The sequence below is a fragment of the Phyllostomus discolor genome, chromosome 4, assembly GCF_004126475.2.
Source record: "Phyllostomus discolor isolate MPI-MPIP mPhyDis1 chromosome 4, mPhyDis1.pri.v3, whole genome shotgun sequence".
Lineage (NCBI taxonomy): Eukaryota > Metazoa > Chordata > Mammalia > Chiroptera > Phyllostomidae > Phyllostomus > Phyllostomus discolor.
Genome location: NC_040906.2, coordinates 196,087,065 through 196,663,780, shown reverse-complemented (window position 1 = coordinate 196,663,780; position 576,716 = coordinate 196,087,065). Strand labels below are relative to the sequence as shown.

Genomic DNA, 576,716 nt, shown 5'->3' with positions numbered 1-576,716 from the left:
AAAAGGGGACAGACTGATAGATAGAGAGCAGGCTGATGGCTGGGGGGGGGCTGTTAAGGGGTGCGGGGATTGAGCAAAAGGGAAAAAGAACTCATGGACATGGACAACAGCGTGGTGATTGGGGTGAGTGAAGGTAGAAGAGGATAAAAGGGAGATAAATGGTGATGGAAAAATATAATTAAAAACAAACAAACACCAACATTTAATCCTTAATAGGCACTGTCCACACCCATCTGGGATGAGTGTCGAGCACGAAGTGGCGTTAAGTGCTGAGCACAGCCCCACTCATTATTGAAAATGAGTCCTATTCTAGCTTTGCAGCTGAGTCTTCCCTTGGAACAAGAGCGTGATGACAGAGATTTCTCTTCTTGTCTCGGGTAGTCAGAACTGAGGAAAATGGGGAAAGACAGTATGAATAAAGGGGTAAGGTCCAAAAGTGGAGCCAGGACAAATGTTGTGAGGCCATGTTGGCCTGCCCCCTCCTTGTTGGAGCGCTGCCCACCTCATTCCCCCACCTCCCCACCCACCCCTGCGAAAGGGACTTCTCCCTCAGCCCAGAGAAAGTTCCTTTAGGGCCACATGGCCAGTGAGTCAAGAGGAAGCCGACCCTGCTGCCAAGTTGGGAAGCCCCTGCCTGCGTTCTAGAAGGTCTGACTACAAAACGCAAAGGGGAGCTTACCATGCAGTGCAATGGTGCCCCAGGCAATGTGGCTGAGGAAGAGCTCAAAGACTTTAGAAATGATCCCCAATTTTAAAAATTAGGGACCCACTTTTAATTTTTTCTTTAAAAATTAATTTTAGCCCTGACTGGTGTAGCTCAGTGGATCGAGCACAGGCTGTAAACCAAAGGGTTGCCAGTTCAATTCCCACTCAGGGCCCATGCCTGGGTTGAGGGCCAGGTCCCAAGAACGTGTCATGAGAGAGGCAAACACACATTGATATTTTTCTCCCTCTCTTTCTCCTCCTCTTCCCCTCTCTCTAAAAACGAATAAATACAATCTTAAAAAAATAAAAACGAATTTTAGTTCTTTAATTAAAAATGAATTTAATTCCCCTTTCAGAGAAATCCTAACTCTGCAACCCCCGTGATAAGTCCTTAGCCAAGCCCTAGCAGTTGCTATGGAAACAGGCCCAGTGCCTGCCAACCGAGGTACCTGGGTGTTGCTCTGGGTGTTTCTTTCCTCTGGGAGGAAAAAAAAGCCTGAAACCACCTCAGCTGTGCTTCACCAACTCTTTAATTTTCTTGGGAAGTCTGATTCTTTCTTGTTGTTGTTTACTAGTACATGGGCTTTGCCCGCTGTCTAATTATGACATTCCGTCATTACAGAGAGGGAGCCTGTGCTGGCCGTCTGAATGAAAGGCAGTGTTTTATATGGACATTTTAATCAGTGGAACTTACTGTCGTAAAACCTCTGTGAGACAGTAATGATTTGCAAAACCTCATATTACATCTTTTGTAGAGCCTGCTATCTGTGTATAATTGACCAATTTATTAGATGCCTGTGGTTCATTGATTTTCTACGCAGAAAAAAAATTGGATTGCAGTTTCTAGCTGCTGTTTTCTCCAAACTGATCATGCTGGCTCTCATAAATGTTCCCTTTGTCCTCATGCTCGTACTCTTGCACAAAGAAACTATATTACATACAGTGCGGTGTCTCTGGCCTTGGACTGAGAGTCCGAGTTTTGTTTCTTGTTTTTTCCTGCAGAAGCTCTTTGAGGTGGTTGTTGTTGTTGTTGCAAAGTATTTTGAAGGCAGTTTTATTCCAAGGAATTTTTCCTACAAAGGGCTGCTTATTATCTGAGCGTACATCTCTTCAGGCTAGCATGATCCTTATAAAGGAGCTTTTCTGAAAGCTACTTTGCTTGATTCACAGTAATGCCAAACAAATAGATATTTATTATCTATTTGTTAGACAATTAATCTCAGGACCATTGCCAAGGCAAGGATGACTTTCAGAAAAATTGTATTTATGTCATTGCTGATAATAAGATACTTCTGGCCTGAAGAGGAGTTTTACTAAGAGAAGCCACAGTACTGAAACCTAACGGTGACAAAATGATGAAAAGTGAACAGTTGTCCCTGCTCTTTTACATGAGGTCTGAGGCCACCTATGGGATGAAGCAAGACCATGTCTAACGTATGTGAGCTTAGGATCATTGAGTTTTTTTGGCACATGGAACACACTAAAGGTAAACAGAAGTAAGGAGAAAATAGAAGCAGAGGGAACACTTCATAATTCTATGGAGCCAGCATAACCCTAATACCAAAAGCAGATAATGACATTGCAAGAAAAAAAAACTGTAGACCAGTATTTCTCATGAACAGGATGGAAAAATCGTAAAACGAAAAATAGCGAACTGAATCTCCGTCCCGATCTCCATAGAATACTTAGAGTGTAGAAGACCCTGGAGCCAGAGAATGCTGGATTCCAACGTATTAGGAGGTGACCCGGGGCGGGTGCCGACCTCTCTGTCCATAGACTGTAAACTGCAAGTCTTCCACGGAGTGCTACTTCTGTCCCCTGCTCAAGGTCTGCGTCTCCAGATTCCAGCCACGGCTCAGCAAGCCATCGTTGCTTATTCTGAAAGTTCCCATGTACCATTATAGCTTCTCTGGACCTGCAGGGTCAGGATGACAACTCTTTCAGCTTAGTTGAAAAAAGATAACATTCTCTATGTAATAGCAATGTGCAGTTTGAATCCAAATGAAAACAAAACTTTATTTAAATGAGTAAGAAGTGCTAGGTGGTTATCCGTAGGCAGTCATTGGTGGTCCCATGGGTGACGTGTGCTGAGCAGGTTCCTGCGCTCTCAGACTCTGGCTCTGGGGCCGCACAGCTGGGAGGCGGAGAGTAGGAGGGATTTTGTTTCTGCTTTTTCATAGCCTAGTGACTGGACAGAATTTTATGGTCAGTAGCAGTAAAAATGGGGCAATTATATACTTGAAACCCAGAAATTGAATCACCAAAACAATTCAAGGGAAAAAATACAGAGAAAAAAAATGGTAGAAATAAAATTCACCCAATGACCGAAAGATTTTACAAACATAGAGGTTTGAGAGAATGACAAACTTTTGGTCAAAAACAGAAAGGGAATGAAAAATGAATGAGGCATGTAGAGGAGAGCATTATGCAGAAATCAAGTGTCCGAGGCTTCAGGAATTGAATGGGACATGTTTCAGAAGATCCAGAACAATTTCACAATTGTTCTCTGGAATCAACACAAGGTTAAATTAGAGATGTAAAGAGAAGGGGCTATCTAAGACAGCATGACTGATTTCTCTGTATTTAAAATACCCATTTGCTTTGCTAAGGAAAGAAAACACAAGTACTTCTTGAAACTACTAAAAACTATCCTATACTTGCCAGCACCCCACTAACTAAAATCACAAGAGGAAGACACCAGAGATCAGCATACCTATCTATTTATTTATACCTTTTAAATGAATTTATTTATACCTTTATAAATACATTTTGAAGAAATCACATTTATTTCATTGTCATACCACTGGAGTTTATAAGCAGAAAGTCAATAAAGCTATTATTTTAATTATCAGTAATAATGATAGTAATTGCTGTTTTTAAGGGAAGAGTTAGGTTAACAGAGTAAAAGGGCTGACCTAGATTCTCCAAGAGATTGAGAGTCACAGTATCTATTCATATTAGAAGAATTTTTAACCCCTAAGTAATTTCTGTAGAGGAGAAACTTCTGGTTTAATAGTCATTCCATCAGCTAATCCCCAAACCCTGCATAGTGGTTCAGGGTATAGACCCTGATGTCAGGCTTCCTGGGCTCAAATTCCGGCTCTGTCCTTTATTTGCTGGGTGACCTCAGGCAAATTTTTTATTCTCTGTCCTCTTTCTTCATCCATAACCTGCAGGACCTACACTAGAAGGTTGTAGTGAAGATTAAAAGAGTTGAAAGGGGAGCTCCCTTAAAACAGTGAAGCAGGTCACTGATGAGCGGTGTATCATGGATTTAACAACTTAAGAAACAACGTACTCTCTACACACCCTTTCCACTCGGAGTCAATGGGACATGCCTCAGCGGGTCCAGACATTCTGCCGTGCCCTGGCAGGGTGTACAGACTTTAACTGGGCAGTAGAATGCCAAAGGGTGCTCCAGAACAAGTCAAGAGGACCCCAAAGGGGGGCTGAGAGGTGAACCCCCCCGAGCAGGCCTAATTCTGAATACAGGTGGACCTCAGAGGGACTGCAGACTGTGGGAGCCCAGCTGGGGCGGAGATAACAGGGTGGGTGACCACATGGCCCTGCGAATGCCAAGAACAAGCTGGGAAGCACTCCACTGCAGCCATGGGGTGGCAGACGCAGCATGGACAGAGCTCTAGGTCTAATGACTCAGAGGGCTGAGCTGCTCATCCATCAGAGTCAATGAGGACAGAAAGGACTGCTGAATGGCTCCTGGACCAGAGGATCCTCAGTTAAATGCACAATTTTCAGGAACACCCAGATGTTACCAGGAAAAGGGAAGGGAAGATGCGTGAGAATGTCTGAGAGCTGGAGCATTTGTACTAGAGGGACTGCGTTAAGTTTTAAATTGGCATCAAGTTCTTCTTAAATGGAAAAGTTAAGTTTTTTCAACTGTCAGCAGAAATAGAGGCTTCAAGAAAAGTCATGATGAGTTATAAAAAGAAATCAAGAGCCCTGGTTGATGTGGCTCAGTGTACTGAGTGTAAGCCTTGGAACTGAATGGTCACTGGTTCAATTCCTAGTCAGGGCCTATGCCTGGGTTGTGGACCAGGACTCCAATTGGTGGTGTGCAAGAGGCAACTGATGGATGTTTCTCTCCCTCCCTTTTCCTCTCTCTAGAAAGAGAGAGAGAGAGAGAGAGAGAGAGAGGAGAGAGAGAGAGAGAGAGAGAGAGGAGAGAGAGAGAGAGAGAGAGAGAGAGAGAGAGAGAGAGAGAGAACGAACTTTAAAAAAAATCAAGAAAAAATGGCCATGATAGCACTTCTCAGAATGCTGTTACCATGAAGGTGACTGTCACTTCACTCTCCACGGGGCTCTGAGTTGGCTGAATGGCAAGGACAACCTGGTTGTGACCTACTCAATTTTAAATGCTTTGTCTACAATTTCCCAAAGTTGTACACAGGATTGCGCCCCTAAACAACAAACAACTCTCCATATCAAAATGGAGCTGAGCCATCAAGAGGTGTGCTGCCCCCAGAGGTGAGCTCCCAGAGGCGCGAGACATGATGGCAGCCAGGACCTGGAGCATCTCCTGGGGGAAGCTGGAAAAGAGTTCCACCTGTTCATGATCCTAGGTCATGTGGACAAACTGGAATAAATAGTTCAAGTTAAGAATTCTATGGGTAATTATTTTGCCCCCCCCCCCCGAAAATGCAAAGACTTACACATGAGATGAGTAAGACAGACAGATGCTTATGGCAATAACCAGAGCTGCTGAAAGACAAACCTGGACCAGTCAGGGGCCAATCAGGTAAGCAACGCACCTGGCCCTCCCATCTCTGCCCAGGAACTGACACCAGGCGAGGAGACAGCCCACACAATGAGGAGAACCAGAAGGGAGTGGGGGTGGTAGGCTTGAGAAGAAGATGGGTGTCCTGAGATGGAAAGTTTTAACTGGCTAGCGACTGAAGTAAAAGGTACTTGTCTTTGACTAGGTCGTGTGTTGCTCCTGAGTGAAAAAAGTGAAGAGATTAAGCAAAAAATATCTCACAGATCAAAAAACCTTTGGTAGTTACCAGAGGGAAAGAGAAATGAGGAAGGGGAGGCAGAAGAGGGTAAAGGGGGGATAAATGGTGATGGAAGGAGGTGTGACTTGGGGTGGTGAACACAGAGTACAATATACAGACAATGTATTATAGAATTGTATACCTGAAACCTATATAATTTTATTAATCAATGTCACCCTGATAAAGTCAATAAAAAATTAGTCATCACTATTGCAGGAAGCCATAGTCTTAGAAAGGCCCTAGGAATCTGCACTTGGTGATTTTAACAGGATATTTGGTCTACATGCCCACCTGCAGATGAATAGTCAGTGTTGCCAGAAATGAGTCTTGAGGCCAAAAATTAAATACCAATGCTGGAAAGTCCTCTTCAAATGGGAGGAAGGGAAGAGGTGGGGAATCCCACAGTCATCGTTAACGCAAGCAATCTTTGTCAACAGTTTGAGGTCGGATTAAATCAAAACATCTTAGTTTTTAATAATTGCCAAGAACTTTTTTCAATTTCATTTTATACCCTTCGTTCGTCATCTGAAGTCATTACATTTATTTTGCATTTTTATGTTTCTTATTTTTTATTTAATTATAAACACATCATAAATAATTATAATGATGATGTATTATACTTGGCTCTTCCTCATTATTTTTTTAATGCTTTCCGAGAAGAAATATGGACTTTGGAGTTTTTCTTTTTCAGGCAAGTTTATGTCTCAAAATCAAGCAGAAGTTTCCTGAAGACAACCTTTCTTTGCAGCCCTTATTTCTGCAAATAAAAAATGAATTAAGAGATTTTGAAAGTGAAAAGAAAGACAGGTATCCAGTTTGGGAGTAAGGGACAAGAGAAAGATAAGGAACAAGAGAAAATAATTCATTCAAGAAGGGACCAGTCGTTAGATTTTAATTTAGTGACTAAGGGTGGGTACAGAACCTCAGAAGAGCATGAGTGAGGGTCCACCTCTTATACCTGGGTCCTGGGCACTAAGTCCCCCACCCTAGGGTGGCACTAGAACTGTGGAGCAATTTCCAAAGCCTATGAGGCCATAGACAACTGTAGTATCAGGAGTGGTCAGGATGGGGCCACAGAGCACTAGAGTTTCCCAAATGTCCTCTGTTGTAAGTCCTCAGTAGCCCTCAAAGGAACCTGGCTGTCAGTGTGGGAAGACAGTGGGTAACAGAGAATCGAGTCCCAGTAGTGACTGCTATTAACTTTCCTTTCATAGTGAGATTGAATTTAATTTTTGGAAAAATAAAGTTAATGATGTATTTCATTTCATAATACTTGGTATGGGAGGGTAGGCATCAATCACATAATAAGGAAATTCACCAGGGATGGTACAAATAATCAAAGTGCATAAAAACAATCCCAAATCTATTAACATTTTAAATTTGGCTCTTTGAATTAGTGTTGGAGTCAATGGTTGCAATTATGAATTCAAGTTTTAATTCTTATTTATTCTATCCTCCTAATGGATGTTCTAATGAGCCATATGCTTCAGAAGAAAGAAAACCAAGGGTGGAGTCTACTGGCAACAAGACAAGATAACTGGCCAATTGGCAAGCCAGCATCTAAATTACTGGAAGCTGATATTAAGATGTTCTAATGCTAGCACCACTTGTATTTTGATAAATGCTAGTGACAGTTCAGCTATAGCTCTACCTCTGAATGGATTTTTTCAATCTCTGTTTTCTAAATGAAGGATCTTTTTTCAATGATGTTATTTTAAGTACTATTGACTCAAGGCCCTTTATAATATTAACTTTTCTTTAACATGCAATGCAGAGTTTCTGACTATAGATATAAAGGTAGCATGGCTTGTCATCAAGAACTCAAACCATTCATGTTCAGCAGAAACAAAGACTGAATTTTTTGTAATAGCCTTTTAGGAAAGGAGCTATAGACATATGAGTCACATGTCACTTTAGCAGCCAAAAAGAAAAAAAAAATAAATTGACTAAGAAATAGTCTGCCCATACCCAAGTGAAAGACTTACACTTCCCTGTTTGTTTGTTAAATATCTAAATATATTTTTTTCTTTTTTAAAAGAGGTATTTGCTCAGTTTCAATAGGATTGTCCCAAGTAAGAAATTATCCAAACTGAGGGTTAATTCTGAACATTGGTCACTTTTGTTATGCTTCCTTGTCAACTAAGATTATTGTGTATAAAGTAACAATGATAAAATTCAGTGGAACGTTTAGTTCTTGGAAAGATGTAGTGGTCTTGGTAACTGGATGTATTTGTAATAAATCATTTTTGAGAGATATTTTTTCAAATAATTGACTGTTATGAAGTTATTTGCAAGGAGATAACACCATAATGTAGCCAGAAGTAATTAAAATATCTGATTTAACCAGTGGAACAGTTCATCCACATTTGCAGTAATATCCATGGTATGTAAGAAGGCAATAGGAGCATTAGTGTGGAGCATTAAGTATTCGCTCAATATTTCTATGCATATGGCAATGTAGACTGTTTAGTTGGAAGCATTTTCTGAGGAGAAGGACTTTCTAGCTGAGGACCCTGACCTTGACCAGGGTCATTCTTGAGAACTGGGCATTTCCTAAATCTCCTCTAAGTCTAGGACTGTGTCCACAGGGCTGTAAGGTTTTCTCCAACAATGGCCAGGAGGAGATAAACCCTGGATGTGAAACAAGGTGAAAAGTGAGTCAACTTGCTGCGTTCCAGACTCTGTGGGTCCTTAACAGAGTTTGTTTATTTGTTTTATTGAAGTTGAAGATGAGGAAGCAATCTAGCTTTGCTAACCCCGTTTAGCCTCTGCCTTGTCAGCATAAAGTACAGCAAGTCCTCATTATCCAAGAATAATTGGTACCAGAGAAGAGCCACTTAAAAAAAAAGAGAATCCGCACAAAACAGGAACCAACATTTAATAGTAAATAGAAAACTAAAAAGTTTGATTAGCATCCTACTTTGAAAAATGAAGCTAAAATTACAACAATTAGCTTTATATTACATTTTAAAATTTAGGCTATAATCACATCTATGTGATAATTTTTAGGATTAAGGAGAAATTAAGTATGGATTGCTTTGGGTGGAGGGTGGCTGTAATTTTTCCAATAAAGTTACTTGATAGCACAATGTGACATTTTTCACATTGACTATGGCAAACTAAAGAAGAATTATATTCAAGGATTTCCTCATATTTCACAAGATCTTTTCTTAATCCTTTCATATTCAGGTCATTCCTTTTCAAAATATCACCATCCTTGTCAAATTCCTCTTCTTCAGTTGTTAAGTCTTCTCACTGCCAGATCCTTGTTTTCCAGTGTCTTTGTGCATGAGTGGAGTTGTTCTTTAGCATTCTTTTCTTTTTACATTTTTTATTGAATTTATTGGGGTGACATTGGTTAATATAGATTTCAGGGGTACAATTCTATAAGGCATTATCTGTATATTGTATTGTGTGTTCAGTACTCCAAGTCAAGTTTGTTTTCTATCACCATTTATCCCTTCTTCATTCTCTCCTACCTGCCCAAGCACTCAATTCAATGACCTCATATAATTCTACATAATTGGCTAGATTAACCATTTTTCTTTTGAGTTTATCTGCCTTATATTGTAGAATGTTAATAAAATCAAACCATCATCAACATTGAGATAACCAATGATATTGAAACGTGTTTGACACTGGGTAGGAACTCTTTTATAAATGTAGTCAGCTTATTGTTTAAAAATTTCAGGTTGTGACTTTTTTTGCAATCTCAGAACATTAGGGATTCAAAAATAAATGTTTAGATAATAAGAAGACCTCTGCACAACATAAAAGTTGAGAGAAGTGTGGATGGATGGGAAAGGACCCAGAGCCATTGTTTCCAAAAACAAAACATCTTTGCCCCTCTATTAAAAAGTAATTGAAAAATCTTGATCTTCTCTGTTTTTCACATTTTTACCAAAGTCAGTCAATATGAAGGAAAGGAATCTTTTTTCTACATTGCCATAGAAAGAGACACTCTGTACAATGAAAAAAAACACACTGAATATTCTTTGAAAGACATGCCAGTTTTATTTTGTTTTAGCATACTCTGCTGACATTCCCAGTGTGGCTAGTTTATTCTAAGTAGCACTGCCCCATAAATTTTAAGAGTTCTGAAAGAAAGAGCCCGTAATGAAAAATAGATGGCTGTGAGCTTGTTTCAAGGTGGTGGGATGTGAACCTTTCTCTTCGACATGTCTCCATAGAGAGGAAAGATAACTTCTGGTTTGGCAATGACTTTGGGAAGACACAAATCAGGGGCATACAACCTGCAGCCCACAGGCTGCATGCAACTCAGGATGGCTATGAATGCAGCCCAACACAAAATCGTAAATTTATTTAAAACACTATGAGATTTTTGTGTGATATGTTGCAATGTATTTAATGTGTGGCCCAAGACAACTCTTCTTCTTCCAGTGTGGCCCAGCGACACCAAAAGGTTAGACACTCTGGATCCTATAGACACCACTTAATGCAGTGGTGAAGTCCATGGATGCTGCAGCCACTCTCTGGGTCTGGGTCCCAGGTCTGAGTTTATAGCTGTGTGATCTTTTTTTTTCATATGTACATATTTTACTTTTTTTAATTTTTAAAATATATTTTATTCATTATGCTATTACAATTGTCCCATTTCCCCCCCCCCTTTGTCCCCCTTTTCCCTGCACACCCCCTTTCACCCAAATTCACTCCCCATTAGTTCACGTCCATGGGTCGTACATATAAGTTCTTTGGCTCCTACATTTCCTATACTATTCTTAACTTTCCCATCTGTTTTCTACCTAACATTTGTTACTTATTCCCTGTGCCCTTCCCGCTGTCTCCCTTCCCCCACACTGATAACCTTCCATGTGATCTCCATTTCTGTGATTCTGTTCCTGTTCTAGTTGTTTGCTTAGTTGGCTTTTGTTTAGGTTTGGTTGTTGGTAGTTGTGAGTTGGTTGTCATTTCACTGTTCACAGTTTTGATCTTCTTTTTCTTAGATAAGTCCTTTTAACATTTCATATAATATGGGCTGGGTGATGATGAACTCCTTTAACTTCACCTTATCTGGGAGGCACTTTATCTGCCCTTTCATTCTAAGTGTCAGATTTTCTGGGTTGGATGTAGGTCCTTGCCTTTCATGACTTCAAATACTTCTTTCCAGCCCCTTCTTACCTGCAAGTTTTCTTTTGAGAAAGAAGCTGATGGTCTTATGGGAACTCATTTGGAGGTAACTCTCTCCTTTCTTCTTGCTGCTTTTAAGATTCTCTCCTTATCTTTTAATCTTGGGTAATGTAGTTATGATGTGCTTTGGTGTGTGCGTCCTTGGGTCCAGCTTCTTTGGGACTCTCTGAGCTTCCTAGACTTCCTGGAAGTCTTTTCCCTTTGCCAAATTGGGGAAGTTCTCCTTCATTATATTTTCAAATAAGTTTTCAATTTCTTGTTCTTTCTCTTCTCCTTCTGGCATTCCTGTGATTCACAATTTGGAACGTTTAAAGTTGTCCCAGAAGTTCCTAAGCCTCTCTCATTTTTTCGAATTCTTGTTTCTTCATTCTGTTCTGGTTGAATGTTTATTTCTTCCTTCTGGTCCAAACTGTTGATTTGAGTCCTGGTTTCTTTCCTGTCACTGCTGGTTCCCTGTACAGTTTCTTTTATTTCCCTTTTCATAGCCATCACTTTTCCCTCTATTTTGCAACCATAATTCAACTAATTCTGTGAGCATCCTGATTACCAGTGTTTTGAACTTTGCATCTGAGAGGTTGCCTGTCTCTTCATCACTTAGTTGTATTTTTTCTGGAGCTTTGATCTGTTCTTTCATTTGGGCCATTTTTTGGAGGGGGATGGTTCTGGGCATGCCTGTTACATAGTAAGGGGTGGAATCGTATGTGTTCACCAGGGTGGGGCAACCCATGTGTCTACGCCGTGGTGCTGTATGTGGAGGAAGGGCCAGAGAGGGAACAATGCCGCTTGTTCAGCTCTCTGCTGGCTTTCAGTCACTTTCTCCACTATCCACAAGCAAATTGGGTTCTTCTGGTGCTGATTCCTGGGTGAGTGGGTTTGTTTATGTTCTAGAACCCTGTGGGTCTCTCCAATGAACTCTCCTGTGAGGCTGGGAGTTTCTCTGACTGCTCTGACACAGTACGTCTACCTGAGCCTCCATCTTGGCTGGAAGTCTATAGCTATGTGATCTTGATAAAGTTACTTAACTCCAGTGTGCCTCATTTGCTTTTTTTCTTTTTGGCTTAAAAATCAGAAATTTATATTCTCACAGTTTTGGAAGCTAGAAGTCCAAGATCAAGATGCTGGCAATGTTGGTTTCTTCTGAGACCTCTCTCCTTCTCTTATAGATGACCATCTCCTCCCTCCATCTCTACATGGTCTTCCCTTTGTGTGTCTGTGCCCTAACCTCCTTATAAGGACACAAATCATATTGGATTAGGGTCCCCCCTAATGAGCTCATTTTAGCTTAATTGCCTCTGTAAAAACTGTATCTCCAAATATAGTCATATGCTGAGATACAGGGGTTAGGATTTTAAACATACAAATTTTGAGAGGACATAGTTTATTATTCCATAACAAATGAGTATATAAATCTAGTTTTGAACTTGTTTTTCTTCAGAATTTTGAAGGCATTGTTCCACCACCTTCTAGTTACCAGTGTTGCTATTTTAAAACTTACAAAGCCATTCTGATTTCAGATCACTTAGGTGTGACATGATCTATCTGGAAGTTTTAAAATCTTCTCTTTGCCCCAGTGATTTGAAATCTCACAATGATTTAAATCCATTCTCAACCATTTGGCTAGGCTCTTTAATGGGCCTTTTCAACTCAAAAAATTTTTTTTCTCACTTGATAGAAATATAATTGACATATAACATGGTATAAGTTCAAGGTGTTCAACATGATGATTTGATACAAATACATATTTTGAAATGATTACCACAATAAACTTACTTAACATACCCTTATATAAATATCTTTTGTGTGTGGGAGTGTGTATAGTAAGAGCATTTAAGGTTTACCCTCTCAGCAACTTTCAAGTGTACAATCTAGTGTGCTAAATTATAGTCACCATGCTGTGCATTAGACCTCACAACTGATTCATCCTGTACCTGGAAGTCTGTACCATTACAGCAACACCTTCCCATTTCCCCTACTCACCCCGCCCTTCGGCCTCTGACAACCAGCATTCTACTTCCTGTTTCTATGAGCTTGGCTTTTTTAGGTTCTGCGTAAGTGAGAACATAGTGTTTGTCTTCTCTATCTGACTTATTTCACTTAGCATAAGCCCTCAACTTCCATCCATGTTGTCAAATATTGTGCCTCATTTATTTTCCTCTATAAACAGGAATAGTAATAGTGACTATCAATGAGAGTGGTTATGAAGATTAAATGAATTAATATTTGTAAAGCAACTAAAATTGTGATGACACATAGCAAGTGCACAAATAATTATTTTTTAAATAAATCCTCAAATACACATAGAACACAATGTAGTAATTGCTAAAGCAACTGCAGCCTGAAGGGCAACACCATGGAAGGGATTTCTCAGAAGGACATCCAGCAGCCTCATATTAACCTATACAAAATCCCTGGCAATTTTACCCAATTAAACAAAGTACACAAGAAGTATTCCAATTTCACTTTAAATATTCATAGAGCAGTGTATGTTTCTATAGTAGAACAAATAAGTCCCTTTATAATCCATTTTGACAGTGGGCTGTCTTGCTCACTGAGGACAGAAGACAAATTGTGTATGAGGAGGGCAGGGCACTTGCTCCAGTTCTTCCCACATATGTTTCAACCACAGAGCCACCCAATGGCAGTGGGTGGTTTACAGCATCCAATGGCAGAGGGTGGTGGCAGGACTCCTTTGCCTTGTGCATACCCGGCAGCTGGCACCCAACTCAGTTACCCCACAAGGTTCGGTAACAACTGTTGAAAAAGCATCGGAGGCCAGGTTTCACGGCAGTGGACAGATAATGATTCATCATCGTGAGGAATGATGCAAACAGCATTAAATAACTGGCATTAGCAACCTGTAGAAGACACAAGGTCTATGTTGTTTATGTCAGAAGAGCCATGGTGAGTAACAACAGTCTTGCTCCTTTCTTCCCATGGTGCACGTCAGGAAACTAGCCCGGAATGAAAATTTGACAAGAAAGGATGAAAAGACTGTTGCTGGATCTGCACAGGAAGAGATGGTGTCTGGACCCTATGAAGAACTTTCCTCCAATTGGATAGATTGGACCATAAACACATAGGTAAGTACTTCCCCTCTATGTATTATTCTAACTCTTTATTGACGATCTTTATTCACAGTACTTAACATTGACACATGACTTGTAAAATGCATTTTTAATAAAATTTTTTATATATGCCAAGGCCCCATTAAAATACTTGCCCAGAACTTGCACACCTTGGGGACTGCCCTGGTTGAGAGTGCTGGCTTCGGAGTTCAACTTCTGTTGTTCAAATCCTAGCTCCGCCACTCACTAGCTGTGTACTCCTAAGCAAGTTACTTAAACTCTCTGTTCTTTAGTTTTCTTGTGTGCAATACAGGAATGATACATCAAAGATTGCTGTAAAGATTAAATAAATTATTTTGTAAAGCCAGTACCTGGCTCATGACATGACCTCAATAAATACTATTATTTTTTATCAGCTCTGATTATTTCCTTAGAACAAATTTCTACAGGCAGAACTGCCAGTTCAAACACTGAGTATTCATGAGGCTTTGATGGTATCGTGAAACAACTTTCCTGAAAGTTTGGTCACAACATTTTTAAAGCCAGTGATTTCATCACATCTTAAAGTGGCCTATTTAGAACAGCTAAAATAAGAATAAAAACAGTTTTTAAAGAGAGAAGTAAAAGCCAAAGGTTGAAAGAGAAAAGAGAGGATAGAAAAAGAAGGAGATTTTTAAAAGGAAAATATGAATGAAAATGAGAAATCGTGTTCAGCATTTTAAATAGTTTGTAACTACTAGTTTGTGTATACTGGCCCCTGTCGACTGGAGTCTGATACTTAAGGAGGGTTTTGACTGGGCTGCCCTCCCATCTCCCTCCACCCAACATGAAAAACCTTCTGAGGCTCAGAGACAGCTCAACAAGATTCCACGATACCTCCCAGGGATCTACCACTGTCTCTCTAGTAGTTAAGGAGCAAAAGTATTTACTCAAAGTAACTCCAAGATAAAAACATTAGCCTGGTAACATTAAATTAAATTCTCCATCGTCCAGCTCTAAGTAAAATCTCAGGGGAAAAATTTACTGAGGAGATTTATTTTTCATCATGTATGCTAGTTATAGAATTTGTTAAGACAATGAATCTACCCATTTTGTTCCCAAAAGATCTCTAGGTTCTCCTGTAATGCAAGACCTAAGCAGGGAGGGATCTTCACTGTTGCAAGAATCATAAGGATGAGTAAGTTTATAGGGCATTAAACCACTATCTGTAACAGTAATGTGACTTTATATAATGCTTGGGCTTAATGCAATTAGTGACCAGGGACAGCTGGAGTTTTTATATATTATTTTTATTTCCCAAAGAAAAACAGAACCAGAGCAAAGAACAATTCCTTTTATATTGTAGTTCTCATTCACAGGCTATTCTAAGAGCATAATTCTCAATCCCATCTAAGACACACCATTAGGATGAATTCAAGTTATCTCAGAAAAATATGATATCTTCAGAGGGGATGCAACAATGACCATCAATCTTTCAGTCTCCTACCCTAACTCTGCCCAACCTGCAAACCGTGGTTGAACAAAACACTCTAAATTATATAAATGGGCGAATCTATACTGCCAGGCTCTGCAATAGAACATGTTTTGAGCTTGCAAACATAACTCAGTCCTTGACAATTGCTCTCACTCTCTCATGTCCACTTTTTCTGGGTAGTACGGATGTTCCCGTCTTCCAGTTGTGTAGCTTCTGTAGTAATTCTTGTTCTAGTGAAACAAGAGTCCACCTGCTAACGTGGGTACCCAGCCACGACAGAGCCTCCCTGTGCAGATCCCCCATGAGTCCCCGTGTGCCCAGAGTCATGTCAGGTGAGCTTTCAGATTTTCTCCCATCTGTCCACACTGACGTCTGGGTCAATAAATAGGTCTAGTATCATCCTTATTTTATTCCTATAATTCTGAGCATTTCTGGTTTTACTTCTCCCTCTATTCTGTCTGTACCTCTGGTAGCTCTGTCTCCAGTGAGACCCCTCTTTCTTTGAAAAGAACAGATTCCACTTGGGACTTAGAGGTATATACTCATATATAATATATATTAGGAGATATCTAAGAAGTTATGGAAGCTGAGAATTCCCACGAGTTGTTGTCTGCAAGCTGGAGACCCAGGAAAGCCAGAGGTGTAACTCAATCCGAATTCAAAGGCCTGAAAACCAGGGAGCCGATGGGGGAGGTTCCAGTCTGAATCTGGAGGCTTTGAGAGGCTGCAGCACAGAGGGCGAGAGAGGACTGAGGTCCCAGTCCAAGCAGCCAGGCAGGAAAGACTGACTTCTTCCTGCCTCCACCTTTTCATTCTATTCAGGCCCTCAATGGATGGCACGATGCCCACCCACCATGGAGAACGCAAACTGCTTTACTGACTCTGCTATTTCAAATGCTAATCTCTTCCAGAACCATCATAGAAACACCCGGAAATGACACTCAGCCAGATATCTGGGCACAACATGATCTGGTCAAGCTGACACGTAAAATTACCATCACAGGATTGGGATGGCGTGTTCCTGCCCAGTTCTGTCCAGGGAGCACCTCGTGGTTTGGAGAAACACTGAGGCATGAGGAAGACAGACGGCATAACGGAGCCTCGGCCAGCCTCTCGACTGAAACACAACTCAACTACCTCGAAGGAAATTCGATTTGCTCTCTTGCTCTCGTCTAAGCGAGCATGTGTTGGTGGTTTCCGAGTGTATCTGAATGACTCTTTACTCAACTTATATTTTGCTAAATTTTATACTAAATTTAGAGATTCGCTTTGACATAGCTGCAAATTTGTTTTCTGAGCTATTCTAGGAAGCTTAATTATGGAGTCTAAAGGGATGAAACATCTCTCCACAACTTACAACCGTCTACTTGTAATTCAAATTCTGAGAAATAATGTATACTTACCACACACACAGCGCCTCTTCCCCCTGACAACAGGTGTACATTGGAAAATACAGAGTTATTCTATAGGGAACAACACTGGGGTTCAGGATGGTGACTAACCCCTACTCCTTTTCCCCTCTGGGTTCGAACCGCTGTGCTGTATGCAGAGGCGGCAGAGGAGAGGGCCCAGAATGCTGCATCGCCCGAGGGAGAGTGTGGCTTCCTTCCCTCCCCTTCCCCAGATGAATCTGGCTTAACCACACAACTGCCCGCCCCCGCACCCCGCCCCACGCAGCCACACGCACTGCAGCTGAAAAGTGAGAACCTCAGATGGGAGGAGCCCTTCCTGCTGCACTCACCGTTAAGCGAAGATGGAAGGGGGCGGAGACAGAGACATGGACCTGCTTTCTTTATTTTTTAATTCAATTTGTTTGGGCTGATGTCGGATGACAAGATTATAGGGGTTTCAAGTGTACATGCCTATGATGCACGATCTGCATGTTGCACTGTGTGCCTACCACCCAAGGTCAAGTCATCTTCCGTCACCATAGTTGCGGCCCCCTTTACCCTTTACTACCCTCCCACTCCCCTGCCCTCTGGTAACCACCACACTGTTGTCTGTGTCTATGCGTTTCCGTTTTCTACCCCACATATGAGTGACATTATATAACTCTTAGCTTTCACTGACTGACCTAGTTCACTCAGCATGATATTCTCAAGGCCCATCCATGTCACAAAAGGTGTTATTTCATCTTTTCTCATGACACCTGGGCACAGGCCCAGCTCACAGCTTGTTTGGCTCTCCCATCCCTCCAGTCACGAAAGTCACTGCTGCCGAGGCGAAGAGCTGGCGAAGAGGGGCGAAGAGTTCTGAAGCTCCCTCACCTAGTCAGTCCTGGAGGGGGTGGACCTACGGCTGGAGAGGAAGGAAGCTCTGGTTTTCTCATTAAAGGGAGTTCAAGGAAAGAAAAGTACCTTCCTTCAGGGTAGATAATTGAAGCTAAGAGGCAAATTTCATTTTTGATGTTTTATGTAACTACTGGAGAGCTGTCTCTATGTAAACTATTAAAGAGGGGTGTTTTTAAAGCAATCATGGTACAATAAAACCATATTTTAAGTTTTCATTTTATATCTTAACTGAACCGTTCACACACATGCTCACACATATACCCACACTTAAATAGGTGAAGTAATAAAAGGAAATGCACCAAGTATCTTTGAGTGATTACATTAAATGTGGCAAGGTATTTTTTTTTTGCATTCTTTGCTTTACTTCTTTTTCTAAGGTTCCCAAAACATTATTGTTGAAATAAGAGAAAAAATATGTGTGTTTAAGGAAAGAGTGTATTCTGGAACTTGTGAACATAATCTGAGCTAATACTTGAAAACAGGAAAAAAAAAATCACTGTCCACCCATCACTGTTCTGGGAAAACCTCGGAGGCGGAGAAGGAACTGGGAAGGGCAGGAAGGTTAATGCCAACAAGATTAAGCAAGAAGCACCCTTGATACCCAGAAATGAGGGCTGAGCATGGTCTCATGTCCTCACAAGACCCGTGCAAGTACATGCAGAGGCTGTGAGAGAAATGGAATGGAAGTGATGACAGCTAAGGGAATGCTGATTGTTGACATTTGAGGACATTTACAAGTTGGACTTTCCTAGCCAATGGACTTTCCCAAAACCTTTTTACATTTCAATTGTTTATTCAGTCTTTTATTTTTCATTACCAGACATGTTTAATTAAAAAATTAGAAACATACATTTGTGATCTTATTTTTCAAAAGGTATATGTTTATTATAAAATATAGAAATAGAGACAGGCAGAATAAGTTTCACCCTAGTCCAAACACAACCATTGTTAATATTTTGGGCTTCTTCAATCAAGGGCATTGCCTTTCTGCACCACCACAAGGCCAAGGGCATTGCCTTTCTGCACCACCACAAGGCCAAGGGCATTGCCTTTCTGCACCACCACAAGGCCAAGGGCATTGCCTTTCTGCACCACCACATGCCTTACATGGTGATAGACAGATAAAAGGAAAGAGCATAGAAGTTTAGAGATGAAAGACAGCTCAGGCAAAACCAACTTTTCTTCTGAGTAGAAACTGCTGATAAGCTTTCTGCCTTTAATTTCATATAATATATGTGACCAAGAGATAGTTGTTTTGTTGACTTTTCGGTGGCTGTTCCCATGAGCAGGAACATGGCATAGTGGGAAGACAATGAGCTTGAGCTGGGGTCCCAGCCTGATTCTTAGTGATGCTGTGGACCTTGGCTAGGTTACTTACATACCCTTGGCCTTGATTTTCCTCTGCGTAAGATGGAATCAATAATACCTTCTTTATATGGCCATTGGGAGACTAATATAACACACTAAAATACCAGGCACATAATACTTCCACCTATTTTATTTAAAGATTCTAAAAGAAATTTAGTATTGTTGTAAAATGTTCCCCATTTGTCTTTCTCCTTTTGCAGTTTACACTTCACTATGGCATTTTAAAATAATACATGTACTTGTACTTGGTACCTAAAAAAAGAATGGCTGTTCTTAACGTGACTTAGCTGTCCTTCACTAAATTACATATTTTTGGTCATGGAAAAACCCTCTCTAAATTTTAAATCTATGCAACTCCAACTCCAAACATCTAGATTAGTAACTGTAGGCATCAGAAGATAGGGGCCATTACACCAAGTTTCATCTGCCCCTGTATTTCAAGAAAAGGAAGAGCATTATTAAATTAGAATTTGAAGGTGACTTTTTTCCTAGTTGTCAACAAAATGAAGCTCCTCTTATAGTTGCTGGTAGAAAAGAATATCAACTGTCCTCTAATTTAGAATAATCCCTTCCCTTTTTTAAGGCTGTATTTATTTTTAGAGAGAAGGGACAGGAGGGAGAAAGAAAGGGTGAGAAACAGTTGCTCCTCACACCCCCCCAACTGGGGACTTGGCCTGTGGGAATGACACTGGTGACCTTTGCTTTGTAGGACACCAGGGCTATCTCTCCCTTTTAAATATGTCATCCAAGCCCTGGTTGGTGTAGCTCAGTGGACTGAGCGCAGGCTGCAAACCAAAGCATCACAGGTTCGATTCCCAGTCAGGGCACATGCCTGGGTTGCAGGCCATGGCCTCCAGCAACCACACATTGATGTTTCTCTCTCTCTCTTTCTCCCTCCCTTCCCTCTCTAAAAATAAATAAATAAAATCTTAAAAAACAATATGTTGTCCAGTTGAGTGATGAGTAAAGAATATCAATAAACTACTTAGAGAATAAGGTCAATAAATGAAATTTTATTTTCATCTGGGAGAGTTTATTTTACAAACTCATTTCAAAGGAAACACATATATGGTGAGCTCAGATGTCAGCTGTGAAACCAATTATTTCAGAGTGATGGGGCAATACATGAAGTACCTGAGCTCCAAGGGGCTAGGGTAGCATGGCATTTTCAGAGTATCCAGAGCCATTAAGAAGACTCACTGTTTTCATCATGTTCTTTATTCCTTAATATTTTTTAAATTTCTGAACTGCCTGTCCTCAAAAACCAGCCAATACAGGATGCTTTTCTTAGGGCCCGGGAGTGAGCAGCTGTTAGTGAACACAAATGCTTAGTGGAGTAAAGGATGCTGTGGCCAAATTAAAACTGTCATGTAATGTTAGAGAATTGAACCATCGAGAGCTATAACACATATGCCTAGGCTTAAACCTGAATATTACACAAATTCTGATGATTACGTACATTGCTGGTAATTACTCAAAAGAGAGAAAAATGGTAAGTTCTTCTTTCCGGGAAACATCACGATCCCCTGTGTGGATGGATGGGGAGGGATATTCCGCAGTGTTACGGAAGAGGCAGGACCCCTGAAAGCTGAGTCCGCAGGGGTGTGGCAGCCGTGTTGGACGCTGGCGCTGGGCAGGCGGCACACGCATCCCTGCACCCAGCCTTTGGAGGTTCGTTTCCGTACAGATGCCTGGTCCCAGCAAGTCAAAAAGTTTCTTGGTGTCCACAGTTGGCTTCTATCATTCCGAGGGCTTCTTTTTTAAAATTTATCATTATGCTTTGATTTTATCAGAGTGGAAAAGAACATTCCAACATTATATATAAACTATTCACCTTTAGAAAATCATTTCTACCATAATATATCAAGTCAAACTACTTTTTCCAGTGTTAGTGAGGGATTATCATCATATAACGTATGTAAATTTAAGGTGTACAATGTGAGGATTTAATACAGGTATATTGAATACTGATTATCCAATAAACTTAGTTATTAACCTTCCATCAGTTCATCTAATTACCATATTTTTGTGTGTGTGGTGAGAGCATTTACAGTCTACGCTCTTAATAATTCTCTAGTCTCTCTGCAGTGTTGCTGCTTGTGGTCAGCATGCTCTACCTTAGATCCCCAGACCTCATCCGTCTCATAGCTGGGAGGTCGTACCCTTTGACCAGCACCTCCTCACCTCCCCCGCCTCCTGGGAACTACTGTTCTCCTCTTGATTTCTATGAATTAGGCCTTTTTAAGTTTCACATATAAGTGAGAACACACAGTATTTGTCTGACTTACCTCGCTTGGCATAATGCCCTCAAGGCCCACCCATGCTATTACAAATGGCAGATAAAATTCTGTTTGTGTGTGTGTACCACATTTTCTTTAGTCATTCATCCATCGAGGACACTGAGGCTGTTTTTATGGCTCAGCTGTTGTGGATGATGCTGCAGCAAACATGTGGGCACAGACATCCCTTCGATGTTGTGCCTGGGCCTCTGGCCGTGTTCAGATCTCTGAAGGAGATGGAAAGATCATCCTCCTCCCCCTAGGGGTTCTTTGAGGGCTGAGGCGGTGGGTTCTGCAAAAGAGGCCCAGCATTGTCAGGAAGTTTATCTTCGGATTTTAAAACCTTATTGTTAGTTGTTTCTCCAGGACCATCCCTATGTCCCTCTGCAGTCCCTCTGGAGTCCCTCTGGAGTTGGCCTAAATATTGAGGGTCCTAAAGGGGCTGTGATGACACCAACTCTCCCAACTGTCCATGGCCTGTATACAACTAGATGGGCAGCCCATTTGGCACAGGTTAGCATCTCCCTTCATTGCAGGTATCTCATGCTTACCTATGTCACATGGCAGCCCGGAGCCTGCATAATTTTCCATTAATGATCCAGTTTAGTCCATGTGAATGTTGCCTCCTGACTGCATCCACAGCAGCTTCTGCCTGGGAAGCCACTGGGGCTTTTCTCCGGAGATCCCCATCTGAAATGCCTTCTCACATGGGGCTAATTCATGAAGTAGGATCTGCATTTATTAATCCAATTACTTATGACCACTAGTTCCCTAAGGAATATGGGATTGAACAAAGAGGGGGAGGTCTGGAAAGGTCTGAAACACAGCTGTACGGGAGGAGGAAACCCTGCACCTACGAAAGGCGAGAGTGATCTCCCCGATGAAAAGCCTCTGTTTGTCAGGAGCATCTCGACGTCCAATAGGTCTCAGTCACAGATCATTGACTCCGCACAGCCTTTCGGGATGTCTTCCCTTCCCCACATGAGCCGAATTCCCTTAAGCCAGCGACAGTCTCTTGGTTGGCTACCTTTTCCTCATATAATGTAATTCTCTCCTATAAAGATGAGTTGGAGTTGAAATTTTATAATGCTGCTGTGCTATTTCTCTCTCTCCTCCTCCACACTTGCAGTGACATTTGGGCCATTTTTATCTCAGCATAATGCATGCTCTTGCCATCACAATGCAAGGGCAGCTATGAATGAGGTGAGCATTAAGCACATTAACTTTCAATGCTGTTGAGGCCATTAGGCATATCAGAGGCCCATTACTTCATTTTTCTACAGCTGTCCTAATGGTAGTGCCCACTACGATCCCCAGCCATGAACAAAATGTGAAGTCTTCCCAGGCAGAAGCTGCTGCAGATGCAGTCAGGAGGTGACATTCGCATGGACTAAACTGGATCATTAATGGAAAATTATGCAGGCTCCGGGCTGCCATGTGACATGGGTAAGCATGAGATACCTGCAATGAAGAGAGACGCTAGCCTGTGCTAAATGGGCTGCCCATCTAGTTGTGTACAGGCCATTAATTTGAAAACCAAAAAGAGAAAGAGGAATTAGGAATTTTTGTCTGGATCTATTCAGCACTTGTCTTCTGCCCTTCATGTGGCAGCTGTAGCAGCAAAATAGCCTGAAGCTCCAGCAAATTGTAAAAGCTTCTTCATTTAAGTATAAAGAAATAGACTAGAGAGGTTTAAAGAAGCCAAAAGCGAAGAGCCTCTAATTAAAGGAGTCATTTCAGAACAAGCCTTAGAAACATTCAGAATGTTCTTTTCATTGATTTATTCTAAGGACGGTGCTGAAAAATATATCTATCTACCTAATGGCAGAAGGGAAAATCTCCAGCTTTACCTTCTGTCTAGATTTATTTTATTCTCACTGAAACATCTAGTTTATTCATTGTAGGAAAAGAAACAGGCTCAGTCTTCTCAGAAATAATGTACCCAAATGCAAAAGGGACCTTCTATAGCATAAGTGGCACCAATTGAGTTGGGCAGAAACATTTAAAAACACTGCAAGTTGTTGTTGGAGAAAGTTAAACCTAATGTAACCTTTTAAATTATAGCTTTAGCCTCAAAAGCAGGTGTTTCATCTGCAAAAGTTAGGAACTCTTTCCGCTATAAGTAACTGAAGGCCTTTCCTTCACCTGGTTTTTGCTGTTGACTTCAGAGATCAGAGGTCTTGGTGTGGTTGCAGCAGCTCAATAATGTCATCAGAGAACCAAACTCTCTAAATTTCCACTCTGCTGTGCTTCGTATGTTAGCTTTTCATCCTCAGGGCTGCTGCCTCATTACCACAATGTGGCTACAGAAGTGCTGGGTACCACATCCATAACCAAAACCAAAAGAAGAAAGAAAGCCCAGTATAGCAGCAGAGGGTCTCCTAAAGAGAACAGGCCCTCTCTGCTAAATTGCAAAGTCCTTAGACTAGAGACTGCCCCTGTTTTGTCTCTGTGTCTCCACCTTCCTGGTTAAATCCAGCAAGGACACACCCGTAGATGCTGCAAATGTTGGATTTAACGGGAAAACTATGTACTACATGCCCTAATCATTCCTGTTTCCAACTATTAGCCAGTGAATTTTTGCTTGGGGCACTCCTTAAACACCCTTCCTAGTACACCCACATTCTCATCAGCCCAGGACAAATAACCCTAGAACATGCCATTCAGCTCATCAAACTACCGATCACACAGTGTGACCTCGATGAACAGATCGGCTAAAAAGAAAGTACGTCCTACAGCAAATTCTGTCCTGTTTCAAAATAAAAGTTGTGAATTAACACAATACATAGTTAGCTTATTACCACAGCTTAGCTCTCAAAGTGATGTTCTTACTACGGAGCATAAAAAAAAATCTATCTGTGTTCTTGAGCTTAAAAAAAATTATCCTCGAAGAGTTAAAAATAAACATGACTAACCCTGAGGCAAACTGTGAAAATGCAGAAATGTCACATTACCTTCCTCCATTTCTAGGCAGTTCAGCCAAGTATCTATTACTAAATGGCCTTTGGCATATATTGTCAAACTACCCTCCAGAAAGCTCTATGTAAGCACTTATGAGAATGCCCCTAAATAGAAATGTTGTATCTTGGTCATTTACTCCTGTGCTTGGTGTCCTCACTTTCCTCCTTCAATATGTTAACTAGAGAGGGTTATGCAGGGACAGGCTGGACTACAGTTGATAAAAACTTATTTCCGGAGCTCACTGCAATTGTTCTGTGTAGCTTTCTGTGCCCCCGCTCTCCACGTTTGTCACCAGCCAGCAGGACGAGGTCCTGCCTTGGAGGGAACCACCCAGTTGCTGTGTTGATACAGCTTTGCTCAGAAAGAGGGTGCTCTCTGTTGCTAGAGCCCTTTTTGTCCCTCCCTCAGGGGCCAAGCTTGGTCAGTCAGATGCTCTCTCCTGAATTCTAAATCATGCCTGGCTCCTGCAAGTGTCTTTCGAGTTTTAATTTTAATAAAGTCTAACTTATCGATTTTTCCATGCCTTACACTTCTAGTGTTGTACCTAAAAGCTCATCGCCAAATCCAAGGTCATCTAGATTTTTTCCTATGTTGTCTTCTAGATGGTTTACAGGTTTTATATGTTACGTTTAGAAAATATATCGGATTGGATCTGCTAATATTGTGTTGAGTATATTTTCTCATAACAGTTCATGGGGAGATATTGGTCTATTGTTTTCCCATCTGGTAATGTCTTATCTGATTTTGGCATTAGGGTAATATTGGCCTCATTGAAATGAGTTCTATCTCTTTGCTCACATTACTCATCAGTTCTTGCATGTATGTGCTTGTTCCACTAGAGCGCTTAATATATTAGTCATATTTATTTATTTTAAAATTAGATATCTGATAACTCAACCACCTGTGACCTACATAAGTCTGTTTTGGATGTTTGCTTTCTCTTTTCAGGCTGTATTTTTTCTTGCATTTGAGTGTGCCTTGTAATTTTAGGTTGAAAGTTGGGCATGACGTATTGGGTAATGAGGCAATTAGGCTTTCAGTGTGAGGTTGTCTGTTAATGTGGCTGTACGTAATGTTTGCTTCAGCTCCTCGTGCCAGCGCTTCATTCTCCTCCAGTCCCCCTGATGCCTCTCCCCCTGTTGTCTTTGGGTTTCTCTCTGAACTCCTTCTCACATAAAGTCTGCTCCTTGCAGCTCTCTTAGCTGTAATTCACCACGATCATACTGCAGCCTTGTTGATACTCAGGTGGGGAGGAGAAGGCTTCTATAATCTCATGATTAAATCTAAGTCTTTGACTGGGCTTTGACCTTCAGAAGTGTTTCTTAGCCATTTTTTTTCTCCCCTTATGTGGCACAAGAAGGCTGGAGGGTCATAGAATTGTTGGATTATCCCTTCTGGAAAAGCAGTTTGCCCTAAATGATGGGTCTTTTCACAGATAATATTCTGTATGTATTTCAGAATGATTGCTTTTCCTCTGGGTGTAATCTAAAAGGTAATTTTTCCCCTCTTCTTTCCGGAAACAGGGAGGGGTTTTCCTCTGATCCCCCCAGGAGAACCTGGTAGGTTTCCTGGAGGTAAAGCCTACAAAACTGTACCCTCGACTGCTACGACTGAATCCCCCAAGAGTTTTAACTCTCAAGCTGGTCTCCACTCAGCTTCTAGCAATATCTCAGAATTATCATTTAAGTGTTCTTACTAGTGGCTGACTCTAGCAGCTTCCACTCCCAGTAAGCTCGTCCTGGCTGGGGTTTTCTGTATTTGCCCATCTCTCCAGTTTTGTGGAGGCAGTTTGGTCTATGACCTCAGCTCTCTGATGGGTCTAACAAAAGCCATTGATTTTCAGTTCATTTGCCTTTCTTCTTGTTGTGAGAATGGGAGCGATGTCTTCTAAACTCTTTACATGTTGGAACTGACTTGGACGTCTCCTTCTTTCTCTCCTGCCTTCCTTTGTCCCTTTACCCCACCTGCCCTCCTTTCCTTCCTTCTTCTTTCTGAAGCAGATACGGCAAGATGTTCATATCTGTTCAATCTCAGTGACTCACAATCTCTTAAATGCAAGTGAGAGGCAACGGTGGTGGCATTCCTTGAGGAGGTCGTCGTGTTCACTGAGAGCTGAATTTACATTCCCGCCTCATTTTGCCATCACTAAAATAAAATGGGCTTCGGCTTCTATAAAAAGATCTGCAGTAGTCAAATCGGCAAGAAAGCACACAGACCTCCAAAGCTCATTAATAGTCCTTCCTGGCTGGCGTAGCTCAGTGGATTGAGCGCGGGCTGGGAACCAAAGTGTCGCAGGTTCGATTCCCAGTCAGGGTACATGCCTGGGTTGCAGGCCATAACCCTCAGCAACTGCACATTGATGTTTCTCTCTCTCTCTCTCTCTCTCTGTCCCTTCCCTCTCTCTAAAAAAAAAAAATAGTCCTTTGGCGCATTAGAAACATAGTTAAAGGCATTTCCATCACTAACCCTGAAGTGTGTTCTGAGCGGGAAGACATTGCTTTGAAAACCATTCCCTGCTCATCTGATTTACCTGCCTTCCCTCCAAGAAGAAATAAGGTTAATGAGCCTTTTCAATCAGTGAGACTGGTAGGAAAAGCTCTCAGATGAGTACTCTGTCCATGCAGGGTTCAAATTGAGGCACCTTATTAAACCAACACACATGGATTTTTAAGTTAAGATTTCTATCATCACTCTCAGTCACCATGATAGTAATAGCAAAAATAAACAGTCGCCTTAGCATGCGATTCCAGTAGTGTATGGTTTTGTATATAAATGGTATAACACGCTCACTGTTAAAATTTTTATTTTATTTTGTCACAGGGAAAAGCTTATGTTTTATGAGGCTTATATCATCTTAGGATCTTGTTGGCTAGCTTTGTGTTCATGGTATTTGTTTGTCCTTCACATAGTACATCTCAAATGGTTTGGCATGGGTTTAGGTGTCGTTAATATACTGTTACCTAGCACTTACAGCTGCTCCTGAATGTTAGATTGGTCCCCCACAGTGGCCAGATTTTGCCATATGCCCTTCTGCAGGCAGTGGGGTGGGTGTTGGCATTTCTATTAGTTTGCTAAGGCTATTGTAACAAAATACCTCTGACTGGGTGGCTTAAACAACAAAAATACATTTTCTCACAATCCTAGAGGCTAGCGGTACCAGATCAAGGTGTCAGTAGGGTTAGTTCTTTCTGTGGCCTCTCTCCTTGCCTTGCAGATGACTGTCTGGTCCCTGTGTCTCCACATGGTTTTCCCTCTGTGTGTGTTTGTGTTCTGATCCCCTGTTCTTATTAGGACACTAATCATATTGGCTTGATGACATCATTTACACCTAATTACCTAAGTGAAGACCCTATCTCCAAACACAGTCACATTGCAAGGTACTAGGAGTTAAGTCTTCAATGCCAATTTTGGGGGACTCGATAGCAGTTCTTGAAGCAGGGAGGAAAAGGTCACTTTTTAATGCTCACTGGATTCAGGGCACTTTACACACCTTATCACATCCTCCCAAAGTCTTAAGAAGCAGGGTTACTATTTCCGGTGTACAGGTGAGGAGACTGAAACGTGAAGTCAGGCAGTCTGAGAGTGGCACAGCCAAGATGAACAGCTGACTCTGTCTGGCTCCAAAGTCCGTGTCCAGCCCATCATGTCACAATCCTGACTTTTGCTTGATGTCTGAAACTCTTCACTCCCCTGTGTCTTGCCCCTTTCGGCCCCTCTACTGAGTGACTTGTCCTTTTGGTGCCATTGCCCCCTCCCTGCTCCAATGATCAATCAATCGACAGATTTGGAGAAATGAAAAAAGCTTGTCCATTAGAGTAACGGGCTGTTGTCCTACAGTCGCTCAAAGCCTCAGCCCTTCTAAACAGCTTCTCCGTCAGAACGTCCTCAGTAACTAGAGCAGGGCACTTGCTAGGGCCGTTTCCTTGGACGTGTTGTCCCCGTTTGGGATGCCCCAGGCAGCACTGAAAGCAAACCAGAACCCAGGGACCCGGAGCCACAGTCTGAGGCCCTCGTTGTAGGAATGAATGCCTGATATCCCCAGGCACTGTGCCCTAGAAACACCTCTTCTGAGTTGAGCCCATTGTTTGCAACTAAGGCTCTGGGCAAAACAGTCCTGGAGCACAAGGATATCACAGGCCAAACGCATTGTGAAACTTTCGCATTGCTTCTCCTGAAACCCACAAACAGGGGGAGACATGAATGGAGGCAGAGGAGCCAGCCATCTCTGGGGTGATTTCAGGAAATCGCCCAGGAAAAAAGTCAGAGTGCTTTGTCTCCCACCAGACACCACTTTCGTGCTTTGTGGGGCTGTTTTCCTTACTAATGCCTAATCTTTCTACTCTGTTATTGTGAGATAAATTATTTCATGTTATTGAGCCATTAAATCATATTCTATTTCCAGTTCTCAGACTCAATGCAAGCAAGGGCTTCGTTAGAATCTCCTTGTGTACAAATGAGTTAGAATGATTTGCAAAGGGTCAGAGCTATTGCGACGATTTGATTAGTACCAGTGCTGACACCAGGCGAACAGGAGTCATTGAGTTTCCCTCTTGAGCTCCGCCACACCAACACACGCATTGTTTCACGTCTATTTATGCCGGCAGTCCTCCCAGGCTGATCGGCTTCGATTTAAGGAGGCTTTCTCAATATGAGCACTAATGAGTAAATATTCATCTCGAAAACTTGGGGATTTGCCTCTACACAGAATAAATTACAAATATAGACAAAAATCATTAGAACTGCAGGGGGGTTTAAAGATCACTTAGTTCAATCTCCTGATTGTGTGGCTGAAATTAGTACCATTAGAAGACTCAGCCAAGGGTTCCCCATCAGTTAATGACAGAACTAGACCTGGACTTCAAGTCCTGGCCTCTCCCCACGGCACCATTCCGTACTAGGCCCAGAATATACATGGAAGTTCATGCACACGCTGGTTAAAAATTGTCTGCACTTAACTCCAAATTTGGACTTAAAAAAAAAAAGCACTGTTTTTTAAGACTAAAAATAAGTCAGGAAAAACCTGTGTGTGAGTCTTTAAAGGCATGCAAATAACTGAGTTATGACTTCTCCCAGCTTCAAAAAGAGGAAATGTGATATTTAAAACAGCATACTAAAATATCACCATTTTCCTAAGTTCTTTTTCCAATTTGGAGTAAATATTTTTAAACTTCTATGTGCAGTTCCTGTATTTCTGTGGCAGAGCTTTGCCTCTGAACTGGCAGCGGAAAGAGAAAATACTGGGCGGAAACGCAGCGCCCAAATCAGGGTCACGTACAGAAGGCCCCCTCAGACGTTCTGAGGGGGCTCTGTCGGGGGTTACGGATCTGGAGCAGACCCGTGTCAGGCCAGGGGCTCACACCGACACGAGCTGTGTTGCTGCCGTTAGGCCAGGGCGCGCGGACCTGCAGATGGTCAGCACCCTTCCGCAGAGCAGGTGCTACCTGGGATGCAAAGGACTTTTCTCGAGTCCTGCCATCTGGGGTCTTCCTCGTCACACCTGAAAATGAGTCCCCACTCCCTGCAGAGTGGGTATTCGTTTGACTCCCCTATCCTACTGACCACACATCCAGACTAGTACCATCCCTCTCTGCATCCCTGTCCGACCTCCCTCATGAAGACCTTAAAGGGACCACTTCCAGGTGTTTGTGCGCACTACAGGACCCAGGGCAGAGCTCCCTGCATGCGGCCCAGAAGTATCTGTCGAATGAACAGATGACTAAGTGTGTGCTGCCTAAGATGAAAAATCATATCTTTTACAAACTAGTTGCAAAAAAAAAATACAACATACTTGACATGTTTAGGAATTTAAACATGTAGTATGAGAGAAAATGTTATGCCTTAACAATGTATATGCATGGGCATTATTCTTACTAATCATACTTTTCTGTCCAGTGGGTGAATTTCTTTATTGCTTTTGTATCTTGGCTTATGTTAGTGAATATGATTTACACTGAAGATGTCTATAGGAATGGCTAAAATAGTCATGCTGCTAATGTAGCAAGAGACACTAAGAATACTCCGTGTTTCTTAATTTACAGGTAGGGCAATCTGGGCCTTGTAATTAAATTTGTTCAAGGTCAAAAGTAAGGTAATGGCAGACATCTACATGTGAGATAGATGTCAAGTAGGGATTTAAAAATATACTTGTGAGCTGTAGAAATGCAGGCGCCTGCCCACACCTCTGATTTTCTTGGCCTCCGTGCTACATCAGCTTTCAGAAAATAATTCAAAGTACAGATGGAGAGGTTACTGTCCTACATAAATATACCGTTAGCCTAACTTCATGAAGAGTGGTCTAGTATGAAAGGGGGTTCAGTATTGACGTAGGTTGCCAAGGCTGGGGAAGAAGGACAACATAAAGGGATGGGTCTCTAATTTCCCACAATCCTGTAGATTTTGTAAACCACAAAATAATAGAATGAATGGGTCATTACAAGCTATGTCAATTTTAAGAAGCCTATTGCTTGGAAAAAAGTGAGTCTTAAAGCATTAAGATATACAAATTTTCAATGACTGAACAGTGAATGGATAAAAGTTTTCTACGTGTATATATAACAAACATTGATTTAATTATTTTTAGTCACACTTTTATTGAAAAACACATATTCATCCTTATTTTGCTAGGTGTTGAAACACGATTAAGCTTTGGGTTTTAAAAAGCGCAAACCCTGATTTCTTCTTTAGTGAAATATTCATCACAGTTGACTTCCTTTTCTATCCCCTCTCACCACAGTGGGCTGTGGCTCTTTTATTCCTGATGGACTTACTCATTTTCAGACCTCTGCTCTTCCCTGGAGTATTGTGCCTCCCTCTCTGGGATGCCTGATAAAGCCTTTCATCCTTCAAGACCAGCTCCAGCTCTATCCCTTGAGGAAGTTACCCTCATCCTCCATGTTAATATTACACTTCCTTCATTGCACTTCCACAGATTTCTTACCCCCACGGCTGAGTCCCACACCACACAGAGCCCTCACCAGCTCACATCAGTCTAAGCCATGTCGTTGCCCCAGACGTGTGTCCTGACTCCGGGCTTCTTCTCCCATGACCACCACTCTCAGGTGCTTTGCACCCCCACTGCTCCTCCTTCCAGGTCCTCATGCTGTGCACTCTGGAAGCCACATTGCAGTAGCTTTGAATATACTTTGATCATGAACCAACAAAAGAAATATCTTTCCTTTCAGAAAACATGAAATTTATACATGTTTTATAAAACAATGCAGTGAATCCTGGGATCTTCCATTCTCTTGATAAAAAACTGGTTGTGTGACAATTGCATATTCACATACAAAAAAGTACAGCTATATCCTCATATCATGCACAACATTTAACTCAAAATGAATCATAGACCTAAATAGAAAAGCTAAAACTATAGAACTTCTTGAAAAAAGCAGACGCAAATCTTTGTGACCTTGGGGTGGGCAAAGAGGTGTTAGATAAACTCCATAAAAGAAAACTTGATAAATTGGATTTCATTAAAAACTTCTGTGCTTCTAAAGAGACCATTAAGAAAAGGAAAAGACAAGCCACAGACTGGAAAAAAAAACATTTGCTGATCTTGTTTCTGATAAAGAAATATATCAAGGACTCTCATTCAATAATAAGAAAAACAACCCAATTAAAAATGCATAAATGAACTAAAGATATATGAATGGTCAATAAGCACATGCAAATGTGCTCAACCACATTAGTTATTAGGAAAATTAGGAACCACTTTGAGGAACCCCTACACACCCACTAGAAAAGTTGTAATTAGAAAGGCTAGCATGACCAGCTAGAGAGTATGGAGCAGCTGAAACACTCATACCTGGCTACTTGGAAATGCAAAATGATACAGCCATTTTGAAAAAAAATGTAGCAGTTTCTAAGAAGTTAAACATAAACTTTTCATATGACATGGCAAGCTCACTCCTAGGGATATATCCAAGAGAAATGAGGACATGTCCACCAAGAGACTGACACACCAATGTTTACAGCAGCATTACTTGTATTAGCCCCAAACTGGAAACAACCCAAATGGCCATCGATGGGTGAACGGATAACCCAATGTGCTATATCCATACAATGGACTGTTCAGCAATAAAAAAGGAACAAATGATTGATACATGGTCAGCATGAATGACCCTGAAGAACACTATGTTAAATGAAAGAAGCCAAACCCAAAAGACTACATATTATATGATCCATGTATGTGAAGTATCCAAGAAAGGCAAACATAAGGAGACAGAAAGCAGATCCATGGTTGCCTGGGGCTGAGGAAGGAAGCAGAGATGAACAGCAAATGGCACGAGGAAACTTGTTGTGATGTTGGAAATATTCCAATACCGGATTGTGGTGCTGGCTTTATAACTGCAAATTTACTAAAACTCACTGGATAATAGGTGTATGTTATGGTATATAAATTACACTCTATCAAAGCTGCTTAGAAAGTTCTAAATGATGCTGGTTAAAACTCACTAAATTGATTTTTTGACCCACTACCAGATCCTGATCCATTGTGGAAAGCATTGCCCTGTCTTAGAATCAACAAATTCCCCTAGATCCTTAAACTTCCCCAGTTCTTGCCCCAGCTGGAACCAGGCCATCAGCTTCATTTCCCAAGGTCATGCCCAGGTCTCCCCCAGAGAGGTGCTCACACCCGTCTTCTGACGGAAGTCCCTGACAAGGGTTTCTCCCTCTTCCATTTCTCTCTCATCTCTTCACTGGCCAACTTCTCCAATTACACTTCCTCCAACTGTGCCCTTCTCTCCACTTCTTCATCTCTGTCTTAGTTCCAACAACTATCACCTCTTGCCTTGATTATTGAAGCATCCACTTTTGGGTTGCTTTAACTCTAACCTTAACTTACCGCTTTGCCAAAGACAGGCCTTTCTAGAGCACAATCTTCTCATGCTGCTCCTTGTTTCAACATTCCAGTGGCTTCCAGTTGAAGTATCAACTCCTCAACAAAGCAAGCAGGGTTTCTGGCTGATGACAAATGCTCAGTAAAATTTGTTGAAAGAGAGAATGAATATGTCTCATGGCAGTGATTTTTTTCTTTAATTTCATTATGTTTGTTTGTGTGTACTCCCGTCTCCCCTAGAAATTCCGAACAGTCCTCTAGCACATAGATTTATGTGTTTACACTCATTTGTCATCCCTAGCCCCCAGCACAGTGTGCTCTACCCTGTAAGGATCTGCTCTGCATTTATGAGGAAGTGAATGGAGGAGGGCTTTGCAAAGAACCATAGTGGGACCCAAGTGTTTCTGGCTCCCCAGGAAGTTCCTGGCTTTGGTTTAACCAGCAAAGCAAATGAGAGTGTCCTGGTACAATATGCAAATACACCAAATGTTCTGCATTCCTGAAATCTGCCTGGAGGCTCATCAGTCATACACTGTTTTGACTTCGGAGAGTTGATGAGCTTGGTCCTGGACTCCAGTGAGCAGCCTCTTCTTGCCAGGCACTCCCAGAAGCTTCCAGAGAGGAGGAAGAATTTATATCGTACACAGACACTTGAAGGATACAATTTACGCGTGCCATAATAGTTTATATCCCAGATGTCTCTAGAAAGGCTGGTCCATCTCATTATCGAGACTGGCAAAGGGACAGATTCGTTCTACAGACACAGTACAGGAACGCGTCTCACTGACATATCCCTTCTACCAACTTGAAAATAAACCGGCAAAGTGCATCTTCATGGCTCAGTGCCAAACCAGAGCTTGGCACTTGCATGAATTACTTGGCTGCCTGTGTTGAAAAAGGTAATATTCATTTGATTCTAAAAGGTCTGCTGCATTTTTTCAGGAGAATGGATGACTTTTTTTTTTAACCCAAAGCTCTTACTAAAAAAAATCACCAAATTTACAGCCAAATTAAGGTTATCTTCTGTGAGGAAAGAATAGAATTGTTATACAGGACTTTACATGTGGGCCATCTTAACACTTAGTTTCACCTCCAACATTGTGGATTAATTAGATCACATTCTTCAGAAAGACAAAGAATAAAACAAAATAGCCAGGCCAAAACTAGATTAAAAATCTTCATTAAACTGACTTTTCAGAAGGAATCATTTTTAAGAGTGAAATTACCATTTAGGTTATATTTTAAAATATTTTAAGATATTCTCACCATTAAATTTCTCTGCACACCCTGTTCTTGCCTTCTCCTTGTTTTTGCTTTATTCTGAAAGGCCATTCTCCCGTTGTCCTCCTCCTGGCCCAAGACTTCTCTTCCTTCTGTGGCCAGTTCAAGTGCCATTTCCTCTAGGGCACCTGCCCCCAAAACTTGAACCATCACTAATACTTTTCTGGAGAACTATTTATTGCATTTTAAACAAAGGTTGGCAACTGAGGTAAGAGTTAGCGGGGAGAAGCACATAAGAATCTTATGTGTAATTTACAAAGAATATCACAGTGTATTTTGAAATAAAAGAAAGAATTGTTAACACTAACGTAAGGATATGAAAAAGAAACAATCTTCTGGAGAGAGTAGAAGCTAGCCTCTCTCACACCCACCCCTCTCCGTATCAGAATCTCCAGGCACAATGCTTTTTTGTCAATTGAGAAAAACTAACATGGAGTCTACACCACACAGTGTCCTTACTAGGTGATACCCAACATGTGTGAAGTTCCTAACAGTTTACAGAGGGCGCACACACAGTTTTCATGTGGTCCTTATTGCAGCCTCTTAGGTGGGGTCAGCACTATCATCTCCATGTTGGGCAAGAGAGCTGAGTGTCGAGAAGTTAAACGGTATCTGTGATGACACTTTAGTAGTCTACATTTAGTTTGTTGTCCTTTGCACTATGCTATTGAAGGGGATCAGAGTATTCTACCCCCAAACGTGCCACTTTGGCATAGGGGTTATTTTAAGGCAAAGGCAACTGAGAAAGCAGATAGAAGGAACTCTGTTTTCCCCCCCTTTTGCCTAAAAACAAGGTTTAAATTCCTCTTTCTGAAGCTGTCCCCCTTCCCTTCTCTTGTACCAGGAAGAGAAAAGACACTTGTCACTGGAGAAAGCACTGACTTGAGTCTGCATAACTTGCCTTACAGATAACCCTCATCTTCCATCAGTGTGTCCCATATTACTTTCCTATGATTGACTGCCCTAGAAGCCCAAACCCCTTGACCTTGTCACTTCTCCACAACTTATCATCCTTTGTTAACATGGTATACAAGCTTCCAGGGCCAACCATTTCTTTTCTGTGAGGCTCCACAGGTGCATATGAAGTTAACCTGCTCTATCGAATCTGACTTTCGTCAGTTTAATTCATAGTCCCCAGCCTATAACACTTACCTAAGAGGGTAAAGAAAAAGCATTTCCTTCCTGCCCTGACTGGTGTGGCTCAGTGGGTTGGGCATTGTCACACAAACCAAAAGGTCAATTTAGGTTGTTTTGCCCTGGCCAAACAGGGCAAAGCTGGTTAGAGCGTGGTCCTGTAAACCAAAAGGTCATAGCTTTAGTTCCCATTCAGGGCACATGCCTGGGTTGTGGGCCAGGTTCCCATTTGGGGACAAGGAAGAAGCAACCAATTGATGTTTCTCTCCCTTTTTTTCTCCTTCTCTTTAAAAATAAATAAATAAAATCTTTTTTAGAAAAGTGTTTCCTTCCTTAAACTATGATCTTTAATTTTTCATGTCTTATATCTTAAAATTTCCCTCAACTTTTCCATTGTAGTACAATTATAAGTGGGTGAATGAATGAATAGTTGGATTTATTATAAGAGATATTTAAGTTTAACATCTAGCTGTTACAGGATTGAAACTAGAGGAATACATATTTTTGCTTCCCTAATACCATGTTAATATTTTTTAAATTAAGAAATGCATATAAACCCTATATTCATGACAGCTTGAAAGATTCAGGAGACAGATTCTGATCAAGGTTACAAGTCATTGAACATTATTGTCTAATTGTTCAATTATTGCCATTGGACATTATTGTTCACGATCACTCAGTGAACATTTACTGTTCATCAGAAATTATTTCTCTTCTCAATACACATTTGAGTATGCTTATTTGTACTTTAAATTGACTTCTCCAATGAAAACTAACATGGTCTTTCATGAAGACATGAAAACAATTGAGTAAACTAGTCACCAGTTATTAATTTTTCATTTAAATACAGACTGCCTTTCTCTATGTGGGAGGAGAAAGATGGGACAAAGAATCTGGGCTAAGTAAGAATTACGTGCAGTTTCTGTACGTGAGATTAGCACACCTGAGCGGTCCAGGTGGCCGTCACGTGAATTCAGAAACAGTCAGTTCTTGTGCTGCCTTTGCCTCCGGGTCACTGTTTCACAAAACTGAAGTGTTGTGAGTTAATCAAAGCTTCCTCCTCTTTTTTTCGCTGAGGTTAAACACGCTGGGTCTCATCAGCTCTTGCTAATGAAGACAAAATAAACAATGTCTGCAGTTAATCTTTGGCACTCAAACTACATTACTCTGGGAAAAGAGCACTTTGGGGCAAGGCCTCTTCAAATGCATAAGCACACCATATATGTTTGTTGTCAGTTTGGAACCTATTGTACATTTGAAGCATGTTGTACGTCTTAAGTACATTTGAAGATTTTTTGAAAGTGAAATTTTTAAATAATTATTTTTCCCCATAAATTTCCAGCTCCACAAAGAATTGAAAACTTGATTATTGAGAGTCTACTGTGTAGCCAGAGCTTTCGAGTGCATTATTTTATTTTCACTCAGTTATCACAACCACCTCAGGCTGTTGCCACAACGCTGTGACTGTAACTGTCAGTGATTGACAGACAAAGTGTGAGCATAGCTTGAAAGATGAAAAACTCTTAAGAGGGCACCATAAGTTCTTTTATTGTCTTATTTGACAAGTATGCCATCAAGGAAAAAAATCAGAACTTCCTAATTTTTTTAATATGAAAATTATCTTTATTAAAACCATTGGTGCAAATAAAAGTTCTGTTAAAATAAATCTTTTTTGTCCCTAAAAGGGACTGTATGGTTATCCAATCTTCTGCATTTACGTCATACTAATATTTTATTTCAGAGCTGGATACATTACAGGAATTATTATACATGCCAATGATTTTGAGCTCAGGCAGATAAACTTATGCAAGTTCCCTACTGTTACAAGTCTCTAATTTTTCTCTCTAAATATTTAAAGATTTAACATTGAAGTTTTAAAAGGTTTTCAAATGTCATCTTTAAGTACTTTCTCCCCAAGGACTACATTTTTTTTTTTTTTACCAATTAACCAATCTGGTGGTTTCTGGCCAAAATAAACTCTTTAGCAAAATTACACTGTGTATTTACCATGCTGCAGTTATTTAAACACTTGGGTTCCAGGAAATGAAGTTTTAAAACATGTTTAGGTAAATACTTTCTAACATTATCCAAATGGTTCCGTTAATTTACAAAATTGTTAGCAATTTCTGAAGCAAAGCAAACTTTCCTTTCAGCAGAAGGCTATTGCACCAACGTCTCAAGAATAACCCTTACTGTGGGACATCCTGATTTTGTTTATTTCTGGAGACATTCAAAATTGACCTAAATTATTAATATACAGCTATTTTGCAGGGACATGACAGCATAAGTGAACTCTAAACACTAAATTTAGAGTTCAGGGTACCTGAGTTTGAATGGGGACTTTAGTTACAACTGAGATTCTTAGACATAATTTGGGAAATGGGACCCATTCTACACAACAGTTTGAAGTTTTGATTTGATAATCTATGTGAAAACTCTTCATAAATAGACATTTAAAAAGTACTTGCTTTACTTGGGGTGAGTGTACTCACAGTTGTGACTGAGCCAACAGAAGTCAGCTCCAGCAGCTGGCTCCTCCTCTGCCTTTGCCCTTGAGTTGGGATTCCTGCTTTGCATCAGAATAAATCAAAGCCTATTTAGTCCTAAGCAGGTGTTGCCCCCTACCTCTCACTGGACCCTGGAGCCCCCTCCATGTGCTGGCATAACTGGATGCTCACTGATCCTGCCTACCCCTAACTGTCCTCTACTCCCACCCCATTCTGGCTTTTTTCTCACCTACATTTTCAAATTACAGGTGACCCCTGAATCAGGGTGTCAGAGGTGCCAACCAATCCCCCAGAGTTGAAAAATCTGCGTCCATCACTGTGAAGACGATTTTTGCTTCTACCGTATACCCTTCGCATCCACAAACTCAACCAACAGCAGACCGAATACAGTATTTTTCATCCAAGGATGGGGATCTGCGATTGAGAATTCACGGTTGGGAATGTGAAAATACTGTTTTCCATCCGCAGTTGGTTGAATCCGCTGATGCAAAACCCAAGAATGCAAAGGACCAACTGCATTTATGGAAAAAAAAAAAAGTTGCATAGGGGTGTAAAGCACAGCATAGGGAATATAGTCAGTAACATTATAATCACTTTGTATGGTGCCAGGTGGGTACTAAACTCATCGGGGGTGATCACTTCGTAAGTTATAGAATGCCTAATCACTGTATGGTACACCTGAAACTAATATAGTATTGCATGTCGACTGTAACTGAAACAGAAAAAAAAACTGAAAGAAAACCATCTGTGTATAGGTGGACCCACACAGTTCACACCCGCCTGTGTTATTCTGGGATCAACTGTAGTTCATTTATGTAAAAATACTTATTTTCCATGGCTTTTACAATTGATTTCCCTGGTAATATTTTTGTTATGATTTTAAAAAAAACAATACTGTAAGATAATCACTTATTAAAGAACAAACTTAAGTACCAAATCACATACCAAAAATAAAAGAATGACAAAATTATTTTTTAACACCAAACTCAGAATGATCCTTAAGCCTTGTGGAGGCTGTCTCCCTGCGCACGCACGGCAGAGTCACGTGGGCTCTGTGTAACGTGCAGGCGGCCTGCCGGGCTCCTGCACGATGTGTCACCGTGTTCGCACGTCAGTATGGTGATTGGCACACAGCCAGCACTTGCATACGCTTGGATTTACTGAGGAACTGACCAACGTAACCACAGTTGGACACTTCTCCCTTTTAGTTCCCTCCTTATCCACAGCACGTTCCTTGTTACCCTTTCAGCCAGCCCCGCAGCGTGTGGTGGCGGTTCCTTGTAAACTCTGCCTTGAGCTACTTGTTTCCCACCACTCCTCCAGCTTCGTGCCATTGTGCCTCTGAACCTCAGCACAGATGAGGGAAGTAACGTAATTTTGGAGGGAGGGACACGGAGGAAGTGGTGATTACTCATAATGGTAGTGCTAAGTCTCTACATGAGACTTAGACTCATGTAGTGGACAGAGGCAATCCAGAAGTTTTACGGGAAATTTCACAGTAATGCCCTGGCTGGTGTGGCTCAGTGGGTTGAGCGTTGTCCAGTAAACCAAAAGGTTCAATTCCTGGTCAGGACACATGCCTGGGACGTGGGCCAGGTCCCTGGTTGGGGGCAGGCGAGAGGTGACCAATTGATGTTTCTCACATCAAAGTTTCTCTCCCTTCCCCTCTCACTACAAATAAATAAAAATCTTCAGGGGAAAAAAAATTTCTCAGTAATGTTACACAAACAGCTTGGGTTTCAGTAACATGAATTAGCAGGTTTATTTTCACCATGTTACCTCACCAACCACATTTTACCATGTCTCCTGTAAACAAAAACAGAAAGCTTTAGGATCTCTGAGATAAACATTGAAAAGCAAAGTGTGGAAGTAAGCTGACCAAAGAGCCAATTGATTTAAGATGAGATTAAATATCTCATCACGATACATACAGTATCATGTATCTCTTAACAGACTTGGCAAACTCCTCTGTAATATTGCTGCATGATATTATACTTTTCAGCTTAGTTACCAATTCTGGATGAATAATTAGCAGTCAGCCCTTGAGCGGCCTTTCTTCATGACTGTAGGACATGCTTTTTTAGACACCTGGAAATAACGAGGATCCGTGCTCTCCGAAGGCCTCGGCCGGCCCTCAGAGGTCACATGACGGTGAAGCCTCTGAGACCCGGGTGGCCCTGCAATGAAACCAGCTGCCGAGATTAAGCGGATAACAGCCGCACATCAAGGGCTAAGATTTTATTTGCATTGAGTATCAGTTCGTGTGCACTTGCTCATCTCTTCATTGGGAAGGCCTGAACTGAGTTTCACTTTGAGAAAACTGTCCTCCACAAGAGATGAGCCTAGCAGAAAAGGTAGTATGTGAACAGAGATGGCACAAGAGAAGAACTATTACAAAGAGCTCATAAGTTTTGTTCTTATGTTCTGCCTTAAGGAGATTATAGTACAGAAACAAATGCAAAGGCAAAGTGCAGCTGATGTCAGGTGCTTTTTTCTGTGGCACATGCAGTAGGGTCTTATTACCAGGGAGCTGCCATCACAGCTCACTCTCCAGTTACTTCTGTTCTTTCCCCTCCCAGCTTTTTCCTCTTCCTGGTCGTGACCTTGCTCCAACTCCCCCCACTGGCTGTGCTACTTTCACAGCTCAAGACCCTTTTCAACTGGCACCATTTCAGGAATGACCCTCCACCCCAGAGCCCAGGTCACTATCACCACTTCAGAACTGATTCCAGACTGTCCACTGGGAAAGTCATTGTATTCAGCACAGAAAAGTTTATGAAATGCAGATGAAAATATGGAGTAAGAAAGGTAAAGAGGAGAACAGACAGATACATGGAAACTCTGAACACAGACTTTAGCAGAGATTCCACATGTGCAAATACAGGATAGATACATGAACCATGAGAATTCAGGGGGATTATTTTGTTTCCTGAATTCTTGATCTATATAACATTGCTCAGCAGCTCAGAGCCACTGGAAGATTAATTATAAAGACATGGAGACCCCTGGGTAGCCAGATGCTTCATTTTCTTCTGAACAGGATTAAAAATGCAATATATTTGTTGCAAGACATAAGACACTCTAATAAGTCATGGTCACTGACATTTCACTCCTGCCTCCTAATCCTTGTCAATTGTTGCCTAAACACATGCTTTAGGAAAATAGGACCTGCACTCTGGCGATGATCCTGGCTCCTTTTGTTAATAATCCTCAGCAGCAGAAAATGAAGAAACTCCACTTTGGGGGGAGTCCCTAAAACCTAGGATACCACCCAAGGAATTTGCCATCTGGAGACACAGCAGGTAAGAACTCAGAATTATTCTTACCACACTCTGGAACCAGAAGCTGCTGAGTGGGCACTCAACGCCATCGACTGTGCTCCAGGCCAGCAGGGGGCAGTGTGGCAGAATCTGCCCCTCAGAAAAGGAAGTAGTTCACATCAGGGGCCAGGACCAATTCAGGGAGAGGTGCATCAGCCGTCCTGGAGTCCAGGATATGGGAAGCAGTAAAAGCACAAGTTTTAGAGACAGACTGATTCAGATTCTGATTTGCTACTTGTTAACTGGGTGATGTGACCTTGCACAAGTGACGTCTCGATATCCATTTTTATCATTTAGAAAGTGGAATTATTTATACGTTCTTCACAGGGCGATTGTGTGATTTAAAGAAGATAACAGAACCTGTGCTAGCCACATGGATATTCATGCATTGTGGTCTTTGCAAGGGAAGCCTTGACCTTTTCCATGAATGTATGGAAATCCCCTTCTTCTTAGACTCAGTAGGCTTTAACATTACCTAAAATGGTGAGGTGTGCTTTTCTGACTTATTATCCGAAATTTAAACATATTTTTGCCCTTTACATATAGTTGATGACAGGGATTAAACAAGCCAGAGAGTTGTAATTCCCCATATAATTACACATCTGAAAATGTATGTTCTGAGATCTGTATCTGATGTAATAACTAGAGAGCCTCTGGGCTATTTTTGGCCCAAACACACGCTAGTTTTGCAGCAGAGTAAAGGCCTGTGCGCGCGCGCGCACACACACACACACACACACACACACAGGGCATCTGAAAGGTTAGGAAATAGAAGAAACTTATTTTTAAAGAGCATATTCGTTATATTTTCAAAGAATGTACTCAATATATTTTTGTTCAACCTCAGAGAGCTTTTCAGGTTAAGGAGCTCTAGTTGTAAAGCAATGGTACCAATTTTTATTATCTGAAAGAGTTTAATATACACACATTATTTTCTGTTTTCCAGACTTCTTTTGATATATGTTGCTGTATCACTGGAGGTGATTTTGCCTGCAAATAGTCAAACACCCTTTTTAAGCTGGTATAAATTATAAGAAACACTTATACATATAAAATAAACCTTTCATAAAGAATATATATGAAACCAGTTTGGGCACACCCATCTTATTACTGAAACTATAGGATTTGGGCCAGTTATCAAACCCTGCTCCTTTATCAGCTCATTGAAAACATGACAGTAATCACGGTACCTGCCTCATAGGGGTCTTGTCAGTATTAGATGATATGATACATGTAAAAAACTTAGAATCATTCCCAGTAAATAATGTGAGTTATTTTTATAGTGATAGCAATAAATGTTAGCTATTAGTATCAGGAGTGAGCACTCAATAAATGAAAGCTATAACCATTATCATTACTATTTTCATTAGCATCACTCAGAGACTATAAGTGAATTAGAGAAACATTCGTTATGGAATTTTCCAAACCCACCAGACTTGCTCATTTGCAGAACATAAAGCTAATCTTCCTCCCTGTTAACCAACTTCCTTTATTCATAATATGATCAAAGTGTTTATAAATAGAAACCTCCAAGTCAAGCTATAGGGTGCATTTCTGAGGCTTCTCAGTGCTTAAATTTAAACCAAGAAATGCAAAAACAAAACAAAAAAACAAAAAAAAAAAACCCAAAAGCCTCCCCAGAAGCTTTCTGGGCCTTCCCAGCAGTAAGACACAGTTGAGTAAAATTTACACTCACACAAACACTGACGCATACCCTTATGGACCATGCTCATAATCACCTTGGTCAGAAGGCTCAGATTTCCATGGGCTTTAGTAGCTTGAAGCAGCCAGATTTCAATGAGGCTGTCCAAGTAGTGCATCACATTCTTGTCATATCATTTAGAGATCAAAAAGTTGTAGGATCCTAAAGATAAAATAGGCATCTTCACGATCATCTAATGTAGCTTCCCAAGCAATGGAAGGTTCTTTAGCAGCAAGAACTCTGGGTTAGTCCCTCTCTTTGTGGAGAGTGTAACCAGTGACTGAATCGTTGCTGAGCCACTCAAGTCATCACACAGATTTTTCACATGTTGAACTAAAATTTACTTCTCAGAATGTTCTACTCACTGATCTTATTTTTGTCCTGTGAAGATAAGAAATCAAGTCAGCCTCCTCTTTTCTATGAAGACTCTTCACCCTTCACAAGTTTTAAAACCCCTTGGATTTCAGCCCTGGCTGGTGTAGCTCAGTGGATTGAGCACGGGCTGCTAACCAAACAATTGCCAGTTCGAGTCCCAGTCAAGGCACATGCCTGGGTTGTGGGCCAGGTCCTCAGTGGGGGCCATGTGAGAAGCAACTACTCATTGATGTTTCTCTTGCTCTCTTTCTCCCTCCCTTCCCCTCTGTCTAAAAGTAAATAAATAAAATCTTTAAAAAAAAATAAAACCCCTTGGATTCCTCATCTCTAGTTCTTCTAACCATTTTTTTCATTCGTTCTTCTAAAGTATGATCATGAATAGTACAATAGGAATATTACCTCCAGGATGAACATTTGTTGGGTTTGCCTGTCCAGTATCCATTTCCTTCTGCTTCTATTCAATGGATTCCTCTTTTTTAGGGGAACCTACCTCCTGTGGTTTAGACGGTGATCATTCTATCTGCTGCAACTAACTCTTCCAACATGGCCTACATATGGCCACCCCCATCCACCCAGAGTGATTAGCTCAGAGATGTGACTTCAGTCAGGTTAGTGAGAGTTCACCTTAGGGCTTTGCTGGAACTATCAGGAGAGAGGCCTTCATTCTGCTGCCTTAGTAGAATGTGAGTCGTAAATGTTGGGGAGATGTTCGCTACCCTTTGGGGAGCACCCGTCTACCAGTGGCTCCAACACACAGGAACGAAAGTCCAGACACTGAAAGGGGCAGGTTTTTCCCTGTAGTGAGCACTTGGCCCCCACAGGCTACAAGTTGGTTTATCTCCGGAATTCGTACGACATCCAGGGCTTTATTGTTGTCGTTGAGGTCTATTTCTATCACTTTCAACTTCAAACGAAACTAATTAACTCGCCTTTGTTACCTCTGCCAGACCACCAGATCATGACACAGAGTCCAACTTCCTCGTGTCATCCACTCCCCAGCAGCAACCCCGTTCCCCTGGGAGTAGGCGCCCGAGAAGCTGGTGCTGTCAGCTGTTTTGGTTTGGGAACCCTTAGTGGCAAGGAGAGAAGCTGGCAAAATCAGCACAAAGAATAAGAATGTTTATTGGAAGGATACCATAATACACATAAATGAAGGCTTCCTCTCTTTGAAGTTGGATCTGGTTTATTTTGATTCAATGTCTCCACACACTGACATTATTATAAATCTTTATTCTATCACCATTTAAATTAGTTGTCTCTGGCAGGTGTGTATCTTCTGCACAATTTTACGAGAATGACTTCTCTGGTTTTATTAAACGATTCATACAAAAGCTGAGGAAGACGAGGCCTCAGAGGCCTGTGGCCCATCACTGGAAACTTATACAGGTTACTCTGACTGTTCATTAATATCTTTTGGGTCTAGTTAGCCAGCCAGCAGCAAAACTGGCTAACATTTCTCTAATCCAGTTTACATTTCACGATCTTAACCATAATGAATCTCAAAGGAGACTTTGAAAAACACTTTTCTTAAAAGAAAAAAGTAACAACCCACTGTACCTGGCATCCACAATCCCCTCACTTCTTTCCCATGGTAACTTCTCCCAAAGAACTTGTCACTTTGAATTGTCACTGTCCGTCTCTCCAGTAAGACTCAGATCCCTGAGGCGGCGAAGCTCAGTGTCCGTCGTAGCACATTGATGTTTCCCTGGTCCATTGTTTGTTACAAAGTAGGTTCTAACTGTTTTATCTTGCATATTAATGATTGAGGAAAAATTTAATTAATTAGAAAAAAGAGGCATTGGGGGTAGGGGAGAGAAAGCAAGATGGAGATTTTGCTGTAGTCCAGAAGAGATTAGTTTGACCTCTTTTTTTTTTAAAAAAAGAATATATTTATTTATTTTTACAGAGAGAGGGGAAAGGAGGGAGAAAGAGAGGGAGAAAAATATCAGTGTGTGGTTGCCTCTCACACGTCCCCCCATGAGGACCTGGTCCACAACCCAGGCATGTGCCCTGACTGGGAATCGAACCAGCTACCCTTTGACGCAGTCCGGGGCTCAATCCATTGAGCCACACCAGCCAGGGCAAATATTATTTTGACATTTTAAAAATGTATAAAATGGTGGCATTAGTTTTTGTTAGCCAATACTGAGTTTCATTCAAAAACAGATGTGCCCTCAGAATTACTCTTACGCTTACAAACCATGATTAGGAAACTGGAGGACAATAAATAGATTCGGTGGAAGGAGATGGCAGAGAAAAATAGAGGAAACAGGCAGGGATGGGGTGAAATGAGCTGCAGAGGGGCAAAAGGCAGAGAAAAGCCTGGGAACAGAAAGCACAAACCTTGTCTCACCCCCAGCAGGTGAATCCAGTCGCCCTCTTCCTGAGCCAACAGCCCAGGCACAAAGAAGGCTCTGACTTGGCTCTGTGAACTGGACTCCAGGATGGAGAGGAGACAAACTGTTCACATGCATAGGAGATACCACTTGCCATAGACTGAATGTGTGTGTCCTCCTACAATTCAAATGTTGAGACCAAATTCCATTGTGATGGTATTGGGAGGTAGGGCCTCTGGGAGGTAACTAGGTTTAAATGAGGTCATGAGGGTCAAACCCTCAGGGCTGAGATTAGTGCCCTTGTAAAAGAGACCCCAGGGAGCTCCCTGGGCTATCCCTTTCGCCATTGGAGATTCATCAAAAGGCAATGGATGGAGCTGGAAAGCATTATGCTAAGTGAAATAAGCCAGGCAGTGAAGGACAAATATCATATGATCTCACCTTTAACAGGAACTTAAGCAACAAAATAAAGAAACAAGCAAAATATAGTCAAAGACACTGAAATAGAGGACAGGCTGACAATGACCAGAGGGGAGAGGGGAGGGAATTTCAGGGGAGAATGGGAAGGGTTTACAAGAACAAGTATAAAGGACACGTGGAAAAAAATTATGGGGGGGGTGTGGAAATGGGAAGGAGTGGGGGGGGGATGGGTGGGTGGGCTGGAATGGGAGTAAAGGACAGAAAACTGTACTTAAACAATGATTAAAATAAAATTTAAAAAAAGAAAGAAAGAAAAAGGCAGTGGATGTGACCCAGAAGCTGGGCTCACCAGGCACCTAATCTTTAGTTTCTTGATCTTGGACTTCCCAGCCTCTGGAACTGTGAGTAGTAAATTTCTGTTGTTATGAGCCACAATATAGTTCTCTGGTATGGCGGCTCAAAAGGAGTAAGACACCACTATTCAGATTTTATAACTTAGGGAGTTGAATGTGCTTCAATTGAACTGGAATATATCATCATGTATATGCGAATAATTTCTACAGGCAAACTATTGAACTTCTATAAAATGTGTAATTTAATTTCCATAATAACCCTAAGAAATGATCTATGGCTCTCCTTCCTTTTTCTTTTTTCTTTTTTCTTTTTTTTTTTTTACAGATAAAGACACTGAGGGTCAGACATGGTAAATAATCGCCGTAGGTCAATGCTGGATTTGTGGCATTGCTGGAATGTAACTCCATGCTGTTGCTGTGGGGTTCACAGGAGCACCCAAGCGCTGGTATTTCAGGACCTGATTTACAGCCACCAGGGCCTAATAGGTCAAATGTGCTTATCATTACCTCTGTTTAAGATGCCCACATTGGTTTCTTCCTTAAGTGGCCTTGAACTCTATGTTATTACTCACTGTTCCTTCAGTAAGGTTTTTAGTCAACATCAAGGTTTGGACCTTCACTTGGAAGCAAGGAGCAAACCCCTTAGTAACTGGCGGTGACGTCCACCACCCCGCGGTCTGAAGGATCTGACCTGTTTGCTCACGTGTTGGAAGGACGTGCAAGCTGCCTGCACCAAACCCCTGACCGCACACATGGGGACAAGATGGTGAAAGGCTCTGGTCAAGACACACACAACATCTGGCCAAAGATTTTAGATTTTTCCCCTTCTTTGGTTTTCCCCCCTCAAGTGCCATTGTGTTACCTTCAATTAGTACTTAACAATCCGAGTGAAAGTGAAGCCGAGTCATTGGTCATGCTATCTATAGTTTTTCTACATTATCATTTTTTATTGTGAAGGCCATTATGGAACAAATAAAAAAGAAAAATAAAAATTCCACTTCTCCCACAAAGTTTGCAACTTACAATATTTATAAAGGTAATTAGCAGACTCTATCACTGAACTCTATGACTTCATTTCTTTAAAAGTTAATCAAATATTAAGGGAATCTATGATTATGGATAATTATTGAATGAAACCATTAGCATGAAGTTCCTAAAAGCAAAATGCAAGCACCTACACCGTAACTCAAAGGATAGGATTTTCCCATAGAAACTACATTGTCAGCAATGTAGTTGCTAAAAGTTAACACGTTCACCGTAAGAACGCTGCACACCTGAGGCCATTTTCCCACGAGCAGTGTTTCTGCTCTTCCTCTTTTAGGTTCCTGCTTCGGCTCTTTGTTTCCGAGCTTCCCCAACCGCGGCTGTAGAAGCTGACGTTCAGTTCGGATCTGTATGGTGAGTTCCAATCCTCAGTATCTCTGGGTACTAGAACTGCCCCCAGCAACGTGTACGTCCTGAGAATTGGGAAAGGGCTGGTTAGTTCTAACCCTCCAAGGAGTTCAGGTAGCTCTCAGCTGCCCTGGGGGAATGGTTCAAAGTTTCCTTCCTCAGATCCCAGAGGCAAATCAAGAAGGGGGTCCCCAATCAATCATGTTGTTTTGATTCAGGTGGGCTGGGCTCACTGGAATTATTGTCAACAATGAAGACCCTAACTCAGATGCAACTAACAAGGCTCAGACTGGAGGGTCACCTCTGTTGTTTGCTTAAAGGCATCATTCTTTGCTTGTTCTTTTTATCCTGTTTTTTTGTTGTTGTTGTTCTTTGTTTTTTGTTTTTGCTGGAAACTTGTGTGGTATCAGAAATTGCATGACATGTGAGAACCTATGAAGTTGAGAAAAGGGACAATGAGCTATGGGAATAAGGAGGTTAAAGATAAGACTGTGACACCTGATGGCAAAGACAAGGGACATCCATTTGCTTAGCAGATATGCAAGAGAGATTTAATCCTGGCTGTGAAAACCCTGTGAACAAGGAGAAAGCCCATGAACATAAGAAATTTGGTAAGCCCTAGCCAGGTGGCTCAGCTGGCTGGAGCTTTGTCCTGTACACCGAAAGGTTGCAGGTTCAATTTTCAGTCAGGGCACAAAACTAGATTGCAGGAGCGATCCCCAGTCAGAGCACGCATGGGAGGCAACCAGTTGATGTCTCTCTCTCTCTCCCCTATTCTCTTCTCTCTCTCTCTAAAATCAATAAACGGCCCTGGCCCTGGCTGGTGTTGCTTAGTGGTTTGAACACTGACCTGTGAACTGAAAGGTCACCAGTTCGATTCCCAGGCAGGGCGTATGCCTGGGTTGTGGGCCAGGCCCCCATTTGGGGGCATGGGAGAGGCAACCATTATGTATCTCTTGCACAATAATGTTTCTCTCCCTCTCTTTCTCCCTCTCTTCCCCTTTGTCTAAAAGTAAATAAATAAAATCTTTAAAATAAACATCCTTGGGTGAGGATTAAAAAGAAATTAGGCAAGGCGCAAGGCGCAAGCCACATATGACAAGTGCAAAGAAACCACGGCAGGGGCAGAGTGGGCCTAACGCCAGGCTTAACTCACCACCTCAGCAGCCTTGTCAGGATCAGGGGAGAAAACTAAGAGTGGATCTTCCGATCAAAGCTCACTGGGTAGCCAAGAAATCCCAGCAAAGCTAGCTCAAGTACAGAGGCAGCATAGAAGGACACTGAGTGTCCCAGGGTGTGAGGTTGCTAACCAAAACATGGCTCTGCCTTCTGGGGTCTAAAAAGCCACCCAAAATAGAATTGCCGCTTGTCAGTGGCAGTGTGACCCCCTCATCTCCCTGGACTCTCTACCTGCCTCCTCTGTTCTCTGCCCTCCTCGGCTTTCACGTGGCCTGAAAAATGCTCGCTCTAAGTCTCAGGTTTCTAGTACCTTCCTGCTTCAAAGCTCTCCTAGTACAGCAATCTATGTATGAAACCGTCCAGATTTTGAGAAAAAAAAAAAATTCGTGGGAGAGTGCATGCGTCTAAACCAGGTGTGAGAGCTACTCCTAGAAGTTCTGAATAGGACGGGCATCGCAGAACAAGGCTATGGCAGGGTAAGCCTAGGTGACGGTGACATGAACGGCAGCACAGAAACGTGATGTAAGACACGGAAGGAAAAGAGGAGCACATGCGTTCACTCCACGGACACGTGTTGAGATCTGTATGCGCCAAGCACCATGCTTGTGCTTGGAATTCAGCCTCCAAAGAGCTTCTCATCTTACTAAATTAAACTTACAAACACCCATCTGTAGTAAAATGGGATAGGTGCTGTCATAGAGGTTTGCATCGATCACCATGTGGAAACGAAGAAAAGGGAACTAATGCCCCCTGAGTGGCTCAGAGAAACCTTCAAAGGAGGTGGTATTATGACAAAGTCTGGAAAAACCTGCAAGGCCTTTACAACAGGCAGGTAGAGAGAAGCCTTCTTTTCAAAGCATTACGCTATTTGATTCTCCTAGCAGCGCTGGGAGATGTATTGAGCAGACTGTTTCTGTTCTGTAAGTGAGAAAACAGAATCCCACGAAAGGTTAATTAACTGACCAAGACCACATACCCAAGGAGGAGTAAATCCCAGGCTTGATCCCGAGATTTCTGGCCCCTAGCTCACTGCTGTTTCTGTTTGTTTGTGTGGTGTTATGCGGACAGACGAGAGGATAGGCCTGTTCTATCGCCGTCAGTATTTTCTGTGCTGTGGTTTAACCTGCCTCTCCTAGGCTTGGTCTCCAGCGCTTTCTTCGCAAAAACTCCTGCATTTAGAACATGTATTGGCCCAAGTCTTGATGGAAAACCAGTGACAGCTCAAATTGATTGACTAAGGTAGAGTTTAACAAAGGGGTTATTTACAGAGGTGTGAGCAGGGTTTCAGGGACCAACAGAGGATACAATAGGACCCCAGAACTGGCAAGAGCAGGGATTCATCGTCACCATTACCACCATTACCACCACTCAGTCTGAAGGGCAAAATGGGAGTGGAGTGATCAGAACCCAGAGGGGGTGGCATGGAGAAGCCACCTGGCAGGAACTGTGGCTTTCATCTCAGGACAGTGAACCCAAGGCAACCTCGATTTCACTCTCCTTCTAGCTTCAGAAGTCCCACCGGTGCCTTATATCAGCCAAGCCCCCCAGAAGTCAGAAGGCATGGAGACCCATTGATGAGATCCAAAAAGGTCAGCCTTCCTGGGCAAGATCACGCCAGAGAAGGGTGGGCAGGGAATCCGGAGAGCTGGACAAGAACCGTCCAGCACCAGGAATAAGGGGGGTCAATGTGGGAGGCAAGGGGTGGTTTCTGATCCGTGGGTTTCATGCTCCTTTCCCACCCACCCACACACACCTCTGACTCCACACACACACCCCCCTTTGTCTTCTCTCCCTTTCCCGTGATCTTTCCTTTTGTATTTTGGAAATCTGACCACTCAAGTCATGGCTCTGGGTTTTCAGCCAGGAATTCACTCCAGGCCCATGGAGCCAAATCTGTTTCATCTCAGTCTCTTGGTCATTGCAAGTCCTGAGCTGAACTCGAGGGCGTGTGCCTGCCAAGGTGAAGGATGACTTGCAAAGGAAGCGCTGGTATGATTCTGTCGAGTTCCACACCACGTTGTTCGCAAGGACCTTCTTGGTGTCGTCAGAGCCACTGCTCTAAGGGCTCATTTTGAGGAACAAATCTTAGAGGTCCAAGCTGAAGTTTTTCATAAGCTCTGCCTGGATGAGCCAGTGACTGGACTGCACCAGCAGTGGTGGGTCTGGTGTCTTCTGCGCTCAGCAGAGAGGCCGACAGTGGTCCAGCCTGGAGGTGGCAGATGAGAGCATCATGGCGGCCAGTGCTCTTAGAGGAGGCTGGCTGGAAAAAGATCTTTTTTCTCTCTTTTAAAGGAATCAGGACATCTAAAAGTTTATTTTTATGCAGAAATAATTCCCTTTTTTTGGCTCATGAATGAACTTTGCCTTGATTTCTGCTTCTGAAAAGAATTCGTGGGCATGAATTATAGTTTTGATCATATTCAGTAATATTTTTCCTCTCAGAGCCTTGCTAGGGAAGCCACTTCCATCGTGAACAAGAAATGGGGCTGTTTAGAAGGGGTAGGTGGGTGGCAATATTTATTTTATATCGCAAAGATTAATTTCACAAACTTTGATGTTTTACCTCAACTATGTACCCACTAAAATGAACCAAAACCTTATACTCAGATGATATTGCAATTCGGTACCTTAAATCAGAGGTCCCAAACCAACAGTGGGCAGGTAGGACGTTTCCACAGAACTGTCTGTTCGCAGTTCATTGCTGTGTGTCCCGGTCTTCCCCCTCATGTTCGCCCGTCCGAGTCCCGCAGATGCTTCTAGCCAACTGTTCCTCCACTGGGAGGCCACCCGCCCACGTTGGTGTCCATCACGGACTTTGCCCAGTCACGTCTACATGTTTTTTAGTTCTTCTTTCGCACACAAATGGCAGTTCAGTTGTACTGGCATCATTTTATCCTGGAGATACCCCAAAGAAGTGCAGGGAGCACCCCACGTGGGTGCTAAGGTGGAAGCACAAAATCTTTCACAATAGGACATTTTGCAGAAAGGGGAATTTTTAGGAGAAAAAAAAAGGTTGTTTTTTTTTGGAAACAAAATGTCGGTTCTTTTATCTTCTCCTATGCCTTCCCTTTTAACTTCTTTTTTTGGCTGAACTTCTATAGAGTTGGGAGGAAGTTTTGAGTAAGTTTCTAATGTGTCAATTGGCAAAGCTAAAGGGCTTCATGAAATAATGGCTACGCTCTAGTCCAGCGATTTTCAACCAGTGTGCTGCAATAATTTTTTAAAAACATGCATTACCTGACTCTTTAGTTAAAGGCACTGAGCTCTTTTTCCTTAGATTGTCAATTTTTTAAAAAGATTTTATTTATTTATTTATTTATTTTTTAGAGAGGGAAGGGAGGGAGATAGAGAGAGAGAGAGAGAAAAACATTAATGTGCGGTTGCTGGGGGTTATGGCCTGCAACCCAGGCATGTACCCTGGCTGGGAATCGAACCTGGGACACTTTGGTTCTCAGCCCATGCTCAATCCACTGAGCTATGCCAGCCAGGGCATAGATTGTCAATTTTTTAAAAAATGGCAAAAGCCAACACAATAGCCATCCAGTGTGAATGAATCAAAATTATACCTATTCTGGGGGCAGCTCTGCAAAAAACATGGTATGTTTTTTGGTGTGCCACAGATTTTTGGTAATTAGTTTATGTATGCCACGAGATGAAGGGTTGACATCGCTGCTCTAGTCTCATACCTGGTGTGTGAAGGTATGACTGTCAAGTCAGATGTAGGCGAACTGACCTAGGAGGTTTCCTTCTCTTCCGGTTTTGCCCTATGGCTAGTGTCTCAGGACACATGTAACCCAATTATCCCCAGCCGGCAGTATCCCCTGGTTACAGCCTTTGCATTTTTGAGCCCATCAAAACAACCAACCCACTTGACTTCAGCTCCCTCAGTAGCCAACTGGAGGAAGCTAACTAGTTCTTAACAGATGTGAGCAGAGAACTAAGGGGCCAGTGTGTAACTAATTCCAGGTAAAGTATTAGCATTTAACATGGGGCTTCTTGGAGATACTGCTCAAATATACAAATGTCACTCTAATGGTGAGAACTTGGGGAGCTTTAGCAGGTGAATGGGCAACTGTGCCTTCGGTAGACGAGACCTTTTGGAAGGCTTCATGTCATTTTAACCTCAGTGATGCCCCTTTTCACATTGGGGCGATCCCTACAGTCTAACGGCAGGACCCTCGGGGCCTGGGGTCAGAGCCTCCAGGCTGCAGACTCAGATGTGGAAGGAGCCTGTAGTGCTTCAGCTTTGTTTGTTTGGTCTTTGACACACACCAACCAGACGGCACTCAGTAAGATCCAAGATTAGTGGCACCGCTGCTTGATGACTAACGCAATTAAATAAGTCTTGGTGCTGGCACAGCACCATAATAACAAGTCCCATAGCGTCGAATGCTCCTGCCAGATGGATTGCTCAAACCTTTGGAAGCACACTCAAGTACACATACTTAATCACTGCAGGCCCAATTCGTGGAAAAATGACATGGTACTTGTGTGGGCGGAAGGTTCCTGCCACTTTTGGGGGGTAATCAATCCCATTGTCAGCTTTCAAAGACAATATTGTCCTGATTTCCTCTCTTGCGGGCTAGGGGGATTGAAGTATTAGAAGTATAATGAATTTGAGAGATATAATAATTTTTTCCAAATATCTTAGATGTTTATAGAACAGGCCTGATTTCAAATATCCTGTCCCACTGCCTTTTAAAGTACATTCTGTGCTCATTAAACTGGGTCCCAATTTTTACTTTAAATGTAGGCGATAGCATTTCTTCTATTCAGTTTATTAAAGAATGCAACCAACCTGCTCAGGAGGGATGTGTGTATTGAAGAATAAGTTAAGCCTCACTGAGGTTCCAGCTCAGTCGAAGCTGTGAGTCCTGCGCAGGTCACAGAGGTGCTGCTAGGAGTTATGGGCCCTGAAGACCAGCCCTGGATCTCAACTTAGCAATCGGTATTCTCATCTGAACTGTGAGAAGAAAGGGTAGCTGGTCTGTGGCATTCCTACCGGAAAGACCCGACGTTTTCCGAACCAGCACATTTGCAGGCTGTGGCTGTACTTCGCCAGGGAGTTCACTCATCAGTGGCTTCTGCTACATGCGTTATGACTAAAAACACAGCCCAAGGCCCTCTATCCTCTGATTACATTTTTGAACCATAATCCAAATATGGCGCACACGACTACCATCCTTTACCTACCTATAGCCCTGGAGGAAGAGAAAGGTATTTACCTGTGGGATGTGGAAAGTAGAAAATATTTTGATTTCCTGAGTGCTTAACAGTGCTGTGTGTGAACCACGAACATTGTCATCCAAAGATTGTGAATGCTCTGAAAAGTCAAGCAGACAAATTGACTTTAACATCTAGGCTTTCTGTAATAATGCACTTGGTGAATACGAAGAGTATGTTACTGAACTTTCAACTACCACCCAGTTCGTCCTGTGAATACAGGAGTGGAGGCTGCGGAGACCGCATGCAAACTTGATCGAGATGGGGATATGCCATGAAGGGTATTCCGAAATACAAAGCAAAGATTATTTTTGCAGCTGGAAACTCTTGGGGTAGAACTATGTCTGCTCTCTCCAGTTCCACACACCCAAGCAGTTATGATGGTTTTGGACCATTTATGCCAGATCTCAAAATCATCCCATGTAATGATCTGCCTGCTCTTGAGATGGTTTTCAGGATCCAGACCCAGGTTCATGATAGAATGAATGCAGGGTGAAGTGGGCACTACCGTTTCCCATCCAGGCTACCTAACAGGCAGGCAGAAGTTCTGCACCCAGCACCAGGTTCTGTTTATTGCTGATGAAATATAGACAGGATGGGCCCCAACTGGTAGATGGCTGGCTATTGATTACGAAATGTCAGACCTGATCTAGTCCTTCTTGGAGAGGCACTATCTGGTGGCTTACACTGTCTCTGCAGTATTATTGTTTGATAAGGAAATAATGCCAACCCTTACACCAGGGGAGCACGGGTCAACATACAGTGGCCAACCTTTCAGCAGCCAAGTGGCCGTAGCATGCCTTGAGGTTTTGGGAGAAGAAAACGTTGCTGAAAATGCAGACAGAATGGGTGCCATCTTAGGAGGTGAACTCATGAAGCGACCCTCTCTGACACTGTAACCACTGTTGCTATCGGAGAAACCAAAGATTACTGCAACTCTGAGATAATGGACTTCAGGCCAAGCTGACCCTTGGCGACATCATCAAGTTGGCACCTCCGCTTGTCATCAAGGACAAGGAGACTCAGGAGTCCCTAGAAATCATGATCAAGGTCACCCTGTCTTTCTAAGGGTAGTGACTGCGAGGGCCCGGGGGCCCGGGGGCCTGCTGCAGACAGGCAGCTCGGCGAAGCCCTGGAAAAAGCCCCTGTGTTTCTTCTGCCTTAACACAGGCATGTTCCGCTTACCCTGTGTCTTCAAGGACTTTTTAAAAATATAAATTGTTTTCAGTTCATGTGTAATGCAAGGACATTTGCAATCATGCAGTCTGCTGTGTAAGAGAATGCAATGGCATCTACATTCAATTACGTGTTTTTGTGTGCTTTCTTTTAATCAAGCCCTGTATAATTTATTTACATTTTTATAATTTCCTTGCTGATGTAAATGCATTATATTTCAAGTTATATGGGATTTTACAAAGAAGACTGGTTTAACCTTACAAAGTTGAAGTATAATAACTGAATTTTAGGAAGGATTAAGTGATTAACCTTATATAAACTACTAGCTTTAAATAAACTTCATATTGGCTTAGCCAAAAAGTTTGTTTAGTTTTTTCTGTACGATGGCTCTAGTAGCGCTTAGTCATCTTTAACTTCATTTGAAACAGTTTTGTTGCATTGCATTGTGACAGCTGTCATATCAGAGTGCATTTAAAAAAAAACTGATCAAAATTGGTGAATTTCTGTGTAGCCATTTTAATATTGAAAATGGAAGAAAATAAGCAACATGTTAGCATATTATGCTTTATTATTTCAAGAAAGGCAAAAATGCACCCGAAACACACACACAGAGAAGGATTTGTGCAGTGTGTGGAGAAAGTGCTGTGGCTGGCGAAGTTTCATGCTAGAGATGTCTTGCTGGATGGTGCTCCACAGTCGGGTAGACCAGCAGAAGTTTGTAGTGATCAAATGGAGACATTCACTGAGAACAATCAACATTATAGCACACGGGAGATAGCTAACATACTCCAAATACCCAAATCAATAAAGCTATTGGTGAAAGTGAAAAACATATCTTTTATTCCACAGAAGAACACCATATGGGCTTTTTGGCCAACCCAATATTAGTCAACACCAGAATCAGTGTCATCATTTTGAAGTAAGAATTAATGTTTAACATTTCCCAATTATGTTTTAAGTGTTGATATAATTTTTTAAAAAGTAAAAATCCCTTATTTTCACTTTTTATTAAAATTCAGAATAAAGTTTATATTTTAAATGTCAAAAACCTTAAATAATTTTAAAAAAAACTAATTGCGTATATTGTTCAGTCTACTTATCCCCACTAAATCAACAAGACAGTCAATGTTTCCTTCTATCAATATTTATCACAGGCAAGGCACTTGACAGATGGAGCATCAGCACATGGACATATCTCTCCTCAAGGAGCTGAGAGTGTAGCTGAAGAGGAAAACTGGCACTCGTGAATGGCTGTGAATAAGAAGTGTGGATAAATAAACGTGATAACTGATGTCACGTGACATTGATTGTTACTGTTATTCAAGCTCAAGGAGAAAGAAAGAACTACAGGAAAATATAGACACACTTTTCAAGGAGGTGGCATATGACTAGACCCCTAAGGTCTTATTTGGCTTAGGTTAGACACAGAGCAAGAGAGTCTATGCAAGCAAAGAGACTGTGGCGGGCATGCGGTGGGCATGTGGTGGGCATGCGTGCTAAGGCAAGGCTGAAGGAGTGGAGGGTGTGACTGGGAGAAATGAGACACCAAATTGAGCTATGTAGGCTTAGCCTGTGGGATGTCTTCAGATAGGCAGAAACATTCAGGCATTGTGGTATAGTCCACAGGGAACCACTGAAAGATTATAACGAAAAGCTTAATTTCATAACCCTTCGGCTAGATCTTCCATTGTGATTCAAGTGGTAGTAAGGAGGCCTGACACTAACTCAGTTTAAATGCAATGGAAAGGAAGGAGAGATGGGAATGAAGTTGAAAAGGATCTATCAGGACCACACAGGAATCAAGGGAAGACTGGGCCGCAGCTTACTGCAAACCCAGCCACGATGCCCAAGGTAATCATGGAATAATCTAGTTCCACTGAACTGAGACAACGCTCATGCCACCGACAGAGAGATGACTTCAAGAGCGCCCCTGTTTGGGAAAGGAAATGAATTGGGTTTCAAACCCATGGATTGTAAGGCGATGAAGGGAAATTAAAATCTCTCTTAGATAATCAAAGAGGTACATATAGCCCAGGTGAGAGGTCATGAAAACAATCACCTGTGCCCTGACTGGTGCAGCTCAGTGGGTTGGGCAGCATCCCACAAGCCGAAAGGTCACCAGTTTGATTCCTGGTCAGGGCACATGCTTGGGCTGTGGACCAGGACCCTGGCTGGAGGCATGTAAATGGCAGCCAATTGATGTTTATCTCACTTATAGATGTTTCTCTTTCTCTCTTTCTCCCTCCCTTCCCCTCTCTTTAAAAATAAAAAGATAATAAAATCTTTAAAAATAAAAAGAATCAGAAATTAGCCAGGCAGTGAAAGACAAATACTATATGATCTCACCTATAAGTGGAACCTAATCAACAAAACAATCAAGCAAAACAGAACCAGAGACATGGAAATAAAGAACAAACTGACAGTAGCCAGAGGGGAGGGGACAGGGTATAACAGGGAAGGAGGGGAGGAGTCAAATCAAGGAACCTGTGTAAGGGACCCGTGGACAATGACAACGGAGGGGGGAGGATTGAATGTGGGAGGTGGGGAGGGGAGTAGGGCAGGGGAGAGTAATGGGGGAAAATGGGGACATCTGTAATTGAACAACCATTTAAAATTTGTTTTAAAAAACAGATACACTCGTATCACCTGCACGAGTGTAATACTGAAGCCACGGTAATTGCTGACGATGCCAAGGAAGAGAGCCTGTGCCCAGAGCCAAGCTTTCCTGCTCTCATCCCTTAAGACTGAGAACCGGGTATAGTCCATGCAGAAGGCCTGCCCCACTCTGGGGGATGTTACAGTAACAGAGCCGTGCACGTCAGCCTATCATACTTGATCTAATGGCATTTCATTATTGAAACTCTGTGAGGGAATTGTTTTTAAAATGTGTTAACTTCCGCTACATTTAAAAAGCAAGTTCCCAGAGTGAATGGGATACGTCAGCCTCCCAGCCTGAGGCACTGTCTAAATCCACCTGTTTCAAATCTGACACAGGTGATCACACGCAACTACCTTGCTAAGTCGCACAGTTGTTACCATCTTGATTCTTCGATGAGAAGACCGAAGACCACAGAAACCTGGTAGTTTGATTCAGATCAAATAGTGAGTGGCAGAAATAAAACTGTAGCAAGGGGGCTTGACACCAACGTTGCGCTCTTTGACCTCTGTGATTGGAGGTCATGTTCAACAACAATGCTTGAAGGTGGGGACTCTTCCAAAAAGCCAGGTGAACAAACTCCTGCAATGCTAGATCTCCAGAAAGGATCCTCAAAAGAAGCAGATTGCTAACTTCTCTCTGCTTCCTACACCCCCCGTACACGTGGGCGTGCACACACATCCACGTGCCCAGATCTCCTGAAAGGCCCGTCAGGTCAGGAGTCACATTGCAGTCCACCGCAGGTGCACAGGGGTGGGGTTTATGAAAAGTAATCAGGCTGCTACATATTCTTAGTTTATAAATATAGGCGCTTCTCTACTCACAAATTTTCAACTCACAACTGTCTATACAATGAACAAAGCTACTTTTCAAAGCAAAAGCCCACCGTCCTTGCTCTTCACCCACAGATGACACCAGGGCTGTGTGTGCAGAGACGGTTTAGTCTCAACTAAAGCCGGTGAGCCTGTGGCCAACATCATAACCCTAGGCAGGTAAAGTCAGTGAGTGAAGTGGTACCAGGGTAAGACCACCAAGAGTGATGAGAGCTGTGAGGGACCGGGCGGTGCATGGCTATGGAAACAGGGCAGCGACACCCCAGTTCTAGCTGATGGTTATCAGGAAGGTTTGGGGACCCACCATTGCAAGGTTTTCAAGATGGCATGAAAATTCATGTGAAAATCTTAGTTCTTATGTAAAGTGTCCTGGATTTTGAATTTCGAAGCTAATTCACATTTTATAAAAGCGCTCCACAGCCCAGACACACCCGCATCTGCAGGCCAGATTACTCTGATTTTTGAGTTAGTTTACTAACATCATTAACTCTGTCATGCCCAGAAAGTGCAAAGCTTTTGGAAACTGATGAAAGTGATAAGAAAGGGGCCAAGAAATTCTGAAATTCTGAACTCAATGTCACCAATAGGCACATTCTCTGGAGAAATCTAATTTTTCATGGATGTGGATACATTAACTGATTCCAAAGTAATGCTTTGGATTCATGAAGAGATAAACTTAAAAACAGCTTTTAAGGACCTTATGTGTTCATCAAGACAGAAACACAAACAACACATATTTATATTGTAAATCTTGTTTTAAAAGGGATTCTCCTAATGTGTTTATAACAGGAATACTGCTCTTTCCTCTGCAAAAGCTTGCCTTGAGAATGGGATAGACTGGAATGCCCACATGCGCACCAGGACTCGAAATGCACGAAGGTGCAAGAGACCAGAGGAGGCCAGCTCCCAGACCCTTGGCAGAGAATCCAATGCTAAGACATGTGTAGTAACTGAGGGAATGATAGTGATATAGCTTTGTAGTATCATACTTCTATTGTTCTATATTAAATTGATATTTGTATCTATTTATAATATTTTGTACTAAGCATTTGAGAGCATGCATGTCAAGATTTCCTTATGTTTTTATTTTTTAAAAAAATTTGAGAAAGATTTCTATTCTAGCCATGATTGAATAGCTGAGACTAGACTTACCCCCTAACCATAAAGAAAAACAAAACTAGACACAAGCCCCGGCTGGTGTGGCTCAGCAGATTGAGTGTAGGCCTGCAAACCAAAGGGTCACTGGTTCAATCCCTGGTCAGGGACACATGCCTGGATTGCAGGCCAGGCCCCCAGGTGGGGGCATGCAAGAGGTAGCTAGTTGATGTTTTTCTCCCTCTATTTCTCCTTCCCTCCCTCTCTCTAAAGATAAGTAACTAGAACCCTTTAAAAAAACTAGACAAAATATGGAAGGAAATAGTTCTGGGATATTAGACAATAGGTGACACTCGACTATGATCTCTGAGAGAATGGAAACAAGAGAGGAGAATCTGGTGATCGCCCTGACTATCAGTGTGGATGCTTTTCTGGACCACGCAACATAAAGAGAGAGAGGCCCCAAGTGGAGTTTGCGATCTTGCGGTATCTGAGGAGACAGAGATAGAGATCAACACGACTGAGTTGGCGAGAACTTGTGAAGCAGAGTAGGGCAGGGGGGTGGGGGGACAGTGTGTGGAGAAAGGGTTTCAGAAAACTTCAAAAGGATAAAAAATAATCGCATTAAATACAAATAGTCTAAACATCCCAAGATATATCATGCTAATACTATAGATAAATAAATCAGAACAAACTTAAGCTGGATTTGTGTATTAATGTCAGGCAAAATAGATCTCCCAGAAAAGAATGCTATCAAAGATAAAAAGGCTTGTTTTCATAATGATAAAGGCTAACTCACCAAGAGAACATAACAATCATAAAGGTTTATGCAACTAATAACAGATCTCCAAAATACATGGAATAAAACCACTAGAACTACAAGGAGGAAAAGATAGCTACAAAGATAATTGGAAAGTTCAACACTCCTCTCCTGACATGTTTACACGAGCTGACATAAAATCAGTAAGGATACAGAAAATGTAAACAAGTCTGTCAACCACAGTGATCTGACAGACATTTCCGGAACACCCCACCGAGTGACGGCAGAACGGAAAGTCAGTCATTCTTCTCACAAACACTAAAAACATTTACCAAGACAGACCATATTCTGGGTGCATAACACAGTACAAATCTCAAAAAACAGAACAGGATTTAAGTCATACAGAGTATGTTCTCTGACCGGAATTAAATTTAAAATCCATAACAGAAAGTTATACTTAAAAATCTTCAAATATTTGGAAGCCATGTTACTTACTTTTAAGTAACCCATGGGCCAAAGAAAAAGTTAAATGATAAGTTAGAAAATATTTTGAACTAAGTGCAAGTGAAAACATAAGATTCTCATACTTGTGGGGGATACAGCTAAAGCAGTACCAGAAAGTATTAAGAAGAAGTAATAAGAGATTGTTGTGAACCACTTTATAGTAACAAATGCATGTCAAAAACTTAGACAACTTTAATTAAACAAATTCTTGAAATACAAAACTTATCACACAAAAAGACATAGATAACCTGAATGGCCTTATAGCTATTTAAAATATTTTAATTTCTTTTAAATATTTTTCCGCAAACAAAACTCCAGGTCCATGTGGTTTCAAAGGGAACTCTGTCAAATATTTAAGAAAGAAAGAATATCAGTTCTACCCAAACTCTTCCAAGAGATTGAAGAGAACTGATTGCTCACCAGTTTATTCTCTGAGACAGCATTACTATGACAAAGACATTTTAAGAGAAAAAAAAAGATCCACACATACACGGTCAATTCATTTTTTAAGGTGCCAAGGTAATTCAATGGAGAAAGACAAAGGAATAGTGCTGGACATCTATGTGCAAAAGAAAAAAAAAGAGCCTCAACTCTTACTTCATACCATATATGAAAATATAAAAAGTAACTCAAATTGGGTCATAGTGCTAAATGTGAAATGCAAAATTATATAACTTCTAGAGAAAAACATGGGAGAAAACCCTTATATCACTGGGATGGGCAAGGGTTTCTTATGACACAGCAAGAATAAAAGAGAAAAAAAACTGATAACTTTTACTATGTCAAAATTATAAACTTCTGATCTTTGAAAGATACCTTAAAGAAATTTAAAAGACAAGGAACAAGCTAGGAGAAAATATTTGCAAAACACACCTCAGAAATGGTATTTTGGGGAGGTGTGTTTTGCAAATATCCAGGATACATAAAGAACACTTAGAACTCAGTAATAATAGTACAAATAAAACAATTCCATAAAAAATGGGCAAAATATTTAAACAGGCAGCTAACTAAAGAGATACTGTTAGAAAATAATCACTTAAAAGATACTCAATAGCATTAGTCATTGGGGAAATGCAAGTTAAGTCCACAGTGACAAATCTATTGGAATAGCTAAAGTTTTGAAATCTGAAAGTACTAAGTGCTGATGAGGATGTGGAACAAAAGGAGCTTCCATACATTACTGGTAAAAAACAAAACTGTAATAACCTTAGAGAATAGTTGTTTTTTTTTAAGTTAGACATACCATTTGACCTAGTAATTCTATTCCTAGGTATTTACATAAGATAAATGAAAATACATATCCACAGAAAGACATGTATGCAACTATTTTTAGCAACTTTAATTATAACTTCTCAAAATAGAAGTTACTCAAGTGACCACCAACATAAGTGGATCACAAATTACGATATATTCATTCCATGGAATATTATTCAGCAACAAAAAGAAAGAAATGGCTAATATTGACAACATGGATGAATCTCAAAGACATATTGCTAAGTGAAAGAAACCAATCTAAAAAGACTACATATGTATACACCCAGTTATATGGGGAATTCTGGGAAAGGCAGGCAGATCAATGTTTGCCAGTAGCTGAAGCGGGGAGAAAGGGGATTGTCTACAGATGCACAAAGGAACTTTTTGGAATAATAGAAATAGTCTGTATTTTTTTAAGAAAAAACATTCAGTTTACTTATTAAAGAAAAGTCCTTACAGCCGTGCAGTGCATGAACCCCTTTCCCGTCATATTTACTGTGCTCAGCCTCTAGTATCTGAATCTGAGAAGTAGGCTATTTAAAACTGGATTAGAAACAATGGCAACAGGAGTTCCAGCCAAGATGGAGACACAGGTAAACACAGTGTGCCTCCTTGCACAATCAAAAGAAGGACAACAATAAATTTAAGAACAAAAACCAACCAGAACTGACAGAAAATCGAACTGTATGGAAGTCTGACAACCAAGGAGTTCAAGAAGAAACACTCACCCAGACCTGTTGGAGGGGCGGAGACAGGCAGCCGGTGGAGAGGACTTGCAGCAAGGCAGGGGCTGGAGGGCCGGATGGTCCCACATTCGTGTATAGATAAACTGGGAAGAACAATTGGAGAGCAAGACAAATGGAGCAACCCAGGGTTCCAGTGCCGGGCTGTAAAGCCTCAAATCCTCTGACTGCAAACACCTGTGGGGGTTGAGGCAGTGGGAGAAACTCCCAGCCTCATAGGAGAGTTTGTTGGAGAGACCCAAAAGGTCCTAGAAGGTACACAAACCCACCCACCAGAAAATCAGCACCAGAAAGGCCCCATTTGTTTGTGGGTAGCAGGGGAAGGGACTGAAAACTGGCTGAGAGTAGAGCAAGCACCATTGTTTCCTCTCAGACCCCTCCCCACATACAGCGTCACAAACCAGAAACGTGGGTTTGCCTGGTCCTGGTGAACACCTGAGGCTCCGCCCCTTACTACATAACAGGTGCAAGAAAGACCAGATCAAAGCTCCAGAAAAAATACAACTAAGTGACAAAGAAGTAGCCAACCTGTCAGATACACAGTTCAAAACACTGGTAATCAGGATGCTCACAGAACTGATTGAGCTTGGTCGCAAAATGACAGAACAAATGAAGGCTACTCAAAGTAAAATAAAGCAAAATATACAGGGAACCAGCAATGATGGGAAGGAAATCAGGACTCAAATCAACAGTTTGGAGCAGAAGGAAGAAATAACCATTTAACCGGAACAGAATGAAGAAATAAAGAAAACGAAAGAAATGAAGAAAATGAAGAAAAGAAATGAGGAGAGGCATAGGAACCTCCAGGACATCTTCAAATGTTCCAACTTGAAAATCATAGGGGTGCCAGAAGGAGAAGAGGAAGAACAAGAAATTGAAAACTTATTTGAAAAAATAATGAAGGAGAACTTCCCCAATCTGGCAAAGGAAATAGATTTCTAAGAAGTCTAGGAACTGCAGAGAGTCCCAAAGAAGCCGGACCCAAGGAAGCACACACCAAAGCGCATCATAATTACATTAGCCAAGATTAAACATGAGAGAATCTTAAAAGCAGCAAGAGAAAAGGAGACAATTACCTCCAAAGGAGTTCCCATAAGACTAGCAGCTGATTTCTCAAAAAAAATCTTGCAGGCAAGAAGGGGCTGGAAAGAACTATTCTAAGTCATGAAAGGTAAGGACCTACATCCAAGATTACTCTATTCAGCAAAGCTATCATTTAGAATGGAAGGGCAGATAAAGTGCTTCCAGATCAGGTCAAGTTTAAGGAGTTCATTATCACCCAGCCCTTATTATATGTTAAGGGGACTTACATTAAAGGGACGCATCTAAGGAAAAGAAGACCAAAAACATGAACAGTAACATGGCAACAAACTCACAGCTAATAACAACCACACCTAAAAACAAACAAACTAAGCACACAACTAGAACTGGAAAGGAATCACAGAAATGGAAATCACATGGAGGGTTATCAGTGGGGAAATGGGAGGGGGAGGGAAGCAGAAAAGGTAGAGAGAATAAGCAGCATAAATGGTAGGTAGAAGATAGATAGGGGGAGGTTAAGAGTAGTGTAGGAAATGTAGAAGCCAAAAAACTTATATGTACAACCCATGGACATGAACTAAAGGTAGGGAATGGGGGTGGGAGGGGATGTTCAGGGAGAGGAATAAAAAGGGGGAAATGGGACAACTGTTATAGCATAATCAATAAAATACCTTTAAAAATAAATAAGTAATTAAAAAAAGAAAAATGGCAACAAACTGAGCTTCAGTTGAGCATTCATTTCTTTCGGCGTTAAGTTTTTGTTTTAATACACTTTACAAAGTGTTCCTGCCAATATTTCCAGTATGCACCTGGCACCATATATAGTATAGTTATATATAATGGTTATATATATATACACACACACACACACATATATATATATAATGTAGTTATTACAATATTATTGACTGTAATTCCTGTGCTGGCCTTTGCATTCCTGTGACTGTTTTGTAACCAGCAATATGTAGTTCTGAATCTTTCCACCTCTTTCACCCAGCCTCCCGAACCCCTCCCCTCTGGCAACCGTCAGTCTGTCCTCTGTGTCTATGAGTTTGTTTTACTTTCATTTGTTCATTTACTTTGTTCTTAGTTTCCCAAAATAAGTGAAATCATGTGGTGTTTGTCAGAAATCATCTATATTTTGATTGTGGTGATGGTTCTAGGACTATATACATTTGTCAAAACTTATTTAACTGTAGTACACCTTTAAAATGTATATTTTCCTGTTTATAAATCCTATTTCAAGGAACCTAGCTTTAACATAAAGGAGATGATGGAGAGAAAACTGTTAGTACATGCAGTGATAGGTGCAATATAGGTAGCCGTGCAGACTTGCAAAGGTTCACAGGATCTTATCTTCAAATTATGCTTTGAATACCTCTCGTCCTACCTTTAAGCAAGTCCAGAAGCTCCTGTTAAAAACAAGGTTTCCAGAAACAAATTTAAAGGACACATGGACAAAAACTAGGGGGAGGGTGGTAATGGGAGGAAAGTGGGGAAGGTTGGGTGGGTGGGCTGGAAAGGGAGTAAAAGGGAGAAAACTGTACTTGAACAAAGATTAAAATAAAAAAAAAACAATAAAAGAAAATTTAAAAAATATACGTCAAACAAACAAACAAGGTTTCCATTTAAACCCCATCATATCCACTTAAATCCTACACCTAGAAACAACACCCTGAAATGCATTGTCTGCTGAAGGAGTTGAAAGTCCGTGTGAGAGAGAAAACCTTGAAAACAAAAGCACGTTCTGTGCTCCTAAAACCAAACCAAACCACAGCACAAAGAGACACCTCCGGGCGCTCGCTAGATGAGTTAAAAGTTATTAGCCTGACAAGACCGATTGGAGCTAATGTGAAGCAAGCGACGCTCACGCGCTGCTGCTGAGGATGTAAAATGGCACAATAATGGCACTGCACGGCTCTTTATACGAAATCCTTCCCAGGAAACCCAATCTGTCGTGACAGAAAGCGGAGCAGTGGTTGCCTGGGGCTGGCTGTGCGGGAGGGGGTCTGGCTGCAAGGAGGCACGAGGGGACTTTTTGTGGTGCTGAAATGTTCCTGATTGTGGTGCCGAGCACGCGTCTGAATACATTTGTCACAACTCGTTAAACTCTACCCTTGAATGAATGTATTTCATTACATACACATTATATCACAATAACGTTGTGGTTTTTTGTAAAAGAGTTTAGTGACTTCTGTCTCCTCCAATACAATGAACCAGATACATTTTTTAACCCAACCAATGAAAACAAAAAGATAGGATAATACTTAATTCTTACATTATTTTCATTACAAAATTTCTTACAGCTAAGTCATATAGTAGATTGTTATTGTTTTCTTTTTCTTTTCCATGCATGTAAAAACCACTTTTTGGGGGGTTTTTTTGGCTTGAGTCTGTGGAACAAAGACCAACCGAAAGAGAAAAGGCAAAGGTTATTTATTCCAAGCTTGCTGCAGCAGGTGAGCCAGCCACCGTCACTTACGTTTTGGCAGAAGCTCAAAGGCAGGCAAAGGAGTAGGAAGGCTTTATGGAGAAAAAAAAAGAGAAGGCTTCAGGTGTGGGGTCCCGATTGGATGGGGAGGCTGTGGTGGGCGAGCGAGCCTGTGATGGGTTGTGGGCTTTCTTGGGTTGGCCTTAAATTAGAAGTGGGAACAACAGTTAGGGAAGCTGTTAGTTATTAAATGACTCCTGGCTGATTGGGGCTGATTGTCATAAGGATGATTGTTTAGCTTCCTGGACCAGTTGCCAGAGACAGTGGTCTGACCTCCTACAAGTCTGCTGTTCACGGCTGGCTGGCTTCCTGACCTGGCACTGTTGCTAATGGGTTGGTTTTCCGGGCTGGCTGCGGCAGGCTATGGGTCAGAGTTGCATGTTTATATATGGTCTAGCCATTGTTCATTTGTATATACAATTTTTCCAGTTTCTATAACTTTATCCTTAATTTAAGCCCCAAATCATCACCAAATAGCTAACTGTCTTCTCAGGTTCTCTAATCTTTAATCTTTACAACAAAAACTACTGAGAATATTTTAATCTGTCCTTTTAAATTTACTTTTTAAATTGAGGCATAATTGTTATATGACACTGTATAAGTTTAAGACTGGGTACATTTATATCTTTTTAAAAAAATTTTTTTAAAGATTTTATTTATTTATTTTTAAAGAGGGAAGGAGGGGAGAAAGAGAGAGAGAGAGAAACATCAATGTGCAGTTGCTGGGGGCCATGGCCTACAACCCAGGCATGTGCCCTGACTGGGAATCGAACCTGCGGCACTTTGGTTCACAGCCCACGTTCAATCCACTGAGCTATGCTAGCCAGGGAGGTACATTTATATCTTGCAATATGATTACCACCATAACTTTAGCTAATACTTCTATCCCATCACATAATTTCTTTAATGGTGAGAACAATCAAAACCTAGTCTCTTAGCAACTTTGAAGTTTATAGTTCAGCACTGTTGACGACAATCACTTTGCTGTGCATTACATCTCCAGGACTTACTTATCTACCAGTTGCAAGTTTATACCCTTAAATGACATCTCCCCTGTTCCCTGATCCCCCAGCTGCTGCAAACCACCATTCTAATGACGGGGTTCAGAGCAGGCCTCCCCAAGATGTGCCACTTTGGTCTGTCAGTTATTTTGTGCTAAAGGTAATTAAGACTCTGCAGGCTCAAGAGAATTCTTTCCCTTTCCCTTAAAGAATTTGGATGAGGGGCTTTGCCTAAGAGGTATTACCAGAAATAACTTTTTATAACCTATCTATAGGGCAGGGGAAAGTTCTAACTACTGAGCCTCTGCTCTTCTGACTGCCCTGGGCGTGACCTTCCACTCCTCTGCAGCCTCAGACACCCCACGTCATCCTGAGTTCAAACCATCATATACACCTCGTCGTGCCTTTCTGTCTCTGAACGTCTCATGGGCGGGAGGCCTCGGACTCTACTGTGTATGTGGGCTTCCCATAGGTACATACACAATCATATTTCATCACTTTCTCTTGTTAATCTGTCTCATGTCAATTTAATTATTAGAGCAGCAGAAAGATCCTTGAAAGGTGGAGGAAAATGTCTTCCTTCCCTACACTACTTTCTGTGTTTACAAGTTTGGCTTTTTTATATTGCATGTGTAAGTGCTATCATACCGTATTTGGAGTCTCCATTTGCCCTGTAAGCTGGACACACCTGGGATCCTCAGATCATACTTCCCTGCTTTCCTAAACATTCTTTCTCCTCATGCCTCCCTTCCATGCCTCCTTCTCTCCAGCTTTCTTCCCCTATTTGGTGTTGCATGTTAACTTCTCAGAGAAATCACATGAGAAATAAAATGTTGGGGACTTGGAACATCCAAAATCCTCTCTACCCTAACCTAAGGTATACATTATAGATAGCTTGGATAGACAGCAGCTCTCCATTGGAAATTATTTTTCTTCACAAAGTTTTCCTTCTGAATTTTAAGGCACTGCTCCATTACTTTTTCACTTTCAAATGCAGCTGTCATTCTGACGCATCGTTCTTTGTATATACACTGTCTTGTTCCTATTGGGAAGCATAGGGGATCTTCTTTTTGTACCTAATGCTCTAAAAATTTTGCAGTGACGCATCTTAGCATGGAAGCCTTTTGATCCATGGTGCTGGGCAGTCTGTGGTCCCATTGAATCTGGAAGCCGCTGGCAAATTATCTTGAATTATTTGGTTGTTTCTTTCCTCCCTCTATATTCTTTGTCTTATTTTTTTAATATTTGACTTCAAAAATTAGTTCTTTAATTTTTGTATGTTTGCCTCTGTCTCTCTTTTTTTCATTTCTTGGTCTTGTTGTTCTATTTTCCATTAGAGTTCCTTCAATTTACCTTCCAGCTAGTTAATTGAGTTCTTCATTTTCACTATTCAAACAATCACTCTGTTTTTAGCCGTATCTTTATATCTAGATATTCATGATATTGCCAATCCCTAAACATTTTGAGGGGGTTTTCCAACATAAATAGGGTTGCATCTTGGTGTTCCCCTAGCCAGTTAAAGGATTAAACCTCTTGCCTACCAAGAACCAACTCCTGCTCTTTTATCTGCTTTCCAGTTTCCAAAAGTTTGTTACTACTGTCGCCACTCCTGTTCTCCTTGTCCTTGTGGTTTTGAGCATTAACAAAAAATTTTTTGCTACCATTTTATCGGGGTATGGAGAGATCGTGAAAGTAAACACCTGCGTTACTCTTCATTCTTTACGAAGGGGTACTGACCAGTTCCCCTCAGCTCAATTAAACTCCACACGTGCTTCCTCCTGCCTCCAGGCCCTTGACCTCCCTTGGCTTAGAGCGTTTACTCCTGCAAACTTGCTGTCACAAACTCCTTCCCTGTCCTTTCTGAGCAAATCTTCTTGCAGATCTTTGCCTCACTCAGGAATGTCTTTCTTGAGGATCTGGGTGTCATTCCTTTGAAATAGAATCATTAAGAAAGATAGTACCCCCATGGCCCAGTCTCTGTAGGTGGGAGAAGCCCCGCAGCTGTCGCGGTGCCCTGATCCCGTCGACCCACCTCCTAAGCTTTGCTAACCCTTGTTCATCACCAGCTCACCGCAGTGTCTGAGAAGTGTCCCCGCCTCTTGTTTCCGCAGATGGAGCTCACTCTCTCCCCTATGGCAATAGCCTTGAACCAAGCCTCCTTTGACTGCTTAACTCTGTGTGGCACAATTTTTCTCTTACAGTATGTGTGGGTTTTTTATTTTTAAAAATTATTTGGATCAATAACTAATAAAATCAAATATTTTAGCTGGAAATATATCATATTTTAACACGCTTTTCAACTCAGTAAACACTTCTGGAGCTCTGTGTGTTATGCCTGTACCATGCCAAGCACTAAAGATACCAAAAGAGAAAAAGCAATAAATTCAGGAAAAGGGCAACCACATTCAAAAGCATCTATTATAGATTGAGTTTGATCTGTTTACTTCCAAATGAGACAAAGACTGGCTTTGTGACCTCAGGCAAATTCACTCTCTTCTCTGTAACTCTGTCTTATTCTGAAAAATAACAGCATTGGACTGCATGGTCGGTAAATTTCCTGTTTGACTCTTGGATGCTGAGGAGAGTTTGAAGTAATACAACAACTTGTTTTTGGCAATCAAATGACCAAAATGATTTCAAAATTTTTACTCTAGTCAGAATTTATTTAAATACGTTCACAGCTTATTTCAAGCAGTGGTAGAATTGGATAGGAATAATACAGAATTCAACTAAGCTGAGCTGAGCTCTCTCAGAGTACTTACAAATCAATATTTGAGCCTTTTCCGAAATCCTAGTGATATTTTTTTTCTTTGCAAGACATAGTTTCAAGGTCCAAAAAGCATCTCTGGAGGGTATTACATTTTTGGAGTGGGCTCAAAGTTCTTCTATAAATACTCCGGCGAAGGAAAGAAAACAAGCCATCGGCAATCACCCTGACAGGGATTCATCGGGCAGCACAGCCACTGCAAGTGCTGGACTCCGGTCAGGGGCATAAAGGCCACGGAGTCATCATTCAAATGGACTGAGGTGCCTGTTGTGTCGCGAGACCTTCCTCACCTCTCAGGGCCAATGAGTTAAGGTGGATGACAGGAGTCTCTCTCTTAGGCGTATGGGGAGCTTGGCACGGCAAAACCCAAACCCAGGAAAGAGCATTTCACTCCAAGTCCTGGCTCAGTTTGGCCTAATAGTAGCAGCGAGGCTGCGGGGAAGCAGGAGTAATCGGCAGTCATGTAGAGCTGAGTTAGGTTCCTGGTCTATTTCCCTTCACTAGCTGTGTAATCGTGGCCAAGTTTACTTAAACCTCTTGGAGCCTCACGGAGTTGTTGAAAGAATTCAATGAAATAGATTATGTGGCATGCTTGGCACAGTCACGGGCATACAGAGGGTGCTTCATGAGGATTAGCTGAACGTATTAATAGCAAGAGCTAATATTAGAGGCAGAGTTTAGTCTACCGCGTATGCATTAGAGGTGATCAGAATATGCCGCCCCCCAAATATGCCACTCTGTCACAAGGATTATTTTGCATTACAGATTCTTGAGAGAAACAACGGATGCAGAAAGGGCTCTAGGACCTCCTCCTTTCTGCACAGAATTTCCCGTGAAAGACGTACCCACCCTGTAGCAGGGAGGTCTTCATTCTCTTATTCAGCAGGGACTCGTAGCTGGGAGGCAGGATCTATGTAACTAATTTTACTAAGACAGCCTTTATCTCCCCTTAGTTTCCCCTATATAGCTTGTTCCCCACAGCTTGCTTCTTCTGAAAACTAAACTCCTCTTTTTCTTTGTCTTGTCACTTCTGCACAAATGTATTCTTCTTTAAAGGGCAACCAAGGTCCCAGGTTGTAACCACCTCTTTGAGTTACTCATCACTGAGCACAGGTCAACACACTCTGCTTTTCTCTTGCTGGTCTGACATCTGTCAGTTCAGTTTTCAGAGCCCCACTCGCAGAACCTGACAGGGCAGTGTTTTCCTCTCCTCCAGTGCGTACTATGGGCGTGTGAATGTGACAACAGAGGGACATTGGTCTCGGCTATTGATCCTGGAAGGCTTTAAAGATCCTGGACGTGAAGAGTCACAGAATCAATGGCTTATTGGAAGAGGGGGAACTGAGAAAGTTGAGGGGATGCTCAGGCAAGAGAAGGACGAACATTCAAAGTTTTCTCTGACATCTAGCTTTTCTCATGTCGCTTAGTCATCTGAGCCACAGAACATGAAGAACTGAGTGATGTTTTTTTTTTTTTCATTTCTTCCATGGACGTTACATACTACTATCATAGTAGAGGCTTAGGAAGTTAATCCATTCACTGTACACGATGGGTGGCTTAGGGCATTAGGGCCTGGCTGAGGACTTGGACTTGATGTCATCAGGTAGAGAGTAGTTCAATGGCCTTCAGGAGTCATTTTCAAAAGAACACACCAGAAAATTCTATGCAGCTGTTAAAAAAAAAGTGGCCAAGTATATAACATGGAAGTACGTCCGTGATTTATTGCTGAATTCCAAAGGGATCATTGTGAATAGTAAGCACAGAATACCCCAGTTTTATCTTCTTCAAAATCCTATATGCAAATACATGAAAAGAAAGCAAATTCTGAAGAATCTACATCACATTAGAGGAGAGGTTGCCCTTGATTAATGGAATTCAAGGGAAAGTAATGGGTGAGAAAGATAAACTTCTACACTTTACTCTTACTGTTCAAGTTTCTTCATTGAGCATCTATTTCTTTTGCAGTTAAGAATATTTCTTTCTTTAATCCCCAGTTTAAATATGGTTCAAAAAATTAAGACATGAAAACAGAAGGTCAATTTGATGAGAGTTGTGGCTGGCTGGGGCATGGAGCAGTGGGAGAAGCAGGGGGCAGGAATGAGGGCATGAGCGCTGGCAAGCATTGGAGGAAGTGTGGAGTAATCAGAATGTGCAGGCCAAGGTGTTAGGGGCTGGCAGGGGGCCGGAGATGGCCTGGTCCTATGGGAGGAGGGTCCAGGCGATCCAGAAGCTAGCCTGGCGTAGAGCACACAGAGGCCTTCGGCTTCTGGAACCCCCTCCCCTCTGGGAGGCGGTACACCTGAGGTCCTCGCCCCCCTCCCCTCCCTCCCCCCCCCCCCCCCCGCCCCGGTGAGGGCTCCCCCTGCATGTGTAACCACATCAGAGCACCCCAAAGTCAGCCACTCTTGCAGCATCTCGACGTTTTTTTTCTTATCTTCACAGTAATCCTTCACTCACTCATTTTAAAAATCTAAGTAAATGTGGCATCGACCTGAGCAATAACACCCATGAAATTAGTTTCCATGTTAGTTCTATTTTCTGCTCCAGAAAAAGTATTAGAATAATTTTTAAAAGGCATTTGCCTACATTCCATCCAAAATCATCAGAGCATATATCTGGGGAAATAACACGTTACATTATACAAAGTCATCTCTTTGTACCCATAGGGCATTAGTTCCAGAACCCCCATGGATACCACAATTTGAGTCCCTTCTATAGAGTTGCATGCATAGTATTTGCATGTAACCTATGTTTGCCAGTAGGCTACAGCAGGATGCACACTCGTATCACTTTATTTGCATGGACTCAGCATAGTACTTGGTACATGGCAAATCCAAATCTTGCTTTTTGAAACTGTTTGGGATTTTTTTTCCAAATATTTCTGATCTGTGGTTGGTTAAAGGCATGGATGAAAAACTTTGGAATATGGAGGGTCAATGGCCTATAGATACATTATATGTTATATTACATTATCACTAAGATCATGGTACTAAGAGGAGGAAGGTAGGGGTTTTAAGTGTTTAGACAGAAGGTATGGATATTTAAAGTGACATTGATGATTGAAGAAACCATCCTTACCTGGCAGGTCAAACACAGGGCACTCTTCATGTGTATACGTGAAAGTTCCACCAAGGAAGAGGAGTGATGGAGAGTACTGTGGAACAGGGCTTCACTACAGAAATTAGACCTAGCACAATGGGGGGAAGGGCTGGGAGGTAATGGCCTGACAGGGGCAGCTGGAGATTCAGGGACAGCTCCCTCACCAGCCGCCCTGCAGCACTGGGGCAGAGGAGCAAGCTGACCTTGCAGGGGTCTGGGAGGCCAGGGACATACCAACAATGGAGGGAACCACAGTGGGGAAGTCTGTGGCAAGCTTCTCCTGCTTCTCCATCAGCCGCTGGACCGACTCACTCTTGATGAGCAGGGCCAGCCTTTAGGAAAGACGGCCTGAATGCAGAGTAGGGAAGTGTGAAGGCAAACTGGCAGTCACTGGCATTGCAATTCTGTTTCTCACATAGTGTGCTTCAGTCAACTTACCTTCTTTGGGCCACCACGAACTCAGAACCATGTTGGGAAGAGGATTCTGGGAAAGGTAGTTCCAATGAGCCACAGTGACACAGTACAAAGCCAGCATACCATCAGAAGAAAATGCAAAGCTAAGGGTTAGGGGATGAGAAGTACAGTGTCTAGGTGAGAATGGAGACCAGAGGTGTGACCACCGTGCTGTGGTCTCAGCAGGCTGCTTGCTAAGACGTATTTCATTTGGTCCATTTCGTTGGGCTTGCATGGGCTTTTAAAGGGCCACAAAGGCAGGCATTGTTAAACCTGAACATAATGCAAACAGCCAAAAGCCACTACCTTCTACTACTCCTATGCATGTGTTTATGTTCACCTCATGCCCCTGTAGGCTTGTGTGTGTGTGTGTGTGTGTGTAACCTTAATGCAGATGCACAACTACCAGCTGAGATCATCTAGTCATTCATTTGACAGGTTCAGCACCTGTGTGCAAGCCCTGTTCCAGAGCTGAGGATACAGCCGCGAGCTCAGCAGACCGGGTCTCTACTGTCCTGAGAAGGAGGCAGGCAATAGCCAATCTGTGCACCTCCTGAATGTTGGATGGAGGGAAGGGCCATGAGAGGAGATCCGGGCACAAGTGTAGAGAGGGACTGGGGATGCGCTTGTCCATAAGATGGCCAGGAAAGGCCTCTCTGGGGAGGAAGCTGATGAAGGATGGAGGCATGCTGCTCTCTGGAGTGGAAGTCTTCCAGATATAGCAACAGCATGTGCAAAGGCCCTGAGAGCAGATGACACTTCCCATATTGAAGGAACCACAGAGGTTCAAGTGTAATCACGGCAGCCAGGGCCAGAAGGAGAGTGGTAGGAGCCAGGAGGAGAGTGGTAGGACGTGAGGCCTGAGGTTGAGGGAAAGGTTGGAATTCATCTCAGTGGGAGTGGAACTCGGTGTGACTTTGAGTCGCAAAGTGACCTGCTCTGAATGCCAGGGGAAAGGAGCGGCTCCTCACCAGTCAGAGCTGGCTGCAGTTTCTCGGACAGCTCACACCTGCACAGATGTGTAAGGATAGAGAAGAGAGATTTGAGTGAGAATTTCACTTTTAGCTGAATGAAAGCACCAAAGTATTGAGAGAGCTCATTTTTCTCTAGATACTTTATTTTGTTTTAAATTCATGCCCTGCAATTGGCCAAGGGCCTTATGTGTCAGAAATTCAGCCTCTAACTTGAGTATCGTTCCTCTGTGATCCGAGAGGCTAGGCCCCAAGATGGGACCCGAGGCAGCTGGGTGGTGGCAGCGACTCGGCTTGCTGTCCCCTCTCTCCACACAGCAGAAGCAGGTGGAAAGGAAGGGACTGTTCCCTCAAAGAGAAGCTTCAACTCGTGAGTGTGAAAGGCAGAGAGAGAAGCAATCATTGTTAGGATAATTTGAACTTCAACTTTTATTTCATGGCCAAATGCTAGTTAGTCCTCATGGCCATAAAATGTTAGAACTGGGATAAATGGTTTAGAGAACTTCAAGTTCTATAAATGATCCAACTGCACTGAGCTGCCCTGTCATTAATGTCTCGCAGGTAATGAGTGGCAAAGATAAGGTTTGAACTCAGGTCAATCCATCTGACAAATAAGCTGCAACTCATGGCTTCTATGCTATCCTAAAAAAAAAAAATTATCAGCCAAGACGATTCATATCTAAAGAAATGTATTAAAATGCTTAGAATAACTGTAAAAGCTAATATAATATTTATGAAGCCATTAATATTTTATTTTACACATTCTTTATGTAGTGCTTACTATAAGCAGAGCACTTTTCTAGGTGGTTTCCAGGTATTAACTCATTTAATAATTCCAATAGTCCTAAGTGTTAGTTACTATTAATATTCCCAATTTGCAGATGAGGAAAACCGAGGCACAGGAAAATTAAATAATCTGTCCCCTACTAGTAGAGAAGGGATGTAAACCTATTAAATGCTACACACAAAAGAAATAGTTTAAAAAGATAGGCCCCTAACTGACCTGTGCCCTCTCACAGTTCGTTGGCTAAAACCCAGTCACATAACCACGCCCAACTACAAGGGACACTGGGAAATGCAATCCAGCATGTGCCCGGGGGGAAGGGGGTAAAGTTGGGTGAGCATCAAGCCATCCCTTCCACTATAGAGATAGACACAAAAAGAATATATAACATACCCAACTTACTTGGCAATCACCGTATTCAACTGTATTTAATTGCACTCCTAGGAAGGCTAAATGACAATAGGTGGTAAATTTCTCCAGCGATGGCCTTTTCTGCACAGGCGTGCGCCTCCAGGCAGAATCCACAGACCACGTTGCTGGTGCCGGTGGCACAGGCAGGCAGCGTGCAAAAGCAACTGGTTCTCCTTCCTGTTTCTCCCTGACTTCCCCTCTGTGCCCGTTACTTCCACTCGGCCTCATTGTCTTCTCTCCCACTTTCATTGTCATCTTGTTTTATTCCACGTGGGCCCATGTTAGGGGTGAAGCCAGGCAGGGAGTCCACAGGTGTTGCCGGGTCCCCTCACTGTGGTGGCTCTCCAGCAGAAGGAGAAAGACGCCGTTTGCTGGAGCAGAGAGCGAGCTGGGGATGACCAGGGCCCAGCTTCTGTCAGCCCCAACACCTTCCAGCGCTATTTGACCCGGGACAGCTTTACTCTGGGCCTCAGTTTCCCCACTGGTTAAGGTCCAGGTTGCAACCTGATGTTCTCAGGCCTTAGCAGAAGGTCCCTGACTTACTCAGGGAACCACATATGGAGTGATACGAGCAATTTCAGAGACTGGATGATGACAATCTTGGGCATGAAATACTTGCAGATAAGAGCCAGAATACTGGTGGATAGACAGCCGGAAGCTGATACAGTCTGGGCTGAGAAGGGGGTGAGGCCTTTAAAGAAAAACCTCCGAACAGGAATCACTCACTCAACTCTTATGGTGACCAACCAAGCTCCTAAATATGCCAGGCTGGCCAGGGTGGGGTGGGGCGAGGTCAGCAGTGACCTAAGCAGCCCATGTCCAGTCCAGCTCCTGTAAGAACTTGCGGTCACTGTGGCCAGATTTATCAACTTTTCAAAAGAAATGGAAAATGAGAACTTTCTGTGATTCTTCATTGTACATGGTTGTTCTCTATTTTAAACCATGTTAAAAAAAACACTACAAGTTAAACAAGGCATGTCAGATATTGCATAAAACAATGGAATACCATGTCACACCTGTTGGAGGGGCTATCATCAAAGAGACGAGAAACACCAAGTGTTGGCAGAGATGTGAGGAAAGGGGACACCTGTGTGCTGTTTGTGGGAATGTAAAGTGGTGTGGCCGCTGTGGAAAATAGTATGCAGCTTCCCCAAAAACCCTAAAATTAGAGCTACCACATGATCCAGCAATTTTATATCTGGGTATTTATTCAGGGAAAATAAAAACACTGTCTCCAAAAAATATATGCACCTCTATCTATGTTCATTGCAACGCTACTTACAATAGCCAAGATACAGAAGCAACCTGTGTCCACCAGTGGACAGCGAAAGGAGGTGTGGCCTATGTATACGAGGGAACACCACTCAGCCATTAAAAACAGGGAACCTTGCCAGGCGTGACAACATGGATGGATCGAGGACACTATGCTAAGTGAAATAAGTCAGAGAAAGACAAATACCATACGATCTTTATATGTGGAATCTCAAAAAAGTTAAGCTCATACTCCTCATACATCTTGAAAAAAAACTGGGGTGGGAATAGGTGAAATGGGTGAGATTTTTGTCTTTTTTTAGCATAACTTCATTGAGGGAAAAGGGAAACAATGGTGATGGGAGACGCGATGAAGAGGCAGGCAGGCACCAGCCAATGGAGCCTGCATCCTCCAGGCTAAAGAATGTGACCTTAGGTCCTGCAATTAGGAACTGAGACCCGATGGTGGATCTAAGCAGGAGAGTGGCATGAACTGGAAAGAGGCTAGGCAGGACCACCATTGGCAGACTGTTGAACTCAGGGAGGCATCTATGCCAGAAGTGACATTGCCATGAACCAGGCCTCTGATGGCGTTTGGACTATTTGCACCTTGTAGATGTGGTCTGGAATGTCTCATCTCAGGGAAGGCAAGAAAAGTGTGTCTTAAGCAAGTGTGACGTCTTCTTCCAGTGCTGTTTATGGCAGATCTGGGATCTGTCTTTGAAATTCACACTAGGTGCATGTACATCTTCAATTAGTCACCTAGTAACCACTACACGACACCTGTTTGGGTGGAGGGACACCCAGAGCATTCCCCTGATACCTGGGGATTGCTGGGAGGGAAAGAAAGTAAATTAACAGAACTAATGAAATGTCTGAGTTTTTTAAAAAAAAAAACCCTGCAAGTTTAATAAAACAGGTGCACAGGTTGGATGACCCCAGGCCGATAGTTTGTCTCAGGGCGCAGTCACCTCTGGAGATCTGTCTGTCAAATCAGGACCCCTTGGCATTACTCCTGCCACTTGGCCACATGTTTGCTGATGTCGTTCCTTTCCCTGGGGGGCAGCAGGAACGATGCCCTGGGACCCAGTACACGGGAACCAGGAATGGCAAAGCTAACGTGGTGATGGCGTACTGCCGGACAAATTTTTATCGGGGGAGAGGGAGTCCTCGTTCTTCCCCAAGTCTACAGAGCTCCGAGTCGCCGCCTGGTTTCCGTGAAATGATGACCTCCTTGAGGGCGAGAGCTTTGCAGACACTCTCCTCCAGAGCCAGAGCCACGATGCCAGTGTCCAGAGCCACCCGAAGCGCATCAGCTCCCCTGTGTGGTTGGGCTTGGTCAGCTCTGCCCCGGTCAGCGGGATGGACAAGCCCAGAAGCTCAAGTTGATTTTTTTTTCAGTTTGAATTATGGCAATTGGATTGAATTTAACATACCCTTAGAAAGGTTAATGTTCATACCAACCCTGTGGGGAAACTTTTTGTAAGTCAAAGAATCTTCTGGGCAAATGGACAAACCATACCTCAGCTCAGCTCTCCTACTTTCTGGTACACATTACAAATTGTGAAATCAGGTTTTCTGAAACTAAGGTTCCCATGAACCTAAAACAGGAACATGTGGGCAGGAGTGGGGGGCGGCGAGGTGACCTAGTTGGACTCTGGCTCAGGAGTAACCCCGTGACGCTCGAGGGGGGGTGGGGGAAGAAAGTATGGAGCCATATGCAAGTAAAAAGAACGAATGTTCTTTAAAAAAAAAAAGTTTTACTTTTAAAACTATTCATTATATTACCGTATGATTTCACTTATATATAGAATTTTTTAAAAAATGAACAAACAAAACAGAAACAAACTCCCAGATACAGAGAACAAACTGATGGTTGCCGGAGAGGAGGGGTGGGTTGGCAGGGAAGGGACAAGGGGATTAACTAGTGCAGACTTCCAGCTGTAAAACAGGTCACTGGATGTGACTTACAGCACGGGGGACAGAGTCAATGTCACGACAGCTAGGTACAGGGCAGATGGATGGCCACTGGGCGTACTGCAGTGACTAATTCCTAAGCTATATACATGCTGAATCACTATGCTGTACACCTGAAACTAATATAGTATTGTACGTTTACTATAATTAAAAACAATTTTTTAAAGTACATAATTGCAACCTGGCATAGACATTAGTTTGTTGTATAAAAATACCCCGTGTCTGTTTCTGCAATATATGTTCATTTTTTTAAAAAAAAAAAAATTGATTTGGTAGTGGGTTTCCAGTTGGAAGAAGTAAAACATTCTTGATTAAATGTGTTGGTTTCTATTAAAGGGCTTATTTCCTGCCACCAATAAGTAAGTAAATAAGACTATTCCCTTATTTTAAATTATTATATAATTATTTAAAATCATTAAATTTTATATAATCATTGAAATAAATAAATTGCAATTCCGTTATATTTTAATTTATATTTAACTTATAGTAGCACAAGAAACTCATTAAATATATCAATTTTTATAATTATTAAAATTATTGTTTAACTTATTTAAAACTATTAACAACAGAAAACTGACCCTTTAAGAATACAAAAAGCAATAGATTTCTGTTATGATAATACAGATGTCATGCTGCAAGAGAAAGATAACAAAGAATTCGGACTGAGATGGCAACGAAAGACAAGGAGTCGCAGGAGAGTTCAAAACATCGTTAACAGTTGGAAGGCCCGACTGTCTGAGCTGCTGAGGCTGCCCACCGGCTACACACCTATCAGGAAGACCTCTAACTGGTCGTAGTACCAGCTCCTGCACTTATAAAGCGGGACTCGAACCGCCCGCCCTATTATTTACCTTTATTTTACATGCTTTCAAAAGGCTCAATAGGATTTTTGTGACAGCATTGGAAAATTATAAAGTACTATAAGACAGTAAGATATTTATTGTATCATTTTAATAACATAAATGCAAAAAAGCATAGAAGAGGGCAAGAGTAAGTGAGGGTGCCTAAACAACGGGGGTCTTGGAGAGGTAGCTGTTGGTTCTTCCTGCTGCGTGGGATGTGGCCAGCAGAACAAATTTCCCTTGCTCTCCCTGCCCTTTGAAATTCAAATTGTCTTTGTAATCACTTGAATGGTCCTGATTGGCCTTATTTCCAACTTCAAAGTTTACATTTTAAGTAAACTCTTATTCTGACATGGATTTTGGAAAATGTTAAATGTATAAAGAAATTCACTTGAGACTTACATTGGCCTGAACTATAAATTTCTGTGACATGGAAAATTTCTTATACTTAATTGCTATCAGAGATTGTTTTTCTCCCACTATAAGTGCCTCAAAGTTAGGTCTGGGACCAGCATTTGTTTAATTATTCCAAGTCCTTGTTTTTGTAGCCAAAGTGTATGTGTGGATGGATGGTAGTTCCAAGGAGAAATGACTTGCAGCTCTAGTTTGAACTTCAGGATAGACAGTGTCCTTGACCCTGGGCTGCTCTGGCGCAATGACTCTCTCAAACAGATTTATCTCGTCACTTCAGTAATTTAATGAAATCCAAATTCCCCGTTGTAGCAAACCAGCCCCCTTGGCGATCTTGCTCCATCCCGTTCACACCCAGCCCCCTAGTCAGCCAGGGTGACACAGGACGACACAGTGCAGCAGGTGCAGAAAACAAACAGTCCCGACAGTGAGGATGGTGGGAAGTGCTGGGGGAGGCGGGTCTCCAGGGAAAAGCGACAATAATAAAGATCCAGCGTCTGACAGGCTTGGCCATTTAAAGAAGAAAGTCAATTGATATATACATAACTGGGCGAGAAACAAATTGGTTCCATATGTAGACAGCAAAACAATTATAACTCCAGGGAAACAAAGCATTTTGCAAGAATGAAAACATGAAAAAAATAGTGGATTACTTGGATTTTACAATGAGTATGTGCAAGAATGTACTAATGAAAACACCTCTTTTATATGCTTAGCTAACAATGAGATATAAACTGTTGGGAGGATGGCAGAAGGGCACACGGGGAAGACCAAATCTACATTTCGCCTAACAGAAAATCAATGAATAATATCTTATTTTTTTTTAAATGCTAATTCAGTAAGCATACTACTTAGAGTGCTAGAAGTCAGTCATTCCCCTCAGTATAATGACTAGAGAGGTCTGTTTCCACATTCTAGATGCTCAGTTTGGAAACTTCTTACTTTTTCAGGAATCTTTGTTTAGCTCATAGCCAATATCCCAAGACACAATATACACTTAGGTTAATTATTACACACAGACACAATAATTAAGACATAATATACACCTAGGTTGATTATTATAGATAATGGATGTGAAATTCTCTTCTGAGTCTTTCTTAAAATTTTTGAATTTTTGATCAATTTCTAATAATATAGAATTAGATGATCATTATATTTTGCCTTATATTACAGGGTGGATGAAGAAATCATCCAAAGACCACCTGTCCACTCTCCCCTTTTCCGGTGACCCATTGTTCTTGCCTTATCGGCTCTCACTGGTCTCCTCTGTGAGGGCCATTTCGCTTCGGTTGGGTAATACAGCCTGAACACTACCTCCGCAGTCACAGAGGAAAGTCAACATCTTGGAAGTCTTCTAGAGAACAAATAAATAAAGGGCATTGTGTGTGTGTGTGTGTGTGTCTCTCTCTCCCACACACACACTCACACACACCCTGGGCATGTTGTGGAACTCTTTCCTAGAGGTTCCAAGTGACATGAGGCATCTCACATGTGGACCTCAAGATGACATCAGTGATGGCTTACGTATAATGTTAGTCATGGTTCATTGTTTTTAATATAAAAGTTAAATAAAATAGAAGTTTTAATATGTTCACCTTTTATTCTAGTGAATTGCCTTGGAGGTCCCTCACGAGGGTCCCTGGGTATGTCCTCGGAGGGCTCACGTTGATGGACTCACTTCTCAGTCTCTCCTAAATGTCCCTGAGGCGGGAGGAGGGGGCGTGGTTGGTCGGGTCTCAACGAAAGGCGAGCTTTGACCAGTGCGGCACCCCTAAGACATTTCCACGAGTTCTTTTGTTCCATCCCAATAATTTATTCACATCTTGTCCACCTAAGAGCATTGTACCTATGCATGTTTTATGCACATGTGTGTGCATCACAGTCAGGTAAATCGGACTCAAAGTCATAATCCAGGCAGAAGTCTGTGTTTGGCTTGTTGTTCAAGTACATCATTTCTGAAGCACATTAGAGGATAAAGGAGTAATGTGGGCCTTGAGTTTATCATTGGAGAAACCTAGCTATTGACCAAAGCATTCACTGAAACATTCCCCAGGAAGCTCTAACTCCCCAGAAATAGCAATGAGAACTTTAAGCTTCCAGATAATAACTCTTCAGAGCTACCCTTTTCATTACACACTAACCATGGGTCACCTCATGTTTCAATAAGGGCGCTGGGCTGCTTATAATAACTCAGCAATTGAAAAAATGGGTATAAAGTATACAGCACAGGGGGCGTCAGTGAGACACGCAGTGCCAAGTGTCAGTCAGTCTGTGGGGGGGCAGCAGAGACACTGCTGGGTCACATTTTGCTCTGGGTCAATGTTATCTTGTTGCCGAGGCCCCTCATTTTAGAAGTGCATTGTTCACAGGAGTAAGGCGCTAATGGGAACACAGACCTCGTGCTCAAGACGTGGGCATAACTAATACAAGGCCAAAGCTTCACTCAGCAGGTCATAAGTGCAGTGCGGATCCAGTGCTACGGGAGGAGCAGAAGGGGAGGTTTCTTCAGACTCAGAGAGAGGGATGGGAGCCAAGTACAGGTGCTGACACCTTGAGAGAGGAGGCACTGAAGCGGGTCCTGGGGGATGGGACTAAGAAACCCAGAAATGGGTAGAAAGGGAAAAAACGTGCAATGAAGGGGTTAAAGCCATGATTTTGAAAAGGACAGGCTATCTTTTTTGGGTTTTTTTTTTTAGGTTTTTTTTTTTTTAACATTTTATTCATCCATTTTTAGAGAGGGAAGGGAGAGAGAAAGAGAGAGAGAGAAACATCAATGTGCAGTTGCTGGGGGCCATGGCCTGCAACCCAGGCATGTGCCCTGACTGGGAATCGAACCTGTGACACTCTATCTTTGTTTTTTAATGGATAATTTACATAGTCATTTATTTGCATGCTTCTAATGCTTTTTAGTTCCTATAACTGATGACACGTGGTATGGTAAACACATTTTTATATTCATCGCAGTGGCAGTTTACTCTCCAAATACATTTGTAGCCATAAATATTGTGACTTTAAAGCATGATGTAGAAACTCAGAAATGCTAGTTGCTAGTTCACAGGCGCTCTACTTCACACATGTTGTTTGAGTTAGTCTCCTTTGTTAGAGGAAGAGAGAAAATCAAATAGTACTAACCAGTTTATCACAACCAACAGTTGCCCTGGCCTCACTCCTCCACCTCCCCTGCCTCCCCCATCCCCAATTCTGTCCCTCAGAGGAGAGCACTTCAAATTCTTTGACTCTTTTGCTTGATATTTATTTCTAGACTCCTAAATAGTACGCTTATGTGAGGTTTTAAAACTTGGACATTATCTATTGGTTTTCCGCTCTGCTACAGGAAGACACACTGTGTCTATATTTCCACCCCCACTTTCTCTCTTGCCATCTTCCCAACACTTACGCCGTCTTTTTAGCTGGGTCAGTGAAGGTGCTGACTTTAGTATGTTCGTATAAATAATACTGCTCGTAAAACTTAAGCAATCTCTTATAATGTTGTCTTTCTTGCAAAGTGTTTTATTCTCCTGGACTTAACAATTGTCTTGTCTATTTTTTCCTTTATAGTTTTCTGCATTTTGAAGGCCTAATTTTCCCCCTATAATTTTTATATTATTAAATTAATGAAGCAAGGAGGCCAGGCCAGGGAGGCTCTAATGCGGCGGTGGCCTCTATGAGCCGATCTATTTTGTTTGTTAGAAACAGACTCACAGATAGAGACCAGACTGAGAGCTGTCCCGTCAGAGGGGTAGGGGCTTGTGGGGCGGGGTGAAAACGTGAAGGGCTTAAGAAAAAAAAAAACAACTCGTAGACACAGACAACAGCAGGGTGACTGCCAGAGGGACAGCGGTGCAGAGGGAGGTGGAAGACAGTAAAGGGGAGATAAATGGTGGTGGGAGGAGACTTGACTTGGGGTGGTGAACCTGCAAGACAATATACAGGTGATGTGTTACAGAGTTGCACACCTGAAACCTATATAATTCAATTAACCAATGTCACCCCAATAAGTTAAAAAGTAAAAGATAAAATACAGGCACCAATTAAAAAAAATTCTAAGCTTATAAAGGCCTCAACATTAGGAAATCAAAATTATAAGGACAACGCACCTCGAACAGCCAGCCAGCCAGCCTTCCAGCCCTAGCCAATCAAATAATTCCCTTGCTTTTTGCTTCTGCACCTGCTCTGCCAGGGTCTGCCGGGCTCCTGCGGGTGAGGGGTGGAGCACACCTGACCAACCTCTGCTCTGGCGCTGCCCTATTTGAACTGACTTTCGCTCAAATTCTTAAAATGTTTAATAAGCCTCAGGTCATCTTTTAGCAGCATCAAGCAACTTTTAAAACACTTCAAAGCGTATCAGATGGTCTATCTGTCTTTCTGTTACTTTCCTTTTCCCCGGAGACCTCCCTCCCAGCGTCCTCCATCCGCCCCCCACAATCTGACCCGGCTGCTTCCTAAGTCCGCTGCGTGGTGTCGCCTGGGACCCCTCTGCTACTGTGCTCAGTTGCATTCCCTGATTTCTGGCTGTGCTGTTTTCTTTCCCCCGGCCTAGTCTTTCTTTCTTTTTCTTTTTCCTTCTTTCTTTCTTTTTTTTTTTTTCCACACCAATGGTCCCCAACCGCCCATGCTCCCCAAGGTTTTTGCCCTCCTGTAGTCCCCTCCTGCACTGAATCAGGACTGACTTTCGTGGCAAACTGAAGACAACGAAAGGGATGGTGTGTCCGAGGCTGAGTCACAGAGGGCACCGTGGCTCCCGTGGCCCCTGCCTGGCTGTCTTGCGTCACTGGCTTGCTCTGTGGGGAGTCCGCCGCTATGTCAAGTATAGGCACATGGCCCGCCCATGATGGGGAAGGCAGGGTACGGGTTCATTTGTCCCCAGTGTCAACCCTGGGAGCGCAACAGACACCCGTCAGAGAACCTTTCATTCCAATTTTGCACTGAGTTAATACTCTTCCGCTGGGTGAACAGTGAACACATGAATGCACCCTGGTTGTATATGTATTTATCCAATTCCAGGCAGGTCTGGGGAAACGGGGCATCTCTACTTTGCCCTTGGGCACCGCATGACCTCGCTACGCCACTGACGGTTATCAAACTTTCGTAAGCTCAGCCAATGATGTTCTTCCTTTTGTGACACATTCCAGTCTGCCATTAAACCCAAGCTTATAAATAAGCCCTCAAATCTCTGTGTCACCAAATGTCAATCAAGATGTTCAGGAACAATGCAAAATCAGAGTGCTCTCATGGAAAATGGCATTTCTGACTGGTGCTTGATCAAGGGCTGTTGGAAACCCTGATGAAGTAAAACCATTTATTTAAATCTCATACTTTTAAATCTTGTTTATGTTTTGTAATGGGTGTAGCACTTTAGTACTGTGACATCCTTTCATAATCTGTTCATAAATAAATACCCCTGTATTTGTGGTATGTGTTCAAAATTTTATAACCAACAAGCGTGTAAGGTCAAAAGAATTCGGGGGGCTCTGACAGCATGAAGCATCACTTTTTGAGAGCTGCTTATAAGAGATGAGGCATGGCCCTGAGGACCACTCTCCCCGCTGGTCCCTCAACACTCCCCCTGTTCACAGCTATGGCCTTAACATCAAATGCGAGCTTTTTATACTTCATCTCGTCTGTGAACAATAATTAGTCCCATGTTCCAGATGAGAACACTGAGACCCCCACGGTGCAGGCAGTGGCACCTCATCCTGTAACTGTAAGAGACAAGGCCTGCATTTATACTCAGATCATGCTAACCCCAAAGCACCTGTTCTTTTCGTTACTCCGCTGCCCAGACCTTCCACCCAGGGGGCCTTCCTGCAACTCCATCCTTTCGTCCCATGAATACTCTGCTTCGCCATCCCTAAGACATACAGTTGTTTTACACTTGAAAATCGGGAAATCAGGCCAACTCTGGCGCCTGATGGGGTTTCCCTCCTGCTCACAGTCAAGCGAGAGTCCTAATGCAGTGGTCACTGCACTTGTGTACACTTGGCTGGCTTTCTGGGGTCGTAACTGGCTTATTGCTACTATGCTTGGTTTTGGTCCCCAAGCAATTAAGGGACTTAGGAATCCTGCGTATTGACAACAGGGATCTTTTTTCCGGGTTTAACCTTCTCACTTCCTTTAACCATTCCTGATATGGATTCCCCAACAAACTATGCCCATCCTTTGTTCCTGCTCCTCCTTCTGTCTGAAATATCCTTCCCTCCTTTTCCTTCGGGTTTGCCATTCTCCAAGCCTCAGTTCCAGCATCACCTTCTCAGAGATGCACTCACACGGCATCTAACACACGTTTCTCCCTTGTCTGGCTCCCCAGAACACTTTCTGGGAAAGTGGGGCCTCAGCCACGTCTATGTCCCTGAGCGTACAGAACTTAACATGTACTCATGTAAACACACACAGCGAATGTCTGTTGGATGAATGAACGAGCAGATGAATGAACGAAGCCCACAGTTCCATTGCACGAAGACTGTGGCCATCGCGAGGTGGAGCCAGAGCCGCCTGCTGGAGACGCACGCAGGCATCTGTGGTACCGAGGCAGCACCGCACAGGGGAGGGCCCTCGGCCTTTGGAATAAAACACCAGCACACACACAACTGAGTCTGAGTCTCGACCCTGTCACTAAACTTACACAACCTTTGCGTGAATAAATGGGTATGAGGATAGCACCTGCCGCATGATGCTGAGCAAAGATTAAAAGCAACATGTCTACTTCCAGCCAAGATGGAGGCACAGGTAGACACACTGTGCCTCCTTGCACGACCAAAACAAGGACAACGACACATTTAAAAACAAAGAACAACCAGAAATGACACAAACTCGTACTGTATGGAAGTCTGACGACCAAGGAGTTAAAGAAACACTCACCCAGACTGGTAGGGAGGCAGAGACAGGCAGCCAGGCAGAGAGGACTCATGGCAAGGTGGCCACTGGAGGACCAGGGCAGGTGAGGCAGCGGCTACCAGAGCAGGTGGTCCCGCATTCCAGGGAAGATAAACCGGGATGAACAACTGGGAAGCCAGACAGATGGAGCTACCCAGGGTTCCAGCGCAGGGAAATAAAGCCTCAAACCTCTGACTGAAAACACCTGTGGGGGTTGAGGCAGCGGGAGGAACTCCCAGCCTCACAGGAGAGTTCACTGGAGAGACCCACAGGGTCCTAGAATGCATACAAACCCACCCACTGGGAATCAGCACCAGCAGGGCCCAATTTGCTTGTGAGTAGTGGGGGAAGTGACTGAAAACCAGCAGAGAGCAGAGCAAGCAGCAATGTTCCCTCTTGGACCTCTACCCCACATACAGCATCACAACACAGCCACGTGGGTTGCCCTGCTCTGGTGAACACCTAAGGTTCTGCCCCTTACTACATTACAGGCACACCAAGACAAAAAAAAAAAAAGGCCCACATGAAAGGACAGTTCAAAGCTCCAGAAAAAATACAACTAAGTGACAAAGAGACAGCCAACCTATCAGATGCACAGTTCAAAACACTGGTAATCAGAATACTCCAGGAACTCACTGGGTACTTCAACAGCATAAAAAAGACCCAGGCAGCAATGAAGGTTGCATTATGTGAAATAAAGAAAAAATCTACAGGGAACCAACAGTGATGGGAAGGAAGCCAGGGCTCAAATCAATGGTTTGGAGCAGAAGGAAGAACAAAACATTCAACCAGAATAGAATGAAGAAAGAAGAATAAAAAAAAATGAGGAGAGGCTTAGGAACCTCCAGGACATCTTGAAATGTTCCAACATCCAAATGATAGGGGTGCCAGAAGGAGAAGAGGAAGAATAAGAAATTGAAACTTTATTTGAAGGAGAACTTCCCCAATCTGGCAAAGGAAATAGATTTCCAGGAAGTCCAAGAAGCTCAGAGAGTCCCAAGGAAGTTGGACCCAAGGAGGAACACACCAAAGCACATCATAATTACATTAGCCAAGATTAAAGATAAGAAGAGAATCTTAAAGCAGCAAGAGAAAAAGAGAGAGTTACCTACAAAGAAGTTTCCACTAGACTATCAGCTGATTTCTCAACAGAAATCTTATAGGCAAAAAGGGGCTGGAAAGTATTCCAAGTCATGAAAGGCAAGGACCTACATCCAAGATTGCTTATCCAGCAAAGCTTTCATTTAGAATAGAAGGGCAGATAAAGTGCTTCCCAAATAAGGTCAAGTAAAAGGAGTTCATCATCATCAAGCCCTTATTATATGAAATGTTAAAGGGACTTACCTAAGGAAAATAAAAAATATGAATAGTAAAATGGCAACAAACTTAACAACTGAGCCTAAAACAACAACAACAACAACAACAAAACCCCACCAAACTAAGCAAACAACTAGAACACAAACAGAATCACAGAAATAGAAATCACATGGAGGGTTATCAGTGGGGAGGAGGAGAGATGGGGAAAAGGTAGAGAGAACAAGCATAAATAGTAGGTAGAAAGTAGACAGGGGAGGTTAAGAATAGTCTAGGAAATGTAGAAGACAAAGAACTTATATGTGTGACCCATGGACATGAACTAAAGGGAGGGAATGTGGGTGGGACGAGGTGTGCAGGGCGTAGGGGAATCAAGGGCGGGGGGGAGAATGGGACAACTGTAATAGCATAATCAATAAAATATATATTTTTTAAAAAAGCAAAGTGCCTGACACATCCTTTGTTAGTTCCCTTCCCTCTCCTGTCAGGGCTCAGTCAGGAGTGACAAGTTGAACAAAGAGAACAGTTGTCCAGTGACAAGGGTGTTAGCTATAAAGGGGCAGAAAGTGTTGCTAAAGAATACCCTCAGGCTGAGAGGGAGCACTGCAGCAAGGAGCAAACTTAGGCGGGCTGAGGTGTGTCCCACCAGATCCATATGGTGATGTCCTGACACTCAGTGCACCAGAATGCGGCTTTGTCCAGAAATTATTGTATTATCATTGCCTGTGATTAGGTTAGGATGAGATCATACTGGAGTACAGTGGAACTCTAATCCGACACGTCTACCGTCATATACAAAAAGGGGATATCTGAACACCAACATGAACACAGGGAGAATGCCGTGTGCAGGTGAGGTTAGAGATTGGGGTGATTCTTCTACACGCCAAGGAATGCCAGCAGTTGCCAGTAAACCATCGGAAATATGGAAGAGTCTCTCTCAGTCCTCAGAAGGAAGCACCCTGCTGACACCTGCACCTCGGACTTGCAGCCCCCAGAACCGGGAGGCAGTAAGCCTCTGTTAAGTTCCCCAGTTGACAGTCCTTAGTTACAGCAGCGCGACAGTCCTGAGAACTACACCCTGCTTTCCTGGGTCTCTGGTTTGCAGGCGGCACATCGTGGGACTTCTCAGCCTCCAAAAATCATGTGGACCCCTCCCCCATAATAAATTATATATATTATATATGTATATATTTAAAATATATATATATCTCCTCATTCATCGCCACACATATATTACACATATATGCACATATATATCATACTGGTTTTCATATTTATATATCATATCACACACATATATATATAATTGGTTTTGTTTCTGTAGAGAACCCTCACTAAAACACAGGTAAGTCTTTCTGAATGCATTAAAAAGCAAGAGCTACCAGTGAGTCTAACTCGCTACCTAGTTTCTAAGGAGCAACGACTTGGAAAGACATGGGGGGTATCAGTAACCACTGCACAGTGCTGTGAAAATACCTGTAGCTGGGGTCGGTGACCATGTTACAGATGCTGCTAGTACTGAGGGTGTTGCTTACCTCCATGATTGAAGAAAATGCTAAATTTCAGTTGAGGTTACTGGGAGAATAAATGGAGGTGGTTCTTCTATTTCAGTTTGTGGACCCTTTGAATTAGAACCCCTGTCAAGAGGTAATTGCAGCAACTGAGGCCGACCGAGACCTCTCTGTGCCCTGGGAAGGTAGTTCTGAGTGAGGCTGGGCCAGGAAGACGGATCACCTTGACCCCAGCCATTCCGACGCACACACAACGCTGTCTGTGGAGCCGCAGGCGCCTCCCACGGACGGCCTCTGAAGCTCCTCCCACTTTGCCCTCATCCTAGTCCCCACCTCCCACACAGGGCGCTGTGCAAAACACAAACCCACGTGGCCTTAAAAGTGAGGAAAGGGGAAGTTCCTGGCTTCACAATGCTCGCTCACAGGAGAACACAATGACATACTTCATAGTTTGGGGTGGAGGGGCCACGTGGTTCCGCCTGCATCTTGGCCAAGTGAGTCAGTTGAAGAGGAAACGCTTGTGTATTTGCACGGGTGGTGCTGGACGGGACAACTGACCCACTGACCCCCTGGCTGATGGGGATGGAGACAAGGCTGACTTCCCTCATTGTGTTACACAGCTTGCAAGCCTGTGTCTTGACAACCAGACCCAGTGTCCAGGGCAGAGGAGCCCCGGCTGGCCAGTGCAGGAGGAACCACACTCCTAAGCTCTGAAGCTGCACATCTGCTTGTTGCCCAGTGCCACTCTAGCTTGGGGTGGCCTCCTGCACACACACACACACACACACACAAGTACCTGGCATACTTTACTGGTGTGTTCTGTTTGCCAGACAAATATCTACTGAGCTCTGGCACGTGCCAGGCGCTGTGCCGAATGCTGGGAAAATCCTGGTGAAGTATTGACGCCTCTGTGAGTTTAGTCTGGTGAGAGAGACAGACAAGCAGGCAAAGAATTACAGTGACATGATCAACTCTACAGGCTCAGGAGCCCACCCAGTGCTGCGGAAACAGGGAAGTGGGAGGGCCTGTTCACCCCACTAAAAAAGAATCCCACTTTTAGAAAACAGTATGATTGGAAAGTTGCTAAGAGAATAAAACTCCTTTTTCTTCTTTTTTTAATCGTCACCCGAGGACATTTTTTTCATTGCTTTTAGAGAGAGAGGAAGGGAGAGGGGGAAACATCGATGCAGGAGAGAAGCATCTGTCATATGCGCCTGGACTGGGGGAGCATGTGCCTGGACCAGGGGCGGAACCAGCAACCCTTTGGGTTGGCTCCAACCAGCTGAGCCACACCGGCCAGGCCAAGAGAATAAATCTTAATGGTTCACACGGCAAAAATAAAAAACTGTAACTGTAAGGTGATGGATGTTCACTAAAAATCTTGTGATCAGTTCACAGTTTGTACATGTATTCCATCATCACAGTGTACACCTAAAACTACCAGAGTGCTTTATGTCGATGATATCTTAATAAAATGGGGGGATGCACATAAGGGAGATATAGGCAAAGTAAGTGCTTTTATTTACACTCGTGCCAAGAAGAAAAATGACATGCAAATGCTTTACTTTAAACTATTAAAGTGAAACTGTCTCAACCCTAGGTGACTTTTCTTTTCAGGGTTTTACCCAATACAGAAAAACAAACAAAAAAATATCAAGTCCAGAGGAGAACACCGGGACAGAGTTGCTTGTCATCACCCTTTGTCCACCCTACCCCACTTCCAGCACCCCTTTCTGCAGCCCCACTCCCTGGCAAAGCCAACAAAAATCCCAACAAGAGACAAGAATGAAACAATTTATAACATTCCGTAAAGCAGTTAAGTTGAGAACAAATTCTGGTTGCCGTCCTTCTGAGAGAGGTGAGCAGGGTACAATGCTAGGACAAATGAGGGGAACTGTGACAGAGACTTCCAGTCAAGATGGCAATGTAGGCAGACATGGCTCCCCTCCTCACACAACCACATCAACATTACAATTAAATTATAAATCAACCCTCATTCAGAACCATCAAAAATCAAGGTGAATGGAAGTCTGACAACTACGGAGTTAAAGAAACCACATCCATCCAGACTGGTAGGAGGGGCGCAGATGTGGAATGGGCTGGCCCCACACCCCCGTGTGCTGGATAAAAATTCAAGAGGAGCTCGCTCAGGAGCGAGGAGTCCCAGCCCCACACCAGGTCCCCCAGCCCAGGGTTCCAGTGTCAGGGAGATAAGTGCCCATAACTTCTGGCTGCAAAAACCTGTAGAGACTCAGTCAGTGGAAGAAACTTCTGGAATCCAAGCAGTACCTCTTAGAGAGCCCACACATGGACTAGCCCAGACTCACTCCCTCTGAGTTCCAGCACCAGGGGAGCAGCTTGAAAAGGACCCGTGGCATATGGGGAGGAACTGAAGTGTCTGGCATCAAGGCAAGAGCTGGGAGATAATTTTTTCCCAGAGAGAAAGTCAGGCAGAGGCCATTGTCCCTTTTCTGAACCCTCTCCCAACAGAGCCACAGAGCTGGCAGGTGGGTGCCATATCTGAACTCCACCAGCCTAACACTGTGTGCCCCTAGAAACCCCCCAGAGATCCCCTGAGACTGTCCACCCAGGCTGTTAACAGATGTTTCTGTATGAGTGGCTGGTCTTGGCTTATGCTTCACAACATCCTAAATCTTCTTAAACAAGCAACTGCCGACCTCAGTGAGTCCCCAGTCTCTTTACCTCTTGCTGAGTGGCCCCAGGCCCGGCACTAGCAGTAGCCAGCCTAGATTCACAGCTTGGCTTCACCTTAGAATCTCCACACCCAGCACAAGTAGCAGCCACCTCAGATTACTTTATAGCTCATGTATGCTGGGCCCAAGCAAAACACAGGTGGGGAATGCCCTTGGCCTGCACCACCCAGGAAACCCAGAGCCTGCACATCCAGTGGACAGCTACAGACCACATCGGAGCACTACCACCCTGCCTCTACACAGCTGATCCTCCACAGAGGGAGGAGGTTGGTGGTCAGTGGTCACAGCCAGTCCTTGCAGCTGACTGGCATGAGTAATTACTTCCCATTGATCTGCCAACAGCAATCAAGTCTCAGCTTCAAAAGGAGGGTGTATTCAACCCACATGAAGGGTGCACCTTGAGCTGGGTCCACCTTGGGGTGGTAGCAGGAGCTGTGCCACTGGACCCTACAGGACACCTACTACTTTGGGCCATGCTACCAAGACAGGGAATCATAGTAGCTCTATCTAATACATAGAAACAAACACAGGGAAGCAGCCAAAATGAGGAGACAAAGAAACATGTCCCAAATGAAAGAACAGATCAAAACTCCATAAAAATAACTAAATGAAATGGAGATAAGCAATTTATCAGATGCAGAGTTTAAAACACTGGTTGTAAGGATGCTCAAGGAACTTAGTGAGGACCTCAGCAGCATAAAATAGATCCATTCAGAAATGGAGGATTCACTAATTGAAATAAAGAACACTTTACAGGGAAACAACGGTAGAGTGGATAAAGCTGAGAATCAAATCAATAATTTGGAACATAAGGAATCAAAAAACAATCAATCAGAACAACAACAAGAAAAAAGAATCTAAAAAAAATAAAGAGCCTCTGGGACAACATCAAGCATTCTAACATTCACATCATAGGGATGCCAGAAGGAGAAAAGAAAGAGCAAGAAATTGGAAACCTATCTGAAAGAATAGTGAAAGAAAACTTCCCTAATTTGGTGAAGGAAATAGACATGCAAGTCCAGGAAGCACAGAGAGTCTCAAACAAGATGAATGCAGAGAGGCCCACTTTGAGGCACATAATAATTAAAGTGCCAAAGGTTAAAGATAAAGAATCTTAAGTGCAGCAAGAGAAAAGCAGAGATTTACTTACAAATGAGTTTCCACAAGACTGTCAGCTGACTTCTCAAAAGAAATTTTGCAGGCTAGAAAGGACTGGCAAGAAATATTCAAAGTCATGAAAAGCAGGGACCTACAAACAAGATTGCTCTACCCAGCAAAGCTATTGTTTAGAATCAAAGGGCAGATAAAGAGCTTACCAGACAAGAGAAACCAAAGGAGTTCATCATCACCAAACCATTATTATATGACATGTTAAAGGGACTTAAGAAAAAGAAGATCAAATCTATGAACAATAAAATGGCAAAAATACATATCTATCAACAATTGAATCTAAAACACAAACTAAGCAAACAAGAGGAACAGAGACAGAATCATGGATACAGCGAGGGGTTTGATGGTTGCAAGGTGGGAGGGGTGTGAGGGCAATGGGTGAAGAGGTGAGGGGATTAAGAAGTACAAATAGGTAGTTACAGAACAGCCATGGGGATACAAAGTACAGTATAGGAAATGGAGCAGCTAAAGAACCTATATGCATGACGTATGGACATGAACAGTAGTGGGGGGGTTGCCTGAGGGAGTTGGGGCTGCTGGGTTGGAGGGGGGAAAGGGGGAGAAATCAGGACAACTATAATAGCATAATCAATGAAATATAATTTAAAAAAGAAAAAATAAACTGTGGCAACAACTTGGACCTCTGAACTGTGTAGTGATGTGGTTCCCAACCAGGTGGGTCAGCACCCTGCTCCCCGGGCATGTCCATCAGGCGATGCGGGGAGGAGCCCACCGGGTGAGCCGTGCCTGTGTCTCCACCAGTGTTGATGGAGGGACAGCCTCTGAGGTCTCTTCTTAACGACATCATTTCCCGGGTGGAAAAAAGGGAGAGAGAAGCTGGAGCTGATAACCTGGACACTAGCACAATTGGTCGCCTTCACAGCACTCAAGTAATTGCCACATGTCTGGGAGGGGCTGTGGTAACGTAATGGGTCCTGGCAAGTCCACCTTCCCTCCCCTGCCAAAACTAAAAGAGTGAATTAATTGTCCAATTTGTTCATTTTGAGAGTGCTATGAGCAAAACCAGCGTTTCTGCTTTGGGCACAGATTTGGCTTCTCCAGGTTATGGTAACCATGAGCCTAAAGAAAAGTGTTGACTCCTTGATGGGTGAACATCACTCCTCCCTATACCTCTTGAATAGATTCCCCCAACACAAACACTATACATTTTCTCTAATTTTGGAAGGGAAAAATATCTGCAAGGAAAATCTGAGTATTCATAACATGATGCAATCCCCATGAACCCCTCATCAAACATTCTCTTGTGGGCAGTTCTCTTCAACCTCAAAGCCGCCAAAGGAGCAACTCTGAGGAAGTGAGAAAACACGGTCCCTGGTGGCTCGGGAAGTCAGTCAGTCTCCTTCGGTGCTGACGGTGCGGAATTACCCCCTGTGCCTCCCAGCAAAGCCCTGCTCCCTACGCCTTAAGCCTGGGACGAAACAGGAAGGGCCCAGGTGCCAAAGTAAATGAGGCTCCTCCCTGGCCTGAAGCCAAAGCCCCGGATTTAGACTGCAGCTGAGCTCGCCCTTGGAAAACTCGTGGAAACCTCCCCGGGGAAGATGGAAGAAATTCACACACTGTCCCTGTGTCCAGGGAGACAGGCTGGAAGCTGCAGGGATTTGCAGGGAGCTGAAGCCCCTTGCAGGAAACTGCAGCCCCGGGGGGGTGGGACCTCAGCTGTCCTGAGGGTGACCCCAATGGGCACTCAGACTGTTCTGGAAGTAGTGAGAAATGCTGAGGCAAGGAGCCCAAATCAGGAGGAAGGAGGACTCTCTCATCAAAGGCTCAGGTCCCAGGGCTAGAACCAGTTCTAATTTCTTGCCCTTTATCCTCATTCCCGTCAGCCCTGCACATACCCAGTCTTCCAGAACACAGTCCTTCGGAAAGGATCCCAGCTTGGCACCCAGGGTGGAAGCCAAGACGAGGGTCCTTGGAGCTAAGTGCGGTCTGGCCTTGGCCAGTGGGGAAAGGGTTGAAGTGACCCTCAGAAAAGCTGTATGAGAGGACAGGGGGTGGTACGTGGGACCCAAGGGTGGCATCCCCAAGCCCTGCCCTACCACCTACCCATGCGACAGAGAAGACAGCTGGGCAGCTCTGCTCTTCTCTGCTTTGCTAAGTCCCGCCCCATCCCCACCTGGTCTTCTGAGAGGCCCGCGCCCACAAAAATGGGGGCTCTCCGGGGCCTACTGTCCCAGACCAGCTGTGCGCAGACCACACTGGAAGGGGGGGGGGGCACCAGGAGAGGGGCCAGTGCTCGTTTGGCCTCCCTGACTCCAGCCGTGGGACTCCATTCAATTCTGACCGGACCTCCCACTCCGGGGAAAGCCTGAGCCCCTCAGAGTTTAGAATGTGAGCTCTTAAAAGCCTGGCTGAGCAGGACTTAAAGAAGCTATCAAAAAAAAAAAAAAAAAAAAAAAAAAGACCAGTCAGTTCTCTGTCTACTTGGATACACCAGACACCCAAGCAGCCACTTGGCGGCACCTGGCAGTGATTCATCCTGTTTAAGGGAAGGAGTCACTAATTACCCTGGGACATTTGTGACCCAGACAACTCGGCCTCCTCTCTGGCAGGGGCACTGTCTTCTCTAGGATGATCCCAACACAGGAAAGCATGTCCTGGGGGCTCAGTTCAAACTCCAAAGGCCCCCAGCTTCCTGACGACACTCCAGGTTCGTAACCTTCACCACGCATCAGGATATCCTGGGGAGAGACACAGCAAGAGAAGCAGTGGGTGTCCAGGTTCCACCCCACACGTTTCAGATTCAGTTGGTCTGGGGTGGGGCCCAAGAGGCCTCCTTTTCCAAAGCTTTTGAGGTATAATGGTGTTTTTAATTCATCCACTTGGCTAGGCTACTGTCACGACCTCAATATTCGTGTTCCCCGGAGGTCGTGTGTTGAGACTCTACCCAGTGGGATGGTATCGGGATGGAGAGCCTTTGGGAGGGGATCGGGATTAGGTGAGTCAGAGCGTGGGGGCTTCATGAATGGGACTGGTGCCCTTAGAAGACACCACAGAGCTGGCTGCATCTTTCTCTTCCCACCCCGTGAGGACACAGCAAGACGCCGCAGTCTGGAAGCTGGAAGAGGGTGCTCCCCCGAAACCTGCCAACCTTGACCCTTTGACCTTGGACTTCCAGCCTCCAGAGTGACGAGAAATCAATTTCTGCTGTTGATAAGCCACTCAGTCTTCGGGATTGTTATTGCGGCCTGAACCAGGACGGCTACAGCACTCAGTTATTTAAGCAAGCACTAGTTAGGCCTTTTGTTGAGATTCAAGTCCGTAATCAGTTCACTTTGAGTAAAGGAGACTAAATCTGGGTGGACCCGATTCAACTTTTGGAAAGGTCTGTTGAGCAGAGCTGAGGCATCCCCAAGGAAGACGACATCCTGCCCGTGGACAGGGCGGCAGCCTGGGCCGAGGGCTCCAACCTGTGGTTCCTGGCTGCGTGCCCCATGCATGGCCTTCCCGCCTGCCCAGCCAGCCCTGTGCTCACGAGAGCCAATCTGTGCAACAAACCTCTCAATGCATGTCTGCTACTGCTTCCGCTTTCCTGGTGGAGCCCAGACTGATACACTTGACTTTTAATATGTGGCTCAGGCTGAGAACCAGGGAATTATTCAGTAGTGGCTGAGCCAAAGGGCTTCAGAATAAAATAACTGAGGTCACCCTGGCTCAGTTGGTTGGAGCACTGTCCTGTACGTCAAAAGGTTTTGGGTTCGATGCCCAGTTGGGGCATGTGTGGGAGGCAACCGATCCATGTTTAACTTCACATCGATGTTTCTCTCTCTTTCTCTCTGTCCCTTCCTCTCTCCCTAAAAATCAATAAGCAGATACTCCAGTGAGACTTAAATAATAATAAAAATAAAATAAAAAACCAAGGTCAACTCTCATCCCTTCTACCTTCACCTCTGCGACTGAGGGTCCCTCTGCTGTAAAATGGGGTGCATGGCATCCTCTGCACAGTCACAGTGTAAGGGCTCCGTGGGCGTCAGGCCGAATGGTGTCCTCTGTCTTACACTGCCAGACTATTCTGGGCCATAGATGTAAAATGCCATTCACATAAACAAACAAATACAAAATGAGCCCGGTCTCCCATCTCCCTGCATGACACCTAAAGTTTAGGACTTGGTTTTAGGGTCTCCTAAACACTTCCTTCCCCCTGCTTGCTCCTCCGTCAGGCGGGAGGGCACCTGTGCACTCAAGGACCCCAACCCCACTCTGGGCAGCAACGGGAGGTGAGTCACCCGGCTCTGGTAGCTAAAGGAACCTCCACAAGGTTCACAAAAGTGGAGTTTGTAAGTTTTACTGGTCACTAGTCAACACTCTCCACTGATGTTTTAATAGGTGCTTTGCTTGCAGCGCTCTAGGTCTTGCTGATAACTGGGAGAGTCGTGGCGGTCCTGTTCTCCCTCCCGCCGCCTTGTTTCCTCCGGGCGGCCTCTGCTCTCGCTGGCTGTGCGGCTGGGTACTTTCCTACCTCGGAAATTCCTCCTCTCACCTCCCGCCCTGCGGGCGCCCGGTTCGGCCTTCCATCTGGCACATCAGTGCCCTCTGGTGGTCGTACGCTGTAGCAACTGCTCCCTCAGCAAGAACGTGTTCGCTGGAAACAGCTCTGGGAAATTCCGGCTTGCTCTGATTTCTTAAGCCAGGATGCTGACACGCTCCAGCGAAGCCTTGGCAGAGAGGGTCTGCTTCTTTATCACCTACTCAGTCACTAGCCATCTAAGTATGACCTCAGCAGCTCCTGTGACCTCTCCAGGTCTCTGTTTCCCACTTGTAAACTGAGAGGATTAAAACGGATCATCTCCAGCTTGAACATTCAAGATTCCAGGGCTTCTGATTCAGGGACAGTCACTCACTCAGCAGGTACTAGGTGTCAGGTGTAGAGAGGTTCAGGCTCATCAGCGAGCAAACCTGTGCACTCCTGGACTTTCAGTGCAGCAGGAGGCAGTTAATAAGCAATAGGCACAACAAAGAAATGAAGCATATAGTGTTTTAGGAAGTGACCAGTGCCATGGGGAAAATAGAGCAGGTGTGGGAATGGGGTGTGGTGGCCGAGGGAAGGCCATGGGAGGGGGCAATTTTAGGTGACAGAGACAGGACAGGGCTCTGAGACACCACCTCTGAGCAGGAGGGACAGGAAGGGGTTAGTCCTGCAGATTTTCCAGGTCAGAGCACCCAGGTAGAGGGAAACCCACACGAACGCCTGACTGAGAGCCTGACTCTACGTGTGGGGACCAACAAGAAAGCTGTGGTCCCCACAGCCCTCTGTCACATCTCTCGTGTGGCTCTGACCACAGTCGTGACCCACCGGATGGTGGCAAATTCTGGTCAGACGACTGACTGTTAACTGTGGTGGCTCCCACACACATATCCTGGCATCGTCCTTCCAAACATGGTTTGACAGACAGGACTTCTCAGGGGTTTTTATTCAAGTGTCCCAGAGGGGACAGCCAAGTCCCCTTTTCCGAGTCCTCTTCTTGGTCGTGTTGGACAGATGCGCTATGAAGAACTGGAATGCTTCCCAATAATGCCGCCACGGTCCCCTGATGAGGCGTCCAGACCTGCACTGCAGTAAGCATCCGCCCCCCCCCCCCCCCCCGTCTCTCTCTCTCCAGAGAAGCCGTGTTGACTCCGAGTGGGTCTTCATGGCCAACAGGAAAGAAAGTCATTACTCCAAGGCTTCCAAGCGAGTCGTGAAAGAATGAGTCCCACCCTTCTCTTTACCCTTGCCACTAATCAAATTTATGTCCTTTGTAACTTCTAAGTGAGTTCACCCTAAGTTTCTATACATGAGGTGAGGTCAGGATAAACAGGAATCCAGTCAAAGCTTCTTAGAGGCCATAACAAAAAATTTCTTTGAGTTGAGCTGTGGAATATTAGAGGCCATCTTGAGATCAATCAGATCAGATGTGTATGGCTAGTTCTTTAAAATGATGTAGCACTTCAGATGAAGGCCAACTCTAGGTGTACATGAAATATTTCCATTTACAAAATGGATCGAGGGAGTGGGGATTAAGACAATGATTCATAAATAAAAGCTTTAAATGGTAAAGCTTCCTTTAATAAACCCCACCAGTGCATTTATTCTATTAAAATTTAAAATACATGCCTTTAACACAGCAATTCCACATGCTAAATATAAGGATACTCCTCACAGCTTTCTAAAACTTTTCTCTTCACCCGAGGACCTATTTGCATGGCTTTGGGAGAGAGAGGAAGTGGGAAGAAACATTGATGTGAGAGAGAAACATCAATTGGTTGCATCTCGTTTGTGCCTGGACCAGGGGTCATACACACCCGGACCAGGGATTAAGTCTGCAACCCCGGCGGGTACCCTGAGACTAGGGGATCTTTTTAGCTATGAAAAGCAAACTCGCAACCTTTCAGCTATGAAAAGATATTCCCGCCAACTGAGGCACGTCAGTCAGGGCCACACCAGCTGTTTTAGAACAGCAAAGTCTTGTCCTTCCACAGAGTACTGGTTAAACAAATTACCAAGCATAACCGAGTACGACGCAGCCAGTAAGAGAATGGCGGGGGCGCGGGGTCTCACATGTCCAGACCTCCGAGATACACTGAATTTAACAGCAGGGGGCGTGTGAAGAACATGCCATCATTCCTGAACAGAAAAATGCACATGCAATGAAATTTGCAAGTACACAGAGCACTTCTGAATGATCGGCAAACACTGGTTGTAACTCCTACCTGCAGTGAAACAAGTGGGTGACTGGGCCGGGCCAGCGGGGGATGATTTTCCGTTGTTTGGTCTCCAGTCTCAAGTGCATGAGGTCTACTCAAAATTTCCTATTACAAACACACTCCCACCCAATACAAAACACGTTTTTGTCAAATATGGTACACCAGTGTTGAAAAGGACTTTTGTCAAGTTGATGGATTTCTAGGATATCCCAAGCTTAATTTTTTTTTTCTCTGTCAGTACAAAATTTGGGTTTTGTTAACTGTATAACATTGAGCAAGTCAACCGCCTATGTGGCTTCAAAACACTTCCTCTGAAAATGAAGGGCTTATACAATTAGTGATTTCCACCAATCCCTTCCTGGTTTAGGAAACTGTGATCATATGACTTGATTTTGCAATAGAAGACAAAAAATTGCAGTAAGTTGGTAAAGAAAATTGGCACTGTGGCAAAAGCACTTATATACAGACAGCTACTACTACTTTTATAATATATTTTATTAAACCACACTCTCGCCCTGGCTGGTGTAGCTCAGTGGATTGAGCGCAGGCTGGGAACCAAAGTGTTACAGGTTCGATTCCCAGTCAAGGTACATGCCTGGGTTGCAGGCCATGACCACCAGCAACCACACATTGATGTTTCTCTCTCTCTCTCTTTCTCCCTCCCTTCCCTCTCTAAAAATAAATAAATAAATCTTAAAAAACAAAAAAACCCACACTTTCCCATTCATATTTGAAATATCCCAGGAACAACAAAAAAGGCACATTCAGCTGAAGAAATTTATTTACTTTTTTTTCTAGGTACATAGATGACAATTATAGACAAGTTTTGATACATAGGAAAACCCTTCTGTCCTTTCTCTTTGCTAAATGAATCATCACAATAATTTTTACAATTTTTAAAACAATACACAGCTTTCTTGGGCTGAAGCAATCGCAAGAACATATTGGTACTGGTATATTACAGCTACTTACAATGTTTAAAAACAGCAATGGAGAAAAATAAGTTATTTAAATACTGATTTCATATACAGAAAGTGCAATGTTGTTAGTTGTTATATAACTTGCTTGACAGTTTGTTTCCTCTATCAATTTAAAATCAAGATAACTTGGACTCAGAGGACGAGACTTATTTTTCTGAAAATCATACAGCACACACACGCAGCACTGACTTGGCGAATGGACTTCTTTCGCCACAGTTATGAAAGCAAACTTTGCTATGTCAGGAACTGATTACCAGTACACCAGGTATTTCCAATGCTGCCCACCCCCAGGTTCAGGACAGAGAAAAGGGCCTCTGACGAAGGCAGACCTTAAAAAAAAAATCTATCTCCTACTTGGTTATTTGGGAATGTAACTAGTGGTTGGGGCTGGCTGCACTTCTTTCTAGACAGCTTCGAAGGAAGAAGTCACACGACGGGTGTGTGTAGCTACCTGAGCCTGGCTGCCAGTCCAGGTTTCTTTTGTGCTTCCCAGAGACAAGTTTCTCCGCTCCTCCACATTCCGAACCGCGTGCACCTGAGTCAACCTGGATGTGGCCGACACCTGCCACCCGCCCTCTCTGTCCCCTCCACCCCCAGGCGGCCCCAAACCACCTCAGTCAAAAGTCACACACAAACGCTGAGGCCTCTCTAGGATCACAGGAAAAGTTCAAAGCAAAAGAAGACCAAACAAATACTAATTATGTTTTTTTTTTTAAAAAAGAAGGATTTACAAAAGCATAATAAAGTAAAAAACAACCTCAGGCCTTTCAGACTAGGAAGACCTCTCCACCGACAATCATTCGTGGTCCCTGAACTGGAATTTTCTCTGCAAAGGCAATGACCTCCGAAGAAGAGTTGACAGAAATACGGTTGGGCGTTCTCAAAAGCTCGAGCTCAGAAAATCCCCTTTTCCGGTGCCATTTTTGCCCCAATGAAAACGTTACAGTGAGAGTGAATTAAAACTTGGAAAAGTCACACAGGAGTCCTCCTTCCCCTCCGTTACCGATCGGGACTTTTGTGTGGTGTTTGCTCAGCGTCAACCAGGAGGTGGGCCTCTCCCGTGTCGCACTGAGCTCACGGCAAACACAGCCGAGGGGCTCCTTCAGAGCGGGCCCTGCTAACGGGGATGTCACAACCCGAGGTGATGCAAATGGGCTCTTTCGAAGGGTGCCACAGAAGTTTGGCAGCTTTAGCTTTTTATTCTAGATTTCCACAACTTCTTTACATGGCATCTTACAGAAACTATTATTGAAGAAATATATATATTATTTTTTTAAATGCATACCAAGGCATGAAAAAAATGTATCACCTGAGAGCATCCTTTTCCTCAGAAACATGGATATAAGTATATAAAGCAAAGGCTAAAGATGGCTTTGTAATTAATGAAACCACGCTGTTTTTTTTTTCCCTGAGGGAAATCATTTGTTTTAGTGAGTAGATAAAATACTAAAGAACTTTCGATCAAGGCTTTGTGTTCAAAGTGTTTCTATTGTAAAGAATCACATTCGAGGCTTGGAATAGTGCTCATGATACGAACATAAAGCCAAATCATTTTGTAAGCAATGGAAACCTCGCCGGTTTAGTTGTCTAAATGTCATGTTGCTAGGAAGTCAGACACAAGACTAAGAGAGGACAGACTATGCTGAAATCAGTGGGAAACCATGGAAGATATGCAAACACTTAATACATAGCTAAGGTGGTCTGTCTGGCTCCAAAAGGAACCTTTATTTGGATTAAAAGAACTACCTAAATAAGAAAAGGAGAAAAACAATATCCTAATTGTAAAACTGAAGAAAAACCTTAAAAACCTCTCTTAAACTAATTCCCTTTTTGAAAAGGTCTTTCTGGACAACTCAGCCTTACACGGCCGCTCCTCGAAGGCGATCTGTGGGCGGGACCGAGGGCGGGACACGGGGGCGGGGCCGTCAGGAGCCCAAGTCAGCACCGTGTGCACCACGGCGACCAGCAGGGTGAGGACACAGAACGCATTCCAATGAAAGGCAGTTACTATAGACACCCACAGCTCCCCCCCAAACACTCACATGTACACACATGATAGCCTGGTGAATTTCAGATAGTTTTTCACTGGATTTTGGAATCGGTTTAACAAGTGGACGCCAGCGTGAACTCTGCGCCCGATAAACACTCCTATAAAGTGAGCCATGTCAGAACGAGATCATCAGAAGAGCCCGTTTTCTTTGCTGGAAACACCCAGACGTGTTAGATGGCAGTTGAAGCTGAAGATCTGGAACTATGGTTACAGGGTAGTGAACACTAGTTAGACAACTGCTTAAAAGCTCATATTAAGGCAAATAAAAGCTGATTGCTAGAAAGCAATTATTTAAACGTCTCTTGTTTATCTAAAGGAGAATAGGACCATTTTTTTCCCCCTAGTGCAGACAGATTTTCTTACTTTTGAACCAATGAGCACGTCAACTGTGTTTACAATCACTCCCGAGTCTGTTACTTTGGCCTAGCTAAGCCTGTCTGGCCCTCGGGTATCCTGCAGGGTGACAGGCAGAAGGTCAAGGGCACTATCCTCAGAAACGAAACAGGCTGCCCCTCCCTCCGCCCCCAGCCCTCTCCCCAGTGCACCAAGACAGACCGGAGGCACAGCATTTGTGGCAAGTTGGCATCTTAGTTCTACTCTGTTCTGGAAACAAAAATAAGTGCTTGTCTTTTCTTTGGGGGGTTTTGAAGAGAACCACACCAATTTCCGCAAAGGGGCTTTTCTGGGAAAGAGAGGGTCCCTCGGTCCTATGCCAAGGCTCCGAGCTGTTCAGCGGCACTCTGGGCTGCTCCTCTGGATCTGGTCCGCTTGTCCGGGGAAGGAGGGACTGCGTTGGCATCGTAAGCACAGTGAAAGGGTGGCTCTCATCCAGGGAGGTCCGTTCCGGGCCCGGCTACAGGGCCTCGGAGCCCGGCGGCAGCTTGAAGAGTCTGGCCGCTGACACGAGCTTGCTTATGTGTCTCTCCTCTGTGATGCCGGCCTCCTGAAGGCAAGTGTGGGACAGAGAAGGCACCTGGCCCAGGGTGCTGAACCCCGCTTCCGTGAGGGCGCTGGCGTACATGGGCAGGCCGATGGAGACCAGCCAGTCGGACACGGACGAGATGCAACTGGGGGAGAGGGGCTTCCTGCAGATCTCCGTGAGCCCGCCGCTCGGGATCTGGATAGAGAGAGAAAAAGGTCTGAGGCGGCCCCCACTCGTGCCACCGGGGGGCCGCTTCTCAGATGCCAAGAAAGGGCCATCACGGACACATTCACCGCCACGCTATCGGGAAGCGATGATGCCGTGACAGGTCAAAGGCCAAGGGCAGCAGAAAGGGTCCTTCCTTGACTGTTCAAAGGTGAGACAAATTTTCAAGGACATGTGAGAGGCTCTGGAAGGAACTCGGAATAAAATATAGTACCAGGTAGGTGTGCAACTCCCCAAACTGTGAGCATCTATCTGCATTTCCTGCTATTTAGTCTCATGCTGACACACTCTTCAAGGAGGCGTCTCGTACAGTCAGTCAGTCACCGCACGCCCAAGGTGACCGAGTGAAGAGGCAGTCCCATGCGACCGTGTGGAAAGGAAAACACTCAGTGATGGAGCGTTTATAAAGCAGACTTTCCGCTGTACTTTGAGCCCACATCAACAACTAGCAGATTAAACATTTTCCCAATGTAGTTACAAAGAACCTAAAGTAATACTGGCTGGGGCAGGGAAGTAAACACTCACACCGGACGCCGGGAAGACCAAATGCTGTACTATTCAAAAGGTGGCTGGCCACCCCACGTGCGAACCCCTGGGACTCTGTGCAGCCTTGACGAAGCACGCCCTCTTAAAGTAACATACCCTCGGAAATGAACCTCAGACGCCTACGAAGACTTACTGAGAATGTTTTTCACTGCGTGACTGAAAATTAAAAAACTGGGAAAACCTCCGTGATTCACTAATATGGACTGGCTAAACTAGGGCACACCCGCCTGCCGGAGCACCCTGAAATTCTGACACCATAACACCCTGAAATCCTGACACTGTAACAGAAGTGTGTGCAGTAAGAGAACCAGATTCGTGCTCCGACCACTGGAAACACTCAGGTTTCAAAGCCGTGCGTTTACTGTTGTATACGTGCAGCCCAATGACCGGGTGGGCTTAACTTCTCCATAGTGCTGGGAGTGTGGATAACTTTTATTCTCTCTCTAAAATGGTGCTGCAAAACTCTGGGGGCTGAATGCACACAGCCTCCCCACCAGGCGTCTGCTTTGATGGTCACGAGCCCCGGGCTGCGCTGCGGTGGCCCGTCTGCTCATGGGGAAGCCCTACGACGACACGGACTCCGACAGCGGGGAGGGGCTGCTCACCGCCATGCGGTGCTGCTTGCGGAGCAGCTTCACCCGGACCTGGTCCATGTGGGCGGCGACGTCCCTCTCGGGCTGCTCCAGGTCCTCGGCGTATCTCTGCACCAGGGCTTCGGGGATCCCGCAGCGGCCGTGCTGGGTGGGGGAGGGGGGACAGAAAGGTGGTGTCAGGTGTTGCAGTAAGGACCCTTCCTTCTCTGAGAACACGCTAGGATGAGACATTTGGCGACCAGAAAGTAGCACCCGAAGTTTCCATTGCAAATGAATCCACTGTCTCTATAGTCAGGATGTGTTGGAGGGAATACTTTACATCTTTATGTTTCAGGTAGTAAGGAGCTCTAGGAAAACGTTTGGAACCTCAATCATCCTACATTTTGGGGGGGCGAATGCCCTCAGCTCACTCTGCCTGATCATTTGGCAAAAGTTTGTTTGAAAACCGTTCCTCAGCTGCGGAGGGGAGGGGCCCACTTCCTGCCCACCCGTCGTCTAGTCGACTGCTGTGCCTCCGCCAGTGGGACCACACCGCCCACGCGGGTGGCCGGCACTGACCGCGGAGCAGAGTTCTCACTGCTGCTCGTTCACGGGGGTTTAGTCTCCAGATATGGAGGAGGAGGAGGATGTTACTGCCAGGCATCCGTGGTCACAACAACTTTACAACGAAGACCCCCAGGACTGCACTGTTAACAGAGCTTGCATTTCCAGGAGCCACGTACAGCTCCATCCATTCTCATTTGTCCTCAAAGTTGTTGTGGATCTATTCTTTATTTTTTTTTCAAATGAGAAATGAGTTTTCGTGATAGAGCTCAATGTTTTCAGTACCATGGTCTTTCCTCTGTTACCCATACAAGGTAATGATATAATTATTATATCTGAATAGGGCTCTATAATTTTCAAAGTGTGTTCACATTTATTTTACTTGCTCCTAAGAATAGCTCTGAGGTAGTTATGTAGGTTATTGTTAATTCCATTTTACATATAAGACAATGAAAGGTGGATCTGTTACTGTCTAAAAACATACATGGTGAGTTAAGAGAGGAAAACTGGACCTCAGGTTTGTCCTCTCCTCTGAACCAAGCCTTTCAGGACCCAGTCCTAGTGCTGATGGGTAGTTCTCCCTGCAATGTACAGCTGCCAAAAAATTAAAAACAAACAGGCAAAATAAAAAAGAGAAAGAAAAGAAGGGAAAAGAAACTGTAAGGCTGTATTTGCATTTAACCTGGACACTGTGCCCCCACTGGTGCCACCGCCAAGTGGCAGACGCCCCTGCTGTGGACCCCCTGAGCTCTCACTGCCACAGTGGCCCCCGCCTCCAGGCTGACCCCCTGGGTCAGCTGGTGCTCCTCTCTCCCGGCTGCTCGGCAAGCATGAAAGCGGAGGCCTGTGAAGTGGGGCCAGGGCCTTCGATACCTTGTCAGAATACGGTTCCTCGGTGAGATCGATGCCTTCAGCGCGCAACTTGTCTTCAGTGAGCATCTCCAGGTCCACCCCCCGGGCGCAGGAGACCTTCCGGGTCAGGGCCGGGGCCAGCTTCACGCCGTGCTCCTGGAGGCTCGCGCTCTCGGGCAGCTCGGAGAGCCAGGGCGGCGGCCTCGAGCTCGGAGGGCTGCTGGGCTCCTGCCTGGAGGGAGGTCTCGAAGCCTGCGGTGAGTGGCAGTCGCTGGGGCCGCCGGAGCCGCCCTTTTTCAGGGGCAGGCACGGTGCGCTGGGGCCCGGGGGGCCGGGGGGCAGGCCGTTGGCCAGGGCCAGGCGCTCTCGGCTCTTCTTGGCAGGGACAGGCGGAGGCTGCGAGGGGTGTCTGGCAGGCGGCTTGGCCTCAGGGCCCCTCTGCTCACCTTCTTTGGTGCCCGGGGGGTGACAGCTTCCTTCAAAGTCGAGTCCTTTCCGGTGGCCCTCAAGAGCAGTCCTCGCTGCACTGGGTCTGACCCCGGGGGGCTGAGCATCAGGGTTTTTGGGTAAACACGGGGGAGGCGACAGGCCCCGTGAAGGGGCTGCACCCGAGCCGCCGCCCAGTTTCTTAGTAGTCGTTTTCTGAGGGTCAGAAAACCGGTTACTTTGGGTCAGTAGCAATGCATTGTCAACGGCAGAATCTCGTCTGGGGCTGGGGACCTTGGTGGCGGAGGGGGCTGTCTTCTGTGGCACTTGCGGTGCAATCTGAGGGGAGGGCTCCGTCGCCGCCGCACGAGGCACGTCCGTTCCAGCATCGGGCTCCCCCTGGAGGTCGTCCAGGGAGTGGGATCGGGGCCAGGCTTTCCCCGGCGGGGGGCCCTCCAGGGTCTCGCAGCTGCGGCAGATGGACACGGGGAGGCTTCTCCGGTTTTTGCTCGAGCCGGTCGCGCACGGCGGGTCGCCGTGCTTGAGAGTGCGAGGAGGGGCCAGGCCACGGCCCAGCCTGCTCTCCTGCCCCGGCGTCCGCACGTCCGCCGACTTCGACTTCGGGAGAGGCAAGGTCGGGTAGTTGCCCGGCTGACTCCTGCCGAAGGCCTTCAAGCTGGACTCGGCGGGTGACTTGGCAGACAGCAGGCCAGTTTTCCGGTTCTTGCCTGCGGGACAAGGAAACACTTTACAATCACACCTTAGGAGGAGAAGAAGCAGACCGATGTGGACAGGCGGGCTAATGTAACTGAAACCTCTGCCTCTTACATCCCATTGTTGAATTACATGCACAAAAGGACAGAAAATCATCACCATTTATGACGTTAAGTGATAATAGGGGTATTATGGTCTTGTTTTTATTCTTAAAAAAAATTCTTAAGTCTTCATAAAGGGGTGCATGGAGGCTGAATTAACTGAGTTATGTAGTAGGGAAGTTTGCTGGGTCAGGCAGCAAAAGAAGTCCAGGCCTCTCGTCTGTCCCAGCTGCGGTCCGTGTGGAAGAAGGTCAATCACCCGAACCCACTCAGAAACCACACAGGTGGGATTTCCGTCTGGTGAATGCAGTTTCCTAAGGTCGTGGTCACAGAGGGGAGGCGGACTGAGCTCTGGGAGGGGTTCTATACACGGCGCCCCCTAGGGTTCACTGCCACCTTCTCGAATGGCACCTTCCTCCAAGCCCTCCCCTCTGAGCGTTCTGCGTCTAGAATAAATGAATCCCAGAAGCAAACAACCTTGGTGAAAGTAAGTGTACACGCTTGAGTATTTTGCCTGAGGCAGTCTATAAAATACTGACATGGTTCTAATTCCCCATGAAACTTCAGCCCTGATTCAAATAAACGGTCAGACTAATAAGCGAACCATCCACCAGACACAATCCGCTTATTGGACGACTGCTGATTGGTGTTAACCACTGCTACTGCTGGGTGAGCTTCACTGAGAACTCAATATCCCTCCCCTCCCACTGCTAAGAGCACCCTAATATTTTCTATTCAATTTTCTCTTACAAAACTGTGGCTTATGACCCTCCAAAATGGTTCCCCAACCCACTGATGAATTGTAAACAGCAGTCTAAAAAGCTTTGCTTTAGTCCACGGGTGTCAAACTCATTTTCACCGGGGTCCACGTCAGCCTCGTGGTTGCCTTCAAAGGGCTGAAATAATTTTAGGACTGTAGAAATGTAACTACCCCTTAACTGTTAAGCAGCTGAAATTACATTCGGCCCTTTGAAGGCAACTCGAGGCCGATACAGCCCCCAGTGAAAATGAGCTTGACACCCCTGCTTTAGTAGGTGCTCAATAAAATCATCAACCCATGGGATACTGAATGGGATTCCGATGGCAGCTAGAAACTGGCTGCCCTGAGCCCTTTTCATGAAGGTCTTCCAGTGTTCAACAGTGATTTAGGGGAACCCTTTGCTCAGGGCAACCCTTTGCTGCTGTTTCTAGTCTTACTACAAACAAAAGCTTGGGGGAGCTACCCACGGTGGCACCAAGCTCACCGGAGCCCATTCCAGTGACGGTTTCTCTGGAACTTCCCATCAACTGCCTCCCGAATGCCAGACAGGGAGGCAACCCGATGGGCAGCCCTCAGGTCAGCCTCTTCCCCAGGAATTGCTGCGTCCCCAGCTGCAGCCCAGACATTGCAGAGGCCACTGCTTTGTGACCCTGATGGACGGGCTACCTGGTGAACTGTTTTCCTTATGGACCTGATAGTTCCCAACACTCAAGTGTCGGTTTTTACTGCGTGAAGAAAGGACAGAGGAGGCACACCATGTGGGTTTTACGGCTGCGTGTATTCTGGACAGAATTTATGCACCTCACGCAGCAGCCCGGAGGAGGGGACACTGGAGGTTAACTACTACCAGCTAGAACGGCAGAGAGGTCCGGAAGGAGAAGGTTAGCACCAAGTTCATCACAGCACTAGAATCATTCTTTTTCAGGAAAGGGGGCTTCGGCAGTCAGTGATTTTCAAATGGAGCTTCCTTTATATTGTGAGATACATCAGTGCTGCAGGGTAGCTCAAGGCAAAAGCCCAGGCACGGCCCCACCCACTCTGTGGCCACCATATCTCCCACCATCCCCCCCAACCCACCACCACCCCTATGGTCCCTGAGGAAGGCAGGACCCCGCCACGGGGCACTGTTAAAAACCAGAGTAACGTTACGGACTGCATAAAAAGCACTGGCTCCTTTGAACACACCTTCATTTACTTTCCCTTCTAAGAAAATGCTCTGCCAGTGAGAACTGGAATAGGCTGTGCAGCCTGGGTTAGTATCTGCACAAACCACAGGCAGGGCTGGAGTGGGGGGAAGGTACCATGTCTTCAACTGTTAAGTGGACAAATCCAGAAAGATGAAAAGTCACATCTATTTGGAGAACATCTTGCTTTTCTGGTGCTTTTGTTTTGTCTGAACTATAACCTGCCGGCAATTTCAGACCTTTGTCCTAGACCCTGCCTTGCTTTCCAAAATGAAATTTATGGCTGACCTTTGTGTCCCAGGTGTCTGTCATGGGCACGCAACTGGGGAGGATGCATTCTGCAAGCCACTGGCTCAGAGAGGCCACCGTTGGCCGTGGATGTGGGAAGGAGAGAGCGCTCCAACCAGGGGCACAGACACGTGGTCTCTAGTAACTCCCAGTGGCCAGACCACGGGCAGGGCCGGCCCAGCCCTGCAAGCGTGGGGACTGTAACCGAGCTGCAGCCACACCTTCCGAGGGAGAAGGGAGGAAGTGCCTATTGGACGGGGGGCAGCTGGGCTCTGTGTCGCTGGTCAGAAATCTTGAGATGTTTTTAAAAAATAAAATGTAGTTATTTTAAGATGTACTCATAGACCCTTTATTTTCAGAAATCTAGCCCCCCCGCCCCCCAAAACGAAGCGATGAATGTTTGAATAAAGTCAAAGATGTTTGAATAAAGTCAAGTCTTTTCGCTTTCTCTTCCTATCCATTAGGGATGTTCAGGCTGTGGTCTTTGATGGACCCCTGCCCGAACCTCTCTCCATTGAAGGAGTCGCCCCATAACCGTGGGCCCTGAGCTAACCAGCCTCACCGGCCGGGTCCAACCACGGAGGGCCGCCCCCGCTCGGGCTTCCCGAGTACGGAAGAAGAAAAACCGAGCTGAGGGACGATGACGGCGCCCACAGACCCAGCCCTGCGTGCCCCGGTGTGGCGTCCACCTGGACTCAGAGGGGCTCCTGCCAACTGCACACACGTGTGTGAGAGGTCCTCCGTGGCATGGGCTGCCCTTGTTCTTGTTCAGAGACAGGCCCACTTATTTTAACCGAGCCACGGCTGTTGAAAGTACTTATTGTAGTAACAAATACAAACTGCACCCCTTCTGGCTCCGAGTTCGGCGAAGCCCGGACACATCTGATGGATGTCTGACGCCACCGAGCAGAGTAAGGACCTGACATGCGCGTGGTGTCGGACAGTGAGGTCTAAAGCGCTGGCTGGGAGCCTCTCAAGGGCCGGGGGTGGCAGCCAAGGGCGAGGTCTGAAGGCAAAGAGCAGTGGCCTCAGTCACTCTACAGTCTCTTTGCCTTCCAAGCCTTCCTCTGGAAGACGTGCCTTGCAGGGTCTGAGTGATAATCGGTAGCTTGTACACAAGCTCCCGGCCCACTGCCCAGTTCCACAGTCAGCGTTCAGTAAGTGCTGAGTACTATCAGTATCTTATTGCTCTGTTTAAGTCTTACAACACCCCATGAAAGGGAAACTTATCTACTATTTCAGGAGTAATAAGGGGACTCAGAGACATGGAGTCATCTGCCCAAAGTCTTCAGCTCATAAATGTTCTATTCAAGGCCCAAACCCCTGGTCCCCTCACTTTAAACCCCGAGGCTCTTCTCATGATCTGCACCGGGTGTGGAGACTCTAAGAGTATCTGGACAGTGGCGGGCTGGGGGTCCCTCTCTCTAACATGCAGGTTTAGCCTTGAACTCTGCACTTACTCCCTACGAGGGACAGAAGGGTAACTGACGAGAAGACCGCCGCAGCCGTTTCTCAAGAACATCAGTTGCCTCGGTTCTTGAGGGACATTCGTTCTTCCTAAGGATCTTAATTAAGCACCAATAATCTTGGGAAAATTCCTCCTTCTATTGCCAGGACTTCCCAAAAGCTCAGGTGGAGGAAGGGAGATAGATAGCCGTCAGCCACAGCACAGATGTTAGGAAACGACCCAGAGGGTCGCAATGAAGGTGCGTGCCAGGCCGTGCTGACATTACCATTTTCCAGGTTCTCGCTGCTCTCGTAGCATCCTGAGTCTCGCGGGGAGCATCCGCTCAGGCCCTGGCTGTCCACCAGCAGCCTCTCCTGGGACCCCGACTGGTCGCTGTTACCTGCAGAAGGAGAACACGAGGCATGGGATCACACAGGGACTGAAAGCAGAGGTTCCCAAGTCAACCGAAGCCCGGCTTTCCCCTCAGTTACTGATGCGCACACCGTGCACATTTTAGCCTTGGACTTCTCGAAGAACGCTAATTATTTTCAAGTAGAGGAGATAAAAAAAGAATAAGATCCAAACATTTTTCTCTTCAAACACTTTTCGAGTATCACGTGCAAATGAATTTGGAGACTGAGAGTACATACTTGAGGTATGCCGATGCCTGGGAGTTACCCAGAGGGGGACTCTGGCCTTGGGCCAGGCGCCCAGTCTCTAGGACAGGATGCTGAGCATTGCGTCCACAGTGGGGGTTGGGGAGAGCACCCGGAGGGCTGGTCCCACGGCGAGGTGGCAAAGTGAGGCATGAGCATGTCCCTTTCACAAGGAGCTGTCAGATCCTCTCTGCCTTTTAGAAATCTCTAAGATGTGCGTTTTAAACTATTTGCCGCATGCTTTCCACACCAAGAAGCTAATATAAAAGTGTCAAATGAAATCTCAAATTTTACTCCAATTTTCAAGCAACCTTTGAACTCAGGGACACATGCTGGCCCTTGTATGATGTCAACGAAGGAAGGTGGCCAGAGGGGACATAAGCCCCGTACCAGCGAGAGCCCAGGGGACAGTCCTCGTGCGGGCTGGACCGAGTGAGAGGGCTCTCCTTCCCTTTGCACTGGGTCAGCGTTTCTGCTCACAGGTTAAGGCTCAGGGCACGCTCTACCCAGGGCACCGAGTCATGACTACCCCTAGGGCGGACCACTGAAAGGTGGACGTCGTCCTTCAAAGGAAGCCTTCTAAAGAGAAGCAGGTATTCCAGTGGTGTGCACGTCTGCCTAGCTCGAGTCACGTGGGAAGTCCCGGGGGCCCTCTCCAGCCAGCAGTGTCCCTCTGTGCACTGCACAAGGGCACGTGGGGCCTGACCTGGGATTGGGGTTTCAGGAGAAACATCTTCATTCTATTGTGCAGAGCCACGTGCGTGGTCCCATCGCACAGAAACTAAGAAAACATCTTCTACATAAAACAACCACCGGCATGAGGAATGGCTTTCCTTTTCTCTTCACTCATCCTCCCCCTATCGCACACACAAAGAAGAGAGAAATCAACAGACCAGAAATCCAATGCCTTTTCTCAGGTCGTTAAAAAAACAAAAGACACTGTGGGGAGGCAGAGGGCTGCCACCCCACATCTGTGCGGGCTGTTCCAGCTGTCTGCCCACCACTTCCTGTTTGTGTCTCGCACGTGGGAAGCGTTTCATAACACCAATCCTGGCAGAGGAGGCCCTTGAATTAGACCCCCAAGTTCAGAAGTGCTATTTTTAAAGTGATTAATGAAAAAGTAACTAACTGGAAGCACAAGAGCAAACCCTGCCCTGACCCCTGCACAAGGCGTGGAACATTCTAGGGCGATGTGCTCACTGTGCGGAAGGGTCTGCGGGTTTGGAGCGGCCTTTGTCGCAGCCTAGCATGTCATTTAGGGAGTATTATTACTCCTAAAATGAGGGCCTTGCAGTATCAGTTACAGCCCGGGCAGAGGAATTCACGTCGCTTGTCCTTGGTAAGACAGACAGTTCCGTGTACTGCTTCGGCTACAGCAGACTCCGAAGTGCTGACCGATGGGAATCCAACTGAAAACATGCCCCGTCCCTGCGTGGGGACGCCACCCTGATCAGACACAGCACGGCACCTACCCGGAGGGAAGGGGATGCTCCCACTGCCTAGAAAACAGTTCAGTTTATAAAACCATGAGGCGTGTGTCAAGGGGCTACTGTCCCTCTCTTTCAATCAGCAGCTACTGAGCAGAAACCGACAGGGGAGAGAATGAAGAGGTGGGGCACCCCCTCGATGTGCGGCAGATTCCAGGCCGTATCCTCTCCTTGTACTCGCTGCAATTAATGTCGAGGCACAAAGAGGAAAGGAGGTGAGCTGGAACCATGACATTTCTCACAGGCAAACAAGAGCAGGGGACTGGGCTGTGGGGCTGAAGCCCCACGGTCCAGCAGGGAACCCAGCAGGAGTGCTGGCACTGCCCGGGCCTGGATGTGACAGGGTGGTCGGTGGCTGTGCTCCCTGCTCTCTGGGAGGCTGAGCTGGAAGGCTTGCAAGGCCTCTGAAATCCCTGTCAGTCTCCGAATCTGTCCGGTGGACAGACATTTAGTTGGACATATATCTACTGTGTTCTGCTACATTACCCGTTACTTAGAACACTGCTTAAACGCAGACTAGAACTGAATGTGAAATCTTCAAGTCTGGACCCAGAGCCTTGTCACTAACCAGCACCCCCGAGCCCCGGAAGCCTTTGTTGTAGAGCCGATACAAGAAGTGCCATTTCACGCGCCAGGAATGTTGTGGCGGCGGCACAGCGTACGTTTGAAGTTAGATTTGGGGAGAAGCCAAGAGCCCTTCCTGGACATCTGAGCAAGCATCACTGCTGGGCAGAGATTCCCTCTTGCAAAATAGCTCCTGGTGCGAACCCCAGGATGGGACTCCAGGAAGGACAATGAGTCCGAGCCAGTGAGGTTACACCAGAGCCTCAGCCCAGAGCCTGCGTTGTACTCCAGGTGTTAGCGTGGCTCCTCCTATGTCCTGAACGGTAAAGGACAACATGGATAATAGGGCTTATAAGCCAGCTGTCCTCAGAACCTGAGGAGGAGCAAACGAGCTACTTTATAGGACAGATGTGGTAGAGAAGACCAGATGATTTGACTTTCATTGTTGTTAACATAGCTGGTTGGCCGAGCTGGGCCACAGACCCTCAGGAGGCAATGCGAACACTAACGACACCTGGTGGTAAACGAGCACGCACTGCAGGACACCAGGCCCTGCAGATCCGTCCGCAAAGGCAGGGTGTTCATCTAAGGTTCAGACATCTATCTCTATGGTGGCGCGTGGTCCCCCGTGTTATCAGTTAATTTCGGGGGAGGACCTCGCCAGCCAAAGTGAGTGTCGCTGGGCTGAGAGAGACACTGGCCTCCCTGTCTCCTGGGCCCGATACCTTCAGTCACGGATAATTTTTTTCCACCATTAACCACGGTGTTGGTGTGTCTTACCAATAGAAATGCTATTAGCTACTGATATCCCTGAAGCAGAGCACATGAAATAAAGTGCACTGGAACTCAGTAGCTGGAAATGATGCTTCCTTTGTGGTGAATAATTTCAGGGATGTTTCTGATGTCAGACTGAAGAGCAAAGAGCAAGACAAGGCTAAGTTAACGGAGCAAAGGACGCCATGCATTCCAATAGACTTCATAAAAGCCGCGAGCCCACTGAGTTCTGCTCACGGGCTGTAAAAACGAGCTACCGTTTCAGCTGAGCCTCCGCGACGTGGCAGTCTCTGCTCTGAACATTCATGGCAGCCGTTTCCCGCATCTTTAACGGGAGCTGTAGAATGTCACTTATTCACGAGCTCACCTCTTCAGGGAGAAAAGAACTCGTGTGCTCTGAGACATGATTAACCCTTGGCTGTGCCACACACCTCCAGCTGGTCAGGCCCTTCTGAGCCCAGGTATCCTAAGGACCCGTGGAAGGCCGCTCAGCCCGAGAGTTCCTAACGCGACCTGTACTGTGTTTCTTAAGGAAGCTGCAATTCCACTCTCGGCCACCTGCAGCAGCGTTTCCCTCAACTACTCCCTAGACCCAGACACACGCCAGGAAGGACAGCAGCCAGAAGGTCCTCCTTTGCTCCCACATCACCAGGAAGGCTGCATGGGCAATGGGTGTCTTTGTGTCGTGTGACACAATGCCAAAGTGGCCTCGGTGGTGGAGAGGGCAGGACCAAACGGGGACTCCAGGGGCCTGAGAGCATGCTGGCTGCTTACAGGAGGACGGCTGGTGATCTGGCAACAGTGCAGCGCTAACACGAGCACCCCTGGGCGGGGGCAGGGGGTGGGGCAGGGGCGTGGGGTGCACGACTTACTGTCATACTCCTGTAACAGCTCCACTGCGGTCAAGAGAACCGCTCTGTGTTCCGGGTCCCTGATGTTCAGCTCATCCAAGTCTTCCTCCTCCAGGAGCTTGAAGGTGTCCAGATCTTCATATCCGTTGAACAGGAAGGTGGGCATGTGCTCCTGCAAGGGGAAGACCACCAAAGTGCGTCAGCAGGCCCAGCCCCGTGACCCAGAGACCCACAACCAGCTCCAAACCCCCAAACTTCTTCCACAGTCGTGTCTACGCTAATTGAAAGATAAGTAAGTATCATCTGTGAGCTTCTGCGCCTCCCAGTCATGCGGCTCAGCGGGCAGATGGTTAATCATGGGGTAAGAAGATGTGCACTACAGACTGAAACAGGCTCCCCTGGCTGGCATTTTGATTGCGCCCTTGCTACGAGCTGCCACCTTGGGTGCCACATGGCACACAGTGGGGGAGGCTCTTCTCTCCTTTCCAGAAAGGACTGCGACTTCCCCAGAAACAAGAGGGTTTTGCAAAGAGGACTCGACCTGCTGCTGTAGCCCCCGCCCCTCACGAGATGCTGGGAATGGTGGTGGGATATGTGGGAGGAGGGGCTTCTCACGGCCTCTGCGGAGCCGAGGGTGAAGGGGGGCAGGGGTGATGCTTACTGCCCTTCCTGGCAGGAGCCTGACGCTCAGAGCTCCTGGAAAGCTGTTCTTGGGGTGTTAACAGCAAATCCTGACCTGGGGCTTAGCTAATGCCTGCAGCAGAGGTCAAGGGCGGCGTTAGAATACCGTTACCGACTTCTGCGCAATAATGGCTGCTCATCACAATAACGGGCCGCCCTTGTTGGAAGACATGAGTACCCCCTCCCTGTCCCTGAAAGTGTCCTCCTTGGCTGGCTTAGTTCAGAAGGAGAAGCAACATGTGACCACAAACGGAGGGAACTGACTTTCAGGTTAATCCGGTCAAGGAGATCCTCCACAGACTTGGGCTGGGGTGGTCTTCCTTTTCTCTTCCTCCTGGTGGGGCGCTTGGGCTTCTCCTCCTCCTCATTTAGCACGTCCACGTAGATGAATTTGAAGGTGCCCACCTTGTTGTTCAACAGGCCCATCCAGGTGCCCATGGGTGGTTTGCTGATGATATCGATGATGTCTCCTTTCTGTGGCCCAGGGAACAAAGACCTTTCCATTAAGCACATTCCTACACATGAACCACAACTCGCTGAGATCTATGAATCACACAGATGTGAAAACACTAAGGCGGCCAGAGTCGGGGTTCCACGAGCGACCTTATGAATGAGGGTTTGGGAGAGGGCAAGACGGGACCCTCCTGACTGCTGGTCTCATGCCCTCCGCCCTCCGGCCCCACAGGGTGAGGGGCCCCCAGTGCGCATGGCCAGGTGCAGGGCTCTCTGAATGCCTCGCCGTCATCCGGAGCTCCTGGGGCTTAGAGAAAGGATTTCCCCCGAATCAAATGCTGGCAGCAATCCCCGCTCTGTAACTGCTACATACATTTTGTCGAACGCCACCTGTCCCATATAAATACCACCGACCACAGAGAGAAGGAAATAAGGTGTCTTCAGCAGAAGAAAGGGCAGAAATTAGAGGCTAGAGGGCAACAGAAATTCCACAGGGACGTTGAGGTCAGAGGTCAGGGCCAGGAGGATGAAGTGGTGAGGACAGAGGATTAACACAAGACCCGCCTCTGTCCCAAACGCCGGCCGGTTCCATTTTGTTCCTCACTGCAGAGGAGACGGCTTATGAAGGCAGCCAAGACGCGGGCCAGGAGCACCGCAGCAGCCCAGCATCCAATGGCAAGAACAGAACACCTCTTATAGAGCCCAGGTCTAAGGCCAGACAGGGACGCACCTTGAGCTTCAGCGAGTCCGTGTCATAGGGGCTCGGTGTGAAGTCCGTGTGCACCCTGGCACGCCCGCAGAAGGGGCCCCGGTAGGGCGGCTCCTCGTCGTCGCCGTCTTCCGACTTGACGCTCTCCCTGTTGCTGGTCGAGGAATCGGTGGTGCTCACTGTCTGACCGCCTGCACAGGCAACACGGGAAGAGGGATCAGTACAGTACGGGCTTCCCGCAGAGCGGGGCTGAAGGGCACTGGAGGAGCCGCAGGTTAGGACACTAGAGGGCAGCGGAGTGAAACCGTGAGCCGCACGCAGGTCAGGACCAGGGCAGGACCGGGTTCTGAGTCGGGGGAGGATCTGAGAGTTCTGATTATCACCCCTAGGTGAGCCGCTAATTGGACAGGTGGGACTCCAGTGAGGGAGGTATCTTTATGATGTAGCAATGCAGGTAACATCAGAAGTCCCTCACATTCACAACCCCTCGTGGGTTGGCATACCATTTTTACCCCCATTTAACGGATGAGCAAACAAACTCAGAAAGGTCCAGTAACTTCCCCAAGGCCAGGTGCTTTTAAAGTGGTGCATTTAACAGTGGAATCTGCCCCCATACCATTCTGCGGACACCACCCCTGGTCAGAGTGGCTGGCCAGCACTTGTAATCAGTGACATCTATAACTGTCCTCCCTTCCCCCATCTCTTACTTTGTTGCTCATCTTCATAATGACCCTGAAGACACCCCCTCTGTTCTCCAGATCCTTCCTCTGAGACACTTTCCCTGTCTTCTGCAATCAAAACTCACCACCCGCCTTTCGTGCCGCTGCGGTACATAGACTGAACAAGCACGACTCCAGGCCCAGATATTTTGCAGGTCTAGCTCTCTAAGAGCATCTGGAGGATGCAAACTTGGGCTGTCTTTGAGTTGCCTGGACCTGACACCCAGTAAGTCTGACTTTGATCCCGAAGGAAAGCATCTACAATTACAAAGTAGACGTACTCATCGAGCTCTGTCCGCTCAGAGAACTCCGCAGACTCTCCACAGAACCGCCGGCCTTGAGCTTGGGCTTGTCCACGTGTTCAACGTCAGGCTGGGAGACGGGAGGGGAGCCCGGCATTCCATCGAGGCTCGTGTCCTGCAGTGGAGTTCAACAGAAGTGTGTTTCATCGGGGTGGACGACTGCCATTTTGTAATTCAAAGCAATTCAGCCCTCAACTAAAGCAAAGGTGATGCCTCAGCCAGCATTCTCCTCCTGTTTAATCTATGCTCTTACTCCATTTTAAAGGTGTAGCCTGTATAACTACTAATTAAACACTTAAAAATTAGTTTTCATGCTCAAAGAGACGTTCTTGAAATCTCTGAGAAAACCCTATCTGTTGGGAACCACCCTGCCTGGTATCAGAAGCTGTAACCTCTGCCAAGGCTAAGGCTGAGAAAATGATCTTGGACCATAAACCACCAAAAAGACAAAGCTTATCTCCCTGGCAGGAGCACCACTTCTGCTCCTTTTACTTCACCCTGCCTGGCCCCCAATGCTCGGTTGGCCAATGACGGGTAAGATTCCCCAAGGGGAGAATGACCTAAGACAGGCACAATCACGTGGGAGGCCCCCAAGGAAGGACTTTGGGGGCTACAGTAAAAGGGGGTGATGGACCCTCATCCCTCGCTTTGACATAGCATGAGTCCTCATTGGCTGTGAGAAAATCTCTTCATCTCTTGGCTGCCTTACTTCCCTTGCTCCACCTAAGCCTGAAACAATGACAGGGTGGTGCCGCCCTGTGCTGGAAAGGGCAGGTTCCCCAGGTGATCAGGCCTAAGAAAGAATATGTAAAATCCTGTGAAACCTGCTTTGTTTAGAATGCTCTCAATTAAATGATAAGGGTCCAAGGAAGAAGTAAGTTTGTTCCTTAAAGTTTTTTACAGCTCTTTGACCCTAACTCAAAATAGGCCCTCAGAGTCCCTTGTTATCTATTGTTTGATCCTTACTTCCCAGCAATGAGTAATTTGCTTTACCTGAATTCTTGTGCAAACGAACCCAGTAAAAGCCATTGAGGAAAAGGCTTTTGGCCCTTCTCCTTTGAGAGATCGGCCACCTTTCCTCCTCAAGCAGATAATGTCTTGGTAGACTTATTCTCATCCATGGTGGCCAGGGGGCCCTGCGGGCAGAGCACCTCTCCCCCCCCCCCATCTACCTCCTAGACAAAATACTTCAAAGGCTGCGAGACTGCTGGCATACTCAACAATCCAGCAATGAAGCTGGACTCCAAATGCACATCAGGTAGAATTCACTAATAAGAGAATATTTAATCTATCTGAAGGGAAACATTTACACTAAAAAAAAAAAGTGCACATCCCTTGCCTAAAAAGAAAAGACCAGATTCTTATGCTTCTAGTGACACAAATGATTGAAACTGGCTAATGAAATACCAACTCAGGACCCAGACATGCAGCAAAAACACCGTGTCTCAGTCTGTGAAGAAGTGTCCAGAGGCCTGAGCTGCTATCAGTTGTACCCAGGCTTTAGCATCTACCTGTTCTTTTTCGTGCTGCTAGGAAAAAGCTGTGATGCCCCTTTCAGGTCACTTTTGGGGTGGCCGTGCCTTTTGGGGGTGGCATCCACGTGGCAGCCCCTCATGTGCACGGGGAAGCCCGGCAGGCTCACTTGATGAGCAGTGAAACAATGCCTCCCTTCCAAAGTCAGCCGTGAGAACAGCTTACTGGCCAAAACAGAAACCTCTCTGGCATAGTCGCAGCCCTGCAAGCACCAAGCCGCCCAAACAAAACCTATTATTTGTGTGGTGCCGACTCATCAGAAGGACTCGAACAGGAGCCTGCGGGGCCCGCGAACATCTGAGGACAACGACTGTGGACGCTTCAGATCGCACACGCACTGCTTCACATTTGAGGGAAGTGAGCAGATGACCTCGAAAACGATACTCTCAACAGAGGTGCCATGACTTGGAAGCTGCTGACACTACAAAGTACTCATCCCTGAATAGAGTTTCATTTCTAAATCCTAAAATAAGACATCTACCCAATTAAGTTATTTTTTGATGCTTCTGCTAAAAGCACGCATGCTTTTATTTTTTAAAATAGTGATATTAAATATACATCTCTGATACTGTATGTTCTTAAATGCTTTTAAAAATTATTAATTTATTCATCACATATGCGTGGGTTACCTACAACAACACATACTATTGCAAGTAACAGACACATAACAGGAATGGAGCAGATAAACATCCTTACCAAATTGGTTGGCATATTTACTCAAAAGTTTAAAAAAAATGAACAAAGCTTGCAATCATTAATCTCCTCTCCTCCAAAAGCATTATAATGTTCACTTATTCCTTTTCTCTCTTTTTTTTAACTTATGTGACATGACTGCTTTTAAAAAACAGAGAGCTAAGAATACAAGGCAGGCATATAGTAGTAAAATTACAGAAAAATGCTCAAATGACATGAAAGTTCCATGCTTATGATCCATAAAGCAGAAAACCCCTGTGGGTGTTAAATTTACATGAGCTTTTAGGGGAAAAGCCAACTAAATGAAGTGCTTTTAAATTAGAGGTGCTGCTGCCATTGGCATAACATTGGTTTCCCAGGAGAGCACAGTTTGCTTTGTTTCTGGTCAGAAACACAGATCACCATCACGCCCACACCCACAGGGCCCAGAAACGCAAAGAATAACAGAAACAGTCATAGGGAAGACACACTGGAGGTGGCCCTGACTTCCCCTGTAGGTCTGGCAACCCAGGGTTTCTCCACCTGAGCACTATCAGCATTTTGGATTCCATGTCAAGGGGGCACCGTCCTGTGCATCGTTAACATGCCTCCCTGGTCTCTGTCCACTAGATGGCAGTAGCACCCACCCCACCCAAGCTGCAATTGTCCAAACGCCCCAAAATGGGTGGGGCAGCAAAATCACCCCGTGAGAACGACCGCAGCAAATTGGAGATGTTGTGCAGGCTTCGTCTGAATCACCGTGGATGGCCACGCTGGCTAGCCCATGTTCACGGTGGTCCAAACAAGGCGATGCCTGGGTTTTAGCTTACTATGCCCACCAGAGGGCAGCAGCGGAGCCACAATGCCTGCTGTCCCTGGCTTTACCGGGTAGATACAGCAGCATCACCTACCCAGTCCCAGCAGACAAGCAGCACACACAAGCACTTCAACAGACTACAAATGAACTGCAGAGGTGCCGGAGGAGAGTGCTCTGAAACTCTAACAGGCAGAATCAGCGAAAGGCTCAGCTCTCCACATGTCTTTATTCCCTCCACCCACACAATTAAGACAGAACCTGTTCTTTCTAGTGATGCGATAATCTGGAATTCGAGGGGATCAATTCTGTGACACCTTAATGGCTGCAGAGAGAGCCGGGGAGCGAAAACATCCCCATGGAAACGGGATTACTATGGAAGTCCCGCAGCCAGGCAGCATTTTCCGAGTTTGCTGCTCAGATGGCTGCGTATTTCTAGAGCGACTGGTGCCTGCGGAAACTTGAATGTCTTCCTTTTAGATTCGATGGCGGTGATGTCCACTCTAGGAAGGGATATTTTAGAAAATAAAAGCCTCCCTTTGTCTATAAATTTCAGTGCTTATTGCACTAAAGGAGTATCGTTTTTTCACGTGTCTCGTTCCTTCCGTCTACACGAAGTAGGAAGGGAAGGCCTGCGTTTTGCGCTCCCAGCACCAAGCACGGCGTCAAAGGACCCTGAGGGCTTAGTAAGCGCTGGTGGTGCCCAATGTTCTACTGCGGAAACCGAGCATGCTCCCAGGGCCGGGTGAATGCCAACACACGCCTGTACGTAACGTAGTGCCTAGTGCCGTTTACAGCCTCGGACCGACCGCCCTCGCCTCCCTGCCGCCAGGGGGAGCCGCGGGGCCCCCTGCGCGACAGCCGCGGGCCTACCTGCTCAGACACGGAGCTGCTGTACTTTTTAGACATCCTCTTCCTCATCGTCTCTTTCACTGACTTGACCTTCTTTCCAAGAGAGATGCGGGAGGCAGTGGGTGATTTGATGACTTCCTTGTACACGAAATCTCCTTCTTTGCCCTATAAGACAAAACAAAAACACCTTTAATCACAGAAAATAAAGTCCCCAAGCAGGTTTTATTATCCAAATCACTAATGTTCTACCTCAGAAAAATACTGGCATCCCCCAGAACTTTGCAATTTTTCCTTTGTTCAATCAGGGCTACATTATTAATCATTTAACTTTACTTTTGTTTTTTTTTAACTCTTTTTTATTTTTCAATTATAGTTGACATTCAACATTATTTTATATTTGTTTCAGGTGGATGTGGATGTTATTTATCTTTTTTTATTAAAAACTGAAAGCTACTCACTAAGGGGCTTTTGTTTGTTTAGAGTGGGACGTGAGATACTTTTTATTTAATCTTAGTATATTCTTCTCCTATTATACTTTTTTCCATCATTTTAAATACCCAAGGGGACGGCATTGCATTAGTAAAGAGTGATTTAGAGGAGCCAATATTCTGGGTAGGGGACGTAGTCCCAGAGGTGGGGGAGAAGAGAAGGACAGCACTTCGCATCACCCAGGGAAGTGGCGAGAACACAGCGGGAAATCGTGGTCACTACAAACCAGTGTCCAATCAGATCTGCATCTGTGTGGTCAACTCCTAAGAGTGAGGGGAAAAAACTCATTTTTTCATTGTTTAAAGGACTGGCTATATGAAATTATTAGTTTACAAAATCAATAAAACTAGATGTCTAAATAAAATAGTTTTATTCTTCCAGGAAATTCTCAAACACTTCACAAATCACAGACGGGGGTTTCAGCGGACACCTGGTACAGTTTGCCGACAAAATGCACGAGGGGAAAGCAAAACGGTACGTCAGACTCGCCTGCACCTGGGGCCCACGCAAGTCAACACGGGGAGCAGAGCTGGGACAGGCCTGTCCCCAGGCTGGGGCCCGGAAGCAGCAGGTCTAAGCAGCCAGTAACCTCGGCTCTCGGGACTCTGCTTTGCTTCGTCCCCAAGAAGGCTGGGTTCACTCCAGGACACCCCAGATCAGAAAGACCTAGGCTTAATAGGGGGCTATACACTTGGCCTATGATAAAACTGGGTTTTAGAGACTCTGGCAAATACCCTTGAACCCAAATCACAGGGCTCCATCCCACCGCATGGCTGGTGTGCTGCAGTCGTGCGCACCGAAAACCAGGGGGAGACCGCGGGGGCCGAGCACAGATGTCTGCATGAGTGACTGGGAGAAAGGGGAAACCAGGCACAGAAGGGAAGGTGGTGCTGGAAGGAGAGAGATGGAGGCCAGCGGTGGCCTGACAGTGCCCCCAGGAGAGAGGAGTCTCTCGGGGAGGGGCTGGGCGCACAGGTGGAGGGATTAAGCACAGACACAGACAACAGCATGGAGATTATTACCAAAGGGAAAAAGGGGTTGGGAGGAGGTGGAGGAGGGTGAAGGGGGGTCAATGTGATGGATGGAGACTTGACTTGGGGTGGTGAACACACAATACAATATACAGATGAGCCCTGGCTGGTGTGGCTCAGTGGATTGAGCTCTGGCCTGTGAACCAAAGGGTCACCGGTTCAATTCCCAGTCAGGGCACATGCCTGGGTTGTGGGCCGGGTCCCTGGTTGGGGGTGTGTGAGAGGCCACCAGTAGATACATCTCTCACACATTGATGTTTCTCTCCCTCTCCTCCCCTCTCCCCCTTCCTGTCTCTCTAAAAATAAATAAAAATCTTTAAATAAATATATATATAAGATATAGAATTATACACCTGGAACCTATATATCAGCTAATATCACCCCAATAAATTCAATAAAAAACTTTTTAAAAATGTGTGACATAGGTCTTCTTTTCAAACGTGATTTAGGATCACCAAGGAAAAGGTCAGCAGTCTCAGTCTCAAGGACACTCGGTGGGAAACTATGCCAACCACGTCGCCCGAACCGAACCTCCTGCTTCTCCGCCGCCGTCTACTCACCAGCGGGTCAGAGTTATTGCTGCCGATGTGCAGGGCGCGATTGGTCAGGTCAAACCCTCCGAAACTGCAGGTTCTCTGTGGAAAGCAGAGGGCAGGGCCGTTATGCTCGAGTCAGCCCAGCACATTCCCCACCTGCAGGACGTCACGGAACCACAGATGCGACACGGGATGAAGGTTGGACGAGAAACGATGAGAAAAAAATACATGACTCATGTCCCAAGGAAACTTCCCTCGGTTTTTACCCTTGCATGGGCCGCTGGGATGGCACCTGCCCCAGAGGTCCAAAGTCCCCTGGTGGCACAAAGACCAACTGGTTAAAAAACAGAAACACGACCAAACACCATCCACAAGTTAAAGGCTCCAAGTTTCTGTCGCTTAGCAACAGACTTCCCCGCCCAGCCCCCTGATGGTAAGCTGCGCATGATCATGGTAAGGAGGGAAGCCGTGTGCCCTGAAGGATCTCGGAAACCCAGGTCTGAAGTCCTCTGGCTCGTCCACCCATTGATGGCAGGCCTTGTGAACAGACTCTTTTGTTTAGTTTTAAATCACTAAGAAGGGGGAAAATGGGTTATGTTTATAGTAGTCCAATCAGGCCAAGAGGATTACTCACTCATTGCTTTCCCGACCTAGCCAAAAACACTGGTAAGTTTCCCCTCTAACTGCCTGACTTCATTAAGTATGACCTTTTTCTCGGTGCATGAAGTGGAGATGCCACATTTGCCCAGAACGAAAAAAGTTGATTCCATGGCTATCTTTGACCGCACTCCTTAATTCCAATGGGAAAAACACAGATGTTATGAAACATGAAAACTTTAATGCTCTTTCCATTGGTTTCAAATGTTGTGGAACTGCATATATTTCAGTGATTTTTATATTTTGAAAGGTTGGTTTGAATTCCCTTTCATTTATCTAGCAAAAGCTACTCAAGGACCATCTATCTCTCTGACCCTTCCTGCACCAAAAAATCTGAAAAAAAAAAAAAAAAAAAAAGACAGAGAGAGAAAGAAACTTAAAGCACACTAATTCTTGTTACAACTGATTATCTTTTAAGATACTAGTAAAAAAAGTTGAATATCAGATTTAGGGTCCATAATTTGTAGAATGTTTCTCACAGAACTCTAGTTAACAGCGATTAAACACAAGAAACAAACATAAAGCACAATGTATACTGTAAACACTACTTAAAATAAATGTACTTTAGACAGAAATTAAATGAGTTGAAAAAGAAACATCCAGAAGGAAAAACGCCTAGGTTTCTGAAGTCACTCAGACGTGGACCCACATCCTGGTTCTCCACTGGACTTGCTGTGTGACCACAGGTAAAACACGCAAACTCTCTGAGCTTTGTTTTCTTCACCTGTAAAATACTACCTATGGCATACATTTGAAGACTTCTAGCCTACTACTCGGTACAAAGCAGACACTCTTAGGAATGTCACTTTCTTCCATTACTTCTCATTTGGGCTGCACTGAGAACAGCAGCTTGTCCTAACAATTGCTGTATTGAAGTTTAGGCTTAGACAATAATTTAAATATGCAAATGAAGGACCAGAGCTTAGTTCTATGCCTGACATTCTGGGAGCTTCGACTGTAAAACCAGAGCATCCCAGGAACGGGACAAAAGGGAGAGCTAGCAGGTGTGGCAGAAGGGAGGGCCAGGAGGTGCAGGGGGTTACAGGAGACGTTCAGGATGTCACACGACTGTCCCCCTTCACCACAGTTGTCACTGCTGTTTTAAATAATCTACCACAGACAGGATGTCCAGTGACCATTATTCTAACTTTATATTAAATACTACTCAACAGCCCTGGCTGGTATAGCTCAGTGGATTGAGCATGGGCTGCGAACCAGAGGGTCGCCGGTTTGATTCCCAGTCAGGGCACATGCCTGGGTTGCGGGCCAGGTCCTCAGTGGGGGCCACGTGAGAAGCAACCACACACTGATGTTTCTCTCCCATTCTTTATCCCTCCCTTCCTCTCTCTCTAAAATAAATAAATATTTTTAAACAAATACCAATGGACAATCTGACTTCCCTTATAATTAACTCAACTAGAGCTGTATCTAATCTATAAAAACAGAAAGACCTCTTTATGCAAAAACACTCACCAAATCCCCTGACCTGGAGAGCAATGCTATGAATACCTCTCCAGGCTAATCTCTGGCTCACAATGTCAAATAGAGATTTCTCATTTTTGCAGAGGCAGTGACTGCGTTCCAGCTCTTTTCCTGTGACTCCAGGCTTCACAGGCACAGTATGGCACCCAGATGCCGCCTCATTTTATGGCTTTTGCACTTTCCTGCTTTAAATTCCAGCATTAACTGCAACACTGGAGCCCAGCACGTTGCTTCTGAGGCATATGAAATAACTGACAAAGAATTTATGTGGAAAGTGTAACTGTAATAAATTAGAAGCTCATTCATATCTTCATATGCCTGCTGTATGCATCTATTCCTAAAATAAAAGCTTAAAAAAGAGTGGATCGGTTTTTATAACCACCACCTAAAACCTCTCCCGGCGATACGCTAAGATATCTGGAAATGATTCTTCTTTATCGCTGTGGGAGAACAAAGACTGTAACAATGGGCATTGCCTGAACTAATCTCTACCTTTTCAGTAACGTCAAGTAGTTCTGAAAGCACCACCCCTTCGACAGAGAAGAGAGACTTCAGAGGGAGTAGTGAAAGAAAGGAAACCAATCTTCGACTTGGGTGGTCTCCATCAATGAAACCTCAATGAGGTTCACAGAGCTCCTAGTTCTCACGTGCAGGTGATTGTAAGAACATTTAAGATAGATGCTTGTGGGTGAGGAGGTCCAGGCAATGGGATGGTCATGCAGTTGGAAACACATGTTTTGGGGGGGATAGGGTTGAAGTTTAAAAATGGACAAAATTCCAAAATGTCATGCATGTCTGTTCCACCAAATGAAAACTGAATGACCAAATAAAAAGTGAGACAAGTGACCATTTTCAGTGAATACAAAGCATTATCATTTCCCTGAGGCTTCATCAAGCAAACATGGCACTTTTTTTTGAAAGACAGAAAGATCAAGGTTGAAGACTAGAGAAAACTGTGCATTTTGGATAAATGAAGGAGATTTATGACAAAAGAAGAGGGGGAAAAAAAACGTTTGAAGTAAACCAAGGAAGAAATTCTCTCAATCTCTTAAAAATAAAAAGCTCTTTCTCACATGTAACATTATTTTCCCTTATATTCACTGACTAATTAGCAAGTTTTGTTTTCCTGATTGTACAACTGACTTACAATAACAGGTAACCTGCAAACTCTAATTTCATACTGAATACATGTTTCAACAAGTATTAGTACTGCCCAGCACGGCCTCAAGGTCACGGCACCTTGGAAACATCCAGCCTCTGTGACTCGTGGCTCAGAGATGACGTACGCCACTTTTACGGGGGGATAAAAGGCTCAGAGGCCCTTACTCAAGGTCAAGGAAGAATCGGTCCCTGTGCAATGTTAACTGGCTCCAATCTTAGACATGGACTTCTGGACAGAAAGATTCTGATCCAGCTGTGCCATCCAGCTGAGGCGCACACGGACAACTCCGAGGGTTCCGTGCGACTCAGGATTACAGGACTTAAAGGCACAGAGCGGAGCCGTCAGTTAACAGAGGAGAGGTGACTCTGCTTCACCAAGGCCGTGCCAAATGGCAGAGGCACAGAATGGGCGGGACACTAACAAAGGTAGAAAGTAAATCGTGCCAAGACTGGTTAACCACAAGTATTATGCAAAAGATTTGTGGCCCAGAACGGAGTGAGTGAGAAGAAAGAATTCTGTTATTTTACAACAGAACCGAACCACCAAAACATGGCTGCCATGATGCTGAAAGCAGCAGAAGAGAAGCTGCCACTACTGGTATTGAAAGTGTTGTGAGAATGACGGGAATGTGAAAAAGGAGACAAGCATTAGCCTGAAAGTCAGCTCGTGTGGGAATATGTGGAAAACCTAAGGGCCAAGGACAGACCTAAGGACCTATGAGAGTGGAGGTCATCGTAAGGGTGGCATTGGCCAATCAGTCTCCACTCCCACGAAAGCAGAGCTTTACTGCATGAATTTAATTACAGAAATTGTCTGGGGAAGAAGAACCTCTCACTGAAGAATGTGAACAGACCCTGGAGGAAGCCCCCAGGAGAGGCTCCAAAGTAGCCTATTCCTTAGGCCTTTAAAAAATCGAGGGCGGGAGGGCACAGCCAGCAGCCCTGAGGGCACCCGGGGACAGCAGGGCCCGGAAGTTGGGTGGGAATTTCAGGGAATAAAATACCTATACCCTCAAGTTCAAAATAAGTTGTGCCCTAAAAATACATTTTACCAAGTTTAGTAATTCAGGAGTAAAACTAAAAAAAAACATTCTATTATTTGAAAGTAAGCACCTTTGTTCCTTACTATGTATAAAAGAACAGAGAGCCGTGCAGGACGTTTTTAAATATCTGTTCCTTCGATTAAAAAGATTAAGAACACCCACTAGACTTAAGTAAAAAGCTCTTAATTTTCTGCCCTTTTCAGTTAAGAATTTTCCATTTGCTTCTACTGATAAAAGAAACACACTTGACGTCGTTTCCAAATCACCAAACTGGTACTTGCAATGATGGCGATCTTTCCATGAGCTAGCTCCTAATTGTTTTAATTAAGCAAAACAATAAGCATCTCTTTTAAGGGCAGAGCGTCCTCTGTTTTGAATCAGCTTCTTTGAGACCCAGTGACAGGATGGCTGGGAAAGAAGACAGCCACTCCCGGGAGGAGGCCAGACCCCACCCACCCCAGGACCCAGAAGGCCCTGCTCTGGATCAGCATCCATGCTGAGTTTTAATTAAAAATCAAACAGCTGCAGCTGGAAAGAGGACAATGGAGAAGAAGGAGAAGCCATTCCAGGGTAACAGCAGCAGGGCTGGAAATCTGAGAGGATGGTGGGATGGACCCAGAAGTGAGGACGTTAGAAGTAGAAGAGAGGGGAGGGTGCCAAGCTCTGCAAAACCAAGGCCATAATGCTTGACTACGCATCACGGAAATGACAAGGCCATCCTGGTGACCGTCGTGGAGACTCACGGACTTCTGGTGGATTCTCAAGAGAACCCTCTTAGTACAGCGGTCGACCGTGGCGGCCCACTTCCTCTTGGCCTCCTCGTCCTCCTCCAGCAAGCACCGCCTCAGGTCCTGTTTCTCAGCCTTGCTCAGGGTCCTGTCTGAGGCAGGGCGCACTAGCTGGGTCAGGTTCAGGTGGCTGTACAGGCTCCGCTCCACCACGTAGGTGATATTGAACTCGCTGACCGAGGGGCGCCCGCGCGCCCTCCTGCTGGGGACGCCACAGCTCCCTCCCCCTTTGGGTCTCTGCCGCAGCAGCTGCAGGTCACAGGTCGTGGTGTTAACGCCTTTTCTGGAGGGGCGCTGGCAGAGGAAAGCTCTGGAACACGAATAATTAGTATCCGTTTTCTTCAAGCGGATGTGCTTGCGGACGCTCTGAACCTCCTCCAGGGACACTAGAAGGTGGTGCCTACGCCGGTGGTTGTCATAGAAGCAAAGACCGTCCGTACTTACCCCGTGGCTCAGGGACCCCAGACTCTTCTTCATCTCGCCCTCGGTCAGGGAGCGGGACACCTTCTGGGCCTTTTCTTCTTCTGGGTAGGAGAAGAAGGTCCCCATCTTCTTGGGGGGCTTAATGAGGCCCCGGCTCTCTCCTTTGCTGAAGGTTTTGACCAACTTCCGCCCAGCTCCCCAGGTCTCCAGGTTGCTCAGCGATGGAGAAGTGGCGACAGAGTCGGAATCATCTTCCGGAGGTTTCTCGGGAGAGCCGTCGAAGAAAAACGGCTTCTTGTGCACTCCGGAGTAGAGGGCGGACCTCTCGTCCAGGGCGGGGCAGTTCTCCGGGGCAGGCTCCTCCCCGCCTGCGGAGGAATCAGCACAGACAGGGTGAGGCCGCGCCCCCAGACACGCCTTCGCATTCTCTCACCCCTTTCTTTACGCACCCCGCCCCCCAGAACTACGCTAGCCCACACAGAAACCACGATGACCGCGCCAGCCCCCCTGTATCACTTGTACTCTTCACTAGCCTGGCTCCCACGTAAACAAAAGCATGCACAAAAAAATAACCAAGCTGTGGTTACGAACGTGTAGTTTCACACGAGCTCAATGTTAACAGGTTTCACTTGCGTCTTCCTCTCCCTCTTTAAATAGCTTCACAGACCAAACACCTTAATAGACCTATTACGAATGCCATTTGGACAATCCAAACCAGTCACTGCCATGACCCGTGTTCCTTAGCATTTGGGGATCATTAGTCTCCCCAGCTTAAGGGCGCTAATCCTCAGAAGCTGAAAATCAGGATCTCTCCCCTTCTGAAGGCCCTCCTGCTGAGCCGGGTGGCCTGTTTAGACTCGGAGCGTGATGCACGCCATGTGGCCGGCAGCGGTTTTTTACTGGTGCATACGCCATGTCATTAAACCGCCGAGGCAGCTTGGGTGCGGAAACGCCACGAAGGGCTGTGCCTTGCAAATGCAACTGGGGGATGACGGGTCTCCAGTTGACAGGCCAAACTCACAGAGTGAGGGAGCGGAGTGATCCCAGCCAGGCTTTCCCAACACCTCAGGCCCTGCTAGAAGCAGCAGGGGCATCTGAGGGCCTGGGCACGCCAGCAGCCCCATCGAGCGTTCCACTGCGTCTCAAGGATTCCAGCTCCTTAAGTTTCTGCCGGAGCCAGGTACCACCGCCAAGCCCTCCGGAGCCCAGTGGAAAGGTCTGGGCTTGCTGGCAGGAAAACTGAGTTCTTTTCTGCGTGTGTGATGTGCACAGATGTGAGAAAAAGAAGTAGGTCAAACTGTGGGTGTAGTGACCCCATCTGGCTGCGTCCTTTTAATTATAAGGAAACTTTGGAGCATGGCAGGTTTCCACCAGCTGAACTGGGAAGGGGGAAAAAATACAAAGTTTCCTGGAACAGAGGGATGGCGCTAAATATACCAGCTGGGACGCGGGTGCCAGTGTGTGGTGAAACGTCGGCGATAAAGGGAGAGGGCCCCTCACTTCACAGCGGGGAAAAGATGAGTGAATTGGTAGCAGTCCTTTAAAAATTCCAGGCGTTTCCTACTTTTCCAACAGATGGGACCTCACAGTGACAAACAGGAAAAAAAGGACCACTGCCACCAGTACAGCCTGAGACTGACTTAGATGTTAAGCAGATGGCAGTGGGAAGGGAGAGGGGGAAACTGTCCAGTCCAAAGCCCTCCACGACCTGCATGCAGCACAAACACACTTGCTGAAGATTTATTCCCGGGTCTTTCCAGAGAGGTCAAAATTAGGGTCCAGGGTTCTGACAGGACTTTGCCAGACCAGAGGCAGTGAGCAAATATCATGCAAGTCTCCGGCTGCTTCCTCAGGACATCTGACGTACACGGTGTGGAGGCCGGGGGTCCGTTCCCGTGTTGCCGGGAGTACAAGTGGCAACCTCTTCTAGACAGTCTCCTGTCCTTGGCCAAGAGGAGAGGCACAGCCTTCTCCGTGGCCCAGATGTCCACAGAGGTGTGCAAAGGCCCTTACCTACCCCCTTAGGGGCTTCAGGGTAATCAGGTGGGTTGACTAAATAGATTAAAGCCCTGTCACTCAGCAGTGGGCTGGAAATCTTCTGGGCTCTGTCTTTTTAGGGTTGTCATCAGAGACTGCAATACTTCCACGTCACATCTGAGTTTGGGACCATGACTTAGGTAGCTCTACTTCCTGGCCCCGGAAGCCGGCATCTACTGAGGAGTCTGGCGGGACATGCGGCCGCACCAGCCTGTGCTGGGGGCCAGCCTCCCGTGGTGCAGGCTCTTCCGTCTGCGGGGCCCCCAGCCATGAATGCCCAGCCTGGACTTGACCCCTTGGGTTCAGAGCACTGCTTCAGCGATTCCCCTCTGACATGGAGGTACAACTGCCCCACGGGGAGAGTGACAATCGGGAGTGCTCACTCTGTCGGCACTGGGTGTGATTTGCTTCGCATATTGACCTTTATCTGTTTTATTCAGCTGAGATCAGAATTCAGAAGGAAAGGCGATGTTGACAGCATCCCATGTGGGAGGACTTAAGGCTGAGAACACAGATTTATGCCCCAGACTCCAGCCCTGGCTTTGCCACTCGGCATCTCCACGAACCTTGGGCAATTACTTTGGTCTCTGAGTCTGTTTCTTAGTGATACCTACCGTGAGGGCATTGGGAGGATAAAAGTAAACAGAAAGGTCTGGGGCAGTACCCTGTGATGCTGAAGAGCACCGAACGTGAGCCAGTGATTCACTATCGGGTTCCACCAAAAGCTGCAGCAATGAGGGAAGGGGGTGGGACAGTATCAGCTCCAGAAAAAGACACAGAAATGGGCAGAGGGCACTGGCCTGGCTTGCAGTTTAACACTGTCGAGGGTCACCTGTGCCCCAGATAAGGGCTTGAAACTCAAGTTACCAGGTGAGCCTGGGGGAAGGGTTATAACTCTCCAGGATTTTCCAAGCCTGCAGAGCTGGGGACTGAGGGGAGGCGTGGGAGCAGAGTGGAGACCCAAAAGGCAGAGGACACAGGCTGCCAGAACCTAATTCTGGGTCTTCTACTGGCTGGCTTGGTGGGGTGACCTGCAGTAAATTTCTTCACCTCTTGGTGTCTTAGTTCCCTCCTTTGTGAAATGAGCATGGTATGAGTCCTGCCTCTGGTGGCCATCCGGAGGAAGATCTAGTAACTAGAACATAAAACCTAAAGTGTTTAGGAAGTGCCTGGCATATAGGATGCTCTCAGTAAATATTCAGACAACATAGTATTGGCCCAGGCATGCAGGAAGTCAAAGGATCAGATCCTTAAAAGTCTGGGGCAGGAGTTGGGAATATGAATATCATATTCAACTGCTTGCAAAAGCAGGGGCCAAAGTAGCAAGTCCCACTTCTTTTGCTAATGAGGAACCTCGGAGGGTTCTATGCAGGAGTTGGAGGGAGCTCTTGTCTAGCAAGCTGTTGGGGACAGCCGATGCAGACGCCCTGAGCTGCACACACACCTGGGGCCTCTCTTGGTCACAGGTCATGGCTTTGGGGATACCAACAAGCCCAGCCAATGGCATCGCAGCTCCCCAACTCACTCGGGACTCAGCTCGCTGAATCCGCCCCCCACCTGAGACAGGGAACTCACACCAACATGAATTCAAGTTCAGAGTGAAAAGTCCACTTGGTCATTATTTTCACCCTAGAGTTCTCTCTTTTGGTGTATATTTTTCCTTTTTACAACTATGTCTCTCAGAGTTGGTCGAGTTATTTATTCTGAGATAAATATGTGAGTTAGGATATTTCTGTGTTTCTAAACATGTTGTTCTAGTGGAAAGGCCACCTCCACACACGTGACTGTCAGGTACGAAGGGGTCAAGGGGTCAACACTAACTGCTCCACTCATCTGATCTCGTTTCTGAAGAAGGGCCGCCAGTCCAGTTGTGACGTTGAGATTTGTCAAGTGTGCACGAGATTTCAGAACACGACGCCCCCTAGAGTCAAGGATGGCGACTCCACGTGGTTCTAGTTAATGCCACTGACGGACACCGCGCGTGATTTCAGTACGAGCCGCCCCAGAGAGGGGAAGCCAGGCTCTCTTCCGTGTTGTGGAAACTGTGACCGGCACACAGGCATTCAAACATCCAAACGCAACATCGGCGTTGCACCCAGGAGAAAAAGACACCCAGACGAACCCCAGGAGACTCAATACAACTCGCAGTCTGTGGAATTGGCCATCAAGCCGATCCCTCTCACTTCCCCCTCCTTCCTTCTCCCTTTCAACTTCCTCTCTCCCACAGTAACCACTTCACCTGCCATGTTCCTCCAGGGCATTGAAACTGACAAATAATTACAACAAATTAAAAGAAGAAACAGTAATAACCGCAGCAGGAAACCATCATCTACCTAAACGAAGGGGAATTCAATTCCCTCCACAGCTTCATTTTATCTGTGTACCAAAAAAAAATCTCCACAATGGTGCTTTCTAAATCTACATGTTAAAAATTTTAAACTCCTCACAATGTAGGTGTGACATTTTAATAAGAAATATGCTTTAAAAAAAAAAAAAGGACATTCTTTCCAGTGTTTCTTCCAGTCATTTACCAAACAGGAAATCTTACTCTTTCATCTTTTGGGAAGATTTTCTACAAGATGCTGCAAATGCACATTACTAACAAAAAGCCAGATCCCACGGTGATTCAAACTGTCGTAACTACACTTGAAAGGTTAACTATTCATTCCAAGAAATCCAAGCTCACGCCCCTTCTGACATTATTGCTTCATCTACCACGTGGCTTGGTGGCAATATAGCTCTCAGGGACCCACTCTGCACGGGAGGCGCTTAAAGCCTCATCTGAACTGAGATCTGACCGTCCCTCAGAGAGCCGAGAGGACACGAAGTGCCTCCATTGTCAGATGTGCATTGGAGGTGGCTGCCTATCAAATTCCGACCAAATCCACTGGGCAGGAACCACTGTCCTTTTTGGGACAGAGGCTTATGCTAAGAGGAAGTTATAAAATAAATTAATATAAAATGATATAAGCTATATAAGCTCAAAAATGAAAGCTGGGCCACACCTGGAGAAGATTTCACTGTCCCATACCAGCCAGTTCTCATCTCTGTACTATTTAAAATACTAAGCCCCCGGAACGCTGGACGCCAGAGCCTTCACCCCACACCATCCTGAGAGCACTGCCCAGCTGACACGCAGCCCCAATTCTCCCTCTGCCAGAACTCAATCCATCTTCCACTTGAAATCATACCCTTTTTCTCCTCAAAACAGCCCCCACACGATTTGCTTTGGAAGAAGCAGGGTGGAGTTTGCTTTTTTACCTTCAGTGCTGGGCTTTTTCATTTCTTCCACTCTGATCAGTTTCTTCCTCACTCTGCGAGTGGAGTTCACCAGCTTGTGTAACCTCTTGAACTTCACCGACTCCTCGGTCTCATCATCCGATTGTTCTCTTGACTGGCAAAGAAACAAAAGAAAAGTTAATCACACCAACGCTCCAGGGCTCTGCTCTTGCAGCGGGGTGCAGCCCGGCCTCTCTGCCAGCCTCCGCTCCGGCAGGGCTGCGGCTGCACTCTGGGCACCACCAAGTTTGCCCAACAGGTTCCCAGAGCTCCACCTACCATCTTCGAGTCTAAGAAGTGGAGAATCAGGTCTTAAGCAGCACAACACACACCCTCGCCCTTGACCGGCATGGGGTACATTTTTGTCTCAACTACTTCCCGGTCCTCTTTTAGGAGAACTCCGCAGGACTCTCTCCAAGGCCGGCCCTGTAATTCCCGTTTGCCTGCTGTGGTTTGGGCCAGGCTCTCCTCAGTCTGGCCCATCAGGGCTTGCTGTTTAAACGTGGTCACCAACTGCTTCTCCAAACCAAAAATTCTGTTGACTTGTTCCAGTCCTCCCCGAAAATCAAAACTGGCATGGCAGGAAAAAGAGATGCAAAACGCCGCCTTCTCTCTCGCTCCTGGGGCCAGCCTGCCACATTTCAGCCATGCCTTCGGCCTCTCCCAGCTCTTCCCAAGAGCTCACCAGGCGGGCCTGAGGACAGCCCCTGCATTCCTCCAAGAGGGACAAGGGAAAAAGCTGACCTTTTCAGGCATACGCTACAGTCCATATTCCCCAGCATCCCATTCCGCTCTGCAGTGATTCAAGTATGCTCAGCCCAGCTGTTTTCCCTCAAGTATCCAACATTACAGACAGGAAAAAAAATTTCTCTCCACAGCAATGACCCAGGCAAGAAACAATCCTTTCCTTGTGAACAAAATCAGGGTTTCCCTTCCAAGTCGGCTCCAACATTCAATATGCAGCTTCCTCTGTTTTATCTGTTCAAAATGTGAAAAGGCAAAAGAAGTCTCCAATGAAATGGGCTGCTGCACGGCTGGGCTCAGGCAGTCCCGGGAGCACGGAGCCGGCAGCAGTGCGCAGGCGCGGCACACCCTAGGCAGCTGGTGCGACTCCAGCTAACGCTGCACATCCTGGCAACAGCTTTCTCTCCGTTTCCTCAAACCTGCCTCACTGAAGGCAGGCGTAGGGAGCGGAATGCCTGCCCTGAATGCTCAGGACAGACACAAACCACATCTCCGAGCACGAGTCTGACGTGGAAACATTCCCCCAAGATGAGCGCTCATTCATCGCAGCGTCAGAGACAATAAAAGAGGCAAGGAAGAGGGAGCAGAGAACAGTTCACGAGGAAACCAGGCCGAGAGTATATGAATTACCGTATTTTACCGTGTAATAATGTGCTCCCGTGTACGGTGCGCACCCATGTTTTTGTCTCAAACTTTCAGGGGGAAAAAAATCTTTCGTTTTAATTTTTAAATTCAATTTCTTACTTATTTATACTCAGAAACAAAACCGATGATCATATTCCAGGGTATTATTTTGCATACGGATATCGTTATTGCTTTCTAGAGTTACACTTTTAATGTGCATGCATAAATAAAAGAATTAAAAAACATTTATATAGATATGGAATTAGTACTACGCATGTATAACATGCACAGTTATTTTCCCCTCAAAAATATGGACAAAACAGTGTGCATTATACATGGCGAAATACGGTACTTAGGTATAAACATGGTGCGTGTTGTGAGTCTACGAACATTGCCACAGCACTCTGGCTCTACGGAAGGCACAAATACAACACAGTTTCCGGCCTCTTCCTCCCAGTGGAGCCGCTGCACCTTCTCCCTGCACAACCCAAGCAAGCCACTCACCCACTAAAGAGTAGTGATTATACCCCAGGAGTGACAAGTCATGGGACAGGGGGAATCTCTCAGGCTTTCGTTCTATGAAGAGTATTGACGTCCACGTACAATTTCTCTAAAATTCCTAGAGTTATGTTGCACACAATTTCCAGAATTTAAGTTAACTACTGGTTACCTGGTGACCAAGAATAGAAACCGCACCCCCAGGTGCTGGGGGAGGGAGGCTACATTGCATACTAGTAATTAGGCGTACTGCATTTGGCCTAAAACTCAAAATGTAAAACAATCGGAATAAATATACTTCCTACTCTATAATGATCTGTCCAGTTTGAATTTCACGTTTACTTGACTGAACTGTTATGGGCGATGAAATGGTAGCAGTGGCCAACCAGGGGAATGAGAAGGACCCTCTTTCTGGGCAATCGGCACCTGAACGAGCCACAATGCAAGGAATCACACAAAATCACTTAAAAACATTCTGCCTTCTGGCAGTGGGAAAGCCAGGACAGTCTAGCAGAAGAAAAATCAGCAGCAGATGATAGAAAGTCTCTGCACCCACCGACGGGACAAACCTGTGCGTCCGAATGTCCATAAACCCGCACATGAAAAAGTTCTGAAGTGAAAATGAAGTATAGGTTGTTTACATTATGAATAAAAAAAATGTCTGATGTATTATTATATGTATCTCATACCTGGTGTGGGGATTGCTGCTTGCAGTGGGGCACAAGCGTGTGTAGGGGTGGGGGAGGTAAAAAGAGCAATGGAGTACAGAAAGAACTAGTATAAAAATCTTCAGTCCACGGAGGCATAAATCATACACATAGGAAACAGGCCATCAGGGGGAACTTTCCTGGGGAAATCAGAAAAGCTAAGCCAGGACAACAGACTTAAAGGCAAGGACCCTCACCCCCCTCCCCGCCAGCCCCGGCTTCTGCTGTCCAGAGCCACTGTGGTGAAAAATAACGTATTCCAGGTATTTATTTAATTGCTTTCACATGCTCCATCTATTTTTGAGAAACAGAAGCTCTTGAGAACTTTGAACTAATATTTATTTTTAGTCTGTTAAAAAAAATAAAGATTTGAGGTGGCTGCCTCTAACAAATCACAAATCATAGGAGCTAATCACTTTCTTTGCATCACCACCTTTTGAAAACTAGACAAGCTAGGTGCAGCACACTCTGTATGAAGAAAAATGTAAAATAAAACCAAATGTTTCTTTTTTAAATGTAGAATCTCTTAAGTAGCCTAGAAGTTACTGGAGTTGAACAGTATATTCCAAGAAGTTTTTTTTTTTATTAATAGAGAGGTGTTGACTTTTCACTTCCTCCTGAGTTCAGAGGAAAAAAAATGTGAAGTATTTGCCTTTAAAAAATTATCTCCAGCTATCAGCCCTGGCTGGTGTAGCTCAGTGGATTGAGCACGGGCTGGGAACCAAAGTGTCACAGGTTCGATTCCCAGTTAGGGCACATGCCTGGGTTGCAGGCCATGACCCCCAGCAACCGCACATTGATGTTTCTCTCTCTCTCTCTTTCTCCCTCCCTTCCCTCTCTAAAAATAAATAAATAAAATCTTTAAAAAAATTCTCTCCAGCTATCAACATAGAGACTCTGCAAAGGCATGGCACTTCTTTCAAACTTAAATTTCTTTTAAGCTTATCAGTTCACATCCCACATCCCTCCTTTTACATAAGCCAGCGTGTGCCACTTCCCAAATGCTGGAAATAACATATTGTGTCTTTTCATTCAGAAAACACCCACCCCCCCAAATATGGGGGTGTGAGAATTCAGTTTCCGGCCCAGAATGTAGTAGAAGATGAAGGGAATCTGCACTGTATATACGATGAATGATTGATTCCAAGAGATAGATACAGAACTATTCTAAGACAGGTTTTAAATAAACTACAGTATGAAAAACAACAGTAAATATTTATATACATTCAAACACGAGACGGTCTCTGCTCCCCTCCTCAGCCCGTCCCAGGGCGGAGTACTAGAATAAACTTTAATTTGATCCTCTTCTAAAGGAGAAGGTGAAAACCCAATTATCCGCACAAAAACCTCCACCTCTAAACCTTTAGTATACAAAAAGGCAATAATTTATCCCACCGAAGGATGTGAAAAACTGGATTTACACTATTGTAAATAGAAACATTTGATTTCCAGCCTCTCTACTGCAGATTTTTCCACCAGAAAGCCCATATGGCTCAACTTTTAATTACTTTGGCTAATGCTATATGTAGTAATTCTGTGGTGAATGCTTAAGTGTTTCATTTCTGGTTTCCACGGCAACATTACATCAGATTGCAGACAGCTGGCTGCACAGTTTTAAACCATAACAAAGTGACCACGCCAAGGCACAAAACTATAGCTGCTTTAAAGAGATAGCACACCCCCACCGCCTGCCAGGGTGCTGAAGGAGGAACCTCGGGGGCCTTCTGGCTCGCGAAGGAGGGTGGAGCCTCCTTCCTTCTCAGCTCCTCTTGGAACATGTGCGCCCTTGACACATCTGCAATGTTCTAATAGGAAAGACACGGAGCCAGCGTGGAGCACTTTTTATAACACAGCGACATGAAGGATGATCGGGGAAAAGAAAGGCAATTAATAGCATCTGTTGATACAAACATTTGTGAGCTGGCGCGGACTCAAAGCGTGCCCTGACCGTTCAACGGAAGCCTGTCCGTGCCGGCGGGCAACGCACGCCTCGCTGGGCCCTGTAACAACAATCCTTGCAGTGTGACGGGATAAACGCTTCCCCAAAGCCACACGGCACAGCAGTGCAGGCAGAGGAGGCATGGGCAGTAAGTAATGAAGCTTAAACCGAACTTGCCAGGAGCAACGAGAACCCCTTGGGGACCACTGGAGACCACACTGAGCGCATGATTACAACAGAACCTTTTGAAGAAACCCACTCGGCTTGCTTCCCCAGCTCTGAACACCCCTCACTGAGTCTCCCGTAACAGCCACACTGAGTCAATCGACTTTATCTCCCCAGAGCCAGCACATACCACTATAACATATGTAAGCATTTCTGAAAAGCATTCTGCATTTGGAAAAGTGTTCGGCTGTGAAATTCACACCACCATTTCTGGTTAGCCCAGCAAGCCAGCAGACACAGGCACTTCATGGTCCTAGGTCCGCTTTATCAGTGGCATCAGCCTCACAGTTAAGAGGAAGCCGATCGGCTGCAGCCTTAGGAAAAGCAGTGTGCCACACGGTCCCAAGTCAAGTCCTCCACATGGAAAGAAAGCCTCCACAGCTGGCAGCTGACCTCTAACCCCTGCACCCTCAAGCGCTCGCATTCTCACTGAATTCTCAAGATAATATTCACTTTTCTCCTCCGCAAGAGATGCCTCATCCCTGGGCACGCTAGGAAAGGATGCTCTGAGTGACGAGGCAGGGAAGTAAACAAGGGAAGAATAAATCGAGAGGAATTTGAATAGAAAAGAGAAAAGCCTTATAGCCAGATGCAATCCAAAGCCTGTCCTTGAAGTGCCAGAAAGCACATTTTCCCTCTTGCATTAAACACACCCGGCGGACTTACCGGCTTCGGCATTGAGCAGGCCTAAGGGGGCAGTTCTGAGCACGTCCGGTACCCCCACCCCTCCCCACTTCGAGAACGTCTTCACTCCTGTTCCGTCAACTCTGATCTCAGAGTGGAGACCAGGCACTTCTGGGACACGCTCCTTGAGTTACATGTTCAGACAGGCTCCACCAGCACAGTTTAGGATCCGAAGGGAAGAAAAAAAAAAAAGCGAGGACACTGGATTCAATTAGCCGCTCTCTGCTTGCCGAGTTCCCAGTTCCTTGCTAGCTGCATAACTTGTGAGAAAGGCATAAGTCATCAGCTCTAAGCAAATCTTCTATTCACCACAAGGAAAAAAGAGAGTGTTGTACGTGGCAAACAATCCCTGTTTTCACTGACGAAGGCTCCCTGACCTCCCGCTGGCCTCCGGTTCCTTAATTACTGTCTATGGAATTCCAGAGAAAGGAAAAAAAAAAAAAAGAACTCGAGAATCGGAGCAAATCCGGACAAGGACCAACCCTTCCAAGTGACTGGACTTAAAAAAAGATCTCTTTCGCAGATGCTCTTCTGAACACCTCCTGGAGGAAGTAGTTTCGATTGAAAATAGACACCTTCCAAAGGCTATTCTGGAAATCACCGAATTAAAACTTATGGTTTTGGTTTCCTCCTAGAGTTCTCACTTTCTCGCTGTCTCTGCCCCGACGACTCCTTTTTCTATTTTAACCACGAGGGGCGACCTAGGACGTTCCCCCTTCGCTGACGCTCCTCCAGCCGTCTTACCGAGTTGTTCCAGAGACCCTTTCCGAGCAGCTGGCTTCCCCTGTGCTCTGGAGGCGTGAGCCCGGGGACTGTGCCACAGACGACCGTTTCATTTTCTCAGGGGCGCCTGGGGAGCGGCATGCACACGCTGTTACTTAAACAGAACGTCACCCAAGCAGCACAGGGCGGAAAACTCCTCTGAAGTTGCCATGTTATGGGATGCGAGTCACGTCTGTATTGCCAGGGCTCAGTTCACTCACTCGGGAAAGTCCTCTCTCCCCATCGCACACGGCAGGGGCTGCCCGTGGTGCCTCGGTGCCTCTCTCACCGGGTGGGTCTCACGTTTTCTGCAAAGTCCCCTCTCTTGGAAGGGCACGACACAGCACAAATACACACCCACCGCCATAGCTTTTCCCAGGTTCCTGTCCGACTCGTTCTTTCCTCGGGCCCCCGAGGCGTCTCTCGCTCTTCCGCAAGAACCCCACCCTCTGCCCCAATTTTCTGCCTCAGAAATGTGCCCCCCTAACCCTTAAGGGATTTCCCGGAGTTTCTCCCCGCAAGGGTTTGCCGCACTTCCCTAATCTGCCTAGTTCCGCATTTCACAGATCCTCACCGACCCCCACTCTGGGTTCACTTACACCACCTTCCCCACGGCCATCGGAAGGTCCCCGAGTGCCACAAAGGGTGGCAGGTGCTCTCTCGATGCTGCACTTCCCACACCCGCATATATCGAATGCGCCCGGCTCCCAGGCACCATGCTAGGTATTCAGATATATGATCTCGTTTCAGGCGCTGGACGATGGAGGCAGACTCCAAGACTTTGTGGCTTTGCCCCTGCACCACCCTACCTCTATTGGGGGCTTTCTTCACCCAAGGCTGGCAACCACACTGCCTGCAGCACTGTGCTGAAAATTCCTTACAACTGTCCGTAGAAGTCCTTGTTGAATTTGCCACTCGAAGAACACGAAGAAAATGCGGGTGCCCCCATGAGAGTGGAGTAAAGGGAAGCAGGAAGCCCAAAGTCCTTGGAGTCAGAACAGCCTGGGCTTCACTTCCAAGTTCTCCAGCAAATCCCTTCACTTCTGTGGGTCTCAGTATTCCTCCCTCCACGTGAATTCCACTGAATAACACTGATCTCAGCTGGTTGCTTCGAAAATCGTCTAGGTAGAGTCGACAATAACAGCTCAGTCAGTGCTTACTACTTACGCTGTCTTTCAGTGATGGGAACTCAAACAAGACCTGTTTTAAGTCCTACAAACTGCTGTTTTGGGTGCTGTGAAAATAGCACAGGCAGAGAAAGCTGTGACAGCTAGTGACGTGGCCAGCTCTGGAGGCTGGGTCTGCACAGCCTGATTAGATGCAGATAAGATTTGGAGCAGAATTAGGAGGGCTGGAGCCAGGCCCCCTGAGCCACTTGTGAAATAGCGTGTGGCCTCGGACGTGTTTCTTAACTTCTCTCATCTTTCTAACACACAAAGATAAGCCTCCAACGTCCTTGAGAAGACAAAGTGACCTTGAACATAAGTAGCAAAGCCTCTAACACTGTGATATCTGCAGGACGCTGAGCATTAACGGAGCCAGGCTCTCTGAGGAGGGTGGAGGGAAGGACACACCTGCTCGTCTGTCTAGAGGCCACCTCCACCTGTACACCCCCCTTTCTAACTGTCACCCAACACGGGCTCATCCTTCAGAAGACAGGAAGGTCCCCAGGGACAGGGACCATGTCTGCCCCCCAGCCTGGTACTCACACAGCCCAGCGCAGGGCCCGCCCACCCACAGTGGGCCCTCACTACATATGTGCATCATCGAGGTGGAATGAAGAGGTTTCAACTGTCCACCCCATAGCTCCCGGCCCTCCCTGTGCATCAGAATAAACTGTGGGACATTTGAAAGACTAGGCTGGGCCAGGCCATGCTGGAAAGCTTCTTGGTGGAGGGACGGTAGAAATGGCAGGGACAAATTTCATGAGGACAAAGATCACTGGTGTTGTTCATTAGAGAGCAGACTTGAACTTACCCAGCACACAGTAGGTGTGCAAATTTGCTGAGGACGGATTTGACTCCTGCTCTAGGGATTGCTCATTAGCTCCTCGGGGCAAATTCCAACGGCCTTCTCATGAAACGTGACTTTGTGTGGTCGGAGCCCTCCCCTCATCTCCAGCATCTCCAAACGCAGCTCCTCTGTGGAAAGGGCCTTTCACTGCACCTGGTTCTTCTCATCCTGAGCGTGTCCAACACCTACACTCTGATATGCCTGCACGCCTTTGCACTCGCATGTTCCTTATTGGTAAATATCTCTGCCCACCCACTTCCCTAGCTTCTGCTCGCCCCTCAGTATTCAGCCCCATGCGCCTCCTCCTCTGGACAGCCCTCCTGGCCTTTCTCCTCGCTTCCCTAGCTGTGTGGTTGTCCGACAACCTAAAGAGACTCTGTCGCAGGACTCAGCACAAAATATGCCGTCATCACTGCACGACTCAGCCCCTCACTACACTCCGCGAGGACAGGGAGCAGTGTCCTATTCACTTCTGTGCCTGCACTTTAGTAACATTTATTGCTTGTGTTCGATTACACATGCCATATATTTCATTATAGACAATTTGGAAAATGCAGCAATACAAAACAGAGAACGAGAAATCACCTGCAACACCCTACTCAGGCAGAAAAATTCAGTGTTTTTGTTTATGTTCCATCACTTGTTACACACGCGCACACACACACACACACACACACACACTACACTCTTGTGCTTCAGTGTTTTGTTCTTACAAAAAACACGTTCTGGCCCTGGCTGGCGTAGCTCAGTGGATTGAGCGAGGGCTGCGAACCAAAGTGTCGCAGGTTCGATTCCCAGTCAGGGCACACACCTGGGTTGCAGGCCATGACCCCCAGCAACCACACATTGATGTTTCTCTCTCTCTCTCTTTCTCCCTTCCTTCCCTCCCTAAAAATAAATAAATAAAATCTTAAAAAAAAACCAAAACACGTTCTTCAGCTGCTCCCCTTCCTGAGGTCCCCATCAGGGTCTCCAAAGTCTCCCCCCAACACACGTGAACACACAGTGGAAGCAGAAATCGAGTGCTCACTTATACCGGGAGCCTCTTTAGAGAAACCCTGAAGCCCTCCGTGAACACTGGCCCAACTGTCTCATAACCTGCGTTTTAAAATCCTGCACATTTACCTATGTCAACAAATAAATACATTAATAATTCAATAGTCGTCATTCCTAGCAGTATAACATAATTTATTTAAACAATACCCCCATTATTGGATATTTTGCAGGTTTCCAGTTTTTCAGTATTGTAAATAATACTCTGATGGACATTGTGTAAAATTTCTAAGACATCAAAGTCTTTTTATAGACTAGATCACTAGGTTATAGAATTGATGGGTAACCAAATGGACATATCATTAGGTCTTTTGATATGCATTAACAATTTGCTCAGATGAAACACTGTATTATTTTTAAATCTCAAAAGTAATGTTTCCCTACACAATTGCCAACACTGAACATTACAGTATTTTTTTTCATTTAGATAAGTAAAAATAGTATCAATTCTTCATTGAAATGAATGAATGCATGAATGAATGCAGTGAAGCAAGAGCGAGGTGCAGAAATAACGCGCAAGCTGGTTTTACGTGGACTTACGAAGTTTGGACTCTAGAACGAAAGCCCAAGAGCAGCTGAGAAATGTGATTCGTGCACGTCAACTGAGATAAATGCACGAGAGGGACAAAGAGACGCAGGGGCTGGGGCCGAGGCGGAACTCACATCTGGCTGGGACATGAGGGGAAGGCACGTGCCCCGGGCTGGGGGCACCCCCACCTTCCTCTGTGAGCCTAGATATCCAGTGTCCTGGTGGCCCTATGGCCCCACTGCCTTCTCCTCCCCTGACCTTAGATGCCTGAGTATCTGGACAGTCACAGAGATCTGGGCGGTCGCTGTTGCCTCTACAAACAGCATGTGACAACAATCAACAACAGCTCTAGGCCCGCCTCTTCCCCAGGCTGGATTTCATAACCTCTCCGGCGTTCCAGATCTCCCTGCACTCGGCCAAGAAGTGATGCGTCCAAGGCCACTCCCTACCTTGGGGCATACGGGCCCCAGGACAGCTGTGGCAGGGGTCTTCAGGTTATGTTATTCTTTGGGTTTATACAAATAATTCTCCTCACTCTCTTAAAGAAGCCAGAATTACTTTAAAAAGTGTTTATGAGTTGTCAGAGTAGTAAAATATGAAACACATTGCAAGTCTTTTTAAAATTTATTTCACCAAGGATTAAGGGGAAGATTCATATGTTTAGTCAGAAATATTTTGCTCATTAGCTGGTGACATCATTGCCCTCTGAAATTACAGGATTTTTGTCAGCTTATGGGGGAAAAAAATGAGATTCCATTCTTCTCCCCGAGGTGCAGTGTAGCACTGAAATAATCTCTCTGGCAGCTTCAAAAGTAACTAGTTGTCACCAGATTTGAAGGAAAAGGAGGAGGAGGAGGAGGTGGCAGAAGAGGAGAAAATTACACGATACTTTCATTTGTAAAAACTATGGGAGAACTTGAGGTAATATTACCATTCCTTAGGGGCAAAGGCTTGCCAGCACTTAATCCACTTAAGAAACTGTTTAAAAAACTATAAAACCAAAGGAGCAGCAAATGAATGCTACCTTCCACAATAACCTCTATTCCTTAAACTTACGAGCTTTGAATTGCTTTTAATCACCCCCGAAATAATGCTGTAAGTTTCCCCATGAGGAAGAGAGAGAATAGAGAGGACCTCCAAGAGTCCTGCGGCCCAGCAAGTGCAGAGAGACTTCGAGCGCAGGTAAGCCCCCGCCCTACATTCTGCAGGCTGCCCTGGGCAGAGCAAACGCCTTTCTTTCTCCAACAAGGGGTGCAGGGAGGGGAAGGGAAGTGGAGGAAAGAGAACTGACTTTTTCTCTACTCTGTACATTTTCGGAAGATTTTCTGCTTGAGATCACGTCACCCTGCCCACAGGTCAGAGAACGCCATAGTTCATGTACGAGGTGAGTTCTGGTGACGAGGAAGTGCTGGGAAGGGGGTCCACAGCTCTAGAGGCCCCTCTGGTAAGAGGGGGTGGTGTCACCAAAAGCGAGTCGATGGCGTCAGACACATTGAAGACTTCAGCAAAACAGCAAGCCCACTCACTCCCAAGGGCATTCGGTTCTCACACAGTCCGTGCCATGGAAAAAGGATGATTCAGAACAGGACTGCCAAGTGGGGCAATTACAGATGCGTCGGAGGCTGCAATTGCTGGAGCTGGAGGACGTGTGCGTCCCAGAAGCGGCCGGTCTCCCGTGGGGTTGGGCGGTGGTCACAAAATCACATTACTTTGACCGCATCGGAGACTGACTGATTTACGCATCGGGCAATGACTTCTTGGGCAGAGCCGCCGCCACACCACCTGGCCCAGGCACACGACGGTGTGGAAATGCAGAGAACCAACCGGTGGGCCACCCGGCCAGGGAGGGAGGGTGCCGACACCGAGTTCTTTCCTCCAATCACAACGCTGGCCGTCAGGCGAGCACAGTCGCCTGCTGAAGCCGGAGGCAGGTGGGCCCGTGACCTGCCCTAGAGTCACAATCCACAAACTTGACATAATTCTCCTTTTGTTTGTAGAATAAATAATAAGCAAATTTACTTTCAAATGATAGAAATCTAGGCTGAGTCCCTGGGATCCCAGTTAGAGAGGTTGTTTGTGGTTGCCTGAGTGGCAACACTATCAGGTCTGTGATGACTGCTGAAACCGAACCGCAGAATACCCTCCACAATTAACAGAATGAGCAACAGTGCCCCCCGCCACAAAATAGGAATACATATATAAATGTATATATGTCCGTATATGTGCGTGTATACATATAGCCATCCAACTAGAAATATTCTACCAAGAGCAACCAGATAAGGAAAGGAACATAAGCAACTATATTAAACTTTAAAACTCCATGATCAAGGTAAGAAACACATTTCTGAAGACCAGTGGAAAAGGCCCTCACTTCTCCAATAACCACAATGGCAGGAATCTTGAAAATCACTTCATATAACCTGAAATCGCAAAAGAAGCAAACAGCGTGGCCTCTTCTAAAAAATAGCTGTTTCTGACCTAGGCGCAGCGAAAATGACTTCGGGGGAGTCATGAGTGAAAAGAAGGAAAGTCAGGTGGTAAGGCTGGTCCTGACGGAAATGAAGTCCCTGGCAATTCACCAGGAGCTGGAGAAATGAATTAAGGCAGGCTGCCTATGGCACCCACCACCCCACCCCCATCCCCCTGTCCGCAAGTGGCTGGAATCACGAGGCAGCACACCTAACAGAATCTTTGGGGAAAGAGGGAAGAGCCCAGGTACCCCAATGAGGAACACTATCCAGCTCAGTGGGGGTTCCTTCGTCCCTGGCCATCACCTCAGGCTACAGCAGTAATAAACGTTAAGTGGACCACAGCGGGGAAAAAAACCCTCAACTGTAGCTCAAAAGAAAAACAATCTGTTGTCGGATAACATGGGGAAAAGGTCGAAAAGTTCTCATTATATCATCACAAATACAAAATCTGACCCAAGCCACGCAGGCATGCAATGCATGACAACTATTCAAACAAACTAGAGCAAGGAGGAGAGGAAAAAATAAAACTAAACTTAGAGGAAAAGCACGAAAAACACAAGGATTGTGTCTTTTGATTCCCATCTCTCCACCACAAGAAAATATAACTCAAGGAATGGGAAGAAATAATTCCTAACAGTTGCTTCACTCTATAAAATAATTTACTAAGAACATATAATCGATTAAATGAGTCTGCAGAGACAAGATGAGAAACATGAATATATATTTAAAGATTGCAGTCCTAAGAAAATAGATCACCCTGACTGGTGTGGCTCAGGGGACAGAGTGCCTGCCTGTAAGCCAAAAGGTCACCAGTTCGATTCCCAAGTCAGGGCACGTGCCTGGGCTGCAGGCCAGGTCCCCAGCTGTGGGTGTGCCAGAGGCAGCCAACTGATGGATCTCTTGCACTGATGTTTCTCTCCCTCTCTCCCCCCTTTCCCCTCTCTCTAAAAATAAACAAATAAAAAATCTTTAACATTTATTTTTCTTAAAAAAAGAAAATAGATCAAAAGAACCAATTGCAGCCAATTTCAATTAAATTTGTAAATAAGAATAAGCGAAGACTAGAATCTAGAAGTGAAAATATTGATGTAGAAAAATCCTGTATTATTTAAATCCACTTTCTCTTATGAGCCAGGTTTTCAGACTGACCCAGCTCTCTGCCTCCGTCTGTGCCCCTGCTGCTCCCTCTGCCTGGCACGTGGCCTCTCACTCCTCCTGGCAAACTCCTGCTGGGTCTGAGCCCCTTCCCTGGGCGGGCTCCCACTACCACCACGCCCGCCCCCCCACTGGGGCTCACTGGACTTACGGACTTTGTGTGTGTAGTGCCTGCCCTATGTAGCAACACCCCAGTGAAGACCCCAGTCATGCCATCCATTGTTTGTCTCCTCTTCTTAAACACAAGCTCCCCGAGTCTAGCGGCCGGCACGTGGCAGGCACTGAATAAATGCACAATGTAGAAATAAGAACGTTGCAGAGGACATGCTTCCCCCTACACTCTGGACCCCACGTGCAAGGTAAGGAGAAGGCACCCTGCTAGGAAGTAAACCTGCGATGCTGTCAGCATTGCACGGGTGATAGGACACCCCTCGGAGGGTGTGGTCTGGTGCAAAGGGGGAGAGGTGCAGGGACAGAGAAGACAACAAAGGGGTTTTTCCTTTGAGAAATTATTCTGTGACCAATTTGAATTTGTATGTTTGGTTATTAAAATACTACTTTTCCAATGAATGTCCCTGTCTGATGACTGGCTACATGTAGTGCTAAGAGTTTTGATATAATGGTAATGGTGGCATCTTAAAATTCAAATGGACCCCGAAGGGATGGGCGGCCCGTGACTTCAGTAAGTTAACTTAGGTTGGAGGGGGCCCTCAGACCAGATCCTACTCAGGAACCACAAAAGGGCCTGGGTACCTCTCCAACAATCCACCTGTTACCTAAGATTTGTCATCAAGGCAAATAATTTAAGGAGGTATTAACATTGATGAATCAGTAGCATTAAACAAGTGAGAGAAATCCTTCCATATCGCCAGCCTCCCTGAGGTTACTGCCGAGAGCAAAGTAAGAAACTGACACTACAAAACCTAAATGCCAAACCTTAACCCAGATCACATTACAGATATCTGCACTTAGATATAATCAGCCAGCAGGGGAAATGTGGTATATCCTGTTTGCCATTCAGGCATTAGGTTGAACAAATGAAATGTTCATTTTTATAGTTCAAAAGTTCCTACCTCCAGTTTCACACGGCTCCACCTACTAAAAGAAATAACAGACCAGAGTGCATCAGAAGCTATCTTAAACTTAAACATTTTCAAAAATAGTATTATGTCATGTACTACCTGAGTATTTTGTCATGTGTGTTTTTGTTCGTGGTATGTTGAGGTGAGCCTGCGGGCTGCACCTTCAACTCCCTGCACCTGTGCACACCCGTGGAGCCAGGGATGTACCTGCTTAGTCTGCCAGGTGCAAAGAGCCAGGTTTCCAGTTATCTCTGGGGCAGCCCGGGCGTGCGCTCCAACCCAGAGGGTGCGTACACGCGCTGTGAGACTGCCTTATTAGCCCTGTGTGGCTCTGGATAATTTCTGTTTAATTAATAGCTTCTTCCTCCCAAACAGCACTCCTAAGGCCAAACACACTTGCTTTTAAAACCATGCCAGACCCCCCCACCCCCGCCCCAAACCACTTACACGGTGACAGACAATAAACTGAATATGTGATTGGCAAAAGCATAACCAAGTGAACATGCACTATTTTCATTAAGCCTTCCGATAACTCCAGCCCAGCTGCTGCTAGTATGAGCGCTGCTACCATGTTACCGGTATGCACAGGAATAGCACCCTCCCGGGAGCCCAAGCGGGTTGAGGCCAGCAGTCAATGGAGAGGTAGAATACCTTCACGTCACGTAACAGGAGCCAACGTTCACCGGGTACTCTGCCGTTTCATCCCTGCCACACCCGTGTGGGACAGAGAGCAAGGAGACGCGGGCGCAAAGCGGTGAAACATTCTGCCCACGGATGCAGAGTTGGCGGATTCAGATCCCCGCTTGACCAACATCTGACTCACGTCTGTGGGCTGAACCAGCCCCCTCGCTTGCCCACGCTGGGCAAACGACTGGCTCTCCTGAGGCCAGAGCCCCCTCCTGGTCTAACTTTGTGTAAATAGGATGATCTTCAGGACTCAGCAAACACTCAAGCTCTGGCCCTTGTCCCAGGGCTAAGGCCAGGGGTGGGCGGGTGGTGTGGAATCAGTGACAGCTCAGCTGAGCAGTGGCTCTCGGTCAGCTGACGGCCACTAAGAACAGCATCTTCCTGGAAAGACTTTGCTTGGTGTGTTGTTCCAGTGGGGTGGCTTTGCCTCACACTGCTACCATAAGCGGCAGGTCGGAAGGATCATTGCTTTTACGCCCCTAGTGAGAATTTAATATCCCCTTATTTTCCTATCACTTTAGTCTCAAAATCACTTTTATTAAAGTTACGAGTAATATTTCCTCCCGTACATTCCCAGCCAGCCAAATTTTAAAAAAATTACAGAAAGTACCCATGAAGCCCTGGCTGGCATAGCTCAGTGGATTGAGCACCGGCTGCGAACCAAAGCGTCGCAGGTTCGATTCCCAGTCAGGGCACATGCCTGGGTTGCAGGCCACAGCCCTCAGCAACCACACATTGATGTTTCTCTCTCTCTCTCTCTTTCTCCCTCCCTTCCCTCTCTAAAAATAAATAAATAAAATCTTTAAAAAAGAAAGGCCAGCTTTTCACACCTAACAGGTAATTACATTAAAAAAAATAATAAAGTACCCATGAAAGTGAATAATCACCTGAAGGCTTCAAGTATGTATTAAAAGACAAGAATCGATAAAAGTTACTTCTAACATGTTACCTTTAGAAAGATTTAGAAAAGTGTTAATTACTTGAGCCCGATGTAAGAAAGCACGTTAGAAAGACTCGCTGGTGTGTGTCCCAAGGACACAGGGTACAGATGCCCTCTGGCCAGTGACTGCTAGGCCACGGGTTCTCCTCTCTCTCCTGGTCATGTTACAAGCTGGGTGAGCAGAGCTTTTCCTCTATTCAAGAAACAAAGAGCTGAAGCACCCATCTCTAACCCCCTGTGTCTCATCCTGGCTAACACAGCCCTCCATGCTGCAGCCGGCAGAACCGTGTTCTCACCCCACGCAACACCAACCTCCCCAACCAGAATCCCTGTGAACTCAAACTCACGTATTAACAATTGGGGGGGGGGTGAATTCTGTAGTAAAAGAGATTTAAAAAACATTGAAGCAGTTTATTTAGAAATGTAAGTTATTTTTATGCCTGGACTTCACCCCCTCAGGTTTTCTCATTAAGCACAGGAAGGTAAGAGCCCCAAAGCAGAAGGGAGGCCAGCCGTTTTCATGTGGGTGCCTTCACTATACCCGTGTGCCGACTCTGATACGTGGTATATGTGATTCCTCACGTCATGTATACATCCAGTCAAAAATTCTCTCCAAGTCGGCAAAAATATGAAAATATGTGTTTTTTCAATGGCTGAGAATATCTAAAGGTGGATGAAATTTTTGTATATTCATCCTGTGTTGTCATTTTTTAAAAGTTTTCTTGGAGGATCAGAGATCCCCAAATGAGATACCTAATGGTACCTGGTTTGTATTTTCTTTTGTTACCTTTGAAATAGAAAAAAATAAAATGTCTAACAATTTTATTTCACAGATGTTGTCTAGAAGTTCACCCTAGTAAAAGAGCAATACTCAAAATAGCCATTCTCTTCCAAATCTGGCTCAACTCAGAATACCTGAGCACCTAGAAAGGGCACGTGGCTACACAGACGACCCTCGCAGAAGCTGGGCCACCGCTCTGCTCCCACGGGGGCACCCTGTGAGCACCAGCTGCTTCCCCCACCTTCTGTGGTAAGTAGCTGACCCGTCAGCCTTTGCTTCAACCACAGCAGAAGTTCAGCCGCTCACAACGAGAACCACCAACAAAGCGATTTTGTAGAAGGCTTTCCTGCCTTTCAGCACATCCTATTTTACGAAGTTCTGGGCCAGACACAGGCTGTGGCAACCTTTCCCACCAGCACCTTAAACCTGAACTCTCTGGCTTAAAGACGATGGCTGCTAGCCCTGGCTGGCGTAGCTCAGTGGATTGAGCGCGGGCTGCGAACCAAAGTGTCCCAGGTCCAGTTCCCAGTCAGGGCACATGCCTGGGTTGCAGGCCACGGTCCCCAGCAACTGCACATTGATGTTTCTCTCTCTCTCTTTCTCCCTCCCTTCCCTCTCTGAAAGTAAATGAATAAAATCTTAAACAAACAAACAAACAAACAAATGATGGCTGCTGCTGTGGGGGCCGGTGAAGCGACTCTAAGTAAAATCCGTCTGCTGGCAGGAGACGAGTTTATGGTTTACAATTTTAGAAAGCCCCAAAAGATTTAACAATCTTGCATTATGCCACCCAAAACATCTCATAATATGGGGATACTTCAGCTGAGACCTTAAAAGACCTCCATCAAGGAAACACTCCAAATAGTATTTTTGCAAAAAAGTGGACGAAGTGACCACCTGGTGTTCTGTCTCTCTGTTACCCAAAATTTTAAACAGAGTTCAGTCACGTGGCTCGCCTGCATCTCAAACCAGGCTCATGGCAAAGACGTATTTAGAGGTGGAAGGAAAGGCTGTAAAGAGAGGCACACGGGGACGTAAGGTATTATTCCAGCACCGCAGTCACGACATTATTATAGCACTCTCTGCACGAATGTTTTCCAGCTCTGAATTCCCCCAAGTGTAAAGCACTCTGTTATGAAACGATGACTCGCTTTACAAAATAACTCAGTCACAAAATATTTCACCCCGGTTGCTTCACCCTTGTGAGGCGCTCCAGACACAGAAACGCGATTCCAGCTTCCTCTGCCACGTGTTCTGTGTGGGGGGAACAGCTCCGTGGGGCCGAAGTCGACGCCCGCCGTTGGCCTCTGATAGTTCCGGAGCTTCCCTGGCGTTTCTCTTGCTTCGATTTCTCTTAATACATTAATGTATTTTTTAAAAAGAACCTAAACAGCACCATAATCACATAATTTACAATTTGACATTTTTTAGAAAGATGCTTCTTCACTGCAAGCATTTTCGTTAATATTTAAGCACCAGATACAGAACACCAACTCTGAAGTGCCGATTTTGTGGAAACATAGAAACTATGAATTACTAAAATTTATGCCTTGAGAAAAGAAGTATGAACCCTAAAGATGGAAAGCATAATTTCCTCAAGCATTTTCATAACCAGAAGGTAAACGGAACCTTAAGCCACAAAGTTGGAGGCTTAAATGAGAACTCTTATAACCTTTTCCCTGGAGGAGGCAAATGAAAACAAAACCTACCAAAATAAAATGAAACACACACACACACATGCATACACACATGTATACATATATGTGCGTGCATGTACATACATGTGCATACACACATGCCTATATATACATAAGTGTATATAGGCATTAAAACAAACGTTCAGATATTTATAAGGAAACAAGTGAAGTACTCAGCCAGAAACTCTTTTTAACAGCTCGAACACTCCCAACAGAAGTTTATTATTAATGAAAAGCAGCAGAGAACAGACCCTCTTCTGGCAAAGAGAGAGCTATTTTTTGCTTCCCTTGGTCACTATCTTTAGTGCTTTACATTCTCGGAAACCAGGAATGTGAATATGGATTTACTGCGAGGCGACACGCAATTATCCAACGCCAGTTAGGGGGGCAGAGAAGCCCGTGAAATCAATGCCGAGGAGACGCTGAAGCATGACAGGCATCAATATAGGCATTGAGCTCTGGTGACAAAGGCCTCATGGTCCCTGAAACGTCCACGGCCTGGGCATTCCCGACCACGGCTGGGGAGCTATTTACATCTCAGGACAGAAAAGAATCGACAGAAAACGGAAACACCCGGGTTCCAACACAGAAGATAATCAAAGCGCCTAACCCAGGGCGGCCTCGGTGGGACACGGGGTATTTATCTGAAATTAATTACTCTGTTCTCAGGCAAATCTGCGCTGACCAAGAAGGAATATTTTGGATGGGAGTCTCCGCAGAAGCACAGGACAGACTACCGTCGGTGTGAGAGGGGTTAAGTGTCATGCATGTCAGGATGACAGGCAAGCTCAGGCTAACTTCAGTGACCATGGTGGCGGGCTGGGTGGTGACCAGCGTGACTGGAAGTGGCCGCGGGTGTTTGCAGAAAGTCAGCCAGCAGCACGCACAGGGTAAAGCATACTGCCCCAGCGAACCCTCTCCACTGCTGAATAGCCCGCCTTTACCCACATCTCTCAGCTGAAGGAGGAATCGTTCTTCAGAGCTTCTGGAGGACTGGGCTGAACTGCAGGGAGCATCGGGTATTCCTGGCCCCTTGTCCAACCAGGACGAGCTGACTTTATTTTTGAGCCACGTATGAAGACGCAGTTTGCTGAGAAGCTAGCAGAGGAAAATGTGTGCGCGTGGCATCTTGAGTCCCTGTGGGGGTGACCGTATCCGCCGCACTGCGGTGACCGTGTGCCACGCCGGGCGGGCCTGCTCTTTCTCCTTCACGTCCCCTCTGGAACCCGAGTGTCTAGCACCGTGCCTGCCAGGCACATAGCACGCACTTCGTTGGCGTCCCCTAAAGGAATGGAGAACTGCTCAAGGAATGAAACACCCACCCTTTAAGAGTCTGCTTCACCCTGACCGTTTATGTCGAGGTGGTGTTTCTGATTTGCACCCTGAAAGGAGTCCAACAAACCAGTTGGACTTAATAATGCTTTCTTCGTGGCCCGTTCCAAGTGCCTACAGAGCTCAAGCTACATAAACTCTCTCCCAGGGAGACAAGCCTCTTCCCTTGCCGTCTGAGTGTGTGTGTGTGTGTGTGTGCTTTTATGATGGCACTCATTCTCTGAAGGGGTGGAGTCTTATCACTGCTCCCGTGACTCAGATGCTATTAATCAGGGCAGCGCACAGTGAGTCTGATACTAAAGGACCCACTGTGGACAGCTGGGTCTTTGTGTTCTTCCCGGAGCTGGGTTTGACTCACGTCAGTCCTGAGTGACTGTATTTATTCTTCATGATTCCTCAGGTTCATGATTTATATTTATGTTAGTCTTTAGGAGCTAGGAATAAGAAACCCAAAGAGGCACACTGAAAACCACGGACATGGTGCCTTGGATTACCTCATGGTCCCAGGACGCGCTGCTGGCTAGCACACAACACATTTATTATTATAAGTGACCATGCAACATCTTGGTCACTTCCACACAACAGCAAACCAAGCAAGGCTTCCAAATTAATAACCTTTTTTTTTCCCCATTAGCTTCCACGGAAATCTGGTGCTTGATTCCAGAAATCATGGGAATGTCGGCAGTAGGAGGGTTCTATGCAGTTCTGGTAAGCCATCATTTGTTGCTTAGCTGCAAAGAATGGCAAAGACTGAGTCTGTAGTTGCAAAACACGAGACACGCTCTAAAGCAGCCAGGAAGGATGAACATTCACATACAACTCTGTGCATGCAACATTTTTCAAACACGCGACATGAGCTGACACTAAGCTAGGCACTCACCGGAGACACACAGTAACACAGCATGCCCTTCTTGCTCAAGGAGCTCGTGATTTCCAAGGTGGGCAGAAGCATGTACAGTTTATCCTGGTACTCCAGGGTAACCTGAGGGTTCATGTCTACAGCTGGTTTTGCAAAGCACAGAACAGGAAGCAATCAACTATACGTGAGGAGGTTAAAGAAAGTTTCACAGAGAAGAAGGCAGCTGGACTCCACTTTGCAGGAAGCCGAGGTTTACACCTGGAAAAATCTGAAGGAATGCATTTCAGGCAGAAGAAGATGCATGAATGAAAGCAGAGTGTGAAAATACAAGCCGTACCCAGCAACGTGCAGGGTCCAGCGTGGCTGGAGGGGAGCCTATGGGGGCGGGGGTGGGGGGAGGTGACAGACGAGAGTGGAGAAGTTGATTAAAGCAAGATCATATTCGGTTTTGGGTGTGCCAATAACTTTTGGAATGTACCTGACAGAGCCGGAAAATAACCAGACTTTTTCTACAAGCCAGGATTTGTGAGGGAAAGGTGTGTTTTAGGAATATGACTGGCTGTACGGCGCACAGACAGAAGACAAGAAACTGAAGACACAGAGGCAGGGCCGCTTCCAGATTATAAGGAACAGGTGACCGGAGGAACAAAACAACTCCGTAGCAGAAGACCTCTCAGTGCGATAGATGATGGCACCATGACAGGTAGGTCTGAAACTCTGGAATTTTAATTCCTACAATCTCTGTGCGACTCCTAGTTCAGGAAGCAGTGGTCACATTGAAGCGGCATAGATAATAAAAAATTCCAACGTGGAAAATAAAAAATAAGATTCTCTGTTCATAGATGACACGCTCTCATCTGTAAAAAGCCCTAAAGATTCCACATATACGCACCAAGAAAAGTTCAAGTTAATAAACAAATTTAGCAACATGTGAACATCAGTTCCAATTTTATACAGCAGCAGTGCATAAATTCACAAAGAAAGTAAGAAAACATTTTCATTTACAAAAGCATCAAAAGAAAAAAATACTTGGGAATAAACTTAAGGAGGTGAGACCTACTGAACACTGAAAACCACAAAAATTGGTGGAAGACATTAAAGAAGACATAAATAAATGGAAAGATATCCTGTGTTTGTGGATTAGAAGACTTCATATTATTAAGATGAAAACCGTACCCAAGATGAAATACTACCCAAACTGATCGGTAGATGCAATGCAATCCCTATTGAAATCCCATGGCATTTTTTTTTGCAGAAATGGAATAACCCATCCTAAACTTCCCATGGAATGTCCACTGACTTCAATAGCCAAAACAATCTGAAAATGAAGAGCTAAGCTAGAGGGCTCAGAATTTCCAATTTCAAAACGTACTAAAAGCTACATTAATCAAAACAGTATGACACTAGCAAAAGAACAGACACATAAGCCAATGGAATGAATAGAAATTCCAGAAATAAACCCCTGTATATACGGTCAGTGAATTTTCAAAAAGGGTGCCGAGACCATTTGATGGAGAAAGGATAGTCTTTTCAACACATGGTTTTAGGAAGACTGGGTATCTCCCTGCAAAAGAGTGAAGTTGGACCCACATGTTACATCACATGCAAACATTAACCTAAAATGGGTCAAAGGACTAAAACTATAAAACTCTTAAGGTGAAAACACAGGAGAAAATCTTAATGACATTGGATCTGGCAATGACGTCTTGGATACGATACCAAAAGTACAGGCAACAAAAGAAAAGTGGATGAAAGAGAGTGAAAAGGCAACCCACAGAATGGAAGAAAATACTTACAAATCACATATCTGGTCAGAGACTAACATCCAGAATATATAAAGAACACCCACAACAACCAACAACAAAATGAACAACCCAGTTCAAGAATGGGCAAACGACTTGAACAGACACCCCTCCGAGGACATACAAATGGCCAATAAGCTGCTCACCATCTTAGTCACTAGGAGAACGCAAATCCAAGTGACAATGAGATACTGGTTCACCCCCATCTGGGTGACCATTAACCAAAAAAGGGAGAGAGGGGTAAAAAGTGTTGGTGTGAATAGGGAAATCGGAACCTTCACGCGTTGCGGCCAGGAACATAAAATGGTACAGTCACTGTGAAAAACAGTATGGAGGCTCCTCAGGAAAGTTAAACATGGAATTACCTTATGATGCAGAAATTCCACTCCGAGGTTTATACCCAAAAGAACCGACAGCAGAGAGTCAAACAGATACCTGTATACCCACGATCAGAGCGGCACTGTTCACAGTAGCCAACGAGCAGAAACAGCCAAGTGTCTACAAACAGATGAATGGGTTACCAGCATGTGGTTTACATTACACTGCAGTGGAATCAGGGTTCCACTTACTCACCCATCAGAAAGAAGGAAGCTCTAGTATATGCTGCAACACGAATGAGCCCTGGAAACACGGCGCTAAGTGACATAAACCAGACCCAAAGGGACAAACATTCTATGATGTCACTTATAGGAGGTACCTCGGACAGTCAAATTCATAGAGACAGAAGGGAGAACAGTGGTTCCAGGGGCTGTGGGGAGAGGAGGCTCGGGAATTATTGTTTAATGGTTATGGAATTTCTGTTACAGCTGATGAAAAAGATGGTTGAACAGCAACGTCTATGCCTAATGCTATTGCACCAAACACTTAAAAATGCTTCCGATGGTAGATCTGAAGTTATGCATACGCTGCGAGAACTGGAGAACACCCAGCATGAAGAGCACTATGCTTACCAGATGTGTTTCTACTGGGTAAAGAATACTGAGTTAACATGTACGAACAAACGCCCCTTCTCAGCTCCTGGTGGTGGGAGCCGAGAACTGTCAAGAGAAACTCTGCAAGGTTGGAACTGCACAGACTGTCCCCTCGTAGTTGAGGCACTCAAGATGCTCAAAGAGAAAGCAAACTTACGTTGCAGTTGGACGAGCCGTCGAACGTGGGGCTGGAACCGTCGGGCCAGTCGGCAGGGTCCAAGGCGGCTGGCTGCCGGTGCTGGGCCTCGTACTCCTTGAGCTGCCACGAGAGGAAACGGAAGGTTGAAACGGAAGCCATGGCCGGCACCGTGTCCCGAGCAGCGGAGAGAACACCCCGGCACCTTCTTCACGCCAGCGTCATGACAAAGTGCCAGCCGCACGAGGTTCTCAGAATCAGAACAAGGACCCACCCCCTGCCCTGCGGGTTTTCATCTAAATGAAACCAACAGACACAGCTGACTCTTCGTATTCTATCGTGTATTCCAGACAGAACCTCGATTTCCCCCTCCAACATTGAAACTCACCTCTCACAGTGCAACTGTAGGTTCTAAAAAAATAACTTCTCTAGTTTGGCCTCAGAATCACCCCGCTCCATAGAAGGCACAACGCAGTCGACTATGAGCATTTGGGCAAAACAGAGACGGAAGCCTGAAACTGATTTTTAAAAGTCACTTGCTTTTCGCCCTGGCTAGTGTAGCTCAGTGGATTGAGCGTGAGTCTGCAAACCGAGAGGTCGCTGGTTCGACTCCCAGTCAGGGCACATGCCTGGGTTGCGGGCCATGTCTCCAATTGGGGGAGTTCAAGGGGCAGCCACACATTGATGTTTCTCTCCCTCTCTTTCTCCTTCCTTTTCCCTCTCTCTAAAACAATAAATAAATAAAATCTTTTTTAAAAAAGTAACTTGCTTTTCTTGTTCTAGATGGCTTCAAGTCTCCAGTTCAACGTCACCGTGCAATAAATACAGTGGGATTTACTTGGGACGCTTGTGGACGAGGGGAAAAGAACAAGGGGTCTAGGATACGTGCCGAGATGTTTAAAGTTGGGGTTTAGAAACCAGGTTTCTACTTTTTTTGAAAAACACAGAGACAGGTGAAATATTATAAGAAATTGGCAAATACAATGTAGTAGAATTAGATCAAGGATCCTTCTGAATGGCTAATGGTGTGTTTTTATAACACACATAAAAATTTAACTCTGCTACATAATACAATGAAGTTGTCACTGCATTAAAATTCTGTGGTCAAGCAGTTTTTCTACATGAATCAAACTGTGTTCCACGAACAAAGCCACCAAAAAACCAGAAACGATCTGATCCGACTGCCCAGGAGGTGGTGGGTCAGCACCGTCCTCAACCACTGGGGCCATGCGGGTGGATATGGCAGAGCCACCAAACTGACAATATCCTCCTCGCAACTTCCCAAAGCATTGCTTCTCCCAGGAAGTTCTTTTCTGTGTACACAGTGACAGGCAGCAGACCAGGGCAGGCAGACAGCCCTGATTAATGGGTAAGGGCTTAGCTGCAGAACCAAGCACCAGCTGAGAGTCCCTGGGCAAAGTATTATCCGCTCTGAGCCTCAATTCCTCCTGTATTAGGAAAATGGGGGTGACAGCACATCCATCCGTCTCATGAGATAAAACAGCGAAGCTCTGAGCACACAGCACCTGTGCCAGGGACCCACTGTCACAGCTCTCCTATGATCACGCTCTGGTTTCAGACAAGTGGGAGCTCCAAGGTCACAGACTCCAGGCATTTGCTCTTTTGGTGTTAGGGGCACCAATCTCATTGTAATCTTTCCAGTGCCTTAGGGTATTAGTGTTCTGCTCTTTGTAGTACACTTAAGTTACATATTAGAATGTGCTCTCCTTCTATATATACTCATTTCTGCAATGCTACAATCTCACTGTACTATCAGAACAACTGGAAGCTGAACAATGGGGTTATCACTTGTTCTCTCCTGGTCTATGTCCCACTTTTTATACCCAACCTTAGCCCCAACTCCTAGGAGCCACGAAATAAACTTCATCGTTAGAAACAAGACAAATTCCTAACCAGGCCATCATAAACACAATTAATATTTTCCTTCTGCCATCTGTCCATTTCTATCATTTTGGAGGTCAAAAGTACCTACATTTTTTCAGAGGTAGATTCAGATCTGTGCTCCATCCAAATGTGCCACTTTTTAAAAATTGTCCTAAATTTCAAAATGCTTCATGCTTCATAAGAGATCCTGTTACAAAATACAATCTCTAAAATGTTTTTTTATTTTCTTTCTTTTTTTGACGATTTTATTTATTTATTTTCAAAGAGAGGGGAAGGGAAGGAGGAGAGGGAGAGAAACATCAGTGTGTGGTTGCCTCTCACGTGGCCCCCACTGGGGACCTGGCCTGCAACCCAGGCATGTGCCCTGACTGGGAATCGAACCAGTGACCCTTTGATTTGCAGCCTGAGCTCAATCCACTGAGCTACACCAGCCAGGGCTATTTTTTCTTTTTTTTTTTTTTTAATCCTTACCTGAGGACATTCTTTTTCATTGCTTTGAGAGAGAGAAAAAGCGGGGGTGGGGGGGGGGGGGAGAGAAACATCAGTTGGCTACCTCCTGTCTGTGCCCTGACCAGGGATCAAACCCAAAACCTTTGGGTTTAGGGGACAATGCTCCAACCAACTGAGCCACCCCAGCCAGGGCTCTAAAATTTTTTTAAGTACATTTTACGGGGGGGAGACACGCACCTGGTTTCATTTATATAATTTTACTTTTATATTCCACTCTGCTCCTGAAGAAGTTTTGACTTAAAATAAAATTTCATGAAGGAAAGACAACTGATAATTTGAGAATTTATGTGTTTTAAAGCAAATTTACAGAGTTTTAATTTAACTCCAGAATTTTTGAAATAATGACATTTTATAGTGTGTATCTCCGTCTGAGGTGAAAATCCTCCCTCATATCTTAGTGTCCCTAGCCTGACGGTTTTCTTGTGCTTGGAGTCTATGACATGGTTCTTAGAGGGGATGGCCATCTTTAGTAGATTCATGCTTATTCTACCTTAAGACCTTTAGGGAGAGATATCCCAGAATGTTCCCATTTTTAAGAGCGCTTATTGTGAAGAGCATTTATAGCACATCACCTCTAAATCCCCTCCAGCTGCAATTTTAATGCATTTCCTTTCATTCTGCCCTCAGTTGAGATTAAAACAAAATAAAACACTCTTCAGTACCTCCTGAAGACGTACTGTTTAATAATCCCTCATATATACTTGAGGAAAGTGATTAAACTCTTTGCTGCCGCTTCTGTGAGATAAATCCTTTCCAATTTCACCCCACGGGACCTATTTTTTTTAAAAAAACCCTCAGTTACTTTGTTGCTCTCCTATGGACTCTCTCCATGAGCCTCTCTAATTGGCCAAGTCACTGGGATTGATGCTCACTAGCTGCTACAAGGAAATGATTCAAAAACCTATATAAAGTTCCAGTTCAGAATGTTGCACTCTGGTATACCAGATGCCCAGACTCGCTTTACGAAACTGCGTGCCTATATTCCCTGGTTTCTGTAGAGGTAGGCTCACACCTATCCCCCTTGGCTCTGGAGAACCACCCTTGGTGGGCAAGGAGTTGTCTCCCCAGAGATGCCCAGAAGACTGCTCCCTCCTCCCCACCAGCGTGCAGCCTCCTGTTCCCTGGCAGGAGGGGTTCCACAGTGTAACTCACCCTCCAGGGCGCCCCACCCCCTAAGGGCTCAGGCTGAGTAGAGGCTTCTCCAGAAATCTCATCTCTGTCCTGCTTCTTTCTCTGCCTCTCCTGCTTCCCTCTCTCACGTAGAAGTTTCTCCCAAAAGCTCTCCTTTGCTAAACCACGTGCCTAAGAACCCCCCGACTCGGGCTCTGCTTCCAGGAACCTGACGTAAGACACTGGCGTGAAGAAAAGTTCACCATGCCAAAACATCAGTCAAATCAGTGACAAACGTCCCGTACTTTTTACAAATATATTATTTTAAGGACTTCAGTGTATATATAAATAAATATAGATGTGACCATGTGGAACCAGATACACATGTGTCCGATGGATAAATACGGACGTATTTCTCTACAACACAGCTCCATCTTTGCTGCTACCGCCACACCAACACAACAGGGTGCTCTTTCAGCCGAAGCTTTAAAGGTGAGTTTATTCCCTACTCCCCCATCCTCACTCACACGCTACCAATATTACCCAGATAAAGTGGCTTCCAAACCTTCCAGAACTAGTCCACGGTTTGAACACCCTAAACTCACTTGCCAAGAGCTACATGTGCTCTTAAAATCAGCACCTGGAAATGGTGTTCTCTAGACACACCAGTTACCTGGAGCTCCCTAAACATTTTTTTTTTAACTCATGAGCTCTACGGAATTCCTTAAAGCACTTGTATTAAGGATCCATCATCCAACTATGAGAGACTGTTTGAAATGCCACTAGATTTGATGGAACTATTCAGTTCTTTGGTTAATAGAATTTTAGAAATCCTAAGTTAAGCTGCTTTTTAAATTACACACTGAAGAAAAATACCCTACTGAAAAAAACCCCGATGTTCCCTAAACTTCGTTCTCTTCAAATGCTTATGCAACTTAAGAGTGTCTCCCATGTTAGCTCCCTGCAGTCTTTTCCATTCTGGTCTGGGTTCCTTCTGATAACTCAGTTTTCAGGGGCCTGCATCATGGCTGCACAGTTCACAGTGGGAAAACATCTGGCGATGAGACCAGAGTCACGTAAGCGAAGCATGGCGGACCCACTTGTCTTCACTGGAACATGGCCGAAGTTTCCCCAATGCCAGGATGTGCTGGGGGCTCCGCTCAGCTCCGTATGGCGCCCAGACAAACTTCTCTCCTGATGCTGGCTCATTCCCTCAGAATTGAAGTCTGCACGTCTCTGACCGTGGGACCAACACACCCCGGACGTGCCGGAGGGAGGTCACCATCACGGTCATTATGGGAGGTCTGAGTCTCACTGTTTGTTCTGTCCAGCAATCACGTCATCCTAGATCCTTCAGCTGCTCCTGAGTCCTGGGAAGTCTATCCGTCCTGCAGACTATTTTCTGCTCTAACATCTTTCTTGAAATGACTGGTCTCTGGCCCACGAGAAGCCCATCCAGGCAGCAGCGGCTGGGGATGCACCTGCGCAGCCAAGCGGGCCAGCCAGCTTCCCCTCCTGCATCTGTCCGAGGACACCCACCGTTGTAGGAGGAATTGAGCAGAGCTGGGAGAATGCCATCGCCCTTTTCTCCTGTGTGTCTGGGTTGTTGTATAGAAAATATTCTCGATCTCCTAATGAGCCCCTTCCTGAAACCCGGCCAGGCTGCATGGCTAAGACCTCCACCCAGATGTGCACAGGGAGCGGACTTCTGGCTTCCTTTCCATGTAAACCATGGCTGCCTGTTAAGATTATGAGCTCAGAAAGAGCTTCAAGCAATTTTTTCCTCTCCAACTTTCCAAGTATTCTTTCATTTTTTTCAACTATAAAACCGTGCTACCTCATGCAGACAACGTTAAGGCTATTTGAACATATTCTTCTGCTCCAAGAAGACGGGATTTGGCACATCACCTGCACCCCTCTTCCCAAACACAGGTGTCGTCGGACAACCTGCGACATCCTCTGCATTCAGATCTTCATTTTCACGATGAAAACAGAAATGCACCTGGTTGCTCCCCAGAAGGTGGCGTGTCGTCATGGTCAAACTATTACAGATTAGTATTTCTCATATGCCTTTTCTAGGAACTCAAATGGACTCTTCCCAAATGGGACCACACATTCAGGAAATGGAACTGGAGAGAAAACGTGTGGTGGGCGTTTCGCCCCAGCTGGCGGCCAGGCTGGGTGGCCGGAGGCGTGGTGGAGCGGGTCAGGCCAGGCTGAGGACAAAGGGGGCAGACATGGTGATCAGCTGCGTGGACAGGAGGTTGTACCTGCCACTTGCTGCATGTCTGCCCCAGAGACACTGGAGGCCGAGACACCTCTGCTCCTGTGAATCGACAGAGCAGGAGACGCCGGCAGGTGGCCATCTGGAGGTGGCCCCGGCCCTCAGGCCTCCTACTCAACCCAGTCCCACCTTCCATGTCCCTCACATTTGTTTGTTCCTGAGTTTTCACTTTGTCTCAGCAACACACTAAACTTCTTCTTAAACTGCTGGAGTTGAGCGTCAGGTGTGCTCAGCTACATGAAGGGAGCCTGTCGCTGTCCCAAGGAGACAAACCTCCGAGATTCTACTTGGTGACCAAGTCACAACTCCTTCCATGGCTCCTTAGGGACCTGAACATTCTCAGCAGTTTCTAAACCGTCTGATTTGTGACTTGTGCACACAGCAACCAACCAACCGTCCAAGTGAAATCCAGGAATCATCAGTTTGTTGGGAGACAACAAAGGAGGAAACCCCTTCGTGCCCACTGTGGCCACTGCCCTGCTGCCAACCCAGCATCCCGAGGTGACCGGGCTTCTCTCAGTGTCTCATTTAACTCAGAGCAAAAACATGGCCCAGCAAACTGTAATTACTATCTACTTAGAAGAGAAAGTAAGAAAAAGTTGGTTTTTTGAATGCAAAACTTTAAGGTATGTCTAAAACTTAACTTTCATATTGTTCAAAATTGAATTTGTGATGGTATCTTATAGACAACTGATGTTTATAATGGTCATAATGTATTTAATTTTTCTTTAGGCTTCACTTAATTTTTACCATTGATTACATTCTTAACAATCTTTTTACAAGGCTTGTGCAGTGGGCTATGGCATTCAGACTCCCTTTCCTTGTTAAAGTGGTCCACCGCCCCGTATATTTGCCATTCATTCACTCATGTATTCATTGAATATGGAACTTTACCTCACACCACAGACTGCTTCTGCTATGCACACAGAATGGAATCACTATTTTATTGGATAAGTACCTGATGACCACCAAAGTATCATCAAAATACTGCTCCGAATAATATATACCTCTGCACGCTTTGATGCACCTGTCTCAGTCTGCTCACACTGCTCTGACTAATTACCACAGAGAGGGGGGCTTACACACCACAGAAACTTCTCGGTCGTTGAGGCTGGGAAGTCCCAGACCAAAGTGCGGGCAGATCTCGTGCCCAGTGAGAATCCGCTTCCCGGTTCACAGACAGCTGTCTTCTCGCTGCGTGTCCTCAGATGGGGGGGGGGGGGGAGGCCGTATCCTGGGGTCTCTTCTGTAACGTCCTTCATCCCATTCACCTGGGCTCCACTCTCAAGACCTAGTCACCTCCCAGAGGCCCCACCCCCAGAACTACCACGCTGGGCACGAGGATCTAACACAGGGGTTCGGTGGGGGCTGACACAGACACTCAGTTTCCAGCAGGCCCCAAACCTTTTCCAGTGTGAGGGGGTCACGCCTGCGCACGTGTGACGTGGATCTCAGCCCTCTTACCCGAGCCAGTGCCTCCTCAATGGTGATCATCTTCTCCTTGACCATCATCATCAGCTGAATCCGCTCCTCATCGCTCATGGTTATCTCGCTCGCCACGTAGCCCACGTCTTCTCCTAGGGAGAGAAAGAAACACCAGGGATGAAAACGGGACGGGTAGACCAGATGCCAGTCTCGACAAGGTCATCATCATCCAGGACTAGAAGAATGAGGGCGCTGTCTCATGCGTCTTTTGCAGGGACTCAAATGTTGTGTCTTGTTGACGGAGCAACAGGAGCCCCAGGGGCGGCTTCGTAGGGAGCCAACCAGCCCACCTTGCTGGGGACAGGTGGCACGGACAGGTACGGACCAGAGCCTCTGTGATGAAGGTCTAGCGGAGGAGTCCTGGAGGAGAGCCCACAGGGAGTAAGAGGCGGGCAGAGACCTAATTTAAAGACCCAGCGAGAGCAGACACACACTCCGGGCTCCCCTGGCTGAGGCTCCCCTACGTCCTCCCATTTGGGGAATGCGCGAGGAGAAAATAGTTTGGGGAGAAGTGGGAGGCAACCTCCTGCCGTGGCGGAGAAAGGTCAGAGAGGCAGCTGCGCTGCAGCCTGAGAAACCGCAGACGCCTGCGAACCTCTCTGACGACTGCTCCTCGGAGGGTTGGTGCAGACAAATAACATCACGGATGGGAGGTGCTCCGGGTCACTGGTTGGGAAGTACTATATATATATGTATGCACATCCGAAAGTTCCATCGGCATCAACGTTCCCAAACCGTGAGGGGAACTCCACTCCCAGCCCGAAACTGAGGGCAGCCAGAGCCGCAGGGGAAAACAGAAGCCCCATTCGGTTTCCTGGAAAGCGTCTTCCTACAAAGCGGACAGGCTGCCAACGCCTCCGATGCACATGAGCCACGCCGGCTGCGTGCCGCTGGTCAGCCTGTGCGGCAAGACCTGCCGGTGCAGGTGGGCTCCGCTACGCGCTCGGGGAACGAGCCCTCCATCCAGGCCCTCGCCCTCCTCCGTCTGCCCCGTCTTTCCCACACGCCCCTCACTAGCGTGGGTGTCATCAGGACGCCGGGCTACGGCTTAACGTGCCCGTGGTGTGAAGGGACAGAGGCAGGGAGGCTGGCTGCACACCTGTCGGAGCCCTTCCATCAGCATCTGCCCGGGAATTTATGTTTCCCTGTGTCTCCCTGTCGCACTTCCATTCCACGTCAATCAGTCCAGACACACTGCTCCAGGTCCCCTTGCCCCTCGTCCCCTTGCACGGGAAGAACAATAGAGTGGGGTGGGAGAGGGGAGCCCGCCCACCGGTTTGATTCATGCTGCTCTCTGTGTCACCCCCAGCGGTGGTGGTGGTGGTTGGGGGGGGTGGGGGGTGGGTGACAGAAAGTTGGTTGGGTTTAAAAATAAATCCATGTGCCCTGGCTGGCATAGCTCAGTGGATTGAGCGCGAGCTGCGAACCAGGCATCACAGGTTTGATTCCCAGTCAGGGCACGCACCTACATTGCAGGCCACGGCCCCCTGCAACCACACATTGATGTCTCTGTCTCTGTCTCTCTCTCTCTCCCCCCTCCATTCCCTCTCTAAAAATAAATAAATAAATTATTTAAAAATAAATAAATAAAATAAATCCATGTGATCTGGTCAACTTCCGGGTCTCATCTGTATTCCCTTTGTCTCTCCCTCTTTCTCCTTTTCTTTCTTTCTAAAGAAGGCTGTGTTAGAACCCAAGGTTAACTTTGAGTCACAAGTGATTCTGAGCATGTACCAGAGGAAAATCTCAGAGTGTTTAAGAATAACTCTGTTTTCAGCAGGACAAATTAAAAAAAATAAATAAATGACCCCACTGCAGGTCACCAAAGAAGCCGAGCACACTGCTGGCAGGGACACGGCCTGTGTCCACTCTTCTCACTTCCCCATGTATGAAAAAGTGGAGAAGCCTTCTGAAGAGGGCAGGCCACTAAGATTTTGTAAAAGAAGATCAAGTAATGTCACTGGTGAGCAACTAGGATGCTCCTGTCCTGACAACCTCCACCAGCAGGACTGGAGCCTGGAAGTGGCTTTGTTTCCACTCCTCTCAGAACGCCTGGGAGGCCGCAATTATGTAACCGGCCTCAGAGGGATGACATATTTACTTACTGTATCAACAACAACAAAGGCCCTGGCCGGGGGGAGGGCGGGGGAGGAGGGGAGAGCAGGGCTCCCTCCACAAGGCAGCTCTGGGCAAATTCCCATGATGTCAGGCCTTGAGATAGAGTTTTCAGGGGCAACAACCCACCAACTCTCCCTTCATCCCTTCTGCAGACAAGCATCAAAAGTTCAGAAGACTGCAAAGGCCCCAAGGGCAGGGGGGCAGGGTGACGGGGAGGGTCCCAAACTAACAGACCCTAGAGCGTTTAGGGTCCATCAGGGTGAGCAAAGATGTGCCTGAGGTTGCTGTGACGCAGGAAACGAAAAACCCGGTGGGTCTTTGCCGCCAGACCTACAGCTTGCTGGCTCTCCCTGTTCCGTTTTCTTAGACTTAAAAAAATAAAACATCCCCACTGGGATGAAGTTTTAAGTAATGATAGGAATGTGAGAAAGCTGAACATGGTACGGGCACGCATGATGAGTTATTCTAACTCGCAGCCACCATTTAGATCAGACACAGGCTTCTGCACGTCTGCCGGCTAAAAGGGCCCACTGTCCGCCAGCTGTTTCGGTGGTACCTTTTGAAGTCTGCCTCATTATTCCTTTCTGGTTCTTCCGGAAGTTCTGCCAGAAATACTTATTTTTCTTCTTCCAATCTCCTTTTCCTTTAAAGAAAATAAAAAAGACACAAGCAATAAGTCCATTAATAACAAAAGTAGCCCCTTCCTTATAACTCAAAGCTTGCAAGAGTACTTTGATTTCACAAAGACAGTTCTTCCACTTTCAGTTTGTGCAGGACTTGAAAATGCCTATAAAGTTGTTTAAAAGAAATGCAAATTTCCCCATAGCAGGAAATGCTGCAGCAGGGATAAGCTGAGCAATAAAGGACGCATCAAAAAGGGCAGGCAAAACATGCATTCCTGGATTCTCTTTGATGTCTGTTTAACTCTCATCTAATCTGCTGACTCTTGGGGTGTATTCCCCCATCCCCTTTGGTCTCAGCCACAATTATTTCAATGAAACCATAAGTAAAATACTTGCAGAAGTTGACTTTATTTTGTCGTTATTCCTGCTGTTGATCTACCCTGGGTTTACTTCCGTCACCACAGAGCGAGGGATGAGAATGGCGGGTGCACCCTGGGCACACTGGCCTGGGGCGGGCTGCCGGGCCTGTGGGGTGCCCCACGCCATTTCTCTAAGATGTGCAGCTTGCACGCATCCAGCCAGCAACGACACGGGTGGGGCAGGATCCTCAGCTCTGTGGCATCAGGCCACTGGGGACCTTCCTACAGCTCACCCAGGGCACAAGGACAAGGAAAGCGGACAGCCCTCCTGCTGTGACAGCTCCCACCCCTTCTCCTCCTCCCCCCCAGACAGACATGGATGGGTGGCTTTTAAGTGAAAGCAAACTGTCACAGCTAGACATTTTTAGCATATGGCAGGGTTTTCTGGTCATCAATATGTAATAACTTTTAAAAACCAATGGGAAACGAGGCGAGTAACACAGAAGGCTAGAGGGACCCTTTGTTCTTCAAGAACAAAATGCAGCGGCACAGCGACCCGTGGGGACCTGGCACGCTCACGGCAGCTTCGCCGCCGCGTGGTGTCTGGTGGCCCCACAGCCCTGGAGCGGGCCCAGCGGAGTGGCACGCTGTTGGTTTCCACAGTCTAGACTGGTGGTGCCAGGCGACGCCGCAGAAAACACACATGCGGGGACTAGAAAGGGCACCGTCTGTCAAAACAGGATGCGCTCATCTGAGTTCCGAGCCCTCCAGAGCTGCGGGGACGCAGCTGGCCGGGAGCCTGAGACTCCAATGTGCTCGGGATGTCCCGGGCACGCTTGACAGCTCCGGCTGCCCTTGGGTTAGAGACCACAGCAGATGCAGGGCCGTGAAAGGTTAAAGCCGAAGTAGGATATCACTCATTCAACCTTTCTCCAGGGCAATCTGCAATATAACGCATTTCTCTGACTGTAAACTACACTCCCCCTCCTCCCATTTCATTGCTTCTGAAATGAAGGTACGGCTTAAAAAAAAATAAATGGTACTAGCTACCATTTATGTAGCACTTACTGTATCCAGGGCACTTTGCTACCTAACAACATATTTCATTTAATACTGACAATGAACAGATATTATTGTTCCCATTTGGTGGATGAGAAAACTGAGGCTCAGAGAGGCAAGGACTGTGCCCAGGGTCCTAACTACTCAGTAGGCAGAGTCATGAATCAAATGCAAGTCAAAGCCTGATCTGAGCACTCATGCTAGGCTCCTAAATACGATTACTTTGCCAGGTGCCCTCTGACCCAAACAGAAAAGATGTTACTAAATCAAGAGGGGACTTGATAATCAAGGAAATACAAAATTTGTAACACCTTCATTGTGCATAATCTTTGATTCAAAAGTTCCAAATCGAAGGATTTATCCCTGATCAAGAACACGATCAGGGATAGGCTCAAGGATTTTTATGGGAACATCTTTCTCTGTGACAGAGAAAAAAACAGGAAACTGAATGTTCAGCAAAGCAGCAACTGGTTGCTTAAACTACGGCACATCCACTATGGCAAATTCTCATCCAGATGTGATGAGTGTACTGGATACAATACTCAACAATGTGGAAAAATGTTCAAGACACATTCCATTGAAAAAGATTATACAATCAAAGCCCTGGCTGGTGTAGCTCAGTGGATTGAGCGTGGGCTGGGAACCAAAGTGTCGCAGGTTCGGTTCCCAGTCAGGGCACATGCCTGGGTTACAGGCCATAACCCCCAGCAACCGCACATTGAAGTTTCTCTGTCTCTCTCTCTCTATCTCCCTCCCTTCCCTCTCTAAAAATAAATAAATAAAATCTTTAAAAAACAAATTATACAATCATACGTAGAATATAGTCCCAACTATTTCTTTTACCCACACAAGCACAGTAAGCAAGAGGAGGAAACTGTACATCAATATCTTAATGTTTATTTCAAGGTAAAAGGCTTCTTTGTGGTTTTGTCCTTTCCCATATTTATGGGCTCTATGAAAGTATTAAAGGAAAATGATCGGTTTCAAACCCATAAACCAAGAAAAGAGGTACTGACCTACGGAGCTGTCTTCTGAGTTTGACTTCCGAAGGGAGTTCCTAGAAAAGCAAAACGAGTCTGGTTAGTGGGAGCCTCACCTCCGCGGCAGAACCCATGATGCCCCTCAGGAGGCTGAGGCTGCACAGCACTTCCCAGCAGAGAGCCAGGCACGTTTCCACAGGGTATTTATTTACCAGTGGCCTTCTCCAGCCATCGCTGGCCTTCCTAGAAGCACTCGCACGCACCGTTCGCCAACGTTTGTTAAAGACGCACCCCAGGGTGAGACCTACATTAAATGACAGGAATGGACCCCACTAGGTGATCACCGAAGTATCTTCCGTCTCTGTGAACTACTAACGACCCATGAAGTTACCACCCTCAGGAGGTCTCTTGTGTGCGTGGGAAAGAAGGCACAGCATAGTCAAAGAACAGACCTAAACACCTCCAATGCCCTTCAGGCCAGGAGGTGAGTAAGGTGGGCGGTCAGAGGCAGGAGAAACTATTGGGGAAGTGGGGGACCCACCCGGCAGCAGGTGTGTGGGAGCCCCACACAGACAGGGCAGCCCGTGTGCCGGCCCTCCGGTTCGGGGGTGCCGACCGGCAGGTGCACTGTGGCTGCAGCCAGATCTCCCCGCGTTCAAAGAGAAGCCAGGCACCTGCATTTTTTACAACGAGTGCTCCACACTCTTTAGTGACGGCGAGTAAGTCGCTGTTTCTGAAACGTGCCCAAGTCAATCGAGACATGTCTGAGCCTCGGACTGGGGCCGGGCCCTGCCCCAGCCTGGCAGCCGGTTTGACTGCTGATCCACAGAGATGAACCCAAGTGACCTGAAGCATGAACGCAGCCCTAAACCAGGTTATTAAAGCATTTCCCCAGCAAACCTAAAGACTTAGAATTTTTTTTCATTATTTACATCTACTTTCCTCAAGGTATCATACATTTTGAAGAATTTACCCTCGGGGTTGCACTTTGGGTTTGTTCGTTTTTGTAACAGGTGCTTCCACGAGACATCCCTTGCATTTCCCTAGGATGCCAGCAGATGGCACTGTAGATTCTTTATTCATCCAGTTCCCGATTTTTATTTCTAAAACTTCACAAGTTCACAGTCTAGAGACTGGCCAAAGAATGGCAATGTTTCCTAAGCGTGAGGCTACCCAACTCATCAATTTGCAAAGGGGGACAACGACGCCGTGTGAAGTTTGATTTGGACGCAGTGAACTGTCCCCGCAAACAGAAGCTGGCGGAGCAGCGAAGCGAGGTGCCACCTCCTTTCTCCTCGAGACTGATGATAGAACTCATCCAGCAGGAGCAAAAACCAACGGTGTAACCAAATTCCGAATTCGGATGGCAGCAGGTGGAAGGGGCCATTTACTGATCTCCTGGTGGAAGAAATGAATGCTCAGAAGTCAGTTCCAAAGGCTCCCTAGGAACAAACACGTCCCTCCGGCCAGACCCCGGGGCCTGCAAACGGCAGCTCGGGAAGCAGCTGCCAGGCCCTTTCTGCGAGTCAGGTTCACTGCCAACGGGGTAAGAAAGATGGGAACGTCAGCACGGACTTCGGCGGCCTGGAAGCGCTAACGGCATTCTGCTGCACTTTGAGAACTGATTTGTGCATTTAAAAATCATCAATTCCGCGTGCAAGTCTCTGGACTCCATCTCAGCACCTTTTCATCAACAACCGCTAGGGAGACCCCCCAACTGCACACATGTTAACATTTTCTCGCAAGGTCCCTAAACTACTTTAGCTCTCAACGAAGCCTGTGAGAAAATTAATGAGGAATTAATAAATCAGATTTAAAAAATTAAGTCAGCATCCCTAGAACTTTGGTTCTACCTCAGTGTTTAACAAATTCTGTTAAACTGCTTTTCTTTCTTTCTTTCTTTCTTTCTCTCTTTCTCTCTCTTTCTTTCTTTCTCTCTTTCTCTCTTTCTCCCTTCCTCCCTTCCTTTCTTTTTCTCCCTTCCCTTCCTCCTTCCCTTCCTTCCTCCCTCCCTTCCTTCCTTCAATAAGTATCTATTCAGCCCCCATTCAAGTCTGGCATCCACTCAGGCACTGAGCACAGTGATACAGGAGACTGGTAAAATCTCTGTTCTCCCGGAGCTGGGCTTGGGGAGAGAAGCAGGGTGGGGAGTACAGATTAAGAAGTGGGGGGGATTTCAGATGGAGGGATGAGGGATGGAGAAGATCTCTCTGAAGAGTTGACAGCTGAGCAGAGATCTTAATAATGTGCTGACATGACACGCAGTCCCCCAAAGGAGGGGACTGGGTCAGGAAGGGCAGAGGAGGCAAATAGTCTGGCAGTGTTAAGTCCGAGGTGCTTATGAGCATCTCTGTGGGGATAAAGGTGAGGAGGGATATGCCAGACTAGAGTGCCCGGGGGGTTGTTGAGGCCGGAGACAGGAATTTGGAGAGAAGCCATGTGAAGGCTGAGCTCGGGGGCAGTCCAACTCTTTCTTAGGACTTAGGACAAGACGAAGCAGGCGATGGGACTGAGGGGCAGTAGTCAGTGGAGAGAATGAAGAGCAGGACAGTACCTTTTACCTTTTCCAACTAGGGTAATACTAAAGTCAATTTTACACAAATATCCTCACTGGCTCCAATGACACACACAGGGTAAATTCTAGGTTGAGTCTATGGCTTCACAGAGGAGAGAACCTCCGAAGACCACAGAGGAGAAACTAATAGCCCACATCAAAGTGGAATTCTTTACATTTGCATAGAACTCCACATCTTAAAGAAAAGGCTGTCGTTGAACCTCCCGTCACAGAGCAGGATGATGGCAGAGACCCGGGAGGGACGACCCACCTGAGGACACAGACAGAGCTGGACAGGACACAACAGGGTGCAGAGGCCCTGCCCCCTGCCCGTTTCCTGTTGACAAAGCAGACATTCACACGGCGCGCTCTGGCCCTGTTCTTGGGAACGTTACTGAAATGATACTCAGCAGAACTTGGGAAGACAGAGCATGTTTTCCACACCAAATTCCAACACGGCCCTCGGGCTTATTAACACCGAGTGTTTCAACAGCGCCTTCCAGGATTCCGTGGTGTTGCAACGGCGGGATCCTCTGGGGTGCTTGCGGGAGGGGAGGGGGCCAAACTCCTATCCGGCTCAAACTCATTTTTCTTCTTATGTCTATTTATACACAAATAGTCGGAGATAGCTCCAGGCAAAGACAGCTCTATCTCACTGTTCCACACTTAAGTCTGGCGCACCAGGAAAGCAGAATGAATGTCCGAGCACAAAGGAATTCCTAAAATAGACTTCATGTTTTTGTTTTGATGGACTGTCCAGAAACTTCATTACAAAAAAAAAAAAAAGGAAAGAAAAAGAAAAAAAACACACAAAGAAAAACCATTATAATCCAATGTCTAAGAAAGGAACATATGTTATGTGTTACTGGAAAACCTGTCTCTGAGAGATGTTTAAGGTTCTTTATCTTGAGTTTCCAGAAACACACGTCTCCATTAGTTTCTTTCCTGCTGAATTTTGAGTTGGGGCATTTGCTGTATCTGGGTCTTTTCCTGCATCATCCCGGGCCTGCCAACGCAGTCCCCAAAGCCAGTAGGACCCAGAAAAAGGACCGAGAGACATCTGTGCCACTGCACTGTGCGCATCCAGAGGGCCGTGGAGGAAGGTAAACGGGTTGAGGGGCCTTTAGTGAGTTGCTACTCTCTCTTTCTCCATGACAAATGTAACTAAGTACTCATATTCCTAGTCTGCACATTTAGTGACAAATAACTTTACGTAAAATGGGTAATTCCGTAATTTGCTAAGTCTGATTACCCTTTGGGGATCAAAGATACTTTTCATCCTAGGAGCATCTCTCTTCTGTTTCATAGAAATATATTTGAAACAAATCCCTGTTCATGCTACCTTACTGTTCGCAAAAATCCAAGGGCCAGCCCCTTTCTCAGCCACAGGGCCAGGACTCGGGCGAGGCAAGGGGCACAGAGCGTCCCCCGTGTGGGAGGTGCTGGCTCTCGGGGAGGGTGGGCGCAAGAGGCAAGCGCCACCTTAAAACCTGCGCTCCACACACCTCTCTTGCTTTCCCTTTGGGAGCTGGGCCTTCCCAGCCAATAGCTGCCGGGATTTCACACACAGGATAGAATTCAGCTTTCCAAAGTCACTGGCTCGGATGGAAAGTAATTCTGTTGCCAAAATCGGGCGTATTGTTAGAACCCCCTGGACATTTCGTATGAATGACAACGTCGGTGACATTTTCTCACTCTGGTGAAAATAACCCCAGAGAGGCTATTTCTTTCATTGCACAGTCTGTTCCCAGGCTGTACTTTCTAGCTCCTTTTTACAAAGTCACCTTTATAAGTGAACAGGGCAGGTAGGCGTCTGATGGACCCAACCCAAGGCACAGGGGAGGCACTCACACACTCAGAGGTCACACACACCTGGGACAGCCCTGCCACAACCCTCAGCCATGCCTTCTTTTCCTGTGATGTAATGACGATAAAAACAGTGCCTCCCTTCAGGGACTATTAGGAGAACTGCATGAGACGATGCACCGAAGGGGCTCAGCCCAGCACCTGGCACTCGGAAGCTCCCCATAAACGTGCCTTCTCGTAACTCTTCTCCGGAGCGTGCCCACGACATGGCTCCCACACTGCAACGGTTCCTGAATCACCGAGGTTCCTCTTTTTTTAAAACAATATTTACTTCCCTCAAATAGTTTGGGTGGGTATAATAATGTTTTTCTCTTCTCCATCACACTTTATACAAATAATTTGTTTTTCTTAGAACTAAAAAGAAAACCCACGCTAACGACTCGACATGATGTCAACGCAGAGTCGCACGGGCCACGGACCGACATCCAGACATGGATAACGTTATCTCGACCGTTTTCCCAGGGCCCGCCATGCGGGAAGCTGCCGGGACAGTGGCTCCCGATGTGGGTTTTGGAATGCAACCACCCAGGCTCAGAAGTCCAGCTCTACCGCTCACTCACCAGTAACTTTTGGCACAAGTGACTGAGTCCCATTGAACCCTAGTTTCCTGCTACGCAACATGGAGACAATAATATTATTGATGATGTAGGTTTTCTAGATGTTTCGGTCCAGTAGGACCTTCAGGGTTATATGGAGCAAGTCTGCACGTGCCAGGCTACCTCAAAGAACCAGTGACTATAACCGCTGGCCTTTTCTTCCAGCCAGCTCCCCCCATGGGGTCAAGTCCAAGTCCTTCTTAAAATGCACTTCAGTTTCTCAGCCTGGAAGGGGCTGGTTGTTCTCTGGTACCTTGGGGATGGCCAACAGGCTCCCCAGGCTGAGAGCAGGCCCCAGCCAGGACAAACCTGAAAATCCTCAAAGGAATACAGAAAGAGATCTGTGTCCTTTCCGTCTCCAGCCAGTAACTTGTCCCGAAGTTAACAGCACAGAGCGCTGGCGGAAGTTGGAGAGTTTCAGGCCTGAAAAGCACCCACGAGCCAGCTCTCCGAGGCAGAGGCCTACGGCCTGGTTGTGTCCAGGCCTCAACACCACTCAATACAAAGGGCATAAGTGCACAGCCGAACATGCCCATGGACGTGGGCTTGGGGGGGGGGGGGGGGCGGGGCGGAGGTCAAAGCTGGGGCAGAACACACTTATCCCCCAAGGTTTCCCAAAACCGCCTCACCACCTGGGCCGCAGTATTACTCTTCATTTGTGGCCCCGTGGGTCTGAGCTGCCCAAGACGCTGATCGAGCCTTGCTGTGTGGGCGCCAGCTTCGACTCGGAGAGCACTGCTGAACATGCTGGAAAGGCACAAATGCCTTCCCACGTCTTCGAGTGCAGGGACTACCTTCAGAACACCCCCAGGGCACACCACAGGGCACCTACTATGATTTTGCATGTGAGATGCCATAAAACGGCATCGGTAACGGATCAGTCTTACACAAAAAACAGCCAACGGTGGTTGCTGATCTGGCATTTAATGCTCGCTATAGATAACGAAGCCCTGCTAGGCTTGCTCAGGGACAAGGACACAAGGCCCATGCCTTCCAGCATCTCTGGGTGACATATGGACCAGCTGCAGGACGACAGTGGTGGGATGCCTGAGTGGTGACAGCAGGCAAGGCCAGAGGCTCCCCTTTTCATATCCACACTCCTCTCCTTTCTGACTAAACCCCCCCGACTCTGTTTGGGTGGCAGTGCACCCTGTAGAACACTCGCCTCCCCCACACCCCCTGGCATCGGGCCGAGGCCAGGTGCCAGCCTCTGCCTGGGAAGATGCAGAGGAATTTCACAGCGAGGTGACTCTGGGGAAGCTGATGGTTTCATAATGAAGAGGACTGACTCGGTTTTCACGTGTCTTGTGCCCTTTTGCCCTTCCCTTTGGTAATTGCCCCAAACACGGGCACAGCGCCCAAGCTGTGGTCATTTTCTCGTAAGGAACAGAGTCGCATGCTATGTGGATGGTGGAGGAAAGAAAACACTTCCTTGAGTAGCTATAGCAGCCTTGGAACACCTGGGTCCAGACTCCTTGCCAGATGAAAAAAAAAATATGTTCCCATTTGCCTCAATGCCGCAGGCAGGTTTCGTCTGCACGTACGTGAACGGAACCCTGACTCAGTGGTGGGTAAGGGGTAAAGATGACCAACCAACTTCCATCAAGCACTGGGTCTGGGTTTACCGAGAACATTCATATGCCTCTCATCGTGGTTCAGGCTCACAGAGACCCCGAAAAGAATTAGCCCATCACACAGAGGAGAGACCGAGGTCCTCGATGTCCACAGGACTTCTCCTACGGTCAGTTACAGAGCTGGGCCTGTAACTGACCGTAGGAGCCCAGCTCTCCCGACACCCAGACAGACCACTGTTCTTCCCACAACAGCATCTGACGGAGGAAGGCAGGGCACTCCCCTGTCCGTTCCTCACTGTGTTCGCAGTGCCAGGCCCAGCGCTGTGAGCCCTGAGCCCAAACAGTGTGCGCTGTCCCTAAACACAGGCACTGAGAGTGCAGCAGAATTTGCGACTTGGCCCCTGGGGCCTGGAGTCCAGAGCACGTGGCCCCAGCTGAAGCTCTGACTTCCGAGGTGTCCTCCACAGGCATGCAAATGAAGGTGTTAAAAAAAAAAAAGGAAAAGGCCTTGAACTCCACCTACTGCTCAGTCTGGGTCTGATGTAACCAGTAAAAGCTAAATGCCTCCCTTTTAGGGCCTGGATGGGAACGTCGCATTTTATTTAGGTTTTTATATCTTTAAGAATTACTGAGCTGTCAAAGGCAAAATAAAACAAAACAGGGTTTTAGCATTGTTTTGACCACAAAAGGTCGTTTTTATAACATGAGGAAAAAAAAAACACGTAAGCAGCTTTGTTGACTTTTTCATGGCTGCTATTTTTCTGTAAAGGGAGTGAAATTACTCCTTCCCTCTGCATCCCCTTTAACATGCACGGCGTATGTGTAATAAATACGTGGCCCAGGCACGGCATTTCCCGCCAGGAAACGTGGCTGAGACTACTGGCCAGCCGGCCAGCTAGCTGGCAGCGTCCGCTGGTTTGCCTGAGAAGCCATTTGGCGACCAGGGTGTGTGCCGCAGGTCCCGGTGCAGAAAAGGCTGTGAAAATGGGCTGCCATCCTCACTGGGGTAGGCTGCACCAGGGCGACTCATCCCACCCAGGGGTCGGCACAGTAAGGAAACTCGGCCTTTGCCCTTCCTCTCCGCTGTGCCTGGACCTGTGTGTGGGGCAAGGCTGGCTGCAAAGCGCTGGCCTGTGCCAGCCTCAGCCTCAGCCTCAGTCGGGTGGGGATAGCGAGAGGGGCGATGGGAGGAACAGAGGCTCCGCTCAATTATCTCCTCGTTCTGTTTCCATGGAGATGGCACAGGAAACTGGTCAGAACTTTCTCAGCGGAAACACACAGTGGTGGCCATGCACGGTGGCCCGAGCCACGCTGGCCACACTGGCTGCTGCCGAGTGGTCTGGCTGCAGAGGGAGCCAGGGAGGGACCTGGGGGCAGGGGCTGCCAGTGTGTCTTCTGCCAGATGCTCTGGGGGGAGTGGGGGAGTCCGAGAAGCCACATCTGAAGGGCAAAGGCGCAGGAGCCAGGGGCCTAGGGGACCCCTGCTAGCCTTGCTGACAACATGCTGGCGGCACAGTGGCAGCCACCCTCCGGGGCCTCCTGGTGGCAGCACAGAGGACTGGGTGGGTCCTCTCCACGGCGACCACCACCATAAATAACCAACTGAACCTTCCTATCGTCTCTGTCTCTCCGCCCCCCTCCACCCCCAGAAACGGCAGGTAGAAATGTTTCCCGTTACAAATACCGTGAGAACAGGAACCCACACTGACCCGTCTGCCCAGACATCACTTTGTACTGAGGCATCATGGACACGCAGGGTCATCAGTTCCAGGTGCACTACGCAATGATTGCGTATGTGCGTATGCTGGGAAGTCACCGCAGAAAGTCTGGTTAGCATCCGGCACTGTACCCATCTCGGTTGAGATTCCTGCCCATCGCCTGTGTCCCCCCTCTGCACCCCCACCCCTGCACCCACTAAGCGGCTCCCTGTATGAACCTGGTCATCCTGCTGGCTGCTCTCCCTCTGCCCTCCGATGGCTCCGCATCCTCCCCCTCTGATCCTGTGGTTTTATCTGCAGCGACGCCCCAGCATCTGCTGGAGACGACTCCATGCCAGCCAGGCAGTGCCGCCGGGGCCGCCACAATGACACGTGACCTCCGCCAGCATCGGCGGGGCGGCCCCTGTCCCACTGGTGACTGAGACGTGCGGCCGAACCACAGGGCTTCAACCCGACAGACGAGAAACGGGTTTTGGCAGACATTCGCAAAAGCAAGTGGGCTGCTAGGGCAGCTCCTGGGGAACGGGTTCCTGGCTCCTGGGTTCCCCATCTGGAGAAGCCGAGGCATTGCACCTGGGCGGGGCCCGAGGGTCTGTCTGGGCAACCAGCCCTCCAGCTAGCTAAGGCTGACGTGGGAACATGCACGGAGCCACCGATTTACCTCGGTGAGCCCTGGGAAACACGTCCTCCTTGTCCATCCCTCCGTCTCCTTCCAGTCCTACGCCTCCAAGAGACAGACAGCAGTCTCCCAGGGGAGAATTTCAAAGAAGCAAGCAGGATACAGTGAGATACAATACGAGCAGTTAACATTCTCCAAGTGTTATCCTGTCGGGACAGTGTTACTCGGACAAAGCTTTTAGATAAGGGGTTGGGGGCTGGGTTGAGTGTTGAGCAACAGAATCCATTCCCAGTGCCTGGAATGCAGGGGACACTCCTTCAGGGCTGGATGACCGAAGGAGCCGGTGGATGAAAGAATTTTAAAAGCAGGGGCATAATAAAAAACAGGGTCTGCCAGGTTTGGGACCTTCGGGATCTCTCCCCTTCACACTTGTCTCCCTGTCTCCAGGGGGGCATCCAATCCCCAACTCCCCCCCCGCCAAACACAGACAGTGGCTCCAACGTGCAAAACCTACCACCAGGCAACTCCTGAGCTGCTCCCATGAGCTGCGCTGACCTGAGACATGTACTCACCCCCACCCACCCCCGAGGTGCTGCACTCCCGCAGCTCAGCACACCTTGCTTCTGCCTGGAACGGCGGCCCCCTCCGTTTATGTTCCCTAAGAAACCGCCCAGCCAGCCCTCCCATGCCCACTCCTTTGGGGACCCAAAGCGGAAATGTAGTTTAGCTCAGCTGGAGGGCATCTCCCAGAACCCCTCCCTGCACGGTTCCAGGTCAGTGTGCGTGCGTGACACGGGACAGTCATGAGGGATGTGGTCAGCAGAAGGAGACCAGCAGCCGTTCTCTTTCTTTGCTTCAAGATCCGTGCAGGACGCAGCTGACATGTGTCATCGCATGTCCCCAGGTCATGGGGCACACGGGGCAGCAGCCAGGCCGGCAGTGCTCACATCCCTGCTGAGTCCCCTTCTCGGGCTCTCTGAGTCCCAGACCCGTGACCTGTTCTACTCCAGAGGAAGGAGGGGCGCCAGGGGCTTCTGCAGGGTCCCTGTGCCATTGGAGGTGGAGGTGGTGAGATGACATGGGCATCAGCCCACTCCTGCAGGTGGCAGTTTGTCCTCCTCCCCCAGTTTGTCCTGCACCTTTTTCGCCCCAAGTGCCAGTCCCGCTGACCTCACGGCACATCATCGGCCTCACCTGGCTGCAGAGCCAGCCCCCATGAATGCTTAAGGTTGAAACGCTGTATAATGACGTGCCTGAACATCAGCTTCTCCTACAGAAGCTTGACAGACACCGAATCTCTGTGGTGCCCAGCTCCACACCTGTCCCCCAGGGGGACAGACTGCCCCTCCTCCGGCTGCTCCTCTGCACTGGAGTCACATGACCTTGTGCCACGGCGTCTTCGGGCTGCAAGAGGACAGCTACCTTTCCTCTCCTGTCCACCTGGCCAGGACCCACACGCACCCATGTGGCAGAAATATGGAGAAGGTTTACTCAGGGGAACTTCACTAGCGCCCAGCCCATCAGCGGTCCTCCCTCAGCACACGGTCCTGGTGTGCCCCCCCCCCCCCCGCCACTGTGGGGGAGTCTACAGCAGAAGGACTGACACCACCGGACAAACAGGTCTGGGTCAGAAGTCCGCCTCCGCCTCGCCCAAGGCTGCGGTGATCTTGGGAAGCCGGGGAGCGGTTCTAAACCTCAGTTCCCTTACCTTAAACGACTGTTCACCTCCCAGTTTTGTCAGAAGGACTTACACACAGGAATTGCAGGCACGGGTCTTCCCTTATCCTTGCCGGAATAGGAGTGTGTTTGTGCACCGGCAGCCTCCCTCCCATCCCACCCTCCTCCCGAGCCCGGCGTTCGGGCGGCCTCACCTGCAGAAGAGAGAACAGCCAGCAGCCAGCCGCCACACGGAGTACTTCCTGGCCATCGCGCCCGTCTCCCGCGTCGCATAGAAAGGACGCGAGGCCCCGCGTGTGGACGGGAGCCGGGGCCGGGTCAGCTGGAGGCTCCCTCCCCAGACGAAGTCCAAGGCGACAGCTGAGGAGGAGGCTTCTGGCACAGCTGCCCCTGCCCTGAGCCCCTGCGCTCTGGAATGTCGAGCCCTTCAACTATGCTGGGAGACGCAGCGCACACGTGAGCGGGCGCTCATCCGCCCGCATGCACGCACACCTCGGCGCATGCTGGTCTGCGAGGGACCTGGGGAAACGGTGGCCGTCCCTGCCCCCCCCCCCGCCCCCAGGGCACGGAAAGGAGAGCCCAGGTGGGAATGGCACACGTGAGGTGGCTGCGGACATCAACCAGCTCTGTGCGAGGACCCTCCCGACCAGCCTGAGGGTAAAAACCACAGCCACACTGCCCTTGTCCTGGGCAGCGCCCCACACGGGACAGAGCAGGTGGGGGGCAGGACGAGGGGAAGGCAGGCGCCTGTCATGTGCCAGGCACGGTGCTAGGCAGTCTGCACAATGAGCTCAGAGAGAGCTCTTAGGGTGCTTGTTCCATCAATTAGGAACCTGAACCTTAGAGAAGTTAAATCCACAATGAGCAGAACATACATTCAGGCTCAGGTTCCGTCCATATCAAGCAGACACTAAGGATAGCAAGCTGCCTATGTGGACAGTCTACGCAGAGGTGGCTGGTGCCAAAGCCGTGCTTTGGGCCGGGTCACATGTGAAGGATGGCCCAGGCTGGAAGGGATCCGAGAGTCCACCTGACTCACATTTATCGCTGTGTAACTGAGTTGGGGGACGGGGGTGGTGGGGAGGCGGAAGGGGGTGGGGTGTGACCCAGATGGTCAATCACAGATGGAAAGTGTACTGCAAGCGCCAGTGCCCTGGACGGTGACCTTGCCCTTGACCCCACAGCCTCGGCAGATGGCTACCGGCAGGTAAACTGAGCAAGGCAAAAGAACAGATAATATATATGACATACTGACGCCTGGTGCTCGGTGCAGCCCATTCCCTCGGTGAAACCTACGCTCGCTGTTCTTGTTCCGCCTGCACTTCCCACCCTGGCGAGCTCGAAGGCCCCCGAGGCCGTGGCCCCCGGGTCTCCTCCCTCTAACAGGAGGACGGACACTCCGCGAGGACACATCCACGGGAACCAGGCCAAACCAGCGTGCGAACTGTTCTAAAGGACACGCCTCCACACGGCTTCCTCACGCCGGTACCCATGTGGCACCTTCCCCATGGAAAAACCTGGTGTTCCCCTCCCCACCCACAGCCCTGCCACAAACAGGATGTGGACACAGGACGCATTAGTCTCGGCTGCAGGCACGAGGCCTGACCTGCATTTCCCGGCAAACTCGCAGACCTCATCCGCAGTTCTCACCAACTCTGGTTGGTGCCTGAGGAGGGCTAAGGATCCAGGGGGCCCAGTGCCCGCGGGTCTCTAGCGTTCACTTCTGGGAAGGAGGACGGAGGGGCTTGGAGAGCCCCGCTCGTCACACAGGGGGAGAAGCCTGCAGGACCAGAGGCGGCACCGGCTTCCCCCCAGACACCAAGCCGGGGCCCGCCCTGCCCAGCCTCTGGAAACAAGCTCACTGAGGGTGAGGGAGGGCCCAGTGGGGAAAGAACTTGAGGGAGACTTTCTTACGCATCTTAAGGAGGCTGGATACAAAGTTACCAAAAACTAGATTCAAAGTTCTATTCTTAATGGAGCTGTAATAATCAGAATTTCTTTCAAAAATGCACTTAAGCAGCCCTGGCTGGCGTAGCTCAGTGGATTGAGCTTGGGCTGCAAACCAAAGCATCGCAGGTTCGATTCCCAGGGCACATGCCTGGGTTGCAGGCCACGGCCCCCAGCAACTGCACATTGATGTTTCTCTCTGTCTCCCCCTTCCCTCTCTAAAAATAAATAAAGTATTTAAAAATGCACTTAAGCTGAAGCCTTGTGTGTGAGAGTACCTTACAGGACCTGCCCAGAACAGGTGAATCTGTACAGACAGAGAGCAGGTCCGTGGCTGCCCAGGGCTCGGCATCCTCAGGAGACAGAGGCATGATCGCCAGAGGGTAATGGGGCTTCTGTGGGAGGTGATGGAAATGTTCTACATTGACCTTAGTGGTGGTGACACACACCTGTGAACACCTTTGGCTAAATGCACAACTTCTATGGCATGTGCACTATATCTCAACTAAGTAGTAAAAAAGATTTAATTTATTTTATTTTTTAGAGGGGAAGAGAGAGAGAAAGAGAGGGAGAGACAGAGAAGTATCAATGTGTGGTTGCCCCTCATGCACCCCCTATTGGGGACCTGGCCCGCAACCCAGGCATGTGCCCTAACTGGGAATCGAACCGGTGACCCTTTAATTCACAGGCTGGTGCTCAACCACTGAGCCACACCAGCCAGGGCTAAGTTGATTTTCTTAAAAAGTAGAAAACAGATGACCACACAAAAACTTGGATATAGATGTTCATGGCAGCACCATTAGTGACAGCCAAAACCACCTTAAATCCACACCAATCAATAAACAAAATGTGGCGCATATATAGCAAAAAGGAACGAACAATGGCTAACCCTTAGAAACATGGTGCTACGTGAAATAAGCTAGTCACTTAAAACACACATGACTCCATTCCCACGAAATGTCCAGAATTGGCAAATCTATAGCGACAGAAAGTTGATGAGCGGTTTTTCAGGGCTGAGGGAAGTGGGGGCATTTTACGGAAGGCAGATAAAGAGGGGGTGACGAGTTCTGCCGTACCAAGGCACAGCTCGGGGCGACAGCAAAGGAAGGACTAGGTGTCTGGCAAGGGGCTGCCCCAGGCAGGTCTCCAGGCTGGGAAATGGGACTCGGCAGAGACGGGAGGTCTGAGGCAGGCGCCTCCACACAACAGTTCGAGCCCATGGGCATGGGCGTCTTGGGAGCGCTGGCAGGCTGGATAAAAAGCCCCAGGGGAACACCCCAGTAAGGGGTGGGCAGACAAAAGGGAACTGTAAAAAGTGGGCAAAGTGTAAGGAGGAAGCCACAATGTCACAGACACCAAGAACGAAGGGAGAAGTGGGGCCAGAAGGGAAGTCGGCAGTGCCCAGTGCTGCAAGGGTCTGCCCGTGGGGGCGGCGGGGGGTGGGTGTCTCTGAGATAGTTATGGTTTCATCACTGGCCTCGGTAACTGGGGGAGCCGAGACATAGCATGATGGTTGATCTCCTTGGGGTGAAGGAGGAACTATGTGGGTCGGTGCACACTCACCCATGCCTCGTGCATCCATTATTGAAGATGTAGGTAAAAGACCCAGAGTTCCGAGTGGGAGGGGACCACACACACACACACACACACACACACACACACGTACTGTGGGCCACTGCAAAAGTGGCAGCAAAGCCCAACAGCCGGATGCTTCACCTCAACCCTGCAGATGAGGGGAGGCTCTGGGAGAAGCCGAGACTAGAGGTGCATTTTTGAGGGTGGAATGGAGCTTGCCCAAGTAAGGAGCGTGGGAAGACGGTGAGCGTGGGGGACAGACACCCTTCCAGAAGGAGCATCAATTTCAGAGGCACGGCACGCCGTGGGAGAAAACATGGCTGGCCTGAGAAACTGCAGGAGCTTCACCCCGCCTGGAGAGCAGGTCAAGGGATGAGGCAGGCCACGGGCAGGCTGAGGGCAGAACACAGGGGCCAGGAGGAAGAGGAGGAAGGAAGAGGAAGGAGAGGTCAGAGGCAAGCGGTCTAGAAAGCCGCAGGTGAGTGAGAGGAACTGGAACTCAGGAACGCATGCAGGGAGGGGCCTCTTCCCTGGGGTCTCGGAGGGGAGGCGCAGACCGAGGGTTTTCACGGGGAGAGAAGAATGTCGACACCATCAAAAGAATGATCAGCCGCCAGAGGAAACAAATCCGAGAGCGAAGCGATGTCCAAATGGAGCGAACGCCTGCATTCAGGACATCCATCAACCGGGGTCCGTCCGTGTCCTCCGACTCCAGAACACCGCTCCGCTGGCCTTCCCTCCTCTCATCTATCTTCCCTCTCCCGTCACGCTGTATATATATATTGTTGGGCTTCTTCACCGTAAAATAGTTCAAGTGTAGTCAGAGGTAATGAAAAAAAAGTGAAGCTTAAATCAGCGAATGTTCAACTCTGGTGAAAGACTTAGTAGGAAAGAGCTTATAAATACTGGCTAAGGCAAAGCTTGGAGATTTATTTTGGGCCTTCTTGCCTCTACAAATAAATAACTTAGCCCCAGCTTATACACGAAGAAGAGGGGAAAACGTGCTCCCACTTCCCAGGGAACCGCAGGAGTGCATGTTTTAAGTGCTGCTGTTTATAGAATGCTCTCAGTTTGCCTCTAACCTCTCTATCGGCACAAGCAAGACAACTGTAAATAAGTCTCTGAGATGATACCTTAGTGGTTAGGAGCAAGGGTTCCCTCCCAACTGGGGTCAAAGCTGGGCTCTGCCACTTTTTAGCTGTGTAGCCTCGGGCAACTTAGGAGCCTCTCTGTGCCTCAGTTTCTGCTTTTGTGAATGGGCACGATATCCTACCGAACCTCACAACGGCCCTGTGAGGCTCACACGGGCCAGCGGTAAGCGCTTAGATCGGCTCCTGGCCCATCATAAGCATCATTAAACATCATCGCCTATCTCCTGCTTTTCCCTTCCCAGCTTTCAGTCCGTAAGAACCAACCCCATTGAGTCTACTTGCATCTGGAAACACCCAGAAAACGCCAGGAGCTCCCCCACAGTGGCCTCCCCAGAAGTAACGAACTAAATAATCCTGACACGGAGCTTCTGTGTCAGGCAACTAGCTGATTTTCAGACTACCCTGTGTCTATACGTGTATACATACACATAAAAGAGTGAATGATCATGGGAAATACCACTAGTTTCCTACACACTGTCTGCTCCCCTTCCTCAGGAGCCCGCTGTGTTCTGGGCAGCCATGAGCTCAGCTAGAAACTCACTTGTCCAAACTCCCTTCTGGCTATGCAAGTGCCCCGACTCTGGGTCCCCTTTCTTTGCTTCATTCTTCTCCAAGGCACCATTTAAAACATACAAATTGCTTGTATTCCATCTCCCTACATGCGGCTCACGTCCCTGCTTCACCACAAGATCCCAGACCCCAGCACGGGGTCCTGGACACCGAGCCAGGGCTCCCCGAGCAGGTGCTGCAGGAGGGAGTTGGGGGGGGGGGGGGCGGGAGGCACAGTGCCGGCCGTGCAGAGGTTCTCAGAAAGCTTTTTACAAATGTACCTGTGGCCTTTTGCCCTCTGATCTTTTTCCCTTCACCCTGTTTCTCTCTCTCTCCTTCCCACCAAAGCAGCAGCCGCTTTAAAACAGGAGGTCACACACACACACCCCCCAAAAAGGCGACAGTCTGGGCCCCCAAAAGCTTGCCTGGGACCCCGTGCCAACCTCGGAACAGGGATGTACCCAAGGAACCTTGCATTTGTTTATGCTGCTATTTGTCACGCTTTATGTTGTTTGTGGCTAAACTCATTCCTAACAGATACAGTTACAAAGATATTTCCAGGCAAAAAAGACTTCCTTTCCATGTAGTCTTGAGACCACCTGGTAACAAGATATTCAGTGACGTTCACCCTTCAGCCAGTTGACACAAACCCAAGATTGGTATAACAAAGTAGGTAACCTCATCAACAACCAATATACAGATATCAATAGAAGAAGTTCAAAAGAAAGCTCCCATGATCTTTTTATATTTTCAGTGAAAGCTCGTGGAGGCACCAGATGGTAAGAAAATAAGGGTGAATGAGGCCTTTGTCGAACCAGGCGGGGTGGATCTGTTTTATATCCCCTACCTACCTACCCACCTACCTACCTACCTACCATGCAGGTCACCCACATCTCCAGCCCAAACAGAGCCCCAGCAGCCCCACCAGGCAGGTGTCCAGGTGCAGGGAGGTCAGGTGCGTTGGACTGCTCTCGCTGTCTGGCTCCCCTACCCAAGGCCCCTACCGAAGGTTCCGTCTCTTTGGGTCAGACCCAAATTCCTGTCATTTAAGAGTTTAAACCTATGAAATGCTAAATACCCCTAGGAAAGAAAATGTTCGGTTTTGTTTGTAGCAATCAGACATTTGCATCATAACTAATGCCTGATTCCTGCCTTAAGCAGGTTTTCGCTGGGAAGAAGGAAAGAAGCGAGATGTGCCCAGGCTCCAGAGACCGCTGGGGGAGGGCGGGGCTGTGGGTCTGCAAGGCAGGGGCCCACAGGGCCAAGGGCGCGACCCCCACGTTGTCTGCGTCAGTCGACTGAGGGCTGGCTGCTGTGGGATCTGTCCGCTTACATTCACCGAGCTCTCTGGCCTTTCAAGTAAAACGCAGGAAAAAAGTCTGCCCCTAAAACAATGTTGCCTCAGAAGGCTATTTTTGTTGGCAGGTCACCCCTCCGGGGCTTGAAAAGCTACCAGCACGCATTTTGACCTACAGAACAGCAGGACTTTGCCTCTCGGAGTATTTGCCTTCTCAAGGACACACAAACAAATAATCCAACACGAACACTGCACTCCACCCACTCCAGTTATAATCTGACCCAGAGTGTCCAGAGCGACACCTCAATCTTTTCAGAAAAAAAAAAAAAACCTTTCTGGGAGATTTAATCCAAAATAATTATCAACTTAACAGTAAGTACCACCATTCTGCAAGTCACAGTAAAAACTGATTCAAGCAAGAGTCATTAAAGGAATCTGAAACCATCAGGTAAAAGTTTGATGAGGAACAAGATATAGATATATGTGGGGGAGCCTTGTCTACAGAGCACCCCCAGTCACCATGGATGAGAATAAGTCTACCAAGACATGATCTGCTTGGGGAGGAAAGGTGGCCGATCTCTCGAAGGAGAAGGACCAAGAGCCTTTTCCTCAGCGGTTTTTACTGGGTTCGTTTACACAGGAATTCAGGTAAAGCTCATTACTCATTGCCACGGAGTAAGGATCAAATAACAAGGAAGTCTGAGGGCCTATTTTGAGTCAGGGTCAGATAGCTGAAGAGCTGTAAAAAACTTTAAGGAACAAACTTACTTCTTCCTTGGACCCTTATCATTTAATTGAGAGCATTCTAAACAAAGCAGGTTTCACAGGATTTTACATATCCTTTCTTAGGCCTGATCACCCGGGGAGCCCGCCCTTTCCAGCACAGAGCTCCACCACCCTCTGTCATTGTTTGAGGCTTAGGTGGAGCAAGGGAAGTAAGGCAGCCAAGAGATCAGGAGATTTTCTCACAGACAATGAGGACTCAGGCTATGTCAAAACCAAGGGGCGAGGGTCCATCACCCCCTTTTGCTGTAGCCCCCAAAGTCCTTCCTTGGGGGCCTCTCATGTGATTGTGCCTGTCTTAGGTCGTCCCCCCCCTTGGGGAATCTTACCCGTCATTGGCTAACCGACCAAGCATTGGGGGCCAGGCAGGGTGAAGTAAAAGGAGCAGAAGCGGTGCTCCTGCCAGGGAGATAAGCTTTGTCTCCTTGGTGGCTTAAGGTCCAAGGTCGTTCCCTCAGCCTTAGCCTTGGTGGGGGTTACAGCTTCTGATACCAGGCAGGGCAGTTCCCAACAGATACAATCTTAGATGATCTCTCACACAGTATTTTTTCATTGCAAAGGGGAAACTGTAACTTCTTAGAAACCCAACAGGCATCACCTTGATCAAGTGATTGAAATGAATATCACTATTGAGGAGTATTTCACAAAACATCTAGCCTACACTCTTAAAAAATACCAATATCATAAAGAGGGAAGAAAAGCCAAGAAATCCTTTCAGACTAAATGTGACAAGAGACAGGACATGTAAATGCCATGAACAATTTTTTTTAAAGTGTTGGATTGGGCCCTGACTGGTGTGATTCGGTTGGCCATCGTCCTGCAGAACAAAAGGTCAGGGTTCGATTCCCTGTCCGGGCACCTGCCCCGGTTGCCGGTTCAGTCCCTGGTCAGGGTGTGTACCAGAGGCAACTGACCCAAGTTTCTCACAGCGATGTGCCTCTCTCTCCCTTTCTTCTCCCTCTCTTCCCCTCTCTCTAAAAATAAAAATAAAGAAAATCTTAAAAAATAAATAAACAAAAAGTGTGGGATTAGGGGGGAAAGTGCTGTAATAAACATTGCTGGGACAATTAAAGAAACTTGAATATAAACTATATATTGGGAAAATCAGGATTAAAATTCCTCTACGTGTTAATTATACTGTGGTTCCATAAGAGCACACACTTGCCCTTAAGAGATAAATGTTCAAATGTTTAGGAATGTGTGCCGTGATGCCTGCAATTTATTCTCAAATAGTCCAGCAAGAATAATGAGTGATTTATGTAAGAGAGAGAAAGAGAGAGCAGGAGTGTGCAAACTGGCCAGTCTCAGTGAAGCTTATGTGGAAGTCCACTGTACAAACACAAATTTTCTATAATGTAACATATTTTTTTCAAAAGTCCTTTATAGCAAAAAAAAACCCCACAATTTTCAAATGTACTAATAAGAAAATGAAGGACAAAAATGTATTTAAAAACCTTCAATTTACTTCAACACCTAAGTTTAAGTTAACTATTTAAAAGAACAAAAACAAAATGGCAGCACTACAGATGAAGAGGTTGGGGCTGTGTGCGTATATGATTTCAATTTTTTGTTGTTGTTGTTAACCTCAGAGGAGGCTGTCATTCTCTCTCTCGGCCACAAGAGTCATGCCACATTTCACTAAGTGAAGGCTACAGACACGGAAAGAATGACTACCCATAATTAAGGGGAAGAAGAAATGCCTAGCCTAAGATTAGTACAAATTCGGTGAGTCACTTCCCCTCCAGAGGAAAAACAAACAACTCTTATTTCCTGAAGGATTCAGAAACCGAGAGAACACCTGAGTTCTCAGCTTGAAGCAGGCCATATAGGTGGCACGCTAGGTCAGGTGAACCTGCGGCCCCTCCACTCAACACTTCTGTCCACTCTCAGTTCACCATCACCACAGTGCCTCTAGTTTCAAAGTCGATGTCAAGTCTGATCTCCTGGCGACTTCAGCCTCCACATGACTAGGTTGCTGGGAGAATACATGCAGCTAAAACAAAGGAAACTCATGCGGACTGCCCATCCGCCCTCTGGCCTTGAGTGGGCAGTGGCATTGGCTTTCTTTTGCTCGTCACCCCCAGCATCCCCCGGTCCTGCCCCAAATGTGCCAAGCCCCTTCCACAGAGAACAGGAGGTTTGGCCATGCGACCTCTCCTCCTCGGAGCTGCCCCCGGCGTCCAGCTCACACACGTGGACGGATTAGGCAGAGCTGTGCTGCAAAGCACACACACGCTCTCCCAGCGTGCGCTTTTCATTCCAGAAATACTTCGCTCCTACACCGCTTCTCTGTGTCTCTCCCGGCGTGAAACGGCGTGAGTGGCCCCGTGCCAAGGGAAGTGTCTGTTCAAACATGTGGGCTTTCTTAAAATTTCTTTACCTCGGAAGCTCATAAATAGAACATTCTAGCATAATTATAATGGAATAAAGGAGAAAAGAAAAAGGTTAAAGGAAAAAAAAAACCCATTTGTGTTGTTTTATAAAGTTGCCTGAAAGAAATACTGGGAAATACAACCTACAACATAGAATTATCTTCCAAGACAGTAAAAATTACAGGGTCCAAGTCAGGACAAGGAAGCAAAAATATGACCTTTAAGGCTGGTGAGCATTTGCCATCTCGGTCAAGGGCGTTTATTCCTGCGCTAAGATCACCCACCAAATCAACCACGGAGGAGGGTGTTTCAGTCACTGTTCTATTCTGGACAGTCTTGTCGCTTTGTATACCTCGCTGCTTTAGGGCTTCCATCGTATGTCCAAAACTAAGAATGTAAAAGAAGAAACCCATTGTGGATGACTTAAATGTCTTTTCCCTTTCCCCAATAAATACCTTTCTCCAGGCATTTATTTCGAGTTGGCCCACGATGAGCCGTGTGAAGTCGATACCTCTTCATAGAACCAGCTGAATGACAATTAAAAACACACTCTTGTGACCTACCTACACACAGGGGCGGGCAGAAGTAGGTTTCCAGTTGTGAGTACGCAAAAACAGTTTAATCTTGTATTATTATTTATTATTTGATTATTTACCTGTATTATTTCTCTTCATGTTGGTATTTCATAGCCTGACTTATGATCTATTTTTTAGGTAACGATGATGGCTGGTACTTTAGCCGACAACCAATGAGAGTGGATCCTTAAAAACCTACTTCTGCCCACCCAGGTACATGCATACACACACACACACACACACACACACACACACGACACACGAGGGAACTGACCTCCAGCACTACAGAACACACACAGCAGGATCCCCCATCAACACGGACCCCAAAGCACCTCCGCACGGCACTTCGGACCCCGGGCAGGGAAACTTACTTTCTCTCCACTTCTGGCGTTGACGCGGCGCTGCAGAAGCCCAGCGACTCCTAGGAGAGAGAGTGCACAGCGTCAGCGCAGGCGGCACGCAGCCGGCTTCGCCGACTTCGCACCGAGAGTATCACGTAAGAAAGAAGGAAGGGGCAGCAGCGCAAATAGACGATTAAAGTCGTGGTGCTTACTTCGATCTGGGACCGCAGCTGAAGTGACGTGGGGCCGGCGTCGGGTTTCTCCTAAAACAGAACAGATGCCGCTTTTACTGAGGCTTCCAAACGTGGCCCACACCAGCAAGACAGACAGATTTGTAACAGGAGCCGGGGGAATCTGGGAAACACCAGGGCACAGGGGGAGGAGGCGGTGGGGAGAAACAGACTTTCTGGAAAAACGCAGGCGTTTTTAAAACGAGAGCTCTAGCCTCTGAAATGAAATGGAGCTGGTTCCCAAACTTCGCCACTGCTGACAATTCCGTGAGGTCGATCCAGCTGAGGAATGCTGTCACAGCTAACGGTGGAAGGATTCTCTGGGTGGGATCAAACCCTCACCAGGACCCGGAATTGACAGTGACTTCTCTGGGGTTCAGGGTCTTTTTCAACAACAGAGTCCCATCTGATTTTTTTAATGATTCTATTTATTTATTTTTAGAGAGAGGGGAAGGGAAGGAGAAAGAGAGAGAAATATCAATGTGTGGTTGCCTCTCACATGCCCCAAATTGGGGAACCTGGCGCACAACCCAGGCATGTGCCCTGACTGGGAATCGAACTGACGACCCCTTGATTCACAACCTGTGCTCAATCCACTGAGCTACACCAACCTGATTTTAAAGTTCTAAACAGTTCCAAGGCATTTAGGAATGCAGGGCTAGTTGTCAGTGTCTTTAGGGAAGTGGAACGTTACCTTGGTATTATCTCGCAGCCCTAAAAATCATCAGGCTCCTGCAGTACAAACAAATTAGCCTAGATGAAAATTTAAAAACTAGCAAAAAAAAAAAAAAAAAAAAACCAACTCTCAGCATCCAGTTAATCAATGCAATAAAAGAAAAACAGTGTGAGTACTACACTGAAGATCACCAAGTCAGAAGCGGCAGCAGAGGATTCCAGCAATGTCAGGGATAAAGCCATGTGGGATGGATCGTACTCTCATTCCACAGTTTAAAAAACAAAACAAAACGGTATCCCCTCCCTTCAAAGAAAAAAAAAAGGAGAAATAAACCTTTTGATGAAAGGTTGCCTGTGATGAAAATAACACACAAAATAATCTCCGGCAGCACAGCAGGAGAGCTGCACTATTACAAGCGACAGAGGGCACCGTGGGAAAAGACGAGGGACACGGGGGAACAGGGCACCACACTGGTGTTTCTCCTCAGCGGGGCCACACTCTGACTCTACACGGGTGCTGACGTGGGGGAGGGCCTCCCCGGAGTGTGCTCTGGCGCCCAGGGGTGGTCCCCGCCTGGTCAATGAGTCAAAGCAAGACAATGGGCAGTTTGGGTACTATTGCTGACAGTACGCAAGTCTGAAGCATTGGATTCACTCTGAGCTTTGCAACAATCCTGCCGTGTGTCCAGGACGGCTCCGTCCTTCAGGGCTGCACGTGCGCTGTGGGGAGGCTGCTCGTGAGCCTCAGCTAACGCGCAGGAAGTAGGAGCAGGCCGTCTCCAGTGTGACTTCTCAGGGGCCATCTGACTGTTCAGTTTTACTACAGCTGCCCACTTCATCACCAGCCTGATGGCAAAACTAGATCCATGTTTTCAAAACCTAGCAGTAAAACAGTCCAACGGGCCTAACTCAGAGTCAATTCCTAACTGTAAATAGCTCACAGGAATCCAGGACCAACACAGACTACGAAGTGAACGTGCTGGGCTGAGTCAACCTAAGGACGGGGTGGTTTGGGTCAAGGAGACTGAAAGAGGAAAAAAAGAGTGTTGTAATGGACTGGCACCCCACCGACCCCTGGTCCAAGGGTCTTACTTGTTGCGAAAAAGAGAGTGGTGTGAATCCATCCATAGCACTTCTCTCTCCTTGGCATCCTGGTTTTTACTGCCACCTTTGTTCGTGACAGACAAATTTGTGTTTTGGTCTCAAACTTGATACTCCATTTTTATAAGACAGTGTATGGAAATGTTTGGGTTGCAGTCCAAGTCCCATTGATGTGACGTCAGACTGGGACATAATAACAAAAGGGACACGAACTTCTGAGGTTCCTGGTGCCCAGTCCAATCGTGACCCCCCGACAGCTCACCGCTGAGCACTGCAGTGAAGAAACTCACCAACTTAAACAGCAGGTGGTACACGAAGGTTTATTCTGCAATTCTTTTATACTAAATCATCCTGTTCAGGAGTCAGTGTGAAAGTCTTAAGAGTGATGATGATAGAACTCTATTAATTCCCCTGAAATTTCCCCTAAAATTGTCCCTTTAACTCCCAACTTCAGTAGATGCCCTTCCAAAACAATCAAAAAAAGAAAAAAGAAAAAAAGAAGAAAAAAAGCCTGATCCGACTCTCTTCCCTTCTTCAGATCTCAACTCTTCTTCAAACTCTAAGTCTCTACCTCACTAGGTAAGAGGCCACAATAGGACGTTTTCTGCTAGTACTGCATATTATTATCTGCATTTTTACAATAAATTGTATTTATTGAGTGCATCCTTTGTCGCTCAATATCATAAACATAACATTTTGGTCTGTTATGCAAAAAGTCATAAGAAGCAGGTGCTTGTTAACAACCCCATTCAATGTCTGACGATCAGAAAGGAACACTCCAAACACTTCAACTTCACATGTTACTTTGTTACTTATAGTAGACATTTGGGTGTGTTGTAGCTACTTTTGAGGAAATTGGCAGGCGTGTGTACTTTGATGTTTAATGTATTAAAACTCGCCCCTTTAAAATAACAGACCTAGTGAATGTTTCCATGTAGAGCGTGTTTTATCAGGAACCGGAAATGTTAAACAGGAGCATTGGTACCGTGATGTTTCCAGTGGTTCTTCCCCACCCCCAGAACATCCCACGAAATGTTTTTCAAAGTAAATATTAATTTAATCTCTTAAAGATAGACTACCATCATTGTTAAGAAGCAGTTCTTAAACTAAATGCATCCTCAAGTAAAAGATATCACACAAATAAGAAGCAGCTTGTAAAACTGTCCACTAAGTAAGGACCTATCTGATGTTTGGAGAGAAAACAGAATGGACTATTGGAAAATTCCATTATTATGACACTGATGGATGTCACATAATATCCATGACAAAGGCGCACAGTAATTACTAATTATTGTCATGTAGGAATAAAAATATACAATAAAAAATACAGCAAACCCTTGTGGGCCCACAGTTGAGCCTGAGAAATGGACCACTACAGAGTTAAAGCCAGCAGGTGTTCCGAGATCCGCTGGGAAAAACACCTGTGCACAGAGTATGAAACACATCTTACTAGAACCATCGAACAAACATACAGAAGGGCTGGACAACTTTCTAGTGTTTAATCACAGAAAAAAAAATACTGGAATTTTTTTCATGGCCCCAGGTGGAGTGGAAAACCAGGACGGACTCAGACAGAGGGAGAACCGGCCGCGTAGGCAGCAATGAAGGTGTTGCCCGCACAGCAGAGAGGCGGGGATTCCGGTCGGATGGACAGGGGAAGGCTCCTTGACACCCTCCTTCCGTGTCCAGTCTCCAGGTCAGGCTGCCCCCTTCTCGGCTTCCAACTCAACTACCCCCAGTTTTGGGGAGGAGGCAGGGAGCCAGCGGAAGGAAGTCCTGATGAAGGGGAAGGTGGAGTGAGAAGAATAAAGGGATGACCTTGATGGCCTAGCCCCAAACTACTTTATTCAGGGAAATACTGATGGTTCTTAATACAGCTTCCGATTTGGAAATCGTGTTGACGAAAACTGTAAAAACTGTGACTACCGCTAAGCCACAGTCACTAAGAATATATGCGTCTTTGGGAAGTGTTATGAAAAGACATGGAAAGAGATCACTGGGAAATAAGATTCTTCTCTCTCTTATCAACATATTCTGTGTTCTCCCTCAATAACACATGCAGCAGTTACTACCACTATGTAACAAAGCAACCCAAACTTAGTTGCAAAAACGACAAGCCTTTGGTTCTGCTCACAGATGCTGTGGTAAGACCTCAGAAGGGGGACAGCAGGAAAGGCTTGTCTCTGCCCCTCGGTGCCCGCGGCCTTGGCCGGGTGGGAGTGGCTTGATGACTGAGGTCACCATCACGGGGAGGTCTGCTCCCTCGCAGGCCTGGAGGCCTGCTGGCGAGCAGCTGGGGCCTCAGCAGGGGCGATCAGGTGGCACGGCATACGGAAGGGGGTGTGCTCCATGTAGCTGCAGGATGCTGGGTTTCAAGAGCAACAGAAACATCGCTGGGAGAGGGAAACACAGATCAGCTGCCTCCTGCACAGGCCCCAGCTGGGACCAGACCTGCCACCCAGGCATGTGCCCTGAGGGGGAATTGAACCAGTGACCTTTTTGCTTTGCGGGATGACGCCCAACCAGCAGGCCACACCAGTCAGGGCTGTGTTACCTTTTTAAATGTAGCCTCAGGTGGTGTTCCTTCTGGAGTCACCAACCCTCCTAGATGCAAGAGGGCACACAGCCCCCCTCTCTCAGGGGAGGAGAGATGGCACGGAGAACATGGTGGTGGGAGGCATCCTTATGGCCAGCTTCAGAAATCAGCCCGCTGTTCTCAGGGCCAAGCTGACGGGACCTCACCTCCATCCTTGAAATGGAGGAGAGGAATGAGATGAAATCACTGAACTGAGGAATGAGATGAGATCATTTGCGTGTGACAATGTTCGTAAGGGTTCTGCTGTGATGTTATCGTTTACTCAAGTAAGTGTATCTTGGCAACATATCGCAACCTTAACCTACCACTTCAAGGTTAAAATATCACAATGTTTTAGACTAAAGTTATTATCTCTCTCATTTCAAAGTTGTTATTATTAAAGAAAACTTCAAATATACCAAAATAAAGAAAACCACATAATGAACTTCCAAAGTGCTGTTACCCAGCATCAACAACTGTCTACTGACGGTCAATTTTGTTTTATCTACACCTTCACGCATGCTTCAGCCCCACCCCATTTTACTTTGAAGAAAATCCCAGATTCATTATCATGAAATATCACAAATGCTTTTTATGTTAATAAGGTTTAGCAAACAGGGTTGCTTAAATCCCAGCTGTGGTTCATCTTGAGCAAATGCCCCAATCATCAAGATTTGACCCTTTCTTCCTGGCACTCGAGAACTTTCTTTGGTCATTGCAGAAAAAAAAATCATATTAAATAAATTTAGATATGCCATCTACATATTGCAAAAGAACATAAAGAAGTGCATTCAAAATTGAACATAGCCAAGGGGTCAATTTGGAAAGTACTTACTATTACCCAAAGTTCAAATACATCCTCCTAGTACTTTTTTGAGTAGGATATACTCATTGACTTTACACTTTGCAGAGTGTGCTAAGCAGTATTTAGTGAGAAGGAACTCTAAAATTTGGTTCATGTTCAATATCCAGAAAGCCACACAGCACTAGAGGCTGAACCTGAACCTGTAATTCTAAGTTAGGGTATTATGACTTCCTTTAAATTTTTAAAAGTAAATTTAAGATGAAAGTGAATTTGCTCTGTGGATTAAACTTGTCATTCAGCCACATGTGGACACCCTAGTTAAGAGTGACAAATGTATGTTTGTAAACTATAAATGCTACAGGAACATCCCTGCCTTAATGAAGCCCAACAGGGAAAACCAAACCAAAAAATAAGTGCAGGCCACTGTGTGTGTGTGAGCGTGCATGTGTGTGCACGCAAGGGGAGCAGCCAGAGGGCACGCACCACATGAAGTTCCTCTTGCTACTATTCTCTTTGTGCCTTTCTACAAGCGTAAGGTCTTGCATTACCTTCATTATTTTTCCCAGCAATGGAAAAGATCAGCTTAAAATACAATCTCCAAGTTCTATATATGTTTTTAAATTATCGACATATGTATGTTTACAAATGAATGAGAAAATGTCTGCAAGAATTCTTATACACTCATGCATAGTCCTGGCAAAGGTCGCTATGGTTCTCCATTTTTACCATATTTTTCAAGTGTTTATAACTTTTTTAAATATATTTTTTAAGATTCTACTTATTTTTAGGCAGAGAAGAAGGGAGGGAGGAAAGAGGGAGAGAAACATCAATGCGTGGTTGCCTCTTGCACACCGTCCTCCACCAGGGACCTGGCCCACAACCCAGGCATGTGCCCTGACTGGGAATCGAACCAGCAACCCTTTGGTTCACAGGCTGGCACCCAATCCACTGAGCCACACCAACCAGGGTGTGTTTATAACTTTTTTATTAAGAAATATAACAGAAGTCCTCCAAATTAAATTTGATAATAATTTCAGTTGTTCCCAACAAACTAAAAACTTAAACATTGAAACAATTTCTCAAAGTGGGTTACGTGCTGTATTAAAATTTTTAATAAATAGAAAAATACTATGCATGAATTTTATGATTAATCACGAAGAGCCATGATTTTGGAAATCATTTCACATTCTTATTTTGACTGAAGGAGACTAAACCATACTATATGGTGTTTTTTTGCTTGTTTGTTTTTAAGGAATCAGATGACAAAAAATTACCGGTGGGGGGAACCTCACATCCATTTCTTGTCAACTTGGACAACCTCTGGAAACAGCAATTCCCTAGGTGTTTATTATGTCTAATGTAGAAGCAAAAAAGAACAAATGTTTCCAAGTGAAAGCAGTGGTTTGCCAAAACCCAAACCCACGCCCACGAACACGGTGCACACATATCTGGAGTCGCGAGAACAGGACACGGTCAGATACAAAACCAAGGCTGTGGCCCTAAATGACTACATCGTCCTCCGGAGTGACACAACCCACTGTGCAATAACAGACCAGAGTGAAAAGCCCTGCTGGGGCAGAGTGAGGTCCTGGAAAACAAACATCCTGCCGTCTTTCTCACTCCAGCTCCAGCTCAGCTCCCACCTTCTTGTGGAAATCCACACCTCTCCGCCCTCCACGCTGCCAGTGTTCCGAGCCAAATGAACTTCACAGCTGGAAAAGCAGGAGGCAGAAACCCCCTTTCTGATCCCAAAGCAGACAGGAAGGGCAGGCACCCACCTGCCCAGCTTCATGCCAAGCGCTCCTCCTCCCACCCCACCCCCCAACCCAGCACAGGAAGGAGAAGGTGGGAAAAGCCAGAGGACCTCATGCTTAACGAGTCAGCTTGCACGTAAACCCCCTGTGCTGCTACTAGTATAGATGAACGCACTTCACGGAGGGAACTGAGCTCGAAATCGCAGGGGAAATCGCTGCTGGTGGTAGACTTAAAAGCTCGTGCTTAGTGTGGCATCTACCACTTCACAAGGAGACTCTGAGGTTGTGGTATTTCCAAGTCGACCCAGTATGTTCCCCTCTTGTCTGATTTCTCCATTCCTGACGATCAGTGGGGCAGGTGTTCATTTCATCAGGACTTAAACCTCACCATTTTCTTGAAAGTTCCTCACTCCCCATCAGATCAGCTACCAGGGGCTATTGCTTCTTCTTTCATAAGGTTTCCTACATCCGCCCACCCATTGCATTCACGTACACCAGCTCTCCGGCTTCCGGCAGAGAGCACCCTGGGTCACACTGAAGGGCAGCATGAGCAAAGCGCCTGTAGAACTCCGTTTGCTTCGCAGGCACTTTAAAGCTCAGCAAGACTAGTAAAAACTGAGAGAGTCCCGAGGGGACACCCCTAGAGTGCCCACTGCCCCACCTCTTGGAGGAGTCCTGGGAGCACCCAGGGCAGGGGCCGAAGTCAATCCAAGGAGATAGCAGAGTGAGCTCTCCCATTGTCAGACTTTGCTGTGGTAACGCAAAGGGGAGTCGGTAAAGTCTGATGAATTGGTTAAATTCAGGGGTAATTTGAACTTAAGAGTGTCAAGCTGAGTGCTCTCATGCCTCACTTCAAACAAGGTAACAGGACCCTCGATTTCTAAACTGTCCTAGGAAACAGTGTCCTAGATCTCTTAGGCTATAACGCGAACAATGTTGAGGACATACCAGGTCCCGAGCATCTTGCACAGAAATAGAAATAAATGAGACCGAGACCATGACGTGACAACCAGTCATGTCAGTCAGCTGAGTCAGGTCAGAAGAATACAGCTTTTACTTGGAACAAAACTAATCCGAGAGTGTCATGATACATAAGTCTAAATCTTAAAAGGCACCATGTCAGTAACGGCATTTTAATTATCCTTAAAAACAAATCTAACAAGTTGTACAATTCGATTTTTCATTTTACTAGCAGGACTTGGCTTCTCAACAGTAACATACAAACGGCCTCGGATTTCTCAGGGGTGGACATGACATCCGGTCACTCTAGACATTGTTCATCAAGTTCATCCATCAAGTTCATCCATCGAGTGCACCCAACCTCAGTGCTCTGATCTGAGCACGGCGGGCTGCTGATTGGGGCTGCCGACACGAGACGAAAGTGACAGGGAGCCACTAAAGGACCCCACTTAACCCTCACTTTCTTTTTGTTTCTCCTCATCTTCTCTTTTATCTAGTCACCCCTTAATTTTAAAGGTATTTACTGAGCACAGGCCATACATTAACTAAGCACTGCTCGAGTCAACAAGGATGAAACAGTGGAAAACACAGGCCGTGCCTTCAAGGAAGGGGCTCGCACTCCAGCAATTTCTAAGGTCACCCGCAGGAACCATTCCTCCGCTGGGTGTCGGAATCACAGGCCGTCCTGTGCTGGCATGAGACAGAAGCCATCTGGAGAGCTGAGCTCTGCTCTGGACGCCACGTTTTCCGCAGGAAAATGAAAACGGGGAGAACCTTCACTGGTGTGGTGTCTGGAAATGGGACCGTATAAACAGGATCAATTGGAGGAACTGGGCTGTTTACTCAGGGAAAGAAAGGCAAATACAAACACGTGAAAGGCTTCCAGGGTGCAGGGGCCAGACAGCTGCCGGGAGCAGATTCCCATGGTGCACGCGGGCGCTGACGGCACCCTGAACGCTGGGGACACAGAGCGGGATCTGAGGTGGAAAAACACCGAGTACGTTTTTAAATAACCTATGATTATAAAGAAAATAAAATCCAAGTATTAGGGAAAATACTGAATGCTGAATTGGTATCAGAGTTCCAGATAAAATATTTTCTATTAAAAAAAAATCTTGAGCTTCTTTACTTGAAAATAATCTTTAAAAACATTAGATTAGAAGGAGCATTTTGAGGTCTTGCTTCCTGGCATGTCGCCAGTTTGGTTTACATAAACTCTTATAAAAATTCAAAAAAATATTTTAGTTCACAGGCTTGAAATGACTATAACCATTCAAGCAAGACTTTGAATGATGAGCTCAATGCTCTTACTGACCATTTCTAAGAAGGCATTTTACTCACACAGCTAACTTATAAAATTTGTGTTGGCGCCCTGGCTGGTGTGGCTCAGTTGGCATCATCCTGCTAAGCGAAAGGTCTCTAGTTCGATTCCCAGTCAGGGCACATGCCTAGGTTGCAGGTTTGGTCCCCAGTCGGCATGTGTACAAGAGGCAACCAATCGATGTTCCTCTCCCTTCCCCACTCTCTTAAAAAATCTTTTCAAAAACTGTGTTGGTCATTTTTATAACTACTGAAATACTTACAGCAATTTCTACTTTGAGGATCTAACAGCACTTTGACTAACATCACAGTGAAATTTCCTATGAAAATGTAACAGATTTCAAATCCAGTTGAAATTGTTCATGTTAGGTAATAGAAAATACTGACCAAGTTCTACCATACAGACTTGTGCACCTACTGCCCATCCTGAGGCTGGCCTGGCCACACTGCACCAGAGCGTCCCTGTGCCCCACACCACCACTATGTCTGACCACTGCACCCTGGACTCCACACCTGAAGCGTGAGCCAAACTCTCACAGCAGTCCCAGGGCACCTTGACCATGATGTACAGCAGAGGCACACCGGGCAGCTGGCCGCTGAAGGGCACACCACACTGTGCTCGCTGCCCAAGGGAACGACACACTAAGACCCCGCTGTGGGACAACAATCCAGTGAGCCCTGGACAGTGGTACTCAAACTTAGTGCGTTATAATTGCCTGGAGGGTTTGCACAAGAGTGCTGCTCCCCTCACCCCCGAGTTTCAGATTCAGTCCGTCTGGGCTGGGCCCTGCTAGGTGATGCTGAGGCTGCTGGCCGGGACCCACGCTTTGAGAACTCTGCCCCAGGCCAGGCGGCTCAGAGCTGCCTCTACTCTGGGATTCAGTGATCTGGAGGTGGAAGAGATTGATTAATTAGTACATCTGAGCCCTGGCCTGGTCTTCAGTGCTCTAGAAGGAAATGGTCAGGACTAATAATTTTAAAGTAAGAGGAAAGAGCTGGGCTCAAAATTATTATTTTTTAAAACAAAGGAAGAAAAGCAGGTAAATCCAGGTGTCCAAAATAGGATAAATTATTTACAACATGGGAAATCCTCATCCCTGGAGGGTTCGAGCACGACACAGGACCATCTGTCGCCTGGGATGGGGGTGCTTTTGGGAAATGGTTCCGACCTCTGTCTTGACTACTGTGATCCTACTAAGAGAAATCAAATAAGGCTTTGTGGAATAATTTACCTTACATGTTATATTTTAATGATGAAATTAACTACAAGCTCTAACCCAATGACAAACATTTCAGGATGGATAAGCTTCAGAAGTTGGTGACAGTCCATTACTGAACCAATATTCATGCAATCATGTGTTCAACCAGGATTTCTTTTTTTTTTAAGATTTTATTTATTTTATTGTTTGGGGGGAAGGGAGAGAGAAAGAGAGGGAGAGAAACATCAACGTGTGGTTGCCCCTCACACGCCCCTACTGGGGACCCTGCCCACAACCCAGGCATGTGCCCTGACTGGGAATCAAACCAGCAACTCTTTGGTTCACAGGCCGGCACTCAGTCCACTGAGCCACACCAGGCAGGGCTCAACCACTGTTGCTTAAGTGTGAACTCAATACTTAATTGACATGCTAAGTACTAGGATTATAAAATAGTCACTGACCTTCAAAAGCTCGTGGTCAAGTGAGAGAAACAGACAACTGAGAATATAAAAACCCAAAAGCTTCTATATTATCATATAAATAACATCTGAACTGATTAGCAAGCAGATTGGGTATCGGAATGTGGGTTTTATAAAATTATGCAGCCCAACCAAACTGTAGATGCTCAATTTTAATGAATCCTCTATTACAGTGGCTCACATTTTGTCCCAAGTCAGTATATTAGCATTGGCTTTGTAGCTGCAAAACCAAATGGTGCTATCATGACATTGAACCCTCTTCTTTCTCACTCTTTGAATCGTACTTTCAAACCATCTTTAAAACTTTTGTAACCATCTTAAAAAGTTTCAGCATCAAACAGCAGTCCAGAGTACACTGAAACCATCAGTCACAAACTTACTTCTAAAATAAACTCTTGAATTAATAGTGTTACTGTATGATGTAAAACATGTTAAAATACATGGAAGATGTCATAGTATTTTTTTAAAGTAAGAATAAAATAAAAACTAGGATCTCAGAAAGTTGAGACAAATGCCAAATTTCAGCTCAAGGCAAACTTTTTATTGCTGTATTATAAATGCCGGAAACCTCAGGTTTATAATGAAACTACAGGCAGACTAAGCCCCAATGTAATATACATAAATAATATGTTTCTGTTCTTGTATAGTGATTTCCTCCCTTCTAAGCATTAATCTTTAAATGACTATAAATTATTGAACTTAGTTCAAAAGCAAATGAAATTTAAAATACCCATTTATTGAGTGGCTAAAGTGCCATGTTGAAATTCCTGTGATTTATCTGTTTCTTCAACGGTTACTATAGCAAATGTACTTCATTGCTCAAAATTATTACCTGGCTGCATAGTTTACTCTGGCTTAAATATAAATCTACATCCCCGTTCTGAACAGCAGCTGTTTATCAGAATCTCATTCGTTGCTCATTCATCTACCACCACAAGGCCCAACTTTTTCTTTCTACCACCTGAACAAGCCATAGATAGCACTGAGATACATATAGATAACACTCAATTAAATTCACGTGCTCCGTGATTACTACGGGGGGCGGGGCAAGGTGGAGCACCATTCAACCCGTGCTGACGTCACTCCGGTGCTCACACGCCTCCGTGCACCCTGCAGGGCTCCGGCGGCTCAGGCACTACAGGCAGCCCTGGCTGTGGAACTGATGGATTTCTGGGGCATTACTTGCAGCAACTGAGCTGCTGCTGCTGTGGTGATGGGGAGGGATTCTGGCTTAAAATCCAGCTCTTCGTGATGTGGTTGGTGGAGAAGGGGGGAAAAATTCAAACTCCCCACCTAGGGAAAAACCTGCCACATACCTGATAACAAACGAAGTGGCTCAATATGTAAGAGTGCTGACAAATAAATAAGGAAAAAACCACTACTTTAGACAGAAACACTACTTTAGATAGAAAAACACTACTTTTGGATCGCAAGTGAGTTTAAGGGATGCGGTACAGAAAGAAAGACATAAGAATATGTGTGTTCTTAGAGACAATCAAAGAAATACAATGTAAAGACCTATGAGACTACTTTTCCCCGAACTGGTAAAGACTCCTTTTTCCAAACGAGATTAAACACTATGAAGTCTGAAATTTTAAACGGAGCAGAGACACACTGTTAGTGGAAGTGCAATCTGTACCATATACGCAGATGGTAACTTAACTGTTTCTGGAGTCTTTAAAATGGTCCTACTTTCCAAACTGCCAAGTTCATATCCAATAAACTACCCTGCGAAGATAAGTTAGGAAGGTAGAGATGCACCTTTAAAGATATTCATAGTTAATTATTTTTATAATAACCCCAAACTGGAAAACACCTAAATACCTCGTGTTGGGAAATACTAATTGAGTGTACAGTCACAAGGTAAAAGGGTACATAATCATTAAAAAATCACAATACTTAAGAATATTTAATAAGGGAAAAGTGCTCCTTACAGAAGGTTAAAGAATATGGGGGGTGGGAAAGAAAAGGGAATTATCTTCTCAGGGGTGGGCCCCTGGTAGTGCAGGCTTCCCCCTGCAAGGTGGGTGTTCTGGGAACCCATCTGTATCAGTATACCAGCTGGCGCTGTTGTGAGAGGCTGCATTCGGCTTCAGTCCATTTTTTCTGAAGACTCTCAACACGTTTGCTGATTTCATGATGGCTGCTTTACGAGTGCACCTGCCCTCAATGCGCTGAGTGTTCGGCAGTTTTTGACCCAAAACGGCGTGACCCCCATGCCCCACGCTCCCTATTCACCCATCTTGCTCCTGGAGACTTTTTTATATTTCCCTAGACAAAAAGAGTCCTCAGAGGTAAATGTTTTGCTTATGTGAAAAAGGTGAAACAAACAAACAAAAAAGGCAGGAGCACTAAAAGGCATCAAAATTGAGTTCAAAAACTGTTTTGAGCAGTGGGAAAAAAGTCTTGATAGATATATTGTTTGAGATGGAGAGTACTTTGAAGGTAACTGAAGTTTAAACATGTTAGAATACACAATTTTTATAAATAAATTCTAGGGGTTTTGGGGTCCCCCTCATATAAGCAAATACACTGTATATACAGCTCGCTCCCAGTGTGTATTTGGGTATACGGGTGCAAATAGTTAGAACATAAACTTTGTACATTTTGTTCGCTGGTGTGTCCCCAGAACACAGCAGAGTGCCTGGTGCTTAGTAGGTCCTCAATATCTGATGAACAAACACATGTATTTATATGTAGATATATCTGAAATGGGAGTGGGGTGGAGACTTAAGCATAATTATTTTCTATTTTAGTTGTTTCTGTCTTTTTGCTAGAATGTGGGTGTACTACTACTACAATCAGAAAGCGAAACAAAATTGTTTCTATTTACAATGTATTTTCCCCAATGTTATTCCTTCTGGAGACCTAGAGTCAGATTGGACTCAAAGTTACACATACCCATAGCACACCGTCAAGATCCCGGACCACAACTGGGATGGACAATGTCCAAGGCACAGAAGATCTAGGCTAATTTGTTTTAATCTCTCATAATGACCAATTCCTTTTCTACAAATAGATCTGTGGGGTACCTGTGTCATTTAAAGATACATTATTCAGCCCTGGCTGGTGTAGCTCAGCGGATTGAGCACCGGCCTGTGAATCAAAGGGTCACTCATTCTATTCCCAGGCAGGGCACAGGCCTGGGTTGCAGGCCAGGTCCCCAGTAGGGGGCGCACAAGAGGCAACCACACATCGATGTTTCTCTCCCTCTCTTTCTCTCTCCCTTCAGCTCAATCTAAAAATAAGTAAATAAAATCTTCAAAAAAATAAAAATATATTATTCAACACACACACATCCCCAGTACTTATTTTTTAATTGCATTGTATCATTAAATTCTAAAAATCAATAATTTAGCACTTCCCCCACAGAAAGTCTGCTTTACTTTCCCTTTTTTCCCTTCAACTACCCTGTCAAATCTTCCTTTCCTATAACATGAAAGGAATGACTTGAAAGTATTTCCTTATCATCTCTTAACTAGCTTCAATCACCTAAATATCTCCAGGGTGTTAATTAGAAAACAGTTATTTAGTATAAGATTATGCATATTATATGCAGAGAAAATCTGCACGTGCACAAATAGTAAGCCAATTTCACCCCAGCAGATAGCGTTTCCCCCCCTCAGGGAAAGCAAACAAACAAAAGCCACAGAAGAGTACACAGAGGAAACTAGTCAGACCTGAGCTCCAAGGGCAGAAAACAGATGGCCGGCCCTCCCCAAGCATCTGCAGCAGGGCAGATAAAGGCAGTGAGTCCACGGAGCAGGCCCAGGGTGCCCGGGAAACCGGACAGGAGAGATGGCTGTGTCCCTGAGTCCTAGAGGTCCCTCCAGAAAGGCAGACATGAACCTAGAGCGATGAGGGCTACTTAGAGAATCAATAGAATAAAACGTCTCGTAGGACACATTCAGATCTGGCAAACCAATGTTTTTCACATAATCTCTGGAGCGACAGGGTCTCCCTGCAAGGTTGGCCACACTGTCCTCATCTAGCCCTAAACCATGCATGCAAGTTCGGAGCAGGGACACTGGGGGATTTCCGTCCAGCCTGTCAAAGCCAACATAAAGAGAAGCCAAGGATCAGAGTGCTCACCTCTGCCACACAAAAAAAATGTCACACTTTCTGAAAGTTGCCATGGAGAGTCTCTTTGAATATTCCAAATTCTAATCCCCAGATGCATGACCGTAACTCATGAAAATGCTAATTACACTAAAGAGAAAATGACCTTTGGAAATGAGAGGATTCTTCAGTTGCTTGTCATAAAATACTCACAGAGCCCTGAGTAAACACCCCACCTTCCACCAAAAACGTTTTAATGCTGGGATGAGCAACAAGGGTGAATGAACAGGCACGAGATGGGAATAAATGAGAAGGAAAAATAAGAGAAGGGAATAATTGCCAGGCAGGATTTGATGTCACTCCGAAACTGGACAGGGCTTTCACAGACTGTAAGTTTTAGTGAGCATTTTGGTTTTTTTTAGAAAGTTTTTTTTAAAGATTTTATTTATTTATTTTTAGAGAGGGTAGGGAGGGAGAGAGAGAGAGAGAGAGAGAGACAGAAACATCAATGTGTGGTTGCTGGGGGCCATGGCCTGCAACCCAGGCATGTGCCCTGACTGGGAATCGAACCTGCGACACTTTGGTTCGCAGCCCGCGCTCAATCCACTGAGCTACGCCAGCCAGGGCTTAGTGAGTGTTTTTGACAGAATAAGGAAATTTAAAATGCCACCTGCTCCACGGGCCTTCCCTGCCCCCTAAGCCCGGCAGGTGCTCCCACTGCAGCCCAGAACCACAGTGCACTGTAAGTGGCTGCATTCATCTACAAAGACCTCATGGTAGGTTTCTGGGCAGAGGCTGCTCACCATGAACATCCCCAGCCCTGGTCAAGGGCCTGGTAGAGATTAAGTATCAATATAATAATAATAATAAGCATTTGAATCAAGGAATGAAATGTAGCAGAGGAGACTGGTAGTGGAGAGACCATGGCACAGAAAGCTCGGGGCCTTGCACAGAGTAGAAAATCAATAAGCATTTATCAATTACATTAAAATTTCTACTCCATTTTCAGTCCCAGGGTACTGACACTGTATGGTTTAACCCTTAAAGCCGGAGACAGACAGAGAGCTGAGCGGCAAAGCAAAGCGATGACAGAAACGCATTCTTGGGAGGACCGGGCCATGTCCGGCTCCCTCTGCACCGTCCGCCACAGGGGTCAAGGGCTCAGTTCGGGTCATGGGCTCGGTTCGGGTCCCACAGACCGCCGTTTGTCCTGGTTTATCCTAGGTAGGTGAATGGGAGGAACTGGACAGAGTGGTTTAGAGTAAAAGCAATTATTTTCTTTACAATCTGCTCTTAAATAATCGCATTCAAATTATTTTAAAAATTGAGCTGATAGACTCACACCCAGGGGTTACCCACACCCAGGGGTTATCAATACACTGGAGAAAGAGCCACAACAAACTGGCCAATAAACACCAAGGCTAGTTCTCACCCTGCACCCGCTGCTCTGCCCGCTAGCGATTGCTGCACCCCACCGATGAACAGAGCACCCTTCTCAGGGCCAATTCTGCCCTGCGGAGCGAGCACGCCTGCCGTGCTTTCTAACGGCCATCATCAATATAATCATAATCAACGTCACCACCATCATCCTCACTTCACTGGCGGCCATCATTGCCAGCACTTACCGAGTGCCACCTACCATTCCGGGCACTTGATATGTATTACCTGATTTTGCCTTGTATAATGTGTGCTTTTTGCCCAAATGTTTGAGGGGAAAAATAAAGACATGCATTATACATGGGTGCAATGATTGCATGCCATGGGTGTAATAATCCCATGTATAATGCGCACAAAAACATGGATATGCATCACACACGGGAGTGTGTTGTACGTAGTACCACATTATACATGGCAAAATACAGTGCGTTCTTTAATCTCCTCAAAAATCTTACGAGGTAGGAAATTTCCCTGTTTCCATTTTACCAACAAGAAGTCTGAGGCACAGGAAGATTCAGCATCTTGCTGGGACCACATGCTAGAAGGGGTAGGGTCCACCTGATTCAGACGTGCGGACTCTTCACTGTTACGTTACCACCGGCCAGCCCTTCTGGTCAGTGCCCCTGTGTTGGCCGCCAGCTGCCCTTGGCTTCCTGAATCCCTCTCCTCCTTCCCTACTTCTTAGCCTGTCCCCAAGTGTTCGAGTGTTTTGTTTTGTCATGTTCTTACTCCTAGAAAGGCTTTCTTCTGGTAACTAACTGCACAATGACCCTGCTCGTCCCCAGGACGATTCTGCCCCATCCGTGGCCAGCCTGGTGGCTGAGTCCCTTCCACCTGCTCACAGACCTTACAATGGAGAGACATCCAAACACATACAGGCTGCCCTCATTCTCCAAGGCTGCCCCTCCCCCACTACTGTCTTGAGCACCCCCATCACCTGTTGCTTGCCCAGACTTGAACTTCTACTGAAGACCTGAGCCTCTCCCACCAGTCCCTGCCATGAGGCCACCCCAGTGGGTGGGTGTATACCCGAGTCCTGGTCTCTCCTGCACATTTCTGACCCTGCGAGCGATCACTGGTCTTGCCTGGCAAAAACCTGAAGTTGCTACCGGCGGTAATGAATCTCGCCTAACACTCACCATGTCGCAGGGAAGCTCTTGGGTTATCTAACTGCTGCCACCGCAGTCCAATGAAGACTTGTTCTCCCGAGGCAGCCCAGCCCCAACACACAAAGACGCTGTTCTCAGCTGGTGGTGAATGCACAGCGGCTCCCTCTCCCTACAAGCCACTGAGGAGCCTGCCACCTGTCAGACACTGTGTAGTTTAATTAGGTAACACTTGTGATGGGTTTTGCGACATGGAGCACACATGTTGTCCCGGGAGCTCACACATGGCATTCCACTGGCAAAATTCAGGAGCTATTTTTAAAGTCTATCTACCAGTTGAGCAAAAGCTAGAGCGTTTCTTCTTGCAGACTGTTGTAAACCCATTCATTAGTCTTTCACTGAGAATACCTCAAAAAGAGCACACAGCTGGTGGGGATTACTGAGTAGGATCCAAAGACACCTTTAAAAAAAAAGAAAGAACTAAGTTGCATCAATGCCAAGTTTTCAGGGAAACTCAAAAAGGGACTGGACAGCGTCTCGTCTGTCCGGAGGTGATTTCCAGGTAGGAGCGCGAGCCACAGTGCTGCTGGCACAGCTGAAGGCACACTGGAGAGACTTCTGGGGTGTCCTGGAACCTGTACCTGGCAACGCCAGTGTCCCTGAGGCCCTGGCTAGACTTGCCGGGTCAGTCCAGCCTAGCACGGTGCCTTGCCAGGTGTAGTTGTAAGTGTGGGACCACCTTTACCTGGCTAGACTACAAATTACAGAACGCTTCCCTGGCAGCAGGAAAAATGAAAGGTTTGTTTTCGGTGAATGAGGGTAGGTCCCTCATTCTCTCTTTTAAGAATGCCCCCTCTTGCCAAAGGGAACCCTGTATCAAAGTAGGCAGGTTTAACGGACTGCCTCTGGCTAAGAGGTTTGAGGGTCGTTCCCCAAATTGCTGCACTCCTCCCATGACAGAGCAGTGGGGTCTGCCTCCTTCCCACCTGGGCTTTCTTCCCACCGTTAATGGACCAGCATCAGGATGGCTCTGTGGTGACGTGGGTCCTGCTGACTCTCGGGCCACTGCCATCTGTTATTCAATCCTTGAGGTCAGCCGGGCAGGCGCGGGCCTGCTCCCAGTCCTGCGCACAGTGCTGTCTGGTGTCTGATCTCCACTGAGACAGCCAGGCCGGTCACACCCCGCGGCTCTGTCAGACCTGAGCGGTGATCCTCCTTCGATTTAAATCATTCTCATTTTTTTTTAAAAGAAAACTGCCCAGTTCTTTATTTCCTACAAAACTAATCCTTTTCTTCGAGTTCCACTTTTTTTCAATCTGGCCTTCTCCCCCAGACTTGTGACATCCCAGGGGGCCCTCTGGAGAAACGCCTGGGTCAGAGCCATCGAGGGTCAGAGAGGCAGCCTTCTTCCCCCCGGGGCTCACGGCTGAACAGGCCGAAGAACCGCGGCCCAGGGAAACCAGCTCCCAGGCCTTCCCAGGCGCATGGAGGATGATCACTGGCGCATACCAACATGTAAATTGTTCAGCTGACAACAGTACAGGAGCGACTTCCTCTCCCAAATTAAAACCATCCAACGCCGTTTTCTAAATCTCCCTGCCCACGGAAGCCAAACCTGTTTGTCATCATAAAAATAGGAAAACAGCCCTAGCTGGTGTAGCTCAGTGGATCGAGCGCGGGCTGCAAACCAAAGTATCACAGGTTCAATTCCCAGTCAGGGCACATGCCTGAGTTGCAGGCCACGGCCCTCAGCAACTACACATTGATGTTTCTCTCTCTCTCTTTCTCCCTCCCTTCCCTCTCTAAAAATAAATAAATAAAATCTTAAAAACATTCTGCTCTCTGAGGCGTCGAGGCGGTTGGCCCACATTGAACACAGCCAGGCGCCACGACGGACGCGTTACCAATGCTCCGTCTCCACAAACATGAATCCTCCCTGGAGCCTGTAGAACGTATGGTCCACGAGAGCAGACACTTTCCCTGTTTTCTTCACTGCTGCAGCCCCAGTGCCTGGCACACAGTAGGTGCTCGACCAAGTTGGTTGAACAAATTTTAATATTACTTGCTATAGTTCTCACCACAGCCTACAAAGGCAGAGATTATGTTTACAGAGGACCCCTGAGCAAACTGGGTTTCAGCTCTGAGGGTCCACTTACCTGTGGGTTTTTTTTCAATGGATCCTCGCAGCTCAGACCCATGTTGCTCAAGGGCCGCCTGGCAGATGGGCCTCTGCCTGCGTGGAAAACTCCAAGTCATACGGGAATGTTTCCACGGTGCTGGCAGTTAACAGCCCTCATCCTCACATTGTTCAAGGGTCAATTGTATCTCCTTTTTACGGAAGGAGAAACTGAGGCTGAGAGGTTAAGTAACGTGCTCCCACTCACATAGCTAGTTGGTGGCAATGCCGATTTCTACTCCTGCCTGCCTGCCTCCTCAACTCACCCTGTACCCCTGTGCCTACTGCCCAACAGTCTCCTACATCCGATCCCTTCCTGGAACCACTTGCTTCCAGCAAAAGGCCCCACTGCATATGCATTCAGGAGCACTCTGGGGGTTCTTCCCATTGCACGCTTTATGACTGCACCTTACAACCTAAGCGTGGGCATCTCAAACCTAATTATTTGGTTTTCTACTTGGTATTCTATATTTAGTATCATAAGATATTTTATCTCCTCCCGTAGTTACATCTCTTTTGAGCAAATGCTACACGGACACGACTGCAAATGCAGCAGACCTCCTGGGAGGACTCTGCCTGCTGTGAACACGGATGCTGAGGCCCAGCCAGGGAGGATCAAAAAAGTCCCCAAGCTTTCCATCCTTTTCATTCTCCGAGGAGGGAAGGTCACACGTCTTTCAACTGTTTGTTCACAGACTTCCGACAAAGGAGGAGTAACTCACTATATTATTTATTTTTCATTCATCATTGTTCTTTTCTTCCTTTTGGCATACAACCATGTTCGACTGTCCCCCACAGAAAGAAAAAAGGAGGAGAGAGGAGAGGGAAGGAGCCAGGAGGGGAGGAGGGGAAGGAAGGAGGGAGGGAGGAAGGGAGGAGAGGGGGAAGAAGGGGGAAGAAAGGTTGGTTAATTCTCTACCCATGCATTGCATCCATTCCTTCAGAGCCAAAGATCAAACTTCCTGAATGAATTTATACCCACTGTCTCCATCGTCCTCCTCCGGACCCACTCATTTAAGGCCGTACATCAAGTCAGATGCTGAGAAGACCATGACGACTAAGTCTCTAAATGTACCTCTCTCTCTCCAGTTGCTTCTGTAAACCAGAGAGGCCACCGTTCTTCGGTCCCTGGCTGCGCAGTCCACAGGGATGTGCGGACGGGACCTCGATCTCCGCACACTGCACAGTGAGTTCCGGACCTCCCCACACCCAGCCTCCTCGCTCCCTCATCTGTTCACAGCCACACCAACCTTCCAGCACCTTCCCCGACCCCTGTCCCTTCCACAGATGTGGTCAAGTTCTACATCCCCCCAGCCACGCGTCTCTCACGTCTGTTTGCTCACTTCCATTGCTGCGCCTGTTGTACCTTTGCGCAGGCGCAAAGCACCGTGGCGGCGGCCTTCTCACTGACCTTCCTCCTCCCAAGTACTTGAATGTGCTTTTCAGAAATCAGACTTCCCAAGGACATAATGCTCGTGTCAGTCTCCTAATCAGAATCGTCCACAAGTTTCCTTTTAACAACAGAACAATGGCGAACTGTGAAGCTGGCATTCGAGGCTTCGACCACACGGGCCCAGCCTAACTCTGCAAGTTACTTAGGCTAAGTCAATTCAAAGTGAACCGCACCAAGGTCCCTTGAACATCCAAACAGGATTCACACTAATACTCAAGGAGCTTAGGCTACCGTCATACTTTGTGCATTGCCAAAGTGATATTTCCCTGCAGGCTCGTTATCAAAACCAGAGTGTTATTCAGAATCACTGAGTTGTTTTAAGAAATGCCTGTTCCTTTATTCCAACATTAATTCCAACAATAATTTTCCTATGATTCTTTCCCTCTGTTCCTCATGATATAATACTCTAGTCGTTGGGACTCCTGGCTCACTGAAGTAACTATGGTACAACCTGTAAGTTTAAAAACCAAACAGCAAATACTTCCTTGTACCATTTTACATAATTTTTAAGCAATGGTTTTTCTTTCACTCATGAGTGTTTTATGTGTAACTGTAATATATTAAAGAATCCTTATCTCACCCTGACTGATGTGGCTCAGTGGGTTGGGCATCGTCCCACAAAGCCAAAGATCGCTGGTTGACTCCCAGTCAGGGCACACGCCTGGGTTGCAGGTTGAGGCGTAGGAAAGGCAACCAATAGATGTTTCTCTCCCTGTCCTCCTCCCTCCCTTTCCCTCTCTCTAAAAATAAATAAAATCTAAAAAAAAAAAATAAAAACACTAGAAGAATCCTTACCTCAAAGTGCCGACACCTAGGCTGATACCTGCTGCTATTGCCAGGAGAGAGTGAGGTACAAATTGCAATCCAGATGAAGACAAACACTGGATGCTTGGTTCCTCATTTCTTAAGTGAACTGCAATCTTCTCAATCCCTGAAGGCAAAATCTAGCCCCAAGGATCCCTCTTACTTGTAAAAACATAACCCTTCTAAACACCTTAAAATACGATGAGTCAGACATGTATATGCTTCTTTAACGCCTCCACTACAAGTTGTAACGAGACATAAGGAGCAACGTCTGTCTGGATACAGGACATGAAGGCATTGTGTAACAGGAATTATACCAAAGTGGAGATTAAGGATTTGGGCCCTGGCTGGTGTGGCTCAGTGGATGGGGCGCCGGCCTGGGGTCCCGTGTGAGAGGCAGCTGACTGATGTTTTTCTCCCTCTCTTTCTCCTTCCCTTCCCCACTCTCTAAAAAATGCATAAATACAATCTGAAATAAATAAATGAAAAATAAAGTCTTCTCTCTACCTATTTAAAAAAAAAGAATTTGGAAAAACTGCTAGCCCTGGCTGGCATAGCTCAGTGGATTGAGCTCGGGCTGCAAACCAAAGTATCGCAGGTTCAATTCCCAGCCAGGTCACATGCCTGGGCTGCAGGCCATGGCCCCCAGCAACCGCACATTGATGTTTCTCTCTCTCTCTCTCTCTTTCTCCCTCTCTTCCCTCTCTAAAAATAAATATAAATAAATAAGTCTTTAAAAAAAAACTGCTAAAAAAGCTACCAAGAATGTAGCTTGCATAGAAGCTTCACCCAATATTCCCACTATGGTCACTAAATTTCAAACAGGGAGTTTTAAGGGGATTTCGAGCTTCATATTAATCTCATCATTCTTACATGGAAAAAAAAAATCACTAAAAACTCAGATGACATTTTTTATCCCATATTTTGTATTCCATACAGCTTTAGATACAGCCTTGCACACAGTCAACAGCCAGTGAATGTTGACTTCTGGCTACAACTACACAATGCCGAATTATATAAAATTTTGTCCTCTAATACTTTGGGTTTATTTTGTGGAAAGAAATTTTATATTATATACTTCTTGCATTCCAGGACACCTCGTAAAGTGTTCAATCAATACTTACTGACTGCCAGAATCACGGGACTTCATATTTAACTAAAATTCATGAAGTTGCTGAAATAAAAATACAGACCCAGGAGGCAATTTTTATATCTGTCACAGATGTGTGGGCAAAGCTTTCTATGACACCACTGGGTAGCCTGTGACACTACAGTGTGTTACACTGATTTATAATGAGGTCCTCCTCTTAGCGGACCCACTCTAGACAAAACACTTAATTACCTCCAGTGCAACGTGGTTGTTCATTAGCCCATGAGGTTCTGTTTACTATGGAATGTGGCTTTATGTGCAATTTATAATTAACACTGTCCCAGAGAGAAAATGTAATATATTCTGGTAATATCAAGAAACCGACTGAGACCTTTAGGAGCTTCCTAAAGTAAAAAGCAATTCTAGATCATGGGTACTTCCTGTTGTGACTTGGGCCTGCCACCGTGACAAGGATGACCACGAGCACCGCTTTCCCCAACGCTGCCTTCTTCTTGTGACATAAACGCACCCACCTCAACCTTTAGTGCTTTCTCATGGCCAGCACTCCTCAGGACCCCTCCATGAAATTCCCTCTAAACTCACTGTCACTCTGCCATGGGTGTGCTCACAACCTCCCCCTGACACGCACCAGGACCGTCCTCCAGGCAGCTTCTTGGTGGGCGCGCAGGAGTACTCCCGCCGAGCTAAGCGTGTGTTGATTGTCTTGATTGAAAGGCACAAGGAACCTCCCGCTCTGTGGCTCTACATACAGACTGCAGTTTTAAAGGACAACTCTGAAATCACTTGGACGTGAGATTTCTTCCATAACCCAAAGGAGTATTAGTAGAAAAATGCCTCTCGTATTGTGTTCTAATTCTCTTATTACGATGTTGCTAGTTTTCACAGCATTTTGGACACGTGAAAGAAAACATAACTGGAACATGAGAATTCATTTAAGCAAAAATTGAAACGAGAGAATGTTTACTTTCAATATTGCTATTTGCTTACTATCTAATTATACCTCTTTATAACTGAATATTTAGTTAGTAACCAGCGTATATTTAAAATGAATAAGACGGTAAATTTTGTTATGTCCTGTATTTTATTACAATCTTTTTAAAAGAAAAATAACTGCAAAAAAACTAAACTAGTCAGGCTACATACCTGGGTTGCAGGCCATGGCCCTCAGCAACCACACATTGATGTTTCTCTCTCTTTCTTTCTCCCTCCCTTCCCTCTCTAAAAATAAATAAATAAAACCTTTAAAAAAAACAACTAAACTACAAACACTCAACCCTGTTAGTTCAGTACCACCTTGGTTCTGAACAACGCCTTCCCAGACCCGAGGGCCTGTGCCCCCGGCCAGGCCCCCTGCTGCGGTCCCTGACATTCCCAAACCCTCCCGAACTTGCATGGTCTGGCCAATCCCCTACGGGGCCTGTCCTGCCTGAATTCCTAAGGTCTATGTCTCAGCACTCAAGCTCCACAGTCGCCCTAAGTTGTCCTAGAAGGTGATATGCAGATGTCGGCTGCCTCTCTGCTGGGTGCAAGTGGATAGGACATTGTTCTCTCCAAGCCCGAGCACTGAATTTAGGAATGTGTATACACACAGCAACGTGAACATAACACAACACGTGTAAACAACATATGCCCACTGTGCTCATTTATAACTTCCTTTTTTAGCTCTTGCAGTCCCAAACCACATTTCACGCCTAGCAAGAATCCCCACACGGGGCCTCCTGCTCCAGAGGTATTCTTTAAGGTCCACACGGTGACGGCCGGAGTCGAAAGGGAGGAGGAAGCGAACAGGATCACTGGAATCAAGTCACAGCTGACTAAAACTCGGGATTACGTTCCAAATGTGATCTGCTGGGGTCAGGGCAGGTGACCGGCGCCCAGTGATGAGAAGAATGCACCCTGGCCTGTTCTGCAGCCCTGTCCTACCCTCTGTCCCATCCTCGAGTTAGTGTTGACGCGGACACAGACACATCTCCACCTGGAGAAAATACCTCCAAGCTCTCCGTGACCCTGGAGGCCACTGCCCTGACTAAGGAGGGCTGGGCTCCAAAGGCTACCTTGTCAGCCTCTGGTTTTTTTCTGCGCTTCAATGTCAGCAAAAGTGGATGCGCTCCATGTCAGGCTACATGTCCAGTTTTTCTCATGACGTGCTGGGATATGGAAGACAGGGCCCCCCTGCCACGCAAAGTGTGTCTGCCCCGTGCTTCCACGTGACAGGTGTTCATGATGTTTCATAAGGAGCACGATTAGCTGTGGTACTTAGTGAAAAGACAACATCCACTTGGAAAAAATACAATCTTAGTTATTACTATAATTGGCACTATCATGCTAACTATAAATGCCCTTCAGAAGTCCAGCCCTGTTAAATTCACCTTCAACTTTGGCTGTTTACTTCCGTTGGTCCAGTTTATGGCACAAGATAAGCCGGGCAACTGTACAAGTTCTCGTCCCAATGACTCACAAACCGGTCTTGCACTTGACTTTACATTGTTGAGTCCTGACCACAAGGCAAGGGACCTGATCTTCCAGACCAGCTTAAGTAAGCTTTCCAACCAACACGCATCCCCACCTTCTGCCTCTTCTATTGTCCTAATGCTTAGTGCATGCCCATGTGCACCAGTGGCGAACTAGAACTTGCCACAGGCAGATCTGTACTGCCCACGCACGAATATGACTAGCATAATCTTCTCCTTGGCTCCCTCGTTCTATTGCAACATACGCTTCCTGAAAGGAGGCTCATATTCTCTGTTACTGATAACTTCCCCATGACGCGTAGTTACTGAAACACACCAAAAAAAACCCCAGTAAATGTTGTTTATATTTTGCTGATTTTATCAGGTCCCTGCTCCGACTTTCAGAAAGAATACCACATGCCATCATTTAGCCATTTCTAAAACAGTTTTTATATAACATATAAACTAAAATGAGAATGACCCTCTAATATTGGGTGACTCTGTTAAAGAAACTGAATTTGGAAGAAAAGGTGATAGGTGAAACAGTGAGATTACTTATTTTATCATTTTACTTCACCTTCTGTTTTGTTTTGCCTCCTTGAATGGAACTCTTCTGAAGTCTATCATCCCCTGTCTGCTACAACAGGGCAAGGGCTATGATTTAACAGATTCTCTTAAATACAAAATTGCCCACACAAAATCTACAAAGCTGCTTGCCCATGTTCTAAATAACCCAGGATGTTGAGCTTTTTGAGCTCCTCTATTTGCTCTTAAAATTTCCAGTCTCTTCACCTGCCAACATTTCTCACCACTATCAGATGCCTGTCTCTAGCAACCATGAACCTTCTTCTAAGTCACTTTTTCAAACCTGCCGGGAGAGTAGGGCACCGTGCATGCTTGCCTGTGAGTGTGTGTGCAAAGACAGAAAGAGATGAAGTCATTAAGGGAAAAGGGAGAGAAAATGTGAAATTCCATAAAACTACTTAAAATCCAACTGTTATCCTTTGTAAGTGGGTATTAGGAGACATTAAAACTTCTACTTTAAGGAATTCCGTGAGGATTTTTTTTTTCAATTTTCTTATGAGTGTATCATTGCAATTGGTATAATAAAAATTATTTTATATTATACTATCATATTATACTTTTATATTATATTACCCAAGCACATAAACTAATCTGTGAAATAAGATTTATTAAGGGAAGGGGGGAGGGTGGTCCAAGGAATCTACTGAAAATAAAATTCAACGTTAGTGGGTAAACTGGGAGGATTCAGAGACTGGCATTGACCTACTTGTTTCCAGTCCTCTCTCTGATACCAGCTATTTACTTGACTTGAACAAGTCCTGTTTTTATGGTTATTACCCTTATCAACACTTAATGCTTCTATTATAGGTAACAATAATATTTGTTGTAACTACTCATTGAACTCTGCACGAACCCCGGAACTCTGCGGAGTGTTCTACACACCTTATCTCATTTAACCTTTACAACAACCTTGATGAAGAAGCCCCTGTTATCCGCGTTCGGCGAGGGAATGTCCAGGCAGGTGGGCGATGCAGCCAGGGCCTCTCCACCTAGTTATATGGCCTCCCTTTAGGAGTGTTAGTTTCTGCCTCCGCCCAACCAAAAATCATAAGGTTACTCATGTCCATCTCACAGGGTTATCAAAAGAACTAAATAGAGGACACGTGGACGCCGCACACATGGCCCCTCCTTTTTAGTTCCTGGCAGTACTTGAGGCAGTCAGGAAGACAAAGGACAGAGTTCTACCCATGTTAGGTTATACTGGTGATCAATGGTGCAGACAGCTTAATGGATAATTATTATATCACCAGTATTTAAAAGATTCATCAAAAATATTAAATAGTAAATTTTTCCTCAAGTTAACATTCTCCTTTAGACAGAAAGGTTTAATCTTCATGAGCCCAGTGACTGGCTGTGATGAAGAATTCAGATAGAACACCAAAGCAGACCTCAAAAGACGAAAGCAACCGAAGGACTATCTCGCAGAAGCAAAGCCCAACCCCCAGGAGAAAGAACATACCCACATAAACAAAAAACGCCCTTTGAAATCACAGCTGGAAATCTGTCTTTCCTCCTGGCATCTTTGTTAAGAAGTCACGTCTTTGCTGTCGCACGCGCTAAAAAAAATAGCACACGCTGCCACAAACATATCCAGATGTTCTCGAATATTCATGACGTGCTTCCAATCTGGTTTGGACTTGCCCTTGATTTATGTTTGATTAAATTCCATCAGTGTCTGCTGGGGCCCATGAGATGGATGGCGCTGCTGTGGCAGAAATTTCAAACATCTTCATATTCTAAGTAATTGCAAAAAGTCTCACAAGCACTTATGTACAAGCCTCAGAATAACTAGAGATGGAGAGGCTGGTGTGCGCCTGAACAGACCTCCCACGCCACTGCCGGAGTTGATAAATGGAGCCTCCATTTCTAACACGAGGGTCTGCGGGACAGGGGGGTAGATCCTGATGTTCTACCCTGAGTAACACAGTGAAACGTTAAGGGAAAGACAGTGGCTGCGCTCTGTGGTCAGCAAGAGGTCTTGCCCAGTCACCGAGTGAGTTCATTTGTGCCCTGCCAGCTACAGAATGGTGGAAAAGCCAGCATAAGAATAACTGAACTGAACTGTATCAAACAAATCAGCTCACTGTTTTATCATCTTGCTTTCTTCTATTTAAAATACAATTCTCCAAACCTCCAACTTGAACAAAAAGGCAGCTCCAAATCAAAACCTACTTCTGAAAAGGGTACACTGATCAAAAGGTGCACAGCGAAAGCTCCAGTCCATTGATTTGGTGTGCTGGGGCTCAATTCCTTGTGTCCTTTAGTCATTTCGGTGCACAGGAGCTGTGCCGAAGGATACATCTAAAACACGGAGTCAGGAGCGGCTAAAATACGGGCCGACAGCGCTGGCAAGGTGGCTCAGTTGGTTGTGGCATCGTTTCATACAACAAAAGGTTGTGAGTTCAATCCCCACTAAGGTCACATACCTAGATTTCAAGTTTGATCCCCGGTCAGGGCACGTATGGAAGGCAACCAATCTATGTCTCTCTCTCACACTGATGTCTCTCTCTCTCCCTCAAATCAATAAACATAACCTCAAGCAATAAGTTAATATATAAAAAATGGGTGTATATATAGGTCAGGAGGCCAACATCAGCTGTGTCTACCAGTAAGAGCTTACAGCCTTGATCCAGGTGACTTCCTGTCTGTACCCTGCAGGTATCTGCCTAATCCCCATTCCAGGCGCCTAACCCTGGCCATGCCCAAGCTGGCCCTTGGAGAACAGATGGACCACTTGGCCTGGGCTACTCAGACTTCACCGAGGGCCTTAAGGTTAGACCTTTGATGTTATTGTCAAGTGACATTGCAGATACTGCAGCAGAAACCCATTCTTGGGGCCTGAAAATAAGCAAACATTCAACACACTCCTTCATTGTGTGTCTCTCATGTCCAGACCACGCAGGCCTCTAATCTACTACAAATTAACATATGTAAATAGCCTACAATTAGCACAAACAAATCACACTGTAATCTTCCACGTCAAGAATGTGTAGTAATTGTGAAACTGTAAACATGAAGATGGCAGGACATTTTGGTAACAGGGTTTTCATAACCCGAGGCTCCAAAGCGGCACCTGGCCTGGGCCGCATTCAACTCCCAAACAAGAGACGCTGCTTTTCCCTCCCCAGCCCTGGCCACGCCCAGACTCTGCCTTCAAAGAGGCCTCTTCTACTTGAACTCCTTGGCTTCTCTCCCCAGTGACTGTCAATTTGATTAACACTTAGGAATTCTTTCTGTTGTATGTCAATGAAAACCACTACAAAGCTCAGGGTTTTTCTCCTTTCTGGCAAGCATTTGTATTTGAAGCAAGATGCTATTTTGGTTTTTAATGCCCCAGGAACATGGTGCTTTATCAGCACACACACAAGTCAGTCATTTCTAAATGCCCAGGAGCAAAAACAGAAAAAGAAGCTGATATTGTTGAACCATATTTGAAAAATCTGATGAAGACCTCCCAACTCGCAGACTCTTGTATCACACATAACACCTCTAATCGGTTCTTTTCCATCATTGTACAAACCGCCGATAAAGGTCTCTTTAACTTTCAGAGGACAGAAGCATCCCTAAATTGACTGTCAGTAAAATTTTAAAAAACCCTCTTAATTATGAGAAGCATAGGATGCCAAGATCAAATCTGGCAGCCAAGGGATCTGTTTGTGTCCATGCTAACGCGGTGCAATGCGCAAAAATGCTGACTAAATTGGGCCTGGACATTTGACTACAAACGGGACTTTGTCTGAGAGGAGCCAGAGCGGAGAACTGTATTACCATCTGGCTTAAGACATAATGCCTCAGTGTATTTTGACAGCAAGTGCGTGAATCCCACAGCAGAATGCAGTTCAGACTCACCAGCTAATGCCCACTGTCTCTGATTGCAATCTGCAAGTCAACAGTAGCCCAAAGCTAGTGAATAATGTCAGTTCAGACAAAATGAAATGAAACAAAAACAAATGCCCTTCAGAGCAACAAATGGGCTTCAGCAGATAAATATTTAAACACGGACAATCTGCAACACAGGTCACAATCTTATCCTGGGGACCATGAGAGTAAGAATTGAGGGAGTCCGCTTCCTGAGCACCTGTGGGCCTCCAGCAGGCTGGCATTTCCTAGGAACACCGTTCATCTGTGTGCCGAGGTGGGGGAGACCTTGCTCTCCCTCCTCCTTTGCTGGAATATTCAAGAAGCTCAAAGGGAGAGGAAGCCCGTCTTCCACATGTATTGCTTACTGTAGCAAATAACAAAGGATGGTCCAAAACCAAAACCAAACCCCCACGGAGAGACTGCACTGTGTTTGCGCAGCTCATGAAAGCACAGGTTCACCTCAGCCCAGCAGGTCAGCTAGTGCAAATGGCAATCATTTTTGTTTTGTCTTAGGAATAGTGATGAATCAAAACATCCTATTGTTAAAGTTAATAATCCAAGGACCTGTGAAGGGAGAGCATGTAACTTTTTTCAGCACATCATTCATACCTTAGATTCCAGCCACAGTAAACCTGTCAATAATGGGCAAGAAAGGCTACATTTTCTGTCAGTTTTTGACCTTTTCACAGACTGTGACTTCTGCCTTGAATTATTCTGCACTGTCCTCACCCCACCTGCCACCAGGTTAATCTTATAAATGCGCCTGGGTATCACCTCCTTCAGGAAGCCTTCTTTGCTTTTCCTAAACTGGGTCAGGGGTTCTCTTCTGTATTCCTTCCTGCACAGCATTTAATAGTCTGTTTATCCCCCTAAATTGTGACCTCTTTGTGAATACAGAAAACATCTTTATCTGTGTGTCCGGAAGGGCAAAGTGTCAGACACAGGCTCAAGAGTCATTAAATATTCTTAAATAATCACACGCATACATGAACTTCAGATACATGAATTTGAACTTATGGGGCACCTATTACATTATCACGCATTGCTGCCCATGGCGGAATATGACTAAGAGACCGACGAAACCCCTGCCTCCAACCAGGGCGCAGACCATGCCCTCAAAGGGACAGGAGGGCACTCGGCAGGGCGGCCGCTACGCACTACACTGTACTGCGGTGCAGGCGGCACGGATGCGTCCGTCCACTGGACTCGAGCACGGAGCTAAGGCTTGTGCATTTCAATATGCAAACTGGGCCTCGCAAAAGACAAAGTTTTAAAAAATAATCGAGCGGGCATGAGGGATGAAGGTGAAATGAGAACGACAGAATGTTGGTAATTGTAGAGGCCGGTAAGAGGCACAGGAAGCACTGCATATTTTGCTCTTCAGAGATGTTTGAAATTTCCCAAAATAAAAGCTCTACCCAAAAAAAAGAAAACAAAAAACTCTACACTCACATGAATAAAGATGAATATTATTAATATTAACAAATACTATATAATTAATATCAACTAACTGATATCAACAGGAGCAGATATTAATATTAGCAAATTACTGTGTTGATATTAGGTAGTTGATATCAATTATTATCAGCTAATTAATATTGACCAATACCAACAAATTAATATTGCTAAATATTAACAAATAACAGACCCCCTTGAAGTTTCTGAACTAGACACAGAAGGAAAACAAATGAACAATTACAGGTCTCGTACAGTGATGCACCTGGTACTCCATAATAGTTTCCTCATTTACTCCTCAGAACGGCTCTGTGGTCCTTTTAGCGCCACTTATAGAGGGGGAAACTGAGGCTGAGAGGGGTTCCACAACCTGCCAGCTAAGGAAAGCAGGATTTGAACACAAGCCCGTTGGGCGCCACGCCGCTTTCCAGCAGTGGTTCCCACCCCCCGGCCACCGCAGTAAGCTCAGAGGCTAGCACTCCTCCGGCTTGGGCCCGGGTGGGAGCGGCAGTGTCTGAAGAAGCCCAAGAATCCCCACCGGTCACGACAGGCACCACTCTCATATGCCTCTTAGTCCAGGGTTGTCTCTGGAAAGATTACATTATGAAAATTACAAGAAACCCTAATTATACCCCAGAATCGCTCCAACACCATCAGCGATGGCCCTGGTATCACATCTCACTGTGCTGATTGACAGCATTCTCCTTTACATTCCCGGTCCTTAGAGACCTGGGTGGGTCTCCGCCTGGACTCCCATTTCCTGGCGCCCCCACACACAAATGTGACAAAGGTGTGATACAGAGCCCACGGCAGTTGTCACAGGGTCCCGTGAGGGGTGGGGGGACCTCTCCACTAGGGCCGAGTCGCACCAACAACCGCTTAAACTTGGGCAGAGTCACCCTCAAGGATGCTGAGGACACTGGTATGGCCAGTGACAAGAGGCCACCGTGTGTGTCCCTTTTCTGGCCACGGTGTCCCTTTGACAGATGTCAGACTTTGCATCACTAGAGAAGGGCCCATTATGGACTTGAAAAGCGGCTGCCATTTCCAAATGCGGCTTCTCCCAGCCAAAAACACACATGAAGCTCAGGCACGTGCCAAATACGTGGAAATACGGGCAGCTTCCCTGCTGTTCACAAGCACTAATGATCTAATCCCCAGCAGAGGCCACGGCTGCCGTCCAAACACACTGTGCCTCGAGGGCCCATTTGGTGCTAAATAAAAACTCTCACCATGGTCCTCAATTTAAATCATAATTCCTGTTTACACTGTTGAATTTTCACCCATCTGTACTCTGTTGCCGTCATCTAAACTCCACGGCCCCAAAGACCCTTTTTCAAGATAAGTGCTTGATTCCAGTCGGGAGCCGGGAGCCGGGGTACGGGAAAACCAGCTTGCTATCCAGTCCAGAACGTTAATCACTAACATCATTATCAAAACCTCCAATTTTTCAGGGTTAAGTCAAGCATCTCTGTGGGCGGGCTGTCTTTTTGGTTGGTTTGTTCCCCAGTTGACGTGTAATTAGCTCTTAAGGACAATGCATTTTTGGACTTTTTAAAAGCCAAAACACAAATATTTAAGTATCTATTTTGTCTAAAGGATAGTCTTTCCATCCCTAAAAAAACAAAGTCATAAAACCAATTTAACCCATAGCCCCAAACGCTCTTGTCCTGGGCGCTGCCTCTAAATGAGTTTTTATGCAACAGATAAAACAAACTTAAAGCTACTTTTTTTCCCCCTATAAAATGCTTTAGGCTCCTAGCATTACCATTTCCTCGTAGTGCTTTTGGTGGATTGTTTCTTCTCCGAGAAATCTCACATCCGGCCTCGATGGGGCTGCTTCCTAGCACACAAAAAAAGAAGGAAGCTACAGGTCTCCAGACCCCACGCTGCTCCAACAGCCAAGCAGGGAAGAAGTGTGTCTACTTGTCCGAAGGCAGAAAGAACTCAAAGTCCAGAAATGCAGACACAATCTGATGCAAGCAAAGGAAGCATTATGGGCTGAAAATTACATCTTTCCAAGAAAACTGTGTTCCTATCAGACTCAATCTTTGGTCAGCTCACTGCCTCGAGGGGGAACTTGACGTAAATGGCCAGTGTTGTGTTCGTGGCCTGAGTGATGACCTTACAACCGTCTCACCTCACGAGGGCATCCGGCCCCCTGTGCCCTGGGAATGATGTGTATAGCTCAGGGCACCCACATGGTCTCCTCCAGCCAGGGACCGCCCCTTTGCCACTGCAACTTGCCTCAATCTCACAGAAAGAGAACTTGAATGTGTTGACTGGGGATCTTATTTTCCCACCAACCACAGTTTAAAGGATGAACAGAGTTTCCAGCCTGGCTCAAATTAGCTCCCATCAATTTTACCCACCACCATATTACCATATTCTGCACCTTTGATGAGAACTAATTAAGCTCATGTGGTGCTTTTCCTCCCCAGCCTGCCTTTTGCAGATCTGGAACAGAGCACACCAAATTAGGCCCATCTGTCTAAATGGGAAGACGTTATTTATCCTAATGCCAGGCAAGCCTCCTTTCCTACCTAGAAGCTGCCTTCTGAAGTTCCCAAACACCCCAGGATGATTATGGCAACCCTGACTCTTAACCAGCGAGAATTCTGGGGAGAGCAGCTGAGTGTTGCATCGAGAATAACCTAGCAATTTGTGGCGAACATTTCCTTGCACAGTGAGATGTCCAAGAAGGCCACGAAGGAGGCTACCAGACTATTAAGTAAAGTCAAACTTGCAACATTCGAGAACACAGGGCAATATTTAACCGGTTCTGCTGCAGTCTTGCCAAAAGGAAAGCCTTTTTTTCATTAACAATGCCACCATCAGGAGGGCCTAATTAATTTTAACGGAGCAGAGGAGTCTTTTTGCCACACAATGGAAAGAAGTAAAATAACCCCGCACTCTGCACAAGCCCGGAGACACAGTTATGAAAAAGAAGGCCTCAGTAACAGAGACGCCCACGCGTCTGCCTGGCCCACGGCATCAGGCTCCCAGCAGCCCCAACCGATGCTTCTCGAACTTCAGCTGACTCCGTTACACTACCTCCCACCACTGCCAAGTGCTAAGTCAGTGAGTGAAAGACTAAGGAGAATCAACAACTATTTGGTAGTCATGATGTAATGTCACTCCTGACCCAAGCTAAGGAGTAGAAGCACAGAAGAAGGCCAGCATCCTACTCAGGTGGGAGTGGACCACATCTACTTACAGGATACACAGCAGTGGAGTCTAAACCATGTGTTGGGTCCTTTATAATATAAAATGAATTATTAATAAAGAAAATTATCATCCCTGGCTGGCGTAGCTCAGTGGATTGAGTGCCGGCCGGAGAACCAAAGGGTCACTCATTTGATTCCCAGTCAGGGCACATGCCTGGGTTGCAGGACAGGTCCCCCACTAGGGGGTGTGCGAGAGGCCACACCCCCTAGTGGGGACACCACTAGGTGTCCCCACACAGAAACACCACACAGTGATGTTTCTCTCCCTCTTTCTCCCTTCTTTCCCCTCTCTAAAAAGAGATAAAATCTTTTATTAAACAAGAATAATCTGTTGCTAGTTATTTACTGTTTTTGCATTACTAGTCTAAGTAGATCTATAGGAAAAAGCATTTTTTAAAAACAAGGATTCAATGGAATCAGCAGTGTTCAAACTTTTTTTTAAAAAATTCACATTTCAAAGGCCTATTTTAAAACAGATCTACATGGTCCCCCAATATATAAAAAATGGTCAAAACGGAGATGGTCCCGATGGAAGGCATGGAGCACTAAACCTCATCTTCGGCCTCCCGTTCCTGAAATGATCTAAAGGTGACCATAGGGGAACAAAACAATTTGAAAAGCACGGAACCAAAATGAATTCAAGTGTCATATGTGTAGCAAGTTTTAACGGATAATGCAGAAGTTTCAGTGAGCTACTTTAGAATAAGTACACGACACGCAAATATTAGCACACACAGAGATTACCCAGAGATCACCCAAGCTATTCAGTTACTATTCATCACATGCAAATTCAAATGCTCCGCTATTCACGCACGTAAAAATCTTTACAAACAAGCCAAATGGATTTCAATACACCTGAGTGAGAGAACAGAATGTTGCCCTAAGCAATGGTGATGGCAAAGAAGTCTTAATGACATGGAAGTATGACAATAAAACGTTAGGGGAAAAAAGCAAGAATTTTATTGCTGATATTAAAATGTCCAGAAAACCACCAAGCAGAGATCTGCTATATACCATGTGGTAATGGCTAGGTGGAAGATCGGGATGGTTTCTTGCTTCTTTAAATCTTACTCTGTTCCTAGAAGGAGGAGAAAAAGAGGAAGAGAAGGGGAAGGGGGGGGAGGGAAGAACTTGACATCCTCTGGGCTTAAAAAGCCAATAAAAAGGCAGTACTGTATATAATGGCCAACATTAAGGTATCCTTTTCTCTTAAGTTAAAGAAAAACAAATCCAGTCTTTTAATGAATACAAAGCTTTCATCGTATTGCCTTGGCCAATATTCATCCAGTCTGGTATCTGCAGAACTGGGTGGAAGGGATCTGAATGTTCTACCCCAAACTAGGTCAGCAGCCTGCAGTGGGATGCTCCAAGCACAGTTAAGACCATGAGAAGGCCCAAAGAGGCGGTGTTGGACCCAGCGCAAGGCCAGAGGCTGCCTACTGGGCAGGGGCACAGCCCCAGCGCCACGCACTCACCACGTCCAGGTCCTGGGAGACCCGCCGCTTCCGCAGCTCCTCCATCCTCTCACACACGTCGGAGAAGTAGGTGTTGTAATAGTCTGCATACTGCTGGGCCAGGTCATCGATGTTGCCCAGGGAGCCGTCCTGAGCCGGAGGAGGGTGGCAGGAAGAAACAGGAAAAGAACAAAGGCGGTCAGTCCACCTGCACACCCCTCACACTGTGCTGTATCCCTCTCTGAAGTGCATACAGTAATAGCTGATATGCATTAAATGGTGAACGTGTGCCAGGTGAAGCTTCACGCATGACATCTCCCAATACTCAGGACAGCCCTGTTGGGGACCGCCCTGCCTGGTCTCAGGAAGCCGTAACGCCCCCCATGACTTAGGCTAAGTGAAAGACCTCTGGACCAGGAGCCACTAAGGAGACAAAACTTATTTCCCTGGCATGAACACTGCCTGTTCAGTGCCTGGCCTCCTAGGCTTGATCAGTTAGCCAATGACGGGTAAGATTTCCCATGGGGGGGATCGCCTAAGGCAGGCATGATCATGAGGAGGCCGCAGAGAAGAGACTCGGGGCTGTGGAAATGAAGGGGTGATAGATATCAGCCCCTGCCCCCTTGGCTTTGTCAAAGCCTGAGTCCTTGTCTTAGAAATGAAAAATCCAAGTCTCCTGGCTGCCTTTGTCTCCTCTGCCTAACTCAGGCCTGTGGAAATAATAGGGGCGGTGCAGTCCAGACCAGAGACAGTAGATCCCCCAGGGTAATCAGGCCTGGGACATAGAATATGCAAGATCCTGTGAGATCTGCTTGCTGGAGGATGCTCTTTAATTAGAATATGAAGGCACAGGCAGGAAACCAAAACTAGCCCTTTGAGCCCTGTAGTCTTTTCAAATGATAAAACTCCAAACTTTGCCCAGAATCACAGCGGGGGTTCTGTCAGCATCTTTGAAAGTCACCGATTTCTTTTGATCTTTTCTGCCAGACTATGAATCCACAAACTAAGTCTGTTTTCTCAATAAAAACCTGTTTGGGAATGGAAACGGAATGCTCCCCACTAGAGAGAGTGGCCGTTCCGTCCCTACTTCCCCACAGGACCTGGCTGTCTCTGTGTATGTTTTTCTCGTGTTTCGACGAGCCATCCCCAGCATTCCATGATCGCTGCAGGCTGGTGAGTGTATCACAGCCCTATATCCTCTCTGCATAGATGGCCAAACAGTAGCTCCAAGCAGCTGAGTGACAGCCCCAGGAGGGCAGGGCCTCCTGCCTGGGACTATGTGGTACCAAAGCCACAGTTACCTCACACCTGTGCCTGCTGAGCAGGGCTAGGAAAGCCCCAGGGAAGTCCCTCAGCCAAGGCGCTGTGTCAGTACAAGGCTCCCTGGAGCCCAGTAGGGACCACGGCTGCAGGAGAACCTCCCACAAAGCTTTTGTGAAACCCAGATTCCAGGACACCGCTCCCAGAAATTCTGACTGGGACCTGAGACCACAGGGACCCACTGGGATGCGGCATCTGAGACGTACCTGAACCAGCCCCTCCCACGAGACCCTCAGGGAAGTGGAGTCATTCCAAGCACGGATGCAAAAGTACTCATTACAAATCCATCTAAATACACGAGGGGGCACCTCTGTCTCTTTACTGAGGAAAGGGCCCACACTCCTGAGTTCGCAGCCAGCGCGCTGCCACTTCGGGGTCGGCGACCTGAGGCTCGTTCCTGGCCTCTGGCAACAGCAGAACCGTAACAGCACCCACATCACAGTGCAGAGTGCTGAGGTCACACAAAACACTTGGAACCCAGCCCCTCCGAGTCTGCCTGGTACATACTAAATGCACAACACGCGTTTAGCAGATAATATTCACTACAGACGTTTCAGACTAGAGTCTTCCTTTAGGGGAGCTGATTGCTAAATACATGTCTGAACACATACACACAGGACGACAGAAATGCTGCATCCGTTTGTAAGTTAGGCCACTTGTTTCTTTCCTTCCCTCCCTCCCTCCCTCCCTCCTTCCTTCCCTCCCTCCCTCCTTCTCTCCTTCCTTCAGAGAAAGGTTTCCCCCGCCCCCTTTCACCTCCCAACACAGCCTTTCTCTGCTATGAGTAAGTGACCCTGCCAAGACAACCAAGGAAAATAATCTTACCAAGACAACCAAGCGAATACAACTTTCAGACAACCTGAAAGGTGCACACACACTTTCTATTTTACATACCCCTGGCCAGCCATCTCGCGTAACTAAGGTTAGCGCAGCACGCAGAGCAAAACATGTCTTATACTGAAAAGCACACTGAAGTCACAATCGAGTTGGACTAAAGAGTTCTCCAAACCCCTTTGTGCTGGAGACCTCAGGCCCCGGTCAGGACTGGCCGCTGCCCCCACTTCCACATTCACTGATTTTACAGAACCAAGTGCAGAAAACAGAAACAGAAAGCAATGATTTCTTAGAAAATAGTCTTCCTTTCCTACCAGTAAAATCTTCTACATTTGAGCAAATTCCCTCCACGTCCCCAGGGTAGGTCTCGGGGAGTGAAGGGCGCCTACAGGACCAGTGAGGTGCCCGAACAGGTCTGGGCAAAGTCACTCCCTACGTGCCCGAGATGGCAGGCTGCACGGACAGTGCAGAGGAGGCGGGGGGGAGCCACCCTGCTCTTCCCGGGTTTCCTGGCGAGTAAACGAGGAAACAGCATCCGTCAGGATGGAATCTGCACCGAGCCGACCGGCCTTCTGCTTGACTGGCTTCAATAAGGAAAATGCCAAGGAAGGAGTCACCTTTGAGAAAGAGGGAGCCAGGCCAGAAAGTCTTAAGGAGAGGCTGCTGAAATATAGCATGATAAATCAAATTATGATCCTAAGGTTTGCCCTGACTCGCCTCAACCAACTCAACAGCGGATGCCACGTGGGCCACCGAACAAACACCTATAACCTCCCGCAGGTTCTCCTGTCTCCTGCCACACTTTTTGCCTAGTCTGCCATGGACCTGGCCACAGTGACCTTGCTAAACAGAGATCTGATCGGGTCTTTCTCTCTCCCCTCAGAATAATCCCTGCCATCTTCATCCTCCATCCTACAAAACAAACCCCGAGCTGACCCGCCGGGCTCTCAGGGCCCTTCGCCTCTCTCCCCAAATCCAGCGGGGCTGAGGAAGGAGCTGCAGTCTGCAGACTGGGGGGACCAAGCAGCCCCCAAGGTGCTGGCTTCCCCCCCGAGGAGGCCCTCTCCGACCCCATGCACCTCAACCCCAGCACCGGGAGAAGGTGCTGGATGCATTTTTAGAAAAGAGGGAGGGCACCTGAGCTACTCCCTCGGAAGCACCTGTCCAAACCACCAGCCAGGATGACGGGAGACATGTGCCCGCTGAGGCCAGGGCGCGAGGCCAGAGGGGAAGCACCTGGACAGTGTGGGGACACAGGCAACCAGGCTACCGCTGGTCTGGGCATCTCTGCCTCCTGTCAACCTACGATGTTGGCTTGCATTTCGTAGCAATAAAGCCCTCACCAGCCTGCCTGTTCTCCCAGAGCCTCATGTTCTGAGCTCACTGCCCCCCACAGACTGAGAAAGACCAAGGAGCTCACTTTGGGGGTGGGGGGGAGTATGAAGGTGGAGGGAACAGGTCATTCAGCAACTTCATCTGAAAAGCCATTTTTATGAGTTTTTGCCCTGATCCCTCTACTCCCCACGACAGCTCGGGCCCGTGGAAGATCCCGGGCTCTCCAGAGTGGTCTTGGTCTCTCGAGAACACGATGCGGTCCTCATGCAGAAACTTCCATCTTCTTCCATCCAGGAAATGAAACACACTTGCCACCTCTGACCAAACACGAAATCCACATGTTTTAATGCCCGAGTGCCTGAGTAAACCTGTTGGATGTACTATCTATTCACAGTGGAAATTAACATCTATCTATCTATCTATCTATCTATCCATCTATCTATCTATCTCTCTATCATCTCCATGTCTCGTTGACAGAGGCACCGAGAGGGCGGTGTCCAAGCCATGCAACACTTCAATCTGGAATCCCTGCTTCTCACAAAAATCACCAGCCTTCTCATGAACTGTACAACTTAGCACAGCCCGCTGTTTTCTCAGCTCAATCAAGGCCACTCCAAAAAAACCTTCAACAATTTATTTTATATAGCTTTGTTCCACTTACTTTTCCCCCCCTTTTTCTCTCTTTTCTCATATATCCTAGCAACACCTTCAAAACCAAGTGTTCACTTCAGTTCCAAAGTTTCCGAAAGCTCTTCATCAAACTTTTTCTCCTACTAGTGACAAAGTTTAATCCCCCAGCCCTCACTCCCAATCACTGGAAACTTTCTAGTAATCGGGGGCCTCACACATATATCCATTGCGCATGAGGGAGAAAGCAGCTGTTGAACTAACTTGGGCCAAAGACAGCAAACGTCTCACACCCTGCCTCATGCTGCGACACTCACTCCACACTCGGCGCCCAGCAACGGACAATTTGGAACAGGGTGGCTCAGCCGCCTCCGTGTTTCCCCAAACTGCCTTCCAGATGTGCACTAAGTCCCCAAAGTGCACAGTTCCATCAGTCTTGATGATTTCAATGCCGACAAGGGCCAGAGTATTTTTAGAAGTATGTCTTTAAAAAGTAGGTCTTGCCCTGGCTGGTGTAGCTCCGTGGATTGAGTGCTGGACTGTGAACCAAAGGTTCGCCGGTTTGATTCCCAGTCAGGGCCCATGCCTGGGTTGTAGGCCAAGTGCCCCCAGTAGGGGACTTAACTAGAGGCAACCATACACTGATGTTTCTTTCCCTCTCTTTCTCCTTCCTTTCCACTCTCTCCAGAAATAAATAAAATCTTTTAAGAAATAAAATAAAAATAAAAAGGAGGTCTTGCCTGCCATCGAAAGGAGCCCTTTCCACCCATGCTGCTTTGGGACCATCTGAAAACCTGTGCATCATGTCTGCCCGACGTGTTCTTACTTGAGACAGTATAGACCTATTCAGTAAGAATATTTACTTCCACGAAAAATGTTCACAACACTAGTCTGTGGGGAATGTAAATAATGCAGCTGTGTATCATAGCACCACACCTAGTACCCATCTTTCTTTTTAGATTATGAAGCTCATGTGTGACTCAACACCCTACAATGATAATATCTGGAGGTGTGGATGTTACAAAATAAACGTCTAACTATAGTGACTTTAAACCATCTCTGATTTATTATTATAAATGCAATGATTAAAACACTGAAACAAACTCCTTTTTGATCTTTTTTTCCTTTCACATTTTCTGCTCTGGAGTTCACTACTTGCCTAATTTGTTTCGCTTCTTCTTTGGTTCTCATGCACTAGAGGCAGAAGCTATGCAAGATCAAGTTTAGGAACGGGAAAACTTTATTTCCTCAAAATAACTTTTTGAAAGTAACTTGTGAAACTTTGTGTCACGTTATCATTTTACAAGAATTCCCCCATCCCTGTCTTCGAGAGGGAGAGAGACATGCAAATTCAAGTTCTCTTCTTTTTTTCTCATTACAGAACCGGGTCACAGCATCTTGCCACGTGGCCATCCCCTTCAGCGGTACAGACATGACTTAGGTCTACGGTCCCATAACCAGCGTCGGCTCAATGGAAGAGAAACCTGTGCAATCTTCCCACGAAGCCACAGTGCACATTTACACCAAACACCCATCTTTCACACAATAGTGTAAAAATAGAGATAAGGGGTATTGTACCAAACAATTCAGACTGGGTGTGGGGGGTGTCTGCTGTTACAATTAAGGAGAAGAGAAACACTGTTCTCTCAACAACTGATTTAACAATGTTTCTAATATTTATATCCCAGGAGACTTCTGTCTCACTTAAATGTGAAAACTAAAAGCACTAAGGAAACAGAGCATTTGTGTCATTACTTTTGTTTCTTCTTTTCCCAGATGTCGTTTTTGGTTTAGAGTATCTTCACAGACTTCCGTGGGAAAAAAAAAGAGAAAAAAAAAAAACCCTCTGAAGACACACCAGGAGACACCATGAAATATGTACTGCTGTATGCAGATTATATGCAAATGAATGCAAATAAGCTTGTGGTCCTGCTATTTGAAGTAGGTATACAAACACAGCCTCAAGGGAAAATTCAGTGTGTTGCTCTGAATGCCCAAAGTTGAGAAGGAGAGGGAGAACAGACTCTTGGCTGACTTATTTAGTGTGTCTACCTCTTCTGTCCATAACAATAGTACATACAGGATATATCTGATGTAACATAAATTATATGTGGTCTTTACATTGCTTAGTGTTGTTCTGGAGAGGGATAGAGGCAAATAAATATTTAAGTCTCCTACAAGCTAAATCCACTAAAAGAAATCACTACATACAAGACAGTGAAACCTAACTGATTTCTCAACCAACTTCACGGCATGGTTTCATTCTTAATCAGCTTGTTTAAAGATTTTGAGGTGATAAACTCTGGCCACATCATTCTGAAGAAAGTCACTGAATCTATAATAATTGACCTCAGATATTTTTCATATCACTCACAGCATTTCTGCAGATGGTTTGAGCTGGAATACAGTTTGTCTCAGAGAAAGAGTTTTTAACACATAACAACCAAAAACATATTCTAACGCGACACATTAGGTCACAGCAGTAGAGCGAGGGAGGGCCCTGGGGGCACGCCCACCTGGTAGGTGGATGGAGGGCAGCTGAATTCACACTGTCCACTCCCTTCTCTCCAAAAACACCCAGAACTTGCCAAAGCCTATGTCTAATGATCGCTTCGGCAAACATGATCTTGGTGCTCACGCCCCCACTACTGTGCACCCCTGGTCTCCAGTTAACTGAAACCCATTCCGGGTGAAGGAAGGGTCTCCCAGCAGGCAATACTGACCACCCCCTCCTTCCCAGCACTCCCTTGGCAACTGCTGCTAAGGCAGTGGTCTTCAGAGGTCTGGGGAAAAAACACCGGAAAAATTTGGAGTAGGGACTCTCAATATAGTACATTTATTTAGGAATAGGTTATAGCTACTTACAACTATAAGCATTTATTAATGCAAACTATGTCTACTTATAACTAGTACAACAATTTAAAAATACACACAAACACAGGCATTTTAAATGAGATAAAAAAAACAAGTACAACTACAAAGGTCTACGTCTTTTTTGTATTCTTAGACAAGCAACCACAGTGGTATTCACCCTGCAGATCTTAACTCATCAGGATGACATGGGTCAAGGTCAGGTCAGAGCAACACCTCTGCTGTGGGCAACCAGCAGTTGGTGAGACAGTCTGTACAGGCTGCGCCTCTGTGTCTAGTACTGAGTCAAAGTCACTGTGCGTTGGCCAGGCTGATAGTTGTAACAGAAGCTGGACGTGAAAAAGCATGAACAAAACAGAGCCCATGAGAACACTGGGACCATGAGGACACATGGAATTCACATTGGTTTCTCATCAGCTCTTAAAGCCTGGATGGTATGAGCGACCTAGAAGAGACGCATGGGCTCCTCCCAACACACTTGAGCACACAGGGCTCAGGACTCCCCGGAAGACGAAGGTGAGCCGGCAGGACTGGGACTCACTGCGGGTCTGGACACGGCCTCACGCTAACGAGGGAAGCTAGCAGATCAGTGACACCAGGTAGGAGCCACCACAGTGCCGAACACTGTCCAGCAACCTCAGAGTCTAAAATATAAGGCCGCTGCTGCTTCACTTCTGGCTTATAGGTTGATGCAGAACTAAGCCACCAGAGTCCAAATTTAGACATTTAAGAACAGCATTTATTTAAATAACATTGCACAGCATAGAACAGCATGAACAGAACAGAAATTGGTGGTGGTATATATCCCCAAAAGAAAGGGTGCAGATGCTGCTCTACTTACAGCGGGGTTATGTTTCAATAAACTTATTGTAAGTTTACAAATTTAAGTCAAAAGTGCATCGAGGACTTCCGGTCAAGATGGCAGTGTAGGTAAACAAGTCTCACCCCCTCGCACAACCACATCAAAATTACAACTAAACTGCAGAACAACCATTCAGAACCATCAGAAATCGAGCTGCCTGGAAGCCCTACAACTACGGAATTACAGAAGAAACTACATTAAGACTGGTAGGGGGGGGTGGAGACATGAAACAGGCTGGCCCCATACCCTGGTGTGATGGGTAAAAATCAGGACGGGTATCTTAGGGGAAAAAGGTCACAGCCCCCCACCAGGGCTCCAGTGCCAGGAAGAGAAGTTCCCATAACTCCTGGCTGTAAAAACCAGTGGGCACCAAAGCTATGAAAGACAGAAAACTGCTGGACCCCCTGGCAGATCCTCTTAAAGGGCCCATGCACAGACTTCCTCAGACTCACTCCCTCTGAGCTCCAGCGTGGGGGCAGCAGAGTGAAAGGCACCAGAGACATACGGGTGGAACTGAACTGCCTGGCATCAGGGCAAGAACTGGGGGTGGGGGGCAGCTTTCTCCCATAAAAAAGGGCTGACAAAGGCCACTGTTCCTTTCCGAGCCCTCCCCCAAAAGAGACACAGAGCTGGCAGGCAGGCTCCGTATCTGAGACTCCATCAACCTGGCTCACACTGTGTGCCCCACCCTGGTGATTCCCTGTAGCCCGGCCTCGCCCAGCTTTCCGGCACACCCAAGCTGTTTATGGTGGCTTTTTCATATGAATGAATTTGAATGACTTGCCTTGGCCCATGCTTCAGATATTCCTAAATTCTCTCAGACAAGCTGAATCTGGCTTCAGCTAGCCCTGTACCTCTTGCTAAACTGCCCCGGGGCCGGGCACTAGCAGCTATCAGCCTTGGTTCACAGCTTGGCCTCTCCTGGGCACCTCCAAGCCCAGCACAAGTAGCAGCCATCTGCAGATCAATTGGTAGCTTGTGCTGTGTGACCCTGGATGGAACACAGGTGGGGAGGGTGACCTTGGATGTGCCAACAGCAATCAAGGCTCAACTACAACAGAAGAGTGTACACAGCCCACACAGTGGGCATGCCTTGAGTACTCAGCTTGGGGGATAGATGAGGCTATGCTACTGGACCCTACAGTATACATACTACATTAGGCCATTCTGCCAAGCCTGGGAGTCATAGCAGCTCTACCTAATACAAAGAAACAAACACAGGGAGGCTGCCAAAATGAGGAGGCAAAGAAACATGGCCTAAATGAAAGAACAGAACAAAACTCCAGAAAAAAAAAAAAAGAAACTAAACAAAATGGAGACAAGCAATCTATCGGATGCAGAGTTCAAAACTCTGGTTATAAGTTTGCTCAAGGAACTTCTTGAGGATCTCAACAGCATAAAAAAATTCAGTCAAAAACGAAGGATACACTAATTAAAATTAAGAATAATTTAAGAAGATAAAGTGTATAGAAGATAAGGCAAAAATAGATTTACAGTTGTCCATATGAAAAATAATGCAATCGTTAATAAATAATAAGAATAAAAAAAAGAAGAATTTATAGGGAATCAACAATAGATTGAAAGAAGCCCAGAATCACATCAGCAATTTGGAATATAACAAGCAAAAACAGCCAATCCAAACAGCAAGAAGAAAAAAGAATCTAAAAAATGAGGATAGTATAAGGAGCCTAGAAGGGACACCTTCAAGCATAACAACATTTGCATCATAGGGATGCTGGGAGGAGAAGAGAGAGAGCAAGAAATTGGAAACCTATTTGAAAGAAAAAAAAAAAACTTCCCTAACTTGGTGAAAGAAACAGACATACAAATCCAGAGCACAGAGAGTCCCAAACAAGATGAACCCCAAAATGCCCACCCCAAGACACATCGTAATTAAAATGCCGAAGTTTAAAGACAGAGAATCTTAAAAGCAGCAAGAGAAATGAGGCAGTTACCTAGAAGGGAGCCCCCAAAAGACTATCAGCTGATTTCTCAACAGAAACTTTGCAGGCTGGAAAGAATTGGCAAGAAATATTCAGGGTGATGAAGAGCAAGGAATTACAAACTAGATCACTCTGCCCATAAAGCTATCATTTAGAATGGAAGGTCAGCTAAAGAGCTTCCCAGACAAGAAGAAGCTAAAAGAGTTCATCATCACCAGGCCAAGCCAGTATCATATGAAATATTAACCCTGCGGAGGTCACAGCTGATCGAAGAGATACAAACAGTTTTCTTAAACATTGTTACACATATCGGATGCATAGTTTCAAGGTCATGACTAGCTACATGTTTGTACATGACTAATGTTAAGCCATAACGTTTTAGCTGTCAGTTTGGTTATAACACGCGTTTCGTAAGGGTGTGTGATATTAAATAGTAAATTGTACCCGAGAGATACCGCTTATCAAAATATTTTTACAAGTGTTGTAAAAAGCATTTATGCCTTGAACATAGCGATACTATTTGCAATGACTGTTACAAAGGTTTGCAAAGCCAACTATTGAAGATTGTTATTAATTAATGTTAAAGATATTTTTGGTTGTATTTTTCAAGCAATATTCCATGTTTCTGTATTGTAAAAGAGAAATTTTTATTCTTTATGGTTTTATTTCTTTAATTTTTAGATTATAACTGAAAATAAATAAAAATCATGTATTTTATTATAAATATAATAAATGAAAACTTGTAGGGGTTTTAATGATTTTTTTACATTTCAGCATATACAGTAATGAAAGTATCTCTCAGATACACAAGACCTATGCTATAACTTTTTTGACCACAACCAAATAGGGACTTATATAAGAAAAAAAAAAGGATGATCAGCCCTGGTGGGTGTGGCTCAGTCGATTGAGCACTGGTCTGCAAACTGGAAGGTTGCTGGTTCGATTCCCAGTCAGGGAACATGCCTGGATTGTGGGCGGGGTCTTCAATTGGAGGTATGTGAGAAGCAACCGATCACTGTATCTCTCAAGCACTGATGTTTCTCTCCCTCTCTTTCTCCCTCCCTTCCCCTCTCTCTAAAAGTAAATAAGTAAAATCTTAGAGAAAAAAGAAAAAGAATATGATTGAAAATGTGAACAATAAAATGGCAATCCAGGCATGTCTAACAACAACTGAATCTAAAAAACAACGAACAAAGAAGCAGAACAGAAACAGAATTATAGATACAGAGAACATTTCGATGGGTGCCATGAGGGAGGGGGTTGGGAGGATGGGTGAAAACGGTGAAGGGACCTGGAAGTACAAATTGGTAGTTACAGACATAGGCATGGGGATATAAAGCACAGCACAGGAAACAGAACAGCCAAAGGACATACATGCATGACCCATGGACATGAACAATGGTGAGGGGAGTGCCTGAGGGAGCAGGAGGGGCTGGGAGAAGGGGGGCAAAGGGGGAAAAACTGGGACAACTGTAATAGCAAAACCAATAAAATATTTTTTTTAAAAAAAGAAAAAGATGCATTGAAGGCATCTAATCTACCAACATCATAGCTTAGCCTGTCCTACCTAAAGCCTGCTCAGAATGTTTACATCGGCCTACAGTTAGCTGGGCAATTATCTTGAGTTTCATGTTAGTATAACTGCCTGCCTCTTTTCTAGAAGCAGGACACGGATGAACATTTTGCAAACACACAACATCCAGAAACGCTGGCAATACAGCACACTGTAGAGTATGCACCATTCACCCTTGAGGCCATGTGCCTGAGGGGAGCCGTGGCTCCCAGCCACTGCCCGGCCTCAAGAGAGCATCAAACCCCCTATCACTAGCCCAGGAAAGATGGAAATTCAAAACTCTAAGTGCAGTTTCTCTGAATGCGCATCCCTTTTGCACCACCGTGAAGTTGGAAAATCGTAAGTTGAGAGCCATCATCCATCAGGGTCCAACTGTACTGTTTCCTGCGATATCTTCCGGTTATGCACGTGAATAATAACTATACCTGACCACCCGATGGAAAATCATCTTCCAGCAAACCTGTGGAACGTTTAAAAGTCACTAATGGAGTCTGTCCCCTAGGCGGCACTCTGGGGTCCTCCCACCTTGGAGTCTAGCTAAAGCCCCCTGCCCTTGGAAATCTTGCCACCCCATCCACAGTCACCCCTAAATGCAGATGCCCCCTCCCCCAAGGCTCTCCCTGAATTCTTCTCTCCCTGTGTTCCCTATTCTCTTGGGGAAACATCCATGTTTGGATGGATTTAAAGTCACAGCAGAAGCATTTTTTCCTTCTCCTCTTCCTCCCTCAGGCCCAGGGCAGCCTGCTTGACCCTAGGATATGAAAAGGCTGCCATTTTTTAAATCAAAAGTGTTATTACCAAAATTGAAGAAATTTGAAAAGCCTGGCCTAAATATGAACACACTCAGTACACGGCCCTGGAGAGGAGTCGCCACAATCAATGGAATGAAACTGACCTCGGCCAGGGCAGTGCAGGCCGGAACCTCTCACTCACGCTGACTGGCAGGGATGACGGAGAAAGTGATCCAGGCTACAAAAGCGGGCTCTTCAATCATCAACAGCTCATGGAATATTACATTAGTAACAAAGTAATATGTACCAAACACATATGACATTCCAGATGCTGAGCTAAGTGCTATATATCCAATGTAAAGTCAGGAGACATGAACACTTATTATTGCTGGACAGAAAAGCACAGTATGGGCTGTAGCTTTAATGCAGTCATAGGGTTAAGTCATAAAAACTTGCTGAAGGAACTTACTAAACTGGGTGCTTAGTATAAGTTCTTTTTGGAATTAAAGGCTCTGAAAGATCCAATTGGCTGGGCTATCAGTGTCTCCAAAGAACATTTCACAGGAACCCTCAGAACTTGAAAATCCAGGCTAAAGACTGGAACGTTGACTATTTGTTCTAAAAAGTTCAAGTCCAAATTCATACTCGAAATGGACGTGTGGATTGAGCAGCTGGCAATTTCAGTCTGAAATCATAACTCGTTTCTAAAATGTCCTGAGCTCAATAGAATCACAGATTTGGAAGGAACAGCAGAGTGAGCTAGCTGGGTGGGAATGAAGTCACAATTTCGGACCCGATTCAGCGATTCTGACGAGTGTGAGTCACACACTGCACTTCCTCTGACTTTGGCACATGGTCAGGAGTGTATGGGCCTTCCCAAACATCTGGCCAATAAAGATGTGAGAAAGATGTTGGGGGGAAAGTGATCCATAATATTAGACATTTGGAGATGAACATATCAATCTCAGAACAATCCTGAAATTTACCGCCATTCCTGGTTATGGCGGTAAAGCCTGTACAGCCTGAGTTTACTGTGTCTCACGGAAATTTATTCTGTAGCACGGCTTGAGCACGGTCAGGCGGAGTGAAAGCGCGTGGAGTCAGACTGGAAGGCCTCTGGCTGAGCTCCTCGGACCCTCCTGGGAGCAGGGCGACCGCTAACCGCAATGGGAGACTCTTGACATCGTGATCAAAACTGACAACGGGCATCACGCTTATAACTACACACTGTTACAGAACTAGTGCTGACTGAACTCTTTCTTGGTGACGTTGCCAAAACCCCGCGTTTTTAAGAACTGGCAGGTAACACTTAGACAGTGTTACCAAAAAAATGCACATGACTTACAAAGCTTAGGATGCTGCTCACATGGCCCAAGTGCTGGAAAAGCTGGATGCCCAGAACTTACACTTAGATAATTCTCGAAACTCTTTCTGCACCTTGTTAGCTGCATACAAATGTGTGTGCCTACTCTTCCCAGACGTTCAGTCTGAACTCTCCATCCCCACCAAACTTTTCTTCCGGACTCCAGTATTCCAGAGATTACTATCAACCAGTTTCAACCATGCCAGACTCTCAGGAGCCATTCACTCACCCCAAAGTAAGAGGCCAGTTAAATCTGACTTATTATAATGTGTCATAACTAAGTCTGTGTTCCTATAACATTTCTTCTCCAACACTTCTCAATGGCTCAAGTGTATCAGAACACTGTCCATCCTAATCCCGGCAGTGTTTCAAGCCACTGACAAAGCTTCCCACCCAGTCCCCCTTTCTCCCATCCCATGTCATCTACAACCTGCTCCACACCCCATGCCCACTGCTACTTTCAAAGTATAAATCTTGGAAACTGGAAATGTCTCCCAAAGTCAGTCTTTCGTCTGCAACCTCAAGAGCCTTTTCATCTTTACTCTGTTGGCCTTTCTGGACTCTCTGCCATGGCTCCACCTCTCCAGTTTTGCACCACTTTGGGAGAAACCAAGCTACTCAGTGCAGCGAGCGCTACAGCAGCCCCACTCCCCTGTGGTTTCTTTTCTTTTGCCGGGAACACACCCGTTTCACCCTACTGACCGACAGACAGCAGCCCATCCTTCCAAATGGACTCTGTGCAGCAGCTAACCTTCCCACAGCATCAGTGTTAGTCATGCATTCCCCACGCACATGAGTGACCTGGTGTCTTCCACTTGCTTCGATGCCATGAGGGGAGGGGAGAGGAGTGGGTGCAGGTACAGATGAGACAGGACTGACCATGATTGATAGCTGTGGTGCTGGGACACGGGGGTTCTTGAAAATAGTTTCTGCTACTTTTGCAGTATTTGAAATTTTCTACTTTAAGACATTTTTTAAGAAGTGACTTTTACTTATTTACATAGTGGTTGTCCCCGGGAAACTTTCAAGTCCTTGAAGGTTGGAGCTGCGTCTGACTCAGTTTTGCAAGCTGAACACCTAATGCCATCACAAAACACTCGACATGGAGCAAGTACCTGAGAACTACCTATCAATGCACAAACGAAGGGGCGATGAAATGAATGAAGCAATAAGTGGAAGTCGGTAGAGCTGATCTGTCCCCTTCCCGAGGGTGCCATAACATTAACCTGGCTACCATGCAATGAATGACATGCTGTCCACTAACCCGGCATTTTCACATATAATGGTGAGCTCTTACAGTCTTCGTCCCTGCCTCCACCAACCTTGCATCAGTAATTCAGACCAGTGAGTGGCACATTCAAACACAAAATGCATCATTAGAAACGACAAAGGAAGACCTGGGCAAGAAGGTGAGGAATGTTTCAGGCAGAAGAGCCAGCACATGTAATGCCGCTGAGTCAGGAGACAGCCTAGCCTGTTTCAAGAGGAACGGCTCCCTGGGCAGTGATGGGGTCAGTGCACAGGTATGGCAGGCGGGCCAGGGGGCTGCAGCGGAGAAGGGGACCGGGTTTGAGGATGCTTCATGGATCGAACGGATAATTCTTAACATGTCGAGGGTCACAGATCTTGTTGGAATCCCACGTAAGTTTCTCGTACCAAGAAAATTAAAGGGCAAGTTCCTTGGTGCAATGGACTTAAGGTCAGTGAAATCTCACAATGCTCTCACATCCAGACAGAAAAAGCAAGCAAGTGTTTTTGAAACAAAGGCAGACATAGGAAAAGGCACTGACTGCTCTGGGAACTCACCTGGCCGAGTGCTCCGCACTCACCTGCCATCAGGGAGACCAGCGGGAAGCCACCCCGGGTGCCACGGGTGTGGTGGGTGTGGTAAGGGCAAATTCTAGAGCCATGCTGTGGCCACAAAATATGCACACTCCCTTTCCGGGAAGGAGCAGCCATGAGCTGAAGGGAACCCTGTCTGTCCCCTATTCCCCAGATGCTGCCGAGGGCCTTTCAATCATGTGACACCAACTGGGCAGTTTCTTCCCAAAGCCAGGGAGAAACCAGTCGGCCCACTGCCCTGGGAAAACTCCCCGTGACCCAGAAACACCCTTCACCACACACCTAACCCCCCTCAAGCGCATTCCATGACTTACTGTATTTTACCGTGTACAATGCGCACCTTCTCCACCCAAAATTTGAGGGAAAAAGGAGGATGTGCATTACACATGGGTAGTTAAGTACCACTTCCATATCTACATAAATGTTTTTAGTTCTTTTATTTATGCTTATGCCTTAAAAGTGTAACTCTAGAAAGCAATAATGATATACATATGTTCAAAAATAAATGCTAAAATTCCTTTACAATACAAAAAATAAATATAAATAAGTAATTGAATTTAAAAAATCAAAACACAAAATTTTTTTAATGAAAGTTGGGTCCAAAACGTGGGTGCACATTATTGTACACAGGAGCACATCATACACAGCAAAATATGGGTAGTTTCTTTTCAAATTTTTTTTACTGACCCTGGCTAGTATAGCTCAGGGAATTGAGCACGGGTCTGTAAACCAAAGGGTCACCAGTTCGATTCCCAGTCAGGCCACACCCCTAGTAGGGGGTGTGTTAGAGGCAACCACACATTGTTTCTCTCTCTCTCTCTCTCTTTCTTCTTCCCTTCCCCTCTCTCTAAAAATAAATAAATAAAATCTTTAAGAAAATTTTGTATTGTATTTTTTTCCATTACCATTTCTCCCCCTTATACCCCCATCCCCCACCCCTGCAAATGACTTAGCTTCTGACATCTGCTCTTCGGACCTCCTGGCACCCTCGGTCACCCCCATGACAGCATTCAGTACACTGAGGCCTGCAGGGAGGGCCAGAGGCCAGCCTGTACATGTGGGGTGAACAGGGGAGTCTGCTGCCTTCACCCTGGACCACACTCCTGCCCACGGCGTTGGACTGAGGAAAATCAGACCTGGAGAACGTCAGCCCCACAAAGTTACTCTTCTTTAGACGTGTTACTTGTTTCTAGGTCGACAAATCCACTCACCTATGGTTGTAACCATCCAAAACATTACATATGACAGGATGGCCATACTTTTACATTTCAATTTCTTTGGGAAGAAAGGTTCTTTCCTAACTACATTATTTCCCCTCAAGATGATCTCAATTTTCATCATAAAAGACTTCCTCTTTTGCCAAGAATGTTTTGTGAAAGTGTTCTGAAAGAGGACCCTGGGCACGCGGCTCTGTTCTTACTCATGCATTACAAACATCTTGGAAACCGAGAGTGAAGATCATCTGCTTTGTAGCACGTTCCATACAGTGCTACAGGGTCACAGTGTCGTCTTATGCCTAAGAGAACCACAACAAAACAAAGAGAATCCGCATCGTTCTACCAAGACAATTACCACAAAGGAATGAAAATATTCACTTTTCCAATTTACTCAGGAGCTGAGAATTCACTAACATCACCACTGGCTTTTTCACAACAACATCTAACGTTTCAATTTATCTGAAGTAATACTTTTTTGAAAGAGCAATTCACTGCATCGAAGAGTTAACATTTTTATCTACTCCTCACCCAAATCTTGTTTCTTTTAACAGTTTATAGATCAGCATTTGCTCGGACACAGTCCCCTTCTTCTTACCCATGCTCTTGGGTTTACAATAAAACAATCTCATTAAAGGAAATAAACCAGTTAAAACATGTCTCCCACCTACCTACATTTTATGTTTCTCAACTGCTCTATAAAAAAAGGGCAATTTCACTTTTTTCTCTGTGATGCAAACAGGACGAAATGTTTACTTTAATTGTTTGCGACATTGTGGGGGGAGAGCCGACACAGGAAATTTAATGTACTATCAAGCCTCTCAAAGGGTCACCTAGGTTTTTTTATTTGTTTGTTTTTTCTTTTTCTTTAAATGTTGACTTTGTCAGGATGGGCCATGTTTGTTTTTTTTTTCCTTGCAAAGCATATGGCAATTTTATGCTAGAAAATCAAATACCCAGGGCCCTCCAGTGCAACCTCTAAACACAGCAGTCGGAGAGCCTGTGAGAGCCTGTCAAATTCTGCCCTTGGCTCAAAGCCTTCCTCAGCCTCCCCTCCCACTCAGAGTAAAGGCCACGGTCCCCTCACGGCCTGAAAGGTCCATCACACCTGTGCACCTTCCCCCACCCCCGGCACACACACACTCCAAACCCGCCAGCCCAGCCCAGCCCTGAACTTGCTCCTCCCCGGCCGGTACTCCTCTTTCGAGTTGTCAGGCGCACCTCCTGCAGAAGTTATTCAAATACACACACAATCTCTAACCCCATTCTCTGCCTTATCTTTCTCCTTATCACTCTTCACCATTTAAACTAGTCTGCACACTACCTGTGTCTTTCTTGTTGTCTCCCTCCTCCAACTAAAATATAAGGTTCATATTAAGGAGAGATTTTTCTAGGTTTTGATCATGTTGGAGTGCTTAGGACAGTGCCTAGAGGACTCTCGGTATAAATTTATAAAAGAAGGAATGAACGAATAATTCAATGTATAAAATAAAATTATCAAAAAAATAAGCACAGTGCCAGGCACTGTGCTCAGGCTGTTTGGAAGATAAACATTAATATAAACTATGTATTGCTTATGTTTTGGTTTATTTTTCTGTAAGTAACAGGTCTACACCTCAGACTTGAAAGTAACTGGCAACTTTTGACTTCTAAAACACCTATGACTCCACCATAATTTAAAAAGCCAATATTAACTATCCTGGTGCCTTTTGTATGTGTATCATCCTGTTCTCTGTATGATTTCAAAAGAAACAAATGGAATATATAGTTCAAGGTGTTAATTACATAAGCTTATTAAAAACAAACTCCGGAGAGGTGTCAGTTCTAACACCTAGTGCTTTTATGTGTATGTAGTTTATTAGTTTTATAAATGTGAGAAAGTCCAATGTAGTAAGCATAATATTGCAAAACAGCCACGACTCAAAAGAAAATTACTTCCTTTCATAGACAACAAGCCTTTATAGAGGACCCTTGTCTGCAAGTCTGAAAGTGAGAAAACATGGTGGGCTGATGCTTCCTTATGTAATCTGCAATTATGTAATCTGCAATGTAAACATTTTCACACAATCAGAAAAGAAGTATCTGTAGTATTCCATTTTTGTACAAATGAGTGCAGACTATTTCGAGACATTCTGCGAGTCCAGGGTCACAAATGATCTAGTTTGATAACGGCCCATCATTTTTTCTGTATTACATGTAGAGAGACAGGTCTGTGAACAGCTACCAGTGGGGGGAATGGGTTCTGTTCATGAGTAACCCAGAATAAGACCAAAGGCAAACCAGGTCATAAACACGGGAAATAAAGACTGTCAAAAGGCCATTAAGAGTCTGCAGTTGTCCAGTGGCGGGCACCTCACCACCCTGCTGGGTCCCAGGAGGCAACGTGTCGGGAAGCATGGTGAGTAGAAGGCTCCGCCCCCACTGGCCTTTGCCTCCTTCCTTAGCCGGCACCACGGACCCACAGAGGGCCCTGGCTCTGTGCCTACACTGAGATCGGGTCTCGTGTTCAGCTCTCCACAGACAAGCGCGGCCACAGAAGTTGTACATGACTTACAGGCAAAAAAAAAATGCAAAAAAGCCTATTTCATTGTCCACAGACATAATCAAGAAAAGGTCTAAGAAGTTAAGTCAATTAATTTTCACCACACTTCGATTTTCCTAAACATTAGCCCAGTGACATTGGGTTCATCTCTCCCACCCTCATCTACAGCGACAAAACCACTCACTGAAAGGTATTAAAAACAGAAGAAGAGAAGTAGCCATTCCTGAAAAATATAGTCCCACGAGGCAGGTCTTCTCACAGCAACAGTCAAGGAGATAACCACGGCAGGAGGCACGTGGCAATACACTTTTGCCAACTATCTTTAAATATCCGACGACAGTTAATCACCTACTTATTTCTTAGAATTACACAGGATTTGGTCCATAACCTACCATTTGTTAACAAAAGACATCCAGATGGCCCTGACTAGTGTGGCTCACTGGGTTGGGAGTCGTCCTGCAAACTCGAAGGTAGCCAGTTCGATTCCCAGTCAGAGCACATATCTGAGTTAGGGGCCAGGTCCCTGGGTGGGGGGGCTTGTGAGAGGCAAACCAATCGATGCTTTTCTTGCACATCGACATTTCTCTCCCTTTCTCCCTCCCTTCCCCTCTCCCTAAAAGTAAATAAAATCTTAAAAAAGATGTCCAGATAAACTTAGAAGGCCACAGAATACTTTGTGTACAAGAGGACATTTGTGATCACCCGCTTCCTCACCTCCATCTTCCAGCTACAAAAAAGTGTTATTATTATTATTTGTTATTTGTTATTTTTGTGGAGGTTTTTCTTGGTTTCACTTGGGTTTATTTCTCTTTCTTAAAAAGAAAAAAGAGGCCCTGGCTGGCATAGCTCAGTGGATTGCGCTCAGGCTTCGAACCAAAGTGTCACAGGTTCGATTCCCAGTCAGGGCACATGCCTGGGTTGCAGGCCACGGCCCCCAGCAACCACACATTGATGTTTCTCTCTCTCTCTCTCTTTCTCCCTCCTTTCCCTCTCTAAAAAATAAATAAATAAAATCTTAAAAAAAAAAAGAAAGAAAAAAGAAGAACCAGTATGGCACAATGTTTAAGAACCCAGGCTCTAACCTCTAAAAAGCAAGTTATTTAACTTCCTCGTGCCTCACAGAGAGGTGTCTGCCCACAGGACTACGTTGCCGAATGAAGGAGATGATCCACGTAGAGCACTCAAACAGCACGTGGCACCCAGAACTGTGTAAGTAATTAGTCTTATCTGTAACAACCGCTGCTGCTGCTTGCGACATTACAGCATATCGTGACCGAGCTTAGATTGTCTAGCTTGAAAAATTTTATTATCGTAATGAAATCATCTTTTGTTCAGGTAGAAACAGTTTCAAAGTGTGAAGCAGACATGACTACCGACAAAAAACAATACGTAGAAGTCATGATAAGTCCAACTTCTAAAATGTTCTTTTCCTCTTTTGTAGCAGGGGCATGTAGCTAAGGGCAGGTCCCTCCCAGCCTCCTCATTCCCCTAACAATTATGCAATCAATTCATCAATAAATTGCATGAGTTTATTCCTAGTTGTCTCACATATGCACACCCAGATACTCTTCCCAACACATAGCCTCTGCCAGACCAACGCATTCTGTAACTCTCTGCAGCGCCCACAACACAGCAAAGGTAGGCTTGTAACAACAATGAAACAACTGAACACATCCTTACCCTCCAGACCAAGAAACAACATGCAGCTTCTTACATCATACGGGCACCTTTATAAAGATTGGCTTTTGCCCTGGCTGGTGTGGCTCAGTGGATTGAGTGCCGGCTTGGGAACCAAAGGGTCGCAAGTTCGATCCCCAGTCAGGGCACATGCCTGGGCTGCGGGCCAGGCCCATGTTAGGGGACACATGAGAGGCAACCACACATTTATGTTTCTCTCCCCCTCTTTCTCCCTCCCTATCCTTCTCCCTCCCTTCCTCCCTTCCCTTCTAAATGAAATTAGGAAAAAAACTGGCTTTCATTCCATTTGATTGAGTTAGTAAAATAAGCTAAAACTAGAAACTGGTGGGTGGGTGGGTATGTGTTGGGGAGGTAGGAAGGATGAGAAGTTGGAGGCAAAATTAACATTTATTGAACATTCATATAGCTGTATTACATGTCAGGTTCTCATGTTATTTCACTTAAAACATAGAAGACTTAATGCAGACTTTACTAGCTGGACCATACCAAGGAGGACACAGACACTCTGGGATGTGACAGACCCACCCACTGTCACCCATTTGGTGCCTGGGCCCATAAAAAGCAGGCCCAGGCATCGAATCCATTCCTGTCTCCTCCAAAACCTAACCTGATCGCCTCAGAAATACAGGCTCACATCAGTTGGGTACGGAACACACCTGAGCCAACACTGCAGCTTGCTTACATGATAAAGCCATCCGCTGAGGCCTTCCACAGAGAGTGGCTTCCCTTCATTATGTCTTTAAATACAAGTGAGTGTCAGAGCTGCATAGGTGTACAGTTAGATAAGTCATTCAGCCACGTAAGAGGAAACACATGTCTGGGTGCTTGGCCAAGCCAAACAAATCGGCACATCGTCTCATTGATCCATCATCTCTCCCTGGAGCTGGCTCACGGCGGACGCAGCAGCCCTCGTGTCAGGAAAGCCAGGGCTCGGAAGTGCTGACACAGGTGCTCTGGGGGGGTCTGTGAGGGGTACCCCGCCTCCAAGCTCTCTACCCCAGCACTGCCTGAGAGAGCATGACACGAGAAACAGAAGCTGGGTGCGAGGGGGCGGAAACCCACCCATCACCACCCACCCCTGAACCTGGAGCAGGAGAACGGGCCTTGAAACTCACGCTAGAAAGGGTGGGCCCAGAACCATGACCAGGCTGGAGCTCAGTGCCGCTCCCAGAGGGCAGAGGGGGCTGTGTCTCATCACATCCTGCTTAAGCCTGGCCCACCCTCCACGGGGCAGCTTCCAGAGGAAATCCTGCCAGCTACAGAGAAATGGGTGGCTCAGCTGAGGGTGCCAACAGAAGCAGCATGTGTTGTTCTGTGTCCCTGCATACCCGAGCGGGGCCTCTGCTGAACACGTTTTTGTTTTTGTTTTTGTTTTTCTTGGCAGCAATGGAACTAAAACGCCGGGCTGAGCGATGGCTCGGGTGACTAGGATTGATGAGTGAAGAATGTACATGATTTGACTCAAATGAAGATTGCAGTAAGGACCGAAGTGTTCTCGCCTAAGCTTTTAGCTTTAAAAACAGCAATGGCAATAAACGACAGAAAGGCATACAGAACCGTTCAAGGGCGTGCTTTAGACAAGATCAGAGTGCTTCCCAGCCCAGAGCTAGTTTCCTCAGGGCCAAGCCACTTGGCTAGCTAGACACGCAATTCCACAGTCAGGGCCATGTTCCCTGGGGTCTCCTCTGGAGGGATCAGGGTGCCTGACATGGGGCAGGCACTCAGTGAAGGTTTAACCGAATAATGAGTTTTTCTCTCTGAGGTTAGAAATTCCCCCCAGGTGGCTATGCACACCCACACGTGAGTGTACACGCACCTACAGCACCGCTCTGAACACTGGAGAGGAAAAACAAAGGGAAATAAGGAGCATGAGTAGAAAGGGTGCTGGCCTTCCCCACACCCACCCCCTTTGCTAACATCAACCCCATCCAGCAGATCCCACATGCTGGGGCTCGTCCTTAATGCTCTCCTTAGGGCCGGGGGAGTCCCATGGCCACTGGGGGCCCAGCCCCTTCTTAAGGGGCTTCTCGATCCTGCCTTCCTTGTAACTCAAAATGTCAAACACAGGGCACCTTGTGATAAGATCTGTCAAGAAAGTGTCCAGCCATGCACTGTGAAAAATAGAGACATTTATTGAAGAAGGTATAAGAAACACTGTACATAGGACAATGATAGCTCAGTCCCCTTCAAATTAGGCACCTTGGGACCTCACACAGTTCTCCCAATTGCCATCAGCTGCACACTCCTATTTTCCTGAATCTCATCGACGGTCTGAAATGTCTTCTTTCAAAGGGGATTTTAGTTTGGGGAAAACCAGGCGCCAAATCTGGGCTGGAGTGGGGCTGAGTCACCTGGGTGATTTGATGTTTTGCCAAAAAACTCTATACAAGACACGATACATGAGTGGGCATGTTGTCACGATGAAGCTGCCAATCACCAGTTGCCCATAGCTGTGGCCTTCTGAATCATCCAAATAGTTACCATGGAGGAATGTTCAAGCTTCATGCAAAATCTGATGCAGATTCATTGCTCTATTCACTCAGTCATTTTGAATGTGACGGCCACACAGTACACATGCTCACTCAAACCCCATCTCCCGCCCCCATTGATGAGCCCAGTGAAGTCGTCCTTGTTCTTGCACGCACATTCCAGTCCACTTCTTTGACCACCAGGTTACATCAATGTCATGGAAACCCATCATTACATTAACTATGGCTGTCCTTCTCCCAGACAGACCTCACGCATTTTTCTACTACGGAATCTTAATCAAATCAGGATCCTGGGAGTCTGAAGGAACTCCTGTTCATTATATTTACGTAGAAAACTTGTCTCCCCTTTCCCCACCTTGACCATTTGCTTGTCTACCCATTGCACCAGGCAATCACACAACAGGAAACATGTCACCAGATCCTGATGCTACCAGACAGGACTGCAGGCCAGTACCTGGCCACCACAGACATTGCCACACCTCCAGGGTAGCAACGCCTCACAGCTCTCTGATATTAATAATGTGGAAGAGATTGATGGATACAATGGAGAGCAGTGGAAACCAGTATGGGTCATGAGGCCAGAATTCCTGGGTTTACATCTTACTTGTTGTGTGGTGTGGCCTTGGACAAGCCCTTACCCTCACTCGACTGAATCTTGTAAATACAGGGACAGCAAACCCTAATCTTCACTCACAGGACACCATGAAGACTTAAGGAACCCATGGACAGTACTTAGCCCCGTGCCTGTTGCAGAGTCAGCAACCAATCAATCTCAGCTAGCATTACCACGTACCAGCATTCGAGAATTCTCCAAACAAAGCCCTTGGGTGCCTCTATTCTGCATTTTGGGCTCAGGAACTCAGGAGTATTTGAAACTTTGAGGCATTTCATTAAGTCTGACACAATAATCCCCGCCACCATAATCTTTTTAAACACGAAGCTTCCTTTAAATATTTGGAATCACACTTTGCAGTACCAGAAACTGCATGTGTGTTCTTGTGGATGCCAACTGGAGACATCAGTGAAGGGTACGGGCTCTTCCTCCGCCATCACGAGTCACTGGGACTGTGGGCCTTGCTGCCTCCACCCGTGCAGTGGTGCCCTGTTACAGCCTGGCTGCCTCCCGAGGCTGAGACCGCTGCTGGCGGCCCGCGTGGGTCCGTGAGCGCCGGGACCCCGCCAAACACCTGCACCGCATGCAGGGCACTGCACCTTCTCGGACCCTACCTTCGCTGAGAGGGGCAATGAGGTTACCACGAACAGACATCTTATGTTAGAAAACAGTACGCAGTCATGCCACACAAACAGGGGTAGAGGAAACCCTGAAGTTCCTTCCTAGTTGATCAAACGCCCGGGGAAATTTCAAGGAAACTGAGTGGACTGACTCGGAGTGCAATGTAAACAGTGAGCTGGAGAGGGCACACACAGGAAGGCCACTCACCTTTTGTACTCCCGCCACCTCATCCTCGACCTCAGGCTCGCTGAGATTCGGGCCCCGGGCCATGCACCCCCTCCCTCTCTCACCTCACTCCCCCGCAGACCAGCAGCCAAGTCCGTGGTTTCTCCCCTGCAGTCCCTCAGGTCCATTCCCTCCATTACACCATGGCGCCCCTTCTGTCATCCCACCAGGAAACCTGCATCCCTGTACCTGAGGTGGCTCTGAATGCCCCGCCTCTGCTCTATGGCACAGGCCATACCTGCCTCTTGCTTAAAATGAAGAGCCGACCATGCCTGCCCTAGCTGCTGTGGCTCAGTTGGACATCATCCCGCAAAAGTGGAAGGTTCGATTCCCAGTCAGTGACCCCCGGTCAGGGTGCATGAGAGAGGCAACAGATCGAGGTTTTTTGTTTCTCACATCAATCAATGTTTCTGTCCCTCTCTTTCTTCCCCTCCCCCCCCCACTTTCTAAAAATAAATAAATAAAATATTTAGAAAAACTAATAAAGAGCTGGCCCTGAGTGACTGGGCGTCGAGCACCTTCCAGGAGAGGCGAGCAGTCTGGGCCACTCAGAGTCTAGCTGCCAAGGGCGGATGGCCCAGCCCTGTGCCCTCCCAGACCGAATTTTATGTCCCGAGTGGACTTTCTTACAGGAAAGAGAATGCCACGGTAGTCCAGTCTGCCTGACCGTTTTAAACTCTCACTATAAATGAGCTGAATGGTGTTGGGTTTATCTGGAATTCCCACTCCCATACTCACAACTCGAAACATCCTACCTAGAAGGATGACCAGGCAAAACACCCAGCGCCATCCTCAGGTCTCTTCCGCCCTGCTAACGCCCAGGCCAAGCCACGCGCCCTGCCTCCAACACCGACTCCCCATCTGCCTACTTCTCTCCAACTCCAGGACTGCAGCCTGGTCCGGCCCACTGTCACCTGGCTCTAATGCATAGCCCATGACACTGCCGGGGATCTCTGAGAAACCGCTACCCGAAATGCCCCGATGACTTTCAATCATGCCTAAAATGAAGCCCTACGGCTGATGTCCCCTAGCCTGACCATCTCTGTGACCCACTCTCAAACCTCTGGCACTCACGAAGCAGTGATCATCTTGGCCTTGTTTCTGTCCCTAGAATTTACCAAGTTCAAGTGAACTCCCCAGTGTTCTCTCTGCCTCAGAAGTGCTCTCCACCACGATACTCATTTGCTCGGCTCATTTTCAGCTCCTTCCTCGGTCAGCCCATTTGAGTCAGCCCCTCCGGAAAAACGGGCTGTACTGCTAAGTCTTCAAGAAGGTGACAGTTCTGTACAGAAGAGACTGCAGAAGTAGAAATCATATTAACGTGTATTTCTATCCTACTTTGTTTCACAGCAAATTTGAGGTGGCAATTCAAAGTAATAGTGGTGAATGGTTTTTAAAAGGGCACAACGGAAAAAAGAGCCCCCCTTTATCCGTCTTCCATGGCCTGGTTCAAAAGAACTCAACTGCAACGTGGTCAGCTCCCCAGAGGATTCCCACTTCCAGACGCCGCAGCGTGTTGTCTCACAGAGAACTCTCGATAAAAAACGGGAGTCACAGACCAAGACGAGGCAGCGTAAGGAATCCTCGGCACCCAGAAGGAGGATTAAGAGCTACCCACTAATTCGCAAACCCATGAGAACCATTCCATAGATGATGAAAAGCGGGGATGAGTACTTGGAGGAGGTTATCCCAAGTGGAAGCCTATTTTGTTTCATTTTCAGAAATGACCAAGTTCTGGTCCAAACCTAAATGCAGGTCAAGCTTTTTAACACAGGGCCCAGGCATTTCAAGTCACATACTTAGCAACCTGCCCTCACCTCACCAAGTCCAGACAACGTTCGCCGGCTAATGACGTCTTGTCGGTCCATCTGATGCTTCATTACCTCCAAGTATCCAACATCTTCTTCTGCTTATAACTTACAACGAACTTCCTTGGTACAGCCCCTCCCATTCGGAAATTTCCGCTCCTCAGAACTTTTCTCTATCTAGGAAGCCCCGTATCTCTTTCCGCTGACACTCCCTTTATTTAACTGGTTCACATCAGCAAGGGGCAGCAGCATGTAGAAGGCGCCTAGGGAAAGTGCGGACAGGGCATCTGAATTCCTAACGCAGAATGCAGTCAAGGGGTGGAGAGAGGGGGCGAAGCGAGGCACGGTTGCCTCTCCCCTCTTATGGTCTATCAGGAGAACCAAGAGCAACTTTTTGTAGGGAGTTCTGTGTCCCCCAACTGGTCTCAGTAAAAAATAAAACAATAGGCCTGGCTGGTGTAGCTCAGTGGACTGAGTACAGGCCTGCGAACCAAAGGGTCACCGGTTTGATTCCCAGTCAGGGCACATGCCTGGGTTGTGGGCCAGGTGCCCAGCAGGGGGGCGCATGAGAGGCAACCACACACTGATGTTTCTCTGCTTGTCTTTCTCCTTCCCTTCCCCTCTGTCTAAAAATAAATAAATAAGATCTTTCTTAAATAAATAAATAAATAAATAAAACAGAGTTCGAGCAAAGAACAAAAATGATGGCGAACGGGCCTCCTACACTGTGAATGTCAAATGAATGATACAAACAGCAAGTGCTGAAGCACACACAGAAAACACCAATTTTGCAGTATCGAGGGGTCTCTTTAAAAACATAAATAGACCAACAGTCCAAAACTGCACATCACAAGACAGCCAGGAACTTGCCTGGTCAACACGGGACGCAGTAACACGGCTGGAGAACATGATTTCACTCGTCACAGACGTTCTTTACTTCGTAAAACCGACACCCCTGACTTCAGGTCTCGCTTTCATTATTCTCAGTGGTCCCTGCGGTCAGGACTCTCACGGTGGTGCTCACTCCACCCTTGTGTTCCCCCAGCCCCTGTGTCAGGCTGGCGTACACCAGCCTGCCTAGCTTGGGCAAAGCCACAAGCCAAAACTTACTCTCACCTTGACCTTCCATGGACACAAATCTTCCTTTTGCTCTTGAGTCATTTCCTGCCCCAACAATAGCGTTTTCTGGTTCTCTGTTCTTCTTGAGTATTAAACCATAGATTCTAAATGTACTCAGCCAGCCAACTTTTGCATTTTTACCTCCCAGTCTGCACTAATCAGGTGTCTACAACCTGTCTTACCCACTGCTCAGCTTGATTCCCAAGTTACTGATTCCTGTAACATTCTTTCAAGGGACTGCACTCTGGTCAACACGCCCCCTTAACTTTCTGTGGCCGCCGGTATGTTTCCAAAGGAAGAGGTGGTAGTTGTGGGCCATCTCCCAAAGCTTTGAGAGCCCTTTTCCTTTGGGACAATGAATCACCTTCCTTTTCAAACTCAACTTTAAAACTTTCCTTTTCCTCTGGAAAACAGAAGTTTCTTAATGTCTGCTGGGCTGCGTTAACAGTCTCCAAAAGGAACTGATGAAGGGTTTTGGCTTGAATCATTGATGAGAGTAACCGTCAGCAACCCAGTAGGACGTGACTTCTGACTCCCCAAATCCCACGTTACTGCTTAGATGCCATGGCATTCTACGTAACCTCAAAACCAGGGGAGGGAAGTGGTACCAGGAGGGATCTCAAGCAGAAATGAACATTTTCACCTAGAAACTTCCTTCCCTAACCAAGTCGTTACGGTGTTCTCACATGGCGCATTTGAGAGATGAGGCTGAGAATTCCAAAGGTGAAGCAGCACAGCTTTCTGGTTATCACCACTGACACTGGGTGGGGAGGATCATGCACCCCACCCCCCAAAACTCTATGCCAGAGTCACTGAACCATGTCCTCCACTCCCCACCCCCGTTCATCTGCTTCATCCTAGAAGTTAGTTCAAGTAATCCAGAGATAGCCCTGGCTGGTGTGGCTCAGTGGACTGAGGGCTGGCCTGCGAACCAAAAGGTCACCAATTCCATTCCCAGTCAGGGCACATGCCTGGGTTGCGGGCCAGGTGCTCAGGGGAGGGGAAGCAAGAGGCAACCACACATTGATGTTTCTCTCCATCTCTTCTCTCTCCCTTTGCCTGTGTAAATATTGCCTGTGTAAATATAAATAAATAAAATCTAAAAGGAAGGAAGGAAGGAAGGATGGGGGGGAGAGAGGGAGGGAGGGAGGGAGGGAGGGAAGCAGAGAGAGAGAGAGAGAGAGAGAGAGAGAGAAAGGGAGAGAGAAACCCAGCAACAATGGGACTGTGATCTGTATTGAGCTAAGACTTTCCTCTCCGCACCCCCTCCTACCAACTCTGTCCTGGGCAGTGGCTGAGACTGGGAGGGAAGGGGTGTTATATTTTTTCACCTCCCCAAAATATAACAGTAAAAATGGTGAGCATCAGAAGTAAAAGCCATAGGCACCGAACTGAGGCCTTATCTGGGTACAAAGATGAAACAATGCAATTTCTTCCCTTTCCCAAACATACTTCATTCCTCCTCACCTATAATCTAATAAATGTTGGCCAGACCTTTGATGTGGAGTTGCCATATCAAAGTACTACCACCAGCTGCGTGGTCTAAAACAGAAAATTTTTGTCTCACAAGTTCCAGAGGCTAGAAGTCCAAAATCAAGGTGTTACCAGGGCCGTGCTCTCTCCGAAACCTGTAGGAAAAATCCTCCCTTGCCTCTTCCCAGCTTGGGATGATCTGTCAGCCATCGCTGGTGCTCCCTGGCTGAGGAACACACCACTCCAAACCTCGATCTTCACGTGCTTCTCTCTGCGTGTCCCCACACTGTCCCCCGTTTGTATACGGCTGTGTCGGTATCCACGTTGGATTAGGGCCCACCCTACCAACCTCATCTCAAGTTGATTAAATCTACAAAGATCCTATTTCTAAATAAGGTCTCTTTCTGACATACTGGGGATTAAGACTTCAACACAAGCTCTTTGGGAGGGGGAGGGGGAGACACAATGCAACCCCACAACACCATGTCCCAAGGTTATTGGGACAATGAAGCGAGATGACGCACGGGAAGAGCCCAGCACGGGGTCTGGCACACAGCACAGGACCAACCAATCCCTATCGGCTACTCCCATGAGCATTATCCCTCGTATGTGACTGCTGGGTCACACGGGCTTTCTGCCCCACGGGTCGTCTCTGTTTAACAGGCTTTATGAAATGTCTTCATGGCAACCAGGCTTCCAAGAAGCCTGTTCCAACTATCACACAAGAATATAACCCCCAAACTCCTTGGGAAAATTACTATGGTTGACTGGGGAGTAAACTGTAGAACGTTGTCCACCCTGCCCACGGAGCTCTGGAGCACCCAGAGAGACGGGGTGTGCCGCAGAGCTGTGCACGAATGGGGGGGGAAGCGCTCCAAAGAACGTGTGGACAACAGAATTTCTATGTTCCTCTGGTTTTCAGGGAAAAGGATTTGTCCTACCCTGCACGCGCTCCCTACATTACCATAAACCACATATGCTTACATATTTTTTAAGTGAAAGTCCATAAAAGATGACAAATACACATAGCACCAGAAAACCAGGAGCCAAAGAACCAACTCGTTGCCTACTAATGGTCTACAGAGGAGTGACACATTTCAACAGCAGAAACGGTGCTCGCCCTTAGTTTCTGAGATATTTCAGAATTTGGCTATCTCCCTCATTGTTCCGCAGTGACCATCCGTCACAGCCGAGGCACTGCTGCTACCCAGCATGTTTGGGTTTTTTTTTTTTTGCACTAATAACCTTATTTTGATTTGGACCTTCATGGCACAACAGAAGGTAATGTGTGCCTATCCCTACCCCTCACTTACTTGGTTGTCATTTTCCTACCAAAACAGCATTCCAAGCCTCATCAATCCTGGCTGCCGACTGCACTGCATAATTCAGTACCTACTCATCTTGACCTAACTAGCAAATTCCAGATGCATACCCATCTTGCTTTGGCTTGTTCATTTGGGCTTTGGCTGATCTTCTAGAACCATCTGGAACCTACTGTCTTTAACAAACTCTTGCCCTGGATTTTCTTCACATGCGAGGACTTGGTACAGCACACCCTCAAACTTGTCTACAAGTCAGTCCACAAACAATAGGCTTATGTGTCTTTTAAAAAAAAATCTTGATTAAGGAAAAAAAAGTACAGCCTAATAGTATAAAGCCAAATTGCTCTGCAGCTGGAAAAACTTTTTGACCAGCAAGAGAGCCCGCCTCCCCCAGCGTTGTGGAAGTGGGCCTTCCTGTTTTCCGCAGCAGAAGGACAAACCGCAAGAACTCAAGCTGTGCAGTTCTGGAATTTGTAGCAAGCTGGCGACCGTGAGACACCAGACATTTGTGCTTCTCTCTGCCTCCTTGGAAGAGGTGAGCCTGCCCAGTCTTGAATGTATGCCACACGGACACCCACTGTGGCATCCAAGACCCTAAGAAGCAGGCCACCTGGGTGGACAATGGGAAAACCCAGGCTGCACATCCCTCTCTGGCTTTACCCCCAAACTCTGCTCAAAGAATAACACAGTTCACGTCCATCTGAGTCTGGTCTACTTCAGAGGGCATTGGCCAGCATTTGCAAGAGTACCATAGAGAATATGTCTTCAAGCCCTGGCTGGCGTAGCTCAGTGGATTGAGCTCAGGCTGGGAACCAAAGTGTCGCAGGTTCGATTCCCAGTCAGGGCACAAGCCTGGGTTGCAGGCCATGACCCCCAGCAACTGCACATTGATGTTTCTCTCTCTCTCCCTCCCTTCCCTCTCTAAAAATAAATAAATAAAATCTTAAAAAAAAAAAAGAATGTCTTCAGAAGCTCAAAATTTGCCAAAGCCAAAACTCACCCGGCAATTGTTAAATTGCGGGTACAGAAATGTGGTCTGTTTGAAAAGGATGCCCGGGACCCTCGATCACGCTCGAGGACAGTAGTCCTTGACGGGCTTTCTGGGGGCTCTAAGAGCGTTAAGTCAGTCAGTATCTGTGAAGACACCAGGAAGGGCAAGGAGTGATGCCAATGTAAATAGTACCTTCTGATCCCTAGCGCAGCACGTCTTGGAGCAAGGGAGGTGATCTGCTGACAATCTCTTGATGTTTAAGGAGTCTGTTAGTAGTTCTGGGTCCCTCCCACTTTCTGCAGAAGCTCCTCCACCGCAGAGAGAAGAGCATCCTGCCTTCTGAAGATACGGGCTCGGAATGTGCAACCCTTCAGTGCCGAACAGGAGTTCTCCCATTTAGAATGCCAGTGTGGGGATTACAGGGTGGGGCGAAGGGAGGTTTACAATTGGGAGTATGAGAAACAGAGGTCATTCTTGTATTGTTATGTATTCATTATCGTATTATTTTCCATATGAACAACTATAAACCTACCCTGGCCCCACCCTGTACTTCTTTGTTAATGCTAACGTTACATCACAAGGGCTTAAATCGCTCGTGTATCATTTATGATTCATTTGACACCTATTTACTTCAATGCTCATTCTGCAACCTCAATTTTGTAATATCCCAATCAGGGCGAATCACCACCATGCGCATCCGTGTTATGAGGCGCTTTCAGGAAGTTACCACCTGGACACCACATGCTCCCTAAGTCTGACTGGCAGGCTGTGGAAGGCAGTTAATGAACTGACCGCAGTAGACTGTCCTCACGCTATGCTTTCATGGAAAGTTTTCGATAAAACTCATTCATGATAACACATGCTTTAAAAATGAAATGCTGTCTCTTCCCAGCATCAAGTATTCATGGTCTTTACAGACTTTCCTGAAGATTTCAACTTCCTTCAGGTTTCCTTTAGCATAAGGAAATTTTATCCAAAAAAAACCCCAGAATCCATGTCAATGGCAAATTTATTTATGACAAGCTTACAGTTCTTCCTCAAACCACAGTGAATCCCATTTGCTACCAAATTCATACTGAAATGTGTTTGCAGGTTGCTCTGGGCACTGGTGAGGACATGCGTGTAAAACTTGTAGAAATGCTTGACTCCTAGAACCTGAAGACTCCTAATTAAGATGCAAAGATCCAGGATGCATAATTTGCAACCCTGATGGCAAGAGTGGTTAATTCAATAAGACTCTGGGAAAATATTTTACAGAAAAGATCAACATTCACATGACTCCAGCACTCAAAAAATAAAACCATTAGTTAAGTGGATGCTTTCAATATTTTACATGTTTCTAATAAGTCAACTATTAAAAAGACCTCACATGGTAGTGCCACTTAGTCACAAGAGAACTGAAAATAGCAATCTGAACACCATTAAAGTAGAAAATATATTTTCATTACAAACATCTTCTTGCCTCCAGAAACCTCTGCCTATTCACAAGTGTTACACATTCTCTCTCTTTAGTATAAAAAAATATTTTTTAGCCCCAGCTGGTATGGCTCAGTGGATTGAGTACAGGCCTGCAAACCAAAGGGTCACTGGTTCACTTTCCAGGCAGGGCACGTGCCTGGGTTGTGGGTCAGGTCCCCAGTAGAGGGCACGCAAGAGGCAACCACACATTGATGTTTTTCTCCCTTTCTCCCTTCCTTCCCCTCTCTCTAAAAATAAAGAAATGAAATCTTTGAAAAAAAATTTTTAAACACCCAATTCCTAAAATGTAATCCGAAAGTTAATATTTTGAAGCAATTTGTGCATTTTTAGGGCATTTGATACAAGTTAAATTAATGGTTAACATCAACCCTAAATTGAACATGTAAAAAAAACCAGATCATCCCTCCACTTAAAGATGAAAATGGAGGGGAATTAATTCGCATTCTAACTAATGGAGATTCAATTATTACTAATTCAACGAACATTTATGATCTGCTTACCATATGCCATACAGTTCTAGTGATGCAATTAATCCCAGCAGATCCAATAATGCGGTTGGCTATCATCCTTATTTTACAGATGAGAGATGAAGACACAGAACAGTTTCGGCACTCGCCCAGGCAACACATGTCCACCGAATGCTGAAGCCAGGTTTGAATCTCAGCAGTCTGCACTACTTATTCCCTTTGCTCTTCACTACTCTAAAATCGACCTTTCAGTTTTCTAAGACACTTATTTTTATTTTTCTATTAAATTTATTTGGGGTGATATTGGTTAATAAGATTATATATGTTTCGAGCATACATTTCTATGACATGTATCTGTAAATTGCATTGTGTGCTCACCACCCAAGGTCAAATCATCTCCCGTCACCAAACATTTGACTCTGTTGACCCTTTACTAACCTCCCACGCCACCTTCCCGGTTACATTATGGTAACCGCCATAATGCTCTCAGTGTCTATGAGTTTCAGTTTTATATTCCACATGAGGGAAATCACAGGATTCTTATCTTCTTCTGACTGACTTATTTCACTTCGCATAATATTCTCTTAGTCCATCCATGTTGTTGCAAATGGCAGTATTTCATCTTTTCTTATGGCTGAGTAGTATTCCATTTTATACATGTGCCACATCTTCTTTATCCAATCACCTATCGAAGGGTACTTTGGTTATTTCCATGTCTTGGCCACGATGAATAGTTGAAAATAGCCATTCTAACAGGTGAGAGGTGGTATCTCATTGTAGTTTCACTGTGCATTTCCCTAATAGCTACTGAAATTGGACAGAGGACCTGGACACTTCATCCAAGAAGACATACAAATGGCCAACAGATAGATGAATGATGCTCAGTATCTGAGATGTTTAACTGATTTTTTCTAATTGTTCTTATTTAAAGCAAAAATTTTTATTATTACTTTTTTATTAATTCATTTTTGTTCGAGTTTAAGATTCACCGCAAAATTCAGGGGAAGGTGAAGAGATTTCCCATAGAGCCCCGACTCTCACACATGCAGACCTCCCCCATTATCAATACACCCCACCTGACATTGGGATTTATAATAAGAAATAACATACTTGGTCTTCTTTCCAATCCTAGCACAGGCTGGGCTCCTAGAACTCTTGGAATTTCCTGAGTGATAGGAGTGTCTTTTGTCATTCATTAGGAGTCCCTTCTGAGTGCACCTAAATTTAGGCTTTTAAAGCGACTTAGGGTGGGGGCCCCTACAGAGCTTTGGGATGTGGCTGGTCACCTGAAAGACCAAGGGATTAGAGGACAGGAACTTTCAGTCTCCAACCCCGGCCTCACCTGCAGAGAAGGGAGAAGGGCTGGAGACTGAGTTCTAACACCAATGCCAATCATGTAATCAACTAGGACTCCATAAAACCACACCAGGACAGAGTTCTGAGAGCTTCCGGGTCACGGAGCACGGGAGATGTTGGGAGAGTGGCCGCGCAGAGGTTGGGGAAGCTCAGCGCCCCTTCCCGTACTCCTGGGAAGAAGACGCATCTCTTCTTCCTGGCTGTTCCAAGTAATCTAATAAGTAACCTGGCTAATACAGTGAGTAAACTGGTTTCCTGAGCTTTGTGGGCTCAGGAAAATTTGTTACAGCAAATTAATCGAACCCAAGGAGGTGGTTACAGGAAGCTCCGACTGGCATCAGAAGTAGGGTAGACTTCGGGACTGAGCCCTTAACCTGTGTGACACCCAGTCAGTGTCTGACAGCTGGAGAATTGCTTGGTTACACTGAAAAAACCCCACGTGCCCACCACAGTGGTACTTTGTAAGAACCAATAAGCCTACACTGATGTATCATAATCACCCAAATCCAAAGTTCACATCACAGTTCACTCTTGGTGTTATATATTCTGTGGGCTTGGGGCAATTTACAATGACTTACCCTCACGATTATACAAATACTGTCCCCTTTCTACTCTTCCCTCCTGCCCCTCTAACCCCAGGCAATCACTGGTCTTTTCACTTACCTCCCTAGTTCTGCCTTTCCCAAAAGTCAGTCACGTAGAGGAAGAAAGAGATTCTAGGATAAAGTAACCTCACAGGGTGATCTGACCATAAATTCCTAAGGGGACAAGTTAAGGTGGTTTGTCACGTCCCAGACACACATCCTCCAAGGAAATGCTTATCTCTGCCTCGAGCAAACCCCGCCCACCATTTCTGTGCCTCAAGGGGAAGGCAGCTTAGAAATGCCTCTTTCTAGATCCTTCCTCCTAATGAGACCACCTTTCAAGACCCCTCCTTCTAAAGCATGAGGATCACATAACTATCCCATAATCCAGCCCCCACCTTGCTTTCTCTCTCCTTCACATCATTTCCTTTGCATCCTCTCCTTAATTTCCAATGCATAAAAGAAATGGCAAGGCTGTCGTAATCCGGAACATTTGAGATCTTGCTCTCCAGAGCATGTCGTCAGTTCTGGCTCAAAAATAAGCTCATAAAATTCTCCACAGATTTGGATGAGGCTTACATCAACAGTCAGAACCAGAAACCTCTGCAGGCTGGCTTCTTTCACGTAGCAACAGGCTTTTGTGCTTCCTGTCTTTGGATGGCCTGGTAGCTCCTTTTTTAGTACTGAATAATATTCCATGGTCTGGGTGTGCCACAATGTATTAACCCATTCATCTACTTGAAAGACACATCGTGGTCGCTCTCACGCTTTGGCCATCATAAATAAAGCTGCTATGCACATCTGTGTGCACGTTTCTTCACGGAAGTCTTCTCCACTCCTTTGGGTAGACACCAAGGAGCACTACTCCTGAGCTGAGAAGATTATGCTCAGTTTTGTCATAAACCGCCGAGCTCCCGGCTGTCCGATTCTTCAGTCCTCCCAGCAGGGAAGAGTTCCCGCCGCTGCTCATCCTCTTCCGCACCTGGGGTTCCCAGCAGGTTTGGGCCATTGTTACAACCGTGTGGGACCATCGTACTGTTTTCATTCTTAACCCTGGGCATTTCCACACAAGGGCCTCTGCAGGATTATTAATGGCTTATTTTAAGGGAAGTCCTTAAAAATCCCCTGAAAATGGATCGCAACCTATAGCAAAGATACTTATTTTTACACTCGAATACTCATTGCTTCTACAATAACTTCATATTGAAACACTATTTTTAAAAGTGCCTAAAAAATCATACAGGCATATTTTTTTAGCTCTAGTGAAAAAAAAAAACTTGGTTGACAGGAGATCTTAGGCAAAGAACTACAGTCCACAAAATTAACTAGGATGAATTTCAAAACTAGGCTCACGATACCTACCAAGATTTTATCTTCAATGGCGCTCTTAGTTAAAATGATAATTATATGCATTTATTTCTCTTTCACTTTTACTTCCAGTATTACCTGCGTGCCAGGGGAGAGAACGAAGCTACAATCAGAGTGATAGGCAGATACAATGGACCTTCCTCACTCACGACCTGCTGTAAAACCACGCGAACAATGACAAAGCACCAAAACCAACTATAAATCAACGCCCCATCACAGACACCAGGGAGTGCAGGGGTGTATCTCTACAGGACACAGAACAATAGTCCTCAGACCATGCAGTATAAAGAGAAACGTATTCACGTTTGCACCAATTATCTTCGAAAGGTGAAAGGCAACTAGGAATCCCTTCAGAAAAGAAAGAATATGGATTACAGAAAGGAAAACCTATCTTGTTACCAAGCTTTTGTCTTCTAAGCCATAGAGATAGCGAAATGCCTGAGTCCCTAGTCTCCCTGCTGGAGTGGTCTCTGTTACACGACCTGAGACGCCAGCAAAAAGACAACGTAGGTTATCTCCATGAGCCTGATTCATGCTACCCAGTGAGGCAGATGACGCCACAGTACAAGGGACACGAAACAGCTGGCTAGGAGCAAAGCCAATGAATGAGGAACCCACCCACCATTTTCAGGTCTTATTACCAAAAGCAAATTAATAAATAGATGAGCACACCATCTGAAAAGTGGCAAACCCGTGTGGTCACAGATACATTATTTTGCCTCAGAATTCATCTAAAGATGTGGTTGATTCTTATAGTCTTTACTCACCGGTATTAAATGGTGTAATTAATTCTTAGAGCCTTGGCCTCTATCTCCATTTACAGTCACTACCTTGAGATCGACTTTATTTCTACTGCATGACGAGAATGTGTGGAAGCACGGGGAAGCACACCGTGTATCAGTGGGACTACGATGGTTAGGTCTCAAGTGGAAAGCACTCTGAAGAAGAATACATTCGATAAACCACTAGTTATTGGTTTTCCTCTTATGTCCTTCATGAAATTGAGCTACACATTTGCTTATGAATCAATCTGCACAACTGAATATTCCCTTGTACGTCACTATCCTCCAGAATTAGCTTTGAAAAGATGGGATTAAAGGTCACTTAGCTACAGTACTGTGTGCAAATCATTATAAATACTCATTCCCTTCTTTGAGGACCCATGTCACTCCCTCCACTATATAGTGTCACATAAATATAAATACATCCAGATAGATATTCCTTCAGAATGAAAAAAAAAATCTGGAGACTACCACATCTCTAAAAATTGCTTTCATTAACCCAGCCTGCTCTTGAGCTTAAAAGAATTATCAAAAGAAAGTTACCATGAAGCAATCCTTGATTACTTACAGATACCGAGTGAAACATCGGACCTGATGGAAGCCAGATGACAGATAACTGGTATGTTTCACCACCATTTGGTCCAGGCCCTCATCTTCTCTTGCCTGGATCGCTAAAGGAGTCTCCCTCCAAATTCATCACCCACTCATCACCCACAAGTGTTACTTTTCTAAAACACAGAAGTGATCGTGTCACGTGCCAGTGGAAGATTCTGCAGTGGTTCCTCGTTAGAGTACACTTCCCACTCAGGACCTAGTGCCCTGGTCCCCCTTCAGCTGCCCTGAGCTCCCCCATCTTTACCCCTTTGCTTCTGCCCAGAAGGCACTTCCTCCTTCCTTTCCTCTTTAACCCTCAGGGAGAATGCCTCTTCCCAGCCAAGGCCCAAATCAAAGGGCATTTCTGGGAAATGGTGTCCCTCTGTACCACTCAGCCCCCAAGTCCCCTCTGTGCTCCTGGCTCCCTGTCCACATTGCCCCTGCCTCCTGGGGGCGCTCCACCCACTGCACTGTGGGACCAGGAGAGAAGGCCGGTGGAGTTGCTGTTCTTACTACAAAACTGTCTTTGTGGAAGCCAGAGGCACACAGCTTGATACCTCAAGCAAAATATGTGATACAATGAAAAATAAAATTGCAAGTAGGAATTAATTTCCGAGAAATAACACAAGATCCAACTCCTGGCTCCACTGTTTCCCATCTAAGTGATTTAGGACGGGCATGTTTACCCCTCCGCTGTAAAGTGGGGACAATAACACTCACTGGTCCCAACCAGAGGATCAATTATGGGAAGGGCCCAGCACAGCACAGGGATTCAGTACTGTGAGCTCCGCCTCCTCCCCCAGCCCCGTAGCCTTCTATTAACAGAAGACAAGTCAACAATAAAAAACAGGATGCCAGTAATAAGTCAAGAGGGAAGAATTTCAAAGTAGAGAATGGCAAACAGGGGCAGAATGGGGGAAGAAGGGGAGCATGAAAGGTCACTCTAGGGCACAGGTCTTTTTTGACAGCAAAAGTTGAGCCGGGCCAAAACTATAAAAGCCTTGCCTGGCCTCCTCCCCGCTGGGCTGCAGCCTCTGCTCCCTCCCACACCTCTTCTCTAAAGTGAGGAGCTGAAGGCTCACTTCCAAGGTCTCCTCAGTCCCTCCGATGCATCACCCTGCAACTTCTCCACTCGTAAAAAGCCAGAGAGCTTTGGGTGGGCTAGCAGGAACATAAAGTCACCATGAAGTCAGAAAATTTGAAACTAAGTCTGACTCTCCGATTCCTCGACCTAAAATTCATTAAGTCATTAGCTGATGGGGTTACAGTCACCTACCACCCAGTATGTAAATGACTGCCTTCCAAGGAGTTTGCATTTTAAAAGCTCCCTAGGGATCTCACGAGCATCTCCCCTCCCCCAACATTTCCTAAAATTGCAAAGGAGGGTCTTTTTTTTTTTTTAAGGGACTTCAAGAAATAGCAAATCAGATAAACCTAACATTTATGGAGTGAAGTCTAGTGGATACTTGTGTGCAGACTGCAAAGGATTCAGAGGACAGAGAAGGTCCAGAGTATCCCTACACAAAGGATGTTCTCTAAGCATTGCCAGGAAATGGGTGTAAACCGTAGGAACAGAGCGGGGAGCAGAGGAAATATAAGGTTGGGGGAGGTACCTCTTGCAGGATCTTGCAAACAATAGTCACTTACAAACTCTCTTCCCCTCCATTCCCAGATAACAAGTAGCTCTGAAGGCCTGGCTCAGCTTTAAGCTGACCTCAAATTCTGAAGGGAAAAGTTAAGAGCCAGAACAATTTACCCAATGGATAATCTGTGCTCAAAGAGTGCCCTACCGTATCTAACCACATCTTAATTGCTTTACCAATTCCTACTCTCAAAAACATCTGACCTTCCCCACCCAAAGAAAGAAAGAAAAAAAGAAACAGAAAGAAATGTTGTGTCTGCAACACAGACTAAAGATAATGAGTGAAATCCCACAGGATTCTAACGCGTTTTGCACTTGTAGGCAGAAGGCGAAGCAGGTCCTGGTGAAAGGCGACATGCTTTGAAAACCCAGGCAGGCTGCAGTTGGCAGAGTTCGGGAACAGAAGAGCACATGTCACAAGAATGCCAAGGCTGAACCGCTCAAGGTTTACACACATTTCCCAATTTGCTACTACCGTTCCCAATAAGCACCAGGGCTTTAGTTTGCATGACGAAACTGTTCAATGTTATTAATGCAGGAACGTGAGCCTTTACAAAATTGTATTTTGATGTGGTTTCTGCACATCAAAGTAAGAAGCACATACTTTTCTTCTTTTATATTTAACAAAACTGTGTTCTCAGCACCCAATCAGGCCCAGGCTCTGCGGATAGAAAAATGAGTAAAATATTGACCCTGACCTCCTGGCATTTACAATTGACAATGCTTTGCCAAGTTCATTTTCTCCTAACTCTCTGTGTACATATTCACTTAGTAGCGTTTACTCATTCAAGCACAGCTCAAACAATGTCATGCCATAAATTATACTTATTATTTCTTCTCTACATAAGCATTTTCTTAACGAGTATCTAAAAGCAACTACTTGGTGAGGCACTGTGAAGGCCTGAACTAATTTAAATGCAAAATGGGTCCTGATAAACCCAGGCTCCTGTGTTTACTGAGTGAGACCTCTGCCTCTGGGGCAACACCCAATCACTGAGGGCAGAAACTGTGCTCATTCGCTTAAAAAAGTTTTAACCTAGTTGGCCTTGAGGTTTGTGTTTTACACCTTGGAAGAATCCAAATCAATGAGGCCGCAGCAGGGCCTGAAACCCGGTCTGTTTGGATGTATGTTTCCTGCACTGGCACTACTCCCTCAGGTTCAGTGCTGAAAAACACTCGTTCGAACAGCATTTTCCTAAAATACCGGATGTCATTACATTTCCACCAAGTAGACCTGGGACAGTCAGCAATGGAGAGTCATGGCATCGGGCTCCTGGTGGTGGGGGTCAGAGACCTGGGGTGCGGTCTGACACTGTCAGCTAACAAGGTACACATGCCATGGGTCCAGTCCTGTCTCCTGCCTAGTCCAGGCTGGGAGTCTAGTCTAGGCTGGGACTATGGCAAAGTCCCCTACTTTAAATACAAAATGAAGGAAACGGGGCTTTTAAAAATCTGAGTAAGAATGGAGAATGGCAACGATCAGTGTCTTGATATATTTCCCCAAAGATGCAGTTCCATATAAACAATTAGATAACAGCCTTCTAATAGATTAGAGGACCTTCCTTTTAACTTGGTAACTTTCTCCAGGGACGCACAAAGGAGAGGTAACCCATGTCTTCCAAATTTTACTAAGGAACAATTCTAATGTGCAAGTTTACCTCAAAGGAAAAATAATACTGTATAAAAAAATGGGTAAGACCCAGTGATCCCACTGCTGGCATTATACCCTAAGAATCCTGAAACACCAATTCAAAAGAACCTATGCCCCCCATGTTTATAGCAGTGTTATTTATAGCCAAGTGCTGAAAACAGCCTAGGTGCCCATCAGTTAATGAGTGGATAAAAAATCTGTGGTACAGTTACACGATGGAATACTACGTAGCAGAAAAAAAGGAAGGAGCTCCTGCCCTTCGTGACAGCATGGATGGAACTGGAGAGTATTGTGCTAGGTGAAATGAGCCAGGTGGAGAAGGACAAACACCATATCATCTCACCTGTAACAGGAAACTAAGGAACAAAACAAACGAAGGCAGGGAAACAAGGAACAAACTGACAGGGACCAGAGGGGAGGAGAGAGAGGGACAAGGGAGGAAAGAAGAGGAAAAACCTAGTTACAGGACAAGTATAAATGACCCACGGACTTGGGCAACAGGGTGGGGACTGACTGCGGGAGGGGGCCAGGCAGGGGAGCTTTTGGGGATTGGGAAGGAGACTAAAACAACTGTAATGGAACAATAAAAAATATACATCATATAGAGAATAAGAGATATTGTTGTTCATTTTAATGGTACTCCAAAGTAGGTGCCACTATTAGTAATAAATAATAAATTAAAAAGACAAGAACAAGACGGATAAACATTAAGTGAGCATAACCTATTTGGGACAGTCTTTCCATTCTTGTCAGCCTCACACTGAACCGGTTCAGTAAGAAGTACATGTTTCCTTGCCCTGGCCGGGTAGTTCAGTTGGTTAGGGCGTCATCCCTACACACCAAGGTTGTGGGTTCGATCTCCGGTCAGGGCACATATAAGAAGCAACCAATGACTGCCTAACTAGGGGGAACAACAAACTGATGTTTCCCTCCCTGCCGCCTCTAAAATCAATCAATACATTTAAAAGCAGGTCTGAGTTCCTCCAGCCCCACCCCATCCCGTAACTCAGCCAAAGAACACTCTGCTGCAGCTGACCCAACAGCGCCAGGATCTGCCAGAGAAAGGAGAGCACATTTCCAGGAAGTGCCACCTGCCAGCGTTCCCCTCCCAACCACCCTGAGCCCACACTTGCCTTTAAATGAGCTCCTCCAACTCTCCCTTCCCCAGCCTTCGCCCTGGTAAGGCTGCAATGTGATGTTATCAAACCCACATTCTTAGTGACTGATAATGTTCAATGAGATCTAAGGCAAAAATAAGATAAGCTGTCTTCCTGCTAGAAAAACTTAAGAAACAATCTGCCACCACAACTTTCAATGTTCATTGGGTTTTCCGGAATTTCACTGAAGGACTCTCTACTCATTAGTAATGTTCGGAAAATGCAAGGATGGGGCGTTTAAAATGTAAAAGTACGTTCGTTTTTAAAATATCAGCGAGTGAGAAGAGCCAACAGAAATCTTTGACTAGCCTGCCCTGGTTCTCCACACAGTGATAATCATAAATACCAATGGACCCTGAAAATGGAGTAACCGGGACTTCGGCTAGCAAAAATCAGACACGAAACCATTTGCAGAAAAAAGAAAAATGGAGAGCTATCCTTTCCTGAGCACCTACTACGTGCCAGGCAGTGTACTGACTACTACCAATACAACAGGCTAGCTACATCTGGGCAGACCTAAAAAGCACAGCTCTTCTGCCCCACTTTTCAGGTGATGACACTGAAGGTCAGAGGGAATGAAGATCTTGGTCCTATCATCAGTGAGTGGCAGTTGGGAACTCACCAGGCTAGCTCACTCTAAAGCCTAAGAGCTTCATTACTATGCTAAGAACAATATTGTTCATCCTTCCAAAAAGAAAGTTTCTTTCTGAAAACTACACCGTCCACTTGAAAAACCAAAGATCCCAAGGTATCTCCTGAGCCTTTTTCGCAGATCCACACAACCGCCAACTCCAAATCTCTAAGCAAAAACGGACTTTTTACAGGAGGATTAAGATGTCTGACGGTAACAGTGCCCTCGGCGGATCCGTCTGCCCGCCTCCCCGCCGCTCCATCAAAGTGAGCCAAACAGCCCCAAGGCATCGAACCTCCAGCAGCTGAAGCCTCATTCCCCACGCTGAGCTATTTTTCAGAAAGCATGCCAAATCTACGGGCGGTTTGAAAACGTTACTGGACATTTCAAAATACATGACAAAAAGACACTTAGCAGAATAAGCCCCTTTGTGTTTAGTCCCAAACATGGAACAACAAATACCCTGCAATTCTTCAAGCTGGAAAACTACAAACAGACTAAGTAAACTTTTTGGTGGTGCTGAGTAAGACTTTGGTTGTTTTTCTCTCCTGGTCTGACAACAAGTGGCGAGGAGAGAGACATCAGTCAGCCTCAGGCTCGTCCCAACTCCCACTGCGCCAGTACACCAGCCAAACACTATTTATTGACGTTTACTCTTTGAAGGACTCTCCCGAGCAGCCTTTGCCACACCAACTTCTCAGCAGGTGTCCCAGATTAAATTGTGGACCACCACCCGATTGTTTAAAAAAAAAATCTTTGATGTGATCTGTCGCTGGTTATTTTTTAATTAGGGTTGAAATCCTATGCCGTGTGTAAATTTAACCCCCTAAGAACTGGGGCCAGAGAAGGACGACTCCAAGGAGCGGGCTGGCCAAGTAGGCGCGCGCGCGCAGGGAGCTCGGGGTCGCAGAGGGGCTGCCCTGCCCCGCCGGCCCGTAACCGTCCCTTCCCGAGCCTCCACTGCTCCAGGGAACTCACCAGGATGCCCATCACATCGGCCCAGAGCCGGGAAAACGTCTTGGACATGCTGGCGCCCGTCTCGGACTCCTCCGTCTCGGGCTCCGTCTCGGGCTCCTGCTCTGGCTCGGGCTCCTGCTCTGGCTCAGGCTCCGGGCCTGGGGCGGCAGCTCCCGCATCCTCCATGACCGTGTCCCGCACGCGAGCGGTGCGTCCCAGTCCCTGGAGCACTCACGCCCCTCGCAGGAGTGCAGCCGGGCCCAGCGCCAGGTCCCCGCCCGCCGCGTCACTGAGCCGTGCCCCCGCGCTGCATCCCCCAGCAAACCCGCGGGGACCCCTCGCAGGCTCCCGCACCTCGGCTCTGGGTGGCGGAGGGGTGCGCTACTGACAACTCCAGGAACTTTCCCACCCCGGCTGCGCGCGGCCACAGGGTAGCTGGAGGCAAAGTTCGCACCACTGAGTTTTACAGCGGGGATTACTGGCAGGCCAGAAGCAATTAAATCCTCTGCGAAGGCGTTTCTTCCTGTGACGGGGACCGACTCCCTAAGCCACGCGACTCACTTCTGCCAGCAAGTCTGGGCAGGGCCCCGCAGGGGTGACCGTGGTGCCTCCGGAGCTTGGAAGGAACTCCCCGGGACCCCTCTCTTCAAAATGAGCTCTTCCAGCTCCACATGACTCTCTCCCCTCCAAGCTACAGAAAGCGTTTAGCAACAAAAGGTGCTCTGATGTCAGGCTCTTTGCATGGAAATGAGCCACAGACAGGAGAACAAATCGCCTGTTGAAAGAGCAGCCGCGCTGCAGCCTCCCGCCAGCACAAGTTTCCAATCTCGCCATTCGGTGAAACATTTTGGTCCCAGAAACTCCAAAAGCTCATCTTTTAAGATACTCCTGCCGAAAGAGTTCACAAGTAATCAGTCACAATCCACACCTCACCCCTTGGGAACTCAGGCGACCTAAGGAATTACAACTCCGCCTTTGCTGGCCAAGACTTGGTTGAAAAACAAGTGTGAAAGCTCGGGCACGAGCCATTGTTTGTATCATTTTCATATTAAGAATTGGGACATGTTGGTCCCTGGGCGCCCACAATGCCGCGCACTGCTAGGGGCTTCGGCTAATTAGGAGCAATGTCCTTTGGGTTTTAGTCGCCCCTTTACCGCAGGGACAGAGGGAAGGACCATTTTCAAAACTTAAATGTTATGACTGTAGCCATTGAGCCAATCCACACTGGGGCCCTGTGTTTTTCCAAGGACGAGATCCATGGCAGATTTATTTTATGAGGGAAATAGCCCTCAGGAGGTAGTACCCCTGTTGTGATCCCTTCTTTAAAAACCACTCAGAATTTTCCCTGGGCTTTGACAATGCATGCCACCTTTGATTTGGCGATTGATCACTTTGTGAAACAGTTCAGAAACCACCAGGACCCTGCCCTTATGGGAAAGGGTTGAGGGATACAAAACAGGAAAAAAAAAGGCAGGTGAGGTGCCCCAGGGGGAGAGAGAACCCCTGCTGGTTCTAGAGGCCCCTCCTGGTGTTGCTTTTTTCTTTTGAACCCACAAAAAAAAAAGAGAGAAAGAGAGAAGGGATTAAGAGCATGTCCTGAAATTCCCTTACTAAAAAAAGCACTCATTACTGGGATAACTACCAATGCAAATGAATGAATCTCCCTTACAGAAAAGTTCAAATTTTAAAAACTTTTTTTGAAACTTATTAAATGTGCCAGCATAATCCTTGATGACAATACTTATGCGGAGAAAGAAAAGGAAAAAGAAAGGTTTCCCTGGATGATAAGGAAGCATTGTGTTGATGCAGAAAGTGCCCGGGGAGCTGAATGAACACGACCGGACCTAGTGCTTTCCGGTGCTGATTTCGGAGATGCTCGTAATCCAAATAAATGCAGTGAAAGTAGAGGTAGGCTTATTATTATTGTTATTGTTATTATTATTATTACATCTATAAAGACATGAAAATAAGTAAATGATGGAAACTGGTAAAATACCCCTTTAGAGTTGATTCTACTGGTATATTTAAGAATTTCAGTGTACAGTGTTAGCCTGCCTTTCGGTACTTGATTAAATTCAAGAACATACAAAGAACCGTGCTGCCTCTACCAGTGGGCAGCTTGGCCTCTGCATAAATAAATACTTTCTCCTAAGAGACTGGGCCGGAGTCCACCAACAGCGGGGCAGGGCCTGGGGAGGGGAGGGCCGACTCTCCGACACCAATCACAAGTCTTTCTCTTAACTCCTCACTTGAGGTGGGGGAAGCACTTAACCTTTGGAGGATGAGAGGCACAGCTTCCCAGTCTTAGACAGGGCAAGACCGCACTCCTCAGAGGTGATATTATATTTTAGGATCATCTAAAGATAGGTACCTTTTAACAGCAGCACATGCATACGTATCAAGACACTTAAACCTTAGCCTGCATGTTGGCACCTATAGAATCAATCTACCCTCAATATTTCAGCTGCTTTTCCTTGGTGCTCCCTAATAAATGGGTAGAAAAATGAGATAGTAATATTCGGGGCGACAGGGTGGGGGGAATGTTGAGAAGAGTAATTTTATGTATTTATTTATGTATGTATGTGTGTTTTTATTTATTTATTTATTTTGCTGTTACTTTTATCAGCATTTACTTTAAGCTGCATTTACTTCTGAGGCCTAAGTTTTTGTTTCTTCAGTTTGTTCCGGGATATCTTTTTCTTTTGTGCAGCCCCCTCTCCTGGTTTAGGATTGTCTCCCGTGTGGCAGGAAGAGCTGATGTGTGGGTGAATCCACCCACGGGGTCTGTTATATTCTGCCCCACATCCTGGGAGCTTTGCTCACCTGGACGTGCTCAATGACCAGAGAATGCACCTCTAAACCCTCAAGTTCAGTATTACTCTCTGCATTCTTAAGCACGTGCAGCAAAAATTCAGCACTTTTTTTGGGCCACCAACTCTGCGTCCAGCCCCACTGTTGGGCCTGGGCACACCTACGAGCTCCACCGTTGTAACAACGGAACGGAACACATTCCTTCCGCGAAGTGACGGCCTTCAGATACTTAGTGGCTTTTTGGATATGCGTACCCTTGATGGCCTGGGCAGTTTCATGAGTGTTCCTACAGTGAACACGAAGGTCTGAATCTCGATTTACATGATTCTGTGGGGTGTTCCGGCTCATGTGACTAGCGAACCATTTTCAGAGGTCACCTCGGGCCAGTATCGGGAAGAGCTCGATAACAATAATTTTGCTGTCTGCACATTGACATGAAATTTTGAGTAGTCGCTTTTTTATTTCTGGAACATGAATAGTTTTGTTGACCATTTGTAAAATGAAGCTGAACCTCTTTACTCATCAATTTCATGATGCAGCCCCTCAAAATGAGTATGATTACTTCTCCCAAATTTTACTTTTAGTCTTTTCTTCTTGAGCTAATGCCAATCTTTATTTTCAAAAATTCCTTCAAGGTTTTTTTTCCACAAAATATGAAAGAATAATCATCAACACCACAATCATTATCAAACTATTTAAGAGTCCCACTTACTCTGAAATAAGGTACCACTTACGAAAAACTTTTATCATAGGGTGGGGAAGGGCCCTGGAGTTGATCTTGGTCAAATCCCTCATTTCTCAGATAAGAAATGGGCCCCAGAGAACTTGAATGGGCAGGCCAAGTGAACACAGCTGCATGGAGCAAAACCAAAGTTAGACAATTTAATTACTTTCCAAAGCGCTTTCATCTAGATTGTGATGTATTTGATTTTCACAAAGCTCTGGAAGGTAGGCAAGCATAGATGCTCTGTTAAAGATGCATGTACAGAAATCCTCTCCTCTTTCCCTTTCCATGGGGCTCACTCTCATCCAGCTCTTTGGCATTGTTTTAAAGTTGATGGGTGAATTCCAAAGGATCCTTCCAGATTCCAAAGCAAGGGATCTAGAAGAGGATTTTCCAGACATCCACTAGACACTCAAAAAATTCCGTGGGTCCCAACGAACATTTGTTACCATGAATAAAAAGAAAGCTATCAGAATGCAATCATTATTGTTAAGAGTAAATATTGATAATGCACTTATCTCATGTAAATTCTGGCTTGCTTTGTAAAACATGGTTCTTACTATGAGTCAGGAGTACAAAAGATTACCCAAAAGCCACTAGTGTAGACATCGCAGAGTGTTGCCAGCAACCTATTTAGGTCATCATTCTGGCAGAAGCAAGATAACCAGTCTGTTGTTTGGCAGTCGGTAGAGCTGGGTAGTAGGAAGCACAAAGATAATGGGAGCAGGAAAGAGCTGGTTTAAATTTTTACTCCAGTTCCTATAAGACTTGAGTGGAAGAGCAAGTGATTTATTGGGCAAGTTATTTATCTCATCTGTGCAATGGAGTAATTCCACCTAGACAGTATGGTTGTTGTGAGGTCGTCTGTGATAGTGCCGATGATAATTCTCTATGAGTTACCCTTTATTCCCCCTTTCCTTTACCTTGCTCTTCCTTCTTTTACTCACGCATACCATGAGGCAATATCTATGAAATTACCTTCTCCATATCTGAATCTCATGAATTACACAAAGGAGTAACTCCTAGCTCTGGAGTGTGGTTGCTGGGTGATGAATTTAGGACGTCATCTGTAGGAGCGGGGGGTCATTCGAACTATTCAGTTTTAATAGGAAAGGTAATAATAACAGCAATATCAGTATCTATCATTTACTGAAAAATCTATGCTATCTCCAGCACTGTGCTTGACAGCTTAAAATTACTTTATCCGAACTTTAAATAGAATCTATGACTTTTCCCTCCGATCTAACCCTTCTACCCTGCTCATTTCCCATTTCAGGAGTGTTCTGTTACATCCATGTATTTGTTCAAGCTACCAACCACAGAGACATGCTCGATTCCTTCTCCCCCCTCTCCATGGAAACCGTGGATAAGCCCTATTGATTTGACCACCTAAATATATGTTAAATTCACCCACTTCTCTCCAACGACACTGCCATGGCCCTAGTGCACACCACCTCCATCTTCTAGTCTTTTACCCAGATCAGTGCTTCTCAAGGGTAGACTCTCGAACAGAAGCATCAGCATAACCTAGGAATGTGTTGAAATGCACATTTCCACCACCCCCACCCACACCCCCACCCCAAAAACCCTGACGGAGTCAGACACTCTGGGGGTGGAACTGCTGATCTGTGTTCCAACAAGCTCCTCAGGTAACTGTGATGTCGGCTCAAATTGGAGAGCCCTTGGGACCCACGAGACTGTCAAAATAAGGAAAAGGAACACGTTCCTGAGGAAATGTTAAGCTTTAAAATATACGAAGAAACTATGTGAGCAGATTGCTTTTAAAAATTAATTAGTAAAAGAAACTGTCATGGGATAAGCGAATGGAGATCGCAAAATCTGATGTTGAGAGCGTGGAGGAAAAGGGGGCACTCGCTAAACCTGACAAGTTCAGGGGCGCCCCGGGGGCAGCCTTACAAACTCAAGAGACCTACAGTAACCGCTTAGGATGGTCTGAAACTAAAACTTTCCAACTAAAAGCAGGTCATGGCAGGGAGTCATATCCTCGGCTGGTGTGTTTCCCTTACAAAGGTCAGTCTTTACCTTAACTGAGACTGTCTGCTGTCTTCTTGCATCTATGATAATATGCCTTTAGGATGTCAGATTTCCTTCTCCGCACCCCTCGAAGCACCAGGCGGAGACCACAAATCCCCTCGTCGTTGTTGATTGCTGATTGCTGACTGTTGCTATCCTGTACCCACCTGTGTAGAAGATGTGTCTAGCATTTTATGTTTTGTCCAATCCCAGAGGTTGCCCCTTCCCCCGTCACTTCTGCTTGGCTTCCTCCCACCTTCCTAATAACCACCAAGGCATTTCACGTAACCCCCCGCCCCATGCCTCCTCTTTTGACTGTAATGTGGAAAATAAGGTGCAAGACTGCCCTTCTGCAGAGCACTAGCCCAACTCCCTGAGGTTTTGTTTCCTGGCAGTTGTCAGCTGGGCTCAGATCAACTCATAAAAGTTCTTACTAGTTTGGATGTTTCCTTACATTGACCAGAAATACTTAGTTTTAAAGGACAATGAAATACAGTCATGTGCTGCATAATAATGATGTTTTGGTCAACAATGGACCACATACACAGCCATGGTCCTGTAAGATCACAATGGAGCTGAAAAATTCCCTTGCCCAGTGACACTGTAACATCTATGTTATGTAACATGGTAATGCGTGACTCACGTGTCTGTGCTTGCGGGGATGTTGGTGGAAATATACCGACTACACTGCCCATCGTGCAAAAGTATAGCACGTACAATTGTGTACAGTACATCATATGTGATAATGATAATAAATGACTCTGTTACTCATCTGTTTATACTATACCATACTTTTTGTCATTATTTTACTCTACTTATAAAAACATAGTTTGCCATGTTATGCTGGCGGCAGCAGCACGCATCTCATGTTGCTGAATGTCTTGATTGTGTTACTTTCTCTGGTGCTTGACTTAGCCCCGTGCTGTTTCGAACAGTAACATGCTGTGCAGGTTGTATCCTAGGAGCAAGAGGCTCATAAAGCCTGGGGTGTGTGTGCGTGTGTGTGTGTGTGTGTGTGGTTAGGCTGTGCCACCTAGGTTTGTGTGAGCACACTGTGTGATGTTCACACAACTAATCACCTACTGGTACATTTCTCAGATTGTAACCTCGTGGTTAATCAGCACATGAATGATTGGGTTGGAATTAAAATGTATTATCCATATGAATGGCTCACAATCTTTTGAAGATTTTATTTGTTTAAAAACATGGAACGCTTTACGCATGTGCATGTCATCCTGGCGCAAAGGCCACGCTAATCTCTGGATCGGTCCAGTTTTAGTGCATGTACTGCTGAAGCGAGCAGAGCAGAGCTCATGTTTTAAGAAAACAGCTCAATCCTGGCTGGTGTAGCTCAGTGGATTGAGCACGGGCTGCGAACCAAAGCATCGCAGGTTCGATTCCCAGTCAGGGCACATGCCTGGGTTGCAGGCCACGGCCCCCAGCAACTGCACATTGATGTTTCTCTCTCTCTTTCTCCCTCCCTTCCCTCTCTAAAAATAAATGGATAGAATCTTTAAGAAAATTTTCTAAAAAAAAAGAAAATAGCTCCATTTAAATACTTGTTATTTCTTTAAAGACAACACATTTTCTGCAGAGAAAATGTAAGATTATGCAGAGGTTAAGTCCGAACGATTATGAATAATTCTGTTTATTTTATTTTTTTACCATTCTGCCTTCTGAAAATGAGCAATGGTAGTGGGTTGGCCCAGTGAACGGGTGCGGACCGTCAGCAACCGTCTCTGGCACCCCAAGGTGGCATTCCACAGTGCCTCGCGGAACTCACTTCAAGGAGAGACTGAAACCCTAAAACATTCTTCTCTAGACAACCCCAAAGAAAATTTTTTCATAAATGCCCTAAAGGTGAGCCAAGCCTATATGCTAAGGCATTGCCTCATTGAAAGCCTCTTCTCTTCTTTGAGGAATATTTGATAAGAGGTTAGAAAAGAGCTAAGAGAAATTCAAACAAAGTGAAGACAGCATGAATAGGCCAGGGAGAGTGGGTAAATAAGCAAAATGAGGACTCAAGGTTATAAATACTTTCCTCTGAAATCTCTTCCTTCACTCTGGTAAGAAGTTTATCAGCTGAGCCGGTTCTCTTTTAGCCATTTAGGTTGTTGCTATGTAGACAGCAAGGTTCTTCCTGAATTATTCTATCAGCCCCACACTCCCTTGAGCGATGCTTCGTTTTGTACAGCATAGATAATTTATAGATAATTTCTAAAGCCACCTGTAATTCCGAAATGTGAAGGATTTGAACTATTCAGTAATCCACATTATAGACAAGAAGCAGAAAATTCTGGGTGGGCCGCCAACATCGAAGTCACAAAGTGAAGGTAAAGAACCAGGAGACTTGAACTCCCCCTCAGATGGCTTCTGAGCTAAGAGGAGAGCAGTGTCTCCTGCGGAGAGCTGTGAGGTTGCAGGAGGGCAACCTGACACTTTGTGGGGTTGGGGGGGATAAAGGAAGCAGGGAGATTCCTTTATTCCATCTTTGGAATCTTGCCCCCTGCTATTCACTTTTTTGGTTTTAAGAGAGTGTAAGAAAAAAAATGAAAGGAATGTGTTAATAAGAGACCAGAAATTACATTGCACGTGTTTCCAAATTATGCAAAACAAAGTCTTAAAAACACATCTGGGAGGTATCATCCACCCACCAAACTGCTTCATCAATCTTGTCCAGTTTATAAATCTTACCCTACTTGGCTGTTCCTATTGCTTAAACGTGCTTGTGAAAAATGCTTTTTTCATTACATTTAAAAGCTCCAGTTAAAACTATTGCCCTGCTTCTTTGAGGTGCCATAATATTATGTACATAGAACAAAAGCATCTCACTTAACATAAATCCTGGTAACCACAGAAGATTCTTATCGTCTTATATCCAGAGTTGAAGTATGACCCAGAATACATTGGCTGAACAACAACCCCCCAAATAATTTATGTTAATGACATTTGCATATAACTATTTAAAAAGCAGAGTATTGGTCTTAGCATAACATTCTGAGGAAAGTATGTGTTGACTCATTAAAACGAAGGCAAGTGTGCCCTGGCTGGCGTAGCTCAGTGGATTGAGCGTGGGCTGTGAACCAAAGCATCACAGGTTCGATTCCCAGTCAGGGCACATGCCTGGGTTGCAGGTCACGGCCCCCAGCAACCGCACATTGATGTTTCTCTCCATCTTTCTCCCTCCCTTCCCTCTCTAAAAATAAATAAATAAAATCTTAAAAACAATTCAGCAGATATTCTTTAAAAATAAATAAATAAATAAATAAATAAATGAAACAAAGGCAAGTGTGATGTCCTGTCTCTGCTTATTTTTGGAGAGTTCTGTACTTACTATACAAATCATCTGAGGACGACCGTGAGTCCGAATGCACCGCCAGCCTCCTTTCACCCCGTACCCTGCTCTGCCCCATTCTGCTCTGCGTCTTTCATGGGGCGGCGGGGTGGGGCGGGGGAGGCAAGCATTTTGGACCACAATGAACAAGACTTTTATACTAGTAAAATTTCTGCCAGCTATTAAAAAGAGACCCTCATTCCTGTTCCCGGAAGAAAAAAAAAACACCTCATTCACTTTCCCCTCAGCTATAAAATTCTATCATTTTAGAATCTCAGAAACATTTACTTTTCTTCTCACGCAAGCTAAATCCCCTTCTTTCCATGTATAGTAAGTGTTACAGTCAGTCCCTCTCCAGTCTCAAGGCCATTTTCCTCTCTTGGGTACGTTCTTTCAAATTGCACTTCCTGTGACACACACAGAGGCATGGGTGTGTGCGCACTCACCACGCGCATGCACAGCATAGCACACACACAAAGGCTCAGTTATCTCAGTTTCTCTGGGCCGCCTCACACAATTGAAGATATAAATAAATGCACTTGGCAAAGACCTCATCAAAAGAGGTGGCGCCATGCGAATGTCTCAATGAGCTTCTCACACGGGGAGCGAAAAGTTTGAGTGACAGGACGTTGGGGTCACGGCGACTTCTTTAAATAGTGCCTTGGTCAAAGCTCGGTGAAACAATTCCCTGTTTAGGGAAGCACATAGCATGCTCCTGCAGTTAGTGCTGACCTGAACGAGGTTTGAAACCTAAAAGAAATATTAATATGGGAAAGCAGACACCGGATTTTCTGCACCATTTCCCTCTCAATGAGTGCAAATATATTTTCAAAGGACAAAAAAATGGATTGTCTAGCCATAATTTTTTTTCTTTGCCTCATAAGTGAAACAACTAGGTGCTAGCTATTCTTTATCTAATGAATGTCCTCAAAAATCAGATGATGTTGATTTCAATAGCAACAAGACACTTCACAAAGGATTCTTGTTCTAGAAATGAGGTCATTTGGACAGTCTCTCCATTAAGAAAAAGCCTATTTTGCTTTCAGAGGTCACCTATTGGGGCAGGAAATCCATCTTTCAGCCAGTGGACTAACATCTGGCCGAAGTCTTCTGGGCTGAAATATCAATTTCCTGGCCTAAATAGAACACACATGAAAGAAAAAAAGTTGAAAAATACCAATCTTCATATGCTGAAGAATCCTTCAAAGTAGCATAGATAATAAGAATTCTCAAAAAAAGAGAGAGCTACTCTTTAGTGATCAACAAATAAAAATAGTTTAAAAAGTATTTCTTTCTGTAATAATTATGAAAAGCCAAAGTTAAGAGGCTGAAGCTAAATGGTAGCAAAGAGACAAATTAACCATTCACTGGTAAAGCTATAAATAAATCTACTTTAATCTAGATCAGCTAATCACAATTCATGATGATTCATTTTTGGCTGGGCCAGATTTGCTTTTGTACTAGGAGAGAGAGAAAGAGGTTTACTCACTACATTAAAAGGATAAAACTTAGACAAATGGGTGGTTGTTTAGCCAACATAGGAAAAATAACCTTTTAAAGCTTAAAGTGCCATAAGATGGTTAGTGTATAATTCTTCTAAATAAGCCACTCAATTTATACGCCTTTTTCTATTCTTTGAGAATATGCTAGGATTTTGTCTAGTGTTTCTCCCACCAGTTGAAAGTAGAGAAATGTTTTATATTCATTCATTCATTCATTCATTATGCAACAAATATTGACTGCTAGATTGTGTCTGATATCACATTAGGTATTTTTTTTATCTTTTTTTTTTATTGTTGTTCAAGTACAGTTGTCTCCATTTTTCCCCCACCACTTCCCCCACCCCAGCCATCTCCACCTCCCACCCTCGGTCCTACCCCTCTTTGGCCTTGACCATGGGACATCACATTAGATATTGACAAAAGACATCCTTGGCTTTCAGGAGTATCTAGTCTAGTGAGAGCTAGAAAAGTAATTAGTCATCACACAGGTGCAACAAAGAGGTGCTCAGAGGAGGGAATGGCCTACCTGGTGAAGAATGAGAAGAGTTCACAAAGGAGGTGACTCCTATGAATGGTTTAAAAACCACACAGTTCCCCCGGCCGGTCAAGGCAGTCCAAGAAAAAGCATTCAAGACAGAAGGAAAAGCCTGGAGGATTTAAACAAGTGGACAAAGTCCTCGTGTGGAAGGTCGGAGAGGTTATTAAAGGCAGAAAGCAGTAGCATGAATGGCCAATCCTGTAGTCCAAGCTAAGAGCAGGGTTTACGTCATAAGTCCCTTTCAGCGGCATGCTTTGCTGTAACGCCACCTCCTTCTCTCCCAATCAGGGAAGGAGAGTAGAAATGCAGGTGTGTGATAAATGTTGATTATGTCCGAGCAGTTACATGTGTGATATAAACAATCTGGAACTGCTGAAAGCTTTGAGCAGGGACGTGTGACGCTGTTCGATTTAGGTTCATGTTGTAACTAATGGCAATGTGGAGCCTAGAAGAGGGTGAAATTTGAGACAAGGCAGTTTTTTAAGAGTCGTGCTATTCACCTAGGCATGTGGGTACAAAGATTAATAGCGGGACGCTTCAGCACGTGCACGACAGTTCCTGCTGGATCCCCCGCGCCCCCCCCCCCCCCCGGCTTCTCCAACTGGGTCTTCTGCTCTGATCCGACCCAGAGCTACTCCGGGAGGCTGGCCTCTACTTTCCCCCATATTCCTTATATTTCGTATTTTCTGTTTCTCTCATTTGGTCAGTCTATTCATTTTTCCTGAAATACTCTTGCTTTCCCCCGGCTTTCTTGAAACGTAGTTGACATACAACATTGTGTAAGTTTAAGGTGTACAACGTGTTGATTTGATACATTCATTGTGAAACGGCTGCCACCATAGCATCAGCGAATGCCTCCATCACGTCACATAGTTACAATTCCTTTTTTACAGTGAGAACATGGAAGGTTTACTCTCTTCCAAGTGCACAATACAGTATTGTTAACTATAGTCACCATGCTATGCGTTAGATCCCCAGAAATAATTCACCTAATCCTTGGAGGTTTTATCCATTGACCAACATCTCCTATTTTCTCCATCCCTAGCACTCGATAACCACCATGCTTCTCTCTGTTTCTATGACTTTGGCTTCTTTAGATACAAGCGATATCATATAGTGTTGGCCTTTCTCTGTCTGACTTAGTGCAATTAGTATAATGCCATCAGGGTCCATCCATGTTGTCTAAAATGGCAGAATTCCCTTCTTCCTCATGACTGAATTTTATATATATATATATATATATATATATATAATCTTTTTTATCCAATCGTCTGTCGACAGACACTTAGATTGTTTTATGTCTTGGCTGTTGTGAATAGTGCTACAATGAACGTGGTAGTGCATCTATCTCTTTGAAATCCTGTTTTCATTTTTGGGGGGTGTATACCCCAAAATGGGATTGCTGGGTCATACGGTAGCTCCAGTTCGAATATTGTGAGGAACCTCCATATTGTTTTCTAGAGCGCCATTTACATTCCTATCAACAGTGCACAAGAGTTCCCTTTTCTCAGGTTTCTTTAATTTTTGAAAGAGACGCAGGTGTTTATGATGGACAGTGAGGAGTGAAATCTATGGTGTAAGTAAGAATGGAAAACTGGGAAAGACAGGGCTTGAGAAATGACACAGTGTCTGAGTGAGGGTGGATGGCAGGCACTGTGTCAAAGGAGGAAAGAATCATAGGAAGAAGGGAGCGATCAGCAGTGTCCAACATCATAGAAAAGTCCACAGAGGCACCAACAGAATACTCATTTGGCTGGGGTGGGGTGGAGTGGGGGGTGCCGCTGGTAATCTTATTTAGCAAGTGCAATATCAGTGGCAGGAGGAGTGGTAGAAGGTAGATTACAGGGGACTGCAGAATGATGGGATGAAAATGATGATAGTCAGAGGGGAATCGCAAGTTTTGAAGAAGGGTTTTTGAGAATATGATAGTGTTGAGGAAATTTACTTTTATTTATGTATCTATTTATCTATTTACTTTATTCCTCCCCCAAGGATATATTTATAGATATTAGAGAGAGAGAGCAAGGGGGAAAGAGAGAGGAGAGAGAGAAAGAGAGACATCGATGTGAGAGAAAAACATCGATTGATTGGCTGCCTCTTATATGTACTCTGACTGGGGATTGAACCCGCAACCTTTGGGTGCATAGGATGGACAATGCTCCAACCAACTGAGCTACCCAGCCAGGTGCTTGGGCAAACTTATCAGTTAAGCAGAAAGTAGAGAAGGAGAGACTGAAAAATTTAAAAGAAGGTACTACTAGAATAAGATCCCAGAGGGGATGATGGTGATGATGGTTAAGTTACATTTTTGAAAAATTACTGTTTCTCTTGAGGCCAAATAAACTACCCCTTTCCTGTTAACACTTTTTTCCTACCCAATAACACAACAAGATGAATCGGATTTAAGCATTCTAAGCAGGAATTACATTTTAGTCACATTTCCCTGAAGCTATACCCAGACCATCTTCAATGGATTTTAGAGTTTTTCACAAACTCCTGATTCATACATTTCAGATACTTCAACAAGTGTTTACTAAATGTTTGCTCTGTACTGAGAATACGTCACAGATCCTCATTTTGATGAGCTCAGTCAAGTGACATAGATATTCTCACTCCAGGGTGAGCAGTGAATACACAAGTCCTCCGTGAACAGCGAGACTAGAGAGTCTTTGCAGCCTAGAAGCATCACGGGAGACTTCCCACAAGAGGCGCCATCTGAGTTATTAAGTCTGGAGGGAGGAATCAAAATTAGCCAGCCACGTGGGGGCTAAGCTGGCTTCAGGCTCTGAGAGCAACAGGAGCAAAGGCACATAGAATAATGTGTTGGAGAAACTTGAAGCTCTCTGTTTTAAGAAGTGCCAGGTGGTCAGTCACACTGCATCTTGTATTCTGTAAGCTAAGCAGGTTAGTCTTAACCTCTGGAGGAGCTCATACTTTGCACCTCCGTGTTTCCTAATTTCCTTTCTGAGATGGTTCACCTTCACTTTATTTTCAAAGCACACGGTTTACCACTGCTAGTCCCCAAGCTGCCTAGGTAACTCCACAGTTTGCAATAACGGAGTGCGTATAAAAAGCCACGGCACACTAGGGAGGGTGCAAAATTTGGGACACTTCACTAATGTGCAGGTCACACGTCCCCAAAGACCACACTCATTTTTTTCTTTGTCTTTCCAATATTAGTATTTGGGGGCCACCCTCCTCGCCCCCTTGGTGTTTTCTAGCAGTGGTATCCGTGGGCTGCATGGGAAGAGCTCACCCCAGGTCTCCCCACCAACTCTGGGATCTGGAGTAATTCACGCTCTTCCTGGCTCTCAGTGTCTTTAACTCTAAAATGAAGAGGGTAACAAGAGACAGTTGAGGTCTCTTCCATTTGTAACATTCTGTAATTCTCAAAGTGGGTGTTTAGGCATAGGAATTGGTTTATGGAATACAAATAAGGAAGTGCTGAGGTTCTAAAAGTCGGGAAGCAGGAAACAGCCTTTCTCACTTAGAGGAAGTCATCCCTATAATGGCTGGGTGAAGCCATCTGGAAGGTAACCCAGGTAAGAAATGCTTTACGCAGGCGTTCTTGATGAAGCTAGCGTGTTCCTCAATCCTCCAACTAGAAATCAAGCCGAGTCTTCGCAGAGGCAGCAAAGGAATGTGACTGATGTAAAGAAAATTATAATCATAAATTGGTATACGAGATTAAGAAATTTGGCAGGCTGCATCAAAATCTTTAAAAATGTTCATATCCTCTGACTCTGTATTAAGAATTCTGGGAATTTGCCCTAGTAAATTATTGGGAAGAAGTAAGAAGCTCTGTTTTTAAAGGGTTTTTTTTTTCAATTACAGCTTACATTCAATAGTATTTTGTATTAGTTTCAGGTGTACAGCACAATGGTTGGACACGTAACTTAGGGGCTGACCTCCCAGGGAAGTCTAGCACCCACGTGACACCATGCATAGTTTTTACAACATTGTTGATGGCGCTCCCTCTGCTGTGCTTCACAGCCCCATAACTACCTTGTAACTACCAATTCATGCTTCCTGATCCCTTCGCCTCAAAGGTTTACTACTGCATTTTTTATAATATTGAAAATTTGGAGCGAAGCTTCATATTTCCCAGGAAAAATGGTCAAATAAATGATGATATTGATAGAATAATATCTACTCATTGAAATGTTAACATAGCCTTGTCTGGTGTGGATCATTTGGTTGAGTGTCATCCCACAAAGTGAAAGATTACAGGTTCGATTCCCAGTCAGGGTACATGCCTAGGTTGTGGGGTTGTTTGGTCCTCTGTCAAGGTGTGTACAAGAGGCAACTGATCAATGCTTCTCTCTCACATCAATGTTTCTCTCCCTCTCTTTCTCTCTTCTCCCCTGACCTCTCTCTCAAAAAATTTTTTTTTAAATTATTAAAAATATTAGCATAAAGAACATGTGACTTCATGGAAAAATATCCTTTGTATGAGAAACTTAACTCAGAAATTAGGAGTACACATGCACAGTGGTGGGAAGAGAACTTGCAAATGTACTATGCCAGGGTTGGCAACATTAGTAGAAGCTCAAAAAATAGTTTTTGAACAAATACAGAAATAGATGTAAAATGAAAACTGGTGATGCATTAGGTTGGTGGGATTTTGAATTAAATTATCATCAGAAAACTTTAAAAGATTTTATTTATTTATTTTTAGAGGACAAGGAAGGGAGAAAAGAGGGAGAAAAACATTAATGCATGGTTACCTCTCACACACCACTGGGGACCTGGTCCGCAACCCAGGCATGTCCCCTGACTGGGAATCAAACCGGCGACCCTTTGGTTGCACACTGGCACTCAATCCACTGAGCCATACCAGCCAAGGATGAAAAACTTTCTATGCTGTTACTATGTTGTTAATGATAAACACATTTAATGCTAATAGCTAACATTTATTAGGTGTTTACTGTGTATAGACACTATCTCATATATTATGTATTTTGTAATGTTACCTATTCATCACCTTCCAAAATATGTTCCCCAAATACTTTTCCACCTCCATATTCAAATCTTCAGGGAGCCAGCCAAATTCAATGTCAGCTAGACACAGAAGTACTCTAAGAGTTGAATGAATGAATGAATGCATGCATGCATGCCTCAATGAATGAGAGTGGCAGAGACTGGAGCACATAACACTAGTGCCTTAGACCACAAGGTCTCTGGTTTGAGGCATGGGCGGGATTCCCAGTACTCACTCAAAGGCCTGGATTCTCTGTGTACACACCTGCAAGAACTGGTAGAACTGAGTTCCTGAAGCTGAGAGACAGAGAAAGAGTTCTTTCTTCTCAAAACCCTATCTCAGAAAGCATAACCTTTTACATTGCTTATGATAATTCTTGAGCGCCTCACTGTTAAACAATGGAATGTGCTGTGAAATGTTTACATATTGCAGTATTTCCAAAAAGGAGCAGGAATGCATTATGGCCAATTTTGAAGGAATGGAACCTGAATGAGTCCAACATCCAACAAAAGCAAGCAGGAGCTCTGGGGAGTCACATTTAAAAAAGGTTTTCTCAGTATTTCCTCGAAGCTCCTTAATAATAACAAATATTCGGGAACCACCTCTTTTGATCCACCCAGGGTGTTTAACTTTCCTAGTTTTGCAGGTTTGATGATAAACATAGCATCACAAGTTAACAAGAGCTCTTTATCGGACCAAATTTTATCCTTGGCTTATGCCCACCAAGGTTGTGTGGAGACCACTGGAATTACTCTTTTGCATCCAAGAGAATTATTAGCCTTCGGTCAGCAGCTCAAGCAATTTCACCCTTGATTTTTCTTGGATACAGAATCGCCCTCCTTTACCATTCATCTCAAGCTTTTCCACGGAGAGACACTATTTTGAAAGTTGCTCTGTGCTGTTGGCTATTTCTCCTGATTCCTTCTCTTTCTGGCTGGCTCAGAAGGGAGTTCAGTCAGCCAGGTGCCATGTCTGATCACTGTTCCACTCCTCAAGGCACAAGTGGCAGTATTTTTAAGCACAACAACTTTGGGGGGGCTTATTCCAGGAGCTCCTGTGACTTAGAGAGCCTCACTTTGATTTTTCACACATACAAACACTCCAGATACACACCTCTGCCCGTAACTCAATCGTATCCTCCCTGACTGTACCAGAGCCTGGACGCCTCGGCAAAGCGATAGTAAACACTGCCTGAGTCAGTCCAGCACAGGGGGCTGGTTCACCCCAGAAACGTTTATAACCTATGAAGGAACACCAGCAAAACATTTCATAAAACCAGCCGTGTCAAACACCGCTCACTCTCTTAGTCTATTAAATGTCTAACTTTCGGTGCCTATAAGAAGGAAAATTGAGAGTCAGAATGCACACTGCCCAGCATTCCCTGAGAACTTTTTCCTAATCATAGATGCATTCTGGGCAAGCCAATTAATCTGGGCACCATGCCCTCGAGTGGGCTGTGTGCTGCTCGGTGTTCATAACAGCATGACATGTATCTACGCCCTGTACCCACTGAGTCTGCCCCTGGCTGGAATACATGAACTTCTATTTGTGCCATTATCATCATATCCTGTCTAGACTGAAAACAGCTACAGAGCAGCTTCCTTCATATTCCGTGAATAAGAAAATAAAGAGTCTGCGTTGCCCCGCCCAAGACTCTGGTGGGTTTCCACTCAGCCCCGCCCATCTAACAACGAGAGAAACCGAGGGAAGACGGTGGAAGCCGCTTCCCACTGGCACAGCCTAGATAAGAGGAAAACTTGTTAAATGGTAAACACGGTGATCTGCCTCCAATAATATTATATTTTAAGTAAACTGCCTGGAAAAATAATGAAAGTTGAAAATCGAGTCAGGCGGAAGGCACGTTAGGACTCTGTTTTGATTCTGGTTCGCAAACACTGGTGTGCCAGGAAATCGCTGAACAAAAGGGTTACTGTGCCCTCAGAGCTGTGCAGGGCAGGCCCAGCTGGTCCACCGCAGCGCGGGGATGCTGGGAGGCAGAGATGCCCGGGGCGTGGCAGGCTGCTCTTATTTCTGACAGTGTGACAGGCCAAGAGAGCTCCTACAACCAAGGTAAGAAAATTCCTGAAATTCAAAATAGTTCAATTTTATATATAAAATGGTCAATTGGTGGGGTTACTTGCATCAGAAAAATGGAAACTGTCCATATAAGGGTTCATCAAAGGACCCAGGGGAATGCCTGAGCACATGGGCCTTGGCTTCAGACGTGCCAAGTTCAACTGGCAGCACGTTTTCTCTAAGCCCCTCCCTTCAGTTATAACATGTGGCTAATGACGATGTTGACGACACAGTGTCGATGAGAGGAGTAGGTGAGCCCGGCACTCTGGGTGGCACATGGTCAATGATCCATAAACACAGATCAGCTACTTTTATTATCATTGTGTGGGAAAGCACTTAACATCGTATCTACCTGAATAAGTGATAATAGTGGTTATGGAGATTTTCATTTCACCTCTGTTTAATACTAAGAATAAGTAGTAGCTCATTTAATCCCTTAAATGTTTGCAGATAATTAACTGCTTTTTAAAAAAGTCATGAACAGGCTTGGGGCCAAGAAGAGAGTAAGAGAAGAAGAGGATTTCCGAATCCAACCTCTCTTTCCTGTCCCTCCTCCGGACCCAAGGACGGTAGAATGATGTTGGGTGGAGAAGAGAGAAGAAGAACAAAAGGAAACCTATTTCCCAAATTTGTTTGAGGGCCTAAAATGAAAACATATGCCATTCATTAGAGGAAAATGACCATACATGGCTCAGAAATAACCCCTAGACTCAGGCACAAAATAGCACACGCAGTGGGCCCAATAAATTCCTCATTACCATATAGACTGTTTTCGAGTTTGATCTAATAGGATATGATTAATAATTGGGATTTGTTTTCTTCCAAGGAGCTGAATGATTGAAGGGAACCCAACGCAGTTTAAAAGACCATTTCTAAACTGATCAGGAAAGTGTTTTCTGCTTTGTTGTATATAAATAAAAGTATTTGAATGAGAGTGCAGGGTCCTCGTGGAGGCCAAGTGAGGAAGAGTGTGGCTGTAGCTTGGCACTGCGTGTGTCCACGTTAGCAAGTGGGGCTGCATCCACTCACCATATGGCTTGGAAAATGAGAACTGCAACAATTACGGCTGTCTGGGGACAGGCTCCTGACTCTGGGCTCGTTCTTTGTTCTCCGAGCGGACGACCTGGCGGGCCCCAAGGAGCGTTTCAGCTGCTTCCCAGTCCTTTCCACCTCCCCCTTGGACCATGGCTGGGAAGCAGCGAGCTTGTCTCTGGTGTAAATGTAATGCAATCTGAATTGCTTATGAAAATGTAGGCAGGAAAACACAGTTTATGGTAAAGGTAATTTTCAGAGGAACAAGGCTTCCTTGTTCAAGCTGTCCAAAATTCAGAGCTATGCAAGGGGAAGGGAAGGATTGGCAAGTGAAGGGAAATAAAACCGGCAAAATAAGGCCTTTGATGAAGAGTTAACGCACTGTGCTAGAGCCAGTTACACAGTTTCAGCCCTCCCTTTCCTGCCAGAAGGAGCAGGTAGCAGTTTCTGATTCCATCGCCCACCCTACACCGGGCAGGCAGCCGCACGTGCACAGCCCCCAAGGCCCTCATCAATTAGAAACAACATTAAAATGACATCCCATCTGCTCTACAAATGTCAGTGAGCCCTGCCACCTGTTGAGTAGTTGTGGGGACAGCAGAAGGGCAAAGAGTCTCGACACAGGTTTGTATGTTTATACAAAGAGCCACTTCATTCAATGCCTTTTTTTTTTCACTTCCACCCACCCGTCCCCTTCTTTGCCAGAAATCTTTCGAATAGTTTTGCAGTAGTATTTTGCACCCAGAAGAGTGTCAGTTGTATTTAAATACTATGCCCCAAGAGGCACAGGGCATTGAAAAATATGTGCTGTACCTCAAAGGGTAGGAAAATTAACAGCTTGAAGTTATTTTTGAACTACCCTCCTCAGGCATTCACAAATAAGCATGAATAAAAACCCCAGTGAAGATGTTTTAAATTTGAGCTAAAGAGGAGTTTTCTCAGGGTGAATCTAAGACACTGGAATGGGTGTAGAGGAGAATATGGAAGGTTTTTTTTCCCCAAGGATCTGGACACTAGGAGAGTACATCAAAATCAGGGTGTCACGTCAGCTCGCACAAGCTTCCACCTACCTTCCCAGCCTCCGCTGACGTACTTCCCTTCTGCAGTAGCTAAGCCCAGTTTTGAGATTTGGGGCCATTGGTGTCTCCTCCCTCTGCCACTAATTTCCAAAGATGATTTTCTTTTCAGGGCAAGAGGTGTTTGTTTCTCTCCTGGCTGGCATAGCTCAGTGGATTAAGCATGGGCTGTGAACCAAAGTATCGCAAGTTCGATTCCCAGTCAGGGTATATCTGGGTTGCAGGCCATGACCCTCAGCAACCGCACATTGATGTTTCTCTCTCTCTATCTCCCTCCCTTCCCTCTCTAAAAATAAATAAATAAAATCTTAAAAAAAAGAAAACAAATGAAACGAAATCAGACAAACAAAACAAAAAAACTAATTAAATGGAAAGAAAAGAAATTTAAAAAAAGAGGTGTTTATTTCTTCTGGTTATCATTTGGAGTGTTTCTCTCTTCAATCACTCCACACGTTACTGGGTGACTGTCTGCTGACGCTTCTAGCTGTCCTTCGAGACTCGATCAGATGCCGCCCTCCCTGGGAAGGTTTCTGACAGCACCACCATCTACCCGCACCACCATCTAGGTTAGAGCCTCCTTCTCTTCCACGTTCGCAGAGAAGTACCCCGCAGACCCTACTTGCCTAGCGCTTCACACACTGCATTTTAATTGTTCACTTGCTTCACTGTTAGACTGTGAGCTGCCTGAGGGCAGGAACTCCAAGGTTTTTCCGCTGCCTATTCTCAGTGTCTGGCCCAGTGCGTGGGCAGGAGTCTCAATAAAGAGGAATCACAGTGAACACTTAGGGAGCACTACCCATTTACCAGGCACTGTCCCCAGGATGTTAAAAATAGAACTTATCTCCTAAGGTTTTGAAATCGACTTAGATAATGAATACAAAGGCACATCCGAAGGCTGGCCCGGAGCAAGTGGTCAATAAGCCAGCTAATGTTATTTCATGCATCCTGTCAGTTAACTCTCAGAATGTATTTTTATATGGTGGTACTACTGAGGAAATGGATATTTATAAAAATTAAGAAACTTGGCTAAGGACACTCACTTAGCTTTAAGTGCCACAACACAATTTCATTTTGCTTTTAGTATTATCTTCATTGTTTTTTGGCAACTGAGTGCAGTCTATGGTGTGACCTCTTTTTCTTCTAACTCACATGTATAGAGTTATAACTCATACACAGTAAATTCCAGGTTTTTTACTGGACAGTACTGTAGGTTTTAGAGTCACGTAACCGCCACCACAAACAAGATACAGACTGGTTCTGTGAACCCAAGAATGCCCTGAAATGGTCAACTCTTTCCCCCATTCAGAGCCGAAGGCTCGGACACACATGCTGTGACCTCCATCCTTACGTTTTGCCTTTTCCGAAATGCCTTTTGAGTCGGGATCAGTTTACCTGGCATCTGAAGTTCATGAAGCATTTGAAGTTCATCCATGTGGCTGTGTGTATCAGTGGTCTGTCTCTTTTTAATGGCTGAGTAATGCTCCCTTTATCAACATACAGCAGGTTGCTCATTAACCAGCTGAAGCACGCTTGGCCATTTCCCAGTTTTTGTTCATTATGAACCAAATGAACTGGTTTTCCTTTCACTTAGGTAAAAACCTGGGAGGGGAATTGATGTATCACCAGGTAAGTGTGTATTTAATTTCATAAGAAATTACCAGATTGCTTTTCTGAAGAGGCAGTACCGTTCTGCACTGCGAGAAGCAATGTGTGAAAATTCCCTTGCCTCCAAGGCCTTGTCAGCGGTCAGTATCATCAGTTTTGGGCTGAGGTGTCCATTGTGATTTTCATTTGCATTTCTCCACTGACTACTGAATAAATGATGCCGAGTACCTTTTCGTGTGCTCTGTCCCATCATTTGCTCCTTTTAAAAGCTGGGCTGTATTCTTATTATTAAATTTGGAGATATCTGAACGTGTGTTCTGGATACAAGTTATTTATCAGATACTTTCTCTGAGTCTGTGATCGTCTTTTCATTCTCTAGTGTCTTCCATGGAGAATTGTTACTTTTGGTTCAGTCCAGCTTATCCATTCTTTCTTTTATGGATCTTATTCTGTTGTTTTACCTGAGGAATCCTTGCCTAGCAAAGTCGCATTTCTCTTGTTTCCCTCTGGAAAATTTTCTAGTTTTAGGTTTTACATTTAGATTTATTACCTTTGTGTAAGATATGAAGTGTGACTTGAGGTTCATTTTTTTTGCACTTAGGATTTCCTATTGTTCCAGCTGCCTTTATCAAAAAGACAGAGCAGCAGTTTGAGGTCATGTTCTTACCATGTACTTCCTTGTACTATGTTTATGTGTATTTTTAATCCTCTGCTGGATTCTAAAGTCTTCGCCAGACTCCCCCACAGCCCCCACAGCACGGAGCATTGAAGACAGTGTGCCCTCACCGAATAAATGTGGGCTGGCCATCGAAATGGAGGATGGAATAAGGATCACTCAAAACTGGCCAATTCTTGTTTTCCCTTGCCCAAGAAAGAAACAGTATTCTTGTGTACAATGCCTGTGTGTTTAGAGCCCTGACCCACCAGCAGGCAAGCAGAAGTCACCTGTCTGGTATTTACAAATTGACCTCCATACTCTGAGACTTTTAATACAAGGGTAGACGAGCTAGTCCTATAGCAACACGAGTCCCAGTCTACCAATGGCATGAGGATACTCGCATTTCTTCTGACAGCATTCCAGCCTGTTGCATAAGCCTGGCTGTCCTGAGGAATGATCATTTGTGGGCCTGTTCTGGCCAGTGGGCAGGGTCAGCTCAGAAGCAATTTGGGGCCAGAGCAAGTGGGCGGAGGTGGGCAGAGGCGGGAAATGTGCAACACTAGTATAACTGGGATTAGCTGAGGTCATGCTTCTGGTCCTAGCGTAAATAAGCTAGTGTGGGCAAGCCCTTTGAATGACCTTCAACTTCATGAGTTTATAAGCAAAGGCCTTTCTGAAAGTCACAGTGGGCAAGGCCAGCGGACCTGTGCTTGGCCTTCACCACTGAAAAGGCAAGAAGGTCTATCACCTCCGCCTTAGAGGATTTTGTATTTTTACTCTCATCGCTACTTTTCACTTCTAACAACCTTGCATTTTCATCCAATATTCCGCATTCCCTCTTTTCCAAGTTAGCATAACAACAAACACCAGAGCATTTCTGATGAGGCCATGGAGAGGGACAGAACCTCAGGCTGAAAAGGAACAACTCCATTTTGTTAATGTGAGAAACTGGAGAGCAAGAAAGAAAAGAAAATATCTTAAAAAGTGGTACCAATTTTTAGTAGAACGACTGATATACTACAAATACTACAAGAAAGATTTTTTTTTCTTGTCCAGTACCCATTACAGAATAAGTTCTTGCCCTGGCTGGCATAGCTCAGTGGATTGAGTGTGGGCTGCAGACCAAAGTGTCGCAGGTTTGATTCCCAGTCAGGGCACATGCCTGGGTTGTGGCCACAGCCCCCAGCAACCACACATTGATGTTTCTCTCTCTCTCTCTCTCTCCCCTCCCTTCCTTCCCTCTCTAAAAATAAATTAATTAATAAAAAAAGAATAAGTTCTCAGAAATGCCATATTGTTAGCCATTGTTAACATGTTTGCTTTTTCACAGTCTGTTTCATTCAGGTAAAAATGCCATTGTTATATCTTATACAAGGTGCACTACTCATACACACACGTGCACACATCTGTACACACATGACTCTAGAATGAGAGAGAAATATAGAAGGACATAGAGGTAAGGAATTCAGAGAAAAAGATAAATTCAGTTATCTATTTATCCATTTGTCTGTCTATCTGTCTGTCTCAAAGAAGGAGATAAAAGACAGCGAGGACCCGTGGGTGGTTGTACATCTTGCTAATCCCATGCTCCGTCTATGAGCCTTCAATGTCTCTTCCCTGTTTTCTATTCTCCTAATCTCATAGAAATCCTGGGACCACGCCTCCTCTTCAGCATTCTGCACATTTTGAACATTCAGAGTCAGCTGGGTTATTGCAGGGAAAATTAAATTCAATGTATTTGTTGAATAAACATTAATGGAAAAGTCATCAAACCCTGAGCCAAGTGACCAAATAAATAAAATTCTGCTGGCCAAGTGATTTGCCTTCCACCAAAATAAATTCAAGTCAAGTTGATTTGACTAAGAGCTGAGCAAAAATTTTAACAACTAATTTAAAAAGCAGCTGCCCATTAGTAGGAAGAGGGAGATGACAGGTCATTCTGGTAGGGCTGGATTCTCAGGACAAACCATGCACCGTCCTTTGAAGCCTGAGATCAGCAAAAGGTGAAAGAGCAGTAAACACCATGGGTGCCCGAGGCACTGGGGCGGACGTGAACCTGGCTGATGAATGTCCTATCCAGGAGGATGTCAGGATTTAGTGGGTTTGGCAGCTGATTATACTGTAAGCTTTTCAGGGCAGGACTCCCAGCTTCCTCTCCAGTTGCCTGTGAGGGCTGTTTGTGCAGAGGATGTGATAAGCAGCCAGCCCTCTGGGGCATTCAAGGACAACTAAGAGGTACTGTCACCATGTATGTCTAAAAATACCAAATGTGGTCATCTGGCCCACCTCTACTTGAGCACACTGCACACAGCGAGTCCCTGGAGGGACTGACCAGGTCCCGTGGCCAGGATGAAGTTCTCCCGAGCCTTGGGTGCAGCTGGTTTCCGACATTCAGTGGGCTGACTGCTTGTGATGTCATCGAATGAACTCAGACCAGCCACCCACATAAGCCTTCTTTTGGACAGTAAAACAAAAACAACAAGGCAGGGGTATCCGTCATGATCCAAAGGCCACCTCCAGTGGTGATGTTCATGCTTGGGTACTGTAGAGCCCGCACACTAAAATACGCCCCTCGTCCTACCTTCGTATGCCAGCCCAGTGGTTCTTGAACTTTAACCTGCATTAGAATCTTCTGGATGGCTCCCAGGGGGTCTGATTCAGTAGCTCTGGGCTAGACCTCAAAATCTGCCTTTCTTTTCTTTTCTTTTCTTTTCTTTCCTTTCATTTTCTTTTCTTTCCTTTCCTTTTCTTTTCTTTCCTTTTTTCTTTTCTTTTCTTCCCCTTCCTTCCTTCCTTCCTTCCTTCCCCTCCCCCTCCTTCTTGTTTTTTTACAAGAGAAGAAATTCACTTTACTTATTTACTTTTCAATAAGTTTAAATCCTTGATGAGTACAGCATTGCACAGATTTTGTGTACAATGGCCTTAACAGGAAGGTTGCTTTGGAATTTGGCACGAACCGTCTACTGTTTCCATGGGCACGAGTTCCCGTTCCCCCAAGGACTCTGGTTTTGCTCTCTTTGCCGCCAGGAGTCACTGTGCTGTTCTTTGCCTTGAACACATCAGCACATCTCTTGCCAAGATAGAACTCAGTTTCATCTTAAGCATATACACCTTTCATCTTAGGAAGAGCTGTGTATGCCTCTGGTTCCAGAGACCCCCACCGATAGCCAGCAGAAATGCCCTTGGACCACCACATGCCACACACATTTGTCATTATACAGTCCTGTCCCCAGCAGCGTCGCCAGGCCCCCAGATGGAGGAAAGAGGAAGGTGAGGTCCAGAGACTCCGCCTTTCTGACAAGGTCCCAGGTGCTGCTGCTGCTGCAGGTTCAGAAACCACAGTCTGAGAACCTTTGTGCCAACATTTACTTGGATAACATTTCCTACTTGTATTTCTTTAAATCTGATGCATGATGGAAGCTTCAGAGTTCATGACTACTGGCGATTCCAGAGTATAAGAAAACTAACAGGGGAGCCAATGACCTTTCACTTTTACAGAGGTCAGACGTTGACAACCTTAAGGATTTGGGACATAGTTGCAAACTCAGAGGTAAGGATAAATAAGTCTTTAAACTATTAAAAGAAGGCTATGAAAAAGTTATGGTAGTCTGTGGAGGCCTGTTGATCCAAGCGTAAACCAAGCCAATACCCATGGAACAGCTAAGATGCAATAATTGCAAGATGGGTGAAAGAAAAGTGCAGGCATATGTAATCTGTAGGAACGAATCGTCTGATTTGGCCGGAGGTCATCGCTGCATTACTGGCAAAACACAATGACTGGTTTTCAAAATATTAAGGTTCCTCCTACAGCACCCCTTCCCACTCCTCCCCAGGGTCAAATGAAGAAAATGTAAAATGGCTAATAAGGACTTCTCCCTGGACGTGGAAGTGTAGAAAGACTTCTGACTCAGCTTGGGACACATGATCGTCGTCAGCGGGAAGAAGTGGCTGCTGGATGACCCTGTCCAAAGCCTTGTCCTCAGGGCGATGGAGGAACGGAAGAGCAAGTCTGCCCCGAGTCAGCCCTAGGGCACCGGTCTGTGTGCCCAGGAAGAGGAGGCTGTGAAAACGGAAGGGAGAGACCACTTCTGTAAGCCAAACTAAGGGCTGAGAATACCAGTGCGGAGGTCCTCTCTTCTATCACAGCAAGATCAGAGGGTCCCTGGGGAAACCCAGCAGGGGTTGAAGCAAGAGCTGAAAGGGCCACGAAGTACTGGGAGCTGAGCAACAGTCATAACAGAGGGGTGGCAGCAATGACGGGGGTGTCTTGACAACCAAGGAGAAACTTCCTGGGTACCAACTAGAGGTGAGAACCTTGGGGCTTAGAGGCCAGTGACTCTAGTGGGTCAGGGATTCTGCTGGTTTGTTTCCATCAGCCCCTCCAGACCCATCTTTGCCTTTTCTGCCATCTGTCCCCCGGGAGGCTGATGTCTGTAGGCAGCGGCCCAACTCCCTGATTCTCTGGCTTCTTTTGGGTTGAGTAGATGGTGGAGGACAGGAATGTGGAAGGAGAGAGAGGTGTGTAGGGTACTCCTGCCTGTCCCGACACGTGCCTTATTCCTACCAGAGTTTGGGCGGTTGCCGTATTCCCCTAAGCCTGGGGCTAGTAGAGGTGAGGTTATGGCTCCTGATTTAACAACTCTCTCCAGGTTCCCTCAGGCTCACAGGTCTCTAAGGCTTCCTGCTATTGCTCCTGTCTGGAGCTTCACTATCCCTTGTTGGTTCCTTAATCTTGTACACACCGCTGCGAAACAGTGCCCTCATCCGACTCTGGTCAACCCCCTTGGGTTGACCTGCTGTTTACTGCCTGGACCTTGAATGAAATAAAGATCAAGGTCAAAGCTTCCGAGTTTCCACCAATGGAGCATGAGCTTTGGTGAGCTCCAGATAATAAATGCAATTATTAACTTTCCTCGGGAGCCATGCAGGAGGAGAGACATGTTTTCAGTTCTTAATCAAGTTTAAAGTACAAAGGTGCCTGGAATTAAACAAATTTTTATCTCTCCTTCACCTCATCCGTGGTCAGATTGGGATAAGACAGATAGTTGCAATCATTTGTTATTATGTACCTATATTTAGATACATAGGTATATGTAGATATAGCATATTTCTATAGCGTGGAGATACATGAGTTTGAGAATAAGGAAGCATGAAGTAATTGAATTGTAACACCGTGGATCTAAGATTTCAAACTCTGACTTCTGGACCCAAAAAAACAAGGCAAATTCTAGAAAACCAGGAGTGGATTCTCTGATCTCAAAAAACCCTCTCTAATATTAAAATGATAGGAAATTACTTAACTTCTCTGCTTTTCACTTTGATCATCTTTATTAACCAAGATCACAATAGCATAATAGCATTAACTTTTTAAGGGTCTGGTGAGAATTAAATGACGAATTTTGAATTAAAGAAAAAATGACATGAAAATGACCTAGCACAATGTTTGGCAGATAATAATCTTTATATTAGTTGTTCTTATATAGAGATGTTGTTTAGTTACAGAATACAGTCATACCTCGGTACTCATTGGCCTAAGAAGTCATCATACCTTGCACTCAGGTTGCATTTTTTTAAGATTTTATTTATTTATCTCCAGAGAGGGAATGGAAGGAGAAAGAGAGAGAGAGAGAGAAACGTCAATGTGTGGTTGCTGGGGGTCATGGCCTGCAACCCAGGCATGTACCCTGACTGGGAATCGAACCTGTGACACTTTGGTTCGCAGCCCGAGCTCAATCCGCTGAGCTATGCCAGCCAGGGCTTTCAGGTTGCATTTTGATGAGGAAAAAATGTTGAAACACACAGGGGCTTGCTTGCCACCAGAGCTCCCCTCTCACAATGAAACAGAGGTCAGTGTGTCAGTCTCACGCAGCTCAAGAACAGTTCAGTATGTGTTGGTTTCGGCACTTGTCACGCATTCCAGAATGAATTAACTATGTGTACTGAGGTACCACTGTATTAGTTAGTTTTAGCTATAGAATTCTCATTACTACTTCTAAAGATGGGTTTACCAGCTTTTTTTCTTCTCTCAAGTAAAAAATATAGAAAATGCCTGTTGAAAGTGCTTTAGGGTTATTGAAACTCTTGTTTCCTTGCTTTAAATGAAAGAAACAGAAATCTTATTTCTGGCTCTGGTTGGTGTGGCTCAGTGGACTGCACCACTGCCTATGAACCAAAGAGTCACTGGTTCGATTCCCAGTCAGGGCACATGCCTGGGTTGCAGGCCAGGTCCCCAATAGGGGGTGCATGAGAGGCAACGACACATTGATCTTTCTCTCACTCTCTTTCTCCCACCCTTCTCCTCTGTCTAAACATAAAGAAATAAAATCCTTTAAAAAAATCTTATTTCTGGGAGACAAAGCAGTATTTTTTTTCCTGTTTCTGATCTTTTTTTAAATCAGACTCTCTGAAACATTTTCTAGGGCACCTAAAAATGTTGGACTACTCGGGGAGCATCTTCCAGAGGGAAATAAGCACCTGATAGGTGCAGAAAGGTTAGACTAGATAACCTTGAGCATCCTTCCAACCTCGAGTTTGCTGAGATAGACAATAGAGGTAATGAAAATGAATATTAGCATAAAATCATCTTGTGAACCTGATCATACTAATGAAAAAAGAACACATTAATCAATTTATTTCTTGGAACTATATTAATGTTTTTAGCCTTCCATATTCAGTTTACTAAATCACTTTTGACAGAATGTTATGGTAATGTAGTCAGAGGAAAGAGTTAATTCATTTATACCCAAAAGCAATTTACTATCTCTCAAGTGTAGAATAAGAGCTACAGTGTGTTGCTAAACTGATATCCATGCATCAGTGGAAACAGGCCCCAGGAACTCAAAGTTTCATTTCCTCCCCACCATCTTGCCAACATTCTCTGTTCACAGAAATCTCCACCCAAACGTGGCGGGAGGAGAGGACAGGCACCCTGTACATATATTCAGACTCAAGAGTTCAGGCTTTGCAACTAAAGATGACACCCCTGAATTGATGTTTTGCTTCTTGTGCTCTTTCAATTCAGTTTGACATTTTATCCCAAAGGCTTTTAAGTGTGTACAGTTTTAGGCACAAAACATCCCAGAACTTCTTAATGAACTGAAATGATATCAGGCTGTAATATTCTTGCAGCACCAATAAGTGCTGAATAAAAAGTATTTATTGCTGAGTTATGAGAAAGAAACTTTTACAATGTCAGATTGCCCCACAAAGTATTACTCAGCACACTGGAATTGGCTGTAGCTGGAAATTCACACATCCCCGTAAAACCACCCTCCAGAATGTGAGGCCCAAGAGGACAGAGAAGTCCATTTTCTGGCCTCAGAAAATGAAGTTCATTTGCTGGGATTCCCCCAGGTTCCCCCAGCACCTTCAACAGTGTCTAATACAGAGTGAGTACTCAGTGGCTATTTGGTGGATGAATGCCCTCCTTTAACACGTAAACATTTGCATGCAAAGTATTTTAGATGCTTGAAACGTTCTCTGTATGCTTTATGAATTACTTAATATTTCAACCCAAGGTAAAATAAGATTATCTATTGGTTTCCTGCTAGCAAATTTATAGATTTATATAAAGTGGGAAATTGCCAAGTAAAAAATTATGGTTACATTTGTTCCAAGTCAACAATTCATTGTATTTTCTTTTAGTAGATGTTATTTTCCTTAAAACTTACAAATTAGAGCCATGTATTAATTTTTACCAAATGTAGTGATGCTGTGTCACATCCATGCTTCAATAGGGTGACTAGATCAAATATGGGTGACTTTTAGTGTATGCATGTCCCAAATATCTCATAGCACATACATACACCAAAAAATTAGTCATAGTTTATCTGAAATTCAAGTTTAGCTCAACACCATATTTTTTTTCTTCTAAATGTGACAATCCTAGCTTCAAAGCAAGTGCCGTTGCGTTGGTTTTAAAGTGTTGTCACAATCAAACACATGGAGCTAAAGGCATAAACCCACAGCGGACTGTGTTCAGACACTGTGCCTGCAGTCCCAGCTACTCTACTGTGGCCTCTCCTGAGAAAACAAACAGACTGAGGGGGAAGTGGCCCCCGGAGTGAGGGCAGTGCGTGACCCTCCACAGGGCCTCCCCTTTGTAGTTCCCTGAGGTCAGGGCTCCCGGGGAAGTGACACGCCGTGGTCCAGAGTCCCACCCTCTGTGATGAGTGAACTCTGTCTCACTTGGTAGGTTCTTATCAGTGTCCTCTTCCAGAAGTTTCTTCCCACTTCCGGAGGAGCAGCCCTGACCGTGTGAAAATGCTAGCAATTTTAAGAATGCAGTACAAAGATATTCTCTTCCTGGTTAACCCCGCACAGAGGTAAAAGTCTTTTGCAGCTGCAGACCTTTGACCTTTGACTCTTGATCATATTCTTCCTAAGTCTAGAAATGTGTGTCTTTAATATTTTGCCAAATTCCCCAAATCCTTTAGGCGAGAGAGAAAGTCACAGGCTCTGTGCAATGACTCCTGTTCTCAGCTCGCTTCTCTCCCTGGCTGTGGCCCCCTTTCTCCAAATAGCCGCCGAACGGGCACTGGACATCTCACGTGCAGACCTCCGGATAAGCTGACTCCGTGAGGTGTCGGTCCCACTGTGCTATCGTCAGAGCTGGGAAGGGCAGCATTGCAGGCTAATTGTCCTTCAGTCAATTACTCAACCCCACTGAGTCTCAATTCTCGTCTGTAAAATGGGGCTCCCATACCATGCAGCCCACAGGCTCAGTCACATGAGATAAGTGCTGTGTAAATGTGCCTATCACTGATATAAAAATGTGTTTCCAAATGTGCAAATATCCACAGAAATTTGCTTTTTAACAAGTATTCTTCTCTTTACAGAAACAAGGATTTCAACAGTTTTAATTTTAAAAATTCATTAATTTGAGAGAAAACAAAACACTGATTTGTTTTTCCACTTATTTATACAGTCATTGCATGTGCCCTGATGGGGGATCGAACCTGTGACCTTGGCAAATTGGGACGACACTCCAACCAACTGAGCTACCCAGCCAGGGCCAATACATTTTCCCGGTAATTAAGAAATGGCTTCATAAAGTACATAGGTGGTATTAGAATGAAAAAGAACTTTAAACTTCACTTTTTAAGAACTCTCAGCAGTTGGCTTCCTAACACTTGCAGAAAGACCACCGGAACTGCCCTGCTGCACAGGACGGAACCCAGGCCAGCGCGGTGCGGGAAGTGAGTCATTCCCCTAGGTCCTCTAATACTGTACTTGGCAAATAAAAGCAAAAAAAGAAAGGCAGTGCTGTGAACGTGAAGAATGCAAGAAGACCATTGGCATCTTTTTTAAGATAGGAATATCAGCATTACAAGTGTTGCACCAAGGTAATGGTCATCACAAATATAATTCTAAGGAGAAAGAATTATCCAAAGAATTAATGGGGGTTATTTTCCAGGAACTCCAAACTTAGGTCTTACACAAACTTTGGAAACAAAATCTGTTTTGTAGCTACAAGTTTTCAGAAGATACACAAAACTTTCAGGAGTTTTCCAGTATTCCTCGACTAGCTGGTTTCAGCTAATTCACCTTCTATAACATCTATAAGAGCAATGCTAAATCAAGCAGTGAATAAAAGCTTCACTTATAAGCCTCAATCAAAGCACAAAACATGGCAATGAGGGGGGGCAAGGTGTGGGCGGTACAGCAGTTGCCCCCACCCACCAGGTGAAGTGCTGCTGGTGGAAGGAGAAGGGCATGCCGGGAACAATTTTGTACTACTCTGCAGGTACGACACTTTCTCGAGTGGGGGACTTCCGCCAGCCTCCACCTCGGTGCTGACCTGAGCCGAACCCGAACATGCCACAGGTCACTGAGAAAATGCCCCTCGGCCCAGTGCATTGGCACACAGAAGGAAGTCCAAGGAGTTCTGGTTGGCACTATGGTTTGTCTCCGTCTTTCTCCATTTCTCCTTCTCTCCAAGGGAGAAAAAGCTGAGTTAAGAACAGAAGTCAGAATCTGGAATCTGCTCACCCAAAGAATAATGGATCTATTCTGTTCCAAAAATGCCTCGATTGTTGATTTGTTTACTTCAGCTCCTTCTGTGAAGGAGAGTATCAGAATTTTGGGGACAAAGCAAAATCGGGAGCAAGGGGAGAGGGGGGGAGAGAGAGAGAGAATGCACGAGTGTGTGGACAGAGAGCTCCTTTATCTGAGGCTTCACAATATTTTTGTAATGAGGCTCCCGGCCGAGGCATCAAAACTCAGGTTAGTTTGCCCCAAAGCTACATTGAAGCCACCTTTAAAGTGGGTGGCCCTGTCTTCTGAGACCCATTTGTTTCATTACCCCGGGCCTTTATTTGCTCATCTGTAAAGTGAAGACATTGGATTAGACACAATCTGAGATCTTTCCAAATCTACAGTGCTCTCTCTTATTATGTTACTAAAACAGGGACAGTGGACCAGGATTCACCATAAGTCAGGTAAAGACAATACTGTGTGTACGTGCGTGTGTGTGTATGTGTGTGTGTGTGTGAAATGTCTCATTAGTGCAAAGGACTCACTCAGCCTTTATGTACCTTTTCTTTGGGTATTTCAAAAGTGGGAACCAGATTCTATGCATTTTAGCAAAACGGCTGTGGTAGTGGGTTCTAACTCCCAACTTTGGAACAGGTGAATGTGAAGGTGTAGCACAGAGAGAATCAAGGCGAGGACACCGCACTGTTGTGGAGCCACTTGAGAAAGAAAATGGGTGTTTTCTCCACCCAATAAAATGTAAGGGCAGTTAAACTTGTCAAGCCTATTTTTTTTTCTTCATCTTCTTCCCCCATTACAAGTAAGGGCTTGGGATTTGGTACAAGAAGCTGAGGTTCACAGCTCTGTACTGCCATTTGTCATGTATTATTTGCCTATTAGCATCTGGGCATTAGCAATCCCATGCCTCGTGCAAACCTTTCTGTGTGAGAGGAAGAATAAAAGGAACAGCAGCCACCATGCACCGAGTGCTTACTTAAGTTCTAGGCAGGGTTCTAAGTGAAGTGCGTTACCAACTGATACTTAATCTTCCTGTATCCTGGTGAAAAAGGATCTATCACCTGTCCCTTAGAGAGGCTGGATAATTTGTGCCAGGTCTCAGAGCTCGTAAGGAATGGGTTCAAGGTTTCTACAGTTGTGACTCCAAAGTCCGTGCTCTCAACAGTTCCTGGATTCTGCCACTGATCTCCTTTTGATCGTGAACCCTGCGAGAGTTTCCTGCCTTTGGGGCCTCATTTGTATTCTTTTCTCCCTTCCTGTGGCCAACGACACATCTGCAAAGGAATTCATGGCCATGGAACAGAATTTCTTTGTGCAAAATCTAAATGCACCACTTCCAGAACGAGTGAGTGTTCAGGACCACCTGAGCATCTTTGAGGGACGGGGCCAGCCCAGGCATGGCAGACAGAGACATGTCGTGCTCTTCAGAGAACAGAGCTCCCTTGGTCTCCCCGGAGTTAATGCCAAGGGCCCAATTGCAATTCACAGGACTTTCCTTGAAACATTCAGCCATCCCAATTAGGTCAAGGGCTCTTTCTCAGGTTCCTCTTGTTTCCTGATGAATCTTAATGCTCTCTGAGTATGTAAGGATTGCGAGTATTTCCCAAGTTCTGATAAGGGACTAGAACCTTCCCTTGCCTCCTCCCAGGTTAGCTGGCATGGCTGTGTTCAGGTGAGGATGGTAAGTTGGCAGGAATCGGGGACACGGTGCTGTGTGGCAGTGGGGAGACGCTGGCTGATAACCGCCCTGTGGATTCTAATTCTTGGACAGGCTGCAGGGGGCTGGCATGCTGATTTTAGCAAACGCAGATCCTAGCGTCAGTGGCATAAATGAGAACCTCGAATCCCCTCCCCCTCCAGGACTAGCTGCTCTGTGCTCCAGTGTCTGCCCAGGCTGCCCGGGAGGGAGCAGCTGTGGACAGGGGCGGGGGTGCCAGGCGCCGCGCACAGTGCTGCCCAGTGTCCCGGCCAAGCGAGTGGAATTCCAAGGCTTCTCTGAAACCCTTGCAAGACAGTCATTGCACTTCCATTCCAAAGGGAGGAAAAGCAAACAGCGCAAGGACCCTTGCTCAAACCAGGCATTTACCGGACAGCCTTGTAAACCCATGGGGGATATTTCACAGGCTGTTGATTTCTTGCAGCCAGCAAGGAGCCACACCTAAGGAACAAAGGGTGATGTCTTTGCTCACCTTTGGTCCAGGGGTGACCTGGTTCCGAGCACATTTGGAGTCATTGCTAGCACGACGGACCACCTACAGGGTTTGGATTAGTTTGGGTTTGCAAGGTGCTCTGTGGCCCCTCTGTAGAGACCTATATCCAGGTTCTTCCAGTCCTTCCGGATTACTATAGATCGTGTTAGATCTGCTCCACCTCCCTGGGTTGCTATTGGTTTCAGAGGACCTTTTACAGCCTGGCACACAGCCTATGATTGATGAGTTCACATATTATTTGTCTTTGTTTCTCTGCCTTGATATTAACTTGCCAGAGACAGAGGCGAGCTGCCAGAACTCAGCCATGTCCGAGTGACTGTGGTCCCTGCAGACTTGACGTTGAGGAGAATGTCTTTCCCAGCTCTCTTCCTGGGCAGAGTCTTCGAGGGACTACGTAGGAGTTATAGAGCCCATGGGCCAATGCACTTGGAAGCGACGGAAGGCCAAGAGCTGCTAATGCTGCTAATGTCTGTCATGATGCCCATACGGAGAAGAAAACCCTGTTCCTGTGGAAGACTCTGTTAGCCCATGTCCCGGACGAAGCAGGGTGGGGCCCTGGGGTACATGGGTGTTACCCTCTGCCGATGGTGGCTGACAGGCAAGCTCAGAACTCAGGGCACAGTGTGGTTTAAAACCTTGAAAAAAATGAATTGGGTAATCATTCGAATGGGATAGCTTAGTTATATAGCTCCCCGAGGCAGGAAGTAAGACTACACTTTCAGCTGTATGTATGATGCTATGGAAAGATCGTCACGGAAGATAGTTCTGCATGCCTTCTGATCTCAACTAACACTGAAACACTTCATTAAGTGCATTTTATAAACGCCATTCCTTCCCGTTCCATATTCTGTGTTCGTTTTTTTTTCCCTCTTTGCCTGATTTTGTCACAAGTGTTACAGATGCTGGCTGCTCTTTCTCAGGAAGAACTTGAAATCACCAAATTCTTTTAAATACTGGTGTCTATTTTTCTTGGTTCTAAGCTTTTCTTCTTCTCCATGCTTGGCTTTTTCAGTTCTTTTCCTTTAACTGATTCCCCAACAGCGCCCTGGGAAACCAGCAACAAGGAAAACAATTACAATAAGTATCAGATGTCCCAAGCTGCAGCTTTCTTATTCTTGGCTCTCATTTTTGGTTTTCATTTGATTTGAAAGAGCATCTCAATATGCAATAGATCAGTCACATCTTGTCCGTCTCTCTGTCTCTCGTTTTGTTTTCTTCCGAGGGCCTGTTTTGCTTAGCATTCCTGGAGAAGCTCAGCCCGCCTCCTCAGAGGGGTGGGCGGCTGCCACAATTCCAAGGCGCCGAGGATGGACACATGCGAGGATGTAACTTCTGTTCCTCGTATTAGATTAAACCCCCTGAAATGAATGACATTGGACCATGTCTGACCTATAAAAGTAACGTCACATGGTTTCACCCAACAGGCAGGAAAGTGAAGCTCGTTTTCCTACGGTGGACTGCAATTCTTCTCAGACAGAATGAGATTTTCTTCCCCCTTTCGCAGTCTACCTTCAGACTGAATTCCACACTTCTCTGAAGATGACACAGTGACTGGCACCTGTTGGACAGTCCTGCAATCCTCATGCCCGTTCCTCGATGTGGGAGTTTCCACTCTCACGTTACACATCTGAACACCGAGGCCCCGAGACGGCTGGGCACTCTGCTCCTTGTACTCGCCCCTCCACCCGGTGGCCTCCTCTTGGCATCGAGCTCTCAACATTTTTTAAATTTTTACTAAGATGACTTTTCAACTAATTTTGCCTGAAACAAATGTGGGCAAATTATCCACCGCCTGCTTTTCACTGGGTCCTAATCGCACGGGACAGGAGGGCGGTGTCTCCCCATTGGTCAGGAGCAGGGCCTTTATGTATCTGGAGGCGGGGCCTCGTTTCTGCCAGGACGCAGGCTTCTGCGTTACACGTGCGTTAAAAGTTGTTGGCAGGTGACCCGATTGTTTGTGTTACACACAAACTGGGAAGCCGGAGCACAAATACATGGTGCTTAGAGACGCCATCAAATACAATCTGAGAAATCAAATTAATCTGACACGTACCTAACGAAGTACATAATCATTATGATGCCTCATGGTAATTAGGCATACATGGGATGCATTCCACATAAGTGACTGTAATTGGTTTGTATACAGTTGAGCCAAGTGTTTAGGTGTTGTTTTTTCCTGATCGCATTCAGTTTTCTAAGACCTATAATGGGTAGCAACATGGACAGCGTTCCTTGATTCTATGTGCCATCATCGTCGTCACCACCATCACATGCAGTGACCAGCGCTGGTATGGGTCTTACACCTTTCTCCTCAACAGTTAGGCTTTCTCTGTCCTCCAGTCTGGGGTGCTGCGTCTTGGGGGTGGCTGTGCCCCTGGCACCTGCCAGCTGGCTCTGCTTTGCCCAGACTCGCCCTTGGGAGGGCTCCCCCAGCAGCTCCTGAAGCCATGCTCTTCTTTCTCCTGACCTGGGATGTCCTGGATGCCGAGGGCCTCCTGTGACCAATCCCTGGGCTCTGATGGGTGACAGGGAGTGGTTCTGGGGTTAACAGGAAAGAGGAGGAAACAGCTGTCGGAGGGGGAATTATTAATACCATATTGATACCCACTGTAGATCTTCTAAAACTAAACACAGCTGTAGCAAGGCTTAGTCCTGGGCTGCTGGCCGAGCGTGGGGTTTCTGTGTTGCAAATGACCTTGTCTATATTGGTTTAGTCTAAGGGGAATTCATTGGATCCCAAACTGAAATATCGGGGGTGGATCCAGGTGCACGGGGTTGTCTTTGGGTGTAGGTGTCTCTCTCTACCTCAGCGCTGCTTTTCTTGGGGCTGATTTAATCTCCGAGGCATTTCTGCGCAGGGAGAAGGTGGCCACCTACAGCTCCAGACTTAAACTGACCATCTCAGAAACCATAGGAGAAAGTACATCTTCTTTGGTAATTTCAGCAAAGTTCCTAAGCTTAACTCTGACTTGCCTGGTCCATACCTGAACGAAGCTCGGAGGCCATGGGAATGTGAGGAGCTCATAAATGGCCAGGCCTCCATCACAGGCTGCAGGTGGACACAGTCTCACTGGACTTTCAGACTGATGGCAGGCAGCCGTGGGCCGCAAAGGCAGATTGGATCTTGTTACCATAGTAGGGAGAAGAGAGGCAGGCTGTGGCGATTATAGATGTCCAGTGTTGCCGTGGCTGGGATGGCTTAGTGGGTTGAGTGCTGGCCTGCTAAGCAAAGGCTCGTGGGTTTGGTTACCGGTCGGGGCACGTGCCTGGGTTGCGGGCCAGGTCCCCAGGTGGGGGTGCCGCGAGTGGCAACCACACATTGATGTTTCTCTCCCTCTCTTTCTCCCTCCCTTTCCCTCTCTTGAAATAAATAAATAAATAATTAAATTAAATTAAATTAAAGAAAAAAGATGTCCCATATATGGCTCAGAGAAGGGGATGTGTTAGGATTAATGTAAATATTGTAGAACAAATGGGAGCAGATATGATATCAGTGATACACTATTTATTAAGTGTGTCTTTGAAGACCTTGAACTGAGTACAAGTTTTACTTTTCTGTCTCTTAAAACATTTCCCTCAACTGCATGCTGTTATTTGAAAAAATTTTTAAAAATATTTTGTTTATTTATTTTTAGAGAGGGAAGGGAAGGAGATAGAGAGAGAGAGAGAAACATCAATGTGTGGTTGCTGGGGGTTATGGCCTGCAAGCCAGGCATGTACCCTGGCTGGGAATCGAACCTGCGGCACTTTGGTTTGCAGCCCATGCTCAATCCACTGAGCTATGCCAGCCAGGGTGAAAAAAAATTTTTTAACCATGGAAAACCCTTCATTCTAGACATGGAGAAAACAGATTTAAGTTCACTAGCCCTGAGAAAGCCAATACAAAGGTAGCACAATAAGGCAAAGTAGAAATAAAAAGATCTTATTTCCTATTCTGACAAAGAAAGAGAATTACAAAGAAGCAGGAAAGAGGATGCACTCAAAGCAGAAAGAAGGAAGACACCGGATGATTAAGGACAGAAGACAGTCAAAGCTGACTCCTCAGATTTGTCATTGTCAACCCAGGTGACTGAACACAAATATTGGCCACAAGACTCACCGTAGTGGAAATCCTAATATATATCATGCCTTTGCTTGGCTCTCTTTGCTTCTTAGCTCACTGACTGAGAACCAAACTTTCCATACTCAGTAGTAGCTCTTGGTTGACAAGTCCCAGCAGCCTTGGCTCAGTGAGGTCATAATTCAAACTAGTGTGAAGAAATGCAAGATAAAACATGCCACACGAGGAACTCACTGGCTCTTAGCCATATCGAGAGCCTTGGATTACTCAATAATGTTAAACATTTTTTTCTTTTTTGATGCAATCTGCATTTTGCCAAGGAGGCCTTAAACTACCTTAAACTTTATTCTAGAAAAAAAATAGTCCAAGCTTTGATATAGCTTGAAGGCTCTTAAATTGCAGTATTTAAAATGCACTGAAAAGCGATGGATTGTGCACCCCTTAGTGTGACACCATCTTCCTTGAAGTGAACAAAAGAGAGTCTGGGGAGCTGGCCCCGCCGGTAACTTGGCTCCAGGCCCGACCACGTGGGTCGGAACACTCACTCTAAGGTATTCAGGAGATTCCCCAATGGGGGCCAGTAGTGTGGGGGCCAAAAAAGCCATTTCGTAGTCACAGGGGTTTTATGATGTTCACTCTTCAACGTGAGAAATATTTGAAAGAACAGGAACATGGACAGAACACTATTCTAAAAATACCAATCAAGTTAACACCACAGAAAAGTTAATTACCTTGTGCTTTTATAAGTAGTGGTGACAGTACGGTCGTGTTGGGACCACCTAGCTCTGACATCGCAAGTAGAAGGAAAGGAAAACGTCAGGAAGGGAAAATGGGGAAGAGGATGATGGAGAGGAAAAAAGAAGTCTGGAAGACAAGAAGCCTTTTCTTCTCTGTTATAGAAACATCTTAAAATCTGCAACAATAACTTTTAAATTAATTCCTAGTTCTTAACTAGGAGACAGAAGGGAAACTCTTATTGAGACACTAAAAACTAAAGGTGTCGCTTGTAATTGCAGGCAGAAACTGAACGTCGTAGCCCTGGCTCGTGCGGCTCAGTGGATGGAGCACTGACCTGCAAGGTCAGATTCCCAAGGCACGTGCTTGAGTTGCCTGCAGGTCCCCAGTAGGGGGCGCGCGAGAGGCAACCACGCACTGATGTTTCTCTCCCTTTCTTTCTCCTTCCCTTCCCTTCTCTAAAAATAAGTAAAATCTTAAAACAAAACAGAACAAAACACAATTGAACACTGCACTAAAATTTACAAGTTCCTCACAGAATCCCTGGCTTTTCACTCACAGAATAGAAATCAAATCACTCTCTGGGTATCCTTCCCCAATCTGCAATACTCCTTGTACTTTGGGTTCCTGTATGTTCTCAAATGCACTCCAAATGTAATAGCTTATCAGCAACAATTATTCCTGTCTCTGAAGATAGGCTTAAAAAGAAACCTTTGTCTAGAAGCCTCTCTTCAAGTTTATTTTGGACAATGGCAAAGGCTCCTGTTGGCAACTGTGACCTCCCTGGGGCCTTCGCCCAGACAAATCCACCAGACAGGCCTGGTGACCCCCACCACTTCAGTGCCTTTCACCCCCAAGTCAACAGGGAAGCAAAACAGCGACAAAAATGAGGCAAGAGGTTCTAGGTTGAGACTGTGAGGCATTGGAAACCAGATGGGAGTGGGTAGGATCATGCCTTCACACATGAACGGACCAATGGCCATGTTTGCTCAAGGCTGGCCATCCTTCCCCTCCTTGAGTCAACACCAGCAGTTTCCTCAAAGCATAAGAAATGTTTCGGGGTTGATTACAGTGGCCTGGTAATATAGTTTAATGTCAGGTATTGTGATCCCTCTACTTTATTCTTCTCTTTCAAAATTGCTGCAGCTACTCAGGGTCGTTTATGGTTCCCTTTAAATTTTTGAAATGTTTGTTCCATATCTGTGAAATTTGTCATTGGTATTTCAATAGGGATTGCGCTGAATCTATAAATTGCTTTGGGTAGTATGGACATTTTGATGCTAATTCTTCCAATCCATGAACACGGTGTATGGTTCCATTTATTTGTGTCTTCCTTAATTTCTTTCTTCAGTGTTGTGTAGTTTTCTAAGTACTGGTCTTATAGGACCCGTGGACAAAGTGGATTGAGGATGGAAGGTGGGGGTGGGTGGGGCAGGGGAAAGCAGTGATGGGAAAATGGAGACAACTGTACTTGAACAACAATAAAAAAAGGAAAAAAATGCTTTTGGAATTATGCATTATGTCAGGTGAGCTGGGGTGAGAAATAACCCAAACAATCCCTTAGCACTGATCTTGTATGCTGGGGTTTTTTTTTTCTCCACAGTAAAACAGAAAAATTGTACAATGTGTAAGTCTCAGCCGTCACCTGATAACCGCCCGTCTAGTAACCCAGAGGCTGCCAGGCGCCATCTCCCTGGCCCCTTCTCCCTTGGGGAGCCAGGGCTTTGATGTAAATAACGTGGGCAACGTGCTGTGTTCACATCTAGAAGCACGGGCTCTGGGCCAGCTGCTGAGAACCGGGTTGGAAATCTTCATCTAATTGCTACCAGGCCATGTTTCTGATGGCCCCAAACTGGTGTGTGTGTCTGCGTATTCTGTGCATGTCTGTGTCAGCCATAGGGCTGGCGTGGGGTTTGCTGAGAGGCAGGACGTTGCTGAACTCGGACATCCCTCCTGAATCCAGGGAAAGGTGAGCGAGGAGCACACGTGTGGTAGATAAGAAGTAAAGCAACAGTAAGCGCTTTCTAAGCTGGGAGATCGATCGCTCCTGTTGCACGTAAAGATGAGTATATATTAAAGTCAATCCTTCCCTCAGTTTATTTTATATTTTTAATTGTATTTGGTTTAAAGTTGGTTTTACAGACAGCTGTGTGCGGTTTCTTTTTAAATCCCTAACACAGGAGACAGGCTGTTTCTGTGACCATGACGGGGTGGAGTGTGACTCCCATGATCCTCTACTGTGGGGGACAGTACTGAGGGCGCATCCCATAGGCAAATCCCAGGGCTGCCCTGCCGCTGACTCTGCCTTCCTGAAGTGATTGAAAAGCACACTTGACTCACATGCCCTCTGCAGAGATGAAGTTCTAATGAAATCCAGGAAAACTCTCTGGCAGCTGGAGCCTGCAGGTTTTGAGTTTGGTGTTTGTTCTTGCAGAAGCCCACAGCTACGGCGTATGTCGCTGCCACATGCATGACCAGTTAGGGCGACTGTAAGATGTTCGTTCTGTCTACAGATATTTTGCTCAGGGAAAATGAAAGCCCACCAGCAAAGTGGAGTTGCTTCGAATATTAAGCATTTTCTTACAGAACTGAAGCCCTGGTTTTTCCAGGCAGGACCGAAGGTTAGCTTGCTCTTGTGCCAACAAACAAGAAACCATAACTAAGTAGTAAAGAGTAGGTGAGCACAAATGCTTGGGAGAGGGGGAGGTGTCTGGTGGGGTGCCAGTGTGGAGCCCAGATTTAACAGCTTCATCAAAGGGAATGTGTTAAATGCTCATTAACTAAATTTACAAATGATCCCCAACTGGGAGGTGTTGCAAACAACAGAGGAATAAACACACACACACGTCCACACACACTAATTACATGCACACACGCTCATAAAGCAGGAAATGAAGGAATATTTCGCTTGAAAAATAGACCCACAATAAAATAATTTTAAGTACAGACATGCGAATAAAGCAGTAACTCTGGTTTAATACAGAATTAAGGCAAAAATTCAAGAATAGCAAGTTGCCTTCCTGATGAATGTTATGGGGCACTGCAGGGGCAGGAGGGGAGACAGTACCCACAGTGGCAGGTGGTGTGACCTCCCCAGAGGACCCTGGGAAAGATCTGAAATGCATCCTAAAGGAAAAAGAGCGGAGCCACTGGACACCAACAGGGTAGCGATTAGAAAAGGCTTAACAGTAACATGCTGGCAAAGTCTAAATATTGTTCCTAACCCCTTGAAGTTTTTAGGGCTTTAGGAGCCATTGACCCAGACCAACTGTAGACTTTAGTAGTGATAATGGAGGAAGGATCACACTGGACCATGCTGACACCCAACCACCTCCCCACTGACCCTTAAGAAGCCACTAGGGACAGACTTCCTAAGGTGCTGTGTTGGGTGTTGCACAGCCACCTTGAGGAAAAAGGAGTGTGCCCTGGAACTTCACCCCATCCTGATGGCATCAGGGACCCAGGGCAGGGACAGCACTTGCACCCATGTCCCAGCCCTGCAGTCTGACACTCTGGACCTCACTGTGGGCTCTCAGGACAGCATGCCGCCTCTAACAGCACATGGAAAGAAGGCCGGTGGTGTAGCCGACTGGGCAATAGGACATCTGGGTTGTAGTTCTGCCTCTCCTGTTAAATGTTGGTGTGACCGTGGGGGAGTCCCTGGATCTCTCTGGGTCTCAGTTCCCTAATAAGATCAGTATTTCTTAGTGCAGGATCCATGAATTGGCTTCAGGAGGTCTCAAATCATATAGCGAATCATATTTTTAAAAGATGTTCTTGATGCAGGAAGGTTAACCAGCATGGACTATCACTAGATTATTGCTAGTGTTCCTTATACAGCTAAACTTTAATCCTAATCCACATAATCCATTGGTGTTGGTAAATATTTTTTTCTTAAGATTTTTATTTATTTACTTTTAGAGAGAGGGGAAGGAAGGGAGAAAGAGAGAGAGACAGAGTAATATCAATGTGTGGTTGCCTCTCATGTGGTCCCCACTGGGGATCTGGCCTGCAACCCAGACATGTGCCCTGACTGGGAATCGAACCTGCGACCTTGATGTTGGTAAACATTTTATGTGAATATGTACACATGCACTTTTTAGAAGAAGGACATATTCTTTAGGAGAGAATCATGTTTAAAAGATGCTCCTAATGCAAGAAAATTAACCACCATTGGCTATGACTAGATTATTGTTAGTTTTTTCTAGAGCTAAACTTGAACCCTAACCCATATAATTCCTTCCACGTCTCACCCATATAAGCACCTAGAGGTTCTGATAGTAGAGGAAGAAGCTGAGGCACCTGCTCATTGTAGGCCATCACACCTGTAACCAGGACCTGACCACCTTCATCAGGTGTGTGTGGCTTGAGAACGGTTGGAACTCTCTGTTCAATTGACTGAAACGTAAGAAAAGTGAAGTTCAGGACTGTGGGTATGATACATGCTTAGACCATTTCACCTTTCGACAGAGGAAGCAAGCACGTACAATGGGCTAAAGATGGTTTATTCAATAAACAGTGTTGGGAAATTGGACAGATATGTGCAGAAAATTAAAATAGGCCACTGTCTTGCACCACACACAAGAATAAATTAGACCCCAAACCATAAAAATCCTAGAAGAAAACATAGGCAGCAAAACCTCAGACATTGTTCATAACAATATTTTATTGGCTATATCTCCCCAGGCAAGGGAAACAAAAGGAAAAAATAAACAAATGGGCCTGCATCAAACTAAAAACTTTTGCCCAGCAAAGGAAATCATCAACAAATAAAAAGGCTACTCACAGAGTGGGAGAACATATTCACCGATGTATCTGATAAAGGGTTAATATCCAAAATTTATAAAGAACTTACAAAACTCAACACCAAAAAAAGAAAAAAAAACCCCAACCCAATTAAAAAAATGGTTAAAGGATCTGAATAGACACTTATTCACAAAGGACATACAGTTGGCTATTAGACACAGGAAAAGATGATGTTCAACATCACTAATATTAGAGAAATGCAAATTAAAACCACAGTGAGGTATCACCTTATACCTGTCAGAATGGCTGTCATCAATAAATCAACAAATGACAAGCATTGTCAAGGATGTGAAGAAGGGGAATCCCTTTTGCACGGTTAGTGGGAATGCAGACTGGTGCAGCCACTGTGGAAAGCAGTATGGAGCCATCTCAGAAAATTAAAAATGGATCTGACTTTCAACCCAGCGATCCCACTTCCCACTTTGGGGATATATACAAAGGAACCAAAAACACTAATTCAAAAGAGCATACGCACCCCTATGTTCATTGCAGCATTATTTACAATCAGTTGCCAAGATATGGAAGCAGCCCAAGCGTCCGTCAGTAGATGAGTGGATAAAATAACTATGGGACATTTACACAATGGAATACTACTCGGCCATAAAAAAGAAGAACGTTTTACCCTTGCGACAGTACGGATGGACCTGAAGAACATTATGCTAAGTGAAATAAGCCCGTCAGAGAGAGACAAATACCGTATGATTTCACTCATATGTGGAGTCTAATGAACAAACTGAACTAATGAGTAAAATGGGTGCAGACTCGCAGATGGAGAGCAGGCTGACAGTTGAGGGGGAAGTTTAGTGGGTGGAGGGATTAAGCAAAAAGGTAAAAGGACTCATGGACACGGACAACAGCGTGGTTATTATTGCAGGGAGGGGAGTATAAGGGGACCAAATGGTAATGAAAAAAATACAATTAAAAAAAGATGACAGAAAAAAAAAACAAAGATAACTACTGTTAACAATTTAAGTGTATTTCAACCCAGTTTTTATTGCTATCACATATTTGTACGTCTTGAGACTGTGTGTTTGACTCTCATTCATTCTGCATCAAACTTATCATTATATATATCGTAAGTATTTTCCCATGTCATAAAAAAAAGAAAGAAAGAAAAGAAAGTGGGGAAAAACTTCTGCTAGAATTACCTGTATGAAACTTTACTCATACATCTTGGAACCCAAGGAAAATTGTGGAAAAGAGGAAAACACAGTTTCTCACGGCTTTTCGAAAAACAGCAAGTGTAATGTCAATACCACACCCTCAGCAACAACATTGTGTAAAGAGCTCTCTGTACACCACTCTGGGAACCGGCTCTCCTTGGGCCCCCAAACACCCAGAGGTCACACTTAAACACAGTGTTATTCCATGCCCAGGAGGGTCCTAGGTGCTCACCTCGCTGAACCCACGCCCATGCACTGTAGCAGGTGGATAGCATTAGCTTCATCTTCACTTTCCAGAGACTTTGGAAATGGTTAGCCAGCTCTTCCACTGCCACTGAGGGCGAGTGCTGGAGGCTGGATGCAAGCGCACACTGCCCTACCAAAGGTCTCCACTACCGTGTCTGACTCCTGTGAGTGGGGAGAGGAGGCAGGAAGGCTGGAGGGATGGGAAGGAGGGAGCATCCTATGTGTTTAAGGTGAGTGAATGTCCTTTTTCCTACGGGCATCCTGTAAATACAATAGAGACTAGATACAAAGCTGCTTGACTTTTACCTCCTATTTCCTCAGACACTTACTCCAGCGTAGTAGGGTTCAGGTCAAACACATCAATCTCTCTGTCAGTCTGTGTCTCCCTCTCTCCCCGCCCCCACCCCTTCTCCCTCTTGTCTCTCCCTCCCCATCACCTCTATCTCTCAACCTCCCTCTTCTTCTACCTCCCTCTCCCCTCTCTTGTTCTCTTTTATCCTCTAACAAAAAGACCCTACATCCTCGAAGTTCTGCTCCTTAAAAAAAACCTGTGACAATGCAAATTCAGAACAACAGATAACCCTGGAGGTGAGGGGGAGAGATGTGATAGGAGAGAGGTTCAGAGTGGCTTTAGATGTACAAATAACACTCTTTCTTAAGCTAGACCATGCACATGGACTTGTTGCTCTGCACATTTTTTTTTGTCTATGAAATCTGAATATTATTAAACAAAAATTTTCACAGTCTGTCTAAAAGATTAGTTTAGCCTTAAAAATGTTCATACCACTTGACTGAGAAGCTCCATTTCTGGGAATCTATTCTGAGGAAATCATCTCAAATGAGCACAGATTTCTATGCCAGAAGTCCATCCCAACATTAGTTCTAATTTGAAAATCTTGAAGTAATTTCAAGAGCCCAACAAAGAAGGATGATTGGGCAAATTATGCCACGTCCCTGAACTGGAATATTATACAGACTTTAAAAAAAGATGCTTACCAGGAGTTCTAATAGTATGAGGAAATGCATTTGTTGAAATTTTAAGTGGAAACACGACATGAAATTGCACATAAAATAAAATTTCAAAGCTCTGGAAAAGGCTGGGGAAAAAATGACTGAAACGAGACATGCGAAGAGTGGGTGCGTCTGGGCCATGCAGCGGTGGCCCTTCTGTGTTTGTTTCCAAGTTTTAATTTTATACAATTGAGCGTGTTACTTTCATGTAATGGGAAGATAATGAAAAATAGGCTGCCTATTGGTTCTTACCATCAGAAATCTGGTAGGTTCCTGTATTCATCATTGAGATGACTTGTCCATTGGCTTCAGTAGATACTCTGTTGCCAGACTCTGTGGCTAACCCACAGGGCAACAGAGCATCACGGTCTGTCCTGGTACTCACTGTTTACTGCACTTCGTTTTTTTTAAAATATTTTATTTTTTTCTTAGAGAGAGGGAAAGGAAGGAGGAAAGAGAAGGAGAGAAACATCGATACACAAGAGAAACATTGATGTGCAAGAGAAACATCCATTGGCTGCCTCTCGCAGGCTCTCAAATGGGGACCTGGTCTGCATCCTGGGCATGTAGCCTGGCCGAGAATCAAACTGGTGACCTTTCAGTTCGCAGGCCAGAGCTCAACCCACTGAGCCACACCAGCCAGGGCTGTTTACTGCACTTTAAAAAAACGTGAATACAGAATAATTCTCCCTCCCGACAATTCGGTGTTTCCTGCATTGTCGTGTGTATCCCGAGACTAGGGGTAGATGAGGAAAGCCCAGCACGAGACCCAGGCAGGCCCACATGCTTCTGGCCACGTAGGGAAGAACTGTGATTGTTTGAGGTAATGATGTGAGTGTGTACAAATGTGCGTGTATGTGCGCACACACTTTCCTCTCCACAGTGTCCCAGTCTACATTTTGCCCAGCCTGAGCTCCAGGGGAGGAAGGCATGTGACAGGAGTCCAGAGGCCTCTGTGGCAGCTGACGCTGGCCCCGGGGGCTGCCGGACAGCAGCCACAGCTGCTGGGTGGTGGGGGCGGGGAGGGGGAGCTGTTCTGCAATCATGTCTTTCTTCTAAATGCCCCCTCCTCTTTATTCGGTCTGGTCAGTCACGCAGGAGGAAAGCACTGGACTGGCTGGACCAGCTGCTGATGTCTCAGGGTAAGGAAGGAGTAAAGCTGGGCGTAGGTGTCAGGACATGAAAGCCTTGGGGAGTGGGGTCCCCGGATGAAGTGGGGAAGCAGTTGGTTTGGCCTTTTCTGGTGTTCTGCTTAGGATGCAGGGGTGCCCTTCCCGCTCTCCTCGTGCTGTCGGGATACACCTCTAGCTGTGTCCTCGCTGCAGAAAAACGAACTGCATGTAGAAGCAGAGGCTACACCAGGTCCTAACGACAGGGAGAGGTGAGCTGGGGTTGGCTGTAGACTGGGGAGCGGGTACCCCAGGAAAAGGCATCTAGTCTGACTCCTCACCACAGTCTTGATGAAATACCTTCCAGTATATATATTGTGTATGTTTTTACCTATATGTTTAGAAATACATACTTCAAGCATATATTTAAAATATGTGTTTCTGTATTTAAAATGTATTTAAAGATGTTTGACTTTATATTTGATATATATCTTTATATATTTTTAAAATACGTATTTAAACATGTTTGGCATAGTATATGTGCATTGAAGTTTGATATACTTATGTTTGATATATGCATATATAGCGATGTTTGATAGAAAGCATACCTATATCTAATGCTTCTTCTCACACTAATATTAGGCAGAACTCAACAAGCAAAGGTTCTCAAGTCAAATAGTACTCCCAACATTGCCGCCCTCCCCCCAACAGAGTTCCCTCTTCGCCCTTCTGTCTCTGGCACGACCCTCCTTAGCTCTTCTAGCTATTTCATTTGTTTCTGGCATTGTCTTCCTCATTTCTAAATCCTGCGCTTATTCTTCAGTTTCTTGTGTTTTTTTTTCTGCTACTATAGACATGCAGACATTAAGTATTAGCTTTCTAAAATGAAAGATGATGATTTACCATTGCATCCTGCCCCCCCCCCCACACCTTTTTTTCTTCCTCTGCCCTCGAAGTATTGTGTTAGTTCAGGCCCTGTGAGAAGCGGAAACTGAGGCAGAATTACACACGCACAACATCTGCTGGGGCAGACGCCGGTGGGGGATGAAGGGGCAGCTGCAGGGCTGCTAAGACCTTGTGAAGGAGGAGGATGGGGAAGGAAGGTGGGGCAGGAAGAGCCTGAGGCTGCAGGATAGTTCTGAGAAGTGCAAGGCCAGGCTGACGCAGCGGTCCAGAGTAAAGACGGCCCCTTGGAGAAGTCCTGCACTAGGCAGCAGGACCTGCTGCTGTCCCCTTGCGGAGCTCAGCCCTTGGCCGGGAGCCCCGGAGCGGGACCCTCGTCTGTAAAGACAGCAGTGGTTTCCAGAGCGGAATATGCTCCCCACAGCAGGGCGGCCTTGGAAGGGAGGGCCGAGCTGTGCATCTTCCTGGCCACCGCACTTGCATTCTAATTTATGATCCTGCGAATGTTCTGGGCTCCCGTTGCTGTGGCTGAGTGCACATTGCCCACAGCTGAGTCATCCCGTGCGCTGCAACCACATTTCTTCTCTCATTAGTTATTCTCCCTCTCCTAGCGTTTCCTTTTTTTAAAATTTGCTTCCTTTTCTATGTACCTGTCCATTATTCTGCTCCAAACTCTCTGGCAGAATATAAAACACCTGGCAATATGGCAGAACCCATCCATATGTTGATCAGTTTCTCGTCTTTCTTTTTCGGGCATGTTCCATCTGGAGCCCCACTCTGGGTTGGTTGCGCTTTGCTTCTTCCCTCATTTTGATGGAGCACGTCTTCCCAGAGCTTGCTGGGACGCCGCGAACATGATGCGCGTATTTTGATCCCTTCTGCACTTGTGGGCCACCCCCACATGCGATAGTTTCTAGGTCAGAACGCATTTGCACCCCAGCATTTGGAAGTTATTGTTCCCTGGCTTCCAGCGTTCCTACCGGGGAGTCGGTGCCATCCAGATTCCTGATGTGACCTCTCTTCCTCTCTGGCAGCTTTTAGGACGTTCCGTGTACTCCAGCATTTGGAGATTTCACGATGATATGTCTTAACTTAGTCTCTGCACTGGGCGCTGGGTGCTGGGTGGATCTCTCTAATCAGGAAACTCTTGTCTTTCGCTTTGGGGAAATTTTTGTATTATTTCCTTGATTTCTTCATTTTGTTTTTTGTAGTTCTTTCTTTCTAGAACTTTTATCACTTGCATATTTGATCTATTGAACTGGTCATCTAATTTCCACAGAAAAACCAACTCTGTCCTGGTTTTGACGGATTTCCTATCTGGTTCTCACAGATTTCCTTAACTTTATTTTCTAAGCCTTCTATAGAATTTTTTTTTTTTATTATCAGGATATTCCTTTTTCGGGGGTGTTTTTGGATCTGTTTCCCTTGTCTCACAGAGAACACTCATTGCATATTTCGGATGCTATTCTGTTCCCCACGCTGTCCCTGCTACCTCTGACTTTCTCTTCCCCACTCATCTGTGGAGGTACGCCTTTCACGTCTATAGCTTTCTCCTACCGTCTGACGATCCTTCGTCCTTATTTGAGACAGAGGCACCAGGAATCAGAATGTAAGCCCTGCTCTGGGCAGACCACACTGTGACTGACCTGGCAGAGGGCTCAGCCTCTTGTAGGGGATGCTCCGATGTCAGTATCTGTAGATTTCACTGTCGGACAGGCCTTTTTAAACTCAGAGGAACCCTGCCACCTCTCCGCCACCACCGGTGGTGGTGGTCAGGGTGGGGAGAGGCTGTGTGAAACCCTTACTGCCAGGATTCTGGGAGCTGAGGTTGGGAAGGTAACTGAGACGTCTTTTCTTTTAGTATGGAGATTTTCGCATAGTCCCCCTGATTTCAGGGGAGCCCCCAGCCCCCTTCCTCAGCTCCTGACAAGACCAGAGCATTTCTGGTTCAGCTTCTCCAGGCTTCTCTATGGCGGGGAAGGAGCTAGCTCTACTTCTTGGCTGCCCGGACAGGCCTGGGGGTGCAGAGAAGGGGGAACATGGAGTTCTGATTACTCCCCACACAGACTTTCAAACCACCTTCCTGTGTTCAGCCAGGCCCTCCCACCGCCTTGGTGGAAGGTAGGTGCCCTGCCTCCTCTCCTAGAACCTTCCTAGGGTGAGCGACACCAATGTGCTTGTTCTTACGGGTATTCTCCACACCCCACACCCCACGTAACTAATTTTTACTTTTCCCTATTGTAGACTAATATTCAGTGGCTACTGTGTCCCTCAATCAATGTGCAACCTTCCCAACTTTCATTGGCATTTCTCATTTCTGTTGTCCACGTACCTACTCACACATCCCCTGCCCCCATCATTACTGTTCTTGTAGTTTTATTTTCCCTTCTTTCCATTTTACTGGGGTTTGAGGAGGGCATAGGGACAAAGAGCAGGTGTTCAATGTGCTATGTATAACAAGGTGTCACACTTCTGTGTTTTGCTCACTATCAACACTCTACTGTCCACTAAGCTATCCCCAAAACAGGTGAAAAGGTATCCCTTTTGTGAAATATGCTCAAGAAAGCAACTGCTGATCAATCTTTGTTCCAAGACCTTCTTCTTCTATGCTTTTTTGATCTATTTCTTCACTGAAGTCATAAAAGGATACCATTTATTGAGGACCTACTATGTGTCAGGTACTGTGCTTAACGCTCAATATGGCTCATTTAATCTTCACTGAATCCCTGCGAGATAGGGATTATTATACCCATTTTACAGACAGGGACTGTGGCTCAGACACTTTTCCCAAGCAAGTCAGCTGACAAGATGTGGAGCCGGGGTTCAAGTGGGTGTCAATTTGATGCCGAGGGCCTTGGCTGTCCACCCCGAGGGAGGCTTTCAGTGCTAGGGGACTGCAGAGCTCGCACACCGAGCGCCTTGTGGGAGAGCGTAAGTTCCGCGAGGCAGAGCCCTCCCCTGCCTTGTCCACCCCCGTCTCCTCAGCACAAGAACAGTGCTCATCACACTGAAAATACACAATCAATATTTCTTTAAAAAAATCAATGATTGAATATGGTCTTATTGAATTCTTAGAGCGACCCGGTCATAACTCTAATACTACCTTTCTGGAAAAGGTTAGGAAACAAATCTCAGAAATTCGGGACTTTTTTTATTTTCTAGGGGTTTGTTCTTTCCAGGAAGGGTTGTTAATCTGCAGCGTGTGAAGCGAGCCATGACAAGGCCCAGCCAGGGCCAGAGGACACAGCTGAGTTGCCTTGGCCAAGGTAGCGCGGATTACTTAGCATTCATGAGACAAAGTACTAGTGAGTGCCCACTGTGCGCTCTTGGATGGGGAGGTTCGTATTCATTGAATCTCGTCTTCACAACAGCACTGCCAGGGAGCTGGCTGGCCTGCAACTGGTTTTAAAAAACATTCATTTTCCTAGTGAAGGGCTTGCTTAAATTCAACCTCTGTTTGAGAATCTGGACTTCATTTTAGTGACCTATATTTTCTTGGCATTTTTGAACAGTTTAATGATTTAAAAAACATAACTTCCTTTAAGGGTACAGCTAACTCAATTTTGTATTTCTAGTAGGTATTTGTTGAACTTGCAGGATTTTTTTTTCCTAATGATGGGATTGTTTTGGTTACTTGAAAAGGCCTTTTTCTCTTTGACCTACTTTTGGATAGTTAAGCTCTTTTTAGTCAGTTTATGTAAAGCCTTTTATCCAGAGTTTAAATGAAATTAAAATTTAATTTAATTTCATGTTTATTTCCAGGGCACCTGAACAGATGCAAAAATGCTCCAAAGGGGATTGAATTTTACACAGACGGGTTTTTGGGTAAGATGTTCTCCAGCCAGTGTGTAATGAGAGGGAAAAAAGAGAAACAAAGACCTAGGCAATCCAATTACCACCCTTTCTCCTTCTTTTCCTTCCTCTCCCTCCACTGCCACCCAAGGGGAAGGAGACCAGGGCGCCTACCGGCTCCTAATTTTTCTGATTCTTGGTATCAAATGCTATTTCTCCTGTTCTCCAGAGTCCAAGTTATGAACTCAGGTGGGTCATTGAGTGGATGGACTGGAGGCAGGCAAAACTCCTGGCAACTTCTCCAACAAGCCTACCTACTTGTTCATTCAAAAGCCATGCCCTTAAACATGAGCGGAGCATGGGAATGGCTTAAAATAGGAATGACTAAAACAGCCAGAGTGTTGTAGCCCTTGCATGGTAAATGTATTAATTATAGAAATGTTTGTAGCAATTCAAACAGGTAGAACATATGAGAATTTATATTCTTTCTGGCTGCCTAACACATCCTTGCGTCAGAATTTGTGCAACTTGTTAAATATGTCAACTATTTAGAGAAGATGCAATCAAATCGCTCAGAGGAATTCCAGGGAGAGGCATAGTTCAGGGAAGGGCGCCAGAGTGATGAGTTATGTTAGAGCACATGGGTCTGTCCCGGCCCATCTAGGACACATCAGCGGAGTGCTCAAACACTGTATATGTTTTGCTTTTCTAAAAAAGGTAAACAATTGATGATTCTCTTAAAAAAACAAAGTACAACTGTCTCTGTTTTCATACTTGGAAAACGATTGGAGTGTACACATAATAATGTCAGTAAACTTTAAGAAAGGACTGTTTCAGAATTCCGTGGACTCTATCTGGAACAGTGGATGATGTCCTCATGCTGCTGCAATGCTGTCTGGATGGCTCAGCTCTCTGGCCCCCACCCTGTGTCTGTCCCCAGAAACTCTGGCTAGTGACACTGAGGCCGACTTTCCCTGGACACTCTCAGCACAGGCAGCTGGCTGCTGTGGGTGTAAATGAGCCAAATGTCCCTCCATGCCATGAAATCCCACCATTCTAACTTTTCAGTTGTTACAACTGTATTGGGAAAAGCATATTCACAGGGATGTCTGCCAAAGTGACATTTACGGTGCCGTGGGGATATCCACGTCAACAGCAGGGAGGTTCCTGTGTGATGTGTGCAGACTCTGGGGCCAGGCTGCCGGGGTTCAAACACTGGCTCCCACACACCCCAGTTACATGACGAGTTGTGTGCCTTCTTTGCCTGTCAGTAAAATGAAGATTTTATGTGTCTCCTTTACAGGGTTCTTGCGAGGATAACATGAGTTAATACGTGGGAAAAGCTTAGAACAGTGCCCAACACCCGGTAAGGGGTGTATTAAGTGTTGGTTAGGCATGTATTACTGTCATAATTACTTATATGAAGCACCTGACATTTTATGCCCGGCACTTTTTGGATTGCAAATGCACAGGAACGCACTTGAGAATACATGTATGTGTAAATTAATAGTTGCGCCTTTCGCAATCCTGGAAGTGCGATTTCCCAACAATGCGAGTTCTTTTCTCTTCCTTTCCCTCGGCCAACACCAGCTTTCTCATCCTCCCCACATCCCCTTTTTTTGCATGTCCAAAATTCCTTCTTCTTCCAACACAGCTTACTGAATTCTACTTTGGGAAATGTGTTCACTATGTTTATTCACACAGCTCTGGAACACTCTTCTTTTCTTGCACCCTTCCGAGTTTACTTTATTTTTCATCACGCAAGACCGGAAGGGGCTGCTAAAAGGTCAGCCCAGCTACCGACACGCTGTGTCAGAGGGAAGGGAGCGAGGTGCAATGGGGGAGGGTCCGAGGCTGCACAGAAGGGGCCCGGCTTCCTTCTGGCCTCAAAGTTCTAAGTGTGGCATTTCAGATTTAGATTCATATTTTACTGCCACTTACCTTCCACCTTGTTCAGGCTACGCACTAGGTTAGATCTTTTAGATGGCTTATAATTTTTTTTAAAAAGATTTTATTTATTTATTTTTAGAGAGAGAGAGGAGGAAAAGGAGAAAGAGAGGGAAAATCAATGTGTGGTTGCCTCTCCCGTGACCCCAGCTGGGGACCCGGCCCGCAACCCAGGCATGTGCCCCGACTGGGAATTGAACCGGCAACCTTTTGGTTCGCAGGCCTGTACTCAATCCACTGAGCAACACCAGCCAGAGCAAGATGAATTATCATTTTATTCTTACAACAACTCTTCAAAGATGTGTATAACTCCCATCTTACAGATGAAGAAAAGCGAGATAGAGAGCTAAATAACTTCCCTATGACCACCTCACCTGAGAACAGGGAGACAGAGTGAGAACCCAGATGTTCTTACTCCAAACTCAATTCTCTTCCTGCTGCTCATAATCCTACCCTCACATAACAGTGGGAGCAAAAGAATGATGGTCCAACTCCAGCAATATTATGCCCTTACAACTCCCATTCAGAATTTCATAGGAATTTCTGTTTAACTCTTCTCCCTCCTGTAAATAAACTAACTTTTTCTCCAGTAATCACTCCATCCATCCATCCATCCATCCATCCATCCCCACCATGCATCCTTCCAATCATCCCTCCACTCCTTTCTCTATCCGTCCAATCATGTAATCATCCATTCAATCACCCATCTAATACTCTACCTGTCCACTCTTTGATTATTTACTGTGTTTCAGGCTTTGTAATAAGTTCTGAGGAAATTCCTGTCTCTAAGGAGTTCTCAGTCTGGGAAAGAGGACAACATGTAAATATAAAAATTGTAATATAATGTATTGAACAAAATATATAGTGGTGCTTATGAGGTGTTAGAGATGTGCAGGAGAGGTGGGAAGGAAAATTTCTAAATTTTCTGACAGGAAACAAATTTAAAATAGGGTACTTCGCACTTTAGAAAGTTAGTGAATAAACCACCTGAAGTTGTGTGCAAAATTTTCTTAGAGGGGTTTGTAGCCAAGGGAGGCAACAGGTGGGAGTTTGAGCCATCACAGAAGAGGGGTTTTTTTAGTATTTTTTTTTAGATTTTATTTATTTATTTTTAGAGAGGGAAGGGAGGGAGAAAGAGAGAGAGAAACATCAATGTGAGGTTGCTGGGGGCCATGGTCTGCAACCCAGGCATGTGTCCTGACTGGGAATCAAACCTGCGATGCTTTGGTTCGCAGCCCGCGCTCAATCCACTGAGCTACGCCAGCCAGGGCAGAAGAGTTTTAACTATGTTAATGTTTGAACTGATGAAGAGCGTGCTGGCAATCAGAAGTGGTAGAAGACATTCCAGGCAAAAGAGACCACCAGTAGAAGAGTACAAGCAAATAATTCTCTATGACTCTCATCTAGAGTAACCTTTGAGAGAAAAGCAGGAGATAAAGCACCTAGGCTAGAAGAAAGGAATGGTATGCAAGGCCAAACATTTATTCTTGAGGATACGGAAAATGCTCTCAAAAGCAGTATTAGAATTCACTGTAAAATTTATTCTCCAGTGAATGCCACTAAATAAAACAGTACAAGTTCTTTCTGTCCATTTCCAGAAACGTGTCACAGATCCTCTGTATCTGGGGGTAAATTGGCATGCGGGAGTTGAACTGCGGCCTAACCCTGTTTCTGAGGGATAGTGTGTTCGGAATTCCAAACAATGGCTCACAAGGCTTCCGGAGAGCCAAGGCTGTGAATTGGCGTGGTGGCCTAGCCCCTTCGTGACACGTCTGATGTTCAAATACAGGGCAGGGAAAGAGGATACAATCCTAAGTGAAGACTTGCTTATTGTGTTACTCAGAATGCGACAGAGAGGTTTTTGGAGGTGGATTTTATTTGAGGTGATAGCAGTTAAATTTACGATACAGGTTTCACCCTGACAATCTCTGCAACACCACTTTTATTTTCTGCCCACACCTCTGGGACTGAGGTTACGAAGCTTAGTGGAATCAAGATAGCTCCCAAAGAGGAAGCGGGTCTGAGCTGGAACCCTCCTATAGATTTCAAGGCTCATTCGCCAGTCTCCTCAGATAGGACAGAGGCAACGTTTCTAAGCCTGAGAATTCCCCTTTCTGTCTGAGTCGGTCAATACCTCCTTTTGCATCCCCCAGCACAAAAACCCAAATGTGCTTCCTTTTCTAAAAGGAAGCCTCTGTCTTGCCCGGATTAAGGGGGCATAGTCCCATGACACAGTTTGCAGTCAATTTTTGGCATCTGCAAAACCTTCCTTCTTTCAAGAACTGCGGGCAACCAGTCAAGAGGGAACAGTATTTTGGCATTTGGACTGAAAATCTTACCTGCCAACTGGGCTGTCCCGAACGTATTGTTTCTGCAGCCCGGGGAAGCACATGTAACAAGAACAGGCTTTGTGGTGTCGGGACAGTTTTGATGAGCACAGCTGCTCCAAGTGGAAGGGAGAGCGGCCAGCTGCGCTCGCTCCCTTTCTCCCGCACCAGCTTCCCTCGGGGGCCTCCCGAGCGCGCTGCTGGGGTGTGCTTGTGGCCTCCCAAGACTCCTGTTTCAGATTTTCCTACTTCACTAACACCCTAACCATGGAACCACACACTGTATCCACCGTGGCTCCGCCTGGCACTCCAGCGCTTTTCTCCCAATTACCCATCACCCTCTATTCCCCGCTCCGGGGGTCAACCTCACCGGGAAGGTGAGTGGCAATGTACCCAAACAGAGGCTCACTAGCTCAGTGTGTTCAAACAGACATTTCTTCTAGGATTCCGTTTCCTAATTCTATTTTCATTCAACAAGGATTTATTTGGTATCAAGTTTCCTTAGCGTGTCAGAGAGGCAGACGGTGAGTAGAACAGACTTCTGGAAGTAACCTGAAAGGTCTCCCCTCCTTAAAGCCTAGTCCAGAAGCGAGCCAGGAGCCAGAAGGGCCCGGAGAGCCAGGCTGTGGGCTCAGCCTCCGTGCCTCAGGCTGCTGGACCTCACGCCCTGGCTCATAACCGCTGTCCCCTTCTCTTGCATCTGATCACGTTAATGAGCAAATCGAATGTCCTTCTCAATGAAAAAGAAGGAGAACCGCACACCCTATAGCATACAGAGAAGACGAAACCAAGTTGTTCAGCAAGCTGAGAAGCAAACTTCAGTAAGATATTAAATGCTAAGCAGTTCATCAGATGGTCCCGGTCCCCTGAGGCTTGTACGATGAAGTACATAGTCACATTCTTCATTTTTAGCAAGTGTGGAAATATTCTTAAAAAATTTCATAGATAAGCAGAGAGCGGAAAAGCTCTGGCTTTGTAACAAGTAGAAACTTTTCTTGGCTCACAAAACTGTTTTAGAGTCTTGGCAGGGGGGTATGGGGGGAATTGTATATACATATCTGCATAATTATGTGACTATATCGTATATAAATGATAAGTCACAGAAATGGCAAACCTGGCCGAGAAACTGCCGAGCAGCGGAGGCTTTCTAACCTCTTGGCACGCTGACCAATTCCTTGGCAGCACCGAGAAGCCCGGAGACGTCGGTTACTCGTACCCACTGTTAGCCCCAGTGGCCCTCTCCCGAATATTCCTGCCTCCAGAGCAGAGAGACATTTCCTCACAGAAAAACAGTCTAAAGAGTGGAAAACGAACAGCCTACATACCCTGCAGTCTTGGTCCTCCATGAAGGGGCTGCGGTGTTGCTATCACGCCATATGTTCGAATGTCCTCCGACTTCCTTTCTGACTCAGATCGAATGAATCCACGGCACTGATGTAAGGCTCTTAATGGGAATCTGTTTTCAATTCAGGGCAGATGTGGGACACTCTTGTAGCCCCGGGGATTATCAACTTTAAAACAAATCGCCCTCAGGATGATAAGTAACTGCTTCCTGAGGCCTGCCCGGGGCTCCGTCCAAATGCTTCCCATATAACACAATCACCGAGACACAAAGGCAGGCTTTGCTCTCGAGGTTCTCAGGCTTGAAAACGCAGCTTGCAGATCCTCCTCAGAAACGAAGCCTGGAAATGCATCTCGGAGCGTTCACATAGGAATTCAGATGTTTGGAGTAACATACGAAAGCGATCATGACATCCCTGGCCCCTGCCCCCCTCCCCAAACGACCCTAGCGCCGTGTTTGCAGCATATAGTTTTGCCACAGATTGAAATCGAATTGTTCTGGTTCAGAGTTTTCTTGGCTCAAGAAGAGGAAGGGGAAGACTATTCCAAGGCTCCCATGGAGAAACATCCAGAAATCAATTTAAGTTTAATGCTCTAGAATTAGCATTCACCGCGCAAGAACACCCTACGTCCCAGAGCACCCTCTGTGCTGAGACCACTCTGTGCAGCTGGCTTCTCCGCCTGGGTTTCAGGCCCCAAATACCTAGCTGGGGTTTAATATAGATGAACCCTATTTAATAACTCTGAAAAGAGGTTAAAAAAATCACCAACTTGTAAGAAGTCTAAAGGAACAATTCTAAGATTTTAAAGTTAAACTTTCCCATTGATGAAAACTTTCACATAGAACGTTAAAATATTAAAAGTGAGTGTGTCCGATGTTTCCCCATAAAGCTCACACAGGTAAATCTAGGTATGAGTAACCTCACTCAGTAAAGAGTCATCAAATAGTCACATTAAATTACATAGTTAGAAAACACAGCCAATTCTTTAAAATTAATATTGTAAAGGTGACATGACAGCACTACACGACAGGGTGAAGCATCGAGTCGCCCCCTGAGAAGAACCCCAGGGCTGCTGCCCCTCTCCTCTGCACGCGGAAGCCAGCTACACCTGCAGCGCTCACTCACCCGCCGAACAGCCGTCGGCAGCAATAAAGGGGCGCTCGGAGTATGGAGAGGACAAAGAGGGACCTCCCTGTCCTCAGATCACTGTAACTGAGTGGCTCTGGGCACACCAGCGCCCAGGGCCACGGTTTCTGTATTTGTCAAGTGGCTGAATTAGGTCGGTGATTTCTGACACCCAAACCTCAAGTACCAGTTATACCGCATTAACCAGAACCTGGTAGATCAGAGGGTAAGCGGCTTTCCTTTCTTTGTTTTCAAGAGTGATCACGAACCGCCGTTAGCTGGACATCTCGACAACACCTTTTCCCTGTCTTAAAGCACATTTTTTATACATATGACTAATAAGGCAAGTTTGAGCTAAAACGTCAGGCCTGAAGGGTAAAGAAACCTACTGCTTTATACAAATTGTACACATATACATAGTTTTTCCTTTTGATTTGATAGGCTTCTTGGGTAAGCCTGAGGCATACTCCATCATCCTGATCCTGCTCATAGGTAAGCACAGTCAGATGTTGCCAGTGAGCAGGGGGCAGGTTTGATGGGTGGGTCAGGTGGGGGACACTGGTGAGGAGGACTAGAGTGGGGTGTGGGGAGGGAGCATGGAACTCTGAGCTGGGGGGTCCACATCCTGGTTCCAGGGCTGCTACTGATTAGCCTCGGCCGCTTCATTGCTCTTTTCTGGGCCTCTGTTTCCTTGTCTGTACAATGATGGGCTCTCTCTCCATCCTCTTACTTGTCCAGCAATCAAAGGGGAAAATCTGCCCCATGGGATGTAGCTTTTGTTTTCGAGTTTGACCCTCGGGAGCACTGGAGTCAAGGCTGCACCGCCAGAAGTTCACTGCACATCGGGTAACGACTGCAGATCAGGCCAAGGCCCGCAGTTAACCTGTGGCAGGCTCTGTTTTGAAACTGTGGGAGACACCCACCCACCTGCAGAAAAGAGCTCAGATAAACTGGCGAAGCACTGTTACAAAGACCATCGCCATCATTAAGGGTTTCCCCCCACAAACCTATTTAAATTTCTCAGTTATGCTTTGATAAAATGTGAACATTTAAAAAGCAGTCACGCATAATACTGGTGTTGTGGGGTGAACTGTGTCCCCCTCTCAAATTCGCATATGGAAGTCCCAACCACCCCAGTACCTCAGCATGTGATCTTATTTGGAGACAGACCTCTGTAGAGGTAACTAAATTAGAATGAGGCCATTAGGGCGGGCACTACACCGATATGGCTCGTGTCCTTATAAAAACGGCAACACCATGTGAACACAGAGATGGCCGCGAAGAGAGGCCCGGGACAGATCTTCCCTCGCAGCCCTCAGAAGGAACCCACTCTGCCATATCTTGGTTTTGGACTTCCAGTCTCTGGAACTGGGAGGCCACACATTTCTGTCGTTGAAGCCACCCTTCTGTGGCGCTTTGTTACAGCAGACCTAGCAGGCTGACACAGCCGGCCTCCTCTGATCAACGATTGTGTGTTACATCACGTGTCCTACTGTGCGTCAAACCCTCACGTAAACAAGTCAGGGTGCTCTAGAGCTAAAGAGTGTGAGAGCTGGGAGACATGAGCATTGCAATGGGCTGCCAATGGGGAAAAGCCATCAGCAGCCATATTTTTTTTAGTTAAAAAAGATTCCTATCACCTCTCTGTTTCTCTACTCTAACACACACTATAGAACACAAACGATTCAACGAAGCACATGAAATACGGAAACAAAAACCTAGAGAAGTTGGGCGACGGGGAGGGCACACAGCTGGGGGTGCCCACGGCCCTCACGCAAGGTCTCACGCAAGGTATCGTGTGCGCTGACCCACCACGGGAGTCGGTTCAGCTCTGTCACCCTGCTATCTCCTCCACGGACGCCCCACTCCGAGCATCTACAATAAACCTTCATATTAATCCTAAGGACTTTCCCCCAATAAAAACAAATCTAGACATAATGTGTTATTTCTTATCACGAAAAGCTAGGCTACATTGACTCTTGCTGCTAAAGCACTTCATCAAAAATGAAAGGAGATGCTGAGGAACGGTCATGGTGAACGCATGTTAAAACAAGCACTCATTACACTGAGCAACTGATAGACTTTCCAAACATAAAATTCAGACCGGATCCAGCATTATTATTCCCAAATGCCTTATCTGGCAAGGTTTAGAAGTGAGTGCAATTTTATAAAGCCGTTCTGAAGGAAAATGCAAATGTTCCAAACCTATATTAAAACCAATCTCTGTTATCTTTGTTTTTTTTTTTTTTTTAACAAGCTTAGAATGAAACACAGTTTCTAAATATTGACCATATTTATGACTCCAACCGTGTAAGAAATTGGAAGGAAGAAAGCTTTTGACAATGAACTACCCAGGTTAGGCAAGTGGATGTGGCCCCAGAGGAAATGGGATTCTTCTGCAAGACTTAACTTTTCAGAGATAATGTTCGAGTGTTTGGTGGGAACTGAGAGACCACTGCTTCTGGCAGCGTCTGCTGCTTTCAGAACAGTGAGGAATGGAAATATCCGCCGCCAAGCCCGGCCAGGGTTGAGCCGAGATGTGTAACTTGGATGTATGCGCAGTTAATGAACGTCTCTCCTCCTTCCTCTCTGCCACGCTGCATAGTTGCTCCTCGGGATGTTATTTCCATTAAACCCGATCTGCCTAACTTTCCCGTGAGAGCTAAAAGTAATAACACAGGCTTTACGGAGCTATGCAATATATCCTTTCTGGAGGGGAACAAATAAAGAGATTTAGTTGTTGGTCCCCTTCCCGTCGCGCACACCAAACTCGAGTTTATTATTCTATTTCACAACACGCAAACATTCGTAAATGAAAAATTTCTGTTTCCGGTGCATTTCTTGGCATTCCGCATGGTGGGATCGTGAACATTTTTGGAAATGTTGCCAGCCGTTTCCATCAGTCAGGAAGTCCTGAACCAGAAAGGAGCTGGGGGTGTTCCTGCAGAAGGAGGAGGGGCTGACATGCATGTTCCCCTTCGTTCTCATGGTCAACGCACACTCCCCCCCGCCCCCGTTCATGGGATCCCCGAAGTTTCCCATGCTTGAGAGAGGGATCAAGTATGAACACTTTAAACAGTATCCCTTCCAACTTTCGGTCCATCATTCAACACAGCGGCTCTCACAATTGCCTGCTGAGAAAGGGCAGCTGGGGTGCCTGTTGGAAGTCCAGACTCCCAGCCCCTTCCCTTGGAAGGTGGATGCTGTGTATGTAGGTGGGGTGGGCTTCCGGGGCCCCCTGATGATAGGCAGGTTGGGGAAATACTTTAGTTCCTGACTCTTAACCTTGGCTGGATGTTGGACTCATTTGGGGTTCTGACTTTATTAGTCTGGGCTGTGGCCTGAGCATCTGGAGTTTTAGACACTTTCAGGTGACTCTAATGGCAGCCAGGGCTGAGAATCACTGACACCACGGAAACGACAGTTCAGGGGAACGTGGGGAGAGTGGGTACTATCTTTCCTTTATAGATAAGCCAACCAAAAGGCAGAGAGGGGACAAGGCTTGAAGGAGGTCCTACTCTCACCAGAATTATGGAAGGGGTCAGGTGTGTTTTAGTTCCCCTGCTACCTTGCCTGTGCTCTTTTGCTCCTTCCGAGGTCTCCAGCTTTCAGAGTCTCCGTTTAAAAGCAAAACAAAGCAAAATGAACAAGACAAAACTTTGGGTCGCCTAGAGCTTCTTTTACATCAAAATTGTTATGAATAATAACACTAATAACAAACCCAGCAGCAGCTTTCATGGGCACTTTCGACAAACTACACTAAATGCTCTGCATACAGTGTCTTAATTGTCTCAAGGACTCTTTACGGTGGGTTATATCTCCATTTCACAGGTGAGGAAGCTGAGGCTTAGAGAGTAACTTGCCAGAGGCCACGTTCCTACCAACACTCTTCATATTCCATCTAAATCTCTTCTTATTTTCCTTGCAGCCAACCAAGTTTCAGCAAGTGGCAGAGAGGAAAGAATCTGATAGCGTATTTCAGAGAAAGTATTAGGGACAGCTTTCCTGAATTCTATTGCCATTTGTAATACAAAAGTGATCGAATCTTTTAAGGAAATTCTAGAGCCAGCCATTCAAAACTATTAGTATCTAGCATCTGAGGAGTTAAATTGGAGAATCATAGGTTAATTCTTAACCACCTGGTGTGTCTGTGCCTAAGGTTCATCCTGCCTTCCCAGACACAGTCACGGTGGACTGATTTGGCATCAGAAGGCTCGGGCCTGGATCCCAAGTGCTTTTTATTAGCTGCGGGGTCTTGAGCCAGTCACATCCAGGATGTGGCTTAATGGTCTGGGAGAATCAGGCCCAGTTGGAACATTAGTCAATATTCTCATATATATATTTTTTTAAGGTTTCCAAAGTACTGACTTTTATTTTTCTGGCTATGTCCATGGTTGTTGCTATTGTTCTTATAAACATTATTGTTGTTAGCATATACATGAGGTGTATTATACTAGATACTGGACAATAAACTATATTTGTATTTATTTATATGCCACATTTTATTTTACTTATAAACCACATGCTTAGCACAGAGCCTGGTACAGAGTAAGCAAATAATCCAGGACAACATCACCGCCACCCTTGTCATCATTGTATTAATGATTTTCTAGATTGTAATTAATTGCCAACTAGTGCAGGAAAAACATTCAAATAGTAACAGGTGACACCGACTGTACACTTAATCCTTCACATGGACAGAATTTATTTTTATTATTTCAGTATCCAGAGCTCAAAGTGAATCAAGGAGAGAATTTGGTTCCTAGAAGTGCAAGATCTATTTAGGTATATAAACTCTTTACAGGAACTAGGTACTATTTTATGATGCTATGAATAGGGAGAAAGATGGAAAAGAACAGAAGTCATTTGTCTCTTCAATTTTGAAGATCAAATCCCTACTGCAAAGTGTGAGGTTATATATAAGTTAAGGATAAATTACTCTTTTATTTATGCTACAAAGGAATTAAGACTACTGGGTCAGCCAACAGAAGCTTAGACTAGGCATCTTCTTCTATATGTCTTGATTTATTTAACAAATAGTAACTGAGCAGTGACTATGGGCTGGGCACTGGGAATCCAATGATGACAAAGGTCTCTACCCTCGCAAAGCATACTTTCTAGTTGGCACAAAGACAAAGGACAAGTACATGAACAGATTAGTAAAACAACAGCTGTGCTAAGTTTCTAACTGTTGTGAGAGGTATCCACTTCAGACAGAGCAGTCAGGAGAAAATTTAAGCTAGAAGAATATGAAGAGGCCAGCTATTCTAAATGTGGTTGAAGAAAAGCATTACAGGGATAGATTCATAAATGCAAGTCTCTGAGGGGGGCAGGGAGGTTGGTGCTGCTGAGAAGCTGGAGAAAGTCAAGTATAATTGGAGTGTCTAAAGCATGGGAGACATGAGGCTATAGGCTCTTCAGGGACCAGGTCACACAGTCCCCTTGGGGGCTGGTAAAGAGCATGGATTTTACACCCAATAGGAAGCCACTGAAGACTTTTAAACAGAGAAGTAGCATGATCTGATTTGTGCCTTACCATAATCCTACGGTGTGTAAAGAAAGGATATTGAAGACAATGATACCCTTTCTCTTCCCAAGTAATACTTGTTGGAAAAGCAGAAGTCACAAAGTAATCTGTGCATTTTTAAAAAAAATTTTAAAATGTTTCATTTATTTATTTTTAGAGAGATTGGAAGGGAGGGAGAAAGAAAGGGAGAGAATACCAAAGTGTGAGAGAAACAACGATTGGTAGCCTCTTACATGCCCCCAACTGGGGACCTGGCCCACAACCCAGGCATGTACCCAGACTGGGAATCAAACCAGTGACCTTTCAGTTCACAGTCCAGCACTCAGTCCACTGAGCCACTCCAGCCAGGGCTAATCTGTGTATTTTTAAAGCAATCTTCCATGGGCATAACCCTCCATATTTCTGAAGACCAGTATTTATCTACATTCTAAATATACTCGTTTATCTACATTATAGATGGATAGATCATTGAGCTCTAACCTGCCTAGCTGAGGACAGGAATGCATTTCCCAATCCTTTTTGTCAAAATAAAAGACAACAGTCCTTTCAAATCACTGTCCGTGAAGTCCATGTCTTCAGGTGTCTCTTTCATCAAAAGGTGATGTGTTAAAAGTGGGCCAGATCCAGCCAATGTGTGATCTCACTGAGTCCCGGGTGGAGCATTAGGCATTGCCAGCTTTTGTTTATTGGACCAGTACAAACAAGGCGCATCGGTGCACACCTAAGATAATTGATTGGCGTACCAGTGTCCTTGCCCTGCCTAATAGAACTCTTAGCAAACCTAAAAGTTAAGACACTCCCTGGGCCAGCTCAGAAACAGATCCTCCATCCCCATGTGGTCTGCTGTTTCCATCGCTCAGGCAGGGGCAGGGGCAGGGAGACAGTCACGCTCGGTATAGTGCAGCATTGAACACGCACAGATGCGAACGGACAACTCACAGACTTTCGCAGCTCTAAAAGTCAAACTCTCTTTGCCCCACGATAGTTTTCTTTTCAGGTTTCACTTCAACGTGAAGCACATTGCTACGGTTGAGTTAGGAACTCCAAACACACAGGCTCGTCGCGGAAGTGCCGACAGACGCCTCCCTGCAGCCGCGCTCCTGGGCACGGCCATAGTCATCAGGTTTAATGAGTGCTGTGAAGATCGCCTCCGTCAGAATGGTTGCCCTGGGCTGGCGTTCAGGGCTGTGCACAGGTGTTCTCAGCCAAAACGGTAATGTGGGTTATTACATTATCAACGAGGCACAGATGCGCTTTCTGTCTGAACTCAAGGTGCCGTGCCTGCCAAGTGCGCAACTCTTCCAGTGGGCCCAGGTCCGTGTGTCTCAGAATGCTGTTCTAGCTCAGTGAAGCTGAGAACTGCCTTCTGCTTCCCCAGGACACAGGTTTAGAAAACATGTTTAAGAATGCGAGAGGGCCGGGCTCTCCAAAGGCAGGGACAGGCCTTTGAAGAACACAAAACTCATCCCACAACCTTCTGGTTTTTTTTTATTTTATTTTCAGTGAAAGTTTCAGCCACTGCACAGTCATGCATTGACTCATCAGGTTTTTCTTGGGCGCCTGCCTGGGGCCAGGTACCCCGAAGGAGTCACAGATGATTCTGCCAAGGCGTTTGTCCCAGGGCACCCTGCAAAGATTTCGGCTGGCTCCGATCTTCTCAGCCAACTGCTTCAGGATTGTCTTTCCAGATTCATGTCTCCGTTGCGTCTCCCTACGGTGCCAGCCCTACCTTCATGGCATTTTCCTACAGAGAAGGCTGTTTATCTAATTTTACATCACTGGCACCTCTCTTATTCCTAAGCTTGAAACCTCCACTCACTGAGCTTTTTGCTATTCATCTCTGTCTCTGGGATCAATGTGGCTTGAAACCGATATTCCTTAAAGCTGGCCGCTGCAGGTCCTGCGGTTAGCCCAGTGTCCTGTGTTGGCACTGCCGAGCCAGCACGGATGCCTGGGTGTCACTGAGGACTGCCTAGAAAAGGCCCCGAAAAGGCCATCGCCGACATGGCACCGCACCTGCTTGTGCTCTTAATGTGAAGTTGCCCATCAGGGATAGAACAGTGGCTCAAGGAGGAAAAACAGGTTCCCCTTTCCGAGAGGGAGTGGGTTTTGAATGGATCTTGACTCTGAGAGCGGTACTGCCTTGTTGTCCAGGAAAATTGCTCTCATGTAGGAGTTAAGTGGCGAGAAAGGAGGTCAGTGCACTGGCCGCGAGGCCTCCTCCCTCCTCTCCTTTCTGTTTTAAGCACGGAGATGAACAGACACAAGCGAAAACACTGGGAAATGTGTGACCGTGTGCATGCATGTGCTTGGAGAAGTGTGTAGTGTTTTCCTGAGCTTCTGAGAGAACCCAGCTGAGGAAAAAAAACGGGAAAAGCAGGGTCACACCAGAATTATTCAATCCTCTGTCCTTTTGCTTGTTGTCTATGCCTCAACTCTTAACTGTAGATGACAGAAGGGGGCTGAAGATAAATGGGAGCTCTTCTTCCCCATTTCCTTTCCACCTCCACCCTGCCCCCACGCCTGACTTTAGTCCCCCCCCCCCCCCGCCACCGCCAATCCCCACTGCTTTTTTGACTGATGGTTCGGCAGTGGCAGTGTGAAGGGATGGCTGGCTGCGTTTACCCTGCTGTCTGTCCCCACGGCCCCCAGGGACGGGCTGTTGCTGGGGAGTCCAGGACTGTCATTCCTGCAGCCTGATCAGAGCCCCAAAGATCTGGGCCAGCAGAAGTGTCTTCCTGGCGCACTGCTGTTCTACATGGCTGACCTCGTTATGAAGTGAATCTCTTGACAGGCAATTTGCTCCCATCACTGGCATCTAGAAAGCCTTCGCTACAACTGTGAAACGCATCCGATCCTCTCTTCTCCCAGGTTTAGCTTTCATGACATGTTCTGCTTCCACTTACTGGAATTGCCTGGTTTGCATTTCCATTTGGTGCTTGAACTAACTGTTCTGATCCCCTCTGCTTTCTCCCAGGCGGACAGGCACATGTTTTATACGTGGGAGGAAGGCAAGGACAGAAGGGGCCCAACAGATGATAACAGAAAGTAAATGTCAGAATGACATGCCTCTGACTCGGGAAGACTTGGGGGGTACAGTACCACCCCCTCCCTCCACTGAGATCTGAGTTTGGATGAAATACAGAAATGGAAGTACGATTTTCTGGCTAGGGATTTACCATTGCCTGTCTTTTGTCAGATAGACATTTTGGACAACACATTAATATTTACAAAGTCCTTCCCTGGCTGGTATAGATCAGTGGACTGAGCACGGGTCTGCGAACCAAAGAGTGGCCAGTTCGATTCCCAGTCAGGGCACATGCCTGGGCTGCAGGCCAGGTCCCCAGATGGGGGCGTGCGAGAGGCAACCACACACTGATGTTTCTATCCCTCTCTTTCTCCTTTCCGTCCCCTCTCTCTAAAGATAAATAAATAATTTCTTTAAAAAAAATAAAAGCACTCATTTCAAAAAAAATTTACAAAGCCCTTTTAGGAATGTTGCCATTTTACAGATTTAAAACAAAGCACATAAGAAACTGGTTAACGTTATTATATTTGTAAGTCAAATGTATAGACCACATTCCCAAGGGGAAGAGGGAGGCAACTCTGAGATGGTTAATATGATAAATTAAGTGATGTTTTAAAATAATTTAGACTCAAATAGGAATCCTTTCCAATGAATATTTCATAGTTGAAAAATTAAATTTCTTCAATTTTCATGAAAATTGAAAGGGACGTGATGAAAATAATATCCTCTGATCTCTTCTTTTAGTATTTCTAAAGCATTATATTATTCAAATAGGTATACATATTATATTTAATCTTGGATTAAAGAAAATGGTTGGTTCTTAAATGTTATTTTGTTCAGAAATTAAAAGCTGGGCCCTGACCAGTGGGGCTCAGTTGGTTGGGTGTCATCCTACAAAGCTAAAGGTCACCAGTCCAATTTCAGGCAAAGCACAAGCCTGGGTTGCTGGTTCGGTCCCTGGTCAGGTGAGTTCGAGAGGACACTCAACAGTGTTTCTCTCTCACATCAATGCTTCTCTACTTCTATTTCTCCCTCCTTGCCCTTCTCTCTAAAAGTAAATAAATAAAATCTTTAAAAAAATAAAAGCCAAGGAAAGAATAATTGAAAGAGCCAAGATTTATAGTACTACTAGAGGCTGTTAAAGTGATGAAAAGTTGGCTTAGTCTTCAAAAGATCTTATCATCCCAACAAAAGTCTTTCCTCAGTCAGTAAAGTTTGGACTCATTCTTAGTGTCAGGAGCACCTTCTGTGGGACCCAGGGTCTCTGTGACAGAAGAGTCAATTCCCAGCCATGTTTTTGCCAGGCATGTCTTTTTCCCCACTGACTTCATAATTCACTTACGTAGTTAACAATAGTGTATGAAGTCCAGTGTGTGTTGGGCTCTGGAGGGGCAGTGATGGGTGACAGACCTAGCCCTGCCTCGTGGAGCGCACAGGGACAGGCAGTGAATGCGCAACTGAAGGCAACCAGGCCCGGAGCGGGGAAGGCTGTTATTTACGGGGCCTTCAACAGGAGCAGCTCACCGACCCATGGTAGGGGGCTGGGTGCATGTTGCCCTTGCTCTGAACGAAGATTTCTGGACTTCCTCTCTCTCTCTGCTGATACCATTCATTTGACATCTGAGGGCAGTTTACACAATGGGCAGTGGCAACCCTCTCTCTTCCTGGAATTATGGCATTGTTCTGGTCACAGTGGCTGCTTTCTGTGCGGTAGATTAACTGTGGTTCTATTTCAACTTTCCTAATCACAGGTATCAGTCTTGAGTGGCCCCCAGCTCTCCTGGAACACGGGGTGCCCCAGTTTGGGCGGGAACAGCACCCATGCCCTCACAGACAGCAGTCCCTGAGTGCTGCCCAGTCACAACACATACACGGCCAAGGTAACAGAGGTGAGGAGGAAAAACACCAGGCTGTTTGCACTGGGACATGGTAACCGTGAGATGAGCAAACGTTTAATTGTGTTTATTGAGGTCAACGTGAAACCTGTTGAACCTCTTACAACAACTTCCCTGACCTCTGATGCACGCCTTTCTGAAACACCTCAGGCTGAGCTCGTTGCTCTGAGATGTCAGCATGTTCCATTCCGGTAAGCACTCAACTCGCGGTGAGTTCTCTCCCTGTGGAGGACTCTGGGAAGTGCAGCTAAAATGTATACGGGGAACGAGAGTATAAGATGAAAACTGGAAACTGTGAGTCAGTAGACAGTGAAAACGGTCTGAGAAGGCTTTCTGGTTTTGGTTGATTGCAGACTGAATTTACGATCCAGGAGGAGGGAGACCCACCCATACGGCCCACGCATGCCCTTTGCATGCATGGTCCCCTTCGCAAAACAAGGAGCTGCTGGGGCAGAGACTTTTACCTGCAGAGTCTGGTGATTTCAGCACCTTGCAGCCTGAGCGTGCAACCAAGCTGTGTGTGCTGCGGGCTGGGCCCAGGCAGGGGCTCGCCAACCTTCGGAGCCGGGCGGCCTTCAAACAGGGCCTGAGCGCTGCGAGAATGACCTCACGCCACAGCTCTGGCCTCCCTTTTCATTTACTTTTGACAAGGGTGCGCTAGCAAAACAAAATATCAAGAAGTCGTAATTATGTGGAGGAAGGGAGCACGGGATTTGGGGTTCTGGGGTTTGAATCATGGCTCCACTTTTAACTCCGTGATTTTGGGCAAGTCACTTAACCCCCGTGAGCCTCAGTTTCCGAATCTGTAAAGTGGAGGTAATACTATCTGCTCAGGTGTTTATTGTGAGGCTCCAATGAGATAACGAATATAAATTACTTAGCATATGGCCCAGTCCATAATTGTTCAATAAATATTAAGTTATGTTTATTGATAGTGATCTCAACTCCATGGGGGAAAAATCAGTGCTTCAATTAGCTTCTTTAGTTTTGCTTGTTCCAAAAATGCCTTGATGCAGCATAAGCGAGAAGTTATGCATCCAAACAGGTAAAAAATGGCAAAGCCAGGAGTCCTTAATTGGTTCATTGAACCAATGTCTGTGGAGCATTTTCTATGCGCTCGGCGATGGGGAAGGTGTTGGGGTGCAGAGATGAGAGCAGCGCTCCCCGTCCCCCAGGAACATGAAGTCCAGGGGAGCAGACCAGTCAGGGAGCTGACAGTGACAGCACAGCATATGTGCTTCATAAATGCAGTTTGGCAGGCCTATGCTGTGAAAACACAGAGCAGGAGAGAGAAGAATACCAAAAGGATGACATGCTCCCTAAAGCTGAACATTCTGGTTCTCAAGGAATGGACGGGGAAAGTCCGGAACGTCAGACAGATTACTGGAGGCCCTGCCTCACAGCCTGCCGAGTTCCCAGCTGTAGGCACTCCCGAGCTCCCAGGCTGGGTGGTCCTTATTTGGTGGCTCAGATGAATGCCGGCCTCAGGTTCAAGCCACGCTGGCAGCCAGGGCAGCCTTGACCACAGACCTCAGGTCTGTTACCTGCTCTTCTGCCTGAATTCCTTGAACACGTCATGTTTCTGATCAGAACTGGGCCCTTTCTTCCTTGTATGTATCGAAGGACTCTAGTCCTGGCTGGACTGATGATCTCCCTGCCCCTTAGGCTTTTAAAAACAACACCTCCATTGAAATATAATTCGTGTAGTATACAATTCACTCATTTAAATTATGCAGTTCAGTGACTTTTAGCATATTCACAGCTCTGCTCCACCATCGCCACAATAAATGTCAGAATATTTTCATTATGTCAGAATGAAACCCTGCACCCCTTAGCTGCTACCCCAGTACTCCCATCCCCCCATCCTCTGGCAACTGTTAATCTACCTTCTGTCTTCATAAATTTGCCTGCCCTGGACATTTCACACACGTGGATGTTATGGGCTAATTTATGTTCCCTAATGTGACTGTATTTGGAATCAGGGCCTTCAAACAGGTAAGTCAGGTTGAACAAAGTCGTAGGGGTGAGGTCCTGATCCAATGGGATTCCTGTCTTCATTGGAAGAGGGAGAGACACGGGGGACATGTGTGCCCAGAGAGAAGGCCATGGAAGGGCATAGCAAGAAGATAGCCGTGCACAAGTTAAGAAGAGAGGCCTCAGGGAAAACCAAATCTGCTAACACCATGATCTTGAACTTCCAGCTTCCCGAACCGTGAGAAAATACATTTCTGTTGTTTAAACCATTCAGTCTGTGGTATTTTGCTAGGGTTGCCCCAGTGGATGGATATAGAAGATTGATACAATGTGTTTTCAAGGTTCAATCTACACTGTAACATTGTATCAATACTTCATTCCTTTTGTTCATGACAAATAATATTTTATTTATGTGAATGTACCGCATTTCGTTTTCCCATTTATCAGTTGGTGGACATTTGTGCTGTCTCCCCACTTCAGCTATTATGAATGATGCCGCTATGAACATGTTTGTACCAGTTTTTGTGTAGACATGTGTTTTCATTTCTCTTGGGTATGTGTAGCAGAGACTAGAATTGCATAAGGAAACTCTATGTGTAACCTTTGAGAAACTGCCAAACTCTTTTTACAAGTAGCTATGCCATTTTACGTTCTTACCAGCAATGAATGCGAATCCCCGTTTCCCTGTATCCTGGGCAACATTTGCTATTGTCTGCCTTTTTTATAGGCTGGATCTAGTGGGTGCAAAGCGGTACTTCTCTGTGGTTTTGATTTGCATTTCCCTAGTAACTAATGATGTTGAACAAATTTTCATATATTTATTGCCATTTGTATATCTTCCTTGGAGACATGTTTATTCAGATCCTTTGCTCCTTTTAAAAGCAGCAATTAATTTTTAACTTGACTTTTAAAATACTGAGTTGCAATCATTCTTTATATATTCTAGGTACAAGTTCCTTACTAGTCATACAATTTATGAAAAATTGGTTCCATTCTGTGTGTTGTCCCTTTACTTTCTTGACTTTTTTAAAGCACAAACATTTTGATTTTGATGATGTCCAACATACCTATTTTTTTCTTTTGTTGCTTCTGTTTTTGGTGTCTTATTTAAGAAAATACTGCAAGGCGTGGCTGGCGTAGCTCAGTGGATTGAGCGTGGGATGCAAACCGAAGTGTCGCAGGTTCGATTCCCAGTCAGGGTACATCCCTGGGTTGCAGGCCATGACCCCCAGCAACTGCACATTGATGTTTCTCTCTCTCTCTTTCTCCCTCCCTTCCTTCTCTAAATAAATAAATAAATAAAATCTTAAAAAAGAAAATATTGCAAAATCTAAGGTCAGGAAGATGTACTCATGTTTTCTTTCTTTTTTTTTTAAACTCTCACTCAAGGATATGTTTACTGATTTTAGAGAGAGAGGAAGGGAGAGAGAAACATTGATCAGTTGTATGTCCCAACTGGGGATTGAACCTACTACCCAGGTATGTGCTCTGACCAGAGATCAAACCCACAACCTTTTGGTGGGTGGGATGATGCTCCAACCGACTGAACCACCTGGCCAGGGGTCTTGTTTTCTTCTAATAGTTTTACAGTTTTAGCTCTTTCATCAGGATCTATGATCCTTTTTGAGTTATTTTTTGGTATATGGTATGAGGTAGGGGTTCAACTTAACTCTTTTGCATATAGATATCCAGTTATCTTAGTATTATTTATTGAGAAAACTATTCATTTCACTTATTGAATTGTTTTGGAAATCTTGGTGAAAACCAATTGAACGCAGTGTCAAAGTTTATCCCTGATCTCAATGCTATTCATTGATCTATATGTCTATTTCGTGTCAGTAAAATACATATAAAATATCAAATATACTGTCTTGTAACTATATCTTTGTCCTAAGTTTGGAAATTGAGAAGTGTGAATCATCCAACTCTGTTCTTCTTTTTCAAGATTGTTTTGGCTGTTCCGGGTCCTTTGATGCTCAATAGACTTTTGAAGAACCAGTTTTCTGTGGTGCCTGTTATCAGGATCCCTCCGCTGGCCGAGGCATCTGAGGCTGGCTTGCAGGTGTCCCACACCACCACGCGGTCCGGTCTCCTCTGTGTGCTCCAGTCTCACCCAGGCGGCCTGAGCAGGTTTTCCCAGCCTTTAGAGCTGGATCTCGTGAACTCACATTCTTGACGTGTACCTTTAAGGGACGGGATCTAATTCTAAGACCAGCTCTAGTGGTGTTTTAAGTGAGATTGATGTGTGTTAGGTCTAATAGCTCACTGTCGACTCCTAAAAATTAATTAGCTTTGACGGACAGCTTGTTAGTATAGCCATGTTGTAGCTGTTGTTTTGAAATCATAAAGGTAATACAGCCACAACCTGAACTGATGGAAAACAAAAAATTCACAATAATCAGAACCTACTTGTTAAAATAATAGTGCAATGATCAATAATCGAATGCATTATTATAGATATGGTTTATTTTTTCCTTTGTAGAAGAAGTTTTTGTATCGTTTTTGAAATTTGAATGGAGAATTCCACTAGGGATTCCTTTTGTCTCTCTTGTGGTCGACAAGGCCAGACAATTTTTTGGAGCCATAACCAAGCAAAACTTGGGGCTTAGGAAGAGTTAGTTACGTCATAGGAATGTATTCACCTGGATTTAGTTTGAAGTTAGACTAAAATTAACATGCATTTGTCTTTGTGTTGAACTTTCTCCTCTCTAAGAAGACGTGTACATTTGCAGGCACATCATTTCTTCCCTATAAGGTTCTCAAGACTGGCTACAGAGGTTTAGGTTAAATCAGTTTGGCTTCTTACTCATCTGAACAGAACACATCACGTCATTTATTGAAACCTGGGCTCTGGTGATCATGACACTTCAATTTTCTTCAGGTTGACCAGCAAGGGGCACTAAAGCACAGCGTCTCTTCCGGGCTCCTCCCAGCAACAGCAGAGATTTCAGGGAGCAAGTAACGGGGCATGGGTCTGGAAGCCGTGCACCCGCACGGTGCGATCAACACGCTGGTGGCAGTCCCTTCGACATTTTTCAAGGCTATTGTATTTTTTAAATGAGAAACATTCTAATTGGGCAAAAAGATAGCAAAAACAATTTCAAATACAGAATCACTCTTCGCTTGCAAGCCATAATTCTCTTGTCTAGTCAATACCGTTAGATAAATCAGCAGAATCCTGTCATTACTTTTCTGTGAATTACTGTGGTTTTTTTCCATCCAGGGAACATAATGGCCTAGTCACATAACGAGTTCCTAAAAGGATGAACTGCTTGATGTTACAGTGACAAGCAATTATTACAGAGGCCTACTGGTTGGTCTCTTTTTCTCCCTTTTAAATTTTGCCTGCCTATTTATTTCCATCAGCTACTAAGAATGACTCTTGTATTGTTCCAAATAAAGGATGTGATCTATATGCTGGGCACACAGGATGAATAATTCCTTGTCATAACAAGGCACGGATGCCCTTCAGAGACTGGCGAGAAGTTACGGAAGCTGTTTAGTATTTGGTAATGAGTTTTTCTTTTTTAATTTTAGCTTTTATCCATGCCTAATCACCTCCAGGTACCGAAACACTAAGAATGACAACATTCAGTGTGTAGTCCACCGAGCTGGAAGCAATTACCTGATGTTCTTTTATGCTAAATCAAAGAAACAGTTTTTGGGAAGCACTGTCCCCTTATCCATATTGTAAAATGGTGCATGGAAAGGTAATTTATTCAATATTGATGTCCAATTAAGAGTCCGTGTATAATATCTTGCGTAACATTTTTGTTAAATGTTTTAAACCAGTTCCCTTTGAAGACTAGGGTTTGGGGACCTTGTCATTGGCGGCACGTGGGAATCGCACATTAGAATGGATCACATACTTCTTCACCCGTCTCATTACAGCCCTCTTCTCCTCAAACACAATCCGAAGCCTCACATGTCTGATTACTTAAGAATCCTTCAACAGTCAGAGCTAAATGATGGACAGTTCGGAGTATGATTTCTAATACCTTTTCCTCTGCTCACCAAAATTAGAAGTCAAAGGATGCAGAGCAAAGATTTCGTTAGGGCTCAGGCAGATATCAAAGGTGGAATGAAAAAGACAGAGCAAGAGAAAGGGAAGACTGTAGATTCCACGTTTGTGGTTAATCGACTTAGTGTGTGTGGGGAGCATATTCTGGCTGTGTTACTCTGGGCAAGCTGTTTTACTTATCTAAGCCTCAGCTCATTCTTCTGCATGGTGAAGAGTCATTCATTCATTTAACAAATATTTATCAAATGCCCACTATCTGCAGGCACTATTCTTGGTACGTACAGTTGTTCTGAGGGTCAAAGGAGAGAATGAATGCAAAGACCTTAGCTCTGTGACAATGACTATTGGCCATTACTATCTATTGAGAATATGCTATGCACAGGCCTTATGCTACAGATCTTGGGCAATTACTTATTCTCTCTCTGCCTCAGTTTCCCTCACGTGCAAAGGGAGGTTCATGTCTCACATAGCTCTTGTGGGATTTAAATGAGGAATTTTTAACAAGTACTTAGAACTGTGCCCAGCACATAATAAATGTTGTATGTGCTTCTCAGGGACAACCTGGACAGGTAAGGCTTATTACTATCACTTTAAGGAGGAGTTAGATCAGGCTCAGGGAAGTAAGGTCAAGGTCCAAAGCTGGTACGCTGCGGGTTAGCAGTCCTACTTGCTGGATTCTGAAGTCTGTCTTTGCTTTTTCCGCTGAACCCTGATGCCTCCTAGAAGCACTGAACACCCTGCTTGGGGTCACGAAATCATGAAGACTATCAGCACAGGCACTTCTTTGTAGTTCTGAAATATTCCCAGTTCCACGGGTCTCTCCTATCGGTGCCCCTGTGCACGTGAGCACATGCGCATGCGCACACACATCTGTAGTGTTGGCGTTCCTTCTGAGCAGCGGCACCTCCCACAGACATTATTACACTGCCCGTTGTGCAGTGAGCAAAGTCGCCACCTACCACTCCAGAACCTCTCTACTTTTTGCTAGGCAATAAGTAAAAAAAAAATGTGAATTAGTTTTTCAATCTCTGAGCGTTTTCAGGGAGAATGCTGTTTTGCTGGCTTGCTCATTCATTCATTCATTCATTCACTCATTCATCTCTTCATTCATCCAACATTCACTGTGAGCCAGGCTCTGTACTAGGTTAGTACTTAGATTTTTATTAAGCACACACTATGATTTCTCAGTATGTAAAATATTAAAACTTAATTGCAGATTTTGTACACATTAGTTTAAAAGGACGGAATGCAAAAAGGACAGTATTTGTTTGCTTTTCACATCCCTTGTCACTGACTGTCAGAAGAAGATAGTTCTACCAATATATTACAGCTTAAATAAGAAGCATATTTTCTCACAGTGTCCTTTGTATATCTTCCCCTTGGGGAACACGCAGTTATAAATTATATGGAGACGGGGTAGAGCCAAATGGATCTCCTTCAGGGACACATGGGGAAGGCACTGCTTTAATAAACTGTCCTTTCTAGCTGGATGAAGTTGAACTTGCAGCAAATTTCCAAAGAGCAGCATTAAACCGAGCTGATGATGAACTTGTGGAAAACTAAGTTCCATGGTCAAATATAGTAATTGCTTCTTTAAAAATAAACATACAAAAACATTCCCCCCCGCCCCAAATGTACCAAAATCAGGAAGGGGTAGATTCTGAGGATCTGTACCCATGGAATGAACTCTCACTGTTATGTCCCCAAAGAGCTATAATTTCAGAGAATGCTTTTGCTGTTTGTTTTTCAGCTGGGCATTCATTCTTCCTTCTTTTAATAATATTGCAACTTTCCCCCTGAGAAAAGGTTTGTACTGGGTCTTGATTAAAAAACAACACAAAACACAATAAAACAAAAGCCAGCCAACCCAACAGGAAATGCCCTTCTTGCTTTCTCCCTTGGTCTTCTGGCAACTTGAACTCATTGCCACACTACTGGGCTTGCTCCTTGCGGCCTCTGGTTGGGCAGGCTCTAGAAGGTAGTATTGCTTAAGAGAGAAAGGCTTCTACTCAGCCTAATTGTTTGCCAATATATAGAGCACTGTAAAAGAAATTTTAACTATTGCTGACTTTTATTACTAGTCCTTCTGTACGGTTTCTGCCAAGAATTTGAAGTAAAGATTAACATCGAGAGGTAAGTGGCAAAACCAACACATAATGCATTAGATCAGAGATACATACAAAGCACCTTAAAGAGAGAGACCTGTGAAAAATAGTTACCAATCACCATGATCGGAACAGAGGCTATAGTCCCAGCTCTTCACTGTCTCATTGCTAGAATGTGCCAAGGTCTAGGGCAAGGTGCAGGGCTTCCCAGGGAGGGAGGGGGCAGGGTGGCCAGGGTCACAGGAGTCAGAGTAGCAGTGCTTTACTGACTAGTGTAAAAGTACTTCCATAATGTGACAACTGGTTCGCAGAGGTGGGTTTCCTAAGTGAATGGGCCCCCACTTACATGGGAACCTTCCAAACAAATCTTCGCTCACATACATAATTTTCATTCATAAATGTCTATTGTTCCTTTAAGAGGTCCCATAAACTTGGACAAGCTTTCGGTCCCCCACGACACCAGGTTTCAGACCCTCGGTGTGGCCACAACTGCGCACACCGGGTGACTACCAGCCAGCCACCAGGCAGGACGGTCCGCGTGGCGGTGCCCATGCCCGCGCTCAGCAGCAGCCGCAGAGGACGAACTCGCCCAGAGCTCGGCTTTGTCCCACCCGAGTGTCAGGTCTGCCCACTTGGGGAGAGGGACTCGCCAGGCTGCCATCGTAATTACAGCCTGGCATCATAATAATTCCTTACAAATCACTACGATTTCGTGACCTTTCATCACACATTCATTTTTTTTTTTTCTATTTCATGCTTAACAAGAAACCTTCTGATTATAACTCAGCTCCCGCTGCGGCTGCCTCGGTGGCCGGCTGTTGCATTTACAGTCTAGTGCAGCGGCTTTCCCGCGTTTTCACCTTTAGTAATTGGCATAAACCAATTACTAAAATTCTGCGGCACACCAAAAAATATCTTTTTTTGCCAATATGACAAGAAATAGGTCTAATTTTGACTTATTTGTACTGGATGGCTATTGCTGTTAGCTGTTGTCATTTTTTATTTGAGAATGTAGGGGAAAAGAGGGCAGTGCCTCTGAATAAGCGGTCAGGTATTGCATGTTTGAAAAGTTCTTGCGGCTCACTGGTTGAAAACTGCAGTGATTTCTGTTTCTCAGGACAAACCCACAAACCAGCGTTCTAGTTTACTAGCGACCGTTCTGATAGCTTGCCCAATGTGAGTCCACTCCTGAGAGACCGTCTCTGCTACGGTTTCTGAACCTGTGAAATTAGGCTGTAGGGCATGGCAAATGGACTAAAATAAATATCCCGTCTCCAGGGACAAATACTCCATGGATTCGCCCTTGGCCTTCTTTCCTTATTTTCCGTAGCACTTTATTGGAACTGTTTATTTGTCTCCTTACTGTAGATTGTAAACTCCTTGAGAACAGGGGCCATTTGGATTCCAACAAACGCAATAAATATTTAGTAAATGAATGAATGGAATAATAAAAATTGTGTGATATTCTTTGGATGCTAGTCAACTTTTAGCTTAATTTACAAATCACTTGGTATTTTAAACCAATTTATTTTTTTCATTATAAAAGTATTCATAATATTTTAGAAGTTGGTCATCTTTCATCTGTTTGTTTACAAGTCATATTAGATATATTATAAACAATGACCACGGGTGACATAAAGCAATCCCTTCCTTAAAATATTTTCTTTTTCACTATGGAATTACATTTTTATATTGGTCATATCTACAAATATTTAGGAGGATTGAAAATTATTTTGCTCTTGGCACCAAAAACTAGTCATGAGAAGAAACTAGTTACTTCAAGAATAAACCAGTCCTGCCCTGGCTGGTGTAGCTCAGTGGACTGAGTGCTGGCCTATGAACCAAAGGGTTTCCGGTTTGATTCCCAGTCAGGGCACATGCCTGGGTTGCAGGACAGGTCCCCCACTAGGGAGTGCATGAGAGGCAACCACACACTGATGTTTCCCTCTCTCCCTCCCTTCCCTTCTCTAAAAACAAATAAATAAAACCTTAAGAAAAAAATAAACCAGCCCTGGGATGAATTCCCTTATTGAAGAATGTGCAAAATAACCCAAATGAATGGTACTGATGCTATTACAGAACCATTTTCATCACCCAGGAAACCTACTGCTGGTTTTAAAGCACACACACAAAACATTATCTATCCTATTGAATTAAAAATTTGAGGCAGAAGTTGAGGGGAACAAAACAATTGTAACAGAAATAGCCTTTTAAAAGAGAAGACCATCTAGAGGAAAATGAATGACCTGTATGACTGTAAGAATAATACAGATGAAAAGACTCCTGCTTATCTACACATTCCTGTTAGCTCTGGTTTCTGATTCAACCCTCAAGAATATGGGTAACCTAAGAGAGAAAGGGACAGCGACAGGGAGAGGATGAGTGGAATAAACTGTGTGTGTGTGAGAGAGAGATAGACATAGATATGAATGAATTAGGCATAAGCAGATGCTTCACAGCTTAATTCTTGACAAAAGAAAAAAAATCCCTCCGTTATTTCGAGCTACATGGTTGGTTCTGTAACCTGCCTTACCAAAGAACCACAGCAAAGCCAACCAACAATATATGTTTTACTATGGGGTAATTAATTACTCTAAGTTAACAACTAATGTTTCCAAATCAGTTGCCTCTTCTGTTAGATTGACACTTTGTGCCAAACCTTCCTTGGAGATAGGAAAATGTCTAGGCTGTTGCTGAAATCATCTGGTTTCTATGTTTGCATAACTTTTTAGCTGTAGCTTAATGATTCACTGTATCCAGGCTATCATATCAAGACGTGGTTTCGCTACCAGCACCTACGACTTCATTCCAGGCAGCCTCGTATCATCTCTGCTTTCTTGATAGAACTGAGTTGGAAGAGAAGCCGTCTTTCGGAACTTGTGTTTGTGCTGAGAAGCAGAGGAGTTAATGTTGTTTGTTTAGAGAAGAAGAGAGGAAGTCATCAACCCTGCAGATTCTAAAATTCTAAACCTCAAGAGCTTTTAATATTTCCTCTTGAAAGCATCAAGCAGCTGTTTCTCTTGGGAGGGCTCTTGGAAGCCAACTGGGTTGAACATGGGGTGATGGAATGTGGGCTTGAAAAAGGAACGCTGACATCCATCCAGCTTGTAATCTCTCTCTCTCTTCCTCCCTCCCTCCCTCTCTCCCTCCCTCTCTCTCTCTCTCTCTCTCCCTCTCAACATACACACACACACACACACACACACACTCAAGTGCCAGGCCTCAGGACCTGTGTGCAGCTCCCACAAAGGTCTTTTTTTAAAAAATAACAGCCCACAAAGCAAGAATCCAGCCTCTCCTCCAACAAGTGGAGTGACCTTTCTCATGTCGCCCTCCAGGGGCAAATGCTCAGAAGAATCCTGGGTGGAGGCAAGAAGCACAGCTGGGACCCAGCTGCCTTCGAAACAGCAGCCACCAGAAACGCAGCCCCACGAGGAGCACCACCACCCACGGCAACAGCTCCTTCTCCAAATGGCCACGTGAATGCACCAAGAGTCCTCGGGTTAAGGAAACTGAAGGTCCTTAGGGTGTGTAAGTTGTCCTGCTTGGTCCACACCTAGTCCGCCTCCTTCTATCACAGCACCCAGGGACCCTGGCCCCTCTCTGAGTGATCATTGGCACTTGTATTATCACAACAACCATGTATAGTAAAACTACTTCCTGCCACTGGGTGTTTTCCTCTCTCAATATCTGGCTGCAGTATTCTGATACGGTTGTCTCGTTGAGGCTGTGGGAAAGGCCGGGCCCTGGGAATAAAGCCGGTCTCACCCGCAGGGTTGGGGGACATTTTCCAGTGTCAAACATGCAGGTGAAATGTGGGTTCATGGACAGGAAGCCAGAACTTAGTAGGTGAGGAGGTCTGAGCTTACGAGTTTCTGATCATCCCTCCCCGCAGGGTAGAGAGGAAAGGTAACCTTGCTACATGGATGCGGGCCCAGGGCTAGAGAGGGAGGGACATGAGCAAGCTCCACGTGGAAGTGTGTTGTTCTATTCCTTTTGCCATCCTTGGTCACGGAGTGAGACCCTCTTTAAATGCCCCAGCCCAGTCTCAAGGGCGCTTTGGGGAACTTGAAGAATGATCTCAGGTCTGCAGTTGAGAGCAGAGTTAGAGGGAGGCCGTGTCCCCGATGCTGACATGGTGGACACGCGGGGGACTCCAAGTCCTTGGCAAGCCAGCCCACAGGCCTCCCTAACTCAGAGGATCAGGTTTGGTTTAACTGAACAATGGGCTTCCCTGCATCTTTTCTCATTATTTACGTCTACTGCCTTCCCGGTAACGAACATGCTGGTAAGCTCAGTAACGGCTGTCACGATTGTTTAGAGAGTTAAAAGTTAAAATCCAGCTTTACAGCGCGGTTTCGAGTTCCCTGACCACATCCAAGTCTCCCACATGACCTGCCAGCTGAAACGTTCTGTTTTCAGGGGTGGCTCACCTGGGGTCACCCCAGCAGTGCGGGGGAAACCCCGAGTGCCAGCGGACCAGAGAACTCGGGTTTACTTGGCACAGAGCCACGGCCCACGGGCCTTAAGGAAGGAACTCTTTTCCCTCTTTTCGGGGCTTAGACCATACAAAAAAATGTTCTGAAAAAAAAAATTGGGTCTAGCTGTAGATGAACAAGTAACACAGGAGATCCTTAGGCACCCGCAGTGCAGTCCACAAAAGAGAAAAGATTAGAATATGATATGCGTTTTTTTTAAATAGTGGCAGCTGTCTTTTTATGAGAGAAATACTTACTGGTGGGACACTGAGGTCATCTTTGAACTTGTAGATTACTTCGTGAATGACATGCCATCTTTCTGTGAGAGTTGTAATACACATCGGGGCACGACGGACGAGTGAGAGAGAATTTGAGACAGAGGCAAACACTTTCCTTGGCCTTGAGAAATCAGAGTGCACCCCAGAAATCGGACTATTTGTTGTTAGGGGAGAGATTCTGAAATCACCGGGGCATGAAAGCGTTCTCAGGCTCATTCCAAAGCAACCAAAATGCAGAGTCCAAAGACAATCAGAGTCTCATAAAGTGTTTGGCCAAGAAAAAAAATGGAACTTTGCCTTCTTGGCTTCCAGAAAGAGGGTTTCCATCCAGGTTCCCACTGGAATGGAGAAGTCATTCACATATTTTCCCACCCTCTCTGGTCTCTCTGGATCACGGTGGCTTTCTTTTAGCTCGTTATTTACAAAGAGACAATGGTCCCTTAAAATTAGGTCAAAGGCCAGTCTTCAGGTAAAGAAAAAAAGAAGGAAGGTGAATAAAAATAGCAGGACATAATGTTGCACAGCTATCTCTGTGGAAGGCACACTGTGCACAGCCAAGTGCTTGCAGGATGTAACACAAAAGTGTGGCGTGTTGTCTAATGGAGTCAAACAAGCACGTTTTCTGTAATGAAGGTGCTTTGGTTGATAGAACGGGTAACATATAAGCCTCCAATCTTATTTATAAATAAGTCCACGAAGGAAAACCCCCATTCCCAGCTATGACTTAGTGTTACTAGTCAAGTCCTCGCCATCTGCACAGCAGGATCCCAGATGACTACAGTGAATCCCGAATAATCCTACGTTTTAAAAGATGTTTACCCTTAGAAGTAACTAAGGCACCAAGAAACTAACAAAGGCCCCTCTCGACTGTTTTACTTAATTCCTTCTACTAGATGTTAAGTCAGAAAGACTGAATGCAATAATCCATGGATGTGGGTTCACACTCATCATTTCTGAGCCAACTCTCAGTTTGTGAAAGTAGTAGCTACCATTTACTGGATACGTATTGTGTGGCAATAACTGAGTTGATTGCTGTCAGTGTATTATTTGCTTGAATCCTTACGACAGACATTAGCAGACGAGCAGGGGGAGGCACAAAGAAGTTAAGTCAGCTTCCAAAGGTCACAGAGCCAGCAGGTGGCAGAACAGGGATTTGAACCCTGGCCTTCGGACTCTAGAACCCACACTCTTAACCATGAAGCTTTACTGCTTTATGAAACTCTATGACATCACAGCTTACTCGTTCTTTGAGGACTAGGTGGTGTTCAAAACTCTCTGTTTAAATATTTATACAGGACATAAATATGTACCCTGAGACTTTACAATGAGCATATTCCTATGCATTTTTTCTGGCCCAATTCAAGGTGTCCCTATATCTCCAGTGTTAAAAGCAGGAAAAGATGCCATTTGCCTAGTGGTTTTCATCTTCAAGCATGTCTTTTAGGAAAATTCTAGAAGGGCAACCACAAAACATATGGCTTCAGCACTTGTGTGTGCGCACTCATTTGGGCATTTGGAGCTTGAGAGGTTATAATGTGTACATAACCCAGCTCTCCAGCTGGGCTGAGTGACCTGCACAGGGTCTGACAACTAGTTCATTAACGGCATGATCAGGTTGAAGACCCAGGTCTCAGTTCCCATTTCAGGATTCTTCCAACTGTTTCTTCATCTTTTTATTTTTACTTATTTTTTTATTTTTAGAGAGGGAACGGAGGGAGAAAGAGAGAAAGAGAGAAACATCAATGTGCGGTTGCTGGGGGTAATGGCCTGCAACCCAGGCATGTGCCCTGACTGGGAATTGAACCTGGGACACTTTGGTTCACAGCCCATGCTCAATCCACTGAGCTACGCCAGCCAGGGGTTGTTTCTTCATCTTTAACCCAAGAACAGATAGAAACAATCTCTAATGGGCTGACAAAATTTTAATAATTACTTAGAATCTGATCGTTTTCATTCCAGTGGATATTTTTCCCTACGATGGGCTTTAAATATTTTACATATTTTTTAGAGCTGGCCAAAATAGGCCTCTGGGGGCCATAACATGTTTTGTTTATAAGAGAGGAAAAGAGATAAAAACATAACTTAAGAAAAATAGTGACTATGCAGGCAAAAAAAAAGATAAGGGAAATTAAGTCCCCTGTGTAGAGGTCCGACGCTGATAACTTTTCCTGACCCCCAGTGGAGAGCTATTTTTCTTATGTGGGAGCCCCACATCTTTGGCTTTGCTTCTTCTCTCACTGGGAAGAAAGCTCTTCCCTTTATTCGCACAGGCCAGGGCAGGTGACCATAAACCCGACCTGGGATTTGAATCTAAAATACCTTCCTCATGATCGATGGATCGATCGATCGTGTCACCAAGGCTTCGGCTCCCAGGTGGGGAGTGCTGTGAGCTGCCCTGGCCCTCGGAGGCCTGGCCCAGAGTAATGGCTGTGGAATGAGGGGGCCATTACCCACCAGCAGCCTTGGGTGTGGGAAACTATTCCGTCAATTCAGGGAAGGCAGCCCAAACTCTGAAAATTTGATATCTTTCTTTTTCCAAAGAGCAAGCGAAAGATTCTGGGTTCCATCACTCTTACTAGGGGGTGAAATGACTTCATCGTAAACCAATGACCTCACCCTAATAGCCGTGGTCTAATCGCCGCTGAAGAAAGCTGCCTCCTTGGTTCCTGCCAACTTGCAAATGCAACAGATTTCATAGGAACATGATTGCATTCATTAGCGATTATTCCATGAAAACAGTGAGGATTTGCGTTTCCCCTGCACTTAAACCGGAAAAGGACGACCGCAGTGTGACCTCGGGCCAACAGTGTGAGGAGAAAGTTGCGTCCCAGGCTCTGAGCACACAAAGGTTCCTCTTCCTCACTGAGCCCCTGTTTCAGGTTAGAAAAAGAAAACAAGCCAACAAAAGACTCCTCGCCTTAGACACACAAGATCCTTAGTTTAGAACGTTTGGATGCTCTTTCTCTGAGTTAACTCTGTAAATTTCTGTGGGAAGCAATGACACATGGTACCAGCCAACTGTCTAACTGTAACGTGTCCATGTCCTGGGAGACTGAACTGACGTAGGGCATGTAGAGGCAGCGTGAGGGCTGGGGGCAGGTGTGGGCGCACTGGTCGCTGGACATCTGTCGCCTCCCATGTGGTGTGTGCATGAGTATCGTCGGAGGTCAGAGGGGGGGGCAAGATGTGTTGGATGCCTAGATCCTCGCTCTTAGGAGGGAGGCAGAGGAGTGAAAAGAGTAGGAAAAAGAATAAAGAAACACTAGGATAGCAGGACAATGTTTCCTCAAATTGTCCTCACCGTTTTTCAGCTAATCTCTGTGTCATTGCTGAAAGATCGATTAGCAAGGTCCCACGTTTACAGATGAAAGAACTGAAATGAAAAGGGATGGTTGTATAATGACTTGCTTTGATCGATTAGCAAGTCGGAGCAGGGCCTGGAGCAGCATTCAAAACGTCTGAAAGTTGCTCCTGAGCCTTGACAATGAAAGGGAGGCCTAATTTTGTAAAGGAAGGAGGCTAAAAGAGCTAAGCCCGCTTCCCTTGCCCTGTGGCTCAGCTGGCCTGACTCCTTTCAGATCCGTGCCCTGGGTCGTGGTGGGGAACGTGGGGCTGGGAGTGTGCGGGAGGGTCAGTGCTGAGCCAGCGCTCCCTCTAGTGAAACATCCTGAGGCCACGGCACGGGAGGAGCCGGCCAGTATCATTCACTTCCTATCAGAAGGATCACACGATGTTATGCTATCATTTCCTTTAGGAAATGCCAACGCCCCAAATTGTTTATCATGAGTCCCTATAGAATAACAACCCTCACCCTAGACCAAGGAAATACCTCTTTCAGTCAAACCAATACTCTTGGAATTAGTGAGCAAAAAGTCCTATCTCAGATAAGTTGTAAAGTAGTCAAAGCAATTCTTTTTTTTAAATGAAGTCTATGTTTTTTAAAGGATTTTTATCTATTTATTTTTAGAGAGGGGGAAGGGAGGGATAAAGAAAGGGAGAGAAACATCAATGTGTGGTTGCCTCTTGCATGCCCATTACTGGGGACCTAGCCTGCAACCCAGGCATGTGCCCTGGCTGGGAATTGAACCAGCTACACTTTGGATTGTACATCATCACTCAGTCCACTGAGCCACAGCAGCCAGGGCTCAAAGCAATTCTAATAGACCTGGTTGAGCCAACTATCTGGAACCACAACCTCACAGGCCAGTGAAGGGAAGGGCACTTTGCAGGGTCACAGTTTGTGTCTCTGCTTTTATCTGACCTTCACCCTGCCCGGCTTCCTATGATCTGCCTGCCAGTTTGGTTGGAGAATGACATCAATTTCCAGAGTGGTTTTTGGAGCTCTTTTTGAGCTGACTCATATTGACTGTTCCTCATCCCCCCTGGTATGGAAGCTGAGTCAGTAGGAGGGAAATGTATGTAGTTCTGATAAAGGGGTGGAGTAGGTATATTAAACAATATTGACTGACAAGCCTCTATATGCAGGTAGTTTTCTAGTCCTGGAAACACAACAATGAGCGAAACTCATAAATATCTCTTCTCTCATTGAATTTATAGTTTGGTGCGTGTATGTATAATGGAGATGAGAGTGGGTAAGACATAACAGAAAATGTGGTGGGAAATTTTATATGGTGTGTTAGAAGGCAGTAAGTGCTGCTGAGCAATTTTGAGAAGTGGGAAGTGATGGGTGTAATTTAAATAAAGGGATGGGAAAGCTCAGTGAGAAGGTAACATCTGAGCAAAATATGAAAAAGTCACAATTCCTAAGGCCATGTTGGGGAGAGCATTTCAGGCCTAGGGACAGCAGGTACGTAGGCTGTGAGTAGGGCCACCGTGATGCCTTCTTTTGGTGTGTGCCATTCTCATGTTGTCCTGTGTTACCGGCGTCCACTGGATCCGTCTCATGAACAATGTGTGGTGGGAAACCTGGCAGACCTATCATGAGGCAGGAGCATTCTGGGAAGAGCAAGGAGGCCAAGGAGCGTAGCGGGAGTCAGAGAGAAAATGAAGGGTCAGGAGTTTCCAGGCTCTTCTAACTAGCTATGTGGGAAGGCGACTTGTTTTAGCCAGATCGCTTGCGGCTACTGATACCACATATTCTAAAAATGGCTGGGCTAGGCCGCAGGTACTTGGGTGTAATAGTGAGATCCATGAGGGAGACATAAAAGTGATGTGTCTTTTTCACTTGGTGGTTTTTCAGTTCTCCAGCTTCCTGTTGAAGTTGGAAATGAAAGTGGCCATCAGGGCTGACGCCAGGTAGAATGTGTTTGCTGTATTATTTGGAATATTCAGTTCTGCCCTAGAGGACGAGAACATGAGCAGAATGAGGAAATCCATAAGAAACCTGAGGCACAGATGGTAAGTAAGCTTGTTTCTTGTGCAATATAAGCAAAACTCAGCATGTGTTAGGTACAGTTAGAAAGTAATTTAGTGCATGTTAAAACATACTGAAGATAAATAGAATAAATGGATTATATTATGCAACAAACAAGAATGTTACCTATAGAGAGAAATGGATGGTGATATTAAGTCATCAGTCTTGGGCATACTACCTCTGAGCTGACAACTACATTGTCCCTATATCATTAACCACTCCTTGGTGACCCTCAAATGGTTCCATTCTGGTCCCACAAGAGCTGTGCTTAAAATATGTGGTAAAACCTATGGCTGTTCAGAAAGCTAAATGGAAAGGTGCTGATATTGGCCATGGATTCTTGGTCCTGCATTTCTCTAATAGAGGAGATAAGTGTTGTTGGCCCAGGGGGCTTCCATCTGTGGGATCCCTTGCCAAACTTCAACTCTGGTCCTATAACCACCCCATCAATGCAGAGAAAGAGACAGGAGAGGGCACATGGACCTTCATAATCCAGGATTCAGTTAAGGGTGCTGCCACCTGAGTGTTCTTCATCCTTATGGACTCACTCCATCTCTTTCCCTTTGCTTTCCTCTGTGTGTTTTAAGTGACTTGAATAAACCACGTGACTCCAGCATCTTAACTTGGTCTGTGTACCTTCCTGTTTTGTCACTTCTGGGATAGCTTGGGATAACTTCTCACCCCCTCCCCAGTTTCTTCCCACACCCTTACCACCTAAGTGCAAAGCCCAAGGTACTATGATGGTGTTAACGGTCCCTACCTTAGGTTATTAGTTCTTAAAGCCTGGCATTCAGGATGGGTGAACAGGTTCCTTCAGTCCTTGTGAGGGAAGTAATTGAAATTGTAAAACGAAGAAAATAAACCTATTGTGTCTCTGAAAGTACCATTTACATTTTCATTAGTTGTGAGAGACGGCTTCAAACAAAGCTTGACTGACTCTACCCACCTGTAAGCTTAAAAATAGAGGGTCTAGAAATACCATGTAATAGCCAAGGGGGGGAATTCAAGGCCATTTTGGAATGAGTAAGAGCTCTTCTGAGAGTCAAGAACTTGACTCATTTGTTTTCTCCTGCTCTTTGCATCTACTGTTATTTACTGATCATAATTGCTAGGAACATGTTTGCACTGGTCCCTTTGAATAGCTGGGCTAAAATAAGGATTGTGGGTTTGACTCACCATAATATATGAGTCAACCATAGGGCTCCTTCCCTTGTTATTATCATAGCCTGCAAACTGCTGAATTAGTATACAACTTAGATCTATAGAACTAAGCACACACACACACACACACACACACACACACACACATACACACACACACAAATTATACAGTGTCTAATCAGTTTAACATGTTCTGTGGAAAAGAACTGTGCTGGGAAAAAAGTAGAATGAGTTATCCCTCCACAATTGAATAGGTCAGAAAGGACAATAAAGGGTTACAGTAATAGAACATATCTTTTTGATTAGAGAGATTTTATTGTTCTGATTTTGTCTTTCCTCTCAATGAGTTGATTGCACCTGACCAAATTAAGCATATGATTACCTAAAGTCAGCAATCAGGGTCTGTTCATTTACCTACCACCCTCCCGCTAGCCCCTCCTCCCCATCCACCAACTGACTTTTTAAAATTTTTGTTCTTTGTAGAATTGAATTTAATTATGTGATTAAAAGTGACACATATCCTGATGACACAAGTAGCCCTGAGGTGTGGACCATTGTTTCCATTAGAAGCCTGACCTTGTATCACATGGGGGAGGGGCTAAGTGAGGGAGACAAGGACCCATGCATGGTCAGCAGCTAGCTAACAATTCTCCAAAATGAGCTCTATGCCACTCTACCCTGGGCCAAAAATAGTCTGTGGACCCATTAAGGGTACATGTTGGAGCATATTCAGATGTTTTCAAAACACTTGAGAATCAGGATTTTTAGGCCCTGCAAGGTTTTCTCACTTGGCTTTTAGTTTCGGTTACACCTCTACCTTCTTCTTGTCCTCAGGTCCCCAACCCCAAGTTAACTCAGCCGCGTACAGCCAGAGGGAAGTCAAGGGTCATGCCAAACCCTAGCTGCCTTGTGGAAACCTCAGTGGCAGAAGCCAAATGTGGATATTCAGTATAGATACACTCACAATTGCACTCACACTCAACACACACACACACACACAATGAAATTCAAACTTACAAACCATTTCAATCAGTTAAAAATTTGCTAAGTTTGCTTATTTTTTGGTTAAGATGTTTTAAAGGGACCACAATGCAGAATGCACATTTCAATAGAAATAACTAATTCTTACTGAATCTGGTTTTGCTTTGAGACTAAATTTAGGGGTCTTCCATTAACCAAGTGGTTTTCATTCTACAACAAATGTTATTAAGCAAATTATTTTCTCTTTCTGTGTGCATCAATAAGTGAAGGGACATTTAGATAGTTTAACTCTATGTATAATTAGTTGCTTACTGTCTTTATCTCTCTCTTGTCTGTCAGCACCATGAAGGTAAGAATTGCTTCTTTCTTGTTCCTCCTTGTACCATCAATGAATGACTGGTACATAGTACATACATGATACATATTTTTAAAAGAGATGAGTGGATATCTGGAGGGCCGGAAGAATAAAGGGAAGGAAGGAAGGAAGGAAGGAAGGAAGGAAGGAAGGAAGGAAGGAAGGAAGGAAGGAAGGAAGGAAAGTGAGAGTGGCTGGGGGAAGGCTCCAGTCTACCCAAGACCTTTGCCTCCTTCTCCGGCAGATCGGAGGGAACGGCAGCTGAGTCCTGCAGCATGCTCCTTAGGGTGACTGGAGGAGCTTGGACTTCCAGGTCAGACCCACTCGGGTTCAGTCTTTGCTCTGCCTCTGCCTGCAGCTGATGGTTTAACCATTTGGAATCTCAGTTCCTTCCTCTATAAACTGGAGAGGATACCACCTGCATTTACAAATGGTATTGCAACAAATGCCAAATAATATACTCCCAGGAAAGCTCTCAGCTTGGTGCCAGGCTCAGAGTCCTGCAGAAAGATGCGCCAACTGCATGATAGTTTTCCAAGAGGCACTAAATTGCAGGATCAAAACGCCCTTCGACTCACCTGTAAGAGTGGTCAATTTGAACAGCAGCACTTTCCTGTTCTTGAACGGATGAACTTGTTGCTTACAGCCACCAAAACCTGATTCTCCTGTTGGCTTCCAAATTCCTGTTCATAGCACTTCTCCTGCACCCAGTTATTAAAGCCCCAGACCTCAAACTCATCCTTGGAAACATCCTTTTCCTCGGTGACCACATTTGGCAAATTCAATGGCTCCTGTTACTTTTCCCTTACATGATCTGCCATATTTATTTTTCTTCTCTTATCTGCCACCATACCTCATGCTCAGATCCTACAGGTGGAGAGCAGGCACCTGGGTGCCAGCCAGAACTGGGTCAGAACGCATGCTCTGTCACTTTTTACCCATGTGTTGCTGGACAAGTTACTGAATCTTTCTCAACCTCTTTCCATATCTAGCAAAAGGGATAATAATAGTGCCTATTTCATATGATTGGGGGAATTAATTGAGAGAAAGTCCAGTGACAATGTCATTTCTTATTGCCATGTGCAGGCATATATCATAATGTTATATTATCTTCCATCCAGTGCTGGAATCTCTTCTGGCCTTGGCTGGAATCTTTTCTGGGATGGGTGGATCAGAGTGTGGGAAAGTCTGATTTATTTATGACTAAGCTTAGTTGTTATAAAGCTCATCCCTAGAGAGAAATGAGGTCCCCCTCTCAGTCATGTTTAGCATGTGGAGTGTAACAAAAATTCACTGGGATAATTTTCCACATTATGACAAAACTTTTAAGTTTATAAAGTAATCTCTCATACTTCATTTTTGTGTTTCAGCTTGCCAACTAAACACCACAGATGGCTGACATTTTTCTTTTAATGTCTATGGTCTTCTATACTTTATCAATATTCTTCTTAAAATATGCTGTGCTAAGATAACCGTGGAAATGCAATGGACTCATAATAAATCAATCTTGAAAAAGAGATCAAAGTTGGAAGGGTCATACTAGTCAATTTCATAATTTCATACAAAACAAGGTGGTGTGGTTCTATCCAAAGAATAGATACATAGACCCATGGAATGTAATTGAAGGTCCAGAAATAAACTCTAGGATGCATGGTAAATTCATTCATGACATGTGTGCCAAGATAATTAATAGTCATTTCAACAAATGATACTCTGATAACTGGATATCCACATGCAAAAGAAGGTAGGTCCTTTCCTTATGCCATATACAAAAGTTAACTCAATATGGATCATAGACATACATCTAAGAGCTAAAACAATAAACTCCTAGAAGAAAGCATACAAGTAAACCTTTATGATGTTAGATTAGGCAATGGTTTCCTAGATATGATATGAAAAGCACAAGAAACAACAAAAGCAAAAGAAAAGATAAATGAGACTTCATAAAATTAAAAACACTTGTGTTGCAAATAATACCAACAAGAAAGTAAAAAAAATCCACAGAAAGAAAATATTTGCAAATCATATATATGATACGAGACTTGTATTCAGAATATATAAAAAACTCTTAAGCTCAAAATAAAAAACTAAGCCCTCGCTGGTATGGCTCAGTGGATTGAGTGCTGGCCTGTGAACCAAAGGGTCACAGGTTCAATTCCCAGTTAGGGCACATGCCTGGGTTGTGGGCCAGGTCCCCAGTAGGGGGCGTGAGAGAGGCAACCACATATTCACACATTAATGTTTCTCTCCCTCCTTCCCCCTCTCACTAAAAATAAATAAATAAAATATTAAAAAATAAAAACCAAACAAAATAGAAAATTACTCCCTTAATAGGCAAAAGATCCAAGTAGACATTTTTCTAAAGAAGACAAACAAATGGAAATGACCACATAAAAGATGCACAACATCATTACTCACGAGAGACACGTAAATCAAAACCATAATGAGATATCACTTCACACCCACTAGGATGACTATAATAAAAAAATGACAATAACAAGAACTGACAAGATTGAGGAGAAACTGAATACCTCATATATTGCTGGCAGAAATGTAAAAATGGTGCAGCAATTTTGGAAAACTGTTTGACAGTTCTTCAAAATGTTAAACATAGATATACCAGATGACCTAACAATTCCACTCCTAGGACTACCCAAGGGAAATAAAGCACATGTTGGCACAAAAAACTTGAACACAGATTATTAGTCACCATAGCCTAAGGTGGAAACAACCCAAATACCTGTCAACTGAGAAATGGATAAATTATGGTATATCCATACGATGGGATATTATTCAACAATGTAAATGGACAGACTACCAAACACTGTGCTAAGTAAAAGAATCCAGACACAAAAGATCACCTATTGTACAATATGATTCCATTTTTAAAAAGATTTTATTTATTTATTTTTAGAGAATGGAAGGGAGAGAGAAAGAAATGGAGAGAAACATCAGTGTGTGGTTGCTTTTCGCATGACCCCAAATGGGGGACCTGGCCTGCGATCCAGGCATGTGACCTGACTGGGAATCAAATCAATGACCTTTTGGTTCCCAGGCCGGCACTCAGACCACTGAGCCACATCAGCTAGGGCTGCTTCCATTTTTATTAAAGGCTCAGAATAGGTAAATCTATAGGAATGGAAAGTAGATTTGTGATTGCTTATGGCTGTGGGGTTGGCGTCAGTGGTTGGGGCTATAGCCAATGACTGCTAATGGTTACAGAGCCTCCTTTAGAGGTGATGAAAATGTTCTAAAATTACATTGTGGTGATATTAGGGACCACTGAATTTTACACTTTAAAAGAATGAATTACATGCTTTATGAATTATAGATCAATAAAGTTGTTTAAAATACGTGCATACAAATTTAACACAAAACTCTGCTGTGATTGGACCAGTATTTGTTCTCTGGGATTATTTATTATTTTTGTGGCGTATACTTTATTTATACATTTATAGCACTAAATAGTAATTGTATTTGTTCATATCTATCATGAGCTATATGTCCCCCAGGACAGGGATGGTTTTTGTTAATCATTACACCTCCATGTCCCTGTATAATAGTTTGTGCAGAATATATAATTTAAAAATGTTTATTGAATGGATAAACTTTAGGCTACGTGAATGTAGTTTGCATTGGCTGTAAGGTAGATGTTTCACACACAATCAACTAATGCTCCCGAATCCTCTTTCTATATGGATTGTGTTTAAGCCGTGGCAATTCTCATCTTATACTCGGGTGGTAGTTTTTTTGAATCAGCGTCAAGAGCTTTGCATTTATTTGTTAAATTTGATCTTCTTAGAGCTCATCATTCTAGTTGGTTGAGATTTTCTTGGCTCTTTTCTCTATTTCTTTATTTCTTCCTGCTTTGTATTACAAGCCAATCTGAAAAATCATACTTGTTTATTATTGAAGACTTACGATTCCTTCTCCAATATGTTGATAACAACATTGAGCAGGGCAGAGCTAGGGTCAAAGGCTGCTGGGCCATCAAACACCACTTGAAGACAGACTTGGAAAATGGCTCAGGCTAACTACTCTGGTCTAGTCCAGTGGCTGGGACTTCTTTGGGAGTGCCTTTCTACCTGTCTCCCAGTCTTCCTCAATTATTCATGACATAACGTTCGGGAACATCAGACATTATTTAAAGTTAGAGAAGGAATCATCTTAGAGTTTTCAAACCAGTCCATGCTAGCCTGAAATTTCATGTTTCCCACACTTGCATTTTTCCTGTTTTGCTTCTGTCATCAGTCTGGGTCCAAGGTGGGCAATGGCTCTGCTTTATTATGTCGCTGTGGTGCTAACAGGCATGTTTTAGTAGCTGTGGCCTTCCATCCTTACATTCTCCTCACACTGCTTCCCTCTGTGCCATGCCACAGAGCCCCCTTCATGAAAGGGTGAACAAGAACCATGGTGCCATTCTCCCATTTCAGGGGATGGAACTGGACCACCTGGGTATCAAAAGGTGGAGGGCTTTACATTTCCGGTTTGTAACATAAAACATATAATTTCAAAATTATGATTTTTACACAGTGGCTAGAGAGGGATTACAATATCTTCTTTGTAATTTAAATCATTTATTCAACAAATATTTCCTGAGTGCCTACCATGTGCTGATGAAACTGACCCAGATGTCAGAGAGACAGTCGTGAAAAAGATGAATACAGTCTCATGCTCAAGGAACTTATTTCCAGGGGAAGACGGAGCCAAAACCAACTTTGTACATAAAATACTGTCTGATGGCTCCTGAGAAAATAAAACAACATGGTACCCAAATTGTAGGATGCTTATTTTAAAGGCTGGGATTCCTAGGACCATAATGAACATTTTCAGATTAACTCACACTTCAAAGATCTCCTTCCATACCCATAGATGTTCAATACAGTTGTCTCCTCAACAGTCAGCTGCCACCTTAGATCACATCTCACCCCAAACTTTCCTGCTCACTAGTCCAAATATTGCTAGGTTTATACTCCTCCTGTGGACTTTAGGAGTTGATTTGAATCCTTTAAACCAGTCATCTTACTCTATTTGTTTTCTTTATAAAAATTATTTATTTTTAGGGAGAGGGGAAGGGAGAGAGAAAAAGAGGGAGAGAAACATCCATATAGGAGAGAAACATAGATGGGTCTTGCACACCTGGCCCTCAAACCAGGCATGTGCCCTGACTGGGAATTGAACGGGTGACCTTTCTGTCTGTGGTATGATACCCAACCCACTGAGCCACACGAGTCAGGGCTAGAGTAACCCTACTCTCTTTGATTGGATTGCTTTGGACGGGGGCATTTGTCCCAATCCTTGCAAATGAGACTTGAGGTTTGACACAGGGCTTCTGAAAAAGTTTCCTTGTTTGTAAAAAAGACACAGGAAGAAGATAAGGAGTTCCCTACCACTGGAAGTCAGGTGATGCCCCGGATAAGACACCTGTGTCTACGACAATCACCTTGCAACCCCAAAGAAGCCAGCGTGGGTACACAGTCTACTGCCCAAGTAGCCTCAGAAGAAGGAAATTTCAAAACTATCCCCTTGGTGACAAAGCTGAGCTATGGAATTGTCCAACCCTGGAGGCACCCTACTTTGAGTCTTCTTGTTATGTAAGATAATGAATGCCTTTTCTGTTACCAGCAGCCCGAAGCATTTTAACAGATAAAAGTGGATACAAATGCACATGTATAATGAGCAATCTGACTGATTGATTAAACGTATATGGAGGCATAAATTACCGCCCCACTCCATTTGTGATTGTCACATTTATTTTTACCTCAGGCAAAAGCAACAGTAGGATCAGAAGATTTCAGGGTTGAAAATAAGTAACTGAATTTACTACAATTAAAACATCAATTCAATATATAGCCGTATTACACTAAAATAAAAGAAATGCTTATGAACTTGTTAACTGCTTGAGATGCAGTAAGACATCAAATAAACCAATTTTTTTTCTTTAAGTTCTTAGTAAAAGAAATCTAATGTTGGGTCCGGCCTTTCATTTTCTCACTGGAATAAATGGAGAGTAGTCATTGCCATCAATCGCCTGTTTGTTCCCCGGGGGGCTCCCCCACCAGCATACATTATGTATGGAGATGAGAGGGGGAAACTGGGTCCCTTTTCATGCTGCCTTTTCTTCTCAACTACAGTATCTCCATTGGATCTGCTTTTAAATAAAATGAAAGCAGAAATGCTAAACTATTGCTGTCAGGAAACAGCTTTCTCTAAAAATGAAATGCCAATTGTCTTGCAAAAATTTTCTGTTTCTCATTTTCAGCGGTCTATGGGTCACTTTGATATAGTCAAAGCCTTGGAATATTTATGAAGATTTGTTATTTTTTTGGAGAAGGACCAGTAAGTCCCTCACTGGGTTGTTATTTAGCTGTGCAACCTTTATTTATAAAGCACAAATGGCATACTGATGAAAAATCTAAATATGTAATCTTCATCAAGTTTCTTCTGTGAGTATGACTTCATTCGGAACCTTTGATATACTGCAGCTTGGGACACAGTTATAAGTGGTGTGACTGTGAGGCCCGGGGAGGGGTGGAGGCGCTGGTGTTGAACACAGTCACTCACACACAAAACAGTCACAGGTCTTCCTTCTCGCGGTGCTCACCTTCTGGTTTGGTCTGTCTACCTTACCAACCCACAACAGGCAACTGTGATATTTCTTTCTGCTTCCTTCCCTAATGGCCAACCCTCGATGGCCCTTGAGGGCATAAGGAACATCGATCTGTCCTCCTTCTGTCTGTCCGGGAGGAAGAGGGATGCAGTGGAGGCACCGTGGCTCATCTCTACACACGCCAACTTTAAAAAAATCAGCTTTGATATCCTCAGTGTGTGTGTGTAATTTTTCCCCAAAGATGATTTACCTGAGGGGGAGCTTCCTTCACACATAGAGAAAAATCGCAGTAAAATTGTTCCTATCAGTTGAGAACAAATAAAAGCACAACTGGCACCTGTCCCAACTCTTACTATCTTACTATAGGGCATTGCTCAGGGGTGTAATAATTTTTGGAGAGCTCAGCAGAGGTATGAGCAGGAATCATGATTTGGGGGAGCCTCTGTTACTGATTTGTTCAGGCAACTCAAACACCTAAGGCTTATTATCTTTCCTGGTCTCCCACATAACTCTGTAAGACCTTGGGGCTGATAAGGTGATTTTTAGATCATGCAAGGATGGATACTTCTTAATTGCAAACAGCCAAAGCAGTATCGGCTATTGCAGATGATCTGTTCAAAGGCAACTAGAATGGTTTTGTGGGTCTTCCATTTTCTCTTTTAGTGATTGCATGATAAATCCACTCTTCAACATTTTACTCAATTTCCTTCTGATTTGCTTTATTCAATAGGGTAGGTGTAGTCTATTTTTTCAAATCAAGCCATGAGATATTTTTTGCAATGACAGTCAATCCTCATCTCATTTCATATGTTTTACTTCCTGATAACAAAACTAAACTTCAAGTGTTAACACAATTTCAGATAACACATTTAAAGTGTATATTACATGAGCAATCATTTTCTTAGGACGCAGAGAAGCAAACTAGTTCAAGGACCACTAGTTGACGGATCCTTATGGGCTCCATCACATGGTCATGGTCACTTCTTCCTCCCCTCAGCTGATGCCCCTTTGTTTGAACTGAGCTCTCGCTCAGGAGTGAAAAAGGCTAGAACTGCATCTTTTCAGACAAAGAGGGGTCTCTCCCCAGCATAATCAGAAATGCTAATTTTTAAAATGTACACAGCACTTTGACATTGAAAGCACTGTTCTAAGAGCTCCATAAATGTGCACTTGTGCAATCCTGGTTACAGTCCTAAAGGGTCACTGTCATGCCCCCATCTCACACTGGGGGAAACGGAGACAGCTCGTCTCAGCTGTCAGCAAAACTAGCATCCAGATCCCGCCAGCCCGGTTCCCTCAGGCATTTAACCACTGTGCCACACCCTCTTCTCCAGAATCATCTTCAAGTCTCGGGTCTTCTTAGGGAGTTCTCAGAAGCATCCTGCTTTGCCACACCCAGGATTCTTGCCCAGTGTGAAGATGATGAAAACATTTAACAAAATTTAGTGGCTTTTCATCTGGGAATCAATTTCCATGCAAAGTATTATGATACTCATTCTATAGATAAGGAATGGAGGAGCAAAGGGCCAGTTAAGTGAGACAACAAAGATGAAATTGGAAATAGAAGCCCCTAGGCCTGTGATGTGATTATAAGGGAAGTTTCATTCCCAGGAATTGCTTAGTAAACAGATTTAAAGACAGACAGAGAGAGAGAGAGAGAGAGAGAGAGAGCGCGCGCACGCGAATGTCACTGAAAGGCAAGTAGGGAGGAGAAACCTAAAATGAAAAAACCTTTTGCAATAATCAACTTTTTTAGGGTAATGGACACAAAAAAATTTTATATATTTATGCAGCATTTCCTGTATGGGGAATAAGGCATTATCATGTATATGGTCATCATCGCAATGCTGTGGGTACTGGCTCACAAACCAGTTGCGAATCAGCAAAGAAGTCAGAGGCCAATGCAGCTCCTGCTGGTTCCTGATCTCAGGAGCCCTGAGGGCAGCCACCTGTTGAAGCCACTCAGCGAGAAGAGCCCTTGGCGTCTCTTTTGGAGCGTGTGGCCCTGTTTTTCTGCCCAGCTTAGGAGTCTGACGTGAGACCAGTCACCGGCTCTGTGCCGACACGTGCTCTACCTGGAGAACAGCTTCATTAACTTGCCTGGTTTTTGGTTTTTAATTTAAGCAGTTTTAGAAATTTGTGAAATAGTTCCCTGTTGCTAAGCTATTAAAGACAGTGCTGTTGATTGCTCCTGGGAAAGAATTCTAATTGTTGATTTATCCACACAAATTCACTGTTCCTAAACTACCTTAGTCTGGGACTCCATTTGATGCTGTGGCCCTTGAAGCCAAGGAGGTAAAACAAAACCTAGGTGCTCCATGCAAATGTGAGCAATCATAGGTTGTGTGAAAAAGAGAAAACTCAACTTACTTTTGAATTTAAGAGTAAGGGAAATAACATTTTGTAAAGAAAAAGAGTCATATGTTTCGGTTTCATTTTTGGGGTGGAGAAAAGGGGTTAAAAAATAAATACGAGTAGTGGAGAGGGTGAGAGTAAGGGACAGGCAGGCTTAGAGGTAGCCGGTGGGAGCTTGTAGACCTGAAAGAGATGGAGAGATGGGGAAGGAAAGGCTTAGTCATTGCAAAGTGTTTTAGTGGACTTGAACTTCTGCTACTTCCTTCTGTTCACCACTGCTATCACTGCCCTTTGAAATTCCAATCAGCCAATTAATCACCATTCACAGCTCCCGAAGCTCAGGAAAGGGAAAGTTATGCTCCCGGTAGGTAGTATCCAAAGCACAAGTACCCCATGTCTAGGTGAACTCAAATAACACCAGCCTTGAGGTTAGTTTCCCTCCTCCTGCCTTAAGGTGCCACAGTAAATTCCAGGAGACATGGTCATTTTTCAAAGTGAAACTTTTTTGTAAAAGTTTTGCCTAAAAAAATCAGAATTTTTATGTGTACCCTAAGACCCTTAAATATAGAGAACTTCTATCAACTGCGTTGCTGGTTTCCCTCTGTGTGGTTTCAAATCTATTCACTCACTTCTTTCCAGCTATGCAAAAGGTATTTGTGCAAATGGAGGACATAAATTCAGAACTAAGCGAGCTCTCTTGAAGCTTTGTCATGTTAATACCCACCACAAACGAAAAGTAAAATTTTCTCTTTAGATTTAACCTCATAAATTGCCCAAAAGCAATTTTTTTTATTTCCAGTTGATTTATTTGAAGAAAATAGGCTCAGATTTATTGGGTCTGTTAATAAAAAAATTAAATGACCTCCTGTAGTTTTGCTGCTATTTATTGATCTCTTTCAAATTTAGCAAGCAATTCAATCCGCAGTAAGGCGTGCTGAATAAAATGGATTGCAAATGTAAAAATGGAATGAGCATTTAGAAAGCATTTTCAAATCCCAGAAAGTAGCTTTAATAAATGAGAATAAATTAAATTCACATCACTGGAAAAAAAAAAGATGGATTTTGTTTTCACGGTGAACTACACAGAAAGAGTTTATTGGATGGAGAATCTATTGGTTACTGTTCAGAAGCTAGCTCATAGAATGGATTACTGTAGCTCTGGTTAGTGAAGGATCCATTATACCTATCTCGTAACCATACCCTCAGAGACTCTGAAGAATTACTTCTGTATTATTAAGGCAATTCACTCCTGCTTTCCCCATCCAACCACAGACACTATTAGGATCACTACTATAAGTAGCAGTAATGATAATCATCACCATCATAAGTACACTTGACTTCAAAATGAGAAGAATTATTGGGATGCCTTTCCCAGAATTGGATGAAGTGACCTCCACATTACTGAATCCACATGCATGTTTCAGTACATTTCCAGTTTCACCTTGGTTATGGATGCCACTATTGATCATCCCTTCTGGAAACTCCTTTAGCTTCCCCAATACCAGGCACCACCCTGTACTATTTCTCTGCAAACTGTTATCTTTTCCTTCAGGGTCTTTCCCCTGGGATCCTTGGACTCAGCCAACTCTTTAACCAGAAGCATTAAAGTAAGCCTGGAATAATGGGGCTTCCTAGGGTTCCACCCTGGGTCTTCCCTTTGCTCACCCTTTTTCTGCGCCACCTCCTTTATACCCTTCATGTTGTTGGTTGATTTCCCTCTTTCTCTGTCTCTCTCTTTCATAGCTTACTCCTCACTCCTCACCACACACTCAGTGTGACTAAAGCTGAACTGGTTACACTTTGACCTCTGTACCCCCAGTGACCCCATGATCTACCCAGCTCTCAATAGGAGTCCTCATCTGACCTGCACAGGAAATGACCCAAGTGACTGTTTCCTCCATTTTTCCACCAACATGGCGCATATCTCGAACCATTCCAGGTGCTTAGGAGGGAAGTTAATTCACGACCTAAGGTAGATGCCTTTGGATGTTGGAGCTTGGTCCCCTCAAGGAATCCAGGTTGAGAAAGGTTGCAACTAATCTGAAACCCAGCAGCCACCCAGTGACAGCTCCACACATGTCCTTCCTCCACGTGGTTGTTCTCTTTCTCCTGGTTTTCACCCCGACTCTACACTCAGGAAACCTCAGGTGCAGACTTGCTGACCGAAGCTCCGTTTACTCCTTATTTCCTGATAGGAATCCCTTCCTTCTTCTGTATGGTAAACTCTATCCCCATGTCACTCCTCCAGCTGAGCCTTCTCTCGTCCCTTCTCCCACCTGGCTCCAGGTCATTTCTAAGATTCAAGTCTAATCATACACTTTTGCTCAACGCTTCAGTGGCTTCTCCTGGCTTTAGATTCAAGTTTAAACTCTTTAGCATGACCAAATTATCATTGCCCAGGTTTACGCCCCCATATTTTACACCTTCTTCACTTTCCCAAGCCCAAACTATAGTCAGAATGACCTCTCCTCCCAGGTGAAATTAGATTCTTACTATGGCATCTATTGCCACATTGTGCTGTATTGCAATCATTCATTCATTCAACAAAAATTGACAGAGTCCCAACTATATACCAGGCAGTCTTGTGTGCACCAGAGAGACAGTTATACGCAAAACAAAATCTTTGTTCTCATTCAATTCAATTCTTGATGGAGAAACCGACCGTAAACATGTAAACACACTAAGGAAGTAAAATAGAATAAAGGGACAGTAAGGGACTTGGAGGTTGGGAAGGACAACTGAATGATATGCAGTGAGAAAGAGGAGGCCGTGGGAAGATGGAGGGGAAAGAGGTTTCTGGTAGAGGGAAGAGCAGGTGCAAAGGCCCCTGCAGTTGGAACAAGATGTTTGAGAGAAGGGAAGGACCCGGGCAGGCTCAAGAAGTCACTGAAGTAGTGGATGGGAGGAAGGTTGGAGAGACCAGTGTTTGGATTTTACTTTAACCGCAGTGGAAAGACACTGGGGTGGGGGCGGGGGGCAGTTCAGCAGAGCAGGGGGTTCTCAGGGCAGCTGGTGGAGAATGGGTTGTGAATAGGACAAGAGCAGAGGCACAGTCTGGACTTGGTCATGGTGCCTGGGACCGGGGTTTTAGCAAGGGAGACGGCAGGACGTGTCGTATTTGGGACACAATTTGGATGTAATGCCAACAGAAGGTGCTGATGGATCGCACGGGATAGGCGTTTACTTCTGTGACTCTCTTTCTACGGTGTAAGCTCTTCGGACGAAAGGGCCCGTTTCTTCATAGCTGCAGTTTCAGCTCCCAGCACACCGCCTGGCACCTAAGTGGTCACTAAGCCTGGCTGTGAGTGAAGGAAGCAAAGGGGAAATTATATTGTACGCAGGCAGGTCATCAGAGTAGCCTTTATGGTGAAGGTGAGAAGCGGCCTGTCACTTAAAAGGTGGGTATGGATTGAACTGGTAGAAATGGGAAGTAGAGGGAACGTGAGCCCCTAACATTTTTGGTTCCCGGGGCAGGAATACAAATGAAACCCACACGTCTCATGTCTTAATATTTTAGAGTCATAAGTCAAACTAACAGACAGTGAAATAAAATGTCTTCTATTTGTTTTAAAGTTACAAAGCAAGCGAGCAAACTGTTAAATAAAATACACTCTGTCCTTTCACCTTGACAAGTCCACTCTGTCATCACCGGGTTCTGGGACGTGGCAGTGGTTTGGAGAGCCAGCCCCCTGCCCCTGGCACGAGGCACGCCCATCGCTTCCCATCCGAGGCCCCTCACCGGCACCTGTGCAAACACCCCGGCCTGCAAGCTGAAGCTCAGTGCACTCACCCATCACACCCGCCCCAGCGCAGACCCTAGAAGCTGCCAGTGGGCAGTCAGAGCAGGGAATTCTGGGTCCCGGTTAGGCAGGGCAAGGATGCGCGGCAGGGCCTGGGCTCAGGGCGGGCACAGCCCCTTGGCTCTGCCAGTTTCTCACCCCAGAAGGAGGAGAAAGGCCGGGGTGAGAGCCCCTGAAGGATGGAGGTGGTGCCAAAACCCTTCTCACCTGAATCTAAGGGTCGTGCTGGTGGAGAGGGCAACAGGTGGCAACTGGGAGGCATATCAGGGGATAGGGAAGGATGAGTTTGTTTGGGACAGATAATTCGTGCAGCTGAGAAGGGATCAGATCTTAGAGGGACAAGCATGTGGGTAAGGAACGTTGATCACATGGCTAATGGGAAGCTCTGAACCCTTCAGCAGAGGAGAAATGATCAGACACGTGCGAGCAGGGTCGGTGAGAAAGGGGCGGAGAGACCCAGGTCAGCAGAGTTAAGTTTGGGGTACAAATATGGTAATAAGGACTGAAAGCAGAGAGAAAGGAGTTCTTGGAACTCCTAAGAAGAAACAGCCCATTAGATGTAGGGGTGAGGAGGATGCAGTAACTGGGTCAAAGATGCTTTCTTCCGATAAAACGTGGTTGGCTGTTCCATTCCTACTGCGGTGGACCGAATGCTGGCGTCTCTTTCAAAGGGGCAGGAACGGGAAGCCCTCACGGGATGGTATCCGCCCCCTCCCCTGCCCCGAGCTCCCTGTCAGTCATGGGAAAGGACAATGAAAAGGCAGCTGTTGACAAGCCAGGTTCTGCCAGCTCCTTGATCTTGGGCTTTGCAGTCTCCAGAACTGTGAAAAATTAATTTCTGTGGTTGAAGCCACCCAGTCTACGGCATTTTTGTCATGGTAGCCGGAGTCAACTCAGACACCTTCAAGACACCTCTTTTCCCTGCGGCAGTCGGGACCCTGTGTGGGTGGGTCTGCTTTGAACACCGTTCTTGTAACAACGCCAAGCCTGACTCCTCAGGACTCGGAAGGACCTGGGTTGCCCTTCAAGGTCTTTTCCAGGAGGCCCCACCCTTCCTTGGCACCCCCATCCACTGTCAGGCTGAGCACAGCAACACAGGTTTAGCTGGGAGTTCTCAGTGACGCTCGTTTGGGTTGGGAGGTAGATTGTTTCAGAGACGATAAAATCGTAGGATTCTTTCAGCCAAGGACAAACACGTCTGTCCTGAGGTAGGGACCCAGGTCACGGTCAGATGGGGTTATGCACTCATCACAGAGAAGCAGAAGACACGATGGGGTGGGGTGGACTCCAACCTGCTCGGCTTTGAATCCTGACTCTGCCTCTCACCAGCTGTGTGACCCAGAAAATCCAGACTGAGTTTTTTCCCAAAATGCTGCTTGCACGAGTGTTTTCTGTCCTTCCAAGCGTGCTGGGAGCAGGGACAGAGGCCAGGGAGCTTTTGGCTGCAAATGCCAGATGCATTGGGCCTGCGGTATTGTGATAGAACCAACAAATTCAAGACATTCCCCACTAAAAAATCCCTGAGGCATATTTGTGTTCTTTGATAGGAAAATAACAATTTTATATTTTACTCATCGGAACATAAACTAACTTTTGGCCAAGACCTCAGTAATTTTCCTCGTCAGGTTATTTTTCGTGGGGGCTCTTATTGTGACCATCTGTGGAGGGTGATGTGCTCACTAGTTGTTTGTCACCAGATCCTTTCTCCTGCCCTCTTTCCACTGCTGCTTGGCAGCTGAGTTTGTTTTTCATTTCAATCAGGGGCACACAATTTCAAGCAGATGTTTTCAAAAGTGCTTGACTTTTAAGCAGAGTGTGTGTGCAGTACCCTCTCGACGGTGCTGCCGCACTCAGCCCCGAATCTGATTTGCAAATGAGGCTGTGGTGTGCTAGTCCACCTGGGAGCCAGCCTCCCCAGCTGAGCTGCAAGGGCCCAGCGTCCTTGACCACTTTTCTCAGGGGCCTTCGTGTCTGGGCCTGCCCTGGAGGCATCTGAGCCTTTAGGACCTGCTCCTGCTGCTTCCTGGGGCAGGGCGGCCCAGCACAGACCACGGGGCCGGGAGGCACAGGCTTTGATTTCGCTCAACCTGTGTTTGGACCCTGGAGCCACTGCATACTGGCGGTGACCTTGGACAATGCACTTTTCATTCTTTCTTGTTTTTTTTTTTAAGATTTTATTTACTTATTTTTAGAGAGAAGGGAAGGGAGGGAGAAAGAGAGAGAGAGAAACATCAATGTGTGGTTGCCTCTCATGTGGCTCCCACTGGGGACCTGGCCTGCAACCCAGGCATGTGCCCTGACTGGGAATTGAACCTGTGATGCTTTGGTTTGCAGCCCACACTCAATCCACTGAGCTACACCAGCCAGGGCTCGCTCTTTCTTTCTTTCTTTCTTTCTTTCTTTCTTTCTTTCTTTCTTTCTTTCTTTCTTTCTTTCTTTCTTTCTTTCTTTCTTTTTAAAGAAAACATTGTACTTATTTACTTTCAGAGAGAGAGGAAGAAAGAAAGATAGAAACATTGACGTGAGAGAGAAGCATTGATTGGTTGCCTCTTATATGAGCCCACAAGCCAGGCATGTGCCTTGAGTGGGAATCATGCTGGCAAACTTTCACCACACCAGTCTGGGCTGCACTTAGTTTTCTTGTCTGCAAAATGGGGATGAGATAGTACAGCAGCTCACAGGCTGCTGTGATGATCCCAAATGATAAAATGAGTTAAGCATGTTGGTTCAATGACTGACACATAGTAAGCCCTCAGTGCATGTGAAATTGTGGTATTATTCTTAACTAGATTTTAAAAACTACTATGACAATCCTATGGGGTAGGTGACTATTAATATTATTATCATTGTGTTATAGACAAGGAAGCTGAGGCACAGAGAGGTTGAGTGACTTGTCCGAGGTGGCACAGCAAGGAAGCGGCAGAGCAGTCTGGCTCCAGAGCCTTCTGGGTTGCTGTTTGGGCCTAAGGGGGACTGGGTGGTACGTAGTAAGCAGTGCACACTCCGTATCAGGCACCAGTGTAACCATTCCGCAGCACAGGTTTCACTGAGCTCCCCAACCTGACTCCTCTGCTGTGCGTGCCCTGGGGGACGCAGTCACCACCTTCATGCTGGCCCCCGGGGAGATCACACAGGTCAAGTGAGGTCAGAAAGGACACACTGCTGAGAGAAGCTGGCCTCTAGGACTGGCACCCCGACCTCTGTCCCTGCACACTGCTGGGCACTGCCCCAGACCCTTCAGAGCTGGAGGGACCTGAGCGGTCACTTCATGTAAATGTCCCCAGGATGCCAGCGGGCATCCTGGAGGTGCGTGAATTGGCGTCCCCATGCCTCGACTTCAGCCTGTTGTGTATGTGTCTGTTCATGCCATCATAGCAGCGGTATCAGCGGCCGCTGCAAGAGACCCAATACACTGCACGCTTTCTTGCTCTCCGGCCACACGTCTTATGATAATAAAAGGTTTCTAAAATGAATAAATACCAAAAACCTAATTGGCACAAGCACAAGGAAGTCCAGAAGGCCAAGTAAACAAGAAATCTGGGCACTTTTCTGTAGAATGTAAAAGTAGTAGGGGAAAAAAAAAACCACCCAAGCTAAAAAGTGGGAAAAGTACATGTGAGAAAGTAATACTGCAAAATTCCTTCATGCTATCCAAATTCTGGAAAATTACTGCCCACAGTTTTATTTGTTTAAATTTTTTTTTGAATTAGGTGTTTTCTGCTAGCTCTCCCTACTGTGCACCGTAACAACATTGCAGGGCTGTGGAAAACTACAGGCATGCTCTGCAGGTGGATTCTCACTGGGTTCACCTTTGAACCTCGCCTCTGGGGATACCACGAAACCGCACCATTATTTATCATCAGTGAGCAGACCTTCACGAAGACGTTGCTTTCCGTGCTGCCTCCTCTGGGCAGCTTCTCACTCTGAAATGTTCTGATCTGTCTCAAGCGTCCTCATGAGCAGCCTTGAGAAAAGACAGTGTCTCCACCTTCCCGGAGCCCAGCATCTGCTTCTGTCCAGACACGTTCCGGAGCGCCCGTTTACCGCCATTAAACATCAAGTCTTATAAGCATCTCCCTTTTCAGAACCTCTGTTTCGGCGTGATACACACTTTGAAATTTTATTAATTTCCCAGGAATCTCAGATCTGCACATTTTGGCTGAGCCAGGAACTCTACGGACCGAGTTTCCTGCTGATTTCTGAACGGGGTTATTTTCTTCCAGACATTTATTGGATCTTAGTGGGAATAAGACAAGTGGGTTTAGGTTCTAAGCTCTTCAAGGCTGACAGAAAAATGAAGCAAGGCCAGTAGTGTTTCCGCTGAGAGCCTGTCCCAGGGCTGGCTGCGGTCCAGCTCTGCGGACCCAGGTGACAGGTGATCCCCACAATGATCTCAGACGAGCCTGGCTTCTCCAGGGGACAGGGTGACTGAGACACGCCCATTTGATTCTCTAGAATGTTCTGGGCTGGAATCACCATGAGGACCACAGGGCCTGGGCAGAGAGAGACAAGGCCCCAGGATACAAGCAAGCAGGATGAGTCATCATCCTCTTAACCTCAGCCATTCAGCTCAGTGCAGTAGGAACACGTTTCAGTTTGCACAACAGCTATTTGTCTCGGAGGCTTGCGATGTCCCTCTTGTGCAAAGCATTATGGTCCTATGAGATTTGCCTCCCCTGCTTCGTCCATGCATAATTCTCTGATGTCTCAGGGCTGGGAGAAATATCAAATATATATCTTGGCACATCTTAGAACTCAGTTTTATTCAAGTCCAAATAATGCCAGAGAGGGTTCTTGTGGCAGAACAGAGCCGGGTGATCATTCATATCCTGCCAGGTAACACTAATGATAGTTAACATGTATAAAATGAGACACTGGGCTCCGTGCTTGGTGAGCACTCTTTCAATTGATCCCGGAAACAACTCTATGCGGGGATACTACTTTTAACCCCGTTTTACCGACAGTGAGGCACAGAGAAATGAAGTAACTTGTTGACAGTTATTTGGCTGATAAGAGATGGATTCAAGATCTAAATGCAGGTTCGATGAACTCCAGAGTCTAAGAACTTAACCGAGGTTGCTAAATCACAGCTGGCATGTATTCTTATTTATTAACAAGTGGGAATTGCGGGGCATACAAGTATTTTAGTCATCTGAACATGCCTATATTTAAACTTCCCATCAAAGTGGGAAGTTTATGCACCATCGACTTATATCAGTCACCGCATGCACAAATCAAGAATAAAGCTCAGCCCAGTGTCATGAACCACGGACACTCTTGTCAGAGAAAAACTAGCCCGATTATATTGCCCTTGGTGTGGAGTGACGGAGCTGTCATAAAGGTAATCATGTAAAAAACAAAACCTGCCATTAGCAACTCTCTGCATTTCCAAGAAGGAGTTGTTTTCTGCACCGGCTAATGATGAAACCACGTCTCCGATTCATCATTTCCAGATTTATACTCTTGGGAGTCGGTTATCATAACTATCACACCAGAGACACAAAAGGCTAGGAAACATTTAGTTTCAGAAAATAATGGTTTAGAATCCTAGTAAATCAAAAGAGCTGGGCGGAGAATGACAGTTTTCGCTGGCCAGCGGGAGATGCTTTATAGTTGGGCCTCAGCAGTGGACGGAAGCACTAATACTGCAGATGATGAAAAGGAAACTGCCCAGGAGAACCCAAGTCTCCAAGCACACACAGACAGAAGATAATTGCAAGATCCCGGAGCTGAAGGTGACCTCTGATGCAATCTCTGCTTTTAGGACCGAGAATTTGATTGTTTATAAGATTAGAGAGGTCAACCACACCATAAGGGCTTAATAATACCTGCAGAGGTAATTTTATTGAGGAGCCAGAAGAATCCACAACCCCCCACCCTGCCCAGTCTTTCCTCCCAACACCCTCGCCCACACAGCATGTGCACAGCCAGAGAATTCTAGGCTCCTACAGCCACTACATCTTGACTTAATCATTGACTTATATGAATTGAAATGGTCCTCACGCTTTAAAGGAGAACTTTGCCATTAATTTCGTTGTGGAAAAATGACTAAGTCCTTAAAAGTCGAGAATGGAGTCTTAACCTGGGGTTCATGGATAGGCTCCTGTCACCCCGAAACAGGGTGAAAGCTTTACCCTGTGGAGTTATCTGCACAGTTTCCTGTAGAGAGTGCTCCTAGCTTTCGTCAGATTCTCAAAGGAATCTGACATCCCGTAAAGGGCCCGGCTACCGTCCTAGAGGTCCTCTGATGGGGCTGAAAGACATTAGAGTTTAAAAGGAATCCTGTTTCACTCTAACTCAACACTTTCTAGAACTCCATGCTGGCAGGAGGCTCTAGCCTAGAACAACTCCTCCTCCCCTTCCCCCTCCTCCTTCTTTTTAACAAAAACTAAAACAACTACGGGAGGTGTCAGGCCAGGGGCAGGCTTTCTCAGCAGGGCTGGCAGTACCCCGGAGTCCCCTCCCTGGGTCCCCCCCATCAGCACAACAGTGGCACAGATGTGAGCACAGGGACTGGGCTGAGGTGTGTGGGGTGTGACCTCTGCCAAATAAATGCTTCCCAATCCAATTTTTTCAATCTCCAAAGTGAGTGTCTGACACAGAGTCACCTGCCTGAAACACTTGGGAACAGACTGTTTTGGAATTCGGGCTTATTTTTGTTAGAAATGTAAGGTGTTCCCATTCTCTAAATGACTCAATGCCACCAGCATCTCCCATAATCAAATCTATGGCTGTTTCTACAGCAAAACTCTAACTATTCACATTGAGGAGCACGAATCAAGATTACAGGCAGCCTTACATCAATTTAGCACAAGTTCTGCCATCACAATTTTTCATTTCTCAGAGCATCTTGGATTTGGGAGTTGAGAATCCGTGATTGTAGACCTGCCTCCCCTCAACAACCACAGGTCGAATATCACTTTCTTCAGTTCCCAAGGTCCTAACGCACATGTCATCGTCGAGTCACCAACCTTGGCTTCTCCCTGTACTCACACTAATGGCACTGGCACTGGTGCCATGCAGAACCTACTACGTGGTGGATTTCTCTTACCTTCACGCTCATGTGCACTGTGTTCGGCTAAGCCTGCCGGCTGCCCTCTGCTCTGAACAGGCTCTGTGAAAAAGGCGCCTCTCTTCTCTGGGCTTTGCCTTAAACCCTCCCAAGTCCCCAGGTGCTCGCTCTTGCCGCAGCTCCACCCTCTCAAGGGCAGTCTGATTGATGCCTGTCTGATACGTTCGAGGAGCACTCAGAATTACTCCTAGGGACGCTGGTTGGCTCCCGGGGCAGAAGGACACTCTTGCTCAGGACACAAGAGGGGACATTCCTCAGCTGCAGTCGGGTTTGCCCGAGAGCTGCTTCCAGACGGCTTGACAATGAATGTCGTGGGGAACACTCGGGGCAGGGGTGTGGAACCACTCTGCCTGCCTCTCTTCCCCATTCCGGAGGGTCCTCGGAGAAGGCCTGTGGGCTGCAATAGTAGCGTGACTTCCCGTAGCACGTTGGCAGTCAGTAGCAGGTGGCACCTGCTGAAGGCCACCGCATGATACTCTGTGGGCGTGGGGGTCCCGCAGTTTGATGTTAGCAGAGTGCAAAGAGCCTGATCAGACACTTGGCGGTTTGATTTCTAATGCCTGCCCATACCGTGCGGCCTGAGGGGAGTCACTTTAAATTCTCCGGGCCTCTCCTACCACGTGGGGATAACATTATCTACTTAACTCAGGCTATAAGCAGGGGTCTGTGAGCTAATGTACATAAATGCCCCAATACATACGCACTCCCCTCCTTCGGCGCCCTTCCCCCCAGTAGTCTGGGGGACCCCCGGAGGGCAGAAACATGTCTTCTCTTTGTGTCTACTCTTAGCACAGGGGTTGGCTCATCACAGGCACATAATAAACTATCGAATGCATGAATGAATGAATGAATGCAATTGACTTTGCAATTGGTAGCACACCTTCAGTTCTTCCTAAACCCGCTACCTGCATTTTGATAAGAAGCCCCTGGGGTGAAGATGCCTGAGCCAGAGCTTCATGGTCCAGACAACCGTATTCCCCTCTGATGGGCGTGTCAGAGTTCGACAGCATGAGCTCCTCCACTCAACAATCATGCTTTCTTCTTAAAATGGAACTTTTAGTTACACAGAAAGAGCAATACCTCTTAATAATGAGTATTCAAAGTGTTCCACTTTAAAAAAGATATCTCAATTTAGAGGAAGATTCGAAGATCTACTGCAACTCAATACCTTTTTCGCTAATCCTCAACTATTATTCATTCTAGTTTAATTTAATCCTACCATTCCCTAGGGTTCCAGCCGCTTGTAATGACCAAACTAATTCTAAAATGTTGTGCTCAAGATTATCAAGGGCTTTTACATAGGTTTGGAGAATGAAGACGTTTTGGATTTAAAGGCAGCTTTGAATTTAATTATTCTATTTGGACGAGAGAAGAAACCAAATAAAGCAGAGATGAAACCACATTTCTCCTGGAATAGAGAAGACGCCAAATAACTCCCAACTTACTGTTACAGAAATCAATGGTCCTGCTCCTGCAGCATTTTCCATTAGCCTCTGCCACCTTCCCCGTGAAAGGGGCTCCGACAGCATCTGCCAAGCCCATGGGAACACACGTGGAGGCGTCCAAGGCTCTGCCAGCTGTGACGCTGCCGATGTCACCTTACTGTGCTGTGCTGCCAGAGGTCCTCCTCAGTGCTGATGTTTCCTAACTCCAACATTGTGTGGTCCGGCATTAAACAAGGACTCTATAGGTTTTTGCTTACAATCTGCATTTCCCTTCCCGTCTGATTCTTAATTTTGTTTTGTCAGAAAGAAACTCTGGGGGATACATATGGCGTGTGTGTGTGTGTGTGTTTTCTCTTTATTAAGATTACCCCTGTTTTATTTTGTCCCATAGTAGAGTACACTAAGAGGCAGCCCCTGGGAGCAAGCACTGTGACTAGGACCTAGGTGACAGAGGAGGAAGAGCCAGGAAGAAGGGGAGCGGAAGTCCCACGGGTCTGGAAGAGCCCGTTTTGGAGGGGGTGGGGCTAGCCAAACCGGTGGGAAAGGACTTCACCTCTCGGAGAGGTAAGGTCGCTCGCCCCTCCCACAAAGTACACAGCCAGTGTGGTAACAAATGCTGCTCGGGAGGCGTGGAGGTAAGACACTCTCTGCAGCTGACAATGGGTGCAGACAGAGTGGGGGATAAGGGCGTGTGAATTCCTCACACGTGTGACCTGTCACACCTTCCAGAATTCAGGAACACACGTCCCCTTAATGAAGCCCAGCCCATATTCTGCTCCCCGAGAAAAGGAGACTCGCCCTTAATTTCTCTTTCCTGTCCGTTTCCTGTTTATTTCTTTCAACAGAACCTTAAATGACACCTGGGTAGAGAGGTACATGGTCACACGGATGAGTCTGTTTCTCTTCTGATGAGAAGGGGCGGGTGTGGCAGATTGGAGCAAGCCGAAACAGCCTTGATTATATTTCAGTCAGGAGAGGAATCCGGCTACAAGATGAAGGCATATTAAGAAATAGCTTCCAGACAATGTACTTGGTGAGTTCATCTTGAATCATCCAACCTCAGATTCGCACTGCATCAAAATTCAGGTGATTCACACAGCCACATTAGTTTCTATTAGCATTAATGGGAAGGGTGCATGGGTAGCAATGCACACATTAGTGGGGACAGACTCCCTGAAGGGTTTCTGCTTGGGGGCAAAAGCTGCTATTATACCCGCACCTTCTTCACAACCGAAATAGAGCTGTGCCCATTAAATAAGTGTTCAATATCCCATGCTCAACAGAAAATGCAGCTCATCCTTAAGGATACAAATAAACCTATATTTTATATTTGTAACTGAAAGTCTTATAGCAAATGGTGATATCTTATTACTATTATTCATTATTTGCTGTTTAGGATGCATTTTCATGATCAACTGCGCTCTGTCATCATGAAAAAGAGCAGTCGTCCAGTCCTCTGTTCCCATGTCAAAGATGAAGAATTTGGCAAAGTGGGGGAGTGACTTCTATAGAGAAGCATTCCCGAAGGAAAACAATACACTGTCAGAAAAGACAATGGCTCCAATCCACAAAGCAGGAAAAAAAGCTAAGGCTATATATATAACTCGCTCGTTTTGTGGCTGCAAAAAGTTTTGAGTCAAATTAGAGGCAATAAGAACATCCAATATACTATCACTATACCAGTAACGATGATGGCAGCTGCTAAGAAGACCCAATTCCAAATGGAGGTTTAAAAAATAATAAACCTACTAGGAAGTTTATCATATCACAAAGAAGAAGTCCAATTGTTTTAGGGTTAGTTAATTCGCCTGTTTTACTGTGCTACCAAGTATCCCGCCCACCCTTCCTTTCCATGACCCAGAGGGTCTCTGTGTCACTCTGTGGGTGAAAGACGGCCTCAGGTGTAGACCCAGCAACGTCAGTGGAGGAAGAAAGATCATCCTCTGTGCATCTCCATTGCTGGTGGAAAGTTTTCCCCAAAATCCGTCCTCAGCCAACATCAGGGTCCTGTTCTTCCTCCCAAGTCAGTAAGTGGTAGGAGAAGTGACATTCTCTGGCGTAGACAGCCCATTGTGCCATCCCGTGCCACGCGTTCTGGATGCGGTCCCTGACTCGGAGCTCCCGGTCTCCCAGAAGAGGCTGTGCACCTCGGGGGGTGGAGGATGCAGAGGGCAAGGACGCAGGGGACAGTGGGGTGGGGATGGATCGATAGTTGCTGGTGTGTGCTCCACGAGTGCCACTCCTGGGGCCCTCAAAGGTCTACTTAAGTGCAGTCATGGGTGCCCAGGGCCTCATTGGAATGGACGAGGGAGTGCCAGGCTTTGCCTGGAATGTGATTCAACACAATCATCCCAAAGATTCGAACACTAAAGCCTGTGGCTTAAAGCCAGCTCAGTCCCTGGTTTCTAGGTTTAGCAGGTAAAGGGCAAATCACTCGGCAGTCTGCTTATTCTGAACCTGAACCTGAGACTCTGACAATTGTTTCAAAAGGGACAGAGAGGAGAATGTTCAGGAAATGGAATGATATCAATACAGCTTAGTTTGGCTACTGTTAGCTTTGCATAACTGAAAAGCAGAGGGAAATTAATCTTCAATATCTTGACCCCTCCATTCTGTCCTCTGTCGCTCCACCCAAACCCCACCCACCTCCATAAGACTCCCAGCAGCACACAGGGCTCTCAAATTCTATTCCCGCTTCCTCTTGTCATACCCCTTCCAAGAGCCTTCTTTCACACTAAGGCACAAGAATCTAATAGCAGCGCGAGTCTCATCCATTTCCACTAATAACTTGGCCATGTGGCATGACAGGCCTCATGGAAAAAGGAAAGAATTGTAGAACTACTCAGTCCTGGGACGGAGAGCGAGAATCCAAGAAGAATGGCCACGGTCAGAACCATACACTCTAACGCATGCACGTGCCACAGGGCAGCCACTAGCCATAAGCAGCTACAGAGTTTAACTTTAAATTAAAATGAAATAAAAGTGACATCTGTTCCTCGATCACACAAGCCGCATTTCAAAAGCTCAGCTGGTGAGTGAAAGACTTAGGACATTTTCCATCAGCACAGAGAGTTCTACTGGATGGCGCTGTTTCTAGAGAAAAGTCAGTCCTGAGACAGCCAGTGGCTTCCCTAGGAAGATGCAGTCTGATGGGTGGGGATGCGCTGCCAAAGCTGGAATTGAGTGGGGGGGGGGGGTCTGGTCAGTTCATTTGTCCTGGAGCGGAAACCTGGGTGGTGGCTGGGTGTCGGTGGATGGACAGTGAATAGATTGAAAACTCTTAACAGAGTGGGCCTTGACCCACACACTCACTCCACAAGGACTAGTGGAGGGTAGGGGATGCTGAGGAGCTCAGAAACATGGAAGGGAGGTAGAGCATGAATGAACTTAAATTAAAAAAAATGCATAATATGTTTATTTGCCTTTGTATTAAAGGGTATTTTTTTATTTATGGCAAATGTTTTAATCTGCGTGGGCTGCCATACCAAATTGGTATTGGTCTGGACTGGGTGGCTTAAACAACAAACATTCATTTCTCATAGTCTGAGAGGCTGAGAAGTCCAAGATCAAGGTGCTGGCAGATTCAGTTCTTGGTGAGGGCCCACTGCCGGGTCTGCAGATGGCCGTCTTCTCCCCGTGTCCTTGCGTGGCCAACAGCAGAGACAGAGGCAAGCTCTCTGTGTCTTTTCTTACAAAGGCACTAATCCCATCTTCAGGGACCCACCCTCATGGCCTAATTCCTTCCAAAAGGACTCACTTCCAAACACCGTCACATTGCGGATTAGAGTTTCAGCACAGGCATTGTGTGTGTGTCGGGGGGAGGGGCGGAGGGGTGCCATAAATATGTAGTCCGTAAGAGCAAGTTATACTGGTTTTATGCCAGCGATGTAAATTTGTTTTTAATATTTTATTTATTTTATGTTTAGACAGAAGTGAAGGGAGGGAGAAAAGAGAGGGAGCGAAAGATCAATGTGTGGTTGCCTCTGGAGCGCCCCCTACTGGGGACCTGGTCCGAACCCAGGCATGTGCCCTGACTGGGAACAGAACCTGCGACCCTGTGGTTTGCAGGCCCCATGTTCAATCCACTGTGCCACACCAGCCAGGGCAGTGATGTAAATTTATTTTATAAATACAGTTACTAAAAGTTCAAAGGGGATAAATTGAAAGCAGACTATTAGGTGAAATTAGCACTGAGCAGAGCAACTTGGTAAAACTGCTAAATGTGGTTTGCAAAAAAAGAACTGAATTCAAATGGTGATCTAAGGCGAAAGGGTCTGCCATGAAGGTCTGTTTCCAGGCAGGGCTGCCCTACCTGGCAGGTACACGAGAGCTCCTGATGCTTTTAGGGATCCATATAAGTGTATTAATTTCTATTAGAAATTAAAGTCAGAAGAAAAAAATATACTTTCAAGTTAAAGAAATGTTTAGATATATAATATCAATATATTTTTATATATAATTTAATATATAGCAATATACCAACAGAGTTGCAAAATATAATTTTTAATATTTTTTTATGGAGAAGTGTCCCCCAAAGGTGAACTTGCCCAGGGCCCATGAAAATCATAACGTGGCCCTGTTTCTCTGTACACTCGGGAGGCCCCGGGGGCAATGAAGCTTTCTCAGCAGCACCACCAGTGGGCAGGGGCGGGTACGCGTGGCCACCAGCTAAGCATGGCATGAGCTCAAGTGCACATCAGCAGACAGCGCGCCCACAGCCCACCAGACACCAGGCTTTGGACGGCAAGACGGACCCCTGTTCCACGCAGTCACCACCTGCAGGTCAGAATGGGTTCCAGCAGGGGGCAGGGCCGAGCCTTTGGGTGTGAAGTTTTTCTGGGGACTGGGAAAAGGCCGGGATGGGAAAATAGTGGTACTCCAGCATCATCTGTTAAGAAGACCTATTAGGACTGTTAAGCCGTCAAGTCACGTTCTAAGGGTTTAGGGAAGAGTCACCTACGTGGCTTGAGTCAGGCTGACTGTGATGCTAAGAGGCACGGGAATGAGAAGCAAACACACGCACACACACATACACACAGGATCTAAACACAAGAAGTGGCTTGGGCAGCTGGCAGATGCTGCTTCTGGAAAGAAAAAGTTTCTGAAACAATTACCCAAATGCACCCTGAAGGCAAAGGCTGGCCAAGTTAAGGCCGACTCCAAGGCCCCTTGACAAGCTCTGGGATGACAGAGGTACAAATGCCACTTCAAGCCGGAGGACTGTGGTTAAAGGCCAGGTTTGCCAACCAATTCTATATCTTGTAGTTGCTCTCTTGTTGCCGAGCGAGGAGCATGGCATTGATAAATCACCCTATTATAACCTGTGATAAAGGCAGCAGGTACTTAGAGAAGCGACCAATAGACACCTGAAAGAGACAAATGGCTGCAGGGAGACAGCTGGTACAAGTTGGAAATTAGCGATACCCGTTGTGAAGGGCACAGGACAAAGCTTACAGGACAGAGATAATAGGCCAGTATCACGAATGTCCGTTGATTCGGGTCACCTGGCAGTCTTCTTGGGAAAAGTCTCAATTACTAATAACGTATGTGAAAATACCCTGAGAACTATGATCCATCACAACAAATGCAAGATATTATTATGGCTACACCAATTGAAGGGGGAAATTGGAGTAATGATGTCTATACTTTTACTTTAGGCACAAGTTTTGGGATATTCTGTCAGAATTATTTTTTTTCTAACTGGTCTGGAAATTTGCCATTGTGATATGTAGAATCAGCACAAAGCCTCCAGCTTTGAGGGGACTCAGAATGATCATCTAATGATATGAGTGCATCTTCTGGAGATTTCTCTGTGAAGTTGGGCTGTTGGCTACGGTTGATTGTGGAGGTTTCTGCAGCAGTATCCAGCACCTTTTTTGCAAGTCATTTCCTTCTCAAACCTCAAGAGTTTTTGCCAACCACATTCAAATGGTCTGTACAAGCGCTACCCTACACTCTCCCTTCCCTCGGAGTTGGGCCAAGTGGGCCCGAGGGGGATCATCAGCTGCTTCAGTGCCTCCATGTGTTGGACTAACCACAAATTCATCATGTGGTCCAGCAAATAGAAAGCCACGTGGAGAACCACAGAAAAAAATGCACTGCAATTTTTTTTTCCTGACAGCTGTCATCACTCAACAAAATCTAAACTGACACCTTCGGTGGCCAACAGCTTTGGATAATGCATGGCCATGGCTCCCAAGGGAGAAAGGTCCCTGGGGGCACAGGTCGACTGGGGCAGGTTTCAATGACACGGACAGAAAAAGGAACTTGTGAGATATCAATAAAGAATGGAATGGTTTAATGGGAGGAGCCATATGTAGGTTTCTGGTGAATAACTTGTGATACAGTGGAAACTACATGTGGCATCCAGTAGTTAGCCCATTTTTTACTTCATGAAAACTCATTCTCACATTCTGCAGCAGCTGCTACTGTTTGATTATGAATAGGAATAAGCCATATGGTGTGGCAGAAAGGACTCACACATATCTTCACATGGACAAATATTATTCCAAAACATAAACACGTCAATATCAGTGTTTTTCCTCCTGGGGGCAATACAGCCCCCGGTCTCAGTTATAAGAAAACAACTCACGGTGTCTGTGCAAGAACGACCTGCCAAGGTTATGACTGGAACCTGAGCCAGAGAAATCTCCAAGTTTTTCTCTCCTTATTTGTAGGAAGACAGCAAGAAAGGGAGGAAGGAATGGAGGGAGGAAGGAAAGAAGAGAAAAAGAAAGAGGGAGGAAGGAAGGAAGAAGAGGGAGAAGGAAAGAGGGAGAAAGAAAGAGAAGAAAAGAGAATGGAAGATGATTTAAAGCAGAGGGCATGTGCAGTCCCTAGCTCTGCCATCTGGGGCAGCAGCCTCAACCCAGAAGCCTCCTAACCGAGAAGCAGTGTGTTTGCCTGGGGATGGCGATGCCAAGTGCCCAACAAACAGATCCAGAAGGCGAAGGCAGAAAAGACTTCATCGGGCCATTTACTTATTCATTTGTTTAAAACTGAATTCATTGGGGTGATCCTGGTTAATCAAGTTATGTAGGTTTCAGGTATACATTTCCACAATACATCATCTGGATATTGTATATTGTTCATTTACTGATGATAACTGTCCTGACATGTGTGAGGTGATAGCTCATTGTGGTTTTAATTTGCATTTTTCTGATGATTAGTGACATGTGTATCTTTTCATACATCTATTGGCCATCTGTATGTCCTCTTTGGAGAAGTGTCTGTTCAGATCCTTTGCCCATTTTTAATTGGATTGTTGTTTTTTTTTTTTGGGTGTTGAGTTTTATAAGTTCTTTATAAGTTTTTGATATTAACACCTTTATCAGATGTATCATCGGCAAATATGTTCTCCGGTTCAGTGTGTTGTCTTTTCATCTTGTTGATGGTTTCCTCTGCTGTGCAAAAACTTTGTAGTTCGATGGAGTCCCATTTGTTTACTTTTTTTGTTTCCTTTGCTTGAGGAGATATGTCAGAAAAAATGTTACTATAAAAAATGTCTTAGATTTTGCTGCCTATGTTTTCTTCTAGGATATGGATGGTTTGAGGTCTAACATTTAAGTCTTTAATCCATTTTCCCTTTATTTTTATTGTTGACACAATTACAGATGTCCCCATTTTCTCCCTTCCTGACTGCTTCCACCCAGCCCCCAGCCCCCCAGTTGTGGATGGTGTAAGAAGGTGGTCTAGTTTCATTTTTGCGTTATCTGTCGGATTTTCCCACCACCGTTTACTGAGTAGACTGTCTTTACCCCATTGTATGCTCTTGCCTCTTTTGTCAAATACTAGTTGACCATAAAGGCGTGGGTTTATTTCTGGGCTCACTTATTTTGTTCTGTTGATTTACATGTCTGTTTTTACACCAGTACCATGCGTTCTAATTACCATGTAATAAATGGTATTACATGGTAATACATTACCATGTAATTAAACGGTATAAACTGCAGTATAGTTTGATATAAGATAGCAGGGATTCTCCAACTTTGTTCTTTTTTCTCAAATTGCCATGGCTATTTGGGGTCTTTTGTTATTCTATATAAAATTTTTGGAATATTTGTTTTAATTCTGTGAAATATGCCATTGGTATCTTGACAGAAATTGCACTGAATCTATGGATTGCTTTGGGTAGTATGGACATTTTAATGATGTTAATTCTTCCTTCCCATGAACATGGTATATGCTTCCATTTATTTTATATATTCTTCAGTTTCATTCTTCAGTGTCTTATAACTTTCTGAATGCAGGCCTTTTACACCCTTGATAAATTTATTCCTAGGCATTCTATTTTTTAATGCAATTAAATAGTTTTTTAAAAGATTATTATTTTAGAGAGAGGGGTAGAGAGGGAGAAAGAGACAGAACATCAATGTGTGGTTGTCTCTCAGACGCCCTCCTGCCCCCCACTAGGGACCTGGCCTGAAACCCAGGCATGTGCCTTGACGGGGAATCAAACCAGCAATCCTTTGGTTCACAGGCTGGCACTCAATCCACCGAGCCACACCAGCCAGGGCTACATTGTTTTCCTAATTTCCCTTTTTTATAGTACATTATTGGTGTATAAAAATGCAATTGGTTTCTGGATATTTATTTCATATCTTGCTACTTCAGTGAATTCACTTATTAGTTCTAGTTATATTTTCATGGAATCTTTAAGGTTCTCCATATACAGTAGTATGCCATCTGCTACTCAGGCCATTTCTGCCTGTCAGTGAAAGCTCTTTTGAAGCATGCTTCTAGCTTTTAGTGATTTCATTTAACTGCCTAAAAGACAAAGTGTCTGTCACTGACAAAATAGTTCTCCAATTTATTTAGGCCTTCTATTTCTGACTTTGGTCACGTTACTTCTGTCAGTCCCTTCCATTTTTCTTTTTTCTTCCTCTCTCTAGAACTTCTTACGTAAGTGTTTCCTCCGAGAATCCAGCACTTTTGGTGCTGGTTGTTTTGTCATCATCTGCAAAGTCCTCTCCCTGTATCCCTTTATCTCTTTCCTCCTGTCTGTGCTCACTCATTGCCTTCTAAGACTTGTCATTGCTGGCTTTTCAGCACCCTGCGAGGCTCACCTGTCTCCCAGCAGGGGGAACAGCCCTCTGGACTCACGGGGGGCAGACCTGGGGTGATGTCTGCATGAAGGGGCAGAAAGAGTGAGCTCAGCCATGGGTTTATGTCTTGGCCATGGAGGTCCTGTGGGTCATCTCATGGAACCAGAGGAAGCCACTGGAGGGACAAAACCTGGAGGGAGGACGGGGTGACTGAGAGGGTGCCCGGCTCAGAGAACCCACACTCGGAAACACTGCATCGCCTGGCCGTGCGAGAATTGCCTTCCATGTGGTTTTCGGTGGGTCCCCTCTCTCAGCGTATAATTTCTGAAAGTGAACACACTGAGATCAATTTACCTAGTGACCTTTCTCTCGTTCTTTAGAATTTGGATGACAGATTATGAAGAAAAATCTAATTCAGTATTCACCCACCGCCTGGTCACCCTATCCATCAGGGGCCTTCTGCTCCAAGGCCATCAGTGGCAGGCTGGTGAGTGTAAACGGATGAATCAGCAGGACTGAGACAGTGGGGGCTGAGCAGAACGGGAGGATATACGCCTCCAGCAGCATTGGAAATTAAATGCCTGACAACCTTGCGCGCTACCAGCAGACACATCCACAGCTGCATTCAGCCTCGGGGCTGCTGGTCTGCAGTCCCTGCAACCTTCCCCATGCCCCCGCTTGGGCACCTCCCAGGTTCCTTGAGCTGCTGCCTCCCCAGGTAGCCACTTCACTTGTTGTCCCTAACTCCCCGGCCTGCATTTGCCTTACCCACACCCATTGTCCCTGGTTTGAACCTTTGGTATCACACACCACACTCCAGCTCCTCAGTGGGCTGCAGGAGGCTTTTTGTACCCAGAGCAGTCTCTTCTCAAGGGCAGGGGTGTGGGGTCATGTCACCTGTCCTACAAGGGCTCCGGGCCAGCGGTTCTCGAGGTGTGCTCCCTGGAGCAGCAGCATTGGCTGCACCTGGAGACTTGTCACAGATGCAGAATTTTAGGCCCCACCCTAGACACCCGCAGCAGAAACTCCGCGCTGTGGTGGGCCCAGCAGTCCGTGCTCTCACCAGCCTTCCAGGAGGCTCTGCTGCAGGCTCCAGTTTGAGAAGCGCTGCTCTCTCCAGATGGTCCCACTCCCTAGTATCCATGGGCTTCTGCATCGCTTTTAATTTTTTTTAAAGATTTTATTTATTTATTTTTATAGAGGGAAGGGGGAGAGAAAGAGAGAGAGAGAGAAAAACATCAATGTGCAGTTGCTGGGGGCTGTGGCCTGCAACCCAGGCATGTGCCCTGACTGGGAACTGAACCTGCGATGCTTTGGTTCACACCCCAAGCTCAATCCACTGAGCCATGCCAGCCAGGGCCGCCTATATCGCTTTTAAACTGCATTCCTAGAGCTAAATCTTACCCCACAGACTATTATCTCACCCATTGTAGAGGAATGGAGAGACATATGAAGATTCCATGAGATAACACCTATGAAATACTTAGGCCAGTTCCTAGCACCTACCAAATATGTCACATACGTTAGTTATTATCACTGTGTCATCATTAATCAAGTTATTCTATGAATTATATAACATTTTATCAATGCAGAATAAGAGTAAATGAACTTTTTTGTGTATGTTAACTTCCTACTGTCAATATCTCTACAGAGTATGTGTCTCTCATTCACAACTCTCATGTTCACGTAGCAGATGGAAATGGAGAACCTGTATTGAAGACAAGAGCATATGTCATGGGGCTGAGACATCCTCACCATGTAAGGAAATGATCTTGTTACATGAGACAAAGCTCCAAGACTTTGGGGAGGGGGAAGAAAGGCCCCTTAAAAAAAGGAAGCAACCGCAGAGGTATAATTCCTTTCAGGAGGATGAGGGTGAAGTAGCAAAAGGAGAAATCAAATAGAATTTTAAGTTTTCCTATATTTCAAAGAGCACAGAGAACCTCTCTTTCTCTCCATCCTCCAATTCTCAACGCCCTGCAAAATCTCCAAACTCCTTCTATTTAAGTTAAAAAAGCTATTTTGAATATTACCACGCAAGCCGCAGACATGCCAGGCTGGGCTAGGTTTGTATTAAATTCACTCAACAAAGAATTCTGACTCTCATTAAAATGACTACTAAAGGAGAGCCAAGTGGTTGACCTTCACATTATTCAAGAGCGACACCAATCACCTGGCCTTGGCATGCACGCCGATTTCTCGCAAGGCTGTCAGCAGGCGTTTTCTGAATGGCATCCAGAATCGCGCTGGACAGAAGCGCAGCGGAGGTCGCCGAAGCCACATCAATAATGATAAGCAGGATGATTGCAGCCCCTCCCGTCCGCCCTGCGAGCTGGCAGAGTTCACAGCATGGCTGACTACGCGGGAGGCAGCGCTTACAGGAGCTCCTAGCCAAGTGCCAATGTCACTGTAACATATTGAAGACAGAGACTCTCACTGAACAGTGCGGGCCAGAGGTCTGTGGAAATGAGATGCGCTGAGGAGAGGAAAGTGGACCAGAAAACGCACACGTACACACGCCCCTTGTTTTTATTCGTACGTTTCCTTTAGAAACTGGGGACATGTGCAATGTAAATGCTTGCAGTAGTAGATCACAACTGCCATATTCTGAAGTGCACTTTTTAGAAAAAGTACACAACTTACAATAAAGGGGAAAAGCTAATGATGAAGTATATTCCTTCCTGGAATTATAAGTAGCAAGTAAAATGAAGTAAAATAAAGTTACATCAAGGGGTCACAGTTGAGAAATTTCCCCAGATTCCTTTGGCAAGGTCACCTGTTCAATGCCCCTTTCCAAAGATGCGCTGCCCTCCCATGCCAGCCTCTGCCTTCCTCCAGGCTGCCAACCTTTCTGGTCTTGTCTTCAGGAAACAAATACAGGCCCAAAGGGAGGACACAGAGGGTCGAGGAACCGCAGCAAAGCTCAGGTTTAATCCCTGTTCTGCTACCACCCCTTGGGTAATATTGGGAAAGTTATTTGACCTCTCTGTGCCTCTGTTTCTCTTTCTGTAAAATGAGAGATCCGCTATATCAGGAGTCACAAAGTCAGGATTGCACAGATCCTGGAAGGCACTCTGCAATACAGAGGCACTCTGCAATGCCGGTAAAGGGGAGAATGCGTGTCCCATGTACAGGGGACAGCGCTCAACTCCAGCCCTGTCACATCTTCTGATTCTTTTCCAAGGAAAATTGTTTCTGGATCGTTATGTCAAAATCTTCTGAGTTTTACATGTTGGCTCAAAGGTGAAAAGAAAGAACTATTAAAAAACACTGCAGGTCAAACAGAAGACACCTACGGTACTTAAGAGTTCTCACCATCTAGGATTCAAAATTTACCTTGAATCCAACCACGGCTTGTCCGTCTGAGCATGCAACCCCTTGACTTGCGTACTTGTTGGTAATAACCTGTCTCCCTTTCAAACTCTCAGGTGAACTGTGCACCTATTTTTCCAAGAGGGGCATTAGGATAAATCCAGCTAGGTCTACACATGGCAAAGTTGGTCAGCTGAAGCTGAAGCACATTGCCAAGGAATCAGATGTCAAGGGAGCAAACTAACTAGAAATGAAACTAAGAGAGCGAGGGAGGAGGAAGAAAACGTGCTTCTGATTCAGCAAACAGGAGCTAGGAAGACCTTGGGGATTTCACCCACATATCAGGAATCCAGTTGTGACAGAGGAGGAGCTTTGAGGGTGCAGAATGTTCCAGGTGGCACGAGTGTGGCCTGGAAAAGAAATTTTGGTCTGAACTCTCAGGAGGGGCATTGGTACCTGAAGAGCTTTGTTTGGAAAGCATTTGATTAACTCAAGAAACTGGCCTTAGGAGTAGATTTGAGGAGAAGAGGTAGACTTTTCTCCTGACCAAAGGTGGACTGTTGCCTAGACAAGACAGCCACAACTTGCTAACTCCACGTAGCTGGCGCCCTACAGATCTGATCCACCAACCAGTGTTTCATATTTTTCCTCCGAAATATGCATCTTTTTCCCCATTCAACCTGTACCATGCTGGTCTGGGACCACGGTTATCTCACGTTTAGGCCCTATCACAATAGCTTTCTAATAGGCTTCCAGAATCTTCAGAATCCAGTCCATCCTAATTCTCCTTAAACACTACTTTTATCAAGCCACCCCCCTGCTCCACTACCTTCCGTGGCTCCCGTCGCCTGCCAAGCCTGCATCGCTCTGCTTGGCTGCCAGGGGTCTCCAGGATCCACGGAACTTCATCTCTCCCCAGACCTGCATGGGCACTTCCTGTGCAGTCACCCGACACCGCCCCGTTTACTCACCAGTGTCCCCTCGCCTGGATGCCCACCACTGTCTCTCACACCCCGCCCGGCCTTCTCGGCCCGTTTCCTTTATGAAGCCTCTTTGATTCCCCAACTTTAGGATCGCCGTTGCATTTCATGCCTGAGCCACGCGCTCTGCCACTCAGTTACACATGATTCTGTTCTCTAATGGTTCTATGTGCGTACATCTTGTCTCTCAATCACATTCTGACCTTCGCGAATCCAGAGCATGTTTTCTCCCTCTGAGTCCTCTGCAGACACGGCGGAGTAATACAGAGGCCAGGCTCAGCACTTACCCCGTGCTTTGCTCGGGTGAGCTCTTTAGAGAAAAGGGGTGGGGACGAATCAGGGTTTTCTGCTTGAAAAAAGAAAATGGCTTGGGTCTCCTGGTGGTGGTGACCACGTAGAACCCCATAGCCATTAGCACGTCCACTTCCCCCAAACTGTGCCTACTGCTCTGACCGCTGCCCATTGCACATCACCCAGTGCGGACCACTCCTCATGTTCAGTGTATCCTTGTTGCAGGTGGCCTGTATGATCGGTGCGCAAGGCTGTATGCAGGGCAGAACCTACTCTGTCAACTGTCCTTGAACATCACACAGCCTTGGGGATAGGAGGCTACGCTTGGAAGCAAAGCCCTCAATGTGAGCTCCCAGGGGCCACTCGGATCCTCCCTGAGAGAAGCACTATCCGGCGTGGAAGGGAACTGCTCAGCGACGCAGGCAGTCTGCGAGGGTGCAGACGTGCAAGGAGTCTAGTGGACCGGACACCAGAACGAGCCGGGAGCTGCCGCCGGAGAAGCGGCTCTGGTCCTCCGGGCAGAGGAGGCAGAGGGACACGTCCAGTGCTATGGGAGGTTGCCGGCGCCCGAGGCGAGGCTTACGTGCAGTTCCCCGTGCTCGGGAACCAGTCAGCACCAGCCCATCATTAGAGCCCGGTCGCACAATCTGTGCGGTTAAGATAACAACTTGCTGCCACAGGAGAGGTCGGATGTGTTCATTATGGTAGGAAGACACTGGGAAAATGCATAGGGCTCTCCAAACTCCGTTTCTGTTGATTCGACAGGTTTGCAGCCACGGAGTGTAACTTTCAGTCTCTCCTGCCCTGGCCATACTGTCCCTGGGTGTCAGAGCTGGCAGACAGTCTATCTTGCCCAGCCCGGAAGGAGCTAAGGAGAGACTGCTGAGCCACTGCCACCCATGTAAGGCAGTCCTTGGGACAGCTGACGGTACCCGGCCCCCGCCGCCGCCAAAGGAAGTAGCGACAACTGGGGCAGAGCCAGAGTCAGGGGCTGAAAGCTTCTAAAAAAAGAAAGCATTCAGAATGGCAGTTTGAGTAATCAAGGTTTAACAGGTCAACAGGTGAGCCTGAATGTGCACGATAGGTTTACCTTACATTCTGACACTCTCTCATGGGACTGAGGGCATCTGACCCGGGGACCTCCTGAGGCGGGGGCTGGGGTGTCTCAGTGGAGAAGACCGTGAGGCTTCATCCATCTCTTTGTGCATTTCCTGAGCTCCAGCCTCTGTCTGGGTCCCATGGGCTGTCTTAGGACCCTGAGCCATCAGAGCCCGCTACTAAGTCAGCCGCCAGCCCTTGGAGCACAGGTTCCTTCCTGCCCAGGGGGCGTGCTGAAAACCCCTTTTTATTTTCCTATAATTTGTCAAAGTGAGCTCCTAATAAAATAACAAAAATTTAAAGACCTATTACAATAGCATAGAAATGGTTGTTTCTATAATACAACTGGTTATACTTGCTAAGTAAGAGAGTGACCCGGATAAAAAAAAGGAGGTGTGTTCAAAGCTGGATTATTGACCTTGACAACTGTACCTTTTTAGTTACATTTGGGAACAACGCAGTATTTTTACCCTCATTTCTCCAAACGTATACAACTTGGCTTGCCAGTGAGATACAGCATTAAAACCTAAGATATCAAAATAGTGAACATTCTTTGATGATCCAAAGTGATTACTGTACAAACCAATGTTTTAATTTGCTCTTGGAATCATTTCATGTCATAAACACAGGTGACACAGGTCAAACTGCCAGGGAAAGACCAACAGGCCACCCTTGCTGCCACCAGAAGAGCATTTGCTATACCATCCGATCTAAAAACCACCGTGTCAGCGACAGGATTTTCTGTTTCCAGTGAAGTTTAAATTCACATTAGAAAACAAAATGAGAATGTACACTGTGGAACAGTGAGATACTCCAGCTGGAATAGCACTGGACCAGGGCTTGGGGTCTGTGAGCTTGTTGCCCAAGTCTGGGCTGCTCAAGCAGGGGAACTTCAGTTTACTCAACTGTAAAGTGAGCTGAGAGCCAGGATCACCAGGGCCTGGGGACTGGCCACTCTGTGAGGCCTCAGATGACCAGTTCACTTAAAGTGAGCACAGTGGCTCTCTATGACACACAGGGAAACAGCAGCTGTAAACACATCTAGGTTGAAAATCAGAAAAGTTGGTTTTAGGCAGACATTAGAACGCTCCTTTACTGTGCTCTTCTCTCTCTCTCTCTCTCTCTCACACACACACACACACACACACCACACAATCTTATAGGAAGTACATTTCAAGAAGATCAAAAATCGCGATCCAAATCAGAGTTCCAAGAGGTGCTCATTTATGTGAAAATCTAGCTCGACCTCCTAATTCCTTCCTGTCAGGACTTGTTTTGCTTCCGTAAGGTCATGTCTTGAGTGCCCATAAGCTGTTTAGTATGGCTCATCAATAACAAGAGAAAAATTTACACCCAAACAATTCGTCCAAAGTCATTTATCACTAAGGTCAGTTGGTATGTAGAGGACATGTTTCATTTTAAAATAATGAGCTAAACCACAGTCCTTTGATTATAAATTCCCCTTTCATCTAAATGTTATGAAAAGCCACAAGGAAAATGCCCAGCATGATGCCCTTGATATTTAAATAGTTCATTTGACTTACCATTAGTCTGCTCCAGAACTCAGCCTCCCTTGCAAAGTGCTCCATAGTGAAGGGACAAATGTCTGGTTCTGCCTTGTCAAAAGTGTCACTTGGACTGCTCAAACGACTGCTGAGCACAGCACTCGGCAAGCCCTTCAGCAGAGCCACTTTCATAATATTGACGGTTGCACTCTCTCATCGCTGGGAATCTTGGGAGAAATGCAATTTGCATATGTTGGGGTGAGATGGGTGCGGGCCTCGCCCTTGGCTGTGATTCAAAACCGAGATGTGTTTCATTCAAGGAGATAATAACACAACTTGAAGGAGAAAAGTATCCCCTAGCATTAATGCCACTTAAGACATGGCAATTTCTACAGCCACGTACAAATGCACCACACCTCTGCCACCGTGCCAAGAACAATCCTATGGAGGGTGGTGTAGGTTCCTTCTGGCATGTTTTTTTCCAGGGCAGACTCCAGTAATTATAAATCTGTCAGCTCACTCTAAGGTGTGCACAGGAACACAAGAATGCAATCTGGAATGCGAGCATCATGTCGCAAGTTCAGGGAGACAACTTTGGGCATTCTCGTGGGTGAAATGAGCCAAAGTTGGCTCCTAAATGATTCATCCTCTATGTGTTCTGTGTTAGAACAGGTGGAGTGTGATTTTAAGCAGCTACATAAAGATATCTGTGCTTGTGATAGTCTCACTTTTTTTTTTTAACTCACAGAGAGACAGAAGAAATAACTCCTTTCCAGAGAAATAACTCCTTGCCACATTCCCATCTTCCTTAGTACTAGTCACTTTTACGGTCACTTAAAAGAAACATGCGTAAACAGAAGTCTAACCCCCCGCAGAAGAATGGCAATTCCCTTGGGCTAAAGACAAAAGGAAAAGCCGAGTCCGGATCGGGTGTGGCGCTAGAGCCCTGGAAGAATGCTGCTTGTTGGTTTCTGTCGTGTTACAGCCTTTGCTTGTCCAATGAACATTTCTTAGATGTTTAGATCCAGTGAAGTTGTCGAAGCTTACGATGGAAAGCAAAATTCAAGTGCACAAACTGCCTATCCTTTAATAAACCTTCCCCTGAACGTTCTTCTAACAGCGTTCCCTTCCTTTGCCAGCTTCTCACTATGCAGGACTCACTGAGTGGCCCTTTGCAGTAGAATGTAACTGTGGTCAAAGCGGAACTTAACCTGCAAAGCTTGGTCTGCAAAACAAGAAGCCAACATCATATTGGTCCAACATCTTATCATATCTAAATGTGCAGTGTAGTACTTTCACCGTTTTTCTCTTGCAGGGAGGGTCCCCCCTTTTTTTAAATATGGGTAAGACTTTAAAAAAGGCTTAATTTTATGTAGTTTTACCAGGAAAGCAGTTATTTATGCCTGGTACCTTTTCTCCATTTCCTTGGCGCCCCAGATCAGTATCAACCTTGTCAGAAAACTGCTTAAATACACACAAACCATCCTTCCCAGATCAGTATATAAACTTGTCAGATAAACTGCTTAAATACACACAAAATATTTACGAACCAAGAGCCCGGGGGAAGAAGGGTCAAAGAGTGATTTTCGGAGGGAGAAAGATGGTGTTGTGTTGGGGGACCTCTAACAGTGCCCGCTTCCTTTCCTTCCCTGGAACCCCGAGCAGGGCCGCACTCAGTTAACGCCGCATGAAGCACTGTGCTGTCAGGACCTGTTCTGCGGGTCCTGCCTCGTAGCCGAGTCCACCTCTAACTTGGGCGTGAGTGGCCCGGGTGAGTCACCTGAGCGCTGTGCAATTCCCCAAACCGGCGAAACAACTCTTTAGGTCTGGCAAGGAGTCCTCTTTTTCCATTGGCGAAATCTAGTGTTCTTCCAGCTTCCTATTCACTTCACTGAGTATGATTATAGGTACTCTTTTATTCTATTGTAGGTAAAATAGATAGGCTTTTAAAAAAGATTTATTTTATTTATTTTAGAGAGGGAAGGGAGGGGAGAGAAGAGAGAGAGAGAGAGGAGAGAGAGAGAGGAGAGAGAGAAACATCAATGTGGGTTGCTGGGGGCCATGGCCTGCAACCCAGGCATGTACCCTGTCTGGGAATCAAACCTGTGACACTTTGGTTTGCATCCTGCCTCAATCCACTGAGCTACGCCAGCTAGGGTTAAATAGGCTTTTAAAAAACTACACATAAACTCATGGCTCTAAATTAAATTAAATTACACACACACACACATATAAATAAAGTTCAAGGACATCTTGATGCTTAAAGGAATCCTTGGGCACATCTACTTGTAAGAGGGAAACAACTTTTGCTTTGACACCATCTGCCACATTAACGTTCTACAAGTGTGAGGTTCATAGGTTGCATTTTCCTAAAGAGACACACGTTCAGCCAGTTTGGCCTGTGACTGACTCAACTAATGTCACCGGAACACAAACTGACTCCACAGCTAAGTTTTAATCATTTTTTTTGTGGAGAGAAGTTAGAGCAGCCTTCTTGAGACTCAGTGACATTAACTCATTGGCAAACAATTTACAAGAAAAAGAGGGCACAAAATTGGTGTTCATCTATCCAACACAATTAAAGGCTATTAAGGGCAATCTGTAAAGGATGGACCGGGGGTCCCTTGAAAATAAACCCTAGACCCTCCCCTACAATGAAGTGCTGTGTTTGTTGCTACCACACACATCAGTAACAATGTTTGGAGGTTTAAATGCAGGGTTTTTCCCCTTTCCCTTTCTGTATTTTCCCTTTCCACCATGCCTCTGTGCCTCATCGCCTTCGTGTGCTGAAGCCAGGCCTAGCTGCGAGATTTCCTGGCTTTTGTTTTCTAAAAGCCCAGTTCCCAAAGGGAAGAGAGAATGTGAAGGGAAGAGCACAGTGTCTTTGAGAAACAGGCCACGGTGAGGGGTGGTGGTCTTTCATGTGATGAGGAACTTTGCCGGGTCTGGGGGCAGGGCAGGACGATGCGAGGTCCCAGAGTAGAGTGGCTTCCTGGCACCCCCTGGGAAGGCAGAGGGTCCAGGGAGAAGAGTTGGGCCTAAGGTGGAAAAACTATAGAGGGGCCTCACAGCTTGCACAAAGACCCTCCCTCCTCAAGAGGACACCATGGGACGGTACAGAACAGCTGGGTGTCCAAGGCCCAGCTGGAGGCTTGGGCGGCGGGCTGTCGGTGACACCAGGAGAGATGCCCCAGCCCAGGCCCCTCCCCTTTCTGGCCACCATGTAACCCTTCCACCATTTGTGCAACCGGGGAAGGAGAGGAGAGCCCAACAAGGACAAAAATAAAATGCACTGGGCGCTCAAAGCTGCTCAAAGGAAATATAAATCAAGCCACATTGACTCCTCACTTGAGTTGGAGGACAAGGATTCCCACCAGCTCCTCAGTCGGATGCCAGGCACTGAGGGGAGGGCTCGGGAAGTCTGCCAATTTTTTTTTCTCTGTACACAGGTGAAGTCACATTCCTTGTGTTCCAACTAGAGAACTAGATAGCGTGTGTGTGTCACTTTACCCTTGGGCTCAAGGTCACCCATAAGCCTTTGCTCCTTGCGTGCCACCTCGGCCCTCACCAGTGGGCTCCAGGGTGGGCAGTGAACTGGCTACTGCTTCCTGACTCTGCAAGAGGGAAGTGGCACAGTTGAAACAACAGATGCGGAGATTTCCGATTCAGAAGTGGTTATCGTATTCATTGCCATTTTAGCTTTTAGACTGTAAAAGACAGAGTGCATATCCCGACCAAGCAAAGTGAAAAGATCCATTAGGATCCGTGATCAAAGGCCTGTAGGACAATGAGCACGCCCCAGTTTACCCCACAAGTCAGGCTGGCCTTGTCTTCCAATGTGAATTGTAGCAATTCCTGAGGTTTACTGCACACACTGCCTATGCCCATGACCAAACAGTTTTCGGGGCCACAGACAGAAGCACCTAAACACTGAACATGAAAAGGGCTTATCTAACAACATTAAGTAAGACACTCCTCAGTTTTTCATAGACGATGCATGGAGGTGTGGATAGAGTAAACGGACTGAATTCTAAGTAGACACAAAAACTGGTAAAAACACGAACTCCTCACCTAGGAGGCCACACAGGCCCGACGAGGGGAGCCTTCTGTGCTCTCGGAAGGAAGGCCCACAGACCACAGGAACAGGAGAGGAGGGGAGACAAAGGGCCACTGCAGTGGGTGGACGGTGGACGGTGCCACCGCACGCTGAGGCCACGTCTCCACTTTAATCGACTGTTTCCACAAGCAGTGCAGGGCGACTGTCAAGGTGCTGGGGGCAGCTGCATCTGGCCCTGTACCAGGCTGCCCCTGGGGGACATGCCAGGATCTCCCTTTGCATGAAAGGTGGTCTGTGCTCTTGTCTCTGTGGACAGGAGATGCTGGAGCGAGGCCAGGAAACAGCGAGCAGGAGGCAGAAAAGACCTCTCACCACTGAGCAAGAAGAGGAAGGCGTGCAGGCAGAGGCCTGAAGGGAAGGGGTAGGGGCCCAGGGACACTGCTGGCCCCTGCAGCTTGCGCTGGGCATTGCCACGAGGGGCTCTGCAGGAGAAGGAGCAAGGCCTGCTCCGGGGAACGCACCTGTGCCGCACACGTTTCTCGTGCCCTCTACAAGCAAACGATTAATTCAGACCCGGCGAGCCCGGCGGTGGCGTGTGAATCATTTCTGGACACAAATCCAGACATCAGGTCTGACGTAGTGTGCACTTAGAGTGACCCTGCGGGCTCTAATCTAATCTCAAGATCAGAATGAACTACAAGCCTGGAATAAACAGCCAAGTGCTCGCGAGTCCTTGCATTGCTAAGAAGAGGGGGACAGAGGAAAAGCTTTTGAACTAAAACTTGAACGCATGCCGTGTGCCTGGTGTTTTATAAATGCCAGCATGCCCTTGTCTTCAGAAGCCTGAGAGGTAGATACTGCTGTCTTGGTTTTGCTGAGGAAGACTCTGAACTTTGGAGGTTCCCTGGATGTCCCACCGTCACCCAGTCGGCAGGGCTCGTGGTGGTGAAGACAGCGGGTGTGGTGGCGGTGGGAACCGAAAACCAACAGCCTCTCTGTGTGCTCAGAGTTTTTACAGACTTATTTGCTTTTCCAACAACAAGCAAGGCCTCATTCCAATTTTTAAGAATCTCGGAATGTTTCAAAAGCATGAAATATTTATATTTTAAACCAGGATTCAAACCCAGGCTGATTGGCTTACAAGTCCATGGTCTTTCCATGATATCACAATGCTCTTCCCTCTCTTACTTAGAAATAACCACACGGATTTCACATAGAGAAAGTAAAAGTCTAAACAGACAACACCTAGGAGGGCCTCGGGTAAGAGTTAGAGCAAGTTGCTGGGTGCTTGAGATACTAAGAAGGTACATCAAATTTGTCACCCCATTGTTAGCGAAGCAAGGAGAGCCTGAAGGGTACAGTGTGCTCCCGTGTTGGTTGATCCGATCCTGCTTTCGCGTTCACACGCTAACCCTGTTTCTGACGGACACAGGTAGGGATGCCCAGCACTTGGAACGTCCAGTTCCCCGGCTCAGCTGACAATGCAGATATCCCATATATCAGCGACCCTTCTCACAGAGCATTTAAGCAAAAAGACGGGTCCAGGGGTTTCATCACAATGATCAGTGTAGTTTCTTAGGCTGTTCCTTAAGTTTCAACGTATCTGAGCGGCAAAGACATCATTTACTCCTGTGGCCCAGTGCACACACTAAGGCAGGCTCCACCCCCTTACACACTCTTCCTTTCCTCCAGCTCTGCTCGGGTTCCTGTTTGCCCGACCAGCATTCGGTCCAGCTGAAGTGCTCTGTCTGCTCGAAGTGCCTATTGAGAGGCAGTTAGGATAGAGTGGGGGGGGCAGCTAAACCATAAAATAGAACCCCTTAAATTGTTCCTCTTGTTACCACCAAGGCCGTTCTCCCAGTGGGAACACATTGCTTTTGTCAAATATTAGTGTTCCTTTCTGGAGCGTTATTATTGGTCTACATTTCTTGAATATGTTGATTCACCACCAACACCTGATAATATTCAGGGGAAAATGTGTTTTATTTTTTTAAACTTTTGGGAGGTAAATAAAAGTCAAGCAAGGTAATTGCAGACCCACAACCTCTAACTCTGGTTAAGGCCTATTTAGTAAGCTCGGCCACTGTTCGTGGGAGCATAGTTTGCGGGCATTAGCACTGAGCTCTCTTCAGCATGGACGGACCTACAGGGCACTGCGCTACGTGAAAGAAGTCAGTCAGAGAAAGACAAATGCCATACGATTTCACTTATATGTGGATCTCATGAACAGACTGAACTGAGAAACGAAACAGGAACAGACTCATAGGTACAGAGACCAGACCGATGGTTGGCAGAGGGGAGGAGAATTGGGGGACTGGGTGGAAAAGGTGAAGGGACTGAGAGGCACCGACCGGCAGTCAGAGCACACTCACAGAGATGTAGAGTACATTCCCTACAGCGTGGGGAATACAGTCAGTAATATTGTAGTAACTGTGTGTGGTGCCAGGTGGGTGCTGGAAATATCAGGGGGAACACTTTGTGAAGTATCTGATTATCTAACCACTATGCTGTACACCTGAAGTCAATACAAAATTATATTGAATATAAACTGTAATTGGAAGAACACTTACAAACTGAGCTATCTTAAAAAGGAGGCCCATGCCTCTTTCCCATCAAAGGTGCAGGGAGCTATTTGAAAGGATGTGCTAAGCCCAACCCTATTTGGAGGCCAGAGCGGGAAGGGAACGGCTTACACACGGAGCCTGCAATGAAAGAGCATCCTCGCCAGGTTCAAGGTCTCTGATCACAGATTAGTGCTGCATTCAGTTGCTCCCTCTGCCTTGAGCGTAAGGCTGGGGATTGATTTGGAAATGTCACAGCAGCACCTGCAGTCACCTGACAAGGGAGGTGACAGGCATTCCTCGGCCTACGTGCCAATAATAGAATACCAGGTCTGGCTCTAATAACCTAATTAGGCACCCCTCCATCTTCCTTCAAGCTCACTAACCAACACCTACCGAGGCTTAGCCTCTGTATCCTTACCAGTGCCCTCCTCATGGAGAGAATGCTGGGAACTTCAATTACAGCTTTTTGGTGCACTAGAAAAAAAATGTAAAAGATAAGCCGTTTCTGTGTACAGAGCTTAAAATACCTCTACATTGCTCCCAAGAAAAGCAGGGTTTGGGTAAACTGAATGTCCATGCATTCACGTTTTTCCAGAACCCGATGGAACAACCGGTCAGTTTTTCATTCTTAGTAAGTTTAAAGGGCTCATTTTGGTCGAAGGAGTACAAGTTTTACATAAAAATGTTACCAGTCAAGTGTTGGCTGCACCCTTTCTGGAACTGAATTACCGAAACACAGTGAAACCCAACTGAGTTAGTTGTACAGGGCAGACACAAGCTGACGGGAAGCACATCAAGCCGTTTCTCCTGTGCATGCAGTATTTATGAAGGGAAGCGAACTGAATGGGCTGTCCTAACGGGAGTACATACCTGCAAACCACACACGAGAATAAAGAGGGAAAACATCGATTATCTTTATAGGCTACATTTTTCTTCTGTACCAACTAATATGCAGTTCTCTATACCTTTTTAAAATTAGTGTAAATGATTCTTTTTGGCCAGTTTATTGTAGGCATCCCCATGGACACATCCAGATGACTCTCTCAGATTTCAAAAGAAATATTTCTCCTACAAATGTCACCTTTTTGTGATATCTAGCAAGTGAGTGGCAGTGAAATCAAGAGTTAATGCTTCCTGATCTTTAAATTGCATGCGATGAGTAGTTTCCCAGCCGAGAGCCCTGAACAGGAAGGTCCTCTCTGGGGCCCTGGCCTCCAGTGGGCACACACGCACGGTCCCTGCCTTCTCCTGGTGCGCATGCAGCTCTCTTCACATCCTCCCCAGATCCCTGACCCTTACCACCACGCGGACTCAGAAAGATGTTTTTCTAGGGCATGGGCAGAATGGAGACTGATTTAATTTGTGTCCTGGCCATTGGCTTCTTGCAAGTCAAGCAGCCTTTACAGACCAATAACGTGGAATGTGGGCAAACAGCTTTGTGACCGGGCAGTGGCTTCCAGCCTCCTTGCCCTCCCACTCAAGTTGGACACAGGGGCCAGCCCGGCTCTAGCAGCAGCTCCGGGCATGGGTGGCCCTCACTGTCTAAGGCAAACAGGTGCCTCAGGAATTGGGATGTTTGCTTCACGAGGCACCAGCACAGGGCCATTTATAACAAGTGCAATTTCACGCAGAGAAAAAAAAAAGACCTACTTGTAATTGATGACGGGGAGGAAAAACTCTGCGTTCTTGTTTTTTTTCCAACTCAGGGGGAAGAGACAGATACAGGATAAATGGCACCGAAGGGGCATTAGTTGCAGATCAGTTTTCCCAACTTACAAAACCTCCCCAAATAATTTAGTCATGAAGACCTCCACGGTGACCTGTCAGCTTTATTTATCTGCTCCTCCTCCGTTCCGAATCCGAGTCATTTATGCGCCCCTTGCAGAAGGTGCCACGTTCCACAGAGAGCCCCGCGCGCTGTGTGGATTTACAGAGGGATGTGTCCTTTAGAGTCAACTAAAATGACAGTTTTTATCACACAGAATGTGACCCACAAAAATAGCTTTTTGAATTATTTCAGTGATAGACATCCTCTACTTTGGTCTAGTAATCAGTATCATTATATTTCTAACAAAGAGTAATGTGCCATTCCTCAGAACAGCCTCAAAGAGCGGCCTCACAGCATTATTTTCTGCAGTAAACAAGGTCATTTGGAGACATGGGTGAGCCTTGGCGAAAATAAAACCTGCATAAAACCTGAGTTTGGTGGGAGCCTGACCAGTGGGTGGAGGAGCTGGGCCCAGGCCATCCGCTGCCTCTTTGGGAGTCCTGGGCAGGCCACGCCCGCACTCACTGTGCTACCTGCTTCACAGGGTCTGATGAATGACAGTGGAAATGAAGGTTTTTCCGAACATGCCCCCGGCTCTGAGTACATGTGATGGTGCCCCATTCCATGGTACAAGATATGCCCTCAGCTCCAAAGAGTTCTCCATGCCAGCTCTCCCTAGCACTGTTTTTAGGTCAAGGGAACAAGATATGGGTCACCCCACACACTTTCAAGCCCAAGGGACTGAGGCTGTCAACCTGTATCCCGGCTCACTCCCTGCCCTTCCTCTCTCCAGCCCACACCGAGTTCCCAGCAATGGGACTGCATGGTCTCCTAAGGCCCTGATGAAACTCTGATCACGCCGAGCTTTTTGTCTCATATTGGCCTGCGTTCATTCCACAGATTGGGCACCTGCTAATATTCAAGGCATTAATCCCCACCACAAAATCTTTAGCTCTTACCCATCCTGCTTCCAGCCTTTGGCCCTTGTTCTCAAACATTTTCCCATGCAGAATGCCCTTTCTGTCATTCACCCGACCTTTCACATGCAATGTGGGTCCCACACCTGAGAAAGAAGCCTTTTCCCCGCCCTGCCAACCCAAGTGCATCTCCTCATCCCCAATCCATGTTCTGTGCATCACTGCCACAGAATGAGCGCACACACTGTCATTATTTCTGAAGTTCTCTTAGTTGCTATTTTAAGCCTGGAACTTGCTTGGAATAGAGCTTACATCCCCAAATGGCTTAGAAATAACAGATTTTTTTAATGAAACTTCTTGACTGGTTCCTGGTCATTAGATGCTTTATACTAGAGGACTTATATAATAGGAAACATCCATTCATTCAGTCCTTCCCTTATGCATCTAACCAATATTCATTGAACGCCATATATCCATTCAAAATCTAATCAAGCCTTTCTGGAAGTTTTGAAACAATAACGTAGGGTACAGAATTATGAATTACAGATCAGTGTTTATAGTAGGATCCCCTCCCTCCCTGCTCTTTCCCTGGGCTTTGACTAGTAGCTCTTTAATATAGAAAATTTCCTTGTGGTCTTATTTCTGTTACTTACTGTTGTGTACATAACAAACCACTCCAACTCTGGTTGCTTAAAATAACAATGAATGATTATCCTTCGTCATCTAGTGGATTTGCTGGGCTCAGCTGGGTAGTTCTCATCCAGGACCTGCCACATGGCTGCCGTAGGATAGGGACTTGGCTTGGAGGCATCTAAAGGCCCATTTGGGCTGGAGGTCCAAGGTGGCTCACTTGCGGGGCCTGCGGCTGATGCTGGCTGTTGACAGGGAGCTCAGCTGCACTGTCAAGGGGGCCCATGTCTACCTACAGCCTCTCCATGGTGTTTGGGCTTCTTACAGCTTGTGGCTCTGTTCTCAGAGAGCACCACAAGGTCAAGCATACAAGAGACTTATGGTCTTGGAAGCTGCAAAGCTTCTTACGACCTAGCCTTGGGAGTCCCAGAGTGTCACTTCTACTATATTTTGCCAGTAAAAGCAGTTACTGAGGCCAGGCCAGATTCAGAGGAGGAGAACTCGTCTCTGGCTCTCGGTGTGAGGAGCAGATGTCCCCATAAGGAGGGAAGGAATCGATGGCAGGCGGCTTGCAGAATTTCTATCACAGGCTTCCTGGAGGAAAGTCCCCCAAATCCCATTACCAACTGGTTCCTGCATGCTCTTTACAGCTTCATGTGTTTTCCCAATTAACTCTCACAACAACCAACAAGAAGATCGGTGTTACGATTTTACCCATATTAGAGATGACCACAATTGGCTCAAGATGACTTATTCAAGGTCAAACACATTCTAAGTGGCAGAGTTGGGTTTACAGTCCTGGTGTGCCTAGCTCAAAGCTCAGGTTTCTTGCGTTGCACAGTCCTGCCTGGAATGCCTCCAGTGTATGAGCGCCGCCCAAGGGAAGGAACGAGAAGGAGCAAAGAGGGACGCCGGCGGAAGCGCTCTCAGGTAAGTGACTGTGGTTCTCTGTGACGGCAGGCTCCAGACCGCGGCCCCTGTTGCTCTTTAGGTGACACCTTTAGAAGTTCACCGCCAGATTCTTGTTTTATGGAAAATGGTCTCCAATTACAGATAGAGCATTTCAAAGGTGCATATGTCAGCAAAATGAAAGCCCAGTGTATAATCTGAGTTAGGATTTATTGTAGAGTAGTATGTTCTTACTAAATGGAACACATGTTTTCTATTAATTTTAAAAATTGTCTTGAAAATAAGCTGAACTTAATCCTAATAACAAATTTGAGCTTTAAAAGTTAATTAGAAGATGGGATAAAGTGTTATTCTGTAAGAACGCTAAATTTCTAAATAAACATTTACATCATTAAAATAAAACAGGATTCAGAGAACGAGATATTCCATTGTTTTGGCCTCATTCCTTTTTCACCTACAGGGGCATCACTGATCAATTAATGGCTTTTTTTCTTTTTGTTTTGTCATTTCCTAACAAGAGGAAGAGAGTCATTTCCTACAGACTGCTGAAATGGCTTCACCTCTGCTCTTCAGGGCGTAATGGGTCACCTTCTTGGAGAGTCGCCTCTCAAGTCCCTACCTCAAATCCCACTTCAAACAGAGGACTTTGTTTTGGGGAGAGAAAGATTGGTAAAAGATTACTATGTTTCCTAAATTTTAAATGTCCAAATAAAATTATTCTTTCCATCAGAGGAAACAAGGAGGCAATAAAAAGACGGCGATGAAAAGGAAGACCAACTGTGAGGACATCCTCAGGGAGAGTGTCCGTGGGAAGTGTACAGCTATGGGGCGGGTGTTGGTGTCTTGGAAATACAAATCCTTTGGGGCGAGGTCACTCTGGCTCTTGCCCACTGAAAGGCCCCTGGGCTGCTAAGGGCTGAAGAGATAAATGCCTTTTTTCATAGGTTTTCCTAAATGAAGATGGGCAAACATACAGATTATCTAAGCAGTGCTGCCCCCTGCTGGTAGCAGTCATGCAACCCTGCAAACACGTTTCCTGGTCCCCATTTCTCCTATGTGTTAGGAAATGCTAGAACCCCAAGGCTCTGGGAGATGGAGCCAGGCCACACTCCCCTGCTCCACCCCACCCCCTCTGCAGAGCGAAAGCTGCAGCCAGCCCTTGGATGGGAAATGACTCGTTTATTATCACAGCTTTCAGATCAGGTCTCTTTCTACATCATACAACTTTCTGGAACACTCAACTCACAGAATTCACAGCTCCAAATAAGTAGTGTTAGCATTACTGTGATGTTTGTACGTTGTTCTTAACAGGTATGTATGGGAGCCCGGTGCTCTGCGGTTAACTGTATCCTTCGTGATCTGTCCCGTTTAACTCACAATTTTCCTTAAATGCTGGAATATGATGCCTAGGGTATATGTGGTATTTGTGATTTCCTACATCTCTCTCATGGAATAATAAAAATAGAAAAAAATGTGGTTACTAATTCATAGTCTAGTTTCTGGGGAGAGGATTCTTTCATAACTAGAGCTAGTGATGCGAGAATGGAATTAAGGGAAATAAATTTGGTATTTATAGTTCCAAGAAGTTCTGATAGTCTTTCTAAATATTCATGTGTTGGATAAATTTTATTTAGACTTCATTTATACTATACTTGAGCTTTAAATATATTTCAGGTGATTGGAGAAAATCTTATGTACAGTTTTATAGGTCAAGGTTGATTATGAAGGTCAGAATGTCACAGCAACTTGGTAATGTAATTAATCTAATTTTCAAAGGGCTCATCTATTTTCCTGGTAGCTGCTATCTATCCACTCACTTGGGTTAGCTGGTTTAGTCACCTGCCCTCAGACAGCATCCACTACATTCACGGAGACACTGCTCGAGAGCTTATTTACTTCCACATCTAGTAGGGTGCTTTTCACAAATATAATATAATGACAGCAATCAGTTTCTATGTCAGAGATCCTTACTTTCCTGATCAAAGTGTCTCTCTTCTCCTGAGATGCCTTCATCCTTCCTGTGGTCAGAGCCCCACCCCAACCACGGCACCTACAAGGTGTGACTCAGCCCATCTGACTTGGGTCCCTTCTCTTCTTGACAGCACCCTGCCATTTGTGTTCTCAGTTCTTGTCATTTTTTTTTTTACTGTGAACAGAACTTCCCGGGCACGTGTGTGCATCTGCACATGTGTGCTTGTGTGCTGCTGTAGCCTGAGCCTCGTTGTCTGCTTCCTGAAGGCGGGTGCTGAGTTTTTTATTTTTTCTGCTGTTGTCCGGAAGTACCCGGGAGAACCTCCTACCGAGGCACTCAGTACCCCGTGAGGGAAGAACCGAAGGGATGCTGACCATTGGATTTGGCGTTTCTTAGAAAACCGATTATAGGAAAAACCTCATCGTGGGAACCACATCTTGCTGCCCTTAACAAACGTGTCTATTTCTCCCGAGATGGCGTTAGCTTATCCCGCAGCCGGCCTGTTTTCTTGTTACTCCCAATTAGCATGCCTACTGTCTCCAGGCCTTGCCCTGTATCCACCCCGGTAGTTAAAGCAGTTTGCAGTCCAGAGCCCCGCTGACAGAGGGTACAGACATATTCACCAGGACCTCTGATAGAGGTTTGTGTTTGTGCCTGTCTTGCTTTTCAGAGTTGCTTTTGTTTTAGATTACACTTCCCTTTCTTCTCACGTCCCCCAAGTTTTGCTGCGGCAGGAATTCCGTAGATCACTTACCCCGGCAATAGAGAGCTGCGGGGAGGTGCGCACAGCAAAAGTTGGGCTGCGATACAGACTACTGTGATCGACCTGTCAAAATAAGCGTGAAGTTGTATAAATAATCAGCAAGGTGTTTATCAAATACCATGGCAGCGCCATATGGAGGGTTATTCAGGGATTTTTAGTTAATAGAAAGGGTTGAGGCTGGAGTCCCCGGGTTCTGAAAAGACTCTCACCATGATGCTATTAAAGAAATGAACTAACAGCGAGAAAGCTGGCAAAAGACCAGCCTGTATCCCGAGCCATTGTCAGAAAAGTGCATTCCTGGGCCTCTAGAAACTAGAAGTATGCGGTGGCATTCCTCGACATGAAGAAGACTGTTTCTAAATCAGAGGGTGCATCAAGCCAAGCGATTTATTACATAATATTAAAATATTATTATATAATGGTGACTATGCGGCTTGTGCGTACTTGCATGGGGAGAAAATAAACATCCAGGAACAGAATGGGCACAGGATAGATCAGGGGAGGAGCTGTCTTAGGGCAGGCGTCTCAGAAGCTCAGTGGCACCTTTAAGACCAGGAGGGCAAGCGGCTAGAATTTCTTGAGCCACTTCTGGTTGTGATAGAGGCCGCCAGGAGCCTGACCTGGGGAGGATTTACGCAGGGCTGCCAGGTGTGGGCACGAAGATGTGGGCTCTGTGACTCCTGGGTGTGTCAGTCCCATAGACACACACACACACACACACACACACACTCGGCACCACCTCGACCCTGAGCCCCGCCAAGACTCAGTGGAACAAACGCCTTGTCTGACTCACATTTACTGGGACGGGGGAGGGGGGATGAGGAGACGCCTGTTACGTATTCCACGTCCCTGCCTTCGCCCACGACCAGACATCAGCCAGGAGTGACGCCATGTCCTTCCCTGGGCCCTACAACTGTTGAATCCTTGTTCTTTGAGAACTGAGGGGGTTGGGACGTCAACATTGCCTTTCTGTTGTTAGATTCACTCTCCTCCGTGTTGGCACCTGAACAGCCAAATGCAATTGGATAATAACATAGTATATACACTTTTGTAATTTATTTGGCTATTCATATACAGTCCACAGGTAGGCATGGGCATACGATGTTGGCCTTTATTTGGATTTAATGATACTTGGTGTAATGAAGACTGTTTTCTTGCTCACCATGCATTCCCTCTTCCTCTCGGTAGAGTGGCCTAGCTCTTCCCCAGCAGCCCAGCCCTTTCCCACTCTCACCGCTTGTGTGTAGGGAGATGCCGCTGCTCCCAACTCCGGGGTGCTCATGGGACCCAGAACTGGCCAATCAGTCCTTTTTCGTCCCATCAACGTTGTCTCTGATTTAGGGACTGTCATGAGTTGAACTGCCACACACTCCACGGCCCCCCCAAAAGATGGGTTGAAGTCCTAAGCCTCGTTATTTCAGAGTGTGGCCTCATTTGGAGATAGGTTCTTTTCAGAGGTGACCACGGTAAAGTGAGGTCATTACGGCGGGCCCTAATCCAATATGGCTGCGCCCCTCTCTATAGAAAGGGGACTTTTGGACACTGGGACACAAATAGAGGGAAGAAGATGAGGACACACAGGGAGGGTGCCCTCGATAAGGCAAGGTCACAGGAAGCTGGGAGAGAGGCATGGAATAGATCTCCCCTCCCAGCCCTCAGGAGGAGCCGACCCTGCCAGCACCTTCACTTTGGACATCTGGCCTCCGAACTGGGGAAGGGTAACTTTCTGTTGGTTAAGATTCAGTCCTAACAAACAACTATGGAGGTAATTGTGACTTGAACCAAGCAAATTAGACCGATTCTCAGGGTTTTATGGAAGCAATTAGGCCATGGAAGGCCTCTCTCCCTTCCCAGTCGGGAGGCAGTAAGGCTGGAGCTTCTGGGGCTGCCAAGTGAACAGACCCTGCCTGAGGCTGAAGCCAGCACAAGTGGGCGGAGCCAGAGATCCAGGGCGAGCCAGGGCGTCCTGATGCCACTGTCCGAGCCCCAGGATTACAGCACTTTGAAGTGGCAAGCCTCCAGTTTTTAGGGATGGTGGCCACTAGCCTCCCTTTTTTTTTTTTTTTTTTTGCCTAATCCAGGTTGAGTTGACTATTGTACGACTTTCCCTTACCCAGTCAAGATACTTCACATCTGAGATTTTGTGCATCGTGGGGCTACTTCTGGGGTGAGAGCTGCCATCAGCGGATACCCATTTTTGCTCGAATATGGCTCAAGAGAGTAAAGGGAACTATGGAAAAACGCCTCATCGTTGTGTTCTACAACATTCTGTGCCACAGTCACACCGTGAGGCCCTCCTGCGGAGGGCGAACCTTTTCAGAGCCCTCGCCCTGCAGCAGGTGCAGCGACTTGAGTGTGCGCTCAACAAAGACACGCGAAATTAAATGGAATCATCCACACATTACCGACCCGGGCCAAATCTGCTGTTGCAATTATCTATGATTCCTCCTTCATGCTATTCCCTGGTGATTCTTTATGAGACAGACACTTTTTAAAAAGGATAGCTTCAGACATATCAGTTAACACAAAGAAACAGAACTATGGGACATTTCAAGTTCACCAATGCTGAAAATAGTTCTGTAGTTTCACATCGAGACCCTTCTTCGGGCGCAGACAGGAGAGACTTTTTTGTCTGCTGAGGAGAACAGTCACAGACTGGCCCACAGAGTGGGATGGTTCTGGGTGGGTGTGTAGACACGGGGGGGAGTGGGTACTTGGCCAGATTGGGGCTTAGATGCACGGTCACTAGCAAAAATCTGGCCCGGGACAGCCATGACCCTGAGTGATTGCCATCTGTTGATTGTTGGTTTCAATCCAAGCTTGCAGCCTGGTGTCCACATTAAAAAAGATATACACAGATATTAGCATCAAAATAATTAACCACAGAGCATCTGTGCCAACGGGCAGAATGAATGGGCCATTTTAAATGCACGGTCCATTCAGGCCTAAAGGTGACCTCTGCTGTAATTCTGGAGCACCCTCCTGGCCGATTTGGCTGGTGTGGGGGCAAGTTTCTCACTTGCTGAGTTCCGAGACAAATAATGGATTAGTTAAAACCAGAATGCAAAGCGGGAAAGTATACATTTATCCATCATTTATTTTTGATCGAGAAAATCCTCCACGTGAACAAATGACTTACAGCAGCTTACATAGTTGCCCACGATACTACAGCTAATGTGCATTTAAAATAAAACCCAAAATAGGGCAGAGAGAAAATAAAATGCATGAAAACCAGATGGTTCCAGGTGTGAGATTAATAGTAAAGAAGCATGTCCTATATTTGCTCGTGGTTGGCTTTCTAGCATAAACTGTGAAGAGGAAAACACGATCCCTTGGAAGGGTCAGTCTTTATAGAGGGAACGTGAAGGGAGAAGCCAGCAAAACCGCTTGGTTCGGGGGAGGAAGCCCTCTGCCCCCCGGGGAGGCTGCAGAGGGGTTTTCCCTGCATCTGGCAGCGCGTCGGGATGCGGTAGAACAACAACAACAAAAGCCTCAGCTACTTGCTTTGCAGGACCGCTATTCCGCTTCTCCCTTTGTCTCCCCTCCGTAAAACTCTCTCCCTAGTATTGATGAAAACAATAACAGGCCCGTTTACCAATATGGTACTGTGAGGCAGTCACCATATTAACTGCCGCACTTGCAGCATTTCGGCACAACACGGCGACAAACGTGTGATGGGGAGGCAGGTATCCCCGCCCATCCGAGGGTGAAGACAGGCCCGGGGCAGGAGTGACGCGACCAGTGGGTCGGTGAATCTGCCTAACTCCGGAGTTTCTGTCCTTACTGCTACATTACACAGCTTTTAAAGAAGGGGTTGAAAGATAACTAAGAAAACATCTCTACAAGAGTTATATTTCCTTGAAGAATTTCCCCAAAGGCTCAGATTGTTTCTGTTGATCCCATCAGGAAACAAGATGAGAATCCTGTCAACAGATTGCGTGTGGGATTGTAACTGTGTAGCGTGAGCCATGTGTATTTCATGAAATGAAAGCCTGAGCTAGACCTGGGTGGGCGTTTTCGGTTTCAACACATTCGCACACGAAAGGCTCCGCTTGGCTTTTTATCTGAAGCTCTCCACTTCACGTTCGACGGAACTGCAGCCATTGGGAGATGGTTCCGAGCATGGAAGCCCGGCCAGTGAGACAGTGCATGGGGGCACCGGGCTGGCCATGCATGCAAAGCTCCTACACCAGTCGTGCTTCCTGTACTAACATTGCGTGTGTTGCACGGCTGTGCGGCCAGAGGCACGGAAGTGACCGAAGACAGCATCACGCCCAGCCCACCGCCCTCACGGCAGAGCGAGGCAGAAGGATTTCACAGCACCGGGCGCTTTAGGAGCAGTGGGGCAGCCTGCAGGATGGCGACGGAGCTGCTGATTTCTAGGCGGTACTAGCAGCCACCACCTCGGAATTCAATGCCTTCATCTGGGCTACAGTTGCTCTGTTTGGGCAAAACTTACGGGGCGAGAGATAGAGGCAAATACAGGGCTGAGCTCTTCAAACGTACTGTACACAGACACCGAATACATGCAGAGAGTGAGCTGAGCGGACTCGCCAGCATTGCCACGGGGCGATGGTTAGTTCCCCCATCTCCACCCCTGTCATGGGTCGGATTACAAACACACGGAGCCCAGGGCAAGGCCTAAATGGTTTCCCCTGGAACCCAATATGGTCACATGCTCATGAAAATTTGTATTGATGAAGGTGATGAAGATGACAAAATGGTAATCGATATACAAAGAGAACACCACCGACCTTTGCACGATCTGCTCTGAGTTGAGAATAGGTTAACACTGGGGTGTGGTGAGAATTACGGAAATGCAGTCAAAGCAAGAACGGGAAGGCATCTGCATGGCCATCTTGCCACTCAGCCTCCCTGCAACGAGTCTCCTGCAATGTTTTCCTTACAGGTTTGTTTATCCCCAGCAGAAGGCATTTGCACCGTATCTGTTTGAGGGTGCATCTAATTACCACCATGCCGATAATGAAGAGCCTCCTCACTCTCCCACCTACACACGTAATTGCATGCACACCTATCCTTTCCCACTAACCTCACCTCCAACACATCCCTTCCAGCCAAAGCCTGTCTTAAACGCCCTCCCATTCTCACTTCCTTTCAGAGTTTTCGCCACCTTTCCTGTTTCTCTTTCTTCCTCTCTGCCAGTGTTTGGCCCTTAGTTCATTCTGAAACAATTCCCATCTTTGGAAGTAACCTCCCACGGCACTCTCTAATCTGTCTCACTTCTTTCCCACTGCAGTTTCTGGAAGAAGAGTCCCCACCAGTGGTCTCAGGTCAGGGGCACGTGGAATAACCCAGGGAGCATCAGCTGGTCTGGGGTGCGGCCTGGCTGCTGGCAGCTCTCAAGGATTCCAGATGATTCTGACAGGGAACCAAGGCAGAGAATTCCTGGTTTACCTCGTTTCTGTGCACTCCTCGAACCCTGGCACGCCCGGTTCAGGACCGCTTCACTCCTCTGAGATGGGACTTGCCAAATTAAGGCATTGTCTAAGGACAAAATTCCATGAACATTTTTCAGGTTTCCTCTTTGGTGACCTCTCTTTCCTCCTTGGAACATCCCTACCACTGGCTTCCGGACGTGTGATTCCCGTCACAACCAACTTCACACATGTTTCTCAAAAGTTCTATTTCCTCACTCGTTGAAAGGGTACCGCACTTCACATGGTCACCCAAGTGGTACCCAAACCATCCTTGTCACCACTGCACCTTCAGATTCCGTGTCCCACCTGTCACCAGCTCCTGCTATTTCTCCCTCTTTAGGAACAAAGATCTGTCCCCTCGTGTCATTTCCACAGCTTCATCCAGGGCTTGGTCACTGTAGCTGAGGTGAAGGCAAGGCTTTCATGATGAGTCAGGCTCCAGTCTTAACCTCCTCTCATTTACGTTCCATGTTCGATCCCAAACAGGGACACCAGTTCATCTACCGTACAGTTTCCCTCTGTTTTTCCGTGACCATCCATCCCCTCTTTCCCCTCCTGGTGCACCTGATGTCCAGCAACCACAAGCTCCTGGCAACCCACACGTACACCTCTGGCGTTGCACACACCAGGCGGTTCTGTGACAATTCATTCTTTTTACTCCTCTCAGTCTGAGTTGACGGAGGGGAGCAATTTTATACCTTTGTATCCCTATGCCTACCACAGAATCGGGTACATAGTTAAGTGGTCAATACATTTGGTTCGGTGAATGAATAAATTAATATGCAATTTTCTTCTGTCTGCTGGGCCTGGCTTTATCTGACAGCTAATTTCCAAACAACTCTTCTGGAGTGATGAGCCAAGGCGGGCGAGGATGAAACAAAGACGTGCAAACACACAAGTGATCCAGACATCCCCCCTCCCCCTGCCCCCTCCCCCCGAAAACCAGAGCAGGAAAGTGAAAAGACAGATGAAGCACATGTTTAGGGAAGTACCACCCACATGAATCAGCTTTGCTTGAAGCGTCCTGGTTCTCATTCAGGCCTGATTTTCTGTATATAAGAAATCATTTCTTTAAGACAAATGCAACGCCACATCTGAGTTTCATTACAGGCCAAGCAGAAGGCAATAAAGCACCCTGGAGACACACTAATAGCATGAACACATTTGTAGATATGGTCCAGCTCAGTATTTGAATAAGGGCTACATTTATACAGAAGGCACATATTCCGAGCACCTATCCCATCTGAAATAGCTCATCGGTTTACCTGTTAACATCAAAAGAAACAAAAAGGTATGTAGCGGTGTGGTCCTCTGTCCCATGGAAAGTAAAATGACTCTTGTTTAATGTTTTATTTCATTCTCCCTTTTCATGTTCATTTCTTTTTAAAATTATGTTGCATCGATCATGTGATTACAGTTGTCCCAGTTTTTCCCCCTTTACCCCCCTCCACACAGCACCCCCCAGGCCCTCAAGCAATCCTCACACCATTGTTCACGTCCATGGGTCATGCGTATATGTTCTTTGGCTTCTCCATTTCCTCTACTGTACTTTACATCCCCAGGGCTATTCTGTAACTACCTATTTGTCCTTCTTAATACCCTCACTTCTTTACCCATTCCCTAGCACTCCCCTCCCATCTGGCAACCATCAAAATACCCTCTCTGTGTCTGTGATCTGTCTCTGTTCTTCTCGTTTGCTTAGTTTGTGTTTAGATTCAATTGTCCATAGATATGTATATATTGTCATTTTATTGTTCATAGTTGTGATCTTCGTTTTCTTAAATAAGTCCCTTTAATATTTCATATAATAATGGTTTGGTGATAATGAACTCCTTTAGTTTTTTCTTATCTGGGAAGCTCTTTATCTGCTCTTTTATTCTAAATGATATCTTTGCTTGGTAGAGTAATCTTGGGTGTAGTTCCCTGATTTTCATGACTTTGAATATTTCTTGCCAAAGCCCTTTTAGCCTGCAAATATTCTTTTGAGGAATCAGCTGACAGTTTTATGGAGATGTCCTGGTAGGTAACTAACTTCTTTTCTCTTGCTGCTTTTAAGATTTTGCGTTTTAATTATGATGTGTCTCGGAGTGGGCCTCTTTGCATCCACCTTGTATGGGATCCTCTGTGCTTCCTGGGCTTACATGTTTATTTTTTTTGCCAAATTAGAGAATTGTTTTTCTTTATTTTTTTTCAAATAGATCTTCAGCATCTTATTCTTTCTCTTCTCTTTCTGGCACCCCTATCATGTGAATGTTGGACCTCTTGATGTTGTCCCAGAGGCTGCTTATACTATCCCCATTTTTCTGGATTTTTTTCTTCTTGTTGTTCTGATTGGTTTTTTTTTTTTTTTGCTTCCTTATGTTCCATATCATTGATTTGATTCTTCACCTCAGCCATTGTACTGTTATTTCCCGTAAATTGTTCTTTATTTCAATTAGTGTATTCTTTGTTTCTGACTGGATCTTTTTCATGCTGTTGAGGTCCTCACTAGATTCCCTGAGCATCCTTATAACCACTGTTTTGAACTCTGCATCTGAAAGATTGCTTATCTACATTTCATTTAGTTCTTTTTCTGTTTTTCTGGAGTTTTGATCTGTTCTTTCATTTGGGCCATGGTTCTTTATCTCCTCATTTTGACAGCCTCCCTGTGTTTGTTTCTATGTATTAGGTAGAGCTTCTTTGACTCCCTGTCTTAGTAGCATGGCCTCATGTAGTAGGTGTCCTGTAGGGTCCAGTGGCACAGCCTCCCCTGTCACCCAAGCTGGGTACTTCAGGTGTACCCTTCATGTGGGCTGAGTACACCCTCTTCTTGTAGCTGAGATGTGGTTGCTGTTGGCAGATCAGTGGGAGGATTTACCCAGGCCAGACAGCTGCAATGATTGGCTGTAACCACTTACCACCAACCTCCTCCCTCTCTGGAGGATCAACTGTGCAGGGGCAGGGTGGTGTTTTTCCAATGTGGTCTGTAGCTGTCCACTGGGTGTGCTAGCCCTAGGATTTCCCAAGTGGTACAGGCCAAGGTCAGGCCACACCTGTGCTTTGCTCTGGACCACCTTGTCTGAGCTATAGCAATCTGAGATGGCTGCTACTTGTGCTGGGCTTGGAGATTCCCAGGCAAAGCCAAGCTGTGAATCAGGGCTGTTTGCTGCTAGTGCCATGCCTGGGGCTCACTGAGGCTCCACTTGCTTGTTTGATAGGATTTATGAACTTGTGAGGCATGAGCAAGTTCATGAGGAGTGAGGCAAGATCAGTCACTCACATGGAAAAGCAGCTTGGGTGGGACTGTAAGTTGGGTTGGGTAGAGTCTCTGGGGATCTCCAAGGCTGGTTAATCAGTGTTAGCCAGGTTGTTGGGGTCTCCGATATGGCACTAACTTGCCAGCTATGTGTGGGGAGGGTTTAGAAAATGGACAATGGTTTCTGCTCACCTTGATGCCAGATACTTCAGTTTTTCCCTGTACACCACTGGTGCCTTTCAAGCTGCTACTCTGGTGCTGGAGCTCAGAGAGAGAGAGAGTCTGAGTAGGTGAGTCCGTGTGTGCTAGGAACAGTTTGGAGCTCCTGAGGCTTCTTCCACTGACTCAATCCCCACTGGTTTTTGCAGCCAGAAGTTGTGGGGACTCATTTTCCTGGCACTGGAATCATGGGCTGGGGGCATATAATGGGGCTGGGACTTCTCACTCTGGAGATACCCTTCCTGAATTTTTATCTACCACATGTGGGTGAGGGAGTAGCCTGTTCCTACCGGTTTGGATGGATGTGGTTTCTTTAATTCCATAGTTGTCAGGCTTCCATTCAACATTGTATCTGATGGTTCTGAGGGATGGTTGTTCTATATTTCAGTTGTAGTTTTGATGTGGTTATGCAAAGAGGTGAGCCACGTGTGCCTATGCCGCCATCTTGACTGGAAGTCCATGCTCATTTCTTATGAATTAATTTAAATTCCAGCATGTGAGTGGCCATCATATGGGCTTCTGGTTGTTCCCTCTGTGAAATGTCAATTCAACTTGTTTGGGAGTGATTCAGTGAAGAGGCCATTGAATCAACGGTAAACTGTGAACTTTGGTGTGCAAACTACTAATTGCTAATGCATTAATTAAAACAACTTTTTTGCTTCAAGAAGCAAAGCCTATAAAAATCAGCCAGTCACCTTCTCCTGACATCCCCTTGCCCAGCACGCCCTCTGCTTCCTGGATATCAGGAATGAGAAAATAGAATTTGTATTCACATTTCTGACAAGCATTCTAGGGTTCTGTAATGATAACGAACAATGAATGAAGGCTTCTCTGGCTTTGACTAACCACGCTCTGGACAAATGGTTTAATTAATGAAGAGACTGTTTCCTGTGGTTTAATCCTGCAACAGTGAGGCAGAGGCCGCTCACTCTATTAGCCTGTTCGGCGATATCACTCTGACCACAAGATGGCAGTAAATGTTTGATGAGTTTCAACGATAATCTGAGTCCTTTGTGTGTGAATGGGGCAGGCTGGGGGGAAGCAAGATTTGGTCTAGAAGGAAAATTTTACTTGATGTTTTGTATTGTTTAAAATCTTTGTGCCAAATACATCTGCTAGTATGTAATTAATTTAAAATGCTTTGTAGTGGGTGACAAGTTACATTGTTTATCATAACAGTTAAACTGTGTATCCTAACCAAAACAATATAATTGGTCTCCACATCAGCTACATATAACAAAAAAGATGTATAGAAAATTAACATTTGGCTTGGAGGAATTATGGCATTCTAATTGTACTGGCTAATAACTTGAAAACATATGGACAAATTGGTTTACTTCTGGACCATAGGTGAGTGAATGCCACGTGCAAGAGTTCTGGATGCTGCAAAGCCAAGCACACTAGAGTCTTCCCAAGAAGCCTCAGACCAGCAGAGACGACCAAGGTCTATTCACACAATTGTCATGCAAAGGAATGGACGACAGAAAAGACTTGTGGCCGAACAACTGTGTTCCTGCAGTGGAGGGGAGGTTATCTTTCATGGGGGGAAACAGGAAAGGCTTTTTAGAAAGTGGAACATTCGATGTTGACCCGGAAGAATGAGCGGGATCCAGATTTGCACACCGAAGACAGACAGGTAGGTACAGGAGTGAAAGCACACCCAGGTGAGGAGTGCCCGGGAATGGACAGGCCAGTTTGCTGGTTGCAAAGTGTATAGGGAAGGTAAGATTGGGCAGGAAATTAGCCTGAGTGTGGATCGCAGGGTATAGATGTTTGGATTTTATTCTGGAGACAGTGGAGGGCCACAAAGGGCTTCTGAGCCGAGGAGTGGCCTTGCCGCAGTGTTTCAGAGAGAACAGCCTGCGATCTGCACAGGATGGATGGAAACAGAGACAGACCAGCTGGGCAATGGTGTACAGTTTTGGAGAGGGGTGGTGGTTAGGGTCAGCACCAAGCTATTGTCCGAAAGGTAGGACCATCAGCTTCATTTCTTTAGGTCATTTTCCTCCTCTAGAAAGCCGAAGGTTGTGTCAGGTGGTGCTTTTCAGCTCTAAAAACCGCAGGCCGGGTGCAGGACAATAGCAAAGGTGTAGAGACCCTAGATTGAATGTAAGAGAGATCAGCAAGAGCAGCACCTGGCCTCTGAGTGGAAGTGAGTGGAGGGGGGTGGGGATGGGATGCTGGCAGGAGTGGGGGGTGGGGGGTGGGGGAGGGGAGATGACGGGAGAAGAACACTGCAGGCAGCCGGGTGACCAGAAAGCTGATTGGGGTGTGAGTAGAGAATGGCGACACCATCTTTGAAGAACGTATTTTCAGCCGTGGACATCCTGGTACACTGGCAATGTTTGCAGATGGACAAGAGGGCTGTTTAAATTAATCTTAATATTTGGATAAATTATCTGGACAGAGAGCAGAATGGCTACCCTGGATGTGCCCACTCTTTCCTTCTCACTAAATACAGAGTTCAGCACATCATCATCATTAGACAAGGAAGGAGATTTTCAAATGTCATACTGGAGCAGAAGCAACACGTTTGGATCTTATACAACGATGGTACCACAGGCTCCTCATGGGAGCCAGCTCAGAGCTGCTTCCCCGCTGGGGGCGCTGCGCAAGGCCCAAGCCCCCTCGGGTGCTCAGTGGGACTGGCACAAAAAAAAGCCCAGGATGAGTCCTCGCCGAAGGTCCCGTGCTCCGTCCGAGGTCATCACAGCAGTGGGGGCAACCCAGGGTGAGGTGTCCTTGCTGCTCAATTCTGACTCGAATTCTGTGCAAAAAGCACAAATAGTTCTCAGGGAATGATTCAAAAGCGCAATTTCCAGGCTGTCACAGGGTGAGGGCAGACAGTTTCAGGCAAATCTCTGGACCACAAGACGGTGCAGTGACAACTGAGGCCCAGAAGGGCGGAAAGGCGGGAGGGAGGGTCTGGGACGCGCCTTCGAATCCTCGGAGATTCCAGTCTGTCTGAGGGCGCTCAGCGCTGTGTGTTGACTGTAAAGCGGACGTTTCCATGCAGTGCTGAATGTAGCGCGCTCTTTTCCGGAAGGTTCAATTAAAATTCATCAGCACACTGCTTTCTTGACCTTTCTGCACAGACAGGCGTCTGCTACACAATGAAATGTGTGTATGTTTGTTGGGACAGGGATGTGTGCTCTTTAATACATGAACTTGAAAGATCCCTAACTGGGTAGATTCTACACATCAAACAATTATTACTGGCACTCGGACCATCCTAACGTACGTGCTTGTTTTTGGAACTGCATATGAATCTGTACCTGGTTTCCAAACTTTCTAAAAAGCTAACACACTTTTCCTGAGGGCCTGGAGTGGCTCAGGCATCACGGGCAGCAACTGAAAGGCAAGTGACAGCTTTCGGAGACCAGTAGTTAACCCCCTCAACTTGCTTATAATAAAACACATGAACCCTTCCTTTAATATCAACAATTTAAAAGTACTGTACAACTTTTACTTTTTTAAGCCTACCTTTTCTTCTAATTTTTTAAAAATAGTAATTTAATGGTTAAAAGTGAAGTTTTCTACAGTGTGTTAGGAATGAGCAATTCAGTGTGGTCAGTGAATTTGATTTTCTCCCTTGGGAGAGAATGCACCTCCGTGGCCCCAGATCCCTCTTGGCGCTCAACCACTCGGGGCCTCTGGCTTTAGGGACCCGCCTGCCTGGCCACGCCCCATGCAGCCAGAGCATCGCTGGGCAGAAACCAGGTCTTAGCCCTTCCCTGCATCCCCCCACCCCCCACGTCCTTTGCCAGTGCCTGGTGCGGGGGGCACACTGGTACGCATTATACAAATCAGTTCATCCCCCCTTTGCTTTTCCCAGTCGTAGCTTCCATGTCTTCACAGATTCACATTAACTAACAGGTAACACCACCATGACCAACACATAGGAAGGCGAACTTGATGTTACTTAGTCAACACAAGTGAAAGCCAAACATAGTAATTATATTTGGGTTTTTTTTCCCCACTATCCTTTCTTCCCTCACCCCTTTCCTTGCCTCCTATGTGTGTTGGTCATGCCTAGTATCTGCAAGGCACCAGGGTCACAGAATGTCAGAAGCAACCGGAAGGGGACCTAGGGTGACTCTTGCTGAAATCATGAAGCCACTCTGTCATGCCCTTGACAAGGGTCCTGCCTCTGAGCAGAGACGAGGAGCCCATCAACCCTAAAGGCAGCCCCTTCTGTGTACCAGCCCATGACTATCAGGATGGTCCTCCTTATCATTTAGCTCAAATTTGGGTCCCTGTAACTTCTAGTTATTGGTCCTGCTCTTAACCCATAAATAAAGAATAATTCTAAGTATTCTACAAAATGGTCCTTAAAATATCCAAAGTCATGTACCATATCTACCCTTAATCTTCTTTTTTTAGGCTAAACTTCATTTTTCCTCTCATCATTCTTTATATATCTGGACCTCCCCTCCAGGAAGATTGGGAACTTGGGGCTTTGATGCTGGTGATGCAGTTACAGTATTCCAGAAACCTGTATTCCAGGCCTGGGGTGGGGGTGGGCTTACCAGCCCTTCGAAAGCAACAGTTGGTGGAATATTCGAGGGGGTGGGAGGCGGCAGGTCCAGGAGATCCATATTCAGAAAACTGGGCAAACTGTCCAAACCATCAATACCCACTGCCCCACTGCAGACCTATGGGTCTCAAACTAAAACCTGCACCTGAGTCACCGGGAGGGGAACGCGGATGGCTGGTCTCCAGCCCCAGAGCTGCTGAGGCAGCAGGTCTGAGTGGAGCACTGGGCACATGCCATTTCCAACAAGTTCCTGGGTGGTGCCACTGCTCCTGGTCTGAGACCAGGTTGGGGAACCACGGCCCTACACGTTGCGATGAGGCTGAGACGCACACCAGGTGACGACAGGAGCTCAACATTAGTTGGCAGTGAACACAGGTCAGGGTTGTGAGTAAAGGGAGGCAAACGAGGTGCCTGTCTAGGGCCCAGATCGTTAAGAAAGTTGCTCTGTCTCAGGGCCGCACCAATACAGGGCCGTGCATGTACAAAGCCAGCTGCAAGCAAGCCCGTGGCAAGCAAGCTGCTGGCTGGGGCAGTTCTCACACTGCAGTGTCGCCTCCGTGGGAGGCAGAACGTTGGCCCTCACAGATGCAGGCATGGCACAGACGTGTAAGTGGGTTGCTGTTCCTCTGCCATCCCAGTGACCCCTGGCGTGAAGGAGCCGAGTGGGCACAATAAGGCCTGTCTTTCAGTAATAAATATCCAAAGCCCACCTGCAAAAATATTCCATAAGATTTTGGGCAGTGATATAGCAGGACTGCATTCTAAGAAATGTTAAAATGGAAAAAGTACAAGAGCAGACTTTAAAGTTCCATTCACATCCTGAACATAGTAGAATTGAATTTCTTTTTTCAGAAGAAGTGAAGTCACACAAAGGAGGGCAGGTTGTAATAAATAAGGGTTGTGATCCATGAACTATTATCATATCATTTCTATCCTCAAAGGCTTCCCCGTCTCCTAGGAGACAGACATGTAAGTGATTCCACATCACAGAATGAAGCGAGCAGAGGCCCAGGAACAGGGCTACCGACCGAATGCTGTGGAGATGCAGAGGATGGAGGGGTCAGAGTGTATTGTTATTGTTTGCATGTTGTATATTATTGCATGTTGTTACTATACACACTCTTGATTTTCTGCTTTAAGGCCTTTCATTTAAGACTTTTTGCTCCCACTCTGAGAAACCTGCAGGCAGCAGCTCGGGGTTCCGGATGAAGAGGGGAGTCCGGGGCAGACCGGAGTTGGGGTGCTGCTCACTGGCCCCAGGGCCCTGACCTCACACCTGCCTCCAAGCTGCTGCTGGCCTTGAGAGGCGGCGGCTCCCCCAGCAATCTTACTCTTTACACAGGGAAGAAATGCAACCTCAGATTTGGCAGGATCTTAAGGGTGTCATAGCATCTCCAGGCCTAGACAGAACTCTACTTTCATAACCAGGTCAAATAAGCACTGGCAATAAACTATTTTTGAAGGTCTCCAGGGACAGCTCACAATGTTGCTGTTTAGGGACTGCATGTTTGTGTCCCCCTCCCCCAGTTCACACGTTGGAACCCTAGCCCCCAGTGGGATCAACTTTGGGGGGTGACCAGATTTAGATGAGGTCAGGGGGATGGAGTCCCCGTATGGGATTAGCATACTCATAGGAAGAGACGAGAGAGATGATGTTTCTTTCCACCACGTGGAGATACAAGAAGGTGGTCATCTTCGAACCAGGAGGAGGACCCTCACTTAGAGCCTGGCCATGCTGGACCAGATCTCAGACTGTCAGCCTCCAGAGCTGTGAGAAGTAAACATCTCTCAGGTAAGCCTCCCAGGCCATGAACTCTGGTACGGGGCCCAAGCTAAGACGGCTGCTTATGGTGGCGGGGAGCGGGGGGCACTTCCGTGCTGTTACATTCAGAGTGCTGTTATGTAAACCTTCTTTCTCCTTCCCCATTTCCATTGAATTACCATGTGCTATTGGATGAGAGAAACAAACACTGGCCAGTTTTCTAGGAGTCTACTATAACGTTCCCCTTCACGGTGTGCCAGGTGTGGGGGATGACTGGCATCCCAAACTACGGCAGGGAACACGGAGTCTGAAGTCCCCACTTAGGGGAAGAAAGAACCTCTGAGCTCCTCAGTGCGGAGCATGTGCCCTGTTCCAGACGAGGACGGGGGAGACTCGGCAGAGCCCTCACCCGCCCCATCCAGTCTGCGCTACTGGGGGAGTGAGTGGGTCACTGACTTGCCAGGCAACATGAGAATCTAGACCCATTTCCTCCAAACGATCTATTTCCTGCTCCAATAGCCTGGACCCGTTTCCTAAGTTAGGAGGCAGAAGAATGGGGTCTTAGTCTGTGTGACTTTATACAAGATTACTTCCTCAGTGTGGATTTCAGTTTCTCTATCTACAAAACGAGGGGCATAAATTAGAGATGCGGATGGTCCCGTTTGGCTCTTCAATTGCCTAAGTTTCTTCAGTTTGGAGCACTACGCGTAAATGCTTTCCAAATTGTGTTTTATCGGTGAAGAAGCTGCCTCACTTTCAGTTTGTCTGCGTTCAGGACAGCGGGACACCACACCAACAGCCCTCCTGCTGAAGGATGTTCCTCCTCTCACCAAACTGTGTATTCCAGGCTTGGCACGCAAACCGAACCTGTCACTGCACGTCACCAGGCTAATTTGTTCTAATCCCATCAAGGTCAGAGCCCTGTGGGTGAGTTTTCTGACTGGCAAGCTCAAGGCTGACTAATGGTCAATCACGACAGGGGACGTGGAGGTGCAGTGGGTCGGCAGAAGGGAGCAGAACATTACCTGCAGTAACTCACCAAACTCAAATCAGAAAATGTTAACCTCTTTTCAGGAAAACACACGGCAATGCTGAACTTAACGGAGTCCAGCCACCGAGGGGACCGAGAAGTGGAGCCCCGTGACGACAAGAGGGTGCTCGCAGCAGAAGCTCCACAACACAGCCTTTCAGTGAGTGATGCCCTGACATCCAATGAATTGGCTGGCTTGTCCCTGCTCAACAAAATCGTGATTTTAAGCCCCAGACTACCTGGTATAACTGCCAGCCTGCTGACTGGAAGTCAAAATGGTGCGTGGTTCTTTCCCTTGCAAAAAGAGACTGCCCAGAGATGTGCCACAGATGGTCAGGAGGCGTGCTCGGCCCTCAAGGCCCTCCCCTCCTGGGGGGCTCCTTCTTCACTGCCCTCCTCTTTCTGAGACCACCCATACATGCTCCTGCGGGTTTGAAGGCACGGCCTGTATTCCGGCATGTTAAAGGGGCTCCTAAACACCTTTCTTTTTTTTAAAGATTTTATTTATTTATTTATTATTTTTTTTTAGAGAGGGAAGGGAGGGAGATAGAGAGATCTATCTTCCAGCAGTTGCTGGGGGTCATGGCCTGCAACCCAGGCATGTATCCTGACTGGGAATCGAACCTGCGACACTTTGGTTCGCAGCCTGCGCTCAATCCACTGAGCTACGCCAGCCAGGGCAACACCTTTCTTTTTAACACAGAGTCTATTCTATTGTTAATTTGTCCTTCAGAACGGGATGTTTTTCTGACTGAGGATTCACCTGGATTCCCTTTCATCAGGGGTCATTGGAACCCAAGTGTGTGCTATGCCAGGGTGGCCTAGGGCCTTGGTTCACAGGCTGGGTGCCCTCTGTGGATGAGAAAAGAAGGAGGGAAAGGGGAGGAGAAAGGTTAGTGGCAACTTCCATGATTCTGCTAGGCCTCGGGAGGGTCGTTACCATCTATACTCTAATGAATGGATCTCTTGGTCCGGAACTGCCCAAACGATGTGTGTCTGACTGTGGGACGGTCCCATTCAAAAATAACTGGGAGAAATATAAAATTCACAGTTACTATTTACAGAGTCTCATTATTGAGCATGTTACCAGGCAGTCTGCTGGTCACTACACGAGTATTATCTCACTCGGTCCTCAGGCCAGTCCACTGAAGGAGATGTGATTATCCCCATTTTCTGGGTAATGGAACAGAGACTAAGAGGAAAGCGTAGGCGAATGGAACCCAGCTCTATCTGACTCCAAAACTTGTGCTTTTCCAGTCCCTTCCCCCGAACCTCCAGAACAGAGAGTATTTCATTGTTTATTTCACCTCCCAGTATTATTCATATTTCATGTCCAATTTTGATCATAGTTATGCAGGAGCAAAAATGTATGAGTTCATGTGTCTCCTTTTTACTAATAGCTGGGCTATGGTTATTTTTGCACATTCGTCTTTAGTAGCTTTTTAAACACGTGCATCAGTTTAATGTCAAAGCAGAAGCTTTATGTATTGGGCTCTTGGTACCAATACGTTTAGATTATGTTTAGCTCTGAGCCTGTTTTCCCAGCAAAGGGCCTCATTCTCTCCAACAGATCCATCAGCCATCCATCAGCATAATATGCATCCCTCATTTAAGAACACATTTCCATCAGACCTCCTCTCACTCCACTTTCCATCACCACATACGGCAGTTACAAGTTTAAGAACCAGAAGGCTATAAAGTGAATAATCTAAACATGATTAATTTTGCTCTGTTAGAAAGCTGTCATTTCTGCTCTTACGGACTGATCATAATAATAATCTTGTCAACCCCCCATTTCTTTTCCAGGACATAGGCTATGTATTAATTTGCTAGGGCTGCTATCACAAAGTGGCACAAACTGGACTTTCATTGTCCAGCCGTGGACGGACATCTGTTGTCTCACAGTCCTGGAGGCTGGAAGTCTGCAGTCCAGGCCAGCAGGACCCGTTCCTCCTGAGGGCTGTGAGAGAATCTGTCCCAGGCTCCCTCCTGGCTGCAGGTAGTTCTCCAGCAGTCTTTGGCATTCTTGGCTTGCGACACTCGGTTGTCCGCCTTTGCGTTTGCACGGCATTCTCCCTGCCTGTGTGCCCGAACTTCTCGTTTAAAGAAGGACAGCAGTCATCATGGATCAGGGGCCCATCCCCATCCCCCAGTATGACTTCATGCTACCTTTTAACTAATTACATCTGCAACAACCCTATTTCCAAGTAAGGTCAGTGGGCTAGCAGGTGAGGCCACGTGTGGGCGGTTCCACATCTGGCCTGAGGTCTACTGGTGCAGTGAGACGGCCCTGGTGCTGGGGGACCTGATGCTGAGGACGCCCTGACACCGTAGCTGTTGGTCAGCCACCGTGGAGCTTCCAGTCTCGGATGGGCTGGAGCCGTGTGCAAGTGTTTAGCCTGTAACGCCAGGCAGGGAGTGCTCTTTCCGGGACTGAGCAGCTGCTGCAGGAGCACTGAGCGCTACCTGCGCCAGGAATCGTGGGCACCGGCTTCCGGAAGACACTCACTGCTCCCCATCAAGTGCTTATCAAACTCACCCAAGTTCTGAAGTTTAAATATAATTCCATGTTTGATAGCAGAGCGCTCTTGGACTTCTTAACAGCTAAACTGGGAGAAAGGGGCTTGTTTTAGGGGAAAAGCATCAACTAAGAGCTTGGAAGAGCAGGCTTGAAGAGCAGGCCTGTTGAGAAGGAGGCTGAAGTTCCGTGTAATTGGTGTCAATGCGTCCGGTTGACAAATACATCCTGGTGTTTTCTGGTTTCATCTCTTTTGGCCACAGGAGTCAAATCTCATCTGAACCAATGTATTCCAGGGTAAATCATGGAATAGGACAAAGATGTGTTTTGCTCAGCTGATGTGTTTCTCTTGCCAAACAGCACGGCGGCGTACCCTGAAGGTTCTGTGTTAGAAGGCAACGCCAGCCCTCCCCCGCCCACCCCGTGTCTACCACGGGGAGATTCGACCTGTGTTTGTAGTAGCGCCCCTGCACGTCCCTGCTTCAAGTCTGCTGTACCCAGGCTGCGGCAGTGACCCGCTTCGAGCCTGCAGTGGGGGGATGACGTTCGCACGCTGTATTTGTAGTCTGCATCTAAGGCAAGGGCAGTAACTTTAATCAATTACTATAGGATGTCAGCGCGCTTCTAAATTTTACTACATAATGATTAGATCATTAGAAAATTACCACAGATATTTCACAAAATGAAGAAAACAGTATATATCTAAGTGTTTCATAAGTAGCTGGAAATCAACCTCTTTTAACTCTTAATTACGCTGTTTTACTCTGGAAACATAATCGTCACACGCTAATCACAAGCTAAGACAGACACCTTTATTAATAGCCTAGGATGTAAATACACAAACCCCTTTGGCTTCCTGAATCCTGGGGGCTCTTTCTCACTGCGATATCATTCTCTCCACGATTAATTCTGGCCCCGCAAAGCACTCCGAGAGGGTGGCAGAACATTCACAGGAGTTAGGGGACAAGGTGCATGTTTAAATGACACCTCATTTCCTGTCACTGTGGCAGAGTCCCTGTGAGAGCTGTGAGAGCTGGTTGTCCCCACCGGGGACACTCTTTCTCATGGGAACCGGTTTTAATTGATTAATTAATTAATTAATTAAGTTTTCATCCTTGCCTAAGAATAAATTCATTGATTTTAGAGAGAGGAGAAGGTGGGGAGAGAGAGACACACATTGATCAGCTGCCTCCCATACATGCCCTAAATGGGGACTGAAGCCGGAACCTAGGTGTGTGCCCTGACCGGCAACTGAACCCACAGCCTTTTTCGGTGCACGGGATGACGCTCCAACCACCCAGGCCCCACGCCCCACTGGCCCGGGCAGGGGAGCTTCTTTCGCCAAAAACTACTGTTCTTCAGTCTCTGTGGAGCCACTGAGCCAGCACTCCCATGGGAAGCTGAGTAAGGTGTTGCCCCGTCTGTGTCTTAAGGCTGAAAATGCACAGGGGATCGATATGCCCAGACCCTGAGCATATTGATTTGGAAAATCTGTCTTTAACAGCTGCAGGGCGTGGAAAAGGAATTAGTGTATTTGAGGGCCCAGGTTATTTGGAACGGCCTGACAAGGAGTGAGAGGGTGCGCATGTCTGGGGTCTTGATGGTGGACGACTCTTTAGCTCTAAACCTATGCCTCCAACTGCTTCCCTGTCTCTCCACCCAGCTCTCCTTGGGCCCTCAAACTTGAGGTGATCAACTTAAAGTCATGGATTGTCCCTCTCCTCTGCCAGACACCCTGTCGTATTCCTCCAGTACAGTGACTTATTTCCAAAGGTCAGTGAGTATTGTCCCATCCACTTGGCTTACCTAAGCTAGAAACTTCGCTGTCATTGACTTCACGCTTCCCCTTATACCTGACAACCACTGCTACCATGTCCCATGGTTTCTCCTCTCCTTTTCATAAATCCTTACCTGAGGATATGTCCATTGGTTTTGAGACCGAGAGAGAGAGAGAGAGAGAGGACATCAATCCCAGAAACATCAGTCACTTGCCTCCACATGCACCCTAACCAGGGGTCAAACCCACAACCTAGGTATGTGCCCTGACTGCAAATAGAACCCACAGCTTTTTGGCGTACAGGACAATGCTCCAACTAACTGAGCCACCTGGTCAGGGCCCATTCTTTCTCTTCTTGATCTGTTGTTACTTTCTATCCATTCCCCATACTCCTGCCTAAGTTGAGAACTGAGCATCTGCCCCATGGATGGTGAAACAGACACTTCAGTCTTTGGGCAGGAATTGGCCCTTCATTCCCCCTATGAAGCTCTGGTTTTTATGCGGACAAGTGCACAGCTAAAGTGATATTACCTTCCTACTGCAAATCCTCTGAGTCTACCTGCCTACAGGGTCAAGTTCAAATCACTCAGCTGGTTGGAGAGCACCTTTACCCATCTGGCCAAAACCTTTCTAACCTAATCTCCTTTGCTTGACTGTTTATTATGAAACAGATATGCACTTTCATACCTCCATGGAGTTTGTTCTGCCTGTAATTCCTTCCCCTCGCTCTCCCATAGAATACCGATTTACCTGTTCTGACGGAGCTGATGCTACCATTTATTGGTCAGAACTGACAAGACATTCTTAACTTCCTTTCTCTCTGTACACGCCACTTCCTGTGCATCCTTTATTCTTGTTCTTAACAGAATTGAAGTGTAATTCTTTATCAGCCTCCCCCTCCCAGACGGTTCATTCCTTTAGGGCAGGGATTGGGTCTCATTTATTTTTTCAGTTTCTGGAGGTCGTCTAAAACATGGCTGGTACCTGACACAGTTTTGATGAATGAATAACTGAATGAATGAAGTCAAGCTTACCATCTCTTTCACGCTAGAAGCTGCTTCTCCCCCCTTTTTCCAGATTGCTATTTTAGATAAGCAATAAGGCAGGAAAACCTGTCCAATCAAGTCTTACAATAAAACTACACAGTATTGACAAAGATACTGGCAATTAGAACAATGGAACAGAAGAGAGAGCCCAGAAACAGACACACCGCAATCTCGGGTTATGACATTTCTGCCACTGTTTTCAGTGAGGAAAGAATGGACTTTTCAATACACGGCACTGGGGTAGGTGACTATGCACACGGGGGAGTGAAACTGGGTGCCCATCTCTCACCCCGTACAGCATTCGGTTCTGGATGGCCTGAAGATCTAAATGTGAAAAGCACAACGATTGGTGTGAGACTTTTAAAAGAAAATATAGGAAAACATCTTTACGACCTCAAGATTAAGAGGGGTTTATTAAGGAATAAAAAAAACACGAAGCCTAATGGAAAAAATTGAAACATGCTACGTTACACTTAAGGAAGTATTTTCATGGCCTGATAGCAGTACAAGCCTGCAGAGACAAAGCAAGGACCTTGGGAAAGACGTTCTTGAATGCGCACACCAGGATCCCAATACGCTCGTTAGCACACCCCTCTCAGGCACGAACAGGCCGAGAGGGACACCCAGGACAAAGCGTTGGATGTGAGAGACAAAGATCGATGTAACACAAAGGAGATGGAGCAACTGGGAGCATGAAGAGAGTGTGTCTGAAGAGAAAACTTTGGAATTCTCAGGTATGCAAAAAACTGCACCTGTCAAATAACAATAGGATGCTATAGGAATAAGTATTCTAAGACAACAGGAGCTCTTGGGTGAAGTAAATAGCTTGATGGCAGAAATGGAAAACGTAGTCAAGGAATAGATAAGAAAATAAAGAAGAAATTTCTAAGGAAATGTCCTAGAAAATAGAGAAAATGATATAGGGATGGAAAATAGGAGAGGGGGACAAAAAAGAAAATAAGAGAATCAGACTAGGAGACCCAATATTTAAGTAATAATCATTCAATAAGGAGACATCAGGGAAATTGGACAGAAGAAAACTATTAATGACGCAAGTGAAGAAAAATTCTTCAGAGCTTAACAACAGGCATGGAAGATGCTGTAGAGCACCCAGCACAATGAGTGAAAATAGCTCTATCTTAGAGTGACACATTGTCGTGACATTGCAGACCATTTGTAACAAAGGCAAGATCTTACAATGAGGCAGGGAGGAAACTACAGCTTTCACACAAAGAATCGAGGCACAGAAAGGCTTTGGATTTTTCAATGGCAAGAGCGGAAGTGGATGTTTTCAAAATTCCAAAGGAAGATGATTTCCAACCCAGAGTCTATAACCAGTCAAGAAAGACACTTGTGGACATTCACATATCAAACATTTATCGTTCATGCATTCTCTCTCACAAAGCTACCGGCATGGGTGCTCCACCCACACCAGGGTGTGAACCCAGGGCAGGGAAGACCTGGAGCCCAGGAAGCAGGAAGTCCACTTCAAGGGAGGAGCAAGGCAGTCCCTAGAGTGACAGTCCCTAATGACAGCTGCTGACCATTCAGACTGGACCAGGCCAGAACATTTCTTCAAGAAGGTGTAATTAGCCCTGGTTGGTGTAGCTCAGTGAACTGAGTGTGGGCTGAGGATCAAAGGGTCACCGGTTCGATTCCCAGTCAGGGCACATGCCTGGGTTGCAGGCCAGGTACCCAGTAGGGAGTGCATGAGAGGCAACCACACATTGATATTTCTCTCCCTCTCTTTCTCTTTCTCTAAAAATAAATAAATAAAATCTTTAAAAAAAGAAGGTGAAATTAATAGACCTTAATATGTTTGAACCTTTCCTTTTGAAAAGAGATTTACTCTACTAGGAGAAATTTGGGAGTTGAATTCATGATGGGCACATGGAAAACTAAATGAATACAAAATAATTATTAATTCTAGGGAAAACCCAACATTGTGCAAAAAATGAAAAGTAATCATAATATATCACATAGCTAGACCGTGAATAGTGTTCACGGAGTCCTACTCATATAAACTGAATAGTTATCTGGCCAAATGTGATGGGAGTCCACTAGGAAGACGTGGGAGATGGGGAGTGTGCATGTGTGTGTGGGGAAATGTATATGAAAGAGGTAAGTTCTCATAGGAGGTCATATGCCAAAGCGGGAAGAAAATAGGTATTTAATAAAACAAAAAAAAAAACAATTAGTAACAAGGTAAGCATATTATTTTAAGATAGATAGGGAAATATTTTTGAAAATCCATATAAAAAGTTGAGAGCAATTGCTTCCAGGAAGAAGGAAATTGGAAATTGGGAGTGGGTACTGGAGAGGGAACTGATTAAAAATAATATTTTTTAGAGAAAGAGAGGAAAGGTGGCGGGGGAGAGAGAGAGATAGAGATAGAGATAGAGAGAGAGAGAGAGAGAGAGAGAGAGAGAGAGAAAGAATGTGTTGATATACTCAGCTCCGCATCTGTGGGTTTATTCCTCATGTGCCCTGACTGGGGTGTATCGGGATGATGCTTCAACTAACTGAGCTACCTGGCCAGGGCTGATCTTAAAAAAGTCATTAATGTGTTTGTGTAACTTGGATAAAAATAACTAAATTAAAAAATAATGAACAAAAGAATATGTACTATGTTTTATAAGGTAGAAAACCAAACAATATATTGTTTAGGGATGCAAATGTGGAAAACCATAAAGGAAAGGATCAAACAAGTGACAGAGTGAGTAGAATTTTAAATAACAAACCCACAGCACCAGGATGGCAGTTAGCTGGCCTGGGGGGACGAGAGTGAGGGAGGAATTTCAGACAAGCGCCACGGTGCTAGTAATGTTCTGTTTCTTCTGTTGAGTGACTGGTCCATGAGTTTCTTTTTGTGACTCTGTTTCATAACTTGAACACGTAACATTACATATACATGTTAATTTATATGTATCTAACATAGAAAAACAAAAGACATTCCCTTTGCATAATGTGTTCATAAAACACATACACTATTGATTTTTTTTTAAATTGAGAGCTAGACTTCTGCCTTTTGCAGCGTGTCTAGAAAGTTCACCGAAATGACGATTTCAGGTAGACAGCATCATGATCTATTACTATGCAATGGACGTCATGAACTCAACTATAAAGGGATTTTCCATTTTGCAGTGAAAAGAATTTAACAAAAAATAACTTTCACCTTGTCTCCCTTTGAACTAACTAGAGAGTGCCATTATTTATGCTTATGTTTGTTGTGTTTATTTGGGTTCTCCTTGAGATGAACTGCGGTCAGTTGCGCACTGTCCAGTAACTGATTCTATGTTACGTTAAGCCACCCCGTGCCCATTACTGCCGAGTGCCATCCGCGGGTGCATTGCCTCCTTGGCTACCCAGGCCGAACCTGCCTGTAATAACAATGAGAGGGACTGTTAGGAGGAATTCATCTTACCCAGCACCGCTGAGAAACACCTCTAAGGTTTCCCCAAGTGACATAAAACACTCCCAGAGTTATAACCAGAGAACATCCAATCTCTCCAAATGGCTCTAGTTGTCAGTAGCTTTATTTTTAATACCAATTCTTGGAAAGTAATGTATTTTTATCCAACTTTCAGACTGTACTTACTGGTCCTCATTTGCACCGCCTGCGAGACACTTATTTGGGATGGCACGGAATGGAGTTCTCAGCACTCCTGATTTACCTCTTTCCTTTGGACGGACGTCTCTGCCACAGCGAGAATCAATGTGCGGGCTGTCCTTTGGCCGCAGTGCTTGTATTCACCCAGCGCGACGCTACCGCCAAACCTAATTAGACTGCACCTTGCCTTTAATATTTTGATATTAAAAAATAAAACCATTTTCCAGGCCATATTCAGTACTCACAGCCCAGCAAATATTTGGTGACTGCGTCTCTGCCATGAATAGCTCTAATAAGTTATTTTCCTATTTGCTGACACAAAGGGGTGGGGCAGACGAAACAGCTGTCACACCAAGAATGCTGTTGTCACTACCAATTAGATCTCTTTGCTAGACAGCTCTGGCCAGGCACCTGTTTTTTTTTCTTTTCCTTTTTTTTTTTTTTTTTTTTAAATGGAGATCTACTCTACTCCCCTTATATTGAAAGAAAGACAGGAGGGCAGAGGAACAATAATTTAGCTGAAGGTCAGCCAGGGCGCCCTGCTAATGGCTCTCTCTCCGCCCGTCCCTGATTGCCTGAGAATGGGAAATCAGCCCAAATCTATTGTTGTGATCAGGGAGCAAAAGCTATAATGTCAGTGAGTGAGCACATGCTACTTACTGCCTTTCTCCCTGCGAAGAAAAAAAAATAATTACTACGTTTAACCGACACACTTCAGGGCAAAAGCCATCCTCAGAGCTCATCAGCGTGAGATGCAGCGCGGAAGAGCTGGTCAGTTTTGATGAAAACAGCACCTCCCGCAGCCTCTCCACCCTCGGTTCCCTCTGGCCTGTGTTCATTCAAGGCAACATTGAAACTCGGGCACAGTGTGAGGGCCTGAGTGAGTCAGTGCGGGAAGGTGGGCACCTGCAGCAACCTGAGTCTTCCTGTGCTTGGGAGAACGGTCGGAGGTGACTCAGTTCTGGAAGAGGCAGGACCAGTGAGGGAAGAGCAAAAGCCACCTTGATGGTTGGTGCCCAGAGCCCGGCATCTGTCGGACTCACGCCTGCCCTTCCACAAGGGGCATGAGCAAAGCCACGCACACAGCGGCACCAGCAGGACCTGAGCCAGCACCAGCTCCCCACGGCTGTCACAGGTAGACTTGCACAGGTGCCACAGGTGCTGCACACCTTTGGGAGCACAACAGGAAATGAGTCAGAGGATGATGACGATGACAAGAAAAAGAATACACTTCTGCCTTACAAAGTGCTTACACACAGGTAACCTCACCTTTTAATTGACTTTTACCTCTGGGGCAGAGCAATTATTGCCCTTGTTTTAAGAAGGGAGACGCAGATTCAGAGAAGTTAAGGCCACCCAGGAGGAGGTCCTGTGAAGGTCAGAGCGAGGAGCTGACTCAGCATCCCTCTCGTCTCGGAAGATGGGGGAAATTCCCCCCCCCCCCCCCGGCTCTTCAGACTTTATACTTAAAACATTAGCTCCTGATGGCGTTGGCTTTTTAAAGGATATTCTTTAATTTTTTCCCTTTCCTAACATTACACAACCAGTAAGTAGGAACTGTGTTCTTGCAGCTCCTAGAAGAAATCTGTTATGATGATTATCGCCTCCCACAAACCACTTTCGGTGTCCATGCTTCCACGGGGCTCTGAGAGTCGAGAGCAGCTTAAACCTATCATCGACTTTTTAGGGCATATTTGGTTAGTAACTTAACAGACTTTTACTCTTTATCTTCACTTATTAAACAAAATTAATCAAATTTACCTTACTTGAAAACTTCAGAGCAATGAGCTGCTAAGCACATTTATATGTTGGGTTTAGTATAAAAAGGGAAAAAGTGTAAAATTACTTTCAATTAAAAAATGCAGATACAATACAAAAATTTAAGAATTCATATACTATATTAGGCCTCTTTAGGAAACCATATATTCAATAAAACATATACTGACAATTACAGATGCTTAATTCAGAAAGGTCACTCAAGTCTCTGTGATCGAGCAGTAACAGATCATGAAACTGTGTTGTGAAGCCCAATATTTAACCCAGCATTTGCCCCTGCCGCAGACAGTGGCCCAAACAAAATGCTTAGTCAATAGGTGTTCCCTGACAAACTAAACGTGTTGCTTTTAAACATAATAAGCCCACCCATTATTATTAATTATTAATACCTTCAAAATAACCTAACATGGATGTTTAAGGGCTTTAGCAAAATAAATAATATATATTTAGAAAATACATTTGGACCTATGAAATATGAAATGAAAAGTATTCAGGCCACCCAAATGACAAGTAATTGAACAGACAGAGTCTTTGGCAGCATGATTTTAGTTTTAGAGAAAAATGAGTCTCTCTTTGGTCTTCATGCTCATGGAGCAGTCCCTCGTTGCGGTTGTCTTCTGCTCCTGCTCTCACGGCTTTTTCAGTGCGGCTATTTATTTATTTGCAAGTGAGATTTATTTTATTTTATTTTATTTTAATTTTAATTTTATTGGGTTGGGCAAAAAGTTCGTTTGGCTGTTCCCCCTGTAAGATGGCTTTAGTAGTGCTCAGACGTCTTTAACTTCATTTGAAACAAATCTGTTAGATTGTATGGTGACAACCATCATACCAGTGTGCATTAAAAAAATTATCAAAGTTGGTGAATTTTGGTGTAGCCATTTTAATATTCAAGATGAAAGAAGATACGCAACATTTTTGGCATATTATGCTTTATTATTTCAAGAAAGGTAAAAATGCAACGGAAACATAAAAAATGAGTGGTGCAGGGTATGGAGAAGGTGCTGTGACTGACCGAACGTGTCACAGGTGGTTTGCGAAGGTTCGTGCTGGAGATTTCTCGCTGGACGATGCTCCACGGTTGGTAGACCAGTAGAAGGTGATAGTGATCAAATCGAGATTTTAATTGAGAATGATCAATGTTATACCACGTGGGAGATAGCTGACATACTCAGAATATCCAAATCAATAAAATTATTGGTGAAAATGAAAAATACGACTTTTATTTTATGGAAAAAAATCCTAAATGGACTCTTTGGCCAGCCCAGTATTTCATTTTATTTTATAACCTCAGGTAACTTTAAAAATTTTTATTGCATTTCTTCTATTACCATTTATCCCCCTTATACCTCTCACGACCCTGCACTCACCACACTGTTGTCCATGTCCCAAAGTCCTTTTTCCTTTTTGCTTTCTCCCTCCACTCCTGATTTCACTCATATGTGGAATTTAATGAACAAACTGAAGTAAAGGATGACAGCGGTGTGTGTGTGTGTGTGTGTGTGTGTGTGTGTGTAGGTGGCAGTCAGGGGCAGAAGTTTATTCAATCTTTTAGAAAACCAACAATGTTCTTGCTGCTTTAAGAAGCAATGGCTTCACTGCGCCCCCTGGTGCTGCATTTGTTTTATCACAAAATTCCGCACGTCCCAAATTCTCCATTTTGCTTTGCAACATTGAGTTAACTATTAATATGATCATATCAATATGATAGAAATACAAAAAGCAACACCACCAGCTACAAAGAGCACCTTAACGTCTCTTTCATTCATTACCAAGTCCACCCCAGTCCATTCGTAAGACTCCAAAAGATTTTATTAAAGTGCTGAGTAGCTACTCTGACCACGGTAAAGGAGGGATCCGGCACAGTGACGGCTCACCGTGTTTCTGGACCCAGAATTAAATTACGCCACAGACCTGTGTGTGGGCGGCCTGAACGCTTTTCACTCCACAGCTCATGGGTCCACGGCGCATGGAGCTTTTAAGGGCCGCCTGTAAACTGATTTTATCCCAGGGCCTAAGACGGAATCAGACATCATTTCATTAGACCCAGGACATTGCATCGTGTTGACACCAAGCCAGACTGCAAATATCCCAAACCGTGTGAAGTGTGTTCATTTCTCTTCCGCGGGGACTTTCCCTATTGCAGGCTATTTTGTAACGTTAGGTTTGCCGTTCCCAGTAGTGGCGCTATCCAGTTGATAACTTGATTTTCCTTTTGCTCTCACCGCCCCAAATGGACCTCAAACACAATATGATCAGTCCCTAACATATGAGTGAGCAGTGTTCAAAAAGTTTGTGTGTCTGGAACTCAAAATGAATTTTTCCACAGACGCTATTTAAAAAATAATAATGATAATTAGTTCCCAAGGCCATCTCTTAAAATCAGTTTAACCTATATTGAATGGGAATCTTTTATTAACAGCACACATTTCTACTAGGTTCAGGTCCCGGTCTGTGAAACGGCTGGTATCCCTGGGAAAACGAATTCTGAGGTCCGCCTCAGGACTAGCAGACACGCACCTTCCCTTCCTCAGCGCAGGAGTCCCACCGGCTTCTGAGTGAGCTGCAGGGGGCTGGCTGTGAGACGAGGCAGGGACTCTTGGGGGCAGGAGTGCACCTGGGGTGAGGAGAGGCAGGGAGAATACCTGTCCTTTCCTCACATCACTCCCCCTGCCCCTGTCCTATTCTATGTGCAGAGCTCCCAGTACTACATGACTCTTTATTCAGGAGCACAGGACGATTTCAGCTGACTCTCCCCAGGCACGTGGGAAGAAAGGGATGATGGAATGCACAACAAAGTATGTGCTCACCCGCACACTCAGCAGGAGGCATTTAATGACCCCAGCTGCTCTGCCAAGTGATATTCCAGCGACTCTGCCGAGTGCTGGGGATGCTGAGACGAGTAAGACACAGCCCTTGCCCAAGGGGGCTTACGTGCCAATCAGGCGCTATCAACATCTAAATAGATGTTATTATATACTGCAATAAACACAGTATGTTACCCAAGGAAGCATAGCGTATAATTTCAAGGCGTCTTAGAATAAGCTGGGGATAGATAATAACATGAATATAAATTAAAGCAGAATGGAAGCTTACTATTCAAGATGTCACAAAGGAAACTAGAAACAAGAGCAAAATGAATGGCATACGCCTATGAACCCTTTGCTTCCTGGAATACCCACTCACATCTCTCAGAACACAATTACGTCATGGAATGCAATTCGAGGATAGTTAGGTGTGAAAAATTAGTGGTATAAATTCAGGAGAGGGAGAAACTTTTTGGTAAGTCGTGCTAGGTTAGCACACATGCTTCTCTTTGCTCCCTGTCTAAATATGTCTTTAAAAAAAAGCAATAAAGGTGATAACAAAGATGCTGCACATACATAAGGGCACAGGAAGGGTGAGAGAGTAGTTAAGAGATGTTTACGTTTATGGACACGCATAGGTGATGACAGGTGAACCTGGACAGCTGACGGCAGGTGGTAACAGAGTCAGCAGGGAGGAGAAACCCCCACTCAAGGCCATCAGCAGAGGGCCAACAAGAAACCATATGTTTTGTGCCACAGAACCCCGGAAAGTCTCAGGGCCTGAGGGCAACAGGAACCTGCTACAGATAGCTGGCACTGAAGCTGAAGACCTAGTTGCATGTGGTTTGTATAGTTGGGCCCCCCGGCCCCCAACTTGTGCTTGTGAACCAGCCACCTGCCCCTCGCTCCCAGTAGCTGGTTATTCTCCAGAGAGGATGAGCCCAGAGGCTCCAGCTACAGGTGGGCGGGAGGCATGAGGGGGCACACCGGGAGTAAGGGGAGAGGGCATTCTCCCAGCCTCTCTGCCGAGCCTTGTTTGCTCTTTGGCACGCTCTTCTCCAGGCTTATGACCTCCACACAGGAGAGCCTCAGTGATTCTGATTCAGATCAGCAGAAGAGGAGGGGGCAGAAATCTGATCAACATGTGGGGTCTGCCAAAGTATTCTCCTAGGTCCCTTGGACAGGCACGAGCTGCACACATTGTGAAAAATATCACAAAGCGGTTGTGGTCGGAACCGTAGCCCCTCACTCTTGGATATGAATGAGTTGACGGGAATCATGGGACTGAGAAAACCCCAAAACATGAAGGGTGAATCTCCAACAAAACAGACTAATCTGGGGAGCAGAAAATATTTCTGAAAGACTATTGTTAATGTCCTTATGAAGTTAGGAGAAGAAAGAATTGATTGGGACAAAAAAAAAAGAGAAAGAAGGAGAAAGGGGGCATTTAGAGAACAAGAAAGAGCTCTTAGAACTCTGAAAGGAAATTAAAGTAGTATTATGTTTTTGAAGAACGTCAGTAGAAAAGTTGGAAGACAAAGCTGAGTATACCTTTCAGATGGTAAAACAAATAAAGCCAAAAAGGTGGAAAGGGAAGAGATAAAAAAAACCCTAGAATACCATATATTAATTATAATCCTATGTGTAACTACCATGCGTGGCCAAAAGCCAGATAGAGGAGAAGGATGAAATTTATCCAATAAATAATATACAAAAATTGTAAGAATTTATGAAGAAGAGAAATTTACATATTAAAGGGGCCCACAATGTGCCCAGAACAACAAATAACAAAGATTTACACTAAGGCATGTTGTTGTAAAAATTAAATGTTACAGAGAACTTCCTAAAACTTTTGAGAGAAAGGAGGAAAAAACCGTGTCACACACAAGGAACTGGGTGTCATCGTGGCCTTTACAACAGCATCACTAGAAAGCTTAAAATGACAGAGCAAAGACTTCAATCATTCTTAGAGAAAACCACTTGCCCTCTAAAATACAGTACTGACCCACACTCCCAGACTGGTAATCAACATGTCCCATCTGGGCAGAACGGAGTCACAAACTTTACCCTATGGTAACCGTTCGCAGGAAGCTCCGGGAGGCTGGGCTCTCCCCAAGTGAAAGCGTGAACCAGGGAGAGGAAGACACAGGGTCCAGGAAATGGGAGGTCTAACTCGGGAGAGGAGTGACAGGCCTCCCCTGAACCTCAGGGACGGTAACTTCCAGGACAAACATTCCTAATTGGAGCAGAAGAGCAAGAGGGCCAGGAGCAAGGCCCCCAAGGCAGAGTGGGCGTTCTTAAGATTTTATTTATTTTTTATGATTTTATTTATTTTTTATTTTTTTAGAGAGGGAATGGAGAGGGAGAGAGAGAGAGAGAAACATCAATGTGCGGTTGCTGGGGGCCATGGCCTGCAACCCAGGCATGTACCCTGACTGGGAATCGAACCTGCAACACTCAGAGTGGGCGTTCTTATCTGCTGGTCTGACGACGTCAGAAAAGACATGTATAGTTTGTTCGGAGAAGCTGGAACTGAATTAGTGGTGAGTACAAAGAAAACTAAGCAAAGAAACAAGCAGTTAAGAGGCCAGGGCAATTAGTAACTGAAGAGGAAACAATACCTGGAACAAGACAGGTAATGATGCTACGGTGAGCACATGGCTCGGCTGGGACGAGTGCGGACATGGTTACTACCATGCACTAATATAACGCTGATATAAATAAAAACTGCAATTGAAACTTCATTAGGAGGACGGTGGAGAGCAGTGTGTGTGTAAGAGGAGGACATGAAGGCTATGATGGGGTCAAAGGAAGTCAGTACATAATGCCTGCAATTAAAAATAAAGATGTACCCAGTTAACTACGTTATGTACTCATTGGGGGCAAATACCTGCAGGAGTTGGGGTGGTGAAGAGGAATGAGGGTCGGGAACACTTGTTTTTCTTCATTTTGCTCAAAGTACTGATTCGGCTTAAACTGTCTACATGCATTGCATTGCTTTGTGAAACACAAAAATCAAACAAAAAGAGAAAGAAGGAGAAAGGGACTGTTAGCAATGGGAAATATGCTTACGGTATAGAATGCACACAGAAATGGTGTCAGCTCTATGAATATTAACTATGTAAAAGGAACAGTTAAAGATAAAACAGTTGGTTTTTAACGGCAGTGACAATTAAAGTAGGCAATCTGGTGCCACCAGCAAGGAGCTGTCACTTTGAGATGACTGCGAGGTAACGAGGGTCGTCTGGAAGGAAGGTGGACCACATCGCGCTTTGATTATCAGACGCTGGCAAGAGAACTGCATCATGTTGGTATTTAATTAATAATTCATACAAGTCAAATGCTATGAATTTAAAGAGTACTATACTATAATCTCTGCCTTATTATCAATTTTGACAAAAGTAAATAAAATGCCCAAGTTCCCCCGGTACACATGTAGTGATTTTATAGAAGAAAGTAATTGAGATGATTACAATAGACGGTTTTCTTATTCTCATTTTCACACATTTCGGTGCCTCTTGCTCTCTCTGATTCTGCCTTCAGCACAGCGAGGAGGTCAGCGTAGCACTGGGCCGACCCATCCACTTAAGACTGCTCCGTCTTCAAGAGCAGATGAAGGAGACACAGAAAAGCTGGCTGCCCGAGTCTCCCAGTGAGACACGAAACAACAAGGTTTGGAGATGAAGACGGGACAGCATCGCTACACCCTCCACTAGAGGGGGAGGGCCCAGTTGTCTCTGCTGTTCAAAACAAGGGCCAACTGCAATTTTAGACAAAAACTCAGAAGTTCGGCCACTTTAATTAAATTTAACAAAAGGCCCAATTTTCCAAAAAATGAAATAGAAGTGTTCCCTTCTTTTTTTTTTTTAATTCTCAAACTACAATCTTTAGGAGAGCAGCAGAAAAGTGTTTCTTTATTTCTTTTTTTTTTTTGGATCAGAAAGAAAATAGGGGGAAAACCCCATTAAATATCTACTAAAGTAGGAAGCTTCAAAGATCGCAGCTTCCACAGGACTGTAACGGAAACTAACTTCCGTCTTAGACTGTGGTGCATCTCCTAACCTCTGCATTGATATTTCGTCCTACATTTGTATATTAAATCTAAAATTTAAACATTGTGACATGAAAATTTATCTCTGATAATAGAATCATACATGAGAAAATGTAGAAATTATAGAAAAGAAAATAAAAGTTAGCCACGATTCTACCATTCAGAGACAATCAGTTGACATATTAATATATATTATCTTAACCTTATTCATATATATGTGAAAAATATATTGGTTTCTAAGTTGGACAAATACTTTATATCCCTTTGATCTTTATTTTATTTATGATGTCACAAAGTATCTCCATATCACTAAATAACTTCCTAAGTATAATTTTTATTTTCTCTAAAATTTTGAAGATAGTTCTGAGTTTGTCTAACACTATAGTTCACTATGAAAATAGTCTAACCTTGATTGTTTTCTCATTGGCTTTTAAAATATACTTCAAATGTCAAATAATTACACATGCTTGGTAGTTCCAACCTTGACAGAGAAGACCTCATTTCTGTATAAACTGCTGTGTGTACATGTCTGAGCCATGTGCCATAGGATCTACATAGTTCATTCCCTAGTCTTTGTTTTGTTAAAACAAGCAAAAAATTAAAGCCACTTTTTTCATCTGTTGAAAAGGGAAGATACAATTCATGAGCCAGAGTGGTTATGTTCTGGATGTACGAAGGGGGATCCAAAAAACCCCAGAAGTATTTATAAAAAACTGTGTATTTATTCCTACATGTTTAAACTTCAGTCACCTCCAAAGTACTCTCCATCTGATGCAATACACCTACCGAGATGTTTTTTCTGCTGCTCAAAACAGTTTTTGACCTTGTCAACTTTGATGCCTTTGAGCGCTTCTGCCATTTTTTTTGTTTCACTTTTTCCACATGGGCAAAAACATTTCCCTTTGAGGAATTTTGTCATCTGGGGAAACAAAAAAAGGTCACTTGGGGAGAGATTGGCTGAATAGGGAGTGTGGGGCATGGGGCCATGCCAATTTTGGTCAAAAACTGCTGAATACTCAAGTGCATTGAGGGCAGGTGCATTTGTAAATCACCCATTATGAAATGGGCAAACGTGTTGAAAGAGTCTTCAAAAAAATTTCACCTAAGCTGAACGCAGCTTCTCACAACAACGCCAGCTGGTGCACTGATACAGATGGGCTCCTAGTACACCCTCCTAGTGGGGGAAGCCTGTACTACAAGAGGCCTGCCCTCCAGAAGACTAATTCCAGGTTTTTTGGGGGTTTTTTTGCATCCTCCCTTGTACTAGGAAGATTTTCCACCCTCTGGCTGCCTCTGAGTCTGCCACAATGCCAGTGATGGTGGCTGTCCCTCTTGCTACAGCAAGCTCTGAATAAACAGGCTTTGCTTTTCCAATTTGGTTGATCTTTGTTTGTTTCTATAATGGGCTTATTTAAAACAAGGGCCCAAATATCATCCGGTCATGGGGTCATAACCTGAACCAATTTCCAGATTAGAGAGGAACACAGCCTCCACTCTGCTACCTACTCTGAATATATCCATGCAGGTCCATTCAATTTTTAAAGAGGAGAGTGATCAATAATTTTCACAAGATAAGTAATACTATCTGCCTCTGTTACGAGCCCTCAAAAGTGCTGTGTCTGGGATCATCTGCTGAGCTTTTAACACCTCTGAATCAGAAGGTGTGAAATTGATAGTTCATTTCTCCATGTAACTCTAACTCAGGCTTAAATAACAATTTCTTAACCTAGGCTGTCTGATTTTAGAAATAATGAAAAATTGCTTTTCCTTTTTAACATTTGCAAATAGTCATGTTTCCATAGTAAAAAGTAACCCAGTTCGTTCAGGCCCTTTTCCTTGTAGTTTCTGATGTAAGAGCAAAATTCACTCCAGCCTTCTGCAATGTGTTTCTTTGGTATGTGCCGGAAAACCTCTCAAGGAAACAAGACAAAAAAAAAAAACAAAAACAAAAACCAGAAACAGAAAGAAAGAAAAGAAACCAATAATTTGTCATTGGACAAGAAAATCAGAGTACAGAGTGACTGATCATGGAACCAAAAAGGACCTGTGAGAGATGAGACTCTCAATCATCATCTGCCGGTAGACGGGTGGATGGACGAGTGGATGGACGTGTGCATTGAGCTAGCGATTGCGCACTCTGCTCGAGGGGCAGCCAGATCGGGTGACTCAGGTGTGTACTCTTCAGCTGCATTCTCCGCCCTGCCCTCCAGGGCCAGTCCCCACATTTAGGGGAAATGGTCCTTGGTGAGGAAATCCGAAGACTGGACCGGAGAAAATGGGCCTAAAGAGGGAAGGGCCGTCAAGGTTACACCTTAGGGGGAGTGGCCATGGCAAACTGTCAACAGTTCCCTTGGGACAGTTGGTAACGCCCTGGCTGGTGTGGCTCTGGTGGGTGGGCCTGGTGCTGCAAAGCAAAAGACCCCTGGTTCAGGGCAAATATGTTTCTCCTCCTCTTTCTCCCTCCCTTCCCCTCTCTTTAAAATCTTAAAGAAAGAAAACAAAAAAATGAACAATTGTTAATGCCTTCCTCTGACACGTATTTAAAAAATTTTAAATTTTAATTTTGTTTAAATTTATTTTGAATAAGTTTAAATAAAACGTTAATTTAACATTTTAATAAAAATTTTTAATTAAAAATTTTTTCAATTAAAATTATTTGAGTGTGGTTTAAGATGAATGAGACCTTGGCCTTCGTAGGTCAGACTTAGCTTTTCTTCAATGAATTTTCTTCACCGTGGGATTCTGGATATATATGCAATTAGACTATTTTGTTTATATGTCACTGGAAATTGTTTAACGTTATAAAAAGACTGTGAAGCCGTGAAAGCTAATCTAGTTTGAGCTAGAGAGTGGCTGGCGCCCAGTCCCTGGCCTTGCGGGAGCCTGGGCACTGAGGCAGGCGACCTGGAATCCTCACTCTATGACTGGGTGGGGTCTGAGGTGGTAGCTTTGGAAAAAACCTGGATTAAGTCTCCTTTAAAAATGAATGAAAGCAGCCCACCTGATGCTAATATAATGTTATATGTGAAGTCTAAATAGAAAATAAAGAAAATAATGGGAGAAATGGTTGCTATAAACCCTGTGGAGAAGGCCCAAGATAAACACAGAAGTTTCCCCAAGGAAACTCCTCTGGGAGTCCCCGGTAGCATTGACTTGTTACTGGGTGGGGGATGGGGTTGAGGGTGTAGAGTTGGGGAGGCTGCGATGCCTCCACTTCAGGGACCCTTTAGCTCCTCAGGAGACGGGGCTGTAAGGACAACGACGTATAGGGCACCCGCTCAGCATCTGGAGGCTGTGGGAGGGTGGGCCAGGGGCCCTTCCCCACTTGTGACAACAACAGCCAAGTTGAGGCTACTCTGTGGCTGCTCGGACAGCTGCCGGGAGAGCGCTGGGTCACCAGGGCACCCAGCTAGAGAGAGGGTGGGTCCCAGGATTCTCCTCCAAGGAGCCTCAGTTTCAAGGCTCCGGTGACAGTCACTGAAACCAAGATTGTCTCCCCTTCTTCCCAGTCTGCCATTTTGCCAAGACAAGCAGGGATGATTCTGATGGTCAGATAATAGGAAGAATTCTACAACCTGTTTATAAAAAATTACTGAAAACATTCTGAATTAAAGACTTTGTTTATGCAGTACAAAAAGTGGTTTAAATGCCTTCTTATTTTTACCCATTTAATTCTGCAATCGATTCCTCCATTGATCTTATAAAACAGCCTCAAAAAAGTTTTATTCATTAGTCACAACAGCCAGAAGGTACAAATAACCCAAATTTCCATCAAGGGATGGGTGGATAAAAAATTGTGGTATATCCATATGGTGGAATACCATTCGGTCATAAGAAAGAAGGAAGCACCGATATATGCTACAAGGTGGATGAACCTCAAAAATACTGCATTAACTAAAAGCAGCCAGACACTGAAGGCCACATCCTACCTGATTCCATGTGCTCGCAACACCCAGAGCAGACTGGCGGTTGCTGGGGGCTGGGGGAAATGGGAGTAACTGCTTAGTGTACTCAGGGTTTTATCTTCGGACGATGAAAATGTCTTGGAACCAAATAGAAATTGTGCCTGCAAACCACTGTGAATGTGCTCAATGTCCCTGAATTGTTCTGTTTAAAATGGTTAACTTTATGTTATGTGAATAACAATAAAGATTAAAGGGGAACAATAATAAAGAAAGAGGGGAAAGAAAAAAACTGCATGAAGAAATAGGTCAGAGCAATTCCTTTTCAGTAGCTGTAGGTACATCGAGACCTCCAATCACTTTAGTCATTCATTCATTCACTCAATAAATATTTATCAAGCTTAAATTTTCATCCAAACTCAACAAGGTATTCCCACCACATCTCTAATTCTCTCAGTAAACATGAGTATTAATCTGCCCACAGTTCTAACTCTCTTTCTCCTTTGATAATCCACCCCACCCCCCCACAAATCCCTTGGCCACAGAAAAGTACTAGGTGTTAAGACCTCCGGTTGCAACTCTACTATTTCTGGAAGTATCCCCAATACATCTCCTGTAACAGCTAATGCACCACCATCAAGGCCCAGCTTGGTACGACCGGGAGCTTTGGACTGCACACGCAAGGCCCTGCCACCCAAGCCTGCATTTTCCCCTGAAACAGCGCATCTCATTGGCTTTAGGTGAACGGGAATCGTGAGGTACTCACTTCCTCACCCTCCTTAGAAGCAAACTTCTTCTGAAATGCCTCATTCCATTATTCTGAAACTCCACTTTAAAGGTAATGGGACATGAATAGACACCAACTGTAAAAAAGACAAATAAGAATCTTTAAAGAGTAGACGAGATAAATGTAAGCTACTCTTGCTGAATTAAATGAAAATTATGTTTGAGTGGAAAGGCAGGATTTCATACCACTGGATTCAGTAATGAAGTGATAGGAACCTAAAAATCCTGCTTCCTTTATTTCTATTGTATTTACATGGAGATAAATGTCTGTGAATTCCATTTTATTTGTAGTTCCCATTGTAAGGCCTCATAAATTATTGATTTTTATTTGGTTTGTATCATCGCCTACAATTTTACTTCAGTGTGTTTGCCTACGATCTGTTAATTTGGCTTTGAAAGGGGAAGCCCGTGCAGCATCTCACGTGCTTGCAGAACCTGAGCTCATTGCCGTGCTCTCGCCTCTCTTCTGAACTGGCTTTCAGAGAGCAGCTTGGGCGCTTACTTCCAGCCTGACTCTGCTTTTCCCATCCCAGCTTTATGTCTGCGTGATTTGTGAATGGGAAACAACGATCATTTTTTTAATGTTCTTAGGGAAATACTTTGGCTGCATTTCAAGCTTTTTATCTATTCTCCTCATAATGGTATCTGTAATTAAACTTCAGATAATTAACATTTCCCTCAAAATCAGCATCTCTCTATCTTTCCCCCTTGTTTGTCACAGAACATTAAATTAACTCATCACAGCTTCCTCTCTGTCCTCTTCCCCGATCCTGAAGGTCAACCAAGTTTTAATTTTTTTTGCATGTAAATAGTAAGTGGAGCAGAGGTCAACGCTACTCAGCGTAGTAGTTCATATCAGGGTTTCAGGCCAGGGAAGAGATTGTTCTTAGGTAGTTTTATGGTGAACCTTCCTTTTGCATGCAAATCATTCTGAAAAGAGTTCTCAGCCAAGTGAGGAACTAAAGGCAGAAGGTGACATGATGTGGGCAGGCAGGGAGGGGATTCGACCTCATCTCCACGCATGCCAGTGACTTTCAGGAGCAGCGTGGCTACTCGCAGGAGGTAGCAGCTCCCTGTGTTGGAGAAGTGGCATATTGCCTTTCAGGGATATGGATAATATGCAGGGAGATAGCTCACACAAAGCATTTCATCATTATTTTGCTATTATAGCTATTGGGAAAATAGAAGCTGTGCTTTAAATTTAGATGGCCCACCTCTGTGTAGGAATTCTAACTCTTAAATCCACTTTTCCTCTCTGTGCATGCAGACGGGGAGAAGAGCGGTGTGAGGAGACTTGTCTAAAGCACATGGGAAATGAGTAGGAACCCAAAGGCCTTGACATTGGAGCTGTAGGAGAAACGTCCTGTGTACTTGCCTCGTCAAATTATGAGTCCCGACGGGAATAACAAATGGTGCCCCATTAAACACTGGGTACTTACTTAACCTCTGCGTAGACACAAGTGAAGACACAGGAGCCGCATTTTGCACTGTGACCCCTGGGGACAACGTTTTTCTGTGCTCCTGGACACGAATGACCCCACCAAGCCTTCAAAGATGGGGGTGCTGCCTGCTGGGACAGATCTTTGTTTTAATTGTAAAAACTCAACCTACTTCTTCAAAAAGGAAAAGATTATCTTCTAGAGAGGGTTTGAATGTAATTATTAAAAGGTAACAGATAAGCTCAGTAGAACCAGAAATGACTCAGAGCTGTTCTATTCACCTAAAGTAAATAATGAACCATATTGCCCTGGCTGGCATAGCTCAGTGGATTGAGTGTGGCCTGCGAACCAAAGCATCGCAGGTTCGATTCCCAGTCAGGGCACATGCCTGGGTTGCAGGCCACGGCCCCCAGCAACTGCACATTGATGTTTCTCTCTCTCTCTCTTTCTGCCCCCCTTCCCTCTCTAAAAATAAATAAATAAAATCTTTAAAAAATAATGAACCATATTTACCAAGGAAGGATCATAAAACCTGGTATTTAAGATTGCAAATGAGGTACTAAGTACCTCAAGGTGATCATAAATGGTTGATGCTGAGAACACATTCTTCTCAAGAGGGTCAAGACTATGCTTGATATCTTTGGATACAGACAAGAAGAAGGCTGTCACGTTTGTTATCTGCAGAGAAATAGCAAGGCCAGTGGCGGATTACTACCAATGCTCCTTCTGGCTTAGTTCTCCCATATGTAATCAAAAGTTCCAGCTGCCTATGGTGGCAGGAATGTATGTGGCCGGGTCTCCATTTGAACAAGAGCTGCATTTGCACTGGGACTCTGGTGTGCCCGGCGCTGCCTCTGTGTGGCTAGCTAAACACTCACTTCTGTGGAAGGCCGAGAAGGACCTCGGGCAGGAATTAACACTGAGAAAAGGAGATATACAATAATAGTGCGTAGGCGAGGGACAGCGCTTCTGTGTACAGCAAGGCGCCTATTGTTCACAGTTACACTTGCTAAGAGTTTTCAGTAGTCATAATTATATCTATAGTCTTGAATGTACTTTATGGTGAATTTATCAATTTACGGCCATCTATGTAACACGGTCTCCTCCCCATGAGATGGGAGGGCTTTACAAAAATCTATGTTTTATTTCTTAAAAAATGTTTTTGCTGTAAAACTAGTAAAACGCACATTAAAAAACCCACAAAAATGATTTCTCAGAGACTCGGTTGAGCTATAATTCTAGAAGTTGCCCACGAAACAAAAATGTTCTACACCCAGGCATTTCATACTAAAGTGGAGACAATATAAAAACAAATGTAACCAATTCAGGCCAGTAGATTCTTTTTTTTTCTTGAAAAAGTCTTTGCACTTCTGAAGAATTGTGGTCCTCTCAAGGGACACGAACGTGTCGAGGCCAGTGACTTTCTCATAAACAGGATTTGGAAGGAGCTGTTTTCCCTGCTGAAAACATCCAGATGCATCAAACGAAAAAAAATCCTCACAGCCAGCTAAACTGAAACCTTTAAGGGAACAGCATGTGAAATCTCCAAAATGTTTATATTCAGTGTTTCAAAGGCAAATACCTTGTCTGCATGATTGGGTAAATATTTCTTTTATAAAGTAAATATAATTTTTATTCTGAAAAACTTAATGATAGAGTTTTCCTCCAGGAAATTTGGAATTAAAAAACATTCTTATTGAAGGCAGCCGGGTTGGTGCCAACTAGCCCTTGAGTGGGAAGCCGGCGGTGGGGGTGGGGGGCTGGGACGGGCAGAAAGCGACCACGGTTCACCGAGTCTGAATTGCACGTGAATGAAACACGGTATTTCCCATGCCTCCTAGTCCCAGCCTGGCTGGGTAGTGCGTAAAGCCAGGGTGGGTTCGGGGCTGGGCTGAAGAGCTTGTTTACAGGGCAGCTGGGTGTCGTCCACCATGTGCCAGGGAGGCCCGGGCTCTTCTCTCTGGGGCCGGCGTCCTCGGCGGGCCCAGAGGATAAGCAAGAACACTCACGCAGCACAGGGACTTAGGCGACAATAAGGCAGTGTAAGTAAAGGATGCATTCCCAAGACTGATGTGTGCTTGCAATTTATATTTCCAACAAAGGGAAAATGCAGTTCAAATTGAATAGGCAGACTCAGCTCACCCAGCCTTCATGCATGAATCCCAAGGTGATGGAGCTAAAATATACAACAGCAAGTGCAAATGCAACAGTTGTTCTACAAACCTTTGGTATGATACTGGGAGCTTTGGAGCTTCTGCACTATGGAAAGTAGTCCTGTTTTTGGTTTTTGTTTGTGCGTGTGTGTGGTGGGGGTGGTGGGGGTGGTAGAAGAGAGTGTTTGGAGGTGGCGATTGAACTTGGTTTGGGCAGCATGTAGTTGAATGGGTAGGATAGGACCTTCTGCTCCTAGGAAGGTGGTGCCTGGAGAGCCCAGGAGGCAGCACCCGGGAGCTCCGCAGCGGCTTCCCAGGCTTCCCAGGCCTAACAACAGCTCAGCTCTTCCTTCCGGGCATGAGGGGGCTCGGCGGCTGACAGAGAGGAAGAAGGCAGAGGGGACTAATTCAGTCTGTGTCTGAGCATGTGTGAGGGTCACACGGGGACTCCAGATACGGTGTGTGTGTGTGTGTGTCTCCGTGTGTATAAACTAAGTACATCTGGGGTGGCCGCAGTTTCTGGTGGAGCCAGAGCCAGAGGCACAGACCTTGTTACTAAATTTGCGACCTAGTTTTTACTCCTCTGCTGGAAGGCCTAACTGGTTTGTGGCTGTGCCCATCCTTGCTGCAATATTACCCAGTGGTCAGAGGTTCTTAGAATTAACCAGTTGGCGTAACATATGCTAAAAATACTCTAGAATAGTATAAACTTATGTAAAAGAAACATATTAAAACCAAACAACCCCATAATGGGTGGATATTTTTTAGGTGTCTTTCTCAAATAAAATTCACATAGATCATACATGTATGTAAGTACATATATATAGGTGTATATATATATATATATATGTGTGTGTGTGTGTGTAAACTCACACACACACACACCCATAACCAGTTACATGTCAATCAAACCCTTAAGTAAAGAGCCAAGAAAGCATTTCTCTTTCAAGTTTTCTATCATTAATGCTTTCTGGGGAAGAAATGTAACAGTGAACTTTTTTTTGACATGGTCAGTGTTTTTTGGGGGGTGGTTAAAACTAGCCTCAAAATCAAGCACGATGGACACCGTTTTCGTGAGGACTAGGAGTCTGAAACAAATCCCAGGAAAGGAGAATCTTAACTAAGTTAAGAGAAAGCCAAAAATATTTCACCTTCGCTAATAGTCTCAATGTTCACAAGACATTTATCACTAGGAAATGCATGGCTGTAAATCTCTAATTAAATTGCTATTTCCCGGCCTTGAGCTACAATGAAAATTCTATAAAGGAGGCCATAAACCAGTTATAAAGCTATTTTAATCACAGTTTGAATTAACACAAGAAAATAGTACCCAAGGAGAAGGCGTAATTCTGACTCGCACTAGACAGGCTTAACATTCCAAACTAGACGGCGAGTGCTTCAGGGGCCAGGGCAGTTTCTCTCATTCCTTCGTGCACAGCCAGAGCAGCAAAGAGTCCATAGTCCATAAATCTCATGGACTTGTAAGAGTCTTTTAAAAAATCATAAAAGCATCATTTAATTCAAGTTCCATTTTAGAATATTCTAGGAGGCTCCCTGCCCAGCAATAATAAACTCATCAAGTGAGGGTGCCAACCAGCGGATGTGCTCACACACCCAGCGTCCAGGGATCGGTGTCGCCAAATTTGCACAGAGGAAACCTCTGGCTTGCTGTCAGAAAGCAAACACGCAGACGCTGTGATTCAACATTGTAATGTCATCAGTCCAAGACACCAGGAAGGGGGGGAAATGAGAACAAGATTCATCTGTGGTTAGACACAGGAATGCGGGAACCCGAGAGTTATCGGGGCATATTCTCCGTGGCTGCCCGCAAACCTGCCCTACCTGCGAGGGTTTCCAGAATCATCCACACAGGTGTTGGTGGGGCCGCTGGTTCAGGCTCCTTTCCAGAAAGACATTTAGGAAAAAATCTTGAAATAGGGACATTAAAAACATTTATTTAATAATTATTTTTATGGGCTGCGAACCAAAGTGTCACAGGTTCGATTCCCAGTCAGGGTACATGCCTGGGTTGCAGGCCATGACCCCCAGCAACCCCACATTGATGTTTCTCTCTCTCTCTCTCTTTCTCCCTCCCTTCCCTCTCTAAAAATAAATAAATAAAATCTTAAAAAAATAATTATTTTTAAGTATCTAGCATGTGCCACTTATTAACCTAATCGTTGGGGTTGAAATCATGAGCAAAATAGATCCTTCGATCTTTAGGAGATTAAAAAAGGCCCAAGAAAAGAAATCTGATATACGTTGAAGAGAATAAAATATACATTGCAGAGCAGTTATCTCACTCGTAAATAAGCACGAGAAATGAGCATTCGGCACCAGAAAAGTCACAGAGTCACAACATTAGCCTGACTCTGCTTCAGCCCACCAGCCTCCCCTCCCCCGGGAGCTGGAAAATCCTCGCAAGTGTCCTCTAGTGTCTGAGCTCTAACTTTTATTTATTTTTCCTCTTTCTTATTCCGATATGATTCTTTCCTCCTGTGTCTCATTGCTAATTTTGTGTTCTGGTCGTGGAGCTACCCAGATTTCACCAGCTAAATAATGTTTTTAATTGTTTTATTTAGGGAGTTTGCAAACATGCAAAAAGTTGAACGTATCACAATTCAGTAAGTGGTTTGTTCTGCAATGGATCCCATGAACGCATCACCAAGCTTTAACAGTCCCCCACATTTTGCCAGTCTCGTCATAACTAGGGAGCACTTTTTAGCGAAGTCCATTTCATTTTCATTGCTTGAGATATTTCAGTTTCTAATTGTTACTAATAAATAGAGCAGAGTTCCCATTCATGGGACTAATGCCTAGCAAAGAGGAGATCTAAAAAATATTTGTTAAATGAATAAGTGCCTTCAATAAAACACTCGGATTATATAGTGGGAAGACTTTTCAAGCTGTCTAGGACAGAAAAAAAGATAGGCATTCTGAATTCAGTGTTAGAATGTGAGGCTCAGGAGAACCATCTTTGCGACATGGTGAACATCATTCACATTTTCCTGTCCTGTTTCCCACCCACAGCCCAGGAAAAGGAGGGACCCAAACAGGAAAGAAGGGGAAAGCATAGCATGGTAGCAGAACTAAACCTAAAGTTCATCGCTCTTGACTTTCTAGAAACATTTAGTTGAAATAGACATTATCCTAAGACATGTAGTTACTCTCCAGGGTCATAGCGGTGCTATTTTTCTGGAAATACATTGCTCAAGCATATTTGGTTCATTATGTAGGTGTCATTTACCCTACGTGCACACAGTACCAAAAGTATCAGTTTCCCAGAGCCAGAGAAGAAAGCAGTACAAGTCTTTAAAAAATGCAAAACAAAACAGACATGTGCTCCAGAGAGCTATAGAATTAATTGCCTTTGGAGTGGTTTCTTGAATCTGGTTTCTTGAATCTGAGTTCAGTCTAAATGTATTTTAAAAACTTCCAAATGACAAGAAACAAAACTTCAATTGTGAATAATATGGAGTTAATAAAAACACTTAAAATAATATTAATTGAAAAATAAAAAATAGTGTCACCCAGGGATGACAAATCAGCAGACTTCACCCTATCCTGGCTTTCTGTCTGTACCCCATATGACAACAGTAGAATTACAATCTCAGCCTTGACCTTTACCTGTCAAGCAAAACCACAGTGAAGTCCAATTTGCGTGGGGGGCACAAGCATTCATCAAACAGTGTTTGAGTAACATCACATACAGCGGGTCCCAGAATCACGTCGTTTTAGTTCAGTGTCATCTTGTTATAACGATGAGTCGTAGGAACTTAGCTCTTGTTTATGTCCATCAGCCTAGGAGAACACCGGTTTCATTATATGTTGCATCACTTAACCTGTCGATAATGTTAAATGAGGACTTCCTGTACCCAGGAGATTGATCTGGGAACCTGAAAACCACAGCTGTGTGACCTTGGGCTGGTCGCTGAACTTGTCTGGGCTTTGGGTTCCTGATTGTACAATGGGAGCACACTACCATGCCAGGGTTTTCTTTAATGTTTCAAACAGCATAAACTGGTTTTCCAAAAAATCTGGCATGGATCTTCAACGTGTGTGACAGGTGAGTGGGACTGCCCTTGTTGAACAAAGGCAGGGGAGTCGCCCCAAGCTCCAACTGCTCAGCACCCCTCCCTCGCCAGGTCTCTCCTGCCACACGGCTTCAGAATCCCTGACCTGGAGTCTCTCAGGGTCTGGCAACTCCAGGATTGCACCATGGCTAAACAAGTCTAAGGTCAAAACTATGCATAAAGCTGTCAAGGAATAGACAACAGAACTTGAACAATAGAAAAAAAAGAAATGTACATAAATTTTTTGGTGTATGAAAATTAGTAAGATTTCTATGTAACACGTTAATCTCTTAAAAGGGATCCATCAGAGAAGCAAACTCTAAAATGCTTATTCCAGAGGTAAACCGATATGCTTTCTAGAGTTTCTTATCTTCCCCATCGCAAGGTACCATTTTCTTTGAAAATATACTTAGGTTTTCCTTTTTCTCCATTACTAATTGTGTTTGGGTGGCTAAATATTTAATAATTATTTTAATAAGAAAAAATACAAAAGGTTCCCTGAAATAATAGTTTTAATCTACTATTGAGTATAGAGGTTTTCTTGGGGACTAGTGGTGGTCATTCAATTTTAGGAAAAAAAATTGAGTTACTATTTTTTCCATGGGCATCTCACTTGAGCAGCGTGCATGATGGCGCACACAGAGTTCAGGAAAAATATCAACCCTGATGACAAAAAAGATAACTTTCTCCCACCAACTGTGTATTTCTATATATACTATGTGTTAACGGCTGAATTGTGCCCCCCATTCGTATGTTGAAACCCTAGCCCCCAGTGCCTCAGAATGTGACGGTGTTTGGAGATAGAACTGTAAGATGTAGTTAAGTTAAAATGAGGCTGTCGGGGTGAGCCCTAATCCAAGCTGGCTGGTGTTTTTTTAAGAGAAAACGTGGGCCCAAGGAGAGATGGAGAAATCTGAGCCCCAGGGGAAAGACCATGTGAGGACGCGGGGAGAAGGTGGCCATCCGCTACGGGAGAAGACAGGGGCCTCAGACGGAGCCTAGCCTGCCAGCACCTCCATCTTCAGCTTCTAGCCCCCAGAACTGTGAGAAAATAAATTTCTGTTATTTAAGTCACCCAGCGTGTGGTATGTTGTTGATGAAGCCCTAGAAAGCTAGCACGTCATGTTTGCACACACATACTCAGGCCCACACACACTACAGAGAAGGAAGTGTCTGTCTACCCATTCACACACACACACACACACGCACACATACACCCCTCAGACATTATTACATTCTTCTATTTAAGACCTCCCAACATTGCATTCCCAAACTCTGCAAGTGCCACTTTATCTAATTATTTAGGAATTTAGTACATTGCTATCCTGTATGAACAGATGTTTTCATCTCATCGTAAAATGTGTAATTGGAACCTGGACAATATCCCATTTAAAAAAAATCACATCAGGAGATAAAGCCCCTATTTGTTTATGCAGGAAAAATACCATTTCCTACTGTATGGGGTTATTTAGGGATGATAAGACTGGTTGACAATTGAGCAGAAAGAATTTAAAGATGTAAAATTAATTCCATAACTAGTTACCTCTTCCTTTCAGCCGAGTATGCCTGACTGTCCTTCCGTTCAAAAGAATCACTGATCTAAGATAATTTTTTTTGTTTTTGCCAAAGATTTGGAAGCCCTGTTTTATAATATGTGATGATAGGAATAAATAAATAATTCCTCCGGTATTAATGATATTAACATTTCATGGGATTCATTTGTTAAGTTCTTAAGTAGACGCCCAAAGCTATTATAATTCAGTACGCAGCCACTTAGTATGAAACAGATGCATTCTCAAGCGCTATATCCATTTTAAAATTGATAGTACCATCAGGGCTACAAGGTCCTGAGAAGAATTTCATTTTCCCACTCGTTTAAAGTGATTGTACCACGTTCCCTGACCTTCGAAAGCTTTCCGTCATTTTTCTGTCACGTAGCATGGAGGTTCTTTCCTCCATCCATTTCATTTGAATACGCGCCGTGGGTAAATCCAATAAACTAAGTAGCCATTTAGTTAAAACCGTCACGGGGTCAGAGCTCTGGGGAACATTTCAAGGCACTGATGTTCCTTCTTCAACTCTGATTTCCTCGATCATTGATCATCTTCCACCAGCTCTTTGAAATAGATCCCCCCGCCACATGCCCTTTGATCCCCTGTGTTGAAAGGAATGCCAGGTCTGATAGCAGCTGCTGCCTCCTCACTTGGGGATGGATGGAAGGAGAGGAAATCTTTCTTTCATGATGAGCAATCTAAAACTGTCCCAAAGAGAGGTGGAAGCTGGGCCTTGCCAGGCACGAGTCCCTCAAGGTGAGCGGGGACGACTCCTTTTATCAGCCTCATTCCCTGGGGCACTGCCCACACTCTGTGGGCTTTGCTGGTAGGTCTTTCCCAGCGATCTGTCACATGAGGGAAGGTGCCTGCAGGGTTGTGACAATGTTTTTCTTACTATCAGTGCTTCCCTGAAGGAGTAGATCAAGGTTGAGGTTGTAGAAGATCAAGTGAAACCCAGGGCCTTGTAGATAGTCGGTGTTTAATACTGTGCAATATAAATAAAAGAATAAAGACAACGTGCCCTGGCTGGCGTGGCTCAGTGGGCTGAGCGCTGGCCTGTGAACTAAAGGGTGGCTGGTTTGATTCCCAGTCAGGGCACATGCCTGGGTTGCGGGCAAGGCCCCAAGTGGTGGGTGCAAGAGAGGCAGCCACACACGGATGTCTCTCTCCTTCCTCCCTTCCCCTCTTACTAAAAATAAAATCTTTAAAAAATTAAAAAAATATGTATTGACTCAAATAATGGCATTGCACTATATATCCAAGCTTTGTTGTAGGTTTTAGGTACACTAAGTCCACAATAAGTTAAATAATAGGTTTAACATGAGAATAGGATTCTGGAGGAAAACAAATCTGGTAAATGCTGGGTTAGACCACACGAGAGGGCACTTTGATCCCCAGGATGCTCCACAACTCGAATCTCCATGACACGGCTCTAGTATGTGGTGACTCCCAAACTTGTTAGCCACAGAACCTGTATCTTCTGCAAGGAATGTGAGAAAATGTACACCACAAAGCTCTTAGCTCACAGGAGGGACTAACGGTCTGTTGCCTTACGCTGCCCAGCACAGAGGTTTTAGGTCCTTGGGCCAGCAGCACGCCCCCAGGAAAGAGTGCCCAGCTACCCTGTCAATGTAGACTCCACTCCTCATTTTCCACAAGAGCGATGCCTATGTATGGCGGAAACATCACTGCCAAGCCGGCCTTCACATTTTTGGCATTAACAAATACCTTTTTTAGACAATAATCACTTCCTATGCTGTTTCATCGTAGAGAATGATGGGTCGGGAGCATAGGGCACCATAGTGGAGTTTCAGAAAGGGAGGAGAGACAAAAATTAGCTGTGAAGACGTGTTGAGACAGGGGACGCTCCCCTCTTGACTCCTCAGCTGAGAACAGAGCCTGACAGAGGAAAATGCAACGCAAGTCAATCCAGCAAGAGTAACAGGTGCCAGGGCAGTGGGAAGCAAGATGCCTGCTTGTGCTAAACCACCGACAGGGGGCAGCTCTCGCCGTAGCTCAGCGGCAGGATATCCCTTTTGTTATTTACTGAATTCAGTACATTTTCCAACGATGACTGATCGTGGTTTAAATACGCATTTTATGAGGTTTGGTCATGTCTACTTGTAAGATCAACCACAAACAAATGATTAATTTATTAATCTACTCAGTGCAGCCACTAAACAGATGGTTATAAATATTATGTTGCAACACAGAAAAAGTTGAGTTATAGTGTTAATGGAAAATACAAAGACAAACATATACTTTGACTCTATCAGAATGATAAAAGATAATGAAGAAAAGATTAAACTGAGTGGTGATTATTGTAGAGAGAGGTTATTATAGATAATTCTATCAAATTTTAAAAATTGGTTCCGCAACTTACAGCATTTAAAAATGTATAATTTTTTAATGATCTAGCTTTCCTTTCAAGTGTAATTTTGTTATGTAGGGGCCAATTTTTTTAAACTTGAGTTACTCGAGTTTTGTCATGGAGATGAACGGGCAAAAATAGAGACTGATAGACACACTTTTAAAAATTACATTCAGATTTTCAGGCTACCCGTTCTGTTGATTACTGGATGGCTGTGAAGACAATAAAGTCTGCTGCATTCTGAGTTACAGCAGGTGCCTTTCATTATAAACAAGGTGTCTGTTTTAAATTAACTTTCAATAACAATTCTCCTCTATTTCCAAAAGGGATGTAAAACTTTCACTCTCTGAAATGGTCTTTTCTTTCTCTTGAAGGCTGGCAATAAAATTTTCTCCGATCCTGGACTAATCTCAAAGAATATTTTTCTTACATCTATATTCAGCTGCAGATACAACAAAATAAATCTGCCACCAGAAAACGGGATGTTTTTTCCTTCTGTAGTCAATGATGAAAATCATGTGCAACATCAGAACTCAAATTTATTATAGGACAAAAGTCCACAGAATCTTGTAAAACACAGACCTAGGACTAAATTTCCTTTCTGGTCACGGCCAAGTCTGTCGGTAGGATGGAGCAGAGTGATGACGCAAGTGGCCAGCCACCCCGCCCTCGCCCCCTGTCCGCCAACTCCAAAAGGAAGGTCCAGGTATTTTCTCTAAGAACTATTCCAAGAGCTCAATGACCTATTTTCAAAGATCCCAGATTTGAACTTCAGCCTTCTATACTGTAGCTTTAACACAGAACCTACTCTGCCAAATAATTAAAACGGTAAATGTATGTTACTATTCTGGGAGGAGATGATGATGACAAACCAACCAACTCGTTAAGCTGATAGCTTCCTAGGCTGATAGGCATTTCCAGCTGATACCGTTATCCCCAGTCTGGCCTGTTCGTCAGCTCACTCATCTCTTAGAGGTACGACCCGGGCAACTTTAGGGATTATTTGCGTGATACGGTCCCTCAATCCATAACTTCTTTCCTGTCGAGAGACAGGCATAATTTCTTTCCTGTAGAGGAAAAATTGCAAGCATGAGACATGTGGCCAAAACTCTAGAACTCTAGTACTGGTGTTCCTACCAATGCCATTTCAGAGAATCAGCAGCAAAGCAAAGAAGAATTAGAAAATACCAAATTCTATTACACACATTCTTTGGTTTATATTCTCACTGGAATATGCACTTCACCTCTTACAGTTTGTGATGCTTAATTTCCTGTGTCACCTTGACTGGCCACTGGGTGCCTGAACTAAACATTGTTTCTGGGTGTGTCTGGGAGGGTGTCTCTGGATGAGATGCGCATTTCCATTGGTGGACTCAGTAAAGTAGATTGTCCTCCCAAAGCGGCTGCTGTCCAACCTGTTCAGAGCCTAAATGGAACAAAAGGCAGAGGAAGGAGGCATTCACCCAACCTCCTTTTCTCCCCTGCCATTTTGAGCTGGAACATCTCATCCCATCTTTTCCTGCTCTCGGACTGGAATGTATACACTATTGGTTCCTCCGGTTGTGAGGCCTCTGACTGGAGTTGAGGTACCCCACCAGCCTCCTGGGTATCCACCATGCAGGTGGCTCATGGTGGGACTTCTCAGCCTTGTAGTCACATGAGCCAATTCCTCATAATAAGTCTCCATGTATAGTCTGTTGGCTCTGTTTCTCTGAAGAAACCGGACTAATAAGTGTTCATTTGTCCTTTCACAGCCTATGCAAACCCTGCTGTTGGAGTATTGCAAGATCTCTTGCTGAAAGCTCTGTAAACACAACATACTTTCTGAATTCATTTCAGATCACTAATTCATGCAGTTTCTCTGCTAGTTCCCTCTTAGTGGTATACTCTAGTGATCTTTATCCAAAGAAACAAATAGTATCAATGTCAGGTGCTCTGTGCTCCTAAGCAAAGAAGAATGCATTTACATTTGCAAATACCCACTCCTGGAAAATCATTGCTCATTTTTTCTTTTCTTTTTTTTTTTAAAAAATATAACATCAATGTTTGCAGAGCCATCAATCACCCCAAAGTAATCTGTCTTGCTATCTATGTTCAACTGGTGAAATGCATCTTGATCTCTTCCTGACTCCCCGAAGTCGTGACTCCAGCAGAAAAGCAGGCCTTTATCACTAACTGATTTGGTAGTTGCTTGTCCCCAAACCACGTGATGTGCAGGCCACAGTTCTCCAGAAGGAAAACAAGTACCTGAACATTTCAGTTCATTGCAGAACTGCATTTTTCACTCATTCTTCTTCCAGCGAAGACAGGACTGGGGTTTTTGAAAGGCCAGAATGTCTAGAAGTGTTCTAACTACTCAGAGCAGATGAACATGGTATTTTTATTCTTTTCACTCTAACTAAAGAAGGAAGTCAGAGAAATACTTTCAATTCCCATTTTCTTATTTTCCAGACATATTCTCCATAAAATGCTGCTACTGTCTTCGATTTAGAATACTTTTTCTTGGAGTTCATAATTTCTAATTGATTAAATAATATCCTCTTTGGTCAGCTTATGAGATGAGCTAGATGTTTTTAATGCTCCAAACTTCATGTAGCGTGTGTAGTTCAAGATCATTTTTTCTTGCCCTATTAAAACGTGAGAAGACAAACAAATCCAACGGAATGGTTTTCCCTAAGCAATTTGTACTAAGTTCATAATCTATTAATAACATGTAATGGGAGTTAACACTGAAATTAAAAAACGCACATTATTTTGACAGATTATTCTCAGGGTCTGGTAAGTCTTAACTACTTATTTATGCACAGTGAAGAACAATCTGGTAAGCAAGCACAACGAGCGTTGCTATGCTGTGCTCAAATTCGGTTCCAGTTCATCTCGTGAACTTTCCAGGGATGACCGGCAAAACCACACAGTGGCTTCCAAAATATTCCACCAGGTGCAGATTTCTCTGAGGTTAGGAGAAGGTGCTTACATTTGATTAAACAATCAGGACGAGATGAAATAAGTCACACTATTAAAATGTCATAAGTTTACTCCATGATTTCTTTCAGTTGATCATTTACTTTCAGATCAAAGGCAGTTTGAGGCATTTTAACACAAAAATAGATGAAGACATTGATTTAGGTAATGTACAATAATCTCATCTGAGACATTTATTTTACCTATGAGAAAACCGGGGCCCCAAAAGGTTACTTATCTTGTGCAAGGTCATTGCAACTTCAGGCTAGCAGGCCAGGGCTATTCCCACCCAAGGACGCTGCAAAGGCACCACACTGCATTAGAGCCCAGTTCTTACAGTGGGGCAATGACCCAGTCACACTGTAGATTGCTTTTGATGGTTCAAAAGATCTTCCTACTTTAGAAAAATCTTTTCTGAATTTTATGTCCTAGATGACTTCAAATTGGATTTGGGGATCTATAAACATTTGGCTGATACTATATATTGATATCCTTGAACAGAATTTCCCCGAGTGTGCCCATAAAACATCAGTCTACTTGATTACTCTCCTTAAAAAGGCCATCACTAGTTTAAAAAGTTGAAAAACTATTTTAGACTATATACTTCTTTCAGAAAGGAAACTTTCTTCTTAAACAAAAGATGTTAATGTCTTCGGCCACAGAAACTTTTGGTGCGTGTAGTGGTTATTTTAACCACTGTTTACACGATCTAGATAGAGCATCCAGCATGCTCATTTGCCTTCAGTTGGTACTCAATAACTGCCTGAGAATTTGAATGGGCAAACATTAACTCTATGTGAATTCCTTTAACATACTCCTACATTGTAATGTACATAGGTTCTCTTGTGGTCTCGCAAAGATTTGCTCCCAAGAACTATTCCTAATAAGGTTAATTTTCAATAAATCTGTGAATGTTTGCCATTCAAGGACGACTATGCTATTTTCCTTTTACTCAGTGCTGACTCTTCCACACGTGGGCTCTAGCTCAGCAAAGACTTCCAGTGGGAACATGTTGTGAAAGGGCAGATTTAAGCCATCCTTCCACTGGAGCTTCCAGAAAGCATTTCCAACGAAGACCACTCTGGGTAACCGGGGAGGTGCACACAGGTGGGACTGGCCCAGTTCTATCTCTTGAAAGGTGGCAGTCGCACAGGTGGTAGCTCTAAAATTACCCTTGCAATTGGGCAAAATATTTTATAAATTCTTCTAAATGTACACTTTATGGTTTTAAAAAAGAAAAGGAAATACCATCTAACTAAATACCTAATTGGATCCCTGCCTCCCCACCAAAAGGTGAGAGTAAGACTATCGGCTACACTTACTTTATGCATGTATGCGTGTATGTACGTGCGTATTTATTTATCTGTGTATTTATGTATGCATTTACTTACTTATTGTTGACCATCAGCCTTCTCTACTGGACATGGGAGCAGAGGGGCGGGGTCTGGAAACTGCACGTTTTCCACCTTCTAAGTTGATTTTCATAGTACAATATCACTATTTTATATTGTTATTTTACTTGAAGGGGTGGCAGATTTCAGTCAAATTGTGACTTCAATCTAAGCACTAAAATGCATTTCCAAGGCCGCCTCAGAGAAATCTGGAAATTCAGCTGCATTACCCGACCTTCCGTTCCCTGCTCTGGAAATGGATGCCCCACTAGAGCATTCTCTTATCTCCTCCCTAAGGGATTCTATATTCTAGTTCCTATTTATTCGCGATCATACGGTACTACCTGTTCTGTTTGTCAAGAAAGCTTTTATTCATATTATACCTGAACAGGTATACCCAAGGTCCACCACTGTCAACACCTGATCTATAACCTTTTTAAGAAACAAAAGACACTATGGCTTTTAGTTTTTGTATTTTAGTCTTGGCAGACAGAGTTCTTGTTCTTATCAAAGAGGCAGCAAACACAATAATCCTCTTAAACATGCGACCAAACTGATGGAGAAAATGACGGGCTATTTCTGTGCTCCTGCCTCAGCCCACAGGCTCAGGAATATGAATTAGGTGCACTGATATAAACGTTGAATCTTTAATATTTCACACCAAAAGAGATGCCTCCAGGTAGCTTTTAGCACAGTGCTGTAATCTTGGGTAATGAATTAATCATACTCGTCCCTAACACGGGATGGGAGGTGGAATTCATACCAAAGAGTATGGATCAGATAAGCGAGCACTTTCGCTCCTGAAAATGATTTCACCAGTACATTAGAGCTCATAGAATAGACTAATCTCCCCGGACTAAGGATCTAAAATTAATATGGGCCCCAAAGCCCCAGTCTCAGAGCAGTGCCAGACAAAAGTCCCACATCAGACTGCCAGAAGGGCTTCCAAAGAGAAGAAGGGCACCTGGGGAGCCGGTCATATTAATTCAGTAAATAGGAATTTATCCCACTTACCTTTATCCTAAGGCCTTTCTGATTAGCAACCCATTTACAGCTCTAGTGGGGAGGGGCCCCTTGAGGGAGGACTCTGTCCCTTAACTCCCTTAACTAAAGACGGGTGTCTGCACATACACCAACATTCCCTCAGCCAGATTTCTGCCTGGATGAGTGACACGTAATTAATGCTGAGGCGGGGTGGAAATTTAAATGCCCGTCGTGGTCACGGTAAAGGGCGGGGTGACCCACTGGTCGTTCTGTCATGCGATGGGGGTGGGGGAGAGTTGGTTCACACGTCGTTTTGATTCTGTAGAATTATTTGATTCCTTATGGATGAAAGCTGTTTTATGCTTTGCTATCCACACCTCCAGTGTGATCCCCTGCCCGTCCCCCCGCCGCCCTTATTTTATTTGGATTTGGAAAGAAGTGGGCCTAGGCCGACAGGCCTACTCTCAACCTTGGCCTGAGCATGCCACCTCCCTGAAAATCAGTAGGGGAGAATGTTCCAGGAGAGGACAACACTTACAAATGTGTATCTTATGATCCTGTATCAATACATGTCTTATTGTTTGTTAGACGACCATGGCTTTCATCCATCCAGCCACCTTTTCTTTTAACAGCTATCTGGTTAGGAGCTGTAATGTTGAAGGGAGTGTCCCGGCAATGCAGATTAGACAACAGCTTCCCACATAGCTTCCGTCCTTCCGTTTGTGCACAGAGAAGGGAGAGAGAGGAAAGAGGGAGCAAGGGAGAGAATACATGCCGTGGTCCAAAGGCCGGTGCTAAACTTTAATCTAAATTATTCCTAGTTTTAGTAATTCTCTAAGATAATTGTATCCCATCCTCATTATACAGGTTTCCTACTTTTGAATATAGGCTTTGTTTGGAAAGTGTCACCTGTTTTGTTTTTCATTACTCAGTAGCATAGAAATCCTACCCACAGCTACGTACAATGAGGAGAAATGGACATGTGCAAATATCTACAATATAAGGTCCAGGAGGATAAGTGCTATCAGAAAAGCACATAGTGCTAGGAAAACATAGATAAATAAGAGATCACTTTGATTTTAAGGAGCACAAAGTGCAGGTTCCAGAAAGGAGGTATCTTTCAAAGGAATTCTAAAGAACACGCAGATTTTCAAGGTCTGAAAGAACCCAAGAATGCCAATGAATCTAAGAGGGATCTTAAGTACTTGGAAACTGGCCGGAAGGTAGAAAGGAGGGGTCCAGAATGGCTGGGAAGTGTCTGTGTGAGTGGGGGGTCTGGGATCTGAGGATGAGGGGCTGGAGACCCACTTTCAGCGAAGAGGAAGGCGGTGGGGGAGGGGCAGGAGCGGGTCAGGGTTTGGGATCACAGGAACAGGATGTCGGAAGTGAGACGCCTGGGGCAAAATCCTAGGGAAAAAGTCCAACGGATGGGTTGAAACAGAGCCTCCCGCCTTGTGAACCCTTTTCAGTCCCTGCATGCTGGCGATAGCTGGTGCTGAAAGTGCTTGTGATGCTGAAGAAACGGGGGGTGAGAAGACAAGGGAAAATGACGGACATTCCCGTCCACATTTAGGAGAAGCACAGAAGAAGAAAACCCAAAATACTGGAAAACTGTAGCACATGGAAACCAAAGAAGAGAATATGTTAAAGGTTGTGAGAACATCATTTGTTAAAATATAAAACTACTTAGATTTTCAATTTACAACATTTTCTCAAATACATCCCATATGGACTAAAGACTTTTTTTTTAAAAACGGGAAAAGAATCGTTGCAGATTAAAAGGAACTACAGATGAATATTTACCTGACATTTGAATGGGAGAGAACTTTCCAAGTGTAAAAGCAACATAAGATCTGACTACATAAAAATGGAAAATTTATGTAACCAGGACAGTATTTTTTGCCAAATCAAAGAGACGCATCCTAATTTTCACCTCATTCAGGTCCCACCTGCAGCCTCGTCCTCCTGAGGCCAAGCCACAGACTTGTGCAGAGCAGGAAGGGCAGGAGTGTGCATTGTAGAGCAAGGCTGGAAAGTCAGGGGAGCGAGGATTGCTCAATGCCCAAATCTGTTTAGCAGATCCTACTGTTCTCCCAGAGTGTGGAAAAGCTACCACTTCCGTCTCTGGGGCCGCAGCCAGGAGGCCTGCTGCTCTATGGTGGGAGGAGGTTTGAGGCAGGGGAAATGAAAAACAACAAGGCAGAGGGCAGAAGGAAGTGAGAAGGTAGGAGGAAAAAATAGTCAGACTCCTGTGTCCTGGCCTTGGCACTTGATATGAGGGACACAGAGGGAGGATCTCTGTCTCCATTTCCATTTAGTACTTTAGTAAGAGACAGCCTCTCAGGTGGCTCCTTAACCAACAGGAGTGCAGTCACCTCAAGGGGAACTTGCTGGTGCTGCTGGTTAGGCACAGGGAGGCCTGGACATGTTGGGAACCGCCCTGACTGGTATCAGAAGCTGAAACCCTCGCCTAGGCTAAGGCTGAGGGAACGCCCTTGGAACCATAAGCCAGCAAGGAGACAAAAGCTTATCTCCCTGGCAGGAATGCTACTTCTGCTGCTTTATTTATAACTGAACCCCAAAAAGCTTGGTCAGTTAGCCAAAGAGGGGTAAGATTCCCCACGGGGGGAACAACCTAAGGCAGGCATGATCACTTTGGGAGGCCCCCCAAAAGAAGGATTTGGGGGGCTGCAGCAAAAGGGGGTGATGGACCCTCACTCCTCGGCTTTGACACAGCCTGAGCTCTCATCGTCTGGGAGAAAATCTCCTTATTGCCTTAGTTCCCGTGCTAAGCCTGAAACAATGACAGGGTGGTGCAGCTCTGTGCTGAAAAGGGCGGATTCCCCGGGTGATCAGGCCTAAGAAAGAATATGTAAATTACTGTGAAACCTTCTTTGTTTAGAAGGCTCTCAGTTGAATGAGAGGGGTCCAAGGAGGAAGTTGGTTCCTCAAAGTCTTACAGCTCTTTGACCCCGACTCAATAGACCAGCAGAGTTCCTTGTTTTCTATAGTTCCTTACTTCCCCCTAATGAGTATTGTACTTTACCTGAATTATTATGCAAAATGAGCCCAATAAAAGCAGGTATGGATGGTAAATCAGGGCGCTCCCCACTAGGGGGGTGGCCATTTCGTCCCTACTTCCCCACAGAAACTAGTTTGTCTCTGTGCATGTTTTTTCTCACGTGTTTTTCGGCGAGCCATCCGCAGCATTCCGTGGTCACTGCTGGCCAGTGACCCACGCGCAACATGGACGTGTATCTTTTTTGGGCCACCCACTGGGTATGCCTGGAACCTGCCCCCTTGAAAGTCTTGGAACTTAATTGAGAGCCTTCAGGTCTGGCCCTGTGGCGAAAGGGAGGAGTCCTCCGGGGAGAGGCTGGGGGTGGATTCCTTGTGCCCAGGAGAATGTGGCAGACAGTCTGAGGTCACTATGGAATCCAGCCTCAAAGACCCAACCAGACAGGCAGCACCACTAAGTAGGGCCAAGTTGAGACACACAGAGAGTGCGCGCGAGCACACCACCACAAAGAGGTGAGGAGAGCCCTCCTCTCTGGGACACTCCACTCCATTTGAAACCGGACTGAGGAGAGAGGTTGGGAATAAGAGAGACTGAGAAATTATCTCAACAAATCAAACAAAAAATAAAGGCCTAAAAGTTAATTTCTCTTTTCCGGCCCAATGGGTGAGAATTGTAGGGAAGACCAGCAGAGTTACAGATGAAATAAATACAGCACATTGTATCTGCACACTGAAGCATAGTATTGAGTGAATTCGTAACCCTGGTACATTTCTATATGTCAAAAACAACATTAATAAAATTAAAAGTTAAATCACAAATTGGGGGAAAAGACCAGAGAGAAAGCAAAGGGTTAAAATATCTTTTACTGACATGGAATCCTTTCAAACAAAGAAGATAAATGCTAAGACCTCAGGGGAGGAATGGTTAAAAACTTCAGCAACCCCCCACCATTATCAGTCAATTTACAAATTGAGAAATATTAATGGCTAATAAACACATAAATACTTGACAAATTAACCATGAAACAAAATAACATTAGAGCCATTTTCACTTATCAAAGGAGGAAATAATGATACGAGTTTTCAGAAAATCAACTTAGCAATACAGCAAGGACAAGCAAAATGTTTGTATCTTTTGATCTATTAATTCCACTCTTAGAAAACCATCCTAAAGATGATCCTAATTAGCCATTAGAAATGTGAACACATTTATCAATGAGATTTAACATGGTTCAAGATGTATGGAAAGACCTGAGAATGCACATTACAATACCTTCCTGGAGTTCATAGCTCACAGATAAATATCTACTTCTTCTCACTTGAAAGAGCCCAGAAGAGAATCTCACTCCGTAACTCCTCCTGCTATTCTATTTCAGCCTCTCATCAACGTTGCACTAAAGCCACGCTTTCTATGTTCAACTGAAATGCACTCTGCTTTAATCTAAGCTCACGTTTGCTCTCGTGGACACAGGGAATACAAGGACACACTATGGAGCCCTTTAATTAAGTTTTTTTTAAAAAAACCACTTTCTTGGCCCCAATTTTTTCTCCTCTTTCAATGAGCACTCACTCCTGGGACTAATACTGTTTCTGACTTGCTGGCTGGCCCTTGGCCCCCACCTGGCCCAGGTCCTTGAGGTCTGTTTTCTTCCTTAGCCCATGGATGGAAAATGGGCCACAGGGCAACCAGCATACAACACGGTGTGTAAAGAGCTCAGTCTGGCGACCGGACTGGGTCTCTGGCACACAGGCTGGCCTGGGGGAGTCATGTATCAGAGAGAAGGGAGCCCGAGAGTGTCTGCAGAGTGCTGAGGGAGATCCCCAAAGTGGACAAGACAGTGGTGGGGTGGGCAGGTGAGTGTGGTCACTGCAGGTAGCAGGAACAGGGCAGAAGTGCAAGGGGAGAGTGTGACTCCGCAGAATGAAAAGCTGTTGCGTGTGGCTAGGAGGGAGGGCTCCAAGTGGGATGCCCGAGGAGGAGTGGGGGCTTGGGGGCTGGCCCTACAAGCCGTATCAGAGACTTTGGATTTCACTCTACAAATGCTATGGAGTCAGTGAATAATTTAAGTGGGTGAAATATGATCGGATTTTAGTGTGAACCAAGGACACACAGACCATTTGGAGGGTGGGTTAGGGGCACAAATACCAGATAGAATAGATTATGGCCCCCAAAGAGGGAGAGAGAGGATGGAGAAGGAGAGGGGTACAGGGGCAAGGACACAGAAGCAACAGAACTCGGAGACCCACTGGATGTGGGTCAGGGTGAGGCAGAACAGAGAGATGGCGATGAAATGTTATCCTCAGCTTCTGGTGCCCTAAAAATTTTATCTGCAAAATCATCTGGCCTATCAGAGGTCTCACACTGGACCGTGCTGGAGAAGCACCAGGATCCTTGTTAAAAATATAGACTGCTGGGCCTCACCCCAGACTGGCGAAGTGGGGAAAAACCAAAATGCAATTTCAATGACCCCCTCTGATGATGCTTACAGAGATCCACTTCGAAAAATATAACCAAGCATTTGTTTGCTTTGAAATAATTTTCAAATTACCATCTCCAATTGATAATTAGTAGATAATCATGCACCGTGAAGAGAGCAAAAAATGGCACGGTGTACACGATAGCTTTTGGAAATACTATGTATCTGCAAATATGCAATATGCCAGGTTGGGGCAGGAAAAAGATGGGGATGATACCTATGAAGGAATCTAAAGGGCTGTGAAAGCACAGCAAATATATATATATATATATATATATATATATATATATATATATATATATATATGTCTCTGTCCCCAGCTCCTGCTTATATTTAGTGTTCCACCCCGATTTCCAATGCAGAGCTGCTAAAACCCTTGGAATCACCCGAGTGACAGAAGGGTCTGACACAGAGCTCCTGAGCCCCTTGGAACTTCCTGGGTAAACAGGAGCATCTTTTGTTCTAATGAGGTGGCTCTTGGTGGGATCCTGGATGGGGGCTGGTCCCCAAAAGACCAAGCATGATTCCAAGCTTGGAGCTTTCAGCCCCACCCCCTAGCTCCGGGGAGGGAGGGGGATGGAGACTGAGTTAATGGTCGATCATGCTTCCAGGTGGGAGCCTCCCTAGCCACCCGTGATCTACAGGTGTGGAGAATTCCCTGCTCGGTGAACACAGCCATGCGCCAGGAGGCTGTGCACCCCAACTCCACAAGGACAGAAGATCCTGTGTCCTGTGTCCTGTGTCGGGGACCCTTCCTGACCTCATCCTCTGTGTCTCTTCATCTGGCCGCTCATTCGTATCCTTTAAAATGGCCTTTATAATAAATCCGCCACATTAAGTAACCTGTTGTCCTGGGTTCTGTGAACGGATCCAACAAATTATTGAACCTGGGGTGGGGGGAGTCATGGAACCACCGACTTGTAGCCAGGTCAGACGGACGTTGTTGGCACCCTGGGGACATGCTACTTATAACTGGTGTCTGAGGTGGGGACAGTCTGTGGGACTGAGTCCTTCGAGTGTGGGGTCTGCGCCAACTCTGGGTAGTGTCAGAAGTGAGTGTAGGACACCTGGCTGGTGTCGCAGGATGGGCCAGTGTGGGAAACTATGTACATACCTAGTTTAGAAGTGTGAGGATTGAAAAAACACAGTGCAATTTTCCTAGACATTGGTCAACGTGAGAAAAGAAATGATCGAAAATGGAAAGGCGTGGCCGGCACAGAGCTGAGGAGGATGGTTGCCCGGTGGCTGAGTCTGAACAAGAGAAGGGTCCACAGATGCAAATGAAGCAGCAAGGATGAGGAGGAAAAACAGAACAAATGAACAAACAGCAATGAAACAGGCTCATAGACAGAACACTGGTGATTGCCAGAGGAAAGGCGGGTTAGGGCAGCTGGGTTAGAAAGATAAAGGGATTGAGATGTATAATTGGTAGCTACAAATAGTCACAGGGATGTAAAGTGCAGCATAGGGAATGCACTTGACAGTATTGTAGTAACTATGTACGGTGCCAGGTGGGTGCTGGATATATCGGGGGAATACTTTGTCAAGTACACAATTGTCTATTACGTTGTATACCTAAAATACAAAATATTATTAAACAATAAAAAAACAAAGTCATAACAGGAAGGAAGGAAGGGAGGAAGGAAGGAAGGAAGGAAGGAAGGAAGGAAGGAAGGAAGAGCAGAAATGGGTATGTTTGGGATTTGGTCATGAGGTCCCTGGAAAGCTGAGAACTCGGGCCAGGGCAGCGAGCGGCAGAGGGACAGAAAGACGAGGAAGTGGAGACCGAGTCTGCGGCCAGTGAGTCTGGGGCCTCTGCTACCGTACAAAGGGCACCGGAGCTGCAAGTGCTCAGATCTGCCCTTTCGGAGCACTGCATCTTCTCCATGTATTTCACAACTATTTAAAAGTTTAAAACACTTCATTCCCGAAGGATACAAGAACACAACATCTAAATTCCTTAACGCCAGGGGATCTTCAGAGGTTTAACAACTAAGTCTAATTTTTTAAGATTTAATCTTTATTGTATCTTTCTCCCAAAGACATAAAGATGTGAAGTGTGTGGATGCTGCTGATACGTGTATGTAAACATTATTACCACTGGTAATTAAAACCATCCATATAATTGAAATAGCCGGTAGGTATACTTTAATGAAAAGTATATGCTTGTATATTTATAAATGAACCCTTTCTTTTTTTTAAAAAGATCGTAATTGTTCTCTAAACTGCATCAGTAAATCTATCCTAGTTACATAAGGTAGGCAATTTGGAAAGAGCTACAGATTTCTTTCCTGAGCGAGTTCTCATTAGCAAAGCCTGAAGAGAGCTGGTATATTGGCCTGCATAAAGCACTCGGAGTTTCGTGTTCCTATTCATTGCTATCAAATGCATTATCCCGGAGGCAACCTCATGAAAAAAGCCGGTGAGACTGAAGTAGGCCGAAAAAACCCTTTGAGACATGAAAGCTTCTTTAAAGTTTTCTGGAAAATTTAGTTACCATCTGTCTTACTTGAAATGAAATGGAGTTGAAAATACTTCCACCCCCGTCCTACCCTTAATCTTTTTTGGATACCGATTAAAATTTGTTGCAAAGTCTATTCAATGAATTCCCAAATGTGGGTGGAACCCCCCCTCCCTGAGAAAAACATCTCTTTAGAGGTCACAAGGTGAGAAGCAACTCTTGACTTTCAGAACTTCAGTCAAGCGTAGTCTAAACGAGAATGATCCAAGGCCTTTGTTTCCCATGGAGGTTGGCTTCACTCTCCTTCCCTGTGCTTGGGGAACAGGTGTGAGATTTGCGGTAAATGGGACACGTGTGATATCTGTCCATAGTTTCAAAATCCCATCACGCAAAGGTGAGTCAATATTTGGAAACTGGTGTGTAGTTCATGATGTTTTGGGTCAGTTGGAAGGGAGGTTCCTGAATTATACCTGCCTGCTGTCTTTTTACAGACCTGGTATCTTGCTTATTTCTTCTCCTCCTCCTCATCTTCTTCTTCCTCCTGCTCTGTGCATCTCCATTTGGCATTGTAACCTGACCCTGACATGTGCTCTCCAGCCAGGGACCAAACTCCAGGACCTTGACTCTGGGTTGTATTTCTGAATCTGATGCAGTTGCCACTACTGACAGGGGTTTGGACGACAGAGCTTCATGTATTTGCAATTATATACCATAAATACATATATTTAATATATATTTTATATAAAAATAAAATCAACAAAACATTGTATATCATAATATATTACCCATATTATACACTATATATTACATATGATAGTTAAAAGTCATGTTAACCTATAGAAACATTTGGCCAGTCGGTGGCTCTTATACTTGGGGGTGCACGGCAGTCACTTAAAATACAGGATGGTGGGCTCCACCCTGAGACTGGGAAAGTGGAGAAGAGAACCAAAAAGGCATTTTGATGAGCGCTCCTGGCAATTCTTATGTCGGTCTACTTTAAAAAGTACAGGCACAAGTTTTGCTTGTTTCTTTAAGATAGCATATAAATTACTACACCCTGATGAATCACTGGTAGGTGCCATGCACAGGTAAAGAAAACAGAAAAACGACACAGTTTTGGTGGTTGAGATGTTTTTCCTTTGTGCCCCTGTAAATGGCCTCCCGTAGCTACTCCCTTAGCCTGAGCAGTTGACAAAGCTTTTGAGCGCCTCCGAGGAAAATCAGGAGTTTTCCAGTAGAAATTGTTATCGCAATGAAAGGAAACAACTCATTTTTTTCTACCCTAGCATCAATGCTTGACCAGGTATCTCTAAAATAAGCTAAGATCTGGTATTTTGTACAGAACACAGTTTTCTGATTACCTAGTTTGTTTGTTTAGAGATAGAATGCTAGGAAGCCCGGGTCTTATCTGTGGCGGAGAACGTATTCTGTCTACAAACAGCAAAATGAAATTCACAGTTGTCTCCTAGCTACTGATCTTAGCGGGCATGTGAAAATTTTGTAAACCACACTGACCCCCATGAGCTGGCCCTGACATCCTAGTGAGCCGAACATCAAAGGGATGCATGCACACAGACTAAGGGGAAAATTAAAGCAAACCAAAACAACGACACAAAAACTCAAGCCCTAAGGGGCGAAGTTCTGTTTTTCAAAAACAACATTGTAAAAAGCCTGTAAGATGACGTAAAAACTAGAGTCAGAAAAATGGGGAAAACCGATTCCAGAAACATCGGGAAAACCGATTCCAGATGATCCCAATTTCTAAGAATGACTTGATTCATGCTAAACGTATAGCCCGTGGGTTCTGGCTTCTGTCACCTTCCGAATAAAGCGAGAAACAGATTTTCTTACTATTTTTTATTCTCAGCTTCTAAAGCTCTGCTTGTTAAGTAGATTTTTGAGCGTGTGTGCGAAAGATAAAAGCCTTTTGCGTGGGGGGTGCAGGGAGAAAGTGGTAGGGAAGGGCTGGGAAAATATTATCACGAAAAGCCCGCCCAGATTAGGTAAGCCCAGAGGGTGAGCCAAAAGATCTGATAGTTATTATTTTTTTTGAATAAAAATTTAATGGTTGAAAAGGGGAAAGGGCCCTTGAACGGAATGGGCCCTCCTCACTGGCAGCGTTTAAGGTGCGTCTCCTAATGACGGCGGCTGCCGCGTGCACGCCCGCCCACTGCTAGCATGAAAGTGAGTGGGAGCCCCAACAAGAGCTTTGATCAGGCTGCCTCCCCTGACAGAAGTCAGCCTGTCCTGAGGAGGAGGAGGCGCTCCGTCCTGTCACGGGTGGGAGACCACCACCACTCAATTAGACAAAAGGTGACACCCTGTGGTTTAGACTTCTGGAGGAGCCCCAATTAATGTATGCACCTGCTAGTGTACGCCATGTTGCGTTACGGTTCTTTGGGTACAATTTTATATTTTTTTCCTCTCGAAAATATTCATCTGTATTAATGTTGGCTTAGTAACGTTATTCCCCTGCAGAGAAAAGGAACCACGCTCATCTCAGCATTCTTGCCTACTTCCTCTCCCTTTCCTCCTCGTTTTAATTACAATTGCTCAGTGCCCCGAGGGCTGTCATTAATTAAAAGATTTAAAAAAAATCCTTCAGGAATAAGTGGAACTGATATTTTCCTCTTTTTAAAGCTGAATGTGGTTTTAAGATTTATTTTGCTGTGCATTTCTTCTTCTTTTTGTGGTCTGCTCCTTGTGATTAAATTCATTCCTGCAAGGTTCAGTTGCTGATTTTATGCAAATATATGACTTTTCAATATAGGCAATAAAATCTCTTGATGTTTTATTAATTCATGCTTTCCTTAGAGTTTACTGAAAGAGCTTTCACAACATGGGAATTATGCTTTAATAGGAAAAAAATACAAACATTAGTAACTTGTAATTGGGAAAAGGTACATTTTGGTAATTTCTTTTTTCCATTGTTTAAGAAGAAGGTAAAGATATCTTTGAGAGTTAAAAGGATTCTCTGATGAAGGCAGATGGAAGTGATAACTAGCAAGTACATGGGCCTCCAAGCCATTAGGCTGTGACTTATACTGCCTAATTACTATTTTGACCACTGATAGAATTTTTTCTCCCTCTAGTCTATGAAAAAACATTAAATAAGAGACTATAAAGGGACCAAAATCATTTCAAAGGTGGCTTAATGAAAAAAGAATAAAACGTTCTGCAGTTTTATGGAAGGTTATAAACCTTATGAAGTGAACCGTCTTCTGATGATAAAACGCTCCCGGCAAGATGTCCAGAAGCTTCTCCGACACAGGACACAGCAGTGTCTCTTTGGGCCCACCAAGGTCACCGCGAGAGGCGCACAAATATTTCATCACAGCAAATTGCTTCTGGAGTTTCTAAGCTCTGTTTCCCGTGTTAAAGTATTGAAATGCAAGCCATAGGAATTAACTTCAAAAATCGTAAGTGTTTGAGTTGAATTATAAAAGCCAGCTTGTCCCTGGCTGGCGTAGCTCAGTGGATTGAGCGCAGGCTGCAAACCAAAGTGTCGCAGGTTTGATTTTCAGTCAGGGCACATGCCTGGGTTGCAGGCCATGAGCCCCAGCAACCGCACATTGATGTTTCTCTCTCTCTCTCTTTCTCCCTCCCTTCCCTCTCTAAAAATAAATAAATAAAATCTTAAAAAAAAAAAAGCCAGCCTGTCTTTTATTGAAGACCCCTTTTGTGAGAAATGCTTAGTGAGGAAACAGTCAAATCCTTTCTTGACTCTCTCTTGTCCTTGGCCTTCCTCAGGGTGTGATACTCCAAAGCTATGTCCTCTCCCTGCACACTTCTCAGGGCTTTCTTCCCTGTTCAACCCTTCCTCATCTCTGTTCACCACACTGCTCTCCTCCAAACGGTGGAACTCTCCACGGCCCCCCCTTGGCCCACTCTGGCCTCTCTCTTCATGTTCTGTTTCTCAGAGACTTTGGCCTCTGTGGTTACAACTCTATGGCAAATAACCTTCAATACAAATCATTCGTCCTGAGGTGGTGCACTTCTAACCATTTCTTGACCTCTTGAAGGAAAGTACCTTTAAATCTTGAAAGCAATGTAAGCTTATTTTGAGACATTAAACAATTAAAGAGGGGAAAAAAAATCACTAAAAACTCTACCATTTTGAAAACTCCATCCATAGTATCTTGCTGTATTTCATATGTACATTTTAACATGATAATTATAGTTAATATCTTAGATTACATGCTACTTTTTCATTTAACATTAAACTAAAGACATTTGCATGTTGTTATCCAGTCATATATCAAATTGTAATATAGCTGAGGAGTGTTCATCAAGCGGACAGATCAGCATTTACTTAATCATTTCTTTTCAGCTGGATGTTTGATAGCTCCTAATAGTGCGATTATAAATAATGCTATCTTTAACGATGAATTGCATTTTTTCTTTAGGGGAGAGACTCTAAGTAGAATTACTAGGTTTGTGAAAACTTACAGGTATCTTAAGATAAGTGCATTTTACCTATGTCTTGAGATATAGTGACAATGTCAACTTTTGGTTTCCAAAAATGATAAGACCTGTGTTTGCTAATTTTCTGCTTTTTATTTTAAAGTAATTTCAGAGGGTGATCCAACAGATTCACAAGAAATTTTAAAAGAAAATTTATAATAACTACAAGAAAAATGACACGAATAGTATTAAAAAATACCTGTATACCCTTTGACAATGGCCCCAGTCAAGTGCTTCCAACTGTCCCAGTCATGTCCTTCACAGCAACAGCACCACTGCAGTACCCTGTGCTGCACCCGACCGCCATGTCTGTCTAGTCCCCTTCAGTCTGGACCACCTCCTCAGTCTGTCCTTCACCTTCATTCTGAAGATTACCTAAATGACATCAATCTTCATGTCTCATCATCACCTATAATGCAATAAATCCAAAACTGGTCTCACCACCTTTTTCTCAAAATTAACCCTCTTGCTGAATTTCCACTTTCAGTCATTTTTTTCCCCAATGACCTAGGCTTAAAACTTTTCCTTTCTTTTAGTTCGTATGTGATTACCAAATTGTTAAATATTATTATCCAACTGTCACTCAATACCTTTACTTGCATTTTCCATTAGCACCTTGAACTCAACACGTCCACCACTAAACAAACTCATCAGCTTCTTTTCAAAACCTATTTCTCAACTTCCTATCCTTGTGAATAATCTCTGAATGGCACCAATACTGGCCAGTGGGCCAAGCCAGCATGAGGGAAGATGGGCAGCAGGAAAGCATGGGTATGTTCAGAGTAGATTGGAATGGCAAAAGAGGGAAGTAATGAGAAAATAAGCCTTTATATACTGTGCTAAATAATTTAGATTTATTCAAGCCTTCTTTTGGGACTCCACTGTGAGCATTTTAAGGCTCTAGCTATTTTTTTTAACTGCCTTATAAACCTAGTACGATCTATCTAGCTCTTTGTGTACAGAGAGTACTAAATAAAAGTTTATTCAAAAGTTAGATTATATTGGGTCTTACAGCTTTTGAGAGTTGATCCTCTGCTGTAAGTTTCTTTTTTCTCTAAATGTGTCATGAATATTTCTTTTTAAAAAAATTTTTATTTTCATTTTTTAACATTTTTTTATCATTGTTCAAGTACAGTTTGAGTATTTCTAACTATAATCACATAAGTTGGAAAACACAGATAATCATCTTATCTTTTCTCTAAAGAACAGTGACAGAACTAGATATACAAATTCAGCAAATACTAATATAGCAAAAAGAGAGTATTTAGCCAATGGTTGTTAAGGGTCTATTATATTTATGTGAATTTAATTGATGCTTCATTTAACTGTGGAAGTGATAAGCATTTGGGATATAAAAGTATGAAAGTTTAAAATTTTAAGGGTCTAGAATTTATAACAGATGAACAAATGGTTTAATTGCCACAGAGTCTTTTAAAATTCGACTTCCAGTTTTCACAAAAAAAATAAGGAAAGGCAAGTGGCATATGTTTGTAGAGGGGAAAATCACATGTTAGGCTGTATCTTTAAGAGACAAGTTTATAGCAATAAATGCCTACACTGAAAAAGAAAAAAAGATCTCAAGTTAACATAATTTTACACCATAAGGAACTAGGAAAATAAAAATGAACTAGCCCAAGATTAGTGGAAAGAAGGAAATAACAAGATTTGAGCAAAAATAAATAAAATAGAGAATAAGAAAAAAGAGAAAAAATGAGCAAAACTAAGAGTTGTTTTTAAAAAGATAATATTGACAAACCCTTAGCTAAACTAAGTAAGGATAATACAGGAACAGCTCAAATAAAGTAAAAAGTGAAAGAGGAGACATCACAATAGATGCCTTGGAAAGAAAAGGACCATAAGGGATTATTATGAACAATTATACACCAACAAATTGGGGAACCAAGATGAAAAGGCTAAGTCCCTAGAAATATACAGTCTACCAAGACTGAATCAAGAAGAAATAGAAAGCCTAAACAGACCAGTGGCAATTAAATGGTAATCAGAAATCTCCCAATAAAGAGAATCCAGGACCAGGTGGCTCAATGGGTGAATTCTGCCAAACATTAAAAGAAGAATTAATATCAATCTGTTTTAGGTGCTTCCAAAAAATAGAAGAGGGGACATTTATTTTGTGAGGCCACCATCACCCAGAAGTGGGGGGTGGACCATAGGCCAGCATCCCTAATTAACATAGATGCAAAAATCCTCAATACTAGCAAACAAATTCAACAGCACATTAAAAGTATCAGATGCCATGACCAGGTGGAATTTATCTGTAGCATGCAAAGATGGTTCAAATATGCAAACCAATCTTTGTGACACACTGCATTAATAAAATGAAAGATAAAATCCATATATGATCATCTCAGTAGATGCAGAAAAAGCACTTGACAAAACTCAACATCCATTCACAATAAAAACTCTCAGTAAAATAGCTATAGAAAAATTAAACACAATAAAGACTATAATGAAGAGCCCACAGCTAACATCATAACCAAAACTGAAAGCTTTTCTTCTAAGATCCTTTATAAGGCAAGTATACCAACTCTTAACAATTTCTGTCCAGCATAGTACTGGAAGCTGTAGTCAAACAATTAGACAAGAAAAAAGAATACTTGGAAAGGAAGAAGTAAAACTATCTCTGTTTGCATATGACATCTATATGTATGACATGCTCATACATATAGAAAACTCTCTAAAGAGTAGCCAAAGGCTGTTAGCTATAATAAGCCAATTTAGTAAAGTTGTAGGATACAAACACAATATGCTAAAATCAGTGGCATTTCTATATACTAATAACAAATTATGTGAAACAATTCCATTTACAATAGCATCAAAAAGAAAAAGAATAAAGTACTTATGAATAAACTTAACCAAAGAGGTAAAAGACTTGTACACTGAAAAGGATAAAACACTCCAATGCTCACTGCACCATTATTCACAATGGCCAAGATGTGCAAACAACCTAACAGTCTATCAATGGGTGAATAAATAAAGAAAATATGGTATATACACAATGAAATATTACCTAGCCTTAAACAAAAAGGAAACATTGCCATTAGTGACAACCTGAGTGGATCTTGAGGACATTATGCTAAGTGAAACAAGTCAGGTATAGAAAGAAATAAACTGCACAATCTCACTCATCTGTGGAATCTAAGAGTCAAACTCGCAGAAGGAGAGAGTAGAATAGGGCTGGCAGGGTCAGGGGGAGATGTTGGTCAAAGGGTGTACAGGTCAGTTATGCAAGCTGAGTAAGTTCTGGAGGGTTAATGTACAGCACTTATGACTATAGTTAACAATTCTGTATCGAACACCTGACATTTACTAAGAGGATAGATGTTAAGTATTGTATAATGCAAAAGAAAAAAAATGAAAATGGTTACTATGTTAAGGGATGGATATGTTAATTAGCTTGACTGTGGACTTCATTTCACAATGTATGCATGCATCGAAACATCCAGTTGTACACCTTAAATATGTGCATTTCCTCTTTCTTAATTACACCTCAGTAAAGCAGGGGAGGGGAGGCAGTGTGTGTGTGTTCCATTCTGCCATTCACTGGCTGAGAGATGCTGACAACTCTCCACACCTTAGTTTCAATGTTTGTAAAACGGGGATAATGATAATAGTTTCTAGTGTTACAGTTCCACATTGTTATTGCATTAAATGAGTTAATATACATGAAGAGCTTATAACAAATGGTGAGGGCGGATAATACTCTCTTAAGGATTCCTCGAGTTTCAATAGTCTTATTCAAATCCAATGAATTTTTAAAGTATATTTATTGCTTCAATCAATATTCAAAGTAGTTTAGTGGTCTCGGTACAGTGATGTGTAAGACATAGTTCCCATTATCAAAGAACATCACAGAGTACAAATTAGAGAAGGAAAATGATGTTTTGGGGAAAGAAGGTACATTGGTTAATTTTATGTCTACTTGACTGAACAAAGGTTAAATGATATGTCTGGGTGTGTCTGTGAGGGTGTTTCCAGATGGGACCCCCAACCAAAACAGCAGGCTCAGCAGACTGCCCTCCCCAGTGTGCGGGGGCGGGGGGCATCTTCCAATCCAGTGAGGGCCTGTATAGAACAAAAGGTGGAAGACAGAGGAATTTGACCATTTTTTTCCATGATTGCCTGCTTGAGCTGGGACACTAGTCTTCCCCTTGTCCTTGGACTTGGGTTTACATCATTGGTTTTCCTGGTCCCCAGGTCTTCAGACTTAAAGTCAGATAGAAATCATACTACCCAGTTTTTCCTAGGTCTCCAGCTTGCAAATGGCAGATCATGGGATTCTTCAGCTTCATAATCATGTAAGCCTATTCCTAATAATAAATCTCTTACTATATATCCCACTGATTATGTTTCTCTGGGGAACCCTGGCTAATAGGGAAGACATGCTTTTCTTCTTTTGCCAGCTTCCTATCACAGATAATAAACAGAAAACATCCATCTTCTCACTACTCACTAGATCCTTAGATAAATCCCTTCTAGTACTTCTCTTTTGTTCTTCTAGTAAAGGACTAAAAGAGGACTTTCTTATTTGACTGATTCTGTTATTCATGGGGCCATGTGACACTATGATGAATATTACTGCTCAGAAATGTAATGCATCTTTGGGTTCAATTCAACCTGACACAGGACAGGTGAGTATATCCAAAGCTCTGTCTCTCTCTTCACTAGCTTCTCCTCTCCTTTTCTCTCTCCCCACCTACCAGTAGGCTAAACATGAGAGTGTATTCTCACATTCACCCACTCCCACACATGACTATGTGACCCCAAGGTCTAGATTCTGGGTGGAACATGAAACTCCACTCAACCCTTGCCTGAAACCACTGTTTCCCATTTTCACTTGGATTTTGAGGCAATTTTCAAGTTATTAATCAGGTTAATATTCCACAGGTATGAAGATCAAGTGCTAGGATTTGGATCTCCTAAACATCCAAAAATATGTTACTTTACATTTTTTATAATATATTTTATCTCAGAAAAACAAAACTTTCCAGTATTGTTCTCTTTTAATCATAGCTTTGTTTTTCTTTAGTCATCCTCATCATAGATAACCTCTACATAAATGATCTCAATTTTTCCTCCTCCTACACCTCTTTCTCCTCTTTTTCTTCCTTTTCTTTCTTTTCTCTCCTCCTCTTCTCTCCTCTCCTTTTCTTTCCTCTTCCTTTCTCTCTCCCTCTCCCCCTCTCTCTCCCTCTCCTTTCTCTCTCTCTTTCTTCTTCCTTGCAAGGTAACATTCATTTCCCAAATTTTAAAATCTTGTCTTTACAAAAGCTACTCTTGCTTGTTACTGTGGTGACATCACCTTGACTCTCCTCGATTCATCAGAGACACTGAACGCTTGGTACTGGGCTTTGTGTTTGCTACTGAGAGTCTGAAAATGAATGACCCCATCTCTGTCCCAAAGAGCTTTCAGCCTCTGAGATGTGACAGATATGTGCATGCACATTGCAAATAGCTATATGACAACATAGAACAGTACAATGGGTGAGGGGTGGGGTATGATTAATTTTAATCAGAAGAGATTGGAAGGTCTTCAAATCTAAACAAAATTTATAAATTTCCAAATTGTCAGCTGACTTCAAAGTTATTCAAGGTATCATGAACCAAACTGCAAAGTTGAAAGGCAAAGTATGGAACTTTAGAGTTGGTCTCTTTCCATAAACAAGCTTACTTAATTTTATATTCATGTGGAGTTTATAGATGTTAACTGAATTAGAGTGTAACTGAAATTCTAATAAGAGGGACCAAAAGAATGTGAAGATCATCAAAATGAAACTAAACTTTTAAAGAATGTAGTTTCTGAAATAAATGACTGTTTCTGAATTGCAGAATGAAACTCTTTAATAGAAACAAAACAAATGAACAAACCAACCGAAACCAAACAAAACCAAAAGAAAACAACATTCCTCACTTCCACATGAGGAAATAAACATGGTACCTCTTAAGATTTGACCCTCTCACCAGTGTAGAGGATCTCTGTACCACTCGTGTTCATGCTGATGAAGCTACCCTCCAAGACACTTAGGACCAAAAAGCAAGCCTGGCTCCGTGGCATGATGCACAGAGGAACTCTGACTAGTTCATGGGTCCGTGACATCACTGGCCATCTTCTGTTGCCATTCTGATAGGTACTTTGGCATTATATGACTAGATATCTCCCAGAACATAGAATCCCGAGTCAGTTATTGACCTTTTTAGTGTATAAAGCACAACCCAGGGTCATCTCAACCCAATAAGCAAGATACAAAGACACGGAAAACAAAGACTTTCCTCTGCAGGGTCTGAGGCCATGAGCCTGCTTCTTTACATGGCTGCCGCTGCTGAATCGTGTCCCGGACTTTTATCTCCACGTGCCTTAACATCTATTAATCTCCTGGCCCTTCGCATTTAGCTGATTTCCCTAAGTGACCCATCACTTGCTTCCCATTGAATCTCCCTGGCACTGGGTGCCTGTTCTATTGGTTTGTTGCATCTACACGAGGCACTGTCATCATCTTCATTCTCAGTTAGATTCTGGGACTTGCTGCTTCTTGCACAGCCTTGTTCAACACAGAATGACATCTCCTTTTTAGGCATATCTCCCTTTAATGTTCTATTGTGTGCTCAGTTTGTTTGTTTGTTGAATAGATACACGTATCCTATCACCTCTTAGAATTTATGTACAGGCACACAGAACAGTTGTTCCACAATTCATTTACTCGTCAGTTATCTGTTCATGGGCACCAAATAGAATGAGTAAAATTCCAACTTCCAAACCCTGAGGATCAGAGAAAATGAAATTTGTTGCTATCTTTTAATGTCTTTAACGTGATAGGCAATAAGAAAGCTGCCAAATCAGAATCAATCCAGAGAAAAATGTTTTTCTGCGAGTGATTGAAAGGGAGCATAAAAAGATGTCAAGCTGACAGATGGATTACTGCCATTTCAGATTTGCAACCAGAAAACAAGGCCAGGCTGTGGATCTCGGTGTGAAATTGCATGTCTTCTATCTATTTCAGGACGTCACCCTGGAACAGCTCATTTTATTTCCCGGTCATCCACCACTTCTCTTCCACATGCACAGCAGCTGCTACACCTGAGGAGGGCTGGTCAAGGACAGCGTTAGAGTTATAGTCCTCTATATTTTTCTCTTCCCAACCTTTTTTTTTTTGATGTGTAACAAGTTATAAAAGCTGAAAAGACTGTAAATATACATTGCTCCATGGTAAAGAGGGCGTTCCTAAAATTGGATTATATCATCGAAGAGTAAAATACTGTCAACTGGCATTAGTACTGTCCAACATCTCCCCCTGGGGCCATTATCCACTGGGTGATCTCCCTTCCAACATCTCCCACGTGCCCTACACGCTATTTATTGTTCACTATTGCTGCCTTTACTAGCCTATCTGCCTCCAGCATTCTTTCATTTTCTGACCATTTCCATGAGCCTCCTCCCATCAACATTTATCTCTAGTATTTCCTGACACCAATAAAAGGAGGTACGCCAAGTCCAAGCTCACACTGCGTTCAGTGTTAGAGAATCTGCTCTATATATTTCTACTCCAGGGTTATTTTCATTAAAATGAGTGCTATTAAAACAAGTGCCTTAATCTAACATAATGTATGTGGAAGAATAGACATTTAGACAGTGATACAACTTAAATCATACTACAGAGGTGACTATTATTCTTGTACAAGAATACAAGAAATTTTACTGTAGTTGAGTCTTTGATTATTCAAATGTCTTGGTTTGAATTACTATTATTAATTTTTAAAAGGGTTTTATTTATTTATTTTTAGAGAGGGGAAGGGAGGGAGAAAGAGAGGGAGAGAAACATCAATGTGTAATTGCCTCTCATGCGTCCTCTACTGGGGACCTAGCCCATAAACCAGGCATGTGCCCTGCCTGGGAATCAAACTGGGGACCCTTTGGTTTGCAGGCTGGCACTCAATCCACTGGGCCACACCAGCCAGGGCAGTTTGAATTATTTTTCCTAGACATTATGTTTTCCCTCCCACCTTGATACTTAAATAGTTTTAAATATTTTAACGTCCTTTGTATTTATAGTCTCATTTTGGGGTATGAAACAATCTCAGTGTTTCATCATAAAATAATGAATTTAATGGAAAATTCCCCTAATCTACAAGCAAAATGGCTCTAAACTTTTAACAGCACTTTTGTTCTTCATTTTCTGAAATTAACTAAGCTGAAAGCCATCAATGATGATATAGCATCTTATCATCAAAGTGGAAGTCAGGAGAGCATGTTGCTAGTTTCTGTTCTTTCACCAATTAGTGGTGTGTTGCTGAGGAAATCACATCACTGCTCTAGGTTGAAAGCTGAATCCAGGCATTCTTGAAATTTTTTGGATCACAGATCTTTTAAAAAGATGATTTTATTTATTTTTAGAGAGAGGAGAAGGGAGGGAGAAATAGAGGGAAACAAACATTGATGTATGAGAGAGAGAAACCTTGATTAGTTGCTTTCCATACGTGCCCTGACCAGGGACCAAACCCTAACCCAGACATGTGTCCTGTTCCCTGACTACAAATTACGTCAAACCGTGACCTTTCACTTTGTGGTGTTGTCACCCAACCAACTGAGCCACACTGGTCAGGGCTGGATCATAGATCCTTTTGAGAATCAGATGAAAACTGGTTCATCTCTCTACCATACACACATTTTTGCATATGTTACTTAGTCTATTTTTTTGAATATTATTGCTCACAGAGTCAGTCCTAGCCTAAGTGTGAATTCCACCTTCACCCCTGGCTGGGTCTGCAACCTTGGGAATGTTACTAAGCCACTCAAAGCTTCAGTTCCTTATCCACTAAGTGAGGAAAATAACATCTACTTCATAGGGTCATTGTTGATTTTAATATATATTAAAGTACCTAGCTCAGTATCTGGCACGTAGCAGGCCCTAAATAAATGACAGATAAAAAAATTCACAAAGCCAACAAAATGAAAAACACTGTATTAAATTATATTTCATAGCATTGAGTTCTTAAATTTTACTGTATGTATTTTGGATTTTTGTTTTTAATAATATTATGTTTTAGAGCTGTTTAGGTCCTAGCAAAATTGAGGAAGGTACAAAGCATCCCATATGCTCCCTCCCCTCACACACGCATGGCCTCCCCCATTACCAGCACACCCCGCCGAGAGTGGCACATTTGCTGTAGTTGGTGAACATACACGGTCACATCACAGTCTTCCAAAGACTGGAGTTCACTCTCGGTGTTGTACATTCTGTGGGTTTGGACAAATGTATAAAGACATAGATCTAAAATTATAGTATCATTCAGAGTAGTTTCACGAAAAATCATCTGTGCTCTGTCCGTTCATCCCTTCCTTCTTCCTCCCAACCCCTGACAGCCACTGTTCTTTTTATGTTTCCATAGTTTTGCCTTTCCCACCATGTCATGGAGTGAGAATCATACAGCAAGTAGACCCTTCAGACTGGTTCTTACAATTAGTAACATACGTACATTTAAGGTTCCCCCATGTCTTTTTTCTATGGCTTGATAGGTCAGTTCTTTTTACAGCTGAATATTTTATAGTCTGGATGCACTGCAGTTTATTTATCCATTCACCTTCTGAAGAACCTCATGGCTGCTTCCATGTTTTGACAATTATAAATAGAAGTGCTATAAATATCCACATGCAGGTTTTTGTGTGCATACAGTTTCGACTCCTTTGAGTCAATATAGTGCACAGTCACTGGATCACGTGCAAAGCGGGACCCACAGAAAACCTGGAATTATCTTCTGGAAGGCCAGCCCGCTGAAGTGCAGGCTTCCCCTGAGTTCTGCCCCCGTGAATTTTTTTCAAAGATTCTTTCGATGTGTTTGCCCATTTCTTCATGGGTGATTTACAAGCGACCAGCCCACACTGCACTGAGTGTTCAGCACTTTTTGACCCAAAACGGCATGAGCCCTGTGCCCCACCCTCCCTATTTACCTGATCTCGTCCTGGGTAACTTTGTTTTTTGTTGCCTCCTGGATGAAAAAATTCTTCAGAGGGAAACATTTTGCCAATGTGGAAGAGGTGAAACATAAAAATGGCAGAAGCACTAAAAGGTATCAAAATTGGGAAGTTCAAAAACTGTTTTGAGCGGTGGAAAAAAAATGTCTCAATCGGTGTATTGCATCAAATGCGTATTGAAGGTGACTAAAGTTTAAACATCTAAGAATAAATATGCAATTTTTAATAAAAAAATTCTGATTTTGGGGGTTCCCCCTCATAAGAGCATGTTTAGTGTTATAAGAAACCGCCAAATCATCTTCCAAGGGGGCGGTACCATTTTGCTTCCCACCAATGATGAGTGAGAGTTCCTGCTGCTCTACATCGCCCCCAGCGTTTGGTGCTGTCAGTGCTGTGGATCTGGCCACTCCAGTAGGTGTGTATTGGTATTCCATTGCTTTAATTTGCATTTCCCTGACGACATGTGATGTGGGGCATCTGTTCGTATGCTTACTGGCCATCTGTATATGTTCTTTGATGGAGTCTCTCTCTCTCTCTCTCTTTCTCTCTCTTTTTTAAGAAAGTTGGCTGACACCTTTATTGCTTTGGGGGCAGGTGGGTGCTCAGGAGCTCTTGGTGGGATGGGCTCACCATCAGGCTTTCTGGCTGCTCAGGATGGCGCTGGCCCTGTGGATGGTGGCCATACACAGATCTGGGTAGTACTTGTTCCTGCAGATCATGTGACAGATGCTGCTCAATGTGGGCCAGGTGTTCTTGTTGATGGTGGCCCGCATGTAAGTCATGGCTGGCTTTCGTTGGCTGAATCTCTCCTTCATGACGACCACCACACCTTTGCCATCGGCTGCTGGCTGCACATCTACCTTCTTGTGGTGAATCAGCCCAGTTGTAGCACAGGGAGTGGTGGGTCTTCAGATTATTGGGTTCGGTGCTGTACATCTGCTTTTTCCTCGTGGTCAGGAGGCTGCAGCAGTTCGGGGTGACCATTCATAGCAGATATGGTGGGAGGTCCTCTCACAGTGGCCGATGAAGGAAATATCTTTTAAGGTCTTTGGCTTATTTTTAAATCTAGTTCTTTATTTGTTGGATTTTAAGAGTTCTTTTTATATTTTGGATAACAGTCTCTATCACGTATATCTTTTGGAAATGTTCTCTCCCAACCAGTGGCTTGTCTTTTCATTCACTTGACAACGTGTTGTGTGGAACAGATATTTTTAATTTTAATGAAGCCCACCTTATCAATTATTTCTTTCATTCATCATGCCTGTGATGTTCTATCTAAAAAGTCATCACCAAACCCAAGGTCTAGATTTTCTCCTTTGTAATCTTCTAGGAGTTTCCTATTTTTGGGTTTTACATTTATGCTCGTCATCCATTTTGAGTTCACTTTTGCGAATGGTGTAAGATGTGTACCTAGATCCACTATTCTGCATGTGAATGTCCAGTTGTTCCAACTGCTATTTAATTTTATTTATAAGTAATGTTTATTTATTACTACAGCATAGTTGTTAAGTCTGTATTTACCAAGCAAGCATCACAGAAGGCTGCTTTTCAAAATAGTCTTGGAAAACAGATTAGGGCATCTGATGCAGACTAGACATTTCATTAAACAAGTCGGAGGAGCATGCATACTAGATCTAATTTTTCCAGATTTACAATGTTCACAGCATATTAAAAGTTCTGATCAATTGTAAAGTAAGGAGAGTATAGTAATGGCTTATATAACTAGGTTACTCATTTTTTTACTCCCAATCCTATTAATTTCTCCAAGAATTAGTGTTCCTGGACACACTTCAGGAAATGTTTTTTTTGGCCTGGTATTCTTTATCTTCCTTTAAGTCTCATCTTCCTCAAGAAATTGCTTTGTTATTTATTCAGAAGCCATTGTGTATGGTGGTTATTAGAATTCATAAAATATTAAGTCCATATAAAAATAGCTATGCAAGATGAATGAACTCAGTGAGATATTTTATCCATGCTGACAAGGCCTGAAGCACAGCCAAATCAACCAACCAATCAATCAGTCAATCAAAACTCTTCCCACTCTGAACAACTGCTAATTATGATTGCTGTCAAATATAGAGACTCCTCTTTAATAAGACCACAGTCTCAACACATATCTGAGAAATAATGACTATGATAGTACTTCACATAGTTCTTCATCTACAGAGACATGTGGGATGGCTGACATTCACTTAGCTATTTTATCAAAGTATTCAACAGAGGGCTATGGAAAACACTTTGGAAACTGTAAATAGGCACTGAATTGATGCACTGGGACCATCATTTCGGCATTGGCAGTTCTGATGGTTTGGTGTGGAAATTTGGGCAATCCCATCAGATTTGGGTTACCAACTTGATAGTAAATAGCCATTTGTAGACTTCAAAATCCATTTAACACTCGGAAAAGTTCAAATCCATTCTGCTGTAGTCAGTTTAGACCTTCCAAAAGTCTTGCCAGCTTTCTCCGTGCCTCCTTATCTAGACATAGTGTTTCTGCACTAATGACTGGGATTGTGACCATAAAGCCGGATTACAGGGCAGGGAGTAAAATATTTTTTTAAAATTTTTTTTTTATTTTAATCATTGTTCAAGTACAGTTTTCTCCCCCCTACTCCCATAATTCTTTTTTTTATTTTAAATTGTTTTATTTTTAATCCTCACTTGAAGATATATTTAGTGATTTTATTTTTTTTTTATAAAAATGAGAAAGAAATTTCATGCAAAAAAACATAAAAAATATAAAAACCAAAAGAACGGAGAGAAACAAGTTTAGTTTCTGGGGTTAAGGCATTGAGTACTTCCCCAAAAAGGAAATATGTTTTTTTGCATTCATGGGGATTATTATATATCCTTTATGGGGAAAAAAACATGACCCGAAACAAAGACACATCCTTCAATTCTGCCATATGCAAACAACACACACCGGAAATTAGTATCTCCATCCAGAAACTTAACAGCAGACCTGTGTGAAAGTTCTTATTTCCCTAAAATTTTGAAACTCATGAGTTTCAAAAGGATTACTTGTTTTAGCATATACTTGCATTTTATAGGCAATTTCAGGACTACATTTTTTAAAAAAAGGTTTTCCTTGGATAAAGCGTTTCTATTTAAAATAACATATATGCAGGCAGAGGCTTATTCCCAGCCACTTATCAGCCTCAGAATCCTGCAGACACCAGTTTAAGTTGGTATTGCATTTTTACCAGTTGCTTAACAGGATTTTGCTCCATCCAACAGTCCCACAAATAAAAAAATTATTTGGAGTGACTCACACTACATCATAGCTGGAAACAACAAGACATTTAAAAGGTCTTTTGTATAACATATTGCGAGTCACCAGCTGTTTTTCTGATCGGCAGAGCAAACCCTGTGCTGAAAGACGGCTGCCCAGAAGGCACGGGCTGACATTGATTTGAATCTACCAGCTCTCCCGGTGGATCAGATGGCGTCTCAGCACTGGAATCAGTATTGCTATCACACACTCATCTGTCGCCTCATGGGACAAGAGCTGCAAGAAATATGAAGGGAAATTGCTCCCGTTAGGGGACAGCTACATTTATTTCTGCTGGAAAAAAAAAAGCCACCACCTATAATGTGCATGTTAAAATGATGCCTAACTCTAAAATGAATCCATCCTTTTCTGTCCAAATATTAATAAACTCAGCAGAATAATTCATTATTGCTACTTCCCAGCCCTATTCTTAGCCTTCCTTGGGGTTGAGCCGACCTATTTGTATAGTCGAGTCTGTGTGGAAGGGATTTGTCCTCTCGGAAACTCACACCAGAAGGCATTGCACAGTGGCTGCCACGTTTGCCTTTCTGTTCATTTCCATCCTTGTGGCACCCCCACTGAAAAGGGCTCTTCACTCGCTGAATCAGATCCAGGAACTTTCCTACGTTTTTATTTATTCTTCAATTTCTAGGATGACCCTTTAATTTGAAAGACCATGACCATTTTGGGAAAAGCAATTTCCAACTTTAACTTGTTTTCTAACCCCCCAATAAACTGGCTTCATTTAATGGGAAGCAGCGTCCTTCTCCTAAGCACTCATTAGCCCTCTGCACTTTCACTTTTTCACATAAACAGTAGGACACGGACTTCCAGTAAATGTTTGTAAAGCTCGGTAATTCAAAACAGCCTGGCTTAAGCCTGTGCTCACAGAAAAAGCACAACCTCCAGCCCCACATCACACACTTATACCCACCCACCCATCCATCCATCCATCCATCCACCCACCCATCCACCCATCCATCCATCTACCCACCCACCCATCCACCCACCCATCCACCCACCCATCTACCCATCCATCCATCTACCCACCCACCCATCCACCCACCCATCCACCCATCCACCCATCCATCCATCTACCCATCCATCCATCCACCCATTCATCCATCCGATAAGTATTTACTGAATAACTGTTATGGACCTGGAGGTGCAGCCACAGATAAACAAGCAAAGCCTCTGCCATCATAGATGAAGGAGGGCGGTAACATTGTTCATGGCCTGTCTTATCCTAAGAAACACTGTGATCTGATGACAGCCACTGCTGTTATTTTCAGATTTACCTTAATTCCGTGCTTTGCTCAATGCATTCTGTGCCATGAAGATATTCAGGGACAACATCTTTGGTTTAAGAATATAAAACATATTTAGAAAAGCAAAGATGACATTTGGCCTCTAAGATATAGCCTGTCCAATATTCTTAAACAGATAAGAACCTTAGCAGGAGAATTCATAAACACATTTAATACATAATACTAAACATGGTGGCAGACGCACAGAGGGTGTCTGCATGATGAATTGTTGACCAAGTATTTCATTGCGAAATAAATTTTTGCGGGTCTTTCTTAGGTCGTAGAGAAAGATATCATTAAACGCGAAGCTTGTTTAGCAAAAAATAAATTCAAAAGACAGAGTAGCAGTTATTCTTGGGAGTAACAGGTCATTAGAAGCTTTTAAGTTACTCACAATGAATGACATTCCCTTAGGTCCTTTTCAATCCCGACTTGGCCCTAATCACTTCCTGTCTTTGGTTGTTTTTTAAGTCAGTGGGCTGCAGGATAATGTATCTTGACATCATAACCTAAACTATCAGATTGGCTCAATTGTTATGCAAGTAATGTTGCTTTGCAAATGATGGCTGGGAGACGGGATGCTACCAAGTGGAGAGGAAAATGCACCCCACATCCTCTCCCTGCTGCCTGTGGCCTCATCGGAAATAACATCTGCGAAGGAACACGTGACACTTCCATCCAACAATGCGTTTGATGGGCAACAGTATCTACAATAAAATCTCATGTACGAGGGGATGAGGACACGGCAGCTTTTGCCTCTGCCTGTGCGTCCCCTCACCACCTCGCCTGTGCCCCACACGTCTCCAGAACAGGGGGTGGCAGGAGCCTGGGAAGCAGCATTTCCCAGTGTGCACCCTGATTAGGATGCCAGCACCAGGGATGGTTCCCCTCCTCCCCCCGCACAGGGCAAAAGTATTTAAACGCTCTTGTGGTCTCAGGAAGGCTACCAACAAACTGTTCTCTGTGCAACCCTACTTCAAGAGGAATTTAATTTAAAAAATTACATTTTGTAATTAGTATTTATGAATCTTGGTACTCATGAGGTATGATCGTTTCCCCCCTTCTTTATCAATTATCTTGGGGCATCACAAACTGTATTTAAAGAGATCTGAAGCTAATCACAGGAGTCGGACAGCTGGCTGGTGCTGAGAGAACATGTATGTGAAAGGACGTCAGAAGAAGGGATTCTGGGAAATGTCTCCTGCATGGACATACCCAGGGCATGCCTGTGCCTGCTTTCAAGGATCTTCTTAGGATAAAAACACTGAAATAACAAAAAAAAAAACAATATATGCCTAGAAATGCAAAAATATCTTGAGAATTCCTTGGAACTGTCTCATATTTTCCCCATTCCTCAGCATGCAGTGCCAAGTTACCTTTGGGCTTATGCTAATGTGTCTATTATCGGCAGCCACTCTCTGTATATCGATAAGAAGATTCAGGCTGCCTAACTGAAGAATGAGGCTTAAATTAGTTACAGCCTGAACTTAGCTATAAGCCTACATTTTTGCACTGATCACGGCATAAGTTTTCACAAGCACCCACTGCAGAGTGAGTACTCCGTAAGAATGATTTGTGAATGGTAAAGAGTAAAAAATGGGCTGTAATACATAGCGCTTTACACTATGGCCACTGCAGGAGGTACAATGGGAGTATCGTAAGAATGTCGTCTAATTCTGTGGTGTCTTAATGGGGGGTAGCAATGGTTTATTACCTCCTTGGTCACAAACCAGACTTATAAAAGGTCACATGAGGAAGTTACTTGAAGAGGCTCTACCTTCAGGTCTGGTCTCAGAGACTAAATAGAAGAAATGAGTGAGTGAATGAAGAAATGAATGAGTGAATAATGGATCTCACGGTGGCATATAGTGCTCTCAAATACAGCTAGCAGATGTGGAGGATACCGAGGGAGGTTTTAGCAATCAGGACATCCCTCGGCTCACATTCTTTTGGCCAGCACTCAGGCACATGGGATCAGAATCCACATGCCCAGGAGGAAGGAAAAATGGGTTCAGGGCACAGCCAGTCAGTCTCTGCTGGAAGGAAGGATCCAAACACCCAGCCACTCTGTCTGCTTGGTTCACGGCTGCTGCGCTCCACAGGCTCTGCCGCCGCCTTCCCTGCGCCTCCAGCCCACGTCATCGGTGAAGAACCTCGTGCCCTGCAAGTCCAGGGAGCCTGCCCGGCCCCGCATGCTTGGCTCCATCTTCTGGGTTCTAGGTCCTCATATTTTTTTTACTTTTTTTAAATTGTTGTTCAAGTACAGTTGTCTCCACTTTCCCCCCACCACTCCCCCAACCCTAGCCATCCCCCTACTTCATTCTAATTTCAATTCCTGTAGCAGGGCCCCTGTCCTGCTCATGTGCCTAAATCTGGGCACTGGAAAAGCAACAAAGAAAGAGGGGGATCAGAAATTCCTATTTCAGGGTGCTGCGTTTGCATCCAGTATGTGTTCAGAGATGACGAGACCATTAGTGTTTCCAGTTGAAACTATTTCTGCAATAAATAAACTTATTATGAAGAGAGAAATTTTAGAAAGCCAAGTGCCTTCAAACTATCACCTTGCTGTGTGGCAAAGCATTCCTGCTCATCATCTCTGTGTCCCGGAAACTGATCAGGGGAAGGTTTTGCTGATGATTCTGCTCATCCTCCGCCAGTCCAGGATTAGAATATTCTTAAATTTTCACTCAATCTTGCTTTGCTTTACCAAGAGGACTGACTTTTTGGTTCTTTTTAGAATGTATGACTGTACTAAGAATGCACACACCTGCTCCACAGTCTGTCAGTTGTCTCAGTTCCTTTATTTTCTGCCCTTTATAATTTTACAACATGATTGCCTGATTTATAAATAAAATGCCCTTCTCATAAATCTTCTTGGGGGTACTCAGACACTCCAGCGTCACTGTGCTGGACCCCTCCCCTTTGGTCTGTAACAAAAATAACTCGCTTCCTCTTTCCACCTGGGGCATCTCTGTCATTCTCTTCCCTGCCCCTCCTTTGCTAGCTGATTGATCTCAGGATGCTCTTACCTTCCTCCCCTCCTCCACCTGTGTGGGACAGATCTTGAGAGCCTCAATTCTGGCTGCTCTGTATTTCTGTCCCATGTTTTCTATTACAGAAATGTCAAGCATACCAGCCACCCCCTTCACATTGCCATCTATTTCTCCATCTCCACTGCTCTTTGACCACCTGCATTCCATTGGCACTGGCAGCGGCTACTCATGATCCTGCCTTTGCTGAGTTCTCCAAGTTGGAGACCCATCCTCTGCAGTGTCCTCCATTGATATTTTTATCTGCAATAGGACAGGACTGACCACTTAATATATTTATTGTATAATTTGTTATTACTATATGTCTATGATGGTGTATAAGTGTATACAACTCATCTATTAAATAAGGCGGGACTCAACATAGATGCAATTAAAGAAGAACTGGATGTTTTTTTACACCCCCACCTTTTGGCAAACTCTTTGAATTATTCTTCTTTGCACCCAGACGAAATCTTGGGTGATGGTTGACTTTAGTGCCCACTTGGCTGTTCTAAGGCATACCCAGAGAGCTGGTAAACATTACTTCCGGGTGTGTTTGTGAGGGTGTTCCTGGCAGAGACTGGCATTTGACTCAGTAGACTGAGTAAAGAAGATCCACCCTCCCCAAGGTGGGCCGACATCAGCCATGTGGGGGCCCAGAGGGAACAAAAAGGCAGAGAAAGGGTGAAATCTCTCCTTGTCTTCCTGAGCTGGAGTGTCATCTTTTCTTGTTCTAGGACATTGAACTTGTGGTCCTTGGACTTCTGAACTCTAGCACTTGACACCAGTGGCCCCCTGGATCTCAGGTCTTTGACCTTGGACTGGGAGTTCCATTAGCAGATCCCTGCTTCTCAGGCCCTTGGACTTGATCTGAATTACACTGCCAACTTCCTTGTTCATCAGCTAGCAGACAGCAGATCATGGGGCTTCTTGGCCTTTATTACCCTGTGAGCCAATTCCTACAGTAAAACCTCTTATATCGGTATCTGTAGCGATAGCCACTACCGTATCTATCTTGTTGGTGTACTCCTGTGCAGAATCCTAACTAATGCACCAGGCCCCATACCTTTTTCTGGGCACCATTCTGACATCAGTCAAAGTCTCGCCTAACCATCTAGACATCTGACACTTTCCTTTTCAGCTTGGGCTCATCAGACCACAGGGGGGAGGAGGAGGTAGAAGTGGGGTGCTCACTGTTCTCCTCAGCTCTCCCACTCCTCTCCCAGAGCTCCCTCTGCTTCTTCAGGCTTGGATGGGGGAGAGAGGAGATAAAGTGGCCCAAGAGCTTCCTCTTTCACCCAGCAGGGGGGTGGCCATGGTAGCAGTTAAGTTAGATCATGTCATCCCCTCTGCTGTTCAAGACCGCAGTGGCTTCTCAGCACACTGAAGGTGAACGGCATCATCCTCGGTGTCCTACCAGGCCCTCTGTAATCAGGCCCCGCTCAGCCTCCGACCTCATCTTCCACCGCCCTTCACTGCCCTCCCCACAGCTCTGCCCCAGCCTCCTTGCTGCTCCTCATACATGCCAGGAACACCCCTGCTTCAGGGACTTCACAATGGCTATTCCCTCTTCCTGGAAAACCTTTCCCATAGATATCCAACTCAAGTGTTTGTCCGGTGTCACCTCCTCAGAGGAGCCTTTCCTAAACACTTTATTTAAAATTGCATTTGGTTGTCATTCTCAACCCAGTGCACTCTGCTTTTCTTTATAACCCTTTTCACCTTTAAGGTACCATGTAATTTAATGATCTCTTTTGCTTCTTATTGTTCATTCCTGTGTATTGGAGAAGACAGTGAAGTTCAAGAAGATATTATATTTGAATAATATTTGCAATAAAATAATCAAAGGTGGAATATATATGACATATACTAAATATATATATATACTTAATATATAAACATAAAATAAGTAAGTCAAACCATTTATCTTCACCCTAAAATAATTTTATGGCCACAATCTACCTGATCAAATTTTTCCCCCTTTAGTTACTGCGCACATTTTCCTCCCTCGGGTGCCACGCACTCACACAAGCACATTATAGGTAATCCTCCTCCGCAGCCCTCTCTCCTTCCGTAACTCTCCCCTAAAATGTCCTTCCTCTTTCTGCACATCCAAACAGTGCTTCATTATTTACAGGTCTCTCAAGACGCCCCTTCTCTATGAAACAAGGAACATGAACACATACTCATGAAGCACATACTACATACCAACAAAAAGTGACTTAATTTGTTTTCCTTAATTCTCTTGACAATCCTGTGAGGTCCATATTACTATTCCCATGAAGTGCTCACTGCACTCAGGTAGCTCGCCCAGGGCCCTGTGAGTATCAGTGCTAAGATCCAAATGCCTTCTGCAAACCTCAGATGCCCATGTGTTCTGTACAGCCAGGATGCTTCCAGGGGTACCCCCACCCATACTCTGCATCGATTCTTTCTCTTCACCACACAGGGTGTCTCCTGTGGTCCCGAGCTTGCCCCCTCCTTGTCGTCACCTGTGTGCGTGTGCACGTCTTGCAGGGCTCATGACTGTGCTCACTCATGTTTGTATGGAACTAGCCCAGTGCTCTTCTTCAACACCGGTGGATGGGCGGAGCCCACAAGGGAGGCAGACGGGAGGGTGGTTAGTGAGCTGTAAGGACAGCTTGCAGCACTGAACTTAAAAAAAAATAGAGAGGTTTACAGTGGAGGAAATAACCCACAAACCCAGGCAATGCCGAAAAGACCAATAAGAAATCAGAACCATCTACTAAATTTCCAAATTAGGAGCAATATCATTTGTGGTTTTAGTGAAAAAAATGTTAGCAGGTTGCTAAAGATGAAAACCACATTTCGGTGGCTTCATGAGTTAATAGGAGGGGAGAGAAATGAAAGTGAGTACACAGAGTAGGGCAAAAGTAGGTTTACCGTTGTGAGTCTGAGGGACACAGAATTTAGTCATTATTATTACCCATTAAGTATTGCATTATTTACTTGTATTTTAACTGTAAACCTACTTTTGTCCCATGCTGTATTTCTAGAAATTTGCCTTTCTGAGGTGGTGGACAGAAATTACATAGTATTCAAAGAGAAAAACATTTAAGGATGGGAACATAAGAAGAAAGAGAAAAAGAAGGGGAACAATAAAAAGTAGGAAAGGAAGAAAGGGCAGGAGAATGAAGAGAGATGAATAGCACGCAGTGATATTTATGGTAATAGAATTTGCTGCTTACGTTTCTAAAATTCCATCAGATGTTTTCCTTGGGGCTACGATGCTATAGAGTCATATTGGATACGTGACCTTTCAGTAGTTAACGTGCTCCCAAATCCTAAGATCTCCATATAAAAAGACTTGAATTACTTAAATTTTCCTAACAACACCATATGCATTAGGGTTTTCTTTTGGATGTTTGCTTTCTGCTTTTGCCTTTGATATACACTGAAAAGCAGGTGGCTCTGGTGGTCAGTGCTTTCTGAGAACTGAGGACAGAGGGCGCCGCTCCACAGACCATCTCCGACAGCAGGTGCAGCGTCCTGGGCTGCTCACGGCAGGGCCAGACCCTGCTGGAGGAGCATGGCGAGGGGAGGCGTAGAAGCAGACCAACCCTGACGTGATGTCATTTACCAGCTGCCGTGTGTTTTTTAAAGTAAGAGAGGTACGGAACCAGGAGTACATATTGTAAGCCTGTGATCTATCACCTGGCATCCACACGGTGTTTTACGGGCCCTTGAGGGATGGAAGCCAAACTCTGAGATCATTACCTCTTCAACATGGCAAAGGTTAAAGTGCTACACCTAATGTAACTCTGAAGTTTTATATGGCAAAGATGTTGAGGGTATGTTACTTAACGATCACTCTTTGATTTCAGATCCAAGCAGTTCGCTTAGGGCCCTGCCTTGGTCTCCAGCAGTACAAGCTGCCGCAGTAAAAAATGGGCAGTGACAGATGGTTATTAGCACAAGGAAACCTCCTAAAGGGCTAGAGCAAGCTCAGCAGGTCCACAAATGGAACCAGAATCAGTGAATTCCTAAAGTTTAGGTTTCCAGCACCGTAGGGCAAGGGGGTTCATGGGAGACAGTCGGGGGACAAAGGTCAAAAACCTGCGGGCAGCACAGTCCTATTTTTATTAAGCAGGCTCTAGTTAGGACGGGGCTGGTGGGCGTGCACACAGGTGGAGCTCAGCCTGCAGTTCACAGCGGGACTCGGTGGTAACAACAACAACGACAACGACAACGACAACAAACGACAACAGGCTCCACCCCTGAACCCTTCAGACTCGGGGAGGGGGAAACAGTGGGGGGGGGCATCTTTTTTGGACAGCTCAATCCAGTTGTTTTTAAGAAATCACAACTTTTTCTCAGTTTTCCAGCTTCTTGGACATTTTTTATGTAAATAATACTGATAGTTTTTAATGAAAAAAAAAATTAACTCTAATTAAGAACTAAAAAAGGTCAGGATGGGGTCCCCACAGTTCTCCTCGGGTTGTTATGTTAAAGCAAGAGAAAATGGAACAGGGAACATAACATATGCTTATTCCCAAATGCTTCTCGACGCACTCTGTTTAATATGCATGTGTTTATCTAGTATGCATTATATAAACACACACGCACACATACACACAGTACTTCCCCTCCTTGTGACTGAAGCAGAATAAGTCCCGAGTAGAAAACTACAAAAGAAACTAAAATGAATACAGTAAATCATTCTTGAACGAAAACGCTTAGACAGGAATCAAGTGAGTATCAAGGAAAGCAAGCCTTTCCCCACTAATTTACTTCCTCCCCCTAAGAAGGCAGGTAGTGATGCAGGGAGACCTGGTGAGACTGCCGGGGAGAGGAAGGGACCCCCGAGGAGGTGTTGAGAGCCGAGGCCCCAGCGTGAGGGAGGGGCCAGAGGAAACACCGAAGGCAGCTGGGGTGAGGCCGCAGCACGACACGAGATCGACTTCCATCCGCAGGGTAGAGGGTGAACAAACCAGCGTGTCAGCTCACGATGGCTCAGCAACTGAGCAGTGTGGCGCCTGATGCACGCAGCAGGACGAAGCTTTGCGTGGAGTTTGTGTAGGCTGGAGAGGTCACAGCAGCACGTGTACTGTGGAGGTTCACGTGGTGGCAGGCAGAGGCCCCTCCACGGAGTGGGTGCCAGGCTTGTATAATGTTTGGACAGAGGGAAGAACCCCTCCTACTTGCTTCTGGAGCACATGGAATTTTGGGCTGGGAAATTCAAATGGAGGGTAGAGAGAGACTCGCCCCTTCTCCTTCCGCTTGCTTGCCTTGTTGGGCCCTGAGGTTCCCAGACCAGTGGGCCCTGGAGACCGTGTGGTCTGGCAGTGTCCCAGGCCCCGCCCAGCGTGGGAAGTGGTGGCGGTGGCGTGGTTGCACAAGCCATGCACAAACAGATTCCAGAAATATGCTGAAATATGACTGCGACTGGAAACGAGTTAAGCTCCTGGGTGATCACGCTACATTTCCCAAAGGATGATACTTGAAATGGGAGGAGGAATTCCAGGATTAGTACAGCTCTGAACTAATCTCGCAAAAGGTGATGAGGTTATTTTTTTCTGGGTGTTTTAGAAGGAATGGGCTCTCAGGTGGAAGCCTGCTATTTTTTAAACATTGGGTAGCTGCTGCACAAACGACCCCTTTCCTGTTACCAGACCTCTGCCTGTGGAGTTTGCCTGTTGGGTGGCGGGCAGCAGAACCCCATTACTGTTTGGCAACAGTAGCATCTTTTAATACTAGGACAGGTGTCAGGTGATTAATTGGCAAAGGCCTTGGGGGAATGTGTAGAATAATGTTTAGTGAAAATAAATTATATGTGCACAAAATATAGGTGAGGGTGCCTGATGCCTTGAACACCAGCAGTGGGCCGCCGCTGGAGGGAAGCCACGGAGGTTGTGCAGAGGCAGGCATTCCAAGAAGCAGCAAAGAAGGCTCCCAGGAAGCTCACTGTTATTGCTTTGTTGATATCTAAGGGCATAGGTCTTTGAAGTCTGTGGGGCACTGACTTTCACACAAAGGAGTACATGGAGGAAGGCGGAGCTGTACTGAATTCCAGCTACGCCAGCTGTAAAGCTAAATGACTAAAACATCGCACCGGAAGGTGCTGAAAAAACCCATTTGAAGGATTTGAACACTGGGTCGAATCGCAAACAAAAACATTGTAGCACAAAGTTGTGTCTTCAAACTTTACACATCTATAATATAAATACCAATGGAATAGGAAAAAAACCTATAAGGAAAACACATAACCAAAATTGCTGTTGAATAATTAAGGCCAAATAGTAAATGGAATAAGTAAATACAATGTCAATTGTTTTCAATAAAAATTATTACTGTTGAAAATGTATGAAATTGAATATGTATAGTATAGGGTTCCATACTATACAAGGGAATGTTACTTTCTTTTAAATGTAATTAGTAAGAGGCAACGTTTTAAGAGGAAATCCCACAACTTAAAATATTTTTGTAATGGCCTGAATTCCAGTCAACGGAGCTTCCCACCAGCCCGGTCATCCCCCAGATGGCCTGGGAAAAGAGTGGGTCTAAGACCCACTCAAGGGTCTCAGACAAGCTGACGTTCTGGAGATCTAGACCGTCCCAGCCCCATGTCCAGGGTGTTAAGGTGGCAGAGGCTGGACAAACTGCTCTGATCTTGGTGGATTTGGAAGCTGCACCTGGCTCCAGCCTCACCGCTCTACGCCTTCCTGAGGTGCCCGCGGAGGAGAGGTCCCCAGAGGCCCAGCAGCCAGTGACCACCAGTAACACAGCACAGTTTCTGCCAGGCCTGAATGCACCTGCTCACTGGTGGAAGTTACCAGGGTATTTCAGGGCACGTCAGAGAAATACGGCTGGTCAGAATTAAAGAGGAGCCATCTGGAGAATTGTTTATAGGTGGAAGAATGTTATGACACTGCTGTTCTTTGCTATATTTTTCTCTAAAAATAAGCCCAGAAGAACAATATGATAAAATACACTTGGGTCAGAATTTGAGCACTCTGCATATAGCAGACTCCCAATGCAAGCTTTTTGAACTAAAAAGAAATCTTTTCTTTGAAAAACAGAGTATAGGTCTTTGAAGTCTGTGGGGCACTGACTTTCACACAAAGGGGTACATGGAGGAAGGCGGAGCTGTACTGAATTCCAGCTACACCAGCTGTAAAGCTAAATGACTAAAACATCGCACCAGAAGGTGCTGAAAAAACCCATTTGAAGGATTTGAACACTGGGGACAAGTAAACAGCATGGGGGTCTTCCCTGACTTACAGACCTTCCCTAACAAAAGTCCCCTCAGTCGGTCTCAGGTCTAAACAGTGGTCGCTGCAGAATCTCCAGGTGGTGAGAGGACCTGGAGATGGTAGTGACCAGCTTTCCACTACAAAGATTTGCTCGATGATTTGTCCATGACCTTGACTTAGCTCACATGGCAGACAGGCAGTGATCACACGGGATGGCCTGGGGCTAAGAAGAACCATCAGGGAAACCACCACTGTCACAAACCCTGGTCATGAGTGCATCCCCACGCTCATGCTTTACCCTCCTTTTTGGCCTGGCCAGGAATTACAATCAAAAAGTCACTTTTCTCTTCTGCTTAACCAAATTACACATTTTATCGCCCAGTGGCTTAGGGCAATAAATGTTACAGAAAGGACTGATTTAAGATCTGAATTTATTTTAATTAGTTTTGTGATGCTGCAGCAGATGTGAGCTTGCTTATGGGCAACCGGCACTGGCTAAGAATCTCAATGAAGTCCCCAGCATTTTACGTTGCTAAAGAAGTCAATTCTAAATAACGTGAAGAGAAAGGGGATGCTGAAGGAAGCTGGCTGATTCGGTCCTGGACGTGTTCTCTGCGCACACACAGTGGGTTATGGTGGGGTGGAGGCGCGGCATTAATAAGTGACAGCTGTTGTTAACTCCCACGGAAGAGTAGATAACCTTTCGTGGGATCCATACCCAGATCCTGGGCGGCAGAGTAATGAGTCCCCCTGGAATGAAAGCTTCGGCCCTCTTTGTTGTAACTATCGATCTACTGCAGCGTCCTGATGTGATTTAGATGAGGGAGGAAGAGATAATGGCATTGATTATTCTATTTAGGAAGCAGACTAAGACAGAACTCAGGTACACTACATGAACAGAAAAAAACCCACTCAATCATTTTGTCTTTTCTTTGTAGTCCAAAGCTACACCGGTAGTCATAGTGACAGGTGAATACATCTTGATAAACACGGAGCTTTGTATTTTAGGGACACTCGGGGCCAACAAAACCACAACATCGCTTTTGCTGCTCCGGTGTTTTAATGATCATGTGTCATAGTCCTGACAAAGCCCGGTGGTGGCACACCAGTTGTGGGCGAGCTCACGGGACTGAAGAGCGCTCGCCCAGCGAGAACGGTCTTCCCCATGTGATGTTACACTCTTCAACTTTATTAGGTAAAGCTGTCTTTGACTCAGAACTGTGCTCTGTGATGCAATGAATGAAACAGTCTACCAACACCAGGCATCTGGCTCAAAGGTTCTAAAATGGGGGTGGAGGATTTTACCCCCAAGGGGCATTTTGGCAATGGCTGGACACATTTTTGGCTGTGAGCAGTGGTGCTACAGGTATCTAGTGGTCAGAGACCAGAGGTGGTGCCAAATATCCTCTAAGGCACAGGATGGCTGCCACCATAAAGCATTTTTTCCAGTCCCAATTGTCAATAGTGCCAAGGTTGAAAAACCATGGTCTAATTTATTTCATAAGTATCTCGAAATTGTTTTAAATTGTTCACTATAAAGCTGTTTAAATGCCTAATAAATTTCCTTGGGACAAGAGTCCAAAAGAAAAATAAAAAGAAAAGCATGGTGGCTGTGTTTTTTTTTTTTTTGAAGGGGTCTTATCTGATTCTTGCCCACCTGAAAGCTGTTTAAACTACACTAAAGCTCTGCTGAGTACACCCACTAGCCCGGGCAACTGTGTTTTATGGAGAAAGTTAAGAGATGAAGTAATGCCCTTGACTTCTACTGAGTTAATATTCTAGGCTTGAAAAACACTAAATAACAGAATGCAATAGATTTAGAATGTCTTTCCTGTGACAAGCATAGAATAGAAGGGAGAATAGAGGAAATGTGTCACAATGTTCTGGAACTCAGAGCCAGAAAGAACCAAAATATCCGTCCTAATAAGCCACTGTGTAGTATAGAAGCTATGACTTGGAATCTTCAGGTGGACAGACCTGGCTGTGGCACATATACGTGGTGTTGATTCTGAAGCAAGTGCTTAAGCTCTCTAAATGTGGATTTCCTCACCTGTAAAGTGCAATAATGATGTCCTCATTATAGAGTTATAAAGACTTGGTAGCACACTACAATCATTTTTGACTATCATGAGCTATTCTGCAGATGAGAAAGCTAGAGTTCAGCAGGGCAGATTAAAGGTCAAGTGCCCAAAGGCAAACAGCAAGAGTGGGAAAGCCAGAGCTACAATGAAATCTCATCCAAGGTCAGGGCTCTGTTTAGAATGCGGGTCACGCATCTTCTTCCTTTGATTCTCATTAACACTCCTACTGCATTAACACTGGATGCAATCAGCATCCATCATGCACCAGGTACTATTCTAGTCACTGGGGATACAAAACACAGGTGAGACGGAATCACTCCCAGCATTGTGGTGTGGATGACGTGTGAAGGGAATGTGGACCAGGGTTACATATCCAACCTCATGGGGTTGGGCTAGTTTATAGTTTAGATGGTCTTTGAACTGGGTTCTGAATGGTGAGGAAAGTGGGCCTGGGGTGGAGCACAGAAGCCCCAGAGCTTCCAGAAACAACAAAAATAGTCTTTGGGAAGCTAGAAGAATTACAGGTTTCAATAGGATGCTATATTTTTTTGTCTTTGTGAATGGAAATACTTTATGTTGCTATCAGACTCCACAGTTTACAAAGCATTCCCACATACTCTACCAATACCACTACTAGATCATAATGAAACAAATATTTATTGAGTGCTTACTATGTACCAGGAGCTGTAGTAAGCATTTTAAATGAACCAGCTCATGGATTTTTAACAAAACAAAACAATCTATGAGAAAGATACTACTAAGGAAATTAGTATTTACTAATAAAGAAGCAACTTAAGGAGCATTTAGTGACTTGCCTAAAATTAGTTACTACTTAATGGCAAGTTTTGGCTCAAACAGGGAACTTCAGATTCCATGCCCAGTGCTATCTTGTTTAATAGTTGTGTATACCACGTTTGACACCTTCCTATTTCCTCTTTATACCCCCATCCTTCTCTGGATTGTAAATGCCCTGAGGGCAAGGACTCTCTCTTCGTGTCCTGGCAGCTTGGGTGGGGGTGGGAAATGAAGTGGGGGGTTTAAGTGCCTGGGGTAGAATCAAAATATAAGAAATGTTGGTGGCATTTAATATAGTTTTAGTGCTGGAACTCATTTCAAGGGAGTGCTCTCCTATGAATGGTACTGACAGAAACAAGAATGATCCCAGATATGGAAAAAAACAGTTCAATTAAAAAAAAAGTCATGATGACTATAGTCTTTATGTACGGGAGAATTAAGGCAGAGTGCTCTGAATATTCCCTTATCTTCCCAATTTAGTGGCTCCCAGACATGTCTGAGAATTCACAGACCAGGAGTCAGCTGCAGCGGTGTTCTCTCTTATTATGATTGGTTCTTCTAGACTAGGCTTCAAATAAATTTTAATACTTGAAAATTATAAACACGTAAGCACACATATTGACTGTGATATTATGATTGAGATTGCACAACAGGGACTTACAGCAGAATTTAAGTGGAAAAGGTTGGAGTGTTTTCTTCGATAGGGGTCAGGTTCATTGTGGACAGTTTGAGTAAGGTCAAGAAAATATGATCGTGTTAAGAAAACTTTTCTACTGCCTGCCTTCCAAACCACCTGTGTGATAAGGTGTCCTTTAATTTATACAGTACCACGTGCTTTTCAGACCTTAAAACAAGAAAGAAAAATAAATTTATTCAGTTTCATCAATTTTGTTCTGCTAATTCTGATATTTGAACATAAGCCATTTAATCTAGAGCTTGGTACTATAGGCTGAGAATCAGGAAAAATACGAATTTTGGACTCCATTAATAAATTGCTCAGAGATTATAGATAAACACTAACTTCTTAGATTGATTTGGTAGTCTGAACTTAAGACTTTTTATAGCTGTGTTTTTCTTTTTTTAGATACACCCAATGTGGAAGATTCAATTTTCTAAGACAGCTGCAACCAGATTTTCCATCCCACACACTTTCCTTACAAGGTGACATTGCCACTTCTCTCATCAAGATAGGAGATCTGTGTTCTCAGTCCCTGAATCTGGGTGGGCGTGACTACAGAGGGAGGAGTGCTATGTAACTTCTGAGACTAGGCTGTTAAAGCGAATGCAGTTTCTCCCTGGGCTCTCTTGGGACATGTGCTCTCGGAACACAGCTGCTACCCTGTAAGGTGTTCCCGCCAACAGACTCAGCTGAGGTTCCAGCAGGCAGCCAGCACCAACCGTTCGATTTCCAAGTAAGAAGATTCCCAGGCAAAAGACTGAAATGACCACCTGGCTGCTTCTTGTGGTTTATGATAAAAACATGAAAGGAGAGAAATAAGCTAAACAAAGAGCTATTCCATTGAAGGGAGCTAGTATTTTCTAGGTTTAAGATAATAATCTTTGTAATTCACCCCTCTAGATGACAAATAATTCCAAAATTAATATATGACATCCAATAGATCAAAACCAGGGTAGAAAGTGGTAATGAGTTTCAGGAAAAAGTGGTATAAGGATGAAACCAATGGTGTGACTATAAAATGTTCCTTTAAGACCTTAAAACATTGAAGGCAGACAGACCAAAGGTCCCTGAGCGTGTTAAGGGTGCTGTCCCACAGACGGGCCACCCAGATGGAGAAGGGCATATCCCCAAGAGATCTGTAGATAGGACAGCCTTTTCTGTTGAGTGGGTTGTCAATGAATACCCCCCAAACCCACAGAGTTTTTAAGAAAGCTTTCCTGGCACCAAAAGGGAAAGAGAAGCTTTTGGACACCCCATCTTTTATGGATAGGAAGCAGAATAGTAAGAAGGCTATTCAGCTATAAACTCACCACTATTTTAAAAGAGAATGTGTGACTTGGAGAGAACTAAGCGTGCAGAGAGAGGAGGAGCCCAGAAGCACAGCACAGACAAACAGGGCAGTAGGACTGAGCCCTCAGCCAGGAGCTGGCGAAGACGTGCTCGGGGGGATTTCAGAATGGCCATAAAACAGTGCCTGCTCTGTAGTTTTCAACCACTGTGCATGTGAGTCAGTGTAGTGGTGACCTTGGCCCTGTTCCACCATAGTATGTTGGGTGTATGGAGAAGAGAGGGGGCAGACAGCTTTAGAGAGGAATGGTACTTAGGGTGCTGCATGCAAGGAACCAACCCCTCAGAGCCTCATATGCATGCAGACACGCCTTAGAAGGTGGTTCCTAGACCTGGTGCCACAGCGGGTTGCGTCTCGCGGTCTTGAGGGGGAGGGGATGAATATGTTCTGCATGTGAAAGGGATGTGAGTTATTTTGGCCAAAGAGAGAACTGGAGCAGATAATATCCTTCAAGATGGCCACAATGAGGGCTTCCATCCTCCATAGCCTTCTTACAATTTAAGACCTACATGCCTCCCACTGAGAAGTGGGGTTTGTGTTCCCTTTAGATCTGGGCAGGCATGTGGCTAGACAGGGAGTGGTGTCACTTCTCAGGCAAGGTCATAGAAGAAGATGGAGCTTCAGCCTGGTCTCTGGGGGGTTGCTTGCTCTGGGAAGCCAGCTGCTGTGCTGTGAGGGACCAGAGGCTGCCTGGGAGTATTTGGTGGGAAGTTCTAGGCAAGAGGCCAGCAGACAGCTAGTATTGCAGACATGTGAGTGAGAAGTTGTTTGAGGTGAGTACAGTCCTACTGTCTGAATGCAATGGCATGACATGACCCCAGTGAGGGTAAGAACCCATAGTAGAACCCAATCAACCCCAGGACTGTAAGAGATGATATTGTTTTAGCCACTTGGTTTTGGGGTTAAGTGTTACAGCGCAATTAGTTCACTCACATCCTGTACCATGTTTGTTCTTAGAGATTTAACATCTTTTAAGGGTTTTTTAATATGCAATATACATGTTATATATGAAAACGGGTCAATGAGGCATAAGCACCTTAAAAATATTGCTAATCTTCTAGGATATTCCTCAAACAAAATTCACACACACACACACACACACACACACGCACACGCACACGCACAGAGAGAGAATGAATCTGAAAATACACTTCAAACAATGCCAAATCTTGCATAATAATTTCTCAATTTTAACTTAGAACTTTGCATTTCTGCTGACATTCTTGTTTCTTGATTTCTTTCCCTGAAGTTGGTTTTTAATGATAATCGTTCCGCTTCTGGGCATTTAAACTGTAAATTCTGAGATTAGCAGTGGAAGTGAGTTGGAGGGATCTCATCATATTCCGAGAGCTGAGGAACCAAGCAAATCACACTGTGAACTGTCACCCTCCCTGCTGATAAATATCTTTAATCCCATTTAAATATATTCCACTTCCAAGGCCATTCATAATAGGTTTTCCCTCCATCATCAATTCTATTCATGCAGGTTGCCAACGCTTCCCAAATTATTCTCCCTCCTTTCAATAAATTATCAGAATATAATTAGTAATATATCAAAAGTGTACTCAGGTCCCCACCTCCTCTCAAGAGAAGCAGATTTTTTAAAAAATGACTCTCACTTATATAGTACGCAGACAAAGGCGAAGTCACAAATAGGGTCAATACATGTCCTGGGAATTGGATCCAGAGGAAACACTTCTCTCTCTGGAAATCGGGCTCAGTCACCTACATGGCAGAGCAACTGAGAGAATCACAATCAGGATGTTGTGATGTTGGCGCGAAGCTGAGGCCAGTCAATGGAACTTTGCTCGATGATTGCTTGTGGCCTATAGTACAGCCATAATCTCGCTCCTGGAAAGAATGTTTTCAAGATTCTACAATAATTAACTCTGCAAACTACATCCTCAGATGTTTCCTTCTGTAATTGTTAAAAATTGCAGTCAAATTGAAGAAAATACACCCACACAAGATCTAAACGCTAGTCGAATCTAAGTAAGGCATGGGCTGGGCTGCTAGGCCTTGGGCTTATAGATGAAATTTAATTTCTGCTCTCAAGAGGTTCCCCATATATACAGGTAAAGTAATATTAGTTTCCTAGGGTTGCTGTAATAAAGCACCTCAAGTTGGTGGCTTAAACAACATGAATTTGTAGTCTTAACATTCTAAAGGATAGAAGTCTGAGATCAAGGCATGACAAAGATTCTCTGCTTGACCAAACTTTACTTAGGCTCCTAAACCTTTTCCTAGGCCCATCTGTGCACTTCCTTGTAAAATCTCATTTTAGCAAGAACCGTGGTAAATCAGTTTGGCCAGAACCCTCTACCCTCCATATCCGATCACATTCCTCACCCTCCACCCCCGCCCCGCCACGCAATGCCTTGTCACCCTGGACTGGCTACAGCACAGGGGGCAAACACAAGGCCCACCAGCTGAATCGGCCCTCCACCTTGTTTTATCGAGCCCAGCACTTTGATTCTACCGAGAGGCTTGCCCCTAGTTAAAGAGTAGTTACATTTGTACAGTCCTCAAATTACATTTGTCCCTTTGAAGGCAACCATGAGGCTGATGTAGCCCCCGGTGAAAATGAGTTTGACGCCCCTGGTCTCCAGCGAGAATCCTGTTAGGTGGGTTTAGCCAGAAGCCCCCTTTTCCCCAGGCGTTCTCCTTCAATTTTTCATCCACTGCCCTCCCTGTCTCTCCCTGCTCCTTAGCGGTAAATTTTCACTTACCTGTGTTGTGTTTGTAATTGAGGCTAACCTCTCTTACTGTAAAATCCTATTGCAGTGAACCCTGTACCTACTGTGAAGGTCCTGAGTGAAGTCTGCCTGAACGGGTGTCATTGCAAATACATATGTGTATGTATATTGTAACAGGTGTCGGCAGAATCGATTCCATTTGGGAGCTGTGAGGGAAGGATCTGTCCCAGGCCTCTTGGATTACAGAGGGCTGTCTTCCTACTCACGTGGAATTCTGTGTGTGTGTGTGTGTGTGTGTGTGTGTGTGTGACTGTGCCCAAATGTCCCCTATACATAAGAACAGTAGTCATATCAGATTAGGGTTCACCCCAATGACCTCACTTCAGCTTGACTGCTTCTATAAAGATCCTCTCTCCATGAAAGGTCACATTCTAAGGCCCAAGGAGTTAGGACTTCACCGTTGGCATTCGGGGGAAAGGAGAACACAATGCAACCCGTGATAAGTATCATGTAGAGAAAAAGTACCGTGCAAAAACCACGAAGATAGGAGACTGCAGAGTCTTTCTGGAAGTCAGGGCACACACAATTAGAAAACAAGTTAGCTGGGCACAGCACAGGCCCAGAGACTTCTAGCTTGACACTAGCTTCATTATCAGGAGGCAAAAGGGATTCTGCAGCTCCTTGCAAGACCATCCACTGTTATGTCCCAGAATGCTCGTGGTGTTCTCACCACTTTCTGCCTTGGGGTTTCAGGACTAATGTCACCCTGGCTATCACTCCTGATCCTCGCAGTGACTCTGTGAAGCCCAGGTTCCACTCTATCTCCCTGCACACTAACTCCCATGAGGCTGTGGGAAACCTTCCTCTGCACCCTCTGGAAATGAGTCAGTCACTGGCAAAATCCCAGTGCCCTTGACCTCTTCTCTACAGGTTCTCTTCACTGTTGGCCCCGAGGAAATTGTTTCCCTGCAGCTCTAGCAACTGGTAGCCATTCATAGTCAAAGTATTTGACTATTCATCGTCAAACTATTTAGATCTTGTCTGTCCTGTTCATTTAAAGAAAATTTAGATGAAAATATATATTATCTAGGGATGTAATGTTCAGCTTACATCCCTAGATAGTGTATATGGCTTTTTCTGCATCTATTAAACTTGTCATATAATTTAAAAAACCATTAATGTGATTAATTGTATTAACAGGTGTTCTAATGTTAAACATTATTTGCTTAGGAAAAAGCATTCTTATCATGAAGCATTATCTTTTTTTATGCATGGCTGGATTAAGATTATTAATAGTTGTCTAGGACTTTTGCTTCTATATGCATGAGAGATTAGTCAATGATTATTTCCTTCAAATGCCCATGCTTGTCAGGATTTTGGTAACGAGGTTATCACAGCTTCATAAAAATGGCTTAGGAGTACACCTCTTTTAATGTAGTCACATATAGTTTGTGTATGATTTAAATTGTTTCTTGAATGCTTGGTAGACTTTTTTCATGAAACAATTTGGGCTAGAATTTACTTTCTTGGAGACTTTTAATCTCTTTGTCTTTGATGGTTTGCAGCTTCACTGTGACCTTCCTAAGTGTGGATTTCTTTGTATTTATTTATTTATTCTGTTTTGGATTTCTAGGGCGTCCTGATTCTGAGGATTAGTATTTTATCCATTCTTTATATTTTCTCCTCGTTGGATGCTAATTATACTTATGTTAGTCCTTATTACACTATCCTTCATGTTTCTCAACTCCCCCTTTATATTTTCCATCTTTGTGCCTCTCTATGCTATAACTTGATATTTTTCTTTTAATCTACTTTTCAGTTTTCTAGTTCCCCTTTCAGCTGTGTCTAATCCGCTGTTGACTTTATTTTACTATATTTCTTTATTTGTAAAACTTCTTTATATATATATATATATATTATTTCTAGAAGCTCTATAGTTATTTTCAAATATGCTTATTTTAAAAATAATATCTTGCTTCTGGCACATACTTTTGAGTCCATATTTTAATTCTTTAAACATATTAGCCCTGGCTAGCGTAGCTCAGTGGATTGAGCGCGGGCTGGGAACCAAAGTGTCCCAGGTTCGATTCCCAGCCAGGGTACATTCCTGGGTTGCAGGCCATAACCCCTAGCAACTGCACATTGATGTTTCTCTCTCTCTATCTTCTTCCCTTCCCTCTCTAAAAATAAATAAATAAAATCTTAAAAAAAAACATATTAAACATACTCATTATATGTTTTGTTTCTGATAATCCCAGCATATAAAGTCCAATTTGTGAAACCTTGTTTGCTTACGTGTTTTAATTCTCCACTGTAAGCTCATTATTCCTTCTCACTTTGTCCAGAACATTCCTTTGAAGCCTGGGTTGCGGGTGAGTTTCCACAGGGGATTTGGCTTTGCCTCTGTGAGGTTACTAATGGAATCCTCAACCCAGGACTATTGCAAAGTGCATTGCCAACCTGAAGTTTATGAATGATGGCAGAATGTGAATTTGGTTTGTAGACCCATGTGATGTCTGGTGTTACTACAGATTTTCAGGGCAAGTGTCCTCTTCCTCACGGTGCAAGTGTTTCTGCTCTTCTCAGACGGGCAGCTTTCTTTGCTTCTCACAGGATATGGACGAATGTTGAAGGGCCAAGTTATTTCAAGTTTGCCTTTACACGTTACACTAGGTTTTATTTCTAATACAGCCTCTATCCTGGGAGCGACCCTGTCAGTTTGTAGTAACTCCTGTTCACCTCGAGACCATAAAGTTCAAGACCAACCTGAGCAAACACCCTGAGACTCAGCGCTGGCTTCAGGAATCAGCTCACGTCTTTCATTCTTATTTTGAATAGTTTTTAGTCTTTGAATTTTTAACATTCTTACTATCTCACATAAGCATTTAAAGCTTTTTAATTTTCATTTTTAGTTTCTATTTTTTTTTAACCAGGCAGAAAGCTTTTTAAAGCTTTTTAAAAAAAGTCTAGTGTTTCTAGGTCTTCTCAGAGGGAGAGTCTATTCAGAATGTATAGTCTATGATTACCTATGATATTACGAAAAACAAAACTTAGAGTCCTTTGGAAGACTGGAAAAAACATTTTTGGGGTTGATGTTATTTGCTTAGCTGAATCATCATATTAAAATAATTACAACTTTCAGAAACAGTCTAGTAAAGTATATATTTGCCACTAATTTCATTCTGTGGCTTGGGTTTTAATTATATGAGAATATGAATTTCCATTTGTATAAGAATGGGAAATAATGATAATTTAATCCTTTCAGTCCTTTGGATTTTTAATAAATGGGACATTTATAACTTGTTTTCAAAAGCAAGCAAGGTTGTATACACATTTATTATATTTAATCTGGGACCTGTAGAAATTGAAAAAGTAATCAGTGGAAAAGAGCTAGAAATTTAAAAAAATAGTTTACATATTTTAAAATAAATTAGTGTTCCTTTCCTGGTCAATAAAAAAAAAAATCAAGAGTTTTCTCTGTTTGAAATTTATAAGTTCTCAAAATTCTTCCTTCCCTACATGTTGACCTGGGAATAAAATAACTGGAGCGCAATGGCGATCCTCTAACGGGTCACAGTTCCAGCGTGGAAACAGAAAATAAAACTTAGTCTAACATTGAAAAGACTCAGGCTCCACAGAAAGAACCCGGGTCTGTGGAGAGTGTTTCACTGAGACAGTGCAAGACTCAAGTGGAGACTTTCGTAGGAAAGATCACTAGACATCATTTCTTCAGTTTAGTAATCCATTTAATACCATCTTTCAATCCCATTTCATGCTCAGTAAAGCAAGAATAAGTGGACCTCTTGCTGACATTGATTTTGTCGAAGAGTTTTGTTTATAAAGCAGTGGTGACATGATCTTATCATGGGCCATCACAATTGCTCTGTCCTGTCCGCCGTCCAAGCAATGCCTTCCTGTGATGCGGGCAGCTCTCACAGCGATGACCCCTGTCCCGAGCTAAAGTGCTTTGACAGTACTCGCTCGCTTTTTAAAAGGGAGGCATGTTTCAAAAATCTGTTTACATGAGCGTTTTTACTCAACCATGTCTGAATTGGGAGGAGGAAGTATGGATTCAACGGCTTGAACGGGAACAAAGGCAAAGGAAGCCCTGGACTGTTGGACAAACTTCTGGGCACCGCACAGTGGTCGCGTGACTTTACACTGAAAATTCTTCCACGAGATGTGCTTACCTATGACACGTAAACTCACAGTCAAGTCAGTGAGAAAAGGAGTCAGGTGGAGCCACATGAAGAAAACTTAGCCCTTAGCATTACGGTTATCTAAGGTTGTAAATCTTAAGGAAAGGATATCTCTGTATTTTTCCTGTTTGAGATTTATAATAGTAATCAAAGAGAATAATATGAGTCTACACCAACAGAAGTTTATGTGTTGCATATTTGAAGATACGGATTCAGAATTTGCAAAGGACATCTATTATTATGGTTTTCATAAAATTTGTACACTGTGGCAACTGTATCTTAAATTTCTACAGCTCTTCATGGGCTGCTTTCACCCAGTGAGATTAAGCCTTCCTTTTTAGCTGAAAGAATGGAAATTTAGCGGCTGAGGGAGGGACCTCATTGAAGTCCCATAATACTGTATCAGCAGAGCCACGCCTGGACACCGGGTCTTCTGACTCACAAACCAGAGCTCTCTCTCTCATGCCAGCTGCGCTCCTTGAGGTCCAGGAGTCTCCTGATGTCCCTCTGGTTACCCTCCCTCTGTCACGCCTGGAAGGGCACACAAAATCACACAAACTGACAGTAAATCTAGGCCTACGCTTCAAATCTAATCCCTTGTTCGGGAGGTTCCTCTTTCCATACCACATGATAAACGTCCACTTCCAAGCATAGCAATGACCTAGGTTCATTAAAATTGGCAAATGGATAAACACGGCCACTCAGTGACTAAAGAGAGAGTTTACAAAAATGTTGACAAATAATAGTTCCTGCAAGGGTTTCATATTTACACCATGAAGATGTACATGTCAAATGCCCCCTGTGTGTGGAATGCTCACAGTGAAAGTTCTTTCCCGGAGAGATGTTGGGGGGAAGGACCGGGAATGTTTCTAGGGGGTTATCAGCCTCCAGCCACCGTCGTCATAAAATGAGACAGAGGGATGCGGAATGTCATGTTGGCTTTTGATCGATACAGAAATGTTTGGGGAATAAATAGAGCAAAGGTTTACACATAAAAGCAGGTCTCTGTTTCAGGCAGGAGAGGGCTGGCAACTTAAGTTAGTTACTTGCATGGCCAGCCCCCACATTGTTAAGAAGCTGGAGCCCGGGGCAGGCCACCAGCCCTCTCGGAGCCTCAGTGTTCTATGTGATTGTGGGATGAGGACTCACTGATAGTATCGTAAACCTGTTAGAGGAGTTATTTGACTTGAATGTGAAAGGGTCTGTAGACTGCGAAGCAATGCACAAGGTGAGAGGGTGTGAAGGATGGATTGTTACATATGGTTGTAAACTTGGCCTATAAACTGTGGCTGTGGATTTTGTCCCGATGGTGCCATAGAACCGAGGAGTAAAGCTCCCCTCTGAAATTGCCTGGAGCTCTTTACACAACCCCCTGTGGCTGCTCTCTGGCTTGCTGCCCCATTTCATGTAGCCGTGTGGCAAAGGCCAGGGGAGGGATGTTTGTTCCTCACTATAACACTACCCAGCATTTTGTGTACTTCATGTAATCATCCCCTGTGGCTAAGAGCTGTGCTCCTGGGATGACCACCATTAAGGAGGTGCTCAGCTTTGATGTCTAAATATCACAGAAAGAACATTCTCATTAAAAAATTTTAAAAAGCATATACTGTAATTCTTCCTTTCCTTTTCCTGAATCTTTGTTTTCTGAATTCCTAAAATCAGGCACTATACCCCATGAAATTATCGTGCCAACCGTGATCAGCTTCAGTTTGCTTAGATACACCTGCCTAGGTCACAGGCAAGAAAATGATGCAGGATGGACCTTGCTCTACACCATGTAGCTCTTCCCGTCTCCATCGGCAATACTGTCGCAGCAAGCCCAGGTGAGTTTTAACATTTTTTTTGTGGAGTCACCCAGAAATCCAAAGGCACTAAAAACAGTTTAAATTTGACTGAGGGGTCAGAAAAAAAATAGACTTTTTGCATCTAGGAGTTTAGGATTATTATCCTAATTAGTATCCAGTTGCAGGCTGGATACTAATCACACACCCACATAATTAATATTGTGTCTGTGCTGTGACGGGCAGCTTGGTATTAAGTAGAAATCACCTTGAATCCTATTCAGGAGCTTTTATTTTTTAATTTCAGCATTGCATCTTATTAGGCTTAAAAGAGCATGTGTATAAGATGCAGAGACAGGCCCTGGTTGGTGTGGCTCAGTAGATTGAGTGCCAGCCTGTGATCCAAAGGGTCACTGGTTCAATTCCCAGACAGGGCACATGCCTGGATTGTGAGCCAGGTCCCAAGTTGGGGGCACACCAAAGGTAACCACACATTGATGTTTCTCTCCCCCTCTTTCTTCTTCCCTTCCTCTCTCTCTAAAAATACATAAATAAAATCTTTAGGCAGGATTAATGAACAAATATGACAGAATCAAAATACAAAAGGATTTGGTGGCTTAGACATAAAACCAAAAACAAGCTGAAATTTAACAGGGAAAAAAAATCAGGTATTTAGAGTAGATCTACAGTAGATCTTAAGCAAGAACCAAAGGTCATATAAGGAAGAACTGGAGGCTTCAGTTTCCCCATATATGACACTGTTGTTTTAAACAAAAAGACATGCAATCGGTCCAGGCAAGCCGAAGGAAATGTTGACAGACACCTTTGCATCTCATAAAGGAGCCAGCCATCCCTGGAGGCTGCACACTCGAGTCACTGAGGAGGGTTTACGATAAACTCAGAACCCCTGGGTTACACAGACAACTTCCTGCCTCCCCTTGCTAGGTCTCTCGCAGCTACCTGTTCTAGTATATGATATGATGGTCACATTTTCTTCTAGTTTCAGTCTTTTTATTCTAGCCTACAGTGTTTTGTATATAGCTGAGTCAGTATCTCCCAAAATGAACTTCTCCATTTTTTGACATTCAATATTATTTTGTATTAGTTTCCGATGGACAGCATAGTGGTTAGACCATTATGTAATTATTTATGAGGTGATTCTCCACCCTCCCTTCCTGATAATTCATATACCCACCCGGCACCAGACTAGCTATTACAATATTACTGACTACATTCTCTGTGCTGTGCTTTCCATCCCCAGGACTATTTTTTTTAACTACTAATTTGTACTCATTAATCCTTGTTCAACTCTTTCACCCAGCTCCTCGACCTTTCTCCCATCTGGCAACTATCAGTTTGTTCTCTGCTTCTATGATTCTATTTCTATTTTGTTTGTTTATTTTGTTCTTCAGATTCCACATGTGAGTGAAATCATATGGTGTTTATCTTTCTCTGTCTGACTTATTTCCTTCGGCCTAATACCTTCTAGGTCCATCGTTGTTGTTGTAAATGGCAAGATTTACTTCTTTTTTATGGCTGAGTAATATTTGTGGTTGAGTACCACAGCTTTTTTATCTACTCATCTCTTCATGGGCACTTGGGTTCTTTCCATATTTCGGTTACTGTAAGTAACACTGGCAATAGACACAGGGGAGTGTACAGCTGTTCAAATTAGTGATCAGGATTTTTTTGGATATGTATCCAGAAGCGGAATTGCTGGGTCATAAGGCAGTTCCATTTTTAATTTTTTGAGGAAACACCACACTGTTTTCCACCATGGCCGCATCAGTGTGCCTTCCCACAACATGCGTGAGGGTCCCCTGTCTCCACATCCTCGCCAGCACTTGTGGTTTGTTAATTTGTGGATAACAATGGACTGTGTGAGGTAATGTCTTATGGTGGTTTTCATTTGAGTTTCTCTAATGAAACTCAAATGAAATTTGAGTTATTAGTGATGTTGAGCATCTTTTCCTATGTCTACTGGCCCTCTGTATGTCCTCCCTGGAGAAGTGTCCGTGCAGGTCCTTTGCCCATTTTTTAATTGGATTGTTTTTTTTTTGGCATTGAGCTCTATAAGTTCTTTATAAATTTTGGATATTAACCTTTTTGGGGGAATGTATCCTTGGCAAATATCTTCTCCCATTCAGTGGGTTGTCTTTTTGTTTTTTTTTTTTTTTGATGATTTCCTTTGCTGTGCAAAAACGCTTTTGTTTGATATAATACCATTTGTGCATTTTTTTGTTTTGTTTCCCTTGCCTGGAAGATATATCAGAAAAAGTACTGCTACCAGAAATATCAGAGTAACTTCTATGTTTTGCTGGGATTACCTCAATTCTGTCAGCAGGAGTTCTTAAGGCTTAGCTTTATCTAGCATTGGTGCAAATGTTCTTGGCATAATTGCTCACAACTGCTTCCCTCTGCAGTTTCTCTCATATTTCATGGTTTGGTTGAAAACTCAGTATGGTTAGGAAAAAAGACATGCATAAGTGGACCATAATTATATTGATTCATGTTCAGCTGATAAAGATTTATTTGTCCTCAAGGCATAATAATGGCCAAGATTTGCTCATGATCAATAACTCTTGAACCAATAAATCTTGATATCGGCAACAAAAGCCAATATGTACTTAAACTTTTTTCTGAGAGTTGTCATAATATGCTGATGGCATGGAACACGTGAGCACATAAAACACAATCTCTTGAGCTTTGTGTTGACACTAAGTTTGTATTCTCCAAGAGGCAAAATTCTAGATTCTGGTGACATAGGAACAACCAGAGAGTCCGGGGAAAGTTAGCCATGAGGACCGATAGTTAATGGCACGTTTTTAAGAAGGAAAAAATAAGATTAATATATATAGAACCATTTATTAAGATCCAATTTATTAAGATCCAATTACATTTCTATAATGTAAAGTATAACACAGTTTGTCTACAGGTTATAAACTCTGTATAGTATACTTGCAAAAGAAAACAGCTTTAGAAAAAGTAGGAATAGAAGCAAGATATCAGAAGAAATGAGGCGAAAATAGAAGGAAGCAAGAAAGGGAAGGGAAGGAACCATGACTTAACACTTTATTGTGCGCCTAGCATGCGTCAGGAGCTAAGGGAATTATTTAAAGAATTAAATTGTTACATTTAATTCTCACAACCATTCTATTAGGCACAAGCCAAACTCACGCACAATTCTAATGCCCATAGAACTGAGGTTTAGGCTAAGGAATCGGTTCCACAGTGATAAGTAGCAGAGCTGGAATGTGTGACATTGTCTATCTGAATCTAAAGATCATGCTTCTCTAGGTTGCTATAAACAAAAAGCTAGATGGTCTCCTTGACAGAGGCCTTTGGCAAAGGCCTCTGTGGCAAAGTGTTTTTCTTAGATTGGTGAGGAGGCCTGTGCCTTTCTTCCCTTTTCACCCCGGCGCCATTCTCTCTGCACAATAACGTGCCTCAGCCCATGCTCTGCAGACAGTGAATACTGGTGCCTGATAGCACTGGGAAGGCAGACAATGCAGTTTGCTCTGTGGTAGGGTAAAAAAGGTTCAATGGGACAAAAAGATGATGGGATGTCTTTGACCTTCAGGAAGACAAGTGCCTTTCCACCACCCATTTAGTCTACTTAGGTGCCATTTGCAAAATACCATATTCTGTGTGGCTTAGACAACAGAAATTTATTTTCTCACAGTTTGGAGGCTGGAAAATCCAAGATCTAGGCATCACCTAATTTGTTTTCTGATGAGAGCTCTCTTCCTATCTTCCTAGATTGTAGATGTCCATTGTGTCCTCACATGGGGTGGGTGGGGGAGAGAGAGAAAGAGAAAGACAGGCAGAGCGAGAGAGAGAAAGAAAGAAAAGGAGAGAGAGATTTCTGGCATCTCTTCCTTTATGAGGATACCACTTTATGAGGATACCAGGCCTATTGGGTCAGGGCTCCACCCTTGTGACTCCAACCTTAATCAGCTCCTTAAAGGTTCTTCTCCAATATGGTTACCGGGGGGTTAGGACTTCAACATATGAATCCGGGCGGGCAGCGTTTAGTCCACAGAGACCAGGGCTGCGCACTGGACCTGTACACGAGGATGTGCTCATGGGTTCACATTCAGATTTACAACCTAAAGCCACAGGAACTAGCACAAAGTTCTTATACACCTTCTCGAACTTCAGCATCATCCCCTGACAGCCAACGTGGAAATCACCATGTTTGCTGGGTGAACATCATTAGGCTGTGAGGAGCACCACAGTTCACCATGTGTGGGTGGTCCTGTGGTTTGGGCATGAAGCTTTCTTTTTTAAAAAAATTAAAACATTTCTTTCAATTACAGTTTGCATTTAACATCATTTTGTATCAGTTTCACGTGTACAACGTAGCGGTTAGACAATCACATACTTCATCACATGGGGCTTTCCTGAGAAAGTGTCAGAGGGGCTAACTTCTCCAAGATGGACGTGAGCGTTACAGGGAGCTTCTGTATTCTGAGCTGTGAAAACTATTCTGAAACCTCTAAACATCACCTCGTAGATGGAAATTTTGCCAACATAGTTCAAGATTTTTATCATGTTTTATTAGTTATTGACTTGTTTGTTTTTTAAATTGCCCAAGTACCATAAAAACATGTTTCAAAAACACAAGTGACCCTGAAATACAATGTCAAGCCTCACTTTACCTTCCTTTCCTAAATTCCACTCCCAGCCCTGGAGGTACCCACGGCTGTCGGTCTGGATGTGAGCCCGCAAGGATGCACGGATACTTCTCTGCGTGCTCATACAAGCATACACAAGCACATAATTTTGTGGAAGGTTTACAAAAATATATGAAGATACCCTGCTTCCATTTTTCCTTCTCATTGGATACACATTTGTTATGCTGGAGATCAACAATCGTTTTGTTGAATCAAAGAGTCACTGCTCTTAGCCTGTGTTGAAATTGCTGCCTTTTTCTTGGAATGCTGGTTTAAAAGATAGGCTTTTTGCAGTATCAAGCCAATCATTTTCTCCAGTTTTCTACTAATTTTTAGAAAACAATGAAGCAAACATGCAATTATTTTGATATCTGGGTGCAAACAAAGAAGGAAACACAGCAGAAACAGAACTATTGGCTACCAGGCAGTTGACTGTATTTGTTCACTAACGACATCAAACTCCAGCAGCGTAAAGGCAGTTTAAGGACATAAGTGTATTCTGCACCAAAGTGCAAGCTGTTTTATATTCAGCCTTATAAAGTTGAGTTTATATGTGTAAGTAATTTGTAAAACTGTAGAAATATGTTTGTGCAAAGGAAGAAAGAAAGGTCTCATTTGACAAAAGGCAGTTTTCCAAAATGTACTTAGGGATTTTTTCATATTAATCGTGTGTGTGTGTGTGTGTGTGTGACAGAGAGAGATAGGGAGAGAAAGACAGAGAGAGAGAGAGAGACAGAGAGAGAGAGAGAGAGAGAGAGAGAGAGAGAGAGAGAGAGGGATAGGTTTGGTCATCTGCCTGAAAATCTTTTGTCTCTCATGCATTTAACAAACAGGTCTTATTTTATAATTTATTGCAATGTCACTTAATCTCCACATGCTTTAGTTAACTCTAGTCTTTCTAAAGCAACTTGTACATTTATACATAGAAAACATAAGGCTTAAGGATAAGTTTTTTTTAAAGTCACCAACTAAACACTGAAAACATGTTTAGTTCCAACCCAGCTAACAATTTGACTCTGTCCTACTAACCCTGAGCGATGCCATCTAGTGAAAGGCAATGTCTTGATGGATCGTTCATAGAAAACTAAAGTAATTACCATCATTCTAATATTCCTATTTAAATGCATGAAAAACTGATTAGCTGAAGGCAGCCCTATATATAGCCAAAATGGCATCTTCTTAATACTTATGCTAATGTAAGACATTTTACACAAAGGTTAGAGGTGATGTAGGTAAGAAATGATCTTAACATACACATTTGTTTACTTACAATAATATATGACATGACTATTAATCTGAGAGAGACTTAATTGGCACAGAGGACAAGGTATACAGAAACAGATCAATGTGAAAATACACATAGTATACTCGTTGGCACAAACATAGAAAGACATTTATAAGATATATTCATGTAGGATCACCAACCACTAAGAGAAGTGGAACACCCACACCTTCAAGCTAGTTTTACAAGTAGATTTCAGTTCACTTTCAGCCTGAGGTAGTCACATTTTTTTTAGTCCGAAGAGAATTTTGATTGAAATTTAAAAAGGTTTAATAATTCAGCTGGCTCTGTGCATTATATACTTCGTACGTAAAGAAACTCAAAAAATGTTAAAATGATGTCATTTCAAATCGTAGTTACTATCTTAAGTGAGCAATGAAGAACTGGGCTTATACATTCAATTGAATTTTTACACTGTCATTTCCACATGGCTAACCCTCAGACTGAATTCTGTTTCCTGCCAGCTTTCTGAGCCCACGCTAAGGTGAGACTCCCCAGAAATGGTGCATAACAATGAGCACATCACAGAGGCAGCGCATGAAGAAGAAATAAAACACGGAATCACACACAGACTCGAGGATCACATCGGCGGGCTAAGAATGGGTTACTGTCAACAACGGATTTCAAACAAGCCTCTGATTTAATGACAACCGAAAGCCAGAGTCTGATTGAGGGCAATCAAATGCTTCCTTTTCATCTGCCTCTAACTCATTTTCAATATGAAAAGAAAAACTGCCATTACAACATCAGCAGTATAAGGCTACACACAGATCGGGCGGAGGGGGAGGCTATCTGCAGGAGCAATTATGACACAATGCACGCTCCACCTCAAGGATGGTCAAGTGGGCAGGCAACCAAGAGCCACTTCTACTCAGTAGTTGGTGGAAATTAAGCATTCAAATTAAATTTGTTGTGGCCAGCAAAACTGGAATGGAAAGAGAATATGGCTTTCAGATTTAAAAGCTAAATAAACAACCAGATGACTCACCCAGGGGTGGGGGTGGGGCGGGGAGGGGGGAATGAGGCTGCACTGAAAATGACCCCAAGACAGACACATCTGTTTAGCATTTAGGGGGGAGACCCCGTGGCTCACCCTGATTATCTCTGCCTCATCATCCCCCTGCTTTCCAGCCCCCAGGACACCCCACCAGAACCTTTGTTTGTTGTGCACCTGAGTACATTCCTTTAGCATTTCCCTGTTCCTTGTCGAACAGTGTTTTCTGTTTTCAAGCGTAATTGTTTCTGGGATGCTTGCAGTCTTTTCCCCAAAGTGCTGTAAGTTCTTCCCGGGGAGGCCCCATATAACAAATTCTTGTTGAATTAATATTGCAACCAAAAATACGAAGTAAGAGGTTACTGACTAGAGTCCAGGGACTAGTTTTTTGGACAAGAAAGTATCTGATTATAGATAGGGAGTTTGAGACAAAACTTTTTCCCCCCTCTTTCATTTAGATTTGGATGTTTTGCCTACGTGCCCTCTGGATCATTTTATAGGAGCTGCAGGTATGTTTTGAAAAACTCTTGCCATCAGATAATGTGTCGCAAATGTGCAAAACCCTGGACTACACCACTGAAGACAGTGTGTGTATGTACGTGTGGTCTGTATGGGGTTTATGTCGTTTACGTGATTGGGAGCCAGAGGCACATTTGTAGGAGCCTTATCCATGCTGATCTGCGTCCAACAAAGACCTGGTTCTGTCTAGTCCACTTCAAAATAGAGAAATGCACCCATCTTTGTGTGTGTGTCCCAATCCCAGAAAGAGGGAGCAAAATGGTCTTGTTTCCTCCAACTGCAGGTGTCTGTAGGTGAAGCCAGACCCAAGTCCCTCAATCAACTCCTAGGACCACAACTTTTGTCTTTCAATCCTGTCCCTTTCCACCCAGCTGCTGACATCAACGCTTCCTTGCACAGAAAACTCTGCTTCAAGGTAAAGAATATGCACTTGCAAGCAAAACATTAAGAACTCCGTTTCCTTGGCAACTTGGGCAGGGAAAGAGAATTTAAGATGATAGGAAATATTCATTCTGACCAAGTACAGATCCACTTTTCGTCTCATTCCTAAGGCTTTATCTGCAACACAGGGCAGGGTCCCAAGGTGCTCCACGTAGCTATACATCGAAAGATAAATGGAAAGCGAAGTCTGCAGCTAAGTTTAGCTCTCTGCTGAAATCCTTGGGAGATTATTACTTCCTTCTGGCTATATCAGGCCCCCCTTTCCCCATACATATCGAATGGCTTTGAAGTTCCACTTCATTTGAAATATTGTACTGTAAATGCACACAGTGTGCTACTGGGCTGCATGGATTAGTGGAGCAAATAGTTGCTTAAATTTAATTCAAAAGTAGTTCAGAAAAGACCTAGAGAATTAGTACCGGGGCTAAGGGTAGAACCTACCGAGTGGTACCTGGCTGGAGGGGAAAAGCCAGGGAGGAGGCACTGCTTCTCCCGGCATCCTCTGCCTCCTGCTAGGAGGGGATTTTTGTGCGGTGCCTTTGTTCAGTCAAAGGGGATCCTGGCTGAAGGATGAATATGCATGAGTTACTACTGTCATATGAATCAGGTCATGGCCCTGACAGGTGCGTGTGGACAGCCATGGCCACCCTCTGTCCTCGATTCTATATTGTGGGTACTGATGACTCAGAACAATGGAAGAGAAACGTTTTGTTAGATCTATACCACAGTCTAGAAAACAGCTTCCAAATTTTTGCCCCTCACAGGTCTACCCACTGTTCTTTCCTTCACACTGTCAGTGGATTTCACGGACTCACCTGCACCTCATTACCCCTTTACAACACTTGGCAGCAAATTCTTGTTCATAATCAGGCAGCTTATCCAATTCTAGGTCGCAGAAATCACTTAAGCAGTTTTAATGAATACGGCATCCTCGGGATTTACATTTAGTAAAAATTGAAAGTCAAGATTCCTAAAACGAGACAGCTAACCTAGCATTCCCATCCATAATGCAAGCCTATAAATCCCAGATGACATAATGGGGTCCCACTTGGTTTTTCTCCACTTTTTTTTGTTGGCTTTCCTTAGGGGTCCCATGATGGTCCTAGTGACATCAGATTTCCCCCCATAGGTCCTAAGTAGAAATGAAGTCTGAACTATCTTGAGCAACCTCCTATCATAACAGAAGAAGAATGAAGCTAAAATCTAAACAGAATTTAGGTTTAGAATCTAAAAAAAAAAGAATGGGAATTATGCTTGAACCATCATGTCACATGTTGAAGGTAAACCAGAATGGTAAGAAGCTTGGAATGTGGACTTCATATACTTGAAGGAAGGAAGGGGACAGAGTAGCAAGTTACTCTCTTAAGGAACAAGCAGAAATTGCACAGCAGTAAGCTCTGCCTTCTGCTCCTACTGCCTCATCGTTGCTTGGTGTCTGCCCCCCCGGGGGACGGAAACACAGGAGCTTATGCGATGACTAAGGAGGTGTGCTGTGAACGGATGAGGCTAGGAGAGGGAAGACCCCACCCTGGCCCATTCCCCTCCTCCCGGATGAACTGAAGGCAGTTTGTGTACTTCATGAAACTCGGTGTAAAGTGAGACAGGGGAGTGCGGAATCCCCCAGAAGGAAACCGAAGATGCTTCCAGTCTCTTGTGAAAAGGAGATTCCAAAATAGCTATCATTGCTGAATAGTCTGTCACAGCATTGCATATTCTACTTGTTTTGGTTTGTTTTCTACTATCAAAACCAACTGACCAACCAGCCCATGCAACATAATTTAGAAAGCCCATTTTTCTTGGGCTGTACCCACGTAGAGAATTATTTATTACATTGTCTCTCCTAACGGGCATGTGTGTGCCAGAAGAGCATGGCCTTTGCTTTGTTCTGTCTGGAAATCCAGTTTCTAGAGCTGTGCCTGGCACCTAATAGGTCCTCACTCAATGGTTGTGAATGGAGAAATGAGTGAAGGAATGACAGATTTAGTTAAATATATGTCTTCAACTTGAGTTTTATAAAAGAGACACATTTTAACCAGCCAATTCTCATACAAAAAAATAGATCATTCTCTTTAACCTCCAGAACCACAGGATAACTTATAATTTCTCTTTAATTTGATTAAGAAAGACTACAGCTAGGGAATAAAAAGAAAGCAAATTGAAACCCTGTTCATTTTGATTTTCTGTTATTTCTGTGGCTTACCAATAAGCCAATCAATAATATGAAGATATCTCTGTAGCCATTAGCAAGTCCCTTTGGTGAATACACCAGTTTCTTCTTAAGGAAGACAATTACTGAATTTAAAACCCACTCGGTCTTCCACAGAATTTCCCTTTACTGTATTGAAAATCTAAATGATCAATGCAAGCAGGGGTAACTGCATTTTGAGTAGAATTAGTGAATTTTTTTAATTAAAATTTTTACTTTCAGCAGATAATTGTCAATTCATATACTGTTGTCAGAATATGGAGAAATCCTAGATAGTTTTAACCCATATATATACATATATTTTACCATCTTCTCCAGGGGTAAAATACCTGTAGTACAATATTACGATGTGGATGTTGACACTGACACAGGATACAGAACATTCCCATCATGTTGCCCTTTAATAGCCACACCCACTCCCCCCACCCCACTCTCCCGTCTGTCCCACCTTACTCCTGGGAACCGCTAATACTTTCTCCACTTCTGTACTTTTGTCATTTAAATCATGTTACATACATAGAGTCATATAGCATGGAATCTCTTAAGACTGACTTTTTTCATTTGGTATAATTCTCCGGAGAGTCACTCATGTTATTGTTTGCATCAGTATTTTGCTCCTCTATTTTTAAGAAGTATTTCATGATATGGATAGAGTAAAATATGTTTAACCATCCATCTGTTAATGGGCATTTGGGGGGCTTGCAGTTCTGGGTTATAATGAATAGAAGTGTTAGAATCATTTATGTACAGGCATTCACATAAAGGCAAGCTTTCGTTTCTTTGTCATAAATGCCCAGGAGGGAGATGACTGGGTGAATGGTAGTTGTATATTTAGCTTTTTAAGACACTTGGAAAAATGTTTTTAGAGTGGCTCTACTAGGTATATTCTCTCCAGCAGTTTATGAGTGACCCATTTTCTCTGCATCTTTGTCAGCATTTAGTATTTTCACTTTTTGTTTAGCCATCCTGTTTAGTGTGTGTAGATATCTCACTGTGTCTCCTTCTCCATGCTGGGGTGCCTGGGCTTGGGGAGGCGCAGTGGGTAATGTGGGACTGCTCTTCTATTCTCTTCAATGTGTCTTTTTCATTTCTGTGCTCCTCTCAGGTGCTGTAAGCCTAGCTTTTGTGGAGGTGTTTTGTGCATGGATAGTTGTTTAAATTGATGTTTCTGGCAGGAGACGAAGGCTAGAAATTCCTATACAGCCATCTTGCTGATGTTCTACCCTTAATTTTTTGTTTTAGAGATTGCACTTTCAGTGTCAAATCTAGGACTTCTTTGCCTAGCCTTAGGTGGCAATTTTTCCCCATGAAATTTTTTCCTAAAAATATAGAGTTTTAAATTTTACATTTAAGTTTGCAACTCATTTTTAGTAAATTTTTTTATGAGATGTGAGTCTTAAGTCTAGGTTCACTTCTGATGCATGTGGGTGTCCACTTGCCAGCACCGTTTGTTGAAAAGTAAACTCTTCCTACATTAAATCGCCTTTTTACCTTTGTCAGAGGTCAGTGCAGCATATTTGTGAGTCCTATTTCTCGATTCTTGGTTCTGATCCATTGATATACATATCCTATGTGTCTCTGTACAAACATCTTTGCCTTGTTCCTGATCTTAGGAGAAAATATACAGTTTTCACTATTAAGTTAAATTTTAGCAATAAAGGCTTTTTTTGGTAAATTTTTTAGACCACTCAGCCATCCTGACAAGCTCATTTTTTTGTAGAATATTTTTATCAAGATGAAGAAATTGAGTAAATTCTCTAGCATCCCTATTTTTCCCGAGATTTTTTTTCTAATCAAGAGTGGGTGTTAAATATTGTCAAATGCTTTTTCTGCAACAATTGTAGTTTTTATTTTCATGATTTTTCTTTTTTTAGCCTGCTAATATGGTAGATTATGCTGAGCCAGTTTTATATCTCTGAAGTAACCCCTAATTGCTCATGGAGTATAATTATTTTTATGTTGCTAAATTCTATTTGTTAATATTCTAGTAAGGATTTTTACAGCTACATTTACAAGAAATATTGGTCTGTAGCTGTGTGTGTGTGTGTGTGTGTGTGTGTGTGTGTGTGAGATCTTGATTCGCATTTGGTGTCAGGGTAGCACAGGTTCATAAAGTGAATTGGAAGGTGCTCCGTCTTCTTGCACTTTCTGGAAGAGATTGTGTAGAACTGATGTCTGGTGGAATTCTCCACTAAAGCCTGGGCCTGGGCCTGCAGAGCTGGGCCATACTTTGTCTGTCTTTGGAGGCTTTTTTTGTATTTTGTAAATAATGAATTTCATTTTCTTAATAGTTATGGGACATTCAAATGATTTACTTCATATTGTGTGAGAGGTAGCAGATTGTTTTTTTTGGAGAACTGGCCCATTTTGTCTAAATTGTCAATTTTATGTGCATGAAGTTCTTAAAAGTATTTCCTTGTTATTCTCTTGTCATTTGCAGGGTGTTATGGGTTGAATTATCTTGCAAAATCCATATGTTGAAATCCTAACCCCCAGTACCTCAGAATGGGGTCTTATGTGGAAATACAGGATCTTCCCAGAGACAATCAAGCTACAGTGAGTTGTGACTAGTGCTTTTATGAAAAGGAGTGATTTGGACACAGAGATATGTACAGAAAGAAGACAGCCGGGTACAAAGAAGAAGAGAAACCTGGAACAGATTCTTCCCTCAAAGCTCTCGGGAGGAACCAACCCTGCCAACAGCCTGGATTTTGCATTTCTAGCTACCAGCACAGTGAGACAATAAGTTGCTGTCATTTAAGCCCCTCAGTCCATGGTACTTCACCATGGCAGCCCTGGCAAACGGACACACGGGGTCTGCAGTGACATCTACACTTTCATTCCTGACACCAATCATCTGTGTCTTTTTCTTTTTTCCTTGTTGGTCTTTGTCAATTTTATGTTTTTAAAGAATAACTATTTTATTCACGTCCTCTACTGGTTTCCTGCTTTTAATTTCATGGATTTCTGCCTTTATTATTTCTTCTGTTTGCTTTGAATTTATTTTGTTTTTTTTCCCCCGAGGTTCTTGAGGATAGAGCTGAGAATGTGGATTTAAATTTTTCCCCTCCTCTGTAATGTGTGTATTTACTGCTATAAGTTTGCTTCTCAGCACTGCCTTAGCTGCATTCCGCAAATTTTGATATTTTGTATTTTCATTTTCATTCACTTCCATGTATTTTTTAATTTCCTTTGAGACTCATAGAGTTTCTTCTTCAACTTGTAGATAACTTAAGAGCATTGTTCAGTTTCTGAGAATTTAGGGATTTTTCTGTTTTATTTATGTTACCGACTTCTAGTTTTATTCCATTGTGGTCAGAGAAAATATTCTGTACAACTTTGATTTTAAAAAGTTTGTTGAGGTTATTTTATGGCCTATTATATGATGTATTTTGGTATAGGTTCCATGGACACTTGAAAAGAATGGGTATTCTGCTGTTGTTTAGTCGAATGTCCTATAAATATCAATTGGATTCTATTGGTCGATGGTGTTTTTGAGTTCTTCTATACCCTTGCTAATTTTCTTTCTAGTTGTGTAGGGGACTGGTTTGTTTAGTCTGGCAAATGTGACTGAGCTCTGTATGGAAAACCTACAGAAGCGAAGTGGTGGGCAGGAGCCAGACCTTCAAACCAAGTTTCCCCATGGGAATCAGGCCTAGGAAGTGCATACTGACTGTTATGGCTTGCTCTTGCTAAAACTCCATCACCCTGGTCTAAAACAACAAATGTGCATTATCTATCTTCAAGACAATGTCCAAAGCCTGTGTGAATTCACCCAAGGACAGAGCTAATCAGCTCGCCGCCATTCCCCTCTGCATGTTATTTTCATTTCCTTGATTGTACCTAAAATGTAGACAACAGTCTTTGCAATAGATACTAAATCTTTCCCTGATGTAAGCCCTGAGAAAAACAATAAAAGCCTGTCTAGGCAAGGGTCGGGGGGCTCTCCTTTTGAGAGAGTGGCCGAGGCATTCATAGGCTCTCTCTCCCCTTGAAAGAGTAGCTGCGCCGTCCCTTTTTCTCCACAGGATTGCTGTCTCCTGTGCATTTATTTTCTCTTTCAGCCACAAGAAGGTGGAACTCTGCTGGCCGAAGTCCACCACATAGTGTTCTAGGAATTGTTTAGAGAATAGTGTTAAAGTATTTAAATGTAATCATAGATTTGTATATTTTCCTTATAGTTCTATTATTTTTATATTCACATATTTTGCATCTTGCAGATCTTTCCGCTGAGAGCGACTGTTATTCTACTGGAGCCTTGTTGGTACAGCGTTAAGTGTGGAGAAGGAAAAGTCTTCTACAATCTTACAATGAAATCTCAGTTAGGTTGCTTCTAACACTGGCTATTGTAAATTGTGCTGCTATGAACACTGGGATGCATAGGTTCTTTTGAATTGGTGTTTCAGGATTCTTAGGGTATAACCCAGCAGTGGAATTGCTGGGTCAAAAGGCAGTTCCATTTTTAGTTTTTGGATGGAATTGAATACTGTTTTCCACAGTGGCTGCACCAGTCTGCATTCCCACCAACAGTGTATTAGGGTTCCTTTTTCTCCACAACTTTGCTAGCACTTGTTTGTTGATTTGTTTATGATGGCCATTCTGAGCAGTGTGAAGTGGTATCTCATTGTGGTTTTAATTTGCATCTCCCTGATGGCTAGTGATGCTGAGCACTCTTTTATATGTCTCTGGGCCCTTTGTGTGTCTTCCTTGGAGAAGGGTTTGCTCAGGTCCTTTGCCCATTTTTTAGCTGGGTTGTTTGTCTTTCTGGAGTAGAGTCATGTGAGTTCTTTATATATTTTGGAGATCAAACCCTTGTCCGAGGTATCATTTGAAAATATATTTTACCCTTTGGTTGGTTCCCTTTTCATTTTGCTGATGTTTTCTTTAGCCATGCAGAAGCCTTTTATTTTAATGAAATCCTATTTGTTTATTCTTTCCTTATGTCCCTTGCTTTAGGGAACTTATTGGTGAAAATATTGCTGTGGGGAATATCTGAGATTTTCCTGCCTATATTCTCCTCTAGGACTTCTACGGTGTTGCAACTTATATTTAAATCTTGTATCCATCTTGAGTTTATTTTTGTGTATGGTGTAAGTTGGTGGTTTAGATTCTTTTTTTGCATGTAGCTGTCCAGATCTCCTAACCATTTGTTGAAGAGGCTATTTTTACTCCAATTGTTGGAAGCAACCTAAGTGCCCATCAGTAAATTAGTGGATAAAAAATTATGGTACATTTATACAATGGAATACTGTATAGTAGAAAGAAAGATGGAGCTCTTACTCTTCATGACAGCATGGATGGAACTGGAGAGCATTGTGCTAAGTGAAATAAGCCAGGCAGTGAAAGACAAATACCATATGATCTCACCTATAAGTGGAACCTAATCAACAAAACAAACAAGCAAGCAAAATATAACCAGAGGCATTGAAATAAAGAACAAACTGACAGTAACCAGAGCGGAGGGGGAGGGGGATAATGAGGGAGAGAAGGGGAAGGGTTGCCAAGGAACATGTATAAAGGACACATGGGAAAAGCCAAAGAGGGGTAGAATGGAGGGTGGGAGGTGGGGATGGGCACAGAGGGGGGAGTTAAGGGGGGAAAATTGAGACAACTGTACTTGAATAACAATAAAAAAGAAAAAAAATAAAGAATTAAAAATGGTCAAAAAAATCAGTCTTTTAGTGAGCCTGTTCTCTGAGCCATGACTTTCATAAGTGTTTGTTAGCTTCCCTCCTCCCCAAACCTTAAGCAAAACAGGAAGTAGTGGAGACTGGTGTTCTCTGATTGGTCCAAGAGTAGAGTAGAGCAATTATTGTCTAAAAGTCTTCCTTCCCTTTCTTGGACCTGTGGTAACGAGGGCAGGCTTTTGTTGGTGCAGTGTTTATGTGCATCCATTGGTGTTTCTAGATTGCTGGCTGTTTCAACAGTAAGTATGGGATATATGAGGAGGAAAAAACTCATGAACTCACCGCTGTGTTGTTCATTGGGGTTTAAGATCCCTAACTGACCTGCCTTCTTTTCTTCACCTTTCAGAGTCTTCTATGTTTGTTTTACATATAATGTGTAGAGTCTTTAGTTGTGTTAGCAGAAGGAAAATGGAAAAGCATTTCTACTCCATTTTTCCATAAGTGGAAGTCCTCCTGTTACTGAAATTTTTAAGGATCCTAAATATCCATGCCCTGGCTGAAAACAGTTTCAATATCTTTTTTTTCCCAATTACAGTTGTTATTAAATATTATATTACATTCAGGGTTACAGCATAGTGGTAATACATTTATATAACTTATGAAGTGATCCTCCCAATAAGCCTAGTACTACTAACCTGGCACTATACATAGTTATTATGATATTATTTCTATATTCCCTATGCTGAACTTTACATCCCTATGACATTTGTAACTAGATTTTGACAGCATAATACTATTATGGAGACTCTATTTAGAAAACTGAAAAATTTGAAACTTATTTTATTAATAATATCATTGTCTTCCTAATTGGCTTATTGTTTATTTAGATAGCCTATCTCTTAAAGAGAGGCAGATATATTGTGTAGTAATTCTTTACCCCTTAAATTAACACTTAAGTTAATTCAGACTTGACCAGTTCTCTTCCAGAAGTTGATGGTACTGGACACATGGCATGTATCATTGTGTTTTATAACGTAGTAATATACAAAGAAAATTGGAAAGGCATTTGTATAGTAAGCATCTAACTACAGCCGATTTTGATACTCAAGAAATAAGAAAATACATAAACTATAGAAAAGGTTGTTCTAGAACTTATTGTATAGACTGCTTAGTATAGTGCCTGGCATACAATATATACTGAACAAATATTTGCAGATGAATGAAGGACTAAATGAAGACAGCTTTTGGAACTTGGTTAAGATATATTTCCCTCTGAAATAACAGATTTAAAAAAACTAACAAGTATAAATGAATTCTGAAAGCCTCTAAGGTGAATTTATAGTTATATATAGATATGTAGTTTATGCATCCAAACCTTAAAAGTTTTTGGTTACAAGTCTCATATTTACTCTCATTTATGAAAGCTATATAGGCATTCCTGAAAAGTATTTAAATCAAAAAATCTTTTCTTAACATCAGCCAAAACACAAGAAAATTAACAATCACAAAGCTAGCTCTCCTCTACCTACAATAAAAGTTAGTTTGTGGTTAAACCTCCTGAGCTCATTGAGAATTATTTCCTTCAAAAGATGTTCAAAGGTGTGGTCGTTGTCAGAAAACTGCTTCTTTTTTAAGTAAAAAATGACTTTTCTCCTGTCCTCGGCTTTCCAGGTCAGAGGGTAAAGTGTTTCCAATTGGCAGACCCCTGTCAAGCTGTGATTCACATGAGTCCTATAGGTTAAGCCTTTATGATGACAGGAAGCAGGCCCTGGCCCAGCTGACACAAACCCAGATTTCCCTGAGCAGATCTCAAATGCCAGCTAAGTCCATTTACAGGTTTCATGGGCAGAGTTATAGTTGTTATAATCACTTGCATCTCGATGTGCAATATAAAAGGAAATGCTTCTGACTGCTGCAGATATTTTGGGTAAAAGACCCAAACACCAAGACATCCTCCTGATTAAGCTGACTTCTTATAGAAGATAAAGGAGAGATCTATGGAAATCTTGGCTTCTTTCTCTGTGGAAAAAGGTCCACATTTTCCAGCCATGAGGGAAATGGATTGCACAGCTTCCTACCACTGTAGGTTTTCATTCTAGTGTTTTCTGATACCTTCCCGGCTACACTGCTCAGGATTCCTCCCACCCTGCCCCCCTCAACTCTAAAATATGAATCCCAAATTTCCTTTTTCGGACTGTTTCTCCTCAACAACACTTACCGTCATCCTGCATACTACGTGGTTCGCTCATTTATGCTGTTCATCACCCCCATGCCACCAGAACGGTGACTATGAGGGCTGGGCTCTATTTTCTGTTGTCTCCTCAGTAGTCCTGCCATGGGACAGGTGCTCCATCAACACCGTGCAATAATGGTTGAATGCATTCTCAAGAAAAGAGACAACTGTCGCAAATGGTTTAACCATCAAGATGATGACTGCCAATGGAACAATTCAGTTGGTTTTCATCGCAAAGGAAGTGTGGGCAGGTGGTGGAACCCTGGTCTGGGAGTAATGGAAGTCTACCTCTTCACTCTTGGGCAAGTCCCTGGGTCTCACTGGGTTTCTGTTTCTCATCTTTAAACAAGGGACCCTGGGAGGAAGCTCTCTAAAGCCCTCCCAAACTCCATCATCCAGGCATTCATCTGTTTATTATTTCATGATCTGTGAGAGGAGTCTGGAGTCTCATTGAAAATAAAGATGGCTTTATTTATTATGGTATTTTGTCCCTATCATATGGCTCATGGTACTGGTGATGGCAGTCAGATTACAAAAGATAGACCAAGAAAAAGTATAAGGTAGTTTAAAATAGAGCAGGCAGTAAAATAGAAGAACAAAACTGAGCAACAGAGAGCAAAGGAAAGAAAGAAGACATAAAAGTGGGGGTGAAGGCTGTTGCATTGCACAAAAGGAACCACAGGGGCAGGACTATATCATCAAGAGAGATGAATTTCTAACACTGTATGCCGATCACAATCACGTAATGAATCATGATTTACAGCACAATTTTTGCAAACAGACTTGGTGCATTGAATTGTTCTAATGGGTCATGTTTTTAAATGACTTCTGAATCTTCGATAATAATACAAAAACCTTAAATGTAGACCTTGAGATTACTGCCTTGCCATCAGACAAGGTGATTTCCCTTCCTTTAAATGAATTATTCTCTGGGAGCCACCGCAAGGCATGAGCAGCCCTGCTCGCATCGATTCTCCTTCTTTACACACTTTTCCCCTTCTCCACTCATAAGTCATCACCCCGGCAGAATTTCCACTTGCATATCAAGTGACTGGTGCCATGGACGTATTTACTGTCACTTTTCATAACAAGACTATATATTTTCAGCTACGACAAGAGACCAGCTGGCTAATTTAGAATGTCTGCTGAACATTTGAGGGAAAGTAATCATTTTATTTTTCACTGGCATATTTAGAAGGCGCATGCTGAATATGAATGATTATAAACATCAGAATTTTACAGAAGCATAAGGGGGCATCCAAAATTTTTTTGTAGGAAAGGCACAGCAATCCCTTTCATAACCCTGATGGTTTGGAGTGGGATAACTGAGAAATGCTTCTTTTTTGAGCAGCAAATAAAGGCTGGTCAAAACTGGTTATGAAGTGTCTTACATTTTTAAAGGAGAGTTTTACTGTCAATAAGTCATTGTACCCTTACAAAAGAAAATTTTATTAATTGAGGTGGGTTCAAAATGTAACAGTCTAATTATTAGTAAGTACAGTCTCCCCTATTGATCATTCACCAAGCCAATGTATGAAATTTCATATTTAAAAGAATCACACACTAGTGCTTACTTTCAGAATCCAATTTAAAAACTGGGAATACCGTATTATGTCTCCAACTACAAAATCATAGTATAATTTGAGTGCAAGGTGAAGATATAATGCTATATTTCAATTTATTTTATTTCATTCTTTTCAGTGTTTATATTTTAATGTTCTCAATTAAAAATAATATATTTACATAATATGTAAATAAATAAAAATATACAACAAAAATATACAACAGTCAAAAAGCAAATCCACTGTTCTAAAAAATAGTAACTCTGCCATTTCCATTTGCTGCCAATCACCAGAATATATTTAATTTACCAAGCACTTTCTATGTGACTGGAATTATGCTAGGCACAATATGAGAATTACTAATATTCAATGATGGCCTAGGGTTTCCCCAATTACATGGCACAGAATAAAATTGAAATAATATAATATAGGGACTAGCATGGCACTTCTCCAGAGACCCTATTATGTGGCCATCTGAAAAATATAGAGCCTTAAAGCCAGCAAAGTCAGGCTTCAGTATTGCCAAAATATATGCCTTAACTTCCCGTGCATTTAAAAATATTTGTCTTTCAGGTTCTGTCTCATAGTATCTTCCAACGAGCTTGATCACCTGGTTTCCCAGGCTACAAGAAACAAGTCGGAAGGGGTTAGAGGGTGTAAGAAACAGTGGTACAGCAACAGGAAGGACTGAGAGATGAAAAGCAAGAGGGAAATTTTAAAAATAAGTCCCAAATGTTGTTTCACATCATATTAAAGAATCAACTAGAAACGTGTCATATCTGTATGTGAAAGCTAAAACTAAAAATGCTCTAGCAGAAAACATAAGACAAAATCTTTGCAGCCTCGGCATAAGGAAATATTCTTTAGATGTGACACAGAAAGCATGAGCCATAAAAAATCATGAGCCATGAAAGAAAACTTTGATAACTTAGACTTAATCAAACTTTAAAACTTTGCTTTTGAAAGACACCATTAAGGACATGAAAAAGGGAACCACAGAGTGGAAGAAACTATTCACAACACATGTATCTGACAAAAGATTCATATACAGAACTTATATAAAAAACTCTTACAGCTCAATGAGAAGAGAACAACTCCAACTAAGATGGAAAAATATTTGAGCAGACATTTCACAATAGAAGACACAGGAATGGCCAATTAGCACATGAAAAGATAGTCAATATCATTGGTTATCCAGGGAGTACAAATGAAAACCATGATGATATATTAATGTACATCCTTAGAATGGCTAGATTTTCTTAAAAAGACTAACCATATGAGGTGGAATTCTCATGACTGCTAGTGCGAATGTAAAATGGTACAACTACCTTAACAAAAGTTAAACATACAACTACCAGGCCATCTGGCAATCCCATTCCTAGTTATTGGCCCAAAAGAAATGAAAACATATGTCCACTCCAACTCAATTAGAAGTTCCATGAAGCAAGCTGTATCATGGATAGCCAATGCCTCCCACACACCTAACAGCCAGAAGATGCTCATAGTAGGCATTCATGAATGAATGGATATTAGCTAACTACTGGTATGCTCTAAGACTGGGCATGGAAGCATATGGTATATTACAGTGACTTACTTTTTTTTTAAAGCTATGAACCCACTCATCACCCCCACTGGGATATCACCTAATAAGAAATCCCAATAGGTAAAACAGATAAACTAGGCCCCACCCTGCCAACCCACCCTATCTGTCTTCCGGTGGCAACTGATGTAAAATCTTCTCAACATGTGGTGGGCAGGACCTGTAAGGAGTCATGAAAGATTCACAGGAATTTCACAAGGGAAAGTGAAAGACTGGGTAGAGTCAGAATTACACATAGAGTAATGAGGCAAAGGCAGGGTAGATGGGATGGGTTTGAATGTAAAGTGTTTTTCAAACCTACTCCTTGACTTTCAAAATTTTAATACTTCTAGTACCACTTCTCTGGGCCTTTGGACTATACCAAGAAGAGACACATTCTCCTGACTTCCTGTTTGCATGCACTTTTTGCCCTTCATCAAAGCCAAAGATTCCATAGATTGTAGGACACATAATTATTTTGTGCACTACCAAAGAAAAATGTGGCCAGTTAAAGTACGGCATAGTGCCCTCTTATCCCTTAGAATTTGTATTTTAATTTAGTGTACGAGATCTTTTAGGATCATTTAGACAGAAGACACATAACTGGTGATCATGAGCTTGACTTCTTTGACGCCTGTAAGCACTGACAACTTATTTCCAGAACACCAGGACTTAATTAGCATAACTTTACAGTTTCATTTTTCCCCCTCATGATTGAATCACATGTTGCTGGAAGTTAGATGGCTTCTGTTCAAAGTCAACAGGAAGTTCAATGGAAGGTCAATGCTTTAATGCTAAGTCCTGCGGAATGACTGAATCAGTAATGCCAACCTCTTGTTGTTTTGACATTTCTTTCATCTCATAGCAGATTATATTTTCCAAATACAGCTGCAACAATTTCTCCAAGCCCATATGCTCTTCTAGGAACTTGCTGCCTTGCAAGCAAGAGGTGAAGTGAATTCTCTTCCTCTTGAATCTGGACAGGCTTCTGACTTGCTTATAATCAACAGTGCAGCAGAAATGATGCCGCATAACCTCTGAAGCTTGGTTGTACAGGGTAATTTAGCTTCCATCTCATTCACTGAAACACTCACTCAAGAAGCCTTTGGTGGTCAAGTAAAGGGTCCAATGGCCCTGGGGCTGCCAAGGTATTTCAAAGCCCAAATTAGCCCAGGCTGAGAGACTACATGAAGAGAGAAAGATGCTTGACTACACTTCTGCAGTCTGCTGTCTCAGCTCTAGTCTCCTGATTGCAACTGCATGGGGGACCCTGAGTCAGAGAACCACCGTTTCCTGTCCCACAGAGACTATGAAAGATAATAAAATGACCAGTATTGTTTTAAGCCATTTAGTTCAGGGAGAGATGTGTTATATACCAAGAGATAAGTAGACTAAATCTATTCCTAGGAATTAGGGGGCAATTTTTCCTACCTTTAGTGGAATTACTTGATTTGTGCTAGGCAATCCTTTTTGATATCTCAGCAACAACACATAACTAGCTGTATCTGCTTTTGGGGGTAGGTCATGTGAAGTACTTCGAGCTCCTGCTTCATAAAAAATATGAACTTGCCTTTAAAATTCATTAATATAAATGTCTGCTTGTTTAACATACCATATATACCTCCCAGCACTCTTTCCATGCCTCTATGTGTGTGATAATTTTTAAATGCTAAATCATAGAGCACTTTTTTAGAAGACACTTTAAATGGCATATACAAATGAATACTTGTAGTATCCACCGTGAACACAACCCACCTGAAGGGAAGGCACTATGAACACCATGACCAAGTTCAAGAATGAACAATCACAACTATGCATTGACAGTTACCTGGTCATTGGGGAAAAAAGATGTCACCCCCAGATTCTAATATATATCTCAATTCTGTGACGTTAAAATGTGAACTTTTAGGATTAGAATAAGTGAAGCATGCCATTCTCTGTCCCTCTCTCATGGCACATATCATACGTAATTTTTTGCCTTGTATTCTAAGCATCTGTATATGCCAGTGTTACGAGTGTTATTTACCTCCTTATCTCCAGCGGTTCCAACTTCATGTCATACACTCTGCCTTGCTATTATGGAGAATCAATTAATCATCCAGGTTGACTCCACTTTGCCATCACAGTTTGTGATCTCAAATCTTTAGATCTCGTTCTCAGACTCGCTAGGCAGTTCTTCACTTTGTCTGGCTGTGAGTTCAGTTTCCCATGGTGACTATTCCAAACCTTCCTGTACTTCTCAATTTTCTAAGCTCATTCCCATCACCTTGAGAATTGAGAAGTAACATGGCACATGGGAAAGAATGAAGATTTCGTGGTAAATTCTATTGAGTTTGTAGACTGTGTGGCTTTTGGTAAGCTATGTAATTTCTCGGCTCCTCAGATGTTTTCTCTTTTTGTAAATGAGAGAAATGTTACGTTCCTGAAAGGGTTACGGTAAACAGTAGGTAAAAGATTTATGTAAAAAAGATTTATGTAAAGTGTCTAATATCAGAGATCCAAGTTACAATACCAGTAGTTTTATTTCTGGTTCCTATTTCACCCTCTCTCCCTATTGCCTCCTATTTGGTGGAGAAGCTAAAGGTCATTCTTTTAGTTGCTCTCCATTTCATGTAAGAATTTACCTATATCTTTACCCCACCTGTCTTCATTGCCTGTTGTCCCATTGAGAATACCCTGTTCCTTCAGAGAGTGTGAGCTTAATGTTGTAGGGTCTTACTTTTCTCATCGATAGGTGAGCAATAATGGAAGTGCCCACTCAGAGGGTTGATTTTCAGGATTTAATGAATACATCTTAAGCCTAGCTTATTTCCTGGTCTATAGTAAGTGCTCAATAAATTGAAGCAGTACAGCAACTTGACTTTGCCTCTGTCAGTGAACAGGCTTTGCTTAGTGTTAAATGTAAAAGGCTTGAAGTGCAGACAAAGAAAGGAGTTGATAAGCTGAGGTTTGAGTACGTGTAGCACCAAAAAAGAACTAGAAATGCTTGTGAGGCTAAAGTGACTTCTCTGTCACCAAATAAGGGCAGATCTTTTCCTCAGGTTGTTAGTCTTACAAGCTCTGCCCTGGTGTCCATTTTATAAAAAACCTAATGGAAATTGTACTTTGAATGAACACTCAATAAATATTTGTTGATGAACTAAATACACCTCCTGTTTTCCAATAAGAGTCAGTGGGAAAATGGAGTTCATAATACAGAATTTCACTTCAATCAACTTTCAAGGGCACATTGTTTTAATTTACAGAAACTGCTTCATGAACTGGGACTTGGCCCAGGCTCCTAAACATCTTGCATCCTTATGTACATCTGTTGGCCTAAGGATGCCTAACATCACTTGCTGGTTAACCCGAGGGCAAACCGTGAGCCCTTCCAGCTAGAATAGTTATGTATTACTTAGTTTTCAAGGTACTACCTTTGCCTCTGAGGATATAAAGAATGCAAAAGTTCAATTTTATTCTCTTCTGAATAATGATTCACTTTATAAAAAAGTTTTTAAGTTCTTTTATTATTAATTAATTTTTGCAATTTGTTAGCATTGTATTGATTTTGTCCTATAGCTGTAGCCTTGTCTGTTTAAATCCATTGTTACTATCTTGTGAATGTTATTTTGCCTTATGATATGATTGATTTTTTTCAAATATATGTGTAAGATACTATGTAGAAGGTACTTTTGAAGATTATGTGAGACAAGGTTGAAATCAGGTAAAAGGGCACCTGGGATATAACAGGTGATTAAATAAAGCTTAATTCCGTGGAAAACTTCCATAATTCCTCTTGACCTTTTTTTTTTTTTACTACATGGGCAGGACTATAGGGAGAATTTTTTAATGCTATTGACAGTGCATTTTATCTTCTTAGTCTCTGAGATGAAGAGCATTAAAAGCAAAAAAAATACTGACATTTCTGGAATTTCATTTAAAGCTCCTATCTATTCAGATGTTAATAATCCATGTGTGTGTGAATATTTCTCTCCCACTTTCTGATTAGAACAGAGTTTCCCCCAGGTTGTCCTCCATGAAAAGATATGCTTTAGTTGATCTTTTCTGTAGATAGGATTTCCATATGCAGGCCGAACACAGTCTTTGAATTACCATGAAGTACTATCTACATTTATATACTAAACTCAGGGAGTGTTTAAGGCCTTATGTGTGTTTATTTTAAATAAAAATCATTCTGGGTTTCTGTAAAAAAATCAGTAAGTTTATTAATAAAACACAATCTGAGGCCTCTAAGATACAGTGGAAAGCGAGTCTCCATGAGGTCAAGACCAAGGGCAGTGAGACCATGGTCCCAACCGTTATCTTCAAAATTCACCACGCCTTGACCGTCTCTCCATCACTCTTGTCATCTTTCTGGCAACTTACAGAGAGTGAGAGTCTGCATCCTATTTAAAATGCTAGCCCAGGAGAGGCCGGCAGTGCAATATTATCTTCCCTAATACCCTACAGCTCAGTTCAGACCTTTATCTAGATTTTATTAGCATTACAGAATAACAAGGCTGCACACTAAACACACACCGAGACACACATGGATACACACACTCGAAAACACACAAAACAGGGTAAGTATCTGAAGTATCTGTCTTCCTATGCCAAATGTACCTACCACTCAGGAACAAACTTAACGCTCCCCAACTTAATGGCTTCTATATGGTTTCTTAATGGTTTGTCTCTTCCACACAAGCCCAGTTTCTCTGCTTCAATTTACTTCAGGCATGTCTATGTTTCTTCTACTACTGACACTAGAACCTCTCTTCCCTATGTCCTGGTGGACCTTACTAGACTTTCTTCAACAAAGAGTAAATTAAGAACGCTGTCTATAACCTTGATCTTCTTGGGTTACAGTTCTTCCTGTTCTAGTCTATTCCGTGGCTCAGAAATGAACTGACTCCATGGCTCATATGTTTAAGAATAATTCATTTATATTCATCATATTCATGCTGATAGTATTTAGCTTTAATAATTCAGCTGCTGAGACTCTCTCCCTTATACAAGGCTAATAAATAATTTGTCTCTAATAGAAGATGTGATTTGAATAAGAGGCCTGGAGTCCACAGTTAGGCACAGCAACAGACGAGTTGCCTATGGCACCAAAAAAGCGCTGACTTCCATCCCTGGCCTTCTCATTAACCAGCCAAGAAACTTGGAATAGGTCACGTAACATCACGAGGTTTCAAGTTCTTTATATGTAACAAGACAGGCTTGCTAGAGGACGTCTCTGAACTTCACTCTAAAATTTGATTTTGCCATGTGCCTTATTGCTAAATATGTTCTAGTAGTTGATTTAACTTGTAAAAAATAAAAGATCACATTTTTAGAGAAGGCAATTGGCTGCCAAACCAGTCGGTCACACTTATTAGTTCCACGCTATGTATTTCACATAGAACTCAGCACGAGTGGCGATTAGCCTGGATTCCCCAGGGGAATGCTTCAAGTGAGGATTTGCACTCAAGTCATTTGTAAGGAATTGCTCCCAGGAGAAATTGGGAAGTGAATTGGCCGTGTTGGATAAGGAGTGGAAAAGGCTCACCCGAGGTGCAGATCCCGCAGCGGGGCTCTGGAGTATAAAACACACCTCAGGCTTTTCCTAACTCTAGACAAGGGCTTCATGCATGGGTACTGGGAGGTGGTTGGCTAGGACCTGTGCTGGGGAGGATGTAAATCTAAGGTGCTTCTGGCTCTCTGAGCGAACAAGCAAAGCAGCGCCAGTAGCCTGAGAGCAGGCCTCTGAGAAGTAAGGTACAGGCTGGTACAGGCCATCTGAAGCAAGATGGAGCACAACAAATGGGAGGAAATGGAGAAAGAAGTCTAGGGATCCTAGCAGGGCACTGGCAATGTCCACCACAGGGCCTATTGGCTAGGGTGCCTTCTCATATGCAAGAGAAAACCCACTTCCCATGGCCTGATCCCATCAAAGGAATTCACTGGCTCCATTCAGAGGCAGGGTCAGTTTCCCTTATGGTGGTACATTCTGGGCTCTAGCAACACTTCCTGCGGTTCCCCAGGGTCTCGTGTGCAGATGAAAAGACGCATTAAAGAACTCTCCTATTTTCAAGAGTTTCCAAGTGAAAATGTGTCTGAAAAAAGGGGGAACATCTGTAACAGTGTCAACAATAAAGATAAAATAAAAAAAGATGTCTGAAAAGGAGGAAATAAACTCTTTTGACCTTATTGAGTATTTTTGGTTTAAGGAGGTATTAGCATTAAAATCCGTGAGTTTGATTTCTTGAGTTTCTCTGATCTCCAGTGGGTGAACAAATAGTACTTTAAATTTACAAATGTTGCTATTTAACAGGTTTTATACACTTTTTATACACTCATAGAAGTAGTGCATATGCACAGTCGCTGAGTCCCTAGATCCGCAGCGAGCACACTGCTATTGTATCAACGCCAATGCTATCATAATAAAACGTGGCAGATCCTGGAAGCCGAAAGTGAACCCTGGGGAGTGCAAGCGCATTGACAACTCACCCCCACAAGAGCACTCCTGGATTACTATTTCCAGCACTTTCCCTCTCTCTGCTGCTGTTGATTACCACATGATAGAGTCTCAGCATCATCATCTACATGAAGCACCCCCATAATCATATTAAGATTAAGGAAAATATGTATGGAACATTTCATTTGTGCTTAGTGACAGTGAGCAAGGGGAAAATAGGCAGAAGAATTCTTGCGACAGTTTATGTTCCAACAAATAATCACATGGTTTAAAGTGTACTTCCAAAGTAGATTATACCTTTTATGCATTTAATTATAATCATACTGTTCTCTTATCTGATATGACTATCTTCCATTTAAATATCAGCTTAATTGATGCCTATCCATTAATAATCATACTATGATCCAGGCCCATTATACCAATCCCTTCCTCTGTAAAACTACAGTTATTAGAAGAATGTTGAGTAGGAAAATGTTTAAATCCTAACATAAAAAAGTCTGTGATAAAAGCCAGAAGCTTTGAATTTCATGGCCCTTTAATATTGCCTTTGAAGTAATGAAAAATCCATTTTCCACCACTTGCTTCAAGGACTTCACTAATAACATCTTCCACAAAGGACCGATCTTTTTTTTTTTTTTAAAGCAGGATATTGTGACGTTATTCTAAAGCATTTAAAATTATATAACAAACTTTTACTGGAATTTCTCAGTCTACCTTCTTCATTTCCTCTAATGAAATGCTTGTTAAATGGATTACTTCATGTCAACTTTATGGAAATGGCAATGACAGAATATGCATCCTTTCATTCAGTTCTAGAAATCAAGGATAACATATTGGGGGTGGTGAGAAGAACGGATGCTACAAAAACTTAAAAACTAGGAAAAAAGGCCTTTCTTTTGGTCTAAATTTCAGTTTCAACTAAGTGGAAGAAACACAGTGATTTGATAACCTTGTCCCTGTTCCCAGTGGACACTTGTCCTCCACACCAACCTCCCCTTTAATGTAACTGGCTATCCACTTAGACAGAACCTGGAAGCAAGGAAATCACCGGGGCTTACACAGGTCAACAGACCCAGTGATCTTCGCAGACATCTGTGTGTTAAGCTCTGCGACGGTTTCTGTGTGCCCTGAGCAAAGTCAGCTACACAAGACGTGGAATTTTGGAAAGCCATGGAATAGGGCTGTTCATATAAAAGTGGTTCAAGATGAAGTTTCCCAGGAGCACAGAAACCCAAGGAGGAAATTAGTTTCTTCTTTCATTTCATAGGGGGTCTTTGGCTAGGAAACTGCTCAAGGTAGTTATGCAAAATGCATGTGAGCATGCCACAGACAGTCTGGGCGGAGAAAAAGGTGATGTGACACAATGACCTCAGGCTTGGGTCCCTGCAGCTCAGTTTCCCTGGGAGTACCAGGTGCCAGATGGGGAGTGACTCTAGGAAGTGACCAGTGAGGAATTAAAGGGCGGTTCTACTAGGCAGTGCTAAAAAAGGGTAAATGAATGTATGAATGAATGGATGAACTACGTGAAAAACCACTTCTAAAGAAAGATCTTCCCATAATAATGGGGAAAGGCGCAGCCGCTTTTCCCTTGGTCACACACAGTTCTCTGCTTGTTCCCTTCCTTTTCGTAGGAAGGGTCATAGTACCCAGCTTAAAACCATTAACTTCAGAATAGTACCTGGTATATTCTTAGGTTAGCTCTTCTTATTATTATAACTTGATTTAACCCATTTATAGATGATGATGGTGTCTTAGACAGAATGTCCAATTGAATGAGCCAGCATAGTAGTCATATCAATAGAAGTATGCAAGAAAAATTTTCTTAAGTATTTTATGGAATCATTTCATCAGAATCATTACATTCCACAGACTGCCTGGGTCAGACCTAGTAGTGTAACACAATATAGAGTCTTATGTTCTAGACCAAATGAGATAAAACATCGTCCTGAGTCATTTTTAAATCTGATTGTCCTATTTCAGGTGTTTCCACAACAAATAACTTCAAATAAGTCATTTGAAAATGACCCAAAACGTTCAAATTAAGAATGCCACTTAAATATTTCCTTTTAAATTTTAATTATTGTCTTCTGTGAGATTTGAATTGATTCCTTCTTATGATAGTCATCTTGCTAGATCTTAAAAAGCCGGTCACTTATTAAATGTTTTCACAATTTCCTATTAGGAATGAGGGACAGGTGACATCTGAGGTAGCAGGTGGGATCACACAAAAGACAAGATGCCCAGTTTATCTCAGAGAACACAGCATCATAACATTTTAGGGCCAGAATGCACCTCAGAGAGCACCTAATCCAAGTACTTCATTTAAAAAGTGAGAAAAAAGAAGCCACCAAGGTCATACACTTAGTGGCTTATAATAGAAATGTCATTAATATAGCACAGTAATGAATACTATATATACACACACATACATATGGCTAATATAATACAAACAGTAAATGGGTTATATGTGTGTGTGTGTATGGGATTTCTCAGTCTATATTTTTTAGTCTCTCCAATAAAATATATCTACATGTATGTATAGATATGTAGGTAAGATAACATGTGTATCTTATGTGCAATACATGACTAAAATAATAAATGCTATTTTGGTAACTATTATGTTTAAATACTATTTTGCTAACTATGATGCATAAAAGGCACCACATTGGTAATCTTGGCTGATGACTTCCTGTTGAATTAGAGATGCAATTAGGGTCATCATGTTTTCCATAGTGGTGGGCATTTCACTCATAAGAATATGAAGAATATTAAGAATAATCTTAATAGCAATGCCCACATTTAATTTAAAAGGGTATAGAAGTTATTAAAACAATATTTGTTCTTTTTATTAAATGTATTGGGCTGACATTGGCTAACAAGACTATATAGGTTTCAAGTGCACAATTGTCTGATACAGCTTCTGCATATTGCATTGTGTGTCCACTGCTCGGAGTCAAATCATCTTTTGTCACCATAGGTTTGACCAGCTTTACTCTTTACTATCCCTCCTACCCACCTTCCCTCTGGTAACTTCCATACCGTTGTCTGCATCTACGAGTTTTTGTTTGTTTGTTTGTTTTTCTACATGTTTATTTGTTGCTTTCAGTTTTATATCCCACATATGAGTGAAATCATTTGATGCTTAACCTTTCTGTCTGTCTTATTTTGCTTAGAATGATGTTTTCAAGGTCCATTCAAGTTGTCACAAATGACAGTATTTCATCTTTTCTTATTGCTGAGTAGTATTCCATTATATATAGGGGGCCTGTCCAGAAAGTATCTAGCCATGTACTAGAGACACTTATTGAAGACCATACAAGATGCAAGAAACATACATAGGACAATGACACCTCAGTCTCCTCCGAAGTAGGTGCCCTGGGAGCTCACACAGTTCTCCCAGTCATCATCAGCTGCCCCCTTATATCTTCCTGAATCTCACCAGTGGTCTGAAATCTCTTCCCTTTCAAAGATGATTTTAGTTTTAGGAAAAGCCAGAAGTCACAGGATGCCAAGTCTAAGCTATAGAGGGGCTGAGTCACCTGGGTGATTTGATGTTTTGCCAAAAAGCTCTGCATGAGAAGTGATGGATGAATGGGCGTATTGTGGTGATGAAGCTGCCAGTCACCAGCTTCCCAGAGCTGCAGCCATCTGAATCATCCAAATAGTTTCCACAGAGGAATGTTCAAGCTTAATGCAAAATTTGATGCAGATTCATTGCTCTACTCTTTCAGTCATTTTGAATGCAATACCCACACAATACATATGCTTACTCAGTGGTGTCTACTGCCCCCACTGACTGGTACAGTGAAGTCATCATGGTTCACGCATGCACATTCCAGTCCACTCTCCTGGGCGGCCAGGTTACATTGATGTTGTGCAAACCATTCTTGTTATATTAACAATGGCTTGACTTTTTCCGGACAGGCGTTGTTCGTACCACATCTTCTTTATCCAATCGTCTATCAAAAGATACTTCACTTGTTTCCATGTCTTGGTCACTGTAAAGGATGCAGTGAACACAGGGGTACATATGCCTTTGCAAATAAATGTTTTCAATTTTTGGAGGGATAGATACTCAAAAGAGAGGTTGCTGGGCCATATGGTAACTCTTTTCTGAATTTTCTTTTTTGTTTCTGTGTTGGTATCCCTTTTAAAATATTTTTTATTGTTTTCCAAATACAGTTGTCTCCATTCCCCCCCCCCTGCCATGCTTTTCCCTACCCCACCCACCCCCACCTCACACTTTCCATCCTTCCCCCCCTTTGGCTTTGTCCATGGATCCTTTATACATGTTCCTTGATGACCCTTTCCCTTCCTTCCCCCATTTTCTCCTTCCATCCTCCCCTCCGGTTATTGTCAGTTTCTTCTTTATTTCAATGTCTCTGGTTATATTTTGCTTGTTTGTTTTGTTGATTAGGTTCCACTTATAGGTGAGATGATATGATATTTGTCTTTTATTGCCTGGCTTATTTCACTTAGCACAATGCTCTCCAGCTCCATCCATGCTGTTGAGAAGGGTAGGAGCTCCTCTTTCTTTCTGCTGCATAGAATTCCATTGTGTCAATGTGCCACAGTTTTATTTGATCCACTGATTTATTGATGGGCACCTAGGTTGCTTCCAGTACTTGGCTATGTGCTGCTATGAATATTGGGGTACATAGGTTCTTTTGAATTAGTGTTTCAGGATTCTTAAGGTATAAACCCAGCAGTGGAACTGTTGGGTCGAAATGTAGTTCCATTTTGAGTTTTACGAGGAATCTCCATACTGTTTCTCATAGTGGTTGTACCAGTTTATGTTTCTACCAGCGGTGAAGGGGGGTTCCACAGCCTCTCCAACAAAAATAATATTTTTAAATTGGAGAATTTATTTCATGTTATATTCCAGACATAATTTTTGAAAGAAAGACTATTTATAGTCCTAGGGTTAATATTGGTATCCCCATTTTTCCTATGTTGGATCTCAAATATATATTTAGATGTTTTACTTTTGTCTGAGAAATGGAGAATATAAATAGTAGAGAAAGCCTGAGTTTATGTCCATAATATTTGAAGCTCTCTAAGTAAAAAACACTCTGTGGGATGAAATTGGCTAAGGTTTTATGAGTGGGCTCTGAGGTGGTGGCTGTGTTCTCATCTGTATTTTTTAAATTAAATTCCTTGGGGTAACACTGGTTAATAATACCATATCATTTGCAGGTGTGCTTCATTACAGTTTGACACCTGCATATTCTCTTGTGTGCTCACCAAGCAATGTCTGGTTTCCTTCCATTACCGTATATTTCACCCCCTTCCACCCGCTTTACCTCCTGCATCTGTATTCTAATCAAGACACATGATGTGAAGTTTAAGAAACATAGTACTTTCTTCATACCATGACTGTACCCTGTCTGCTTCCTTCCAAACTCTTTAGGCACAGAGCTTTGAATGAAGCAGATAATTGAGTGAAGCAATTTGGCCAGGAATGCTACAAGAGGGCAACAAGGATGTAAATATCTAGACAAAATAACCTCATAAAATATGTAGAAAAAACTCATAGCCTTGACTGAGGTTCTACATAATCAATGCATCATTTCACCCTGTTAAACCCTGATTTTTCCACAGTGGTGATTGGGCAGTTACATTCATTAACGTGCATAAAAGTGGTCTGGTTAAATCCTTATACGACAATGAAAATTTAGATGTATTACCTTGATCTGACATGCTGGAAGCTGGCTCTATATTTGTAGGTGATTTAGAGCTTTCATTTTCATAAAGTTCCAACAAGAGTGGTCTCCCTTCCTTTCTAGCATGTTTTGCAGAAAATATTCCAGTATATAGGTTGCCAAAGGAAAAATCCATATCTGGACTAAATAATGATAATAAGACTATTGAAACGTCTGTGTGCCTAAAATCCTTATTAAGTACGTGGACATAAATACAAACCTTCAACTGTAAATCACAGCAGCATTAGGTTTCAGGAACTAAAGGAGAAAAAAGCCAGCAAGAATTGAAATAAAAATACCCAGGACAGCATACATTCCAGGAAACTCTTTCCACTTTCCAGAGTTACCAATGGAAAGATCACATGGAGCTACCTGAGTCTGTGTAGTGTCTAATTCATATTCCTCCATCTTATAGCTCGGATGAGTCCTCAGGGAATTAGGTCAAATAGCCAATGCCCAAGTATCTTACAGAAGACGCTCAGTGGGTCTAGTCATCCCGTTACAGGAGGAACAGCATGTTCCCTAGTGAGAAGCATGATCCCTAGCGTGGATCCCACGCTCATCCAGCAGCACTTTGATTCATGCACCATTTCTTGAGAGGCACTGTAAAGAATTCTCAACAATCAAGGTCATCTGATGGCAGGGAATATGAACTGTCAGACCATTTGGGGATACACCTCCAACTGATTTGATAACAAGAAATAAACTTGCTTTCAGAATCAGTTTTCAGTATCATGGAGTCAGAAAGCGAGACCCCGGCATTACTCCCTACACCCTGACCAGGATGAAACACGCTTGTTCAGATCTGCTGGCGCTCTCATCCATGCAACCTTTAGTTCCCCTCCTATTTCCGGAAAGGGCCTGTGCTGTGCCATGGGGGACATGTACATCAGAAGCTACTCCTTTACATTCTCTGACATGGAATGATGCAAACTTAATGTCTTCAAGTTTATAGGAACCTCAGGAAGGTTGAAGCCAAGATGCATTCACCAAGGGTCATGCTGAACCACCCAGCCTTCAGGGTGGTCCTGCAGTATGGCCACTGGAAAAGGCCCAGGCTTCTCTACTGAGTAGGGAGCAGGCAGGAATCTCAGTAGGGTTTTCATGCTATTTGTGAAATTTAAATCTATAAATACAAATGGATGCTGATCAAAGGGGCATCAAAAGAAATAGCATCCATCCATCAAAGATCTTGTCTTAAGAAAGATGCTAGGCAATGAGTTACGTCCCCAAAACCATGACAAGCCTGATATAATTGATTTGAGGCTATAATTGATTTGTTTTGGGGTTTTCTTTTTAGGCTATATATATATATATATATTTTATCTCCAATTATATGTACCTACATTTGAGGAAACGATCCTAGGAAATCAATTTGCCCCCAGGCAGAGGATATGCTCAGGCCCTAAACATGCATAATCTTCCACTGTGCAACTGTGATGTCCACTTTCCTCGCTAGTACTGCAGCCTACTGCACTCCATTTCCTCCTTTCCATTCCTCCCTCTCTGCTTCTCCTTCTAGCCCTCCCTCTGGTCTCTCCTCTCTCTCCCACCCTCTCTCTTGCTCCCTCTCTCCTTCGCCTCCTTCTCTCCTTTCTTTCACAAAAGACTATCTTCATCATCAGAAGATATAATGTGTTAGAAAAAGAAAAAAGGCAGAAAACAATAACGCACTTTACAAAACAAACATCCTGGCCTGGCTGGTATGGCTCAGTAGGTTGGGTGTTGTCCCATAAACCAGAAAGCCATTGGTTAGATTCCTGGTCAGGGGGCGCGCACCTAGGTGACCTGTTTGGTGCCCAGCTGAGAGGCAACTGATCAATATTTCTCTCTTGCATAAATGTTTTTCTCCCTCTCCTCCCCTCTCTTTAAAATCAATAAGCATGCCCTTGGGTAAGGATAACATAAATAAACTAAAATAAAATAAAAAAGAGTCTTTTAATGCCACAAAATTACTCTGGGTTAATCCAATCCTATGTCTACAATGAACAACTTTAAGAGTTTTTAAAGAAACAAAATTGAGAGTGTCTAGTTCCAGCCCCTCATTTGGAAGAAACTGAGAACAGGGGAGATGAAACTGGCTTGTTAAGGTCACACTATTAGATTATGAAAAAAATTCCTGATAAATTTAGTAGATTTTTTTAAAGGTCTCTAAGAACATTTCCTCAAGAACAGCAATGAAGGTTAAGGAAAGATTCCATGCCCAATAGTCACTGTGGTCATCAAATTATTCTTTAATGCCTAAAATACAAAGAAGCAAGAGACAACAAGTATATGGAGTGTTTTCTTTAGGCATTAAGTGAAAACGCCAAAGGGACTGGCTTTACATTTTACATGAAAATAACAACTACAAGAGAAAGCTTAAGACTTTTCGGTCCACGAAGGGATAGAGTGAGTTGTGGGCAGTTTCCCCCTTTTACCACAGTACAGGCCAGACTGTGGCACAGACGACTAGGATTAAGAACCCAGAAGGATTTCTGTTGAAAGATTCAGGCCCTGAAACACACAACTACCAGGGGAAGCTGTGAAATTTCTTCTTCGCACAGCCAGTCTTTAAGATTACATCTTTCAGGGTTGGTTTACATATAATGTGACTGTGACCCTGAATTACCCTTCAATGCCCCTAAGAGGCTTATGATTATGTAGTTCAGGGTCTGATTTTAAAGCTTATACACTTGTAATTATGGTATATAGTAAATTCAACAATTTGAAAAGAATTAAGCATTACCTAAATATTGCATATAATGACACCGGTTTGGATTTACAAAGCTGTCTCGTGATTGTTTTGCTTTATGTTCAACCTCTCCAAATGGTAGAAAGGTTCTGCTTCTTTTTTTTCTTTTTCCATTCAGAGAGGAGGAAAAAGAAACATAGGCAGGCCAGCCAGCGACTTCGGAAAGTCACCAATGACTTCCAGGCAGGAATGACCTCCGAAGAGCCCTGGCCCCCCAGGGTGCATACTTCCCACAGTGAACCGGCCTTGCTTCTTCGGGAATCAGCATTCTAGTCTCGCCCCTTTATTAAAAATAAACATAAATTACATTGGAAAACCAAATTCCTCATTTATATTTTCTATAAAGCTGATGTTTATTTCTTTAATTGTTATCTTTTTAAAATTGTTTTCTTAAAATAGTGTTTTTTTTCCCTGTGGACCACTCAAATAAGAATCTCTTGGAGTGCTTGTTAGAAAGATAGATTCCTAGGCTCCACTAATGATGTTCCAGATTAGAATCAGGTAGACAACACCCCAAAACTGCATTTTAAACAAATCCCGAAGGTGATTCTTATGCCATGTTCTAATTCCAGGTTTACTTAAATCAATCTCTATAACCTTGGTCCGGAAATAACAACTATTTAGTTGCTTCCAATGAACAACAATAAGGAGTATATAGGCTGTAATTTTACAATAAAAATACATCATTATTCAAATAACACAGTAAGATATCCTTCAAAATATGCAAGAAGCATACTGTCTAAAACTTGTCCCCAGTGTAGAAGTTCTATCTCGGCTTCATGTTCATAGGTCACCCTGATATTTACGAGTGTGTGTGCAGTTCACACCACATTAACGATGATCATCTCTGCCTCCTTTCTCTGACTCAGTTTTTATAGGATTGTCCTGTATAAATTCAATATTCTTCATGTTGTTACACTCAAAGCCACAAGGAAACTTAACACAAAAGCTTTGTGAAAGGCTTACACTGTAACCCAATAAACAACAGGAACAACCAGAAAAATCCATTAGTGTCCAAGAAAAGTTAATCTTTGATAAGGTCGGTATATAATTCAAATTTGCCCCACATCCAAATTTCCCAACCTTCACTCAGAAGAAGGGCTTTTCTGCAATCGTCACCTCTTTGCAATTTTCAAATGTGAACTTAAATTTGAGCCCTCTCGAGCATGCAGGGCCTTGTTTCTCTTTGCGATAGAAGGTACAACCTGAACAGCCTCGATGACAGAAGTTTGCAAACAGGAGTATTATGAATGGGTTTTGATTTTCAGCTGATGAAGTTGTACATGGCGCAGTTGACAGATGTTAGCTTGTGAAGGAGTCACATATGCTTAAAATGCCTTTCCATTCATGGAGAGAAAGAAATAGTCATTTCAAATGTACTAGCTGGTCTGTTGCCCCCTGGCTAAAAGCTCTTTATGTAGAAATGCCATTTTGCACAGAATAATCTCAAGAGCAGTAACAGCAAGGCAGGAGGATTTAACTGGAGACAGCAAGAGATCGAATGAACAAAACTCCTGTCTCCTATTAAGCGAAAACAAATTTAAAACCATGCTGGGTAGCCAGCCGCCTGTTTACTTTATAAGATCACTCTTTCAACGTCATCTGCTAGAAATCTTATTACTGGATTCTCATGAAACCAAATCCAAGCAGAATTAGTGTCAAAAAAGCTGCATGTCTTGCTAATTCACCTTAGTTACAAGGGACCCACTATGAGTTACCACTCTGTGGGTCTGTGGACAAACAGAATTCTTCAAGGAGATAACAATAGGAAAATCGCCTATTGATTTATTGTGGTACTACCATCTAGTTCTAATTAATTACGAAAATACCACAGGCTACTAGTCAGCATGTGATGGCTGGGGTTTTGTCCAAGCAAAGACATGTCAGTTATTAGAGAAACTGCAATAACTCAGATATTAAATTTTTTGCAAAGTGATGGGAAAGGGAAGCATGGGTATTTTGGACGATCTTTAAGTAGGCATAATACGGAGAGTGCTGTAGTGAACCTTATTTTAGACTAGAGAAGGAGCTAGATAAAAAAGCTGCTGAAATTATTTTTTGTTAGAAATCAATCAGAGGATTAGCTCTGAACATGTTCCCTTTAAAAAGCCATCCTCCCTCCCTCACTCCCATGGCCACTGGCCGAAGGCGAATTGGCCCAGCTCCCCCGAACAGCACTGGGACGGCATACACTGAGCCTTAGAAACATGCGTGTCCTATGATCTCACAATGGAACTTCTGGAAATGTACTTCCAGCAAATAATTAGAGATATTAAGTAAAGACGAACTACAGGGGTATTCATAGTGGCTCAGTTGGTGAGAGCCAAGAGTCGGAAGTCACACAAATGTGCTAAAAATGAAACAGTCACACTATCATATAACCATTGATTAGATATTCACATTTGTAAAGACAGCATGGCATGGGAAACGATTAGGATATTTATTTATTTTTATTTATGTTATTTAATGCTCTGGACATATCATTTAACAAAAAAGGAATCTAACCCCATATGATAACTGGTAGAATCCAAGTGTGTGTATTTAACTGATGTTTAATGTATTTCCAAGACTAAGGGTTTATACTGAACAGGCACCTAGAGTGGAGGTTGTGTCTGAGTTTTTCAAGGGGATAAAGGTTATACGGGGACAGAAGGTGTACTACCTGCCCAGGAAGCATTATTACACACTCTGCTACACCAGGGCGCTAAACCCCAGCCCCTGGACTGACCACCCCCTCAGTCACAGAAAGAGCCTTAGGACTTGAGTTAGAAGAGAGTGATGGTGCTGGTAATGCTCTACTATTTTCTGGGTGACAACAGGCATATTATATCAGGTTAGTGGTTTTTAAGCTTTTCATTGTAAGTTGTTTTAAAATGAACTAATATGTGAAACGTAAATTTATAGTGGGTTAAAATATATGCAGGGGAATTCCAGAACTTTCCAGCAGTATGGTGGACCAAGTATCTTGATTTACCCTCTTGTTGAAAACAACTAAACATTTTAAAATAACATAAAATTAGTTTATGACTTCAAGGTCAAAGCCCAGGAAGAGCAAGAACCTGAAGAGCTAAGTCGCTCACTGAAGATGGCTCAGCTCTGAGGCTATTTGCCACAGAGTGAACCCGAGCGCCAGCTTCCACGACCTTCTGAAACACGTAAGGCAGCAAACGAAGAATGCCAGAGTCCACCCTGGGTCTCTAATGTGAGATCCCACAAAAGGAACCATTTGAATTGGCTACATGCTTAGCTTAAGGAGGAACCAGAAACTATTTTCCTTGTGAGGGTGAAAGAAAAAAAAATCACAAAATAGAGGGCATCAAGAGTTCGCACGCTCGGAAAGGACAGAATAGGATCAGATCTGTAAAGTTTTTGGATGATTGTTAAGCACAGAATAGAAAATAATTATGTGCAGTCTGTATATAAAACAGCAGAAAATTTGAAAGTATAGGTAAAATAAGCAAGAAACTTCAAAACAAAGAGCAAACATTTTTTAAAAATGAAATAGAATTTCCAGAAACTATATAAAGTGTCTTTGGAATTAAAAACTCAGTTAATTTAGAGAATTAGAAAATTTGATTCTAGATCTGTAGAAATTATCCACATCAAAACACAGAGAGACAGATGGGAAATATGAAAGCTAAGTCAAGTAATATGAATAATAGAGTAAGAAGGTCGAACATATCTTATTGAAAATCCAGAGGGAGAAATGGGGCAGAAGCTACATTTGACTGAATTATCTACAAAAAAATAACAAATTCATAAAGAGTTTGCTCCTCAAAATTAACAACAGAAAGGTAACAATCGTGGAATTAACAACAGTAGAACCATGTGCAGAGAGAAAGAAAAATGTCAACCTAAATTTGTAGGCTTGGTGACAATATCTTTCAAATATGAAGACAAAGTAAAGATATTTTCACTCAAGATAACCTGGAGTCAGCCATTTCTCAACACAGCTGTGGTGCCTTCTCGTGAGACCTGGAATTAGAATCTGAGAACGGATGCTCTGTGCTCTTAGCGACAGGGCTGTCTCTGCTGTTGGTCTTTTCAACAGCAGAAATATCTACTTGTACACACACACACACACACACACACACAGGTAAACACATACTTGTGTGTGCTCATACATGCATGCATGTGCACAAGGTGCATGCATTGCACACATGCATGCATATTGTAGAAATCATGACTTCACACCGACAGCCGCCATTCCAGCCCACCCACACGTGGTTCTTTCTTACCCTCCCTCGTTGCGTATCTGTATGTCCCTCCTTTCAGAGTGACAACGCTGGCTCCCAGCAACACATTTACTCACTCGTCGAATCCTCTCACACATTGAAATTGTTTCAGAATCCTTTGACCTGTACCATCACACAAAGCAGAATCTACTTAAATGATTTTCAGACTTGTTCACACTTCTGGCCCCACAATCTTGCCCAAGACAGAGAGTATATAGTCAAATAGTGTGTTCATAAATTACTTGAAGTACTGTTCGTTTTCTTTAGGCGTGCTTGTGGAATTTATTTAAACTACAATTAGGTTCATTTGCTTTAGTTTTAGTTTTTCTTCCCTTCCTAACCTTGTTGGTTTAAATATATATATATATATATATATATATATATATATATTTTTTTTTTTTTTTTTTAAATATGTAGAACATTAACATGCTTCTAAAACTAAAAGTATACAAACATGTATATCCAGAGAAATACCACTCCTCATTTTTTCCACTCTCTATTCCCATCTCTGCTTGCAGGTTAAAAACTTTGAATAAAAAATTATCAATTTAGCCCTGGCTGGCATAGCTCAGTGGTTTGAGCGCGGGCTGCGAACCAAAGTGTCGCAGGTTCGATTCCCAGTCAGGCACATGCCTGGGTTGCAGGCCATGACCCCCAGCAACCGCACATTGATGTTTCTCTCTCTCTCTATCTTCCTCCCTTTCCTCTCTAAAAATAAATAAATAAAATCCTTAAAAAAAACTGGCTGCCTTGAAAAATTATCAATTTATCCCGTGTTTCTTTTTAAAATGAAAAACAGATATTATATATAGATATATGAGGTTCGTCCAGAAAGTATCCAGCCACACAATATGAAAAATAGAGACATTTATAGAAAAAGATAGAAGATACAAAAAAACATTGTACATAGGACAATGATGCCTCAGTTCCCTTCAAAATAGGCACTTTGGGACCCCACAGTTCTCCCAGTCACCATCGGCTGCCATTGATGGTGCATTTTCACGAATCTCATCAATGGTTTGAAATCTCTTCCTTTTCAAAGGTGATTTTAATTTTGGGAAAAGCCGGAAGTCACAGGGTGCCAAATCTGGGCTGTAGTGGGGCTGAGTCACCTGGGTGATTTGATGTTTTGTCAAAAACTCTGCTTGAGACATGATGCATGAGCAGGCCTGTGGTCATGATATAGCTGCCAATCACCAGTTGCCCAAATCTTTGGCCTTCTGAATCATCCAGATAGTTTCAGTGGAGGAGAATGTTCAAGCTTAACAAAATTTGATGCAAATTTGTTGCTCTACTCGCTCAGTCATTTTGAATGCAACAGCCACACAGTGCACATGCTCACTCAATAGCATCCACCACCCCCACTGACTAGTACAGTGGAATTGCCATTGTTCACACATGCGCATTCCAGTCCACTCTCCTTGGCTGCCAGGTTACATCAATGTCACACAAACCATTCTCATCATATTAACAAGAATCCAGACAGATGTTATATGCTGTTTTTAATTTTGCTTTTATGGATGCATTTGTCTTCTAACAAAACTCAAGGGTTAAAGAAAAAGTCATATTAAAAATTAGAAAAATATTTAAGACAGCATTATGACACTGCTGAATATCAAAACACACATATGCTGCAGAAGTAAAACTTCATGAATGACAAGTATCCATTTTAGGAAGTCAGCCTAAAGCATCAGAATAAAAGCAAACAAAACAGAAGAAAGAAGGAAATGAGAAGAGATGAGAGGATTTGAAAAGAACCATACTACATAGAGGGCTAAGATAGACAAAACTTATTCTTGAACAGCAAATAAAATTTATAAAACTGTTTAGAAGCAAATAGAAAAAGGAAAAATAGGAAAAAAGATTAATTATATTCAGAAGGAAAGAATGAAATACATTCAGATGGAGCAAAAATTAAAAATAGCGTAAGAGGCTATTTAATAACAAGCTAGTAGAAAAATTTCTTTTAAAACTGCATCAAAGATTGACTCAAGTGAAAATAGAAAGGCTGAAGAGTATCATATATATTGAACATTTGGAATCATTAGATAAAATTGTTTTTAAAAGAAAACATCAGGTGGTATTTATTACCCATAAGTTTAGCAACTTTTTTAAGTCATAAATTTACCCAAAGTAAACCAAATGGTCAAAAACAGAGATTTGCCAAACTCATTTTTTGGGGGGGAAGCTAGCATGATCTTGATATAAAAGGTGGACACTAGGACAGCACAGAAAAGAAAAATCATTGTCCACACATTTGGAGACTCTTAACTGTCCCCCTATTTCAAATGTTCTTTTGTTTCTTTTAGAAATAGAAATTATTTTATTTTATTTACTACTGTTCAAGTACAGTTGTCTCCATTTTCCTCACACCACTCCCCCCACCCCAGCCATCGCCACCTCCCACACTTGATCGTACCTCCATTTGGCTTTGTCCCTGGGTCCTTTATACATGTTCCTTGACAGCCCTCCCCAAAACCCCTCCCCAATATCCCTTCCACCTCCCCTCTGGTTACTGTCAGTTTGTTCTTTACTTCAGTGTCTTTGGTTATATTTTGCTTGCTTGTTTGTTTTGTTGACTAAGTTCCACTTATAGGTGAGATCATAAGGTATTTGTCTTTCACTGCCTGGCTTGTTTCGCTTAGCATAATGCTTTCCAGCTCCATCCATGCTGTTGCAAAGGGTAGGAGCTCCTTCTTTCTTTCTGCTGCATAGAATTCCATTGTGTAAATGTACCATAGTTTTTTGATCCATTCATTTACTGATGGGCACCTTGGTTGCTTCTAGTACTTTATTATTATAAATTGTGCTGCTGTCAACATTGGGGTGCATAGGCTCTTTTGAATTGATGTTTCAGGAAAATATGACCTTTCAATAAAAAAATTACTCCTTTGAGAAATGAAATTACATCCTAGCCACACATTATAAACATAAGTTGATTTTAGGTAGATGAAAGACTTAAAGTGGGACACACAGTTAGAGAACTTTTAAAAGATGACGTGGGAACTGTCGGTGTGACCTGTACTGGGGAGGGACTTTGCTTCCAATACAAAATAAATCTGGGAAGATACAACACTGAGAGACATTGAAAGGGTTACATTTTGGGATTGGGTTCCTCCAAGTTACCAAAAGAAAAAAAGACACCTCCCATGGGGCAAAAATCTACTTGTGGTAAATCAGAGTGTTTGGCGAAAGCATCAGAGATAAACCAGCCAATAGAGGCATCTCAAGTAGGATTCCTTTTATACTCACACCCTAGCAGGGCTGACTGCCCTGTGTGGCAACAGCCAAGCAGTTTTAGGAAGGCAAGGCGATGAAAAAATACCACCATCGCACATCAACAGGAAATGCAGTTCCCTGCGGTATCTTGCATAAGCAATAAACTAAATACTAAAGGTTAACATTGAGTCACAGAGGCTATACCTGCCTATCAATATTAACAGGTGTAGTATATTAGCACCTGAAAGCTACACTTAACATTTCCATCTATAAAATAGAAAGATGTAATTTCTACAGCACATAAAAATGATATATAGCTAGAGACATCTGCTATGAACTATTCCCCCCCCGCCCCCCCAGTTATTTGGTTATAAGACAAGGAACCATGGGAGCATCACTCCTACACTCTGAGGCTACAGAACATGAGAATTTTTCCTCTAGGCCAGCCCCACTAGCTGGTGACCCCACTGTCCCTGCCATAAACATTTCAATCCTCGTATTTCCTCCTGAGCTTCCTGCTCATTGGAGATCTGTAAAACCCAGAAACTGAAAAGAATGTCTTCTTGCACTGGCTGGCGTAGCTCAGTGGATTGAGCGTGGGCTGCAAACCAAAGTGTCGCAGGTTCGATTCCCAGTCAGGGCACTGCCTGGTTTGCAGGCCATGACCCCCAGCAACCGCACATTGATGTTTCTCTCTCTCTCTTTCTCCCTCCCTTCCCTCTTTAAAATAAATAAATAAAATCTTTAAAAAAAAGGATGCCTTGTTGTCCTTCTCTCCTTTCCTTTTCTTCCTTCTCCACTCTCCTTCCTTTCCCCTCCCCTTCCCCCCCCGCCCCTTCCTTCTCCTTTCTTCTCCCACTCCTTCTCCCTTCTTATTTTGTAAATTAAAATTACTGACAGTTGAAGACAGTTGTAGAAAAAACTCATTTCTGTATAAAGAGGAGGGATAGGAGTAAAAACTTTGAATTTGAAGCATATTTTAAGCATACTTTAGTAAACTAATGATATAATACAAACATGTTTCCAGTATCAGATGCTTATTGTTTTTTCAGGAGCCTAGGACAATTTTTCTCCGCATGCTGGAAGAAGAAGAGAGCCTATTTCCTCTATCTCAATAATTTCTGGCACATGTCAGATCAATAAACTACAGCTGGCATAAAACAATGATTATTTCATAAGGACAAGTCCTTGTGAAATAATCATAAATGTCTAGACTTGTAGCTGTGACTTCTTTTACAATGACGGCCGATCTGAAACATGAATTAGTTTCTCTCCTACAAAAACAACTTTGTGATACCGGACAGGAGAACACTGAAAAAGCATTTTAACAACTGTCCTGAGAACGCATTGGCCTCCACCTACAAGTTTCTAATTTATGTACCTGCTCAATTCAAGTGAAAGAATGCGGATACAGCACTAAGCTTTCCATCTATCGGCCTCTCTTTTCTCCAGCTCAGTGTCTCAAGCTAATTTGGCTCAGTGCCATCATGGCAGCTGAAGGCACCCTGTCCTGCCAGGTTAGTGACTTCTGAAGACACAGGTTAGGGTCATCAACTGGCATTACCATGTGTCTCTCAGTACTAGAAAGTCACCAAGGTTAATTGGAATGTCATATCTGTTTATAGTCACTCTAAGCCTGTGCATTTAAACACACACATTGCTAAATCAAAAGAAGTCAATGACTATAAACTTGATTCCCATCCTGATTCTGTTTCCCCTCGGTATCTTTTGGACTTCTGAATGTCTTTCTGTTCTCTTCTGGGGTTGGCTCTTCAGAAATGAGGACGGAGCCTGGTGTCCTTGGTCTGATTTCTAAGGGACTGTTTGCACAGCTCAGTCACATTTCTTTTTTCTTTCAAGAGATCCTGGCACTGCCCTGGGCCTACTGTGACTTTTCTTTTCTTTTCTTTTCTTTTCTTTTCTTTTCTTTTCTCTTTTCTTTCCTTCCTTCCCTCCCTCCCTCCCTCCTTCCTTCCTTCCTTCCTTCCTTGCTTCCTTCCATATAAGGTATAGAATTTTATACTGATTATATTAGATTCAGGTGTACAATAAGATGATTTGTCATTTTTGTACTTTACAATGTGTTCACCCCACTAATTAAAGTAATCATCCGTCACTACGTAAACTCATCACAATATCATTGATGATATTCTCCTTCCCATAGTTCACTCATCTCCCCAACCCACCCTTGTGGTTACCATCCCTTTGGTTTCTATTTCTATGAGTCTGTTTCTGTTTTGTTTATTTGTTTTGTTTTGTTCTAGATTCTGCTGTGGCCTCATCTGAGGGGGATTTTGCAAGTTTTGGACAGTGGATACAGGGAAATGGATCTGTATCATCCAATTGCCTGCAAAGTTACAGCACTTCCTTCCTTACAAATTTTCACAATCCTCACGTGATCCCCACCTCAGCATGTGTTCTGGGTGTTTCCCACTTTACACCTCTGCTTATTCTTTAGGGCTTTTCTTTAGATGGTGTGGGAAAAAGGACCTACAAGAACAGTAATGTGATTATACACTACACACTGTTTTGAGATACAAAGTTTGCGGGGTCAGATTTGGGCCCCCATCACCTCCACCTAGTTATGTTATATTACATGACAAAAGAGATGGAAGATGCAATTAAGGCTATGGGACTTAAAAAAGGGAGATTATCATGGATTATTAAATGGGCCCAGTCTTATCATGTGAGCCCTTAAAAGCAGAGAACTTCATTTGGAAGCAGAAGAAACATATATCAGGAGAGGAAGTGAAAGAGATTCAACATGTGGGAAGAACTTGACCCATTCTTGCTGGCTGTGAGATGACAGGGGCCCTGGGCTAAGGGATGTGAGTCTGTCCCCTCTAGAAGCGAAGAATAGCATCAGGCTGACAGCCAGGAAGGAAAGGGGGACCTACAGCCACATGGAACTGATCTGCACCAACAACACCAACAAGTCTAGAAGCAGACCCAGACCCACCGCTCCTAGCCCCAGGGCTTCTAGGTAACAGCCCAAGATGGCTCACACCTTGATTTTGGCCTCCTGAGGCTCAGCGCAGAGGGACCAGCTGAACCAACCAGGACTTCTGACCAGAGATAATAAGTTTGTACAGTTTTAAGCTATTTAGTTATAGAAGTAATAGAAAACCAAGCTACCATTTTTTTCTTAGTAATTTTCCATCACTTTCCTCCATCCGAACTGGCTCAGTGTTCTAGTTTGGGGGCACCATGAAATGTACAGTGTGCTGAGAATCAGTCTGCATATCGTTCTGGGTATTGTCTAACGAAATGTTAGGTCAAAGGGAAAGGAATTCCTGAGCTTAGATAGAATGTCTACAAGAGGAGAAATCAAGAGGGAAAGAAGATAGTTTTTTCCAAACCTGAGCCATCCTTGGGGCTGTGGGCTGGAGACTGGGAGGGAGGAAGAAGAGGGATCACTAGAGGAGTCCTCCGGAACTGGGAGCCCCAAATAAGACCTCAGGCTGGGAATGAGCTTAGGGGCTTAGCCAGGTGAAAGGCTACCCCTGCGAGCATTATTTGAAAGCCCCCAAAAATGACGTGAGGCCTGTGCCATTGCTCCTAAGCTACTGCATTGTACATGTCTCTGCATTCACCTGGACAACCTGCCGGAACCAGAGCGAGGGCTCCCTAACAGGTGTGGCTCCAGTCCCACCCACATCTTACTATAGCAAAACCAAGGTTCTCTTCCTCCATGTAGCTCCCCACTACATTGAGGGGTCTCTAAGGTGTGCCTTCCCTGCTCTCCCGAGCATGGGCCCTTCAGTCACCCCACCGTGACCATTCTCCTAGTTCTGCTGAGTGTGGCCAGCTCATGGTCATGTTCCACACTCTCAGGTGTACCCATGCCAGTGATTCACTGCATCTGTTCCAAGTCCCAGCGTCCCCCTGCTGGGAAGGGAGATTCCCAGTTCACCCTCAGGAGCTCCCTGGTTACACATTCCACAGAGCAGCACCACCTCCTGGCTTCCTTCCACCTAAATAGAAATATCACCACAAAGCAAGTGACCTCCTACTTCAATACCCAAACCAGGGCACTTTTCACAGTGAAAGGGGTGGTGATTGATAATTACGCCAGGACAGCGGCACGTAAATTCAGACTATCCCAGACAGATGGGGAGGTGAGGTCCCCTGAGCAAAAAGGCTCTTTTCTTTGTTTTTCTCGTTTGGCCACAGTCTCTGCACTCCAGTGTGCTGTGAGGGGGTCCCAGAGTGGGTGGGTATGTTGGGGGGTGTAGTATCCTAACTGATACACTGTGCTGTGTTCAAAATCTCCCTGCCTCACTGACACATTTTTCCTTGAAGCATGCCAAGCTGTCTTATTTCCCTTTTGTAGGTTGAGGTCATCCCTGGGACGCTTCTTATCCCTCAAGCAGACAGGTTCCTGGCCGATTGTCCCTTTGTCCTTCAGGCAGATGCGGGCAGGCCTGGAACCTAGCTCAAGGGTGCACACAGCTCGGACTGTCCAGCCTTCTCCTTGCATGTTCTATGGTCACACAACTATGAACTACTTGAGCCAGAACTAGAACCTGAGTCTTTTGAATGCTATTCCTTGGCTTTTTTTTTTGTTTTTCAACACCAGGAAGTTCCAGGTAGCTAGAGCACAAGCTTCTTAAAGGCAATATGGACAACTCTTGGCTGGGTCTGAACCAGGTCCTTAAAGCCTCTTCATCAGGCACTTCATCCCTTGCACACCCTGAAGGGCAGCTGACGATAGAGACCATGAGGCTTTCTGAGAGCAATGCTTTGTTTATTCAGAAAAATAAAATGGAGCCACAATAGAAATGATTGTGAACCAGAAGCACAGGAGAAAAATTAAATCTAAGCCAAAGTTAGTGAAATGAAAAAATTTAATAGCTACTTAGCCTGAATACTTCTGTCACTGGTTACAGGGAAGGCAGCATTTCCGCCATGGCGGGCGGAAGAAAAGAGCTTGGACCTTGGACCTGATGAAGCCTTTGTCTCTGTGGTTGTATTTCCATCGCGCCTTATTTCATTCTCACGACAGGGCCTGAGGATGCTGATGTCTGTGTACCCTTTAGAAGGAGCTATATGTTTGTATTTCACTGCTGTAAAATGATCAGGTATAATTTCGTAACACAAGGAGAAACTCCACCTGCTGTCCCCTCGGAGCGATAGTTTATTAGGCGGAGACAGAGAAGAGTGTGCCTTCCAACGAGCCGACTAAATCAGACCTTTCAAAACACTTGTCATTCAAAAATGGTTTGTTGAAACTTCAGACAGGTTAAACGTGTGCCGCAATTTGAGTGAAAAAATTAGCTTTCCGGGGTTGCAATTACAAGCCTACTTAGTTGCCATGGTGACCGCACAGCATATGGATTTTGTTAGATAAGGACATCAGGGGTGCTGAGAATGGACAGTGTATTTTTTCAATCACCACATGCCAAGTGTCAAATCTTTTGCAGTTTTCTTGCAAAAATATTTTTTTATTAAGGAAAAACATGTATCTGGATTCAGAGGTGGGGGGTTGAGAAGATGAGCAAGGCATTGGAAGAGTGAAAAAAGGAAGATTACTAGAAATGTTTAAAGAAAACAAGTTAATGTTCAAAAATCACTTGAGTTGTAATGTCAAATCGTGTAATAAGGGCTCCTTGGGGCTAAGGTGTTAGCAAGCACCTACTATCATATAACAAATGTGTTCTAATATCGTGCGACCAGCCTGTTCCAGTTCCTTTTCTATTGTGGTGTCTCTTATTTTTCTGGGCCATGTCGTTTTAATGTTCCTTCCCCTATTTTAAGTGTATGCATATGTAGGACTATTTTTGTCAATGATCTTGCCAATCTGCTGGGCCACTACAAAAGTGAATACAAGGTAGAATTAGAATGTTCCTGGGCAGAAACAGGACAGTAAGATAGGAAATGATCAGAAATAAATTTTCTTCTGTTACAAAGAAAAAAAAAGACTCTGAACTCTAATAAAAGTTGGATTTCTCAATGTATAGTTATATTCATTTGTCATTCAGAGCTTATATATTGATAACAATTACATCTGTCCTGCCGGCATGAAAATGAAATGGAAAGATCGCACCCCATCTCTGTTGGCCGTGATGGGGTAGAGAGCCCCTCGGCACCAGCTAGCCTCGGTCTAATGGCCACATGGGTGGGGCTGCAATGCACCCCCAACCCAGCAGTCATCAGTTTCTGACCACAGGGACTTCACCTTGTAGTGGGGGAAGAGGAACATTCAACAAACAACAAGCAATACACAGGATGTTTGCAGAGTATAATAAGAACTGGGAAGTAAGGAAACTGTGGTCTCGTAATGGAAAGTCCACTATGGGGGTGGCAGGATGTGGAGGGTGGGTCAGGGGACTAGTCTAGACACAGTGTCCCAAGAGGACCACTCACGGAGGTAACCTATGAGCTGGGGTCTGAGAGATGACACAGGGACAGCCAAGCAAAAGTCTTCCTTTGAAAGACCAAAGGAAAACAACAAATCCTATGAGTGGTCAAGAGTTTGGCTGGAGCAGAATGGGGAGCAGAGAGGGCATGGGGGGAGATCAGGGGTGACCGGATGCCCTAGGACACAGAGTTTAATTCTATCTATTTCTTCTACAGAAACTATACAATTATATCAAATTGCTCCAGAATTTAGTAAAATCTCAGTACCAGACATCTTGGAGGGGTTACCCTTGAAGAGAAACACATGGGGTAGGAAGAGGTGATTTCAGGGGTAGAGTCTGCTGAGGTCCCAGCCAGTGGGGGGCTGACTTCTGGGCCCTGCACTCCCTGTCAGATTCAATGATTTGGCAATGGTATTCAAACCTTGATGATCATCAGTACAAACTGGGGAGCTTGTTAAAAATTCAGATTCTTGAACCCTCTCTTGCAATTCCTGAGCCAAAGTCCCAGTGGTAGGGGCCGAGAGCCTTGCTTTTGTACAGTTCTCCTGGAGGAGTCAGACCATCAGCCATGCTGGGACCCATGACACAGGGCATAGGTGCAGGGGGACTGGTGATGCCAGTGTGGCCTGGGTTATGGGAGGGGCAGTTACTTCTTACCTTTGCAAATGGGAGTGCAGGGTTCAGTTGGGGCTAAAGTCCCCCCTGACCAAGTCATTGGAGCTGACTGCTCCTTTCTCTCCTGTTGTTTATGCAACTGGAGCCCTCTGCTGAGGGCTCTGAGAGTCTGGGCCCCTTAGAGTCCCAAACTGCCAGTCTTTTACTCACCTGGTGCTTCTCATTCTTAGAATGAAGATGATTTCTCAGAACCGCACATTTGTCTGGGTGTGTAAATAGTACGTCTGTGTCTTTAAATAGAAAGGCATTAGGGAATCTTAGCCCAGGCTAATTATAAAGATCAGTTATAGCTAATAATTAAAATGTGCCTTAGGCTTTGTGGGACAGTTGCTCTTAGGGAGTAGGGGGTTGGATTTCTCCCACACTGTTTTACATATTTACAAATTAATTTAAATGTGGTGAACTGCAACACTGATATTTATACATGCTTAACTAAACAGAAATGTGGTAGCCTAAAGATAGGCTTCTTATAAGAGGACTAGGACACAACCACTGATCCAGGCAATCTCCCTACACGTGCCCCCTGGCTGTTACCGAGGGGCCGTCTACACACGTGGGAAGAACAAAAGCCGAGCCAAGAGAACCTCTCCAACCACACTGAGCCCCGTTTCTTGGAAGTCAGCGTGGGGCTCCGAAAACAGCCCCTGTGTAGACATCTATTTGAAACTGGACCCGGATCAACATCCAATTTAGTACAGGTCAGTGAGCACGCGTTAAGAAGCAAGGTCTCTCGCCCGCGTCCAATCTATACTGGATGAGAAACAATGATTTCGAGGTGAAAGGCTCTGTGTCCCGCGCTGTGAGCCCAGTGCCACTCAGCTCTCCGGCTATTCTTCAGCGCTCGAACCCGAGGCACCGTATTTTCCTGAGGTCATCTTCGTCAGACAGGATGTTGCCCGGGCTCATCCTGCCAGAGAATTTATTATATTGATTTGGGGAATAAGGTTAATGGAAATGAACTTTGGGTTTTCAAGGTAGGCTTGGTGCAAGGCTTCACAATTAAAACGGAATTCTTCTCCTTTCAGTGACGGGGGCTCATTTGACTGCTCGGACAGTGCCATTTAGAAGAGAGGCAGGCGCAATTTTACAACATGAAATGCTCATTTACTTTCCTCCTGTTGCTATAACAACTCACTTTTGAACCAGACGTGGTGACAGAAAGCCTTGGCTTGGCAATGAATTTCACGTTGGTTTTGTTTAGATGTTTCAATCAGCTTGCTCAGAACTGCAGCTGGAAGTTCAGGAATAGATTTTACTCCTTTCTTTTTTTAGAAGCCTTGCTCAGGACTGGAGCTTTGTGTTTCCATCTTGTCCCGAGGGCTGCAAATAAAGGGAAAAAGTCGCACCCCATGCAGAGTTTGTGCTCCCCTGGCAAAAAGCACATTTCCAACTCACATTGTGAGCTATTCTTTCCCTTAAAGGGAACACCAGGGTCTCTGCTGCTTTGGACAGAGAAAAACAGCTGTCAATTCATTCCGTTTTTCAATCTTCTTCTGTCCGAATGCCACTAGAAAGCCAGGTATGTCTGCAGGATTTGGGGATCCATAAACCTCAAAATCTCGTTAAGCCTCATGTGGCATAGCAACATGCTTTGTTTTCTTAACACTCTGAGAGAAAGGTACGTAGATTCAGCGAGGGTAGAACAGATAAATATTTTCAGAGAAACACAGAAGAGTAATCGCACATCCAACCAGACTCCAATTCTGCTTCTGTCCCTTCTTAATACCCCCTTCCCATAACAGACGTCAGCGTGGACAAAAAGCGTGTGGCCTTGCTTCAGGAGCATTAGGTTCTCAAAGGCTGACTTACGTACAGGTAGAATTAAGGATTGAATTGAGTATCCTTGGCTATATTTTGCTTGTTTGTTTGTTTTGTTGATTAGGTTCCTGTTAAAGGTGAGATCATAGGGTATTTGTCTTTTACTACCTGGCTTATTTTAAGTAGCATAATGCTTTCCAGTTTCATCCATGCTGTTGCAAAGGGTAGGAGCTCCTTCTTTCTCTCTGCTGCATAGAATTCCACTGTGTAAATGTACCATCATTTTTTGATCCATTCATTTACTGATGGGCACCTAGGTTGCTTCCAGTACTTGGCTATTGTGAATTGTGTTGTTATGAACATCAGGCTGACAGTGACCAGAGGGGAGAGGGGAGGGAATTTCAGGGGAAAAGGGGAAGGGTTTGCAGGAACAAGTATAAAGGACACATGGACAGTAACAAGGGGGTACGGAAACGGGAGGGAGGTGAGGAGGGCTGGGGGATGGGCTGGAATGGAGGTAAAAAGCAGAAAACTATACTTGAACAACAATTAAAAAATGTTTTTAAATAAATAAAATATTTTCCTCTGGAAGATATCAAGTTAGAAAGTCACATATAACTTTATAAAATACCAATTTCTAAAATTGTAAGTGTCTCATATTTAAATGTTCTAAATATCTGATTATAGAGTTGATAGCTGCCTTCATATGTTTTTAATTAAAAAATCACATTTATTAATTAATAAATATATAATGAGAATTTTGAAAAAAGGATTGAATTGAGACATGGACTCAAGTGTTTGGGGTGAAACAGATGCTTTCTGCTCAGTAGCTACATCTCAGCTTTAAGGAAGCTAACTGCAGAATGGTTTTGATGGTTTGATACAATTTTTAAAAATGATAAAATTCTAGTGGCTAAGAAATAAAGATGTGAAAAAAAAACAATGCCAGGAAACATAACTCCTCCCCCACCTCAGTTTCCAGTGAGATAAGAAGTGGCCATTTGCAGTTTGTCCCTTTGGACACTGTTACCTCATCTTGTCCATGGGCCTTATCAGGAAAAAGAGCCAGGACTGAGATCTATGAATTGTTAATCGAACAGTCTCCATTCCTTAAATACTAAGCTAAATGCCTAGACATTAACACAGTAAAAGCATTTAAAATGCCAAGGTTTCACGTGAGTGTTAATGACACAGTGCAGCATGTAACACCATCCCTTTCTGTTTTTCTCTTCATCTTCCAGGTAATTCCACGAGCCATTATCACAAACACGGTGAGCAGCTATGCTTTGTGGCAGGAATGTAGACAGCCCATTTGTTCCTTGTGGCATTACAAAACCCGTGACCTATTTAGAAACATCATAATGATGACATTTAGGTAAAGATACTTGTTTTCAATTCTGGTGAATCTACTAAAAGTAATCTTCAAGCACAGAATCTAAAGAGACAAACCTAGTAAAGAGCCTGACTCTCTCTCTCTCTCTCTTGCTTCATCTCTCAATAGAGAGAGAAATGTCCAACATGATCCAAGGGGCCTGAAGGCCACAGTGAGAAGCTGTATTTCTGCAGGAGACAGCCGGGCTCAGCCCCTCTGTCAGGCAGGTTGTTTGGGGTCTTTGCTTGGTGACCATGACTATAAATTTGGAGTCCACCAAACACGCAGTTTCTACTTAACTTTGTGAATAAAGTGTAGAAGAAGGAGAATCAATATTTGAGCACCTCTAAATGTTAGGTGCTAGCTTTGTTTAAAATAAATCATACTCTAAGCAGTTTTATAATCACATGTGTGAAAAATGGATTAAATTGATTTACAAATACCTACCAACTTGTTCCTTGGCCATTCTGAAAGCTTCTGTCCGTTTATCTGACAGCTAGTCCTAATTTTTATTTCTGGTTTGGATAAACATGTAATTTTAAAATATATTTATACTTTAGAATTATGAGAGGAAGATCAGATATTGTAATATTGTAATATTGTACTATTACAATACCAGCAAGATTTTTCATTCTTTATCAATAATTTCTGTATAATTTATGACACATCCTACCCGTTTCCCAGAAGGATTGAAGAAGCCATTTCCCCCTCTTCTTGATGTACAAGTTGCTTTCTCATAGATTAAAAGTCGTCTGGACACATTCACAGTTAAGAGTGATGCGGTTCATGGGGAAAATACTAGTTAATAAAATGATTAGCATTTCCATAGAAACCCAAGAGAACACAGTTAGGACCTGGCTTTGAGCTCTTTGCGGCTTCCCTTAAGGACCTGGATGACGGAGGCCAGTGCTGCCACCTCCTCTGCACGGCTTAGGCCAGACCCCCCATCACCCCGACAGCTGGAGAAGTAGTTACAAGCAATGTGCTTGTATCACAGGGCCCT

At 44.7% G+C, this 576,716-nt stretch overlaps 1 protein-coding gene, 1 long non-coding RNA gene, 1 other non-coding gene and 1 pseudogene across 8 annotated transcripts; 2 read left to right on the top strand and 2 right to left on the bottom strand.

Annotated features, from left to right (window-relative positions):
- The first annotated feature begins 54,486 nt into the window (after positions 1-54,486).
- On the top strand, positions 54,487-55,432 carry LOC114495106 (annotated as a pseudogene).
- Positions 55,433-103,473: 48,041 nt separating this feature from the next.
- On the bottom strand, positions 103,474-402,504 carry SASH1 (SAM and SH3 domain containing 1). 6 transcript variants are annotated; one of them, XM_028510426.2, is made up of 20 exons: positions 402,337-402,504; positions 230,408-230,536; positions 194,323-194,373; positions 194,141-194,190; positions 172,953-172,993; positions 170,452-170,538; positions 167,757-167,869; positions 160,505-160,606; positions 136,775-136,907; positions 131,498-131,844; positions 125,947-126,021; positions 123,888-124,031; positions 119,975-120,110; positions 118,996-119,165; positions 118,077-118,286; positions 117,153-117,303; positions 113,086-113,199; positions 107,901-109,033; positions 106,497-106,628; positions 103,474-105,315 (listed from the first exon to the last, which is right to left on the bottom strand). In XM_028510426.2, the coding sequence occupies exons 1-20, from the start codon at positions 402,487-402,489 to the stop codon at positions 105,052-105,054; spliced, it is 3,735 nt and encodes a 1,244-aa protein (XP_028366227.1). In that variant the 5' UTR covers positions 402,490-402,504; the 3' UTR covers positions 103,474-105,051. The 6 variants fall into 6 exon arrangements, with proteins under 6 accessions (XP_028366227.1, XP_035880756.1, XP_028366226.1 ...); XM_036024863.1 differs by lacking the exon at positions 402,337-402,504 and adding an exon at positions 332,466-332,487; XM_028510425.2 differs by lacking the exon at positions 402,337-402,504 and adding an exon at positions 274,492-275,367.
- Positions 281,239-281,340, bottom strand: LOC114495812. Its single transcript, XR_003684481.1, has one exon. It is a non-coding gene; the product is annotated as a U6 spliceosomal RNA (small nuclear RNA).
- On the top strand, positions 337,076-356,648 carry LOC118500363. Its single transcript, XR_004902931.1, has 3 exons — positions 337,076-337,415; positions 343,915-344,249; positions 355,431-356,648. It is a non-coding gene; the product is annotated as an uncharacterized LOC118500363 (long non-coding RNA).
- Positions 402,505-576,716: the final 174,212 nt, after the last annotated feature.

Excerpts from the sequence above, each read along its gene's own strand:
- SASH1 (XM_028510425.2), bottom strand. The coding sequence starts at position 274,656 with ATGGAGGATGCGGGAGCTGCCGCCCCAGGCCCGGAGCCTGAGCCAGAG. Across the intron at positions 160,607-167,756 it reads TTGAGGAGGCACTGGCTCGG|CTCAAGGAGTACGAGGCCCA; the intron begins GTAAGAGGGCTG and ends CTCTCGTGGCAG. Across the intron at positions 117,304-118,076 it reads TTGACCGGATTAACCTGAAA|GAGCACATGCCCACCTTCCT; the intron begins GTCAGTTCCCTC and ends TTCCCCTTGCAG.